At 51.6% G+C, this 557,813-nt stretch overlaps 21 protein-coding genes, 2 long non-coding RNA genes and 1 other non-coding gene across 65 annotated transcripts; 11 read left to right on the top strand and 13 right to left on the bottom strand.

Annotated features, from left to right (window-relative positions):
- The first annotated feature begins 4,237 nt into the window (after nucleotides 1-4,237).
- Nucleotides 4,238-6,971, top strand: GP1BA (glycoprotein Ib platelet subunit alpha). The gene has a single exon (XM_041772730.1). It carries the CDS (start codon nucleotides 4,437-4,439, stop codon nucleotides 6,474-6,476), a length of 2,040 nt encoding a protein of 679 aa, XP_041628664.1. The 5' UTR covers nucleotides 4,238-4,436; the 3' UTR covers nucleotides 6,477-6,971.
- A 1,437-nt stretch (nucleotides 6,972-8,408) lies between these two features.
- SLC25A11 (solute carrier family 25 member 11) lies at nucleotides 8,409-11,164 on the bottom strand. The gene is made up of 8 exons (XM_041772759.1): nucleotides 10,931-11,164; nucleotides 10,180-10,332; nucleotides 9,888-10,094; nucleotides 9,639-9,729; nucleotides 9,455-9,545; nucleotides 9,268-9,367; nucleotides 9,135-9,186; nucleotides 8,409-9,014 (listed from the first exon to the last, which is right to left on the bottom strand). The coding sequence occupies exons 1-8, from the start codon at nucleotides 11,023-11,025 to the stop codon at nucleotides 8,859-8,861; spliced, it is 945 nt and encodes a 314-aa protein (XP_041628693.1). The 5' UTR covers nucleotides 11,026-11,164; the 3' UTR covers nucleotides 8,409-8,858.
- RNF167 (ring finger protein 167) lies at nucleotides 10,638-16,044 on the top strand. Of its 7 annotated transcripts, none has more exons than XM_041772757.1 (10): nucleotides 10,638-10,659; nucleotides 11,666-12,176; nucleotides 12,264-12,344; nucleotides 13,591-13,716; nucleotides 13,825-13,912; nucleotides 14,120-14,210; nucleotides 14,413-14,518; nucleotides 14,668-14,761; nucleotides 15,374-15,454; nucleotides 15,538-16,044. In XM_041772757.1, the coding sequence occupies exons 2-10, from the start codon at nucleotides 12,093-12,095 to the stop codon at nucleotides 15,840-15,842; spliced, it is 1,056 nt and encodes a 351-aa protein (XP_041628691.1). In that variant the 5' UTR covers nucleotides 10,638-10,659; nucleotides 11,666-12,092; the 3' UTR covers nucleotides 15,843-16,044. The 7 variants fall into 7 exon arrangements, with proteins under 7 accessions (XP_041628691.1, XP_041628689.1, XP_041628686.1 ...); XM_041772755.1 differs by having other exon boundaries at nucleotides 10,647-10,784; XM_041772752.1 differs by lacking the exon at nucleotides 10,638-10,659 and adding an exon at nucleotides 11,235-11,367.
- Nucleotides 16,045-16,489: 445 nt separating this feature from the next.
- Nucleotides 16,490-19,182, bottom strand: PFN1 (profilin 1). The gene is made up of 3 exons (XM_041772773.1): nucleotides 18,895-19,182; nucleotides 17,394-17,586; nucleotides 16,490-16,843 (listed from the first exon to the last, which is right to left on the bottom strand). Exons 1-3 carry the CDS (start codon nucleotides 19,024-19,026, stop codon nucleotides 16,746-16,748), a joined length of 423 nt encoding a protein of 140 aa, XP_041628707.1. The 5' UTR covers nucleotides 19,027-19,182; the 3' UTR covers nucleotides 16,490-16,745.
- A 2,214-nt stretch (nucleotides 19,183-21,396) lies between these two features.
- On the top strand, nucleotides 21,397-25,953 carry ENO3 (enolase 3). Its single transcript, XM_041772751.1, has 12 exons — nucleotides 21,397-21,470; nucleotides 22,095-22,181; nucleotides 22,411-22,506; nucleotides 22,659-22,717; nucleotides 22,867-22,936; nucleotides 23,285-23,418; nucleotides 24,248-24,470; nucleotides 24,577-24,774; nucleotides 24,904-25,105; nucleotides 25,414-25,522; nucleotides 25,659-25,717; nucleotides 25,801-25,953. Exons 2-12 carry the CDS (start codon nucleotides 22,097-22,099, stop codon nucleotides 25,868-25,870), a joined length of 1,305 nt encoding a protein of 434 aa, XP_041628685.1. The 5' UTR covers nucleotides 21,397-21,470; nucleotides 22,095-22,096; the 3' UTR covers nucleotides 25,871-25,953.
- A 579-nt stretch (nucleotides 25,954-26,532) lies between these two features.
- On the bottom strand, nucleotides 26,533-30,368 carry SPAG7 (sperm associated antigen 7). 8 transcript variants are annotated; one of them, XM_041772762.1, is made up of 7 exons: nucleotides 30,129-30,368; nucleotides 28,005-28,072; nucleotides 27,716-27,915; nucleotides 27,517-27,601; nucleotides 27,286-27,375; nucleotides 27,044-27,200; nucleotides 26,533-26,941 (listed from the first exon to the last, which is right to left on the bottom strand). In XM_041772762.1, the coding sequence occupies exons 1-7, from the start codon at nucleotides 30,211-30,213 to the stop codon at nucleotides 26,832-26,834; spliced, it is 795 nt and encodes a 264-aa protein (XP_041628696.1). In that variant the 5' UTR covers nucleotides 30,214-30,368; the 3' UTR covers nucleotides 26,533-26,831. The 8 variants fall into 8 exon arrangements, with proteins under 8 accessions (XP_041628696.1, XP_041628700.1, XP_041628695.1 ...); XM_041772766.1 differs by having other exon boundaries at nucleotides 27,716-27,804; XM_041772761.1 differs by lacking the exon at nucleotides 30,129-30,368 and adding an exon at nucleotides 29,077-29,513 and having other exon boundaries at nucleotides 28,005-28,067.
- Nucleotides 30,369-30,383: 15 nt separating this feature from the next.
- On the bottom strand, nucleotides 30,384-45,057 carry CAMTA2 (calmodulin binding transcription activator 2). Of its 9 annotated transcripts, none has more exons than XM_041772704.1 (23): nucleotides 44,288-45,057; nucleotides 43,497-43,591; nucleotides 43,194-43,297; nucleotides 41,991-42,058; nucleotides 41,774-41,909; nucleotides 41,133-41,219; nucleotides 40,770-40,923; nucleotides 40,341-40,475; nucleotides 38,983-39,920; nucleotides 38,260-38,386; nucleotides 36,944-37,078; nucleotides 35,325-35,440; nucleotides 34,643-34,827; nucleotides 34,333-34,411; nucleotides 34,025-34,247; nucleotides 33,626-33,930; nucleotides 32,478-32,674; nucleotides 32,052-32,235; nucleotides 31,824-31,895; nucleotides 31,689-31,709; nucleotides 31,348-31,517; nucleotides 31,123-31,200; nucleotides 30,384-30,990 (listed from the first exon to the last, which is right to left on the bottom strand). In XM_041772704.1, the coding sequence occupies exons 1-23, from the start codon at nucleotides 44,908-44,910 to the stop codon at nucleotides 30,927-30,929; spliced, it is 4,296 nt and encodes a 1,431-aa protein (XP_041628638.1). In that variant the 5' UTR covers nucleotides 44,911-45,057; the 3' UTR covers nucleotides 30,384-30,926. The 9 variants fall into 9 exon arrangements, with proteins under 9 accessions (XP_041628638.1, XP_041628639.1, XP_041628640.1 ...); XM_041772705.1 differs by having other exon boundaries at nucleotides 31,123-31,197; XM_041772706.1 differs by having other exon boundaries at nucleotides 41,133-41,204.
- Nucleotides 45,058-45,066: 9 nt separating this feature from the next.
- On the bottom strand, nucleotides 45,067-51,719 carry INCA1 (inhibitor of CDK, cyclin A1 interacting protein 1). Of its 4 annotated transcripts, none has more exons than XM_041772772.1 (7): nucleotides 51,482-51,620; nucleotides 50,589-50,676; nucleotides 46,958-47,071; nucleotides 46,707-46,746; nucleotides 46,256-46,449; nucleotides 45,698-45,872; nucleotides 45,067-45,504 (listed from the first exon to the last, which is right to left on the bottom strand). In XM_041772772.1, exons 2-7 carry the CDS (start codon nucleotides 50,669-50,671, stop codon nucleotides 45,358-45,360), a joined length of 753 nt encoding a protein of 250 aa, XP_041628706.1. In that variant the 5' UTR covers nucleotides 50,672-50,676; nucleotides 51,482-51,620; the 3' UTR covers nucleotides 45,067-45,357. The 4 variants fall into 4 exon arrangements, with proteins under 4 accessions (XP_041628706.1, XP_041628705.1, XP_041628704.1 ...); XM_041772771.1 differs by having other exon boundaries at nucleotides 45,068-45,504; nucleotides 51,607-51,719; XM_041772770.1 differs by having other exon boundaries at nucleotides 45,073-45,504; nucleotides 46,256-46,428.
- A 411-nt stretch (nucleotides 51,720-52,130) lies between these two features.
- Nucleotides 52,131-74,312, top strand: KIF1C (kinesin family member 1C). Of its 4 annotated transcripts, none has more exons than XM_041772726.1 (23): nucleotides 52,131-52,324; nucleotides 53,880-53,986; nucleotides 54,235-54,367; nucleotides 54,781-54,857; nucleotides 55,181-55,360; nucleotides 55,980-56,045; nucleotides 56,432-56,610; nucleotides 56,697-56,808; nucleotides 56,922-56,999; nucleotides 57,126-57,191; nucleotides 57,283-57,358; nucleotides 57,780-57,858; nucleotides 58,058-58,203; nucleotides 59,158-59,327; nucleotides 59,483-59,562; nucleotides 59,674-59,749; nucleotides 63,648-63,727; nucleotides 64,574-64,668; nucleotides 69,592-69,675; nucleotides 70,010-70,196; nucleotides 70,305-70,377; nucleotides 71,163-71,774; nucleotides 73,077-74,312. In XM_041772726.1, exons 3-23 carry the CDS (start codon nucleotides 54,262-54,264, stop codon nucleotides 73,767-73,769), a joined length of 3,315 nt encoding a protein of 1,104 aa, XP_041628660.1. In that variant the 5' UTR covers nucleotides 52,131-52,324; nucleotides 53,880-53,986; nucleotides 54,235-54,261; the 3' UTR covers nucleotides 73,770-74,312. The 4 variants fall into 4 exon arrangements, with proteins under 4 accessions (XP_041628660.1, XP_041628661.1, XP_041628662.1 ...); XM_041772727.1 differs by having other exon boundaries at nucleotides 52,151-52,324; nucleotides 53,866-53,986; nucleotides 54,235-54,371; XM_041772725.1 differs by having other exon boundaries at nucleotides 52,152-52,324; nucleotides 53,866-53,986.
- A 22,142-nt stretch (nucleotides 74,313-96,454) lies between these two features.
- Nucleotides 96,455-107,483, top strand: ZFP3 (ZFP3 zinc finger protein). The gene is made up of 2 exons (XM_041771480.1): nucleotides 96,455-96,658; nucleotides 104,826-107,483. Exon 2 carries the CDS (start codon nucleotides 104,834-104,836, stop codon nucleotides 106,343-106,345), a length of 1,512 nt encoding a protein of 503 aa, XP_041627414.1. The 5' UTR covers nucleotides 96,455-96,658; nucleotides 104,826-104,833; the 3' UTR covers nucleotides 106,346-107,483.
- A 25,915-nt stretch (nucleotides 107,484-133,398) lies between these two features.
- Nucleotides 133,399-151,291, bottom strand: LOC121500055 (SLP adaptor and CSK interacting membrane protein). Of its 2 annotated transcripts, XM_041771483.1 has the most exons (6): nucleotides 150,795-151,291; nucleotides 144,626-144,681; nucleotides 142,039-142,162; nucleotides 140,053-140,116; nucleotides 138,503-138,576; nucleotides 133,399-136,589 (listed from the first exon to the last, which is right to left on the bottom strand). In XM_041771483.1, exons 2-6 carry the CDS (start codon nucleotides 144,656-144,658, stop codon nucleotides 136,435-136,437), a joined length of 450 nt encoding a protein of 149 aa, XP_041627417.1. In that variant the 5' UTR covers nucleotides 144,659-144,681; nucleotides 150,795-151,291; the 3' UTR covers nucleotides 133,399-136,434. The 2 variants fall into 2 exon arrangements, with proteins under 2 accessions (XP_041627417.1, XP_041627415.1); XM_041771481.1 differs by lacking the exon at nucleotides 144,626-144,681.
- Nucleotides 151,292-153,557: 2,266 nt separating this feature from the next.
- Nucleotides 153,558-184,058, top strand: LOC121500056. Its single transcript, XR_005990298.1, has 3 exons — nucleotides 153,558-153,680; nucleotides 174,163-174,297; nucleotides 183,677-184,058. It is a non-coding gene; the product is annotated as an uncharacterized LOC121500056 (long non-coding RNA).
- LOC121501092 lies at nucleotides 161,420-161,523 on the bottom strand. The gene has a single exon (XR_005990530.1). It is a non-coding gene; the product is annotated as a small nucleolar RNA U13 (small nucleolar RNA).
- Nucleotides 184,059-191,777: 7,719 nt separating the features above from the next.
- RABEP1 (rabaptin, RAB GTPase binding effector protein 1) lies at nucleotides 191,778-298,213 on the top strand. 2 transcript variants are annotated; one of them, XM_041772132.1, is made up of 18 exons: nucleotides 191,778-192,019; nucleotides 230,162-230,290; nucleotides 249,894-250,097; nucleotides 252,111-252,271; nucleotides 256,104-256,223; nucleotides 260,608-260,743; nucleotides 264,228-264,406; nucleotides 266,905-267,036; nucleotides 271,802-272,269; nucleotides 273,614-273,718; nucleotides 275,126-275,242; nucleotides 282,167-282,265; nucleotides 290,384-290,524; nucleotides 293,328-293,517; nucleotides 294,074-294,129; nucleotides 295,799-295,897; nucleotides 296,637-296,753; nucleotides 297,318-298,213. In XM_041772132.1, the coding sequence occupies exons 1-18, from the start codon at nucleotides 191,986-191,988 to the stop codon at nucleotides 297,417-297,419; spliced, it is 2,589 nt and encodes an 862-aa protein (XP_041628066.1). In that variant the 5' UTR covers nucleotides 191,778-191,985; the 3' UTR covers nucleotides 297,420-298,213. The 2 variants fall into 2 exon arrangements, with proteins under 2 accessions (XP_041628066.1, XP_041628065.1); XM_041772131.1 differs by lacking the exons at nucleotides 271,802-272,269; nucleotides 273,614-273,718; nucleotides 275,126-275,242; ... (5 more) ...; nucleotides 296,637-296,753; nucleotides 297,318-298,213 and adding an exon at nucleotides 271,230-271,427.
- Nucleotides 298,214-299,649: 1,436 nt separating this feature from the next.
- Nucleotides 299,650-321,111, bottom strand: NUP88 (nucleoporin 88). 2 transcript variants are annotated; one of them, XM_041772129.1, is made up of 18 exons: nucleotides 320,700-321,111; nucleotides 317,468-317,637; nucleotides 316,646-316,771; nucleotides 316,366-316,452; nucleotides 312,991-313,077; nucleotides 310,904-311,080; nucleotides 307,793-307,979; nucleotides 307,450-307,597; nucleotides 304,968-305,066; nucleotides 302,832-302,922; nucleotides 301,613-301,714; nucleotides 301,109-301,267; nucleotides 300,851-300,976; nucleotides 300,705-300,770; nucleotides 300,538-300,618; nucleotides 300,328-300,454; nucleotides 300,091-300,209; nucleotides 299,650-299,838 (listed from the first exon to the last, which is right to left on the bottom strand). In XM_041772129.1, the coding sequence occupies exons 1-18, from the start codon at nucleotides 320,988-320,990 to the stop codon at nucleotides 299,775-299,777; spliced, it is 2,307 nt and encodes a 768-aa protein (XP_041628063.1). In that variant the 5' UTR covers nucleotides 320,991-321,111; the 3' UTR covers nucleotides 299,650-299,774. The 2 variants fall into 2 exon arrangements, with proteins under 2 accessions (XP_041628063.1, XP_041628064.1); XM_041772130.1 differs by lacking the exon at nucleotides 316,366-316,452.
- A 32-nt stretch (nucleotides 321,112-321,143) lies between these two features.
- RPAIN (RPA interacting protein) lies at nucleotides 321,144-327,482 on the top strand. Of its 2 annotated transcripts, none has more exons than XM_041772135.1 (7): nucleotides 321,144-321,525; nucleotides 322,025-322,195; nucleotides 323,351-323,411; nucleotides 324,555-324,666; nucleotides 324,815-324,878; nucleotides 325,712-325,852; nucleotides 327,365-327,482. In XM_041772135.1, exons 1-7 carry the CDS (start codon nucleotides 321,262-321,264, stop codon nucleotides 327,392-327,394), a joined length of 843 nt encoding a protein of 280 aa, XP_041628069.1. In that variant the 5' UTR covers nucleotides 321,144-321,261; the 3' UTR covers nucleotides 327,395-327,482. The 2 variants fall into 2 exon arrangements, with proteins under 2 accessions (XP_041628069.1, XP_041628068.1); XM_041772134.1 differs by having other exon boundaries at nucleotides 321,144-321,603.
- Nucleotides 327,483-327,544: 62 nt separating this feature from the next.
- Nucleotides 327,545-332,585, bottom strand: LOC121500431 (complement C1q binding protein). Its single transcript, XM_041772133.1, has 6 exons — nucleotides 332,289-332,585; nucleotides 331,570-331,720; nucleotides 329,487-329,580; nucleotides 328,262-328,357; nucleotides 328,017-328,139; nucleotides 327,545-327,934 (listed from the first exon to the last, which is right to left on the bottom strand). Exons 1-6 carry the CDS (start codon nucleotides 332,497-332,499, stop codon nucleotides 327,785-327,787), a joined length of 825 nt encoding a protein of 274 aa, XP_041628067.1. The 5' UTR covers nucleotides 332,500-332,585; the 3' UTR covers nucleotides 327,545-327,784.
- Nucleotides 332,586-338,073: 5,488 nt separating this feature from the next.
- DHX33 (DEAH-box helicase 33) lies at nucleotides 338,074-350,748 on the bottom strand. The gene is made up of 12 exons (XM_041772096.1): nucleotides 350,416-350,748; nucleotides 348,368-348,528; nucleotides 347,566-347,793; nucleotides 347,234-347,404; nucleotides 344,429-344,614; nucleotides 343,696-343,807; nucleotides 342,702-342,861; nucleotides 342,519-342,607; nucleotides 341,572-341,699; nucleotides 341,071-341,274; nucleotides 339,244-339,330; nucleotides 338,074-338,488 (listed from the first exon to the last, which is right to left on the bottom strand). The coding sequence occupies exons 1-12, from the start codon at nucleotides 350,666-350,668 to the stop codon at nucleotides 338,180-338,182; spliced, it is 2,088 nt and encodes a 695-aa protein (XP_041628030.1). The 5' UTR covers nucleotides 350,669-350,748; the 3' UTR covers nucleotides 338,074-338,179.
- An 88-nt stretch (nucleotides 350,749-350,836) lies between these two features.
- LOC121500188 lies at nucleotides 350,837-356,606 on the top strand. Of its 3 annotated transcripts, XR_005990324.1 has the most exons (4): nucleotides 350,837-350,879; nucleotides 351,004-351,154; nucleotides 351,525-351,774; nucleotides 355,975-356,606. It is a non-coding gene; the product is annotated as an uncharacterized LOC121500188 (long non-coding RNA). The 3 variants fall into 3 exon arrangements; XR_005990322.1 differs by lacking the exon at nucleotides 350,837-350,879 and having other exon boundaries at nucleotides 350,892-351,154; XR_005990323.1 differs by lacking the exon at nucleotides 350,837-350,879 and having other exon boundaries at nucleotides 350,892-351,199.
- Nucleotides 356,393-367,867, bottom strand: DERL2 (derlin 2). Of its 3 annotated transcripts, none has more exons than XM_041771716.1 (7): nucleotides 367,635-367,867; nucleotides 366,900-366,965; nucleotides 364,680-364,753; nucleotides 363,434-363,527; nucleotides 362,110-362,305; nucleotides 361,757-361,847; nucleotides 356,393-356,908 (listed from the first exon to the last, which is right to left on the bottom strand). In XM_041771716.1, exons 1-7 carry the CDS (start codon nucleotides 367,725-367,727, stop codon nucleotides 356,803-356,805), a joined length of 720 nt encoding a protein of 239 aa, XP_041627650.1. In that variant the 5' UTR covers nucleotides 367,728-367,867; the 3' UTR covers nucleotides 356,393-356,802. The 3 variants fall into 3 exon arrangements, with proteins under 3 accessions (XP_041627650.1, XP_041627651.1, XP_041627652.1); XM_041771717.1 differs by having other exon boundaries at nucleotides 366,900-366,962; XM_041771718.1 differs by lacking the exons at nucleotides 356,393-356,908; nucleotides 362,110-362,305; nucleotides 363,434-363,527; nucleotides 364,680-364,753 and having other exon boundaries at nucleotides 361,782-361,847.
- A 197-nt stretch (nucleotides 367,868-368,064) lies between these two features.
- Nucleotides 368,065-373,420, top strand: MIS12 (MIS12 kinetochore complex component). Of its 3 annotated transcripts, none has more exons than XM_041771719.1 (2): nucleotides 368,065-368,216; nucleotides 371,635-373,420. In XM_041771719.1, exon 2 carries the CDS (start codon nucleotides 371,675-371,677, stop codon nucleotides 372,293-372,295), a length of 621 nt encoding a protein of 206 aa, XP_041627653.1. In that variant the 5' UTR covers nucleotides 368,065-368,216; nucleotides 371,635-371,674; the 3' UTR covers nucleotides 372,296-373,420. The 3 variants fall into 3 exon arrangements, with proteins under 3 accessions (XP_041627653.1, XP_041627655.1, XP_041627654.1); XM_041771721.1 differs by lacking the exon at nucleotides 368,065-368,216 and adding an exon at nucleotides 368,347-368,390; XM_041771720.1 differs by lacking the exon at nucleotides 368,065-368,216 and adding an exon at nucleotides 368,391-368,492.
- A 5,231-nt stretch (nucleotides 373,421-378,651) lies between these two features.
- Nucleotides 378,652-380,082, bottom strand: LOC121500299 (atherin). Its single transcript, XM_041771907.1, has 2 exons — nucleotides 379,195-380,082; nucleotides 378,652-379,111 (listed from the first exon to the last, which is right to left on the bottom strand). The coding sequence occupies exon 1, from the start codon at nucleotides 380,075-380,077 to the stop codon at nucleotides 379,712-379,714; it is 366 nt and encodes a 121-aa protein (XP_041627841.1). The 5' UTR covers nucleotides 380,078-380,082; the 3' UTR covers nucleotides 378,652-379,111; nucleotides 379,195-379,711.
- A 4,566-nt stretch (nucleotides 380,083-384,648) lies between these two features.
- NLRP1 (NLR family pyrin domain containing 1) lies at nucleotides 384,649-422,045 on the bottom strand. 4 transcript variants are annotated; one of them, XM_041772657.1, is made up of 17 exons: nucleotides 421,593-422,045; nucleotides 420,960-421,286; nucleotides 420,210-420,374; nucleotides 417,738-417,944; nucleotides 406,684-408,301; nucleotides 405,320-405,490; nucleotides 401,351-401,521; nucleotides 400,642-400,812; nucleotides 399,171-399,260; nucleotides 397,784-397,872; nucleotides 397,064-397,226; nucleotides 395,585-395,808; nucleotides 392,274-392,536; nucleotides 392,034-392,159; nucleotides 390,345-390,486; nucleotides 389,098-389,142; nucleotides 384,649-388,682 (listed from the first exon to the last, which is right to left on the bottom strand). In XM_041772657.1, the coding sequence occupies exons 2-17, from the start codon at nucleotides 421,240-421,242 to the stop codon at nucleotides 388,330-388,332; spliced, it is 4,281 nt and encodes a 1,426-aa protein (XP_041628591.1). In that variant the 5' UTR covers nucleotides 421,243-421,286; nucleotides 421,593-422,045; the 3' UTR covers nucleotides 384,649-388,329. The 4 variants fall into 4 exon arrangements, with proteins under 4 accessions (XP_041628591.1, XP_041628592.1, XP_041628593.1 ...); XM_041772658.1 differs by having other exon boundaries at nucleotides 417,738-417,941; XM_041772659.1 differs by lacking the exon at nucleotides 401,351-401,521.
- A 39,378-nt stretch (nucleotides 422,046-461,423) lies between these two features.
- LOC121499277 lies at nucleotides 461,424-474,021 on the top strand. 2 transcript variants are annotated; one of them, XM_041769782.1, is made up of 5 exons: nucleotides 461,424-461,696; nucleotides 468,454-468,642; nucleotides 469,428-469,598; nucleotides 473,043-473,179; nucleotides 473,273-474,021. In XM_041769782.1, exons 1-4 carry the CDS (start codon nucleotides 461,513-461,515, stop codon nucleotides 473,078-473,080), a joined length of 582 nt encoding a protein of 193 aa, XP_041625716.1. In that variant the 5' UTR covers nucleotides 461,424-461,512; the 3' UTR covers nucleotides 473,081-473,179; nucleotides 473,273-474,021. The 2 variants fall into 2 exon arrangements, with proteins under 2 accessions (XP_041625716.1, XP_041625715.1); XM_041769781.1 differs by lacking the exons at nucleotides 473,043-473,179; nucleotides 473,273-474,021 and having other exon boundaries at nucleotides 469,428-471,843.
- Nucleotides 474,022-557,813: the final 83,792 nt, after the last annotated feature.

Raw genomic sequence — 557,813 nt, 5'->3', positions numbered from 1 at the left:
TTCCCTGGGAAAATGGAGACTGGCGTTCACAGAAAAGTCTGTACGCTAACGTTTATGGCAGATTTATTTATAACAGCCAACAACTGGAATCAGCCTGGATGGCCTTCACTTGGTGAATGGTTAAACCGTGCTACATCCACACGGTGGAACACCGCCCAGCAATAAAAATAAATGAGCTACCTGTGCACCCTACAAACTACGAAACTGCACAGAAGTGTGCAAAGCGATAAAAGCCAACTCAGAAAGGTTGATCATGCATACTGTGTGATCATGCATAGGTGACCTTCTCGGCATGACAAGACAGCAGAAATGAACAGAGCGGTGGTTGTCGGGGGTAGGAAAAGAGCGTGGGTCTAAAGGAGCCACATAAGGGATCCTTACGGGGAGCACTGAGTCAGTATCCAGGTTGTGATATTGCGTGGTAGGTTTGCAAGATGTTACTAATGGGGGGAACTGGATAAAGGGTACCAGGGTCTCTGTCTTATTTCTTACAACTGCATGTGGGTCTGTAATGATCTCAAAAAAAGCTTAATGTTTAAAAATCCACCCGAAAATTAAAAAATACCTTTGCAAACAACTCCACTTAAAAAGAGAGAGAAATAAGGGTGCCTCTGCCTATGTTTCTGCCTCTGTGTGTCTCTCATGAATAAATAAATAAAATCTTTTTTAAAAATTGAGTGGATTTTGAGTAGACCACCAACTAATGTCTCCTGTACGAACTCTTTGAAAAGGAACCACAGCTAACGCACTGAATTGGGCTCTTTGGATGAGATCAATTTTGCCTAATTTAATGCAACAGAGACTTGCTGGAAAGATATTGGACTCACTGGGTACAAATGAACATGGACAACCCAGGACTGCTCGGGAATCAGGTGGCTCTGGTGGCCTTTGTAGGAGGAACCACTCTATGGCTTTTCCTGAGCACTTTCTCAAAGTGAATGCTGTCCAGGTCTATTTTCTCCTTTCTTGTCAACACATTCACCATTTGAAATCCTAGGACAAGAATAGTTGCCCATGATTAGGTTACACCCCTGGGCTAAACTCAGGCCATGACAGGAAGGATCCGATGGAAGGAACTTCCAGAGACATTTGGGTCTCCGAAGTGAGAGGGCAGTGTGCCTACTTCTTGACTCCTATCAAATCTGTACTTGTCTGAGGAGACGTAATCTCCCAAAAGGGAACCGGGGTCCTCTTATACGAGAGGAATGGATGCTGGATTTTTTTTAGTTCACGTATTATCCTTAGATATTACATGATAATACATGTGAAATAGCACAAAGCAGTACTCAGATGAAAAGTGTGAATTAAAAGTGGATTTACTTGAAAAGCAAGAAAGATTGAAGTGAACTAAGATTTCAAGTCAAGAAGGTAGGAAGAGGGGCACCTGGGTGGCTCAGTAGATAAAGCGTCTGCCTTTGGGCTCAGGGCATGACCCCGGGGTCCTGGGATCGAGTCCCGCATTGGGCTCCCTGCTCAGCAGGGAGTCTGCTTCTCCCTCTGCCTCTCCCCCTCCTCCCCCTCCTGCTCATTATCTCTCTCTCTCTCTCAAATGAATAAGTCTTAAAAAAATTTTTTTTTAAAGATAGGAAGAGAACATGAAAATAAACTCAAAGCACGAAGTTATTAAAAGTGGAAGCAGACATTCATCATCAAAGAGAAAAAAAACCAGCAATTGACTAGTAAAACTAATAAATCTGGTTCTTTGACGAATCCAATAAAATAGACAATCTTTGGCAAGTCCAATGAAAACAGGAGAGACTAGGGAGAAAAAGAGAGAGAGAAAAGACAAAGAGTGAGATACAAACAAACATTAGTGTTATACTTCCACATATGGAGATTTTAATAAATGATAGAAGTGTTAAAGTGTTCAAACCTGCAATAATAAATTTGAATAGCCACACGAGATAGATATTTTATGAGGAGCTGTCAATTACCAAAATTGACACAAGGAACCTCTCAACAGACCTGAAATTATAGTAGAAACAGCAAAGATATTCCAGAAGCTAACCTCCAAATGGCATCTAGTCAGACGGTTTTATAGGTGATTTCCACCAACCCTGCATGGAATGGAAAATTCCTGTGATCTCAAACTTTTCTAGAGAATATATAATTTTCCAACTTGACTTATGAGGCCTGTATAACTCTGATAACAAAATAAAACACACAGAAAAAGACCATGTCCCTCAGAAGAAATCTACGGGCCACTTCTACTTTCTTAGAGATAAAAAGTTCTACATACAATGTGAGCAAACCAATCTAGAATCATATTAAAAGAATTCATAACAGTCAAGTAGGGTTAACCCCAAGCATTCAAAGATGTGAAATTAGAACAAAAGTTCAGCACATGAACATAGGGAGAGAGTAAAACATAGGATCATTTCAGTGGGTTCCAAAGCATGTGGATCTCTTTTCCATGTCTGCAAAGGCCTTCGGTTTAGGAATGTTTGAAGAAGCCTCCTATTACAGAAGCTGAAACCGCCGGACCTGTTTTCCCACACTCCCTGGCAGCTAGGTCACAGGCTGATGATCAAACCGACACACCCAGAATTGGAATTGGGAGCTGGTAGCCTAAGGGAGCAGAGGCGGTGCAGGATTGTGTCTGTGTGCGGGGCGGTTGTGGTTGACACTGGGTCTCCAGCTCAGCAGCTGGGGCTGTGCAAGACCAGTGGGACCTGGTGTCAGAGCAGGAGCAGAGCTTGGCTCACCACACTAGTTCTGCAGTCTGGGTCTGCTCTGGGTAGCTCCAGGTCTGGTTCTCCAGCCCTTACTGGGAAGTGTGTGGAGCGGCCAATGTACATCCAGCAAATCCCTTTTCATCCTCAATTAGCCGGAACATTTCTGTTGCTCACGACTAAAAACTGTGATACAAATACAGCAATCGTCAACAGCTCCAGGGGCCCCACTCCACATCACTCTCTGCAACTTCTCCCCACACTTCTTGCAGCTTGATTCCTCATTCCCCCCACCCCCCCATGGTTCCAAGTACTTTTTGCAGTGGGCATATCACATATTACATAAATATAAATGGCAAATCTATGGATTAACTGCCTCTGGCTGAAGTGTTAATGGTGGTGAGGCGAGCAGACAGGGGCAGACTGGTGTGGCTGTGTGACGCCCCTGCTGGGACATTAGTCATTTGAAGGGGCAGTGGACCAACAGTCATGGTGACAGGCTGTTTGAAATAGGCACCCAACTTGTCAGTCTTGGGAAGTTTGGTTTCAAAGTAATCTCTACACCCAACGTGGGGCTTGAATTCATGCCCCAAGATCAAGAGTCATGCATTCCATACTCCACCAACCGAGCCAGCCAGGCACCCCAAGTCTTGGGAAGTCTTAAAAGCCTTTCTGACAAGGAAGAAATTTGTGGGCTGGGACTTTCCAGATAAGTAAGGACTGCGTATAAGGGGATAAGGGGGTGAGACAGACCAGGCAGAAGAAAGAGTATGATCTAAAATGAAAGGTGGTGTGGTAAGAGACAGGGCTGGACAGGTAGGCAAGGAACAGACCATGCAGGACCCTGCAGGCCACGTAAGGGATCTCAGAGCTGTCAGGAGCCACTGATGAGTTCTAAGCAGTGGAAGGATACGAACAGATCTGTGGTTCTAGAAGACCACTCCCACATGAAATGGGGAGATGGGAGGTTGCATAGTTAGGAGACCGGCCGGGAGGCTGTGGTGGGGAGGCCCTAGAGAACTGATGTCCTGGACTGGGAATGGTGGCAGCAGGGATGGAAAGAAGTGGATTCCGGAGAGAGTAGGAGGTAAAATCAGCAGGACTTGGCAACAGGTTGGATAGGGGATGAAGGATGTTAAGGATGTTAAGGATGGCAGTCCAGTGGATGCCGGGGGGGGGGGGGGGCAGGGAGAACCAGTGATCTTGGCCGGAATGCAGCCAGTGGGTTGGAGGGAACCAGGGCAGAGAGGGCAAAGGGCAGAGAGGGGTGAGGGTTAAAACTGGCAACTGTGAAGGGGAAGCAAGTGGCAGCCAGAGAAGCTGAGAAGCTGGGGCCGGTGGTGGTCGGAGGAGTCCACTCCCGATCTGCCCTGTGCAGCCGGACAGCAGGACAAGAGCCACAGGGAGGGCTGGGGGCAGCAGTGGATGGAGGCGATAAGGGCCTGTGTCCGGCAGGGACGCTGCTCCCGGGTCACAGGAGTCCCTATCAGGCTGGCATTTCCTCCCCATCCCCGTTCCCTTCCTGCCCCCGACCAGGCCCTCCCTGGAGCTGGAGGAGAGGACAGTCACACCCTGCGGGAAGCTCTGCACCCTCAGAGGTCTTTCTGTTTGCTGGTAAGCAGAGGTGGGGCGGGGGGGGGGTGTGTGCCAGCACACAGGCAGTGGTGCTGGCCACCAAGGCTGGAAGGCGGGGGGTCAGTGTGGGCAAGGGCTAGCAACCAGGACCCACAAGGTGCCCACTCAAGCTCCCCCTCCCAGGTCCTCATGCATCTGCTCGTGTGGTTGCTTCTGCTGGCCCGCCTCTGCCGCCCTCAGTTCATCTGCGAGGTCTCCAAGGTGACCAGCCAGGTAGAGGTGAACTGTGACAACAAGGGGCTGAAGGCACTGCCCCCGGGCCTGCCAGGGGACACGGCCATCCTTCATCTGGCCGAGAACCCCCTGGGTGCCTTCTCCACCGCCCCGCTGGGACCTCTGACCCGGCTGGCCCAGCTGCACCTGCGTCAAAGCCAGCTGACCCAGCTGCTGGTAGATGGGATGCTGCCGCGGCTGGAGACCCTGGACGTGTCCCACAACAGGCTGAAAAGCCTGCCGTCGCTGGGACGGGCCCTGCCGGCACTCACTACCCTGGACGCGTCCTTCAATGAGCTGGTGGCACTGTCCCCTGGCACACTCGATGGCCTGAGCCACCTCCATGAGCTCTACCTGCGCGGCAACAAGCTGAAGACGCTACCCCCGAGGCTCCTAGCGCCCACGGCCCAGCTGAGGAAGCTCAATCTGGCCGACAACAGGTTGATTGAGCTGCCCCCGGGGTTCCTGGAGGGGCTCGGGGAACTGGACACCCTCTACCTCCAAGGGAACTGGCTGCGCACCGTACCTAAAGGCTTCTTTGGGGACCTCCTCCTGCCGTTCACTTTCCTCCATGGCAACCCCTGGTCTTGTGACTGCGAGATCCTCTACTTGGCTCGCTGGCTGCGGGACAACAGCAATAACGTCTACTTGTGGAAGGAGGGTGTGGAAGCCAAAGCCACGACGCCTAACGTGGACAGCGTGCGATGTGTCAACTGGAAAAATGTGCCCGTGCACACCTACCAGGGGAAAGACTGCCCCAGCCCCGTGGACGGGGGTGACATGGACTACGACAACTATGACGACGAGGACGAGGAACTCCTGGGGGTTGAGGCGCCTGCCACACGGGCTGTGGTCAGCTTCTCTACCCACACCAAAGCCCACACAACCCACTGGGGCCTGCTCTACCCAACATTTGCTTATCCAGACCACCAAATGGCCTACTTGTCTTCCACCCTGGAGTTCACTGAGAAACAGACCATGTTCCCGAGTACCCTGGGGCCCATTATGCCCACCACCACCCTGGAGCCCACCACAACCCCAACCACCCCAGAGCCCCCCACACCCCCCACCACCCTGGAGCCCACCACAACCCCAACCACCCCAGAGCCCACCACACCCCCCACCACCCTGGAGCCCACCACAACCCCAATCACCCCAGAGCCCACCATGCCCCCCACCACCCTGGAGCCCACCACAACCCCAACCACTCTGGAGCCCACCACACCCTCCACAACCCCCATCACCCCGCAGCCCACCACAACCCCCACCACCCCGCAGCCCGCCACAACCCCCACCACCCCACAGCCCGCCACAATCCCCACCACCCCACAGCCCGCCACAACCCCCACCACCCCGGAGCCCACCACAACCACAACCATCCGGGAGCTCCCAACGCCCCCAACCACCCCGGAGCCCACCACAACCCTAACTCTCTCCGAATCAACCACCTTCTTAGGCATCCCAGAATTAACCTCACTTTGTACTACTTCAGAATACCCAATAGTCCCCTCCCTTGTCCACCTCCCAGAGGCCCATGAGGTGGCTCGAGGAACTTCAGATAGCTCCAGAAACCATCCTTTGCTCAACCCTGACCTCTGCTGCCTCCTCCCCCTGGGCTTCTATATTTTGGGTCTCCTCTGGCTTCTGTTTGCCTCTGTGGTCCTCATCCTGCTGCTGACCTGGGCCCAGCATGTGAAGCCCCAAGCCCTGGCCATGGCCACGCACACCACCCATCTGGAGCTGCAGTGGGGAAAGCAGGTGACTGTGCCCTGGGCCTGGCTGCTCTTTCTTCAAGGGTCATTCCCCACTTTCCGCTCCAGCCTCTTCCTGTGGGTCCGAGCTAACAGCCACGTGGGGCCTCTGATGGCAGGACGACGGCCCTCTGCCCTGAGCCTGGGTCGTGGGCAGGACCTGCTAGGTACGGTGGGTGTTAGATACTCCAGCCACAGCCTCTGAGGCGACGGTGGGCAGTTTGGGGACCTTGAGAGGCTGTGATGGGCCCTCCTATCAGGATCTTGCTGGGGGTGGGTGGGCAGGGAGCACAGGATTGGGGGGAGGCCTTAAGAACCTTTTCTGGGTCAGAAGCCTCCTCTCCGCATTGCATGCACAACCTCAGTGAAGCAGCATGGGCAGCGGAGCCGGATGGGCCACCCAACAGAGCTCCTTATGCTGCAGGAGGGGTTCACAGACCACTCGGACATCACCATCACCTTGGGGGGGGGGAGCTTGAGGGAAAAGCAAATGGAACAGAGCGTGATTCTCACATGCAGGTACCTAAGGGAACTGGGGAAGAGATGCACCAAGACGAGAGCCCTCGTCATCCCTGGGGAGCCCAAGCTTAGGGGTTTTCTTCCTCTTCCTGTTTAGCATTTTCCACCGTTGTATGTTACTTGTATAATAATTAAAAAAAAAAAAAAGTAACTTAAAAAAGCAAGCTTAGTTTCCTTTGGAGATGAAAAGTGGCCAGGGCCCCTGTGGTCAGGAGTGGGAGCCACAGAAGCTAGCGGCCTGGGGCACCTCCTCTCCTCCAGTGGCGCCCACGCACTAGTCCCCTCACAGGCACTAATTCCAGCTCAGAACCCACTGTGACTCCCTGGAGCGGTGACTGCTGAGGTTATCCCTGCCTGTAGCCCTGGTGGGAGCCAAGGTGGGCACCTGCTGACACCTGCAGCCTCCCGCCCTGCCCAGGCAGCGATACAGCCAGGTGTGGCCCTGGTGGGGACAGCCACCTGGCAGGGATTACCAAGCAGCCTCAGTAGAGCGTCCCGCTCACATGCTGGAACACAGCTAATCGGAAGCCACGTCTCTCCTGCTCCCCTAGGTTCCCCCATTCCTCACAACTCCGAGCGGGGCTGTCTCCTGCCTGAACCAACACTCAGGGCCCAGAGAATGGGGATGGAAGCTGAACCCACCTGGCTTGAGGCTCCCTTCTCCAGGTGGCATGAACCTGGCAACTCGAGGGCACCTCTCCTGCTCTGAACCGTCCTGGACACGGGACAAGTCCTGAGCTTGGCAACCAAGGGCTTCCGTGACTTCTATGCCCCCAACTGACCTCTAGCAACAGGTGGTCCACCATTGGAGCTGCAGCTGTTACAAGCTTCCAGATCACCTGCCACCCCCTTCACACACACCTGGTGTTTCCCCCTGGGTCTCCTGCTCCACTCCCCATGCCACCTGCCCCTGGGCCATCTTCCCCTCTGGACTTGAACCTCTTAGGGACACGGCCTGGGCTCCCAGTGTCTCGGAGAGGCCACCCTGGCCCAGACCAGCAGGCACTGAGAGTGGGTAAGAGAGGCAGAGGCAGGAGGGCCCAGCAGGGGCGCCTGGCTGCCCAGCTCATCTTCTCCTGAGGAGGCTCTGCCAAGGGGACAGTTTCCACCTGCTGCCTGCCTGTCCCCTGGCCTGGCTCAGAAGACTCCGGGCCTCATGTTGTCTGGCCCTCCTTCCAACTGACCTTCTTGTGCCCTTTTACACCCCAGATTATTTAGGCTCCTTGAGGCAGGGCCCGGGAATCTCACATCTTCTACTAAAGAAGTGGATAGGACACTCACTTTCCATGAGGTGGGGCTCAAATCCAGTCTCTGGCCACCACCCCCAAGCCCCCACAGGTCAGAGGTCAGCCTTCCTCTCCTCTTCAGGCTTTCCTGGGCACCTTGTGAGATGACCCACGCCTCTGACGTTCTTGGGCAAGTAGCCGGGAAGCTCCACGCAGGGCCGAGTGTGGGTTTTCCTTACCTATGTGCAGGTGCTGTGCCACTACCACTTACATAGCCTTCGCACACACCCAGCAAATACCTTTTAAGACTGTGGTACCTGTTCTCTGGACACCTCAGCCACTCCGTGCAGCCTCCTCCCCTCCCACCCCCACAACTATCCAGATCTGGGGGGTGGTGTCATCAATCCAATTTATTGATCATGTCCTCAGTGAGGTGGAGGAAGGGTCACGTCCTTCCACTGCAGACCTTGACCATCCTGACGGCTTCTACTGTCTTCTGTCCCTTGGCCCTGCCTTGGTTTACCGAGAAGCAGGGGGGAGGGGGGGTCTCTGCCATCCTACATGCCCTGAAACTAACACCCGAGAGGAGGCCTGGAAACCTGCAGTTTCCCAACTTCCCCCCACCCAAGGCACAGCCAGGGGCAGAGAGGTCATGAGGATCAGGACCAGGAGAGCAAGGAGGAGCAGGGATAGGACAGACCCAAGTCCTTTACGGCAGAGGACAGAACCACACTGTGGAGGGAAAATAAATAGAGGGGCCCAGGGTGGCAAAGTCCAGGCCCCCGGGTGAGTAGCGGGTAAGCAGAAGCCCCAGCACACCGGCTCCAGGCCCCTTGCCCGTCTCAGCTGCTGAGGAAGAGACGCTTGTAGGCCTTGTTCATCTGCTCCAGGAAGATGAAGGTGAGGACGGTGTGAGGGCCCAGGCGGGCATAGTACGGTGTAAAGCCCTTCCACAGGCTGAAGAAGCCCTCATAGCGGACAACCTTCACCAGCACGTCCTAAACAGGCAGGCAGGCAGGGCGCTGGAGCTAGGATCTGGCTTCTAGGGCCGCATCTCTATACCCATGGCCCTCCCCACCCTCCTGCCCCAGCCCCCGGCCCCGCCTCTGCCTCCTCACCAGCCCATTCTTGTATTCTGGCTTCCCGTCAATCATTCTCATATTCTGGATCCTAGAGAAGAGGACACAGAGGTATGAGAAACATAAAGCAGGTCCTCCCATTCTGCTCCAGGACCAAGCCTACACAACTCACCGGGTCTTGACGATGTCCACGGGCATGGAGGCAGCAGTGGTGACCAAGCCACTGATCATGCTGGCACAGAAGTGGCACAGGATGTTGTCAGAGAAGTAGCCTGGGGGAGGCGAGGCAGGGGTGACAGTCAGTGAGGAGCTGGCCCGGGGGCAAGGCCGGGGGCTGAGGGCCCAGCTCTGGGTCTCACCTGAGTCCAGTAAGAACTGCTTGGATTGGGAGTAGGAGGCGAGCTGGGCTGCATTGACCACAACAGCACGAGCCATGGTAGGGATGCAGCCCTGTGGGGAGCGGGGATGGGGGTGAGGTTGTGGTGTCAGAAAGGGCTGAAACCTGCCCCCTCCTGATACCCAGTCTCCATCCCCTTCACTCACCCTCCATAATGTGGGGACTCCCTCCTCCCGGGCGATTCGGATCAGGGCATTAAACACATTTTTGTAGCCACGGCGCTGGTCAGGTGGAAGCCTAGTGGGAGAGGCCAAGCTCAGGATACACCACTCTGCCCCACAGGAGCAAAGAAAGGGAGGCCAGGACACATTAGTGCTCTGCTCCAGACCAAGAAATCCGTTCTGAGTCTAGATTCCAGGGAACAGAGCTAGGGCAGGCTCAGACCTGGAACTCACCGGCCGTCGGCGGTCATGCGGATGAGTGCCACCTCAGCTGGCGTTCCCACAAAGGCACCAGTTGCACCTGCCGTCATGCCAATCAGGGCCTTCAGCAGAAAGCCAGGGGGTGTACCATCAGCCCCCGTCAGGCGCTCAAACAGCACCGTATAGATGCCAAGGCGGGTGGTGGTGTAGGTGGCCTGGCGCAGCAGGCCAGCTGACAGCCTGGGGAGCGAAGGGGTCAGTGCATCAGGCCCAGGTCTGGAGTTGCGAACCCATACCCTACACCCCCATCTTGTGGCCCCAGTACCCAGTGTAAATGCCCCTCAGCCCTTCTGCCCTCAGGATGCTGGTGAGGGCATGGAAGCTAGTTTTGTACTCTCGTGTCTTGGCTCCCTCTCCGCTCAGCTGCATCCGGTTCTTCACCAGATCCAGCGGTTGCACAAACACCGTAGCTCCCATCCTGGAAGAAGACAGAAGCAGGGTCAAAAGCCAGGTGTCCCTTGACTATTGTCCTATGCCCACTGGAACCTAGCAACGAGATGTCACAAGGTACAGGGCCTGCCACGTGATTAACTAAGTGTTTAGGAGGCTAGTGGCTATGTGTGTAGGTCTCTGCGTGGACTAACAGCCACAGGTCTGAAAAGTCCAGCAGTCCAGCGAGGGCCATACAGTGAAAGTGTTCCACGGAGTTCCAAGGGGGTCAAGTGGTGACCTGAAACTGCCTGCAGTCCAACCCAGAGAGAGGAGAGGGGGTACTCATGACCTGCGGCTTTGCGCAGTCCGACAGGTACCATGCAATGACCTGGAACCGCACACGATCCGGGAAAGCCAAGCAGCGGGTGCGAAACTCCAGAGAAGGCCGGGAGGCCAAGCAAGGAGGCTGCACGCAGCCCAACGGGGGCCGTGCATTGGGTGAGAAGTCCTGGCAGCCATCAAGAACCTCAGCAACGCGCTGGGGACCGCGCTGACCCCGTGCCGCACACCCGAATCCCAAGCGGGCCCTACTCCTTGCAACCGGGCCTTCCTCCTCCCTTCCCGGCCCCGGGGCTCGAGCTTACCCTGCCAGGCCCCCGAATAGGAACTTGACGGACTTAGGGGAGGTGCGGGGCTTCCCGTCCACCCCGCCGGCCCCAGGACTCGCCGTCGCCGCCATCGCCGCTCAGTGGCCCTCGGCGCCGGGTCCTGTGCGCGCGCGGTCCCACTCGCGCCCAAGGTGACACCGCGCGCGCAACAGGGCCGAGGGCGCGCGCACGCCCCTCCGGCTCTCAGGTCCAGCTCCAGCTGGAAGCCGGCGCAGGCGCAGGCGCGCGGCGCAAAGGCGGCCGGGAGAAAGGCGGAGCCGGAGGCGGGGCCTCCAAGAAGGGAGCGGGAAGGGGTGTGGCCGGCTCAGGAAGCCATAGCTTAGACGCAGTTTTCACGGGATTGGACTCGCGGGAAAATAAGAGGGTGTTAGGAGATCTCGCGAGACAGAGTGAGCCTGGGAAACCAGAGCGAGGTGTGGAGGTTGGCCTGGGTATGGGGTAGGGAAAGAGGGTGTCTCTCGCGATAGCACGCAGCGAGCTTTCGGAGGGTGGGAGGGAAAGTGTGGCGAGGACTCTCGCGAGACCGGAAGGTACCGCGGCCGCGGCGGCGGGCCCGGGATGGTGGAGAGGTTTGTAAATCGGACCGCTCCGAGATCCCGGGCGTCAGAGGGGGAACGACTAGGTCGTCTGCTGGGGCTTGGGCGCTCGCTGCATCTGCAGAGGCACTCCCTCCACCCACCCTCCCTCCACTCCCAACCTTTCCTTTGACAGGCCTTTCAGGACCGGAAGTCCTTCCTCTTGAGCGCCCAATGCCGGAGGCGGCCTGACTTTCTTTCCCGGAAGCCCTTTTCCAGCCGCGAGGAAGACAGTTCACCTGCCCGGAAGTCCCGCCTCCCGGGGGGTCCCCACCCTGCCAGAAGTTCTCCTGTCACCTGTGCCGGCTTCCGGGCCCCCTTCCCGGGTTTGTTCCTGCGCCCGCGGAGGATCTGTTTGGTGTCTCCCTCCCTGCTCCACGGGCCGGGCTGGGGACCCCGCTCCCGGACCCAGGGTTCGACCCCCGCGCCCCCATGTAGCTGGGAAGCGGGACCTGGGGGTGGTCGGACCCCTGGGATTCTGAAGGGGGACGGAGAGGGCGCGGAACCCCGCTTGTGCCGCTGCTGCCGGGACGCGGCGTCCTCGGGATCCCCCCGTCGCTGCCATGCGCCCCGCAGCCTTCCCGCTTCCTGTGGTCGTGGCCGCCGTGCTGTGGGGAGCGTCCCCCGCGCGGGCGCTCATCAGAGCGGTGAGTCTGGGGACCCGTGCGCGGGGAGGGGGCGCTGGAGGGCGGGGCTGCAGACTCCTGGCGGAACACGGGCTCTCCTGTCCGCAGACCTCCGACCACAATGCCAGCATGGACTTTGCAGACCTGCCAGCTCTCTTTGGGGCTGCCTTGAGCCAGGAGGGACTTCAGGTGATTGCTTTCCCTTTGAGCCTTTTCCCTACATCCTCTCTTGTGGGCGGGGAAGGGGATTAGGGCAGCCCTTTGCCCTCGCAGGGGCTGGACACAGTGTAGGAAGTACAGGTGCAGGAGCACAGGTAGGATGGAATTCGGAATCTGGAGGGAGAAAACAGTCTGCCCCCGGAACCGTGAGCCTGGTGGAGGGGCGCTGGAAATAGACTACGATGACAGGTGGGCATGGGGTCAGCAGGGTCTCTGGAGCCAGCTCTAGGGTTATATGGTTTTATGACCTCTCTGCAGCCTGGTATGTGTTACTGTAAATAGGGTTGAGGGAGGTTTTCTCGAGGTTATTGTAAGAACCAAGTGATTTTAGTGGTTTTGTAATACTTTAGCATTAAGGCTGTTGTGTTAAAGCAAAAACTCAGTTGGGCCATAGGTGCCAGTGTAGTTGTTAGCAAGAAGGGTGGTTGGATGATTGAGCAATTGAACGTGGTAGGAAAGAAAGAAACAAAGGAACACTGCCAGTGTGGGGATTTTCAAGGTCTTATTGGCTTTAGTCAACAGTTCATGAATCGGGCAGCATCCTAACAGATAGAAAGGAGCTTCGAAGAGCTGTACGGAAATGACAGACTTTTGTAGGCACGAGGTAGCAAGACAAGTAAGTTTATGCTAGTGGTAGAACTGACTGTAGTGAGATGGTCTTTCTGAGAGGGATGGCAAGGATCTGTCGGGCAGCTGACCTCGCGAGATCTGAGCGGATGATTCCAGGTGGGCTGGTTTACAATTCTGTTCTTGGGGAGGCCGAGTCTGTACTTCAGTTAGGTTTTTAAGTCTCAGTTTGGTGCTGTGGGGCTTAGCGCAAGTGACTCCGTTTTGGGGCTCTTGCTGTATTCCTAACAGCGGGGAGTGTGTCCTGTAGGAGTGTGTGCTGGGGAAGGGCCCAGGGAACAGAGCCTGCCAGGGTGCGACCCGGCTGAGCGGAGGATTGGCTTACAACATGGGAAACTGAAGGCTGAAGAATCTGAATTAGCTTGGAGTGTGGGACAGGGAGAGGGGTGATGGGGGGTTTGGCCAAGGGCTATCGTTTGAGGCACTTGCATCTTCAGGAGGTGGACTTCTGAGTGGGGCGGGATGCTCCAGGGTGAAGGAGTGAGGGGCCTTATGTGCAGTGGGGGGGAGCCAGTATGTTAGGTGGGCCCCTGTGGGGAGTGGAACCTGCTGACATGGAATCCAACTGCTGTTTGTTTCTCTTCCCCAGGGCTTCCTTGTGGAGGCTCACCCAGCCAATGCCTGCAGCCCCATTGCCCCTCCACCCCCAGCCCCGGTCAACGGGTCAGTGTTTATTGCACTGCTTCGAAGATTCGACTGCAACTTTGACCTCAAGGTTGCTGACTGTGGAAGGGGAGCTGGGAAGCTAAGGGTGACCTGAGGCACCGGGATGCAGGGAGGCCAGGGCCACAATGGCCCCTCATCCCCTGCCTCATCTCCCTAGGTCCTCAATGCTCAGAAGGCCGGGTATGGCGCAGCTGTGGTCCACAATGTGAACTCCAACGAGCTTCTGAACATGGTGTGGAATAGTGGTAAGGTGTGGGGGGGCGGGCATCCGGACAGCTGGGATTCCCGTAGAGCTCAGGCTGGGATGGGGCCGGGGATGTAGGTGTGGCTGAGAGCTTGGGGAAAACAAGTCAGTCCTTTGGGTGAGATGGAACCAAAGAGCTAGTGCCAGGCTTAGCGAAGGAGTTGAGTAAGGGGGTCAGGTCCACAGCGTCATGCCCTGATCCCTGCAGAGGAAATCCAGCAGCAGATCTGGATCCCGTCTGTGTTTATCGGGGAGAGGAGCTCTGAGTACCTGCGTGCCCTCTTTGTCTACGAGAAGGGGTAGGACGGGACCCTCCTTCCCACTCTTCCTTCTTCAGTCCTTCCCAGCCAGCCTGGAGCCCTGGCCACCCAGCCCCAGGCCTTCATCCTCTGCCTCTAGACTTTCCTCCCACTCCACCCCCTGCCCCTGGGCCTCATCCAGCACCGGTCACCCTGTCCCTTTGCCTTTCCTGCTCCTCTGATCCTGGCCTTCTTTCCCCAGGGCTCGGGTGCTTCTGGTTCCAGACAATAGCTTCCCTCTGGGGTATTACCTCATCCCCTTCACAGGGATTGTGGGACTGCTCGTTCTGGCCATGGGAGCGGTGATGGTGAGTAGCTCAGAGAGTGATGGGAAGAGCTGAGGCCTTTTAAAGCCAGACTGAATCCATGCATGGGAGGTGGAGGGGGGCAGGGCTCCATACTGGGTTTGCCCAGTTTTGTTCCCTAAATCAGATCTGTCCACACCTCCTTTACCCAGGTAGTTCGTTGTATCCAGCACCGGAAGCGGCTCCAGCGGAATCGACTGTCCAAAGAGCAACTGAAACAGATTCCTACACATGACTATCAGAAGGGTGAGAGGCGTGGGGAGAGGCAGGGCCCTTCCCACAGCTCGCCTGGTTCTGAGGGAGTTTTGAGCTCAGGGGACCAGGGGTGAGGATGGCAGAAGGTGTCGGCCTGGGGTGCCAGCTTCCCTCCTCTTCACTCACACACTTGGGGAGGACAGGACAGGAACAGAACACGGTGAGGAAAGCACGGATGAGTAACAGAATAGTGAGGGGGTGGGGAGCTGGAGAACTGATCTTGCCCCTAAGGGAGGGGGTGAAGAGAGCAGACACATGGAAGGTGGGGAGGAGGTGGTGTGAGAAGGAAGCAGCAGGTGAGGAGGGGAGGGGTGTCCAGGCCCTGGAGCCTCAGTGCCCATATAAGGCCACAGTAGAAACCCTGCCCCCCACTTCCGCTCCTCCCACTCCCTTTCTCCCCACAAGAAACCCACTTCCCTTCTTACCTTTGCTGGTCCCTTCTAACCCCAGATTCTTCATGTCCTATTCTGGCCTCACCCTGCCCATTCTTAGCTCTTCCGTGGGCTCTGTAGGGGCAGGGGGGTGGTACCTGGTAGGGTTCAGCTCTCCCAGAGTGATTTGGGGTCCGGGACGGCTAGTGAAGGGCTTTTTTTCCTGCCCCAGGAGACCAGTATGATGTGTGTGCCATCTGCCTGGATGAGTATGAGGATGGGGACAAGCTGCGAGTACTGCCCTGTTCTCATGGTGAGGCCCTCACTTCCTGCTACCACCGCTGCCACCCCCACCCCTCCACAGGTGCCAGGTGCTTCACCCTGTGCCCCTTGCAGCCTACCACAGCCGCTGTGTGGACCCCTGGCTCACCCAGACCCGGAAGACCTGTCCCATCTGCAAGCAGCCTGTCCACCGGGGCCCGGGGGATGAGGAAGAGGAGGAAGAGACACAGGGGCCAGAGGGTGATGAGGAAGGGGAGCTGAGGGACCAGCCTGCTTCAGAACGGACCCCACTTCTGGGCTCTAGCCCCCCACTTCCAAGTTCCTTTGGCTCCCTAGCTCCTACCCCTCTTGTTTTCCCAGGGTCTTCAACAGATCCCCCTTCCTCCCCTCCATCTTCTTCAGCTGCCATTCTGGTCTAATGTCCCCCCTCATCCCCTCCCCACACCTCCTGTGACCTATTTGCACAGCCCCTGAGCCTCTCTCTCGTCTTGTGTTGAGGGACAGGGGACCTTCTGCCCCAGGTTGCTCCTTTATCCAGCCCCATCCTTTTGAGGGGGTTGGGGGTGTAAAGGGCCTGAGGTCTTCACTTACTCAGTAAATAAAACTGTTTTTGTGAACTAAGGAAGGGTGAGATCATTTTCAGGCAGGTGAACTCCTTATCCTTTTGGGGAATGTGCACCCCCCCTCCCGCTTTTTGCCACAAAGGGGCAGGGGAGTGCTGGGAGAGAACCTGTAGCCATGGGGACAGCCCTAGCAGGCATATACTGTGACTCAGAGAGGGGGAGCCCCACCCACACAGGGATGACTCAACTGGTCCTGCCTTGCCCGCAGGCCTGGACCCATTCTCTGGTCCAGCTCTTTTCCATTATCTACCAAGACCTAGGGCTGTGCCACCCGACCAGGTGGGCCTCTGGCAGGCGCTGCTTTACCCCCTGGGCAGGACTCAAGAAGCCCAAATGCCTAGACTTTGGAGTGCCCTTGACTCCCTAACCCGCAGCCAAGATAGAGGTGGCAGGTCATGGGAACTGTCCACCCCGACACCCAGGCCAAACTACACAGCACCTTGTTAGTAGAATCTTTTTTATTCAGAAAAAAAAAAAAAAAAACCCAAAAAACAAAAAAGTTTTCCAACCACACACAGGAGGGGTTTGGGTAGGGGGAGGTGTCTGTCCATCCAGCCCCAGCCCCCAGCCCATGTGGTTTTGGCAGCAATAAGGGGTGTGGGGTAATGGCCCAAAAAATAAAAATGGTGTACGTGTGTGTATGGGGAGGAGAGGGGTGCAAAAGCAGTGGGGAGTGGTAGGGGGTGGGGACAGACGAGGTCAGTACTGGGAACGCCGCAGGTGGGAAGCCATTTCATAACATTTCTTGTTGATCATACCACCGTGGACACCTTCTTTGCCCATCAGCAGGACTAGCGCTGGAGGAAAGAGAAGGGAGGCTAGGACCCAGGTGTCACAACCCACCCCCTGCCAGCTGTTGAGCAGCTGTCCAGCCCTGGGGGCTGTAACCCAACCTCCTCTCTCCCAACCCCCCCAACACACAGGCAGGCTGTCAGTCACTTTGAAACAATGGGGCTTTTCAGGAGAGGGAATCAAGCTTAGGGCTCCAGAGGGTGAAACGGGTGAAACTAATTTAGGGACCAGGGTTTCAGGCTCCGAGTAATAAGCACAGTGGGGCTTATTACCCCAAGGCCTAACAGAGTTCAGAAGACACCCGGTCTTCTGACCATCAGTCTACCCTTTCCCAGAAATCAGGGTTTCTGCCCCCCAGAAGGCTCAGGCCAGGAAGGAACAAGAGGTAATGCAGTTCAAGTTCTATTAGGAGACGAGGAACTGAGGAGTGGAGGAAGCACCCAGCGGCCCTGTGATCTCCTTGTACTGGGGAGCCACAAAGGAAACCCCAGAGGCTAACAGGTTCATGAGGGGACATCAGAGGCCGGGAGGCGGTCAGGGGTCACAGAAACTCACTCTTGGCAGTCATGGTGACAGTGATGTTGAAAGTGGGCGCTCCACCGCTGCTCTTGGTACGAAGGTCCATAGTAAACTCCCCATCCTGCAGCAGCGAGTCCCGGATCACAGAACACTTCTGGCCTCCCAGTGTCAGCCCGTTCACGAAAAAACTCGACCGGTCTTTGCCAACCAGGACACCGACCTCAGCTGGCTGCAAGGGGAAGGCAGCAGCCGTCAGGGTCAGGATCCCCGGGTTTCCCCCTGCCCTGCACCGCGCCCCACATGGGGTGTATGCCATCTGCTTTGTGCACACTTGTGGAAACCGACAAACTCCTAAGAGACTGCTGAGACACGGGGAGACCATATCCCAGGCTGGTGTCATCCCACGGGGAACACACACCCAGGGAACGGGGCGGGGGTGGGGGGCGAAGCCGGAGCGGACAGTGGCATGGCAGAGCCGGGGAGCCCATGGACGCGCACCACGCTCCTCCAGGAAAAGCAGAAGCGTGGAGGGGAAGGGAGGGGGCGGGCGGAGCAGGAGGCAACTTTGTCCTTATTTGGTCAAAGGTTCTGCAGGAGCCGCGAGGGGCCCGGACGCCTGGGTCTCCGGGCGCCGAGTCCAGGGCAGGGGCGCGGTCCCCAGACCAGCGAGCCGACCCCGGGGGCCCTCCGGGAAAGTTGGCCAAGTTGGCACGGGGGTGCGGGACTGCAGCCGGCCAGACCCGGGTCCACCGACCCCAGGGAACCTCTCCCCTCCCCCGAACACCCCAAACCCCCACATCCGGTCCCCTCCCGCCCGGAAATCCCCTTCCCCCCCTCCCGCACTTCCGCTCCCCCTCCCCACTTCCGGGCAGCGCGGACAGGGGAGGTGGTGATGGGGACCGCGGCAGGCATCCCTCCTTCCACAAGTCGCGCAGCCCTGCAACTTCTCCCGAAGTTCCCCCGCGCCGGGCCCCGCCGGATGGCGGGAAGGGAGGGCAAGGGGACTTCCGGGCCGGGGCTCAGGGAGCGCGGCGCGCGCGGCGCGCCGACTTGGGGGGGGGCGTGGGGCGGCCTCACCCTCCGTAACGGGGCCGGGCGGGGCGGGGACCGGGGCGGCCGGGCGGCCTCCCGCGGGGAGGGGCGGGGAAAGGAGACCGAAGAGGAACAATGGTGGCGGGGCCGGGGTCCCCACTCCCGCCTGGTGCCCGGCCCCGGCGCAACCCGCCGCGCCTGCCCGCCCCGCCCTGGACCAGGCGGAAGTGGGCCTCTGCACCGGGCGGCGCGCCCCTCCCCGCCCTGTGCCCCGGATGTAACGCCCCGGCGCGGAGAGCGGGGCGGCGGGAGGGATGGGCGCCGCCGCCGCCCGGAGCGAGGGCCGGGGACCTCGCGGGGCCTGTTCAAGTGCGCTCGCCGTCCGCCGCCGCCGCCGCCGCCTCCGGGCGAGGACCCGGTCGCGGCCCTCGGCCGCCCTGCCCCGACCGCCCCCGCCCCGCCCCGAGCCGGCCGGTGCCCCGGGGGCGCGCGGGCCCCGTACTACCGTGATGTTGACGAAGGTCTTCCCGGGGACGGCGGCCCACACGGAGGGCGAGTCCTTATAGCCCACGATGGCCGCGTCCTGACAGGTCCCGTCCGCCATGAGGTTGTCGATGTAGGCGTTCCAGCCGGCCATGGCTGCTGCGGGGCTGCTGCGGGGCTGCTGCGGGGGCCACGGACTGGGCTCGGGGCCTCGGGCTGGCGGGCGGGGGGCGGCGGAGAGCTCGGGGCACGCGCTGCCGTCCGGACCGCGGCTCTGCTCACTGTGCAGCAGCCCTCGCACCGCCACTTCCTGCTCCTCCCCCCCCCCTAGATTTTTATTTGCAAAGGGCGGCAGGGGCGGGGCCTGCTCCCTTTCCTCCCTCCCCCCTCGCCTGCCCAGATACCGAACTTTGCAAAAGACGATTTTAAAAATCCCTCCCCCTATTGCAAAATTTGCAGAGTTGGGTGGAAAGCTCTGTAAAAGGATGGAGGGTGGGGTGATGGTGGTTGGGGGGAGTGCGGGTGGCAGGGGGAAGTTCGGGTCAGGGCCCGCTCCGCTTCGCCTTGAATACAAACGAGACTGTGGTGCCGGGGAAGGGAGCGAGCCGGAGGGAGGAAAGGATGCGAAAGCCGGTGGACGGGCGAGCCGCGCGCGGGGCCGGCGGGGGGCGCGGGGCGCTCAGGGTTAAATGGAACGGCTCCCCCTCCCCCACCCCTGCCGGAGAGCTGGAGCGGCGGCGGCGGCGCGTGCGTCCGCGCCTGCGCCGGGCCCGGCAGGAGGGCGGGAGGGCGCGGGGCGGTTGGGGCCGGCGGCCCGCGGCGCGGGAGCGGGGTGCGCGCGGCGGCACCCCACCCCCCAGAGGCGGGCGGGCCGGGGACGTGTCTCCCGCGGGGCGGAAGGGGCGGGCACGCGGCTCGCTCTCGATTTTATTCAGTCACGACGTGCGGGAGCCCCGGGTCGCGGGGACAGACGGGCCCGGCAGCCCTCAGAGTCCAAGGCGTCCACCGGGAAGGGGGGGCACGAGTGTCTCCAGTATCTGCCCGACAGACACATGCAGGAGCAGCCCCCACCCCAGGCAGGCCCAAGCCCCACGTCCCCGCCCCCCGCTGCCGGCACTTCGGGTCACCGGCCGTGCCCCTTGGCCCGGCTCGGCCGAGGTCACTGGGCGCGGGAGGCAGGGGCGGGACTACTTCTCGGGGCGGAAGAACACGGGGAGGTGGTCAGATTTGCAACTTTTCCAAGAGGGGGAAAGTCCCCTCCCGCTCGGGCCCCTCGGGCTCTTTCTTCTTCTTTTCGGGGAAACTTGTGCTCGGAAGCCTTGCGCGCGGCTCTAGCCGGGCGCCCCGCGGGCAAGGGAGGGATGGGCAGGGCCCCGCGGCCGCCCAGGTGGGGCTGCCGAGGGTCTGGGCCGCTTCCGGTCGTGGGGAGGGCCGCCCCCGGCCCCCCACACCCCCCAGCCCGTTCCTCGACAGCCGCGCCGCTGAGTCACCCGGCCGCTCGGGCGGGGCGCGCTCGGGCACGTGGCGGCGCTCCCCGCCCGCTGGCTGCTGACCTCTGCCCGCCGCACCCCCGACCCCGGGGTGGAAAAGTCCGGGAGGGCGCGGCCGGAGCCGGCGGGCGTGGGGGGGCAGGGCCGGAGCCCCGAGGTGCCCACGCGTCCCGGGCCGGGGCGCACCCCGCACCGCCCCAGACCCGCCGCTCAGACCGCGGGGGCCACCCCCTCCGGTCCCGTCCCGCCCCGCCATTCATTCTGAGTCCTGGTCAAGGAGCACCGTCCACGGGTGGGGCCGGGGTCGCCAAATCCCCCGGTCGGCTGGGAGAGGGGCTCCTGACCGCCGCTCCATGAGCGGGGCGGCAAGTGCTGTCCCAGCGCCCCGGGCAGGGCGCCAAAGCCGAGCGCCCGTCTAAATCGGGCTCCCTGCCCCCTCCCCCACCCCCTGCTGGCCCGGGGCGCTGGGGAGAGCGGGCGGCCCGAGAGGCCGTCATGAGGACCCTGAGAGGTGAGACCCTCTCGCCTCCCTGCATGGGGAATTCGAGGTGGACCTCAGCGCTTGCCCAGACACACACACCGCCCCCTCCCCCGCCCTCCTCCTCCTGGGGGCGCCTGCCCAGGGAGCCAAGCCTGTATGGACATCAATCCTGCAGCCCCTCTTCCGGGCCCCCTCCCCAGCCCTGCCCGGCTCGGGTTACCGCTGGCCTTTGCTAAAGGGCACAAGTTCCACTTTAACCTTTGCAAAGGGGGCGTATAACCCTGGCCAGGGGAGAGACCCCCAATCTGAAGGCCCTCCCAGGCCCCTCCCCAGAGCTGGAATTGAATGTGGGGGCTTTTATTGGGGAGCAGAGAGGAAGGAAGGGTCGTCATTGACCTTTGGGAAGGGGGCAGGTGTCAGGGCCAAAGGCTCCCGCATTAGGCTGCAGTGGGCACTTGGCTGCCAGCCCAGTGTGGAGGGGGAGGATGGAGAGGGAGAGGCGGGGCTGGCCAGGGCGTCGGGTGGCTAGGAGATAAATGCCCGGCCTGAGGGGGTGAGCTGACACTGTCCCAGCTGCCACCTAGGCTCAGAGCTCACCTCGACACCCCCCCAGCCGAGACATCCCAGGTTTGCTGAGTCCTCCAGTCCCAGAGGATGGGGTGGTGAAGGGTGAGGGTGGGTGCTGGTTTGGACAAAGTTGGGAAAGGTGTCAGCTTTTTCTACCTTCCAGGACCGGGGTGCTTGAGAGAGACTTGGAAGGGTGGGAGCGAGCAGGATGGGGGTACCCAGGACAGGGAAGGAGACTGTAAGACCATGAGGAGCCATAGGCAGAGGTGGGTGGAGGAGGGGAGGGAGTTGGGGCCAGGTGGGGGATTTGGGGTCCCCGTGGATTTGGAGGAAGATGACAACCAGAAGAGAGAAGAGGGTCTGGGGCTGGCAAGCCACGGAGAGCCGAGTGCTCCACTGGAAGGGAGGAGGCCTAAGTGCACTCTGTGGGTGTTGGGAGTCCAGGGAGACCTGTGGGGACCAGTTAGGGGAGAGGCTGCGGACCCTGAGGATGGAGGTGGAACTGGAGCTGCTATGAGTGGGGGAGGGGGCTGTGCCTGCCTCTTTGGGCTGTGACCTTTTTGTGGGATATTTTTAGCTCCAGCACCTGCCTTCTTGGGGTGGGGAAGACTCTTAAAGGGCAAGGGATTTCGGGTTCCTTGAGGGATCAACTATCCATACTCAGTCACACCTCTCCTCCTGCAGCCATGGCCATGCAGAAAATCTTCGCCAGGGAGATCCTGGACTCCAGGGGCAACCCCACGGTAGAGGTGGACCTGTACACGGCCAAGGGTACCATGGCTCCCAGCATTGCTCTGCCCTGTGAAACCCCAGCCCACAGGCCCCATGCCCTCTCCTTTCTCTGGGGTCTCCTTCCCCAGAGTCTTCCCCAGGCCTTGCTCCTCAGGCCTGGCTCCTGGGCCGGGACAAGGAGACCCCCTGCCCCTGGGCACAGAGAGCCCACCTCGGCCCTGTGGGGGTACTGGGGGCCCTGGGTGACGTTCCTGTTCTGCCCGCCCAGGCCGATTTCGAGCAGCTGTGCCCAGCGGAGCCTCCACTGGTATCTACGAAGCCCTAGAACTGAGAGATGGAGACAAGTCCCGCTACCTAGGGAAAGGTGAGGGAGGACCACTGCGGGAGGAGCCTTTGCACATGGGTGGCGTCGGGATTTGTGTTCCCAGCCAGACCTCTCAAGGAGCAGGGGCCCCGGGAAGATGCCTGATGGAATCCGATTTCTGACCGCCAACCCCCCCACCCCCCACCCTCTAGGTGTTCTCAAGGCTGTGGAACACATCAACAAGACCCTAGGCCCTGCTCTGCTGGAAAAGGCAAGAGGGAGCCTGCCTCCCTGCCCTGCAGCCCTGCTGCCCAGCCATCCCGTCCCCCCCCCAGGCACCTGTGCCTCCTCTGGCACATGCCCTGAGTCCTGAGCAACGTGACCTCTGCTCTTCCCTCTCCCTCCAACCTCTCTTTCCAGAAACTCAGCGTGGTGGATCAAGAGAAAGTTGACAAATTCATGATTGAGCTGGATGGGACAGAGAATAAGTGTGAGTTGGGGGCTGGGGCCGGGGGGAAGGGATGGGCTGTGGCAGGGGTGGGAGTGACCCCGGGATTATTTCCCTGGCCCGCGCTTTGGGGCACACGGTGGCTGGCTGGGTTTTTTATTCATTGCACAGGCATTTCCTGGTGCCTGCTGTCCAGGCCTGGCTGTGGCCACTGATGCAAAGCTGGCACCTTCCCCGGGCAGGGGGCTCCCAGAGCCCCTCTGGCTGCTGGGGAGAGACCCATCAGTGCCCCCCTCATGCTCAGGGCAGTGGTGTTCTGGGTCCTCTGTGGGGTGACCCCAGGCCCTGGGGGAGAAGCCCTCACCCTTTCTCTGTGCTTGTGTCCCCTAGCCAAGTTCGGGGCAAATGCCATCTTGGGTGTGTCCCTGGCTGTGTGCAAGGCTGGAGCGGCGGAGAAAGGGGTCCCACTATACCGGCACATCGCGGACCTTGCCGGGAACCCTGACTTAGTCCTGCCCGTCCCTGTGAGTGCCCCTCCTGGGAGCCAGTGGAGCAACCCCAGGAAGGTCTACACTTCAGACCCAGCTCTAAAAACAGGGTTTCTTGAGATGGAACCTCTCCTGCAGCTCTGGCCCCTCCCTCCTTCCCACAATCCGAGCTCCCCTTGACATAAGCCCGTCCCATCACATTCCAGGGCCAGACTCTGGCATCACCGAGTTGCTGGTCCTGCCTGGGCCCCAGCTCCTGAGTCAAGTTGGGCACTGCTTTGTGCCAGGGGCTGGGCACGTCTTTAGTGTCCTCTTCGGTCCTTGTCCAACCTGGGCCTTGTTTATGGAGACCCTTTGAATCTTCGGTCAGCTGTCACGTTAGCGCATGTCTCCTGACTGGGTGGGTGGGATGAGAGCAGGGGCTCTGGAGAGTGGCTGGCCCTGCGTGTTTGCTCCTGTCCAACCTCAGGGGACTACATAACTGCCCTGTGTCTCCATTTCCTTGTCTGTAAAACGGGTATGGTCACTGTCCCCAGGGAACAGGGTTGCAGGGAGCAGGGAGGAAGCTCACAGACCGCATGGAAGGCCCTCAGAGTGGGGCTAGGGCAGTGTCACCAGCTGTCACAGACCAGGCCATGCTAAGGCCCAGACTGTCCGTTCCTCAGATTCTCCGCAGGAGAGCCTGCGAATAAGCAGGCGATGTCCCAGTCTTACAGAAATGGGGAAAAGAGACTCTGGGGACTAAGAGGACTCACCCTAGACCGTCCGGTGGGCAATCTGGGAAGCCAGAGTTCCACCCAAACCCTCCCTGCTGGCCCAGGCCTGGGGTCTGGGGGTCTGAGCCCACTCCCTCTCCCCCTGCCAGGCCTTCAATGTCATCAATGGGGGCTCCCACGCCGGGAACAAGCTGGCCATGCAGGAGTTCATGATCTTGCCCGTGGGAGCCAGCTCCTTCAGGGAAGCCATGCGTATCGGCGCCGAGGTCTACCACCACCTCAAGGGTGTCATCAAGGCCAAGTATGGGAAGGATGCCACCAATGTGGGGGACGAGGGCGGCTTCGCACCCAACATCCTGGAGAACAATGAGGGTCAGTGCGAGCACGCGGGGCAGCATGGGGGCCCGGGTCCCTGTGGAGACAGGGCTGCAGGGACCGTGTGCCCTAGAGCCTCAGGTGCCCTCTTGTCCCCTCCCAGCCCTGGAGCTGCTGAAGACGGCCATCCAGGCCGCCGGCTACCCAGACAAGGTGGTGATTGGCATGGACGTGGCAGCATCTGAGTTCTATCGCAACGGGAAGTACGACCTGGACTTCAAGTCACCTGATGACCCTGCTCGGCACATCACTGGGGAGAAGCTGGGCGAGCTGTATAAGAGCTTCATCAAGAACTACCCTGGTGAGCCCCCTGGGTGTCCCAGTCTTTTGCCCCAGACCCTGGTGGCCGTTCCACACGTGACGCCTCCACAGCCACTGCCTCGGCCCCCACCTTAGCCCTCTAACCTGACTCCTCTGCCGCCCACTCCAGTGGTCTCCATCGAGGATCCATTTGACCAGGATGACTGGGCCACCTGGACCTCATTCCTCTCGGGAGTTAACATCCAGATTGTGGGGGACGACCTAACAGTCACCAACCCCAAGAGGATAGCCCAGGCTGTGGAGAAGAAGGCCTGCAACTGCCTGCTGCTGAAGGTCAACCAGATCGGCTCCGTGACTGAGTCCATCCAGGCGTGAGTGCCCCCCTCCTCAGCTCAGCCTCACCACCCTCCCCAACCCCCAGGCCTTGCCCCCTTGACTCTGCTGTGCCCCACCTCTACCCTCCCCCACAGTTGCTCTCTCCTTGATTGTGTTCTCCTTCTGGTGGGCATCTCAGGAGCCCACGACCAAAATCAAGGCTCTCCCCTTCTGCCCCACCTCCTGGAAGACTGAGGCATCCCCCCTCCCATGTGACCTCTTGCCCCAAACCCAAGGGAGAAGCCCCCCCACCCCCACCCCCCGTGCTCCCTCTGAGGCCTTATTGAGTGTCCTCTGTTTCCAGCTGCAAACTGGCTCAGTCTAATGGCTGGGGGGTGATGGTGAGCCACCGCTCCGGGGAGACGGAGGACACGTTTATCGCCGACCTCGTCGTGGGGCTCTGCACAGGGCAGGTACTCTGGGCTCCAAGGGCCTGACCAAGTCTGCTTGGGGCCCCAAGGGGAACACCACCACATGCAGGCTCCCTCAGGGCCAGGCCGCCCCCACCACCCGCCCCAGGCAACCCTGACAACTCCCTATCCTCCCCAGATCAAGACTGGTGCTCCCTGCCGCTCAGAGCGGCTGGCCAAGTACAACCAGCTCATGAGGTATGGGGCGTGCGGTGGGCCTGGAGGTGGAGAGCCCGGGACTAGTGGGTTGGAAGGCACAGCTGACTCTGTCCCCCTTCTAGGATTGAGGAGGCTCTCGGGGACAAGGCTGTCTTTGCCGGACGCAAGTTCCGTAACCCGAAGGCCAAGTGAGAAGCTGGACGCCCCAAGACCCCATGGGACCCATCAGGGCCCTCAAGCCCTTCCCTGGGAAATAAAACAGTGGTGGCAACTAAGGCAGCGGTGTGCTGGTGTGCTCCTTGGTGTGATGGAGGGGGTGCCGGCCGCTAGGCCAGACAGGAGGTGGAGAGGTGGGGGCAGGAGGGGAACACACAGTAACCTGCTGGGACACGGAGGAAGGGGTGGCCGCATCAGCTCCATGCATCTGTGAGTGCTGCAGGTCTAAGGCTGTGTGCTCCTGCTCAGGAAGCTGAGGACGGGGGGAGGACGGGGGACCAGAGCCACCCACACCGCTGCGGAGCTTTTGGGATCTGGAACCCCTGTAGATGCCTGATGTGTGGACCCATGTAATCTTTGAAACCACGTCGTCAGTTACTGTTCCTCTCCACCTTACATGTGAGGAAACTAAGGCACAGAAAGTTCCCCGTGCCTCAGATGACAGTGGAGAAGTGCTGGAGCCCGGAGCCAAAGCTGGGCGTCCAGCGATGGTGCTCAGCGAATGCCTCCTCCCATAACCCGGGGGACAGCGTGGCAGCTGGCCATCCCTGGGCCATGCCAAGAACCACCTTACGCCGTCCGGCCTAACACATTCTTCCTTCCCGGGGCCCACCCGTCTCTGCTCACAAACCCCGACATCAGGTCCAACAGTGTTTATTGAATGTGAAGTCATCCCAGCCCCCTTTCATGGGGAAGACAGTCCAAGGAAAAAGAATAATACACGTTAAATACCCACCTGCACACTCGCACACTCACACACTTCCACTCACACATGCCGCACACTCGTCCAAGCTCCAGCAGTGACACGTTGCACACCGGACCCCCCAAGCCAGAGACACGGCTGTCTGGGGTGGTGTGGAGCTGGGGCTCCAGGATGGGTTCTAGTAGCAGCAGCCGGTCCCCCCACCCCCCGCCCTGCCCCTGGGGGCCGTGGTGCCTAGGATGTGGGTGGCAACTCTTCCCCACTCTGCCGAAGGCGCTTCTTGGCCCGGATCTCGTTCATGGCCTCTTCGATGGAGCGCGTATCCCTCTTGTTGGCCACGGGCACTGGGGGTGGCAAGCAGGGGGAGAGGAGCATGGGGTGGCTAGGAGCCGAGATCACAGCCTCCCCCTACCCCCTACCCCGCCCACGCCTCACCCGTGCCTCACCACAGCCGTAGGTCTTGTTGGCCTGCAACATGTGGGCGGCGTCCTTGGCTGCCCCCTTGCCGATGAGGTGGCTGTACTTGTCTTTGTAGTCACTAGCAGGGCTCACCACCACCGGGCCCTGCTGTGCCGCCTCCTCCTCCTGCCGCTGGGCCAGCTCCTGGGGGTGCAGAGTGGGGGCACAGGGCTTGGGGGCCTGCCCCCACCTCTCTGAGGGGGGCTGTGGGGCTGCCTGCAGAGCTCACCTTCAGCTTCCGTTTTTCCTCAGCCTTCTGGGGGTCCCACTCCTCACCCCGGCGGTAGGAGTCCAGCTCCTCGTCTGATGGCGCAAACTCCTGCATATAAAGGCACTTTGGGGTGGAAGCTCCACATGCATGCCCCCCCATCCAGGCCTCTCCCCGACCCAGGGATGGGAGGCGCAGGCTGCAAAGGAGAGAGAGGGGAGGGTGGGGGTGGGGCGGGCTTGAGCCTTTCACCTTTTTGAAGATCATTACATAGCGACACTCGTCATCTTCCCCGAAGGAGAAGGACGTTAGGCCAGCCACTTCCACAACATCGTGTCTGGGAAGGGACGTGGAGGAGAGAGGCTGTAGGGCCACCGGGGGCCCAGCAGCCCCTGGACCAGGTCCCCTGCCACCGGCCCTCTCACGCCTCCCAGAGCCCAGAGACACTCACAGGATGCTCCTCTCTATCTTGTTCATCGGCTGAAACTTTTTCTTGATCTGCCCACTGTCTTGGATGAAATCTGACACCTCTTTCTCCATCTTGGGAGACAGAAGAGGAACACATGAGGTGACTGCACCAGCTCCCAAGCCTGGGGCACCGGGCCTTGCCCCCCACACCTTCTCTGGCATCCAGGCTTCTCCCTGGAGATACTTGGGACAAGCCGAGTCCTCAGCCTTCCACTTCTAAATCACTGGGAGTCCGTGGTGAGGCTGCCCTCTGCCACATCCCGTGGGCTCACCCGTTTACGAAACTCCACTTTCTGCTGTTTCTCTTGCTCCTGTAGTTTCTTCAGGCGCGCAGCCTGCTCTGGGGGGAGAGAAAGCGGCATGAGGCTGGGGTCACAGGGGTCGAGGTCCCGCATCCCCTGGGGGTGGTCTCCACAGGAGAGCAGGGTGAGCGGCTGGGCCCCATGCAGTGCCAGGCACTGCGGCATAAACTGACGCAAAGTTTTGCCCATCAAGACCTCAGTCTTTACTGGAAGCAATGAGGAGAATCACGCTGGGCCCTCATCCCCCCCCCCCCCCCCCCCCCCCGCCGGGGGTGTCTGAGACCTGAGACAGCTGGCGAGCTGGGAATAGTCAGCCCTGGCCTCCAAGAGCTTACCGTCAGGCTGTCTACACAGAAAAGGGGAAACTATTTAACTTCCTATATTTGGTAACACCCCCACTTCTCACTTCTGCAGACAGGACAAAGCTGAAGTGCTGAGTCTGGCACCTGCCCCGTTGGGAGTGCAGGTGTCCAAGGTGAGCTGAGACAGTGCTCCTCCAGCTCTGGTCTTCATGCCCCGTCCCCTCTCCCCTGCCACCTCAAATTGCTCCTATCCACAGGTGAGAGTCCCTCCAACTGCCCTGGACCACTTCCTGTTCCCCTAACCACTCAGCGTCTTTGCACCTGTGGTTCCTTCTGCCTGGAGTGCTTTTCCTCCTCTTGCACACCAAGCCTCATCATGAGTCAGAGTTGCTCAATGGTTCACGTACTCATTCTAGCGTGTGCTGAGAACCACAGAGTGTAATTTCTCCACCGTGGCGAGACTGTGGGCTTCTTGCAGCAAGGCCCCTGTTCACCTCCCACCCAGTTACTCTAAGCTTCCAGGGCCTGACAGCTGGCCAGCCTCCCCTCTCTAACCTCAGGGGCTTTTCCACCAGAGACCTGACTGGCCTGACCGTCCTGACCACTGGCTGCTCTCTAACTGGTCTGGGTCTTCCCTCTGCATCTGAGGAGGTGCCTTAAGATGAAGGTTAAGAACGCAGGCCAATAAAAGGAAAAATCGCAGGCAGGTTTAAAGCCCTCCCCCTTGGTAAGACCGTGACCTCGGGCAGGTGCCTGAACTCTGCACCTCGGCTTCCCGGGCCAGCCTCTGCCGCGGGGAGTAGGAAACTGTGGTCTCCAACGGCCCGGTCCATGTGCCCCGTCCCGGGCGGTGGCGAACACACATCCGCGCCCTAGGGGGCCAGCGGCTGCCCCCTCGCTGACTGGTCCCTCGTCGGCTGCCAGCCCCGCGCGGGGCCGGCCAGGACCCTTGACGACAACTCCCGCGGCACGTCATTAAGAGGGCCCGCAAACCTGGGGTGACCAGCGCAGGCAAGCCGCAGACTGAGGGCTCTGCGCCCCCCCGCCCCGGCGCGCCCCGGTTCGCGCAGGGACCTGAGCCCGCCGGGGCCGCTCGGGAAGCCGGGCGGGGGGCCGGCGACCAATCGGACGGCCAGGGCGCCCTCAGTCCCTCCCATCGGCCGCCGGGGACAGGGTTGCCCAAGAGGAAGGACGGTGGGGACACGGAAGAGACCGGGTTAAAGCAAGTAGGAGGGGCGCGAGCACCCAAATGGCCCCGCCACCAATCGGAGGCACCGAGGGTGGGGCGGGCCCGGGGAAGGTCGGACCAGACTTCGTGGGCAGATCCCTAGGCGGAGGGAGCCAATAGGGGCGAAGGGATCAGCGGGCGGGCGTGCCCCGCACCCAATCGGAATAAGGACGAGGGCGGGGACTCGCGAGGCGGATACGCCCCTCTCCGACCCGCAGGCCGGCCCCAGGCGGAGGGGAGGCGAGGAGAGCCGAGCGGACGGAGGCAGCCAGCCAATCAGAGCACGACGGCGGCGGACGGGCGGGCCCCCCGGCGAACTGGAAGCAAGGACTGCGGAAGGCCAGTAGGAAAGAGGCGGGAGGCTGGAGCTGGGCTCCAGGCAGCCAATCAGAAGCCGCTCAGGACAGCAGGCGGGCCGGCAGCCCTTTTAGGGACTCTGGGGGTCTCTGTAGGGGCCTGTGAGGGGGTCTTTCAAGGTTGAGGCGGCGGCACCGTCCGAAGGAGGGAAGCGTGCGGTCCTGAGAACCGGGCGAAGAAAGGCGGTTGTGAATTTAGGGTCCTCACCTCGGGCCTTGCGCCGAGACTCCTGGTCCCCGAGGCTGGGTGGCTTCTCCATGGAGCTCAGGATGGAGCCCAGTAGGTCCGCCATCTTGGGAGTGACTGAGAAGGGGCGGTGCGTCTTAAAGGGAAGGGCGAAATGCCTTTAAGGCCGGAAACACGTCGGAGGCGCCGAGCTCCGCGACAGCCCCGCCCCACCTCACCCCACCCAGCACCCCGCCCTGGCGCCCCGCCCCGCGCAGACAGAGGCCGGAGGCTGGCTGGTGCAGCGATGTTTAATGGCAACTCGTAGAAACCAAGCCCATGCACAAGTAGAAAGTGCTCGTGGAGCCGGCCGGGGGCCCCCGCCGCGCCTTGGCCCTCCCCGCGGCGCCGTAAATAGATTCTTCACTATACTCTGTATGTTACAGTATGTACAGGCCCCCCCCATCGCGGGGACCACCCCGCCCACGCCGCACCCCCTCCCCGGCCCGGGTCCGCCCGCGGGCGTCGGGGAGGCGGGCCGCGGGCGGGAGGGAGGACACACGCCAACATGCGGAGTCAGGTGGGGGCCGAGGCGGATACATTCAGAGACGCGTCCAACAAATAAATAAGGCAAGTCAGGAGGGGGCTAAGGCGGGCGCAGGCACGGCTCCGCAGGTCACGGCTGAAGATGCAAGGAGGAGGGCGGGTCTGGGGGGGCCGAAGAGCGGGGGCGTGGGGGGGGAACAGCTGCCGACAGGGCCTCCCCTCCCCCGGAGAGCCCTCTCCCGGTTAAGACTGCCAGAAGCGGCCCCCAGGGCGGTGAGGAAGGTGGGGCGTAGGTCAGGTGGCCAGGCCGGGCTGGGGGAGCCCTTCCAGCTCCTGGTTCTGCTTCAGTTCCCTCATCCTGTGGAGAGATCGGGAGGGAGTCAGTGGTCTGCCCATGTGCCGCGGTGTGTGTGTGTGGGGGGGGGGCGCAGGTGCCCGCAGTGGGGGAGGGTGGGGGGCGGGGCGGGGACCCAGCCGGAGAAGGGAGCACCTGTGTCGGCAGCGCCGCAGGAAGCGCATGATCTTCCGGGCTGCCTGGTCCTGCTTCTTGGTGAGAAAGGAGCCTCTGCTGGAAGAGGAAAAGATGAGAGGCCCTGGCACAGCAACCCCTGCCCTCAGCCCCTGGGGCCCTGCAGGGACAGGCTGGGGCAGGAGCTGGGCTGAGGCTGGTCTGCGGACAGGGGGGGACGGGCACGGAGGACTGCTGGCCGCCTACTTGCTGCGGGCCGGCAGAGTGCCCGCTGGTCGTCGGCGATAGGAGCGGTAGTGCTGCTGGATGAGCACCGCGGCACGGCGGCTCTGCTGGAACCGCTTCTGCTCGTAGTAGCTCCGGAACTTGCTCTGGATCAGGATGGCCGCCTGGGTCATCTTCTTATAGAGTGCAAACTGGAGACAGGGGCGGGGAGGGACAGGGGCTGAAGTGGAGGAACAGAGACCCAGACCCCTGCAGGTCACCCCTGAGTCAGCTGGTGCCAGTCTGTAATCCACATGCTCTTGGCTCATGGAAAGGCTGAATCCTCACAGACAACCTTGCACCCAGACCTCATGCCCTAATACCTTCAGTGCAATCCAGGTCAGCTTGTGGAGAGAGAAGGGGAGTTAGGGCGTCAGCAGCATTCTGGATGCTGGGCACAGTGGATGTGAGTGTGTGCACACACTGGTGGGTGTGCCTCCCAGGGAGAAAGTGCTCACCTGCTTGTACTTCCGGTAGCAGCGCTGGATCACAGCCGCTGCCACCTCCTGCTGTTCCTTCAGCCTCCGGCCCTGAGGCAAGAGAAGGAAGTCAACATCCAGAGGCCCACACCACTGGGACACTGCCAACCGCCACCATCTGACCTGTCCCTCGGTTTGCCAGGAGCCCACCATCTCCCCTGGCCTGAGCTGCTGTGATTCGTGCTCTGGGCCCCCCAGCCATCGGACCTTGTACTTTCGGAAGGCTGTCTGGATGACTCGAGCTGCCTCGTACAGTTCCCGCTGCTCATGATCCGACAGCGTCAGCAGGGCAAAGTCACTCTCCATCTTGCCGCTGGCAGAGGCGGACAGAAACTCTGCCCAGGAGGGTGCTGGAGGGACAGCCAGGCGCCCACGCTCCAAGGGTAGTTCGCTGTAGGGGACAGGGAGGAGAGGTCACGGGGCATCTGAAGTCCCCCCTCTTTCACCTGGGCACCTCTGTGAAGGCAGACCTCCAGCAACAGAGTGTGATGAGGGACTTCAGGGGTCCCCAGCCAATTCCAGTCCTTTCCTCAAAGGCCCCAAGGCCTGAGCTGCAGTGGAGTTTGTGGGAAAGGCCTCTTCCCACTCCCATCTTGCTTTGATAGGTCTGATGCTTCGTCCTGAGCTGCTCACCTGGGAGGGGCTGAGCTGGGGAAATGGTCCACATTCTCCAGGTAGCTGGCCAGCCAGGACATGGTCTCGCTGAGCCCCAGGGCCCCTGTCCGCTCCCTCATTGGTGCTCCAGTCTCAGGCAGCCCCACAAAGTCCTCTCGTTTAATCCGCTCTGGTGTGGCTTCGATGATCTGCTTGGCCAGTGAGATCATGTCCACCTGGGTGAAGGAGAAGCTGGGTGAGCCCTGAGCTGGTGTCCCTGCCAGAGCTGTAGCCAGAGTCCCCCCTCCTGTCCCATCACTCCCCTCGCCACCAGACGACGAGGCCTCGGGGATGGCTGTCCCTGCTCCCCAGACGTCCTCGGCCACCATCTCAGAGTCTTGCACTTATAGGCCCTGGGCTCCTACTTGGACGTACAGCTCTCTGTGTTGAGAGGTGGAAAGCAGAACAGGACAGACCTGCTCCAAGTGGGCATGGAGGAACTGAGCACTTGCCCTCCTAGGCTGACTGCCCGCTGCCCCCCTGGGGTCTGCCCCATGCCAGCCGCCAGCATGTTCTCCCCATGGGCTCAGCCGTGCTCACAGCCCTGGCCCCTCGAGCTCCTCAGGAACCAGTCTGGCACCTGCTGCTTACACAGCACCCCTAGGCGGTCACGTGCAGCACCCTGTTTTCCAAGCTATACGTAAACTACCCAGTCACCCCGGGGCACCTCTCTAAGGCATGCTCACCCCAGGTTTTAGCAGGGCAGCGTGCTGCTATGCTCGAAGACTGCCTCCCAGCCTGAGTCTTCGCTATTGCCCTGTGCAGGCCTCCGCCCTGCCCTCCTCACTGCCAGCCTCTCTGCAATTTGCTCCACCTGCTTCCCTGCATCACGCTGGCTCCCCAGGAGCCCTGTGTCTGCAGGGATCCATGGTAACCCCTAGACCCGGCTCTGCCTGAGGCTGTACCCCAGGATGCTTAACCTTGGATGCCTCCTGATTTTGGAGTCACAAGCTCTGACAGGAGGTAAGCAAAAGGTTACCTTTACCCAGCGGAAGGTAAATGGTCCCTTCTTTGCAAAGCGAAGCCAGAGTCTGGTTCTGGTTTGTGGGATGATAGGTGTCTCTGCCCACCCGCACCCCCACTCTGGCCCTCAGCTCCATGCACAAGAGCAGTGTAGGGTGCCCTACCGGGATCACATCCACAGCCGGGGGGCTGTCTGCTTCCTCTGAGGCAGCCCCACGCTCTGGGGCTGGGGGGAGAGGAGGCCGTGAGGGTACCGGCTCTTGGGGGTTGGTGGCTTCACAGTCCATGAGAAATAGGGGGCCTTCAGGGGCACCGGAGGAGAGCTGGCTTGGCATGGTCTCTTCCATAGCCATCTCGGAGGGCAGCACAGGGGCGGGGGGAGGACTGCCATCTGGGGCGCTGGAGTAGGCTGACGTGACGGAGAAAGTACCATCCGACAGCTCCGAGGGTGAGGAGACGCTGCTCAGTCCTGCGAGGGGGGGTGGGTGAGGGTAGCAGAGCCCTGGCCACCCCTCCTTTCCCCACCAGAGCCTCCCCTTGCAAAGATGGGGGACAGCCCTCACCTGTGTCTGGGCTGGAGGAGGGTGGGGACAGGGCAAGTGGAAGCTCGGCTGCAGCCTCCTGTCTCTGCAGTTCCTCGAGGCAGCGGGCCAGGCGCACGTGACCCCGGGACTGCGCCACCGACAGGGGCAGCCGGCCCAGAGAGTCAGGAATGCTCAGCGCCTGTCTGTTCCAGCGGAAGAGGAGCACAGCGGCCTCCAAGTGCCCCAGGGCACAAGCCCACATCTGAGACAGTGGGGAGGGGGGAGGTGAGGCCTGGGGCCCCACCTTGCACTGTCCACTTCTTCCCTGCACTGTCCCACACACTCACCAGCGGGGTGCAAGAGAAGTGGTCCACGTTGAGCGGGTCAGCCTCTTGCTCTAAGTCCAAGCTCACTGTCCCCATGCTCCTGGAGGGTTTGGGATGGGGACATCAGAGCCCAGTCAGGGTAAAAACAGGCCAAGCGGGAGCCTCAGAAATAAAGGGACTGGGGAGCAAGCCATCTGGAAGCACTAGGGTCAGGAAATCAGTGTCACAAGTCCTCTCCCAACCCCTCCTCCCACAGTGACCAGGGCTCCAGGTCCTCTCCTTCCTCCTCATCCTCTGGCACTTCTGACCCCCTCCCCGCTGCCCTGCTCACCGCCACTGGCTCAGGGTGTCGATGAGGCGGGCATAGCCCTGGGCAGCAGCCAGGTGTAGAAGGCTCATGCCCCGGAAGGGGCTTCCATGCGCTAGACGTTCAGGACCCCTCCAGGTCGAGCGTGGGATCATGTTTTCCACCAAGACCACCACTCGGGCCTCAAACCCCGGCCCCTGGCCTTCATCCTGGGAACAGACACTCTTACACAGGGACCTGAGCATCTGGGCCCTGGCTTGGGACAGCCCTGACCACCCCAGGCTCCCAACACCCAGACCTGGTTTGGGCTCCTGGGTGTCCCCTGCTCACATGGCTCACTTCCTCTAGCTGCCCAGGCAGCTAGGTCTCACCCAGTCTTTCCCATCAGTGCCATGTCCACAGGTGGCTTCTCCCTCCCTGAGCTCAGAGTCCTGTCCCTGTCCACTGCCTCAGAGACTCGTGCCCACAAGTATCGGGCCCCCGCTCTCCTGATCCCCACCCCCACTCGCCTTCACCCCCATCCCCTTCAAATCAGAAATACTCTGAAGCCTGTCATGCCAAGAGGGTGCCCAGAATAACCGCTCCTGCCTTGGGGTGGAGTGGGAGCGGGGGACGCCAGGGAGGAGGAGGCTGGCAATAGGAGGCACAGGACAGTCACACAGCAGAGCCTGCTTCTCCGGGGAGACCCTCCTCTTGGTGGAGGTACCTGAATTGGAGGTGTATTGGGACTGCGGCAGGGAGCCTGCCCAGCTGCTGCCATGTCAGCCATGCGCTTCTCCATCTGCTCCAGCCGCTCCAGGATGGACATCCGGAACTGGTTGTCTAAGGGGGAAGAGGTACAGGAGGCTGAGTGGCGGGTGGGGTCTGGGAGACTCCCAGGCACCACAGCTGGACCTGTCCCACCATCTGGGAGGTGACGAGACAACAGAGTTACATTCTCCTCTCTTCCCCCAAACAGTCCCTTTATCACCACCCTGAATACAGCCTGCCCAGGACACAGTCCTTAAACTAGGTCTTTAACACTCCCCACCCACCTGGGACCAGCATCTAGAACCAAAAACACATCCTTCAAGACCTGGACGTGGTAGGAATTCCAGCCTGTGGCCCCAAGCTGCCCCAGATCCCACGTATGCCCCCAGCCTTCTAGGTGAACCCTTCACCAGCTCCTGGCCCAGATGCTACCTCCTACCTCTGTCCCCCATGTGGGGCTGTGGGACTCTGGCGCCCCTCTCTGTTACCACTGCCCCAGGAGCTCAGGAGCTGGGATCTAGAAAGCCCAACCCCTTACCCCCCTCCCCTGCAGCTGTCCCCAGGGAGGATGGCTGGGCTGGCAGGTGACAGAGATGGACAGCCATGTGCATTCCTCCTCTTCCCCCACCCCTGGCACAGGAATGCTCACACGTGCGCATGCATGCATGCACACACACACACACACACACACACACACACACACACACGTGTACATGCACACGTACACCCCAAGCCATAACCATCCTCTCCTGAGATCCCACGAGGACAAGGAGGGGAGGCAGGAGAGGATCAGAGCCATGGGAGAACAGGCAGAGAAACAGGGTGGAGGCTGTGCATGTCCTGCCTGAGACACCAGGATGGAAGGTGCTGAAGGCCTAGGGCAATGGTGGGGAGGACAGTGCTGGGGGAGCAGAAAGAGCAGGAAGGATGCACAAGGTGAAGGAGTGGGCAGAGGGACAGGAGATGGGGGAAGAGGGGAGAGTGACCCAGGAGGCATAGTCCCAGGGCAAAATCCGTGGGGCAGGCTGACAGGGAGCCAGACAGGCTGTGGGAGGGCCCCTGAGGGTGAGGCGGAAGGCAGCCCCTGAGAGGAGACAGTCCCCATGGAGGGAGGCAGGAGGAGAGCTGCGGCAGGGAGAACCCATAGAGGAACACACATGTGTGCCTGCGTCTCTGTTGTACAGGGACGGATGTTCAGGTGTATTAAAGGTGAACGTCACCAACAAGTGATCCAAGTACTTTTCTACTTTCTGCTTCTTTGTTGTTGACAAATTTCTGACCACAAGCACCCATCATCGAAAGTAGAGAAGATGCATCATACTTGCATCAGTACACACATGTGCCAGACCCTCCCTTGCTCCCACCCGCTGGCCTCGCCTCCTAGATCCCTCCTTCCCCAGAGAGGACGGGCCAAGAGCTGGGATGCCCCACTTCAAGCCTTCCAGGGAAGACAATGTGATGGATACTCGCTGCCCCCTCTACAGATGACCTGTGGTGGAGGAGCTGGGTGGTGGGCGCCTGAGTCCTGAGGGGCCTAGGGGCATATCCCTGCTGGGCGCCACGCAGGGTACTCACCATCCAGTGACAACCAGTCAAGCTGAGTACTAGGCAATGACAGGAACCGGCGGGCTCGATACTCAAAGAGCACAGAGGCAGAAAGGGGGCCCTCCCGCCCCGCCACCTGCAAAGACACCAGCCCAACCTCATGGGCTGGGGAGGGCAGGGTCAGCGACATGGGCTCTGTCCCACGTGAGAACCACACACAACCACTCTGCAGCTGGCTGCCTGATGCCCTTCCTGGAGTCTGGGGGCCCCCAATTCCATTCAGTCAACTGCCTAATACCCACAATGGACTGGGCCTGAGACACCTGGGATTGCAGACCCCGTGGTTAAATCAGCTCCAGAGCTTGGAAGCTCCCAGTCCACGGATACCCGTGCTTATGAAGAAGCCCGACTCCCAAGGTCAGGGTGCAGAGGTCATGAGCCTCGTACTAAGGTCGAGGAAGGAGAAATCACCACTCACTACAGTGAGACCTGTGTCCCACCCAGGCTCTGTGTCTATGGCCTTGAGAAGGAGACCACCGGGCCCTGATCCCAAGACTACAAGCTGAACTAATCCCAACACCCAGCCTCCTGGGTGTCCCTGTGCCCCCCCACACACACACACACACCACCGGGCCAGCTGCTGAGCTGGGGAAGAGCACCATCACAGACAAGTCTGTCAGCCTGTCACTCTGGTGGTCCCGGAGGTCCCAGGGCCACACTGGCTGTGGGGTGCAGCATGAGGAGCACAGCCAGTGGCAGAAGAGCAGAGGCGAGCCTTGGCAATGACCTCTAAGCCAGGGACAGGAATGTTCTGGATCTGTACCACCCAGCAGGGTAGCACAAAGCCACACGTGCCTACTCAACACTTGACGTGTGGTTACTGTGACGGAGGAGCCAACTTTCCCATTTTAATTCTAGTTAATTTAAGGAGGCCCATGAGGCTACCGTACTGGACAGCACCGGTTTAGAAAGCGATGTCCTTTAGGTCCAAAGCTGGTTGAGGGAGACCCATGTCTCCTTCTTATGTACCTAAGAGCTCCCTGAATTGGATCCGGAGACTGACTCCAACCAAGCCAGAGGCCCTGGAGGCACAGTGGGGACCTACTGGGTCAAGGTCTGACCTTAAGGTGTGGGGGGGCAGTGGAGGGGAAGCCATGGACCTGAGAAAGAAGCAGACTCATCTAAGGTGACCAGTCAGCTAAGGACTAGATTCCTGACCCCAGAGCCCAGACTCATCTGCCCGTTGGGGGAACACCAGGTTCAGCCTCAGGACCTAACACACTGGTTCCCAGGTACGTCCTGAAGCCACCTGCCCACATGCAGGCCTCTCCCCCACTGCCCCATACCAGGACAGTAGCAGCGTAGGACACCAGGCTGGACAAGAGAGGCTGGCACAGCGATGTGATCAAAAACACAGGAGTAATGCTCCGCAGCCTCTGTCCAGGGACCTGTGATGAGCACCTTGACCCCACCCTGCAGAGACAAAGCCCAGAATCACGTGACTAGAACTCTGTTGGCTGTTCATTCACTCACTCATTCATCATTAATTCACATTGACTCACTCATTCATCATTAATTCAGACCCTGAGGGAGCATCTGCAGTCCAGCAGTCCCTGTGCTAGATCCTGGGGTACAAGGGTTGGGCAGGACCAGTGGGGTAAGGTCAGCTAGCCTGTCCCTTCTCCCAACACTCCTGCCAGGAATGGGGAACTCGCTGTTCCCCCAAGGCTACCCACTCACTTGCAGACAGCTGTCATGGGGGCGGAAGCCCTTGCCTTGGGCTCCCACGGTCCTCCCAGAGAAGTTCCTCCTTTCCCCCTCTGGGGCACTAGAGAGCAGAACTTCACCGTGGAGGACAGACCCTCAGCTTCCCAAAGTCTGCAATCACACCCTGAGAGTCCTTGAGGGCACCTGGGGGTGCACTCAGGGGAAGGGAGGGAGTGAAGCAGGGATGCAGCTACTCTCTGATGCTCTGCGTACAGAGAGGGGTGGGAAGCCATGCAGACGGAGATCAAGTGGGTGGCAGCGCTGGGTAAGTGGGATGGAGGAGGGACAGGCCTGAGACTCACCTCTGGGTAGGACCACTCCGGGGAGAAGTCTGTGATGGTGCTAAGAGCTGGAGAGAGCTGGGTGGTTGGGACAGGGGCTCCTGGAGCCTCGTCGCTGATGAGCTCTCCCATGAGGTCAGGGAATGATGCAAGACCGAAGGGCTCCAGTTCGCTGGCCCCTGCAGCTCCTCCAAACAAGGCCTCCCCTCTTCCTCCCCGGCCTGGTGGCTCCAAGGGGGCAGGTGAAGGTGGGGGTGAGGGATGAGGTGAAGGTGCAGGTGGGGCAGCCCCCTGGGCCTTGAGCTCCTCCCCACTGCCATCATCTTGAATGAAGAAGCGATTTCCTCTTCTCCCACTTGCTCCTGGCAGAGGAGGGGGCCCCCGAGCAGCCGCCTGGGGCTCCAGGGCAGCAGCGGGCTCCAGGGCAGGGCAGGGGGTGTGGGCGGCCTCTGCCTCCGGGAAGTCTGGGCTTACCCCCTGGCCCCCTCCATAGGTCTGACCCCTCTGAGGGCTGTTGAGAAAACGATCTGGGTCAAAGGCAGGGCTGGGAGGAGCCGGTGGGGAAGAGGTCTCAGAGCCCACAACCACAGCCAAACTCATGGAAGGCCTAGGGTCAGCCTGGGGAGCCAAGTGCCTGGTGGGCGTCAAGCCCCCCGCACGCTGCTCCAGTCCCGTCAGGAGGAGGATTGCGGTGCCTCCTCTGGATGAACCCCCTCGAGAGGTGGGGGGGCTAGGTCTAATCTCTAGGGGTTCTGCAAAGCCAGAGGAAGAAGAGGACGAGGAAGAGGAAGGGGAAGCATGTGCCTTTGGGAGCTCTGGGGGAAGAGGGGCTATCAGTGGAGGGGGCTCAGGGGGGTTTGGGTGGGGCACAGAGGTCAGGGTTAAAGCTCGGGGCTCCACTTTGGGAGAGATGATGCGGTGTTTTGTGCTGCTGCATTTGTGGGTGAGGCTCCCGGAACCTGCCATGGAAAAAGGGAGGGAGATCACAGTGCTGCACTACTGGCTGTGGCCACTGGGAGGCAGGAGTGGTCCCCTTCCCCCCAAAACTAAACAGGCCTGGAGGGGCTCTGGGGGGCACCCTGGAGAGAAGAGGGAAAGGCATACAGAAAGGACATAAGAACACAACCGAGGGGGTAGGAGTAAAGCAAAGGCTGGGTGTAAACAGTCATGCTGGACTGGCCCGGGGCTGCTGAGGGCAGCAGACAGATGAAGAGCCTGGGCTGGGTCAGGGAGTCCCCAGACGAGCCCCCAAGCAGGAAGAACTCTGTTCATCTGGCCATCTTTCTGGGATATGCAAAAGATGTGCAAATCAGCAGGCAAATCCTAGCAAGACCGAGGTGCCCTGGTCCAAGAGGGCTCCAGGGCCAGGTGGCACTCACCGAGACCCCCACTGCAGAGGCAGGCATGGGTTCGGGGTGCGGGCTTGGTCGGGTGGGTGTCTAGGATCTGCTGCACCAGCTGCTCCACGGAGAACTCCTCTGTCCCATTCCCACAGCTCCACTTGATGCCATGAACTGGAAGAGTGGTGATGGTGTGGTGGGGGGTGCTGTGGGACCTCCAGAGGACAGTCCCCAAGGCACCATGATGGCCCCCCAAGCCCCAGGATGCAGCTCACAAATGTCCTTCAGCTCCTTCTCCATTACTTCAAGACCTCAGAACACCCCAGGCATCCTTGCACCCTCTTAGGGAAGTGCCCTCCAGGCCCGGAAGGACCTAGTCACCCCACACTGATGGATGCAGACCCTGGGCCCTCCGGGATGCCCTGTCTCACTCCTCCTGTGGGCGCCATCCTAACCCCACCGCCTTACACATGGGCCTCAGCTGCCCCAGCAGCTCCTCCCGGGACCACTTCAGCCACTCGCGACGGTCGCTGCTGACAGGACAAAAGATGGGGCTGCAGCCTTTTCCACAGTCCTCCAGGGCAGGGACATTCAGGTAGTGTACAAGCACGATGTCAGGGTTCTGAGAGCACAAGGGCACACACAGGGCTGTGGGGTCCCCAGGGGCTCAGCCTCCTTGTGCCTTTCTCCCCAGGCAGCACCCCCACCTCTGAACACTGGCTCCCCCATCCCCCATGCCCCTTGCTCCCATGCAGACCTTACTGGTCCTTCCAGCCATCTTCCCAGACCCCATGTCCCTCTGAGAGCCAGGGAGCCTCTGGCTGCCCTTACCTGGAGCAGCCAGTAGCAGCGCCGATGGAATGTGGGGACGATGGAAGAGTGAACGTAGCAGCCATAGAGACACTGCCAGGAGACAGGCTGGGGTGGGGGGAGGGCTAGTCTGCTCCCCAACTCTTCCTCTGTTCAGTCCCTTTGCAGGAATCCCAGTCTTTCCACCAGGTCCTCTCCAGCCCTTGCCCACCCCCACCCACCCCCACAAACACCTTCCCGGTCCTGGTTCCCCGTGGATGAGGGTGGAGAGAAGGGAAGAGTGGGGCTGGGGCCTCAAAGTGTAGGAGGGACTGTCTCGAAATCAGAGACGAGGGCAAGAGCATGTCTCAGAGGAGGAACAGTGATTCGGGGGAGAAAGACCTCAGAAGTTCAGGATGTGGACCCTTGGTGGAATGTGAGACAAGTGAGGGGAAGGGGCGGTGGGGTGAGGGGTGAGGGATGCCCTCCAGAGGAGCCTATGTCCTGGAGAGCAGGATTACAGAAGCACATGGGAAGTGGAGGGACATGGGAAGTGGTGCATGGGCTAAGGCCCCCACGGGCTGACTCACAGGAGCCAGAAGGCAAGGGTGGGCAGCAGGGTGGGAGCCCCGCAGGAGACAGAGGAGGGTGAGCCAGGGCACACAGCTGGACGCTTGCCTCACCTCCATGCCCTGGACCTTCAGCTTCATATGGTCCTCTCTCGTGGTCTTCCCATCCTTCCGCTTCTTCCACAGGTAACCGTCCTTTCGGTATTTCACCTTCTTGCGGTTGTAGAGGATGATGGAGCCGTTCTGAGGCCTGATGGGGGGAGGGCTGGCCCTGAGTTCTGTGGGCAGGATCCAAGAGCCCTGCCATTCCCATCTTCACACACCCGCTCACCTTGTCTTCGGGGCACAGGATAGCCACTCGTCATGCTTCTCAAAGGTGATCAAGTAGGATGCAATCTCCTGTGAAAGAAGGGACACTCAGGTGGGGGTCCCCTCATAGAGTCTGGGCCTAGCCTCCCACATGGGTCCCCTCATTCTCCCTCTCTGCTGCGTTCTGGTGCTAGTGGAGGCTCCCATCAAGGACCACTGCCCTCCTAAGAGTCCCAGGTCCCATCTCAGAGATGAGTCTAATCTCTCCTTCCCTCCCTGTCAGCTTGAGTCTTTATCCTGGGGCCAAATCCAAACTCTTCCTCCTCTGTCCTTCGTGCCACATATGATTTTACTTTCTAAATCCCATCTTGGTGCCAATTCCTGGCTCCAAAAACCTCAATGGCTTGACGCTGCCAGGAATTCCGGATTCCTCAGCCTGACTCCACGGTTCTCCCAGACCAGGGATAAAACTGCCACTCCCATGATTTACCTATATTCCACCTACTGTTCCTGCCAGACCAGGCCACAGATTCTTCTCTGAATGTGCCCTGAACAGTGAGCTCCTGATTGTTAGTATCCCATGGGCCTGAAATACCACACACATATTTCTCTGTGTGTGGACACCCTAGTCACCCCAGAGACCACATCTGTTCCCAGATCTCCACGAAGCCCCACTCACTGCCCTGGCCTCCCCGCACTGCATTTCTGGCAAGAACACACACAGATAGCCTCATGCTGACCACTCTCGTCTAATGAAATCATGGAGCTGATGATGATTGAGCACCGGGTACACACGAAACATTGTATGTAGGGGGCTTGTAAGGTGGATAACACGAGAATGATGCCTCCAGCAGGAGCCAGCATCAGTGGTGGTTAAGGCAGAGGCTCTGGAATTAAATAAACTCCGTAAGATAGACCAGTTTCCTCCCCCACAGTGCAAGGAGAACAAGTGTTTGCTCTACAGGGTCCTTAAAGGATGGAATGAGACAACTCAGGGCAAGTGCTTAGCACAGTGCCCAGTTTGTAAGAAATATTTTGCTGCCACTTGCTGTTGCTTTTATCCAGGTGGATAAGCCCAGCAGTGAGCTCCCACAGGATGCAGGTGGGATACCTCCTCTGCAACCCCAAAGACCTCAGAGCAATATTCTGCACTCAGGAAGACCCCCATTCACAGTCCCCCAGCCCATCCTGCCAGGCCCCGCTCCCCCAGGGCTCCATGGAAGACCTCATTTGTATTCCACCGTAGCCGCTCTGGAGGCAGCAGTGGACAGCGAGGAAGACACTCCAGCAGCTTCTTGGGGAGAAAGATCTTCAGGTGGTGGCTGTTCTCTAGAGGGAATCAGAAGGGAGGGCTTAGTGAGCCAAGCCGCCTTGGACACCTCCAACAGCCCGGGGCAAAGGGACTGAATCCCAAGCGCTAGGGAGAACTGGAACCATGACCAGGAGAACAGAGGTCACCCTGAATGAGAAGTGGAGGGTCAACACAGCCGGGAGAAAGAAGGGCTGGGAACCTGGGCTGAGAACTCACCAGCAACCTCGGTGGTATCCTTGGTATTCATGGTGAGGGCTCCAGGGGGCAAGGTCACCCCCGGCCTGAGGGGCCGGGGGGAGGGGGAGTCTGTGCTGGGAAGGGAGAGAACAGAGTCATGGCAGAAACCCCCTCTCCACCCCCCCACCCCCACTCCCGATTGACACAGGATGAGGATGAGCTGGGAGAAGGATACTGGGTGGTGAGATCCAGGAAAGACAGGAGGAGAAGGGGCCACACTGACATGTGAGGGTAGTGCTGGGAAGGCAGGAGAGGGAAAATCCAGACCTGGTGCCAGGAACCCGCTTGGGGGGCGGGAACGGGACACACCGACAGAGTCATCAGAAGACACAAGTGGGGTGGGGGAGGGGGAGGGCCCACGGCAGGGGGTCTCTCATAGACGCTGGGACTGCGGTGGGGTCAGGGCCCTGGGGGCTGGGACGCCGGGCACCTGGTCCTAGGAGCTCGGTTGGGCAGATGAGAGCCTGGGTGCTGGGGTGAGGGCAGGAGACCCAAGTCCACTGAAGAGCTAGGCCATACAGGACACACCCTGAGTTCCTTCTCGGTTTGCGATTTGCAAGGGCAGATGTGACGACTGATCCTAACCTCCTCCCTCTCAGCCAGGTTGGGCAGACCCCGTCAGATCGGGCCAGGTACCCAGGCCCCCATTTCCACCCTCAAGACAACCTATCCTCCACTAGGAGGCCGACGGCCGGGCCCGGCCCTCCCCTCCCCCACCAGCGCTCTCCCCCATCGCCTCTGCTTCCCCTGGACGCCAAGCACCCCCGTACCCCATCCGCCGCTCTGGCTCCGGCCCGAGCCCCCACCCTCCCGAGGAAACAGATGGGAGCTGGAGGATGCTCTCAGCGCGGGCTCCGGGCGACGAGCTCCGCCAGGTGTCCGGGGTGCAGAGGGGAGGAGGCCCGTGCGCGCAAGCGGTGTGCAGGGCAGCCGGGTCGGCGTGAGGACTCCGCCCCAAGGCGCAGGTGCGCAGTCCCGGCCAGGCAGCCTGCCAGGGTGCGGAGCGGCCCGGGGCGGGGGTCCCCGGAGAAGCCCCGACGTGCAAGGGTCGGCCTCCCGCCTGCACGCAGGGCGCCCCGGGGACGCCGCGGGGCAGAGCCCAAGGGCGCGCGTCGGCAAGGCCGAGCGGGGGACCGGGACTAGGGGTCCCCCGTGGGTGCCGGCGCCGCAGGTCGGCCGCGGGGCCCTGCGCGGAGCGGCGCCCCCTGGCGCGGGGGAGGAGGACGGGAGCCGGCGTGGGGGCGAGCCGGGGGGGTGGTGGGGCAGGGGTCCCGGAGCCACGCCCGGCGGCCTGGCCCCGGAGCTGCGCCCCCTGGCCCGTGGGCGGAGAAGCGGATGAGAGGCCCCGGGTCTTACCTCCCGGGGTCCCGCGGGTGACGGCGGCAGCGGCCATTCTACCCCACACCGATCCCCCCCCCGGCGCCCGCTGACAGCGGCGTCCAACGTCACTGCGCACGGGGCGGGGCCTCCCGTTAAGGGGATGGGGGCGCGGCCGGGCAGCCCCGGGCGGCGGCCGCCGGGCTGGGGGCGCGGGGCGCGGAGTAGGCCGGGGCAGGCTTCTGGGGTCGTGGGGGCGGGGGCTCGGCCGCCGCCCAGAGTCCCGGCCCGGAGAGCGGGGCGCGGCGGCCCGACCGCCGGGGTCCCTGGGCTCCGCGGGACCCGGCCCGACTTCACTTCAGGTCCCCGAGGAGGGGACGGCGCCCTCCTTCCCCTCGAGCCTCTCCAACACCCGTAGAAAGACACACTGGGCTCGGCTTGCTTGCTTTTTAATACCGGAACTCAGGGGGGAGCACCGAGCCAGGGAGCGGGCCTGGGGGCTGCGGAGGCATCTGGGGCATCCTCACTCCTCAGACTGCACCGCCGTCCCCCAGGGGTTGCACAGGGGCTGCCTGCTGGCTGTGACAGCGGTGCAGGAGGCCAGAGAGCCCAGCCGCCCCGGGAGGCAAGACCCGCCCTGGCCCCGGGGGCTCCAGGGTGACCAGACCAACTGTAAGGATGAGAAGAACAGGAGAGGCCGTCGCCCGGGTTTCCTAGCCCCCCGCCCGGGGCCCAGGCCCCCGCCGCCGGCCTGTTTTGTCCCTCACCAGTCAAGCTCCCCAACCTGGCTCCAAGCTTCCCCCTGTCTCTCCAGGCAAGTCCAGCCCCCCCACCCCACACCCCACCAGGTCCCTCCACCAGACCTGGGGCCTGCCAGTGGTGAGAGGGTGGCCCTCTTCCTGTGGATAGGCAGCCCTCTCCTCTTCCACATCCTGATATTTGGAGGTGCCGGGGACTCTGCAGCTGCCCTCAGCGAGTGCCAGGGGCTCACAGGCAGCCCCAGAACCGCCCCACTGGGCCTTCTTCTCTCTGTGGGGACTTGAGGGTTAAAACCCAGTGCCTGGAGACCAAGCTTCCCGACTCTCCCTGGGACCCAGGGGTGTTATCACTGGATGTCCAGCCCTCCACCCCTCCACGCTCCCCCTTCCTGCTCCCCCCAGACTGAAGGACCCTTCTGTCCGCCGTACTCCAGTTCCCTGGATAGCTCTCAAGTCTTCCCTGATGCACTTCAGCTCCCTGCAGCTCCTGTGGCTCATCCTCCACTCTTGGTTCCCTCCCAGTCTCTTCAGGGTGGAGGGCCTGCCCTGGTCACTCGGAGTACAGCCTCCAACTCCTTCAAAGCCCTCCACCCCTTCTTCAGTTCAAACCTCCTGCCCTCAAACCCTGCGTGGCTCCCAGAGTGCAGGTGTCTCTCTCCTTACTCATTGATGAGCCTCTGTCGCCTTCTCAGATCCTCCAGGTGATACGCAACAGCCCTCACCCGGGCTGGGATGCACCCTGGTCCCTGCTGCATTCCCGCCACCTGGGGCCTCCTTCTCTTTCTTCTGCAAAGCACCTCCGGGGGTGGGAGCCCCTCAGGGGGGTTCAGGCCAGGCTGGGAGCAAGCAGGGACTCTCTGTGCCCCAGAATGGGGTGAAAGGGGTCAGAGGGCAGAATGGGGTCTCTCAGGAGGGCTTGGGCTGAAACAGGGACACGGGGATCTTGGGAAGCTCAGATGGTGAAAGCAGAGTGACTGATACAAAGAAAGGAGGCGTGGTGAGTGCACGGGTTGGAGGACACCAGAGGGAGGAGGTAATAAGGTCAGCTAAAGATAGCGTGCCAGTGGGTACCAGTTTACCCAAGACGTGCCCCAGGGCACAAAGTTGGTCATACCAGCAGGGGTGGGGCATACTGTTCCTCTGTCCAGGTGGGGCTGTAAAGCACAAAAGGGGAACTTTGTATACAGGACACCCCCATCTGTACTTTGTCTCTGACCGCTTCCCATCCCCCCATCTGTCTGGCAGTAGGAGCTATGGTGTCCATTGGTCAGTGGGCCAGCTGGGCCAGACGAGGGCTTGTTGCTGTAAGGCTCAGTGTAAAACCATCCAGCATTTCTTCCCCCTCCTTTTCTGTGCTCTACCCACCTGGGCCTCTGGCTAAGGTTCTCCCAGAAGATGTCTCTGTAACGCTGGGGCATCAGCCCGACCTGCTGGGGAGGCAGGCCGGGGGATGCGTATCGGCTGATGACTCTGGAACACCTGAGAGGGGGACACAGTCGGCTTGGAGCTGGCTCATCCCCCACAGTATCTCCTCCCTCCAGGGACAAGCTGGTCCCCTCTGTGTGGGCCCACATGATCTCTCAACCATTTCAGCAGAGGAGGTGGTGAGATCTCTGATCTGGGAGACTGGCAGTCATTTGAGCCTCAAATCTCACCGAATCTCCCACTTCTATGCCCCGCACCCAGAGAACATCACATTCAGTTATTGAAGAGGAAGGCCCCAACCACTCAGCTGATGTGACAGGCACGGGCACATTCCGTCCTGTCAGTGCAAGGACCCAGCAGAACAGGACCTCTGTCGACTCCTACTTTGTCTCCCCTAACTCAGAGAAACTACTGTCCTTTAGGTAACAAGGGATGTGCAGTTTGAGAACAGCGCTCAGCACTTCCAAAGGCCCTACCCTGGATGCCACCTGCTCTCCTGCTCCCCAGGGCAGTGTCCTAAGGCTGGACCTGGGCCCTCTCTTCTCATCTCCATTTATCCTTCTGTGATCTCATCCAGGCCCTTGACTTATATACTACCATGGGTTGAGCAACACCCTCAGTTCCTCCCCTGGACTCCAGGGCATGTTCAACTACCCACTCCACATCTCCCTCGCCTTCCCCACCTCAGGGAAGACGCCCCAAATGCCCAGTTGCTAGAGCAAAAAAAATCTGGTATTGCTCAACTTTCTTTCCCTCAACTTCCACATCCAGTCCAGCAGCAACTCATGTCATTGTACATCTAAGATATACCCAGATTTTACTTTAAATAAAAAAACTTAAGAAAGTTTCACCTAGGGGATCCCTGGGTGGCTCAGTGGTTTGGCACCTGCTTTCAGCCCAGAGCATGGTCCTGGAGTCCCAGGATAGAGTCCCGCATCGGGCTTCCCACATGGAGCCTGCTTCTCCCTCTGCCTGTGTCTCTGCCTCTCTCTCTCTCTGTGTGTGTTTCTCATGAATAAATAAATAAAATCTTTTTTAAAAAATTTCACTTAAATTTTAGAAAAGGGGTGTGTGTGGTGCCTATCTGGCTCAATAGACGGAGCATGCGACTCTTGATCTCGGGGTTGTGAGTGCAAGCCCCACACCTGGCATGGAGCCTACATTAAAATTTTTTTTTTTTAATTTAAAAAGAAGTTTCACTTAGGGGCTTCTGGGTGGCTAAGTGGGTTAAGCATCTCCCTTCAGCTCAGGTCATGATCTTGGGGTCCTAGGATCAGCCTTGTGTTGGGCTCCCTGCTCCATGCTTTTCCCTCTCCCTCTGCCTGCCACTCCCCCTGCTCATGCACTCTCTGTCAAATAAATAAAGTTAAAAAAAAAGTTTCACTTAAATTTTTAAAGCTTCAAAAAATATACTTGATTTGACCACTCCTCACCTTTCCACTTCCACCGCCACTATTCCTGCCCAGACTGTTGCAATAGACCCCTCCTGCTCTCCCTGCTTCCATTCTACCCCTTCCCCCCATCATCTCTTCTGCCCAAAGTAGTGTGACTAACCCTTTAAACAGGGTCATGTGGGGGACACCTGAGTGGCTCAGTGGTTGACCACCCATCTGCCTTCAGCCCTGGGATCTAGTCCCACATCAGGGTCCCCGCAGGGAGCCTGCTTCTCCCTCTGCCTGTGTCTCTGCCTCTCTCTGTGTCTCTCATGAACAAATAAATAAAATCTTTAAAAAAACACAGGGTCCTGTGAAATGAGACACAGTTTGAGATTTACTTCAAAACAATCTCCGTAGGAGGAGGCTGGGTGGTGGTACAGATGAAAGGATCACCTGTAGAACGATCATTTTTGAAGCTGGTTGAAAAGGGTACGCTGGCTGCATGATGATTATTTTCTCCACTTTGGTATTTGTTTGAAATTTTTCACCATAAAGAAATTGGAGAGAAAAAAAAAAAGTCTGCTCATGTCATTTCCCTGCCTAAAACCTTCCACTGATGTTCTACAGTCCTTAGCATAAAATCCAAATTCTTTTTGTCCCCCCTTTTTTAAGGATTCCACCTATTCATTCATGAGAGACACACAGAGAGAGAGGCACAGACACAGGCAGAGGGAGAAGCAGGCTCCCTGCGGGGAGTCCCATGTGGGACTTGATCCCGAGTCTCCAGAACCACACCCTGGACCAAAGGTGGCTCTAAACCACTGAGCCACTAGGGCTGCCCTAAAATCCAAATTCTTATCAATGGTTTATGAGGTCCTATATGAGCTGGCCTCTCCATGACTGACTTGACTCTTTACTTTTCCCTTGATCACTAAGTTTCCGTCACGTGGGCCTGCTTCCTGGTCCTAGAAGATACTAAGCCTCTTTTCTTTTTTTTCTTTTCTTTCCTTTCTTTCCTTCTCTTTCTTTTCCTCTCTTCCTTTCTTTTAAAAGATTTATCTAATTGAGAAAGCAAAGCATGGTGGGGGGGGGGAGGACCTGAGGGAGAGGGAGCAGCAGGCTCCCCACTGAGAAGGAAGCCTGATGATGATGATGATGATGATGATGATGATGATGATGTGGAGCTCAAACCCAGGACCCTGGGATCATGACCTGAGCCAAAGGCAAATATCTAACTGACTGAGGCACCCAGGTGCCCCTATTTCTTTCTTTCTTGGGGTTCTCCCTCCTCCTATTCCTTCTTCTCCCCTCACCCCTCCTACCCCACTATTATCAGACTGGCTGCTTCTCATCTTTCAGATCTCAATTCAAACTCATCTTCCCAGAATAGTCTTCCACAACCACCGTATCTAAACTTGTGCCTCCATACTTTTTAAAGATTTATTTGATAGAGTGACAGAGAGAGAGAGAGAGAGAGAGAGAGAGAGAGAGAACATGAGCAGATGGAGAGGCAGGCAGAAGGAGAGGGAGAAGCAGACTCCCTGTTGAGCAGGGAGCCCCATGTGGGACTCAATCCTAGGACCCGGAGATCATGACCTGAGCTGAAGGCAGCAGCTTCACTGCCGACTGAGCCACTTAGGCATCCCTCCAGGACATTCTGTCTCCCATTTTATTACACTCCTTTTTAATTTTTTTTCATGCTATTTCTTTTTTTTTTTTTAATGATAGTCATACAGAGAGAGGGAGAGGCAGAGACATAGGCAGAGGGAGAAGCAGGCTCCATGCACTGGGAGCCTGACATGGGATTCGATCCCGGGTCTACAGGATCATGCCCTGGGCCAAAGGCAGGCGCCAAACCGCTGCACCACCCAGGGATCCCTTTTCATGCTATTTCTTACTCATTGAAATTATATTTACATTTGGACGTTCTGTGTCCACCCTCCCAAAAGTAAGTCCTATCTTTCTAATTATTGAATCCCTGGTGCTTAGTCTAGCATCTAGAACATTGTAGTTCTAGACAAAAAAAAACTATTCGTGGAACAGATTAATGAATCATTGATCCCCTGTGGACCAGGCATTGTACCTCTTCTTCCTCATTTGCTACTCCTGTTGGGCAGGGGGCCATGGCAGGGGCGGGGAGAAGCCAGGTGCACGTCTTCCCTCCATCCCATCCCCACTGGAAGGGGAGGACTCACTTGGCAAAGGGGATGAGTGTGTCTCCATCCTCCTGTATCTGTACAGCTGAGCCCGGCTGGGTGGCTGGACCAAGTCTCCTCATTGGTGCTGGGGGGGGGGGGGTGGATAATGGAAGATGAAACATTCACTCATATCACAGCTGTAGATATGCCACCGGCTCAAATCTAGGGATTGGAAAGAGGGTTTGTGGTTCGGGGGAAAGGGAAGTGAGCTCAGCAGATATCTCAGTGTTGGGCACATCTATGAGCTGGACAGGCACACCGGCTAAAGATGTCCCCCGGCGCAGGGCGGTGGGCATTCAAACGTAAATCAGGACTTTAATTTTCTGGAGCCAAAAGTACAGAGTAAGGGAGACCTACAGATGACAGCTCCGAGGACGGGAGGGCAGGACAGGTGGACTAGATGGGGCAGAGGTACTGGGGTCGTGGGAACAGGATCGGTGGCTGGGGGCACCCAGACATCCGAAGGGGTTAAGTAAAGCAGGTGTGAGGGTTCCCGGAAGCCGCGTGGGGGCAGAGTGGTCCACTCAGAGGAGGGAGGGCGCGGCCGGGGCGGCGGGCGGACAGGTAAAGGTGAGCAGGCAGGTGGGCTGCAACGAGCCAGACTCGGGGGCGGGAGGTGGCGGGCGGGGCGGGCAGGGCAGGAGAGGACGCCCCAGGGGCGTCAGGAGAGCCTGCGGGCGGTGAGGAGCTCTAGGGCGCCCTCGCTCTCGGGCGGGCGCAGCTGAGAGGGGCAGCACTCGGCCGGGGCGGGGGGCAGGTGCAGGCCGCGCCGGGGCTCGGGAGCCGCAGCGGGACGGCGGCACCGGGCGAGGCGGAGGCGGAGGCGGAGGCGGAGGCGGAGGCCCGGCCTGAGGCGGGGCGGAGTGGGGGAGGCGGGCCCGAGACGGTACCGGCTGAGGCGGCGGCCGGCCTGCGGTGCCTGCGCCACCTGCGGGCCGGGGCCGGGGCCGGGGCCGGGGCCGGGGCCGGGGCCGGGCCCGGACAGCGCCGCCGCCCGCGCCCGGGCTCTCGGCACCTGAGGCGGCGGCGCGGCGAGGTCTAGAACGCCAGCCGGGCGGGGCGCTGAGGAGAGCGCTGCTGAGGAGAGCGCGGCTGAGGAGAGGAGAGCCCAGGGGCAGGGCCGGCGCGCCGCGCGGTCGGGGGCGGGGCCACCTCCTGGGCGGGGCGCGACGTGCGGCTCCGCCCCTGGGCGCGCCTCCTACGACGGCGACGTGCGCGGGTCCGGGGCCTGGGTCCCCTCCAGGGCCCGCCCCCCGGCCCCTCGTTCACCCCCCCCTTCTGCGGCCGCCCCGGGCCCGCTCCTCGGGCGCCATCGCCCTCCCGCTAGCGGGCGTCCCGCGCGCCTCTCTGCGCCGGTCCGCGCCCGGTGGGCCCCACAGCCCGGGGGCATCGCCCCTTTCACCGCAGCCGGGGCGCTCCCAGCCCCGAGTCAGGACTGCGCGCGCGCCCGTCCGTCCGCCCGCGTGCGCGCGCCCGCCGGTCCCCCGCCCCTCGCTCCCGCCCCAGCTCGCGCTGCCCGGGCGGGCGCCGGCCGCTGGCGCCGCCGCTGCTGCTGCCGCCCCCGGGGCGCGAGTCCGCCGCCCTCCGCCCCGGGACCCGGCGAGGGGCGGGGGCAGCCCCGAGCCCGCTCCGGATCTGCGGCCGCCGTCTCACGGCCTCCCCCGACCCCTTTCCCCGGGAAGGTCGCCCCGGTCCCCTCCGCCGAGTCGCTCGGGGAGCCCCGCTGCGACGAGGTGAGCGCTGCGGGGGGGGGGGGCAGGGAGGGGGAAGGGACGCCCGCCGAGGAATGTGCGGGGCTGGGGGCGGGGAGCCGGGGTCCCGGGCTGCCGCTGGAGCCGGGGTCATGTGCTGTTTGTCCCGCGGAGGCGCACGGAGGTGCCAGGCCCGGGGCGGCCGTCGGGCGGCGGGCCGAGGGGGAGCACCGGGTCCGCATGGCCGCCCGCACAGGACGGGACCCGGGCCCTGCGGGGCGAGCTGCGGCAGGTGCCCCCCGGGGCCGGCCCCTGTGCCGCCCTCTCCCCTGCCCAGTCCCCGTCGTCGTCCCTGCCCCGGCCGGGGTCTGGGGGGTCAGGGCTGTGCTTCCTGGCACGGCCTCTGTGATGTGAGCTCCTCCCTTCCTGTCCTGGGATACACCAGCCCCGTCCCCCTCCCCGTGCCCTGCCCGGGAAGGCTGCAGAGGTGAGGCCCCGGCAAGACCTGCAGGAAGGGGGTTTGGGCCTGGGGGGCCGCAGCCAGCGCCCCGCATCCCCGTCTGCCCTCGCCAACCTCCACCCTTCTCCTGCCCGTGGGCGTGGGCTGCTCAGCCTCTTCTTCCAGGGTGTGAGCACTGGGGCACCCACATTCCTGGGCTCTAGCCTGGCACCTTCCCCAGGGCGCTGGACGCCATAGCGCTGGCCCCAGGCTGGGGCTGGAACCTGCCGGCTTCCTTTCGCGGAGCCCCCAGTGCTTCCTGGTCCCACAGTAGGGACACAGGTATTTCTCAGGGATCCCCCAGCAGAGGAGCCCTGGGGGTTGGTATGATGGATACAGGATGACCCCACCCTTCTCTGCCCATTGTCCTGGATTCTGAGAAGGAAGTGCTGGGGCTGGGGCCTGGGCAAGGACTTTGGGGAACACTGGCCGGCCCGCATCCCTGGATCCCCATCCGGGGTTGTATCCCCAGCCCTTGGACTTTGCTCACTGGCAGTAACTCTCTGTGTGGAGGTTGTGGGCTCTGGGTGGGAGTTAGTTCCTACTTCTTGGCTGGCCCTGTGGGGGAATTCTAGGGCAGGTTTTATGAGGGGGTTTCTCTCTTATCTCTCCCACTTAGTGCTGTGGCCCCAAAGCTGCCCTCCCTGCCTGAGGTTTCTGTGTTTGCCATCTTCTGCAGCTCCCTCTCTTCTCCTTCCATTATTTGCTGGGTTGCGTGACCTCGATCTCACGTCCTGTCTTGTGTGTTTCCCTTTCTTGGTGTCTGTGATTTTCTGCCACTCGTCTGCCCCCTCTTGCTGCCACCTTCAGTGTCTCTGCCTTTGAGTTCCCCTCTCTGAGCTGCCCTCTGTCCACCTTCTCTCTCTCTCTCTTGTGTATCTGGACGTCCAGTACATTTGGAGTGACGGGGAATAAAAATATCACGGTCCCTGTCCTTGGGTTCACATTGCATTTGGCCACTCGGGAGGGACCGCTGTCCTTACCTTTCCTAATGTGACCCTCTGCCCCTGCCCTCCGGCCGTGGAACCCCCGACCTACCTCTGGAGCCACAGGTGCCTCCTAACCACTCTTCCCCTACAACCAGGGTTTCCCCCACAGCCCCAGCTGGTGTGGCCAGGCCCCAAGGGTAGGATGGGGCTCCCCCTCCGAGGGCCAGTGGCAGCCAGAGCTGATACAGCCCCCCCGGTGTGGGGCCAGGACACCAGGTAACTCTGCGATGATGGTGCAGGTCCCTGAGAGCTGGGATACAGCCCGGGGAAAGAGGCAGGAACACAGTTGGGAGGCCCTGCGGACAATGACTTTTGGGAGGAAGGCCAGAGGACCAGGAGCAGGGTCCTTGAGGGGCTGGCTAGCCGGGGAAGGGAGTGGCGATGCTAGTTCCTGGGGGAAGATGGGAGGCGGCATCTGGGTCGCCCCAGGGTCTCTGACAACCTCTTCTCTCTCTGTCCTCCAGCTGAGGAGGGTGAGAAGATCGGGAACCATGGCTGGCGCCTCAGTGAAAGTGGCAGTGAGGGTTCGGCCCTTCAACGCCCGTGAGACCAGCCAGGATGCCAAGTGTGTGGTCAGCATGCAGGGCAGCACCACCTGTGAGTGAGTCCCAGGGGCCTGGCCGGGCACAGGCGGGGCAGCCAGGCCCACCACACTAGCCTGGCTGGCCTGGCTGGCTGGGCCGAACCGGGAGGAGGGCTGGGCTGGGTGTGAGCAGGTGCTAGTCCAAAGGGTGGGGGCGGGGTGGGGGCAGGCTGGCCTTTCAGTGCTCCCAGTCCCTGGGTGGGGGAATGTTGGCCTGGAGCCCTCCATTGCCCAATCAGGGAGGCAGCCTGCTGGGGGGGGCGGGTCCTGGGAAGCCAAAATTAGCCATGGTGGCCGGAGGGGGGTGGGGAACATTAAAGGGATGAGATGTTTAAGACAGAGGTGGGGAGTGGGCTGTCTGGATTCCTGCAGCGTGGGCGAGTGCCTGACCTTGGCCATCCTGTCTTTCCTTCTCCTGTCCTGTCAGCCATCATCAATCCCAAACAGAGCAAGGATGCCCCCAAAAGCTTCACCTTTGACTACTCATACTGGTCACACACTTCGGTGAGGTTGCTGGGGTGAGGGGAGAGCTGAGCCGTGAGGGACAGGGGTTCAGGTCCTGGGGAGGGGGCACTCCTGGAAATAGGACCTCCAGGGGATGGGTTGGGACTGGGATGGGAGGGTCAGGACCAGGGTGGGGAGGGGGAGTCCCAGGGGATAATTGGGTCTGGCAGGAGACTGCATAGGACTGTGAACCGGGTTGGCTGGGGTCCCATAATCTCTAGGTGATCAGCAGCAATGGGGTCAAGGCCCTCGGGACCTAGACACTGAGGACGGAGTGAGTGATGTAGGGCTCCTGCCGTGTCTCTCCACCCCTGCTGCCCTAGGCCGAGGACCCTCAGTTTGCCTCTCAGCAGCAGGTGTACCGGGACATCGGGGAGGAGATGTTGCTCCATGCCTTCGAGGGCTACAACGTGTGCATCTTCGCCTATGGGCAGACCGGGGCTGGGAAGTCTTACACCATGATGGGGCGGCAGGAGCCAGGGCAGCAGGGCATCGTGCCCCAGGTACATGCCTGGGACTTGGCAAGGTGGCCGGGCAGTGCATCCTCAGCTGCCTCTGGGGAGAAAAGGCCTGAGGATTGTGGACCGGAGACCTGGGTTTCTCAGGCTGCAGTGGTGGGGGAATGGGGTGGGCCACTACAAGGACCCCCAGGGTCCCGCGGGGAGGGGTCTTTGCGCCTCCCACGAAGCAAAGCATCGTGAGAAGAGCCAAAGCCTTGTCAGAGAACCCTGGGTTTGAACCCTGGTTCTTTTTCTGGCTGCTGTCTTATCTGGTTTCATGCTGGCGTGTGAGTGTGGTTCTCCTGCAGATGTGTGTATTGTAGTGAGGGTGTCACCTGTAGGGAAAGCTGGGTGTGGGTAACCAGAAGTTGACTGTAATTCTCCCTGATCATGCGGCATGATGGTCTGGCCCACGGGCTCTGATGTTGGGATGCTTCCTGGCTCACCGGATATTGGTTGGTGACCCCAGGCCAGTGTGAGCCTCTCTGAGGTGGTCGTCCCTTCTGTAAAATGGGAACATCTGCTCCCTCAGGGCTGTGGTCAGGGCTGGGGGGAGACAGAGCCACTGGGGCCAGGGCCTGGCAGGTGTGTCATGAACAGCTGTTTCTCTGTCCACTTGCAGCTCTGCGAAGATCTCTTCTCTCGTGTTAATAAGAATGAAAGTGCTCAGCTCTCTTATTCTGTGGAGGTGAGCGTGGGTCTTGGTGGGGCTTGGGGAGGGCACAGTGGCCCTCAGGTGGGGTGGGGGCAGCAGTGACAGGGCCATGGCCGGGCCGTCTCAGGAGTCAGGCAGCCTTGGGTGTGCTCGCCCATGGTCAACAGAAGCTTTGGACAAATGAGCTCGTCTTTCTACTTCTGGGTCTGTCTGTTCACCCCTGAGATGAGACTGAACGGCCCCCCTCTCAGGGATTTTGGCTCAGTGAGCCTGCATGTGGGAAGTGCTCAGCACCGTGCCTGAGGCGTCATGAGTGTCCACTAGGCGCTGCCCCCCGTGTCACATCCTTGGAGTTGAGGGTCAGTTGCTTTTGGTATGTCTGGTACATTTGTTGCTTCTTCCTTGTTTCTCCCACTCAGGTGAGCTACATGGAGATCTACTGTGAGCGAGTTCGAGACCTCCTGAACCCCAAGAGCCGGGGCTCTCTGCGAGTCCGGGAGCACCCCATCCTGGGCCCCTACGTGCAGGACCTGTCTAAGTTGGCTGTGACCTCCTATGCAGACATTGCTGACCTCATGGACTGTGGAAATAAGGCTCGGTGAGGCTGGTGGCTGGAGTGCAGGGACAGGGAGCCGGGGCCGGGCAGGGGAGAGGCCGGATCCAGTGACCATTCCCTTCCCCCAGGACCGTGGCTGCTACCAACATGAATGAGACCAGCAGCCGTTCACATGCCGTCTTTACCATCGTCTTCACGCAGCGCTGCCATGACCAGCTCACTGGGCTGGACTCTGAGAAGGTGGGTTCTTCATTCCTCATGACCTGCCCCGTTCCCCTGCCGAGCATCCTCCTGTTGTCCCCCTCCCTGCTCCCCCTCACGTCCTGTAACCTCCTGCCCTCTCCTGACCCCAGGTCAGTAAGATCAGCTTGGTAGACCTGGCTGGCAGTGAGCGGGCTGACTCCTCGGGGGCCCGGGGTATGCGCCTGAAGGTGAGGGGGCTCAGGGCGGGGTGTGCTGAGGGCACTGCTGGGCACTGTGTGTGGGGAGGCAAATTGGAGGTGGGGAGGGGCCCCCGGGAGGGGCCCCCGTTCCCTATGCTCCTCGTCTCTTTCCAGGAAGGTGCCAATATCAATAAATCCTTGACAACTCTTGGAAAGGTGATCTCGGCCCTGGCAGATCTGGTAAGACCTGGGGCTGGGAAGAGAAGAGAAGCAGTTCGGGGACAGGGGGCAGAGGGGCGGTGTCCTGACCCCTTCCCCGTTCCGTCCCCAGCAATCAAAGAAGCGGAAGTCGGATTTTATCCCTTACAGGGACTCTGTACTCACCTGGCTGCTCAAGGAGAATTTGGGTGAGGAGCTCCGCTCTCTCTTTAGGGATCCTTCTGCCCTCCCACCAATCCCTTTGATAGGTCTGACGAGCCCCGTTGCCGCCCCTAGAACCTCAATCTTCCCTGTCATCCCCTGACTCTGGGAGGGCATTCTTGGAAGATGTCCTGATGCTGAGGCCAGCCCTTTCTGACCCTATGCTCCCACTGGCTGCGTCCTCCTCCTTCTCCTTGTCTCTGTCCCTAAGACGTTTCAGGTGTCCCTGACCTCACTACTCCCCACCTCTGACCACCAGAGTCTGTGGGTAGTTCCACAACTCGTAGTTTCACCCCATCTCAGGTGGTGATCCTGTTGGAGACCTGAGGGCATCCCCCAAACCCCGAGACCCAGTCTGACTTTTCTCAAGGCCTAGCATGCCTGAAGCCTTCCCCTCTCATCTTGCAGGTGGGAACTCACGCACAGCCATGATTGCAGCTCTGAGCCCCGCAGACATCAACTATGAGGAGACTCTGAGCACCCTCAGGTGGGGCTCCCGCAGGAGCGGGCAGTGGAGGGGGGCACCCAGGAGCTCACAGGCTGGTAGCTCACCACCCTGGCCGTGAGACAGGCTGAGCCTTAGCTGAACCTGGTGTGTGACAGTCTGGGGGATGGAGTGAGATGGGCCACAGACGCGGGGATGCCTGGGCCACACCCACCCCGACCTCCTCCCCTTTTCCCCCCAGGTACGCTGACCGCACCAAACAGATCCGATGTAATGCCGTCATCAATGAGGACCCCAACGCCCGGCTGATCCGAGAGCTGCAGGAGGAGGTGGCCCGGTTGCGAGAACTGCTGCTGGCACAGGGGCTGTCAGCCTCGGCTCTGGGAGGTAGGGCTCTGAGGGAGGTCTGCCCCTTCCCGCCTCGGCCCTCAGCTGCCCTCGCCCAGTCCTGAGGCTGAAAAGGGCCCATCGCCCATGGAGCTCTTCATACGCCCAGTGGCGCGGGCATGCAGGGGGGCTGTCGCTCGCCTCCAGCCGCCAGAGAGCTAGGGGGACCGATTATCCAGGGGAGCAAGGACTTGAGGGCCTTGAAGGCTGCTGAAGTGAGGGAGTGGGGAGAGAGGGCAAGCCCTGCGCTTATAGCTCCAGCAGCCACTCACATAGGATGAGCATGGGGCACCTGCCTCCACAGACGCTTTCGTGGACCGTCAGGCTCAGCTGGCCATAGGCTCAACGCCAGTCAGCAGAGGGGTGGGTGGTTTCTACCACGTAACACTCAGCCTCACGAATGCCAGGTGATGTCCTGGTTAGAGGCTGTGTAACCCACGGGTTCTGCCTCTGGCCCCGGGGTTCTTCCCACTGCGGACAGTCGGGGCCAAGGGGTGCAGTGGGGAGACTAAGAGAGTCCGTTCTCCGGAGGAGACACAATGTTTCTCTAACGGAGACACAATGTTTCCCTCTGGCATCCGGAGGGTGGACTTGCAAACCGGAGAGTAGTAGAACCTTTCTTATCCCAGGAGGCAGGTTTAGAAACAGGCATAGGTGTCATGTGGGGCAGAATGGGGCACGCCACAGCTGAGCACTTTCTGACGGTGCAAGTCACCTCGTGGTGGAAGGAATCGGCTCTTGTGCTCACTAATGAACTCTCCGTGTCTGGAGGGGAACCAGTGAGACTGGGTGCCCACTTGTTAAGGCCACAGTAGGCCTTAACAAGTTCCCTACTAGGGGAGGGTAGACCAGATGTCTCCGGAGTCCTTATAGGCTGGTCCCCCTGCCGCCCTTCCTCCGCCTCTTGTGAGTTCCACCTTCCCTTAGCCTCCTTGACCCCATTCTCCCCGGCAGGCCTGAAGGTGGACGAGGGGAGTCCTGGAGGTGCCCTGCCAGCCACGTCATCCCCCCCAGCCCCAGTGTCCCCTTCACATCCTCCCGCACACAATGGGGAGCTGGAGCCATCGTTCTCCCCCAGTGCCGAGCCCCAGATTGGGCCTGAGGAGGCCATGGAGAGGCTGCAGGTGGGCAGCCGGAGCGGGCAAGGGGAGGGAGGTGGGGGGCTGCCGGGCGTTGGGTTCTACAAGGCCAGAGTTGAGGATGAAGGAAAGGTGGCAGGAGCAGCATAGCCCCTGGGGTCCAGGCCGCCCCAAGCCCCCCACCTGTCCTGTGCGCCTAGGAGACGGAGAAGATCATAGCCGAGCTGAACGAGACGTGGGAGGAGAAGCTGCGCAAGACGGAAGCGCTGAGGATGGAGAGGTGTGAGGGGAGGGCTGACGGTGGGGCCCTGGTGGGGGACTGGAGGGCATTAGGGCCCTATAGGGGAAGAGCCCATGGGGCCCCTGAGACCCCTCATCTCTCCACCTCCAGAGAAGCGCTGCTGGCTGAGATGGGGGTGGCTGTCCGGGAGGACGGGGGAACTGTGGGCGTCTTCTCTCCGAAGAAGGTGAGTGAGGGTCTGCTGAGGCCTGGGAGAGCCTGAAAGGGTCAAGGCGGAGGGTTAGGGGGGCATGGGACAAGCCCCACTCTGACCTGTGCGGTTGTTCCGCACCAGTCACCTGCGTGTTGTCTGGCCTCCATTCGACAGTCAGCCTATGGCAGGGGCTCTAGGGGCTGCAGATGGGTGCCAGGTCCCTGCTCCCCAGGGTGGGTGTTCACGGGCTGTTTGTAGTCCACGTGTTAATGAACATGAACCCGCACCTGCATGCATGTGTGTGAGTGTGAGTTCACGTGGCACTCGTCTCTGGAGTCACAAGAAATGGGTTGGGGTGGTCACCCTGGGAGTGGGGGAGGAGGGCGGGGTTGGGGACAGGTTGGGGCGGCCACGTGCTCCCTTTGTGCCATCTGTGTTGTAGAATTTTGTGCCCTGTACGTGTGACACCTGCTCAGGGGAGCCCTTGGTCCCCACCGGTGGTGCAGGGCCAGGCTGCTCAGAGGATGTGGGCTGTAGGCCACCATGACATTCATGGCACTGCGTGTGGCTGGAGGGCGTCCTGGGGTCCATGGGAGCAGAGCGGGGTGTCCAGTCTTGCTGGGAGCCAGCCCTGCCTGTCTGGTCCACAGCATGAAGGCTGCAGGATTGGGCCCCGTCAGGTGTGCTGTGCTCAGAGCCGGCAGGGCTGCCTGGAAGAGGTGCCAGGTTACTGGAAGGAGGTTCCTCCTCATCTTCTAGGTCAGGGCCATCTGGGAAATGGAGCATGTAGGTGTCATCGGATGGGGATCCCAGGGGAGGAGAGGTTTGCCCTGCCTGGGTTGGGGCACGGCCAGGGAGGGAGAGGGCATGGTGAGGGGCCCGGGGGCATGGTCTGGCGCTGGGCATTCAGGGCTTTGGGGTCTCTCTGTCATCTGCATCTGGGATGGTGGGGGGGAATGGTGGGCAGGGATGGCTTTCTGCAAGGTCTGTGGCCACACAGGGGTGCTGGGTACCCATGAGGAGGTGGATGTTTCCTTCCCGGGGGCGTTTTGTGCTGCCCCGGGGAAGGATGCTGCCTCCTAAGGCCAGGGACCAGTAGACAGGGTTTGGTTTGGGTTGGTTTTGAATTGTTCCCATAAGAGGAACAGGCCCATGGCATGAGAGGTCAGTTTGGAGGAAGGATCTTCCTCTCCCAGGGGCCTGCACGTGTCCCTGATGTGTTCATCAAAGGCTGGTCTGAGCGCACACAGGTGTGTCTGGTGTGTGCCATACACACTTGTCCACGTGTGTGCAGGGCTGTCTCTGGACCAGTGGTGGTTCTCTACCTGCTTCTCCAGGTGACACTATCAGGGTTCCGTCTGTTCTGTGGCGTCAGAATGTTCGAGTAGGTATGGGATTGCGTTTAACCAGCCTCCTGCTGACGGGCGCTCAGGTGGTTTCGCGTTCGTGTTCTGGTCCATGGCTTTAGAGGTTTATCATCTGGGGAACAAATGCCCAGAGGTGGAGATTTAGGGTCAAATGGGAGACGTGAACTTTTGATGTATTTTGCTAAAGCGCCCCCCAAAGATTTTAACAGCACTACTTATGCTCCCGGAGCACAGGTGCAGAGCCCCCATTCCTTTACCCTCTTCAGCCTGTTGGCTCTTGTTGGTCTTGCTGGTCTTACTGGTGAAGGAGGTGTGTGCTTGGGGTGGCGAGGCTGCATGCCTTCTCATGGGAAACGGCGTGCGGGTTGCGGGGGGAGAAGAGAGAGCTGGGCCTCAAGGGTGGTGGGGATGGCTCCAGCCTGGGAGCACCCTGGCGGGGACTGGGTCCAAAGAAGAAGCCAACTGGTCTCTGAGAGAGAACCTGAGGGAAAGCCCCCGCCCCGGCCCAGGACTCCCACCACTGGGACCATGGCCTTCTGAAATCACTGGTTTCCAGCCTGGCTCGGTGCCTCCCTCCTGGGGTCTCCCACCCCCAGTGCTGTCCCCAGCATCGCCCTGCTCATCTGCGTGATGGGGAGGCTTCCAGGTTCAGTTTCATCCGCACAAAGGGCTTCAAGGCTGAATGAAGACCGGGAAGCACTGCCCTAAATCATGTTCCCTCTCCTGAGGGACAGATCACGTTCTGCTTCCAGAACCCATCTGGGTTTGCCGTTCCCAGAGCAGGCCTGATGCTGCAGCCAGGAAGCTGAGAGCACCCCTCGGGACTAGGGGAGGGTGGCGGCCATGATTGTTGGGTGCCTGGCTTGGGGCAGACACAGGGGCACACGTTGTATCCGTTGTACCCACCACGGACATTGCTGTGGGCTCACTGTTCAGGGCGCTCCCGGAGTGCCGTGGGCCCGGACCCTGGCTGTTTCCCTGCCACCCTGTGCCCTCCCGTCCTGACTCTTCCTCTACTGTCCGCGTCCTCGTCCTCAAGGATGGGCCACCATGCTGTCCTCCTGCCGCTGAGCTCCGGTCTCCACTCTTTCACGTGAGCGCGTCCCTGCTGTGGTGGCTCAGCTCCCTGGGGACGAAGGGACAGCGAACAGAGGGCGTGAAGAGGCCAGAAACCACCGTGGGACATCCGTCCCCCGCTTGTCGTGGGTTCCACAGCCAGGTTGCCTCTGGTTTCCCCACTGCGGGGACAGCAGCATATGACCGGGGCTCGTCCGTGGGCCCTGGGGCCTTGTACATGGAAAGGCCGCGGTAAATCCTCATAGAAGGTGGGCAGGGCATCTCGTGTTCGCTTGAAGGCTCGGGGAAGCTTCGTGGAGGAAGTGGCATTTGAGACAGACCTTGAGGGACAGGAAGTGAACAATTTTGGGGGTGGGGAGAGGCTGTTCCAGGCGGGGGCACCTAGGAGCAGCTCATGAGGGTGGTCAGGGGTGCAAGAGGCCACCTTCTGGAGCGGACGCTCTGCAGTCCACAGGGCAGGAGCACAGAAGGGGGAGGGGGCTGTTGGATGGGGCTCGGACACACAGGTGGGGGCCCTGACCTGGTGGCCCTGACTGGGGGCCCTTACCTGGTGGCTCTGACCAGGAGGCCCTGACCCGGAGGCCCTACCCTGGAGGCCTGAGGGTACCAACATGGGCAGGCTCAAGTTTGGGGGGCCACAGGGTGCCAGGCGGAGAGGTCTAAGTGGAGGGCCCGCCTGGGCAGTGGGGTGGGTGGGCAGGAGGCAGGCCTAGGGCGGGGAGGGCCGAAGGGGGCAGTGGGCGGAAGGAAGGGAGGTTTTCTGGGCTTGGGCTCAGGGCCATGAGGAGTTGTTGAGGGACGAGGCCAGCTCTCCGGGCTGCCCAAGTTTCCCTGCCTGCAGAGGGTGGGCGTGTGGGCAGAGGGAGTGCAGTCAGGAAAGGTGCTTCTGGGGAGGGCCCTGAGCTGGGTTTTGGGTGTAGAGCAGCGCCCTGATGGGATGGGTTCAGCCAGGGAGGCCCTGGGTTAAGCAGGCCTGGGGCTGCAGTGGCCGGGAAAGAGTGGGGAGCCTGCTGTGAGCAATGAGTCCGTTGGTTTCAGTTGCTTTTGCATCAAGCTGGCACTGTTTCTTTTTTTTTTTTTTTTTTTTTTTGCTGGCACTGTTTCTTAATTATTAATGTCACCTGTGTTCCTGAGAAAGTCCCTCTGGAAAGAGGTGGAAGGTGCGGGTCCCCGCACCTAGCGCCTGCTTGCACTCTCCACAGGCAGCAAGAGGCATGCTGAAGGGAAAGATGAGGTGGGACGGAGGGGTCCGGGAAAGCAGAGACGATGGCAGGGGATCCTGGGGTCACTGTCAGGGACTCGGGTGGGTGGGTGACTTGGGGCTGTGGTGGGGAAGGGGAGTGGGTCTGGAGACCCCTGTGTGTGCGGAGAGTGGGCCAGGCTGTCCCGGGGTGCTGTATAAGCGGGGGTGGGAGAGCTCCCCGAGGTGGGGGCATAGCTCCCCCCCACCTCCCGCAATGCCCCTGATCTCTGCCCTCCACCATCAGACTCCCCACCTGGTGAACCTGAACGAAGACCCCCTGATGTCCGAATGCCTGCTCTATCACATCAAGGACGGCATCACCAGGTAGTGTTTACTCAGTGGCTGGGGGTGGGGGGCAACCTCTCCCCTTGGGTGTGGCTGCAGACAAGGCCACAGCGATCCTTCCCTTTTCTGATGACCTTCTTGGACACACTCCAGAGCTCAGGACAGCTGCCCACCCAGCCCGGCTCGCCCTCCGGGCTTCCTGACAAACCATGAGCCCAGCTACTCAGCGGCCATGCCCTCTGCCCAGCAATGGGATAGATGACATGCCGCCGGGAGCCAGCCTGGCTTGTAAGGATAGTGCCCTGATTTATGTGCGCAAAATAACGTGTGGGAAACTAAAACTGCCACATTCTTAGTCACCATGGCGTTGCCTGGGTGTCCCTTGGAGGCATGAAGCCCAGCTTCATGTTGAGCAGTGCCCACATGGCAGGTGGCTTTGCCGGCTAATGCCAATGAACCCCTGGTGTGCAGGGCCCCTGAGGTCACCTCCCGGAGCCAAAGGGGTGAGGGGCCCCTTCTGCCACCATAAGCATGTACAGCTGTCCTTGGTGGTGATCCTGGGTAAGGAGTGAGTCCTCAGGGTGGTCATCCCTGGGGACAGGGGAGGCCCGTGCTGCAGAGTGCCCATCCCACCCCAGGCTCCCCACATTTCCGTTGTTTAACTGTGAGTGGGGGCACCGGGCTTCGGAATCCGGCAGGTCTGGGCTCAGATCCCAGCTCCACCACTGCCAGGCTGTGTGACCTGGGGCAGATTCCTTGACCTACCTAATCCGTGAAATGAGAATAACTGTGCTGGGCCTACGGAGTTGGGTGATCCTGTGTTCATTAGTGGCTTGATAAAAGGCCTGGTGCATGCTCAGAAAATGTCAACCGTTGCTTCTCCAGGGTTGGCCAGGTCGATGTGGACATCAAGCTGACCGGGCAGTTCATTCGGGAGCAACACTGTCTGTTCCGGAGTATCCCTCAGCCGGATGGAGAAGGTAAGGCTTGAGGAGTGAGAACAGAGTGGCCACGGCATGCAGTTCCTCCCACACTGGATAAAATTTTGGGTCCCCACACTGGGAGCGCAGTGCAGGAGGGGACAAGCCTCTGCCTTCTGAGGGCCTTTGAGCTTGGGTCAGGCTCTGGCTGTCTGCACCTGCCGTGGAGATGCAATCTGCTGTGGTGGAGGAGTGCGGGTCCCTGAGGCCGACGCAGCCCTGTGGCACACGTGGGGGAAGATTCAGTGAGGAGGACATCCTGCACTCTAACTTGTTTTTTTTTTTTTTTAGTGTGAGAGAGCACCCCAGTTATTTTTTATGAAAAGCTGTATTTGTTTCAGTGGGATATTTGAATTTATCTGCGAAACCTGCTTCTGTCCATCCAGCTATGACTGCAGTCGCTTCTGGCCTGTGTATCCCTCTGGTTCCAAAACTCTCATAGATTTTCAGCCCTGATTGGGCCGTAGAGGCAGAAGCTTTTAGGAATCACAGGACTTAAGTGTGAAGGGAGTAGTCTGTCAACAAAACGATACTGGGATGGTTCAAGGTGGTTTTTGTTTTCTGGGGTGTTTTAGCATAATTATTTTTTGAGCATGTATGCACCCACACAGGTGGGGGGCAGAGGGGCTGAGGGAGGGGGTCTCAAGCAGACTGTGCACTGGAGAGTGGAGCCCTGACATGGGCCCCCTGAGGTCATGACCTGAGCCAAAATCAAGAGTCGGATGCTTAACTAACTGAGCCCCCGAGGCATCCATCCCCAGGGTATTGTTTTAAGGTCATCATTGTATCTTGGTTCAGTCATTCTTTAAATTTAATTATTTATTCTTTATGTAGTTTACAATGAAATTTTATCTGTCAATAAAAAGAACGAGGCACTGATACACATTCTGGGATGGAGGAGCCCTGAAAACATGCCGAAAGAGGCCCATCCCAAAGGACTACATAGCTTATGACTCCATTTATACGGAATGTCTAGAATAGGCAAATCTGTGAAGATAGAAGGTAGATTAGTTGGTCCCAGCTCTTGGGAGGAGGTGGGGATTTGGGAGGTAAGACTCAAGAGAGCACTGCCCGTTCTTTTTTTTTTTTTTTTTAAGATTTTATTTATTTATTCATGAGAGACACAAAGAGAGAGAGAGGCAGAGACACAGTCAGAGGGAGAAGCAGGCTCCATGCAGGGAGCCCAATGTGGGACTTGATCCTGGGACTCCAGGATCACGCTCTGTGCCAAAGGCAGGCGCTAAACTGCTGAGCCTCCCAGGGATCCCCAGCACTGCCCGTTCTTTCAGATAATAAACATGTTCTGGGACACCTTTGGGTTTCAGAAGCATCTGCCTTTGGCTCAGATCATAGTCTGGGGGAGCCTACTTCTCCTTCTCTTCCCTGCTCGTGCTCTCACTCACTCAAAAAAAAAAAAGAAAGCCTGAAGGAAGAGAAGGTGGGTGCCATGTGGGTATGGGGGGGACAGCAGGTGCAAAGGCTGGAAGGTTGAGGCAATAGGCATACGAACAAGGAACCAGCCTGGCTGGGCTGAGAGCTGTGAGGCAGGGAGGACCTGGGAGGGCATCCGAACACGGGTTCTGGCCTCTTCAGGAGGGTAGGACAGTGGGAGCAGAGACCGTGGCAGGCCCTGGTTTGTTTTCCAAGAAACCCTGTGACTGCTTTGTGGCAAACAGACTGACCAGGGAGATAGGCCTGAAGCATCCTTTTTTTTTTTCTTTTTTAAGATGTTATTTATTTATTCCTGAGAGACACACAGAGAGAGGCAGAGACACAGGCAGAGGGAGAAGCAGGCTCCCTGCGGGGAGCCCGATGTGGGACTCCATCCTGGGACCCCAGGGTCATGACCTGAGCCAAAGGCAGACACTCAACCACAGAACCACCCAGACGTCCCTGAAGCATTCTTATCTAAACGTTCCCATCTCTTCTCTAATCAACTTGAGATCTTTTTGAATATTTTTTTCTATTATTTTGACAAGTCCACAGGCTTTTTAGGGCTAGAGAGGTATAGTTTTGGTCACGAAGACGGTATATTCAGTATTTGTTTTGTGCTTTACATTCATCATGCCTAGATGGAGAATCCCAGAGTCAGTTTTTGTTTTTCTCAGATTCACTTGTTTGGAAAGTCTCTGACCCAGAGTCAACACTGTGTAACACAAGCTTTGCGGTGTTTCAACACAGGTGTTTCTTGAGATTGACACGGGAGCGGATCCCTTCTAGGGCCTTCATCCCTGAGCATCCTCAGCAAGTGCCTAGTTCTGGGGCTTGTGGTGGGGGCTCCCTGGAGGAGGTGTAGGTGGGTGACCCTTTGCCCAGGAAGAGGCTGTTGGAGTGAGGCCAAGTGGAGCAGGCCTCCAGGGGCCCTTCCAGGTCTGGAGTCCCAAATGCTAAGCGACAGCAGGCAGCATAGTGGGCGGGTGCAGGGGCCTGGGCCAGCCCCCTGAGAGGCTGTCAGAGCATGCCGAGCCAGCCACCCAAGCTTCACCTCTGTCATTCTTCTAAAAAATGGAATGATTTGGGTTTACTCAGGCCCAAGTTGCATGGAGCCATGGAAACATGGAGGGCAGGGAGGCTGGAGGTGGTACACGGGAGCGCTGTCTCAGCTAAGCCCATGCATGTGCTTCAGGGGTCTGCAGGGGACACAGGGACATGGGGCCCCCGTGGTCAACACGTTTTAAAGATAGGAAAGGCTCTGTCGTGTGGCTTACAGCTCAGGTTGGAGGCCCGCCCATCCGGCTTCAGTGTGGTTCAGAGTGAGGGGGTGAAGGCGCTGGTTCTGGGGTAGCTCAGGATGAGGGGGTGAAGGCCCTGCTTCTGGGGTGGTTCAGGGTCAGGGGGTAAATGTGCTGGTTCTGGGGTGGCTCAGTCGGAGTGAATGTGCTGGTTCTGGGATGGCTCAGGGTCAGGAGGTAAATGTGCTGGTTCTGGGGTGGTTCAAGGTCGGGGTGAATGCACTGGTTTTGGGGTGGCTTAGGGTCAGGAGGTGAATGCCCTGGTTCTGGGGTGGTTCAAGGTCAGGGGGTGAACACGCTGGTTCTGGGGTAGCTCAGGGTCAGGAGGTGAACATGCTGGTTCTGGGGTGGCTCAGTGTCAGGGGGTGAAGGTGCTGGTTCTGGAGTAGTTCAGGGTCAGGAGATGGAGGCGCTGGTTCTGGGGTCGTTCAGGTCCCCAGAGGCAGCAGATGCTTCTGGCATCGCAGGCTGCGAGCTATGAGGTCAGCTCATAGCCAAGTTCCTGTTCCGAGGTCACCCAAGCCACGTGCTAGGTGACAACCAGAAGCATCCAGGGTCGCAGGGGAGCCCAGCCTTGGGAGAGATGACAGGCAGGCACACCACAGCTACTCAGCAGTGAGAGCAGCCCGACTGTGCGCCCTAGAGGGAGGGGCCGTGAAGGCTCAGGCCTTGCAGCAGGTTCTTACCGCAGACTGGGGACTCAGAGAGCAGATTGCAGAGAGGGCCGTGGTGGATCCTCATTTCTGCCGTGCTGGCTCGGGCTGCCACTGGTGAGGGAACCGAGGCTCCCGGCGCTTAAGGTGTTGGCCCAAGACCACGCAGCTGGGCACTGATGAGGGGGACCCAGTGGCCCCATGGCCAGCTGGGGGGCGGGTTCTGAGCGCTGCCCCCCCCCCCCCCCCACAGGTGGCTTTGGATGCCTGGACATGGGAAAGGCCACGCCAGCCTAGCCCAGCGGGAGCACAGTTCTCTGCTCGCCAGGCCCCCTTCCCTCCCTAACGCCTGTCCCTCTACTGCCCGATCATCTGACTGACTTGCTGCCCGTCTAAGCAGCTGGCAGTGAGCTCTGGGAGCTGGGCTTTGGGGTTTATCTCCAGGGTATTTCCAGGACCTAAAGCAGCACCTGGCACACAGTACTTGCAAAGTACTTGCAGAGCCAGTGAAGGCATTTGGGGGCCTGGTGGGAAAGATGGTGGCAAGCTGGGTACTCCCCACAAGCCGCCCACACCCTCTGCTGTGCCGTCTTTTTCCCCTTGCCCGGCACCCACAGTGATGAAGTGAGGGGTTTGAGTCCGCCTTGGAGCTTGCACTCAGGGGTTACCACTACCTGGCGCCTTCCTTCTCCTCCCGCACTGGGGTTCTGTGCTTGCCTTGGTCTCACACAGCACCTGGGCCCGTTGGCCTTACGCCACCGCTCATCCTGCTTGCTTTATTCCTTGTGGTCTAAATAGCTTCACACAGCACCTCATTTGAGCCTTTCAAGCATTCTGTAAGGAGGGACTTACTCATCCCAGTTTGTAGAACACATGGAGGCCAGCCAGCTTGCCCAGTGCCCCTCAGCTAAGGCGCTGACCACGGTCCCTCCATGACAGTGGGGTGCTGCTCCCTGAGGGTAGGAAGCTGCTGATGCCCTGGTCCCAGCGAGCAGCAGAGGACCGAGGAGCACCCTGATAGATGTTTTGAGTCGGGTTGGCTTTGTCTTGTTCAGTGAACATGGCGCTCTGCTGGCTGTGGCTCAAGCAGGGCAGTCAGGTGGCAGTCTGCAGGGTGCATCAGACAGCAGTGGGCTGGGAGCCTGTGGCAGGAGCCAGGCTGGGCCAGGAAAAGCATTCTCTGGAAAGGAAGGAGTGCACGTATGGAAGGCAGAAGCGACGGCCTGCTGACTGCTGGACACGAAAGACCCAGTCTTCTTAGAGTTACTGCTTTCCTGAGCCCATGCTGGGGAGGAGCGGGGTGGGCACCAGGGAGCTCCTGCAAAGGCTTCTGGAATTGTAGCTGGGGCTCTAATCCTCCTTCTGCTCTTCCTTTCCTGTGCTGCCTGCCACCAGAGGGGCCGTGGCACCCCTGACAGGTACTGGGGGTGGGCCTGGGGGTGCATGCATGTGTTGCAGGGGTACTGCAAGATGGGTGTCTGTGACCATAATCCCCCTCAAGGGTCTAATGGTCCCCTTTTTCCTCTTCCTCTGCACAGTGGTGGTCACCCTGGAGCCCTGTGAAGGCGCTGAGACCTATGTCAATGGGAGACTGGTGACCGAGCCCTTGGTGCTGAAGTCAGGTAGAGGAAGGGCCCCGGGCAGGCCTAGCCAGGGGAGTCCCCAGGGCAGGACCCAGAAATAAGCAGGAGACAGTATGGGGATGTGCAGGAGGGAGGGACTAAGCTCTCAAGTGTCTCCTGCGGCCCTGGGGAAGCAGGAGGAGGGGGCCACACTTCCCGATTCCCTGTGACTAGCAGGAAACGAATCAGCAGGGGACCCTGCCCTCAGACTTTGGGTAGTGAGAGAGATGGTGCTAGGATCCTGAGCTTGTAGGCAGGGCCCTATACCCTTGGGCATGGGGTGGGCTTGCTGCTCTGGGGGAGTGAACCCACCTTTCTCTGCTTGGTTTTCCAGGGAACAGGATTGTGATGGGCAAGAACCACGTGTTCCGCTTCAATCACCCCGAGCAGGCACGGCTAGAGCGGGAGCGAGGGGTGCCCCCACCCCCTGGCCCACCCTCCGAGCCCGTCGACTGGAACTTTGCCCAGAAGGAACTGTTGGAGCAGCAAGGCATTGACATCAAGCTGGAGATGGAGAAGAGGTAGGGGCGTGGGTGCTCTCTCGACTGTCCCCCAGCCGCTGTTGTTGACCTCCCCACTGCAGTGGCTCCAGAGCCCCAAGCAGCTCTTCCCTCCTGTCCCACTCCCAGGCTGCAGGACCTGGAGAATCAGTACCGGAAGGAAAAGGAGGAGGCTGACCTTCTGCTGGAGCAGCAGCGACTGGTGAGGGTGGGGGAGGGCATGGGGGGGGTGCAGGCACGGGGGTGGGGGGTGGGGACTGGGGGAGAGCCCAGGGGCATAGGTGCAGAGGGACTGGGGGGTACAGGAGGGACTGAGGGAGCCCAGGGGGCATGGGTGCAGAGGGACTGGGGGGCCCATGGGGCTCAGGCACAGAGGGACTGGACTAGGGAGAAGGGCATGGGGGTTACACACATGGGGACTGGTGGGGGGGGTGTGCAGAGGGGCGTGATGCGGACCAGAGGGGCGCGGGGCCTGTAGAGGTGGGAGATGGGCTGGCAGTGCTCAGCCCGACTGCTTTGATTCCGTGCTGTCTGAGCCAGTGTGCGGAACAGGTATGGGCTTGAGGGGTGGCTGTGGCATTTAGGAGGAGATGCGTCAGGAATGTGACGGGGAGCGAACTGGGTGCAGGAGTCCCTCCCACTTGAGTAGGGCTTCCTGGATCCAACCTCCCTGATTTTTACCAAATCCGTGTACCGCCTGTGCTATTATTTGCCTACAATCGTTTCTTAAGCGGATTCGCTCGTGAATGTGTAATCCAGTCCTGAGCACTGATCTGGGTGCGGGCCGCGTAGACCCCATAGTGTGGTAGCTCCTGCTGGTGGATCATGCTCTGCCAGCCGCTCTGTGGCCTCCTGGCACCCAGGAATCCTCCGCGTGGTTGTGACAGACCCGTTGGTTCCCCTTGTGTGGATGGCAGCAGCTCTGGGGTAGTGAGGCCCGGGTGCTCCGAGATGTCCTTACCACTCCCCCACTCTCTCTGGCCCCAGTATGCAGACTCTGACAGCGGGGATGACTCGGACAAGCGCTCCTGCGAGGAGAGTTGGCGCCTCATCTCCTCCTTGAGGGAGCAGCTGCCCCCGACCACCGTGCAGACCATCGTCAAGCGCTGCGGCCTGCCCAGCAGTGGCAAGCGCCGTGCCCCACGGCGCGTGTACCAGATCCCCCAGCGGCGGCGGCTGCAGGGCAAGGACCCCCGCTGGGCCACCATGGCTGACTTGAAGATGCAGGCAGTCAAGGAGATATGCTATGAGGTGGCCCTGGCCGACTTCCGCCATGGCCGTGCCGAGATCGAGGCCCTGGCTGCACTCAAGATGCGAGAGCTGTGTCGCACCTACGGCAAGCCTGAGGGCCCTGGGGACGCCTGGAGGGCCGTGGCCCGGGATGTCTGGGACACGGTGGGCGAGGAGGAAGGCGGCAGCAGTGGAGGCGGCGGCGAGGAGGGTGCCCGCGGGGCGGAGGTGGAGGACCTGCGGGCGCACATTGACAAGCTGACAGGGATTCTGCAGGAGGTGAAACTGCAGAACAGCAGCAAGGACCGCGAGCTGCAGGCCCTCAGGGACCGCATGCTGCGCATGGAGAGGGTCATCCCGCTGACCCAGGTGGGGAGGGCCGCAGCCCGCTCCCTCATCCCCCTCCCTCCTTTGGCCCCTCCCCACAAAGACCTCCCCCGCTTCCTGCTTCCTTTCTGGGTGTGAGCTAGTCCTGGCAGGTGGTCCCCAGGGCGCTGTCCCCAGCATCTCTGAGCTGCACCCTACACCTGCTCAGTCTCTCCATCTCGGGACTAATCTGCATTTGTAAGGAGTACCCAGGTGTTTCAAGGTCTGCAGAGCCTGAGAAGCCCCATGGGAAACACACAGCTCTTAAATGGCTACTCGACATGGTTTCATGTGCACCCCAGGACCCCCCCTCCTGTGGGGACTGCTGCCTGCCAGAGCTGGCATATGGAGCACCCCTACTGTGTCCCATCATCTCACCCTGTGACAGCAGCACTTGAGGGGCCTGTGATCGCCCAACTCTGGCTTGCAGGGATTCACTGAACAAGGAGACATCCAAGCACCTCCTGTGTGCCAGGCAGTGCGCTGGCCACTGCGGTTCCCTGCAGCAGACACTTCCTGCTGTGTCATGTTGTGTCCCGTCTGCCCCCCATCCGCCCATTCCGCCCCCTTCCCTGGTGGATGAGCCACATCCACGACCGGGCCTAGGTTCCTGACAGCCTACCTTATCCTGCCCTGGCTTCCTTGTTGGTCCTGGATCTTGGGGGCACCTGCTGCCTCCAGGCTTCTCCCCCTTCTTCCTCCAGGTGTTTCCTGTAGTGGACACTCCCTTTGCCTTCAGGGCAGCCACCTTCACCCTGGCTCCCATCCCCTGCTCTGCTCTGCCTCTCACCCGGATGTACATGTTTCCATAATGCACATCATGTCATACAGTACAGATCTTCTGTAGGGTGTAAATAACGTGTTAAAGAATATAAGTATGCACTCAAATTTAACTTTTCATAGAGAGACAGTACTGTACCGGACTATGTATTTTTCTCATTCACCTGTCGGCTGTGAATCTGCCTTTAAATGATGGCAGGTGTTTGTCTTGCCTTTGCACTTACTGTTCCATGCCCGGGGCTCGGTACTTACCATGACGGTTTACCGAGAGCCTGCTACCTGCTACCTGCGGGGCTCTGTTATCACTTCCTCGGTTAACGCTTGATTCTTCCGCCCGCCCAGTGCCAGAGGTACTGTTTTGGCCCGAGCAGCCTGGACACAGTGACGACCCCAGGCCAGGCCGCAGACCACAGGGCCAGGAGGGAGCAGCCAGGATCCAGCTCAGACGCCCCAGCGCCCCCCTGCCCTGCCGCTCAGCGCTTGGCTCTGCTCACGGCCCTGCTCTGTCGCCCTCTCCCCCCGCAGGATCACGAGGATGACAACGAAGAAGCTGTGGAGGCCGCCTGGGCTGCATCGTCCGGGTCGGATGTGGCAGCAGAGGAGGAAGCCGCCGGCGAGCGCGCGCCCCCGGCCCCAGCGCGGCCCCAGTCGCCGCCCCTGTCCAGCTGGGAGCGGGTGTCGCGGCTCATGGAGGAGGACCCAGCCTTCCGCCGGGGCCGCCTGCGCTGGCTCAAGCAGGAGCAGTTGCGGCTGCAGGGGCTGCAGGGCGCGGGGGGCCGGGGCGGGGGGCTGCGCAGGCCCCCCGCCCGCTTTGTGCCCCCTCACGACTGCAAGCTGCGCTTCCCGTTCAAGAGCAACCCCCAGCACCGGGAGTCGTGGCCGGGGGCGGCGGCTGGGGAGGCCCCCGCGGCGCCCCCGCCCCCTGAGGAGGTCGTGCACCCTTCAGCTGCCCCGGCGCGCCGGCCCCCGAGTCCGCGGAGGTCCCACCGGCCCCGCAGGAACTCCCTGGACGGAGGCGGCCGGTCCCGGGGGGGCGGGGCCACGCAGCCCGAACCCCAGCACTTCCAGCCCAAAAAGCACAACTATTACCCGCAGCAGCCCCAGCCGTACCCGGCGCAGCGGCCCCCGGGGCCCCGCTACCCCCCGTACACCACTCCCCCGCGCATGAGGCGCCAGCGCTCGGCCCCCGACCTCAAGGAGAGCGATGCGGCTGTGTGAGCCCGAGCCGGCCCGGAGTCGGGGGCGCTGAGTCGGGGGCAGAGCAGCTGCCGGGCACCGCTGCCCCAGGAGCCCGGGTCGGGAAGGCCACAGGTGGGTGAGAAGGTCCGAGTAGGTGCTGGACGGCGTGGGAGAAGCTGGGCCGGAGGCTGCAGGAAGGAAGCAAGCACGGAGTTGCCAGGAGCAAACCAAAGTGAAGGAAGAGGATGGGAGCTGCCTTGGGGGCGCCCCTCGTGGGGGTGGGGGGTCCCACAAATGCTGCTAGGGGTGGGGTGGGGGGCTGCGTAGCCAGTGTTTGACTTTCTTTTAAAGTGGGGCACAGGGGGGAGGACTTAGGGCGAGGAGAGTGCTCTTCCAGGCCCCTGTCTGTCTGTCTGTCTGTCTGTGGTGGGCTTCTGTTTCTCAGAGGTGAGGCTGGCGGCATCGCAAGTCATTACCTTCCCCTCCCAGGCCTCCTGCTGTATCTGGGGGACCTACCTGGATTCTGGTTTGTCTGGGGTCTCACGAGGGTGTGAGGCCCTTCAATAAAGGATAGCAAACAGAGGGAGCTTGTTGCTGGTGGTGGTTTGGTTTGGGTTTTAACAGAGGTGTAGATCATACAAGTAAAATGCACGGATCCTAAGCGTGCGGCTCCGTTATTATTATTTTTTTTAGATTTTGGGAAACTTTCATATTTTAAAAGATTTATTTCATGGGGAGAGAGAGCGAGTAAGCATAAGCAGGGGGCAGAGGACGATGGAGAAGCAGACTCCCTGCTGAGCAGGGAGCCTACTGTGGGGCTCTCTCTCAGGACCCCGGGATCATGACCTGAGGGAAGGCAGGTGCTTAATCGATTGAGCCACCCAGGTGCCCCTCAGTGAATTTTTATATAGGTGTGCACCCTCACAATCACCCAGATGGAGATCTAAGACCGCTTCCATCTTGTCTTGGTTTCTTGAACGTTCCACATCGTGACTCTCACCTCTGCCCCCAACCCTGCCCATGGTCCCAGACGAAGGAGAGAGGGAGGAATGAGATGACGTGGAGGGAGGGAGATCCACCCCCATCTGGCTCTTCCTAACAGGACATGGAGGATTTGGGGGCCAAGTGGGCTTCAGCTCCACCCAATCACCTCACCTTCTGGAAGGTCTCCCCCGTGGCCAGAATCTCCCTGGCTTCTATTCTTTTGGTGTTTAGCTGCAATCCAGTTGGTCAAGCTTATGGCATCTATCTGATCATTTCCATCCCATCCAGTACCCTGCCTATTGGGGGTGTGTGTTCAGCATTCTGAGTAGCATTTTGTATTAAGACTGTGCAAGAAAGATGCTGCCTCTTCCCTTTGATGCTCTGACCTGCAGGGAAGGGCCCACAGTGACACTCTGTGTCGTAAAGATTTCGGAGGTTGAGTTGTATCCTTGCCCTGCCTGCACCTCACCCAATCTGCAAACCTCCTGTTTTCCTCCTGTCCTTGGGAAAACACTTCCACCCATTTGAAAACGTGAGCTGTTTGCCCACAGCTCCTTAGGGTTGAGTCACTAGCAGCCGAAACCATAGACATTGTCCAACCTGCAGCCAAACCACTGCTCTGAGTGAGGGTACGATATGTTTGCTCTTGGTTTCACACCCTCATGCTGGCCACCTTTATTTTGGCAGCTCTGACTGCCAGGTCTTCAGGGACCTGTGGGCAGCAACCCAGGATCTGGATTATAATGGATAGTTTGGCGACGCTGTTTACTTGAGCAGTTTAGAATCCGGCCAAGGAGACAAAGTGTGAGCAAGAAAATGATAGAATACAGCATTCCCTGTAGGTGGGAGCGCGCTGAGTGGTATGGACAAGTAATTTGGGGCTTGGGATGGGAAAGCTCTTCCGCCCCCCCCCCAGACTTATTTATTTTAGAGGGAGAGAGCATGAGAGCAGGGTGGGGGGGAGAGGGCAGAGGGAGAGGGAGAGAGACCTTCAAGCCGACTCCCCGCTGAGCACAGAGCTGAGCACAGAGCTGGTTGTGGGGCTCCATCTCATGACCCTGAGATCATGACCTGAGCCAAAGTCAGACGCTCAACCCACTGAGCCACCCAGGCTCCCTGAGCTCATTTTAAAATATAGTTGGGGGCAGCCCCCGTGGCGCAGCAGTTTAGCGCCCCCTGCAGCCCGGGGTGTGATCCTGGAGACCCGGAATCGAGTCCCACATCCGGCTCCTGCATGGAGCCTGCTTCTCTCTCTGCCTGTGTCTCTGCCTCTCTCTCTCTCTCTCTCTCTCTCTCTCTCTGTGTGTGTGTGTGTGTGTTTCTCATGAGTAAATAAATAAATAAATCTTTAAAAAATAAAATAAAATAAAATATAGTTGGGTTACTCCTCTCCCCACCCTGCCCTGAAGACTGCCTTATATAAATGTGTAGTATCTACCGATTTTATTGATCCACTTTGTCCTTCCAAACCAACCTTTCAAAATGTGATTAACTTTAGATTTTATTCAGAGAGGCGCCCCCCAACCTTTCCCACTGCCGGTGCCCACACTCCACATGCATGTCGTCCTTAAGATGACCCTGTAGAGTCGGTCTGCTTTGTGTCCCATTTTTCAGATGGGAGGACTGAGCTCTAAATAGATGAATGGATTGCCCGATCCTAGATCCTACAGTTCCTAAGAGACAAAGTTAGGGCTTGGACCCTGGTGATTTGACTGGAGTCCAGATCCCCCTCCTCCTGCCTCCAGGATGTCACATGTCACCTTTCCTTCTAGAAGCCACCATAAACTCTCACCTCAGGTTTCCTGAGTCAGCCTTCTGCTTCTGGCCTCCCCCGAAGCTGCCGCCTAAAGACACGGGAGCTGGTATTTGTGGCCCCCCTCAAATCGTGGGAGAAGCCACCCAGTCTGCCAGCTTTCTTTCCCACTCAGTTTGGACATTTCTCCAATTTCACCCCTGGTTTCCTTGGAAATTCCATTTGCTCGTCTTCATATCTCTCTTGGAGGGGCCTCTTTCCTTTGTTGCTTATTCATTGGGACTTTCTGGAATTTTTATTTCCACCTGGAATTTTGAGATCTTAAATATGGGGATCCCCAAACTTTCTTTATAAAAAACCATCTTTTTCATAGCTTTCTGTAATTCCTAGCTTCTAATTTGGCTTTGTTTGAAGTTACTCTATTCCCTTTTAAAGATTTAATGTCCCCAGCTACTTGATGACATTTTGGTGCAGGTAGACCTTGGGTGGCTTCTACTTGCCGTCCTCAGAGACCCACCGTTCCTGCTGTATCACCAGCTCTGCTTGCACCACCATGTGGAGACTTGAGACCCTGGGTGTCTCCGTGGTCCTGCTTTCCTTAACAGTAGACTTTTAGGGGATGTCACCAAAGACAGGCTGGCTCTAAGTATCCCACCTAACCTAACCTGGCTCATAGGCCCTATGGCCCCGCTACTCTGAGCCGCTTCATTAACATATCTGGCCACTGCTTAAAGATGGTTTAGTGTTTCCCTCTGTCTAGGCCCAAGGCCAGCAGTTTCGCCTTATTGTAACAAGTTCCCATTTCGATCTCTCTTGGAAGGGAAGAGGGGGAGAGGAGACTGGCATCGTCTGGATAGTGTGTCTCCTCTAAAGGTCTGGTCACCAGATGGGTGTTGTAGAGACTGCTTCTCTCATCCCAAAACATTGCCACGGTTGCAGGAGCTGCCATTAACCTGTAGTGTCCCTGATGCCTCCTCAGTGAGCAGGTCCACCTTGGCGCCCCCACCGCCCCCGGGGATCCCTGGAGCATGTGTGCAGATACCTGAGAACGTCTTGCCCTGAGCTCCTGGAGCCCCAAGCTTGCGCCCCCAGCACACAGACCAGCATGAAAAGTTCTTTAGAAATGAGCATGGATGGGACGCCTGGGTGGCTCAGTGGTTGGGCATCTGCCTTCCGCCCAGGGCGTGATCCTGAGGGTACAGGATTGAGTCCCGCATTGGGCTCCCTGCTTCTCTATCTCTCTGTGTCTCATGAATAAATAAATAAATCTTAAAAAAAAAAAAGAAATGAGCATGGAAAGCATAAGCATTCCACTTCTTGCAGAGGGTTCTCAACTGCAGAGAAGCAGCTCCCCTCTCTCCAAGCTTAGGGCTGGGTCCCCAGCAGGCAGGGCACACTGACCAGGATTACGACCGTGTCTCTCATCATCATCTGTGCTGGGCCTCAGTTTCTTCTCTGTGCTCGGGACCAACAGCCCAATGACACCCTTGGGAAGATTTAAGGAGATAATAATACACTTAAAGGGCCTGGCACACATGGGCAGTGCGCAGTTGGCGTTCTGAACTGGAAAGGAAGCCTTGGCAGGGAGGGGGAAGCCGCACACGAGGTCAGCTCCGGGGTGGGTGACGCTGAAGCTCTTTTTCCCATCTGTGCCCTCCGCAGAGGTGGTCCCTGCGCCCCCAGCAAGACGTCCCCAGCCCTGAAGTTCCGCCGCTGGCCGCCAGGGGGAGACAGGGCGCAGGCTCCCTCGCGGGCCTCCCGCGGGCGCGTTCACAGAGCCTCCAGAGCGCGGCCGTGCGGGGCCCCGCGAGCATCTCCGGGGCGGGGTGCGCATGCGCAGAAGCCTGCGCATCCCGCGGGGCTGACCCGGGAAGGTGGAGGATGGAGGCTACCGGGGGTCAGACGCGGGGGCACCTGTGGCGACCACCAGTTTTCCGCTTGGATTTCCAGAAGGGATGACCTGGCCCCCTTCAGAGTTAGCATTTCTTCCCCGTCGAGGATGCTCTTGCATTCCAAAGAGAGGGACAGAAGGGACGTTGGCGGGGCACCTGCAGTCCTGGGGGCAGAGTCTGGACCATGTAGCAGGTGCAGAAGAGGCATCCTCCAAGCAGCCCAGGGGGGTGGCTGTGAGCTGTGCTCCGGGTGGGGGGGCAGGTTCCGGGCCCGGGGAGCGTCCGTGTTCTAACTTAGGGCCCCCATTCCTCACCCCCAGGCCAGAGGTTCCTGTTCCCGCTGCCGTTTGTGGATGGGACGCCATGACTTAGGATCAACGTAGCCTAGACGTTAAGGGAAGGGGAAGAAAAATAATGAAGCGCAGGTCGCGCTCTTGGAATTAGTTTGATGGGAGGTGAGTTCGGTGTCCGGAGACGGGCGAGATCCCCAGAAGGGGGTCAGGGAGCAGGTTCGCTACTGCTCCAAGTGTGATCCGCAGGGGGTTGATATAAAGGCCTTTTGTGGGGCGGGGTGGGGAGCCCAGTGAGCGTGGATCCCGCAAGCGGAAGGTGGAAGCACTTTGCTTAATGAGGAATGTCGGGGTGGGGACACTCACTGCTGTGTCCCCAGATCCCACTTACACCTGCCAGGGGCGAGAGGATGGGCAGAGTTGGGGAGACAGGTCACTGTAGGTCTCCGCTGGAAAGGTCTCCCTTGGACGTGCGTGCCCCAGGAAGAGGGGCGGTGGCCCTGGGAGGGGCTGGGGGCAGGGGCACGACTTCCCCTTCCCACCTGCAGAGTCCCTTGCTTCTCAGTAGGTGGGGCTCACAGCCCCAAGGCTCCTACCTGCCTACCTGCTCCTACCTGTCAGCCCACCCTAACCCTACAGCACCCAGTGCCCCTTCCAGGGGGAATGGGCATCCTAGGGGAATAGCCTGCGATAGCGAGGGAGTTTGGGGTCCCTAAGGCTGTTCTCGTCACTCAGTCAACAAAGAAGGACGGCTCCTCACTCTCCGTACTGTCCCCGCCGGGAATGTGGGAAGAGCAGTATGGATCCCGGTGTCCAGTGATTTATCACTTTCCCTCATCTGTACACTTGGTCAGGAAGTACCCAGAGCCCTTGACAACGGCTGGGGGCGCCTATTGTGAAGACCTCACAATGCCATCGGAATTCTAATGTTGGCTTGGGTGGGAGGGTGGACATGAAATCCTCGGAGCCTGTGAGTTCCTGTCTGGCCTGGGCTTGGGGTGGGCACCCTGAACACCTAGCAGAAACCCTCACTGGTTCTAGAGACTTGTCCCACACAGATGAGTCATCCTGTCTTCCAGCACCGGCAGCAGCCCTCTGACCCCATGCTGCCCTCTGTCTCAGGGACCCTGGCCTGGGATGGCAGGCATCAGGTGAACCCTGGTCGGCCTGAATCCTTACCCAGTTCAGCTTATTCCTCTGCTCCAACCTGGCCCCTCCCAGTGTGGGATCCCACCCTGCAGGTGCTTGTTTAGGGCCTCGGTGTTACCCTCCCCGTGACTGTCTCCTATCCAGGCTGCTCACCCCAGAGCAGAACAAGACCAGCCAGACAGGATATCTTCCTTTTAAGGTGAGTGTCAACAGCACTCCCTCTCCCACAGAGAGATAACCTCTGCGGAGTAAACATTCTAGAAAATAAGCCCCATGGATGAGGCTTGGTACTCTCCTATTAGAAACTTACGATACGGGGATCCCTGGGTGGCGCTGCGGTTTGGCGCCTGCCTTTGGCCCAGGGCGCGATCCTGGAGACCTGGAATCGAATCCCACATCAGGCTCCCGGTGCATGGAGCCTACTTCTCCCTCTGCCTGTGTCTCTGCCTCTCTCTCTCTCTCTCTCTCTCTCTATCATAAATAAATAAAAATTAAAAAAAAAAAAAAAAAGGAAAAAGAAACTCACAATAGGGCAGCCCGGGTGGCTCAGCGGTTTAGCGCCACCTTCAGCCCAGGGTGTGATCCTGGAGACCCAGGATCAAGTCCCACGTCAGGCTCCCTGCATTGAGCCTGCTTGTGTCTCTGCCTCTCTCTCTTTGTCTCTCATGGATAAATAAATAAAATCTTTAAAAACCTCACAATATTTAGGGGCGCCTTGGGGTGCTCAGATGGTGGAGTGTCCAACTCCTGGTTTCAGCTCAGGTCATGATCTCGCTCGCAGTCATGGGGTCGAGCCCCAAGTCAGGCTCTGCACTCAGTGGAGAGTCTGCTTGGGATTTGCACCCCTCTTTCTTTCTTTTTCTCTCTCTAAAAAATTAAAGGCACCTCAAACCCTACTTTCCGAGTGAAGTCTTCCTCATCATCCCAACCAGATGCGAGGGGAGGCTTTCTCTTCTCTCCTCTGAATCCCCCCCCACACACACACACAGGGAAGATTTATATACCTCGTTAGGGATACCTAATCATCTTCTGCTTTATTATTTACTTACATGCTTCTCTCCTTTCTCCTCCTGAATTAACCCCATCCAATTTCCCCTTCCTTGTTACCTAATTTATGGTAGAGGCTCATGTGTTTGTTGAGTGAAAGAACTGAGTTCCCTTTATCAATAAAATGTTCTGGCCAGTGGTGTGGATGCTGAGCCACTCACTAGCTGTGTGACTTTGGGCGAGTTATGTGACCTTTCTGTACCTTGGTTTCTCAAACAGTAAATGGGAATAATAATAGTACGTGGCCTCCCCAGGCTGTTGAGTCAGTGGGCATTTAGCCCCGTGCCCGGCTCACTGGAAGTGCTGGCGACCAGTCCATGGCTCCTTCGACATGTGTCACATGGAACGCCATCAGGTAGTAAGACTGATTCTTTTCCTGACTTAGCAGCTTCCTCCCCAGCCCCCAAATATACTGTGACCGAACCACTGAACCACCGTAAGTCATGAAATCCTCCCAGAGAGCTTCTATTGTCCCGAATTTGTGTGAATTGCTTGGTTTGGGTCTATGGTTTTACGGGTGAGTTTGGAAAACTGAGATTCTGTATTGTGCTCTCTAGTTAATCTTAGAGATTTACATATTAGCGTTTGTTTTTCCAAGAAGGGATGCCTTTAGATCGGTTCCCGAGAGGTCACAGGGGCTTGTATATTGATGTCGTAGAGCGTTGATGATGACGCTGGATCAGGTCAGCATCTTAATATTTCTTTTTTTAAAGATTTATTTATCTGAGACAGAGCAGGGTGAGGGGCAGAGGAAGAGGGAGAGAATCTCAAGCAGACTCTGTGCTGAGTGTGGAGCCTGATGTGGGGCTCAATCCCACGACCCTGAGATCATGACCTGAGCTCAAATCAAGAGTCGGACGATGAGCTAATTGAGTGACCCAGGCACCCCATGGTCATCATGTTAGGATCACAGTTCACAGTCTACATGAACAAAGGTTTCTCTACTAGATGCTCAGACAAACATAAATTTCTACAACATTCATACACTGGAGGTTACACATGAACAAAAGGTGGGGTCCCTGGCTGGCTCCATGGGAAGAGCCTTCAACTCTTGATCTTGGGGTGGTGAGTTCAAAGCCCCATGTTGGGTGTAGAGCTTACTTAAAAATAAAAATAAGGGGCACCTGGGTGCCTCAGTGGCTGAGCATCTGCCTTTGGCTCAGGTCGTGACCCCAGGGTCCTGAGATTGAGTCCTGCATCAGGCTCCCCATAGGGAGTCTGCTTCTCCCTCTGCCTGTGTCTCTGCCTCTCTCTCTGTGTGTCTCTCATGAATAAATAAATAAAATCTTTTTTTTTTATAATTTATTTTTATTTTTATTTATTTATGATAGTCACAGAGAGAGAGAAAGAGAGGCAGAGACACAGGCAGAGGGAGAAGCAGGCTCCATGCACTGGGAGCCCGACGTGGGATTCGATCCCGGGTCTCCAGGATCGCGCCCTGGGCCAAATGCAGGCGCCAAACCGCTGCGCCACCCAGGGATCCCAATAAATAAAATCTTTAAAAAAATTTTAAAATCTTTAAAAGATCACAGGTCTTAAAAAAAGATCACAGGTCTTAGAATTATGAAAATAATTCATCCGACATTAATGAAAATATCTTAAGTACTTCTTGAAAGTGGAAACAAATAGACATCCAGTTTTCCCAGCACAGGACACGAAGTACAGATTTCACTTACATTTTATGGCTGCCAGCATGTGTTTCTTCGCCTTATTAATAACCATCCTTCGGAAAAGTGCAGGCTCATGAGGAGCCCCCCCCCCCCCCTCCGGGGGGCTTTGCCTCTTTGAGCATCACCTCCTGCACCAAAGGCATTTGGTCTACAGGTGTTTCCTGAAAGGGGTTGAGATGCTGAGGGAGGAGCAGGGGATTTTTTTTTTTTTTTACTCTTTTAAAAATTTTTTTCTTTTTCTTTTTGTACATTTTTTTATTGGGGTTCGATTTTCCAACATATACTATAACACCCAGTGCTCATCCCCTCAAGTGCCCCCCTCAGTGCCCGTCACCCGGTCTCCCCATCCCCCCGCCACCTCCCCCTTCCACTACCCCTAGTTCGTTTCCAGCAGAGGATTAAGGTCAGCGGCGGAGGAAGACTGGGCTATCGCGGAGAGAGACACGCTGACCGGATTCTGATTCCCGCCGGTAACCCTCCCTCGGCTTCTTTACGCAGCCGCTGCCTCTGGTGCCTCCCGAGGGAGGTGCGCTGGGGCAGGGAGCCCCCCTAAACCCTGTCTTCTTTCAAGGAAGGGACAGACGGCAGACTCCCGTCTTGGGAGTTTTCCCAGCGAGGGCCCCGGTGTGCGCTCCCGTCCGTGCAGACCCGAGCAGGGGCGGGTAGGAGGAGGCTGCCTGGGGAGGACGGTCCTCCCTCCCGGCCTCCCCACCTCCCCGCGCCCTTGGTCCTCTCCTTTTAAGGGCATCGCTCTTGTGTAGGTTCTGACTGAGTGAGGTTTTCCGCGGAGGCCTGGAGGGCCCAAGGAGGAGTTTGGAGCGGGGGGAGGTGGGGGGGGGGTGGCTCTTCTCGCCTTCCATGCAGCCTGGTGAGGACGAGGAGGAGGAGGGAAAGGGAAGTAATTCCTCGTCGCTGCCTCCCGGATCCCGGTTCGTAGTTCCCTTAAGTGAACCTGGCCACGTCCCGCCGTCACCTGCAGGAGCGTCACCTAGACCCGGGGAGCGGGGGTTCAGGAAAGAGCGCCCCGCGCCCGCGCGTGAACACAGCGGCAGGAAGGGCACAGCGTGGACTTTCTTGAAGCCTCGAGCTTCTCTGACATTTGACTCAATGGTCCCGGCACTGGGTTTCCGAGGGCCTGAAGGAAGCTGTCCCCGCGTCGGGACCGGTCGGGGTGACGTGGACTGTTTGGAGCAGGCGCAGTGCTCCGCGGCGGGTGGGGGTGGCGGGCGAGCGCTGCCACGGGCTCCTTTCCTTTCCAGAAAACGACAGTGTTCTAAAATCCGGTGATGGCGGCAAAACCACCGAACTGTACATTTTAAGGTGCGAACTTCGTGGGATGTGGATGATACGTCAATAAAATTATTAAATACAGTTATGAAATAAAAATTCCTCCCCCAAGAAAAGCAGATTTCAAGTCTGCTCTCGCCGGGCAGGAAAATCTCCCCACTGGGGTTGGGTTGGCAGCGAAATAAGTAAGACCCGCCGGTGAGCGGTGCCCGGGGGGGCTCAGCCGGTGAGCGTCTGCCTTCAGCCCAGGGCCTGACCCAGGGGTCCTGGGATCGAGTCCCGCATCGGGCTCCCCGCGGGGAGCCTGCTTCTCCCTCTGCCTGTGCCTCTGCCTCTCTCTCTCTCTCTCATGAATAAATACACAAAATCTTAAAAAAAAAAAAAAAGCCGCGAGTTGATGGTCGCTGGATGGGGCTGATGAATACCCAGGGGTCCCTGATGAATACCCAGGGGTCCCTTGTATTAGCCTCTTGACTTTGCTGTATGTTTGAAAATTCGAATAATAAGTCAAATGAATTTTTGAAAACACCCAAACCGCCTAAAAACGCTGTGAGAAATGAAAAGACAGAACATGAGTGGGGGTCGGAGCTGAAGGTGACAGCAGGACCCGGAGCAGGGTTATCCCACGCGCTGGGAAAATGGAAAGGGGTTGGAACCCGGCTGCCCACACAGAGGAGTCCGACTGGCCACCGCGGGCCATGGATATACACACCAACTTTTCTTTTCTCCGTTCAGACATTATTTTATTATTTAGATGGGTGGAAGAATGGAGAGGTGAGAATGCTCTCTGTCCAATCGATGAAGAGATTAAATGAAGGGAAATAGACTAAAACAATTGTTCTGAAAAAAAAAAATGCAGTGAAAGTGGGTCTCTGCACTATGGTGGACCCCAGGATAAATCCCCCAGAGACGGTCACCATCACCATCCCCAATTCTTATAAATGCAGAATATATGTGTGTGCACATACATGTGGTCATATACACATATTCACCTGTTTTCTTTACGTGTACACATGTGTACCCATATACACACCCATATACACACACATACCTGTATATATGCACATATGCCCATATATACACACACTTGTATACACACACATGCCCATATGCACACACACACATACACACACTCATACACCCATATACGTACACACACATACCTTTTTATACATGCACACATATACCCATATACACACATACACACACATACCTGTATATATACACATTTACCCATATGTACACACACCCATATACACACACATGCCCATATGCACACACCTGTATACATATATATACACACAAATATACCTGTACACACATGTGCCCATATACATACACACATATCCATATGTATACACACATACCTATATATACACACACATATACCCACATACATATGCACATACCTGTATATAACCACATTTACTTATACACACACACATGCCTGTATACACACATATGCAAATATACCCCCCACATGCCTAAGACACACATATCCATATGTATACACACATACCTATATATATACACATAACCCTTATACATACACACATGTATCCATGTACATACAAACACATACCTATTTATACACACACTCATTTACATACAAAATACTTTTTCTTTACAGACACATGCATATACACATATATATGTATATATAAAACACTCTTGCACTTACTTTTTCCCCCAGTTATTTTACTTAAAAGGAAATTTATTATTATTATTATTATTATTATTATTATTATTATTTTAGAGAGAGAGCATGTGAGCAGTGGGGTGGTGGGGAGGCACAGAGGGAGAGAGAGATTTTTTTTCTCTTCCTAATAGGCTTTATTTTTTAACTCACTATGCCATTCTATGTTTATTTTTTCTCAGTTTCTTTTTTTACTTTAAATTCAATTAATTAACGTATAATGTATTATTGGCTTCAGCGGTAGAAGTCAGTGATTATCAGTTGCATAAAACACCCAGTGCTCATGACACCACATGCTCTCCTTCATGCCCATCCCCCAGTGACCCCATCCCTTACCCCTACCCCTCCAGCGACTCTCAGTTTGTTTCCTATGATTAAGAGCCTCTTATGGTTTGTCTCCCTCTCTGATTTCATCTTATTTTATTTTCCCCTCCCTTCCTCTGTGATCCTGTTTTGTCTCTTAAATTCCACATATAAGTGAGATCATATGGTGATTATTTCTCTGATTGACTTATTTTGCTCAGGATAATATCCTCTACTTCCATCCTTGTCATTGCAAATGGTAAGATTTCTTTTCTTTTTGATGGCTGAGTAGGATTTCAGAGAGAGAGAATCTTAAGCAGGCTCCACACCCAGCATGGACCCTGATATGAGGCCGATACCACAACCCTGAGATCATGACCCAAGCCGAAATCAAGAGTCGGATGCTTAACCAACTGTGCCACTTAGGTGCCCTGAATTTCTTTTTTTTTAAAGATATTATTTTCAAATGATCTCTACACTCACTGTGGGCTCAAACCCATGATGCTGAGATCAAGAGTTGCACGCCCACAACTGAGCCAGCCAGGTGCCCCTGAAAGGGAATGTAATGGTCAGTTTTTATTTTTATTTTTATTTAATTATTTATTCTTGAGAAACACACAGAGAGAGGCAGAGACACAGGCAGAGGGAGAAGCAGGCTCTCTGTGGGGAGCCCGATGTGGGACTCAATCCCAGGACTCCGGGATCACACCCTGAGCCCAAGGCAGATGCCCAAACACTGAGCCATCCAGGTGCCCCTGATTTTATTTTTAATCTCCTTTCATATTCGTATACAAAGAGCTTCCTCATTCTTAGTCATGAAGGTAACTATCTCATTTTTCAGATGTATCATAATTTACCTAACCACTTCCTATGGATACATTTAGACTGCCCCAAATCATTTGCTATTATGAACAATGTTGCACTAAAAAACCTTGTGTGCTTATAATTTTACACACAGTAAAGTGTATCTGTAGGATACATTCTTAGAAGTGAAATTATACAGTCAAAAAGTAAATGTGTTTTTCACTTGGAACTATTTGTCCTCCTCAGGATTTGTAACAATTTGTCTTCCTCCAACAATGAGCAATTGATCATTTCCCCTCCACCAGCCCCAACACATTTTTATAAAAAAATTTTTTAAAGATTTTATTTATTGGGATGCCTGGGTGGTTCAGTGGTTGAGCGTCTGCCTTTGGCTCAGGGTGTGACCCCGGGGACCCAGGATCGAGTCCTGCATTGGGCTCCCCACAGGGAGCCTGCTTTACCCTCTGCCTGTGTCTCTGCCTCTCTCTCTCTGCATCTCTCATGAATAAATAAGTAAAAAATCTTTAAAAATATATTGATGAACTCATAGTGGGAAAAATATATTGATGAACTCATAGTGGGGAACTCATAGTGGGAAAACTCATAGTGGGGAATAAATAAATAAAAATCTTAAAAAATATATTGATGAACTCATAGTGGGGAAAATACTTATGAATACAATTGGGGCGCCTGGCTGGCCCAGTTAGGGGAGCGTGAGACTCTTGATTTTGGGGTTGTGAGCTTAAGCCCCACGTTGGGTGTAGAGATTATGTAAAAATAATAAAATCTTGAGGCACCTGCTCAAAGAGATGCCTCTGGGGTGTAATGACTCGGGGGAAGTCCTTCCTCAGAGCTCACATCTCAATCCACATCACCGAGTCTACTCATGAGAGAAACCCTGTCATTTAGGTGGTGTGTGGACACCTTTAATCAAAGCCTGAGTCTTATTCAATATCAAAGAACCTGTTCTGCAGAGAAGCCCTGCAGAAGTCACAGGCACCGAGAGGCCTTCATTTACACTTCACACCTTATTTGGCCCCAGAGGATCATTCTTTCAGGAGAGGACCTGCTTGAAAGCAGTGCAGGTCAGGGATGCTCTCTGGCCTCGGTCGGATTTTATAGCACCAAAGAAGCTTCCATGGGGAAGAATTCCGTAAATGTCCTGGACGTGACCGTATCTCCAGCTGGACTTGCAGCTGAGCATCTTTGTTGCAGAGATGTTAGAAACTCGAGCGATTGGAATGTAGCGTCATGTTTATTTTGTGATGCAAACCTGCTCACTGATCCTTGTGGGCACATCCTCAATCTGTACATTGCTTACGTGCATTATGGTTGGCAGACCAGAGGCGAGGCCAAGGGCCTTGCCATGCATTGTTGGCTGGTATGGAGGAAGCCATCTGTGCCTTTCCCATGTTGTGGGCTCCTGGTACTTTAACCCACAAAGTATCCCTTTTCCTGGAAGGAGAGACTAGTCCTACATACAGAGGTGTTCTGTATTCCAGGAGGAGCTTTCTGTGAGTATGAAAGTGAACTGTTTCCCAGGAAGGTGCCCATCGGTGGTGACTCCATAATGACTCATTGCATGATTACTACCTTACACCTCACCTCTGCTTATCACTCTCTCTGCCTCAGAAAATGATGGCCTTGGACGGGGGGAGCTGGCAGGTCCTGCCCCTGGTCCTCCTCCGCTGGACTTGCCTTCCTCCTCTTCCTGAAAAACAATGGTGGCTCCACTGAAATCCTGAATTGTCTGCCTCAGGCCTTTCACATGAGAGAAAAATTAACTTGAATTACCTGTAAGCCACCCCACCGTTATTTTGGGTCTTTGTAACTCATGGCCAAATCCATGTAAAAAGAACTCCAGTTCTGTTTTTAAAGAATTGAGTTTAAGGACGCCTGGGTGGCTCAGTGGTTGAGCGTCTGCCTTGGGCTCAGGGCGGAATCCCTGGGTCCTGGAATCGAATCCCACATCGGGGTCCCTGCAGGGAGCCTGCTTCTCCCTCTGCCTGTGTCTCTGCCTCTCTCTCTCTCTGGATCTCTCATGAATAAATAACATCTCTTTAAAGTGCTGCAAGACTCAACCTTTCCCTTCCTTCTCACCTACCTTCTCGGCCACAGTGGGACGCTGGTCCACAAGCTCGTGGCGCCCCCTGACGCCCATCGAGGACACTGCGTCTTCATCCTTGTGGGCGGAGATTCCACCCCCCATCCCCGCCCAGCCTCTCAAGATCTCCATCTACTTCATCCCACTTCAGACCACCTTTCCCACCTTTCCCACGTACTCCTGCCCTGCTTTACCACCTCCTGCTTCGTATACCTTGAGGACATTGGTCCTCTCCCTGCTGGTAACCGCCACCGCCTACATTCTGGCCCGGGCACGTGCGAAGTGCTGTTCCTGCACGATCTCTATTGAGTCTCACAAGAGTCCTGTGTTCTGACAGGATCCCGTTTAACAAGAGAGGACAGCGGAGCTCAAAGCTCAGGTGGATTTGCCAGGTATGCAGAGCTAGTACGTGGCAGGAGCCCAGCGGGAGCCGGGGCCATCCTCAACCCCGGAAAGCTCCTCACCCCCTCCCCTAATTTTGATTTAATCCATCTGGGTGGGGGAGATGTGGTGTTAGAGACCCAATCATGTCTCACCCAAATTCATGTGCTGGGGTCCTTAACCTCCAGTGGGACTGCACTGGGATATGGGGTCTTTAAGCAGGGTAATTAGTTAGTGGGGTTGGAAGAGTGGGGCCCTAATCCCATAGGACTAGTGTCCTTAGAAGGAGAGACACCAAGGATGAATCTGCATAGAGAAAGGGCCGCGGGAGGCAGCCACCTGCAAGGCGAGGGGAGACCCTGAGGCAGCAAGTCCTCCAGCCCATACTTCATCCAGCCCCAGGGAGGACTCCCAGCCTCCAGAACCATGACAAGGCACCTTTCTTTTCTTTTCTTTCTTTCTTTCTTTCTTTCTTTCTTTCTTTCTTTCTTTCTTTCTTTCTTCCTTCCTTCCTTCCTTCCTCCTCCTCTTTTTCTTTCTTTCTTTCTTTCTTTCTTTCTTTCTTTCTTTCTTTCTTTCTTTCTTTCTTTCTTTCTTTCTTTCTTTCTTTTTTCTTTTTCCTTCCTTCCTTCCTTCCTTCCTTCCTTCCTTCCTTCCTTCCTTCCTTCCTCTTTCTTTCTTTCTTTCTTTCTTTCTTTCTTTCTTTCTTTCTTTCTTTCTTTCTTTCTTTCTTTCTTTCTTTCTTTCTTTCTTTCTTTCTTTCTTTCTTTCTTAGATTTTATTTATTTATTCCTGAGAGACGCAGAGACAGAGAGGCAGAGACACAGGCAGAGGGAGAAGTAGGCTCCCTGAAGGGAGCCCAATGCGGGACTCCATCCTGAGACCTTGGGGTCACACCCTGAGCCAAAGGCAGATGCCTAACCGCTGAGCCACCCAGGCATCCTGACAAGACACCTTTCTAATGTCGAAGCAGCTGGGCTGTGCGGAGGAAGCCCTAGCCGACTCCTGGACATAGACGTCTAATTGTTCTTAGCTCTGTGGGTAAGTCTCAGGGGTGTCTAGGGTGACAATCAGGGCACATTGTATGCTACTACTTCTGGTGGGGGAGCTGGGGACAAAACCCACAGTGGAAAGGCAGCCTTGGATGCTGGGGCGGAAGCCTCAGGATTCTTCGTACCCTTCCAGCCGTTCCCTCGGTGACTCCACCTGCCCCTCATTCTCTTTTATTTCCTTCTACCTATACAATGTCAGCACTCCAAATAAAATATTTCTCATTTGTTTTCCCTTCATTTTTTTCATTGATTTATAAATTACAGTACAGGGACGCCTAGGTGGCTCAGTGGTTGAGTGCCTCCCTTCGGCCCAGGGTGTGACCCCGGGGTCCTGGGATTGAGTCCCCCATTGGGCTCCCTGCAGGGAGCCTGCTTCTCCTTTTATCTGTGTCTTTGCCCCTCTCTGTGTCTCTCATGAATAAATAAATAAAATCTTTTAAAAAAGTAAATTCCAGTACAACTAACATACATTGCTGTGTTAGTTTTGGGTGCACAGTACAGTGATTCAACAATTTGTGCATTCCTCAGGGCTAATCAAGATACAGGGATTCTTCATCTTCCACCCACCTTCTTTCTGGAAAGCACCAAGGTGTTCTCTGTATTTAAGAGTCTGAGTTTTTTTTGTGTGTATCTCTTTTTTTCTTTGTTCATTTATTTTGTTTCTTAAATTCCACACAAGTGAAATGACATGGTATTTGTCTTTCTCCAAATGGCTGATTTCTCTTAGCATAATACTCTTGAGCTCTATGCATGTTGTTGCAAATGGCAAGATTTCATTATTTTTCATGGCTGAGTAATATTCCTCTGTGTGTGTGTGTGTGTGTGTGTGTGTGTGTGTGTGTGTATCAGATGACATCGACACTTCTGCTGCTCTCATACGTTGGCTGTTGTAGATAATGCTGCTATAACAATAGGGGAGGTGCACATATCTTTTCAAATTAATATTTTTGCCTTCTTTGGATAAATACCCAGTCGCGGAATTACCAGATCATACGGTAACTCTTTTTTTTTTTTTTTTAATTTTTTTTTTTATTTATTTATGATAGTCACAGAGAGAGAGAGAGAGAGGCAGAGACACAGGCGGAGGGAGAAGCAGGCTCCATGCACCGGGAGCCCGATGTGGGATTCGATCCCGGGTCTCCAGGATCGCGCCCTGGGCCAAAGGCAGGCGCCAAACCGCTGCGCCACCCAGGGATCCCTCTTTTTTTTTTTTTTTAAAGATTTATTTATTTATTTATGATAGACAGAGAGAGAGAGAGGCAGAGACACAGGAGGAGGGAGAAGCAGGCTCCATGCCGGGAGCCTGACGCGGGACTCGATCCCGGAACTCCAGGACCGCACCCTGGGCCAAAGACAGGCGCCAAACTGCTGAGCCACCCAGGGATCCCCCTCATACGGTAATTCTATTTAAAATTTTTTTGGGGGAAGCTCCTACTGTTTTCCAGAGTGGCCACACCAGTTTGTGTTCCCACCAACAGGGCAGGATGGTTCCCCTTTCTCCACTGCCTTGCCCACACCTGGTATTTGTGTTTTCGATTTTTTGCTGTTCTGACAGGTGTGAGGGGACATCTTATGTGGTTTTGATTTGCATTTCCCTGATAATGAGTGATGTTGAGCATCTTTTTGTGTGTCTGTTGGCCATCTGGAAGTCTTTGGAGAAATGTCTCTTAACATCTTCTGCCCATTTTTTAAAAAAGATTTTATTTATTTATTTATTTATTTATTTATTTATTTATTTATGAGAGAGAGGCAGAGGGAGAAGCAGGCTCCATGCAGGGAGCCCGATGCGGGGCTCGATCCCGGGTCTCCAGGATCACACCCTGGGCAGGTGCTAAACTGTTGAGCCATCCAGGGATCTCCCCTATGATTATTCTTGATGTAGCATTTGTTTTATATTGCTCACCGCAATGGTATCCTGTCTCACTGGTATTATTGGTTGAATACATTTTGGTGGGTTATTAGAACTTGTCCAGTATTCATAACAATGTTCCAAGGATCAATAAATGTCCTTTAGGTTTCAGTAACTAATTTAAAAATGGAATTATTGGAGCACCTCCTCCATGGAGGTTTGAGGATGTCTGTGTATCTGTATCTTGGCACCTGTTTTCTGGAATATTCATAATCAATTCTCTCAAGTGTGAGTTTCAGCATCCTCTCTGGCCGTGTTACGCGGATACTGAATTTGAATTGACAGGCTTTCTCCTTTGGGTTGAGGTGACTTTTAGATTTTGCAGTGTCCTGCTGCACCTGAATCAGCTGGCGATTGCAGTCTGAGAGAAGGAAATTGTGCATTATTCATACGGTGAGCTGGTAAACAGATGCTGGCGTCTTGTGTGAGTATCATGTGGACTTGGCAGCTGTTTTGATTTGCTTCTGCACCTCCTGCGGTGATGGTGTGCATTCTGCTGTTATTTTTAAATGTACGGTTATGTCACAGACGAGAGGAGCCAAAGAGACATGATTACCAAACGTAATGTGGTGTCTGGATGGGATCCTGGGGTAAGAAGAGGACATTGGTGAGGGCTAAGGAGATTTGGATGAGTTATGGACTTTAGTTAATAACAATGTGTGATTAGTTCACGAATTGTAACAAACGTCTCAGACTCATGTCTCAGACTCACGTCAGATGCTGATGGGGGAAATTGGGTGTGGGGACATGGAACTCTGTACTGCCTTTGAAACTTTTCTATAAATTCAAAACCATTCTAAAATTAAAAGCTTACTTAGGAGCATGTGGCTGGCTCAGTTGGAGGAGCATGTGGTTCTCGATCTCGGGGTCACGAATTCAAGCCCCACGTTGGGTGTAGAGATGAGTTACAATAAATAAAATAAAATAAAATAAATAAAAGCTTACTTAAAGCAAAGGATTACCAAGATGGTAAAATGTATTGCTACAGTTTTAATTTTTTTTATTATTTTTTATTTTTTATTTTATTTATTCATGAGAGACACACAGAGAGAGGCAGAGACACAGGCAGAGGGAGAAGCAGGCTCCACGCAGGGAGCCTGACGTGGGACTCGATCCCGGGTCTCCAGGGTCACGCCCTGGGCTGAAGGCCGTGCTATACCGCTGAGCCACCCGGGCTGCCCAGTTTTAAATATTTTTATACGGTTTTTGTAATCTTTCTATAATAATGCCCTTATATTCATTAGGTAATGGTACCAATGTTAGCCTTGAAAAATACATGTAGAAATCTTAATTTCTTTTATTTAAAGATTTTATTTATTTATTCATGAGAGACAGAGAGGCAGAGACACAGGCAGAGGGAGAAGCAGGCTCCCTGTGGTCCTGTGGTGAGTCCGATATGGGACTCGATCCCAGGACCCCGGAGTTACGCCCTGAGATGAAGGCAGATGCTCACCCACTGAGCCCCCTGGGCATCCCTGTGTAGGGTTTTACTTTGGTAGATGGGAGATACTTTACGCATGTCAGGTAAGCGAGGATTTTGTGAATGTTGGATTTGAAATATCCTCTATGGAGCTGACTCATGGTCAACAGAGTGGCAGAACTTGCTCCACCCCATTAAGGGGTGGAGGCAGATTGTGTGTCCTGTGGGCCTTTGGGGAGACAGTCAGGTTGCAGTGAGAAGAGCCTGAGGAGGAGTCTGGGGACGTGGGCGCTAATCCTCGCCTCCCTGCGTCTGACCCGATTACATTTGGACAAGTTGGTGAGTTCTTTGGGCTCCCTCATCTGTGGAAGTCTTGTCTACACTCACTGTAGGCAGCCTAAGGAAGCTTGCAGATGCTCTTACCATGGCCCATGTAAGTGAGGGGGCTTTGTAAGTATGTTAGCTATTTGTACGGCTCGGACGCGTTGCTTTTGCTCTCTTGAACCTTGCCTCAAAGCCTGTGTTTTCACCCACCTGGATAAGCCTTAGCCATTGTCATTCCCTACGTGGCATGAATGCTGTGTGAGGTCAGGGATCATCATGGGAGCAACTCATGCTGCAGGGGAGGGGAGGGCCCCGAGCCCAGAATGGGTCTAGAGACAGAATCTGTGGGTGTTGGCAGCTAAATGAAGCCTCGGAAACAAAGGGACCATGTGTGTGCGAGGCGCCCTGGGTGCCAGCTCCTCTGCCCCGCCCCTGGTACCCAGCATGGAGGCCCAATTTCCCTGACGATGCTGCACTTTACTCCATGTGAAGGGGGTCCTGGTTTCCCTGGAGAGAGATGTGGACCCCATAGGACCCTGGAGCACCTCTTAGGCATGGAGAACTTGCCTGAGCAGGAGTTACTATCCCAGCATGCTGAAAAAGTGGCGTTGCTAAGTCAGGCTCAGAATCGGCTGCTCTGGGCTCCTGGGGGGTGAGGGTCGGGTCTAGGGCAGGAGGCTGCCCTTTTGATGCCCTCGGTTGCTTCTTCAAGGCTGCATGTGGGAGGGGAACAGCGAGGATGTAATTGAGTCCTGACTCTGCTTTAGCTGTGGCTTTGGTGTGTGTAGGTGAGACCTGAATGTTTTGCGGCTGGTTTCTCCTGAACAGGGGCTGGGCCTGAGCTGAAGGTGACTGAGCCACCCAGGTGCCTCCCTAATCCCAGAATTTCTCATGCAGAAGATGTGTCAATGGGGCCTGAGAATGTGCATTTATAACTAGTTCCCAGGAGATGCTGATCCTGCCAATTCAGACCAGATTTTGAGTCATTGACCTAGGTTGCTGTTTTTCAATTTTTTTGGCTGCCTGTTTGAATCACTTGGAAAGCTTAAAAAAAAAAACACAAAGTGAGTGTACACATGCCTGTGCACACACACAACGCCCAAACTGGAACACCTGGGTGGCTCAGTCAGTGAAGCGTCTGCCTTCGGCTCAGGTCACGATCTCAGGGTCCTGGGATTGAATCCCACATTGGGTTCCCTGCTCAGCAGGGTGTCTGCTTCTCCCTCTGCCTCTGCCCTCTGCTCATGCTCTCTCTCAAATAAATAAAATCTTAAAAAAAATGCTCAGTCCCTGTCTCAAATCAGTTTCAACAGAATCTGTGCGTGTGGCACCAGGCGTCAATAGTTTTAAAGAATTCCCACCCCACCCCAATGATTCCAATGTGCAGCCAAGGTTGAGAATCCCTTATCTGGGTTCTTGATGCAGATGCTTGTTAATGCAGGTGGCCTAGATAGAAGTCAGTGAAAGTAAATATCTCCCACCTTTGGTTCTGAGGCCGGGTACCCTCATAGTCTGGGCATCTTCCCTTGGGATGGATGTTGCCAGCGATGCCTGTGATGGGGGACCGTGGGGGTGGATACAGGCTGGAGCAAACCAAAGAATGCTGCAGGAGCCGTCGTGGAACCGGCAGACCAGCTGACTAGGAAACAGACCACGACTTCTAGGAAGCAGGGAAAGGCCTCCGGGAAGGATAAATGATACATGGACCTTAGGGCTCTTCTTGAAGAGTATTTTTCCCACTAGTTGTTAGTAGCCTAGGCAAGGGAAGTGGACATTTCAGCCGATCCAGGGTTCACACACATCTTGGGTAGTTGCAGATGGGAGGGCAAAGGAGTTAAGGATATTGGTGTGGGTGGCAGAGGTGCTTGACTGGAAGGTTGGGCCTAATTCCAATGACCAACTCGAGAGAAAGTTCTCCTTTCTGACGGTGTGTGTACTGGATATAAACACAGTACCTTTGTCTTAGAGTGCCGGGCCCCAGCTGGGGCAGACAGGTGGCCCTGACCGGATAACGGGGCTCACTCTCCTGCCCCACAAATACACTGACGCTGAGAACCGGCCGACCGGAGCCAATCACAGCCCTTGCCCGAGAACCGGGATTTGGGAGGAGTGCTGCCGGCCGGGGCTGCGCTGGAAGGGACGGGGCCCCTCTGGGACGTGACCTGAGAACGGAGACCTGAAACCAAGAAGCCCGAGGTGCAAAGGACGGCACAGGGGCCACCAGGCAGAGGGCCCGAGCACGGGGCGAGCCAGCTGCGCTGGTCACACATCAGAAGGCCGGCGGAGGAGGCGGTGTCCCCGCTGCCCCGCACTGTCCCCTGCGGCGTCCCCTCCAGCAAGCCCCACGGACCTCCGAGCGGTCTCCCTCTCCTCGCCCCGCTCCTGGGCTCCCGGGGTTCGGCGCTCCGGGAAGGGGGCGACGGGCTGAGGGCCGAGCTCAGAGCGCCCAGCGTCCGCCCTGGCGCAGGTGGACGAGGAGCAGCGACAGCGGCGGGCAGAGCGGCCGGCCCAGCGGCGGAAGTGCGTCCCTGGGGCCGTTCTAGGCCGCCTGGAGGACCCGGCTAGTCGGTGATCCGGGGGTTACGCGGGCGCCACCGGGCGCGCGGGGACGGACGTCCCGGGAGCCGACGCCGCGGGAGGTCGGCGGGGCGGGCACCAGGGGCGGCGGCGGGGCGGGCCCCGGGGCGCAGGCGGGGCGGGCGGGGGGGCGCAGGCGGGCCGCCCACCTGTTCCTCCGCGGAGGCCGCCGCGCGCGGATTGGCCGAGCGCACCGGAAGTGGAAGCAGGGCCGCCGCCGCCTGTGGGACAGAGAGCTCGGCGGCGGGGAGCGCGGCGCTGGGAACGCGGGGAGCGAGTGGCGGCGGTGAGACCTCCCCCGGGGCGGCGCGGCGGGGCGGGGCGGGGCTCCGGGGCTGCTGCGGCCCGCGGGCCGGGCGGTCGCGCCGAGCCCCGCTGTGACCTTGGACTGGCTGCCCCCCCACCCCCTCCTCCATTTCCCCACCTGCTCAGGGAGGCGGGCCCCGCAGGGTCCCCCGGGACCCCCAGCCCCGAGTGGGCGGCGGGGACGCCAGGGCGGGCAGTGGCGCCCCAGCTCGGCACCCCGGGCTCCTGGGAGGGGTCGGGGGGGGGGTGTCACGGACGTAGCCGGCTCTGAGCGCGGAGGGAATGGAGCCGTCGTGGCGGCGGGACCGCCGTGGGGACGGGGGGCACTGGAAACGACAGGTCCTCGGGATCGGGAGGAGGGAGCTCCGGTCTGCAGACGGTGAGGGGCATCTGCGGTGTCCGGGCACCGTGCTGGGCTCCTCGGACCCGAACACGGATGCATGTGCAGTGATTCCTCACTGGCCCCCCAGGCTTGTTATGTAGATGGATTCACGTAGGCGGTGTGTAAGAGTGCCCCGACTGTGGCAGCCCCCCCCCCGCCCCCCAGCAGCAAGGTGAAGGGAGCTCCATCCTTGCTCCAGGGGCCGAAGAAGGCTGTGTGGGAACAGGCTGCCCAGACAGGGACCATACACTGCAGCGGCTGCTCCTAGGTGAGAGACCTCAGGGGCACACACAGGAGAGGATTGTGTGCCTGAAGTGCTAGCCGTGGGCGGGAGTATCCCAGCAAGTGGATATAAACTGTTCCCAAAGGGGAGGGTGCTGCAGTAACCTCCCTGGGGACCGCGGGGAGCCCGGGAAAGGGCCTGACCAGGGGGGCATCCTGAGCCACCTGCACGAGTTTGTATTCTGTAGGCCTTGGGAACCTGTGATTGAGAAGCCACATGGCACAAGTCAGGGCAGTACAGTTGAAAGGAGCATGAGAGGGATGCCTGGGTGGCTCATTGGTTGAGCGTCTACCTTTGGCTCAGGGCATGACCCTGGGGTCCTGGGATGGAATCCTGCATCGGGCTCCCCACAGGGAGCCTGCTTCTCCCTCTATGTCTCTGCCTCTCTGTCTGTGTCTCTCATGAATAAATAAAAAAATTAAAAAAAATAAAATAAAAGAGGAGCATGAGAGTGCCTGCTTCCTGCACGTGTGAGTGCAGATGATGGGTAGGAGGGGATCCTGGTACCAGATACTGAATATTTGGTGGGACCTGGCCTTTCAGACATTACTGGGAAGTCTGTCAGCTTTAAGATGCTTTTGTCTGCAAGTAACATGATGCAACTCAGCCTGGCTTTGTGCATGTGTGCAAGCTCTCATCATTGGAAGTCAGGTGGTGAAGTGCTGTCAGGACAAACGTGGTGGCTCCACTGTGCCTCGGTTTTTAGCTCTCTCTGCCTCATCCAAGCTGGGGGAGGAACGGCAGCAGCAGCAGTTCCAGGCAACGACATCTCCAAGTCTTTTCTTGTGCTGCTTTCAGGATGGTTGGCTTTATTCCCAGAGGCTCCCAGCAAACCTGCTTAGAATATCATTGACCCACATGAAGGCATATCCATTCCCGAGGCAGTCCCTGCTGTTGTGAACAGTTGCTTGCGAGGGATTTGGTCGCTCTGGGTCCTGGAACACTTAGAGGAGGTCTCATCTGCAGAGCGTGCAAGGCCACTGCCCACTTCTTTGGTCAGATGCACCACAAAATAATTGGAGAAGCTTTGTATCCTGTATCTACTTGTCAGTCAACTTCCAAAGTGTTTCATCATAAATCTGAGTAGTTGCAAAGGATGTTTTGCATGTATTATAAGCTTTAGCATTTCGACATTAAACCTCATGCGGCGTTCTGGGATCCCTGCCCAAGCTTTCGTGTGCTCGCCACATTCTCTGCCCTCTCTGTAACCTGTCTAGTCTCGTTAGTGCCCCACACTTCCCTCCCTGCCCAAACTCCATCTGCGTCCGTCCTGCTCACCCATCTCAAGTGTGTCTCCACTGATGTCCTCAGGTCACTCCCTCATTCTTCCACCACCTGTGTCCCCAGATTCCCAGCTGCTCTGGGGCTGGAGAGAGTCGGGAAAGCATGCTGACGGGCTCCTCCTCCTCACAGTGACCCTCTGGGGCATGCTTGTCTCACAGGAAGGTTGTGAGGGCCTCACAAGGTAGTGCCCAGCACGCAGTAAGCGCTCCTCCCGTACCCCACGTCAGAATGCCAGTGTGCTCTCTCTTTCTTCTCTTCTTCCTTGTCCATGTGCCCCATGGAAGCCAGAAGGTTCCTTCTGTTCCCTTTCTCTTTACCCCGGTGCTTCTTGGCCTCTGAGGCCTTGCTTCCCTCATCCTCTGCCCTGAGCGGTGGGGCATGGCATGTGGAGTAGTGCAAAAACAACAACTATAACGTCTGTGGGCATGGGGCCTGCGGTTGCCTTTCCCTCCACCATCTGGCCTGCCTAACTGTGGCCTCGTGGCCCCATGGCCTGCAGCTTTCCCTTCCAGGCTCCTTCACCTGGTTCTCGTCCTTCTTTACGGGAGGGAGAGCTGCCTCCCATGCAGGCCCTCCGTTGTTTTACTACCGTGTATCATTCTGGGCTGGAAAAACCTCTGGCGTGTGGCCCCAGCTAGACTCTGTTGAGGAAGGAAGTGATTCTTGGGCCTTTTGTCCCTCCAGTCCCAGCCTTCACATTCAACAGTATTGTTAGATCTAACCATACTGTCAGCTAATGGATTAATAGTTCTTTGCTACAGATCACATCAGGGTTTTTGGCAGATAAGCTCAAAGGATTGGGTGAGGTTGCTGTCTCAAGAGACTGCTGTAAACTCTGATTTAGACACTTGAGGGCAAGCTCAGGTCCAGTCACGGCAACTACAGTCTGAGAAGCGTAAGGGAAGTGTGGTTTTTAACTCCGAGAAGATGATCTGGTCTGTTGTATTATATGTACTCTGAGTTCAGGGGAGGGTGTGCCCTCCAGAGGGAGGGCAGGAGCCTGTATCTACAATCCTGCTGCCTCACACGTATGTGGTCCCGGCAGGCCAGCCCTTGGGTCGAGCTGAGCGCCCTGGACTGAATGTGGGGCGGTGGTGCCAGTGGCTTCCGAACCTGCCGGGGCATTATGACCACCCGGGGCACTTGTTCAGGACACAGCGCCCTGGGCCCCACACCCAGGGATTCTGGGAGGCCTGAGGTGGGACCTGGGATTTAGCAGTTTCAGTACATTTCCCAATGGATTCTTGGGCATCCAGCCTCGTTCTGGGCTAAGAATTCTTAAAATTTAACAGTCATTTCATTAAAAAACAAAAAACAAAACAAAACAAAAAACCGTCTTTCTGCTCTGATTGCAAGCCTATGACACATCGTGTTCTCAGGGTTTATGTGGCTTCCCATGTAGATTTTCATCTGGGCAGTGTGGTCCTTTCAGTTTTAGTTCTTGTTAATGAATTGGTGGGCATCTGGTGTATGCATCAGCACTTTGTGGGTGGGGTGCTCTCGGGGGTGCATTGAAAAAAACATCTGGGTTTGCAAAGCTGAAGATCCTGTTGTGAACTGTGGTGACCCCAGAGTGGTCTGCATGTTACCTCCAGACTGAGGACCAGGAGGGGTCACCCTCCCACTCAGGTGGGCGCTTCTGTCTTCTCACTCTCTCCAGAAACAGCCAATTCCAGGTTTAGGGGAGTGAAGTAAGAAACAAAGACAGGAAACGATGGATGAAAATTTGAATTCAGGCTGTGAGTAGGGGAGTATTTCCCCCGGGAGCATGAGGTCTGATGAGTAGCTGCACCTCTGGGAAAATCTACCCAGTGGATGTTGGCTTTGATTCACTTGTGAGGAGATGCCAGGAAGGAATAAAGCAGTATCATTCAACAGGTGACATTATTATTGTGTCACTGGCAGGATGCCTGGCGGAAGAGCGGTTGGAGGGTGTCACATTCAGTTGGGGGAGACTTTCTGCATTTGAATTTTGAACTAGGTCTCGAAGTTGGGGGTGGACATATGCTGACTTCTGCGTTGTGTGTCCTCTCGTGCCGTGGGCAGGTGATTTTCTACGTGGTGGGGACAGATGTGGGTTCTGTGAATTATGACTTTGTGAGGCACTGGATAATGGAAGGCAGTGACTATGGGAGAGATGGGGAGGAGGGGGTCGGGGGGGGTGGGGAGTAGACACAGAATGAATAGTACCAGCTGTGGATCTGGATCTAGATCGGGGCTGAGTATCAGGGAGACGTTTTTTGTAGGATGGCACTTCCTGGCTCCTGTGGCACCAGGAGTGAAGAACAGAGGTAAAGCCCCTGCAGTGGATCCTTGTGTGTAGCTACATACTCGCCTGTCATTTGCAAAAGAATCAACAAAAAGGAGAAATCCAGCTTCTGGGTACCTGCCCTGAGTCTGTGGGAAAGCCAGGGCACCTGCTGTGTGGGGTGGGGAGTTGAAGATTACAGGTCATTTTCGGGGGAGCACCAGAGCTTCCAGGATGTCGGGGTTCCTCTAGGAGATCAGGTTCCTTCCAAGTGTCGAGAGGGCGACTGGTGAGGCTGGTGGTGCTGCTGACCACCATCCTCTGGGTGGCCAGAGGTTGGCAGAGGTCACCCCAAATCACTGCTCTCCCCTTCCCTCCAAACCTGGTTCTCCACTCACCCCATGCCCCCTTGTAGGATCATGTTCAGGCTTTGACCTTTCATCCAGATTCTGAGAGAAGTAGCGAATTTGTTCATCAGTCTGCCGCCACCTGGCTGTGCTTCCTGGGCCATGGAGCCTGTTCTCATGGGTCACCCGGGGCCACCTGATTGTCCCGGTAGACATTTTCCAGGTGGCCCTTCGTAATTCTGTCTGCCGTGGCCCTGGTAACGGCTGGGATGGGGTGCCTGGTTCTTTCCTACTTCCCTGACCATCCCTTCTCTCATTGGTGGGCTTCTCTTCCTCCATCCCCCTCCTTTGTACTAGGATCCAGACAGGAAACTGCTCACTCAAAATGGGATGATTGAGGAAGGTCTGTTTGCAGAGGAGTCAATTGTAGATGACCTGGGTGTGGGCGAGGTGTTGAGGAACCCGGGGCCGATGACACTGGAGGGGTCGCCAGCTCGGGCCTGAAGAGACCGGAGAGGTGGGAGAGGCTGCTGGGCCCCAGGCCCTGAGACAATCAAGGGGTAGGACAGACTCCCCGAGCAGAGTAATGACCTTTGGTAGAGGTATGCCACCAGCCTAGGGTGGCCTCACCCTACTTCTGGTCTTCCGCTGCTGGGGCTCACCACCACTGGAGTGCAGCTGGAAGCCCGAGGGCCGGGTGCTGTCTGCCGCGGTTAGCGTTCTGGGGCCCAGAGTGGGGTGGAGAAAGGTGGGAAGACCTGGAGGGAACGGAGGAAGATAAGAGGAGGTCTCATCCACGTTAACTTTGGCTTCCTATGTGTCTGTCCTTGGCCTCCGGCACTTGTCATGCAGAGCCCTGACCAGTGTAAGTTTCAGACCATTAGGGCTGGTTCCCTGATACTCTGTGTAGGTATCTTGAAACTTCTCTCATGTGACAGAGTTCATGGGTCCTCTTCTCTCAGCTAGCTGCACCAGCATCCCTAGCCCCTGGCACTGCTGGCACCTGATAGCCTGTCTTCTTATCTCCAGGGAGATTAGGGTAGCGTCGTGACCCCTCCTCTGTCTTCCTTACCTTGTATCCCATGCGGTCACCTCCAGCCCCGTCTCACAGAATCTGACCTCCGAACTCTTTCTCCAGCTGTCTTCTATGCATCCCCTCTGCTGTTGGCGCCCTGGTTAGAGCTCATGCCCCTTGCCCCGTGCCTGCCTCCGCTGCCTTGCTGACCTCCTGGGTCCTGGCCTGCTGCTTACTGGGTAGTTCCACGAAGTGGCCATTAGTGCGCCTGTGCCTGACCGTGGGCTGTGTCACTCCCTGGCTTCAAAACCATTCCACGACTCTGCATTGTCTTGGGGATAAATAGGCCCATGGCTGCCCATTCCCGCTTGAGAATCACCTTCCACAGTAATCCCTTTACTGGCAGAGGAATTGTACTCCTCAGATTGGCTGTGGACTCCCTGGACAGAGGCCAGGCTCATTGTCCTAGTGCTGGGACCTCACTTCTGTGACAGGGATCACTGCACCCTGGGCCAGGGTACTAATTAGGAATCGGTTTGGCTTCATAAAAACAAGACAAAAAACCGCAACGGCTTAAGCAAGGCAAAAGCATATTTCTCTCACATTAAAAAAAAAAAAGGCCAGGGCAGCCTGGGTGGCTCAGCGGTTTAGCGCCACCTTCAGCCCAGGGCCTGATCCTGGAGACCCAGGATCAAGTCCCACGTCAGGCTCCCTGCATGGAGCCTGCTCGCATGGACCTTCTCCTCCCTCTGCCTGTGTCTCTGCCTGTCTCTCTCTCTCTCTCATAAATAAATAAAAATCTTAAAAAAAAAAAAAAAAAGGTCCAGAGGTGCCTGGGTGGTTCAGTTGATGAAGTATCTGACTTCGGCTCAGGCCGGTAACCTGGGGTCCTGGGATTGAGTCCCGCATTGAGCTCCCTCCAGGGAGCCTGCTTCTCCCTCTGCTTGTGTCTCTGCTTTTCTCTCTCTGTGTCTCTCATGAATAAATAAATATAAATTCTTAAAAAAAAAGGGGTGTGTGTCCAGAGGCAGGCATTCCAGGATCAGGATGGCAGCTCTGTGGAGTCATCAGGGTCCTTCCAGCTCTGGCCCCATCATAGGGTCTGGAGTGTCCTGTGTGCTCACAGTCCAAGGTGGCACCCTGCCCATCACCTGTCGCCCAGGGCACAGTATGGAAAAGAGTGAAGCAAGGCATCTCCTCGCCCCTGAGGAGACTTCCCAGAAGTCCCACGCTCTTTCATCTGCACTTTACCATCTCATGTGGCCAAAGCCAGCCACAGAGAAGGCTGAGGAATGTATTTCTCTAGCTAGGCTCCTTGTTACACTAAATAAATTCATTATTCTGTTGCTAATGAGGTGTCGAAGAAAGGACATCGGTGACAACTAAAAGACTTTTTGCACAGCCTTTCAGAATTTTAGAAAAAGTGTAGGCTTTGGGATCCAAAAAGGATGAAGAAAATTCTGTAGAGATCGTTTATAAAACCAGTTTGTAAAAAATAAGTCCTGTTGCCACATAATAACAGGTTAGAAAACGTAAGAAAAGTCACCAAGAGGAAAGGCATACAGAGACATGACAGGCGTGAAAACACCAGGATACGTTTGGACGTTTCACAAGGTGATGCTGGGACTGACTTGGAGAAAGGTGAGCGCAGACCGGAAGTACTGAGACAGCAAGAGCTAGCCCCACATAGGACGTTTCAAGGGGTTGGTCCTGGGGAAGGAGGAGGCAGGTCAGCGGCACTGAAGGGAGCCTGGAAAGTGACCAGTCTTGGGGCTTCTCACGGGGCGGGGGCAGCCCTTCCATCTGTGGGGGGTAGAGCGGACCCGGGGCACCCTGAGGCCGGCACTGTGTCACCCACACAGAGGGGAGCCCAGAGGCCTGACATGTGGTTCTGCTTGGGCTCCACTGTGGGGACCTTTGGACGGTCGGACCTGTGGATACAGCGCCCTGGCCCATAGCCTGGTGAGCGCCCCGGGGCTGTGCGCAGTAGGGGTTCCTCGCTCTACCCCGGGTACTGCTCTGCTTGTCGTGTTGCCTCTTCTCTGGGCCTGTCCTGGCCGTGCACACCCTGTTCATGCTTTCTACCACCCCAGGCCCTCTGCCAGCTCATCACCCGTATTCTGCAACTTTCACCAGTGTCTCTCCCCATCCGTATCCCATCTCCCTCCTTAAGTCTCTTCCTCTGGGGAGGCCTAGGGGGCTCAGTGGTTGAGCATCTGCTTTCAGCTCAGGTCGTGATCCTGGGGTCCTGGGATTGAGTCCCACATCAGGCTCCCCAAAAGGAGCCTGCTTCTCCCTCTGCCTGTGTCTATGCCACTCTGTGTATCTCCCATGAATAAATAAATAAAATCTTTTTAAAAAAGTCTCTTCCTCCGATGATCCTGTCACCCTTCTTGGACGGGGTTTGCCTTTTGTCTGGCGTGCCCGCCATCACCCCAGGTCCCTTCTTTGGCAGCATCCTGTCATCTCACCAGACCCTGGGACCGCTTGGGCAGGCAACTGATGGGCACCTGCCCTCTAGAGTACCCTAGCTCTATTCTGGTCACGTGCCATGTAGCCACTTCACACGCTGCCCTCTGTCATTTCAGATTGTGACATGGGGACCGAGAGCACGGAGGTAATCCCCAAGGAAGAAGTTTCTGAGGAACCCGAGCCACGTGCGACAGGATTGGAGACACTTCCCTGGGTGGTTTGCCAGGGACAGGAGTTCGAAGTGGCCTGTGCAGAAGATACGGTGGATAGGCACTCGAGAAGGTCCACTGACAGGAGCACGGGGCAGTTGTCCCCTCGGGGTAGGGGCCTTGCACCAGGGCCCATTGTCTTTCAGAGGCCCCCCCCAGGCGAGAAGTACGGGGAGTGTGGGGAGCGGGAGCGCACCTGTAGCCTTGGGGCACCCCTGCTCACGCCTCAGGCCAACCCCCCAGCTGAGGCTGTCCCTGCCTTTGCCACCTCCCACCATAACCCCATGGAGAATGTGGAGTCTCCCCGTACGCAGAGAGCTCCTGTGGGGGAGAAGCCTCACAGGTGCAAAGAGTGTGGCAAGGCCTTCAACCAGAACTCGCATCTGATTCAGCACCTGAGGGTTCACAGCGGAGAGAAGCCCTTCGAGTGCAAAGAGTGTGGAAAGACGTTTGGGACCAACTCCAGCCTGCGACGGCACCTGAGGATTCACGCGGGGGAGAAGCCCTTTGCCTGTAGCGAGTGTGGCAAGGCCTTCATCCAGAGCTCGCACCTCATCCACCATCACAGGATCCACACGGGGGAGAGGCCATACAAGTGCGAGGAGTGTGGCAAGGCCTTCAGCCAGAACTCAGCGCTTATCCTGCACCAGAGGATCCACACGGGCGAGAAGCCCTATGAGTGCAACGAGTGCGGAAAGACCTTCCGGGTGAGCTCGCAGCTCATCCAGCACCAGCGCATCCACACGGAGGAGAGGTACCATGAGTGCACTGAGTGTGGCAAAGCCTTCAAGCACAGCTCGGGCCTCATCAGGCACCAGAAGATCCACACTGGGGAGAAGCCCTATCTGTGTAACGAGTGCGGGAAGGGCTTCGGGCAGAGCTCCGAGCTCATCCGGCACCAGAGGATTCACACTGGGGACAAACCCTACGAGTGCAATGAGTGTGGCAAGACTTTCGGCCAGAATTCCGAGATCATTAGGCACATTCGCATTCACACTGGCGAGAAACCCTACGTGTGTAAGGAGTGTGGGAAGGCCTTCCGGGGCAACTCGGAGCTCCTGAGGCATGAGCGGATCCATACCGGGGAGAAACCCTACGAGTGCTTCGAGTGTGGAAAGGCGTTTAGGCGGACCTCACACCTCACCGTCCACCAGAGGATCCACACTGGAGAGAAGCCCCACCAGTGCAGCGAATGTGCGAGAACCTTCTGGGACAGCTCGGAGCTGCTGCTCCACCAGAAGATCCATGTTGGGGAGAAGCCTTATGAATGTACTGACTGTGAGAAGACATTCGGCCAGCACTCCCAGCTGCTCCTCCACCAGCGAATCCACACGGGCGAGAAGCCGTACGAGTGTCAGCAGTGCCGGAAGACATTCAGCCGCAGCTCCCACCTGCTCCGGCACCAGAGTGTCCACTGCGCAGAGTGATGGCAGCCGGCGAGGGGCTCCGTGCGGACTTGCTGTGCCCGTAGCTTGCACATCCCATGTGTGGACAGACCCCCTTCTCCCCGGTGTAATGCAGTGGCTGGAAAGGATGGACGCTTTTAGGAGCTGTTGGTGAAGTTTCGATACCGGGTTAAATTGTAAAAGCTGTTTCAGGCCTTAATATTCCTTCTGTACCCCTTGGCGCTCCCTGCCTGCTGCCCCCCTGGGTGGATCCCGTCGCTCTGGGGTCAGTAGCCACCTTGTAGCCCAGATCGTCACTTTCCAGGAAACGTGCAGGCACATGATCCCAACGCCACCCAAGGGTGGCACAGCAGATGCGTGAATGTGTGCCCCTGCGGTGTTAGGTTGAGGTGGAGACGACGCCCCCTGTTCCCTAACTGTGTGGCCCTGGGATCCATCGATGGGCTCCTCCTAGCTTCATAGTCCTGCAGACGTGCTCCCGGTTTCCTTAGATGATGGTGGTGTTGCTGAAGAGCGGGAAGTCCCGGGGATACCCCGTCCTGCCAGACCGCCTCGTTCTGCAGAGGGTGCAGGATGGAGGAGACAGACAGGCCCTGGCCAGGACTCTGCGGGGCCTCAGAGCCCCGAGGGGCTGGTGGGTGAGGGGAGCGGGGGAGCCGTGATGCTGCTCTCTCCGGGGTCTCCGTGCTGGGCCGGCTTGCCCATGGGCTCAGGCTGCGCCACCCAGAGCCTCCACCTGGCTTGCCCACAGCCCAGGGGTCCTCGTCGTCTCTACCATGTGTTCCGTGTTCTCCCACAAGCTGCTGCTTCTCCGAGGAAACATCCTGGGGTCTCCATGTGCCCACGTGTCTGAGGTGCCAAGTGGTGGCTGGCACCTGGGGGCCCCTGCCTGCTCTTACCATGAAGGAAGGGGTTTTGGACTCCATGAGCTGCGGGGTTGAGGCAACCCCGTGGGCCTGGACTGCCAGGCGCACCTGGAGCACTCTGCTCTCAGCCCCTTTCTGACCAGTCACCAGTGCCTCGCGTTCCCTGAGTGTGTGCTAGGTGCCGGCATGCGGCCATGCAGTCTCCGTGTCGGGTTTCACAGCCTTGCCGAGGAGCATAAGCTGCTTAAGGGGGGTACTGTTTATGTACCATAAAGTCCACCTGTTTGACGTGCCCAGCTGATTGATTTTTGACTGACAGAGGTGTGCCAATAGGGTGGTGGTGGTGACCGCGTGGGCGAGGTGGGGCAGTGGGGTGACGATGTGGGTGGGGCGGGGAGGTAGGGGTGACCGGGTGGGTGGGGTGCCTGTTGGTGCACATACAGCTGGTAGGGCCTGCAGCCTGCCCCAGCCCCGTGCTGGGTCCCAACAGGCAGATTCGCTGCTGCCCCACCTGTACCCTGCACACAGCTTTTATTTTTACTACGTGGATTTGACTATAATAGATTCATATAACGGCCTCTGAAATGTAACCTCTCATGGCCAAACCTGTTCAGCAGGTTTATTCTGAAGCCCGCTGTGCTCCCCCGGGTTCAGAGCCTGGGCCTGAGCGGAGTGCCGTCGTGTGGACACCTGGCGGTAGGCCTCATCCTTCCATCTGTGCTCTGGTCTGGCACTCAGGCCCCTGGTGGGGTGATTCTCAACCCCCTGTTCCCCCACGCCCATACGGTGATGACACGTGCAGGGCGTGCTTTTGCTTGTTGCTGACCTTGAAGCTCACCTGCCCGACTGTGCCTCTGCAACACAAAACCTGGGTGTCACCCGTCCCTCTGACTTGCAGTCCCGTGTTCACATGCGTGATATCCACATGCACCCTTGGTGCTCTGGTGGACGACAGTCTCTCTACTGGACACACAGTTCACACCCCCTGTGACCACGTCCCCTGCCCCTCCCCCGCCTTGCACCCACTCTTCTCAAGGGGACTTGGAGCTTTCCTTCCGTGACCCCCCTCCATCTCTGGCTGTCAGAATCTGCCTGTCACCGTGAGCACTAGTCACATGTTTGTGTAAGCAGAATTCCATCAAGGAAAAGAATTATGGATTCCCGTAGGTCTAGAGCTACAAAAACCAGACCTCACACTCTCAAGGGCCTCCCTCAAGACTCTGAGAAAGCCCTCGGGAACTTTGGTAGCTCTGTCTGTGCACGTTTTCCTCATCCCAGTTTTCCTGGTGCATTAACACGTCCGGTTTTGTTTTGTTTTTTCCAACCCCCTTATTGCTGAGATTTTAGGGCTAGTGTTTACTGTCATTACTCCTCAGATTCATCATGTGCTTCCCCAAGGCAGGTTCCTAAGCTTGTTAGGTGAGGGATCCCCGAGACTCAGGAAGGCTCTGCCTAGAAAAATATGCACGTGACCTTGGGGAACTCATAGGCCACCTGAACCCTGTCCTCAGAACCACCTCCCTGCCCCCCCCCCCCCCCCCCCCCCGTGGTCCTCTCCCTCACTTCTCAAAGCAAACTTTGACCTTGGAAAGACACTAACCTGGTAAGCAGCAATAACCACTCCCTTGTGGCGTGCCTCGACATTTGGGGTGAATCTCTGTCGGAGCCATCTGCCTGGGCATGCACCCAAGAGCCTCCGGGAAGGAGGAGCCCCGGGAGAGCCCGGGGATGCACAGAGCCCTGCCACTTGCTGAGCGCTGTGACGTGTTAGCACCTGTGCACAGACCCTGGGGGCCCCAAGAGGGCCCAGGACAGAGGGAGCAGGTCTGAGCCCCAGAAGGCTGGTGGGAACTGAGCATCTGATGGTGGGCGGTGCCCCCAAAGGCTCCCAGAGCTCCGAGAGAGGAGGAGGGCTGGGGGCGGTAACCCATGGGCAGGTGAAGCCTCTCCATGAGCCCCAGACCTGGCTTAGGCCCTCCCCACTCTCTCCCACATCCTCGTCTCCAGCCCCAGGATTGCTCAGAGGACTCTGCAGCCACTCCAGCCTCCCCTGTGTCAGCAGCGGCGCGGCTGGAACACTCATGTGTCCTTGTTTGTAAATCGCTTTGCAGGCAGCGTGGACCCAACTCCTATGGCGTCTGGCACCCACCATGTCTCCAGATAGCCACCTGCTTGCGGCCACTGCCTTGCCTCCGGACCACAAGGTAGGAGCCCCACCACACAAGGCCCTAGCCCGTGGTGTGGGGGTCCTGGACCTGTGGGGAAGGAGAGGTCAGGGGGCTGGCCACAGCCAGCCAGAGGCTCAGGAGTCTGCCTTCCACATCCAGGATAGGCTGCTTTCCACCACTCCACAGGCACTCCCAGCTGCCATCCTGGCCGGTTCGGACAGCTGCTGAATACTTCGCTGTCGAATTCTAACTTAGTTATGGTGAGAATGGATGGACTCCGGTGGGGAAGGCGACGCCCTCCGAGGCTGTGGGGTAGGAGGGCTGGCCTGGTGACTTGACTGTTTGAGGCCTTTTGCACAGAAGGAGGTTGGTTATGCCTCAGAGTGGGGAGAGTCTGGGACAGCTCCTGGGCAGAAACCCCACAAATCACCAAGTAGGGAGCAGAGCACTGCTACACCCTTGACCTGCTGGCTTTAAACTGTGGGGCAAGGGTGCAGAGGAAGGGGCTTTGGGCCGAGTGGAACTATAATCCACATCCCAGTCCACTGACTCCCATGTTGGGGAGCCTCGGGGGGGGCAGTGCATGTGACCTTGGAGGTCTTCAGCGGGGCCCAGAGACTCTGCATCATAGAGATGTTCATGCCGGGCAGCAACCCTCCCAATGTGATGATTCCACCTTGGGGTGGGACTCCCACGTTGAGGCTCCACAGACACCTGGCGCCAGAGGGGCCTCACCCCCTCCAGCATCACAGCATCCACCATGCGCAAGGCACTCTCATTGTGACCTAAAGCCTTCCTCTGCCCTCCTCATCGGGGTCAAGAGACCGCAGACACCCTTTGTGGCACCTGCTTGTGTCTCGCTCCCCGGGGATGGGGCTGACCTTGTAGAAGGGCGTCTACCCCAGGGTCAGCCACTCAGAGCTTAGCAGACAAATGGTTTCCATGAGCAAGAGGCCACGAGTGATGAACTGGACACTCAGTGAACCGAAAGCTGCCTTTGGCTTTTCTCTGCCGATCCTTGATCACCTCCAAAGGGTGACGGTGGTGTGAAAGTTATGTGTTACCTGTGGCATCCCCTTGTGTGACACGGGGATGGGGAAAAGGTTGAAGCTGTGAACCAAAGGTCTCTGTGCAGTGGCAGCCGTGTACTCAGGTGCGGGCTGCCGTGGGGCACCTGAGGCACCTGCCACTTCCAGCACCAGGAGAGAGATGAGAACAGATCCAGTAATAGCTCCCTCGTGCCATCCTCAGAGTCTTTTGTTACCACCTTTGCTTCTTTATCTCTTTTCTTCCTTCTTTTACACATTATTCTGCTCTTGGACACGTCTGTCCTCCATGCGAGCTGGTCTCAGACACATCTGCTGGGACTCCATGTTCTTGTTGCGAGACTTCGTCTCATCATGGGCTGGTGCTCTCCTCGGATGGATTTGTCCATCTGCTCAGGAGAATCCTCTAAATAAGCTCTAAAATGGCTGCTGCTGCTGTTTTTTTTTTTTTTTTTTTTTTTTAATTTATGATAGTCACACAGAGAGAGAGAGAGAGGCAGAGCAGGCTCCATGCACCGGTAGCCTGACGTGGGATTTGATCCCGGGTCTCCAGGATCACGCCCTGGGCCAAAGGCAGGCGCCAAACCACTGCGCCACCCAGGGATCCCTTTTTTTTTTTTATTTAAAGATTTTATTTATTTATTTGAGGGGGATATGCAGAGGGAGAGGGAGAAGCAGACTCCTCGCTGAGCAGAGAACCTGATGTGGGACTCGATCCCAGGACCCCAAGATTATCTCGGTCACTCCTTGAGTTTCTGTGTCCTCCTCGGTAAAGTGCTTTGTATGTAGTAGGCGCCCAATAGGTGCAGCTTCTTTTTCTTCTTCACCCATTTTACATTTCTTCCGATTCACCCCGACTTAGGGATGCTTTCTCGCAAGCTCCAGAGCCGTCGTCATAGAATACAGATTGCGTCTTAGCCTCTGTGCTGATCGTTACGGGCTGTGTTTTATCTTAAACCTTCTGCCTACGTTATTACTATTATTATTCCGTCTATTACTATTATTATTATTCCGTCTATGTTAGTGCTGCTAAGGAGCCAGTGTAAGCAGATGTGGGGTCTAATTACTGTTCCCAGGCTGTTTCTTTGTCAAGTCTAACTAGCGGGTTTACAGTGAGGTTGCGGAATGCGATGTGTCCCGGGATCTATCACAGAAAGTTCTTCCTTCAGATTCTATTCTGCACAATCTCCCGAAAATCCAATACTTTCCTCTACTTTTAAATTTTAGTTGTTTCTTTCTTTTTTTAAAAAAATATTTTATTGGGATCCCTGGGTGGCGCAGCGGTTTGGCGCCTGCCTTTGGCCCAGGGCGCAATCCTGGAGACCCGGGATCGAATCCCACGTCGGGCTCCCGGTGCATGGAGCCTGCTTCTCCCTCTGCCTGTGTCTCTGCTTCTCTCTCTCTCACTGTGTGCCTATCATAAATAAATAAAATTAAAAAAAAATTTTTTTTTAAATATTTTATTTATTTATTCATGAGAGACACAGAGAGAGGCAGAGACACAGGCAGAGGGAGAAGCAGGCTCCCTGCAGGGAGCGCAATGTGAGACTCGATCCCTAAACCTGGGATTATGACCTGGGCCAAAGGCAGACGATCAACCGCTCAACCGCGGGGCCACTCAGGCGTCCTTAGTCCTCGTTTCTAAAATGAAATTCCATGTCGCAGCCAATTATGCTGCCCATGTACATATTACTGGATTCAACCAATCTGGTTTTGATCAGCACGTTGGTGTATTTTTCTTCATGTGTTTTCTACCTGTTGTTTTCACCGGATTCAGAAAACCATCAGTACCGATTGCTTCAAGTATTTTTCCGTTTTCCTCTTTTTTCCCCCAAGACTGTAATCACACATATATTTGGTTGATTGAAGTGGTCTCACAGCTCACTGATGCTCCTGTCATCCTTTTTTTTTCCTAAGTATTTTTATCTGTTTCACTTTGGTAGGTTCTATCCTCATTTTTCATCTCAGACATTGTAATTTTAATTCTAGAATTCAGTTTACATCTTTTTTTTTTTTTTTTTAAGATTTTACTTATTTATTTGAGAAAGAAATTGAGAGAGCACACAAGCAGGGGGAGGGGCAGAGGGAGAAGCAGACCCCCCACTGAGCAGGGAGCCCCGATGTGGGACTTGACCCCAGGACCCTGATGTCATGATCTGAGACAAGGGCAGATGCTTCACCGATTGAGCCCCCCTGGCACCCCTCATAAAGTCCTTACACAGACTGTCCCCCTCACCTTTCCTGGCCTTCCCACATGCTGCACATTCTGCGTGGAGACTTTCCTTCTTCTGTCCTCCCTGCCCCTTCTTCCTTGCTGACCCCCCATATCCTGAGGCCCAAGCCTGGACTACACCTCCAGTTCCCTGTGCCCCCACAGCAGCGTCCTGCCAGGATACGCACCCCAGCACGTAACCTCGTGTCCCTTGCTCCTCCACCTCCACCTCCATGTGGAATTTGATGGAGGGAAACATGAACATACTGATGCATCCAGATGCACGAGGTGAAGGAGCTGGGCAGGTGGGGATTTGCAGCTTCTTTACGAATTGATGACTTAAAACCAACAGTGTTCATTCACTTCCCATGCCTAACATCTCTTTATCTCTTTACTCTGCTTCCCTGATGCCTCGTTTTCTTAGCTTGCAGTCCCTGGGAAACAGCCCTTGAGATGGAGCGTGTGTGGGAGTCCATTTGGGGGTGCCCTGGGGAACACTGCCCGGGAGAGCAAAGATACCATGGGCCTGGCTGGGAGCAGCTATAGCAGGAGCCTGCATCCGTCCTGGGGACATGGGGGGCACCAAAGCAAGGGGGCCAGGCCTGTGAACACACCACCCCTTTCCCCTGGCCTCTCCGTGGGGATTCGGTCAGGGGGCTCCGGGCAGCCATGGGGAACTGTGAGGTGCACCCAGCAACCCCGGTGCTAAGGACTTCTTTCTCTCTCTGCTTCCACATGGACAGGATACCAAGAACCTGGCACATAGAGGTGTTTACAAAACATTTTTTCGGGATCCCTGGGTGGCACAGCGGTTTGGCGCCTGCCTTTGGCCCAGGGTGTGATCCTGGAGACCCGGGATCGAATCCCACATCAGGCTCCCGGTGCATGGAGCCTGCTTCTCCCTCCGCCTGTGTCTCTGCCTCTCTCTCTCTCTCTGTGACTATCATAAATAAATAAAAAATAAAATAAAATAAAAAATAAAAAAAAAAGTAAAATCATAATATTGAGAACTCTCATTTGATTGAATATCTGTGTGCCAGGTCCTCTATTATTGGCTTCACATTTCCCGTATAAAAAAAAAAAAACAAAAAAACATTTTTTCCTGCTCTGCTTAACCTGTTCCGTGGGTGGGTTTTTAAATTCTGGGATATTCAGTCACATTGAAGATGCTGCTGCCTTTTGACACTGTCCTAATCAGTGACATAGGCGGATATCAAGTCCTTACCTGCTCCCGCCATGGATGAGGCATGTTACTGGGAGGTCACCCCCACCCCCATGTGCAGGTACGATTTAGCCCCTTTGCACAGAGGAGAAAGCTGAGACTCAGGTTGAATGACTTCTCAAGGTTGCTCTGTATCCCCCACAAAACTCATCTGCCTTCATCCTAACTCCTGGTCCCTCAGAACGTGACTATATTTGGAGAGCGGGTCTTTAAAGAGGCACTTAGGTTAAAATGAGGTTATCGGGGGCACCTGGCTGGCTCAAGGGGTCGTGAGAGCCTGTTGGGCGTGGAGAAAGGCCTCGGGGTGCCTGGAGGTCTCAGTGGGTGAAGTGTCTGCCCTCAGCTCAGGTCATGGTCTCAGGTCCTGGGGTTGAGTCCCGCTTTGGCTCCCTGCTCAGCAGGGAGTCTGCTTCTCCCTCTGCCCCTCCCCCGGCTCATGCTTGCTCAAATAAATACATAGTTTTTAAAAGAAAAAAAACGAAGCAGCACAGCAACCGCTGTCCCTCCAGCACTGTCCACAGACGAAATCTAAGCCCTGTGCTTGCTGGTAAAGGAGAAATGGTGCGGATCCAGTAACAGAAGCAGGACAGAGAAGGACAGAGGAGGAGGAGGAGTGGAAATGCACTAATGACCTCCCAGTGCCCCAGGGTGGGAGCAAACCTGGACCTGTGCCCCCAGGTGACGAAGTTTCTAAGCTGAGGCCTCAGAGGCTCCAAGAGACAACCAGACTTTCCATGAGGCTCCGGCATGAGCATGGACAGGAGGTAAGTAGAGCCACGGGCGTCCACGCACACATACCTGGGAAACCTGAAGATTCCTCCTGTGGCCCTCTCCATCCCCATCTTCATCTGGAACCTTTGAACCTCATGTATGCATTGCTGGAAAATCTAATCAATCTGTTTTCTGGCTCCATGCTGTTGGATGGAGGACTTTTCTCAAATCCTGCCTTCACCGACAACAATGATAAAAAATTCACCGTGGCGGTTTAAGTCATCTGTTCAAGGAAATAACAGCTTCTCTGGACCTGAGAGCTGTGTCATGTACCCTAGGGCTGCTGTAACAAGGTACATGGATTGGGCGGCTTCCAAGAGAAATTCACTCTCGCAGTTTTGGAGGTGGCTTCCCTCTGTGGGCCCTGGTGGCAGCGGGCAGTCCTCATATCCCTTGCTTTGTAAACGCGTGACCACAAGCTCGGCCTCCCTGTCCACATGGCTTCTCCCTGCTTTTGTCTCTTTACATGGCCCCATTCTTACAGGGACACCAGTCATACTGAATCGGTGACCCATTCTACTCCAGGATTTCCTCCCCTTTACTAATTATATCTACAATGATCCTACTTCCAAGAGGGTCACATTCTGAGCTACTGGGGTTAGGACTTCAATATACGGAAGGAACACAGTTTGGGAGCGGGGCACAATTCAATGTGTACCAGTAGCCCCAGTGTACAGTTCACCTAAGAGCAAACCTGTGCTCCAGCGTCTCCCCTAACTTCCCTGTGTGCCAGGCCTCACCCCATGCTGTCCCTTTGCCCCTGACTCTTCTGCTCCCGATGTCCCTCCAGCTACCATCTATTTTTAAAAATATTTAATTTATTTATTCACGAGAAACACACAGAGGCAGAAACACAGGCAGAGGGAGAAGCAGGCTCCCTGTGAGGAGCCCGATGCAGGAGTCCATCCCAGGACCCGGGGATCACGACCTGAGCCAAAGGCAGATGTTCAACCCCTGAGCCACCCAGGCACCTGCTGTCCACCACATACACTGAGAACCAAGGACTCACATGCCTGCCAGAGGCCAGGCACCAAAGAACAAGTGACGGAAGCTAGATGGTACACGACAAAGGGATACTTTGCTTCCATGCCAGGCAGACAGTGGAGATTGGTGGGAACTGGGGATCTGGGAATTCGATGCAGAGTCTGAAAGCAGAGCTCCTCTAATTCCTGCTACGTGCACCTGTAGACATGTGGGCTCTGTGTGGATACGTCTGAGCCTCCAAGACACACTAACATCTACACCTTGTGTGAGTAGATGTGAAAGCCATTTCCACATTTTAAAATGCTGGCCACGGATTCAAATAAAAACGAACTGTGTGAGCAATGGGGGGAAACACGTCTGCAGCCCTACCCAGCCCAGGGGCCATCATTTCTTCAGTCTGTGACACTCCCCACGGTTCCAGGCCTACCTGTTGGCACCTTCTAACCATTTCAATCCTGTTAAAGTCACATTGATGTTTATGTGCTGGGTGATGCCAAAGACAGAACCATGTCTAGAGGGACCCGGAGATGCACTCACTGAGAAAACGCGTGAAACAAGTTAGTGTGAGTGAGCACTAGCCCCGCAAGCTAGACAAGAGAAGCTCTGAGGCAACTCTGGAAGGCTTTTCAGAGGAAAGGGCTTTGGAAGCTACTCCTAAAAGGATGTGCAGACCTTTACTAGGACGCTACTGGCCTAAGCCTTCCCCCCTCCTCTGAACTCCAAGGGCAGGAATATCTCAATCAAGTGTGAGAACATGTGTGTCCCCCGCCACATCGGGGCCCTCGGTAACCCCCGAACCCAGGAACCAAGTGTTTTGCAAAGGCTCCAGGCACAGAGCAGGGCAGAGAGAGGTGTGGTCTGCACCGGTGGGGGGCTAGGGGCTGGAGGTAGGCAGCTCGCGGGCCCCTAGGAGGGAACTGGAACCTACAGGGGTGGGGGGGAGCGGCAGCTGAGGGTCGTGGCGGTGCGCGCGGGGAGCCGTGGGTGGGGGCCTCCCCGCCTTCCTCGAGACCCCAGCCTCTCCCAATTGGCCGGCCCCTGAGAGTCTGCCCTGCACCCTGCTTCCCGGCGTGGGGCGGGCGCCGAACCCCTGGCTCTACGCACCCAGCGGGTCTCCCCTCCGGCCTCGCCTCCGCCGCGGCCCCGCCCCCCGCCACCGTGTCCGCTCTGCGCAGACTCGGCCGGACCCGCTGCGGGAGGGGAGGGCCTCCACTGCGCAGACTGGGATCCCGCAGCGCCGCGTCGCGCACGCTCGCGGGTCTCCTCTGCGCAGACCCGGCCAGCTCCAGCTGTGGGTCCCCTCTGCGCAGGCTCGGGCCAGGTCCGCTTTTGGAGGGGGTCTGCTCTGCACAGATTGGGGCCAGGCCCTCGGCCCCGCTGGGACTCGCGCGATTCCGCTCCGGGGGGCTTCGGGCGGCACGGGGTGGTGCACCTGCTGGCCCTGCGGGATCTGTGAGCTGCCGGCGGCTGGGCTTCGCCCCGTGGGTCCGGGTGGGCAACCCCAGCAAGCAGTTTTACATTTTTGTTCCAATTATTTTTAGTCGTGTCCCCCACCCCGCCGATCCCGCAAGCCTGCGTGGTCTTATTCGTGGACGCCTTCTGTTTGTATTGTCCTGTCAGAGGCTTGGGACACAGGTGCACAAGGACAGGCACCAGTAACGTTTAAAAGGGCAGGTTCTGAAGTGAGAAGGCCAGACGCTCAGAAAGCTGACCGGCTCAGTCTCCTACTGCTTAGGGGCTGTGTGACGCTGGCAAGCTGGTTAACCTGAGTCCCATTTGATGGATGGGTCGTTCCCCTTTCCTCACTAATATATTTTTAAAAGATTTTATTTATTCATGAACGAGAGAGGCAGAGGGAGAAGTAGGCTCCTTTTGGGGAGCCCAATGCGGGACTCGATCCCAAGACCCGGGGTCACGCCCTGAGCGGAAGGCCGAGGCTCAACTGCTGAGCCCCCCAGGCGCCCTCCTCGCTAGTTATAAATGCCGTCTTTGACGTTGACTCAGCGTACACGTGTATTTGGTTATGTATTTGGGGTTTGCTCCAGTCATCTCCATCTTTCTTCTTTGATAATAAACTGTTACTGGGAGCTTTTAAGTGTGTGTTAGAATCTGTCTGGTAGGACCAGTCCTCGCTCTGTTTACTCTCTCCTCCCCCCTTTTTTTCCAGAAAAATTGTAACCATGAAAATATTCTTATATTTCTTACATTATTTTTAAGTTAACAAAATAAAGGGGGGTTTGATTTTTTTTAAAGATTTATTTATTTATTTATTCATTCATTCATTCATGAGAGATACAGAGAGAGAGAGGCAGAGACATAGGCAGAGGGAGAAGCAGGCTCCATGCTCCGGGAGCCCGATGTGGGACTTGATCCCGGGTCTCCAGCATCACGCCCTGAGCCAAAGGCAGACGCTCAACCCCTGAGCCACCCAGGTGTCCCGGGGGGTTTGATTTTGAAGGGTTTTGTTCAGTGTTATGAACCAAGATCTGGGGCACCTGGATAGCTGAGTGGTTGAGCGTCTGCCTTCGGCTCAGGGCATGATCCCGGGGTGGTAGAATCGAGTCCTACATTGGGCTCCCCACAGGGAGCCTGCTTCTCCCTCTGCCTGTGTCTCTGCCTCTGTGTGTGTGTGTGTGTATCTTTCATGAATAAATAAATAAAAATTTTTAAAAATGAAAATAAAAGCAGCCCCCACCCCCATCACCTCCTGGCAGGCAGCCGCTTCTCTGCTGTCTTGCACCTGCTCCCTTGAGGTGTATTCAGTAAACTTCTTTCTCCTTTGTTCTGCTTCCCAGGAATTCATTCCCTGCCCAAAGTACTGGCTTCCACCCGATTGTTGCCCCACATTTGGGGGCCCCCATTCCATGGAGAGGCACCCCATTTAGGTACCACATTTGGTGGCCTAGACAGGGAGACTGCAGTCCCCTGACATTTGGGGGAACCCCACATGCAGAGCCTTTGCCAGTCCTGGGCTCTCTGTGGGTCCTCTGGGAGTCTCTCGGGACTTGCCCTTGTGCACCGGCTCTGGCCCTGCCTGGGGGACTGATGGCCTCCAGCCTCGGTGACTCCTGGGTAAAGATCCAAAGCTCTGGCGGGAACCAGCCAGACTGCCCTGGTCCAGGAGGGTGAGGGATGTCCCCTTTTCACTTCAGAGGGACCTTGCTCTTCTCAGCCCTTCAGGAGGCTAACCCTAGTGCCCCCCAAAGGACAGAAAGGCCAAGGGCCCCCCCCCCGTAGTCTGAGGGTGAACAGGTCAGATTGCACCCCAGAGCACGAAGGGCCCCTGCCCTGTGCTTTCTGACTCCGACAGAAGGTCTGCTCCCAGAGTACCCCGCAACTGGCTCCAGCCACCACCTTGGTCTGCAGGCGAACACAATCCCCTGAGACTGAGGGGTGAGTCCCCCTCCTCTTTCCCACCCAGCGGGGCCTCATGGGGGTCTAGCTGTCACTGCTGCCAGGGGATGCCCCCACGGGAAGTGCCAGGCCATTTGCCACTGCCCTCTTCTTGTGGGACCCCCTAGTGCTGTGGGACACCCTACGAGTCAGTCGCCTTGAATCACATGATCCCTCTGGGGGATGGGACGCCGACGCCCCAACAGTCTGTCTCCTTGTATAGGTCTGATCCTTTATCGGGTCCGGCTGTCTTCTCACGCTGTCCTCCGGCTGGACTTTCGCTGAAACACCTCCCCATTGGTCAGCAGCCCCATAGGTGTCTCATTGCAGTCCTGGTCATCAATCAGGACCCTGACTCAGGAGCCCCTTGCAGAATATGTGTGGCTGCCAACCAGGCTAAATATGCACCCCCTTCCTTACATACTGGACACTGGCTGGCTTGCTGTTCCTCGTCCTAATAGATGCAGGGGCTCTCCCCTCATTCGTTTCCCTAATTCATGACTGTGATCATTGGGGCCACTGTGGTTAGTCTACCTTGGGCCTGGAGCTTTAAGGAACATTCCCGAGTAGCTGCTGAAACTCCTTTTGTTTGGGGGAAGTCCCCTGTCTATGCCGGCCCAACCTGCGCTGTTTTATTCCCTCTTGTTGGCGGGAAAACACGGCGTCTGCTCCTCTGTTGGAGCTGATGAGGTTTAAAACCAGGCATCCTTGGGGCACCTGGGTGGCTCAGCGGTTGAGCGTCTGCCTCTCCCCTACTCTGTCTGCACCACCATGGACGCCACCTGCATCCCTGGCTCTTAGAGCATCCTTGGGGCTTCCAGCACCATTGACAGCTGCTCCTCCCATCACAGTCAAGGGCGAAGAAAATCCCCTGGGACTTGCACCACCCACATCAGATTGCCCCACCAGGGCCCCAGGTGAAAACTCACAATGGGGAACAAATTGATTGCATTTTAAGCGGACCCAGGTGAAACATAATTTGGGTTTAATTAAGACCCATCTTTAGAGTTATCAGCATTAAGTATGAGACATTTTATTCTACCAAGGTTTACTGACGGTCAGTTAAGCTCATGATCTCTGTTACAATTTGTCAGCAAAAAAGGGGACTTAAAATGATGGTGAATCTTGTCTTTCTCAGTATTCTCATGGGTCATCGTTAAGATAGCCTTCAGAGGGGATCCCTGGGTGGCTCAGCGGTTTAGCGCCTGCCTTTGGCCCGGGGCATGATCCTGGAGACCCGCGTTGGGCTCCCGGCATGGAGCCTGCTTCTCCCTCTGCCTGTGTCTCTGCCTCTCTTTCTCTCTCTCTCTCTGTCTCTGTGTCTATCATGAATAAATAAACAAAATCTTAAAAAAAAAAAAAAGATAGCCTTTAGAGCCTTTGGCAACCTGAAACTTGAAAGCTTGCTTGAGTGAAAAATTGGGACTGAATTTGTTGGACACTTAGGTATTTTTCAAATAGGATGGAGTACTAAAGCATTGATTAGTGCTTGCAGGTTTGTGCTTTTGGCTTCCTGTTGCAGAGAAACAGGATATGTCAGTATTGGAAAACATGCTTTGGGCTTAATTGATTTATAAATGTACCATCTAAAGAGTGCTGCCATAATGACTCACAGTTGGTTACTACTTAGTTTCCACGGGAGACTAAGGTTTCTAAAAGTTAAAATTCTCCTGAATGTAATTAACTTTGACGAAAATAAGGGAAGGAACTCTGCATGTGTAAGAAAAGTATGAGGAATGGGAATATGTTTTTGTTGAAGGTAAAAGAAGGTAATTTTGTCCTAAAGGAGATAGGTTGTTTGCAGAGTAATGGCTTGGGACAAAATCAGACTACAGAAGAAAGTTTGTAGAAGGTTCGTGAAGGGAAGTCTTTGGAAAGGAATTTTACATGTGGTGGAGATGGACTAAGGTTGAAAATGAGCGGATTTTAAATTGATGTACAATTGGTGTACAATTGAAATTCTGCTTTCTCTCTGTTCAAAAGACAGTTTTCTTGGATGATTGGTCTGCTCTTGATAAGGAAATGTAAACAAAGTTGTTTTCTCTCCTCTTTGCCCAGGAAACCCAAAGTTTCTGTTTTGTCCTTCATGAGCTATAATCCTACATAGGCATGTGCTTTAAAACTTTCTAAGGTTTGGTGGCTTGGTTTGTTGGGCATCTGCCTTCAGGTCAGCTCATGTTCCCGAAGTTCTGGGATCGAGCCCGCGTTGGGTTCCCTGCTCAGCACGGAGTCTGCTTGGGATTCTCTCTCCCTCTGCCCCTCCGCATGCTCTCTTATGCTCGCTGTCTCAAATAAATAAACTAATATTTTAAAAAACCCATTAAAATTAAGATAGATAAGAATTTCCAGAACTAACTAAAAGATTGGATTCAAACTGAATAAAAATTAGTAACATGGGACTAAATAAATTGAGGAAGATGATTATGTTTTTGTGACTCTTGCTTGAAATTTTGGTGGCTCTCTAATAGTATTTGCTCTTTCAGATTAAGAAAACTTTCTCTTAAGATAGCTATGACTTACAAAAATGTGATAAAGTATTAATTTCATGAACAAATTGAAGCATTTTACTTTTCTCTTTACCTGAACACTCTGAAATTCACAAAGTCTCTGGAGTGGGGGTGGGGGGTGTTCTTTCCTAGCAGTTGTTGTAGTTTGCCTAAGTTTGCTAAGAATCTGGTCTTCTTATAAACAGGACAACCTTGGAAATATTGGTTATTTTTACAAGGCTTTCACTGAAATATCCTGTTTGAGAGAGACATGCACAGACTAAGATATGACCAGACAGCTTTTAGGAAGTAAGGTTGACTTTATGAAACATGAAGCCAATAAAGCCCCTTGAAAATGTTGGTCTGATACCTGGTTACAGAGTTCCCAGCAGCCTCACCAGGTGAGTAAAGGATGTCACTTCCTGGCAGGTGGAGGAGCCTCAGGTTATTTTGAGGACCTTGGGAAGAGGAATTCACCCAGATCTATAGGTACTGTACTGCTGGCATCATGTCTGATGGCAAGTACTTGGCTTGATTTCTGGCCTAGAGAGGCTACTAAGAGTTTGATCAAGATTCCTCATAAAAAGTTCTGGCAAAGGAGATTCTAAAAGATCTATACAAAAAAATAAAATAAAATAAAAATAAAAGATCTATACAGGTAATCACTGTTCTTGCTGAGCCTGTGCAAATAATTAGGCCAAGTTTATTAAAATTGTACTTGTTTTTTGGACAAATTAGTCTTGATTTGGTTATCTCTGAAAATAATGGTAGATTTTAGTCCCAAAGACTTTACTTATTCGAGAGAGAGCACGAGCAGAGGGAGAAGTAGACAGGGAACCTGATATCAGGTTCCATCCTGGGTCCCTGGGATCATGACCTGAGCTGAAGGCAGATGCCCAACCAACTGAACCACCCAGGTGCCTCCAATAATGGTTTAATTTTAGAGAGAAAAATTATGTTTCAGTAACACACCTTTGCAGATGTTAAATTCTAGTTCTCATGGTCTTCGAATGCTTGTTGTTTGCCAAAGCTCAACAACTTGAGGTCAACTTCAGAGAAGTTGCCGCAGGAGCTTGTGTATAGACTATCTTCATGCTTGTTATTCTGTGGGGATAACAGGACCCCATGGGGATATGATTATTTGAACAGCTGGTAAATGGGATGGATTCTCCAACAATCTGTATAATTCAGCTAGCACCTTGACCAATTCTGTATGGCTGGTATGACAAAATCGCTCTTACAAGCCAGAGCACACCGTGCTCTATGGAGTTAACTACGGACTTGTGGAAATAAGGGTAACCCCACTGTCTTCGTGATTGGATTGACTGATGCACCAGGGGATGCCCATAGTTCCCTAGAAAAGTCTTCTCCAAAAAAATTAAATAAAAAGAAAGAAAAAAGAAAAGTCTTCTCCCACTTGCCAGCGAGTCCTTGTAATTAGGATATTGTTATGGCTAAACATCAAACAAAGAGGGCTTTTTTTTTTTTTTAAGGTTTATTTATTTATTTGAGAGAGAAAGTGAGAGAGCATGGAGGGGAGCCGGGGGACAGAGTTGGGAAGGAGGCTCTCTTCTGAGCAGGGAGCCTGACATAGGGCTCGATACCAGGACCCCAGGATCATGACCTGAGCTGAAGGCAGACACTTAACCCGCTGAGCCACCAGGTGCCCCAAAGAAGCTTCCTGATGGTTTCATCCCTTTGCTGTGTTTGTCCTAGAAGCCACCTCTTTTGACATAAAATTGCAACTAGAAGTTTTAGCCAAGTACACGACAGCCACCTTTAATAAAACCCATCTCGAGGTCACCCACAAATTCAAAAGGTGGCCCTCCAAAACCGAATGGCCCTTAATATCCTGACTGCAGCTCACAGAGGAACCTATGCTTTCTAAAAACAAGAGTGTTGTGTATGGACTCCAGATTTCCATTAAAATGGGACAGGGCTTCTAACTAACATGAATATTCACATTGACAGTTTAAGCCAATCCCTCCCTTCCCTGTAATGATTGGTTCACCTCTCGGAGTAGAAGATTTTGTCATCTGTCAATGTCCTCTCCCTAGGGTAATCGTCTCCACCATTAACAACCACCAAAACCAGTATGATACAGAACCTGACCTGTGTTTCTCAGGTAACCTACATCCAGAGCTTACATCTGGGGATTGCATAGATCTCAAGACTCTTTGCAGGACAAAAAGCCACTTGAAGCTGTCTGGGCCAGGCCATACTAAGTTCTCTTGACCCCTCCAACAGCAGTGTAAAACTTCACGGCTTGTCCCTTTGGAGCCATCTTTCCAGAATCAAGAACCCCCTGACTGCAGATGAGGAGCCCTCCACCAAGCCACAGTTGCTAGCCTGTTGAAGATGTACACCTGTTCTTCAAATGACACTTGGGTGATGCACATCCAGGGGCCTAGGGGACCATGCATCCGGCCCGTCCCTGTCCCTACTCTCTCACATTCCATTATTCTCTTTTATCTTAGAAAAACTCCCTGAATATTTTCCTCCCGAAACTCACGATTTCTCCTAGACTTCGTTTTTGAACTTTTCCTTCAGGGTGACCTCTCTGAATGTACTTGGTCAGAAATCATACCTTACCAGGAGTTGTCCCCACACACTGGCACCCCCGCCCCCCACAATGTCCTGCTGTCACGTTACGATCATCACCCCTTTGGGGGACAAGCTTTGTCTTTCTCATAGTAAGCTTTGGGCTTCCTCCTTCCAGACCATGCAACACAAGGATGGGTTTCCTGCAAAGAAACCTGTTCATGGGGATCCCTGGGTGGCGCAGCGGTTTGGCGCCTGCCTTTGGCCCAGGGCGCAATCCTGGAGACCCAGGATCGAATCCCACGTCGGGCTCCCGGTGCATGGAGCCTGCTTCTCCCTCTGCCTGTGTCTCTGCCTCTCTCTCTCTCTCTCTCTCTCTCTCTGTGTGACTATCATAAATTAAAAAAAAAAAAAAAAGAAACCTGTTCATGGCTCTCTTGGCTTCTTCCCTTCTTAGGACCCCTGAGGTCAGGGGTCCCTTCTCTTTAATCTCTTTGTTTAACTTGTCTCTTCTATGGGTACCTGGGTGGCTCAGTAGGTAAAACATCTGCGTTAGGCTTAGGTCATGAGCTCAGGGTCCTGGGATCGAGTCCCACGTTGGGCTCCCTACTCAGCGGAGAGCCTGCTTCTCCCTCTCCCTGCTACTCCCCCTGCTTGTGCACAAATTCTCTCTCTCAAATAAATAAAATCATAAAAAGCAACTTATCTCTTCTAGAATCCAGCAATTCCATATACGAATGATGGTTCAACAGGGATTGCAGCCCATACCAGGAGGGTCCCCTCCCCAAACCCATAGACCTGACCACCAAGGAATTTCACCCAAATGGTCTAGCTGCGTGTTAATGTAATACCATGCTCTGATCTATGACTGCACAGGACCACCCCCCCCTATGGACTGAGAAGCTCAGGAGGGACATCTCTACACCCCACATTCAGCAGGAAGAAGCCACTGCAGATAATTTGTTATCATTGACCAGTAGGGGGGAATGTAGAGGCTTTGCCTGTTTAGGCAAACAGGCTTGAACCATGGAACCCAGAAAGGGTCCCGCAGTGACCCCCTGGCTGAACACAGTCTTGTCTGTCAAGGGACCCACCTCAACATGGCCCTAAGCCCTAACTGGCCAATGGGCTCCTTACAACCAGGCACAGTTACCAAAAAGGGAAATTCCATTTGTCCCCAGACCTCCTCACCTTCTCCCTTTCAAACTGGCCCCCGCCCGCTGCCTCCTGGCAGGCAGCCTCTCCTCTGCTGTTCTGCACCTGCTCCCTCGAGGTGTATTCAGTAAACTCCTATCTCCTTTCTTCTGCCTCCGGTGAATTCTTGTGAATTCTTCTTTGGTTGTCTCTGTGTTGGTTTCATGCAGTCTTTCTCGGCGGAGGTAGATTTGAGTGCTCAGGCTTGTGGGAGAATGTGTGTGGCAATTACACAGAAAAGGATGCTGATTGGCTCCGTGTGGGTCACAGGTCCAGCCCCCAGCAATCCCTGTATCCCACGGAGGAGGTGCTCTGATGGGGGGGCTTGGATTCCCGCGGGGATGAGGAAGGGAGCCACATTGCTAGGAGGCCTCTCAGGTGATGACACGACAAGGCAGGTGTTGGGTTCCCGAAAACTGAGACAGCTGTTGGGACAGGGAAAGTGGCCGATGTCCACCCTGGGCCAGCATGGGTGACGGGGTGGAGCGTGTGCACGCTCTTTGGCTTTATCCCAAGGGCATCAGACACCTGTCAGGGGTTAACCTGGGCGGAGTACCTGGGTGTGAGGAGGGGGGCCTGTATCCCACTGCGGCCACCTGAGACCCTGAGACCCTGAGACCGAGCCAGCATTGCCCAGCCCAGCTCCCTGCGAATTCCTGACTGTAGACATGAAGGGGCTAGCGAAGTGATTGCTGTTTTCAGCCAGTAAATTTGGGAGTAACTGATTATGTGGTAACAGATGCTTCCAAACGGAAGCATCATTTGCTCCATCATATTCTCATCTGTCCATCAACGGCTTCACTTACGATTAAAGCCATTTTCCCATCACTTTTACCTACTTGGTGATGGATTTCTTCTTCTGTCAGAAGAGTCGGCACTTTAATTTGTGATAAATTGTCGTTGACAGTATTTTTACTTCATCATACATCCCCTGAGAGACAAGCTGCCAGCGTGACAGGTGGAGGTAGACCTGAGTGATTGTTAAGTGGGAAGGAGTTTTCACAAGGGGACTAAATGGAAGCTAGTTGATGGTTAACGATTTTCACATTTTGATGAAATTTTTCTACCCAGACTTATAATTGTGGAGATTTAGATAATGAATATCTAGGGGATGCCCAGGTGGCTCAGAGGTTGAGCGTCTGCCTTCGGCTCAGGGTGTGACCCCAGAGTCCTGGGATCGAGTCCCACATTGGGCTCCCTGCAGGGAGCCTGCTTCTCCCTTTGCCTGTGTCTCTGCCTCTCTCTGTGTCTCTCAGGAATAAATAAATATAACCTTAAAAAAAAGATTATGAATATCTAAAAAAAACAAGGACATCCCCCACCCCAGCAGTCATCTTTAGGGCAGGAGTGTTTCCTTACTGATGAAGGCTCAGGACACTCGAATATTTTCATTGTTACTGCAGTGATTTTAGGTGGCCTTTGAAATCTTCATGATTCACTGTGGCTTCTAATGTTCTAGGATCATAGAGGTGGGAGGCACCCCATCCTCTCTCCTTCCCTTCCACAAGACTTACTGGGCTCCTGTATGTGTATCAGCAGCAAACATTTATTGAGCAATTCCAATGCACACCTGTCTTTTTCTGCATGCAGTTTTTTTTTTTTAAAGATCTTATTCAGGGATCCCTGGGTGGCGCAGCGGTTTGGCGCCTGCCTTTGGCCCGGGGTGCGATCCTGGAGACCCGGGATCGAGTCCCACATCGGGCTCCCGGTGCATGGAGCCTGCTTCTCCCTCTGCCTGTGTCTTTGCCTCTCTCTCTCTCTCACTGTGTGCCTATCATAAATAAATAAAAATTAGAAAAAAATATTTAAAAAAAAATAAAGATCTTATTCATTTATTTGAGAGAGAGAGTGCACACAGAGGCAGAGGGAGAAGCAGATTCTCTGCTGAGCTGGGAGCCTCATGCAGGACTCGATTCCAGGACCCCGGGATCAGGATCTGAGCTGAAGGCAGATGCCTCAGTGACTAAGCCACGCAGGTGCCCCATACTGCATGCAGTTTTAAAAATCTCTCGCTATGTAAATCAGAGACCAGGCAAGGTCAGGGAAAGAGGAGAGAAAGAAAGAGATTTTTTTTAAAAAGATGTTATTTATTCATGAGAGACACAGAGGGAGGCAGAGACACAGGCAGAGGGAGAAGCAGGCAGCTTCCTGCGGGGAGCCCAATGCAGGACTCAATCCCAGGACCCCAGGGTCATGATCTGAGTCGAAGGCAGACGCTCAACCACTGAGCCACCCAGGAGTCCCTAAAATGATCTTTAAACGAAGAATATGATCTATTACTTTGTTTTATTTTTTTTTAAGATTTTATTTATTTATTTATTTATTTATTTATTTATTTATTTATTTACTCATGAGAGACACAGAAAGAAAGAGAGGCAGAGACACATGTAGAGGGAGAAGCAGGGTCCATGCAGGGAGCCTGACTTGGAACTCAATCCTGGGTCTCCAGGATCAGGCCCTGGTCTGAAGGTGGCACTAAACCGCTGAGCCGCCTGGGCTGCTCCTATTACTTTGTTTTAATCATTGGTTTTACCACTTGCTCTGAGAAATGTTAACAAATTTACCAAAACTGTCTCATGTACATCAGATCACAGAAAACCCTCTCATGTACATCAGATCACAGTGGTAACAATGGTTATGTTGTTTCTAGAAAGGTCTTTTAGTAAGTGAATCAGTTCTCTGAATAACCCCGAAATCAAACAGGGGCAAAACATTCAGTTATTTTTTTCTTCACAGCAGAGGCCATTTCGCCCAGAATTGTGTGGACCACTAGGTGGCACTGGTTTGTTGCCAGCAGTGACTTAATAGCTCAAAATGTCTTAAATCTTTTCTTTTCAGACGATAGAAAATAAACTTACCAGATATCGAGAATGACATGACTCTTGGCCCTTCCCACCTGTGACCTAAAAGTCTACCTTGTGAGAAAAAAAAAAAAAGGCTATAAAACCAAGTTACATTTTAAAGCGAGTTTCAGGACACTATTTATACTTCGGCCCTTTCTCCCTCACTGCCTCTCTCACTTCCACAAATATTTATTGAATGCCCACCATGTGCCCACGCTTTCTAAGTCAGTGAAAATACAGTGATGAGCAAAGCAGCGGTAGTGCAGCGCCTGTGGATCCCGTGGTTCCCTATGGATGGGCAGATCCTGGCGTAGTAACATGATGTCAATGTTGGGTTCACTGCAGAAGCAGATATGAAGATGTTTCCTAATTTTAAAAAAGATTTTATTTATTTATCAAGCCAAAGACACAGAGAGAGAGGCAGAGACTAAGGCAGAGGGAGAAGCGGGCTCCCTCTGGGGAGCCCGATTAGGGACTCGATCCCAGGACCTCGGGGTCACGCCTTGAGCTGAAGGCAGATGCTCAACCACTGAGCCCCCCAGGTATCACTGTGGAATTATTTTTTTTTAATTTTTTTTTTATTTATTTATGATAGTCACAGAGAGAGAGAGAGAGAGAGAGAGAGAGGCAGAGACACAGGCAGAGGGAGAAGCAGGCTCCACGCACCGGGAGCCCGACGTGGGATTCGATCCTGGGTCTCCAGGATCGCGCCCTGGGCCAAAGGCAGGCGCCAAACCGCTGCGCCACCCAGGGATCCCTTTTTTTTTTTTTAATTTTTTTTTATTTATTGTGGAATTATTTTAAACTAGGTTAGTGAGACACCAGAGATTTGATCTATGAGATGTCGATTGAGTATCTTTTCTAAGCAATAGCAGGAAAGGCAAGGTACTATTTATTTTTAATGTCCTCAGAGGAAGTTTGTCTTGGGTCACTGAGATTTGCATTGTAGAGAGCTGACATGAAATGTATTGGAAAATTTATTTTTGTTTGGTGTCTCATGGGAGGTAGAAGTGTACAAGTTATGCAAATAAGCTTTTTTTTTCTTTTTTTAACCATTAGGGAAATTTCATTTCTGGTAAATGCCACCTCCTGCAAGTTTTTTAAAAAAAGGTTTTGTTTACTTATTTGCAAGAGAGAGAATGAGCGGTGAGGAGGGGCCGAGGGAGAGATAGAGAGAAGCAAATTTCATGCCAAGCAGGGAGCCCTGACTCGGGGCTCGATCCCAGGATCTGGAGGCCACTACCCCAGCTGAAGGCATGCACTTAACCGACTGAGCCACTAAGGTGCCCCTCTGCAACTTTTATTAAAACCAAAGCCATGTTCCACTGATACCCAATTGTAAAAAAAAAAAAAAGGCCAAGGCATCGAATTTTAAAAAAAGATTCACGGGCTATTAGTGTAAGGATCACTTAATAAGTAACCAAGGGTATTTTAAGCAATTTAGTATTATTTCCCAATTGTGGAATATTTAAATTCTTCAACTGTGGCTGATCTAACACTAACTGCACTGAGTTTTGGCAGTAAGGTGTGGGTAAAGACACTGAGTCTTACAGTTGGAGGATCGAGATGGCACAGTATCCATCGTGTGCTCCTTACCACGGTTTTGCACAGAGTAACTGGCACACCTTGCTCTACCAACATGAAATGTGGCCGCTGCCACTTGCTGCCTGTGTATCAGTGGTGGAGGGCTTCTGGCCACCTAGCCTTGACCTAGGGGCGGCTTGGTTCCCCATGTGGCATTGGCAGAGGTGCATGTGCCCTTGGGGAGGGCGGAAGGTACAGGTGAGGAATGGGAGCACCTGACAGCTCAGGACGCATGTCTGGGCCCTAACGATGCCACTGATGCCACATGCATCTTGAGAACACACAAAAATTGGTTTTCTTCTGTTAGGAGCACATGCAGCCACTGGTGGGGTCACTGCGGGAAATGTCTTGAGGAGGATCTAACATATTTATGGGGTCATAGCAGGTAATGGTTTCTTTCTTTTTTTTTTTTTGATTTAAGATTTTACTGATTTATTCATGGGAAACACAGAGAGAGAAAGAGAGAGAGAGAGAAGCAGAGACACAGGCAGAGGGAGAAGCATGCTCCCTGCGGGGAGCCCGATACAGGACTTGATCCCAGGACCCTGGGGTCACGCCCTGAGCTGAAGGCGGATGCTCAACCACTGAGCCCCCAGGCGCCCCCAGGTTTCTAGGGTGCTGATGCAAGTGTGAATAGGTTGTTGCAATGCAGAATTCTCTGATTCTGTATAGAGGGTCCTTTTCCAGGGAGCGCTGAATCAGAACTGCTGGATTTAGCCTTTCAGATTCCTGATTTCCTTGATTCAATGTGAGCAGTGAAGTCAGAAGTCATCTACTTCAGCTCTTTAATTGGTAGAAGAAATGAGCCCTAGGAAGGATCTCTTATTCGCGCATTCCCAGGAAAACTACCTTTGCAGATGCTGCTTAAGTACGGTGAACATATAAGTCATCATCCAAACCAGGACACCGTGGAGAGTGGAGAGGGCACCATTCATCCCACGGGATGTCCCACAAAAGCCAAAACCGTCCTGGGTGAACTGGAATCGAGATTCGTCTGAAGATGTAACCCTCACCCTGGAGGGGCCTGGCCTGTGCTGGGAATGAAAGCTGTGTAAACTGCGGAGAGCGGGGTAGTTATGCACTGTGAAAAGTGTGAGAGGGCTGGTGAGGAAGAGTGTGCCTACCTCGGTGGAGGGGTGTGGTCATCTCCCCAAGAATGCGCAGCTGCAGCTGGGTGCTAAGGGTTGAGTCACCATGTCAGGTAGGGAAGCAGAAGAAGGATGGTCCCAGCAGAAAGAAGGAATATGCAAAGCCTTGGCATCATTTTGATGCTGGGAAGGGGTCGGGGGGTGGGGGTGCTGCAAGTAAGAGGACTGGAGGCTGAAATGAGGCCAGCGGGAAGCAGGTTATCAGGGTCTTGCATGGCATGTTAAGGAGTCTGGAGGTTGTCTAGGCACAAGGGAGCCACTGAAAGATTTTTAAAAAAATTTTTTAAAGATATATTCATTTATTTGAGAGAGAGAGAAAGCAAGCATGAGCAGGAGGGGCAGAGGGAGAGGGAGAACCTCAAGTAGACTCCATGCTGACCCTGGAGCCCTATGCAGCGCTCATCTCATGACCCTGAGGTCACCACCCCCCTGGAATCAAGAGCCAGAAGCCCAGTAGGCTGAGCTACCCAGGCACCCCACTGAAGAGTTTTAAGTGGGGCCTTGACCTAATCAAACTGGTGTTCTAGAAAGTCCACTCTGACAGCAAGTGAACACCTTCCCTGGTCCTCCCAGCATCAACCAGTCACTGGGCCGAGGAAGCGAGAGCCTCCGGTTCGCCAGGCTGGGTCATAGGCTCGAGCCCCTAGGTGGGGGTGTGTGTATGCGGGGGTGGGGCGAGACCCCATACGTGTGGTACCACCTGAGAGAAGAGGAAGAAGAGGAGCCCACAGGGAAATCCTGGGCTTCTGCTGGGAGGAGCAGACTGCATCCTGGGGAGGCGAACAAGAGTCCTTCACCCTGGCGGCATGGCCGGGCCCCCCAACCCCCAGGACCACACTCTGACTCTGGTCCCTGTAGCTCTGGAGAGGTCCACATGGCAAAGTCAGGGAAGGTTGTCCTTGGTTGAGAGGTTTGGATTATGGTGGGCCTGAGACATTTGCTGACCATGTAGGCGGACTTATTTTGCCAGGAGAGAGAGTCGGGCCACAGCCTCAGTCTCTGACCCACACGCACCTACTCCCCCATGTCCGATTCCCAGGAAGTGGGTGAGCAGGTGGGATGCAGGTGGGGTGGACCCAGACCTGTCTGCACTTGGAGTGGTGGCAGGAAGGTCCACGTTCATTTCAGGCCTCCCCTGCGGCCTCTCCACCCACCCTGCCTTTGGATGCATTTCGGGTGAATCACAAACACCCGTATTTCTTCCCCTAAATACTGCTGTGTGCATATCCTGAAGCATAACTCAGCATTTGCTGGCAGTTTTTCTTTGGAGGTAAAATTATCTTAGGTTGAAGGGTGCCTGGGGGGCTCAGTCAGTTGAGTGTCAGACTCTTCATATTGGCCCCGGTCATGATCTTGGGGACCTGGGATTGAGCCCCATGGTGGACTCTGCTCACAGAGAGTCTGCTTGAGATTCTCTCTCTCTCTCTCTTTTCCTCTGTCCCTCCCTCAACTCTCTCTCTCTCATGCTAAATAAATTTTTTTAAAAATGTACTTAGGTTGGGGGCACCTGGGTGGCTCAGTGGTTGAGCGTCTGCCTTAGGTTCAGGTCATGACCCCGGGGTCTGGGGATCAAGTCCCACATAAGGCTCCCTGCAGGGAGCCTGCTTCTCCCTCTGCCTGTGTCTCTGCCTTTCTCTGTGTGTCTCTCATGAATAATTAAATAAAAATCTTTAAAAAAAGGTGAACCCCCGGAACCCTGAACCCCCAATGCCTCTAACATGGTAACGGGAACAAGAGCAAATAATGAATAGTGTCATTTGCCAAAAGTGTACTGACCCAAGGTCACCCATCCAGCAACACCTGCCCCCTTTTCCCTTCATGGCAAATCCCAGCTCCAGCAAGAACGGGCTGAAAATCACTCATGGTTCACTCCCCAGTATCTCTCACAGCTGGGCGTGTGCACCAACCAGTCCAGGCCAATGATGCATCAGGGAAAGCCACTGGGGCTTCTAGGAAAGCTTTCCTCTCTGCTTAAAAGAGCTATCTGGGAGGAACTGCCCCGATCTTTTGTAACTTCAAATGTTATCGTGTGGGGAGATGTGATGGATGCCCAGAGCTGTGGTAGCTGCCTCGGCACCATGAATTGTACAGCTAAGAGAATCAAAGAAAAGTCAGCCCCTGCTCCTGAGTCTTGGAGCCTGCTGTATTCTGGTCTGTTTACCTGTAGGCTTGTTGTCTTGTGAGGCCATAATAGTCCTCGTTGTTGGACCATCTTCCTTGCAGTCCACACCGTACTGACTGATACACATGCTTTGTGAGATCTGTGATTGGTGCTTCCTGAGCATTCCCTGAAAACTATCTTTCTTGTATCATAAAAATCAGACTTAACTGTTTTTTTGTGTTTTTTTAAATTTATTTATTCATGAGAGACACGGAGAGAGAGAGAGGCAGAGACACAGGCAGAGAGAGAAGCAGGCTCCATTTGGGGGAGCCCAATGTGGGACTCGATCCCAGGACTCCAGGATTACGCCCTGGGGGGAAGGCAGGCGCTAAACCACTGAGCCACCCAGGGATCCCCGACTTAACTGTTTTAAAGAAAACTATAGCCCACTTATTTGTGTTTTTTTTTTAAAGATTTTATTTATTTACTCATAGAGACAGAGAGAGAGAGGCAGAGACACAGGCAGAGGGAGAAGCAGGCTCCATGCAGAGAGCCCGACGCGGGACTCGATCCAGGGTCTCCAGGATCACGCCCTGGGCTGCAGGCAGCGCTAAACCGCTGCGCCACTGGGGCTACCCCCACTTATTTGTGATATGAGTGAACCACCTGTTCCAAAAGAGTTAAGATGACAGAACAGGGGTGTTTCAAAATGGCGGTCTTCCATATTTGTGGGGATTTTGCCATCCTCATGGTCACCTCTAGATTTCATATGCTCAGAATGGGAACCGTCTTATTTCTACCTTTATTTATTGGTGAGTTTGGGCCGGGGGTCCCTAGGGGGCTAGAATCCACAAAAAGGCCCCGTCAAATCTTGATAATGCTATCAAGTTGCCAAACTGGCAACAACTTTCTTTTTTTTAACCAAACTGGTTAAAAAAAAAAAAAAGGCTTTATTACAGGTACCCAGTATAACATCTCCCCTAAATCATACAGGCTCAGAGAGAAACTGCTTGTTTGCTTTGATCAAACTGATTGGTAGGTTTCTTCTGGCCAATGTTCAACATCTGATAAATGTTTACTAAGGGCCCCACCACGTGCCAGAGTCCGTGCTAGTGATGGGGCGTCTAGCAGTGAGCCAGCCAAGTTCCACCCCAGAGGAGCCCCAGATTAGAAAGAAGGGTGGGGAAGTGATCAGGCCATTGTAATACAGAGGGAGATGTGCTCCCAAAAGGCCAAGTTCATACATTCATTCAACTGATCATTCATTTGCCGTGTTTATTGAGTATCCATGAAGTGCCTGGGAAGTGTGCTATGGATGGATGGATGGAGAGAACACCGTCCCCACGTTGCTGTCAATGTAGTAGGGGAGAAGGATGGGTAAGTAGATCATCCTAGGGTGCTAACATTATGGGAAGAGCACCTCAGAGGAAAGGCTCTAAGCAGAGATGGGATGAGAGGGTGGGGAAGAACGTTCTAGATAGGTGGGAGGTTGCTGCGCATAACAATAGGGGCAAGAGGGACTACAGACCAGGTCATCTCAAATGACTGGAGCCAAAAATTTGGAAGTTGCAAGGGGGTGGGGAGGAGAAGGTTGCAGGAGACACCTGGGGACCCGATCTTGACAAATCTCATAACCTATATGAAGGAGTTTGGAGTTCTTCTGAGGGCAATGGGTGAAGAAGAGCTTTAGGCAAGGGAATGGGGTGGTCAGATGCCCCCTTGGGAAAACCACTGGCTGCTGTGTAGAAAGGGGACCGGAGGCTGTGATGTCAGTGGCAGGAGACTGTCTGGGGGGCTGCTGGAGAGGCACAGTCACAGGAGGTGGGGACCCCTGAGCAGAGGACCCTACACCCTGGACCAGATTCTGACTCCAGGGATTGAGAAGGTAGCACAGCAGAAGGAGTCTGGGATTGGGGGTGGGCCGTGGTTCCTTTCAGGATATGTTGAACTTGAGGGGGAGGGTTCCTGGGGCAGCAGGTCTGGGACCCAGGATGAGGCATGGCTGGAGTTATGAGCAGAGGGACCCTGAGCCCACAGAGGTGGCCCCATTGCTCTTTCTTCCAGCAGGGTTGGGGCACAGACTGGGAAGAGCCCGTAGAAGAGCAGCCATCTGGGTATGGCCTGGGGGGGGGTTGCGGCAGGAGTACAGGAGATGGTGCCATCCCAGACACCAGGGAGGAGGGAGGAGGTAGGAGGTAGCCTGTCCCTGGTATTTGCTTTTAATTTGCTTTTAACTCCCATCGTAGACATGGATGGTTTGCCAAACATCTGTAAGAGGGAGAGCACGCGGGCCAAACTCTTCTGTCCTTTGGCGTATTAATCTTTCCCCTGTAACTTGGGGAGGGAGTCCTCTCTGGCTCATGAGTTCAGGGGGCACAGGGCCATGCCCCACAGCAAGGCGGTGGTGACCCCGGGTGGCGGGACATCCACACGTCCTGGGATATAGGCGAGAGGAAGCGCATGTGTCCACTGTCCGTCCCCCCTGGTAGGGCAGCAGGCAGCGGCGAGGCCATCCCAGCAGCTGGTGGCGGCAGGCACACATGTCTGTCTCTGAGGAGGGGCTCAGCCCCAGGGGCCCTCCTCGCCTTCCCGAAGCCCTCAGTGCTCTCCCCGCAAGCCTGCTCGGTGCTGGGTTCCCCGGGGAAGGCTTGGCCATCAGTGCCTCGGGTCCACTGAGGACGCGTCAAGCCCGGGGACCCTGCCAGTCAGCGCTAGGGGACTGTTGGGGTTCCAGAGGATGCAGGCACTGCTGCAGCAGGACAGGGCGGTGACCTTGCTGCTGTCTGCACAGAAGGTCACCCAAGGGACTCACATATGAATCTGCCCATTCACTGTCCCTTTCTTTCCTCTTCCCCATGGTTTTTCCCTGGGGAAACCTGCCTTTCCTGTACCCCCTCGCCCCACACATAGTGCAAAATGACACAGCTGCATGTAACGTGTGTGCTTTGGCCCCCCAAGATCATATCTGTCCCTGTTGATTGTTACGATACAAGTGGGAAGCACAAGAAAAGATGGGTGAGAACCTGAATCTCTGAGGTCCATCTGGCCAAGGTCATGGGGAGGCACTGGGGTTTGGGGTGCATGTTGGGGGGTTGGTTCACATGAAGCAAGAGCCATACTCACCCTTGCAGAAGCTGCAAGGAGGTGGGCAAGACCCGGGGGGGGCAAGGTGGGGGTGGGAGCCTGAAGGCTCTGGAGTCAGACACCAAAATGTAGCATCACTTAGAACCAAACAAGAGAGAGGAAGGGGGAGGAATGTTTCTCACGGGTTCAGGGGGTCGGAGAGCCACAGGCCCCAGAGGTCCTCCTGAGGGAACCAGTGGACAGGAGTTCAAGGCCTGAGCCCTCCAGGTCCGCAGGGCAGATCCTCAGCGCGGGTTCTGCTGGATGCCGATGCTCTGAGCTTCAGGAGGTGTTGATTTTAAAGGAGCTCCACCACGTGAGCACCGGCTTTCAGGATCCCATGACCTATGGCAGTTCACTCATTCTCGATTGGTTTAAAAAGCTGGGTGAACCCCCTTGGGCTTGTCAAGAAAGAAGGAATGGTTGTCTCAGAAGCGCTGCTTTTCCATATTGGCGGGGATTTCAACATCATCGTAGTCGTCCAGAGGTTCAATGTAGCTCGGGATGGAAACTGTCTTCTTGTTTCTCACTTTGTTGACCAGTGAGTATGTGCTCGACGGCTGACTTGGGGGTTCCTGTGGGACTAGAATATGCAAATAAATCCTTAGAGGCAAAGCTACTGTGTGTTTACATGGTTTTGACTAAGTGACTCAGTGTTGATTTCCATGGGTCTGGGTGACCTTCCCGCTCCCTGATGGACCCGACCCCATCTGTGGGAGTTGTAGATGAGCAGACATGACCCAGCCTCGGGATCCCGCAATTGAGTGAAAGGCAGATGTGGGTCAGACACCCTGGCTCCCGGGTCCCTCTGCCTGCACACCACACACATGGCATGGGAACCATGAAACGGAAGTGTAGACAACACACTGACCTGAGCTAGTACCCAGATGAGTAGAGTTGTGTGGGAGCCTCATTTTCATGGGGAAGTGATGCAAACCACATTTCCTCTCTGGCACATCCCTCACAGTGACTTACAGTGTTTTCCAGAATTTCCCCTAATTACTTAGGCACAGATCTCTGTTCAGAAGGAAAGGGGATGGTGGTGTTTGCAGAACGTGGAATTAGGGAACAGGTATGTAGCACAAGCACCCAAGTGGCCACGGGGAAGAAAAGCAAGACAGTCAGCTCTCCTCAGATGGGACCAGAGCAGCTCTACTACAATCTCGTCTTCCTCACGTAGGCCTGAGAGAGGACCACCCTTCATTTCCCGCAGGGCACTGCAGTCACACCCCCGGTTCCTACCCAGGCCTGAGCTGTCACATGCTGTGTGGCCCCGGGTGAGTCACTGAACATCTCTGTTTCTCCATGTCCTCATCTGCCAAAGGGGAATAACCACAAACCTGCCTCATAATGCTGTTGAGCACATGGCATAAGATGGTGTCCATAAGGTGCCTCGCACAGGGCTGCTCAATGAATGTGGGCTCATATTAGGATTTATCTGTGCAAGCAATACGCTCTTATGAGTTCCTAAGCTCCAGGCACTGCTCTCAGCGGTGGTTAAGGCATGGTGAGCAAGATAAGAAAGGCTCCTGTTTTCCCAGGGCTTTGTGTTCCACGGGTCGTAAACAACTGAGTAATAATGAAATGAGACAATTTTGGATAATGGCCTTCGCTTTACAGAGGGTGGGCGGCAGTGGCCTCTTTGAGGTGCTGACATTTAAAAAAAATATATTTTATCTATTTATTTGAGAAAGAGAGAGAGAACAGGGGGAGGAGAAGAGGCAGAGGGAGCAGGAGACGTGGGACTCGATCCCAGGACCCTGAGATCGTGACCCAAGCCGAAACCAAGAGTTGGATACCTAACTGACTCGGCCCCTCTAGGCGCCACGAGATGCCGACATTTGAGCTGACTTGTGAAGGATGAAGTGAGGCCCCTATGTAAGCAGCTTAGAGAAGAACATTCCAGTCAAGGGGACCAGGCGGAGTTTTTCCGGCGGCCAGTGCAGGAAGCCCAGTGACACCCCCATGTTCCTTTTGACTCATGCTCCAAGCAGGGGTTTGAATTTACACAGCGACAGCTGGGAGCGTTGCTGCTTACCCCGCCCCCTTTCCGACCTGTCTGTCCCTTCCAAAAGGCTGCTACTGTCTGCAGATTCCAGGGTTCTGGACTGAGTTTTGCATCCCTACAACATTCATATGTTGAAGTCCTCAGCCCCCAGTGAGGCTGTGTCGGAGACGGGACCTCTATGGAGGTAATGAAGGCCAAATGACGTCACAAGGGTGGGGCCCTGATCTCATAGGCTTCGTCTCCTTATAAAAAGAAACACCAGCTCACTCACTGTCTCTCTCCCTCCCCCCTCTCTCCCTACCCACCCCAGCATCCCCAGCCACACTGGCTGGCACCTCAGTCTTGGACTTCTAGCCTCCAGGACCACGAGAAAATTCCTATTGCTTAAATCACCTGGTTTATGGGACTTTGTCCTGGGCAGCCTGAGCTGAGATATTCAGATACATTTGTTACCCCGAAGGAAACTGCAATCAGAGACAGATACTTACATGTGTGTTCTGGAAAAAGCAGACCTCTGGGTGGCAGAGGGGGCAACTGAACCAGCGGTTCATTGTGAACATTCCTGGAGAGAGAGAGAGAGAGATCAGGGTGTGGTTCTGACCATGCTGGTGGTCAGCATGAGAAGAAGAAGGACAGCGCTGAACATTCAGACCCTGGTCCCTGAAAGCAGGAGGCATCGCCTTTTCTAGGTTTTGTATACTATTTGTAAAGAAGCTGATGCCTCTGTCCCCGGGGACCAGCTGGACTTAGCATGGAGCGTGCCTTCCCAGGCAGTTTCAGGCAGGGGAGGTAATAAGCACCAGGTGCGCTTTGATTTGCAGAAACACAAGAGTTCCTGAAGCCACCTGTGCACACAGTGTGTGACCGCAGCCCACCTGCGTGACCACAGTCCACACCCGCGGGCCCACTCTGCTGAAAGGCTTGCGTGTGTTCACCAGAAGACGTGTGCCCGAATATCCATCCCAGCACCATGCACAACAGCCCCACACTGCACACCGCCAAGGTGTGCAGTGGCCACAGAGTGGATAAATTCGTCATGGTGCACTCCCACCGTGGAAGACTATAGGAGCGAGGGTGGGCCGCCCATAACCACACGCAATGACACTCACAAAACACAGCTCACCAAATAAGCCAAGCGGCACTGGATAGTATACACTCCATCTCCAGCCCTTTTGGAGGCTATGATGAATTATCCACTCTACAGCTGGAGCCAAGGCTCCGTGAGCCTATCTGGCTGGCCGTGCTTTGCACATGGTGCCACACACCCACGTTGGGAGAAAGCCTGCTCCGTGAGATCACACTGGGAGAGGACTCCTGGAAGCTTGCCCCTGATTTCTCCTGGGCTCTACCCTACACACTTTCCACTTTGATGAGTTTACTCTGCGCCCTTCTACTACAAAAACCCATAAGTGTGACTACAGTAGCTTTTCTGGGTCCTGTGAGTCCTTCTCTAGAGAGTCATCAACCCTAAAGGTGAACCTGGGTTTATGCCCAACGCATAGCAATCATAAAAGCCCCAAATATATCACAAAATACAGAAGTAGAACAAGGGGCCTATTTTCCTTAAGCACCCAGCCTTAAACAGACTACACTTGTGATCCATCTAAAGAAAAGGAGGGTGGGGACACCAGGTTGGCTCAGTCAGTAGAGCAAGCCTGCAACTCTTGACCTAGGAGGGGTGTGAGTTCCAGCCCCACTTTGGAGGTAGAGATGACTTAAAAATAAAATCTTGAAAAGGACAGGAGGGTAGGCCTAACCCTAAGTGGTGGGCCCAGTGCACAGAGCTTGACCTATGACCTCTATGAAATGAGACGAGCCCAGGACGACTTGGAGAGCAGAGCCCCAGACGGTGCCCCGAGGCCCCAAAAGCCCGAATCCTTTTTCCCTTGGTGCAGGGGGACTTGGCACATGTGACTGCTCACTGGCTGCTCAGGCGCAGTAGGCGTCAAGGGCATCCCGCGGAGAAGTGCAGGTGCAGGGGTGGGTGTGAGTGCGGGGCTCTCTAGACGCAAAAGACCAACCGGTTCCCCTGACTTACTCATACATCTTCTCATCATCTCTTCGCTTTTCTTCCAAGGGCTTGGCAATTTCCCACTTCTTGCCTAAGAGCAATCCAATAAGCATATTTCATTTGGGAGGAATTAGCAGAAGATGTGACTTTAGAGTTCAGAGGCCCTCAGACACTGAGTGTGTTCAGGGTGTTTTGGGGTGGAGTTGGGAAGAACCACTGTGGGGACACGGAGCAGGTAAGGAATGGAGACTGACTTTAAGTCTCCCGGCCTTTGGGTAATTCACGAGGGTGGCCCTGCTTGCTTCCTCAGTGCCCAGAAATAGTGGTGGAATGAGCAACCCAGAGTGTGGTTGGGGGGGAAATGAAAGAAAGAATGAGAAAAGCTGTTCATAAACTGTGGTGTGGGGATCCCTGGGTGGCACAGCGGTTTAGCACCTGCCTTTGGCCCAGGGCGCGATCCTGGAGACCCGGGATCGAATCCCACGTCGGGCTCCTGGTGCGTGGAGCCTGCTTCTCCCTCTGCCTGTGTCTCTGCCTCTCTCTCTCTGTGTGTGTGACTATCATAAATAAATAAAAATTAAAAAAAAAAAACTGTGGTGTGCTGGACCTACACGTTACTGCTAATTATAACCTACATGTGAAGAGCAGTGGGTTGAGATAAAAGAGAATGGGGTAAGGTTTTTGTTTTAGGGTCATGCTTTCATCCGTATCTAAAAAGGAAACAGTTTAAGAAGGCAGGTGGACAGAGGACCATGGGACCCAGAATATGCTTTGTCTTTAAAAAACCAATTGCCACCAAGGGGTGAAGGGACTAATGTTCAGCCCGGTGGATGCAAGTTCTGGTCCCCACTCTGCCCCCAACTCCTGTGGCCTCATCGAGGCTTGGCTTCTCTCTGAACCTTAACTGGCTTATCTACAAAAAGAGGTTGAGGAGGATGACAGGGTCTCACTCCTTGTGTGGCTCTAATCTTTCAGGGCAGACCCAGGGCACTGAGGGGTGCCTGTCCAGGCTGACCCCCCAGGGGAGCTGGCCACCCTTCTCACTGTCTTTACCCTCTGCAGGTCAACAGAGGGGTAGGATCTCAAGAAAACACACCATCAAATCAAGTCAAGGATTTCATGTTTTGGGACGTGAACAGCAAAGTGGAAACCTGCGCGTAGGTCATCTAAAGTTCATGTAGGGCCTTCAGGAAGCTGCTCGTTTATATTCTGAGGATGCCAACAACCTCTGGCCAAGGCAGCTTGCACTCTGGAAAATTCAGAGTATGACTTTAGAGAAGGCAACCGGGGTGGCCAATGTGTTGGTCACGGACTAAGCTCATTTTTCATGCATTAAGACAGTCTTTTTGTAAAAAACCTGCTTTGGGGGCCCCTGGGTGGCTCAGGGATTGAGCGTCTGCCTTCGGCTCAAGGTGTGATCCCGGGGTCCTGGGATTGAGTCCCGCATCAGGCTCCCCGAGAAGGAGCCTGCTTCTCCCTCTGCCTGTGTCTCTGCCTCTCTCTCTGTGTCTCTTATGAATAAATAAATAAATAAAATATTTAAAAAAAACAAACCCACTTTGTTGAGGGATGATGGACTTGCAAAAAAGCTGTATATATTCCCATGTATTTAACGTGTACAACTTGATGGGCTTGGAATTGAGACAACCTTTGACATTCCTTGGGTCTGAGCTATCTCCTAAGTCCCGGAAGTAAGACCAGCAGCCACACCAGAGAGAGAAAGCGCTGGAGCATCCTGTGCCTTGAAACAGATTCTGCCCTCACCCAAACCCTGCGGGGGCCTGCAGAGTTCCTGGACAGGAGTTACCCTCCCTCCCTTTGCTGTGCAGATGGAGACACCGAGGCTCAGAGATGTAAGCTAGTGGGAGGGCTAGGACTCAAACCCAGAGCACATGATGCTTAATCCAAAATTCAGCCGATACAGGCCCAGAACAAATCATCTTATCCCTGATGCACAAGGATATGCACCCCAGATCTGCTCCCTCCACCTGCCCCAGGGGATACCACCATTACCCTGTCTAAGCAGCTGCCTGCAGGCACAGTACAGGATAAGGCCCAGGCCTGTGGAGACGACAATGATGGCCACAGCTAAGATGATCCAGAAATTGTCCCTCCACCAATCCATCGCAGTAAGACCCTGAGGAGAATGGAGACAGAGGGATGATGCAGGAGCAAGAGCATCTGGCAGGGAGCGGTGGGAGGCTGTTGTCTACCACGTGGAGGGGCTACCTCTGCTTAGGGGCTGGGCAGGCGCTGGCTGGGGCAAACCCTCCCCCTGCGCAGCCGGGAGACCTTAGGCAAGGTCCTGAAGCCCCTCTGAGCATCGGTGTGTCCTCCTTTACAACATGGCAGCGGTGCCGGCCAGCGATGCTCTACATGTTAAACCCACACAATGTTAGAAGTCAATCATATCTCAGTAAAGCTGGGCTGAAAAAGAGGGAAAAAAGATAAGAAAAGGAAACAAGAGAGCAGAAGATTTGAGGATTGTTGGAAGGTCCCCGCGGTGGAAGATGACCAATGCTCTCATAGGATAGTGATGACTAATGTTCAGTCTGAAGCTGTTGCCCCTGTCATATTGTGCTGTAATCTTTTGTCACCATCAAATCTGCAGTAAAATTGCACAATAAAAGTTTGTAGGAACGGAGCCCGGGGAGTAATGACATGTGGGTGGTGGTTTTCCAACCAGGGGTAATGTATGTGTGAGTAAAACAGCAGCCGTGAGGCCCCCGCCAGTGGGGAGCAGCCTGCAGGTGGGATTCCTAGGAATAGGAATGTGGGGAGCTCTTGGGGGAGGGACGGGGCACCCCTCATCCAGGGCGTGAGCACTCTATTTGGATATTAAAATTTAAAAAAATCATCCTTGGATCACCTGGGTGGGTCAGTGGTTGAACATCTGCCTTCAGCTCAAGGCATGACCCTGGGGTCCTGGGATCCAGTCCTACATTGGGCCCCCCCCAGGGAGGTTGCTTCTCCCTCTGCTTGGGTCTTTGCCTCTCTCTGTGTGTCTCTCATGAATAAATAAATACAATCTTGAAAAGAAAAATGATCCTTGAGGCCTGGCATATCCTTGGTATTAGCTAAATGGAAACTCATGCATATTCATACAGAGCCACTTCCAATTCATGCTTCTGAGTAATATTAGCAATATAAACAGGGACCCAGGGGATCCCTGGGTAGTTTGGTGGTTTAGCGCCTACCTTCGGCCCAGGGCGTGATCCTGGAGTCCCGGGATCGAGTCCCATGTCACGCTCCCTGCATGGAGCCTGCTTTTCCCTCTGCCTGTCTCTGCCTCTCTCTCTTTCTCTCTCTCTCTCTCTTTCTCTCCCCGCTGTGTCTTTCATGAATAAGTAAATAAAATCTTTAAAAAAATAAACGGAGACCCAGTCAGGGGAACGGGGTAAAGTAAGCTAAGGCTCTGATTCCTACAAAGACTTCTGACTTGGCTCACTAAGTACCTGTTTATATTACTAGCATCGTGTCTTCATTTATGATGTTTGATGTTGTTTCTACTGTAATTTGGGTTTTCAGTTCCAAACTTTGTTTGTTTGTTTTAGTGAAGGTTTGGCTTGACCAAATAGAACATCTTTTGGCCATACCAATTGTGTGTAACTAGTGGTCTTGTACGTGCATCGTTCTGCAGCTTTTTTGCTCAACTTTTCAATAAGCATTATGCTTTTGCCATTTATCCATGGTCGTGTGGGTGTGCTGGGGATTTAGTCTTAACGGGGTGAACTGTCAGCTAACCAGGTAGCCTGACCATCAGGCAGGCACTGAGCAGAGGTTTTATCGTAAATCACCTTTTCAAACGCACGTAAATCACCTTTTCAGGAGGTGCTAACGAAAACAATAGAGGAAGAAGAACAGAGGGGAAAAAGGAGAAGCATGGAGACTGGGAACTTGGCTTTCAGGAGGGCCCCATGAAATTTGGTTTTGCCGGGTCCAGGGAGGTCACAGGGCACTGGACTTAAGGAAATGCCACATAAGGAAGCCTGGGTGACTCAGTTGGTTAAGGATCTGCCTTCAGCTCGGGTCATGATCCCGAGGTCCTGGGATCGAGCCCTGAGTGGGGCTCCAAGATCAGCAGGGGCATCTGTTCCTCCCTCTCCCTCTGCCCCTCTTTTATTATTATTTTTTTATTTTTTTTCTTTTATTATTTTTTAAAATTTTTTATTTTTCTTTATTTTTTCTTTATTTTTTTCTTAAAAAAATAAAATGAGCATTGCCAAATTTTACCAACTGAACTCAGTCGGCTTAGTAATCAAAAGAAACTATTTTTAAAATATTTTATTTATTTATTATTCATCTCCCTGTTCTGTTTGGCTTCGAGAGACCACTCGTGTTCCTGGGCCGTGGCCCCTTCCTTATGCCCGGAACCAGCTGGGTGGCATGTCCCTGGCAGTCCCTCCATAGCCACGTCTGCCTCCTCTTCCTCTTTGGACTCTGTCTCCTACCCGGACCACCCAGGATGATCTTGTCTCCCCGGCTGCTGAGCAGCCACCTCAATTCCACCTGCGCCATCACTTCCCCCTTGGCTGTGGCCTGACACCATCACAGGCTGGGGCTGTGTAGGGTTACCCCACAGACCACCTCGGGTTCTCACCTCAGGACGAGACGCCCGCACAAGCGCTTCCATGGGCTCATGTTTGTGTTTTGCCACTAGAAAGTCAGGAAGAAAAGGGAGGAAAAGTGAGGAGGGGCTCTGCTATCTTTGACAGACGTCCATGGCCTGGGGCCCAAGGTCACTGACCTCATCAGGAAGCAGTAGGGACCTGTCATGAGGCTTGGGGTCAGACATGGGTCTCTATTTCTGGGAGGTGTCTCTGCCCCATGGGAGGGAATATCTTTGTTGTAAAGAGTCTGAGGACACAGGGAGGTTCTTGAGGCAGGACTGGGGCTCATAGGTGAGGCTGGGCCCTGGGGGCCAGGGCGGGGGGCACCCTTGGCCCTTTATAGACCAGAAGAGGAATCATCATCGTGGGCCCAGGTCAGCAGTCCCAGAGCACAGAAAAGGGAGAGGGGCCAAGCACACAGGTGTGCAGACCCAGGGTCCCTGCTGCTGGGAGGAGATCAGGAGCTGCAGGCCGGACCTCAGGTGCCATCACCTGGGGGAGCATCTGGTGGACACCACACCTGGAGGAAGGAAGGGAAGAGGCACCATGGGAGTGCCCCTCAGATTTTAGTTGTCAAGGAGCTTGGATATCAGGCTCTGGGCAAAAACTGAAAGAATATTGAGGTTCCCAACCCTCACCTGGCCCGAACCTTGCAATCACTCAGGGAGCCTGAAAGACTGTCTGCTCTACATCCAACTCTAACTGATCTGGGGTGGGGCCTGGCCACCGTGGTTTTGTTTGTCTTTTTTTTTTTTTTTAAGATTTTATTTATTTATTTACAAGAAGCATAGAGAGAGAGGCAGAGACACAGGCAGAGGGAGAAGCAGGCTCCTCGCAGGGAACCCAATGCAAGACTCGATCCCAGGACCCCGGGATCACGCCCTGAGCCAAAAGCAGATGTTCAACCGCTGAGCCACCCAGGTGCTCCCTGTTTGTTTGTTTTCATAAAATTCTCCCTGAGTGACGTGCGCTTTGTCTCTGAATTCCTATTACAACCTCCCCGATGGAGGTGCTGTTGGCACCCCCAGTAGAAATGGGGCGCCAGGAGGTGAAGCAATTTGCTAGAGGCAGTGCAGCTGGGAGTTGACTGACCCAAGATTCCAGGTCAGTGCCATTGGACCAGAGTTCATGCTTCTCTTAGGCTGCGGGGTGGACACCAAGCTGGTGCATGCTTTTCTTTTCACAACAGAACTGAAAGCAGAACCCTCACCCGAGGGCTTCCAATTCCAGCAGGGCCTCAGCCGTGGGCCACGTCTCATTCCCCACAGCAAGAACCGCAGTATGAAAATGCGTCTCAGAAAAGCAACACGCTCTGCGTGCTGACGTAGCCCAGGCCAGAAGTGCTCTGCACGCTCTGTCTCACAACGGCGGCTTCTGGTTATAAGCCCATTTACAGAGAAGACAGCAGAGGCTTAGGTCTGAGTCAGTGGCCCAGGGTCGCAGAGCTAGCAAGTGGAAAATTCAGAAGCCAGCCCCCCACCCCAGGTCTCCCTGATACCAGTGGAGCTTTCATGTGTGACTGCCGAACGGGGGGCTTTGGGAGATGCATGAAAATGCAGATGCCAGGGTCCCAGGCCCCTTCCCAGTTCTTATCTGTGGGTCCAGGGTGGGACTCGGCAATTAGTCCTTTTATTTTTTTTTTTAAAGATTTTATTTATTCATAGAGAGAGAGGGGGTTTGGGAGCAGAGACACAGGCAGAGGGAGAAGCAGGCTCCATACAGGAAGCCCGACGTGGGACTCGATCCCGGGTCTCCAGGATCACACCCCAGGCTGCAGGCGGCGCCAAACCACTGCGCCACTGGGGCTGCCCAGCAATTAGTCCTTTTAATGAGCACAGCTCCAGGGAGGAACGTGTCCGGCCAGGGAGCAGAGCCCACAGTTGGGGCGGGTGAGCCCAGGGGAGGCTTGTCTGCACACCCTGCCCTGCCTCCTCCAACTCCACAGTCAGGGGCAGTTGTAGCACTGGCATGGTGGAGTGCAGGCCCCTCCAAAAGACTCCTTGAATCAAACACCTCTCCTGTTTGCTTGTCACAATGCCTGAAATTGTGTCATCAAGTTTCTGCAAAAGTCCCATGCTCCCCACCCACCCCCGCCCCCTGCTTCCTGTCCGTTCAAACTCATTTGCTGGAGAGTGCCAGACTCTGAGGAAGAAAACCTGATCAGTACTAGGGTGCGAATGACTTCTCGGCTCCTCAGGGGATGGGACTGCTTCCTTGGATTCCCTAGGGTGTTAGCCAGCACAGGGAGCATCCTAGGATCGTATCCAGAGTCCCCAGAGGATATAAATGAATGTGACATAGGAGCAAAGACTGTCTTATGTAGCTCGTCCTCCTGCTAGAGGCCCAGCCCTGGTCAGGGGGTTCTCAGTGCTCATCCGGCCCTCAGGACAGACTTGGGATCTCACGCACCCCATGACCTCTGTGGCTGATGAGATCCTGATGGGGGCTCCACCGTCAGAGTGATGGAGACCCAAGAGGTGAGAGCGGGTTGGACGTGAAGGCAGAGGAAAGATGGTTCACTGAGAATACGAGGGGCTTCAAGGTGCTTCTAAACCATGAAGGTGTCGGGACAGGAGACAGGAAAGCAATACAGAGAAGAGAGACCTCTTCCCAGCCCGAAGGAAGGAGGATGGAGAGGGGCATGCTGGGGCCCAGGGGGTGGGAAGCAGGGAGATCCAACACCCCTGTTCTCTCTGAAGTAGGAGCCAGGTTGGCAGGTGCTAGGTGGGCGGAGTGGGAGGCAGACCCCAAGTTGTCACTGGAGGGATGCGTTCCTCCTCCAGCCGGGCCCACACACTCTGACCCTGCCCTGCCCCTGCCCCTGTCCTCGGGGCTTGCTGTCCGTCCTGTGGTTCACTGGTTCACTGTCACCCATGCGGGCCAGTCAGCTCCACTGGGCAGGGCTGCTCTCTACCCCTGTCTGCAGGGCTCAGACCTCACCTGGATCCAGTAAGCAATCCAGAGGGATTTAGGACTATGCAAATGAATGACCCACAGGCCTCTCCCCTGACCTGTGGCTGGACTTCCCCTCTGAGGATACAGGCAGGCAGGCAGTTTAGATCTACAGTCTGCACCCTGATTCCAGAGCGACCCAGCCCGGCCTGCCACCTGGCTGTCCACCTACCATCTCAGCGGCGGCTATAGGCACTGAACAGCCGGCAGGGAAGCAGAGGCCCTGTGGAACCTGGGGGTGGAGCTCCGGCCTCCCAAAGGTCTCTCCTCCTCCACTCCAGCAACATGCTCACCCTCCCAGCGAGCATGTTGCAAGTCTGAGTGGCCTCAGGGCCAGTGGGTGGCTGAGTACAGTTCACCGACCCAGCCCCAGCCCTGGCTCTCACTTCCCCAAAAGGCATTTCTGGGGAGTCAGTGACAGAAGTCATACTGTCCCCTTACCGGGAATTCCAGAGACTGTGGGTTTATTTAGCACTTGCTTTAAACACACACACACACACACACACACACACACACACACACACACCAGGGATCTCTGGGTGGCTCAGAGTTTTAGCATCTGCCTTCGGCCCAGGGCATGACCCCAAGGTCCTGGGATCGAGTCCTGCATCAGGCTGCCTGCAGGGAGCCTGCTTCTCCCTCTGCCTGTGTCTCTGCCTCTTTCTCTGTGTCTCTCATGAATAAATAAAAAAGAAATCTTAAAAAAATAAATAAATAAAGCACGCCAAAAAACCCCTACATAACCAAATTGTATAGTGTAGGCAGATGGCTACACAAACACTCATAAACACTGGCATACGTGAAACAGTTCATGAACCTTCTTTCTGACATGTCTTCCCAGCAGCATTTTCCTGCCTCATCTAGCTGAGTGTGTTTAAAAAAGTAGGGAGCATGAGGCCCTCTGTTTCTTTCCAGAGCCACTAATGATCAAGTCCTGGGTATTGAAACAGCTGGCTTTTTTTCCCTTGAGAGAAATTAATGATTTGAGGCAGCCGCGAGGCCCAAAATTTTCAGAGAGAATGCGGGTGTGTTGGGGTGTCCTAGCGGGAGTTGCAAGAGGCCTCCAACAAAGCCTCCATGGGAGGAAGGAAGATGGGGTCCCGCTCCTCACTTGCCCTCTGAGTTAGGGCTTCATGGCCTGGGACACAAATCCCCTTGAATGAGGCCTGCCCTGCCCGGGGCAGCACCTGCTATGTCTCTAAGTCTTCGTGCAGAGAGAAGAACGGGGAAAAAAGCTCATTAATAAATGTTTATATGGCCTATATGTGGGAAGGATAACTTTGGATATATTGGGTTAAGTTAAATGTATTATTAAAATTAACTTCAGCTTTTTATCTCTTTTAATTTTTCCAATTGAAATTATTCTCTCTTGTGCCTCTGCTCACACTCAGATTCTTGGGACCAACTGGCTGGCTCAGTTGGTGCAGCATGCGACTCTTGATTTTGAGTAGGGGGTTGTGAGTTTGAGCCCCACCCCGTGTCCGGTTGTGGAGATTGCTTAAATAAACAGACTTAAATTTTTTTTTTTTCCCCGCCAGGGGGACGGGGAAGCAAAGAGTAATCACACGGTCATTGCCTCTGATTCCGTAATATCGTTTCTAGAGATAACAGCCTGAGAAGGAATCCAAAGGAAGTAAAAGTTGGATGCAGAACCGTGTTGACTTGGGCACACACAGAGGCAGGGAGCCATCCCACCTGCCACGTGGGACTGGGTGATGGGGGGAGTTGAGCAAGAGCCACTCAGTGGATTGCATGCAGCAATCGGGTGGCAGGAAGATGAGAAGAAACCCAGTGACATTCCAGGAACCCCAGACCCTGAGGGAGCAGAGCAGGGCCCGTGCCCATGCGGTGCCATGTCTCCCCTTGACACCTGGGTGCGCTGCTGGGGCCTATGGGGAGAAAGCCCAGGACGCAGACCTTCCACCGTGCGGAAATACGATCGATCCCCCTCTCTCGCTCTGCCGCCAGCCTCGCTATGAAGCATGAACCCAACACGGTTTCAAGACTCCAGGTATCACATCTTAAAAGAGCCTCTGCTTGCCCCTCCTGAGCAGGTGGCCTTTGTGGTGTTTCCACGGCGTTGGCTATGTCCTCCTCAGAATCTTTTGGAATTACGGATGACTCAAGCTTCCTACTGAGTTATCCCAGGATTTCTGCAATCCATAAATCCTTCCTCGGGTCCCGTCAAATTGTCTCCCACTGTTGCTGGCCTTTTTTGTTTGGCTCTGGTGCCGGGAACCCTGTCCCTGGGTGGCTCTCTGGCCACGGTGCTTGTATTATCCGAGGGTGGGGGGCACTGAGGATGCCTGGTGACAGCCGCTGAGGCCTGTAAGTCCCCTCTAGAACTTGTTTAATCAAAACAAGACAGTGCTACCTTCTCAAAATAGCTACGCTCTCTGCCGAAAAACCAGGAGGCAAAAACCCAAACTACGTTGTTTGTTGCGAGGTTGTGGAATGTGGGCTCATCCCTTCCCCTTGTTTGTCTGAAGTTTTCATGTTCATTGATCCTAAGAAATACTGAGAAGCCGCCAGGTCTTGTCCTTACCAGGCACGGGGAGTCCCACCTCCAGAGCTCTCCGGGAGGTTCACACGCTGGCACGCTTGGTCTGGCGGAGGGGCCAGGAAAGGCAGTGGCCCTCGGGACCAGTGATGAGTGACAAAGTGGAACTGGAAACATCAGGCTGGAGCCAGGCCCCCTCCGCGGTGATTTCCCCCACCCGGGGTGGCAGCAGATGGCTGACGGGGATCTGAGGCCAGCCCGGCATAGCTAGACCTTGGGGCCGTGGGAGCATGGGATGTCTTACCAGTCCCCATGCAGCAGATGCACACGCATGACGGCGCCACAGCGTGTGGCCCCTAGGGTGTTTTGCACGGGCCCCACAACGCAGCCCAAAGTTTGCACTGTCACTGCCTCGCCCCCTTACCCCCAGCGCACACCCATCGGGGTCCTCTCACTATCAGAGTCCAGAGAGGGTGAACCACCCCTCTACAGATAACACAGCTCGCTGCCCGTCATTGTGTCATTTCAACCCGAGACGCAGATTTCTTCATCCCCCCAACACACGCTGGGGAATGGAGGCCCAGAGGGGTGCAGTGATTCTGAGGTCACCCAGCTGGTGGGTGGCACAGTGGACTCGCCAAGGCCACCCAGAGATTGGGCTACAACCCCCGGGTGACCCCTCGGGTGGCTCGGGCCTGGATGCTTACCTGGGTAGCAAGGGTGTCCATCCGTGAGCAGCTGAGGGTATGGCAGGGGCCCGAGTGTGGTGGCTCCGGCGCAGCTGGCAGGACGCCTTCCTCACCCACAAGCCTCCCGCCCACCCCGGAGCAGTGAGCCCATCCAGACCACACTTCCCCTTCCTGCTCAGCCCTCCGGTGGGGGGAGGCCCAGGCGCCTGCACAGCAGCCCGTCCTTGTTCCAGGGGAGCTGCCTCCCCAGGCTCTCAGGACCCAGACCTCCTTCCACGAGGCCCGGCAGACAGCCATCCAGGGGTGGGGGGCAGGCTCACTGGCATGGACGGGGTGCTGTGGGGTCCCTGAGATGAGCCTGTGTGGGCATCCTTGGCTGCAGCAGCCCCCATAGGGTTCCCAAAGAGTGAGGACGCTGGCTCCCACCCAGAGACCCGGGCACGACACAGGCTCAGGTGGGACAGGGCATCCCTGTGGGAGCCGCTGGAGGAAACCTGGGCACCTAGGGGCTACTGGGCCAGCCATCCACCGCCCCCCCCCCCGCCCCGGAGGACTAGGTCTCCACCAAATGGGGTAGAGAGTCGCCAGCAGTGCCCTGGGGCTGCAGACCATGGTGGCGGGGCTGGGGCATCCGTGAACCATTTTGTCGTTTTGTCTTGTCGAATTGACCGTTCTGACTTTAGGGAACAGCCTGGCTGTAAAAATAGCCACATGGGTGTGTACCACCTCTGCCCCAGGGACAGAGGTTATTTTGAGTCTCTGGGGTAATGATGCTGCCCTGGGCTTTCTGGTAAATGCTTACCCACCGGCTTGCAGGAAAACAGGATTCCTGATCTGACCAGCTTTGCAAATTTCCACGATGCAGACAGCGCCACTGTGGCCCATCTCGAGCCAGTGGCGGGCTGGGCCTGCACTGGGCTGGGGGTGGGGTGGGGCATGTTTCCATCAGGGGTTACAGCCGGCCGCTAACTCCCAGCCCCCAGCACCTGCGGGCACTGCGCCCACCATGGCAGTGCCTTTTGTGCCCTGCCTGGCCGCATCTCCCCTGGCCTGGGGGGTGATCACCTCCATGGTACAGGGGAGCACACCTGAGTGGGGAGTTACAGCTGGAGTCAGCTCCTGGGCCAGGGAAGAACTCCAAGCCCCTGTGTGCCTGTGAGCATGCAGAACCTGTGCTCTTTCTTCAGATCGAGCCAGCGTTGAGCTGCTCCAAACACTCCCTAAAAGCGGATTTAAAGTGATGGTTGGAGAAGTAAACACATGCTCCCGTGGGAATAGCTCAGCCTGTGCTACCCAGGCCTGACTTCTGGGTCTGCATCCCATGTGGTTTCAGCAGCGCTTGGGGCTGGCCCCAGCTAGGTGACAGCATTCTCAGCATACCTGCTGCCTGCCAAGGGGAACCCAGCACAACAGGCTGTGGCCCCCGGGGAGGGGGCGTTGGAGAGGGTCCAGGGGGTCAGGATCCCACATGCAGTTACCCACAGAGATCCGGGTGCATCCCTCCCCTGCCTGAGCCTCAGTTTCCTTGCTTTTGGGAAGTAAGTGAGCTCCCTGGTGATGCTAAGGTGTCCCTAGGACTAGGCCGTGGAGGCTGTGCTGTAACAGTCAGCTGGCCTGGGGGGACAGGGCACCCAGGTGTGTGCCCACCAAGAAAGGAAGCCAAGCCATCCACGGAGAGAAATGACGCACTTAGTCCCGGCAAGGGGCGGGAGCCCCGGGGGAGGTTGAGACCCGGCATCTGCCCTCAGGGAAGCCTCTCCCGCGTGGGAGGTCGGCGAGGGCATGACCAGACGCAGGCCGGGTTCAACGCCCGTCACTGGGTGCCCGGCCCGCACTCACAAGTCCGAGCTCGGAGCCCGGCAAGTCGCAGTCCGGCCGGTGGCCGTGGAGCCCAGTTTTTGCAGGACAGAAGGACACCGGTCATTCCTGTTGAAAGCAAGGAGTGCTGGCCCCGTGGGAGCACAGGCGTGGTGGGGCTGACAGCTCCCGCGGAGGCATCTGGCCTGGGCCTTGGCGGGTGTGTAGGCAGGAGGTCACGCAGTGGCGGGAGCAGGGCAGACCCGCTGGAGTGTTTGGAGGCAGCAGGAGGCCGGAGAGGAACGCTGGGCCCCAGCCCGGGGCGGCGGACCTGCGGGTTTTCCTGCTGCCCACACTCTTCCTCGGGCCTGGGGCGGGGAGGGCGGCGGCGGCGGAGAGGCGGGGCTGGGGGAGCGGAGGCCGCGGGGCTCGGCGAGGAAGGGGGGCGCCCTCTGCCGGCCGCGTGCGGTGCCTGCCTCCCAGGGTTCCACCTGCCCAGGCCCGGCCCTCTGGGGGGGGGGGGGGGCGGGGGTGCTGGACACCGGAGACCTTGGCCTCGGACGCTGCAGAACCCGAGACGTCAGACTGGAGGGGCACCGGGGGGGACTGCAGTCTAGTCCCCCTGCCCCGGGTTCCGTGTCCTCGTAGCATCCAGGTGGCACACGGCGTCCCGGGCCCGCGCAGAACGAGGGGCTGCTCTCGTGCTGCTTCAGCAATTGAAGGAAGGGCTGCGTGGGGCGCCCGGGGCAGAAACGCTCCCAGGGGCCGGGATTCGCTCCTTCTAGTCTCCAAATTGCTGACGAGGTGGGGGGCGGGGGGCGGGGGAGGGAGGCTCCCTAACCCAGCGCTGCCCCCTCTGAGCGAGCGTGACCTCTGAAGGGTGCAGGTCCCAGCTCCGCTCAGGGGGCAGCGGGGAACCGGACGTGGGGGAAGGCGCTCGCTCAATGCGGCACAGTCTGGACTGAGATCCCTTCCCACCCAGCAGGCTGCGGGGCCCAGAAACAGGGAGGAAGCTCTCCTGTTGTATCCTTGCTTCTTGCCTCACACTGAGCCCCTTCCCATGCGGTGCGTTGCTCTGTCACCTGTGGTTCGAAGTATCAAATCACGGTAAGTCGGAAGAAAGAAAAAAAAACACAACAAAACCAAACGCAACAGTTCCCATTTTGGTGTTTTTTCAGGGGCCTAGAATTATTGTCTGTCCCGTGAAGTGATTGGATGACCTGCCAGGGCTTTGCCCCATGGGCGGGGGTGCCCAGGTGGACTTCTCAGAGGCGGGGGTGGGGGTGCTCTTGCCCAGCCTGAAAGGCAAGCTGGAGGTGACAGGCAGCTGTGTGTCTGGACGGGGAGGGGGGACCCCAGGAAAGGGCGGCGGTGGTGCTCACGGCACCATGTGTTAGTGCTCTCTTGTGTGGTAGGTCATTTACAGGGAGCCCCCCTAGGTGCTGGTGGCCGAGTAGGACCCAGTCCCTGTCTTCAAGTGACTCATGGTCGGCTGGGGAGAAGGACAAGTAAGTGGGTTACAACAGTGGGATAACGATCACAGCAGAGCCCAGAAATAGATGGTCGCGCCCTGGGGATCTAGGATGTGCTCCTGGTGGTGCTCCAGGTCAGCGTGGAGGACATGGGCTCCTCACCTTGCAGCCCTGCCTGGCCGCTTCCAGGAAACACCCGCTGGAGCCCGGCCTCCTGGGAAAACGCATCCGGGACCAGCAAAGGTCTAGCTTCAAGACGCGAAATGAGAGAAATCCCAGAAGCAAATGCAGATACTTTTTCTTCTTAAAATTACCCTGGACGGGGGAAAGACTTGTAAGGTGTGCTGCAAAGCCAGAGGTCACCAGAAAAGGCATCAGTAACATTTCATTTTAAATTTTCTGAAGGATGAGAGGCCAGATGCATCTTTGGAAGATGGGTGTCTAGATGGGGAGCAGTTATTGGAAGAAAAGTGGGGAGACCGTCAGTGTTTCTGATTTGAAAACATCTCTTACGAGCTAAGAAGAAATGGAGGGTGCCCGGCTGGCTCAGTTGGCTAAGCATCTGACTCAGGTCACGATCTCAGGGGTCCTGGGATCGAGTCCTATGTTGGGCTCCTCCCTGAGCAGGGGGTCTACTTGAGATTCTCTCTCTCCTTTTGCCCTCGGCCCCATGCAGGATCACATGCCATCTCTCTGTCAAAAGAGAAAGAAAGAAAAGAAGGAAAGGAAAGGAAAGAAAGGAAGAAGGAATTTCCTGATAGAAAATGGGCAAAAGGGGATCCCTGGGTGGCTTTGTGGTTTGGCACCTGCCTTCGGCCCAGTGCATGGTACTGGAATCCTGAGATCGAGTCCTGCGTCAGGCTCCCTGCGTGGAGCCTGCTTCTCCCTCTGCCTGTGTCTCTGCTTCTCTCTCTGTGTCTCTCATGAATAACTGTGTGATATCTTTTTAAAAAAAATAAGAAAATGGGCAAAGGGTACAGACAGGCAATCCATGGAAGAAATACAAACAGTGGGCGAACATATGAAAAATGATTGCATCTCACCAATGGTGGAAGGGATGTGTATGCTGATGGTTCCTTCTGATGAGAACCTAATGATGAGGCTTTCCTGCAGGGCAGTTTGGCCACAAGCATCTGTACTAGTCTCCTTGGGCTGTTATGACAAAGCACCCCGAACTGGGCGCTCGAAAGACATGCGTACAAAATCCACGTGTGGGTGGGACCACGCCCCCTCTGTGACTCTGGGTAGACTCCTTCCCAGCCTGTTCTGAGCTTCTGGAGAGGACGGGCGTCTGGGCATCCTTGGTTGGCAATGCATCACGTGTGCCTTTGTCAGCAGGTGGCCATCTTCATGTTGTCCTCGCGTCTCTCCATGTGTTCAAGTCTGTGTCCAAGTTCCTCCTTTATGGGAGGACTCTGGTCCTCCTGGATCGGGATCCATCCTAAGGATCCCCTAACTTGATCATCCGAAAAGACCATATTTCCAAACAAAGTCACATTCACAGGTACCAGGGCTTAGAAACTTCAGCCTATCTTTGTGTGTGTGGGTGGGGGTGGGGCGTATAATTTAACCGGTACTAGTGTCCAGATGTAAAATGAGCATATTTTGGCTCAGTAATCCCACATTTAGAAATTTACTGTAAGGGGGATCCCTGGGTGGCGCAGCAGTTTGGCGCCTGCCTTTGGCCCAGGGCACGATCCTGGAGACCCGGGATCGAATCCCACGTCAGGCTCCCGGTGCATGGAGCCTGCTTCTCCCTCTGCCTGTGTCTCTGCCTCTCTCTCTCTCTCTCTGTATGACTATCATAAATAATAATAAAAAAAAATTTAAAAAAAATACAAAAAAAACAAAAAAGAAATTTACTGTAAGGATGATGCCTGGGTAGCTCAGCTGGTTAGGTGTCCCGCTCTTGATTTTGGTTCAGGTCATGATCTCGGGGTCCTGGGATCGAGCCCCAAGCCAGGCTCTACGCTCAGTCCAGAGTCTGCTTGAGATTCTCTCTTTCCCTCTGCCCTTCCTTCCCCTGGCTCTCTGGCTCTCTGAAAATTAAAAAAAAAAAAAAAAAAGGAAAAAAGACAAGAAATTTACCCTAAGGAGATACCTCGACCGACAAATACAAAGGTATTGTTTATGATAGTGAAAAGTTAGAGAAAGTCAGCGTGACCCCGTAAATATGTTATTCTACATGGCACTACAATGCCGTGTAGAATAACACTACAAACACTACAAACAGATGTGCAATTCTGCACTTATGGCTGTAGAAAAATGATCGCGACCTATTACTGAGTGAGTAAAGCAGATTATAAAGCTGCACATATAATAATGTTACAAACTCACATACTTAAATCTGTCAAAAAAGATGTACGTGGCTATGTTCACAGTGGTTGCCACTGAGTTGATGGGCTTTCTAGAGGCTTAAATTGTTTTCTCTTAATTGTCTGAGGATGTCAGGCATGTTTGTAAATCACAAAAACAAGAACTTGTTTTTATTTATTTATTTTAAACAATGTTTGTTTATTTGACAGAGAGAGAGAGAGAGCACAAGCAGGGGGAGCTGCAGAGGGAGAAGGACAAGTAGGGATGATGGGCAGGGAGCCCAATGTGGGACTTGATCCCAGGACCTGGCTGAGTCACCCAAGTGCCCCGAGGACATGTCTCCAAAGAGCTCTGACGGGTGTGGGAGACCAGAGCACGCATGGGAACTGGGGGTCCTCACTGAGCCTGCTGGAGTTGCTCTGTTATCCCCAACCACAGCCAGGCAGGCCCCTTGCCCTCCTGCCCCCTGCCCCGGGGTCACTGAGGTGGGATCACCCCAATCCAGAGGCAAGGTTGGTGTGCGGGTATTTGGGGTGGGCAGGCGGCAGCCATCTCTTGCGGATGAGGGGGTCCCCACCCACTGTCCCCATTTCTGGAGGTGAAGATCCCCACGAGAGGGCATGGGGAGTCCCAACAGGCCTGTCTTCACCCCCACATTTCACAGGAAGGTCTCCAAACCCCAGAGCCCATGAGAATGTCACCTTATATGGGCAAAGGGACTTTGCAGGTGTATGTTAAGGACTTTGAGACATGAGACTGTACTGGCTGACCCAAGTGGGGCCATGGTGACCGCCAGGGTCCCCAACCTCCCAAGAAGGAGGCGGGAAGGTCAGAGTCAGCAGCTGTGACCTGGGAAGTGAGTGGTCAGGACGATGCAGGAAGCGGCTGATTCCCCCCTAGAGCCTCCAGGAGGAACTGGTCCTGCTGACCTGTTCTGGACTTCTGACAGCCAGAGCTACCACAGCAACAGGACTGAGCACCCCCTCCACACCTCCACACACCACTAAAAACTCATTGGTTCTACCGCAAAAAACACCAAATTACCCAATTTGTAAATGGAGAGAAGATTGAATAGGCATTTCTCCCAAGAAGATACACACATGGCCTGCTGGCCAGCTCATGAAGTTTTCTGTCCTCAGTCATCGAAGCAACCCTTTCATGACAACAGCAGGTGCCACGTGGACAGACTGGTGTCCCCTCACCCTGGTGCTCCCTGTCATTGCCTCCCTGCTGCTCCCTGGAACCTTCTGGATAGTAGGCCACGTCCTTGTGTGCTGTTGGGTAGAAAGCTGGGGGTGGGGGGAAATGGAGGGAGGAGGAAGGTTTATTTTTAAACATCACCTGCATAAGAAGCTCCATTTCTGAGAAGCTGTGAAATCTTGCCCGTTTCAGCTTCCTCCACAGAAGTCCACCCAAAAAAGCATTGAAATGAGCACTTTGCTCTCATTTTTTTTTTATCATGGTAAAATGCACGTGATGTAAAATCTATCTTCTTACTCCTGCAAGCACGTGGCTTAGGAGTGTCGACACATTCCCACCGTCCTGCCACTGTCGCCACTGACTGTCCCCAGAACTCTGTCCCCATGAAACACAAACTCTCCCCTTCCCCCCACAGCAACATTTTTCTTGGAAAAAGTTCAAGCGTTTTCAAAACCGTGAAAACCCAACCATTTTACCCCGTGACCAGTGCAGGGATGGCCAAGCTGCCCTTGAGCTGTTCTAGGGCAGAACAGTCAGTTTCAGGGCAAGCCCCTTCCCCCAACATCCAGAAAAACCCCAGCTTCGCCTTCATGGTCTTATTGACCAGCCACGTGTGCTGCAGCTTGTGGGGACCAGGAACCAGAGAGGATGTCTCTCCTGGAGCCCACGGGGCACATAAAGGAGAGGCACGGGTCCCCAGCTGTGACCCTTGGGGTCTCGGTGCCGGAGGGCTGGGCTTTCTGGGTGCAGGGACCTACCCAGTTGAGTGTTTAGTTTTCAACAAAAGCTAAAAATCATGAATCTCATGCAGACACAAAAATGAGCACCTGTTATAGATTTTTTTTAGATTTATTTATTTATTTGTTTGAGAGAGAGAGAGCAGAGGGAGAGGGAGAGGGAGACAGAATCTCAAGCAGACTCCCCTCTGAGCACAGAGCCCATATGGGGCTCAGTCCCATAACCCTGAGATCATGACCTGAGCCGAAACCAAGAGCTGGATGCTTACCCCACTGAGCTCTCCAGCAGCCCTGCCTGTTGAGGATTTTATTCTACTTGCTAATCAGTGAGGGAACCAAGTAGATGGTTTAACAGGTTGAAAAGAAAGTCCCATCACAGAGATGAAAAGTACAGCATAGGGAATACAGTCAATAATACTGTCATTTTAAAAAAAAGAAAGAAAGAAAGAAAAAGGAAGCAGATCCAAGGAACAGACACACTTATCGATGAGGAATATGGCAGTGAATGCACAAATGTACAGCAGACTGGTTTTTCCCCAGAGCTAGGGAGGCAAGGAAGAGAGTCAATTCACCCTGCACAGCATAGGACATCATTTCCATCTCTACAGACAAGATTTCTTTTTGTGTTGCCACCAGGTGTCTGTGCTTCACAGGGAACTGGGACCAGAAAACCCAGAGGGCGGCGGGGGGGGTGTCCTCCAGGATTTCCACAGTGCATGATTTTCCCCTGAAACAAAGTTTTCTTGACGTGAGAGAAGGCAGGGCCAAGGCGAAGGGGTCAGAGAGAAGAACAGGTGAATGGAGCCTCTGGGAGAGGCTGGGCATCAGGAGTAGTTCCAGACCAAGAGGAAGGGCCCCCACATTTCCGGGAGGTGCTGGAGCCTTCGGGATTCAGTTGTTACCCATGACCTGAGTCCCTGCTGAATTCTGCAGAGAAACTTGGATGTGGAAGACCCCAGGGCTGGCTTCAGGGAGAGCCTGGGAAGGTGAGGCCAGGATTCAAGGCTGGACCCTGCAGCCTCCGAGGGCACAGGGCTGGAGTGGACAGCAAGGCCTCTCAGTCAGGTGTTGCCTCGGGTCCCCACAGCAGGGAGGCCCTGAATGCCAAGCCAGTGGACCAGACCTGGAGCCAGAAAGGACCCTGTGAGAAAATTCCTGCCTGGGGGACATTCTGGCCCCCCGTGATCTCTGCCCTGAAACCCCCAAAGCTGAGAGCGGGGAGGAGGCACTTCAGTGCCCACAGAGCTGAAGATCGTCTCAAAACCATAGAGCCGGGCAGGTGGAGGCCAAACCCTGCCTCTCCCTCTCTCTCTGGCCAGCTGGTGCCTGGATTCTCAGGGAAATGACAAATTCTCAGTCTCCCCGGTAGGTGGCGCCCTCACCCCTGCGAGGGACTGTGGCAGGTGCCTGCCCCCCACTGACCTGGGGTTCCCCACAGGAACCTTCGGAACCTTGGACACTTCAGCCAGGGGGGAGGGGGTCCGGGGGGGTTGGGCGGGGTCAGGAGACAGCAGGTGCAGCTGGGAGCTGAAAGCCCTGACCAGGAAAGGGGTCCTGGCCAGAAGTCCCTTCTCCATTCCCTCTCACCATGTACGGTGCTTATTCTTCCCGCTGTTTCACTCCACTTGGCACAATAATAGAAATTCCAACCACTAAAAACTCATTGGTTCTACCGCAAAAAACACCAAATTACCCAATTTGTAAATGGAGAGAAGATTGAATAGGTATTTCTCCCAAGAAGATACACACATGGCCAACAAGCCCATAAAGGATTCTCGACATCATTGATCATTTAGGGAAATGAGAATCAAAGCCGCCTGGGTGGCTTAGTCAGTCGGTTGAGCATCCAAGTCTTGATTTTGGGATGGGGTGGGGGTTCCTGAGTTCGAGTCCTGTGTTGGGCCCCGTGCCCAGCATGGAGCCTACTTAAAAAAACAACAAAACAGGGGCAGCCCAGGTGGCTCAGTGGTTTAGCGCTGCCTTCGGCCCAGGGTGTGATCCTGGAGACCCAGGATCGAGTCCCTCGTTGGGTGCCCTGCATGGAGCCTGCTTCTCCCTCTCCCTGTGTCTCTGCCTCTCTTTCTCTCTGTGTCTCTAATGACACAGAGTAATTAATTAATTAATTAATTAATTATTACAGAGTAATAATTTATTACTTTACAAATAAATTTATTTATTTACAAATAAATTACAGAGTAATTAATTAATTAATTAAATCTTTAAAAAAGAAAACAACAAAAAACCACAGTGAGATACCTTCACACCATTTAGGATGGTTACTATTAAAAAACAAAACGAAACAAAACCCCCAGAAAATGATGTGTCAAAAAAGATGTGAGGAAATTGGAATCCTTGTGTCCTGAGAGTGGGCACATACAGTGATGCAGCTGCTCTGGAAAACGGTGTGGCAGTTCCTCCAAATATTAAAAATAGAACCACCACATTATCTAGCAATTATAATTCTAGGCATATACCCCAAAGAATTAAGACTAACGTCTCAGGGACACCTGGGTGGCTTCATGGTTGAGCATCTCCCTTCGGCTTAGGTTGTGACCCCGGGTCTTGGGATCAAGTCCCACATCGGGGTCCCTGCAGGGAATCTGCTTGTCCCTCTGTCTGTGTCTCTGCCTCTCTCTCTGTCTCTCATGAATAAATAAATAAAATCTTTAAAAAAAAAGAATAGGGTCTCAAGAAACATTCATGCACCTGTGTTCATAGCAGCATTCTTTACCCCAGCCCTGACATGGAAACAACCCAAGTGTCCACCGACGGAGGAGCAGGTAAACAAAATGTGGTCTATATCCGTGGAGTGGAATATTATTCCACCTGAGAAAGGAAGGACATTCCAACACGTGCTACAACGCGGATGAATGTTGAGGACGTTATGCCGAGTGAACTAAGCCAGTCACTAGAGGACAATATCATGTGACTTCACTTTTATGAAGAACCTCGAGCAATCAAATTAGTTGAGATGGGAAGGAGAATGGTGGCTGCCAGGAGCAAGGCAGAAGGAAGAAGATTCACCAATAAAACCAGAATCATGCTTCACACATCAAAATTCATATCAAAGAGGCTTTAATATTTATTTATTTATTTTATTTATTTATTTTTTATTTTTTCACATCAAATGGGTAATGTGCCGCGGTCGTAACAAGGTTTGAGGGCGGCATATGTCACACAGTGGCGTGAACACATAATCATCACATTTATGAACTACAAAAGGATCAGAGGCTTTTTTTTTTAAGGATCAGAGGCTTTAACATTTAAATGTAAAAATTAAATCAAGTATTCTTGAAATGAGCAAGACTTTCTAAAGGTGATTGATTTTCATGAAAACAAAAATAATGGAAACAAGATTAACTTTTTTTCCTCCCAAAATATATTTATTAGAGACACTTAGGATGTGCTCTGCTCCTGATGTTTGGCAGGGGGATATTGCAGTAAATAAAACAGATAAATCTCTACCATTATACAGCTTGTTTTTTAGTGAGGAGACAACACAGATATTATATAATGTGTTGGGTGGTACTAAGGATTATTGAAGGAAAATGGAGCCAGGAAAGGGAGATTGGAGCAAGAATAAGAGTGAGTTTCATTTCAGGGATAGGGAACAGAAAACACAAACAAAAAATTGTGAGAAATATCTGTGCTATGTGACAAGAGTTATTTTCCTTAATATGTAAAAAAAAATAATTTTACATCAACATGGGAAAGAGGCACAAACCAATGACAGAAACAGGCCCAGAAATGGCAGCAGTGGTGGAATTAGGGGCAAATGCATGTTAAATAGATATGGAGAACCCACATCCATGACCCAAGCCATGCCTCTAGAGATGACAAATAACACTGAATGGAATCCCTTGATTAGATAACACAGAAATTATCTAAAATCAGTGACCTTGACATGGTAAGAGGAACTGTCCACAGCAGAACACAGAGAAGTAAAGGCTGAAAATATATGAATGCCGAGTGTGACATAACTCTGAGAAGCCTATGATGTGTGTGCTGGAGTCCCAAATGGAAGAGGCACCAAAAAAAAAAAAAAAAAAATTCCAAGAAGTAATGGATGCAAGTTTACAAATTTCATAAAAACTACAAACTCACAGGCCCCAAAAGCTCAATGAACCCCAAACACAAGAAACATGAAGAAAACCACCAAGTCCCATCATAATCACAGTATCAAGGGATGCCTGGGGGGCTCAGTGGTTGAGCATCTGCCTTCGGCTCAGGGTGTGATCCTGGGGTCCTGGGATCCAGTCCCACATCAGGTTCCCTGCAGGGAGCCTACTTCTCCCTCTGCCTGTGTCTCTGCCTCTCTCTCTGTGTCTCTTATGAATAAATAGGTAGAATCTTTGAAAAACTATTTTAAAAAATGTACAGGATAGATGATGTGAGTGATGGAGGCTCTGAGATCTGGGGTCACACTCCTGTGGTGCGTCACCTGGAAATGTCCCGTACCACTTCTGAACGCTCACTTAGGAGAGCAATTTACGACTTGAAGCTCACCTTACATCCCCTGAAAAGTGGAGATAGAAATTGCAGCTAGTATTTACTGTGTGTCTACTCAGTATTCCAGAAACTTAATGTGATTACCTCATTTAGTCACCCCCACAACGCTTCCAGTAAGAATCATTAGCAAGTCACTGTTACACATGAGAGGGCTGAGGCACTGAGTGGCATATCTGTATCTAGGGGAGGTTAGGCTAATAACTGACAGTGATGGGATTTGAATGCAGGTACTTGAAAGCCGGGGGCCCGTGACCCAGTACATGGATCGCATGTGGATGGTTGGTTTTCAGCAAAGGAGCGAAGGTGATTCAGTGCAGAAGGAAAGGACGGTCTTCTCAACGAATAGCGTGGAAACTGTAGGACGTCAAGAACCACACAAACAAAACAAAACCAAAGTACTCGAGATGGATCACAGAACTAAAACGTAGGACATGAAACTGATGAACTTAGCACAAAATCTTTGTGACCTTTTGGTTCAGCAAAGATTTCTTGGCTCCTGTGCTATCTGTAGAAAACCAAATCCATACGTTGGACTTGCTCAGAATGAGAGCGTCTCTTCCGAGGACACGGTTAGGAGAATTGAAAAGATAGACAACAGATTGGAAGAGAATATTGGAAAGTCAAATATTGGATAAAGCTTTGTGTATGAAGTATTTGAAAGACTCTAAGGGGCGCCCAGGGGGCTCAGTGGGTGACGCTTCTGCCTTCCACTTGGGCCATGATCCCGGGGTCCTGGGGTTGAGTCCCTGCATCGGGCTCCCTGCTCAGCGGGGCGTCTGCATCTTCCTCTCCATCTGCCTCTTCCCCCCACCCCTGCTCAAGCTCTCCTTTGCTAATAAATAAACAAACAAACAAACAAATAAATAAACAAATAACTTCACAATAAGAAAACAAGATGGAAAAAATATTTGAAGGGACGTATCATCAACCCAGAAACACGCCCATGGGCATCCCCTCGCCACCCTGAGTGACCACAGGGATACAAAGCGACCCTCAGTGAGGGATCTGCACGGTGGCCAAGTGGCTGAGCGGAGGGCACCTGGCTGTGCACACGCTGGTGGGGACGCAGCGAAGCAGCCCCCTCGTGCTCTCCCGGCAAGCACAGAAACCAGAGCCAGCCCTCGGGAAAACAGCTCGGGACTTTCTGGAAAAGTTAAGCCGGCACTTGCGTGGGAGCACCCGTGGGTGCCCGCGGTGCCGTCGATGGAGTCACGGTGTCTGCAACTCGAGTGCCTGTGCCCGGGGCAGCTTTGCTGGAGACTGCAAACCAGCAGCAGCCTGGGGTCTGACCTCCTCTCCCTGGGTTCCATGGAAGCCACACATTCTCATCCTTGCCCTGTGACTCACTTAGACGAGCCCCCACTTCCCCACCCACTTCCTCGCTGCCCTGGTCCTGCCTCGGCTTACTCCCGAAATGCCACAGCTACCTCTGTGCCCTGACTCACAGATGACCCCGTCAGGTGGTGGCAGAAATCTAAATATAACCTAGCTGGCTGGCAGGCTGGCTGGCTTCCTAGTTGCGCTCAGGCCAAAGACCAAGAGCTGTGCTGTGCCCGGGCCGCAGGATGACACCCCAGGACAGACGGAGGGAGAGAAGGTGTGTGTACTAGGAGGCCCAGTGGTCCAGAGGAAGAGGAGGCCAAACCCCAAGCCAGGGGCAAGGCTGAGAGCTGTGCAGAGGACTAGCGTACCTAAGGGCTGGGTTCCTGTCAGGTGCATCCTAACCCCGATAAACTGAGGCCTGAGGACCTGGCCCAGGCCAAGTCTTCCACTCTTCCGTCCCTTTATTCACTCAGGCAGCAAACATTTCCAGAAGCCTCTTCATCGAGGCTCTGTTGGTTTTTTTTTTTTTATATTAAATTTATTTTTTATTGGTGTTCAATTTGCCAACTTACAGAATAACACCCAGTGCTCATCCCATCAAGTGCCCCCCTCAGTGCCCGTCACCCATTCACCCCCACCCCCCGCCCTCCTCCCCTTCCACCACCCGTAGTTCGTTTCCCAGAGTTAGGAGTCTTTATGTTCTGTCTCCCTTTCTGATATTTCCCACACACTTCTTCTCCCTTCCCTTCTATTCCCTTTCACTATTATTTATATTCCCCAAATGAATGAGAACATATAATATTTGTCCTTCTCCGATTGACTTATTTCACTCAGCATAATACCCTCCAGTTCCATCCACGTTGAAGCAAATGGTGGGTATTTGTCATTTCTAATGGCTGAGGAATATTCCATTGTATACATAAACCACATCTTCTTTATCCATTCATCTTTCGATGGACACCGAGGCTCCTTCCACAGTTTGGCTATTGTGGACATTGCTGCTAGAAACATCGGGGTGCAGGTGTCCCGGCGTTTCATTGCATTTGTATCTTTGGGGTAAATCCCCAACAGTGCTATTGCTGGGTCGTAGGGCAGGTCTATTTTTAACTCTTTGAGGAACCTCCACACAGTTTTCCAGAGTGGCTGCACCAGTTCACGTTCCCACCCACAGTGCAGGAGGGTTCCCTTTTTTCCACATCCTCTCCCACATTTGTGGTTTCCTGCCTTGTTAATTTTCCCCATTCTCACTGCTGTGAGGTGGTATCTCATTGGGACTTCATCAAGATAAGAAGCTTTTGCACAGCAAAGGATACAGTCAACAAAACTAAAAGACAACCTATAGAATGGGAGAAGATATTTGCAAATGACGTATCAGATAAAGGGCTAGTTTCCAAGATCTATAAAGAACTTATTAAACTGAACACCAAAGAAACAAACAATCCAATCATGAAATGGGCAAAAGACATGAACAGAAATCTCACAGAGGAAGACAGACATGGTGGCCAACATGCACATGAGAAAATGCTCTGCATCACTTGCCATCAAGGCTCTGGTTTTAGACCCACATCCTGCTTTCAAGGCGTGGAGAGCAGAACGTCTGCCCAGAAACTACAAATACCTTGACAAGGGCCCTCAGGGGTCTTCAGCCCAGATCTGGGACGGGAGGCGGCAGGGAAGGTTTGCTGGGTGGATTCCCACCCAGGTGCAAGTCCCCGGGGCCAGGAAGACCCAGGAGAGGTTGGCAGGGTGGGACCCGTAGGCTTGGCTGGCCTTTGGGGACTGGAGGGGTTTGGATATTGGACACTGAGGTGAGGCTGGGCTCTGTGTGGTGGCAGCATCCTCGTCCTGATGTCCTTGTACACCTGGCTGGGGGGCGTGGCCACATGAACAAACAAAACAAAACACAACACAGACTCACAGCCCCAGAGGACCAACTGGTGGGGGCCAGAAGGCAGGGGACCTGGAGGCCACTTATCTGCCAACAGGCTTGCGGGTGAAATGCAGAAAGCGCCCACAGTGACCCCATGGCCACCCGTCGGTCATGCACATTAGGTGACCCACCTCAAAGTAGCCATAGGCCCTAAACGACCAATGGACTACCTACAGCCAGACACAGGTATCAAAAAGGGGAGAATTCCATGCATTTCCATAGTCTCACCCTCCTCCCTGTAACTGTGGGCCCTCACCCACGCCTCCTGGCCAACCATCTCGCCTTCACTCCCTGCCTGCCACCCCTGCTCCCTCACAGTGTATTCAAAATATTGTTTTATCCCTTTTTTCCTGCCATGTCTCCACCTGTTCGGAGGTAGAGCGAATCAAGAGGTGCAAACTGCTAGTTAGAAAATACACAAGTCACGGGGATGCAGTGTGGAGCACAGGGAGCATGGTCAGTAATACCGTGAGGTTGGTGACAGGTGGTGACAAGACTTACTATGGAGATCGTCTGATGATGTGTAAACATACGGGGTCACGACGTTAGACTCTGTCAGCTGTGGAATGGAGAGTAAACAGGATTTTAGGGAGCTGGGGGTGGGAGGCCAGCAAGGAGGCCCCCTAGGCGGGACACTCATAAGGGACTGTCTGGGACATGGATGAGGTGGGATTTGATCTGCCCGGCAGTCCCCAGGCCACATGATTATCCTCCTCATGGTGGAGACAGGAAACAGATACTCCCCACTCAAATGTTTTCAGACGATATAGGTTTCCAGCGCGTGCTCCGGGCTCTATACTAGATGCTATAAACAGAAAACCCATATAACTTGGGCCCAGTGTAGCTGCAGTACATCACAATATACTGGGGGCAAAGATCAAGGCAGCCGCTTTGCAGCCCCCCCCCCCCCGCCCCGTGCCCCCGCTCCTGCAGGTGGGCCTCCACCCTCTTCTGGAAGGACACCTGGTACACCAGCCCTACTGGCTATGATCTGACCTCTGCACCCGCACGCTAGCCCCAATCCGTGGAACATACATCAGCCACGCGGGGCATGGTTCAACCATTGTAGGTTTAAAGATTTTATTTATTTATTTTTATTTTGAAAGAGAGAGAGCGAGCAAGCAGGGGGGGAGGGGCAGAGGGAGAGAGAGAGAGAATCTCAAGCAGACTCCACATTGATTGCAGGGCCTGACAGGTAATGGGCTTGATCCCATTACCCTGAGATCATGACCTGAGCTGAAATCAAGAGCAGATTGCTTAGCCTACTGAGCCCCCTAGGTGCCCCTCAACCATTTTAGATTTAATACAAAATCACACCCATGTGGATCATCTTGCAGATCCCTGGAAATAGAGGCCAGACCCATGGGAGCAGCTATGTCTTATTTCAGACGTGGAGAAAACTCTGCTGTAGCTACAGGAAGCACCCATATGAGGTCCTCGATTCTCCTGCCTAAAACCTTCAATGGCATCTCCCTGCACTGAGGAAATACTCAAAGCCCTTGCTGTGGCCCTAAAGGGAAGCAACTGTATAATTTGCTGTCTGAACCCAAATACCGTTGAAAAGAAAAGAGGCAGGATCCATTTTAAAGGGCTCACACAGGGCAGCCCCGGTGGCGCAGCGGTTTAGCGCCGCCTGCAGCCCGGGGTTTGATCCTGGAGACCCGGGATCGAGTCCCACATCGGGCTTCCTGCATGGGGCCTGCTTCTCCCTCTGCCTGTGTCTCTGCCTCTCTCTTCGCTCTCTCTGAATCAATCAATCAATCAATCAATCAATCTTTACAAAAAATAAATAAATAAAAATAAAGGGCTCGCACAGTCGTGTAAACTGGACAAGTTCCAGGAAAGCCAAGGAGAAAGTCCACTGGAAAACATGCCCCCAAGCTCCCCTACGCCATGCCCTACAGCTTCCCCACACCTTCATTGAAGCTCCAACGCACTGGCCCTCCTTCTGGCCTGTACCATGCTGTGCCTTTCTTCTTTTCAGGGTTTTCTGGTCCCCCCAACACTGTCCTTCGCCTTTCACCTGGCTGATTCCTTCTCATTAGCCCAGAGACACATTCTGAGTTCCCACATCACCTCCTCTGAGAAGTTTTACCCCACCACCTCAACTAGGAGCATCCTCAACTGCATCCATGTCCTCACCATGCCACATGTTCCCGCCCTACCGTGGTTTGTTAAATAGAACTAATCACAGTGTGAAATTGCCTTTTTATTTATTTATTTGCTTACATATTACATTTCTCCACTACATAGTAAGCAGGAACATTGTCTCTTTATGCGGGTATTCCCAGTATCTAAAATAGTGTATGTAGGTAGTAATCACTCTTTAAATATTGGATGGATGATGGATGGATTAATGGATGGAGGGATAGAGGGATGGGTGGGTGATGAATGGATGGATGGATGGATAGAAGGAGAAAAGAATGGATGGATGGAGAGAAGGATGGATGGATGATGGATGATGGATGAATGATGGATGGATGGATGGATGGATGGATGAAGGATGAGTGGATGAAGGACAGGTGGATGAAGGATGGGTGGATGATGGATGGATGGACTGATCCATGACAAGAAACATTCCTGGCGCTTGGTGACTTAGCAAAGTAACCCAACAAGCGAGGGCAGATCTAAGGTTCACACTTAGTTTCCTTCTGGTCCTCTGCCCTGTACCTATAAAGTGGGTTACTTGGAGCCCAGCAAGCACAGTCACATTACCCTGGACAGAAATGCCCTTTGGAAGAAAACCAGTCCAGAGAAAAACCTGGCACTTACTCCTCTTGGCTCTCCAGTTTCTCCATTTGGAATGCTCTTCTCTGCCCTCACCCTGCTAACTATAATTTTTGTATAAGTGAGAAAAAGTTATTTTACAAAGCTTCAATTTTTAAGTTGAAGTTTTTTAAAACTCAGTTAAAACATTTTTTCTTAACTAAAACTTATGTTGTTGAATTTAATCTAAGGTCCATCTTCATTGACCAAATGATTGACATTATACAAACAGAAAAATATCATTACTACCCTCAAAGATTACTACAAAAATGGAACTCATGAAGTTCAATAGCTGTGGAATACCCTAGACAGGCTTTAGATTAGCTACCATCAAAACTCCAGCACCGACTTGGCTCTCAAGAATTACCTGTGGGGCTTCAGACCCAGACTCAATCTTCAAATTCTTGGGAGGCTGGCATTCTTCATTTGCCTCACTTCTTCTTTGAAGATTTTATTTATTTATTTATTTATTTATTTATTTATTTATTTATTTATTTATAACCCTGAGATCATGACCTGAGCCGAAATCGAGAGTCAGATGCTCAAACTACTGAGCTCCCAGGTGCCCCTTGCTCCTGCTACTTAATGATGATCAGAAGGTTCTAGCCAATGTAAAGAGACAATAAGGAAGGAAAGAAAGAAGGGGGGAAGAGATGGCAAAGAAGGGACAATTGCTAGTAACGTTGACCCAAAATTATAAGATTCAGCTTATATTCAGTAATCAGCTTCCTTTAAAATCAAAAGAAAGGGACGCCTGGGTGGCTCACTGGTTGAGCATCTGCCTTTGGCTCAGGGTGTGATCCTGGGGTCTGGGATCGAGTCCCGCATTGGGCTCTCCACAGGGAGCCTGCTTCTTCCTCTGCCTTTGTCTCTCATGAATACATAAATAAAATCTTTTTTAAAAATCGAATCAAAAGAAACTATTGGTCACAAGGGTATTTGATGAGAAGGCTATAAAGGAAACACATTCTTACCAGAATTGTGTAAGGACGTGAGAGTTGTTCCGGCTATTGTCATCTTAGAGAAGGAAGAAGGAGTTAGGGGTTTTGGAGACCAGCCAGGTGTTCAGCGGAGATCTAATTTATGATTAGACAATACATGCCTGCTTCCTTGTCATCACGACGGCAATTTCTCTCAGTGTGTTTACAGGCATTCTTGGAGAAGGAACCGAAGAGGTTCTGTGAGATAGCCATCTGTTAGAGTACAAGAGGTTTTTTTGTTCCTGGCTAATCTCACAGGAATGTAAGCTTTCACCACAAGGCTTCAGATACCCATAAAACGTGTAAAACATCATTACCACGGCAGGCGTGTTTGTTCATTTAGGCCGCAAAACACACTAGTTATAGGAAATTGAACTTGCTCGCTCAATCTGTCGGTGAACCTCGCGGTTTTATTATCACAGACATATCATTGTATAAATGTAGCCATCTGCACTGCGTAGACGCTGGTTGGCTCACAGAGTTTCTGGGAGAGCTGGAGAACCAGCTTGGAGGTTATGGGGTGAGAACCACAAGCAAAGGTCTGGCATAGAACCCACCTTGGAGAAGAGGTCTCTGCTACCATCTGGGGGGCAGGAGGGTAAAGGCTGCAGAGACATGGTTCACTGCTCACGGGAGGCGACCACTGGCCTGGTTGCCACCGCTGACACCATTCTGCAGCCCCCAACTCTGTGTCTTCTTGGGCTCCTGACCCCAAACTTGAATCAGTGCATTTGATTGGCTGCCCTGGGTCACGCGCTCCTTCCCATCTGCATGGGACACTGCGAAGCAAGTATCTGGCGGTGGGAGCTTGTCTGGTGGGAGGAGGGCCGTGCTCTTCAGGGAGACTGTTATAATGGGGAAGGGGATCCACACATAGGAAATAGAGGAAAGAGGTTTGGATCCTGGGCTGTCAATAAAGATGAAAGAAATCTGACACCCCTGGCAGACCCCAGCTATCCTCTCACTCTGCACCTGAGCCCAAACGGTAGCTTGTTGTAGGAGGAAATGATCTCGCACTTTGATGGAACCCACTCATTGTCCACAACTGAGCTGGCAACATGGCCGGACTATCCAGCGCCTTCCTCCAAACTCAGGTTGCTACCTGCTGAGCTTCGACTTCACCTCTCTCTCCTCCTTAGACCTCCAGCAGCTCCTCCTCAGCCCATGGTGCCTTGGGTGGTGATCCCTGGAGAAGACAGGTGCATCCAGAGGAGTCTAGCCCCTCATTCCACCCAGGCCACCCTTCCACTTGCTCTGAGGATGCCGCCGCCCCTCAGCCCCTCGGGGGTGACGTCCACACCCTGTCCCCCCCCACCCCACCCCCCAGGCTACTCAGTCCTTCCCTCAACCACGGATACCCATCCTCCCATCACTCCCCTCCAGAATCACAAGCAGGGCAAGAACATGCTCCTAGCCATTCCCCTTCTGGCTCTTGCCTCACGTTTCTGTTCCCATCCCCACACAAAGCTCCTCTTTAGGACCATCTATTTGTGTGCTCCCCTTGCTCAATGCTGTCCTTCCCACAAACCACATCAATCGGGCTCCCGTCCTCCCCCATTTCGTCAAGGTCACCGTAGACCTCTGTCTTGCCAAAGCCAATGTTTGTTGCATTTTCTGTTGGCATCTTACTGAGCTGCCCGGCAGCCCTTTGTATTGTTGAAACAACTTCTTCTGGAGGTTCCGGGATTCACACTCCCTGACTTTTCTCAACCTACTTCGCTTCCCTGGGGTCTTCTCTCCTCTACGACCTCCTCTCCCTCAGTGATTTCCAGCCTCCTTGTCTAATGCTTTTTTCTCTATGATTTTTATCATATATTATATATTTTGATTGTATTTCCTTGACTTATTTTGAAAAGTTTCAAGCTTACCAAGAAGTTGGGTGAATACTAACTATGAACACCCCTATGGGCTTCCACGAAGCTCATCAGCATTTTACCAACATTTGGACTTTCTCTCTCCCTCTCTCTGTCTCTCTCTTCCTCACCTGTCCTCCTGCCCCACACACTTTACTTTTTGCCCAGCCATTTGGAAGCAAGTTTCAATGAACATGATCCTGCTCCCTTAAGTAGTTTAGCATGTATGTCCCAAGATCAGAATAAAGGTTTTCCTGAGTGACAACAATACTATTATTACATCTAAAAAAGTGAATAATCACTTAGTATCACTAATATATATAGTGCATATTCAAATTTCCCCAAATCTTCACCATCTGACTTTTATAGAAGTTTTTCTTTTAGTTTTTTCAAAGGTTTTATTTATTTATTTGAGAGAGAGAGAGAGAGAGAGAGAGAGTGGGGAGGGGCAGAGGGAGAAGGAGAATCTCAGACTGACTCCTTACTGAGTGAAGAGGCTACAGGGCACGATCCCAAGACCCTGAGATCATGATCTGAGCCAAAGTCAAGAGCCAGACCCTTAATTGACTGAGGCACCCAGGCACCCCAAGTTTTTTTTTTTTTAAATCCAAGATCCAATCAAGATTTATCAACTACAGTTGGCCCTTGGTATCTCTAGTCTCCCTTGCTGTAAAACAGAAAACTCCTCCCCTGCTTTTGTTTCCCCGCCCCGCTCACGCAACGTTGACTTTTTGGAAGAGCCCACTCTGGCTTGTAGAATGCATTTCTCAGTTTGTGTAATTTGGCCCCCTAGGGGAAAATTTGGTAATGTTACTGCTGATGGAGCGCAGTGTTAATTCTTTGGGATTGAGACAGGAAAATAACATGGGCTGCATGGCTCATAAGATCAGATATTTGTTTCTCACGGTCCTGGAGGCTGGGACTTCCGGGCTGCGGCTGGCAGGTGCTCAGTGTCTGTGAAGGGCTTGCTCCATGGTGCATAGACACCTGTCGTTTTGCTATAGTTACTCAGATGAAGAGAGCTGTGTAGGGCCCCTTTTATAAAGGACAAAATTCCCATTTATGAGGACTGCACCCATGACCTAATAACCTCCAAATGCCCCCACCTCCTGATGCCATCAGTTTGGGGATTAGGATAGCCACATAAGGATTTTGGGGGGACACAGTATACAGTCTATAGCCACATACCTTGGGCATGTGATGCGGAGAGGCCAGATGGGCTTCTGAACATCCTGCAGTCCACAGAAGCATCCCCACAACAAAGGATTACCCAGCCCAAAACATCAGCAGTGCCAAGGTGGAGAAACCCCCGTTTACATGTACCTAATTGTTTACTTATGATTTAGATCCAGGTTCACCTTTTTTCAGTGTTTTATTTTTTTTTAAGATTTTATTTACAAGTAATCTCTATAGCCAACGTGGGGCTTGAACCCACAACCCTGAGACCAAGACTTCCATGTTCCACCAACTGAGCCAGCCAGGTGCCCCCATCATTGCTTATTTTGGTGCCCACGGTGCCATTGGTTGGCCAGCGCGAGTCACTGCAAGCTGCCTCCTGCTTCCTTGTGACATTTCCGTTAATCTTTTAGCTTTCTTTCTTTCAAAAAAATTTTTTGTTGGTTTTTAGGAGCTGGCACATGGTAGACTCCCCTTAAATGTGACCTATCACTTTTATCATCATTATTAATATTATTACTAACATAAATTAGTTGAAATGAGCCAAATGCAGAGAAAAAACCCTCTCTTTCCATCTATCCCCATTCCAGACACAAAATTAACCCATAATTATTAATTGGCAAATACTTTCTCACTTTTATCACAAATTTCATATATGTGTGTATGGGGTGTGTGTGTGTGTGTGTGTGTGTGTGTGTGTGTATATATATATATATATATATATATAGTATAATGTGTGGTGTTATTATTATTTTTTTCTTAGTAGGTTCCATACCTAGTTTGGAACCCCAATATGGGGCTTGAACTCACAACCTGGTGATCATGACCTGGGCCAAAATTAAGAGTTAGCCATTTAACCAACTGAGCCACCCAGGCACTCCTGTGTATGACTTTTTTTTTTTTTGCTTTGCCACCGAAGAAAACTGATTATAAGTAAATAAAATCTTAAAGACAAAAAAAAAAAAAAAAAGAGAGAGAGAGAGAGAGAGAGAGAGAGAAATATCAGGCAGCCCGGTGGCTCAGCGGTTTAGTGCGGCCTTCTGCCCGGAGTGTGATCCTGGAGACCTAGGATCGAGTCCCACATCAAGTTTCCTGCATGGAGCCTGCTTCTCCCTCTGCCTGTGTCTCTGCCTCTCTCTGTGTGTGTGTGTGTTTGTCATGAATAAATAAATAAAATCTTTTAGAAAAAGAAAAGAGAATATCATATCAGAAGGCATAGTCTTTTCTCCAGAAATGTCACTCCTTAGAAAAGTCTTTGCATGTTTTTCTTTATTGAGATTAAAGTGGCTTTTCTTAATATGTGTTTTTTTTCCCTGCTACCATCCAGGAAGGTGAAGTTGTTGAAGTGGATGAAGAAACGGCAGTTAGCCTGAAGAATTCACGATTTGCCCAAGATTTTCTGATCAGATCAATTGGATAGAAGCTGCCAACATGTAGTGGCTGCTCTGCTTTAGAATCCAAGGTTTGTTTGGCTTTCAATCCCAACCTTGCCACAGACTGCTAAAACAAGAAACAAATCGTTATTCTTTTAATTGGCTGCTATGAATGATTTCTAGCATATTTGTATCTACAAAATGATTTGAATTAACTTCGTAACTTTATTTTTCCAATCTGGACTGTAAGTTAGACACTCTACACTTGGTGCATGAATGGATTTCAGGCATCCATGAACCCCTTAAAATGACATGTGTGTATGTGTATTTTCTCAAGAAGGTGTCTATTACTTTCATCAGATTTTTATTTATTTATTTTTAAATTTATGTATTTATTCATGAGAGACACACAGAGAAAGGTAGAGACACAGGCAGAGGGAGAAGCAGGCTCCCTGAGGGGAGCCCGATGTGGGACTCGATCCCAGGACCCTGGGGTCACTCCCTGAGCTGAAGGCAGATGCTCAACCACTGACCCATCCAGGCGTCTCTCTTATTTTTTATTTTAATTCCACTGTAGTTAACATGCAGTGTGGTATTAGTTTCAGGTGTACAATATAGTGATTCAACACTTTCCTACGTCACCTGGTGCTCATCAGGACAAGTGCAATCCCATCACCTGTCTCCCCCATCCTCTCACCAGCCTTCTCTCTGGTGACCATCAGTTTTTTCTCTATGGTGAAGAGCCTCTTTCTTGGTTTGTCTCTATTTTCTTTATTCATTTGTTTTGTTTCTTAAATTCCACATATGAGTGAGATCATATGGTATTTGTCTTTCTCTGGCTTACTTCATTCAGCATCATACTCTCTAGTCCCATCCATGTCATTGCAAGTCTTTGTCTTCTCCTCTTTGCTTTTTGGCACAAAATGTGTTTCAGGCTCACCTTCTATTTTCCCTGCCTCTGTGCCCAGGATCAATCATGTCTCCAAATATTCCTTTTTTTTTTTCTAATGGGGCATTGAATTTCAGATAAACTGAGTGCCAGTTGTGTTTGCTGTGTATCATCGCTTCTAAGCCCTTCTGATGAACAGAGCAAAAATCATGAACTCTTAAAAAATATATGCATTTTTAGAGATCATATGCTACTATTAATATGACCAACCCAACTTCATCCAATACTGCTACATCTTTGTCCTCCTGTATTTGTACCTTCCTTTCTTTGCAGTGAGAATCCTAGTTCCCAACAAAATCAACATATTTGTGTACTTACTCTACCCTATAATCTACCCAAGATAGTTTAAGAATTGCTCTCTGTGTTGCGATTTTTATTAGATTGGTTTATCCTGATTTCTTTTGTGGGAAAATGAATACAGGTAGAAGCACTTCCATAGACAGAGTAAAGGTCTCTGAAAATCTGTTCCTCTGTAAAAGCATCAAAAGCACTGGCAAATAAATGGTCAAAATCAACTGTTTTAGAACTCTAGAAATTCACCAGTCTTGCTAAAAGGATTTATTGTAGAAAAATGACTGAAACTAGGTAAGAACGAAGGATTTCTGGCATTTTTAGCTTACTGTCTTCTCACCCCTCCTCTCTTTATCTTTATAGTAGACTTGAAACTATAGTAGCTATGAAAGCCACCAGGCTATAAGCCATTAGAGGGGCTAGAATAGGGTTGAACTTGCCCCCAAATCCTCAACACAGAAAACTGTCACCATGTGATCTGTCTGGTAGCTCCTTAAAAATCTCCAGTCTTAGGGCTTGTTTTTATTTGAACTGACTCAGAGCTTATTCTAAGCAAACAGGCTATCCCCGGGGCATTCGTTGAAAGAAAAAAAACCAGTTGTGATGGTTCAACATCATAGCTGCAAGAAGTAGCAATACCAGTTGGAGCTAACCAGAAGCCGACCAAAGAACTTGAAAGGCAAAGCTGGGGAACGAGATGTCCACAGAGGGCTCTGATATTCTCTGACTCATTCTTGGAACTCCAGAGGACACCTGCGTGTACAGGGCTGTGAACATGTCTAAGAAACACCCAAAAGGCCCCAATCTCTCACTTCTTTTTTTTTTTTTTTTTAAGATTTTATTTATTTATTTATTCATGAGAGACACACAGAGAGGCAGAGACCAGGCAGAGGGAGAAGCAGGCTCCCTGCGGGGAGCCCGATGTGGGACTCCATCCCAGGACCCTGGGATCACACCCTGAGCCAAAGGCAGACGCTCAACTGCTGAGCCACCCAGGTACCCCACCAATCTCTCACTTCTGACTGACCTTGAGACTTTGTACAAGCATGAAACTAAGGGCAAAGCAGAGTCATAAACTACCTGTTGTAGCATTGAAGTTATGACCAAACACACACACATAACCTCATGTCAAAGGCTGGGAATCTTATTGCTTCAAGAAAATTTTTTTAAAGAGTTATTTATTTATTTATGATAGACAAAGAGAGAGAGAGAGAGAGAGAGAGAGAGGCAGAGACACAGGAGGAGGGAGAAGCAGGCTCCATACCGGGAGCCCGACGTGGGACTCGATCCCGAGACTCCAGGATCGCGCCCTGCGCCAAAGGCAGGCACTAAACCTCTGAGCCACCCAGGGATCCCTGCTTCAAGAAATTTAAGGAAATCTCTGTCCAATTATTAGCCGAACACCAGTAAGGCCAACTTCACAGAATAATGGGAATTCCAGAAGGAAAGGAGAGAGAAGAACATTTAAAGAAATAATGCCAGATAATTCCCAAATTTGATGAAATACATTAATTTGTACATTCAGGATGCTCAACTAATTCCAAGTATGGTAAACTCAAATGATGTATATCTAGCTGCATCAGTTAAACTTATGAAAACAAAAGCCAAAGAATCTCAAAAGCAGCAGGAGAAAAATCACATACCAGAAATCCTCAAAAATGTTAACAGCTGACTTCTCATCAGAAACTGGAGACCAGAAAGCAGTGGGATGACATATTCAAAGTGCCGAAGCAAAAAGATCATTAAAGGGGATCCCTGGGTGGCTCAGCGGTTTAGTGCCTGCCTTTGGCCCGGGGTGGGATCCTGGAGTCTCAGGATCGAGTCCTGCTCCTGCGTTGGGCTCCCGATGAATAAATAAATAAATACATAAATCTTTTTTTAAAAATTGTTAAAATTCCATATCCAGCAAAATAATCCCACAAAAATGAAGGAGAAATTAAGACACTCTCAGATAAACAAAAACTAAAACATTTGTTGCTGGCATATCTTCCCTGTAGACAATACTAAAAGGAATCCTTCAGGCTGAAATGCAAAGACATTAGACAGCAACTCAAATCCACACAGAAATAAAGAATACCAATAAAGGTAACTACGTAAGTATAAGACAGCAAATATTTATTTTTTGTTTGTAATTTTTAAATCCTAGCTGAATAAATAATTATAAAGCTGTGTTTATAGAAGTATTAATTTCCTCTTCCATTTTATGAGCAATTAATTAAATGTAAATATATGAAACAGTCCAACCAAAAGACCAAGATTGGCAATGGATAAAAGAAAAAATCGTGAACTGCATGCTGTTTTAAGAGCCATTTAAATTCAAAGAGTGGAAAAGATAGTCCATACAAATAGTATTCAAATGAGAAGTAGGAAGACTGTGTTAATACTGTATAAAATACACCTTAAAACAAAAATTGCCACTAGCAACAAAGAAGGGCATTTTATAATAATAAAAAGGTTAATTACATTTTTAATTTTTTTTCTATTCATGATAGACATAGAGAGAGAGAGACAGAGAGAGAGAGAGAGAGGCAGAGACACAGGAGGAGGGAGAAGCAGTCTCCATGTGGGGAGCCCGACGTGGGACTCGATCCAGGGACTCCAGGCTCATGCCCTGGGCCAAAGGCAGGTGCTAAACCGCCGAGCCACCCAGGGATCCCCTAATGACATTAAAAAATGTTTTATTTATTTATTCATAAGAGACAGAGAGAGAGAGAGAGAGAGGCAGAGACACAGGCAGAGGGAGAGGGAGAGAAGCAGGCTGCATGCAGGGAGCCTGACGTGGGACTTGATCCTGGGTCTCCAGGATCACGCCCCGGCTGAAGGCGGCACCAAACTGCTGGGCCACCGGGGCTGCCCAAGGTTAATTGCATTTTAATTACAAATATATATGTACCTAATAAAAGAGACCCAATGAAACAAAAATGGACAGAATTGAAGGAAGATATAGACAATTGAACAATAATAGTTGGCTTCAATACCCTATTTTCAGTAATCTATAGAGCATCTACAAAGATCAACAAGGAAATATATGACTTGAACATCATACACCAATTAGATGTAATAGCACCCAACAAAAGCACATTCTTTTCAAGTTTACATAGAACATTTTCTAGGCCATAACATTGTGTTAGGCTATAAAATAATCCTCAGTAAATTTGAAAGAATTGAAATTGCATATAGTATGTTCTCTGACACAATGGAATGAAACTAGACATCATTAGCATAAGGATATTTGGGAAATTCACAAAAATCAGAAATTCAGAAATCAATACATTTCTAAATAACTAATGGGTCAAAAAAAGAAATCACAAGGGATGTTAGAAATTACTTTGAAATGAGTTAAGATGAAAATACAACATATCAAAATTTATGGACTACAGATACGGGAGTGATTAGAGGGATATATAGCTCTAGATGCCTGTATTAAAAAAAGAGAGAGAGATTTCAAGCCAATAACCAAAAATTATACCTTAGGAAATGAGAAAAATAGGAGTGAATGAAACCCAAAGCACTTTGAAGGAAGACAATAATGAAGATTAGAGTGAAAATAAATGAAACAGGGAATAGAAAAACAATAGAGAAAATCAATAGAACCAAAGTTGGTTCTTTGAAAAGATCAGCAAAATTGACAAATCCTTAATGAGATTAAAAAATATAAACAAGGGAGCACCTGAGTGGCTCAGTGGTTGAGCATCTGCCTTTGGCTCAGGTTGGGATCCCAGGGTCCTGGGATCAAGTCCTGCACTGGGCTCCCCGCAGGGAGCCTGCTTCTCCCTCTGCCTGTGTCTCTGCCTCTCTCTCTATGTCTCTCATGAATAAATACATTAAAAAAATATAAACAGGGGACATTACTACCAACCTATGGAAATATTAGGATAATAAAATGATATTATGAACAATTTTTGCCAATAAATTAGATAATTTAGATAATTTTAAATTAGATAATTAGATAATTTAGATGAAATGAACAAATTTCTAGAAAGATACAAACTGCTGAAACTGACTCATGAAGAAATAGAAAATATGAATAGATCTATAACAAACAATGGGGTTGAATTATTAATAAGAAAAAACTACCTGGAAAGAAAAACTTAGGGCCAGATAGCTCCACTAATAAATTCTATTAAATGTTTCAAGAAGAATTAACACTGATACTTCACAAGCTCTTTGAAAAAATAGATAGGTGAGGGTACTGCCCCACTCATTCTATAAGGCTGCTACCAAACCAAAAAGAAGATATCACAACAAAGAAAACTACAGACCAAATTTTCCTATGAATATAGATGCAAAAATCCTCATTAAAGTACTAGCAAACCAAATTCAGCGAAACATAAAAAGTGGCATTTATTCGAGGAATGCAAGACTGGTTAAACACCTGAAAATCAATTAGTATTATACACCATATCAATTAGATTAAAAAAAAAACACAGGATCATCTCAATAGACACATAGAGAGATCATTTGATGAAATCCAACACCCTCTCATGAAAAAAAAAAAAAAAAACAACTTGCCTGTTAAAGTAGGAATACAAAGAACTTCCTCAACCTGATAAAAGAGATCTATGAAAAACTACATTTTAATGATATATGGATGAGACTCTGAGTTTAGTGGTGTGTGGTGCATAGACTGCTGTATTTAGTAATGTATGCATGAGATGCTGTGTTTAGTGGTGCATGATCCATGTTTTACTGTATGAAACACTGTTTCATCACACATAGTGTGTGTGCTATTGTGTTTAGCGATACATGCACCAGGCAAGTGGCATATAGTGTCTATGCTATTGTGTTCAGTGATATATGTGTGTGAGATATTGTGTTTAGTGCTCACACTGCATGTTCTTTCTTAAGTGATACATGTCTAAGACATTATGTTTAGTGGTATATGGTAGGTGTGCTACTTTGTAAAATATTGAAAGCTTTCCCTCAAAGATCAAGAGTAATACAAAGATGTCCAGTCTCATCACTTCTATTCACCATCAGACTGGAACTTCTATCCAGGGCAATTAGGCAAGAAAATGAAACAAAATACATCCAGATTGGAAAGAAAGCGCAACTATATTCTTGGATGACATGATCTTGTATATAGAAAATCCTAAGAAAAATGGGATGCTTGGGTGGCTCAGTGGTTGGGTATCTGCCTTCCGCCCAGGGTGTGATCCCAGAGTCCCGGGATCGAGTCCCACATCGGGCTCCCTGCATGGAGTCTGCTTCTCCCTCTGCCTGTGTCTCTGCTTCTCTCTCTCTCTCTCATGAATAAATAAATAAAATCTAAAAAAAAAAAAAAAAGAAAGAAAGAAAAAGAAAATCCACCAGAAAACCATTGGAACTAATAAATGAGTTCAGCAAGGATGCAGGATACAAGACTAATAGACAAAACCCAGTTGTATTTCTATACACTAGCAATGAAAAATCTACAAATGAAATTAAGGAGTCAATTCCATGGGATGCCTGTGTGGCTCCATGGTTGAGTGTCTGCCTTTGGCTCAGGGAGTGACCAGGATCGAGTCCCACATCCGTCTTCCTGCATAGAGCCTGCTTCTCCCTCTGCCTATGTCTTTGCCTCTCTCTGGGTGTCTCTCATGAGTAAATAAATAAAATCTAAAAAAAAAAGAGAGTCAATTCCACGTACAATAGCTCAAAAACAATGAAATGCCGAGGGATAAATTTTTTTTAATTTTTATTTATTTATGATAGTCACAGAGAGAGAGAGAGAGGCAGAGACACAGGCAGAGGGAGAAGCAGGCTCCATGCACCGGAGCCCGATGTGGGATTCGATCCCGGGTCTCCAGGATCGCGCCCTAGGCCAAAGGCAGGCGCTCAACCGCTGCACCACCCAGGGATCCCCCGAGGGATAAATTTAACAAAAGAAGAGCAAAATGTATGCTCTGAAAACTGTAAAACATCGTTGAAACAAATTTAAGACAAATAAATGGAAAAACATACCATATTCATGGATTGAAAGATATTATATGGTTAAGGTGGCAATTCTCCTCAGAAGGGTCTAAGATTCAATATGATGTCTTTTAATATCCCAGATGGTTTCTTTGAAGAAATTGACAAGCTGATCCTAAAACTCATATAGGAATTCAAGGAATCCAGAGTGGTCAAAACAATCTTAACCAAGAAGAATAAAGCCGGAAGCCTCACACTTTAAAAAAAAAAGATTTTATTTATTCATGAGAGACACACACACACAGAGGAGAGAGAGAGAGAGAGAGAGAGAGAGAGAGAGGCAGAGACACAGGCAGAGGGAGAAGCAGGCCCCATGCAGGGAGTCCGACATGGGACTTGATCCCGGGTCTCCAGGATCACACCCTGGGCTGAAGGCGGCACTAAATCGCCACCCGGGCTGCCCCTCACACTTCTTGATTCCAATATATCACGTGTATCGTAAGGGACCTGAATCCAGAATATAAAAAGGATTCTTACGACTCAACAATATAGAGAAAAATAACCTAATTTAAAAATGGACAAAAAGCATCTGAACAGACATTTCTCCAAAGAAGATATGCAAATGGCAGTAAGCACGTGGAAAGATGTCTGACATCATTAGACATTGGGGAAATGCAATTGCAAGCCTCAATACACTACCACTTCACACATACTAGGATGACTAAGATTTAAAAAAAGAGGGAAAATAAATAACAAATGTTGGCAAAGGTGTGGGGAATTTGGAACCCTCATACACCCTAGAATTGTAAAATGGTATACCTCTTTGGAAAACAGTTTGGCAGTTCCTCAAAGTGCTAACCCCAGAATTACTCTCTGACCCAGTAATTATCCTCATGGTTCTAGATCCAAGTGAAATGAAAACATGTGCCCATACAACTTGTCAGTGAATATTCACAACAGTCTTACATGGAAATAACCCAAATATTCCTCAACTGATGAATGGATAAATGAAATGTGGCATATCTGTACAAGAAAATCTTATTTGGCCACAAAAGGAGACAAAATATCAACACCTGCTACAACACAAATGACTCTTGGAAAATTTATGCTTAGTGAAGGAAGCCAGACACAAAAGATAACATATTTATGGTTCCATTTGTATGAAACGTCTGGAAGGGGAAAATCTACCTATGTGGAAAATAAAGAAGTGGTTGCCAGGTGCTGGAGGAAGAGGAGAATCGATTGTGACTGTAATGAGAATGGGGTTTTTTTTCTGGCGATGATGAAATGTTCTAAAATTGATTGTGGTGACAGTTGCCTATCTTCTTTAATATGTTACACATCACTGATGTGTATACTTTAAAACTGACTTTTGGGGTGCCTGCGTGGCTCAGTTTGGTTAAGTGTCCAGCTCCTGATTTCGGCTCAGGTGTTGATCCCAGGGTTTTGGGATCAAGCTCCACATTGGGCTCTGCTCTGAGAATGGAGCCTGCTTCAGATTCTTCTCTCTGCCCCTCTCCACTCCCTGCTTGTGTGTGCTCTCTCTCATAAAATAAAATAAAATAAAATAAAATAAAATAAAATAAAATAAAATAAAATAAAATAATAAAATGGTGAGTTTCATATTATATGGATTATATTTCAATAAACTGTAATAAAAATTAGGAAATACAGAATATATAGGCTTCTTCCACCATTTTTTTTTTTTTTTTTTTTTTTTATGATAGTCACACAGAGAGAGAGAGAGAGAGAGAGAGGCAGAGACACAGGCAGAGGGAGAAGCAGGCTCCATGCACCGGGAGCCTGACGTGGGATTCGATCCCGGGTCTCCAGGATCGTGCCCTGGGCCAAAGGCAGGCGCCAAACCGCTGCGCCACCCAGGGATCCCTTCTTCCACCATTTTTAAAATAAAATGTAGCACACTGGGGATGCCTGGGTGGCACAGTGGTTGAGCCTTTGGCTCAGGGTGTGATCCCGGGGTCTGGGATCGAGTCCCACATGGGGCTGTCTGCAAGGAGCCTGCTTCTCCCTCTGCCTCTGTCTCTCTCTTTGTCTCTCATGAATAAATAAATCTTTTAAAAAAATGTAGCACACAGTATACTCTTTTGACCTCTGCTTTTTTTCCACTTAACAATGTACCTTGGCATTCATTTCATAACAGTACACAGTACTCTTCATTGTCTTTTATGGCTACATAGTACTTGATTATGTAGCTGTACTACCTTTAACTCAACAATTTTCTCATGTAGGTGGCATCTGGGTTGTTTTTAATATTTTGCTATTAAAGATGGTGCCACAACTAATAAACCTGTTGTTTCTTTCTTTCTTTTTTACAGGTGTACCACAGGGTAACTTCCTATAAAACAGATTACTATATCTGGGGCGCCTGGCTGGCTCAGTCAGTGGAGCGTGCGACTCTTGATCTCAGGGTTGTGAGTTTGAGCCCCACATAGGATATAGAGATGACTTACAAATAAAATCTTAAAAAAAAAACAACCCCCCCTCCCCAGATTATTGGATCAAGAGGTAAATCCATATTAATACATAATTTTGTTAAATATTACCAGATGTTCCTTCCATAGCATCTGTTCCATTTTTGTACCTTTGACAACAATGTAAGAAAGTACCTATTCTCACAGCTTCATTAACAGGGTAGGTTTTCAAGCTTTTGAGTTTTTGTCAATCAGTGGTTGATACACAATATCTCAGTGTATTTTCATTTGGGGTTTTAATTTGCATGAAATTGAGTATCTTTATATATGTTTGAAAAACTATTGATGATTTTTTAAAAATGAACTAAAGTGATTTCTTTCAGATTTTTCTATCAGGTTTTTGGCTTTGTTCTTCTAGATTTTTACAGCGCTCTCTGATACATTCTGGCTGTTGACTATAAATATCATCTAAACTGGTGACTCCTAAATCACATGCCCATGCTGAGCTCCAAACTCATATGTCCAACCACTTACTTGATATTTCACTTAAAAAAAACCCAATAGTCAGTCTTGTCTATCATGAGAAAAACGGAATTCTTTATTTTCCCCCTTGAGTACTTCTTCATCTCAATGAATTATATCCAAATACCTGACTGTTTTTCTGTATCTCCTCTGACAAAGCTCTAGACCAATTCACCACCATTTATCTCCCTAAAGATGGCAGCACCTCCCAATTGGCCTCCCGTCTTCTGCCTTTACCTCTTCCCTTCTCCCTAACCCATTTTCAAAATAGTGACCAGGATGATCTCTTTAAAAGTGTAAATCAGATCCTTCCCACAGCAGGGGGAATCAAAGAGAACATATAATTGAGCTCCTTGGTGTGGCTTCCGTGTCTCACGGGAGTTGACGCTTGTCAACCTCTCCAGTTCTTTCCCTACCCAGCTGGTCCTTGTGGCTTTCTTTGGTCTCTTGAACATACCAGGCTTATTACACTCTTGGGATTTTTACACATTTCTCCTTTCTTTGCATGACTATCCTTCCCCTCCACATCTTCCCACTTGGGTCTCTGCCAAAATCGCCCCATCCTCTACTGCTCTAGTTGATTTTATTCAAGGCCTCTCCCCAAACCAGTTGCTGTTCTGGACATCTCTGTTATATGAACGAATTCACCCCTCTTTGTTTAAAAAACCATTTGAGGGTTTTTTAAAAATTATTTTGCAACAAAAATAATTCTAGGTAATGTATATAGGAATTTATCATCCATAAAAGAGTATATTTATAAAAATTATCAACCATAAAAATGGAGGAATCATGATTTGGGAACAATTACCTATCTATCTGAAAAAAAAATAAATTCAAATCCCTCCCTCATACCATACAAAAAGTGACTTCTACTAGATTAACAAGCAAACCATGAGAAATCAAAAATGTAAAAATATTGGGAGAATTTTGGAAAAACTGTTAAGAATACATTAGTGAATTTGGGGGTGACAAAGGCCTTTCTTGGAGAAGATAAAAAAAAATGCAGAAGCTGTAAAAAGACAGATGATTAAAACTTAAAACACCTGTGAATAAATAGTAATTTATTATTCAAATTAAAAGACAAATAATAAACTGGGAGAAAAGACACTGTATCTAACACACAAAAGATTAATATCCAGAATATAAAAAAAAATATCCAGAATATGTTCAGAATTCCTCCAAATCAGTAAAAAAAGGTGAACAGCCGATGACAAATGGGCAAAGGATATATAAAATTCACAGTAGATGAATACAAACAGCCATCTTTCTTAGGAAAGATCCCTAACCTCACTGACATTCAGGGAAATGGCTTATTATAACGACATTATTATATAATCTTTTGCCCATAAGACTGGCAGATAATGAAGATTTACGGAAGCCAGCATTGGCAAGGATATGCAGAAATGACTACGTTCACACACTCTCGGTAGGAAAGTACAATGGCATGATACTTTTTGAGGGTAATTTGTCAGTATCTGTTATGACAAAAAGGGTTCATCATGACTTTTGATCTGGTCATTCCAGGTAGGTAGGTAGGTAAGTCTCCTTATGTAAGTGAGGAAAATCACTCACATAAATGCCTAAATAGGCACACATGTGCCTTGCAGCAATGTTTGTACATGATGAAAAAATTCTGATTAACCAAACTGGAAAATTATGTGAGAGTTAAAAAGAATAAGGAGAGAGGCAAGTTCAGAATCATATGTACAATGTGATCTCATCTATGGGAATAACATGAAACAGAGGCATGTTTCTGCATGTCCATAAATGTGCAGGAAAATGTCCAAAAGGATTCAAAGAAAGCTCATAATAGTAGTTTGTCTCAGGGAGGAGTGTGGGATTGTGCCCATGATGCAGGGAGTAGAGATTGAGGGGGTGCTTTTGCTTTATCTGTATTTTTAAAAATGTATAATTAGAATTTTACTGGAGTAATTTGGAAAAAAAAGACAAGACATGAAAGGTAAAGTAACTTTTGGAGGTATTGCTAACAATTCTAGAAATGAATGTAGTTGATAATGGCATAGCGGTGTGGGGTATTTGCTGATACCTGACAGACATAGTTAGCCGTCGCCAAAAAGGCATACAGCAAAAAGGCATACGCTTTGTAGTCACAGACTCCAGATTTGAATACTGGCTCTCCCAGTCACTGTGTGATTTGGGCAAATCACTTAAATTCTCTGAGCTCTGGGATAGCAAATGGAATCTACAGCAGAGGGCTTTTAGGAGGATTGAAGAGATAACATATCTCTAGGTAAAAAAAAAAAATCTTTAGTACATAGTAGGTGCTCAGCTAAGGGGTGGGTATTATTAGTAGCAATGATTAAAATGATAGTTTGTAACCCAGTGAGAAGTTAGAAGCAAATGAATGGCGACCAAACCGAATCAAATCCCACGGGTTTAATTTGCAGGTTGTACATCTTCTCACCACCAGAGATTCTTTATGATTTGCTCCATATATTCCTAGTGTTATTCATTTGTTTATTCATTCATTCATTGACTCATTTAATAAGTATTTACTAAGCGCTTCTTACACTGGGGACTAGACATAAAATGTTAACACGTTTGTGTCCCCAGGCACCCCGGGGGCTCAGTGGTTCAGTGTCCAACTCTTGATCTCAGCTCAGATCTTGATCTCAAGCCCTGCACTGGGCTCCATGCTGGGTGTGGAGGCTACTTAATGCAACAACAACAACAAACAAACCTGTCCCTATTTTCTGGGAGTTGACATCTTCTCCCAATGGGAGAAAGAGACATATGGCTAGTTGCCAACGTGACATGGGAGTTACCCACATGGACATTGGACCTAGACAACCTGGTTCTCTTTTCCAGATTTATCGCTTACTAGCTCAGTTGACCTTGGATTGGTTATTTAACCTCTTTGGTTCAGTCATCTATAAAATGAGTTGTCAACATTTCCCATCTCCACTCCCTACCATAAGGTTCTTAAGTAGATTAGATGCAGGGTGCCTGGGTGTCTCAGTGGTTGAGCGTCTGCTTTTGGCTCAGGGCATGACCCTGGGTCCTGGGATCGGGTCCCGCGTCAGGCTCCCCACAGGGAGCCCGCTTCTCCTTCTCCCTGTGTCTCTGCCTCTTTCTCTGTGTCTCTCATGAATAAATAAATAAAATCTTAAAAAAAAAAGATTAAATGTGTAACTACAAGGGTAAAGTGCTTTGCCCAGTGCTTGGCACATGGTATGCCCTAGTGGATGCTGGCCACTTTTATCTCCAGGCGGTTATGCTTCTGTCTGGTTGATGTCATAAAAGGGGAATTCGGAGAGAAAGGAGCACCCATCAGATATAAAGACACATGTCTATCTGGCAAACCACATATATTAAGTAATAATGGATCCCTCTATGTTATTAATCAACATCTAACATAAAACTGGCATAAGAACTTCTAATCAGCATGAGATAAGTAAGCAATATGGTATAATTTCTGTCCAGAGCAAAGAAACTTGACATTTTAGCCTTGGGAACCTTACTTAGGGTAAATGGGATGATTCTGTTTAGCTTTGAAAATATTGGAAATTTCTGCCCTGGATTTCTAGGAATATCTTCACAGACTGACTTCTTCTAAGGTCCGGGGATCCCTCATCACCAAGATGGAAACTAATAATCCAGGGAAAAGGAAGAAAATGAAAGGAGAGAAGGAGAAATGGAAGCAGACATTTATAGACAAACTACCATGTGTTAGGTGCGTTATCTCCTAAGCTGTCCCGATGCGTACTGAGGCTGGCCTATTATCCCTATATTAGCTAAATAAACAGGGGTTCAGAGAGGTCAAAGAGTGCTCATCGGCGCCAGGACTCCAGGTCTTCTGGTTCCAAGCCTGGAGTTCCTCTCTGGACAGCAACCTGCATCTCACAGGAGATGTGAGGGAAGTCATCCCTGTGTTGTGGCGCTGTCTGTATACTTCTCACTTGGGAGAGGGATGGGGCAAGAATGGATTGGAACAAGGATTACAGATCACCACCTTCCAACTCCAGGTCCCAGAAAGGGATGGTAGCTGCTTGAGGGATAATCAGAGAGAGAGAAATTTAGAGAGAGAGAGAGAGAGACCAGGCTGGGGGATTATGGCTGAGGACATAAAGGTATCTGTCCCTGGTTGGCTCTTCCTGGGAACTCTTAGGAAGGCAACGCCCAGGTGGGGACCTTCCAAGTCTCCAGATGCCTGGATACAGACATTGCTCCTGGGGGAGAGTCCCCTTGATTCCCGTCCCTCCTTCATAACCTTGACCAAGGCTAGAGAAGTATGGTGCCTTGACCTTACTCCCTGGTCCCTTCCTGTCCTTGAGAATCTGGGTCGCAGAGAGAGAGAGAGTGAGAGGGTGAGAACACTACTGAGTGCTGTTAGCTGAATCCCAGGTTGGAAACCCGGTCTGATAGCCATCTGCATAGGATAGAATTTTGAAATGGAATGCATCCGGGAAGATGTGGTTGATCTCCTCTGTGCCTGTTGTCTACCTTTTGAGTTGAGAGGCGTAGAATGATGTAACATGCGGGACAGCACCTAGTAAAGTTCAAAAGGCGGCAGGTGTGTTATTGTCCTTGTTACTGTAGCATCTTGAGGCCAAAGAGGATTGCAGAGATGGTCTCATCTAATACCCCAGATGCGGCGGGAGGCCTTGGCCAGCACCTCTGACCAACTGCCAACCAGCTCCACCTGCGCCCTTGGAACGACAAGGAGCTCACTCCTCCAAAAGTAGCCCCAGTTAGCTCTCACTGAGAAAAAGTTCCTTGGCTTGAGTTGAGGTCTGTCTCACCGTACTCCCTGGGCAGACGGCACATTTGTACCCACTGTCCTCCTGGATTTAAGGACAAAGTCAGGTCTCAGGTCATCTTGGCCTGCTGTGCACCGCACCCCGCCCCCCCCCCCCCCAGCCAGAGTACCTTTCCTCAATATCTTTGTGTACTTTGCACAGAATACTTTGCAGATTCTTCATTCCCCAGAGCTCCACCCACTCCAGCTGGTCACTATCCCCCTGCAAATATGGTGCTCAGAGCAAACACAGCCAACCCTGCCAATGTGACCCGAGCAGAGCAAAGTGCGACACAGGCATCACCTCCTATAATCTATACCCTGTGACTATTAATGCTGCACAAAAACAAGTGCTTTCCGGAAGTGGCATCACATTTGTTCATGTCAAGCTTGCATTTTAAGCAAATATCCTGCACTCTTTCTTACCTAAACTATATCCGCGTCCCATTTTTATAATCAGTTTAAATGGCCCCTCAAAATGCTCTTCTTAATTTTATGACCCTCCCTCCCTTGTTCAGGGATTACTGTTATGACCTCTCTGATACTCATTCTCTTCCCGTCTTTAGATTCCTGTCCATCAGGTTTAGTTTTGCCTGTTTGGGAACTTTCTATAAATGGAATCATGCCATATGTATTACTTTACAATTAGCTTCTTTTCCCCGAAACTATGTTTGTGAGATCCATCTACGTTGAATATGCAAGAATAGTTTTTCATATTATTACTATAGAGTATTCCATTGTATGAATGAATACATTACAGTTGATTTATTCTACTGTTGGTGAACATTCGGGTTATTTGTTTATTGTATAAACTGTGCCATCTCAGATATTCTTGTATGTGTCTCTGGGAGACATGTACAATATAATTAATAAGTGGTTATTTTATGCATTTAAATCTTGTCTCTCAGTTTTTTAAAAAAGATTTTATTTATTCCTGAGAGACACAGAGAGAGAGAGGTGGAGACACAGGCAGAGGGAGAAGCAGACTCCTTGCAGGGAGCCCAATGTGGGACTTGATCCCAGGACCCCGGGGTCATGCCCTGAACCAAAGGTCAGCCACTAAGCCTCCCAGGCGCCCCTTGTCTCTCAATTTCTTTCAGAATGAAGGAATCCTGGCTTTTACATCTCATAAAGGCTTTGAGTGCACACTAGTTTTCTCTAGAATATATGCTTTGAGGTAGAATTGCTGAGTCTTAGGATTTACATAAAACTAGGAAAATGTATACAACGCTTGCATGCTCCTTATTTGATTTAGAAATTGCTTTTTTAAAACACGTGTCTAGCATGGGGGGCGGATGTGCAAGCCAGCAGTCTGACCATTTCTGAGCGACCTTGATCTTGAGGACCTACTTCAAGCCCCAAATTATCAATAGCAATAAACATGCCTCTTACTCATTGGAAGAGTCCCTTCTATAGAGGGCATCAGTATCTGCTATCTTTATGGCTCCTGCCTCATGTTAGTCATCACAAGATAGAAGATGCACTGGCTGCCCTATCCTGGACAAGAGACACTTGTGGGAGGGGGCAAGTAGGAAAAATGACCCTGCTTGCTTTCTCAAAGGTACACCAGACATCTGAGGATATTAACTGCCTAAAACAGTCAAGCCCTAATGTTAGCAGGATTTAGGGCAAAAGTACAAATAGATGCCACACATCTACCTAAATTATTGAAGATTATAAATCATTTCATCTAACAGTTAACCTTCATATGTTCCATTCTACCTTGACCAATGCACATCTTTGATGATGCAGAAGACCAGGCTCAGATTCAGAATTCCTGAACTCCTGAGATGTATGCACTTGACTGAATGGTAAGGGGAGGTAAGGGGAGCCCTGGCCAGGCTGGACTGTTGGCCGGTGCCTGGTTTCTGTGCACACGGCAATTCAAAGGTCCAAGTGATGTGCCACCTCCCACAAACACAGTTGCGTCTTAGCCACTTTTAAGGGATGGCCCGATGGTGCCCTGCAGAGGATGATCTGGGGAAGAGGCAGGGCCTCCAGCCATGGTGTGTGCACGTGCATGAATCTGTGTGTGTGAGATTCTGGGGTCACAGTTTCCCAGAGCTTGGTCTTGAAGGAGGGGCACAGGTTCCAGGTGGGCATGTTCCCTGCACTCTGTGGCCAGATGGGGCTAGACAGGAGCCGCTATAGAAGGTAGGGGCCCAGGGCAGGCTCTCTCGCCCAGGTAGAGGGGCAGCACTGTGCACCTGTCATCCCTCCACACCTCCCACGAGGAGTGCCGCGGGGACCGTGTTGGGCTGTATCCCCAGCATCTATCGCAGCCCCTGGCACCTGGAAGTCACACAGGGCATACAGGTGCTCCGTGTCCAGACCGCCAGAAGCGGCTCCGCTTGAACCTTCTGAGCCTCCATGCGGAGGAACCTGTGTGAGGTTCCAGGCGGTGAAGTGACTGGCGCAAGGTCACGCGGCCAGAGGGGGTGGCGGCTGCACCTGCGCCCCCTTCACCCCCGGCCTCCTCGCCCGCCCCGCCCTCGGGTTTTACCGGGTTCTTCCTTTCGTGGGTACTGGGGCAGAGGACTCGGAGCGGCCCCCCGGGGCCCCGGCAGCCCCGCCCCCGCGCGCCCCCGCGCGCCCCCGCAGCCGGCCCTCCACTGCCCCCTCCGTGCCCCCCTCCAGCGCCGCTCGCTCGGCCGCGCGAGGCCCCGCCCCCCTCGGGCGCCGTCACGTGCCGCCCGTCGCCCCGCGCCTGCGCACTGCTTATTTCCCGCTGTCAGGATGAGGAGGCGGAGGTCGGCGCTCGGGTCCGTCTCTGCCCGCGGCTGTGGCGGCGCCGGCGGCTCCAGCCATAGCGGTTCTTCCCTGGGCGGCGGCCGCGGCGGCTCGGTCGACGCCTCCTCCGCCAGCTGAGCCCGCGGGAGCCCGGGACGCCGGCCGCCCGCCCCGCTCCGCTCCGCGAGGCCGCCGCCCGGCCATGGCGCAGCCGGGCCCGGCTCCTCAGCCCGACGGTGAGGCGCCCACCAAGGCCGGCGCGGCGGGCGCGGCCTGCCCCGGGCGGCGGGGAGGGGCGGGGGGCGCGGGCGGCGGGCGGCGGGCGGCGGGGGCGAGGGCGGGGGGCCTCCGTGGGGCGCGGCTGGGCGGTCGGGGAGGCGGCGGGGAGGGAGGGAGGGAGGGCCGGGCACGTGGGCCGTGCGGCGGGGAGGCTGCGGACCTCGGGGGCCCTGCCCGGGCCCTGCCCGCCGCCAGCGCGGGGCACCCCGCGGGCGGCAGGGCCGGGGCGCGCTCGCGTGCGGCCCGGGCGGGGGCGGGGGCGGGGGCGGCGCGGGTGGGGGGGCCTGGAGGCCGCGGACCCCCCCGCGGACGGGCGGTGGGCAGCCCCTCCGGCACGCTCGCAGAGACAGGCTCCTGCGAGCCTTTGTACTTTGTGGGTGAACACGGTCCCCTGCGTGTGGTCAGGCGCGGTCTGTCGCCGTGGCGGGGGGGGCGGGGGGGGCGGGGGGGGGCGGGGGCCCCGGGGGAATAAGGACAATGCTGTGTGATGTGGAAGTCGAGGACGTGCCTTGTGTCGCACTTGCCTGGGTGGAAGGAAAGACAGCCGCATCCCAGGTCCTCCAAGGGGAGTGTCGGAGTCCTTGGTGACCTTCTGGGATGCGGGCTGAGCTGCACACTCCAGAGATGGACCACCTGGTTCCAGGTTTTACCGGCTGGACTTGGCGTTGGCGGGGGGGGGGGGGGGGGGGGGGGGGGGCAGTGTGCTAGTGCGCCGGCTGCCTGCAGGGTGTCTGGGTGACAGAGTTCTTGCAGGTGCCCCCGGCCGGCCACTCTAGGCCTGAGTCGGGCACACAGTAGGTGCTTCCTGTGCTTGGGCCTTAAAATAGCCTTTCATGAAAAACGTCGCCTGTGTCCTGGCCTTCTGGGAGCCTGAAACAATGTTATCAGATTCTAGGGCTAGCGGCTCTCCTGGAAGCAGGCTCCAGAGCCAGCGGGAGACCAGTTTTCGGTTTCGCGGGTTGGCCGCGGACAGATGGGGGAGTAGCCGTGCCTGGACGTGTGCGTCCGGGTGGGCTCCGGGAGTCCGCCTGCGTGCCGTCCGCACCTTTCGCACTGGGCGTCGGGGAACAACACTGCCTTGGCACAAGCCCCTCTTTGTTGCTGCTGACAGAGGCAGAGCTCCGAGAGCCCCAGGGGCTGCCGGCCCCGAGCCTGAGTGGGAGGTGTGCTCAGCCGGCCGCGTGGACACACGGCTGGGGGGGGGGGCGGCTCAGGTGACCCGGCAGTCTGGACCGAGAGCTCTCTCCCCCTGTGAGATGCGAAATAGTCCTCCTTGGAGATAGCCAGAAATGACTAAGCACTTGAAAGAGGATGGGAAAAATGAACTTTAGGAAATCTTGTGTTCTTTTGCTATTCTTAGTACAGGTTTGTTCCCTGTTTTCCAAATCCTGTGACTCTGGGATGGTGGGATTCAGTTTGCCTAGCTTGCAGTATTTATTTTCAATTATCGTAGTAAATGAGCAGCCGCAGCTACCGCGTACACGAGGAGAGTGCGGTAAATCCGACTGCTTTGTGTCGGCGCCTTCTTAGAAGTTTGCTGCGGGGAATTTAATTCTGCGCACTGGCCGAACTTAATATAGGCCGCTTCTTAACACCTTAGCCTCAGGCAGCTCCCATGTCCTTATCCGCAGAGCCTTAAACTTACGTGCAGAACTCTTTTGAGTCGTACTGACAGTTTTTCACTTTAATCCTGCATCCTGCTTTTCTCATTTTAGAAGCAGCTTGTCATTTGTGTTGATAATTGTTTTCCTTTCTTGACATATCTTTGTTTTCTGTGGAAATATGGTAGATTAAGAATGGATTTGTGTGTAAATTGATAGAATGAAATGTAATTTTCTTTTTGTTCTTTTTAATTTCTGCTTTTGTGAATTTATTTTAGTGTTGGACTTATTTTGTTTTGTTTTGCTAGTGCATCTTATTCATTTAGAATCAGGGTAATTTTAATAGCCATAGAAATTTCATCTAATTATTCCATTTCACCTTGAGAATTCAAAGAGTATATAGAACGATTTTATTATTTTATTTTATTTTATTTTTTTATGATAGTCACACACAGAGAGAGAGGCAGAGACACAGGCAGAGGGAGAAGCAGGCTCCATGCACCGGGAGCCTGACGTGGGATTCGATCCCGGGTCTCCAGGATCGTGCCCTGGGCCAAAGGCAGGTGCTAAACCGCTGCACCACCCAGGGATCCCTATAGAACGATTTTAAAATTTTAAAATCCTAATGAAACTGTATCGTAGAAACATTTGCTGTGATTTTTTTTTTTTTTTTTATTTTTTTATTTATGTAGTCATACAGAGAGAAAGAGAGAGAGAGAGAGAGAGGCAGAGACACAGGCAGAGGGAGAAGCAGGCTCCATGCACCGGGAGCCTGACGTGGGATTCGATCCCGGGTCTCCAGGATCGCGCCCTGGGCCAAAGGCAGGCGCCAAACCGCTGCGCCACCCAGGGATCCCCCATTTGCTGTGATTTTATTTGTTATTTAAAAACACTGCCTTGTAAAATTCCTCCATTAAAAATGCATGTAGTAAGAAATGTATCTTCCCTCTTCTCTTGGAGGTCACCACTAGTACCTTTTCTGTCCTTCTTGACTTTTTTCTTGTACTTACATAGACATGCTATGGTTTCTGCAGATAGGTCTATGACTTGTCTATTCCATTTAGTACACGTTGGCTGTAATTACTGCGCCTGTGAGTGGTCCTGTGGCCATGTCATGTGCTGTCAGCGCTGCACGCCTTGGCTCAGGGGATCCTCGGGTGGGTGCTACCGTTTTACTGATGAGGAAACTGAAGTGCAAACAAGGTAGATGTGTCTGTCGAGTTCGGTCTAGAGGAGGTGGGGGGGGAGCCCAGGTTCACATCCAGCCCACCTCCTGTCAGGGCACTCTGGTCTGTTTACCAGATTACAGATGACTTTCCAGGTCAGTGTTAGAGATCTACTTCATTGCCTCAGATGCATGTACTGCGCATGATTTATTTGCCTGTTTCCCCCTTGGTGGACAGCTGTTTTCATTATTGGACAAGTTTTTCATTATTGTCTAAGCAGTGCTGCCCTAGATATCCTTGCATCTATTTTTCAGTTAGTTTTGCTGTTACTTTTTTAAGACTACTGACTCTAAAAGGACATGAGCTCTGAGTGGTTTAAATTTTAATAGCGATTGTTAGCTTACTCTCAGAAAAGGTATCGATTTACATACCTGCCAACAGTATGTGAGAGGGTGGGTTTCCTTTGCACTCTTACCAGCCTGAATAGTGTCAGCTGTTTTAAATTTGTATCTTCTGATAGATTGAAATGATAAAATGATGTTCTTCAGCTAGCAAATATTTGTGTACCTAGTCTTTACCAAGCCCTATGCTAGGTTCTAGGAAATCCATGATGAACTACTTGTCTGGCATAGCTGTAGGTATTTGGGATACATCAGTGGGCAACACAGATGATGAATAGTCCTTCTCTTGTGTGGGAGAAACAGATACTAAGCAACAAATATAAGCAAATAGTATAGATTGTCAGGTGACAGATGCTGTGGGAAAAAAAATATAGCAGGGTAAAAGGAAGGGGGATGGGCTGGTTGTAAACAGGGTGGTCAGAGCCTTCTTGAGAAGATGACATGAAGGAGGTAGAGGTTTCAGCTATGAGGCTCTCTGAAGGAGGAGTATTCCAGACAGGGGTTGGGTCAGTTTTTGCAAATGCTTTAAAGAAAGGTGTGTCTGGCATGTTTGGGGAAGGGCATGGCGGTCAGTAGGGCCAGAATGAAGTTGTGGGGGGGGGGGGGGCGTGGTGGGAGAGGTGGGATAGGGGAGGGAGAGAAGAGCAGTAGGATAAGAGGTGAGAGGTCATGGCTTGGGGCAGCCCTGGTGGCTCAGCAGTTTAGCGCTGCCTTCAGCCCAGGGCGTGATCATGGAGACCCAGGATCGAGTCCTATGTCGAGCCCCACGTCGAGCTCCCTACATGGAGCCTGCTTCTCCCTCTGCCTGTGTCTCTGCCTCTCTCTGTGTCTCTCAAGAATAAATAAATAAAATCTTAAAAAAAAACAAAAACAAAAACAGGTCATGGTGTAGGGGCAAATGTTGTACAGCCGATTGGCTTTCACAGTGAGAACCACTGAAAAAGTTTTGAGAAGAGTGATGTGATATGACTTATGTTTTACTGGATTAGAAAAAGTGTTTTTTTTTTTTAATATTTTATTTATTTATTAGAGGGAGAGGCCGAAGCAGATTCCCTGCTGAGCAGGGAGCCTGACTCTGACCCAGGACCTTGAGATAACCTGAGCCCAAGGCAGCCGCCTAACTGACTGAGCCACCCAGGCATCCCCATGACCTATGTTTTAAAAAATCACTCCGGCTGTTAGATTGACAATAGCATAAATTAATCTAGGAAGAAGATGGTGAGGCTTGGACTAGGTGTATTGATGGAGGTTATATTTTGAAGGTATGGCCAATAGGATTTGGATTAGATATGGAAGGAGAGGGAGGAGTGAAGAAGGATCACTTAGAAGTTTTTGGCTTGAGCAGCTGAGAGGTATGCAGTGCTATGAGTGCCTATAATTGAAGAATTTGACCCATTTGGGGAGTCCAGGAAAGGTTTCTGAGGCAGTGGTGCTGGAGCTGAGATCTGAAGGAGTCCCTGTTTTGGAAGAAGCAGGGTGGTGAGAGAACTGGAGAAAGGCCAGTGTGGGCTGGCCTGAGTGGGCTTTCGGCCTCTGAGCTGAAGGTGAAGCCACTGAAGGGGTTTAAGTAAGTAGGTGACACCATGGCTTTTAAGTTTGTACTTCCCAGATGATTATATATACTTTGGTTTTCTTTTGTTGTGCAGAGAGCTTTAATTTTTATTAAGATCTGGCCATTTTTAAAATTTATGGTTACCGCTCTTGCTTAGGAAGACCTCCCCAGCTCCCATGTTTATTTAAGAAAAACCTAACACCTTCATTTTCAACACTTTCATGGTTTTGTTTTTTATATTTAGTACATTAAACCATGTAGAATTTATTTTCTAATCTTAACAAAGAATGTTCAGTATAAAGCATTATTAACTGAACAGGAGATTACCTCAGAAAAAATGAAAATGCTAAAGAATACAGGAATAGCAGGTATAGGGGGCAACCACTGCCTCTAGGGCTGAGGCAGAGTGCCGAGGGAAGAACTAAATCTTTAAGAGGCCACTCCCAGTACTAAGATCCAGACTCTGTGGGCCCTGGGGAGGCCACTTTCTGGCTTGCTGGGAGAAGCCACCTGCATCTGGAATTTATTTTTGACATGACATAGGGATCTGATTTTATTTTTCTTCCAAATGGATAGCCAATTGTTTTAACACTATTATTCAGTAATTCATATATTTGGTTCCTTTATAATAACTTGATAAATCTCCCTACTCCTAAACTTTGCAGAGACAGTTGATCCAAAACAAAAAAGCCCTGAGTTTGCCCTGCAGTCTTACTACTGGAGTCTTACTACTCCAGAGTTGCCCAGGATCGTGTGATATTCTTGAATTTGTATGCCTCACCTGGGTCCCTGGGCATAGAACTGCCTTTAAATCTGAAGGGCTCTGGTTTCTGAAATCTCGTGACTATGCGGTGAAATTGGATTTGCTTTTCTTGTATAATCACTAAATTGAAAAAAAAAAAAATCACTAAATTGAGTTTAGTATTCAGAGGAGTAGTAAACATTTTTGTGTGATACAGTTGTGGCAGGGGAGGGGGTGGGAGGGACTGGGAGGCGGGCAGGATGCAGAATGAGAGAGATGAGGTTCTCCTTTCAGTAATCGGCATCCAGTGAAGGAATGGGCCCAGTGAAGGAATGGGCCCCGGGCACACTGACCGGGAACTGTGGAGGTGATCCAGTGTCGCTTCCCTCTGGCGGATCCCAAAGGAAGCTGCTACTGCCAGTCAGAGAACAGAAGAGCCACGAAGGAGGGTATCTTTGTTCATTTTTCTCATTAGATAGCCTGAATCTCTTCTGAGATTCAGTTTAGACTGATTTCTGTTTGGATGCCTCTGGAGAGCGAGGGAACTCACTACCTCCTGTTTTTGGCCAGTTACAGTGTTTTGTGTGTGCTTTAATTAAGCGGAAGCTTGCCTCGACGTACGTCTACCGGCTGGTTTTAGTTCTCTGCCCTGGACCCACCCAGAGGAAATCCAAGGCATCTTCTCTGTGTGAGCCCGAAAAAAATTTTGTGGTTCTGATTTGCATTTCCCTGATGATGAGTGATGTTGAGCATCGTTTCAAGTGTCTGTTGGCCATCTGGATGTCATCTTTGGAGAAATGACTGTTCAGCTCTTCTGCCCATTTTTAAATTGAATTTTTCTTTTGGTGTTGAGTTGTAGAAGTTCTTTATGTTTTTTTAGATAGTAATCTCTTATTGGATCTGTCATTTGCAAGGCTCCTCCCTTTCACTGAGTTGCCTTTTTGTTTTGTTGATGTTTCCTTTGTTTTGCAAAAGCTTTTTATTTTGACATAGTCCCGGTAGTTTTTGCTTTTGCTTCCCTTGCCTTAGGAGACATCTAGAAAAATGTTGCTGTGGCTGCTGTCAGAGACTTAACTGTGTGTATTCTCTTAGGATTTTCATTGTTTCAAGCCTCTCTTGAGATCTTGAATCCATTTTGAGTTTATGTTTGTATGGTGTGAGAAAGTGGTCCAGTTTCATTCTTCATGTAGCTATCCAGTTTTTCCAACATCATTTATTATCATTTATAGACTTTTTCCCATTCGATAGTTTTGCCTCCTTTATCATAGATTAATTGTGGGTTTATTTTTGGGCTCTCCATTCTGTTCTGTTGTGTCTGCTTTTGAGGCAGTACCATGTTGTTTTGATGACTACAACTTTCCAGTATAGCGTGAAATTTGGAATTGTGATATCTCCAGCTTTGTTCTTTCTCAAGATTGCTTTGGCTATTCGGGGTCTTTTATGATTCCATACAAATTTTAGTAGTATTCTAGTTCTGTGAAAAATCTCTTGGCATTTTGATAAGGATAGCATTCAGTTTGTAGATTGTATTGGGTAGGATAGACATTTTAACTATTAACTCTTCTAATCCATGAGCATGGAATATCTTTCCATTTGTGTCATCTTCAATTTCTTTCATAAGTGTTTTATAGTTTTATAGTTTATAGTGGTCTTTCATCTCTTTCATTAAATTTATTCCTAGGTATTTTATTCTTTTTGGTGCACTTGCAATACTTAACATTCATTTGATGATCACTGAGCCAGATGTCAGTTGTTAATGATGTCTCTTGGTACCCGATGATCTCTAGGTGTGTTTTACCTATAAAGAGTAGTAGTATAGAGAGACATGTTACTGAAAGGAGTCCTAAAGAGTAGTTATCTCCCTTGATTTTACAGATCGGAAATTAAGGACTAAAGAACTGGAAGTGACTTATACTAGACTAGAATTTAGGAGGAGAGTGGGGCTGTCATTTCTCTTCTGGTTACTGCTTCTGTTTATGTGGAATGAACTTTGTCTAGATGCCTCATTATGATGTTGCCTGAACAGAATCATAGAATTGATGTAACTCGATTATAGTCTAAATGCACAAAACTTGTTGAATATCATTCTTTATTCTTTAATACTTTAATTTTTAAATCTTTACTGCTTATGCCTAATGCATGGTGGGCATGGTGTTGTGGATATTACAACAAAATACAAATACTCCTTTTGTTATGGAATTTAAAGCTTAGTGGTGAATACAGATAGACTTTATGAGGAAAGGGCATTTTGTCTGGCTGGCAGTAATGTCCCCAGCACCCTGTTTGTCATAGGGTACATATGAGCTATAGGTATTTGTTGAAACAAAGTCAGAGGACCATGTGCTGTTAGAATAATGTGGTAACTTTTTATTGTTTACAGTATTTTGACAACACATAGTAGGGAACATCTTAAATCATTCAGAAAGTTTAGTTAATATAGTTCTTTCCCTCCATTGGACCCTCACTGTGCCCCAAGTTATGGGAGAAAGTGGCATTTGAATAGAGCCTTGAGAATTGTGTAGAATTTCTGACAGATGCAAATGTCATTTTAGAGAAAGATGTTAGAGGAGAGGGAGAGTCCTTGCAGGGTACAGTTGGAGCGTGTGAGGGTGAGGTGAGTGAATAATCTGGTGTTGTGGGAGCCTGAGTCTTGTTTAGAGACAGACTTGAGAAAGGAGATTGAGCCTGAATGGTGGGAAGCTTTGCTTCCACCTGAGGAGTTTGGGTTTTTCTAGGTGATGTGGGTAGGCCTCTGTGTTTTGATAGAGTCATAGCGTGACCCAACCTGTGCTGTAGGAAGCTTGCTCTGAAAATTATACAGAGGGTAGATTGGCAGGGAATTGGTTAAGGAGATTGGTTAGGCAGTTACTGTGGTCCAAGAGAGATGAGGGGGTTATATCTTATATCGTTGAGAGGGGAGAAAAGGAAATAATCAATAGATGATAGAAATACTGTGGTGGGCAAACAGCGCTTGCTGAACACTTGGTCTGGGGTACAGGCAGGAGAGAAATGAAGGAGGATTCTGAGAATGTAGCTGATTACCAATCTGGGTGACCAGCGGGAGGGTGGGTTTAAAAGGAGAAAGTACAGATTTTTTTTTTTAAGATTTTATTCATGAGAGACACAGAGAGAGGCAGAGACACAGGCAGAGGGAGAAGCAGCTCCCTGTGGGGAGCCCAATGTAGGACTCGATCCCAGGACCCCAAGATCATGCCCTGAGCTGAAGGCAGAAGCTCAGTCACTGAGCTCCCCAGGCACCCCCGGATTTGGTTTTTAGTATGTGGGCGTGGAGAGCTAGTGGGACAGCCGGGTGGAAGTACCCAGTAGGTAGCAGGATGGTAGCCTGGAGCTTCAGGAAGAGAGCAGGGTGTGCTTGAATTTTTGGTAGTCAGATGCTTGGAAGTCTCTCAGAGTAAGCACTGCTCATGTGCTTGTGCTTGTTGCAGGATAGGTCCTGTGTTGGGGACAGGCTGTGTGCAGGGGCACAGATGAAACTGGCGGGTCGGATGGGGATGACGAAGCCAATAAGGAATTGTATAAAAGGAGAGTTAGGGGAAGATTAGTATCATTATGAGTCAGTATTGGATGGCAGTGGTCACCAGTAGTAAACGCTATAGAGAAGTCAGGTGAGAACCTGAGTGGTCATCAAAATCAGCACTGACTGACCCTCAGGACCTCTGAGGGAAGAGTTTCAGCAAAGAAGTAGTAGAGGCAGCATGGATAGACTAACAGATAAGATTGTGGTGATAACACATACAGTCAGGGCAGTCACTTGAAAAGGGTCATAGAAGTGTGATATAATGTGTATGTTTTATTTTATTTTATTTTATTTTTTTTATTTTATTTTTTGTAATGTGTATGTTTTAAAAATAGAAATTAAGGGGGTGCTTGGGGCCCTTCGTTGGTTAGGCATCTGTCTTTGGGTCAAGTCATGATCTCAGGGTCCTGGGATCAAGTCCTGGTCTGCGAGGAGTCTGCTTCTCCCTCTTCCTCTACCCCTCCCCCTGGTCATGTGTGTGCTCTCTCTTTCTCAGATAAATAAAGAAACCTTTTTAAAAAATGGAGATTAATTGTAAGTGCTGTTGGAACTGCAAGTAGACAGGGGGAGCCTGAGGATATCAGGAGAAAATAAGTAGGACTAAGTCTCTGAGGAATTGAGAGCAGATTAGATGGATTGGGAACTGGAGTGTCATGAGGTGAGATGGCTCTCATCCTACAAAACAGAAGGGAAAAGAACAGTAGAGAAGACTCTGAGCTAGAGGAGAAATGGACTAAATGTACATGTAGCCTCCATTCTTTTCCTCATTTATTCAGCACACATGATCTGGCTGTCACTTGTGAACAAGATAAAAAGGGACCTGCCCTCGAGGAGGGTGTAGTTTTGAGACCTTGTTGCAGCCAAGTAGATTATCTCATTTGGAGTCACTTGGCTTCCTCGTGTTAACCACAGAACACAAAATAGTTTGGTGATTTTCCCAGTTGCCCTAAAGGCAGTATAGCCAGTACCATTCTAGATGCACAGGAGAGAAGTTGATTCATTATACGCTGTGGAGACCTTGGGCACTGGTGCTTTATTCTGTAATGAAAGTTAGGTTGAGTAATAAGTACAGGATATGATTGGGTCCTTATTGTGGAAAATCTGATGGGGTGCGGGAAGCAAACCCTGATGTGGGGTAACATTCCTTTGGTTAAGGCTATTATTAAAAATCAGATACGGCTTTTACCAAATCAGATACGACAGATACGATTATTTACCACTTAATCCCCAATTTACATCTACTTTTTCTAAGTTCCTGCTACATTTATTGTCTATAAATAACTGATTGCTGTGGCCTTTCATCCCATCTAGATCTTATGTCCCTGACTTTCTTACCTACTCCAGAACAGGGTTTAAAATTACTTTCTTTCATTTTATTGTGAACCTTGTGAGCTTCTATAGACCGTTATGGGAGGGACATTAACAATATACAGCCATCTGTACTGCAAAAATTTGTTATGCATTTATTCCTAACAGGTGGAAATTTAATCTTTCTAGAACACTTCCATTTTCTCTGGTAACTATATTAGGAAAATTTTAATTTTATTGGGTCCAAATAAGTTCCCTACAGCCTATGGACCTTGGTTTTGGCCTTTCAGGCAAGTCAGAATTAGGCTATTTTCTCTTCCACACAGAAGGCCTTGAGATATTTAGAGAGCTGCTTCCATCTTGGTGGTTCCTCATATAACGTCTCTTACCCTCACTCTTCTTATGGCTTCCTCTGCTAGGGTACCACATGTTGTAATGCCATGTAGTTTGTCAGTGCTTTTCTTAAAATGCACACCTAAAGTTGGCAAAGATACTCCAGACATAGAGTCTGTGTTACTTTGGGTTAGTACATCAGAAACGTTCTTTTTGATTGTGACCTTCAACTCTCTTTTATTTTATTTTTTATTTTTTTTTAAGATTATTTATTTATTTATTCATAGAGAGAGAGAGAGAGAGAGAGAGAGGCAGAGACACAGGCAGAGGGAGAAGCAGGCTCCATGCAGGGAGCCTGACGTGGGACTCGATCCCAGGTCTCCAGGATCACGCCCTAGGCTGCAGGCGGTGCTAAACCCTGCGCCACCGGGGCTGCCCTCAACTCTCTTTTAAATGCATGCTAACATTCCCTCAGTTTATGTTTTTATTCACTGTATCATATTAGTTCATATAAAATCACAACTGTGATTTATTGAGAAGCTACATGACTTGCCCTGTGCAGTGTTTTATTTGAATATTTACTGTATACTAGGCACTGGGGATACAGTTACAGTTAAAGAAACAGACTTTTAAAGAGAACTTTTTTTTTTTTTTTTTTTTTTTACTTTTATTTATTTATTTATGATAGTCATACAGAGAGAGAGAGAGAGAGAGGCAGAGACACAGGCAGAGGGAGAAGCAGGCTCCATGCACTGGGAGCCTGATGTGGGATTCGATCCCGGGTCTCCAGGATCGCGCCCTGGGCCAAAGGCGGGCGCCAAACCGCTGCGCCACCCAGGGATCCCTAAAGAGAACTTTTAGAGAAGTTTTATCTTTTGATTTTTTTAAAATACTTTTTTTTTTTTTAAAGATTTCATTTTCAAGTAATCTTTACACCAACATGGAGCTTGAACCTACAACCCGAGATCAAGAGTCGAGATCAAGAGTCGCATGCTCTGTTGACTGAGCCAGCCAGGTGCCCCTTTAGGGAAGTTACAGATTCACAGGAAAATTGAACAGAAAGTACAGTTTCCTTATGCCCCCTCCCCCACCATCACATTCCACATCAGTGTGGTAGGTACATTTGTTACAGTTGGTGAACCAGCACACTGTACCTCATGATCACCCTCATCATCACACCATTACCCAAGTCCATCACTTGCATTAGGGTTCACTCTTGGTGTTGTAAAATCCGTGAGTTTGGACGAAGGTACAATGACATGTATTCATTGACTATTATAGTATCAGACAGAAGTTTCACTGCCTTAAGAGTGCTCTGTATCCCACCCGTTCATCACTCTTCCTTCCCTAAAGTTTTGGCAACCACTGGTTCTTTCACTGTTTCCATAGTTTTGCCTTTTCCAGAATGTCATATAATTGGAATCCCACAGATTGGCTTTTTTCACTTAGCAATATGCATTTAAGTTTCCTCCATGTCTTTTTGTGGGTTTTCAGCACTGATTATATTTCATTGCATGGATGTCCAGTTTTCCCTTTGTCTACTGAAGGACGTCATGATTGCTTCCAAGGTTTGGTGATCATGAGTAAAGCTGCTATCATGCAGATTTCTGTGTTGGTGGGTAAGACCAAGGAGTGTGATTGTTGGATCATATGGTAAGAGTATGTTAAAGTGGCTACACTGTTTTGCATTCCTACCAGCAGGGAATGAGAATTCCTACTGCTCCATTTCGTCACCAGCATGTGATGTTTGTTGTCTGTATCTGGGGTTTTCTCCATTCCGGTAGGTGTGCAGTGTTACCTTGTCGTCTTAATTTGCAGTTCCCTAATGACAGATGATGTGGAACAGCTTTTCATATGCTTGTTTGCTATCTGTATATCTTCCGTTGTGGGACATCTGTTCAGAATTTGGCCCATCTTTTAATCAGGTGGTTCATTTTCTTCACTGTTGCATTTTAAGGGTTCTTTGTATATTTTGGGCAACTGTCATTTATCAGACAGATCTTTTGCACATATTTTCTCTGAGCCTGTGGCTTGTCTTCTCATTCTCCTGACAGTGTCTCTTGCAGAGTGTTTTTTTTTTTTTTTTAAGGGTTTTATTTATTTGAGACAGAGCACGAGCGGTGGGGAGGGGCTGAGGGAGAGGGAGAAGCAGACTCCATGCTGAGCAGGGATCCGATGTGAGGCTTGATCCCAGGACCCTGGGATCATGACCTGAGCCGAAAGCAGACCTGAGCTGACTAAACCACCTAGGCACTCCAGGAGGTTTTTTTTTTTTTTTTTTTTTTTTTTAAAGATTTTATTTATTTATTAGAGAGAGAGAGAGAGAGAGAGAGGCAGAGACAGAGACACAGGCAGAAGGAGAAGCAGGCTCCATGCAGGGAGCCTGATGTGGGACTCGATCCCAGGTCTCCAGGATCACGTCCTGGGCCGAAGGCAGCGCTAAACTGCTAAGCTACCGGGGCTGCCCACTCCAGAAGTTTTTAATGAAGTCCAGCTTATCAATTATTTCTTTCATGGGTTGTGCCTTTGGTGTTGTATCTAAAAAAGTCATTGCCATACCCAAGGTTATCTAGATTTTCTCCTGTGTTTTGCTCTAGGAGTTTTATGGTTTTGCATTTTACATTTAGGTCTGTGAGTCATTCTGAGTTAATTTTTGTGAAGGGTGTAAGGTGTGCAACTAGATTCTTCTTTTTTCATGTGCAATCCAGCTGTTCCAGCTCCACCGTTTGTTGAAAAGATCATCCTTTCCTTCCTATCACACTTCAGTTGACTCTGTGACTCTGTTTCTGGGTGCACTGCTCTGTCCCATTCATGTGTTTGTTTACTCTTTCATGCTACGTGATATTACATTTCTTAATTAAGAATTTTTGCATCTAAAATAATAAATGCTTATGGTAAAAGAGTTTGTAAATCTCTAAAAAGAGAGAAAAAGTCTATAAGCTCATCACTCAGGCCTGCTATATGTTTTTTCTGGTATTTATTTATTTATTTATTTATTTATTTATTTATTTTAAGGGTTTATTTATTTATTTATGATAGACATAGAGAGAGAGAGAGAGAGAGAGAGGCAGAGACACAGGCAGAGGGAGAAGCAGGCTCCATGCACCGGGAGCCTGACGTGGGATTCGATCCCGGGTCTCCAGGATCGCGCCCTGGGCCAAAGGCAGGTGCCAAACCGCTGTGCCACCCAGGGATCCCCTTATTTATTTTTTATTTAATCAACAAAATTTTTTTTAAAGATTTTATTTATTCGAGAGAGAGAGAGAGAGAGAGAGAGAGGCAAAGACACAGGCAGAGGGAGAAGCAGGCTCCATGCAGGGAGCCCGATGTGGGACTCGATCCCGGGTCTCCAGGATCAGGCCCCGGGCCGAAGGCAGGTGCCAAACCGCTGAGCCACCCAGGGATCCCCTCCTTGTACCTGTCTTTGCACACTCTTGTGAATGTTTTTTTGTGGTATGAATTCCTTGAACTGGAATTACTGAGTCAAAGGTGCAGGTTTAAAAAATGAATGGCAAATGCCAAATTCTATTTCAGAAAGGTTTAATAGTTTACAGGCTTACCATCAGAATATGAGAGAATTTATGGTCCTTAACAGATGCATTTTTTTGCATATGGGGAAATTAACTTCTTTACCCTGTGTGGCAGGTGTAGCAGAAATTGCCCCCAGTTTGTTTTTTGACTTTGAAATGTTTTAGCATATGGAAATATTTTAAATTTTATGTGACTTAATAGTTTTTTTTCCTTTATAGCTTCTGGATTTACTTCTACCTCCTCGTGTTATCTTCTAGTATGTACTTTTAAATATTTGATAACATTGGAATTTATTTTTAATTATTTATTTATTTAAATATTTTATTTATTCATGACAGAGAGAGAGAGACAGAGGCAGAGGCAGAGGGAGAAGCAGGCGTCATTCAAAGAGCCTGGTGTTGGACTCGATCCCGGGACTCTGTGATCACGCCCTGAGCCGAAGGCAGACATCCAACCACTGAGCTACCCAGGCATCCCACATTGGGATTTATTTTGATGCAAGGACCGAGATGGGAGTCCAGCTCTTAAAATTTATTTTCAAATGGCTAGCCAGAAGTTCTTATACCACATAGTCATTAATAGATTTCTCTCCATTGATTTTGAAATACCACTATTTATTATATGCTAACTATGCAGGGATACTTGAGTCCATTTCCAGATTGTGTTTTGTTCTATTAATTTACCTATTCTGGTGTAATACCATGTAATACAATTGCTGTACTGATACTTTTTTTTTTTTTAAAGATTTTATTTATTTATTCATGAGAGACAGAGGCATAGAGAGAAGCAGGCTCCATGCAGGAAGCCCGAGGTGGGACTTGATCCCAGGACTCAGGGATCACGCCGTGAGCCAAAGGCAGGGCTCAACTGCTGAGCCAGCCAGGCGTTCCTGTACTGATACTTTCTAATGTTTTCATATTTTGAGAGCCCGGAACCACTCATTATTCATTTTCTCAAGTTTTCCCCCAATCATTATTTGGTATTTATTAATTCAGATAAAATTTAGAATGATCACATTAAGTCTGCTCACCATCCTCCCTCTCCACCCGCCTCCCAAGGGCCTTTAGAGAGAACCTCATTGACTGATTTCATAAGCTTAGGAGAACATGTATCTTTTAACAAAAAATCCTTATAATTACAGTGCCTTATGACACTTTAAATGCATTAACCATATTATTTATTTCTTCAGATTCTTATTTTTTTTTTAAAGATTTTATTTATTTATTCATGAGAGACACAGAGAGAGAGGCAGAGACACAGGCAGAGGGAGAAGCAGGCTCCATGCAGGGAGCCCGATGTGGGACTTGATCCTGGGACTCTAGGATCATGCCCTGAACCGAAGGCAGACGCTTTAACCGCTGAGCCACCCAGGTGTCCCTCTTCAGATTCTTAAAGGGTAGTATTATCTGTATTTCACAATTGAGGAAATAAAACTTGAGTAACTTGCCCAGGATTCAAGTTCCCATGGCTATTTTCATTCTACCCACTCTCTGTCAGGTCAGTTTTAGTTAAGTAAACTCTTAGGACGTTAAAAAAAAAAAAGGGCAAAATTATAACAAAATCCCGAGTTTCTTTTTTGATCATAAAGCACAAGAAAGGTGGGCTTACCCATAATTATACCCTTCAGAGTATTTCATTCTAGTCTATTTCTGGTCATGTTTTATGTCTACAAATAAAAAATGTTTAAACAGTTGAGGCGCCCAGGTGGCTTGGTCAGTGGGCATTTGACTCTTGATTTTGGCCCAGGTCATGATATCAGGGTCCTGGGATTGAGCCCCAGAAGGGATTCTCTCCTCCTCCCTTTGCCAGTCCCTACTTGCGTACTCTCTTCACTCTCTCTTTCAAGTAAATAAATAAAATCTTTTAAAAGAAGTTTCTTCATATAAAGAAATGTTTAAACTGTTGATTGTATCACATGTGTAGTTTTTTATTCTATTTTTATTTTATAATGTGGAATTGCCTTGTGTTCTAAGTTATTTTTCAAAAACATACTGGTTTTAAAAGTAATTTACAATATGAATGTATCATAACAATTATTTTTCTGTTGCTCTTATTTGATTATATGTAAGGTCTTGCTATTAATAAGGAATTCTACAGGAGGCATCTTTGGATGGTAACCTTTGGTTATTTCCTGGAGAATTCTGGATCAAGAAGCATGAGATTTTGACATATACATACCAACTACTTTCCAGAAATCTAGTTCTAGTTCACGTTTCTACCATAAGTGTCATCTCACCCTGGCTAGCATTAAGTATAGACTTAAAATTTTCTTACCAATTGCATAGGCAAACCTTAGTCTTATTTTAACTTTTTGGTAATTTATGATATAGAGCAGTCTTAAGATTACGTTTGAACAAACTTGATAATGCTTTGATAATTTCAAAGACCTACTCTATGTCAGTTAGATATCCACTTATACTTTGTGTTTTCTGCCTAAATAGTTGGCCAGTTTTTTTTCCAGTGTCATTTGAATTCCTAAATTCTTTCTTATATGAGCTGTTTGTCAAGTTAGGTCTTTTATATCTTGTATTTAAGTCATTAATTTTCTTTTTGCAAATAATTATTTTATAATTTTAGACAAAATTTATGCTGCTTATTGCAAACAATTCAGAAAATGCAGAAAAGCATTAAGAATAAAATAATGATTGCTTAAGATAATTTCCATTAACATTTTGGTGTATAATCTTTCCAGAATTTTCATAGGCATAGTAAAACATATGAAAAAACTCTTAAAAAAATTTTTTTAAAGATTTTATTTATTCATGAGAGAGACAGAGAGAGAGAGAGACACACACACACAGGCAGAGGGAGAGACAGGCTCCATGCAGGGAGCCCGATGCAGGACTTGATCCCTGGACCCCAGGATCATGCCCTGGGCCGAAGGCAGGTGCTAAACTGCTGAGCCACCCAGGCGTCCCAACTCTTTACAATTTAATAAAAAATTGTACTTTTATAGGCTGCTCTTCCCATTTACATGAAGAAATGTTCATGATGTACTATTAAATAGTGTTTTTTTTTTTTAAAGATTTTATTTATTTATTCATGAGAGAGAGAGAGAGAGGCAGAGACACAGGCAGAGGGAGAAGCAGGCTCCATGCAGGGAGCCCGACGTGGGACTTGATCCTGGGTCTCCAGGATCAGGCCCTGGCTAAAGGCGGCACTAAACTGCTGAGCCACCCGGGCTGCCCCTAAATAGTGTTATTTTTAATGATTGCATAATATTGTATGGATTTCATAATATGTTTAATTATCTCAGTGAATATTTAAGTTTAAAATTTTTTCCTATTACAGATAGCACTAGTAAACATCCTGACACATAGATCTCTAGAGATTTATGCAGATACTTCCCTCAGTAAAGCTCTTGTTTCAAAAGTTTTGTATATTTTAAGTTTGGTACAACTGACACATTTACATTTTGATGTATTCTTATGCATTCTGAATACTTCTGTCTTAGAGCAGTTGGAAATCCAGTCCCTAGTGGCTTAAGCAAGTACAGGATTCATTGTTTTTGCATAACCAGGTCGGAAGTAAAGCAGTCCAGGGCTGGTTCCACTGCCCAGGGATGGCCAAGGGCCCAATTTCTTTTCTTCTCCACTTTCCTCCTACCTGAGCCGGTTTGCTCACATCGTAATTATTTTCTTTCTTGCCGATGCAGTTCTGATTACCTTTTGGGAATATTTATTCCTTTAAGTCTTTCAGTATTTTCTTTGTTCCATTTGTTGTATTCTCTACCTTAGGCACGTGGATCATCCTTATATTGGGCATTCTCTGTTTCCCATAGTTATTTATTCTTCAGTTGCTTTACTTTTTTTCTTTTTGTTGTATTCACTGAGACTGTAGGTCTTTTTGGTTTCTTTAACAAAATTGATTAATGTATTTCCTACTGTTGGACAGATTTTTGTATACTTAGGATAAACTCAATTGGTTGTGATGTACTGTTTTTCTAGTATGTAGCTAGATTTGGTTTAATTTTTTTGCAATTCTATTCATAGGTGCAGTTGGCCTGTATTTCCATTTTGGAACTACCTTGGGTTTTGCTATCTTGATTATACTAGTCTGGTAAATTAAATTGGGAAACATTCTTTTACTATACTGGGGGAAGTTTAAATAATGTAGGAAATGTTTATTTCCTGTAGATCTGATAGAATTTATGTTCTCTTTGAAGTTTCATCTTGAAACTTGTAAAGCTCTTTCATAATTTTTTGTCATTTTTCTATTGATAGATACTGACTTATTTTTGATGTTTTGGAATTTTAATTGATGGTATGTATAGTCAGCATCCTTATAATTAAGTCTACCTGTATGTATGATTCCTTCTTTAGGATAAAGTCTTGGCAGTGACATTGCCTGGTTAAAGAATATACAAACTTTTAAGACTTGCTGTTGACTGCCACATAGTCCACCTGTCTTGAAATATACCCTAGATTTGTTTTAATCAGGTATGGTAAGGTGACAGATACATAGACAACTGCCTTTGAAAGAAGAGTTTATTACTTACAGTTTTCAGTGTGGGTGGACATGCCATGCCACACAGGGTCACATGGGAGACTAGCAGGGTTGGTTAGGGGGCAGAAGGAGCCCGGGGAAGGCATGGCCTAGAGCCTCTATAGTGGTTCCCCTGGTAAGGAATAGGTGGGGCAGAGGACCCAAGATTGAATAAGATTAGGTTTGCATAGTTTGAATAATGTAGTGGGCTCTGGTTTTCTGATCCTGGCCATGGGGTGATTTTAGGGCAGGGGAAGTACTGGCTTGGTATGTTAAGAGTTAGATAAATGAGGTGGTTGTAGTGTGGACTTGGGTTTAGTTGGTTTGCATGTGATAGGCATGTTCATAGGTGAGTTGTTTATTATCTCTAGGGACTGGGTAACCCTGGGAGCGGCAGACTTTTCCTGGCCAGCAGGGCCCCATTATGTCAAAGCATTATAATGTATGGAAAATAAACATTAATTAGCATCCTTTAAGGTTGTAGTTCTTTGTGTTTCCACCAGCAGTACAGGAGCATGCCAACACTAGGTGGTGGTTTCTTTCATCAAAAAAAAAAAAAAAATAAAAAAAAATAAAAAAATAAATCCACAGGGACACCTGGGGAGTAGCTCAGTTGGTTAAGTGTTCGCTCTTGGTCTCAGCTCAGGTTTTGATCTTAGGATTGTGAGTTCAAACCCCAGGTTGGCTCTATGCTGGGTGTGGAGCCTATTTAAAAAAAAAATCCACAAAAATGTTGTCTAGTTTTGGTGAACAGTATTGTTCAGATTTGCATCTCTTTGATTTCTGTTGAGTTTTGGAGTTCTTTTGCAAATGATATATCTTTATCCTTTAACCATTTAAATAATATTTATTTTTTTATTGATCGTTAAGAACTTTTCTTACAAAGACATTATTCTAACAAGTCTAGATATTTTTTGTGTGTGTGCATGAAACTTTGTTGCCATAAATTTGAATTAGTTTCACAAAGTGAGCAAAGAAGAATGAATGATGGGATTGGGGTGGGTGGTGCTGGTACCTGATTGGACTGTGATGTTGATGGAAAGAAACATCACATACCTGTAGACCATGTTTACTCTTTCAAGATCATAAAAGTTGTACAGAAGACACTCGTGGATGCAGCCGCCTTTTTTTTTTTTAAAGAAGAGTTTTAATGGATGAAGCCTTATTCGTATCACCAGAGTATTTCTTGTTTAGTGATATGAAAGTGAAAACCTTTTTGTTTGACTGTTACTGAGTGATCTGGTTGAATTTGGAACAAGAAATCTAATTACTTCTTTTTGCACTGTCTTTCTGCTTAAAAAAAAAAAAAAAGTTTTTTAAACTCTGAAAAACACCCGTGAATATTTTTATATGCAGTGTTTGCATAGTTTTGATAGGATTGTCGTGTCTTTCCTGGATTTCTCCAGTATTTAAATCAAACTTCATTTTCTTTCTTTTTTTTTTTTTTTAAGATTTTATTTATTTGACAGAGAGAGAGAAAGCATGTGTGCACACACAAGCAGGGGGAATAGCAGAGGGAGAGGGAGAAGGAGATTCCCTGCTGAGCAAGGAGCCTGATGCTCCATCCCAGGACCCTGAGATAATGATCTGAGCTGAAAGCAGATGCTTCACTGACTGAGCTGAGCCATCCAGGCGCCCCTTACTTCATTTTCTTGTGAGATTGAGAGTGTTGAGAAGCACCTGTGCAAATGCTAAGTGAGCATGGGAGGAAACTGGCAGAACTTTAGGGACTCATTGTAGATTTGGGCTGGATGAACCTCAGAACTTTAGGATGGGAGGGACTCTTCACTTGTCTTGACCATCATTCTGGGTCTGAAGGTCTCAGCCCTATGAGTTTATAGCAGTTCTCTCACCTTTGTCACTGTTGACCTCTTGGGCTGGAAAGTGCTTTGTTGTGGAGGGCCGTCCTGATATTGTAGGATGTGGAGCAGCATCTCTGGCCTCTACCTAGTAGATATCAGTACCCCTCCCCTCAGGTTGTGACAACCAGAAACGTTTCCCACATTGCCACATGTTCTTTGGGGAGTCAGAGTCATCTCCAGTTGAGAACCACAGGTTTATAAAAAAAAAATGCTCTAGAATGCCTCTTTACCATTCTGCCATAAAATTATACACATGATTAAAAAAATCTAGCAGTGTAAGGCCCTTAGTGTAAAGGAAAATAATTTATAATTAAGTAATGAATTTTAACACGTAAATAAACAGTGTGACTAAGTGAGAGAACACCCCAAGAGGTTACAATTACATCTGTTTGTAATTCCCACTTATGTGATGCATGAGTCTCCTATGTTAATCTCCCCTGTTAATTACCTATAGTGACAGGGAGATCTGTCTAGGCCTTGGAGGGTATTTGGACTTCCCCCACCCCTGCTAATTTTAACATCATTGCTTTCTCCTTGAAATGTTTAACCTGTAGGTTTTTCATGTTCCCTTTTCGGGACATATCATTAATTTTCTTTACTTGTAGGCAAGGATAGCTATTTATCAAAAATTTGATCCCTCTTATGTATGACCTTGATGTTTCTGAAAAGCTCATAAATAATGCATTCAACTTTCCTTATAAATAAACTATAAGCCCTTGTGTTTTTATTATATATTTATGGAGAACTTTTTTCTAATAAATAACTCTGACGTCAATTTTGTAGCTATATGTAGCCTTTTTACAACAGAAGTATAGGAAGATAGGAAATGACATCTACATTTTAGATTTTCTGTCTAATAAGGACAATGTGTACATAGGGAATTTGAATGTACAGTATAATAAAACATGATTCTAAGACAGGTTTGACTTTTCCCCTATCAATGATAAATCTTAAGAATATTGTAAACCAGGATGCCAGGGTGTCTCGGTTAAGTGGCTGCCTTTGGTTCAGGTCATGACCCCAGGGTCCTGGGATCGAGTCCCACATTGGGCTCCCTGCTTGGTGAGGAGTCTGCTTCTCCCTTTCCCTACCCCTTCTCCCTCCCTGCCCCTCCCCCTGCTTATGTTTCCTCACTTTCTGTCAAATTAAAAAATATATATATATTCTAAACCAATGACCATTTTATACTAAAGGAATTGGTAATCAGAAACAAATTTTTTATTAAATAGTTCTCCATTGTGAATTACATGTGTGAATATATATAATGTCCCATTATCTGGAATGGTGAAGGGATGATTTTTTAAGAGAGAGAGAGAGGAGTGCAAGGGGAGGGAGGGGCAGAGGGAGAGGGAGAGAGAGAGAATCTCAAGCTGATTCCCCACTCAGCAGAGAGCCTGAAGCAGGGCTCAGTCTTACAACCCTGAGATCATGACTTGAGCTGAAATCAAGAGTTGGATGCTCAACCAACTGAGGCACCCACGCTCCCTGGAATGATGTTTTATGGGCATATTATTTGTCAGCTAACTTAGAGGTGGTAAGCCTTCAAACACAGAAGAGGCAAGACTTAAAAAAATAATAATAAATTAACCGTAGAGTCCTTTATGTGGAACATTTTAAACACTTAAAAACTAAAAAGATTAATAGGTAGACCTACTGCCCTTCATGTGTCATGGCTGTCAATGTGTAGCCAGTCTTGTTTCATCTATAATCCCCTCTCTATTCTCCTTTCCTGGATTTTTTTTTTTTTTTCCTTTCCTGGATTTTTTTTTTTTTTTTTTAATTTTTTTTTTTTTATTTATTTATTTATGATAGTCACAGAGAGAGAGAGAGAGAGGCAGAGACACAGGCAGAGGGAGAAGCAGGCTCCATGCACCGGGAGCCCGACGTGGGATTCGATCCCGGGTCTCCAGGATCGCGCCCTGGGCCAAAGGCAGGCGCCAAACCGCTGCGCCACCCAGGGATCACCCTTTTCCTGGATTTTTAAATAGCAAATCTCAGACATCTCTGATTTCTTTTTATTTATTTATTTATTTATTTATTTTTATTTATGATAGTCACAGAGAGAGAGAGAGAGAGAGAGAGAGAGAGGCAGAGACACAGGCAGAGGGAGAAGCAGGCTCCATGCACCGGGAGCCCGATGTGGGATTCGATCCTGGGTCTCCAGGATCGCGCCCTGGGCCAAAGACAGGCGCCAAACCGCTGCGCCACCCAGGGATCCCACATCTCTGATTTCATTTGGAAACATTTCAGTATCTATGTAAACATAGCCACAATACTATTATCTCACTTTAAGAACATTTAACAGTCATTCTTTTTTTTCTTTTTTTTTAAGATTTTATTTATTCATGAGAGACGCAGAGAGAGAGAGAGAGAGAGAGAGAGAGAGAGAGAGAGAGGGGTAGAGACCCAGGCAGAGGGAGAAGCAGGCCCCATGCAGGGAGCCTGATATGGGACTTGATCCCAGGTCTCCAGGATCACACCCTGGACTGAAGGCGGCACTAAACCACTGGGCCACCGGGGCTGTCCCAACAGTCATTCTTTATCACAAAATACCCAGTCAGGGTGGACAGTTCCTCAGTTGTCTCAATTTAAGAAATTGAGTTTGTTCAAATCAGGATCCAAAATAAGAGCCATTAAATTTGGTTGATCTGTCTTGTCTCTTTTTTCCCCCTTATAGTTTCTTTGTTGAAAAAGTCCCTCCTGTGGCACACTCACCCCTGTAACTTCCTCATTGCATCCATATTTTGGCGTTCTTCATGTTCTTCTGTCTTCTGTGTTTCCTCTAAATTGGAAGTTTGGTCTAAAGTTATACTCAGATTGAGGTTTTGTTTTTTTTTTGTTTTTTGGTTCTGTGGTTTTTGGTGTGTGTGTGGTCGTTTTGTTTTGATATTTGAAGACCATCTCAGCGCATCTAGGTGGGTTAAGCGTCTGCCTTTGGCTCAGGTTATGAGCTCCCCAGGCACTCCTATCATTAAATCTTTCATCAGTGATTTATTATTATGAACATCAGTTTTTTTTTTTTTTGAACATCAATTTTAAGGCTGAGCTGTAACCTGGTGACTTTTTCAGTGCTGCTGAATTTTAAAGTAGGATTTGTTTATTTTCTACTAAATGGTACGAAATTTCAGTTCTAGTTACTGTTCTCTGTCCTTTTCCCTGTCAGTGTATCTGTTTCTCACCTACACAGCTGTACTCTCTGCATTCCTGCCTGAATGCTGCTTTTCCCATATCCTGTGTTCTCTGTCTGACTCCAAGTAAATGAAGGGTTATTGGGAGATAAAATCAGATCTTGCAGAGTCTTGTATTGAGTTGGATGGGGAGAGGAGCCTACTTCTGAGCGAAGCATTGAAATGCATGAGTTTTCGTTCCTATGGAACCTGAAGACTTGCGGTGGAGGGCATGGTGGTGATGGTGTGTAGAGGGGTGTTTGCTCTTTGCTGGGTGGTCAGCGTGGCCAGGCCTCTACAGCTCTACTAAAGGAGTTCATGTTTTTGAATTTGAAAACCAAAGTTAATCAATAGCATTTAAAAAAATAAAGTCTATTTCAGGATAGTTTTGGACTTAGAGAAGAGTTGGACAGTACAGAGCAGTTCATGCTGCATGTCCAATTTTCTTTGTTACTAACGTGTTTTAGTATGGTCCATTTATCAGAAGTAATGAACTTAATAGTGATACATTCTTCCTAACTGAAGTCCATAGTTTATTCAGAGTGCCTTAGCATTTTCTCAGTGTCCTTTTAGAGTGCCTCCGTCCTGTCTGGTGACCACGTCAATTAGTCACTGTGTCTCCTTGGGTTCCAGGCTCCTCTAGACTGACTTGTTTTTCTGTCTTTTTGATGAGCTTGCCAGTGTGGAGTACTGTCAGGTATTTTGTAGAATGACCCTCTATTGGAACCTTCATTTTTCTCATGGTTACACGACCATTGTGGGTTTTGGGGAGGCCACCACACAGGTAAAGTGCCATGTCCTTCGCGCTGTATCACAGGGGCACACTCTCACTGGGATCTGTTGGTGTTAGTGCTGCTCATGCTAGCCTTGACTACCCTGCTGAGGGTCATGTTTATTAGTTTCAAGAAACTGAAGTTTCTCTCCCTGCCTCCCCTCTTCCACCTTCTCTGTCTTCCTCTTCATCTCTTTGTGGTGCCTTTCCAGATTGTACTCTTTGGAAGCAAGTCCTTATGTGCCCTCTACATAGTGTGGTTGATTATGTACAGATTTTTCCGGAGTGTTTCCGGTTTTCTAACCAATGTTAATTCCTTGTGGATTAAAAAAAATCAGTACCTAGCACCCTATGAGCCGTCTCTAGAAGCATGATGGTGGGAGTGAGTGTAGTGTGTTTCACTCAGTGTTCTTTGTTGCAAACCAAACAGTTTGTATTAAGGATACAAGAAACTGGGATCCCTGGGTGGCGCAGCGGTTTGGAGCCTGCTTCTCCCTCTGTCTGTGTCTCTGCCTCTCTCTCTCTCTCTCTCTGTGACTATCATAAAAAATAAATTAAAAAAAAATTAAAAAAAAAAAAAAGGATACAAGAAACTAAGGGCCCCTGGGTGGCTCAGTTGTTTAGGCATCTGCCTTCAGCTCAGACCATGATCTCCGGGTCGTGGGATGGAGTCCCGTGTGGGGCTCCCTGCCCGGTGGGGAGTCTCCTTCTCTCTGCCCTTCTCCCCACTTGTAGGCTCTCTCTCTCTCTCTCTGTCAAATAAATAAACAAATAAAATATTTAAAAAAGAAAAAGGATACAAGGAGCTTTTTGAGAAGATAAGAGGGTAGTTTGCAAGGTCATTGGGAGGGCAGGGAGAAATAAATTCTAGGCCGTTGTTTCTCAGACATCAGCATGAATCTGAAGGGCTTGTTAAAACACATTTCTGGGCCCCACACCCAGAATTTCTGATTCAGGAGGGCCTGGGGTGGGATCTGAGAATTTGCACTTCTGACAGTTTCCCAGGTGAGAGTGACTCTGGTCTTAGAACCACACTTTGAGAATCATTGCTCTTGACTAAGTTTGAAGGAACAGCCAGAAGCTGCCACAAAAGTGGCCTGATAAAAGTTGTTTTCTCTGTTGCTGCTGAGCATCTGGAGCCCCACTTTCATACAGGTGCTATTGCTGTTCACACTGATGCTGTTTCTGCTCCAGGAACTGAACCTGTCACCCTGGGAAGCTGCTGAGAGCCTCTCAGGAGCGAGAATGAAACCTCTCTTTCCACTGCTCAGTTCTGAGTGTTCATGTGTCTGGTTGGAGGAGCTTAGGTGGCATGCCAGCATTGTTTCAAGGGAGATTGGGCATTTGTGTTTGATTTCTGCTTGGGGGAGCTGCAACTCATAAAACGGAATGGTCTTTAAATGTCGAAAGACCATGGAAAAGATGATGGGTAGCCATGGATATGGCAGCTGTCTACTACAGCGGTGTCTGTGAGGAGATCAAGAGCTTATACCACAACATAGGTTTGCGCATGGCGTCCATCATCAAACAGTGCCTGCTGGCTTGAGCAGTGCGCTCCGTGGCTTAGCCAGTCTTATATTCTGGCACAGACTTTAAACCTCACTAGAGCAGCAGCAGTCTGTGTGCCACTCAGTAGCACCGAGCTCCTGTAAGAGCACGGAAGAAGGGAATCTAGGGTTTTAGGATAACTGACCTGAGGGTCCAAGTCAGCTGCAGAGGATGGGGATATTAGAAGCAGGCTGGCAGGTTGGGAGAACTGAAGAGGGTAGGAGAATTGGTGGTCAGGACGCACGCTTGGAATATGCAGGGTGTCAGCAAACCCTCTGGAGCAATGCCGGCCCACTGAGACGTAACATGAGCCAAAGACTCTGACAGCTGTTTCTAGTAGCCACGTTGAGAGAGTAGAAAACCGAACAAAACCTCCAAACGGAAGAGCAGGTGACATTAACTTCTTAAAACAACAGTTTTATTGAGATTCTCTTCACATGCCATCAAGTTCACCCATTTAAAGTATGCAGTTTGCCAGTTTTTAAAATTTCCATATAGCCACGTACCCATCACCACTAACTCTAGAACAATTTCCCACCCCAGAAAGAATCCCCACACCACCCGCAGCGTCCTGCCCTCCTGCAGCCCCTGGCACCTGCTTTCCTAGCCTTAGTCTCTCTGGATCTCCTTGTTTTCAGGCATTGCTTATAAACAGAATCCTACTTTGTGTCGGTGTCTGTGGTGTCTGGTATCTCTCAGTACACTGTTTTCAGGGGTCCTCTCTCTTACAGTGTGTATCAGTACTTTGTTCTTTTTATTTTAGGCTTATTTACTTTTTTTTTCTTTTTTCATTTTTTCCTTTTTTTTTTTTTTTAATTTTATTTATTTACTCATGACAAACAGACATGGGGGCGGGGGGCAGAGACACAGGCAGAAGGAGAAGCAGGCTCCACGCAGGGAGCCCGACACGGGACTTGACCCCGGGACTCCAGGACCACGCCCTGGGCCAAAGGCAGGCACCAAAACACTGAGCCATCCAGGGATCCCCCACCCCTTTTTTTAAAGATTTTATTTTATTCACAAGAGACAGAGAGAAGCAGAGACATAGGCAGAGGGAGGAGAAGCAGGCTCCATTCAGGGAGCTCGATGTAGGACTTGATCCTGGGACTCCAGGATCACGCCCTGAGCCAAAGGCAGGTGCTTAACCGCTGAGCCACCCAGGTGACCCGCTTATTTACTTTTCTAAGTTATCTCTGCACCCATCATGGGGCTCGAACTCACAATCCTGAAGTCAAGAGTTGCATGCTCTTCTGACTGAACCAGCCAGCGCCCTGTCCTTTGTGCCTTTTTATGGATAAATAATATTCTATTGCACGAATACCACAGTTTGTTGGTCTAGACATTCGTTGATGAACATTGGGTTTCCTTTTTTGGCTATTATGATTAATGCTATGAACATTCATGTACAACTTTCCATAGACATTAATTTTAATAATGTATTTTATTTACTGCAGCATATTTGAGATGTTATTTTTACATGTGATCCCTATAAGAATTGAGGCATATTTTTCAAAGATTTCAAAATTCCGTATTTATTTCATAATCTAACATACCTAACCCACTCATTTCAGTAGCCTTGTGGGGCTAGTGGACTTTGAAGTGGAAAGTACAACCCAAGAAGGAGCCCAAGGGGACTCCTGTGCTGTGTGGAGGAAGTGACTTTTCTGCAAATCAGAGATGTTTGTTCATTCCCTCCTACATACAAATGCTTAGGGCCTTGCTCCCTCTGTCTTGGATTATTCCCAGGGGAATGCTCTTTTCTCCTTTGCTTCTCCAAGTCCTTGCTGTCTTTCCCAGTCGTGGCTAATGTCCTGCATGGGTGGATTTTAGCCATAGCAGCTTACTTCTTCATACATGTTTCTATCTAGTAAGTGCTTAGGTGGACTCCTTCTGTGTGCCAGCTGCAGTTCTAGGTGTTGGAAAGGTAGCAGTGAGCACGATATAAAAAGTATGTTTCACTGTTTCTGGTAAGGAACAATATTTAAATATCCAGAGAAATAACTTCAGATAGTGAGTGATAAGTGCTATGAGGATAATAAAATTGGCCTGACGAGATCACATGTGTTGCCAAGCCTAATTTATTCTTGTGATTTTTAACTCCTGCCTCAGTAAAGTTGATTTTAAAATAGTTTGCATACACTGAAATTTAGTCACTTTGTGTAGATCCATGAGTTTTCACAAACATAGGCAGTTCTGTAACCATCACCATAGTCATGTTCTAGAACATTTTACCTGCCAAAATTATGTTGATGCCCTTTGCAGTTTAGCTGCTACCTCTGCTTCTGGGGAAGCACTGGTCTGCTGTCACTATGGTTTTGTCTGTTCTAGAATTTCATGTAAGTGGGATCATACTTTTTGTGTTTGGTGTCTTTCACTTGGCATGACGCGCTTGAGATTCATGCCTGTTCAGTGTGTGAGTAGGCATTCCTGTAGTTGCTGAATAGCCTTTCATTGTGTGGAAACATCATTATTTGTCCATTTATAGTGGGTGTTTGGATTATTTCCAAGTTTTTGGCTTTTGTGAGTAAAGCTGCCAAGAGCGTTTGTATCCAAATCTTTGTGTGGAAATGTGTTTTTATTTGTAGGATTGCTGGATCTTATGGGAAGTGTGCATTTATGAGACACAGCCAAGCTTTTCCAAAGTGATGTGTATGGTTCTGGACTCCCACCAGCAGCCTTACCAACACTTGGTAAATTCAAACCCAAAATAAGGATTGAATTTAACTTCACTGACAGTGAATTTTTAGAGTCCCAATCCAAGTTGTGAAGTGACGTGATAAAGCTCTACTTATGAATGCCACTAGAGTTTATAGGCAGAAAGCTGAATTCTTTTTGCCATTTTGTTAAGTAAGCCTGATACTAAGTTTTGAGTGACTTTTGTCTTGTAAGTAGTAGCTAAAATATTTAAATATGCAGAGTTAGGAAATATATCTGCTAATCAGTCTAGTGGTAGTTGTGCTTTTTCACCTGGCTTGGCATTCTGTGATGTGTGCAACAGTTGGAAAACAGTACAGCTTGAGTAGCTACCAGTCCATCTTTATCCATGCATACTTAAATCCACTGTTGAACATCAGCATTTGACGGTTACACTAATTGGACTAAATGTAATTGGAGATTAAGGTGATTTAAAGATTACCTGGTAAAACTTACATAATGGTGTCTGAACTGTATCATATATCTTGACTAGTATTCAGAAATGTTTAGAGTTTATTTCACCCATATGATTGGCTTATTTCTGAAGTTATCCTTGTTTGACAACTTTTTGAGACTTTTTTCATGGTATAGATTGTATAATGTCAAATGGGAACGCATGGTGGAACATAACTTTATGGGCTTAGAGTAATGTAGGAATAGAGCCTGGAATGTGGTTTATACTTCATTGTTTCCCTTCTGAATATTCACTGAAATCCCCATTGTTTTGTGTTCATAGTTACTTCTGTACTTTTTACTTTTTGTGAAAGCTTTGTTTACATATTTGTCTCAATTGAAATTTTTGCTTAAATATAATTTCTGTAACATTTAAAAAAGAATACATTATTTAACAAGTGGTTTATGAGAATTTTAGGAAATAAAGTGATTTTGTGGTTATCACTAGGAAGAATCTCTAGAACAAGTTGAGCCAAGTGAACATCTCTATTTTTTTAAAAAAAGATTTATTTATTTATTCGAGAGAGGGTGTGGGGGAGGGACAGAAGAGGGAAAGAGAGAGTCTCCAGCCAACTCTGCTGAGCGGGGAGCCCAGTGCTGGGCTGAATCTCACAATCCTGAGATCATGTCCTGAGCTGAATTTAAGTCAGATACTTAACTGACTGAACCACCCAGGTACCTCCTCTATTTTGTTTTTAGCAGAATTTGAACTTACAACTATTAAATTCTGAAGTTAACAGTAACTGTCATTTGAGTGCTTGTTATATATGAGTTGCTTTTGTACAATGGCATTTCTAATCCTCAGAGCATGTGATACTCTTCGAAGTGGTTGGTGTCATCTTTATTTTAATGACATCTTGGAATGGTTGAACTTTTGCCCCACTTCATAAAATGAAAGCTCGGCTTTGGGTTGAAGGACAGTTCTCTGACTCCAAAATTGTAGATAGTTTATCTTTGACTTTTAATGAAGTATTTGACTACACTATTACCAAGTCATGGATAAGATGAAAAAATGTGATTACTAATGATAGTTGGAATGAATATGTAGCTAATAGAGCAATCTGATAAATCGGCATCAACCTCTACCCAGATCTCAAGTGAGAAGCGCAACTGCTCTCTCTCTCTCTCTCGTTCTAACTTAAAAACTTGGTTGGAGGGAGAGTTGGCTTAATTGAAGTTCAACCAAAAAGGGTTTAAGGACAGTGTTAGATTATGTTAATCTTGTGGGTTAAGAATGAAAGTTTGGGTTGTGGCCAAATAACACTAGGGCCAGTTTGTAGTATGTTCTTAAGGGAATTGCCTCCAGATACGGTGTTTCTGCTAAACTCTGTGTTGGTAATGTGTTAGGGTCAGAGTGTCCTAGTTTATGTGGAGTTCTGACTGACTGTAGTATACAGGGAGAGCAACTGAGATAGTGAAGAATTTAGACATTATTAAAGGGTCCAGAGGTGTTTCACCTGGGGGAAAAGGAGAGGACAGGTGTGAGATAGCAGATATTAGACACGTTCCTAATTGTAGGGCAGAACTAAGATCTCTAAGGAAGCTAATTTGGGTGTGTATTCCTAAAAAAGAGGTGTTTCTCACAGATAACCAGTTATCCAAAGTAGGAGGGAGAATAATCTAGTATCTGTCAACAGTGGAACTGGCTGCTGGCAGCAATGGAATGTGTTACTAGCTTTAGGTTCATGTGGAAGCCATGTGACCACTTGTCACATGTGTTGTAGGAGTGGAGTCCTGTATGAGTTAGGAATAGGAGAGGAGTGTCGGACTATCTTGACCCGTTTATAGTAAGAAACACATTTCCTGTTATAATCCAGTATAAATGTGTGAGCATCTGAAATAAAGATTTCATGAAATAACATATACCCAAATTAAGTATGTTGCTGATATTTTTATTATATTTCACTAGTTTTATTTATTTATTTTAAAGATTTATTTATGATAGACATAGAGAGAGAGAGAGAGAGGGGCAGACACACAGGAGGAGGGAGAAGCAGGCTCCATGCCGGGAGCCCGATGTGGGACTCGATCCCAGGATTCCAGGATCGCACCCTGGGCCAAAGGCAGGTGCCAAACCGCTGAGCCCCCCAGGGATCCCTATTTCACTAGTTTTAAAAAGCTGGTTGCTAATCACTAAATTTAACAGCTCATTAGTGGATTGAGGCTCAGTCCAAAATACACTGGACTAGAATAATCTAAAATCTTTGCAAAATTATGATCCTGTGATTGTTCTCAGTAACCTAGAATTAAACATTAGACCCCACAAGATTCTATCCACACTGCAGGTGCCTGGTGGCTGTTAATTAATTTTGATCATCAGTATCTTTAGGGTGGATGAAAATGAGAACATATTCTTATGTCTTGATTCCTCTTACCTCTACTCCTCACCCCCAAATCAGGTTTTCTGTAGTTTCTTTTCTTTAATTCATTTCTATTTTTTTGAAGAATCTCTTCCTTAATACTGTTTCATTATCTTGTTTTCCCTCTCACATAGTATCTTCCTCGGATTCTTAATAATGTCTGCAAGTGGTTTACACAAATACCCATTAACCTTTATGTAGAAAACAGTTGGCTTTCTTATTTGAAACTCTTGATCTTAAAAGTGTTCTTTTATTTGAAGTATTTTGATACCTAATTGCTTTAAGAGTTGGAAAAAAAGAAAAAAAAAGGTAAGACAAAGTCAGGTTTTTCACTTTGATTCACATAAGGAAGGGCTAAGAAGCTATTCTGTGTAGACTTATTAACCAGATGTTATTCTGTTTCAGAACTGGTTTATCCAGGCAAGGTTTAAGGATGCCATTTTTTAAAGTTGCTGAAGTCAGAGGTTTGGGAGATCATATAAAGTGAAATGAGATTATGTGAAGTGAAATGACCGCTTTCTGTTGTACTAAAGAATTGTGATTCTTCAGTCATATGGACAGAGTGATTCCCAGTTGCCACATCTGTTTTCTCTAATGCTGTGAAACCATTGGTAACCGGTACCCAGGTACCTGCTTGTGAATTGCTTGTCTGGGATGGGTTATCCTGGCTAGCCCCACCTGCTCTGCTATTCTTCTCCCCTCTCTCTGTGAGGCTTGCTCTAAGTACTTGTTGATTTACTTAAGTATTAGCTTAAATGAAGCACAGCTTAGTGGAGACATTGGGTGTGATAATACTCACTTTTAGTAATTCCTAAAAGTTGTGCATAATAAGTTTTTAAAGCACCAAGAGAAGGCAATTTGCTAGCTGGTAGGCCACTTTTTTTTTTTTTTAAGATTTTATTTATTTATTCATGAGAGACAGAGAGGCAGAGATGTAGGCAGACAGAAGAGAAGCAGGCTCCATGCAAGGAGCCCAATGCGGGACTCGATCCTGTAACTTCAGGATCATGCCCTGAGCCAAAGGCAGATGCTCAAGCACTGAGCTTCTCAGGCATCCCTGGAAGGCCACTTCTGAAACAGAAGTTGAGGGGTTTTTTTTTATTATTTTTTTATTTTTTATTTTTTAAAGATTTTATTTATTTATTCATAGAGACAGAGAGAGGCAGAGACACAGGCAGAGGGAGAAGCAGGCTCCATGCAGGGAGCCCAATGTGGACTCGATCCAGGGTCTCCAGGATCATGCCCTGGGCTGCAGGCGGCGCTAAACCGCTGCGCCACCGGGGCTGCCCTAAGAGGTTTTTTTTTTTGTTTTGTTTTTGTTTTTAATTTTTATTTATTTATGATAGTCACACAGAGAGAGAGAGAGAGAGAGGCAGAGACATAGGCAGAGGGAGAAGCAGGCTCCATGCACCGGGAGCCTGATGTGGGATTCGATCCCGGGTCTCCAGGATCGCGCCCTGGGCCAAAGGCAAGCGCCAAACCACTGCGCCACCCAGGGATCCCAAGAGGTTTTTTTTTTTTTTTAAGGAAATTTATGTATTTTAGCAAATTGTTTGTCCTGGGAAAATTAATTGTAGCTTATTAAAAATCCGATTGTTTAATGTGTTTAAAACATTTTAAGACCACTGAAGAAAAATTATGTGCACTTTTCATGAACAGAGAGATTGAGACATACAGTATAAGATACAGTTATAATGATTAAAACTAAAAAGAAGATGAAGCACTTCATTACTTTTAAAATGTAAATCCGAGTAATCAATGTAATTTATTATTGTAATTACCCTTTGGTTCAGAGAGACAACCACTCTAAATGTAATTTGGCATATTCTTTCCAGTCTTTTTTTTATGCGTTTTTGCATAGCTCAGATTGTGTTGTGTAATTTTGTATCTTGTTCTTTTTTATTTGATATAATTTTTTTGGCTTGATATTATTCCATTGGATGGATATTCCTATCATATTTAATGGGTTCATTTTACCCAATGATACAGGAATTAAGACTTTTGTGTTACAGAAAGTGTTCAGATTCTTTTGTTCTACTGAAGTTATGTCTTTTTTTTTTTTTTTTTAGGTATTTTCTTGGATCTTGAACAACTTTAAACAAAAAGATTCTGATTATAGTAGTATTTGACTTAGACTCTTTTTCCTCTGTTGCGTATGTTCCTCTGTTCCTCTGTTGCATCAAGCTTAATACAGTGTTAGAGGAATGTAATAGTGGGTCACGGCTTGGGACTTTTTTATTTTTTTTTATTTTTATTTTTTTATTTATGATAGTCACAGAGAGAGAGAGAGGCAGAGACACAGGTAGAGGGGGAAGCAGGCTCCATGCACTGGGAGCCCGATGTGGGATTCGATCCTGGGTCTCCAGGATCGCGCCCTGGGCCAAAGGCAGGCGCCAAACCGCTGTGCCACCCAGGGGTCCCAAGGGACTTAAAAATGTTATTACACGTTCTCATTCATATCAGGATTAGGGAAGGAGATATATCTAAGAATTACTGACTCTTTCCTTCATTTATTTACTGTATTACTCTTTTTTCTTTTTCCTTTTTTTTTCTTTTTCCTTTCTATGTAGTTGCTTATTTCATATATTTTGAGTAATTAATGTAATAATTTTTCCCTTTGGGTATCAAGCATTAAAAGTAGCCATTGCATAAGATTTTCCCCTCTTTCTTTTTGTTTTGTTTTTTAAAATTTTTTTAGAGAGAGAGTATGAATGTGTGGATAGGAGTATGCAGAGGCAGAGAGGGAATCTCAAGCAGGCTCTGGCTGAGCATGTAGCCCAATGCAGGACTCAGTCTCACAACCCCTGAGATCACGACCTGAGCTGAAATCAAGAGTTAGATGCTCAACTGACTGAGTCACCTGGATGCCCCAAGATTTTATTTTTAGTAACCTCTAAATCCAATGTGGGACTTGAACTCACAGCCCTGAGATCAAGTCTCACACAGTTTCGATCAAGCTAGTTAGGTGCCCACGTTTTCTTAATATCCAGATGAAAGTAACAATGTGCAGAATGTGTGCAGTGGTTAAGGAAGGCTGAGATACTGATAGCTCTCAACTGCTGAGTTGACAGAAGGCTTAATATTGTTGAAGGCCGGCATTAGCACTGAATTTTTTTTTGTTCATGGTGCTGTGAAGATAGGGAAGAGTCTGAGCTGGAAGTCTAAGCATGGGAACTGAGTCAGGATCATGAGGCTAGAGTGACTTCTGGTCTTCTGTGGCTACATACAAAGGCACCTGATCACTCTGCCTATTCCTTTATTTGTTAAATAAACACAACTAATTTAATAATGAGAGCTAACATTTATCAGTTTTTTTTTTTTTCTAAATGACAGGCTAAGAACTCCCAACATGAGCTAATTATTGTGAACTTGGTGGTGACCACGTTAAAAAAATAGTAAAATATTTAGTGTGATGAGAGCTGTTTTTGGTTTAATTTGTGGTTGGATGCTAGTGTGTTAGGATATGCCCATTTGTAAACTTCCTGCTGTCTTATGCAAGGTGAATTGATTTTTCCAGAAATAGCAGTAGAGGCATTCTTTTTTTTTTTTAAAGTCATTTAGCCTTTTTCTTTGTTGTAGAATTGCACTATGTTAGAAGTACTTGTGATGGATTTAAATTTTTTTAATTAAAAAAACAAATGAGAATAAGGGAGTTGGTATATCCTCAAAGGGATCATGATTTTTGGAATTGAAAGCTGTCGCAAAGCTAGAGACTCTGACAGCAAGACATGTATGTGGGTGTGGACTGTATCTGGACAGGCTGGCTCTGGCCAGGATGGCTGTTGGGAGTGGTGAGAGCACACTTAATTTTGGCTGCAGTTTTGTTTTGTTTTTAAGATTGATTTATTTAAGAGAGTGCATGAGGGCAGGGGGAAAGGCAAAGGGAGAAGGAGACTAGCAGACTCCCCACTGAGCAGAGAGCTAGATGTGGGCTCAATCCCAGGACGCTGAGATCATGACCTGAGCCGAAATCAAAAGTCAGACACTTAACTGACTGAGCCAGCCAGGCATCCCTTGGCTGCATTTTAGTTTTTATTGATTCATTAGCTTCGGTTCCTAAATATAACGTTGAAAGGTATGGCCATTTTTTTGCATGTTTTGATGGATGGTAGGAGTGGAGTTGGGATTATATTTGTTAGGGAAAAAGGAAGGACAGAGAGATCTTGCTTTTTCTTTTTTCTTGGTTCCCCAGAGTCCTTTCTGACCTCATGCAGTAATCGGTAGATACCAGCAATGTTAAAATGTTAAGTGAAAAGCTTGTTTATTTAACATTTGGGATTTGGATGATAAAAACACCAAGACAAATAAATAGCACAGATAAACAAGTTTCCTTTGTGATTTCAGATAGTAAGTATGAGATAACAACAGATTCCCCCAGTGGATTCTCCATGCTTCTTTTTCTCCAAAAGTTATCAAATGTTTACATGACCGGAAGTCATTCTTTGCTTTGACCTAAAGACCCTGGTTACTTTGTCCTCAAAATGACCCCTTACCTTTAATAGCAAATAGTGAAGCTCAAAGCAGCAGTCCCTCCCCTTTCTTTCTTTCTTTCTTTCTTTCTTTCTTTCTTTCTTTCTTTCTTTCTTTTCTTTCTTTCTTCTTCTTTTTTTCTTTCTTTCTTTCTTTCTTTCTTTCTTTCTTTCTTTCTTTCTTTTCTTTCTTTTTTCTTTCTTTCTTTCTCTTTCTTCTTTTTCTTTCTTTTTCCTTCCTTCCTTCCTTCCTTCATTTATTTACTTATAAATAAATTATATTTATTTATATTAATAAATAAGTATTTATTTATTTATTTATTTATTTATGAATGAAAGACAGAGAAAGGCAGAGACATAGGCAGAAAGAGAAACAGGCTCGATGTGGGACTTGATCCCAGAACCCTGTTGTGATCTGAGCCAAAGGCAGACACTCAACCCCTGAGCCACGCAGGCGTCCCTGAACATGGTTTTATTTTATTATTATTATTTTTTTAATTTTTATTTTTATTTATGATAGGCACACAGTGAGAGAGAGAGGCAGAGACATAGGCAGAGGGAGAAGCAGGCTCCATGCACCGGGAGCCCGACGTGGGATTCGATCCCGGGTCTCCAGGATCGCGCCCTGGGCCAAAGGCAGGCGCCAAACCGCTGCGCCACCCAGGGATCCCTGAACATGGTTTTAGATGCTGATTTTAGTTCGTTATTTTTATCAGAGGAGTTATAGAGAACTTTAAAAATCACAGAAGAAATTAATGAGCCTAAATCTATTACTCATAGATAAATTGTTGGTGCATTGTTTCCAGTCTTTTTCTGTGTACTGTAATTGCAGACTGGGTTAAGGGACGGTAGGACCATCAGAGATAATTTCAGATCATTAAGTTTAAATGTTAAAATTAACATTGTTAATTTTGTTATTTTAAATTTTATTGCAAGCAATAAACAAATTGTTATTTGTAAATTTTAAATGTTAAAATTTTAAGCAAATCATCATTATCTGGATTGGTTTGTAGTAGAGACCTGGGACCTCCGCTGGCCTCAATGTTTAGACACTGGTGGCATTAGTACCAGTAGGTATCCTCCAGAGGAATTAGGGTCATTGCTTTGTGGCTGGGTTGCTGTTGAGTCAGAGGAGGAGGTGCAGTTTGGACCTCTGGATCTCCCACCCCTTGCTTGAACCAGAAGAACCTCTGGGTTTGTACAAAATAGGCATTTATTTAATCTGCTGTGGCCAAATTGTAGCCTCTCAAGTCAAAATGTGTCCTAGTCCCTGCCACATCCCAGTTACCATGAGTCTACAAAATGGATAATTTCCCAGTAACTGAGAGTTCATATGTAATGTACAGTTATGTATCATTTCTATATGAAAAGGTTTTTTTTTTTTTTTTTATGAAAAGGTTTTTGGGGGATCCCTGGGTGGCGCAGCGGTTTGGCGCCTGCCTTTGGCCCGGGGCGCGATCCTGGAGACCCGGGATCGAATCCCACATCGGGCTCCCGGTGCATGGGGCCTGCTTCTCCCTCTGCCTGTGTCTCTGCGCCTCTCTCTCTCTCTCTCTCTGTGACTATCATAAATAAATAAAAAAAAAAAAAAATTAAAAAAAAAAAAAAAAAAAAAAAAGGTTTTTGATTTTGATTTCAGTGTAATGGTAATGAGTCCTCTTGAAATTGGGAGAATAGTTTAGGCTAGTATGGCTTTCCTAACCAGAGAACCTGTTAAATTTTGCTCATAATGCTTAAGATAAAGCAGAGCTACCAAGATTGGCAGTGGGTTTATTTGTGGGATAAATAGCCCAAATGCTCCAATATTTAATAACTTCAGAAGTAGATTGATATTCTGTCAGTTATATAAAGGAACTTTAAAAGCTCTCTTTTGGGAAATTTGCCTTATGTGATTCTCTATATATATGCTGTTGCACTTTATATGATTGATGCATTGTGAGTATTAAGTTTAATAGAAGTGAAAATTAGAATTTTCTAGAATATATTGGATCTTTGGAAGAAGCTTGAGTACTTGTTTCATTATAGAAATGTGCAGCTAGAAAACTAATTTAATTTATTCTTGTAACTTAACTTATAAATAAAAGTTATTACTTGTTAACTAGTATTTTTTTTTCCAGTTTCTCTTCAGCAACGGGTAGCAGAATTGGAAAAAATTAATGCAGAATTTTTACGTGCACAGCAGCAGCTTGAGCAAGAATTTAATCAAAAGAGAGCAAAATTTAAAGAGTTATATTTGGCTAAAGAGGGTAAGTTCCTAAGTCTCTCTCTAACCCCCCATACTAAGACTGCCTTAAAATGTTGAGTTTCTTGGTAGTACAATGTTAATTTTATCATTGAACAAACCTTGAATTTATTTGTATTTACATTTTAAACTAAAAGCCTATTTAGAGGCTAAGGTTAAGAATGAAGCTGTTAGAACATGTTGAAACATATAGTATTTAGGATTTTCCTTGTCTTTGAGCTTCATGGTAATATGTAACATATGTAGGTAGGCTACATCACCCAGGGACACAGAGCTCTCAGTGCTCTTCATACTTGAGAGAGAGCCCAGGTGAAGAGGTTGAGGCTATTCTAGTGAGAGCCTCAGCCACGTCAGGCTGTCCAACACTGATACTTCATGGGGTGGATCCAGCAGTTGCTCAGTTTATCAGTAAAGACCTAGTACCCACTGTGAGGCAAACATTGTGCCTGGGTGCTGGGTATGAACAAGGAGCAAGGGTCAGATGGATCTTTAACTCCTAGAACTTGAGTGAGGAAGGAAGGAAGGTATACAAGGCAGATAACATGGGAACATGTTGAGAGGGTCCAGCCCTGAAGATACAGGAACAGGATTACCTGTTGGCCATTGACCGAGGGAAATACGGCGGTGGCTTCACAGCCCTCCTGACCAGTGGTTCCCAGAGTCTGGTCGCAGAACAGTAGCTTCAGCATCACTGTCACCTGGGAAACTTGTCAGAAGTGTACAGTTTTGGGTCCTGTCTCAGACTTGACTGAGTCAGCAACTCTGGGGTGAGGGTCCAGCAGCTGGTGTTTTGAGAAGCTCTTCAGGTGATTCAGGTACACGACAAGTTTTGAGAACCACTGCTGTAGTCTAGACCAGTGGCTTCCAAACTTTAACGTGGATAAAAATCACCCAGAGAGCTCTATAGGACATGGTATGTTGGGGTGGGGCCTGAGAATGTGCGTTTCTGATGAGCTTATAGGAACTTGCAGTCCTGCTCATCCAAGGACCACAGTTTAGAGAACTGCTGCTCTAGACTGGTGATCATCCAATTTTTAAATTTATGCATTAAATAAAGTAATTATATATACCTCTTACACCCTTTTGAAGTTGATGTTTAAAAATTTTTATTTTAAATTTTAAAAAGGTGCAAAAGATGTAAACTATCCTATTGTTAACACTAAGAATTTAAATTAAAACTTCATGCTCTTAAACATATACAGCAGAATCATCTATCACCATTTGTTTAAAAAAATACATGAATAAGCTCTTTAGCAGAAATTTTATATTTTTTTCCCCACCATGTATTGGGTTTTCAGTTTTACACCTCCCTCAGAATTTTATTCTAAAAAGTTGTTTCTTTTTTCTTTTTTTAGGAACACAAGCTTGAGTGTGCATCAGAATTTTACTTGTAGGGTTTGTGAGAGCAGAGATTGTGGGTTTCCGCCCCCAGAGTTTCTGACTCACTAGATCTGTGAAGTCTGCTTCTAGTAAGTTAGCAGATGTTGCTGATGCTCAAAAGCCTTTTTTAAAGAAAATTTGGTCAGACTTCTCTGCGGCAGAAATACACTTGCACATATCTTCTGTACTGAGTTACCGCTACGATTGTTAATAAGTGCATGGTTGATCCCACTATAAATATTTTACACATATAAAAAATAATAAAGAGTAAAAATTATTGGAACACAGGTCTTATGAGATATAATTGGGTTTCCTCTCAAGTTATAACCTCTGCATGAATAACATTTACTTATAAAAAAGGGTAAGTTTCAGGGTTTTTGTTTTTTAAAGATTTTATTTAGTTATTTGGAAGAGAGAGATAGAGCATGAGTTGTGGGAAGGGGGTAGAGGTAGAGGGAGAAGCAGACTCCCTGCTGAGTTTGGAGCTTGACACGGGTTTCGATCCCAGGACCCTGGGATCATAACCTGAGCCTAAGGCAGATGCCTAACTGAGCCACTCAGGCACCCTCAGTTGTTTTTTGTTTTGTTTTGTTTAATAGAAGTGCTGAGAACTTTTAGTCTTATAAATAAGTAGATGGAAATAGAAGGTTTATTTTATTGTGGTGATTATTTCGTTCTCTTAAACTCTCTCTGAATTATATGTTAACTCACGAAGTCTGCAGCTTCAAAAAATATTTCTGTTCTATTGACTGGCAATTCAATTACGCTTTTTTCAGTTTTGTTAAAAACAGACTTTGTAATCACGTGACCTGCCAGAAATTTGTTACCCAGTTATTAGTTGTTCAGTTTTTTATTACTTTGATATTTTATTTTAAAGATTTTATTTATTTATTTGACCGTAAGAGTACAAGCAGGGGGAGCGAGCAGAGGGGGAGGGAGAAGCAGGCTCCCCACTAAGCAGGGAGCCCAACATAAGGCTCAATCCCGGATCATGACTTGAGCTGAAGGCAGATGTTTAACTGAGCCACCCAGGCACCCCGACACTGGTATTTTATTTTATTTTTTAATTTTTAAAAAGATTTTATTAAAAAAAAAGATTTTATTTAATCATGAGACACACATACACACACAGAGAGAGAGAGAGAGACAGAGAGAGAAGCAGGCAGGGAGCCCAGTGTGGGACTTGATCCTGGGACTCCAGGATCACACCTTGGGCTGAAGGCAGGCACTAAACCGCTGAGCCACCCTGGGATCTCCGACACTAGTATTTTAAATTGTCCCTCTGGCTTGATATAGAAGATGAATTTTTACACAATAGGGGAGTGACCCATAGTCCAGTTCAGGATGGGCAGAGGGCCTGTCTCCTGTTAAGTGGGAGAAGGCTGTTGAGGAAAGTTAGATGGGTATGGAGAATCTGCATTCAAATCCTGCTCTGTTTTGGGAAAGAATGTTTATGAACATTGAGGATTAAGTTGATTCCATTAAGACAATATGTGTCTATGAATCCTTGAAACATCTTTGTGAACCCCAGGGGATATTACCCCCTTTGAAGATCACTGCCCTGCAGTGGTGTTCTTTAGACTACAAGTTGTAACCCTTTGGATTAAAAAAAATTACATGGGTTGTGACCAGCAGTTTTTAAAAAAGGAAATAAAATGGAAAATAACAGCACAATATACTTGGTAAGGTTCAGTTGAGTCACACAGACTGTGTCAGCGACATGTTTATATGTATGTATGTGTAGAGTTGTGGCACAAAAATACGTGTTTTGCTGTGAATTCATTCTCTGATCAGAGAAGTTTGAAAGCCAGTATTGCATAGGATGCAGCATTCTTAGGCCTCACCAAAGGCAGCCCAGACTTGAAAGGCTTGCTGCCTGTCGTATGGGATGGGGCTCCACGCTCTTGTGGCTGTTTCCCTGTTTCATGTGGTTCCTCTGTAGGCTGCCCTGGAGATGGGAAAGCTGGCATTCCTATCTAGGCATGGTAGCACTCTGCAAGTTACTGGGGAGGTTGGGATGACCGAGATACAGTTTTTATCTTCAAAAAAGTAAAGTCTTCTGGAATAGATAATACATTTTGCACAGTATCATCATTTGAATATATGTTGAATGTCATGAGAAAGGAGTTCTGTCCATTTCATCAGTGTGTTTATGTGACTTTATTAATTTTCCCATATAAAACTTATTTTGACAATTAAGTGTTGGGGCACTATTTTCCGACTCTGTGCAATGGTGTGTCCTTGTCAAGAGGACCAGTGATACCTTTAGTGTATATGCATAACGTCATGGAGGCCTGCCTCTGACGACCACTGCCTTACTGGCTGGGGACATCCTGTTTTCCCTCCTCTCACACCAGCGGTCCTGTAGGCTGACCATCCTTTTTATAGCTTTTTCTTTCAGTCTTGGCTTATTCAATACAACTCAAGCTAATCTTGCCCCGAGTTTTTTTTTTTTTTAAATTTATTTTTTTTGAGTTTGTTTATTTTGTTTTCTGTTTTCCTCTGTCCCGAAATAAAGCCGTTAGGGTTTCCTTTATTTTCTAATTTTTTTCCTTTAAATTATAAAATGGACTTTACTGTAAGATTCTGAAGAAATGAAAATGACCAAGCACCTCTCATTTCTGAAATACATGACCAGTTGCAGTTTTCTATCTCTGATCCAGACAGCGTGTGGTGTGGATTTGTTCAGAGAACATAGTTTGTATGTTAAAATTGCTTAAAGGACTTCTAGATCTGTTAAATAATCTGTATGTATGTTTACTATCTGGAGTTTTTGGTGAACTTCAGCTGGTCATTGAGTTGAGATAACTTTTTACAAAATTTCAAAAGGAAGAATGTGATCCTTTTTGAGAGTTTTTCTAAAGAAAATGCATAGTATATAAAAAATAAATGTTGATTCAGTTTCTGTCTTGGCTGTTTGTCTACATTATAATGAAAATAAAATTTACAGATGTCCTCTAAAGCAGCAGCTTATATTATGACATCTGCTAGGAAGTATAAACCAAGTCTTTTATGGTTGTCACAGATGGTAGCAGTGTAAGTCATGGTTTTGACATGTGCACCAGTCTTTGTTTTATCTTTCAGCAAACCAGGTCAAGGTAACTCTGAGAGTCCAACATCCATATTTTTCCCAGTAGGATCAGCTTTTGCTTTGGTGTTGTAATAGCTGTGCTTTCGTATTTAGAGAACAGCTGAAGTACAAGTGCAAACAGTAAGGAGGAATGCTAATAAAAGAGATTATTACCTTTGGACTCCTCTTAACTGCCTCTTCCTGCCTCAGTACCCACACTTTTCTCTGTCAGCTTCAACTGAGAATGTTACAAGTATTTCTGAAAGCTATGTTGCTTTTCCACTGAACTTGAAGAAAAAGTATTTAGCTTTTTAAAAAAGTATTTGATTTGGGTTTTTTTAGCCGACTTCAGTACAAAGCTTGGCACGACAATAGGGCTTGTGTTTTGGAAATCCTCAGTCTTAGGCAATAAGAGAAAGCCTGTTACATGAAGCAGCAAATAAAAGACCATAGAGTTCTGAACTTGAGGGAAAATAATAGAAATATAGCACACGTTAAGACCATGAAATACAGCACACCAGAAGACCATGAAATTTTCTAGCGGTGTTCAAAGGATTTTGTGTGTGGTCATAATTTATATAAAGCTTGGATGCTAACTAGCCAGAATTTGTTTGTTTGTTTCTTTAAGATTTTTTTATTTATTCATGAGAGACACACACAGAGAGAGAAGCAGGCTCCCTGCCAGGAGCCCGGTGAGGGACCTGATTCCAGGACCTGGGACTACGACCCTGAGTCAAAGACAGACACTCAACCACTGAGCCATCCAGGAGTCCCCAGCGTTTCAATAGTTTCAGTAGTTTCAAATCTAGGTTAAGGAAGATATTTGTGGTTCAGATGCCATAACCTTGCACTTAGATATGGAAATAAAACTAGGGTATATTAAACAAAATTAAAAGCCATTAAATATCTTAGAAACAACAAATAAATTGAAATAAGATAAATAGATATTTTAAACTATAGATAAAGCATAGAGATTTTAGTAAATTAGAAAATGGTATTTGGGAGTTCTTCCTCCCAGTGAGACAGAGAAGCATTAAAGAGCAGTTGACATAGAGGCTGCAGTGAGTCTCTAACACATTCCTAAAAAAACTTGCAGGAGAAGAGAGTGGAGGGTAAAATATTTGAGGAGATAGTAACTGAAGTTTTTCAGAGATTAAGAAAAAAGTGAGGGATCCCTGGGTGGCGCAGCGGTTTGGCGCCTGCCTTTGGCCCAGGGCGCGATCCTGGAGACCCGGGATCGAATCCCACATCGGGCTCCCGGTGCATGGAGCCTGCTTCTCCCTCCGCCTGTGTCTCTGCCTCTCTCCCTCTCTCTCTGTGACTATCATAAATAAAAAAAAAAAAAAAAAGAAAAAAGTGAGTCCTTGGGGCACCTTGATGGCTCAGTTGATTAAGCATCTGCTTTCAGCTCAGGTCATGATCTTGGGGTCCTGGGATCTAGCCCCATGTTGGGCTTCTTGCTCATTGGGCATTCTGCTTCTCTCTCTTCCTCTGCCCCTCCGCCAGCTTGTGTTCGCTCTCTCTTTCTCTCTCTCTAGTAAATAAATAAAATCTTTTAAAAAAAAAAAATCTAAAAAAAAAGTCCTTAACATAAATACCAAGCACCAAGTAGGTAAGTAATAGTAAATTCTTATTTTGACGTATCTTAAGCTATAGAACACCAAGAATGAAAAGAAAACATTGAAAGCTGCAAGAAACAATTGTTGTTGGGAGATGCCATATAAGCAAAATCTATGACAGGAGAAAATGAAAGATCTTCAAAGTGCAGAGAAAAGTAATTGTCAACCTAAAATTTTATATGTAGTTACATTATTTAACAATGAGAGCAAAATAAGTACTCCAGTCATATAAAAACTAGGAGCATTAATCACCCACATAAATCACCAGAAGAACTAGTAAAGATGACATTTGCAAGAAGAGTAAACAGAGGGAATACATAGAATGGAAGAAACAATACCAGTCATAGAAACTGATAAGTTTGAGGATAAAGAACAAAACCAAAACTTCATAGCTTATGTTAGGTTGAAGAAGAAAGTAAAACAAATGCAATGATAACAAGATTAGGGCTTAAGGCAAAAAGCATTGAAGGAATATAGAAAGCTATCTTATAAGGAAAGAAACAATCTACCAAGAAAATATGACAATCATGAACTTGTCTACACCTAAGGAAATCAACATGATGTGCCATATAAAACAAAAGGTGAAAGAATTGAAAGAAGAAATGAACAGATGCACACAAAGGAGATGTTTAATATTGTGTCAAGTTCTAGATGAAGTAGTAGGTAAGAATATAATTCCTGTGAGCAACAGAATTTTAAAAAGTTTCATCTAGGAATTTTATACCCAAGGAACCAAAAACGTTTATTCCTTTTATATTCATAAAAAAACTTAACAAATTGTCTATGTACATATATCTCAAAGACTCAACATATTAAAATAAATCAAGGTACTTATGTTTTCTTACCTAATGTTAAAGATTTTAAACAACAGTGTTTTTTAAAAGTTTAAAATCTGGGGATCCCGGGGTGGCTCAGTGGTTTAGCACTTGCCTTCATCCCAGGGTGTGATTCTGGAGTCCCAGGATTGGGTCCCGCATCAGGCTCTTTGCATGGAGCCTGCTTCTCCCTCTGCCTGTCTCTGCCTCTCTCTCTCTCTCTTTATCTCTCTCTCTCTCTCTCTCTGTCTCTCATAAACAAACAAACAAGCAAAAGCTTTAAAAAATAAATAATAAAAGTTTAGAAACTAAGAGTGCAGTCCTATTGCTCTTGAGTTAAAGAGCAAATCAGTGGAGGTCGCAAAATCTGAGAATACGGTGAAGATACTTAGGAGAAGCAGCTAAAACAGTACTTGGAGAATAAGCTTTTAAAAGCATTTATTAAAATTAAATTATTAAAAGATGAGAGATTGAAAAATAAATGATCTAAGTATTCAGCTCCAGAAGCTATAAAAGGGGTGAACACAAAGAATGTAGAAGAAAAAATAGAAATTAATGAAATGGAAAGCAAAGTTAACAGTTACGCTCAATAAAAAGCACGTCTTTGGGGTAAAACAAAACAACTACTGATAACGGTAGAACTATGGATACTGTGTATATCTGTGCCAAAAATCTTGGGTATTTATTTGAATAGTATCCCAGGAAGTATGAATTACCAAAATTACCTCCAGTAGAAAACCTGAATAAACCATAACCATAAAGAAAACTAAGTCAATAAACAGAATTCTTACTATGAAAGATGCCCCAGGCATAGGCAAATTTTGTTAAATCTACAAGGAAAATTTGTTTCTTTTATATGCTATGTCAGAAACAAAGAGTCATCCATTTCATTTTGTGGAATTAGTCTAACCTTGATACCTTAACAAGCACTAATACTAGCATACAAATAAATTAATCTCATTTATGACTAGAGTTTAAAATCCTAAATAAAACCAACTTCAATAGAATGTTCAAAAATAGTACACTATGACTATGCATACTAGGAATGCAAGGATAGTTTAAGATTAGAACATCTGTTGATGTAACTAACTACATTAACAAATTAGGATAAACTAGAAAAGACATTGAATAAAATTTAACACTCTCTAGTAATGAGTTCGTACTAGTTCTTAGTGAATTAGTATGCAGGGGGGCCTGGCTTAGCCTGTGAAAATATTTTTAATAGAAAGAAACCAATAGCCTGTATCATATTTAATAGTGAAATGAGATAAGAAAGCCTATTATCAGTACTTTATTTTTATACCGGAGGTCCTCCTAGCCAATACAATAAAATAAAAAGAAATGAGTCATAAAATTTGGAAAGTTAAGGATAGTTTTGTCTCCATATAGAGTCCATATGATTTTCAACATATAGTAACCAAGAGATCTACACAATTAGAACTAAAGAGAGTTACCAACACTGTTGGAATGAAGATCAATATAGATCTTATCTACAATCAGTAGTGTTAACTAAATCAGTAATGATTCTCTGTACCAGTAACTAATTAGAGAAGTAATAGAAGAAAAAGAAATTCTGAAGAAAAAAAGACAAATAGAAAAAAAATCATAATTTTTAGTCACTTGGGAATAAGTCTAACCATGGTTGTGTAAAACCTTTATAGAGGAGAGTTATAAAACAGTGCTGATGTACCTGAAAGAAAACCCAAATAAATGGAATGTGATGCCGTGTTCATAGGTGGAAAGACTCTATGTCATAAAGAAGCTAATTCTCTTCTCAGTCTGTAAATCCAGAGAAATTCCAATTAAAGTCTCAGTTTTTTCCTTCATGGATCTTCAGACTATCTTTGGTTTTATAAGGAAGAATAGGATCAAGAAGATGCTGGCGTACTATATTGAACCACTGTATTACAGGAAATACCATGAATGAAAGAACAAGTTCAGTTGTGTTACCTGTATGCAGTTAGCAAAATCCAGACTGCTAGAGTCACCTAGGACAACCTGTAGTTTACTCTATAAATTTCAAGGAAAAAGAGGCAAAGGAGAAACTTATAGATTAAAAGAAGCTTAAAGTACATATTGACTAATGTATGGACCTTATTTGAATTTTGACTCAAAGGGCTGAACTATTTAAAAATATTAAGACAACTGGACTTTTTAATACTGACTGGAAGTTTGATGGTATTCAGACATTGTCAAATATTTTCAACTATGAAAAGATCCTTATAAAGTGAAATTAGCCAGAAAAAAGACAAATAATGTATGAGTCCAGTTATGTGAGATATCTTGAATAATTAAACTTATAGAAACAATGTAGAATGTGGTTGCCAGGGGCTTGAAGGTGAAAGAGTTGTTGTTTAATGTTTAATGGGTGTAGTTCCGTTTTTTTTTTTTTTAAAGATTTTTATTTATTCATGAGAAACATAGAGAGTCAGAGACATAGGCAGAGGGAGAAGCAGGTTTCCTGTGGGGAGCCTGATAACGGAAGTAGATCCCAGGACCCCAGGATCATAACCTGAGCTAAAGGCAGACCCTCAACCACTGAGGAACCCAAGTGCCCCAATTCAGTTTTTTAAGATGAAAAGTTGTAGAGATTGATTGCACAACAAGGTGAATACTTTTAACACCATTGAATTGTACCCTTAAAAGTGGTTAAGATGCTAAGTTTTATGTGTATTTTAAAAAATGGTCATTATCTCCTAGAGATACATGCTGAAGTATTTATGGGTAAATGATAAGTTTGGGAGTCCCATTTCTTGTAACATGAACTGCAGACACATTCCCCAGCAAAACTGATGAAAATTATTCTTTAAAAAACAACCACTTAAGTCTCTAGAAGTGGTCCTTTAGCAAATGAAACATTAGTTCAAGAAAATCTACTAAATCTTGGCAAAAATAGAGTCTCTGGCATTTGATCCATGAACTGCTACCTTTCCCTCCCCTCCCAGCCTGGTATTACAGAAACTCAACTCCAGGTGGATGACGTCAAGAACACAGGACCTGCGCTCTCCCCAGCTCACAGTTGAGGACTATGGAACCTTCCTCTCCACCCCCACCTAGCTACCTGTTACAGAGGTGAAGTTGCAGTTGAATGTGGCTGAGAAATTGAGCTCCTTTCTTCTGCCCAACCCCAGTCAAGGTAGAAGCTGTACCTTGGGTATGGTGTACTGGATGGAGGTTCCATGATGGGAGAAACAAGCGAAGAAGACCAGAGGCTACCACTTCCATCTCCCCAACTCAGTACCCTTTCCTAAAGCAGATATATTACTTAGAAGAGTACCAGCAGTAAAGTGTGGAGTTTGATGGATATGGTCAGGGAAAGAGACACTCAAAAGGTAGCCCTGCAAAAGCTCTCATTCCACAGTGACTCTGCACATGCCCAAGGCATACTTTTTCAGGAGCAACAGCAGCAGCTTCACACTGCAGGGGTAGAGGAGAAGAAATGAACTTATATTTAAATCCAGCTAACTACTAGACAAATAGATGACAAGAAGCTGGGAAGAGGATTGGGTGGATCAGTACCAGAATTGCTGCAATATATTATTAAAAAAAAAAAGTCACTTTCAACAATAACAACAGAAAACTTAGGAAACTCTGATCCATACCAAGGAAGACGTGCAATGCCTGTGAGACTGACCAGATAACAGATTTAATGGACACTTCAAAGTGGTCATACATGTTAAAAGAACCAGAGAATAACGTACTTAATGAAGTAAAGTGTGACAGTGTTTCATCAAATGGAGAACTTTCAGTAAAGAAATTATAACAATCCAGTGGAAATTCTGAAGTTGAAAAGTACAACTAAAATGAAAAATTCAGTGTAGGGGCTCAGCAGTAGGTTTGAATTGGCAGAAGAAAGAATTAGTGAACTTGAAGATAGATCGCTTAAGATTGTCCAGTTTGAAGAACTGAAAGAAAATAGAAGCACGAACAGAGCCTAATAGAAATGTGGGGCATTATTAAATTTGCCAATATAGGTATAATGGGACGTTCAGAAGGAGAGGTGAGAGAGAAAAAAAAGAAATATTTGAAGAGAGAGAATGGCTGAAAATTTCCCACATTTGATTAAAAGTATCTAAGATATCTAAGAAGCTCATTGAAGTCAAAGTAGGCTAAAGATATGCAAAGATATCCACACACAGACACATCATAGTAAAAATGTTGAAACCCAGAGACACAGAAAACCTTAGAAAGGAGCCAGAGAAAGACAACTTGTCACCTATAAGGAACTTCAATGAGATTAACTGATGACTTCTCTTTATAAACGATGGTGGCCAGGAGGCAGTAGGATGCATTTTAAATGCCCAAAAGCGGGGGGAACCCCAAGAATCCTTTTTCCAGCAAAAGCGTCTTTCAAAAAAGATGAAAGACATTATCTCAGACAAAAACTGAGAAATTTTTTTCCTAGAAAATTGCTTTTCAAGATATACTGAAGGAAATTCTTCAACTGAAAACAAATAATTACAGACAGTAATTTGAACTTACATGAAAAAAAAAAGTCCTTGGTAAGATAATTGTGCAATTATAACAGAGTATAAATATTTCTTAATGGATTTCGGAAAGCGTTGATATAAAGGGTGCCTGGATGGCTCAGTAAGTTAAGTGTTTCCCCTCAGCTCAGGTCATGATCCCTGGGTCCTGGGGTTGAGCCCTGGGGCTTCCTGCTGAGTGAGGATCCTGCTTCTCCCTCTCCCTTTGCCCCCCACCCTCTTGTGCTCTCTCTCCCACAAAGATTTTCTCAAAATCTTTTTAAAAGGCAATGATATAAGGCAATATGTATATTTTTGTTTTATTGGCCCTGTAACGTATGGAAATGTAATATATTTGCCAATATCAGCACAAAGGAGTTGTGTGGGAGGAAAGCTATATTAGACTAAGGAACTGACACCAGATGGTAATTCCAATCCAAAGGATCAATTGAAGAAAGCCAGAAATGGTAAATAAGGTTAGTATAACACATGCTATAAAGATATACTTGGTCTCCTTTCTCCTCTCAGTTTCTTTAAGAGAAAACTACACGAAGCAATAGTTATAGCAATGTATCATTGGGTTTTTAGCATATATAGATGATAGTGTCTATAATAATAACAGCATAGACATGGGAAAAGAAAAGAGCTAAAGAAGAGTAACATTTATGTATTTCTTTTTTTAAAGATTTTATTTATTCATGAGGGAGACAGAGGTAGGTTCCATGCAGGGAGCCCAATGCAGGACTCGATCCCGGGACTCCATGCTACATGCTTCATGTCCTGAGCCGAAGCCACACCCATCCACTGGGCCACCCAGGCGTCCCAATCAATTCTTTTTTAATTTTAATTTTTAAAGATATTATTTATTCATTCATGAGAGACACACAATACAGAGAGAGAGAGAGAGAGAGAGAGAGAGAGAGAGAGAAAGGGGCAGAGACATAGGCAGAGGGAGAAGCAGGCTCCATGCAGGGAGCCCGACGCGGGACTCGATCCCGGGTCCCCAGGATCAGGCCCTGGGCTGAAGGCAGCGCTAAACCGCTGAACCACCCGGGCTGCCCCCAATCAATTCTTTATGGATTTCGGGTACTAGCCCTTTATCAGGTATGTCATCGGCAAATATCTTCTCCCATTCAGTAGGCTGCCTCTTAAGGTTGTTGATTGTTTCCTTTGCTGTGCAGAAGCTATTTATTTTTTGAAATCCCAATAGTTTATTTTTGCTTTTGTTTCCCTATGCCGTAGGAGACATATCTAGAATTTGTTGTAGTCAATGTCAAAGAATTTGCTGCTTATGTTCTCTATGATTTTTATGATATCTCACATTTAGGTCTGTATTTTGTTATGGTGTAAGAAAGTGGTCCAGTTTCATTCTTCTACATGTTGCTGTCCAGTTTTCCTAACACTATTTTTTGAAGAGAGATTCTTTTCCCATTGGGTGTTCTTTCCTGCTTTGTCAGAGATTAATTGACCTATGGGTTCAAACCATTTGTACTTCTATATACTTGCAATGAATAGTCTGAAAATGGAACTAAGGAAACAATTCTGTTTACAGTAGCATCAAAATTAATGATGTATTTAGGAAGAAACAATAAAATTAAAATTAAGTGTAAAACTTGTACATTGAAAACTTTAAAAATGGTGTTAAAAAACTTAAAATAATCTAAATAATTGGAAAAAATTCTATGTTCATATATCAGAAGACTTAATACTTGACCATACCCCCTGGTTTACATATTTAATGCAGTGTCTTTCATTGTCTTAGTTGCCTTTTTTGTAGAAGTGGAGAGGCTGATCCTAAAATTTATACGACACGTTAGGGATGCAGGCCCAAAACATTTTTGGAAAACAAGAACCAAGTCAGAGGACTCATATCTCCTGACTTTAAAACTTACTACAAAGCAACAGTAATCAAGACAGTGTAGTGCTAGCATAAGTATAGGTAGTAGTTCCATGAAATAGAGTTTAGAATCCAGGAGTAAACCTTGTATATATGATCAATTGATTTTCTACAAGATGTCAAAACAATTCAGCTGGGGAAAAAAACGCCTTTTCAACACATTGTGCTGAGACATCTGGATATCCACATGCACAAGAATTACTTGGATCCCCAGCATTTATACAGATTCACTTGGAATGTCTCAAGGACCTAGGTTTAAAAGACTATAAAACTCTTAGAAGAAAATCTTGGGAGAAATCTTTGCAACCTTGGAATTAGGCAGTGATGTCTTAGATAGGACATTATAAGCAGAAGCAACCAGTGAAGAAGTAGACAGAGTAGACTTCATCAAAATTAAATGTTTTTGTGTTTCCAGGAACACTGTCAAGGTAGTGAAAAGACAGCCCACTGAATGGGACAAATTTCCGCAAATATTATATCAGATAAGGGACTTTTATCTATATATATCAGAAACTCATAACTAATACAAACACAGCTCAGTTAAAAATGGTCAACAGACTGAATAGACATTGCTTCAAAGAAGATACACAAGTGGCCAGTAAACACATAGGATGCTCAATGTCACTATCAGAATCACAAATCAGAGTTATAGTGAGATTCCACTTCACACCCACTAGGATGCCTGTATCAAGACGTCAGTTAATAACAGGTATGGCAAGATGGAGAGAAGTAAGTACCCCCACACACTACTAGCAGGATGGTTAAATGGTCCATAGGTTTGGAAAATAGCCTTTCAGCTCTTAAAATGGTTAAATGGAGTTAACATTTGATCCAGAATTTCACTCCTGACATACAAAAAAAGTGTCCATATATAAACCTGCACGTAAACAGCTGTAGCAGCAATATTCATAATAGCCAAAATGTGAGGGGCAACCCAAATGTCACCTGATGAATGGATAGATTTTTATTATTCCTGCATAAAAAGGAATGAAGTGCTGACACTACAGCAGGGATGAACTTTGAAAGCATTATGCCAAGTGACAGAAGATCATGTATTGTAGGATTACATTTCTTTGAAATATCCAGAATAGGTAGATAGATGGTCAATAGGGATAGAAGTAAATTAGTGGTTGCTTAATACTGGGGGGTGGGGGGGGAGGGGCTAGAGAGTTGGGAGGTCATAAAGAGCACTGGGTTTCTTTCTGGGGAGATTAGAATGTTCCAAAATTGATTGTGGTAATGGCTGCATAAATCTGTGAATATGTTGAAAAATGAGAAATAACTACACATATTGTAATGCCCCAAATCTAAAACACCGTACCAAGTGCTGCTGATGATGTGGAGCAGTTGGAACTTTCATGCATTGCTGATGGGAATACAAGATAGTACAGTCAGTCACTTTGGGAGGTAGTTGTGCAGTTTCTTACAAAACTAAACATACTCTTAGCTAATATCATTTAAAAGTTTTCCTCCTTAGTGTATACCTGAATGAATTGAAAATTCCTGTCCATACAAAAACCTGCACGTGGATGTGTATAGCAACTTTATTAATAATTGCCAAAACTTGGAAGCAATCAAGATGTCCTTTAGTAGATAAACAGATAAGCTGGTACATCCAGATAGTGGAATATTCAGCATAAAAAGAAAGTCATCAAGTGGAAGAAGCGAATCTGAAAAGACTACATACTGTAGGATTCTAATGATAGAACGTCTTGGAAAAGGGGAAAACTGCCGAGGCAGTAAAATGATTGGTTGCCATGGGTTAGGAGGGAAAAAGGAATGAATAGGCAGTGCAGAGAGGATTTTTTAGGCATTATTCTGTATGATGCACAATGGCAGATACACGTTATTACACATTGTCCTAGTGTAGACTGTGGACTTTGATAATGTGTCATTGTAGGCTTAGTGATGATAACAAATGTACTGCTGTGGTGAGGGGTGTGGACAGTAGGGGAGCTTGTGTGGGCGTAGAGCCAGAGTGATGGGACCTCTACTTCCTGCTCGGTTTTGCTGTGAGCCTGACATTGCTCTAAGAAAATAAAGTTTATTAGCTTAAAAAAAAATGTCTGGGACTTATCTCCTAATAGTATGTTGTGGAGTGCACATGGGTGGATGGGGCAAGGCTGCCCATAGGCTTTGATTGCTGGAGTTGGGTAGTGGGTACATAAAGCTTATAATAATAACTTTTGAATCTGGTAGGTAAAGTCTTCCTATTTCATCCAGAACTACTATGGTGCTTTTATTAAACTATCAAAACTTTAAATGTGTACAAGCAAGAATAGACAAAATAGTAAAAATACTGCTGTATTTTGGTAGGGTAGTACTAGCATGAGAATAGAGCATTTTTATAGGGTAGGAGTTCCATAATCGGGTCTTCACATAAAGAGAAATGTGACATATGGCATAGATGGTTTTACAAAAATAGAAAAAACCTGGGATAGTGGTGTAGAAAATTGGGAACATCTGTATAGAAAAGGTAGATTCCTGCTCCATATCTGTGTGCCAATGAACGTGATAGCTCATGCTTTGGCACTGTGGCACTGCAGTTACCAAACGAAGTAGTTTACGTGTATTAACCATCTCACAAGCAGTGTTGAGGGTTAGAGATAATTGCAGAAGAACACCGCGCTGTTGAGAGCATTAAGGTTTAAGAGCCTGTGTCAGAGTAAAGGTGTAAAAATATGCCTGATAATGGAAACCTTCAAATTCCTGAGAGTTGTTACTTCTGAGGGAGGTAGAGCTTTTGTAATGTTCTATTTCTTAAAAAGAAATTGAGGCAGATATAACAGTAATATTAAAAATTGATGAAGCTCGGGCACCCGGCTGGCTCATTCAGTGGCACGTGTGGCTCTTGATCTCATGGTTGCAAGTTCAAGCCCCACGTTTGGTGTAGAGATTACTTAAAAATAAAATCCTTAAAAAAAAAAAAAAGAAGATGAAACTACATAATAGGTAGTATATGAATTCTGTATATTTGTCTCTGAAGTATTCTGTGAAGTGTTAGTATAACCAAATGAAGTGTCTTCATTGAATCCTAATTCAAACAGGTCTTCCAAAAGACATTTTTGTGGTAATTGGAGAAATTTTACTACAGTTTGGCTATTAGATTATATCAAATATGTTAAGTGTGACAATGGCACCGTGTTTGCATAAGAAAATGTTCGTGTTTTTATTTTTTTTTTTTAATTTTATTTATTTATGATAGTCATACAGAGAGAAAGAGAGAGGCAGAGACACAGGCGGAGGGAGAAGCAGGCTCCATGCGCCGGGAGCCTGATGTGGGATTCGATCCCGGGTCTCCAGGATCGCGCCCTGGGCCAAAGGCAGGCGCCAAACCGCTGCGCCACCCAGGGATCCCAATGTTCGTGTTTTTAGAGGTGCATGTGTCGTATGTTAGAAAATGTAATATTGTTTCTGGGGCTTATTTTTAAAATACTTCATAGAAAAAGGATGCTTGAAATAAATGTGGCCAAATCTTGGTGATAGGTATGTCAAAGATTGTACTAGATTCTCAGTTTTTTTTTTTTTCATAGATTCTGTTTTAGAGCATGTTTGAAAATCTTTATCATTATGTATACAAAACCAAAATAGTAACATAACTATTCCTTAATAATAACCTGTACCATGGGCAAACAGATTTGAACTGTTTTCAGTACAGAAAGTTTAGGTTTTTCTAACTTTTAACTATTTGTCTCATTTAAATATATTTAATATGTAGCACATAAAGTAGATATTACACACCAAGTAAGTCATAAACAAAATTTGACCTAGTCTTCTTTGGGGCTCTCTGTACTGCTCTCTTAACTCTGTGGAAACAGGCCACAAATTAGTATTTAGGTTTGGTATGTGCAGTTTTTCTTTCCTAGTGACAACATGATAGCTATAGCTCTGGGTAATTTCCAGTAAAAAGGAGCATGAGCAGGTGTGAGTGTATAGACTTGAGTCTTGACAAAATTGTGGTTCTCAGAAATAACAAAGTATCCCAAAGATAATGCTTTTTTCTTTTAGTTCACGTTTTACAAAAACACTTTTACACGCAGAACATGAAGCTGACACACACAGTTTTCCTTCTGTGGCCTCACGTGTTTAGTGTCGGGGTCACTCCCACATACCTGCCACTGTTTCCTAGATGTCTGTCTTTATTTCCAGATAGATAATTGCTTCCTGCAGTTAACATTCTTATCACTTTCTCTGACTTGTGTTTCAGAATATTTATTTATTTGAGAAAGAGAGGGAGGTTACTGAACAGGGGTGAAGGTAGAGGGAGGGGAGAAAATCTCCAGCAGACACCCCACTGAGCATAGAGCCTGTGGGTGTTTGATCCCACAACTGTGAGATCATGACCTGAGCCGAAACCAAGAGTCGGATGCTTAACTGATGGAGCCACTCAGGTGCCCCTGGGTTTTAATAGTGGTGTTTTAATAGTGGTGATGAAGCAATGTGAAACATGTTGAGAGAGTCAAGCTCTCTTGAACAACTTTACTTACAATTAGCATGACTGACGTTTCCCCTGTTACTCAGACTGCCAAACTGTGGATTCCTCTTTGTGTGTATGTGATAATGATCAGTGTCTTCACAACTTTTTTTTTTTTTTTTTTTTTAAGATTTTGTTATTTATTCATGAGAGATGCACACAGAGACGCAGAGACACAGGCAGAGGGAGAAGCAGGCTCCCTGCAGGGAGCCCAATGGGAGACTCGATCCCAGGACCCCGGGATCACACCTTAAGTTGAAGGCAGATGAGCCACCCAGGTGTCCCTGTCTTCACAACTTTTAAAAGTTCTTTAATATTATCTATTTGATTTTTTTCAAGTGCTTAGAAGTTCTCGTAGAGAGGCATTGCCACTATCCTGGCTTGAGGGCTTTGTGGCTCCTTCAGGTCCTGCAGCCAGCCAGCGATAGAATTAGGCCCTAGGTCAGGCTGTTCTCCTGGCCAGCTAGCTTAGTTACTGCGTTCTGTGAAGGGAATTGATGACTTTACATAAAGATGGATGATTCTTCTGCATGAATGTCTCATAACTTTTAGATGGTGAAAGATATGGAAAAGTTGAGACACAAACAGTAGCAGACTGGGCAAGTTTTCTAAGAAAAGAGTCAGTATTCAGTGTATGTAAAATACTCTTCTAAACCAGAGGAAAAGACAGTTCATTGGAAACACAGGTAAAGACTATCACCAAAGAAGAAACATGGACATTAATAAATGTGTAAAAAGATACTAGCCTCACTACTGATCTGGGAATACGGATGACAGATGTCACCAGCTTCTCCCCGTGACATTGGCAAGGGTTTTGAAAAGTGGAGAATAGTGAGTGTGGTGGGGAACAGGCACTCTGCCACATACTGTCGGTAGATTCACCTTGTGTGAGAGTCCATCTGGCTAAACACATGTCCTGCCCAGGCTTAAATCCTGCAGCTGGCATGTCTGAGAAACTTTAAGAGGTGGTAAAGGGGCATGGAGAAAATTAACCTGACATTAAAGAATCCTTGACCTGGTAGCTGCTAGTGGACTCTGGCTTGCTTTTCTCCTCTGCTAACCATTTCTTGAATGTTTACTTTGTGCCAGTATTGTACTACTACTAATAAGCATTTTCAGCAAGTTGTTTTAGCATTAAAGCAACCTTCTGAGGTGGCTGTTCTTTTTTTTTTTTTTTTTAATTTTTAAAATTTATTTATGATAGTCACACACAGAGAGAGAGAGAGAGAGGCAGAGACATAGGCAGAGGGAGAAGCAGGCTCCATGCACCGGGAGCCCGACGTGGGATTCGATCCCGGGTCTCCAGGATCGCGCCCTGGGCCAAAGGCAGGCGCTAAACCGCTGCGCCACCCAGGGATCCCTGAGGTGGCTGTTCTTAAGGCCCATCTCGTAGATGTGGAAACCGAGGCAGCAAAAGAGGTCAAATAAGTTCATTAGCCAGTGAGTGAAAGAGCCTCATTTTAACTGTAAAGCTATGTACTTAATTGCTGTCTGGTTGGATAATTAATAAGCAATGGATTTGTGATACAGTGCATACCTTAAATTTTATTTTTATTAAAATAATTTCATATTGGGGGGCGCATGGGTGACTCAGTCAGTTGAGTGTCCGGCTCTTGGTTTTGGCTCGGGTCATGATCTAGCGGTCCTGGGATCAAGCCCTGAGGTGGGCTCCCTTGCCCTCTGCCCCTCCTCCCACCTGCGTGCTCTCTCTCTAAAATAAATTTTTTAAATATTTCATTTTCTAAGATAGCATGTTAAAATTTAATGCTTACAATTTCTTCATTAGGATGTTAACATCATAAATGTAATGCTTTACCTCTTCTTTGGAAGGTCAGCCTGATACAGGCAAACCCTTGGTTAACGGAAAGCCTCTACTTTCTCCCCAGAGGACCTGAAGAGGCAAAATGCAGTGTTGCAGGCAGCGCAGGATGACCTGGGGCACCTGCGCACGCAGCTGTGGGAAGCCCAGGCGGAGGTGGAGAACATTAAGGCCATCGCCACGGTCTCTGAGAACACCAAGCAGGAAGCAATCGATGAAGTGAAAAGACAGTGGAGAGAAGAGGTGGCCTCGCTCCAGGCTGTGATGAAAGGTAAAGACGAAGAATGTTCGATCTGTGCTGCGATTTCCCAAGATCGCTGCTGCTAATGGTGGACAGCGTTTTCAGAGGGTCTTCAGCTGTGGCCTGAGTTGACGTGTGGCTGTATGCAGGAGCGTCGTCAGGGTGCACTGTGCTCTCTGAGACAGGAGAAGTCAGTGGCACTGGTGGGGCTGCCGTCTGCCTCTGCCCCGAGCCGAGTAGAGGAGGCCTACTGGGAGTGTGGATGGGGCTGTGGTGCTGAGCCATGGCTGCGTTCCCCTGCCAAGGTTGGGTGCTTGGGTGCAGGGGGTGGGCAGGGGCACCGGGCTGGGTCCTGTCCCCACTCACACTTCCTGACCACCCCCCCAGTCCTGTGTGGCCATGATGTCAGAGAATTGCAGGGAAGACTCTTTTCCGTGGTAGAAAGGCATGGGCTAGAATAGACAGGCTGTCTGGGCTGGAGGCCTGTGACCTGGGAATGGAGGAAGAGTAGCAGTTGAGCCTGTCTGCTGTTGGCACTGGGGCCCCAGTCACTGCCTGTGTTTCTGACCAGGCGCCAATGAAATGAAAGATGTTGCCACTAAGCTTTGGGTTCCTGGAATATATTAAGGTTTTATTTATTCATGAGAGACACACAAAGACACAGGCAGAGGGAGAAGCAGGCTCCCTGCAGGGAGCCCAATGTGGAACTCGATCCCAGGACTCTGGGAATGTGCCCTGAGCCGAAGGCAGATGCTCAGCAGTAGAGCCACCTCGGCATCCTTCGTTTAATTAATATTAAAAATGTGAAATAGTGGTGGCTTTCTCCCCATCTGGGCACTTAGGTGTCATTTTTGCTTTCGTGCTCTCTGAAAGAAGACAGGGGAGCCTGTATTTCCAGGTTGGTGGCCATCACTTTGGTGTGGCTGTAAACTTCATGGTACCCGATAACCATGGCTTACCCACACAGGAGTCCATTTTTCTCACAGAAGCAGCAGTCTGGAGGGAGGGACTGTAGGGACTGTAGGCTGGTTACAGTGCTTCCACGACATCACCAACGTCCCAGGTTTCTTCACTTCCTCCATCCCTTATTGTATGGTTTCAACTCCATTCTCCTTATGGCTGGAAAGTGGCTACTCCTCCTCCAGTCACTCTCAGAGAAGCAGCAAACATTTTGTAGAAGTCTCCAGCACATACACCCCCTCTCATTTAGTCAGGTGTGTGGTTACCCATAACTACAAAGGCAGCTGGAAAATCTAGTTTTTAAGTTGGGCCACTGGCTTCCAAAACAAAAGTGGGATTTTGTTGGGGGGGGGTAGTTAGGGGCAGTCAGCAGTGTTTATCCTATAATGCCTTAAGATTAAAGATAAAGCCATTTACTAGCGACTATATAGAATTTGTCTCAGTTTAGAATCCTCAGTTATAGTAAACTATTCCAGAAGCATATCCCTTTTCTCCCTCCTTCAGATAGTTGGATTGGAGTGACAGTCCATTTGTCTCAGGAGCTGAAGTGTAGTGTCGGGAGGTTGGTCCCAGCTCTGAATTCCAGCTCTGCTGCTCCCTACTTGTGAAACATTCTCTGGCCAGAGTGTCTCACCTCCCCTGAGCTTTCCCCGTCTGTGAGAGACACATGGCACCTGCCTACCATGAAGATTAGAGATGGTTTAAAGCCCTTAGGAAAATTGCACAGAATAAGAACCACAATTCTTTTTTTTTTTTTTTTTTTTAAGATTTTATTTACTTATTCATGAGAGATAGAGAGAGAGAGGCAGAGACAGGCTGAGGGAGAAGCAGGCTCCCTGCGGGGAGCATGATGCAGAACTCAATCCCAGGACCCCAGGGTCACGACGAAGGCAGATGGTCAACCACTGAGCCACCCAGGCATCCCAAATACCAGAAATCTTAACTTTAAGTTGTTTCACATAAATTAGAAGATTTCCAGAAACTAGGCATGATCTCCTTATGTAACTCCTTTTAAAATTTCATTGTGCCAGAACATTCTTCCTTAGAGCACTCAGACTTGCCATCTGTGGTGATGTTTTGTAGAAACAGTCCGTGACTACGAACACCAGTTCCACCTGCGGCTGGAGCAGGAGCGGAGCCAGTGGGCGCAGTACCGGGAGTCCGCAGAGAGGGAGATAGCCGATCTGAGGAGGAGGCTGTCCGAAGGCCAAGAGGAGGAGAATTTAGAAAATGAGATGAAAAAGGTATGAAGGAATACACTTGTCTGTAGGAGTATTGACACCCGGATGCAGGATGCCTCTTCTGATGTTACTGTGGCAGTAGGCTGACGTTCTTGTTTCCTGTTGGATGGATTCTGTGGACGCACTCCTAAATGCAGTGCTAGGTGGCCTGACTTACTGACCCCTCACTTCCGCGTGGCTGACTCCCTCCCCATCTTCACGTCTCTGACCAAATGTCCTGGCTGCATGAGGCCTGTCCTGACACTTCCCCCCACACTTGCCATAGCTCTGATCGCCTTATCCTGTTGTCATTTCTCTTTTTCTGTAGCACAGATTTCCTTAGAGCACACACAGTGTTCCCTTGTTTGTTATATTTGTTGTTTGCTCGCTGGAACGGGAGCCCCCCGAGGGCAGGAGTCTTGTTTATTGGAGTTTCGTATACCTACCTACAGTCATGTCTAGCACAGTGGTGCTGCATGTTTATCGAATGAGTGTTGTTGCCAGGTGAATGTGTCTAAATCACAGCTTTAAAACAGATGATTTTCCGTCTGTCTCAGTATATTGTGGTTCCTGTGGGATAAATGTACCGCATGCTGTGCTTGAACACATTACCGTAGATGCCTGAACAGAGCGGCTGAATAGAAGGTGCAGTATTTTATCATTGAGAAAATTTAAAAAGCTTTCCCGTCAGTGTGATTATATGAACTTTTCCTTTACTAATGTAGGTACATTCATATATTTTAAGTCACATATTCTATAAAATTAATAAGTGGAATTTGATTTTTAAATTTCATTTGGATTATTTTCTTTGGCTCCTAACCCTTGGTCCATACAAGAACTACTTTTGTGTATTTAGAAGGTTAATGTTTATAATAACACAAAAATCATTTGAGAACCCAGTACTCCAAATAGAAGCTTTAAACACAAATTGTTTTTTTCATTCTACCCTGTTCCAGGACAAGACTAACTCAGCATGTCCATGAGGACCTAACAGTGTCTTCTTGACCACAGAGTTACTTAGTCATCTGACGGTGTGGTCCATAGCAAGCCGCCATCACCCCCTCCAGGTGTTGGACATGGCTCATGGTTGATGCTGCCACTGGGAATTTTATCCTGAATCTTAGCAGGAGATTGTTTTCTTCATTTTTTATTTATTTATGATAGTCACAGAGAGAGAGGCAGAGACACAGGCAGAGGGAGAAGCAGGCTCCATGCAGGGAGCCCAATGCGGGACCCGACCCAAGGACCCCAGGATTATTATGCCCTGGGCCGAAGGCAGGTGCCAAACTTCTGAGCCACCCAGGGATCCCCCTCAAAATTTATTTTTAAAATAAATTTTGTTTTTTAGGATGTTTTTTGATTTACAGAACCACTGTGAAGATCATACAGAGTTCCCATATATGCCACACTCAATTTTCCCTGTTGGTAGTATCTGTTGTTAGTGGTACATTCGTTACAACTATTAAACCAGTGTTGACTCATTATTATTAACTAAAGTCTATGCTTTTTATTCTGACTTCGTTTTACCTAATGTCCTTTTTTACTGTTCTGAGATCTCTGGCACCATAATACATTGCATGATGCCACATGTATCTTTAGGTTCCTCTCGACCCTGGCAGGTTTTTAAATATTCCTTATTGTTGTTGTTTAAAAAAAAAAAAATCTAAGAAGGTGATTAATAAAATGCAACACCCAGGCATGAAAACAATTCTGAGAAAATTCATAAAGGAAGGCCATTTCCTCTTTGTTTATCAGAAACGACCCTACAATAAATATTGTAACTGATACGGAATTCTTGAAAGCTGTTTCGCTGGAAGACGAAGCACAGAGGATGCCAGCTTTTATGTCTTCTGTTCAATATTACACCGAAGGTATAGGCTTGGCAATAAAGTAGTAGGAAAGAAAGAAAAAGTCCTAAGGATCAACTTTTAATCCATAAAATCATTATATGTGGATTATACTTTCTTTTTTGTTTTTGTATTTGTTTTTCTAAATTTTTTAGACTTTTAATTCCAGCATAGTTCACAGTGTTGTGTTAATTTCAGGTGAACAGTATAGTAATTCAGCACTTCCAAGCACCACCCTATGCTCATCACCACAAATGACTCCTTAGTAAGTTTTCCTTGTCTTTATTGACCTTTCTGACATTTAAAAAAATCATCTTTACAAGTTTTGTTTATAATGATGTGCAACACTTGTGGAGTCATCTTTGCATCAGTAAGTAGCTCCATCTGTGTTAAATTCTTTGCTTCCCTCCTTTTGTTTTCCTGCTGATTTTTATCATCAGGCCTCTGTAAGTATCCCAAATTAGCCTGGACTGAGGGTATTTTAAGCTCCGAGGTCTTTTCCAAACAGGACTTAGTTAAAAATAAAATAAATGACGAAATGATTCTTTAAGAACTGGAAAATAAAGTGAGTCCTCTTTTCTCCCTCAGAAAGGTGAGAGAGATGGTTTTTGGGGAAATCTCCACTCCACTCATAGTTGGACATATTTTCCCCACCATGAACACTAAGGATGAACTTGAACTCTTTTAAATTCAGTGAATAAGCTTGATTTTCATTTTAACCAGCAGGGAAAGAGCTAATTTTGTGAGTCTACCTTTGTTTCTGTGTGTGTGCATATAGTGCACACTATATAGTATGTATATAGTATATACATACATATATGTATGCACATATATATGTTATATACACACATTTACACACATGTATATATACTAATGTATATGCATACATATATACATTATATACACATTGCACATACATGTGTACATATATGTATGTATTGTATATACAGTATAGATAATGAAAATCTAGTATCATGAGTTTACTCATTTATGGATATTACTTTTAATCCGTGTTTTTGAGAATGAAAGATAGAAAGCAATATAATAGTTTTAGGGGTCATTCTTTGGTGTTGTTTCAATTAGATATCAAAAGTAAAATAATATGTAAATTACTCTTGAAAATAACTGAGATGGAAGCTTTTTTATAGCAACATAGTTTTCTAAAATTTTAGAATATACACTGTTCTATTTATGTTTAAAAACTAACCAGTCCTGGGGATCCCTGGGTGGCGCAGCGGTTTGGCGCCTACCTTTGGCCCAGGGTGCGATCCTGGAGACCCGGGATCGAGTCCCACGTCGGGCTCCCGGTGCATGGAGCCTGCTTCTCCCTCTGCCTATGTCTCTGCCTCTCTCTCTCTCTCTCTCTCTGTGTGTGTGACTATTATAAATAAATAAAATTTTTTTAAAAATTTGTAAAAAAAACCCCAAAAACTAACCAGTCCTTTCATCCAGCCATTTCATAAGAAATTATGGTTTCATGAATTTAGTGACCAGAATTATGAAAATTAAAGTATGTATGTTTCCTTTTATATATATGGTCTTTTCCAATTTAATTAATTGATATAAAAAATCAAATTTGGCACATGAATCAATTTTTTTTAAAGATTTATTTATTTATGATAGAGAGAGAGAGAGAGAGGGAGAGAGAGAGGCAGAGACACAGGAGGAGGGAGAAGCAGGCTCCATGCCGGGAGCCTGACATGGGACTCGATCTTGGGATTCCAGGATCGCGCCCTGGGCCAAAGGCAGGCGCTAAACCGCTGAGCCACCCAGGGATCCCCGTGAATCCATTTTCCTACTTACTCCCAATTTTTAAGTGTAATATTTGAGAAAATTGTGATGATGACTTGACATTTAGAGTCTTGCAACATTTGAGAATCCGATGTGGTTCAGGTAATATAGCACCCGGTAGGCTTACTTGTTGTGCCAAGTCTAACATGTACAAGCCAATGTTTCTTAGAAAAACAATGAACCAGTAAGTTGTAGCATTTAATTCTTTTTCACCATAGGCCCAAGAGGATGCGGAAAAGCTTCGGTCTGTTGTGATGCCCATGGAGAAGGAAATTGCAGCTCTGAAAGACAAGCTGACAGAGACTGAAGACAAAGTGAAAGAGCTGGAAGCCTCAAAGGTCGGGAGACGTTGTAGCCTGTTCCTTCACCCCAGGGCCCTGACCTAACCCTATGAGAAAAGTTAGAGTCACTGAGGGCATAGGAATGTAGAAAGGGTAAATATGTCCATGATCCTAATAAATGTAAACTGATAATTACCTACTAAAATAGATGGGATTTAAAAAAAAAAAAATCTAAATTTATATTGCTTATAATAGATACACCTGAAATAAAACTATAAGGTTGAAAATAAAGGATGTTTAAAGATATGCTATCCAAACTCTAACACAAAGAATGTTGATATAGTAATTGTGATATGAAGCATTTAGGATGTAGGGAAAAAAGAATACCAATGGAGGGTCCTTATCTAATAATCCATCAATAGGATGTGACAGTCATGATTGTATCATATATACCTTAAAATATGTGAACTAAAAGGGACGGTCACAAGGGGAAATTCATGTTCACAGTTACAGTAGGAGATTGATCTTTAGCAAGTGATAGTGTAAGCAGAGAAAAATATTAGCAGGGATGTAGGGGTTTTGAGCAATCTGATTAATAATTTAGATATAATAGACCTACAGAAACCTGTACCTGAGAAAGAGAGACTGAATCTTACATAGTAGTAGGGCATAGAATTTCAGACCTCAGCGTTTATTAGCTGGAGACCTTGAACAAATGACTTAATCTTACTGTGCTTTGGTTTTCTTAACTGTAAAATGAGGATAATAGTACCTTCCTCATAAGGCTATTAATAGGATTATATAAGTCCACACGTATAAAGCACTTAGGATAGTGAATGGGATAAAATAATTATTAGTTTTAGGTATATTATGCTTTTCATAGTGTCACAAAGGAAGTGCCAAAAAATTTTGAAGAATTGTTATGCAGACTCAGATCTCTGACCACAGGTTATTAAATTATTTATAGTAAAATGGTAGCTAAAATAAAATGCTTGGAATGAAAGAAAAACTCATGAAAAAGGAATTAAAAAATATTTAGTGTTTTGAATATTTTACTCAAGTCTAGAAAGCAAACAATAGTACAGACAATATGAATACAAGGAAATAATATGCCTAAGAGAAGAAATTAGTAAAATAGAAAAAAAAATTGAGAATGCCAATATAATGCGAAAAAATGGGAAGCCTAGTAAGATAGACAAACCTACATTAAAACTAATCAGGAGGGACACCTTAGTGGCTCTGTTGGTTGAGCATCTGGTGCCTGGTTTCAGCCCAGGTCATGAGATGGAGCCGTAGGTTGGGCCCTGCCCTGGTCATGGAGTCCTCTTGAGATTCTCTCTCCTTCTCCCTCTGCTCCTTCCCCTGCTCTTTCTCTCTAAAATAAATAGATAAAATCTTTAAAAAATAATCAGGAAGAAAGACTCAAATCATTAGAAATGAGAAGGGGACATGACTACAAATCCAGAGAGACTTATAAGTAATACTGTGAACAGTGTCACACTAATAAATTTGAAATGAAATAAATTTGATGAAGTGAAAACATTTCTGATGAAAGGTAATTAGCCAGAATTGTCACAGAAAACAGGGGATCCCTGGGTGGCTCAGTGGTTTAGCGCCTGCCTTCGGCCCAGGGCATGATCCTGGAGTCCCGAGATGGAGTCACACAGCGGGCTCCCTGCATGGAGCCTGCTTCTTTCTCCACCTGTGTCTCTGTCTCTTTCTTTGTGTCTCTAATGAATAAATAAATAAAATCTTAAAAAAAAGAAAGAGAACAGAAAAGAGGGAAATTACGAGATTTGCATAATTTTATTACAAACACAGAGAGTTGAGCACTTGGGTGGTTCAGTGGTTGAGCGTCTGCCTTCGGCTCAGGGCATGATCCTGGGGTCCTGGGATCGAGTTCTGCATCAGGCTCCCCACAGGAAACTTGCTTCTTCCTCTGCCTGTGTCTCTGCCTATCTCTCTGTGTCTCTCATGAATAAATAATAAAATCTTGAAAAAAACCACACACACACATACACACACACACACAGGTGGTAGAAGGAAAGGAATTCTAGATCTATCTCATTTAGGAATACAGAAACAAAAATTTTCAACAGTGTAGTTAAAAAAAAGACATCATAACCAAATAGGCTATATTCACAGGAATTTAAGGAGGGCATGTCACCAGAAAATGTAGTATAGTACTACAGGAGAAGATGATAGAGGAGTAATCTATTCAGCTTGGATTTAGAAAGGGATTCGATGAATTTAAACAGTAACTTAAGAGCTATTTATCAGTAGCAAACATCATAATCAATGAGTGTTTAGCAGCCTTACTATTAGTGACAGGAGCACTGAGGAGACCTGTACTTTGTGCAGGGGGTGGTTGTGGTCCTGGACAATGCAGCAAGATGAGATGCAGAGACGGAGCATAAGCACTGAATGGAAACAGGGAAACTGATGATCGTTCATGTAGAAAAGCCAGAGAATGTACCAACATCTTGTTAGACTGAGCAACAGTTCAAGAAAGTTGTTCTGACAAGATCAACTAATAATATTCTCAGTAATATATTTGAATAATATTATTCAAAATAATATTCTCCAGTAATCTATCCAAGTAAAGAATATAATGGGGGAAAATCCCATTTATAGTAGCAAAATCAAAAAAATCCCACAAAAAACCTAAAATCAACTCTGTGTTACCTGAAAATGTATCTAAACAAAAATGGGTAAGATCATTATAGAATACATTATGATGAAGGTCTGAGCTTGTGTGTTCCTGAATGAGAAGATAATGTATTATTAGACAGCCCGGGTGGCTCAGTGGTTTAGTGCTGCCTTCAGCCTAGGGCCTGATCCTGGAGACCCAGGATCAGATCCTACATCAGACTCCTTGCATGGAGCCTGCTTCTCCCTCTGCCTGTGTTGTGTCTCAGCCTTGCTTTGTGTGTCTCTCATAAATAAATAAATAAATAAAATCTTAAAAAAAAAAAGATAATGTATTATAATGTATATCCCCAAATTAATCTATGATTAATCTATAAATTCAGAATTCCACTCAAATCCAATAGGGTTTAATAAGGAACTTGGTAAGTAGATCTCAAGATTCATACAGAGAAGCAATGTACCCTGAAACTCTTCCACTTTCAGCTGCTGTTGTCAGGTTGGAGACTCAGTTGACAATTTGGGGATTCTTAGGGTCATCTTTCCCTCCCTTTACTTTACTTTGTCCTGTGTTGATGCTGATACCACGGATGTTCATGGAGGCTGCTTTCAGAGTTTGACCCCACACTCCAACTATCACTTTGTTTCTTTAGTTTTATTATTTTAGTAGCTTTGTTGTTAATGTAAATGGAATTCAAGGAAATTCACAGACTGTGCCACCACTGCTACCGTTTTCCCAGAGTTCTGCTCAATAGCTTTCAAATGTAAGAAACTCACTGATTTTTGAGTCAGATATTTATGCTAAGAAGTGGTAGTGGATGGAGTTAGTGGTTGTGTACCACCATTTTATGTCTGCTGTATGGACTCTGGTTGTCATCAACTGAATTCCCAGCGGCAGGGAACATGCGTCACAGTGGCCAGCACCATGGTGCTTGGTTAGTCTCTTTGGTTGGCTCACAACCTCCATGAGGCATCACATGGCGCTTCCATGGTCATTGTAGCCTGTGCCCAGTACTAACGTCTTGTGTTAATGGTCTAGGAAGTAAAGACCACTGAAAACAGATCAGCCCTCATTTGCAAATTTGAAGAAGTAGGAAGTTAAAAGGCATGAAAGTAACTTTGAAAATGAAGTTAGACATAACCATTTGAAAAAGTTGACGTTAATAAATGGCCAAAATTGAGATGCCTGGGTGGCTCAGTGGTTTAGCGCCCGCCTTCTGTCCAGAGCATGATCCTGCCATCCAGAGCAGGATGGAGTCCCTCATGGGGCTCCCTACAGGGAGCCTGTTTCTCCCTCTGCCTGTGTCTCTGACTCTCTCTCTTGTCTCTCATGAATAAATAAAATTTAAAAATAAATAAATAAATGAAATAAATGGCCAAGATTTAGGATAGATAACGTATAAGACAAGGTAAAACAAGTGATTATATATTCACTCTCTGGGGCAAGATTGCATTTTATTTTGGTTATAACTCTTTCAGATATTAGACTATCTTGTTAATATTTGACTATTATTAATGTTAAACAGAAATAAGGCATTTAAAAAATGTTTTTTTTTTTTAAAGATTTATTTATTTATTCATGATAGAGAGAGAGGCAGAGACACAGGCAGAGGGAGAAGCAGGCTCCATGTCAGGAGCCCGACACGGGACTCGATCCCGGGACTCCAGGATCGCGCCCTGGGCCAAAGGCAGGCGCCAAACCGTTGAGCCACCCAGGGATCCCCTAAAAAAATGTTTTTAAAAAACATTGAAACTGTTGTAAGTTTCAGTTTCACAGAATTGCATTTTGTTTCAGGTTAAAGAACTGAACCATTACCTGGAAGCTGAGAAGTCTTGCAGAACTGACCTGGAGATGTACGTAGCTGTTCTGAATACTCAGAAATCCGTTTTACAGGAGGATGCTGAGAAACTTCGGAAGGAATTGCATGAAGGTAAATATATATTCTGTGTATTTTTAGTCTCAGTCTCAATTGATACTGATTAAAAACAGTAACAAGTCTTAGACTCTAACTTGTTAATGATTCACTGTGAAGCTTTGCAGTGGGTTCAGGTGTTGTAGTGAAAGGCTGGAGCTATGAGATCTCCTGAAGAGATATGGGTTGTAGACAGTTCCTCTCTCCTCAGGGACCCCAGGAGTAACTTGACAAGGCATGAGAGGTGGGCAGAAAGACCAGAGGGCTGGGAAGTGCTGGGGAAACTGTGTTTGCCCCCAGACTCCTTTTAATGGAGGTAGATTAGCAAGAGTGAAAATAGGACAGAGGACAGATAGTATATTCTGGTGGCCTCAAGTAGCATCCCTGTTTATAAGGGTCTGTTTTGATTTCAGGCTGGTAGCAGATTTGTACAGAAATTGATTTTATTTTCCCTGGCCTGGGGGAGAAGGCTTATCTTTTCCCCATTAACATAAAAATAGACTTTTTTTTTTTGTCTTCAGTTCTGCTAGTGAGTCTTAATTATCTGGGGTTCTTAACCTTTTTGTTTCGTGGACTCTTGGCAATCTTGTGAAAACTCTTAGGATGCTGGTTTTTTTTTTTTTTTTTTAAAAGCAGCTCAGTTTTTATTTTTTTTTATTTTTAATTTTTTTTTTATTTATTTATGATAGTCAGAGAGAGAGAGAGAGAGAGAGAGAGAGGCAGAGACATAGGCAGAGGGAGAAGTAGGCTCCATGCACCGGGAGCCCGACGTAGGATTCGATCCCAGGTCTCCAGGATCGCGCCCTGGGCCAAAGGCAGGCGCTAAACCGCTGCGCCACCCAGGGATCCCAGGATGCTGTTTTTAATCCCTACAGTATTAAAAATCAATTAATCCCTACAATATAAAATACAAAAGAAATCACTTACGATACAAAATATAAATAACTGCAAACTTATTATACAGAAAGAAATGTGTTATTTTATGGATGCATTAATTACAGAGGTTTGGTAGCATGTCTGGTAAGGACTGTAGTCCTGAAGCAATGCCACTGTGCCAAGACACAGCAGTGGCTGCAGCTTCTGTTGGCGATGAAGCCATGGGCGGTGTCTTCCTTAACTGTGCTGGGTTGCCCAGATTGTGAGTAACTAAAGGAAATGGTAAATTTCAGTTAGAGGTTAGTAAAAGTGCAGATCTGACTTTTTTCATAATCTAGATGCATAGATACCTTGAAATCTTGTACGTGTTGTAGGTTATACTAATAACATATTTTCACACGCAAGTTAGGGCTGTGGTGATAAGAGTCCTATACAGTGAATACTTCCAGGTAGTATATCAAGTACTGTGGGAAGTACAGCTCTTCCATCAATAATTTAGGCTTTCATATTAGTTTATTTTCTCAAATAATGGAAAGCTGAAATTAATAAGCCTACAGAATTATTTCATAAAATGTTATGAAAATCACCTCAAAGTTTGAGCAAGTCTTTGGCTTTCTGGAAACACTTTTCAGATGTGCTGCTGTCAAAAAGACACACAACTCAGAAAGTGTCCAAAAGAAGTAGGAATTTCTGTTTAAACGATGTACTCCAACCCTTCCAGAAAGTGTTCAGACCTCCAAGCTTTCCTTTCCTTTGTTTGTTTGTTTGTTTGTTTTTGACCTCCAAGCCTTCCTAACATGTCTGGAAAAGTATCTGAGAAGTTTCATTAGAATGAGTAAGGGGATAATTTCCATACCAGAAGGAGAAAAAGGTGAAAGTTGAACAGCATTGTAACTTACGACCTGCACTGGGAGACTTAGCCGTGCAGCTACGTTAGTGCTCCTGCCTCTTGCAGGGGCCACTTGCAAGTGCACCAGGGAGGCAGCAGAGCCACAGACGAGCTTTTTGGGAGAAGCTAAGTGGGGCTTTGAAGGACAGGGAGATTATTTGTCAGGTGGCCAGAGATGAGTGATGTTCAAAGCCATTGGCATATGGTACAACAGATAAAGGAATGGAAGAAATTGGTTCAGCAAAGTTAGGATGTGGGAGACAGGGGCAAAATGTGAGAGCCAGATTGTGGACACCTTATGCTGAAGCCCAGATTTGGATTTTATCATATAAGCAGGAAGGAGCTTCTGAAGGGCTTTTAAAATGTTTTTCTTAAATAACAGCTTTATGGAAACATAATTCACATGGCATGAAGTTCACTTCTTCAAAATCTCCTACTCAGAAAGCTGTGCACTGTTATCACTGCCTAATTCCCCAACAGTTTAACTACCAAAAAAATTCTGTGCTCATCACTGGTCACTTCCTTTTCCGCCTTCCTCCCAGCCCCGGGCAGCCCTGGTATCCTTCCCGTCTGTTCAGATTGGCCTCTACTGGTCTTCTGAATAAATGGCATTATACAGTATGTGGCCTTGGGTTTGACTTTTCTGAAGAGCTTTAAACTCGAGAGTGATCATGTAAATTTTGCATTTTAGGAAGTTCAGTTCAGCTAGCAGTAGTGTGGATAGTAGGCCAGCGAGGCAAGACCAATGGTAGGAAGCATACCAGTTGTCGGGGTTGTGAGAGTGGATCTGAGGCAGGTGGCTGAAAGTGGCCATGTCACACAGCCCAGGAGGAAGCAGTAGTGGGGTGAGGCAAGGCAGCAGTACAGTTGTCTCTCTGGTTTCTGGCTGGAGTGGCTGGGTGATGCCACCCACTCATTTTTTAGTACAGGACAGCTGAGCTGGCGAGTGTCAGCAGTACCTGCCATTTCGGAGAACCATTGACTTCCTGAAAAGTCAGAACTGCATGAGCTCAGGAAGCGTTTCTGGGTAGCACATTTGTCAGAAAGTATTTAAAGACAGTGAGTAGTGGTTGCCGTGCCTTCCACACGTAGAGCAGCATTTCCCAAATTGTATTCCCTAGAACACTTGTTCAGTGAGTGGCACTGTGGGAAGGATGTTTTGATCAAAGGAAGTGGGGACATACTGTATTCTCTGTCCTCCTCCAAGAGAACATAGGCATACTTAAGATCTTGAGCTCAAAGTCCTGCAGTGAAGGAACCTTTAAATTTTCATTTAGCTGGGTTTTCTAACCCTCTATTAGCAGAGAAATCCTCGTTTCACTTGTCACTGTTACCGGGAGCAGGCTCTGGGAGACTCTGCATGAGGAGAGATGTGCGGACAGGTGCCATGTGTCCTACAGCAGGCTACCCCTTGGTTCTTGTCTGAGGCAAGTCCCACACGGGATGGACCATTGGCCAGACCTAGTCTAATGGCTTTATGTTAAAGGAATTGCCTACCATTAAAATTCAGTGTTTTGGGCAGCCCCGGTGGCACAGCGGTTTGGCGCCACCTGAAGCCCGGGGTGAGATCCTGGAGATCCGGGATCGAGTCCCACGTCGGGCTTCCTGCATGGAGCCTGCTTCTCCCTCTGCCTGTGTCTCTGCCTCTCTCTCGCTCTCTCTGAATAAATAAATAAATAAATCTTTAAAAAAAAAAATTCAGTGTTTTTCTTTCCGGGGGGGGGGGTGCCTAAACAGTTTGCCATCTCTTGGAGCAAGAGCGACAACAACACAATCAGTTGAAACACACGTGGCAGAAGGCCAATGACCAGTTTCTGGAGTCTCAGCGTTTGCTCATGAGGGACATGCAGCGCATGGAGATCGTGCTCACGTCGGAACAGCTCCGGCAGGTGGAAGAGCTGAAGAAGAGAGATCAGGTGAGTGACAGTTCTGGGGGACTCGCAGCACTGGCACCACGCCTTGCTTGTCCCCACACAGGCCATTGCAGGGCTTATGTTTTGTGGGACTTGACCAAAGGCCAGAGCCAGGGGACATCCACGCCCTTTCAGAATACACGAGAGCTGCATTGGAGGGCTTAGCTTTAGAAATGGCCTTGTCTGAGAGAAAGAGCTGATTTAACAGCGCTCCTGTGTAGACACTGCAGGACGCAACAGTATATATTTCTGAGACAGCCCTTGTCCACCCTCTGTCCAGTTCTCCGACAGAGAATCTCCTGGATTGTGTTTGCCCAGGTCGAGTCATTGGTGACATTGCTCTGGAAGCCTTATTGGAAGTGACGGCATGGGGAAGGAGAGGCTGAGTGATCCGGAAGGGCAGGAGTCCACAGAGCTGCTCACCCAAGATCCTGTTTTCTCCTTGCCTTTTAAAAAATGATCTAAATTACATGAATAATATACAAATACATCTCAGGTTAAAAATGCTTTGCTGAATGGGATGCCTGGGTGGCTCAGCAGTAGAGCGTCTGCCTGTGGCTCAGAGTGTGATCCCAGGATCTGGGATTGAGGCCTGCATTGGGCTCCCTGCAGGGAGCCTGCTTCTCCCTCTGCCTGTGTCTCTGCCTCTTTCTCTGTGTGTCTCTCATGAATAAATAAATTAAATAATTAAAAATTAAATAAATAAATAAAAATACTTTGATGTAAATACAAAGTGATGAAGGACAAAATGATGAAGGGAGGATCTCCTCGGTCACCTCCCTTTCAGGAGCAGCCACTTTTGTCGTCAGAAGTCTTCGTATAGAGGACAGCCCTCCAGGGTGCTTCTTTGTGTTCATAAGTGCATCTTTGGGTTGATTTGTTTCATACAGTCGGGTCAGGATGTGTAGTCCATAACTTACTCTCCCCAGCATTGTCTGCAGTGAGTGTCCGCACCAGAGAGCTGCCACTCTGCTCACTGCTGTGGCAGACACACCATAATGGGCCTCATCCCTGTCCCTGTAGTGGCACCCAGACTGTTCTGTTTGCTTCATTTCAAACAGTGGCGTGGCTAATCTCCTGCCCCTTGTGCATCGGCGCAGCTATTTCCCTAGCATAGCTGCATAGAAGCTGTTCTAGGTACTGTAAAAATGGTTTCAATTTCTTTGTATGACTTAGGTTAGATTTTGGCTTTCACAAGTTTCATCCTTTTTAAAATTTGTTGCTTTTTTTTTTTTAAATTTTTATTTATTTATGATAGTCACAGAGAGAGAGAGAGAGAGAGAGAGGGGCGGAGACATAGGCAGAGGGAGAAGCAGGTTTCATGCACCGGGAGCCCGACGTGGGATTCGATCCTGGGTGTCCAGGATCGCACCCTGGGCCAAAGGCAGGTGCTAAACCGCTGCACCACCCAGGGATCCCTAAAATTTCTGTTTTAATTGTGACTCATTCTTCTTCTGTGTAGACAAAGCCAGCTTAAGGATTTAGATTCTAAAGTACTGCTGTCTGGGCAGCCTCGGTGGCACAGCGGTTTAGCGCCGCCTGCAGCCCAGGGCATGATCTTGGAGGCCCTGGACCAGTCCCATGTCCGGCTCTCTGCGTGGAGCCTGCTTCTCCCTCTGCCTGTGTCTCTGCCTCTCTCTCTCTCTGCATCTCTATGAATAAATAAATAAAATCTTTAAAAAAAAAAATAAAGTACTGCTGTCCATAAAAATGGTCTGAATGCTCTGATTGGTCAGTTAGGGCTTTTTATTCACATTCCCTGAGGTTTCTCTGCATGTCTGAATTGTGCTGCGGCTCACATATAAAGCTCTGTTCCTGTGGTCATCAGGACAGACATGCACTAGGACTCCCCAGGTGAGGGGGTCTGCTGGTTCGAAGCCCATGTGCCCGCCCTCCTCTCAGGCATGATGGGTTATTGGGGCTTCCCCCGTGCATCTGCCTACCCCTCATGTGCCCCAGGTGGTGGACTCCCCTTGATGCTGCTCCTCTGGTCCCTTTCCTTGCTGCCCCCTGCAGAAGCTTGTGCACACCTGTGTGCTGCCGTGGCTGTGTCCCCCGTGGGGCTGCTCTGGGAGCCCCAAGGGACTCTGACATCACTTGAACCAGTCTTGTTGTGTCTCACATGAGTTTGTACTATGTCTGGTGACCGTGCCCTGCCTGCCCTTTTCTGTGGTCACCTGCAGGGATGTCCATGTGAACTCTCCCTCGGGTCCCGGGAAGAGGACGGGGTGTGTTTTATGTCACCTTTCTCCCAATTCACTCATCTGGGAAGCTGCTTCCTGATTTCTCCTTTGTGATGGCTTCATCCTTGGTGCTTGTGGTGTTGAGATGTTTGTTAGGATCAGACATCCTGACATGATTACAAAGCAAATAAACCTCAGTGTCCAGTTTTCTTGTAAAGCATTGTTCTCTTTCATTTGTTTTGAGTGGTTAAAAAACTGACTGAACATGAAGTATGGATCACCTGAGTGATGTGTGTCTGTATCTCCTTTCACCTGCAGGAGGAAGACGAGCAACAGAGGTTTCATAAGAAGAAGGAGCACAACAGAACAGATGTCGAGGAGGAGGCGAAAGCCTCGGTGGCCTGCGCTCTCACGCATGAGGAAGCTTGCGCCCAGTTGTCAAATGAAGAGGTAAGGCGAATCTGTCATTCAAGTCCCTGTGTACATGATGTTTTCATATGCAGCTTGTCCTTCGTCCCCCGTGGTTCATGCAGGACATGCGGAGCCACTGACACGGTGATGGTGTGTGTGTCTCCTATGTTTACGATCTCCAGGACATATGTGGGCCTCTCACTGCCTCTAAAGTGCTTCCCCAGGGCTTCCGATATTAAAGCTATAGAGGAGAACTTAACTCTTTTTTGGAATGAATAATAAGTGTTGCCAATACTTCAGGTTTTTCTTTTGAAGGTTAGTTGAAGTGTTGAAGAACTGAACTCCCTACAGCACATGTTTGCTCATTAACAGGCTGTGAGGATGGGGGTGAGGTTGGCGGGGGATGGGAGTAGGGGTGGTGGGGAGAGTCAGGTGGAGGGGGCAGCCCTGGAGGTAGAGAGTGGTGCTCCCTTGGCCTGGGGGCCTTTTGCCTCCCTCCCCATGGCTGCAGGGGCCTCCTCAGGGGGTTCTCGTCTCCACCCTGTCTCCACCCTGTTGGCAGCTGCGCCCTGGGCATTACTGAGCATTCCCTTGTGGTGAGGGGAGCTGCAGCCAGGCCACTCCTCTCCTTGGCATCCACAAAGGCTCCCATGACGTGCACGATGACATTCCAGTTCTGCTCACACCGTTCCAGCACATTTGCCACCCTGTTGTGCTGGAACATGGTTCCTTCTCCTGGAGGGCTATCTTCCCTGCCCTGCTGAGTGTTGAGACCCTCTAAGCATCTTCAGGACTCAGGCTGACATCCCCTCTACAGGAAGGAAGTGCTTCTGTTACTGCCTCGAGGATAAAGATGAAGGCCCCCAACATGGCACAGAAGGGCCTCACCGCTGAGTGACCCTCTGTGGCTTCCACGTTCCCCACATCTTCACAGCCAGGCCTGTCCCCGTGCTGGCCCAGCTCACATGCCTCTTGCGTCCTGTGCCCTGCCCCGCCTCGTCCCCTGGCTTTAGGAACTAGTCCTGGGTAGATGGGATTGGGGTCTTCATCTATGTGTCTGTGTAGTGGGTAGGTTTCTGCTCAGTCCCGTGTGGTCTACTTCCTGGTGGCTTATGTTTCCGTGTTTGTGGATTGTTTGACATTAAAGCTTTAAAAATATCCTAGTGAACACTGAAGGGGATGATGTAAATGTTTTTCTACATTCTTTGTTTTGGGTCGTACACTGAGAACCACTTGCCCTGATTCTGCTGTGCATTTTTTTAATAGTCAGACTCCCAAGAGAGTCTCAGTTTTTGGGTACTGCCGAGTATTATGTGGTTTCTATGTGCAGGAATGTTTGAAAAAGTTTCAGACTTTTCAAAAAATATTTTAGCAGGAAAACAGGAAATGGAGCTTTGTTATAATTTACAGTGAAGTGTTTTTAAAATTTTTTGATTCTATCTTTGTTGGTCTGTAGTATATATTGTGCATAACATTATTTTCTGACATTCTAAATATATTTTAGATTTGATCTTTTACAGTTTGAATGTTTTGTGTTGAGAGTCATGATGATTTACTTTTGCCTGTTGGTGTAAAGTTAATAGTGGCCACTTCAGAGACTCAGATTTATGGCTAAAGACAATGAAAATGTGTAGGACCTGATACTTTCTTTAGCCTGGTGCAAACAGTGTCCTTTTCTTGGTACAAAAATCAAGTGTGTTCATTGTGGGAAATGTGGAGAGTACAGAAAGGTCCTAGGGAACAGGAGAGCTGGTCCCTGAGTCTCCTGCCCAGAGATGATTGCCGCTGCTTTCTAGGGCATGTCTCTCCTTTCTGTTTCTTTTCTCCATTTCCTGAGTTAACATGTGTATATTTCTGTTTTTGCTTTTAAACCTAGCCCATATTGTAATTCTACATAATCTTTTATGTAAATTTTTTTTCACTTGAGCCTATCTTAGAGGTTTTGGCTTATCAGTAAATGTTTTTGCACAAGTGGTATTTAATAGCTGACAGCATTTCGGCATGCAAATGCCCAAGAATTCCATCCTGATGGATTTGTGCCCAGGTCTGTCGGTCTGTGCCATTGGAAGAAAAGTGGAATGTTCCTCACAGTCTGTCCAGAAGCAAGTCCCGCGCACCATATAGAGCCATGTGCAGATGCAGCAGAGTTGGGTCATGAGGCAGAAGCAGGAGCAGGGAGGCAGCACGGGTCAAACAGCACAGGGCTGGCTGCTTTCAGTAATCCCAGTGGGCTTTGGTGTAGAGAGTCTGTTCTCAGTTTCCTGGTGCCTAGCCGTGGGCTGATTTAGGGCGAGGTGGGGTACTGGCATGGGGTCATGAGGGTGGTCAAGGAGGTGGTTGGGGGCCACAGGAAGGATGGGTTGGGTATATGTGAGAGGCCTCTTCATAGGCGACTTGTGTATTAATTGGAGGAATCAGGTGGCTTGGAGTGGTGGTCTTTCCCTGGCGGGCAGGGTCCTCAGAATGGGGAAAACATCGTAAAACATAGAAAATAAGAAACAGTACTAGCAAAGCAATAGTCAAGCTGGTTCCATCTTTACCAGTGTAGGAGTTTTCACCACCATGAGGAACCGTAGTGCTGTTGGTGCACTTCCTCCCTGGGTTCTGCTCACTCCCTTATTAGCATGGGCTGCTGGGAACAACTGCCCATTAAGGGTGTAGACATGTTTAGGGCATCGGGAAATATTGTTGAGTCATCTTCCAGAAACGCCATTTGGTTCACGCTTCCCCCTGGGTGTATGCACTTTCTGTCACCAGCCCTGCATTCCGGCCCATTTCCTGCCGCTGTCCCCTCCTGTCCTTTGTGTCTCAGCAGCACTGCATGGGACCGAGGGTGGCTTCTTTGTAACTCCCAGAAGGGATTCTCATCCTGGTTTGTATCAGCTTTGTACTGGGTACTCACTCACGACCTCCGCCACAGCTACATTAACTCAACTAGATATGTGTTCCTCAGCCATCTGAATCTGGCAGATGAAAAGTACCTCTAAACAGAACAAAATGGGGGCAGTCCAGGTGGCTCAGCGGCTTAGTGCCGCCTTTGGCCCAAGGTGTGATCCTGGAGTCCTGGGATCGAGTCCCATGCCAGGCTCCCTGCATGGAGCCTGGTTCTCTCTCTCTCTCTCTCTCTCTCTCATGAATAAATAAAAATCTTAAAAAAAAAAGAATCTTAAAAAAAAAAACAGAACAAAATGGAGGAATTAACATAAAAGTTGTCCAGTTTTTACCAAGTAAGGATATTTTTAAAACATTTAAAATTTTGGGTGTCCAGGTGACTCAGCGGTTTATCGCCACCTTCTGCCCAGGGCGTGATCCTGGAGACCCGGAATCGAGTCCCAAGTCGGGCTCCCCGCAAGGAGCCTGCTTCTCGCTCTGCCTTTGTCTTTGCCTCTCTCTCTCTCTCTCTCTGTGTCTTTCATGAATAAATAAATAAAATCTTAAAAAAAAGGAAACATTTAAAAGTTTTGTTTTTCACAGGCTTTTCCAGTTTATGAATAAAAGAGCTTTGACAACAAAAAGCAGACAGTATTATCTTGAAATAAAAGGCTAGTCTTTTAAATCGAATATGTTGAATTTCAAGAAACACTTGCTACCCTTTTCTATTCTGGTTTTCCGGTCACCGTGCGCAGCCTCGTGGAGTGGCACTGCTGTGATGCTGTCACTTTGAGAATGTGTCGCACCACATGTTACTCTGAGATGAAATGCATACATCATAGAATTGACCACTTAAAGTATGCGACTCAGAGGCATTTAAAGATTTTATTTACTCATTTGACAGAGCATATGCACGAACAGAGGCAGAGGCAGAGGGAGAAGCAGACTCCTCAGCTGAGCAGGGAGTTGGACAGGGCTCAATCCCAGGACCCTGGAATCATGACCTGAGCCAAAGGCAGACACTTCACCAGCTGAGTCTGACACCCTGACTCAGAGGCATTTAGTGTACACAGTCTGTGTGGTCCCCCCAGCTTCACCCCAGGAGTCCCCACGTCCTCCAAGGAGTCACTCCCCAGTTTCCTTTCCCCTCAGCCTTTGGCAACCACTGATTTGTTTTCCGTCTTCATGGATTTACCCGTTCTGGACGTTTCTTGTGGGTGAACTCAGTGTGTTACCTTCTTTGTCTTGTTTCTTTCACTTATGTACCCCATATCTCATGCTGACTACATCTTCAGGCATGCAATACTGTTCCCATCTCCCTTCCACTTAGGCTACTCTTTCCTTTGTCCATCCCCAAACAGACACAATTGGTGTTTCTCAGGGTTCTGCCCTCAGCCTTCTCATCCTACAGAACCGCTGTAGATGTTCTCATTTGCTGCTGTGACTTGAATGATCATTATGTGGCGTTTACCCTCTGGCCTCTCTGTCTAAAGACTTGTTTGTCCCTCTGTCAGGTGAGTATCGCCATGTGGACATACGAGTAGCACCTCACATTCAGCGTACCTGGCGCTGAGCTTTAGGAGACCTTCCCTGACCCCCGTGTCTGAGCTAAAAGCCCCACCTTGAGCCCCCCGGGCACTCAGTACAGTGCTGCTCATTTTATCACATAGCGCTCTAACAGCCTGCTTGCTTGCTTATTGTTTTCACGAAACTGCAAATATCATAAGGTCATGGTTTGCTTACCGCTGTATCCTGAGTACCTGGTTTAGATCCAATAGAAGACACTCAGTAAATTTTGTTCAGTGACTATGTGAAGGTAGTGTGCTAAGGATCATCATGTGGAACGTGTGGCGAAACACTCTGACCATCCGGTAGTTTTTGTCTCAAGTATAGAGAATCGTCTAACTTGGCAATGTGTGTTTTCACATTTCAGGAGCACTTAGATAGCACCCACGGCTCAGTCCACTCCCTGGATGCAGACTTACTCTTGCCGTCTGGAGACTCGTTCAGTAAATCGGACACTGACGTGTTTAAAGATGGACTCAGGAGAGCACAGTCTACAGACAGCTTGGGAACCTCAGGCTCACTGCAATCCAAAGCTTTAGGCTATAACTACAAAGCAAAATCTGCTGGAAACTTGGATGAATCGGATTTTGGACCGTTGGTAGGAGCAGATTCAGTGTCTGAGAACTTTGATACTGCCTCCCTTGGGTCACTACAAATGCCAAGTGGGTTTATGTTAACCAAAGATCAGGAGAGAGCAATCAAGGCCATGACGCCAGAGCAAGAAGAGACGGCGTCTCTCCTCTCCAGTGTCACCCAGGGTATGGAAAGTGCTTATGTGTCCCCCAGTGGTTACCGCTTGGTTAGTGAGACAGAGTGGAATCTGCTGCAGAAGGAGGTGAGCTGTCTTCCTGACTTTCTCTTGCTCAGGTCGGGTAGCTCTGGGATGTATTGTACATTCACAGGATGCCCCTGGAGTCCCTATGTGCACACATCGCCACATAGTCCAGTGACTGCCATTCCAGGTGGCTGTGGCGGGAAGGGAACTGGGTGTGAGCTCCCCCACCCACCACCCCTGGAGTCTCACCTAATCGGAGCTTAGGCACCCTAATGTTGGAGTAGCCTGAATTTGGTTTGCCCCGCACCCTTTCCAGTCTTGGTGTACTCCCAGATTCCTTCTGTCACCTCTCCTTGAGATCCGAACGCAGATGCTTGTCAGCGGACACTAGAGTGTATGTAAGGAGGGGTAGGAACCATGGGAGAGAGAGAAGAGAAGGTAGCGCAGAAGGAGGTTCATTTTCCTCCTAAGAGTATTTGCAAACTCAGAAGTAAGATTAAGAGCTACAACTTCAGGCCTTTGCACAGTGCCTCACAGGATTGTGTGGCCCTGGGTTCCAGCTTCAGGGTAATAATCAGATGGTCCCCAGGTTACAGGCGGGGCCTCATCTCAGGCCACAGGACTCATGCCGCTTTTCCCGGTAACTGAGCAGGACAATGTGGTCAGAGGCCGTTTCCGACTTCTAGTGCTTTCTTTCACAGGGCCCCTGTCTCTTAAAGGACTGGTTGAGCCGTGAAGCCTGATGGCAGCCACTCCCCCCACAATCTCATGCAGGACATGTGTGAGGAGACGCTCCTTAGCAGCTCTCGGGCTGTTTGTGGCCTGAGCTGGGGGAGCGGCCAATGGGCACTGGTTCCGTCCTGCCCCTGCTCCAGGTGTCATGCTCATCTGCATTGTGTGGGTCTTGGCCTCATACTTTTGCTTTATGTTTTCCTCAAAGGTGGTGTTTTGTGGCCCTTAGCCTCCTGGTTACATAGCTGGGGCCCTTGTTTGCCTGTCCTGCGTGTATTGGTGCTTACGGCATCTTAGAATCCAACCCTAGGGCAGCCTGGGTGGCTCAGCAGTTTAGCACCGCCTTCAGCCCGGGGCATGATCCTGGAGACCTGGCGTTAAGTCCCATGTTAGGCTCCCTGCATGGAGCCTGCTTCTCCCTCTGCCTGTGTCTCTGCCTCTCTCTTTCTCTGTGTCTCTCATGAATAAACAAATAAAATCTTAAAAAAAAAAAAAATTAGTGGTATCTTTAAAAAAAAAAAAAAAAGAATCCAACCCTATAGGGCCATAACTCTGAAGAAATTGTCTACCTCGTGTTCTCTGAGGAGCATAGATAAGACTGTGCACGTATTCAGATGTGCGACATACAGTCATTTTGTTCTGCTGATAAGAGGTAACTTTGATGCCCTTCAGGTACATAATGCGGGAAATAAACTTGGTAGACGTTGCGATATGTGCTCCAATTATGAAAAACAGTTACAAGGGATTCAGATTCAGGAGGCTGAGACCAGAGACCAGGTGAGTTTCTTTTTGGTATGCCAAATTGCTAATGCTGTCCTCCTCATTGCACTACTGTCCTCCTCACTGGGGTTTTCCCTCCCACTTGCTTTGTGAAATATATCCACGTGAAATACGAAATAACCTGGTTCTTGCAGCGTCAGCTACGTTCCCAGTGGGGCACTCTGGAGCCTTCGCTTTTGTCTGCGACTCAGCTGGCCCAGCAACATGTGGGCCAGCTCAGCTCTTGCAGGGGCAGGGGCACATCTCCTCTCATCGCCCTCTCCTCCTGCCCCGGGGGCGGCCGTGCTGCCAGGAATGTGCGCTGGGCAGGGTGCTTCTCCATACAGGGCTTGAGGGGGTGGTTACTGTGCTACTCACTGAATAAAGCTTAGCTGAATATTATCTTAAGCCTTATTTAGAATCTTCATCAAAGCTTATTACCTTCTTTCATAAATTTGTTAAACTGATTACAGTTAGTTTACAGGAGCACAGAAATTAAGATTTGGTAGATTTCGTATGCAGAGATTGACAAGTACTTGTCCAGATACATTGTCTAATGGATTGATTCCTTGAGAACATTTAGGAAATGTAGAATTTCAGGAGAGTGGGCTTGTGAAAGTATAGAGAAGGAAAAGATTATTTTTCTTCTATTTCCAGATTATTTTTTTATTGTAAAGGTTGTTCTCTTAGTCTTCACAATAAGTTGAAGTGATTAGAATGATGGTTTTAATATTTTCAAATGCCATTTGCATTAATTTCCTCCCATGTGTACCAATTTTCCTGGATGATGGAGACCTCAATTTCTAGAGGCACACAGGGGCATGTGGCCTCACTGTGCGCTCAGGGAAAGGAACCCTTGAGCTAGGTTTGTTTTTGAGCTGGAATACAAATCTAGGACAGGAAAGGTGTGTGAAGGAACTCTCAGGAAGGGGAATGATGTGTTCTAGGAAGCACAAACAGCTCATGGCCTGTGGGGGTGCAGGAAGGGAGAGGACGCTCCGCTCCGAAAGGAAGACCACCATGAGGTCATTGAGGGAGAGGCGCATGTAGAAATTCTAAGTAGGGAAATGATATGATTAGACTTTTGTTTTAGGAAACATTCATAGTGTTAGTGTGGGTTGCAGATTGGAGGCAGGCGGAGGGTAGACCAGAGTAAGGGGGTGCTGCCCCGGCCTGCAGGACTCAGGTGTGGGAGGAGAGCAGACCTTTGCAAAGGAGATACCGAATGTGAGAAACGATTTGTGGAAACCTGACAGTGACGTTAGATGAGGTCAGTCATTCTGAATTGACAGATCTGTGCTGTGTCTCAAGAAGACAGAAGATGAGGCTTTTTAAATTTTTGGAGTTAGGGCTTTTTTTTTTTTTTTTAAATTAATAAAAGAATCCTTGGGAACTTTGTCCTGATGTGCATTTCAAATTGCACAGGTGAAGAAACTGCAGGCCATGCTGAGGCAGGCGAACGAGCAGTTGGAGAGGACGGCCAGGGAGAGGCAGGAGCTGGAGGATGCCCTGAAGCGCAGCACCCAGGACACCAGCCACCAGGTACCGGGGCCTGACGACCTATCGTGCCACCACCACCCAGTGGGACGCTGCATGGTTGCCTGCTGTGGCTTGGAAACAGCCCTGTTTCTTTCTTGGCCTGAGGCCACTCTGTTTTCCCTCAGAGAATAAAGATCTCTTCCTGATCTCTTTCTGCTGTAGGTCTTACAGACCTTTAAAGGATAACTGTGGAAATAACTGGTTAAGTATCAGCAGATGCTCAGTTTTAATTTTTAGTAGGTTTTTCTGCTGCACACAAACTTTCTGACAGGAATAATACTAATTAAATTCCTTTTGACTTTTTAAATGTATAACAAATAGAAAAAACTCAAACATGCACAGATAGACCCACATGCCAGAACTCACTTCTACATTCCCCTGGTTGGGACTGAATAACAGAACAGAAGCCCGCCCCCTCCCTGACTTGTGACACTAGCAGAGGGTGTTGTCTCTCTGTTGGAACAAATGAGGTAGATGGTGTGCACCATCTCATCTTCCCCTATGTAGCATTTTGAGGCTCTTACCCGACACTGGAGCAGTGGCAGCTTCCTTGTGGTCGTCGCACACTTGTACTGTGTGCGGATCTGTCAGTGTCTCCTTTGGGACGAGTTTTTGGGTGGTTTCCAGTTCTGGGCTGTTAGGAGTACTTCTACTCTGAAATTTCCATACAGGGCTTGTTGTGCATGCTTCTGGGAATCCACTAGGAGTGCCGTGCCCAGGTCAGATGGTCAGAATGCACTCAACTTCAGCGGATAACAAAGCCAAACAATCTTCTACAGTGGTCGCACACATTTATACTCCGAGCAGCAATGCAGAGGGCATCCCTGTGGGCCCATCGTTGTGGTAGCTGATTATGGGGTTTCACGGTGGCTTAGTCTGCATTTCTCTGATGACCACCCAGGTTATGTGGCATGTGTCCTACATAGTGGCCATTGGGGTGTGGGTGTGTGTGTGTGTGTGTGTGTGTGTGAGTGTGTGAGTGAGATTCCCCTCTCAAGTCTTATGCTAATTGTCTATTGGATTGTCTAGTTCTGTTTATCTGTTTTTGTTATTTTTCTGATTTGTTAGAAGCCCTTTATACAATCATACACTAGAGCCTTTTGGTGACTTGTGTGGTGCATTTCTGCTCATCAGTACTTGACGTTTTCATTATTTTAATGGTGTCTTTTGATGAAAAGTTCATAATTTTCATGTAGTCAAGCTGATTGAATTTTTTTAATGATTTGTGATTTTGTTTTTAATTTTTTTTATTTTTTATTTTTTTATTTTTTTGTTTTTTAAAAGAATATTTTTTGGGGGTGCCTGGGTGGCTCAGTCATTTGAACATACGACTCTTGATCTCAGTGCAGGTCATGATCTCAGGGTCGTGGGATCGAGCCTATGTTGGGCTTTGTTCAGTGAGGAGTCTGCTCAAGATTCTTTCCCCTTCCCTTTTCCTCCCCCTCTGTTCTTCCCACTGCTCATGTGCTCTCTCTCTCAAGTAAATAATAAGAATCCTTTTTTAAAAAGAATATTGGGGGCAGCCCGGGTGGCTCAGAGGTTTAGCACCTGCCTTCAGCCCAGGGCGTGATCCTGGAGACCCGGGATCGAATCCCATGTCGGGCTCCCTGCGTGAAGCCTGCTTCTCCCTCTGTCTATGTCTCTACCTCTCTCTCTGTGTGTCTCTCATGAATAAATTAAAAAAAAAAAAAAAAAAAGAATATTGGGCAGCCTGGATGGCTCAGTGGTTTAGCATCACCTTCAGCCCAGGGCCTGATCCTGGAGACCCGGGATCGAATCCCACGTCAGGCTTCCTGCATGGAGCCTGCTTCTCCCTCTGCCTGTGTTTCTGCCTCTCTCTCTCTCTGTGTCTCATGAATAAATAAATAAAATCTTAAAAAATTAAAATAAAAAAATATTTTCTTATGTGTTATAAAGGTATTTTCATATATTTTTGTGGAAGCTTTATTGTTTATAGTCACGTTTATATCTAAAAATCCATCTAGAACTAGTTTTGATCTGTATGCTGTATAGATGAGGGTAGTTTTATTTTTTCCATTTGGATAGCTCTTCGGACCATTTAGTGAAAAGATCCCCTTTTTTCTTCTGCTCTGCAAGGTCATCTGTGTCATTCATCAAGTGATTATGTATGGTGGTAGGAGGGGAGTCATTTTCAAGACTGTTCTCTTCAGTTGGTCTGTTTGTCTATTTCTGTGCAAAATACTCTGCTGTAATTCATAGTAAAATTTTCGTTTGCTTTTTTAAAAAATAGTTTTTAGTTCTCTGCTGAGGTCTGTGTTTTCCCTCATTTCAAAAGTATTCACCTTTTTTTAAAAGTTTTTTTTAAATTTTTTATTTATGATAGTCATACAGAGAGAGAGATAGAGAGGCAGAGACATAGGCAGAGGGAGAAGCAGGCTCCATGCACTGGGAGCCCGACGTGGGACTCGATCCCGGGTCTGCAGGATCGCGCCCTGGGCTAAAGGCAGGCGCCAAACTGCTGCGCCACCCAGGGATCCCCAAGTATTCACCTTTTTTTCGTGCATAGTTTTAAAACTTTAGAGTCTTTGATAATTCTCCTGGGTCTTCATGGGGTTGGCAGGTGTGAGTTTCTTTTCCCCCTGAGAAATCAGTCACATTTTCCTGATTTTTCCCATGTCGAGTACTTTTAGGTTGTACCCTGGGAACTATGAATATGTTACTGTGAGACTCAGCACTTTGTTTATCTGATTAGGTTCCGTTAGCAGGCCTCATCTTGCCTTGTGTGGAGATGCTTCTGATGTCAGTTCCTTTTTTATTTTTTTTTTAAGATTTTATTTATTTATTCATGAGAGACACAGAGAGGGAGGCAGAGACACAGGCAGAGGAATAAGCAGGCTCCCTGCGGGGAGCTCGATATGGGACTTGATCCCAGGACTCCAGGATCACACACCCTGAGCCGAAGGCAGGCGCTAAACCACTGAGCCACCCAGGCATCCCATCAGTTCCCTTTTTAAAGCTTTTTTTTTTTTTTTTTTTTTTTTAAGATTTTATTTATTTATTCATGATAGAGAGAGAGAGAGAGGCAGAGACACAGGCAGAGGGAGAAGCAGGCTCCATGCACCGGGAGCCCGACGTGGGATTCGATCCCGGGTCTCCAGGATCGCGCCCTGGGCCAAAGGCAGGTGCCAAACCGCTGCGCCACCCAGGGATCTCCCTTTTTAAAGCTTTTGAAGAGCTTTTGGATGTGTTCACTTGTGGGTGTGGGACTTGTGTTGGTTGATACACAGAATTAAGCCCCCCCCCCAGTCCCCTCCCCAAGGACACTCCTCTGCTCTTCTTCCAGGGACCTTGCCGTTGCACTGGGATCACACAGAGTCTGGTCCCTTGTACCCCCACCCCCCGCAGCTATTATGGTTCTGCTGCTGGTCATCTCAGAGGAATGCTGCCACAGAAGTGAGAAAAACCCCACGTGAGCAGTGAATTCACTCCTGGATGAGTTGCTTCTCCCATTTTGACTTCCTTCTCTCAACTGTCTGCTTTTGCTTATTTTTCAAAGTCCTTGGGCAATTGTTAGTTGTAATCAGGGTGGAGAAAGGCCATTATGGGCCTCATCCTTCTTGGAAGTCTCTACTCTCTCATATTTTTTTTAGACAGATCTTTTTATTTCCACCTTCATCCAAAAAGGATTCTTGACCAGCTGTGGTGTCCTGAACACTTATGCTGTTTTCCCCCAGGCTTGGAAGTTACTGTTGGGTCTGTATTTCTACTAGTAAGAAGTTAGCTGTAGGTCCTACTGTTGCTCCTTTGAAGGTAAAATATTATTTTTTCCCTGGTTATTTTAGGGATTGTTTTTTTTGCTTTTGTTTTCAGCAGTTTTACTGTGCTGTGCCTAGGTGTATTTTTTATTCATATTTTTCCTGTTTGAGGTTCTCACAGGGTTTCTTGGATATCTGAATTGATATCTTACATCATAATTGGAATAATCTCAGCCATTATGTGTATCTTTTAATAACTTGCTTTTATTGAGATATTACATATAGCCAAGTGCATAAATCTCAAGTGTAGAGCTTGGTGAATTTTAACACATGGAAAGTTTACTAGGTGATCATCATCTGGATCAAGATACAAAGCTTTCTGATATACTTGTGGTCCTTCATACTAACTAAACACCAGAGCTGCCTGCACAGAGGGTTGGCAGGGTTCTGACTTGAACACTGTTTAGTATTGCTCATTCTTGAACTTCATGCAAATGGAATCCTATTGTTCAGAGCCTTGCACAGCCAGTCTGTTTGATTATTACGTCTGAGGCTCCTGCACATTGTTCCTGCTTCCGTGGTTAGATGTGAATGCTGTATATATTCTGGTACACAGATGTGGTGTAATTTATCCATTCTGCAGTTGAGGGATGTTTGGGTTGTTTCTAGTTTTTGGCTTTTGTGAACCAATACGTTTTCTTTTCTTTTCTTTTCTTTTCTTTTCTTTTCTTTTCTTTTCTTTTCTTTCTTTTTTTTTCTTTTTTACCAATACGTTTTCTAAAAACACCTTTGTATGTGTCTTTGGTGGACGTATGGTCTCATTTCTCTGGAGCATTCCTAGGAATGAGATGACAGGGTTTCTGCATAGGCTTATTTTTAGCTCTGATAGCTCGGTTTCCATTGGGCACATTGCTTCAGATATTCGTATATATTATACCATGTTGTATTTACACATTTTTTAAAGTCTCTTCTGTATTTTCCGAATTGTCTGTTTCCTTCAGATCTGTTTTATACTCACTTTCTCTTCAAATAGGTCTAATCTGTTAAGACTCATCCATTGAAATTTTTAATTTAGATAATTTATTTTTTTTAAGATTATTTATTCATTTATTTATTCATAGAGACATAGAGAGAGAGAGGCAGAGACACAGGCCGAGGGAGAAGCAGGCTCCATGCAGGGAGCCCGACGTGGGACTCGATCCCAGGTCTCCAGGATCACGCCCCAGGCTATAGGCGGCGCTAAACCGCTGCGCCACTGGGGCTGCCCTAATTTATTTTTTCTATTTATCATTTCCATTTGGTTACTTTCCATTGTTTCCAGTTCTCTGGTAGGTCTCAATTCCCTTGTATTATTAAAAAAAAAAAAAAAATATATATATATATATACACACACACATATATATGTATTTAGAGATTTTATTTATTTATTCATGAGAGACACAGAGAGAGAGAGAGAGAGAGAGGCAGAGATACAGGCAGAGGGAGAAGCAGGCTCCATGCAGGGAGCCCGATGTGGGACTCAATCCTTGGACTCCAGGATCACACCCTGGAGGGTGCGCTGAGCCACCCAGGCATCCCTCAATTCTCTTTTAAATAGATCTCTGGACAGGTCAAATATAGTTAATTTTAAAGTCTATCTCTAATAATTCACAAATCTGGATTCACTTTAGATCTGTTTGTATTGTTTTGTTTTTATTATTTCCTTTTGGTTTTATCCTGTCCTTTCTTTTGTGCATTTTTATGTGAGTGCTGAACATTGTATATTAAAATGTTGAAATGATATAAAGCCATTTTCCTGATGAAAGCTAGTGACAGGGATCCCTGGGTGGTGCAGCCGTTTGGTGCCTGCCTTTGGCCCAGGGCGCGATCCTGGAGACCCGGGATCGAATCCCACGTCGGGCTCCCGGTGCATGGAGCCTGCTTCTCCCTCTGCCTATGTCTCTGCCTCTCTCTCTTTCTCTCTGTAACTATCATAAATAAATAAAATTAAAAAAAAAAAAAGAAAGAAAGAAAGCTAGTGACAGTCCCTCCAGGCATTGAGATTATATAAAGTTGTGAAGTTCGGGTTACTTTAAAGCCTTCCCTTACCCTAGGCTGTCGCCTTGTGGGGACCCAATCCACACCATTCAGCGAGTTTCACAGGGTGCCTTTGCATCATGGCTTCTGGACTCTCATCTCTGCCACCCTGTCCTGGACGCTGGGCTTCATGGTGTCACATAGGTTTCTCTTGGAGCTGGCATGTCCTCCTTCTGACCCTTGGCTCTGTAAATCTTTTTTTGCCCTATTCTCCGGTGCCTTCAAGTAGATATCTTTCATGTTTTTGTCTGGTTTTCTTAATTCTCAATAGGAAGTTTGAGTCACATTACCTAATCTGCCACTACTGGAAGCAGAATGCTGTCAATAATTTTTTTAATGTCTGAACGAATATATTTTGATTTATATTATAATTGTTATGTACGAATCCCCAACTTTCACAGGACCTCTCTCAGAAACATTCAAACTGGGGATCCCTGGGTGGCTTAGTGGTTTTGCGCCTGCTTTCAGCCCAGGGCGTGATCCTGGAGTCCCGGGATTGAGTCCCGCATCAGGCTATTGGCATGGAGCCTGCTTCTCCCTCTGCCTTTGTCTCTGCCTCTCTCTCTCTCTCTCTCTCTCTCTCTTTGTGTGTGTGTGTGTCTGTCTGTCATGAATAAATAAATAAAATCTTAAAAAAAAAAAAAGAAACATTCAAACTAAGGGAGTTTACAGTTCAATGATGTTAGTCGTGCACTGCTTGCTTTTGAGTAAATCATCTTTGAAGACTGACATTAGTTCACAGAAGGTCCATTTATGCTTTACACTGTGTGCTTTTGTTTTGTGGACAAGAGTTTCAAAATTTTTATTGATTTTTTTTTTTAAGCTTCTTTCTTTTTTTTTTTTTTTAAAAAGCTTCTTTAAGGATAATATAAGTAGGCCTCGTGGGTTAACATCTCTGTCTTGAGGTCCACAAAGTGCTATCTGTTCATGTATAGCAGTGCGCAGCCCTAGGGATGTTTGGTGCCGCCCTGTGTGACACAAGGGGCCAAGACCCCGTAGATGCATGCATATCCGTTGAATGAGTGATGAGCTGGTTAGGTCTGGACATCACATAAGCAGGGTTGGAAGGGTTCGCATAAGAATCACCAGCTTCCTAACTATATTGTCTGTGTGTCCTTTTTTTTTTTCTTTTAAGATCTCTGCACTTGTCCTCAGAGCCCAGGCATCTGAGATCTTACTTGAAGAGTTACAACAGGGGTTTTCCCAGGCGAAAAGGGATGTTCAGGAGCAGATGGTAAGTTAACATTTAAATCAGCATTGACTGTGTTGATAGAGTCCCCTTTGTTCTGTTGGGTCTCACCCTCTTTGCTATGACCATGTCTCCCTGGCCCAGTGGTCACACTGTTCTGCTCTCTGGGGCCGAAGCAACATTTGTAAAGGACAAGCTTTTTAAGCCTGCCTCCTGAACAAAAAACACTCTTACCTTTACCTTTACTTTTCCGATTTGAGAAACTTGAACAGAATAAACTTTGGACTAATTGTTGGTCCCAAATACAAGGTGAATATTGAAATCTCTCAGAGCTCCGGCAGATGGAATGTTTGAACTGTCCTTGTACTTTCCTGAGCAGTTAATTATTGAGAGTAGCCTAATCAATGTCACAGGAATTAGGGTGACATGTGCTCCCAGGCACTGATGATCTTTGTAGATGATGGTCCTGCTGGGATGATCCTACAAGCCGCTCCTGGTCCAGCTCTGCCAGGGGTGGATGTGTGGGAAAAGGAATGGTGGGTTTTGATCTGCATCAGGTCAGTATCTGAGTGCCTTTTGAGCTGATCCTAAATAATAGTCATGGTCTCTCGAGGAGCATCTCATTCTAATCATTGACTAGAGAGTTCCATACCTTTTCCATACCTATTGACAGAGAATACAAAATGATAACCATCAGTGTAAAAATCACTGCTAAATGTTGACAGAACCAGTATTTAGCTGCCTTCACTCCACTGTCCTCTCTTATCTCTTCCCTGCTTGTTTTTCAGCCCCACCTGCCTGTACAAACACGTTCCAAGTGGACTCCCCTTAAAACCTGTGTATTGCGAGTGACGTAGAAGTATTCAGAGTAATGTTGGGGTCCTTCTTGACATGACCTTCAGAGGTTCTCATACTGAGGAAGAGAGATTCTTCTTTGCCCCTCAGACAAGAGCAGCTGTGACAGTGCCTGGGGTCTTAGTATCCTTCTAGTATTTTATTTGGAAAATTTTGATTTTGAGAGGTTATAGAGTAAGCATTCCTAAAATCTTCCTAAATCTTCTAGATTTACTAGTTGTCAGTACTTTGCCACATTTTCACACATGGCTGCTCTGGTTTCTCCATCTCTGTGCCTTTGTGTGTGTGTGTGTGTTTTCTGAGCCATTCAGAAATACGTTGCAGACATTGTGATGCTCCTAAATATTTCAGCATGTGTCTGCTGAGAACAGAGAGGTGGTTCTATACCACCACAGTGCAGTTACCACATCCCTAAAATGTGACAATGGTTCCCAAAGCCCATGATTATTTTTACAGGTGGTTTCAGGTTTTTATTCTGATTTTTTTTTTAATTTTATTTTTTATGATAGTCACACACACACACAGAGAGAGAGAGAGAGGGGCAGAGACATAGGCAGAGGGAGAAGCAGGCTCCGTGCACCGGGAGCCCGACGTGAGATTCGATCCCGGGTCTCCAGGATCGCGCCCTGGGCCAAAGGCAGGCGCCAAACTGCTGCGCCACCCAGGGATCTAGTAAGAAGTTAGCTGTAGGTCCTACTGTTGCTCCTTTGAAGGTAAAATATTATTTTTTCCCTGGTTATTTTAGGGATTGTTTTTTTTGCTTTTGTTTTCAGCAGTTTTACTGTGCTGTGCCTAGGTGTATTTTTTATTCATATTTTTCCTGTTTGAGGTTCTCACAGGGTTTCTTGGATATCTGAATTGATATCTTACATCATAATTGGAATAATCTCAGCCATTATGTGTATCTTTTAATAACTTGCTTTTATTGAGATATTACATATAGCCAAGTGCATAAATCTCAAGTGTAGAGCTTGGTGAATTTTAACACATGGAAAGTTTACTAGGTGATCATCATCTGGATCAAGATACAAAGCTTTCTGATATACTTGTGGTCCTTCATACTAACTAAACACCAGAGCTGCCTGCACAGAGGGTTGGCAGGGTTCTGACTTGAACACTGTTTAGTATTGCTCATTCTTGAACTTCATGCAAATGGAATCCTATTGTTCAGAGCCTTGCACAGCCAGTCTGTTTGATTATTACGTCTGAGGCTCCTGCACATTGTTCCTGCTTCCGTGGTTAGATGTGAATGCTGTATATATTCTGGTACACAGATGTGGTGTAATTTATCCATTCTGCAGTTGAGGGATGTTTGGGTTGTTTCTAGTTTTTGGCTTTTGTGAACCAATACGTTTTCTTTTCTTTTCTTTTCTTTTCTTTTCTTTTCTTTTCTTTTCTTTTCTTTCTTTTTTTTTCTTTTTTACCAATACGTTTTCTAAAAACACCTTTGTATGTGTCTTTGGTGGACGTATGGTCTCATTTCTCTGGAGCATTCCTAGGAATGAGATGACAGGGTTTCTGCATAGGCTTATTTTTAGCTCTGATAGCTCGGTTTCCATTGGGCACATTGCTTCAGATATTCGTATATATTATACCATGTTGTATTTACACATTTTTTAAAGTCTCTTCTGTATTTTCCGAATTGTCTGTTTCCTTCAGATCTGTTTTATACTCACTTTCTCTTCAAATAGGTCTAATCTGTTAAGACTCATCCATTGAAATTTTTAATTTAGATAATTTATTTTTTTTAAGATTATTTATTCATTTATTTATTCATAGAGACATAGAGAGAGAGAGGCAGAGACACAGGCCGAGGGAGAAGCAGGCTCCATGCAGGGAGCCCGACGTGGGACTCGATCCCAGGTCTCCAGGATCACGCCCCAGGCTATAGGCGGCGCTAAACCGCTGCGCCACTGGGGCTGCCCTAATTTATTTTTTCTATTTATCATTTCCATTTGGTTACTTTCCATTGTTTCCAGTTCTCTGGTAGGTCTCAATTCCCTTGTATTATTAAAAAAAAAAAAAAAATATATATATATATATACACACACACATATATATGTATTTAGAGATTTTATTTATTTATTCATGAGAGACACACAGAGAGAGAGAGAGAGAGAGGCAGAGATACAGGCAGAGGGAGAAGCAGGCTCCATGCAGGGAGCCCGATGTGGGACTCAATCCTTGGACTCCAGGATCACACCCTGGAGGGTGCGCTGAGCCACCCAGGCATCCCTCAATTCTCTTTTAAATAGATCTCTGGACAGGTCAAATATAGTTAATTTTAAAGTCTATCTCTAATAATTCACAAATCTGGATTCACTTTAGATCTGTTTGTATTGTTTTGTTTTTATTATTTCCTTTTGGTTTTATCCTGTCCTTTCTTTTGTGCATTTTTATGTGAGTGCTGAACATTGTATATTAAAATGTTGAAATGATATAAAGCCATTTTCCTGATGAAAGCTAGTGACAGGGATCCCTGGGTGGTGCAGCCGTTTGGTGCCTGCCTTTGGCCCAGGGCGCGATCCTGGAGACCCGGGATCGAATCCCACGTCGGGCTCCCGGTGCATGGAGCCTGCTTCTCCCTCTGCCTATGTCTCTGCCTCTCTCTCTTTCTCTCTGTAACTATCATAAATAAATAAAATTAAAAAAAAAAAAAGAAAGAAAGAAAGCTAGTGACAGTCCCTCCAGGCATTGAGATTATATAAAGTTGTGAAGTTCGGGTTACTTTAAAGCCTTCCCTTACCCTAGGCTGTCGCCTTGTGGGGACCCAATCCACACCATTCAGCGAGTTTCACAGGGTGCCTTTGCATCATGGCTTCTGGACTCTCATCTCTGCCACCCTGTCCTGGACGCTGGGCTTCATGGTGTCACATAGGTTTCTCTTGGAGCTGGCATGTCCTCCTTCTGACCCTTGGCTCTGTAAATCTTTTTTTGCCCTATTCTCCGGTGCCTTCAAGTAGATATCTTTCATGTTTTTGTCTGGTTTTCTTAATTCTCAATAGGAAGTTTGAGTCACATTACCTAATCTGCCACTACTGGAAGCAGAATGCTGTCAATAATTTTTTTAATGTCTGAACGAATATATTTTGATTTATATTATAATTGTTATGTACGAATCCCCAACTTTCACAGGACCTCTCTCAGAAACATTCAAACTGGGGATCCCTGGGTGGCTTAGTGGTTTTGCGCCTGCTTTCAGCCCAGGGCGTGATCCTGGAGTCCCGGGATTGAGTCCCGCATCAGGCTATTGGCATGGAGCCTGCTTCTCCCTCTGCCTTTGTCTCTGCCTCTCTCTCTCTCTCTCTCTCTCTCTCTTTGTGTGTGTGTGTGTCTGTCTGTCATGAATAAATAAATAAAATCTTAAAAAAAAAAAAAGAAACATTCAAACTAAGGGAGTTTACAGTTCAATGATGTTAGTCGTGCACTGCTTGCTTTTGAGTAAATCATCTTTGAAGACTGACATTAGTTCACAGAAGGTCCATTTATGCTTTACACTGTGTGCTTTTGTTTTGTGGACAAGAGTTTCAAAATTTTTATTGATTTTTTTTTTTAAGCTTCTTTCTTTTTTTTTTTTTTTAAAAAGCTTCTTTAAGGATAATATAAGTAGGCCTCGTGGGTTAACATCTCTGTCTTGAGGTCCACAAAGTGCTATCTGTTCATGTATAGCAGTGCGCAGCCCTAGGGATGTTTGGTGCCGCCCTGTGTGACACAAGGGGCCAAGACCCCGTAGATGCATGCATATCCGTTGAATGAGTGATGAGCTGGTTAGGTCTGGACATCACATAAGCAGGGTTGGAAGGGTTCGCATAAGAATCACCAGCTTCCTAACTATATTGTCTGTGTGTCCTTTTTTTTTTTCTTTTAAGATCTCTGCACTTGTCCTCAGAGCCCAGGCATCTGAGATCTTACTTGAAGAGTTACAACAGGGGTTTTCCCAGGCGAAAAGGGATGTTCAGGAGCAGATGGTAAGTTAACATTTAAATCAGCATTGACTGTGTTGATAGAGTCCCCTTTGTTCTGTTGGGTCTCACCCTCTTTGCTATGACCATGTCTCCCTGGCCCAGTGGTCACACTGTTCTGCTCTCTGGGGCCGAAGCAACATTTGTAAAGGACAAGCTTTTTAAGCCTGCCTCCTGAACAAAAAACACTCTTACCTTTACCTTTACTTTTCCGATTTGAGAAACTTGAACAGAATAAACTTTGGACTAATTGTTGGTCCCAAATACAAGGTGAATATTGAAATCTCTCAGAGCTCCGGCAGATGGAATGTTTGAACTGTCCTTGTACTTTCCTGAGCAGTTAATTATTGAGAGTAGCCTAATCAATGTCACAGGAATTAGGGTGACATGTGCTCCCAGGCACTGATGATCTTTGTAGATGATGGTCCTGCTGGGATGATCCTACAAGCCGCTCCTGGTCCAGCTCTGCCAGGGGTGGATGTGTGGGAAAAGGAATGGTGGGTTTTGATCTGCATCAGGTCAGTATCTGAGTGCCTTTTGAGCTGATCCTAAATAATAGTCATGGTCTCTCGAGGAGCATCTCATTCTAATCATTGACTAGAGAGTTCCATACCTTTTCCATACCTATTGACAGAGAATACAAAATGATAACCATCAGTGTAAAAATCACTGCTAAATGTTGACAGAACCAGTATTTAGCTGCCTTCACTCCACTGTCCTCTCTTATCTCTTCCCTGCTTGTTTTTCAGCCCCACCTGCCTGTACAAACACGTTCCAAGTGGACTCCCCTTAAAACCTGTGTATTGCGAGTGACGTAGAAGTATTCAGAGTAATGTTGGGGTCCTTCTTGACATGACCTTCAGAGGTTCTCATACTGAGGAAGAGAGATTCTTCTTTGCCCCTCAGACAAGAGCAGCTGTGACAGTGCCTGGGGTCTTAGTATCCTTCTAGTATTTTATTTGGAAAATTTTGATTTTGAGAGGTTATAGAGTAAGCATTCCTAAAATCTTCCTAAATCTTCTAGATTTACTAGTTGTCAGTACTTTGCCACATTTTCACACATGGCTGCTCTGGTTTCTCCATCTCTGTGCCTTTGTGTGTGTGTGTGTGTTTTCTGAGCCATTCAGAAATACGTTGCAGACATTGTGATGCTCCTAAATATTTCAGCATGTGTCTGCTGAGAACAGAGAGGTGGTTCTATACCACCACAGTGCAGTTACCACATCCCTAAAATGTGACAATGGTTCCCAAAGCCCATGATTATTTTTACAGGTGGTTTCAGGTTTTTATTCTGATTTTTTTTTTAATTTTATTTTTTATGATAGTCACACACACACACAGAGAGAGAGAGAGAGAGGGGCAGAGACATAGGCAGAGGGAGAAGCAGGCTCCGTGCACCGGGAGCCCGACGTGAGATTCGATCCCGGGTCTCCAGGATCGCGCCCTGGGCCAAAGGCAGGCGCCAAACTGCTGCGCCACCCAGGGATCCCTTATTCTGATTTTTTGATGGAGGAACCCATAAAAGGTCACACATTGTTGTTTCTGTCTTGTCACTTAGTCTCTTTTAATCTAGAACAGTTGCGCCCCCCCCTTTTTTTTGTCTTCTGTGACATTAGCATTTTTGAAGAGCTCCGACCAACTGCCTCATAGAATCTTGTCTGATTATTCCCATGTGATTAGATTCAGGTTAGATGAATAGGCCAAGAACATCATGGAAATGATGAGTCAGCGGGAGTTTGGGACAGCAGGGGCATGTTGTGAGGGGCGGGTCCACTGTTGGTGGTCTTCAGTATGGTCCCTTGGTCAAGGTGGGAACAAGAGTTACAGAGTGACCATGTTAGTATTGCTACCAATGGCAAAACTGTTAAGTGAGGTTCAGCGTTTCTTTGTAGCTCTTTTTGCTCTTAGAATGTATCCCAGCTAAAGATTCACAGTCTGCACAGTGTTCAAAAGTTACTTCAATTAACTGTTTCCTTTGTGGTTATCTGTTTGCTCCATTTGTTCTGTTTGTATTACATTTTCGGGTTTTCCTTTTTCTTCTTTGATTTATTATTATTTTTTGAACATGCAACATGGTTCATAAGTCAAAACTGTAAAAATGTGTAAATGTTCAGATCTCTTCCATTCTCTATCCGTTTCACCCTCTTCCTAGCCCCTCCTGTATATGGTTTTATTTTTGATTTATCCTTCTGTTTTTCTCGTTGCAAAAGTAAGTAACTATATACATTTTATTTTTCCCCTTTTTCATGTCTTAGAGAAGTGGGATGCTGATATTTTGTTGTAAATGGGTTAAAAGTGAGCGTAAAACAATTGATTCTGGCCTGAAGATAAGTAAGAGCCAGCAAAATTGGCCAAACTTTACATGTGACCTTGTGTGCCTGCCAGTAGCCTATTTGTCCTTTAGAATGCAGTGATCACCTTCTCTAGGAAATGTCCTTGAGCCTCTCCCCTCGGAGCCTCTGTCCTTTTACCTCGCTGTACCCATTCCCTGTCCTAGCACCTGCACTTCTGCTGGGCAGTTGTGGGTTTACTGAGCTCTCCCTCCTCTGCAATGTGAGCGTCTCAAGGGCAGATCTCAGTCCTATATCTCTGTATCCTCGTATGCAGCAAAATGCCTCCTATAGAGTAGCAGCTGTTAAATAAACATTGGAGGAGTGAATAATCTATACTTATATATACATTTAAGTTAAATGAGTGTTAGAAATTAGCAGAAATCAAATACTTTCGTAGAATTTTATCATTATACTCAGATTAGCCAGAATAACTTTTATATTGATTAAAATTCCCATTAAATACCTAAAATTACATTGCACATCAGCCTGCAGCGGTAGGAGCCTGTCCCATCTTCAGAGTGAGCTGCTCAAGTGTCCTGTACTTCCTAAGCATAGGTCCTCCTGATGACTTCCAGTATTTGGGGTCCACAGGCCATTCAGTGATCCTCAGCTGGTTGTTATATACATAGTCCACATACATACACATTTGTGTAATGAGGAGGAAGACCATGCTCTTTTGTTCTCCCTGCTTCTGTTGAATGCATGCTATGAGGAGGTAACATGTGCTCCATTTGATTTAAGTGCTGGCTGTGTAGCCACTGGAGATACTGGTCCATTGCTAGTGCAGGGATATCGTTGGTGGAAACCATGGAAGATGGGCTCCAAGGCTGCTGCTTGCCTGTCTGTTCGAGTAGAAGACTGCAAATAGGAATATCTCTGGCAGCTTCTTGTAGGTCTTACAGAGCTTTATTACATATCCTCCATCCTCAGCCCTCATTTGGTTTGACCTTATTTTTCTCAGCAGATAGGATTTACCTTTCTGGCTGTGATGAGTATATCTGTTTCTATTTCAGGCAGTGCTGATGCAGTCCCGGGAGCAGGTTTCAGAAGAGCTGGCAAGGTTACAGAAAGATAATGACAGTCTGCAGGGAAAGCACAGCTTGCATGTGTCATTACAGCAAGCAGAAGACTTCATCCTCCCAGACACTGTGGAGGTAACTGGGCTTCCACATGATCGAAAATGCAAACAAATATGTTTTCTGAAATGGCTGCCAACCAGTTCTTTTTTGAAACAGGCTTTATTGAGATATAATTCACATACCAAATAATTCACCCTTTTATTTTTTTTAATTTATTTTTAAAGATTTTATTTATTTATTCATGAGAGAGAGAGTGTGGCAGAGACACAGGCAGAGGGAGAAGCAGACTCCATGAAGGGAGCCCAACGTGGGACTCGATCCTGGGTCTCCAGGATCAGGCCCTGGGCCGAAGGCGTCACTAAACCGCTGAGCCACCCGGGCCGCTCTAATTCGCCTTTTTAAAGTGTACAATTCAGTGTTTTTTAGATATTCTCTGATGTGACCACAATTTCAGGACACTGTTTATCACCTCAGCAGGAAGCCCCTTCCCTGTCATTCTCCCCACTACCCCCAGCCCTAAGCAGCTGCTTAACCTATTTTCTTTCCATAGATTGCCCTACTGTGGACTTCTGTGGGACTAGAATCCTACAATTTGTGTTTTTTTGTGTCTGGCTTCTTCCACACGGCATACTGTTGTCAGGGTTCATCTATGCTGTCAAGCAGGCATCAGGCTACCTGTTCCTTCTTGTGACCACCAACACTTCACGGCATGGACGTTTTGTGTATCCATTTGTCTGTTGTTAGGCATTTGGGCTGTCTCCGTGTGTGGCCTGCTGTGAATAATGTGCTGCAAACATTCCTGTACGCTTTTTGGTTTATTTCTCTAGAGGAATAACCTCGGAGTGGGTCGTGGGGTCCTGTGGGAATGCCACGGTGATTATGGGAGGATTTCTCCTGTCCCTACTGTTCTATTCCAGACCTCCTAGTGGGTGCGAAGCAGCATCTTGTGGTTCTCATTCGCACTCTGCTGGGCACTCAGCTGATGATACTGAGTGTCTTCCCATGTGTTTATTGCCCATCTATCTGTGTTCCTCGAGAGGTGTCTAGTCACATCTTTTGCTCATCTCTAAATTGGATTATTTTTTATTGTGGAATTCTGTGGCTCTGTATATAGTCTAGATCTAAGTCCCTCACCAGACAATTTGCAGATCCTTTGCTCCATTCCATGGATTATCTTGTTCACTTCCTGATGGTGCCCTTGGAAGCACAAAAGCTCTGAGCTTTGAGAGTTCAGTTTGTTTTTCCTCCTGTAGCTCATGTGTTCAGTGTCCTGAGAATCCTTTGGTGGATCGGTCTATAAATTACTCTTGCAGGAGCAGACTGAGAACATGCTGGAAGTGAAATGTGTGAAGGAGTTCCCAGGCTGGTTGCTTGCGATACTTGTTTTTCTGGGTCACGCTTGAAAGGGTAAATGGCACTCACTTAACTTTTATGACACTTTGGGTTACTTCTGTTCCTTTCTCATTGGGTGAGTCTGGGCTGTGAAACCACACGCTTCCCTGAGACGTTCACAACCATCTCCATCCAGGTACTAACTGGGCCTGAGTTCAGACGGGCTGTACACATCTCTCCTTGACCCTCCCGACACTCAGGCTGCTCCATTGTCAAGTCCTTCATCAGCAAACCATATCTTAGGCTACACCCAAGTATACTGTTAACAGTATAGGCAAGGAAGACACTTCTTAGGGCAGTTTTCAAAACAAAATAGAAAGATGTTACTGGTGAAATCTTTAGTTTCAGGGTTTTTTTTAAAAAGAAATAATATTTTAAAATTGACATTACAGAAATTGTTTTATGAAACAATGTTTCATAATGATCCAGTGTTTCCTTGATCCTACTCTGCAGATTCAACCTTTACAATTTGGAACTCATTCTTTTTTTTTTCCTGTATATGTATCAACATTGCTATTGGTTTTCGTTTTGATGTACTCATGGGGCCACCTTGCCAACCTAGCCACAGCGCCCTATCCCTGCCCTAACCCTGTGTGTCCATGGAGGTTGCTGGCACTTTCTGTGGCTGATCTTGGCAGAGTTTGGGGCCCTGTCTCCTTGCACTCCCAGTACCATCCCCCTCTGATGAGTGGTTCTTTTTGGGCGGAGGATTCTTTTCCATGCTCTCTAGACTTTTCCACACTTTGTGGAATGCTTGAGGAATGTCACCCGTCCAGCCTGTGAGGCCTGGCTCTTAGACCCGCTCTAGGAGTACATCTTAGGCTTTTCTTACCACAGTTTTTTCATTATTCTCTTTTCTGCTATTCCTGATTTTACATACATCTGGTAGTTATCTAAGAATCCCAGCGTTTACCTTAGAGTTGCTTTAGGATATAATTGAATTGTTTTAAAGAATATAGCTAAAATTTAGGGAAATAATAAAATAAGGCTTAAACTGAATTTATTCTAGAAAAACAGGTGGTCATGGTGGAAAGTTCTTTGCCTCACTGCCTCTAGTAGGTTGTGGCTGACGTTCAGCAAGTGCGTGTGTTTGAGTCCATGTGTGAGCAAATGCACTTGGTCCTCATGTTCCACACCTGCTTCTGCCTTCCAACCTTCTGGGTCCTCACCCCTAGTTCCCCCCAGATGTACCCAGCTGATCCTGGGGCCTGGAAGCCATCCATGGTGATTCCCTCCCTGCAAGTTACTTAACGTTTTTATTTTTCTGCTTATGAGCCAGTTTTGACGGAGAGACCTGCTGTCCACAGTGCACATTTTTGGCCTCAGATGTCTTATTTCTACACCATGCTGAACATTAGGGCAGGGACCCCCAGGGAGTTGGCACCGTGTTGGTTTCTGAACTGTGTAAAACAACAGGTGCGAATCTGGGGGCTTCCATGGTCTCTCCCCACCACACACTGAGCGAGCACTTGTTCCTTGGCTGCAGGCACTGCGGGAGCTGGTCCTCAAATACCGAGAGAGCATCGTGCATGTGCGGACGGCGGCAGAGCACATAGAGGAGAAGCTGAAGGCAGAGATACTGTTCCTCAAAGAGCAGATCCAGGCAGAACAGTGCTTAAAAGAGAACCTTGAAGAGACCCTGCAGCTGGAGATAGAGAACTGCAAGGAGGAGCTGGGTGAGGACACGGGCCCTGCTGGGGGGCGGTGGTGGGGAACCAGGCGGGGGGTGGGTGCAGGGGGACAGGGGTACGTGGGGGTATGCCCACGGGGGGTATGTACGTGGGGGCCAGAAGGTGGGCAGGCTCGGATGGGAAACAGTGCTGCCAGGGCTGAGAATGTGGAAGACAGAAAATGGGTAGAGGAGGTACAGAAAACAGTGAGGGGTGTTCAGGTGTTCTGATACATCCAGAGTAAATTGATTTAATTGGGACTCAAAAACCACAAAAATCCCCTATTTCAGAGAGAGCAGCCGGCCGCCTTCTTGGCAGAGCCCTGCAGTGTCACCAGAGCCTTGCTGGTTCCCCACCCCAGGGTCACACAGGGTGCAGACACTTCCCTGGGGCACCGTGCCCTAGGGGTAAGGGGAGGGGTTCCTGAGGAGGTGCATGTCGCGCTGTGCCTCACTGAGCTCAGTGCTTTCACTGTTTGAGGTGGAGCTTGTGGTAGAAAAGGGCATAAACAAAACAGGTGCAAAATAATCAGTAAGTGCTGACACTTCTCTTTTCCTTCTAGCTTCCATTTCTAGTCTAAAAGCGGAACTAGAGAGAATAAAAGTAGAAAAAGGACAGGTGAGTCCCACGACGTTCACATTCATTGCATCCATGGCGATGGGTGCAGGTGAGTGTCCCGCTCTTCGAGAGCTTCTGCCCAGTACCAGGGCAGCACGTTTGCTGGGCCTGCTCCGTGCACAGGGAAGCCCATGCTGGGGGACACTGAGGCCACGGGACAGGCAAGCAGGGTCACGGCATGTAGGTGCTTACGTGACCAGAGCAGAGCACAGTCCCTGACAGATAGGAGGGGGCATTTGTAGCTGCCGGTCATCTTCACACACCTACCTCTGGTAGCAGACCCCATTCAATTCACCGAGCCCGTGACACCTCCCGCCCCCCACGCTCCCTTCCTTCCTAGGCTTGTGGCCACACCTCAGCCCGTACCTGCCCACAGCCCACCATCTTCCCAGACCTTGTCCCATAGGCTTAGCTGCCCGAGCGCCTCGTTCACACCTGCCTTTCTCAGTGTCCATGGCCTCCCCATGGCTCAGCTGTCTTTCCTTCCACGCTGCTTGCCTCCACATGGTCTCCACCGACAGCTGCAGCCTCCACTCCCTGCCTGTCTCAGCCTGTCCCAGGCTGCCAACAGGCCTGGCTGAGCAGCACCGTGTGTCCCTCTGTGTGCCCAATGGCCTCGGGTGCTGTCCACCTGCTCTCCCCTCCACCTGCCCCTTGCCCTCCACTGTGACAGCCTTTTGCCCACCATCTGCCCTACCACCTTCAGTGTCCCAGCCCCTCGATGGCCCTCTCACCTTCACTCCTGGCCCACTCATGCTCCTTCACAGAAGGGTCTTCCGTTGCCGATCTCTCCATCTTCTCCAGGGATCCTTGGTTTTTCCCTCACAGTCTCGGGCCTGGAACCCTTACCTCCTGATCTCTTTTCTGCAAACACGCTTGTTGTCCCCGGTTGGACAGCACATCCTCCCTTCCCGGCAGGGGCTCTGGGAACCGTGTAGGCCCTCTGCAGCCCAGTGCGGTCTGGCTCCTGTGCTGTTGGGGCTGCACGGGCAGAAATCAGCTTTGGAGCGTGTCCCATCTTGTGCACACGATGCTGTGTGGGCTCAGACCTCAGTGCTCACCCCACTCCCTGCCCCAGCCTGACGTCTTTCTCTGCCTCTGAAGCATGCCCGGTTCTCTCAGCATTATAGGGCTGCCAATGTGACTGTGTTGCTGTCTGCTGGTCCCCCACATCCCCCTCACCCCCCACGGTCCCCACCGCTTCCAGGGTGGAGCCTGTGTTCCCAGCCCGCTCAGGGCTCTTCTGCCTCGTCCTGCAGGGCCTGGTGCAGTGGGATTCACCCCGGTTCTGAGTGCGTTTTCCCACCTGCCACCCGCTCCCCTCCTGAGGTTCTTCCCACCCTCTCCCCTTATCACCCTCCTCCTTCCCCTGGAAAATGTTTCTGTTCAGGGTCAGTGTCATGGCAGCTTTTCTGGAAGAATTAAATGCTGCTTCTCCACATTCACACGCTGTCAGTTATGCACATGTTTATGTTCTGCCTTCCCCGTCCCCAGGCCTTAGGACCTAGAGGACCTGATGTCTGATGGAAGGAAGAGGAGGTCTTGAAGCGTAAACAGCAGGCTCGGTGAAAGGGTGGGGAGAGCATGGTCAGGGCCTGGGCCCCCCGAGGGCGGGGCTACTTCTTCTCCAGGCCACAGGCACCTGCTCAGCTTGGCTTCCCTTCCACAGCTGGAGACCACACTCCGAGAGAAGTCTCAGCAGCTCGAGGGCCTCCAGGAGATGAGAATCACTCTGGAAGAACAGTTAAAGAAGGAGGCTGCTGCTAAGGTGATGTTTGTGTTGGTGATTTCATGATGTAGTGCCACAAACCTGGGGTCACTTGTTGCTTGTTGACGGTGGCAGCTTGGAGCTGTGCCCTGAGGGCTGGCAGGGCTGGCCGCTTGCAGAGGGAAAAGGACCTTGTGATTCGGGTCGCCGGCTCTGGGGCCTGGCCCTCCAGGCTTATGGGCACACTTGGTACCATCCTCCCAGGCCCGTCCATGTGACCATCTCCCAGGGACGCACTGCTGGAGATCAGTCCAGCTAGGCTCCAAGTGCACGAGGCCAACTGTGGGGTGGGGGTCCTAGGTTGGGGCTCCGACCCCGAAAGATGAAAACACCGCGTACTGTCTCTTAAGGCTCCCGCGTGGTCCCATTGACATGCTTGTCTGCAGGGCAGACTGGAGGTCGTGGGGGTCGCCTGGGGCACGCGCGTGCGCCCTTTTCCCCACAGATGCTAGATGGTGCTGGCTCCCAAAGTGTGTGTCCCTGTTACTGTGCAACCTCTGATCCCAGCAGCTGCCTTTTGCTAACGGTGGTCCCCAGGCTACTGGGGGGAGGAGGGCACTGGGGCAGCTTTGGCATTTCGGCCATTTTAGGAGGACTTCAGACTGCGCAGTCGGCCCCGGGGGCTGCTGGGTTCCCTGCGGCTCTCCTCCTGGAGGCAGACCTCAGGTTCCTCGATCCCCAAAGTGATACATATGTACGGCTCCTTGGCATTGATCCTCTTTCAAAACTTGTATCGTAGGTGAGTGTGGAACAGCTGATGTTTGAAGAGAAGAACAAAGCTCAGAGGCTGCAGACAGAGCTGGACGTCAGCGAGCAAGTCCAGAGAGACTTCGTCAAGCTCTCTCAGACCCTTCAGGTGAGGACTGGGCACCTGGGCCTGCTGCAGCCTCATGGCCGGCCGGTCTACCCCCCCGCCCCACCCCCAGGCCATCGATGAGGGAAGGCAAGTCCCAGCTGTTGATGTGAGGCCCTGGCTGGCCAGGCAACACTTACAGGGGTTCCTCTGTGTCCTGAAGCCCTGGAACCCCATTCCCTCTGTGGAGTGCCCTGTGTCCCTGCTCCTCACACCTCACCCCTGCCATCCAGGCTGTCCTCCCTATGGAGCCTCCCCTGGGTCCCTAAGTCTGGCTGTGGTGCTCCTGGGCCTGCCACCTGGGTGCACTCGATGGACGTCAATGGGGTCAGGATGAGGCGCTGAACTCTGATGCTTGAGGTGGTTTCCTGACTTAGCTGTGGGGTCGGGGGTCAGGGGTCATCCACCCAGGGTCCCAGCTCTGACCCTGGGCCTGCAGCACAGCAGCCCTGGGAGGTGCCTGGTCTGGGGTGGGGGGTGGCTCACGGGCCCCTTCCCCGTGAAACCAGAGTAAAGTCGGGGACCCCAGGTCGGGGGCACAGGCCATGATTCGGTGTTGCTCCCTAGGTGCAGCTGGAGCGGATCCGGCAGGCGGGCTCCCTGGAGCGGGTGCGGGCCATCCTGAATGACACCAAGCTAACGGACATCAACCAGCTCCCTGAGACATGACCCCGTGCAGGACGCTGGCCTGCACTCTGGGTTTTTAACTCCTCTTAGAGCAACATTAATTATTATTTAACTCTTAACTGAAGACGTCACAGAGGAAGCCTGGAGCGATGCTTGCTTCTGGTGGGAGAAGCACGTGTAGCACGGGGCAGCCCAGCCAGGGGGACGTGTGCAGAAGGACTTTCCCACGGGGACACTGATGGCCAATGCTGGACTCCGCTGAGGTGGGGTCTGCCGGGTAACGGACAAAGTGCTGCTTTATCCAATGTTTTCCTGCCTTTCGAGCAACAGCCCAATTGTGTTTGGAATGACAGTTTCTGTTCCTAGATGTTGGGAGAGAGCCTTTCCCTTTCTGTTTTCTGGAGTCAGCGGTGACCATGTTGGGCCAGCAGAAGGTGTCGTGTGCTGTACGAGTATTTTATATTAAAATATGAAGTCTGAGAGCAGGCGGCTGGCTAGGGACCCCGATGCTCGGCTCAGTGCGTCTGTCTTACCATTTTCCGTCGGGTTGGAGGCCCTTCCTTACGCCTAGACTCACCCGTCCAGGAGCTGAATGAATTGTGAGATGGGGGGTGGGGTGGGGGGGGCTTTGGTGGAAGCAGAGGTTACAGGACAAGCACAAGAGACTGCATGGAAGCACTTTTTCTGCCTCCCCCACCCCCCGGAGGTGTTCTGTGGCCCACACGTACCAGGGTGAAGCTGAACGGGCACGTCTACTCTTTTGAAAACTGTTTCAGTTTAGTTATTGGATCAGTGGAAAAGATAGTATTAATAAAACAAGCTATGTCTGACATCTAGAATAAACTCACAGACCTGCTCATTTCCACCTTTGGTCTGTGGGCCTGGGTGCCTTGTTTCCGAAGGGTCCAGGGCAGTAACGGGGAGGATGAGGCCTGGGAGGCTGGGACCTGGGTGTGGGGTGGGGACTGCCCTGTGTGGGCCTTGGGGCAACCCCGTCAGGTTGGCACCAGGCTGCGGAGCTGTGAGCTCAGGCCCCTCCCCGTTCCCACGACCTGAGCAAGGGTGTCAGCTGCAAGCTCCCCTGTGTTGGGAAGCCCAGGGACATGGCTGGTGCTCACCCGCCACCTCACAGGGTTGTCCGCAGAGCAGATACGGGAGCTCCTTGCGCAGGTGGCCCCAGGGCCGCACTGCGGGCTGTGAGGAGGAGCCACATGCAGGAAGTAGCCTCTGGCTCAGCCTTGGCACCTCAGTCCGGGCCTTGCGGCCCTGTGGGAGGGGCTGGCCTGCAGACACCCCCGCCAGCTCCCCCAGGACATGAGCACGGCTGCACGTCACTCCGTGGGGCCTGTCGTAGTTTTCATCCAGGAGCACGAAGAGCAGATGCTAACCACAGAACCGGTGCTCTAGGCCCACCATGCGAGAAGCACACAGAGGGGTTTTAAACCAGATAGTGTTACTTGGTTTAGGGAGAGGATCCGGTCACCATGTCACTGGGATTTGTATTAATTCCAACAAATGATACCTTTCGGGACGACTAGCCCCAGGCGCTTCAGGCCACCGTAGTGCCAGCACATCCAGGGTGAGTGCTCGCCTTCTGGGTGGAGCTCCCGGGGATGCTATGCCGACACCCCACACCCCATCCTCTCCCTGCGACGGTGCCGGGGCTGGAAGACGGTGATGGGAACCAACTGCGCACAGGTGCACATAGGCTTCCTGGGGTCGAACTGTGGTGACGCTCCCCTCAGGGGGGAGCACTTCAGGGCTTTAGGCGTGATGGGAGGGGGCCCCGGGGTGGAGGGAAGAAGTGTCCCTGTGCTCACATACTGTCTGGAGGCACATGGTGCACATCTGACACACCCTGTCACTCAGGGCCTCCTTCCCGGTCCATCTTCCTGAGGCCCTACCTTCCCCATGCACGCTGGCGGGCGCGAGACACAACTGGACACCAAGGCTGAACCTGTGCCTGCAGATGTCACGGCACAGCCGGCGCCAGTCAAGCAGGGCCAGGGGCGAGTATGCATCTAAGCATGTGTTAAGTGGTTGCTGCCTCCCTTGTTGCGGGGCCACCTCTCACTCCTAGGGTCGGTCTGCTGCAGCCCCGCACCTGGCGCTGCCCCCGGGAAATGCAGTGGTCGCTGTTGCTGGAGCATGGAGACGCGGCACGGATGGGCAGGGACAGGCGGTGCACAGCTGAAGGCTCAGGAGTTTTACCAGGTCCTGGGGCCTTGTGCACGCAGCCCTGCCCTCAGCTTGATTATAAGCACGCTCCAACTGATGAGTAAAAACATTTATTCAATCCTTGTAAGACAAGTAGGAGAGATCACCAGGGCCAAGTTCATCAACAGCGCCCGTCAGCCCCTCCCCGCGTCCACTCCACGGGCACCAGCTCCCCGCAGATCAGAAGTTGATGTGGTTTCGGATGTCATTAATCTGCTTCACCATCTCTCTTATGTGCTCGCCCCTGTAAGGCCACAGAGTCACTCACTCGGGAACGCAGACCACGGATGAGCCCTTTCACTGACACCCAAGGACGTCCACGTGTCTCAAACGCGCCATGGTGGCGCCCCTGCTGGAGGCTGTGCACGTGCTGCCCAGGAACCCCTCCACCCCACCACCCTGTCCCGCGTCGGCTCCTCCCGCTGTTCTCTGCCCTGATCCCTGCCCGAGGTGGCCCCACCCCAGGGCTCTGGGACCCGTGGACGGCGACCCTTACTCCTCCTTCAGGACCGACTGGATGCACTTGCGCTGGTAGGCGCTCAGCGTGATGGCGGGTTTCTGAGGGCTCAGCACCTTCTGCATCTTGCGCTGCTGGTAATCCTTCTTCATGGTGACCTCGGGTGTCAGAACACACGCGCAGGGCTGCAGTGTGCTGCGCGGCGCCCTGCACCCCGGGACACCGCATGCCCCACACCCTGGGGCACCACATGCTCCACCCCAGCACCTGGCCTACCTGCTTGATGGCATTGCCCAGGTGGCGCAGCTGCTCGGGGATCAGCTGCAGCTCCTTCTTCATGTCCCGCTCACTGTCAGAGAGAACCGGGAGCTGCGTGTGGAAGCGGTGCAGCACGGCCTTCATCCTGTGGTGGGAAGGGGGCGTCTCAGCCCAGGGTCCGTGGGGCAGCCCCACCGAGGCCTGTGTGCCTCACCGCCCCGCTCCTACCTGTTCATGAGATCCTCCTGTTTTTCCTTGGCTTCCTCGTATTTGTCAGCCAAGCGCTCCGCCATTTCCCGGAGACTTTTCCTGGTGGTAAAAAGCAAGGGGCTCTTGGGGTCCACCCGACAGTGAGGCCCAGGCGACCCCTATTCCCCCCTCGACCCAGCTCTCACCTCTCCTCTCGGCAGTAACTGAGGTCTTCCAGTTGTTTCTTCTTCTGGTCACAGAGTAACTTGACCCTTGGGAACAGAGAGCATTCAGCCGCCGCCAGCCCGGCCAGTGTGCATCGCTGCCACTGTCCCCACCGCCACCGCCCTACCTGCGCTGGATCTCCTCCTTGGCCAGGTCCTGCTTGAGGATGTACTGCTCCCGGAACACCTGCGTGGCTCTGCTGATGAGTTGCAGGCACTCCTCGGGGGGCGGGGCCATGTCTCTGTCCGCGGATCTGCAAGGACGGTGTCAAGTCCCAGGGCTCCTCCGGGCCATCACACCATCCCGCAGCCCCTCTCCCCAGGGGCGGGGTTTATGGAAACAGAGGAGGGAACCCATTAAAACCTGGATGCCCCCAACCTCGTACTTCAGGAAGGCTGGGTTCGCGACGCTCCGTTGTAAAATGCTCCTGATGTGCTTTTCGAAGGAATCTGCGGTTTCAGCTAGAATGCGGAGGGGAGACTCCGCCGCTGCCACGTCTTCCCGGGTACAGAGCAGGGGCGGGGACACCGGGTGGACTGTGCTTCTGCAAAACAGGCGTGACTCAAACAAACCCCGTCAGGGGGTCGGGCCATGCGCGCTGCGATGCCTCGTCCACGCAGAGCCGTGAGAACACACGGAAGCGTCAGGTGTGCCCCGTGCAGGACAAGACCACACGCACTCTTCCGCGGGAAAGCCACCCCTGTTCTACTGATGCTGCTGTTTGTTGACACATCTTGGACGTGGTCTTTTCCAAAAAGAACCCAAATCGACAAAGGCAGCGCAGCCGTTTGCAGCACAAGCCCCCACGTCTCCCAGGAGCTCGCGGCGGCGGTGGAAGGGTCAGGAGCGGTGGAAGGGTCAGGAGCGTGGGGGCCAGGAGGGGACTCACAGTAAGGGCCTGATGAGGCACTCGTAGGTGCTGGTGATGCACACCATCGTGGGCCCCAGGATGTCAGGCACAATCCAGAAGCCGCGGATGGGCGCCGGGTGCCTGCAACGACACCACCGCAGGGCTGATGCTGCCTGGGGACGCTCCCTGCAGGAGCGCAGGGGTCGCACTGGGTGTCCAGGTCTCCCAGCGGCATCAGGGTGGGAGCCACAAGGAGCACAGCCCTGTCTCCCGGGAACCAGCAGCTGCTCTACGTCAGGTCCAGGCGGCCACCAGGGCTCAGGAATGCACACCACACCCGAGGGTCCCCGGGCTTTGCTGAGGTGTTGGTTCTGCCCCACGAGGGGACCCCGCACCTGACACCTTGCCGCTGCCCCACAACCTCCCCAGCTCCCCCCTTCTTCCTGCTCCTCTCCCCCACCCTTCCAGCTGCCACCACACTTCTGGGAGGGAGCTGCGGAGAGGGGAGCCTGGGGGCAGGAAAACCTCCTGTTCTCAGCATGAAATCTGCACATGGAGGGGCACACACTCCTTGACCCACCAGCCTCCTCCAGGGTGACCTCCCTGCTCACCCGCTCCCCACCCCTACTCCCACCCCCACCCCAACCCTGGGGCAGCTGCAGTCCTTGGGTGGCAATTCGTGCCCTCACTCCTAGGAGACACATGTAACTTTACCTGTTTGAGAAACATATGCAAATAGGATTTGTTACCTACTATCACCATTCCTCCCCGCCCCGGAACCAGACTCTACCCTGACTCTTCGGGCTCTAAGGCTGGTCCAGCCTCTGAAACACCCGCCCCCAGGGGTCATGCTCCCCGTCCCCCACTGCTCCCCAAAGGGCTGCTCCAGACCCCACCTGTCCCCATCCTGCACCCTCCCCACGTGCCCTCCCTGTAGTCCTGGCTCCCACTCCCACACTCACACGCCGGAGTCTGCCCTTCCCCCTGTCCCCATTTGTCCGAAGGGCGTCACAGTCAGGCAGTCACCCCGCCTACAAAGCTGGCAGTCATTCTAGATGTTTCCCTTTAGTCACTGAATGTGCACCAACTGTTAGTCTCCATCAGAAACATGGACAACCCAGGAACCCCATGTGACCCAGAGCAGGAGAGCCTTCCATCAGACGGGACTCGGGGGAGCCCTAGCGCAAACTCAGTCACCAAAAAGACCGGGAGCTGGCAGGGTGACAGTGAGGCAGGGGCGCAGGACCTGAGACCTCACCTGCAGGGCAGCGGCTTGGTGCAGAGGATGTGCTCCACAAAGCACTTCTGCTCGGCAGCGAGCTCCTGCAGACTGTCCTTATCCTCCTCGTCTGTAGGGAAAGGGACAGGGGCGCAGGTGAGTGCGCAGACAATAGTCCCCGTCCAGTCCCCTGCAGCTGGCCTGGCCAGGCGTGTGACACTCCGGCCTCCCTGCCCCGCTCAGCATCCGATAGCGGGGCTCCCTTGTGCAGGATACAGTCCCAGCCCGGCTCCTGGTCAGCCTCATGCCCGCACACACCTGGCGGCGTTGGGCCAGCTCCTGAAATGTGACTCTGGGTACACACAACCCAGCCTCAGGGTGTGTGGTGCAAGGTGCTTACTGGATCACGGGACATGATGGCACCGCCGCCACAGAAACCTCAGGCTTTTTATTTGGGGCGCCCGGGGACTCAGGGGTTGAGCATCTGCCTTCGGCTCAGGTCATGATCCCGGGGGCTCTACCCGCGGTTGGGCTCCCTGCTCCATGGGGGTCTGCTTCTCCCTCTCCTTCAGCCACTCCCTGCCCCTTGTCCTCTCTCTGGCTCGCTCTGTTCACTCTCTCAATTACATTAAAAATCTTTAAAACAAAGTCTTTCTGTTACCCACAGGAAAGCCCCACGCCCGTGAGCAATCACCTGAGCTCCACCAGTGGCCCGGCCCTGGCCCCTGTCCCATCCCCCACCCCCCAGCTCCCTCCTGGGCAGCTCAGGTCTGCAGTCACCCGACAGGGAGTGGGGACAGGGAGCGGTGACAGGGAGCTGTGGGGCAAGCCTCCCGTGCTGCAGCCTGAGCCCCACATTGTCCCTTTCCACTGCTGGAGGTGACACGGTCAGATGGATGACCGCCTGATTACGGGGGATGGAGCCCGGCTGCTTGGCACCTGCTCATGGGTCTCGTAACCCAACTTGGGTCACCTGAGGACCAGCCCTCAGCATGGCGCTGCTTTCCATGTCTGCGAGCCCTGTCCTGATGACACTGTCCTGTTGGTTCTCGTTTCTGCCACATAAACAGGCACGTATTGGGCAATTCTGTGATGTCTCCCTTCCATGACTGATGACACGGAACATGCTGGCATGTGCTTACTAGCTGTTTGAACCTCCTCAAAGAAACAATGTCTACTCAAATCTTTGTCCGGTTTTTAAACGAGGTTCTGTGTTCACATATCTGAGTTCTGCAGGTGCCCTCCGTGCCCTAGCTCCAAGTCCACTGTCAGGTACGAGATTTACAGATGTTGATTGCCATCCTGTGGATTCCTTTCACTTTCCCAGCACCGTCCTCCTCAGAGACGTCCGTGGTGTCTCTGACTCGTTCTGCATCGTCCTCATGTTATGTGTGAGGACAGGGTTGTGGCTTTTTTTTTTTTTAAAGACTTTATTCATGAAAGAGAGGCAGAGACACAGGCAGAGGGAGAAGCAGGCGCCATGCAGGGAGCCCAACACAGGACTTGATCCCAGGTCTCCAGGATCAGGCCCTGGGCCGAAGGTGGCGCTAAATCGCTAAGCCACCCGGGCTGCCCATCATCACTATTTCGATCTCTCCACTGGTTATAGGGCTAGTCCGACACAGCTTCCTCCTCAATCGGCATAGGGAATTTGCATCTCTAGGAGTCTGTCCCTGTCATCCTGGTGCCAGGCGGTCACAGACACCTCGGTCCTGAGTCCCACTCCGGGGAGGGCGGTGGCGATGCTTCCTCTGCCAGCCTCAACAGGAGGCGGCTGAGTCGTCTCATTCAGTTCTTGGTCAGTCTGGCCTAAGGTCTTTCAATTTTCTCAATTTTTTCAAAGAACCATCTTTTTTTTTTTTTTTTTTTTAAAGAACCATCTTTTTGATTTCATTGGTTTTTCTCCATTATTTTTGTTCCAAACTTTTATTTGAGATGGAGAAAGAGAGAGTATGTGTGCATGTGCTAGGGGGACAGGGTGGGGCAGAGAAAGAATCTTGAGCAGAACCCACGCCCAGCACAGAGCCTGACCCAGGGCTCAATCCCACGACCCTGAGGATCACAACCTGGGCTGAAATAAGAATCTGATGCTTAACGGACTGAGCCAGCCTGGTTCCCCAATTCCAAACTACATTTTGGGAGAATCGGGGAAACATATGGAAAAGCTCAACTCACCTGACCCAAGGAACTTGTGAAGTTTATGAATCCAAGTAAGCCCGACACTGTGTACACCGGCTTCATGAGTACAGTGGTATCTTGAGGGACACTTGGGATCTGCAAACGGAATCACACATGATACCCAGGTCACAGTCAGAAGACGGACATCTGCCCCAGCAGCCCACAAACATCTGTGACAGAAGCAATAGAAGGTCTATGGGACCTTCGTGCTATGGGCCTGTGTCAGGGGGTTTTGAAACTTTAAAATCTGAATTTGATTTTCAAATCTATTGTAACTATTTTTAAAAGTAATAAACACAACTCAAACGTTACTTCCCAACAGTAAGAGAAGAGTTCACCGAGACAGAAATACTTGCTGCCTTTCTGTCCATCTCTGTGCATTTATTTACAGTTCTTCAAAATAAAACGGTGCCTAAGAAAGGTTCCAGCTCTGGAGACACATAGATGCACACACATCCCTCCTGAGAACCTGCTCAAGTAAGTCAAAGGTCCTGAGGACAAGCGCTGAGCGGACAGTCCCGTCGCTGCATCTGGGCGCAGGTGGAATTTTACCTTTAGTTTTAGATTTGAATTTTTTTTTCCTCTTAAGTAAGCTTTACTCCCAGCGTGGGGCCTGATCTCACAACCCTGAGGTTGAATCATATCTCCTTCAAATGAGCCAGCCGGGCGCCCCAAGTAAATGTTGGTGGGTTTTTAAATACAATTCTTGTTTGACAATCCTTTATATTTACTTATCTATTTTAGAGAGCACAGGTGCACACGTGCAAGGGAGAGTTAGGGGGTGGGAGGAGGGAGAGAATCCCAAGCTGACCCCCCGCCAAGCAGGGAGCCTGACGCAGGGCTCAATCCCAGGACCCAGAGATCATGACCTGAGCTGAAACCAAGAGTCAGATGTTCAATTGACTGAGCCACCCCGGCACCCAGAGGATCCTCTATCTTTACACTCAGAAATATGAGGAACCGTTAAATAATTTCAGTGAAAACTTCTTCCGAGATCTAGCACCAGTAAGACTCTCTGGGACTGAATATTCACTGCTATGATTCAGTAGTTTCAATACACCACACAACTAAAACAGATACAGAAACAATTTACATGCTAAAGCTGACTCAAGATGCAACCCTCAGGGAGCCCAGCTGACTCCAAGGGAGCAGCGTACTGGGGTTGTGAGTTCGAGCTCCCTGTTGGGTGCAGAGATGACTTCAAAATAAAATCTTAAAAAAAATTTTGGGGGGCACTTGGGTGGCTCCACGGTTGAGCATCTGCCTTCGGCCCAGGTTGTGACCCTGGGGTCCTGGGATCGAGTCCTGCATTGGGCTCCCCGCAGCGAGTCAGCTTCTCCCTCTGCCTGTGTCTCTGCCTCTCTCATGAAGAAATAAAATCTTGGGGAAAAAAAAAAGATTTCCCAAAGACCTGTTCTCTTTCTCAGGAGACCTTACCCTCTGGTCTCAGCGTCCTAGGCTGTAAAGTTCTGACTCTTAACACTCAGACTCCCTCTCGACTCCAGACGTGCCCTGCGAGCACCGCTGTCATGCTCCCTGCATAAGAGCCCTCCTCCTAAGATGCACGCTCTGCAGAGCTGAGCCAGATCCTCCTGCAGGCTGGCCCAGGGGCGGCGAGCAGAGGCCAGGCAGCCACAGACTGAGCGCCTGTCTCACCGGGCCCAGGAAACCGAAAGGAAACGGCAAGAAGCGGTGCAAGAGCAGTGGGATCGAGGGGCTCTATGTCAGAGGGACCGCAGAGGTCATCTCATGTCATCCCGGCCATTTCCAGAGGTTGACCCCACACTGACTGATGTCAGAACCATGCCCCCAGTTCAGGGGGCGGTAGACCCCCTGCACTGAGCCCCTCAGTGTCCCAATGGCACAGGCTACCAGGGGCTCGGCATTCTACCCAAAAGCTCCCCAGATGAACACAGAAGGTGCTGGAAAGACCCAGTTCCAACCCAAGTAAGTTAAAAGAAAAAAAAAAAGATTAAAATGACAGCATTCAAACCCAGTCTGGGAGTAAGAAGAGGCTATGATGTTTCTAAAGTGAAGAAAAACGCTTTAAAGTGATTATCTTGAAGCGTATTATCATTTGATTTTCAAAGTTCCTTTTAAAGTTTGTTACAGGGATCCCTGGGTGGCGCAGCGGTTTGGCGCCTGCCTTTGGCCCAGGGCGCGATCCTGGAGACCCGGGATCGAATCCCACATCAGGCTCCCGGTGCATGGAGCCTGCTTCTCCCTCTGCCTATGTCTCTGCCTCTCTCTCTCTCTCTGTGACTATCATAAATAAATAAAAATTTAAAAAAAATAAAAAATAAAAAAATAAAGTTTGTTACAGTTCATGTACATTTAGGAACTTGGGTCATGAAATTGGCTCAGGACTGGACCAGGAACATTCCCTGTTCTCCATGGGGGCGGATCTGGCCACAGAGCCTGGAACCGCAGGGCAAAGTGCCGGGAAGGGCATGTGACCACGTCAGTGTAGGAACGTTACCTCTGTGAAGTTTGATTGGACAAGAGAAGTCAGAGTCACAGGGCTCGTCGTCTCCGGCCGCCAGAGTCAGGGCGAGCTCCAGCTCCACGCACTCGAACACGTACAGGGAAGGGATGATGTCAGCCCTGGAGTCCCAGGACTTCTCTGACTGTGGAAGGAGCACAGCCACCTCAGCCCTCACACCCCCCAGCCCAGCCTACCCATTCTTGGTGTTCCTGGAGGAGGGGCGAGGCCTCCCTTCCTCCTGGCACGTCAGTGGTTCACCAGAGCCAACTCCATGACTGCAGGGCCCCTGTGTGTCCCCAGGATCCCTGGGGGCTTCACGGCTAGAAGCCGGGCTCACCACTTGGTCGTCCTCTTCCTCCCCCTCCAGCACGACGCAGTGATACAGCATTCCCGATTCAGTGGCGATCACCAAGATGTTGGGGACACAAGGCAGGCAGAGGATGGCGCACGCGTCATAGCCATAGTTGTCCTCAGCTGCAGGGTGCATGGGCAATGGGCCCAGCAGCTTTCCGACTGTCCCCGGGCTGAGGGAGACAGGGACACTGTGGCGGGCACAGCTGGAGGAGAGCAGGCCATCGCCCCAGCCTGCACGCGTTCTGTGGGTGACCCACCTCGACTGTGATCCCAAAGCCTGATGCCCTGACGTCTGCGCACCTTCCCGCTGAGCTCTCCCCTCCAGTGCTTCTCAACTGCATGTAACCTCGAAGGGACACGGACAACATCTAACAACATTCTTGGTTGTTGTGATGGGGATGGGAGGATGCTTACTAGTGCTCACTAGTGTGCAGGGCCTGAACTCTCCCCACAGCACAGCCCCCAACCCGGACTCCTCAGCTCAAAACCTCACTAGCCAGGATTCCTGGGTGGCGCAGCGGTTTGGTGCCTGCCTTTGGCCCAGGGCGCGATCCTGGAGACCCGGGATCGAATCCCACGTTGGGCTCCCGGTGCATGGAGCTTGCTTCTCCCTCTGCCTATGTCTCTGCTTCTCTCTCTCTCTCTCTGTGACTATCATAAATAAAATAAAATAAAATAAATTAAAAAAAAAAAAAACAACCTCACCAGCCTGGAGGCTGAGATACCAGTTTGTTCGTCATCACTGCCCCAAAGCTACCTGCCAACTAGGTCCCAGCGGGCCCCATGCAGCTACACCCACAGCCGCGTAGCTGCCCAGCCGCTGCCTGTCCCTTGGGGTAGTGGCAACTGTCCCCACCCCGCAACCCCCGCAGCTCTGGCTCCCCGAGCACACCTCTCTTGCCTTCTGTCTCAGGTGTCTGGTGCGCCCCAGGATCCTGTCGCAGGCCCCATCCGCCCACCACTGCATGCGGATAAGAACACGCTGGACTAGGCCCGCTTCGACCACTGCCCAGACTCTGTGTTTTCTTGGGAAACGTAGCATCTGTTTGGGGCTTCAGACCCAATGTTTAGTGGACAAACACTGAGTGCTGGGTGACCCCCAAGGGACAGAGATTCAGCTGCGGAAGCAGGTATGTGCTGAACACGATAATGCAGGGCTTTACAACACACAAAGGAACACTCACAGGCACATAGTGAGGCAAGGGGGCGCCTGGGCCACAGTCAGCTCAGGGTCTGACTCTTGGTTTCAGCTCAGGTCATGATCTGAGGGTTGTGAGATTGAACCCCACATTGGGCTCCATGCTCAGCACAGTCAGAGACTTTCCCTCTCCCCCTCCTGCTCATGTGCCCTCTCTAAAATAAACAAATAAATCTTAAAAGAAAGTGAGCTAAGAAAGGTACCAAAAATAAGTAAGATCAATGGGAAAGGGTACATTCTGGGAGGAGGTTCTCAACGCTGGAAGCTCTAAAAAGTTCTGGAAGCATGAAGATAGGGACCAACAGGAAGGAAACCCAGCTCTGTCAATGGGAGGCAATGCACACAGTCCAGGAGTCCAGGACTGGCAGTGGGAGCGGCCATCTCAGGAGCCACAGTCAGGTGCTCAGACTCCCCCCGCTGAGTGACCGTGTCATCAGGATGAGTGTGACAGAACAAGGGCAGCCAAGGGGGGGACGACAGGGGGCCAGGGCCGCTGGTGGAGAGAAGCAGGGTCTAGGCAGAAGATGACGAGGGTGTGAAGCAAGGATAAGGGGCCGGGGAATGAGGGGGCTTGCATTCAATTCAAAATTGCATTCAATTTTCAGGCTAAGACCCATAAATCTGGGATAGGGCTGGATGTAAGAGAATGCAGATGATGAGTTTCTGGTTCTGGGCTAAGGCGACAGGGCAAGGAGAGGCTGACAGTGTCAGCATGGACACACACTGCCCCCAGGGGGGTCATGTGTGGACAGTGAGAACACCCGGGCCAAGGAGAGTCCAATAGGAGAGGTCCTCACGACCCTGCACACCCTCCAGTCCCTCTGGAGCCACTTCCTCCCCGGATGCGGCCGCGGGTCCTTGGGTCCAAGCTTCCGTGTTCCCAGCCAGGCCAGCGTTCCGCCACCCGCTCCCCCGCCCGTCCCTCCCACCCTGCTGCCCCCGCCGCCCCCACCCACTGCAAGACTGCTGGGGGGGGGGGGGGACAGGAGCCACAGGCCGGCCCAGGTTACCACCCATTCACATGGCTCAGGAGTGAACGGCAGTGTTCAGCCTTGGTCTGGTCAAACCTGCCCTGATTCTTACCCTCCCGCCTCTCACCGCAACAGGTGAGCTTCCTAGTCTTCACTTCACCGTCCACCTCCACCCCGGGCCCGCATGCCCCCTCCTGCCCCACAATGACCCCCCGCAACCACGCTGGGTCTGTGCCGGGGTTTGGACCCCACCCTGCGGGCAGCACCTCTGCTGCCAACGGCCCCATGCGGGCAGGAGCGGCTTTCATCATTCCCCCAGCCCGGCCCTAACGCACCCCCCCACCCCTGTCAGAAGCCATCACCGTGTCCTCCTGCCTGCAACTGTGGGTTTAACGCCACCAGATCTTCCCCAGAAGCTCCTTCCACCTTCATGTCTGACAGCAGTGCCTGAGGCTGCTGTTCCTGCCCCAGGTGTCTCCTCACTGAGCCGACACCCCAGGACATGCCCTGGGGCTGGTGTGCTTGCCCCTCCCTGGCCCTCAACCCTGCAATTCTGTGTGAGACACAAGTCTGTCTCTCCAAAAACGCCCTGCCTTCTTTATGGGGATCTAGCTCTCCTTCCTCAGAGCTCCTATGATCTCTGTGCCACTAAATGTGTTCCTTCACGTGCACACGCGTCTTTTCTGCACAACTGGGACTTACTACACCAGACTACCGGGTGTGACCGTACCCTTATGCCCCATTCACGTTAGATGCACGACAGTTCTGTGCTTCACTATGAGGAAATCATAGGTCAAATGATCGGTGCCGGGCTTTCTCCAAAATACGCACACCGAGCATTGCCAGGTGGCCACATATCCGTACACCGCAACCACGGACCCCAGATCCCCTGTGATGGTGTGCGGCGAGCCGCCCCTCCACTCACCTGTGCGCCAGACTGAGGTACGTGAGGAAGGTTTCCCCGTTCTCATACAAGATGTACAATGGGTGCGCTACGACATCCCCTTTGCCTTTCTGCCCAAACATGCTCTTCGAGACTGCCGACAGTGGCCCAAAGTCAAATGCAACTGCTGTCTCCCCCAGCGATGCAGTATACGCCCTTCTGGAAAGACATTTAAAAATCAGCTGGTTGAAAACAAGAATGAAAACAAAAGGTCCAATAACAGGGAGTGGGGATGGAACCCACACAGCGCGGCTTCAACCTTGAGCAGCTTAAATTCACACACACAGTAAGAACACAGAGATGCATGAACACAAAAGAGAAGGAGGGGGACCTGGGCGGCTCAGTGGTTGAGCATCTGCCTTCAGCTCAGGGTGTGACCCTGGGGTCCTGGGATCAAGTCCTACATTGGGTTCCCCACAGGGAGCCTGCTTCTCCCTCTGCCTGTATCTCTGCCTCTCTCCCTGTGTCTCTCATGAATAAATAAATAACATCTTTGCAAAAAAAAGGAGGGGAAGGAAACACGAAACCCTGTTGAGTGGAGGACATGGTCCTCGCACAAGCAGTCACTGAGCACCTGCCCTTGCTGGGCACTGCCACAGGACCTGTGAACATGGTGAGGTCCACGTGGGCCTGACCATGTGAGTGAAGGATGTGGGGAAGACAAACGAAGCGTGTTTGGGAGCATGTCAAGGCACGCATGCCAACCGGGTAGCCTGGAAAGGACCCTGCCACGGTGAGGTCTGAGCACAGATCCCAGGAAGACGAAAGTGTGCCCGTGCTCATGCAGGAAAGCCAACGTGCAAAGGCTCTGCGTACACTCAGGCGGGTGCTGTCAGAGGTTGAAGAATGAGGAGGCCGAGGTGGCCGAGCTCGAAGCCAGGGCACAGACGCTGGCAGGAGGGGCTGCCGAGGGGCGGGCAGGGCAGTCCCGGGTGGGGGGTTCTGGGGGGTGGTAGAGACTCCCGGCAATCAGTGGGGTTGGGGCAGCAGGGACACAGAACAACCTGCTTTATACCCAAAGTGGGAGGAGAGACTAGAGATCACAAAAGATCTCATTTTCTCCTCACTGTTTTTCTGTAGATATTCCTGATTTTCTGTAATAAATACATACTATCTTTTAATCAAGAAAATCAACTGATACAACAATCCGTCTTTGTATTTTGCAGTTTAGTATAACTAGTTATCCAAAAAGATTCCAGTTCAATATAAGGTTAACAATAAACACGGCTAAGATACAATGTTCTACAGCTGCTGAGAGCAAGTCCCACTGTGTCAGGAACACAGCTCAGCTTGTTGATCATGTGGGAAGGTGAATCAGAATCGAAGGACTGCCTGGGTGGGTCAACAGGCAGAGGTCAGACTTCAGTGACCCGGGAGCCCCCTACGTACACGCTCCCGGGCCCTATTTTGTATTCTCGAAAGGCGCAGTCATGGAAACAAGGCTCTGCTGCCCAGACACAGCTGCCACACCGAAGCAGAGGCCGGATCCGGCTGAACAAGCCGCCTGCTCCACCATGGCCCATCCATACCCCATGTCTGTCGTGGGGACCAGGAGCTTCGCAAACATACCGCAGGGGAGGGGCCCTGACTCCAGACACACGGCTCGGCTCCTGGGCAGCTCTAGCGGTGGCCACTCCCCACGTGGGGTGCTAGGACACTGACATCCAGGCACAGGCTGGGCAAGGCCCATCAGGAGGCCTGAGGACGGGGCTGGAGAGTTCCAAGGGTGATTCTGTCAGTGGTAAGAGGAGCCAGGGCCTCACTGAGGAGGGTAAAAAACCATAAAGGGAGCTGGGCCCGGGAGGAGCAGCAGGGCTATCTCTGTGCTGTGCCGGGCTCTGCGGATGGACAGCCTGGGATGTGCACGGTCTGCCCAAGCTCACCCTGAACCTCTGAAATGTCCTAACTTAGTCCCTTATCCACAGTCCCACAGGGTGCCTGTTTCATGCTACTCATTACAGTGACTTCAGCACATCGCCTGCTTTTGCTCACTGCTCACACCACGGAGAGCTTGCTGGTTGGCGATGAATTAATGAGAAAAACTCTTCAGGACACAAATAACAACTTACCCTTTATTGAGTATCAGGCTTTCCTCTTCCGCTTCTGAAAGCACGATGACCCTGGTGGGTGTCTGAGGCTCACGCAGAGAGTAAATCCTAGCAAGCAAGAGGAGAGACCGCACTTAGGATTCCTTCATTTTGCAACTGCCCTTCTCTCTGTGTAATCATGGCTTGAGCCACTGCCTACGGGTTTCACATCCATTTGTTTGTGGAGTAGCCCACTACATCTGTTCTCTCACAACAACCAAGCAGGGTGTCTGTGTGACATCCAGAAACACTCTCTATTGTTTCCAACATCCTCACTGGCCTGCTGCACATTGTGCCCCTGTCTCTCCCTTCCTAGGTCCCTGGGCACCCATGTGCCATCCAGGCGCCACCCAACTGCCTATCTCTGCCCCCTGCCCACTGAACCTCATCAGAGAAGAGCACATCTCAATGCTTTATACATCCACTGGCCACAGAGAGTAGATCATTCAGCCTCTAGTCTACACATGCTGCTGTTACACAAAGACAGAACATCATGTCACCCCTACTTTCCCAAACTGCAAAGTTTTTTGTTTTTACCAAAATCATTTAAAATAAAATTTCACAGTACATGTGGCTACAGTTAAACAGTTTTCAAAAGGCCAATAATATTATTAGCAATCCAACATCAGTTATATAGTTATATAACAGTTATAAAGTCCTCATCAATCATTAATCACTTACTTTGACTAGCCTCAGTTTTAAACTTTGTTCCATTACCAGTAAAATGCCATTTAATAAATGTTTTTAATGAAAACGTGATCCAGGGGATCCCTGGGTGGCTCAGCGGTTTGGGGCCTGCCTTTGGCCCAGGGCGCGATCCTGGAGTCCCGGGATCGAGCCCCGCATCAGGCTCTCGGCATGGAGCCTGCTTCTCCCTTGGCCTGTGTCTCTGCCCCTCTTTCTCTCTCTCTCTCTCTATCATAAATAAATAAATAAATAAATAAATCTAGAAAGAAAGAAAGAAAGAAAGAAAGAGAGAGAGAGAGAGAAAGAAAAGGAAGGAAAGGAAGGAAAGGAAGGAAAGGAAGGAAAGGAAGGAAAGGAAGGAAAGGAAGGAAAGGAAGGAAGAAAGGAAGAAAGGAAGAAAGGAAGAAAGGAAGAAAGGAAGAAAGGAAGAAAGGAAGAAAGAAAGAAAGAAAGAAAGAAAGAAAGAAAGAAAGAAAGAAAGAAAACGTGATCCAACTGAACACATATACACACACACTGTGGTCTTCCTGGCTGCCTGCAAGCACTACTGACTTTAAACCTCATGTAAGAACCAGACAGGATGCATTGTAATTGTCAACAGGGTCCAGAGCTTCGGAGAAGAGAAGTGACAAATACCCTATATTTATTTTTTACGTTTTTTTTTAGAGAACAGGGGGTGGAGGCGGGGCCGGGGGGGGGTAAAGGGAGAGAATTTTGAGCAGACTCCACACCCAGCATCCAGACCACGGGGCTCGATCCCACAACCCTGAGATCACAACCTGATCTGAAATTAAGAGTCGGAGGCTTAACCAACTGAGCCACCCAGGGGTCCCAAATATGCCATTTTTAAAAAAGAACCTTCAACATTTGAGACCAGATACCTCCTTTCAGGTGTAAGATCTCAGCCTGTGGGAGGGGCGCCTGGGGGACTTAGTGAAGCGTCTACCTTCAGCTCAGGTCCAGATCCCGGGATCGAATCCTGCATCAGGCTTCCTGCTCAGCAGGGAGTCTGCTTCTCCCTCTCCCTCCGCTCCTTCTGAGCACACATTCTCTCTCAAATAAATATAATCTTAAACCCAAAAACCTAAGACCAGGACGGGCAGGCATCAGGAGTCCTTCCATGTACAGCATAGCCTCTGTGGCGGGAGAGCATCCCTTTCCTTCTTTGGCCCCAAGTCCAAAGCCAAATGGGTGGGGAGACACTCAGGCAGATTTAGAGGCGTCCTGGCGAATGCCAGCCATGGTGCAAGAAACCAGAGGCACCCAAGGGAAGGGAGCTTTTGAGTGAACCTGAGGAGCCACACCCTAGGGTTGGGAGCATGTGAATATGCTACACTGTATCTGCTTCTCATTGGAAACTTCTTATTTATTTTTAAGATTTTATTTATTTATTCATGAGAGACAGAGAGAGAGGCAGAGACACAGGAAGAGGGAGAAACAGGCTCCATGCAGGGAGCCCGACACGGGACTTGATCCCAGGTCTCCAGGATCATGCCCTGGGCTGAAGGCAGGCGCTAAACCACTGAGCCACCCAGGCATCCCTCATAGGAAACTTCTAATGGAGGTGGGCTGGAATGGTGTAAGAAAGGACCATGGAGGGCAGCCCCGGTGGTGCAGCGGTTTAGCACTGCCTGCAGCCCTGGAGACCTGGGATTGAGTCCCACATTGGGCTCCCTGCATGGAGCCTGCTTCTCCCTCTGCCTCTCTGTGTCTCTCATGAAGGAAGGAAGGAAGGAAGGAAGGAAGGAAGGAAGGAAGGAAGGAAGGAAGGAAGGAAGGAAGGAAGGAAGGAAGGAAAGAAAGAAAGGAAGGAAGGAAGGAAGGAAGGAAGGAAGAAAGAAAGAAAGAAAAGAAAGAAAAGAAAGAAAAGAAAGAAAAGAAAGAAAGAAAGGAAAGAAAGGAAAGAAAGAAAGAAAAGAAAGAAAAGAAAGAAAAGAAAGAAAGAAAAGAAAGAAAAGAAAGAAAAGAAAGAAAAGAAAGAAAGAAAAGAAAGAAAAGAAAGAAAAGAAAGGGCCATGGAACAGATACCCGGGTCCCCGTCACCCTCGGAGGGCAGAGGAGAGGACGCTGGAATCATCACGACTCCACAGGAAAGACCACAATGGCTGCATCGCGAGTGCGAGGATACTCCATCCCGACAAGGGCCCAGGGCTCTCAAGGTGCCGTACAGAAACAAGAGCCAGAGCAGATCGTGCCCTCTCTACTTGCATCACGCCCACCAGCGTCCGGTCTGTGTGACCAGCCGGGACTCAGAGCTGGGACGGACTGGACATCAGCGTTTTAAACTGGACACACCAAATTTTAATAACTACAAGTCAGCAGACAGCTATGAGATTATGTAAAAGGCCAGGAAGGGCAAAGTGCTCAGCAGAGGAGGAGAATCTAGTAGAGCACAGTTAAAAGCAGTGATTAGGAAAAATAAAATGATCTTTACCTCTGCCGAGTCTCCCCAATAAACGTTTAACATATGGCAGATCCAGGACGATAACTAATTATATTACAGAAATCTCTGCAGATTGAGGACATTTAATCATAGAGACCAAAACCTGTCAGATTAAACTGGCTCATTTTACAAAATTGGAAACTGAGGCCCCCTAAAGTTTAAGATCCCCAGGACAGAAGGGGCACTGGGACAAGAATTCACACCTGAACTCCCAGTTATTCTCTCACCTTCTTATGGTGCATCGCCTCCAGAAGAGCAACAGGACGAGAGGGGCTCTCTCAGGAAGGTCAGGGAAGGAGGGGTAGGAGGCCTGGCTGAGGGGACAAGCAGTAATGAAGGCATCTGAGGCCAGTCATATGGGCAGCTCTGCCTCAGTGGTTACAACAGCCCTGAGACACAGTAAGCCGACACCCGGTGACCCGTCCAGGGGTGCCCTGGGCTGGCAGCCAGCAAACAGGACCACAGACTTCCCCGCACAAAGCTACAAGAGTTAAAAACATGCTTTACCTTATTACATTGTCTGACGTTAAGAGCACAATGTGGGGATCCAGCAGCTCACTTGGGTACCAGGCCGCATGCTTCAGAGTCAGAGAAGTAGAACTGGTGAAAAATCTCTCAGCGATGGGAGTGGTACTAAAATAAAAATAACAGTTTTTCCAAAACATTTTGTAGAATGTGGATGAAAAACCTTCTAAGGGAAAATCTATTTTAACATTCTTTGCTCTTCAAATTTCTTTCTCTCAAATCTTGCTGAGAAGAGCACTCAGAGCATCTGTTGCATCGATATCAGTGAGGATCAAAATAAAAACATTTTCTAAGTCACAGACTATATTATACTTTACAAGTGACTCAAATTTCCTAACTGACTTGATCCCTTTAGTGACCTGGTAAGAGAATGACAGGGTAAATATTACCCCTCTGATTGTGCAAATGAGGAAACAGATATGGGAAAGGGAACGTTGTGGAGCTAAAGGTGATTTCTACCTTATACTCTTTCCAGCAGGTCTTTCAGACTCTCACTTTTCGAGATTTGTTGAAAAAGATAAAAAAATCTAACTTAGTTAAACAGATCATCTGCCTCACAGGCTAGCCACTTTTCAAAAGTTATCATATCTCTGCCCACGCGGATGAGCTGAACTGCGGTGAGACAGCAATGGGCAGAATTGCATGGGTCTATACACGGGACAGCCGAAAGCCCACGTGTAGACCAGTTGGGGACCCGTGGTATTGGAGCAGCAGCACAGAAAATGCAGCATGAGAACCACAGGTCTGGAACAACTGTCCATATGTATCACAAACTAGACCAAACTCAGTGGAAACACAACTTACCTACAGTTCACTGCTAATTTTCCACCTTCAAATTCTGAATTCTTCCCCCATCTTTTAGGTAGTTCTAACACCATGAGGCCTTTTATTCCTATAAGTGCTACATGATGCTGTGTCGGACTTAACAGGACTTGATAGATTTCAAACAGGGGTGGATTTATGCAGAGCAATCTCTGGAAATGAAAGCAAACTGGTCAAAATGGTTCATTTCAATGTAAATATACGTGGCAGGCACTTGAAGGCCCTAGCATTACAGTGCAGTTTGTACAGTAACTGAAGCAGACCCGGCTTTACTTGCCCATCTGTGCCCGTAACTGCAAAGCAATGAAGCCTTTTGGGTAATTATGTGCTAACGCTGTGGCTATTCACCGATGGGGCATTTTTAACCACTGACTGGAATGTAACAGAAAACACATCAGATTCCCCCCCCCCTTTTCTTAGATTTCCCTATCTTAAAAATAAATAGTACGCATAATTTCCCTTTCCATGACTGAACTCCAGTCCGCCTCCGACAGCCTCCACACACCACCAGGCCAGCTGTGTCTCCACGAAGCCATCACACTCTGTGAGTCTGTGTCTCTCGACAGCTCTTCCTTCTCCTTTTGTGGCTGGCTGTCATGGTCCAGGAGACCGCCAAAGCAATCACCCCGATCTTCCGGCCAGTGTGCGTGCATCTTCTCTACACTCTGGATAATTCTATCATGGTTCTTACCACCTTGCATTCTGGTCATCCTTTCAGTTGACCATTCTGCACAACTGTGAGATCTGCGTCTTCCTCTCTCACCCTCAGCATAGTATGTGGCATCCTGCTGACTCTCAATAAGTTTTAGTGAAGCAAGAAGTGAAGAACTCAGAAGTGTTCATAAATGGCAGCTGAGATGCTACATTAGAAACAGCCCAGTTGGGGATCCCTGGGTGGCTCAGCGGTTTGGCATCCACCTTCCGCCCAGGGTGTGATCCTGGAGTCCCAGGATTGAGTTCCGCATCGGGCTCCCTGCATGGAGCCTGCTTCTCCCTCTGCCTGTGTCTCTGCCTGTGTCTCTCATGAGTAAATAAATAAAATCTTGGGGAAAAAAAAAAAAAAAGGAAAAAAGAAACAGCCCAGCAGGACAGGAACAGCCTCAAGAGCTTCTGCGGCCAGTGAAACGCTGCTGTACCCACGCAGTTGCACCATGGAGTGGTGGCGTTTTTGGGGGTTCTGATAAGCCGCTTTCTCAGCGTTACCAGCCCTCGGAACAACGTACTTCTCACAGGCTTGTCCTGCTTCTCTCCTGACCACCACATCACCATCTTCTGTCTTTTCCACTTTCCCCAACACACCACGAGACAGCCAACGTATCTCATCCTCACCCTCAGCCAGGATCTTTTTAAACAAGACCATTCTGAACACCCTGAGATCTCCACTGCTTGTCACCGAGCTCTGTAAGCCTACCCTTCACCCGTTCCTTTTTTTTTTTTTTAAAGAGTTTATTTATTCATGAGAGACACACACAGAGAGAGGCAGAGACACAGGCAGAGGGAGAAGCAGGCTCCATGCAGGGAGCCCAATCTGGGACTCGATCCCAGGACCACGGGATCACGACCTGAGCCAAAGACAGATGCTCAACTGTTGAGCCACCCAGGTGACTGTCCCTTCACCCATTCCAACCAAAAGGTTGTTCTCCCATCAGAGGTTCTTTTTTTTCCCTGGCTTCTCAATCCCCATCCTCTCCTGCTTTATTTACAACCCAAACAGCTGAGATCAAGTGTGGTAATTACAGGGCTTAGGTGGTTTTGTTTCTAAAGTCACTATTCTTTTGTTATTATTTAAAATTGCAACTCCTGCTAAGCACTTTCCCACCTGACAGTCCTTTAGGATTTCCTGAGAGCACCCAGTGAAGGAGGGGGGATACAAAAATAACAAAGAAAGACAGCCCCCCCCCCCGCCATGGTTACAGTATAGAAAAGACAAGTATGAATCAATTTAGTCTTGCCTGCTCCAAATGCTGCTAACAGGGTGTGCAGAAAGAAAGTAGAGAAAGTAGATTGTTGACTTGTGACCTGTTTTCAAAACTGCAGAAACACAGCTAGCAAAAGCCGATCATTTCTCATTTACAAGATTTGGCAAATGGCTCACAACAGATGCCCTGCATTAGGATGGGGGGTGGGGGCACCTTTTTATCTTTTAGTCCTTTAAAAGGCCAGAATCCATTTATTACAAGTACACATTTCCTTAGAACAACGTTCTGCTGCAGCAAGTCTGGAATGCTTTCTGTCTACACCGCTTTCAGATGCTAGCAGCTAATCAAAACAAGCAAAACTGGGGGGCACCTGATAAATAAAACCTTCACACACACACACACACACACACACACACACACACACCACTGCCTTCAGCTCAGAGCATGATCCCGGAGTCTGGGGATCGAGTCCCACATTGGGCTGCCTGCATGGGGCCTATTTCTCTGTCTCTCTCTCTCTCTCTCTCTTTCTCTCTCTCCCCCTGTCTCTCATGAATGAATGAATAAATAAGTAAATAAATAAAATCTTTAAAAAACAAAAACAAACCTGGGGGCACCTGCCTGGCTCAGTGGTTGAGCATCTGCCTCTGGTTCAGGATGTGACCCGAGGTCCTGGGATTGAGCCCCACATCGAGCTCCCCGCAGGGAGCCTGCTTCTCCATCTCTCTCATAAATAAATAAATAAAATCTTAAAAAAACAAAACAAAACAAAACAAAAACTGTCTCCCAACTTTGGGAATGGGCTCATTTTCCAGAAAGGAAAAAAAAGAATTACCAGGGATTCCTGGTCCACGTCAGGCACAAAACTGGAGACTGGCCGCTTTCAGATCTCCCACCTGACTGCTGCTCACACCAACCCCAGGAGAGTCAGGACTGTCCCTGTGATCCGGCGGGTTTCTCAGAACCCACCTCCTACGGTCTGTCTCCGCTCACCTGTTTTCCTTCCAAGTACCCGCACCGCTGGCTTTCCCACGGTCCCTCCCTCCCCCGGGCCCCCCAAGAACCGCAGCACCCCGAGAGCGTGCGGGAGGCGGCAAACCTCTGACCAAGGAACGAAACCCGGGAGAGGCTGCCAAAGTGGCCATGAGGAGAACGGAAGCAAGAGGACAAGAGGCAACTTCCGCCCGAACCGGCCGCCCTAGAGGACGAGGGCTGACACCTGCGTCGCACACCTGCGGGGCACCCGTGCTGGGCACACCCGCGCCCTCCGCTGCCGGCCCCCGGTGAGGCCCTACCTGGTACTGGGACAAGGAGGGCTCGTCGCCCGCGCCGCCCAGGCCTCGCAGGCGGACCACCAGGAAGGCGCTGCCGTCGCCGTCCCACAGGAAGAGATCGCCGCCCAGGCCCAAGACAAGGTTCCTCGTCAGCGGCGGCGGCGACGAGGGCGACGGCGAAGACGCCGGCTTCTCAGCCTCGGCCGGGCCGTGGGTCTTCAGCCCCTCGCGGAGCCGCAGGAACACGACGTGGTTGGGAAGCCAGGACTGCCACGGCTCCCCGTCACCCGTGGGCCCTTCGGCGGCTGCCATCTTGGCCCCACTGCGCGCGTCCCCCCAGTGACAACGCGCGCCGCGGAGCACAGCCAATCGGCGGCCGGCGGGCCGCGCTCCGGCCAATCAGCGAGCGGAACGCCCGGACGCACGCGGCCCGGGAGGGGAGGGCCGCCAATCAGGCCGGGGCAGCGCTGAGGGAAGGCCAGCCCTCGGGGCGCAGCCGGAGACCTGCGTCTCTGATTGCCGCTCGGACACTAGTCTAAGCCTAGACGCACCTCCCTTAGTCCAGGTTGGGTTGACCTCACAAATGCCACCGTGGCCACGCATCCTCGGGGTCGCCCCAGTCCGTCTCCGTGCGGGGCTGGCAGGTGGGACGGCCGTTCCCAGAACGCCCCGCGGGCGCGCGCGAGGAGAGCCCGCAAACTACAATTCCCAGGGTCCTGCGCGCCCTCGGGGGGCGCGGCTTCCTGGCGGCGACGCTTGCAGAGAGATGGCCGAGGCGCCGGGCTCCGGGCGCCGCTCGCTGTACAAGGCGGTGGGCTCGCCGCGGTGGAAGGACGCCTTCCGGCAGGTGGGCGTGGGCTCCGGGGAGCCTTGGCTGGGCCGCCGTCACTGCCCTGATCCGCCCGGGCAGCCGCCGGAGAGGCAGGTGCCGGAGAGCCGGGCCCAGCGGACCGGGAGCGGGACCGGGCGGGGACCGGGATGAGCTGGGCTGGACCTGCACCGGGCCGGGCGCCCCCGGAACCTCTGGGCTCTGCGTGCGAGGCCCCACACGCCGCGAGTGCACCTGTGCGCCCCCGGCACCACCTGCTGGGGGGCGGGGTTGAGGGAGGGGCGCTGGGCGGGGCGTTGGGGGGAGTGTACGGGGGGCGGTGCTGGGGGGGCGACGCTGGGCTTCCACAGAGGAAATGCTGTCTCTTTCTGCCCCCTGCCCCCCCAGCGTCCCAGGACCAGATCATGACCTGAGCCGAAGGCAGATGCTTCACGGACAGACCCACCCAGGCACCTCTAGAATTTTTATTATTATTATTTTTTTTTAGCCAACTCACTTCCGTCTTTCTCCTTCCCAGGGATGCCTGGAGAGAATGAGAAACAGTCGGGACAAGCTGCTGAACAGATACCGTCAGGCTGGAGGCAGTGTGTCGAGGAGAGCTCAGAGCACCCTTCTGGTGCAAGAAGTGATGGAAGAAGAGTGGCATGCTCTGCAGTCCATGGAGCGCTGCCCGGAAGCCTTGAGTCAGGTCAGGCTGGGATCTGTGTTTCAGGGAGGGCGCTACAGCACCAGCAGTGCCCAGAGTCCTCTCTGTACCTCTCTCCTCAAGTCCTCCGAACCCACCCACCCTCCAGCGTCCAGTCGGGATTCCAACCACCTTTGATGCAGGCTCTTCGACCTTTAAAGTTACACTCTTCTAGGGGCAGCCCGGATGGTTCAGCGGTTTAGCGTCTGCCTTCAGCCCAGGGTGTGATCCTGGAGAGCCAGGATCGAGTCCCACGTCAGGCTCCCTGCATGGGGCCTGCTTCTCCCTCTGCCTGTGTCTCTGCCTCTCTCTCTCTGTCACTCATGAATAAATAAATTTTTAAAAATTAAAAAAAATAAAGTTCCACTCTTCTAGATTCACGGTTCGTCCACACCAGACTACCAACCTGCTGCATCACCGTGTCTCATGAAACCAAAAATAAAGACGTCTTGCCCACTCCTAGGCTCCCTACCATGAAAGTTTTGATTCCACAGGCATGGGCTAACAGTCTCTTGAGGGAGCCCAGCGGCTTTCTGATTCTAACCTCAACCAGTGTCGGGGGCTGGGTGTGGATAGGAAACCGTTTACCGTGTGCCAGGAAAAGCACTAGCTTGGAAGTCCGTAGTTGTGGAATTCTGACCCTGGTTTCGCTCTGGACTCTTTAACTGTCCTGAGCCTCTGAGCTTTGCTTTCATGTCTGTAAGGCAGTGAAGAGAACGTTGTCAGCATTGTGAGGACAGTCTAAGAAAACATCAGCAAACTGCCCTGAAAACATCAGAGTGTCTCATGAGGATGTGTTATCAGGTGTCCCCAGATGTCCTTGGATGTGCCACACGTCTGAGTCACATCACGGTGCTCACAGGAGCCCATCCAGCTTTCCTCCCACTTTGCAGAGGCCAAAGTGAGGTTCCTGGGGGCCAGGAACACTGCTCAGCAGTGCCATAGCTCCCCCAAATTTGGGCCTTTTGTTCCTTGGTGGTTTGTTGATGGCTTCTCAACAGGATCCCATTACCACATGGTCAGCATATCCTACTGAAGGGTGGACTGATTGTCTCTTGAATCCCAATTCCTCAAGCCAGCCTCCCAGGCATGAGTCATCATGGGGCTTGCTGCCTGGTCATGACTGCAAACCTCGGATCAGCCCGCTTTCTCTTGCAGCTGGAGGAGCTGATGGACCTGGCTGTGCTCGAGGAGATCCAGCAGGAGCTGGCTGACCAAGGTGACCTCTGGGAGAGTCCTTCTACCTGTGTCTAGCTGCTTGAGTGCTGACTGCTTTCAGAGCAGAATTAGTTCTCCACGGCCCTGCCTCCACTTGTGACATCAGGCTGCTGTCAGAAGTCTGCTTTTACTCTGACACCGTGGCTGGCTGGCTTCTGGCCTGGTGCCCAGACTCCTCGTTCCACTGTGCAGCTAGTGGTGGGGGCTGGGTGTGGCGAGGCCAGGTCCTGTGTGTGTTCGGTCCTCCCATTAGTCTCTACTGATAGATGAATACTTGTCCTGTCGCCTTACAAGACGCAGTCGTGACCAGAGCTCGCATGTCACCTCATTCAAGTGCCTTCTCTCCAACACGGTTTTGTGGCTTTGTTTGTTTGTTTGTTTGTTTGTTTGTTTTTTGATCTCCCCTACCTGTTCCCTCTAATTCCAATCTTGCAGCAGAATTTAGGACTCTAGGTTCTTCTGCGGAGCCTTTAGCTAACAAGTGTGCAGTGGTGATGATGTACGTATTCGGCGGTCATTAGGAACACTCTAGAGCAGGGACCAGCGGACTTTCTGTGATGCTCCAGAGAGTAAATATCTGAGGCCTTGTGGTCCACGCGGTCCCTGCGGCAATGATTCAGTCCTTGGGTGCTGTGAAAACAGCCATGGACCTGATAAGCATAGCTGGGTCCCAATAGGACTTTATTTGAAAGACCGAAGCAGGACTAGTGTGGGCTGCAGCCTGTGCCTGGCTCACTCTGCTGGGATGTATGGATCGTGAGCTCATTGGGCTCCTTCCTGCTGCATACTTGGCGTTGTGGTGTGTTTGCCGTGTGGACGAACACGGATTGTGAACAGTGCAGACTGAGAATGTGGACATTGGAGGCTGGAAGTTAGTGCCCAGCCAGCATCCCCTCTCTTACCTACAGCTCTGCTCCTGCAGCCTCCGGGGATGCTCCTGGGCCTTGTTACCTTGTCCCCCAGCGCTTCACCTGCAGCTTGTGCTCATACGCAGGACAGGCAGGGGGAGGGAGGCTGGCTGCATGGTAAATAGTGTGCAGTGGGTGGCATGGTCCGGAGTGTTGTCGGGTGTAGGTGAGGCTTGGCGGAGAGGCGGGTGGTTGGGGAGAGTGCCATGAGTACCACAGCTGCACTTTCCCCACAGAACGGTCCATCCTCACTGAGTACGAGCAGAGCCTGCAGTTTGATGAAGAGTGTCTGCGTGTCATGCTGGCCGAGTGGGAGGCAAATGCTCTCGTGTGTCCCGTGTGCACAAAGTGAGTTCTCAAACCCTTGGGCATTCTGGGACTCCCCCCCCCTCCACTCCAAGGTGAGTGGCACCTCCCCCGGAAAATGGGTCATCTGGAAAGGTTTGGGGTCCGGTATGCTGGCCCCAGTGCTCTGTGATCCCCACTGTGCTTCCAGGTACAATCTGAGGGTATCAGGTGGCGTGGCCATGTGTCCGTGTGGCCTCTACCTCTCTTCCCAGGTGAGTGTTGCCCTCCTCTCGCACGAATCTGCCTTCCTGAACCCTTGCCACCCTGCTGGAGCCAATGGTGCTTCTCCTGGCGGCACAGTCAGGCCCCCGGGGAGCTGGAACCAGCTGTGGTGCCCACATCCCCGCTGGCCTGGCACTTGGCCCCCCACTGATGGGTGTGCCGGGGCCCGTGAGCCCCGGGAACATGGTACCGGGCCTTTTGCAAGCATTCTCTGCACCTGAGGACACAACCGTGTTCAGAGAGTAGGCTTCAGGGGCCGTGAAATACGGAAGGTGCCTCTTCACCGCCATGATGGGGCTGGAGGTTTGCTGGCTGGCTTCAGGTGGAAAGTGGGGAAAAGGAACCGCTCACAGCAGGGCTCAGACGTGCCGATGTCTGCCAGGCCCCAGGAGCAAGGAGGCCTTCCCACCAGCTCCTCTGAGAAGGCCTGGCCTGTGTTCCCAGGGCTGTTTCTGGAAAGTGTGCCTGGAAGCTAAGTGCACATCCAGGATTTTGCCCTCTCCATCTTTCATGTAACTCAACAGCTTTTTTTTTTTTTAAAACAATTTATCTTTTTGAGTGTTTCCTAAACATTCCATTTCCTATTGTTTTTTTTAAAAAAAAAAAACCACTTTGTTTTTTTTCCCTCTTCCTTGATTGGGGCCCAGAACATATATGGAATGGCCCAGATTGCCAGCTCCCAGAGGCAGAGGTGCCAGGGCATCAGCAAGCCCGGTGGCCCCGTGCCCTCCTGGTCCCCCACAGGGGTGTGGGGAATCGGGGTTCTCAGGCTGTACCTGGGAGGCGACTGGGATCAGGTTGCCGTCTCATGCTTCCCTTGCAGTCTCCAGAACTGACTGAGCAGACGCTTCGTGGCTGCTTGGAGCGCAGCGTGAATGAGCACAGCACACACTGTCCCCACACGCCTGAGTTTTTGGTCACAGATGGGACAGAAGAAAATTCCAGTCTCCTCATGAGCTGCGTGGTGAGTACCCCTGGGATCCAGTGTAGGGGCCACTCAGTCGTGGCTTCATTCCCACGTTGGCGGAAATCATTCTCAGAAACAGGCAGAGATTTAAAAACGCAGTTTATTCTCTAAGGAGTTTTGCTTAGGGATGTGGAGGTAATGTGCTTGAGCTCAGAGGTGGCCGTCACCTGGAGGGCAGGACATAGGGACCCCTGGGCAGGGCTGTGCTCCGACTCGGGTGTCACACCCCCGAGACCCAGATGGGCCGTCCTGGAGCCAGTTTGGCAGGAGGATGCAGGACAGCGTCAGGTTAGAGGATGCCAGGCCCACAGCTCCCCAAGGGTGGGTGGTGGGGCAGGAGGCAGCAGGGTCACCCAAGTGCCACGGGCTCCCAGGTGGCGGCCCGAGGTGGGTCAGGATGTGGGCCTCACTGCTGGGGACACAGCCCACTCCCATGGGGCAGTGGTGGTGCCTTCTGCCATCTGCTGCTGGACCATGTGCCTCAGTGGAGGACCCTGCCTTCCCCCAGGGTGCAAGGAGGCGGTGGGTGAAGGTTACATGACAGGCTGGTGCTCCTGTGCTCCCACCACCTGGTACCCCCAGTGGACCCTCTGTGGGCAGGTGTCTACGCCACCTCCATCCTGGGCTGCTTGAGCCTTCTGCTCCATCCACATGGCTCGGGGTCAGTTTGCACAAATGCTTGAGTGCAGTTGTGCCCTAGACGCTGAAGCCTGACTCCCCACGCCTGCTTGGGCCCCTGCCGTGCCTGATGCCGTCCCTGTGACACCGCCACAGTGACCTGCCGTGCCTTTTGTCCTCAAGGGCAAGCTCACTGTTTCGTCCTCCTGGCCCTGGCACATGGGCAGGTCTGTCGTGTATTGGAGGTTGGAGATGTGAGTGGAGGTCGGGCTGTTGAAGAGCCCAGGACAGGCAGCTATGGCCTCTGCCTCATGGTTGAGGGACAAGCTGGCTGCCGCAGGGAGTGGAAGCCCATGGGGTCCTGGGGCCTGGGCCCCTGGGCCTAGCAGAGGGAAGCCCTGTGGAGGCACTGTGATTGGCAGAGCTGGCTCCAGGGGATCCGGGAGACCGCTGTGGGAGGGGGCAGCAGCAGAGCTGAGGCAGGAGCTTGGGAAGACCAAGGTTGTCATCCTAGGCGTGCTGGAAGGGGCCAGGAGTTTTGAGTCTGCTGCAGCGGCAGGAGTGGTGTGGATGCCCCTGGGGCACAGGCCACATCCTGGGCTCAGCTGAAGGAGCCTCACGTCCATGCAGGGCCAAGAGAGCCAACAGCCGTCATAAACTTGCATCCTCCTGGCTGCCCACCCTGGGCCCAAGGAGTCCCTTGTCAGGACCCCGCCCCTCCCATCTTTGCCCAAGGCACACATGCAGCTGCTGGGCCCAGGCCGCTGTCTGGGGCTGCGGGAGGGAGGTTGGCAGTGATGATGCCTGAACGCGATATACAGGTCACTGCCGACTGCATACTCGAACCTTGGAGATGATGTGTGCAGCCTGAACTCTTCTGTTTCCATCCAGGCTTGTGACACTTGGGCGGTAATCCACTAGAGCCAGACTCTGCGATGCTGGGGTGACTGCCTTGTAAATACCAGCCTCTCATTTGTAACTTATTTTGTATTAAAACGTGTCAAACGTCTTTCTGTGCTCTGGGTGTGTTGTTGTCAGGTGGAAACAGAAGGAACAGGGAAATCCAAGCACTTGGAGGAGATAAACCAATTTTATTGTCCGTCATTGTGTTATACAAAAATCTAGGAGTGGGAGAGTCGTACAGAAGCAGTAAATGAAGGGTAGTTAAGAGGGCAAAGGAAATAATTTAAATCTGAATTATTCTGCATGATATCAGGAAGAAAGCCATCTCCAGGGACACGTCCTGCTTTACCGTGGGCTCCTTCCCTGGCCAGGGCCCGCCATCCTGTCCCCGCTCAGTGTCAGGCTGCTCTACTGGCTCTTGACAAAACCTTTGAGATCCTCAAGGAAAGTGATGTATTCTTGATGCTCCAGGGCTGTGCTGAGCTCCACCAGCTCATCCGCAAAGGTGTTATCCACCCCCCGGTCGGCCAGGAAGTCCATCAGATGGTCATACAGGGCCTGGGGACAGAGCACGTCCTCCTGGTCCTGGGGTGTCCCTGCCAGGCGGGAGCCCGCCCTCCTCCTCCTCCCCGCCACTCACCCAGTCCAGGGAGTCGGTGTTGAGCGTGTAATTTGTGTCCTTCCACTCCGACTCGCCCACGGCCTGGAAGCTCACCTCCCTGATGGAGAAGATGTCACTCTCATCCTCCTCCTCTTGCCCCACCTGAGGAGAGGATTTGCGGGGAGTGAGGCGTTGCCAAAGACAAGACAGGTCCTACGGCTTGACATGCAGATGTTAGCCCCACTGGCCTCCTTGTCCCCAGGGGCGCTGCCCTTCCCACGTACCTCGTCTTCCGGGTAGTGACAGTCCAGGACCAGGGCCCTCTTGCCACCATCCTTGATGACTTCCACCACGAAGTTGGGAGTGGATGTCAGTTCAGGCTGGGGAAAAGCAAGGACGCATCAGGACCCACCAGCGGGCTCACGGTTCAGGGGCCCAACACCACCACCGCCAGGATGGTCATTACCACTTCTAAACTCTTAGATGAGGGCAGCCCGGGTGGCTCAGCGGTTTAGCGCTGACTTCAGCCCAGGGCATGATCCTGGAGACCCGGGATTGAGTCCCACGTCAGGCTCCCTGCATGGAGCCTGCTTATCCCCCTGCCTGTGTCTCTGCCTCTCTCTGTTCTCTCATGAATAAATAAATAAAACCTTTAAAAATAAATAAACTCTTAGATGATAATGCTCCTCCACCAGGAGTCTAGAATCTTCCCCAACGTTAACAGCACATACCCACACGAAGTGAGACTGGGCTCACTTCCTGCTAGCCCTTCCCAGGTCCTGAACTAGGTCCGACAGCGGAGACCACACACCCCAGGGTTTCATTTCTACTGGCCCCTACTTGTTCACAGAACGTGCTAGGTTTACAGTGAGGAAACGTGAACTCTGGACCCAGCCAGGCTAAAGGACTTCCTCTCCCCTGGGGCCCATTTTCCTGTCCACACTGCAAAGCTGGCCCTGACCTCCAACCTGTCTCCCACTGGCCATTTCGGGCTCTTCCTGTCACAGCCTGGGACCCAGGCCAGTGCAACTCCTACCTGGCCATCCTACAGGCTAAAGGATCAGAGCAGCCCTCCCTCCAACACTGAGCTGACCTCTCCGAGCTCGGCCTCAACCTGGGCTCAGCACCGGGCACATGGCCTCCTGACACATGTGCAGCCAGGATGGCCAGCAGCCCAACCCTGCCAAGGACTCGGACGTTAGTCTCTGAAGCCCCCGCTGTGGCCCCCTACCCACGTGGGACATGTGGAAACACTTCAGGTGAGACTCCTGAAACCAAACCTCTCCCAGTCACAGAAAGGCCTAAGACGGGCTCGGTTCCCTCCACTATGAACGCAGGCCCAGGTGTAAGGCCCAAGCCTCGGGGGCCAAGGTTCTGGTGCCAAAGCCGGCGGAAACAGCGCTCGGTAAGTAGGGCCAAGGACGGTGGTCCCTGGCTGTCCACACCCTCTGATGGCAGAGGCATGAGGACACTGCAGCTTCTCTAAGGCCTGGACCAGTGCCCACTCACCTCCTGCTCATCCGCCTTCTGCCCCTGGGCCGGCTCCTCCTCCCCCTCAAACGTCGGCGGGATGCTATTGTTGATGTTGAAAGTGACGGTGATCCTGCCAGTGGGAGAGAGGTCAGGGCTGTGACTCTGTCCAGCAGAGGCGGCGCTGCTACAGTTGCACTTACAATGGAACGGAAACCATGTTTCCAGGGCTGCCAGATTTAAACCCACAGGCCGGGCAGCCCTGGTGGCTCAGTGGTTTGGTGCTGTCTGCAGCCCTGGGTGTGATCCTGGAGACCTGGGATCGAGTCCCACATTGGGCTCCCTGCATGGAGCCTGCTTCTCCCTCTGCCTGTGTCTCTGCTTCTCTTTCCTCTGTGTATTCTCATGAATAAATAAATAAAATCTTAAAAAAAAAAAAACCCACAGGCCCCACTTTATCTCCTGGTCTCCGCCACGTGCAGACGCAGTGGGTTACTAACTGCCCCCCCCCCCGCCCCCGCCCTGCCAACCCAGGGCTCCTGGCCACCAGCCATTCGGTGGCAGTGAGCAGCAGAGGGTGCTGGGACAGCAGGTAGCCTCTCATAAGAACTTTACTCCATGAGAAGATCTGCCCAGAGGGACAGGGGAAGAGAGGCACACAAGGGTGCTGCTATGAGAGGGCCAGGATGGGCCCCGGGGAGGGGGCTCCCCGTCAACACAGCTGCCACAGAGCTGTTTTTAAAAATATATCTATTTGAGAGAGCACGAGCGGCGGGAGGGGCAGAGGGAGAAGCAGATACCCTGCTGAGTAAAAAGCCCGACGTGGGATTCGATCCCAGGACCCTGAGATCACGACCTGAGCCAAAGACAGATGCTCAACCACTGAGCCCCCCCGGCACCCCTAAGTCCATTCTTCAAAATACTTGTGGGAAGTTCCATATCGTGAGGAAGCAGCCTGGAAACACCCACCTCATGACAGTCTTCCGCTACAGAACCCTCCCCTGACAAATTGTACTCCGAGTCTGAGTGCCCAGCGCAGGTAGGTGCCAGCTCCCCCACTCCGCGGGTGCACTCGGGACCCCCCTGCCGGTATGCTTGGAGTTGCTCCCGTACAGGGATGCTGGTGTCACATTCGGCTACAAAACCTATCTAATGTGCCGCGGTGCTGACCACACTGAGTGCCTGGGCACAGAGGTGCAGCTCTCTATTCACTAGAACATATTTACTCCACTGGCTACACGTTACCCTCCGAAAATGGTTTAGGGGAAGTTATGCAGGAGAAAAAAAAAACATGGTAAATAAAGGCAAAGAAAGAATCAGATCCCAGTTCATAACATCTCAGAACTTTACTCAAAAAAGGGATGGTGAAGCAGATAGAAAGTTCTGTACCTTTCTAATGGGGACACTAAGCACATGTGGCTTCATCTACGCACATGGGGGCCACAAGGCTGGTTCTCCCCACTGTAAACGTCAAATGTCAGGGGCAGGCCGGGTTTCCCTCGGCCAGAACCCTGCACTGCAGAGGCGGCACCCAATCTGTCAGAACTGCACAAATCTCAGTCGGGGGCACCTCTGTGGCTCGGTCGGTGAAGGGTCTGTGGTCGGCTCAGGTGGTGATCCCGGGGTCCTGGAGTCGAGCTCCCGTAGGGCTCCCTGCTCAGGAGGAGAGCCTGCTTCTCCCTCTGCCCATGTGCGTGCTCTCTCTCTCTCAAAAATAGGGCAGCCCTGGTGGCTCAGCAGTTTAGCGCCACCTTCAGCCCAAGGGAATCCTGGGGACCTGGGATCAAGTCCCATGTCGGGCTCCCTGCATGGAGCCTGCTTCTCCCTCTGCCTGTGTCTCTGCCTCTCTCTATGTCACTCATGCAAATAAAATCTTAAAAAGTTATAATAATAATAAACAAAATCTTAAGAAGACTTTCTGATATGCGTGCCTGGGTCAGGCAGGGCCTTCCTTACCAGGACATCCTTCCTTCCTTAATAAATCCACGCTCAGCCAATCTGAGCGCGCGTGCAGTGAATGAGGCACCTGGAAATCATGTGTCCGGGCACCTGCTCTAAGGCATCCCTGGAAGATCAGGGAGGCTGCGCTGGGTCAGAGGGACCCCCTGCAGCCCACACTTACTTTTCTCCAGCTACTTTCCGCACTAACTTGGCCTCCGTCCCATTCATGTCTAGCTCCCAGCCCCCAGACATTTTGGGGAGGGACTTGTGCTTCTGTATTTTCTTTTCCTCCTTAATCTCATCATTCAGGAACTCGACGAAAGCTTTGTCCCCTGCAATGAAAACCCATAAGATACAGAAAAAGAAAAACCAGTCAGTCTTAAACCAACAAATGACTTGGGGTGATTGCTGTGGGAAACCTGGCCTCAGACCGATTCTGATGCTTGTGCTGCTACCGGGGCTCTGGGCACGGAGTCAGACCCACGGGGCCTCGGTTCCCAACCTGGAAACGGGCTGGACACCCGTGGCAGGAGGCTGAGCTCAATTCTGGAAAAATGACTTCCAGCAACGAGCCCATCACCGCGTTTCACAGAAGCCAGGCGATTCCCGTTACCCGCCCCAGACCACACACGACCTCTCCCTGCTTTTAACTCTGACCAGCCGCCTCCCCGAATCCACTTCCGAGGCTCAGGATAGAGCCGGCTGCCGGGGTTTAGAAGCATCACTGCCAGGAAGCCACCACTCTCGGGATTAAGGCAGAAACCTCATGCCACGTGGGGTTAACCTGGAGTTGTCCACTGCAGGGGGTCGTGAGTTTAGGGCCTTGGGCCCCCGCCCCAGGTCCCCTGACCCCCTGGCCCCAGCTCCCCGGACCACCGCCCCCCGCGCCCCCAGCCTCACCCTGGGTGTGCAGCCCGCCGCAGCCGCAGCCGCAGCCGCAGGGCCTGCGGGAGCGCAGGAGGCCCGCGCGCACGGGGAGCAGCCCGAAGGGCCGCACGCACGGCCGGGGCGCGGGCCGCAGCAGGGTCGGAGGCGGCAGGGCGGGGGCGGCGCGGAGCCCGGCGACCGCGGAGCCCAGGGCGCGGGGCACTCGGCGCAGCAGCGGTAGCATCGCGGCAACGCACGTGCGGGCGCGAAGGACGAACCAGGCCCGGATCCCGGCTCGCGCGCCGCCGGAAGTCCCGCTCCCCCCCGGGAGCGCTTCCGCGCCTGTGCGGTGCGGGCCCAGGGCGTCGGGCTGGCAGCGCCCTCTGCTGGGGCCTCCGAGGTCAGCGGGGCCGCCGGCGCCGGGTCTCCCCGCGGGGCCCGGGGCCCCGAGCCCCGAGGGTAGCTCCGCTCCGGGGCCGGCCCTCTGAATTCCCGCCACCCTTACCAAGCGTGGACACCACCCCGGCGTGCACACCACCTGTGTGCACCTCCCCAGCATGCACAGCCCCGGCATGCGCACACACACGGCCCCCAGCGTCTACCCCTCCCCCCCACCAGCGTGCACCCATTCCCAAGACTTTGCATTGTTCTGGGACCTGGAAGCTGGGAGGAGGAGTGAGGGGCCCAGAAAAAGAGAACTCTTAAGGCCCGGGAGAGGTCACTTGGGGCCTCCAGCTATTCTTGGCACCCACACCCTACTCCTAGCAGCTCCTCGAAGAACCTCCTAAGGCGGTGTCAGAATCGCAGATGCAAAAGCCTTAGTCGTTACGGATTTTAAGGAATAAAAGGGAATGCAGAACTACGTGGGCAGCCTAACCGCATCCCAGACTTTAACCTCGCGGTACAAGTCCCAGGGCTGGTCCAAGAGCAAGGAGGGCGGTCCCCATCGGAGATGAGCCCAAGACCCCAGCCCGTGGCCCGCGGGGGGTGGGGGTGGGCCCAGGGGCTAATTGCCCCTTCCCCTGGCCCCCCCCCCCCCCCCCCCCGGGAGAGCAGGGGCCTCATTGCCCTGACACAGGGCGCAGGTAAAGGTGTTTTCAACCTTGTACCTGAGCAACCTGATGGACGCCCCTGTGGGGGAGACACAGCTGCTCGCCCTGGATATTCATCCCTCACCCTTAATAACCTGCTCACCTCTGCTTGACAGTCACGGCTTTGGAAGTTATTTCCTTCCTCCTCCTTTGCTGCAAATCCTTTAGTTTCCTGTGTGGGGCTGCCCCCTGGGGTCGTCTCTGGTGGAGTTATTTGGAATGTCTCCGTGTGGTTTGGTTGGGTCCTGGGCATCTTGGAGCTAAGTGGTGGTTTCATTTAGCCCAGGGCCAGGAGCCTGGGGCAGAAGGCATGCAGCCCCTCCAGGGCTTGGGGAAGTAAGGGTTAGGGAAGATTTTATAGGATAGGGGCACCTGGGTGGCTCAGTGGTTGAGCGTCTGCCTGTAGCTCAGGGTGTGACCCTGGGGTCCTTGGATCTAGTCTTACATCAGGCTCCCCACAGGGAGTCTGCTTCTCCCTCTGTGTCTCTGTCTCTCATGAATAAATAAAATCTTTTTTTAAAAAAATTTTTAAGAGTATTTTCATACGCTGAAGAAGACTCTGGAAACCTGAGGCCTGGCTGTTGTCAAACTCAGAGTCGAGGGCTTCCCGGAGGAACCTCACCCTCCGCCTCCCCCATTACCTGTCCGAGGGCTGCAGGTTATGAGGACATGTAATCGTATCTACACTGCCTTCTGCCCATTTCCCCCATCAGTCTCCACCTGTGACTCACCCAGAGCAGCTCATGTTACTTCAGTGACAGAGCCGTGGCTTGTGTCAGATTTAGTTTCAAAACCTATAGGATATGGAAGGTATGGAGCCCGAGCAGGAACTGCACTCGATCCCCCAAACCCACCTGTGGAACCCAGTGTCCCCTGGCTGCCCCCATGAGGCATTCTTCCTCTGTGGGAGAGAAAACACAGGGGCGCCTGGGGGATTGGGTGGGCTGTCTGCCTTAGGCTCAGGTCGTTATCCCAGGGTCCTGGGATCAAGTCCCTAGTCGGGCTCCCTGCTCAGCAGGGAGTCTGCCTCTCCCTCTGCTTGTGCTGTCAAATACATAGAATCTTAAAAAAAAAAAAAAAGTAATAAAAGAGAAGGAAACCACAAAGCTCAAACTCGATGCCTCTGGCATATTGGCAGGAAGGCGGAGGGAGAATCCTGGCTACCAAGATGTGCCAAGGCCAAACGGGTCTGCGCCAGGTGGACCCCAGCGTGGGCCTTTCAATGACTTTCTCCCTTATTCTAACACTGGAAATCACCCCCCCGGGGGGGGGGGCGGACATCTAAGGTGCTAAGTAGACTTGCAACACCTGAAGAGGAGTGACCTGTAAGTGCACAGGCCCTAAGACCTCCCGCCTCCCTGTTAACAGGGCACCCTTTCCCACCCTGATCTCTCCCCTGGGAGTCAACCCGAGGACTCTGTCCTCCCTCCTGTGGGCTGGTGCATCAGCCCCAGTAAGGCCTGGCCTGCACTCCCACCCACCTGGTCAGGTTCTGCTGCTCAGAGAGCCCACGGGCCCCATACTCCGTATCAGTAAAGTAGGTCTTCCCCCTACACATGGTGAATAAGCATGTGAAATAATGCTCCTCACTCATCACCATGGAAATACAGATCAAAACCATGATGAGATCTCACCTCACACCTGCCAGAATGGCTAAAAATGAACAAGACAGGAAACATCAGATGTTGGTGAGGATGCAGAGACAAGGGGCCCTCCTGTCCTGTGGGCGGGAATGCAAGCTGGTGCAGCCGCTCTGAACAGTGTGGAGTGTCCTCAAGGTAAAAATACAGCTACCCTATCATCTAGCCATTGCACTACTGGGTATTTATCCCAGATACTGATGTAGTGATCTGAAGGGGCACCTGGACCCGTGTTCACAGCAGCAATGTCCATAATAGCCAGACTGGGAGGAGCCATGATGTCCTTCGACAGATGATGGATAAAAAAGATATATATACACACAATGTAATATGAATCAGCCATCAGAAAGGACGAATACCTACCATTTACTTCGACATGGATGGAACTGGAGGGTACCATGCTGAGTGAAGTAAGTCAGTGGAAGAAAGATAATTATCATATGGTTTCACTTATATGTGGAATATATGACATAGTGAAAGGGACTCTAAGGGAAAGGAGAGGAACTGAGTGGGAAAAATTAGAGAGACAAACCATGAGAGACTCCTAACTCGGGAAAAAAACCAAAGGGTTGCTGGAGGGGTGGTGAGTGGGGGGATAGGTAACTGGGTGACAGGCACTAAGGAGGGCACTTGATGGGATGAGCTCTGAGTGTTATATGTTGGCAAATTCAATTTAAATTAAAAAATAAAAGTTTAAAAAGGAAAAAAAAAATATGTTCCCGAATGGGTGGCAAAGACTAATTCTGAAGTATATTCTAAACAGCAGACAAAAGAGACCCAAGAGTCACACACATCATGAACAAGATTCACTTTTAATGGATGACAGTCATGTGCAAACTGGAGGATTATATACAAGAGCTGCTGTCACTGTAGAGCTGTCTGAGCAAGAACAGACTCTCAGAATAAAACATCAACCTGAGGCACCTGTGGGGGCTCAGTGGTTGAGCGTCTGCCTTTGGATTAGGGCGTGATCCTGGGGTCCTGGGATCGAGTCCTGCATCGGGCTCCCTACAGAGAGCCTGCTTCTCCCTCTGCCTGGGTCTCTGTCTCTCATGAATAAATAAAATCTTAAAAAAAAAAAAAAGTCAACCTGAACAAAGATGGGGTTTTCTCCTGCGAGTTATAGTACTCTAACCAAACTGCAGTAAAACCCTTGCTTCCCCACAGATGCAGCATATCCTGGTAGGCTAGAGGACCCCACAGCATGCTTGGCCTGTCCACCACTCTGGATGGCAGTGTGACACGGACAGACGGGCCCAGTACTGCATGTCAGAGTAGAAAGGGACCACTCCACACGCAGCAGAGATGCCGCATCACGTAAGGTCTTGATCAGGGCCAGGGTGCCAGTGAGCCATGCCTTGCAGTGACCCTGTGTTGCCGGGAGGGCATCCACCTCCAGGAGCTGCTCAGGGAGCTGGTGATTCATCCAGAGATGCAACAGGCTGGAAAGGAGGTGGTTGTGTCTCATCTCAGAGGTCTGGCCCAGCTAATGACACGAGCTTGTAGGTGGCGCTGCATTGTCATCATTGTTAAGAAACGTGTCCCCCGCAGCTCCAAACGGCCGGGTATTTCTTTGTAGTAATATGTAGTCAGAATGGGTTTTCCAATCTGATTCAATCCCTGAGCAGCTAGGTTAAAAATTACCTTGTTTAAAAACCCAATAAAAAAATTACTGTATCAAAACTCTGCCAGAATGTTCCAGCAACCAACATATTTCTGTAGAGAAACATTAAAACTTTCTGGAAATGATTCAGCCTGAAGCCCTGCTGGAACAGGTCCTGAAGCAGGATAAGCTCAGTCTGAACGGCGCCCACCTGCCTGGCACTCCCTCCAGGAACAAGCGAACAGTCCTCTCCCATTAACCAGCATGAATCACATTAAAATACAATAGTTCCCCCCACTCCCTGTCAGGCTGAACATCCTAGGCCTCTATTAAGAAATGAGAAAAATACACTTACAAAATTTTCTGAAAAACTCATCAGAGTCAGCAACTGTAAGGAACAGGTGGTCTAAGGGCCAGCGAGGTCGGAGTGCCAGCTGGACACCTCCGACATGGGCCTGCGTCCAGGTGAGGTTTGTGCCTAGGTGAGGCCAGCGGGCTTGGCGGAGTGTGTCAGGTAGTGTGGCCCTGGCTCAGAAACCACATGGTGCACTTTGCAAGAAATGATGGAAATACTGCATATCTGCCTTCAGACTCGTGAAGCCCAATGAAAAACCAGCTTCTTTGAGGGCAAAGCAATCTTGGGAAAAGAGGACTTGCTTTTGGTGATTAAATAGTGAAGAGGAAACTTTGCTGTGTCTTTCCTCCTCCGAACACGACGCCAGGAAGGGACTGTGGGACTGCCTGACAGGTGGGAACTGGGGCAGGGGTGGGGGTGAGCACAGGCAGGAAGGAGCAGAGCTGCTGCCCAGTCCCCCCCCCCCCCCCGCCCCCCGGCCTCTGGGAGGAGAGTAGAGACAACAAATGAGACACAAGAGCACAGCCCCAAGAGGTGGGGCAGGTGGAACTGCCAGGTGAGGTGAGTGGGGCCCCAGGTGAGGCTGGGTCACAGGCCCTTTGCCTCTCCCCCCCTCTAGCAGCCCCAATAGCCAGGAGAGGCGGTTTCCTCCTTGTGCCCCTTGTGCGCAGTTCTACTGCCAGGGCCTCTAGTGCCCGGCTGGAGAGAAAAGCAGCCAGTGGCCGCGGCCACAAAGTCAGTTTCCCAATCTATACTGGACCTGATCTGGGAGCTATAAGTCAACATTCCCGGAAACATGCACATGCCCTGAAAGCCCAGTTGGGGGTGGGCCACAGAGGTGCTCCTCCACTGTCCCCCCATGTTGGAGATGAACATGGTAAGGAGGTCGGCCCCTTGGGGTATGAGGTTCAGGAGGGAAGAGACCACAGACTTGCACAGACGTGAGGGCAAATCCAAGGATGACACCTGAGCTTCGCAACCGCCTAGGGCCCCACCCAGGAAATCCCCCCATCCCAAGGCCTCGGGGTCTCACGGAGAAGCAGGGCACAGCCGGTGTGGCCGCATGGCTCCCTGGACTCCGGGTGTGTCCATGCCCCAGCAGGTACTGCTACTGCTACGCCCTGGGCAGGGGAGGGGGTGAACAGGAGAGTCCCCAGAGTTGCCCCGCAAAGCGGATTCCACCCACTAACCCTAAGGGTGGGAAGCAAAGACACTTCCAGGCCCAGTCAGGCCACTCAGTCCCGGGTGGCCCTCAGCTTCCTCCGAAAGTAGTCGGGGGCGGCCTCGTACAGCCACTCGGCAGCCACCACGCAGAGGTCCCGCATGTAGCACTTGCTGGTGTGGAGCAGCTCAGTGTACACGACATAGGCCGGCCTGCAGTGGAAGAGAGCGGACGAGGGGTGGATGGCCACGGGCTGGCGGCTGTCTGTGGTGGTGTATGTGCCATCGGGCTGCAGCTCAGCCGCGCTCATGAACAGGCTGTGCGCCAGGCAGCGGCGGATGCTCTCCACGTCCCCACGGCAGGACACCATGGGCATGGACATCTGCACAGGAAGAAGCTTTGTCAGAAGAAGCAAGTGGCCCAGCGGGGGGTGGGGGGGTGGGGAGCGAGAGGAGGGGGATGGCCAGCCCAGCCCAGGGGGTGGGGCCTTTCCGCTCTCTCCCACCACAGCCAAATTCACCTTTCGATTCTGGGGTGCCAGTCCCCAGTCCTCCCTGAGCCCCAACCCAGCCCGATCCCACTCAAGGCCCCTCAGCCCAGGCCTGAGTCAGCCTCCTCAAGCCCCGAGGACACGCTGGGCGCCTGCTTGACCCCTCCTCGGGGAGCTGGAGTGGAACTCAGGAAACTGACCACTTTCTGCGGCTCCCCCAGGGGAGAGAATGGGGGGAAGCAATCCCTCCAAGAGGAGGTGGGAGCAAGAAGGGCCTGCAGAGAGCGGCTGGAGAGGCCCTGGCTCCTGTGGGGTCCTCAGTCTCCCCAAGAAACTTCTCTACCCTCACTTTTCCCTTTAAGATGGCTCCTGGGGTCTTGTTCTTGGTAACGTGCTGGTCCCCGCCTGATGGGGACCCTCTGCTCTGCTCTCACCACCTCTGGGGAGCCAGCAAGGCCTGCAGCTCACTGGGGGCCTCTCCTTGCAGGCTGCCAGCTCCTTGCCCTCTGGCTGCAATTCAAACTGAGTTCCTGGTAATTTATCTGAACTTCATGTCTATGAAGTAGAAATAGCCCAGAGCCCTAGGGAGAGAGGGGGACCTGGGGCGAGGCCTGCGAGGTGGTGCGGAGACTCCAGGGTGCAGGTACCTTCAGGCAGATGTCCCTTAGCTGCGCCCTGACTTCAGCCGCCAGCATCATGTTCCTGCTGTTGACGAAATTCTCTCTGCACCAGTCCTGTGCAGGAGAAAATCCGCTCTCACCATGCCATCACTTCTGCAGATGAGTGACGTCACCGTGACAAGAGCTGAATCCCGAGAGGGAACTTCAGTGGCCAGAAATAAATATAGGAAAACTGCTTTCTCCCAGAAAGCACGCACTATAAGGGGAAACCGGAAATACCCCCTTCCAAGAGGAACATTCCCTCATGCAGGGAGGGTGCTGGCTCACTGGGGGAGCGCAACCCTGGGGGTCAGGGTTGAGGTCTAGCCCCCCCGCTGGGCAGGACCGGTGCTTAAATATGAAACTGTAGAACAAATTCCCTTATGTGAAGTCGCCAGGGAAAAGCTACAGATGCGGGTACATGGGGGTACAACTGCCCCCAGGGTACATGGATCCCTCCTACGCGTCTGACAACTTGGCAGGAAAACGGATAAGGCCGTGAGCACACAATTGACATGGCGCAGCATGAATGTCCCACAAAGGTCTGCAAGGGTGCTTGGCCTGGGGGCTCATGGCAAAGCAGTTGAGGGTAACAGACGCCAGAGGGTTTCATCTCCAGCAACGTGGCACACGGTTGTCCAGGGGCCAGTGGGGCCGGCGGGACCACTGGTGTGGGATGGCTTCTCCATAGTCTTCTCCACCGCTGGGGTGGGGGACGGGAAATGGCAGGGCTGCTGGTGGCGGGTGGCAAGTGGCGGGTACCGGCCCCACACCAACCAACGCTCCCCTCCGAGCACATGTTCCGGAAAACACCGTGCTCTCAGGTCACAGTAATGGTGCCACAAGGGTCGTCAGGTGCCCGCAGGCCAACCTCAGGACAGCGGCCACACGCAAGGGGAGGCCTAAGAACCAGCAGATCAGGGTTTTTGCTGTATGTACAGCAGCATTCTGTTTCCTTAAAAATAAACTCCGGCAAATAAAGCAGAACGTTTACAACCATGAGACTGTAGTGGCTTTTTTTGAGAACGGACTGCATCACAATACGCCACTGAAGCGCACACAGGCCCACGTGTGGGTTTATGGATGAACCAAAGAAATGCACACGTGTGTCAGGCCACCTCATTTGGAGGGAGGACTTACGTTATTTTGCTCATGGCAATGAGCACAGTGAGATTTTTGCTTTTATGGTAAAGGAGAAAAAGCACAAGGAGCATTCATTGTGCGTTCTGCTGTGAGCCCCACAAAAGGCGGCCAGGCCTCTTCACTAGAGCTGCCCAGACCTCGGAGCCACGCTCGACCCTCCCGCATCAAGCCACCACGGGGGAGCAGCTAGGCTACAACTGCATCTATTTTGTAGAATTCTTAGGAACGTGTGACCTAAGGTATCAGAAAAACCTAAAAGAAGTTATGTTTGGGGTCTGGGAACGCAAAAAAACATTTCCCCATGAACTAATGAGAACTGCTTGTTCACTTCATACTGCTTCGGTGGACGAGGGATTTCCCAGAAGCTCTGCTATCAGACAGCAGGGCATCCTAGATGCCCTTTCCATCCAGGTCTGGGCAACGGAATCATCACTTAAGCAAACATGACTATGAAGAAAGGCCAGGGCAGGTGGAAAAAGTCATCTTGTAGCTGAGAAGCTCGGCCACCAACTCGAGGGCCTCTACCCCACTGAGGACAAGTGGAGCACAAGTGGCCGCTGTCCACTGATGCCCCCGCACCCTCTTGTTCTTGTCCACCACAAGGGAGACAAGTGCTCAGACCTGTGCTCAGGTGGGGAGGTGGCGCCACCGAGAGGGAAGGAGAGCCAGTACCTTATCCCCACCAAGGCTCTTGAAGGTGCGGTAGATGTTGAGCAGCGTGATGTGGTCCCCCTCACTGGACAGGAACTTCTTCCTCATGGTCTGCACTTCGTCCCTCCGGGAGGGAGGGTTGTACAGCACGCTGTCCACAGATAGTAGGGAGACGATGGTCAGGATCTCCTCAGTGCAGTGGAACTTCGGGGACAGGAGGATGGTCTGCAGATGGGAATGCAAATGTGGGCGCCAGCCTCTCTCCTGGCTTCTGAGCACAGCCCCTGCCTGTCCTGCTTGTGTGGTCTCGGATGGCCACTCGGGTCGTGTTCGCATCCTGTTCTCTAGGACCCGACAGCGCCGTGCTCCTGCATTCCCCATGGGGAGGGTTCACACTTAGTAAGAGCCTGAGCCTGTATTGGACACATGGTAGGGGCGCCAGTTCCTCCAGTGGAGCGGAGGCCCCGGGGGACAGTGGGCCATGCAGGGACAGAGGGGACACCAAGGGTATGGATGACTTACTTTGGCAAATTTGGGCTCTAAAGGGAAAGCTGCCATCTTCCTTCCAATGGGAGTCAGAGTGAGTTGGTTGTCCTTCCGTTCAAGAGCACCTAACAGGTCTAGCTGGGCCACAGCTGCCTGCATGTGATCTACAGAAACAGAGTTGTGAGGAGCAAAAAACCCGAGAGTGGCGGGGAGGGGGGGGGGGGGGTCGCAACTGGTCCTGAGCTTCAGGGAGCAGGTGGCTCTGCGTCAAACCATGGTCCCCAGAGCAGAGCTGCCAGGGCTGTCACCAGCTAGGGCAATGGCCTATGACCAGCCTGCATCACACATGAGAAACCCATGCACAGACGCACTTGTGGCCCTGTGGGGACCTGGAATCTGGCCCTCAGAGGCCCCTGCTGAGAAACGTTTCCTGTTTCGCTCCTTCACTTTCTCACTCTCGACCACATCCATGCATCACCCACTAAAGAATAAAGCAGTATTTCTGAGGACAGAATAGATACATGATGAGAGAAAACAATGTGCAAGATACGTCGGGGGGAAAGAGCAAGGTGCATGGTCTCCGTCGGCAAAGGGACGTCTGAGCTTGGTTTATTCAGATGGGAACAGCATTGGGTAAGGACGGACATCAACACAAATGAACCATACGAAACGGGCTGAACAGAAGGAAGGTCCTGGAAGAATCACTGGCCCACAAACCAGACTGCACGTGCCCTGCACTTGGGCTGCTGCAGAGGATCAGGGACTGGCAACCAGTCCAGGAGGGGCCGCCCGGCTGACTGGGAGGGACACCAGCAGCTCTGGCCACAGAATCCACCCTCGGGGCTCTCAGGTGCCCCTCCTCCAGCTGAGGTCACACACCAGGGAACCAGACAAGAGATCCCCAAATGCTTTTTGGGGAGCCCAACCCTTTGTCAGTCCTTATCCACCCAGGCCCCCACTGCTCCACTGGAGATGCTGCCTACCTGGAGAGGGCTTGGACATAAAGTCGAAGGTGAGCACGTTGGGGACTTTCATTGCAAGGAGCTGCAGCAGCACGCTGGCCAGGTTACACCTGTGAGGAGCAGAGACGTGGCTGGTGCACCTGCTTCTCATCCTCCAGCTCAGGCAAAGGGAGCGAGAGCATCTCGGGGGCACCACAGGCCTACCTCTGGATCTCTGGCACCGTCATCTTCTCAAACTTCTCAAACTCATTCTCTGTGTAGAGCCGGTAACAGATGCCACTGTCCTCCCGGCCAGCCCGGCCTGCACGCTGCCACGCCTGTGTCTTGGACACACGCTGTATGGCCAGCACCTCCAGGCCGCTGTCTGCAGGGAGAAGGGACTGTGTGAGCACTTCGCCCCCCACTATGAACTAGTGGTTTCCACGGCATAGATGACAATGCAGTGATCCTTCCTGCAACCCAGGAGCCCAGAAACATTGGGGCTGAATTGGAAGGCACAAAACCAGTGGCAAGGGCTGAGACAGAGTGAGTGGTGTTGCTGGGATGCCAGGAAGCCTGCTTGCTGACAGCTGGGGCCAGGAGAACAGCCGCAGGTTCCACAGAGACTGCAGGGCCACAGCCACACCGCTCTGCCCAGGGCCAACGGCTGCCCAGGCCATGGGGCTCTTCAGTGCCAACACCCGGTGTCCAGGAAGCCAGGATGGCTGCTCCTCAAGGTCCTGGCCTCAGTGCCTACACTGCACCCCTGGCTCTGCTCCAGGAGGGAGATGGTGTGATGACACTGCTCCCAGGGGTGTCCTGGGTGAAGGTGTGCTCTGGGCCAGGTGCAGGTGAACAGGGCCTTCCACACGCTACCTCAGGGATCAGCGGGCCTTGCCCCAGCCCAGGGAAGTTTCCTGGGACACCTGCAGCTCCTATGTCACGTCTAGAAAGCTCTCACTGTGGTGAGAGCCAGGTGTCCCTGGCTACGCAGCCCCTCTCCTGGCTGCTGATGGGCTCTTGGTCCTCCGGCCAGGCCTGGCCCTTGTTCTTAGGCTGGTGAATGGGCCCCGTCCCACGCTGCCTCAGCCTTGCTCCCACTGCCCATACTCCACCCCGGCCCCTGGTCAGTCTCTGCGAGTCAGAGAAGGAAGCGCTCACTGGGAGAGGCTTTGGGGCTTGCCGCCCAGAGAAGAAGCACTCGTGGCTAGATTCTCACCAGGGTTATATTTCTTTGCTTTGACCATGCCTGTGTCAACTACGTATTTTATTCCCGTAATGGTTATGGATGTCTCAGCAATGTTGGTCGCAATGATCACTTTCCGACAGCCCTGGTAAGAGAGAGAAGCCAAAAACCATAGGACACATGCAATTCAGAAACCTCAGAACATATTCCTCACAGTGCATTTCCACAACCCACTTGCGATCGAGAAACGATGACCTCATTATTAGAGCTCCTAATACTGACGGGGGTAATTACATCGGGTGGCTGGCGGGGGGAGGTTACCGTCTTGAAGGCTTATGCTGAAGTGATGAGAGGCAGGGAACAGGCAGGTGTGTGCAGGACCCCCAGCCCTGCTGGGCACTCCCTGAGCACCACTGCTTCTCCTCTCAGGGCCTTCGTGTTTACAAGATGGGAAGATGGGTCCGCCACCTACCTTGCCGGTTCTCTAGAGGGCGAGGCCGTGAGCCCATGGTGTATACACGGTGCCTGGATGGCCCACGCACACAAGACATGGTGTGGGGGGCGAATATGGTGGGTCGGTACCAGACACCTTCCGCTTACTGCCTCTGCCCACCCGACTCCACCCCCAACTATTCCCCCACCCTGTTCTCACCAAGGCAGGGAGCTCTGTCTGGGACTGTATCTTCTATTCCTACAGTTTTTCAGCTACTGCACCTGGTACCTGAGCATCCCGCCCACAGGTGCCTGGGGACGGGGGCATGCTCACCTTGGGGGCCCCCTGGAAGACGCGGAGCTGCTGGGCATAGGGCAGGGAGGCATACAGGGGAAGGACCAGCATGGAGGGGCAGCCGTCTGGGAGGTGCTTAGCAATATCCCGGCAGGTCTTGCTCACGGCTTCGATCTCCTCCTGCCCAGTGAGGAACACCAGGATGTCCTGAGAAGACGGGGCCTCCTAGAGAAGGGAAGCACGGCATTACTAGTCACTGTCAAAGCCTCCTGAAGTTATTTTCTTAACGGCAGAGAGGTAAATGGACCTAAATGAGGTGTCTCCCCTGGGGAGAAAGCCCTCGCTGACGGTGCTCAGAGCTGGCACTTGAGGGAGTTAGCCAGCCAGTTTAAAAGCGAATTAAGGAAACGTTGAAGGAAGACCACCAGACTGCTTTTACAACGAGAATAATACCATGAAAGCAAACCAAGCAAATAAAATCTGCACAAAGCTCCCTTCTCCCTCTTTAGACATCTGGAAAGATGGAACCAGTGGGACAGAAGCCAGCTGGGGAGACCGTGGCCCGTGGGAATGGGAAGGAGTTGTCACAATGGAAGAAGAGACCTCATGAAATGATGCCACTAAAGCACTGGCACACACCCCAAAATCATGCCCTGGGTGGGGCTCAGTTGGTAGGCATCTGACTCTTGATTTTGGCTCAGGTCACAGTCTTAAGGCCATGGGATTAAGCCCCGTATCGGCTGGAGACTCTCCTGCCCCCTGTCCCTTCCCCTGCGTGCTCTCTCTCTCAAATAAGTAAATTAAAAAAAAATCCTGCTGCGTTGACCCCAGTGCTTAGACCCTGAAACTAACTGGGCTCTTGCTGTTTGCAAGCTGAGGAACACCCCAGCATTAACGACGTACTTGCACACCTACCCTTCCTTGTGGTCTGTTCACATTATCTTCATTGGCCAAGGGGTTGAGTGACAAGACAACTACAAATGACGTTTAATGTTAATAAACACACACGTGCATGTGTCTATGTGTAGATACGCATGCACATGTGTTCACAAGCACACATAGGTGGAAAAATCTACAACAGTCAGAACCTCGTCAGTCACGCTCCTCAGAGCCACCACTCAGGAACCATCCTGACCTCATCTGCTTCTGGCAGGTGAAGCCCTTCCTGCATCTGGCATTATGTGCCGCGGGAGCGAGCACTTGCCTCCATCTAAATGGCAGTGGAGTGCTAAGCCCAGAGCAACAGAGGCAGCAGACGAGAAAAGGGATTGGAAGTTTGGACCCGTTTTGAGAGTGGAGAGGCGAGGAGTGAAGGACCAGGCAGAGGGTACTCCAGCCTGGGCGTGGTCTGGAGGGCCTAAGGAGGCAAGACACAGGCCCGTTGGAGACGACCCGAGTGAGGCATGGGTGGGTCAGGGGAGGGGGAACCCAAGGGTGGCGTGGCCAACCCCCGCTGCTGTCCTCCACCCCACCGGTGGGAGGCTGGGAGGACATGGGAGGCGGAATGAGATTCTACCTAGAAGCATGGCCAACGGGAAGAGTCCAGACAGGGCACAGAAGCCACCTGCCTTGAGCAGAAGGCAGCATGAGTTGCTCCGGGGAAAAGGGGAGTGTGCTTAAACACATGAAAAATATTCATGATTGGCAGATGGTAGGTGTTGGCACTTGGGAGAAAGCTAGCAATGGGCACACAGGAAACTCGTGCAGCCATGTCGTACGAGGCACGAGGCACTGGGATGGACTGTGCTGGCAATGTCGGGTTTTAAGGCTGCAGTACTGATCTGGGCCTCGGAACCATGATATACGTCTATGTTGAGAGGCCAGAGGGAGATAAGTGTGAATCCGCACCTGCCGCAGCAGGAACAGACACTGCCCAAGACCAGCAGTGCTGGCAGGTGATGCTGGAAACACTAGAGTCCAGAGAAAGCAGCTAGGATAGTGAACAATGTCACTGTAAACAACGGGATCGGGAACATGGAAATAAAAGCGGCTGTTGGGATTTTAAAGATGTATTTATTTATTTGAGAGAGAGAGAGAGAGAGACAGAGACAGAAAACGTGTGAGAGCAAGCAGGGGCTGGGGGGGCAGAGGGAGAGGGAGAAGCAGGCTCCCCGCTGAGCAGGCAGCCCATGGGGCTCGATGTCTTGAGTCTGAGCTGAAATCAAGAGTCGGATGCTTAACTGACTCAGTGGCCCAGGTGCCCCAATCACTGGTTTTTATCATCCTTATAGAACCAACCACTTGCCTTTTTAAACTTTATGCACTTACCACTTAGATTAAAATAAAAATGACTTCTTAAAAACTTGCCTCTGAATTTCTTCAGAAAGTTAACCAGAAGGTACACATAGTCCATTTTATAAGTTCAACAAAGATGGGATTTAATCGAACTTTTAAGTAAACATTTAGTATAATGAGAAAAGATTTTGAAATGTTTCCCTAATTCAGTTTTTCTCAAAAAGCCAAAAACTCTAAAGGAGCACTCAGTATTGGGTCAAGGCCAACTTTTTTAAACGAGGGAGCAAAGCGCAGAGGACACAGCACCTCACAAGGCTTGCTTGGGGGCAGCACCGTGTGGGTTCCTGCTGGGATTTACAACCAGACACTGTCTGTGCTGACGTAAGGTCTCCTGGCTCAGCTGAGACATGACGCTGCTCAGAGCTGAATTACTTTTCTTCTTAGAGATACTGAGAGATGCCATAAAAAATAAAAAGCCAGACCCACCACCTCATGTCCAAGGCACAGCTCACCGGGCACTTGGGTCGGCAGCGTGTCTTCTCAAGGCTGAACGCGCCACCCACCGCAAGGTCAGCCAGGCCTCTGCGGCCACCGGCGCCCAGCTCATACCTGGTGGATCTGGAAGACAGAGACGAGAGCGGCATGCAAGTAATCCTGCTGAGGCTGTTTGGTGTAAAACACCTGGATGGGATGCTGTCGACCCTCCAGATAGAGGACGGAAGCTCCGTTGAAATACTGAGAGAACAGGTCCACATCCATCGTAGCGGACATTACGATAACCTGTGGACGGGCCAGAGGAAGATGGTGGGAGAGCCAGATGGGGCCTGGGTTTCCAGGTCCCTCCCCAGCCCCAAGAGCAGACGGTGAGGCCCGGGCATGGCCTGTCCAGAGGCAGAGTGGACACCACACCAGGCAGGGGAAGGGACCCAGGCCACAGCTACCTTAAGGGGCAGTTTCCGCAGCTCCTTTCTCCTCCTCTGGGCAGCTTTCACCACTCCAAAGAGCACGTCGGTGTGCACAGTCCGTTCGTGGGCTTCATCCAGAATGATGCAGCTGTACTTCCGCAGCAACGAGTCGGAGATTGCCTCTCGCAGCAGCATGCCGTCCGTCAGGAACTTGATCCTGGTGTCTTCTGAGCTGACGTCGTCGAAGCGCACCGTGTAGCCCACCTGTGTGAGGAACCCCTTGTTCAGTCAGCACCGGGCAAGCCCCACCAGGAAACCGGCGCTGTGTGAGCACTTGTGCCCTCTTGGGGATGAGCCAGCACTGCCCAGCCCTGCTCCCTTGGGTGCACACAGGTAGTGGACGTGGCCTGGGAACTGCAACGACTGTAAGCCTTGTGGAGAATTAAGACCTAGACTCCTGCCTCAGCTACTTAGTAAGTTAAAGTGAAGCTACGAGCACGTAGGATGTCTGAGATGTTTCAACATGAAGCGCATGAACACACAGAGCTGCGTATGCTAGAGATGTGTCTGTGATTTCCTAGATGTATTTATGGATCTGACTGAACACAGGTTACTGTAGCCTTAAGGATGCTTGAGGGAAACACCTAATTTGTCCAACTTTCCAACAGACTGAAAGCAAAGCAAATGGCACAGACATCTGATGTCTGAGGAAACGGGTAAGACTCAGATGGGCCTAAGTGATCGGGGTGAGATAGCTTCCCTCTGTTGGGGAGCACTGCTCTAGAAAGCATCATGCAGATGAGAGGGTGGACTGTCAGTGCAGGGGGCGGTGAGGTACCAGCTTCCCGAGCTCTGTTCTCTTCTCATCAGAGACTCGAGTGGCCAGAGAGATGGCAGCCACTCGGCGAGGCTGGGTCACGGCTATGACGCCCTGGCGGCCAATCCCCCCTTCATAGAGGTACTGTGGGAGCTGCGTCGTCTTCCCAGAGCCCGTTTCTCCTGATAAAGAAAACATGTCTCACTTACGTGCAAATTAACACCAATTCACCAAAATCAGGAGGAAAATATAGAAGAAAATACTCCAAGTTGATAAAATCCCAGGAAAACGGGACTGAGGTACGGCTGGAGGAGTATCCTGGGGAAGTATCACTGGAGTTCCTTCTCAGGAGGCCAAATTGTATCAGAAACATCTTTAAAATGTTTATACCCTCCACCCACAATTCCAGGTACAGGAATTGGTTCTGAGGAAATAATTAGAGATGTAGCTTCAGAGACCGTTTCTCCACTTTGTTCTAGGAAGCAAACAACTGGAAACAATATAAATGTTCAATAATAGGTAACCAAGGAAATATAACTGTTACATAAAATGGTTACTTCTCCAGAGAATAAATGAGATGGGAAGGCGCCTACTCACATGGCCCCAGATGCTGCTCTTCCCTTCCGACCTCCCCTGGCCCACGTTTTGGGACACATCTACCATTGCCGGGTCTGTCCAGCACACCCTACAGGATGTCAGACTCCAGCTCTCTCCCTGGAGCATTCCTGGTCCCTCGTCCATCCACCTTAAACTGTCTGCATGACCACAGACCCCCACCTCCACCTCAGGGTGGGGCAGGGAAGGTCCATCCCTTCTGTGACCTTGAACATCCTGCATACAGTTAGCACCCAGTATGGTTTCCCACCTGCTGGCTTCCTCTACCTGTCCCTAAGTAGAACAAAGAACTCAGCAAACCTGGATATCCTTCCACTTGGGCTACCACTAAGCTTCTCTGACCTTAGAGTCCTAAATCTCATTATTGCTGCATTTCTCTCTCTGCTCATCCTTCCTGACCCAGCTAAGAATCGCAGATTGAGAATGTGACGATTCTGCTGCAGTCCTGCTGAGTCCACCTGAGAAAACCCCAAGTGTGGGTCCATGTCTTCCTGTCCATCTCCTGCTCCTACATCAGACTACTGGGCATTGCTAAAGCAGCACAGCCCATCATGCAGATGAAGAGTGAGTCTGTGGTGCAGTCAGTGCACCTGGATGCCAGCACAACCACCGATCCTGTGGTCTGCAGGTTCTGCAGCCTGGCCCTGTCCCATCCTCCCCCAAGGGCCTGAGGCCCTGTGACTCCCATTCTCAGCAGATGTCCTGCACCTATTCCACAGATGTGAAGTCCTCAAATGCCCTCTCCCTCTCCCTCCCCTACAAACTTCTCCCTAGCCACACCCACGCTCACCTCCTTTGGCCAGCCCTAGCCTCCAGGATGTCCCTCCTCCTTCAGGCCAGCTCCCATCTACCCCGTTTCCAAGTGCCCCCCAATCTGTGCTGTATTCCAGCCTCGGTCTCTCCTGGGCTCTTCCTCCTCAACCAGGGAGCACCTGCAAACTCCTCAACCTCCTTCCGTTTCCCCCCTGCAGGAGCCTGCTCTCACCACCTTCCTTCCCTCACCTCCTACTTCCCCCAAGCTCTGTGGAGGCGCTCAGTGGGCTCCACAAGGAGGACCTAGGCACCAACACCCAGGGCCTCACACCCACGAAGGGGGGGACGACGACACACACACACTACTTAAGTTTCTGGATGGGGCCTCACTACTGCACCTGTTCACTCTTCCTTCTCCCTGCGACTCTACTCCACTATCTGCGCCCTCCTGGGTCTCCTTCTTCTCTGAACTCCCCCCCCCCGCCCCCGCCAGCCCGTCCCACCCAACCCCCGGCTGGATGCAGATCGAGCCCCCGACCCTTAAGCCTGCCTCTTAATTCGCATGGGACCCGCCGGGTTCACACCTCCGGGCGGCTCCCCTCCCTCCCGGGCCCTTTGTCACCCCGGTACCGCGGCTGCGGGGCTGGGGGCGGCGGGCTGAGGTTGGCGGTCCGGGCAGAGGAGGCGGCGCGCCCACTCACCGATGAGGACGGCGCTGTCCAGGTTGCGGAGCTGGGCCAGCAGCTGCCCCCGCGCCGGGAAGATGGGCAGGCTCCGGCGCTGCCGCTCCACCGCCTCGGGGTACGGGCTGGCCGCGGGCTGGGCCAGGGCCGGCTGCTGCCTCCGGCCCCCGCTGCCGCCGCCCGCGGTCAGCAACATCAGCACGCGCCCGCCCGGGGGCCCGCAGCCGGGCCGGAACCTCTTGGCCGGCGGGAAGCCAGCCTCCTCGGGCATGTCGGGCGGCCGCCGCGACAGGACGCCAGCGCCCCGGCAGCCGACGGCCCGCGCGTGTTTGCCGCTTCCTGCCGCGCGCCGCGGCGCCCGCCGATGACATCACGACGGCCGCCGCTGCCTCAGCAGAGGACTACGACTCCCAGCATGCCCGTGTGGGGGCCGGAAGAGCGGGGCCCGAGGTACTACCGAGAAGAGGCTCGGAGCGACGACGGTGAGGGGCGGGGTGGAGGGTTCCGCACGACCCCCACGGCGCTAATGACGACCTTCCTGACGGGCTTTCTGTCCTCATAACACGGTGTCCTCACTGTAAACACGCGTGTCCCCTTCTCGCCCAGAGTAATTCCTGCTCTGCAAGGACAGCACTCTTGTAGAATCGGTGGACGACGCGCTCACAGTGCATCACTTAACCCTCTCTAGGGTAGGTGCTGACGGAACCTGGAGAACCAGCCTCGGACACTCGTGGAGGCCAGCGGGGCGAGGGTAGTGGTGAGCACCTGCCGTGAGGGCGGGCGGCCCTGCCCGGGGGTAGTGGTGAGCACCTGCCGTGAGGGGGGAGGGTCCCACCGGCAGGGGCGGGGGTGGGGGTGACTGTCGTTCGCCCTCCTCCCCCAGCTCCCTCCCTAGCTCCTCCCCTAGCTCCTCCCTTCGGACCCTCCACAGCCCCTCCAGCTCCCCCTCAGCTCCCTCCCCCAGCACTCTCCCCAGCTCCCTCCCCAGCTGCCCCTGCAGCTACTGCTCCAGCTCCCTCCCCAGCTTCTCCTCCAGCTCCCCCTGTAGCTCCTCCTCCAGCTTCCTCCCCAGCGCCCACTCCCAGCTCCCTCCTCCTCTCGATCCTCCTTTCCTTCCCTTCTCCCAGACCGAACTCTTCAGTGCAGCTGGGCTGCTGGGCCCCATCACGCATAATGAAAAGATTCAAGACTCCAGCAGGGAAGATAGGATGAAACCAGCAGATCCTCTCCGTTCTGCATCCAGAGCTCTCAGCTGCTGGCTCAGGGTGGAAACAGTGGCAGGAAGTGTGATTTCCAGAGAATTCATCAGATGCTTCAAGGCCCTTGAAGGACGGGAGGCATCCTCTTAAGTACATCTCCAGGAAACTCATCCTGTCTGTAAGCCTGTTAAAAATCCTTCTTCCCATTTCCTCCAGGGAAGAGATGATGTTCCTGGAGCTGCTGACAGTGGAGCTGCTGACAGTGTAGTGGTCAAAGGGGCTGGGAACTTGCATGCTGGATTAATAGCACAGGTGTGCATGTATGTTCAGAATTGGCAAAATTACACTAACTACCGCAAAATGTTACGTTAGAAAGGCAACCCCCCCCACACACACCAAAAAGGCTAACCCCAAAACTGAAAGCAAAGTCACTGTTTCAGTGTTCAGGCTGCTGTAACAGAAGATACCCCAGGCCAAGTGGCTTGCACACATCGGACGTCCACTGCTCACAATCCCGGGGCTGGGCAACACCAGCACAGCTGCCCCAGGGTGAGGACCCCCTTCCCTTGCTGCTGCCTGCTGCTGTGTCTTCACAGGAAGGCAGAGACTAGGGGTTTCTCTGGAGCAGCTTGGTAAGGCGTTAATCCCACCACCAGGGCCGCTCCGGAAGGCCCCCACTTCCTAATACCATCACATCAGCCTTAGGATCGACACAGGAGTTTGGGGGAGGCGTAAACATTCACATCAGAGCGAAAACTAAACGTTAACTCTCGAATTCTGGACCTTGAGTATGTAACAGAGGGACAACAGTCCTTTCTCCTAGCGTCCCTTCCAGACGAACGTCACGGAGGTAACCCATACGCCTAGTGATTGCAAGATTCCAGGCAGGGAACATGAGTGAAGGCCTGCCTTGACGGAGCATGTGCCCCATCTTTAGAAGCAGCCACTGGCCAGTCACCTCTAGGAATAGCTGCCCTGCAGGCCTGGCATTGCCAGATCTTGCCTTTTTTTTTCTTCAAGAAAAGCCTCTAATGATTTTCATGTGGTATCTGTCAACCTTCAGTATTGGCTCAAATTTTGTAAATGGTGCAGGCAAAATAAACCACATGTGTAGGGAACTCATCCACAGTCTTTGGCCCAAGGCCCCGGCTCCTCCCCAGTAGGTACAGCCTCACAGCTAGGTGGAAAGAGAAGTTGCAGGGAAGGCCCAAGCCAGCCAGTGTCATGCACATCACCCGCCCCCCACAGGAGGAGTCTGAAGTCTGCTGTCCCTCCAAAGGAAGTCCCTTGTGGTTAAGTGGCTTCCACACACAGCCGATCATAACATAACCATCCAAAGAATGTCAGGGCTCTTCTTCCAAGAGGCGACTTGTCAGACACATTTCGTTTTTGTTTTTTTTTTAACTGCTCCGGGGACTGTCTGTTCTTATGATGCCCACACCAGCTGCTGGTGTTGCTGGCCGGCTGTCTGGCTGGCCCACCACACCGCTACCCTTTATCAGGCTCACTTTTGTTCCATGCCACTTCCAGACAATGCCAGGCCTCACCCACTAGGTACGGGTTGGCTGCACATACATTAATCCCTGTATAATTGAAAATACCAGGGAATAGTCTGGTCAATAAACATTTTTTTAAAAGATTTTATTTATTCATTCATGAGAGAGAGAGAGAGAGAGAGAGAGAGAGAGAGAGAAGCAGAGACCCAGGCAGAGGGAGGAGCAGGCTCCATGCAGGGAGCCCGATGTAGGACTCCATCCGGGGACTCCAGGATCACGCCCTGAGCCGAAGGCAGGCGCCAAACCGCTGAGCCACCCAGGGATCCCAATAAACAACATATTTATTCAGCACCCAGGTGCCAAGCAGTGTGCCAGGCTTGGTGGTGGACACAAGACTGAAAGACATGGACCCTGCCCTTCTGGGGCTTACATTTTCATGAGGGAGGCAAGACTAACACGTGGACCAGCGAGGGGCGGTACGAACGATTTATGATTTGCTGTAAGAGTACATCGTACAGACTGGAAGCTTTACCGGGATCTAAAGAAAGACCATGATGTAGGCCTAGGAGTCAAGACTTCTTGAGGAGCCAGGCCTCGAAGAGACTCCCATCCCTGCTAGATGTGGGGGCAAGGTTCAGAGGGAGACAGTGTGCCCTGGGGGCTGCAAAGTCAGTGCAGATGTCTGCGCAGAGAAGGGGCTAGTTTGGGGCAAGTTCCACAGCGTTAATGCAAACTCCTAAAATATGCGAGTAGCTTAGGGTATGTCCTACAGCACCGAGAATACAGATGGCACTTACCTGTGCAAGTTAGCTGTCTGTCTGGGAGATATGACAACCCCAGGGAGCCCCTCACCCAACAACTTGGGGGGCCCCAGACAGAGTGAGGGCATCGCTGCCAAGGGCGTGGGCGCTCTGCTCTTGGACAGACCACACCCGGCACATGAAAGGCAATGGGACACAGGGCAGTGACAGAAGAAAAGCAGGTGGAAGGGAGAAGTGAACAGAAGAAACACACGATAATGTGCAGAAAATCTGTCTCTTGGGGAGATGTGAGGGGCACATCCGTCTTTCCCTCAGGAGTGCACACTGCATTTCTACAACTCCACCCCAATGCAGTGCAGCACCGGAACCCACATCCTCAGAGCGCGCATCAGCTGAACGACTGAGCCACCGGGGCTGCCCCTGTTCCTACTTTAAAAAATAGTGAAAGGGAATAAAGGGGAAAGGAGAAAAATGAGTGGGAAATATCAGAAAGGGAGACAGAACATCAAAGACTCCTAACTCTGGGAAACGAACTAGGGGTGGTGGAAGGGGAGGTGGGCCGGGGGTTGGGGTGACTGGGTGACGGGCACTGAGGTGGGCACTTGACGGGATGAGCACTGGGTGTTATTCTATATGTTGGCAAATTGAACACCAATAAAAAATAAATTTATAAGAAAAAAAGAACAAAAACAGAGAGGGCAGCCCAGGTGGCTCAGCGGTATGGCGCCACCTGAAGCACCAGGGCCTGATCCTGGAGACCCGGGATCGAGTCCCACGTCGGGCTCCCTGTATGGAGCCTGCTTCTCCCTCTACCTGTGTCTCTGCCTCTCTCTCTGTGTCTCTCATGAATAAATATTAAAAAAACAAACAAACAAAAAAACCCCAGAGAAACCTATTTCTAGACCCTAAGTAATTTTCAAGACACTTTTAATTCAACTCAAGCTTTCTCGAACAGAGCCAGGACGTGACAAAATATAAGAATCCTGTAAGGAGGGTATCCCTGGGTGGCGCAACAGTTTGGCGCCTGCCTTTGGCTCAGGGCGCGATCCTGGAGACCCGGGATCGAATCCCACGTCGGGCTCCCGGTGCATGGAGCCTGCTTCTCCCTCTGCCTGTGTCTCTGCCTCTCTCTCTCTCTCTGTGACTATCATAAATAAATTTTAAAAAAATTAAAAAAAAAAAAAAGAATCCTGTAAGGATTGTACATCCTCAGATTGGCATTTTAAAGGTTTTTTTTTTTTTTTTTCATTGCTTAGAAAAAAAGCCATCCCATTAAACCACATTCTGTAAAACTGTAACAGCCATGTTCGGTTACCGACTAGCAGCATGTCCACTATCCGTACTACCTTTCATCACTAATGCATGTGCCATGAGAAGACATTAAAATACTTTCCCCCTCACTACACCACCTGAAAAATCCCCACTTAGGGTGTCAATTACGTTTACCCTAAACCTCAAGTTCATCTTGCTGAGGGAAAGCTCATTATGGAAGAGTGCTAGCTACCACTTACCCAGGCTGCCATGCCACTCCTGGGGAAATGGTCCATGTCTATGTCCTATTTGCTAGAACCATCTGCAACCATCTCTTCCCTATGGGTGGACATCTTCATCCCGTGGGTTCTCTGAACTACTTAGTGTGAGTGCAAACCTGCAGAGGCCCAGAGAAATTAATAATTCTGGATGGGTCTTTTTAATTAATTAATTAATTAATTAATTTATGATAGTCACACAGAGAGAGAGAGAGAGAGGCAGAGACATAGGCAGAGGGAGAAGCAGGCTCCATGCACCGGGAGCCCGACGTGGGATTCGATTCCGGGTCTCCAGGATCGCGCCCTGGGCCAACGGCAGGCGCTAAATCACTGCGCCACCCAGGGATCCCCCTCTGGATGGGTCTTTATCGAATCACAGGCATTAAGTGTCTACTCCTCTGGACCCTAATTTTTACCTGGTTGTGAAGGTAAGCCAGGTGCTTGGCTCTGAAAAGCTGCTTGGCTTTTCATTCAGCAAAATGACCAAAGTTAACCAGCCTAAGACCCGGGTATTCCTAACTCGTACCTGTTCATGTGGCTCCAGAGTCAACATCCCAGGTCTAAAAGAGATGTATCTGTTATTTTCCCAAAGGGTGGCTGGCCATGGCATGTTTTTTCCTGGATATTTCTTAATGGAGGAATACAGGCAGAATCGGGAAGATGCCACATGAGCCCGGAGCCAGCCCTCCGTTAGCTGCAACTCCTGCTGCCGCAAGCACCACCCTATACCCCCATTTCCCAGTCATCCAACAACTGGACGTTTTGCCAAACCCAGACGGAGAACAAAGTATCTGGACAGCACCAACTGATCTTCCTCCTACTGGAGCTGGCTTGCTGCATGGGTAAGACGTGTGCACAGCCACGGCTCAGCAGCCACATACTTCCAGTCTTGAAACACGATCCCGTCGAAAGCTGAGGCGGCCCCGGGAAGAGCAGGCTGGCCCAGGCCTACACGGCAGCTAACTAGAACACACTGTCGTCATTTAAAAGATCACACACAAAAGCTTTGATTCATTGAGAAGAGAGAGATGGAATTCAGTTTTATTTTGTCCTCTCTGAAACTTCCATTTACACCATGGCCTTGTCTATCAAAGAAGAAGAGGAAGAGAAAGCTCTGCCTTACACCCCAGAACTCAAGCACTCCTGTACTTGTTCGCCAGAGGCAGCAGGGTACTTGTTTCTCCAGTGGTTTGGCTCGGAGAGATTATACCTTCACTGCCAGGGTAGTGAGGAGCCACTGGCTGGCTGCTCCAAGTGTCTTCTGGATCCATTAGTGTACCATTCCATAAAGTGCTTCTGGAGTTAAAACCTGCCAAGTCGTCAAAAGTGTCCGCACTTTTGCAACACAAAGGATAAAAGAATCCCAAAGGGCATGTCACTGAGTTCTTCCCAGCTGGGTCTCATCATTGGCACTGTTGCTTTAACCACCGAGGCGCTGGCCCTCACCCCAGGCAAAGCCTCCTGGCCGCTCTTCAGGTAGTGGATTGTAATTTGGATCCTCGTCTGGTGTATCAAAAATAGCCTTCCTAAAAGACAGGGAACAGAGATCACTTAGGCCCAGAATCACCCTGGGTCCTGTCCTGCAAGGCCAGAGACTTCCCTTGGGCCTCTGATGACAGACACTATAGCTGCCCACCAAGGAAACAGTCATCACGCTGTGCAGATAAGTCATAATAATTTCATGTTAAAAAAAAATAATTTCGGGATCCCTGGGTGGCGCAGCGGTTTGGCGCCTGCCTTTGGCCCAGGGCGCGATCCTGGAGACCCGGGATCGAATCCCACATCAGGCTCCCGGTGCATGGAGCCTGCTTCTCCCTCCGCCTGTGTCTCTGCCTCTCTCTCTCTCTCTGTGACTATCATAAATAAATAAAAATTAAAAAAAAAAAATAAAAATAAAATAAAAAAAAATAATTTCATGTTTATATTAACTCTTATCTCTTGTTTTTTTTTCTTTTTATTATGAAAGCAACACATATTAGTTGCAGAGAAAACAGAAAATACATGCAAACATCCTAAATCTTCAGGAATAATCCCTGTTGATGCTGTCATCATTCTTCCAGAACTTTTATATATGTAATTTTATGAAAGTTAGATAACACATTTGTTCCGTAACCTGATTCACACTAAATATCACAAATGTCTCCCCACAACCAAGGTACCACCCAGTACCCACTGACAGACGGATCACCGAGATGGTCCATCCACACAATAGGATAGTAGTCAGCCTCACAAAGGAAGGAAGTTCTGACACTTGCTTGGACGTGGATGAGCTCTGAGGATGCTGTGTTGAGTGAAACAAGCCAGACCCAGGATGACAAATAGAATGTGATTCCTCGTGTATGAGGAACCGAGACAGAGACAGAGACAGAGACAGAGAGAAGCGCTGCCCCTGCCAAGGGCTGGGGATGGGGTGTTACTCAGCACAGTTTCACTTCTGCTGCATCAAGCATTATAAAGATGGATGGCGGTGGCACAAGCACACAGTGAGAGTACTTACTGCCATGGAACTGCTCATTTATGTTATGTATTTCTTTTTTTAAAGATTTTATTTATTTATTCGTGGAGACACAGAGAGAGAAAGACAGGCTGAGACACAGGCAGAGGGAGAAGCAGGCTCCATGTAGGGAGCCTGATGTGGGACTCGATCCTGGGTCTCCAGGATCAGGCCCTGGGCTGAAGGCAGTGCTAAACCACTGAGCCACCCGGGCTAGGCACGTTATGTATATTTTATCACAACTGAAATTTTAAAAAGTTCACAAGTCATTCCAAGAAAAATTACACAGATCATAGAAAAAGATAGTGTCCAAAAGACTTTTAAAATCCCCTTATAGGACCTGGGATCGATTCCCACGTCAGGCTCCCTGCATGGAGCCTGCTTCTCCCTCTCCCTGTGTCTCTGCCTCTCTCTGTGTGTCTCTAATGAATTAAAAAAAAAAAAAAAAAAAAAAAAAAAAAAACTCCCCTTATAGGGCCATTCAAGTTCTCCTTAGAGAACTGATTATTAGAGACACCTGGGTGACTTAGCAGTTGAGCATCTGCCTTCAGCTCAGGTCGTAACCCTAGGGTCCTGGGATCGAGTCCCGCATCAGGCTCCCTGCTGGGAGCCTGCTTCTTCCTCTGCCTGTGTCTCTGCCTCTCTGTGTCTCTCATGAATAAATAAATAAAATCTTAAAAAAAAAAAAGAATTGACCATTAAAACAGCATCCACTCTGGGCATTCGTATTTCTAATTACACTTGCCCGAAGCTGACATAATTAGCTGAAAACTTCTACTTTATATGGGGTCTGAAAAAGCACCTATACTTCAACATGAGCTCCCTTAATTCTCACAAAACTAACAATGAAAGCAAACACACCCCAGTAGAAAAATACAGGGCTGAAAAGGCAATTCAAAAAGGAAATCCAAAAGGCCAATAAAACATGAAAACGTTCGCTTTAGTAATAATTAAAAGAAAGCATGTTCAAAACCCAGATTGCTTCTACTTTCCAAACTCAAACAGGGCAAAATAAAGTGGGTGCGTGTGCAAGGAAGTGAGCCATGGTGGCCCCAGGGCAGGACGGGGCTGGCGGGGGGGCATCCCAGTGTAGGGCGTACACATGTGGAGGGGCCTGGTGCCGTGTGTCAAAGCCTGAGTAGGCTCAAGCAGGCATTCCCCATCAGAGGGCAGCCAACCCTGGTGGGTGTGAGGCAGAGCAGGACCAGAAGGCATCCGCATGGGTGATGGGGGCGCAGTAATAAGACGGGCTATGTTCGGGGTTCACTAAATAGGTGAAGATAGTAATGACAACAGAGATCAGGTTCCTCCCTGCCAGTGAGAATTAAGGAACTGTAGAAAAGGAGGTGGAGTATTCACCTGGTGAAACGCTACTCTGTAGAAAGGGGAACAGATCCCTGCTGTGAGCCGCAATATGGATGAATCTCGATCCCCTGACGGTGAATGGAAGAGGCCTTACACCTAGGGGTTTACCCACACATCCTGGAGGACTCCACGCGTGAAGCTAGCAGAGCTACAAGATCAGCCTGGTGATTGCTTCTTGGGGGATGGGGCAAGGACTGACAGACTGATGGAGAGAACCTTCTGGGTAATGCAACACTCCATCCTGATAGGAGTTTGGGTCACACAGGCTTGTGCATTTATGAAAACCCGTTAGTTGACACACTTGAGAGGTCTACTCTCTTGTATGGAAATAAAAAAGTCTAGTCAGTGACATACACACTCAAGTACTTAAAGAATTAAGGATACTGGAATGGAAAGATGGACAGAGGCATGGAGAGATGTATAAAAGGCAAGAATAGTAAAATATAACCACAGAATCTGTGGTGGGTAAATGATATCACTGTATAATTTTTTCCACTTTCTGTGAGTTTGGACATTTTCATAATAAAACACTGGAGAAAAAAATACAGAAAGAAAAAACACCTAGATTCATATGGACTCATCCTAGAGCTGGGGATGTCAGGAACCTCACGCTTTTAAAAAACACAGATATGCAAATGCAGATGTAAACACACCCACAGGCACACAGACTTCCCTCGCTCTGTTCACGGTCCCAGTAACTCCGCAAGCAATGAGCACACCCAGTGCCCGCATCTTGACTTCCAGGCACCACTCCCCACTAGGAAGGAACCAGAGTTCCTTGCAGAAACAGCGTCAGGGAGAGGAGGAGCCTGGGAGATCCTGTCTGGCCAGAAAATAATCAATTACTTAAAGAAGAGACAAGAATGATGGGGACACGTTGAAAAGTAATTAGTAGCCAGTTTGAAGGGGTTCTCATTGGCCAAACCTGGGGCAGGAGCATCAAAGCAACAATGACAAGGGACTGCCGCTCATGTAGACATAAAGGACGGGAATGTGATCAAGAAAGGCTACTGACCATCTCAAGATGCCATCCCACAGAGCAATCACAAAAGGAACAAAAGGAGCTTTATGATGGACCTTAATCCAGTCATCAGAGCCATGACAGCCAGTCTGACGGATCCAGCACACGCAGACCCACAGACCCGTCAGCACTGCAGGGAGGACACAGGTCACCTCTCTGATGCTCCTGTCGAACACGTGAGACCAGAATCTAAATGTGAGGGAGCACTAGACAAACCCAGATCTTCGGGCCCTTCTATGGGAGGGGATGACAACCGTCAAACACGTCACTGTCAGAGTCCAGGAAAGACTTAGGAGCTGCTCCAAACTGGCAGGGCCCAAAGAGGCGTGACAAAGAAATGCGACACCTGGGTCTGAGCTGGACTCTTGTCCCATGAGACGCCGACTGGGACAAGTGCCAGGAGAGGCTTCAGTCTGAGGAGTCATGTTTTTCCTGATTTTGACTACGTAGGGGAATGTCCTTCAGGGAAAATACACAATGGGGGCGGGGGGTGGTGAAATTAGATCGACAACTTACTTACAAACACTTATGAGGAAAAAGTCCTTTGAATGGTTTGTAATTTTCTGTAAGTCTGAAACTATTTTAAAAAAATCATAAAAACCAGACAGCACCTCACGGCTGTCAACCCAGGAAAAAGTAAATAATCCCTCCCATGTCTGACAAGGCTTCGGGGAAACAGCCACTCTACGTGGCCAGTCGAACCATAAACCTGAGCATCCATTCCGATGGAGATTCGTCAATAACAAGAACAGCAATCCTACTTCTAGGATGGAAAAATGATTATGACATATTGAAAAGATGGTTACAAAAGAACATTTTTTAAAAGCACACATACAGTAAGACGAAAGAATATGCATCAAAAGGTCAACAATGAGAGGCAGTGTTCCTGCTCAGTGGTCTTTGTTTTGCTGGACTCTTCCACACCCAACCCTGTATAATAAAAACTCATGCTTGACTCCTCCCATGGACCCTGTCTCAAGGACAGTGTCCTGGGGTAGAAAGAAGTCAAAGCTCCACTCTCAGGAATGCGCAGTGCGAGATGAAGAGAGACTTTCTCAAAGTCGCACAGCTGGTCAGTGGGTACCCTACACCTGGTTCTAGTCCACCTCACTGCTGAGCCCTGCTTCTCCTACTCCCTGGAAGGCCAGAAATCCCACCACTGGAAACTTCCTTGGTGTCAGTTGTGCTGTAGGCTTGGGCAGTGGCTCACGTGGAAACCAGCAGACTCCTCCCTGGGGCAGGAGGTGCTGGTGGTCATCGGGCAGCATGCCACGTCATCCCCAGGACATCCCAAGCTCACTCCTGCACAACCCTGGCACCAACTGCTCTGACCCAACCCAAATGCTCCTCAACTGCAGCCCAAGGTTCAATCTGCAAATACTGACAGAGTTGAACCACATGTGCCAGGAGCTACGGCAGCCCCACGGAGACGCAGACACAGACCCTGTCCCATGCTATCTGCAAGGAAAATGCAGCCTGGCATCCAATACTCACAAAATAGATGGTGTTTTCAGGATTCTTATTCCACCAGGCTGATTGGGAAATACATCTTCCAAGAAAAAATATATGTGTCCAACTGCGATGCCTAGAGTTGCCCAAAAATAAAGAATGAGGGGCAGGATGAAAATTTTGATTACTAGTGGATCTACCAACATAAATTCTGTGTATTTAGGAAGAAATGTCACTATGGTTATTAAAAAACAATTTAAAAACTGGTATTGTAATCTTTGAGCATGCAACCATCAAACAATCCCAGAACAGCTGTATGTGAGCGCCAGACATGAAAAAACGGTGGTGACTTGTTCACACGTAAAAACAAATAGAAAAAGTCACGATGAGGTTCTTACCCAAGAGATCCACGATGATGGAGTTCCCCAGCAACAAGGAAAAGCCCATGAGCACCCAGGGCAGAAAGGGCGCCTGGAAATTGAGAAGGCCAAAAAAGTTCATGCGGACATACGGGTTCCTTCGGCTCCATACGTAGACGAGCATTATTGTAAAGGCCTGTCCCAGGAAAACTAAGCTCACAAACAAACCAAAAAGCTAGCAGATGGCATTAAGGAAAGTATCAACGTCAGTAGTGTGAGAGGGAAGGCGGAGCAAGATGGGGGGGGGCTGGGCTCTAACATAGGTCTGAGGTAGGGCAGTCCCGAGCTAGTTAATCTGGGGGGGGGGGGGGAAAGCCTGAAAATAATTACCCAGAGCAACCAGGCAAAAATCTGTGTGGGCCAGCACATCTGGACCATAGCTGCTTCCAGTTAATACCATTTCCACGAAGTTCTTGACTATTTGGGAAATATTGGAATTCCTCAGTCAATAATTATGTTAAGTTTCACTCACCATTAGCACCTTTAAGAGGTGAGTGATGATAGCTGGAGAAACCGTCCCAGAACGGACTGTGTTCAAGGCTGTTACACCCATGACAATAGTTAAAAATAATAATTTATCAGTTTTGATAGTTACTGAATGAATGTCTTGCCAACTTAGTTCGAAAGCACACATTGGGAGGGGCACGCCTGGGTGGTGCTGTGTGTTAAGCGTCTGACTCAGTTTTGACTCAGGCCATGATCTCAGGGTTGTGGGATGGAGCCCCACGTTGGGCTCTGTGTTGGGCGTGCAGTCTGCTTGAGATTCTCTCTCCTCCCCCCATGACAAACTCTCTCTCTAAAAAAAAGAACGTGGGCAGCCCCTGTGGCACAGTGGTTTAGCGCCACCTGCAGCCCAGGGCGTGATCCTGGAGACCCAGGATCGAGTCCCATGTCAGGCTCTCTGCATGGAGCTTGCTTCTCCCTCTGCCTGTGTCTCTGCCTCTCTCTCTCTGTGTCTCTATAAATAAATAAATAATCTTAAAAAAAATAAAAATAAATTAAAAAAAGAATGTATGCACATCGACAGTCATAAACCTAAAGTAGTAAAACTGTGACCCCCGTGGGCTAACAATGCTTCTGACCTGCTCTCGGTACAAAGGCTCCTGGCCCAGCGAGGCCCAGCTTGAGGCTCAGAACGCCATCCCAGAAAGTAAAAGAGCCATAGTGCCTGCAGCTATGGTGTGGAATCCACCTGTATCTGCTCAGCTTATCTAGTGGGCCGTGGAAGGCAGGTGGAGAGCTGTAGGAGGACACAGGGCATTTGGCAAGTTTTCCTGTATTCACTCTACTTGTTGAAGGATACAGTCATTAAGAATCCACCAAAAAGGAACATAAATACAAAGTCTGCTGTCCGACCTCGGAAAGAGCCTTCTTCTAGCATTCGACAGTAGCGGTATCTTGAGTGCCGAGTTAAGAAAACATTAAGCACACAATCAGGAAGACAGTAAAGTTAACATATTGCTGAGCTGCACCTGGACTCTGTGTCAGCTGGACCAGGCCAAGCCTTCACGTCCTCGGCATGTTCACGGGGAGTGTGGTTACTTCCCTTCCACCAGGCACCTTGGGCAAGGCAAAGACTAGCTCCGACTGGCTCCGCCCATGGCACAAAGCACTCCTGGCTGGGGAAGGAGCCTGATGCTGCACACACAAGCTTGCAGCTACTCAGGAAACCTTTCCAAACATGGGTCGTCTTTCCCACGTTCAGCCCCACGTGACCTGTACCACCCATGCTTTTTCACAACCTGACTTGGAAGACACGCCCGGCAAGAAGCCTCGTGTGACGACAATCAACTTTCGCAGGCCAGGCAGATTTGGCACTTCTGTACCTTGGCCAACAAGGATGCAGTATGATGAAAATACTTCACTCTGAGAAACTTACCAGGATGACGTATCACATGGGACCCATGGGACTCCATCCTAGGGCAGGGATCCTGCAACCCCAACAAAGCACCCCCCCCCCACCCTGTCTCCTGCAGACAAGCTGAGCCGTAACTCCTCTATCACTCCAGAGAGTCAGGTGGAGGACAAATGTCCTGTTTGGAGGCCCCAATCATCCCCTGACCAGAGCATATCTCATTCCCTCTTTCAACAACCGGCATGTGGCCTGTCGGGCACCATCTTTCCAGCCAGCAGAACTGGCAACCAAGATCTAAGGATATCTCGTGTTCTCCGTTCCTTGTGAACCCCCTCCTCATGCCTGTACCCCAGCTCTGGGGCTTATCACCGTATTCAGGCACCTGCTGATGTTATTTTGTAAATAGGCCTCAACTAACCCACTTTTCCTCTCCCTTGATCTGATTTGTAAGTGATTTATGGGCAGAAGGGTAATCACTCTGTGGTTGGATAGCTCCCATAAGAACAAGCAGGGACCAACAGAATGCCTTTAAAGTACTACTTTCTGACCAACTCCTCTGTGTCCCACAGAGCCTGTACCCAGAAATCACAGTTAAGAGAGTAACAAACACAGCAGCATCAATAGCTTTACCTTATATTGTATTCCCTACGTAAACCTCGAGTTTTGATGCTAACCCCCACTTAATAAAGGATACAGAAAAATCATGTTAAATAAAAAATTGAATCCAACTGGACCAAAAAATAAGAAATTGGTGATTAGCCTCCATATCTGTTAAAAGACAAAAAATCAAGAGAAAGACAGATTAGGTAAAATACACCAGGATACATTGCCACAGGAAGACAGGGTCGCAATGGTTGTAAGGCCATGAATAAGTGATCGTATAATCTGAACCAAAAAGCAGGGCACACTCGATCTGACCCTGGATTTTTGTGCTACTTCTAGTTGGAAGTCTGAAAGATAGCACTCAGCTCCTAAAATTTCTAATAAGGATAATGGGACACTTTGAAACTGTCGTTGTCTTTAAAAAAACAAAAAACAAAAAAACCAAGTTCTAGTCTAAATAAAGAGCCGACTCCCTGCAAGTAAAGATCTAATGCTCTAATAATTAGTCTAACTGGCAGATACAAGGACTCCTTTTGTCACGTTGGAAACCCTGGTATAGGTTTCCCTACCCAACACATCCACACCCACGAAAAAAACAACTACTCACAAGGGGACAGAGCTCCACATTTTACAATGTTTCACCATGGTCTATGCTCAGGTGTGACCTTAATAACCCTGTGAGACCCAGGCTGGTACTTCCATCCTCATGTCCCACAGGAAGAACCCAAGACACTTGGAGAGCTTGCAAATGGCTTGCCCTGGGGAACTTGTACTGGGAGACTCTGAACCCAGACCTGGAACTCCCAGCTCCAAATGCGAATGCTTGGTGTCCCCTCAGGCAAAATGGAGCCAAGTAAGTTAACAGGAAGCAAGGCCTGGAAGAGCCACAGCGCCTAGCCAAGGCCAGGTGAGTAGTGAAGGACAAAGGCAGTGACGAGAGTCTGCAGGACTTCTCTGTGCATCACTCAATTCTTCAGAATTGGGAACAAGATTGAAATAATTCAGTTCTATGCACTAACTGAGGCCAGGATTAGAGTTACCAGCTTAGCACGGAGACAAGTGTATAAATGAGTGCAAGCACACAGCGAGAGATGCTCTAAAGCAGTGTTTGCAGATACCCTGAGGGACACAAGGAGGGGGACTCTGTGAAGCTACACAAAAGTTGGAGCTCAGAGGGTGTGAAGTGAATGACACACACTTGAGGCAGAGGGAAGTGTAGAGGAAAAGGACGGACTCTTGGGTCCTTGTCCCACACCAGCTACAGGCCATCTGATCATAAGACATCTCTCCTTTAGCGTTCTAACTACAGGAGAGGATGGTCTCCTACTGGGTTCTCACAAACCGGCATATTGTTGAAGTCACTTTTGGGTCTTTTGTTTTTATCATCTGATCCCTGGAAGGTGGATCAATTTAAAAGCACTAACAAAAAAAAATTAAAAAAAAAAAAAAAAAAAAAAAAAAAAAAGGCACTAACAGGGGATCCCTGGGTGGCTCAGTGGTTTGGCGCCTGCCTTTGGCCCAGGGCGTGATCTGGAGTCCTGGGATCAAGACCCGCATGGAGCCTGCTTCTCCCTCCTGTGTATCTGCCTCTCTCTCTCTCTCTCTCTCAATCTATCATAAAATCAATAAATACATCTTAAAAAAAAAAATAAAAGCACTGAGTTTCTGTAGTGGGCCGTGGAGATAACACCGAGGTGGTGAGTGGGCAACACAGGGACCCTGGGCTGGTCAGTCTCCTTTCAAACTGCAATATTAACTCTGAATCTGTAATTTACTGTTTCTTTTTTTTTTTTTTAAGATTTTATTTATTTGAGAGACAGAGCACAAGCAGAGGGAGCAGCAGAGGGAGAGGGAGAACCAGACTCCCCACTGAGTGTAGAGCCTGATGTGGGGCTTGATCCTAGAACCCTGGGATCATGACCTGAGCTGAAGGCAGACGCTCAAGTGCCTGAGCCTCCCTGGCATTCCTGAAGCAGTAATTTCTAAATATAGGAACTGGACACATCAAATCAAAACCATGCACTTTACAAATAAAAATCACCTTTGGTGATTGCAATTTAGGTACATGATGAGGAACCTGGGAATGTCTTAAACAGTCCCTAGGTGACTCTGAAACCCAATCAGGATGGAGAACCACGGCTTTATTACCACCCTCCCAGCCCCACATCAAGACTCACAATCAAATATTCCCACTGGATTCTTGTTTTAACAAGAAGGCGGAGGATCTGCTATCAACAAGTATAAAAAAAACCCCTCAAACCAACCAAGTTTAACCACTGGCACATGAACCCTGGCTGTGAGGACCACTTACTTGGAAGTGTTTAAAGATTAATTCAGGATTGAAGTACAATTGGAAAGGGGTGATCAATTCCAACTGCTGGAAAAAAAAAAAAAAAGCTGCTTAAAGCGAGTCCAGCAAGAAACAAGTCCCACCACGTCCCCGTCTCACTCCTGCCAAGCCTCTGAGGCTTTCCTCTTAGGCGGGAGGAGGGGATCGGTACAGAGTCCCGTACAAACGCGACCACTCCCTGCACCCCGCTACCTAACAAAGAAATCAAACTGTCTCCTGTGGCGATAGGTGGGGTTGACCTGAGGGCAGGGCGGGCTGGTGGGGCTGCCCTGGACCCGGGGGCAGCTGCCCATCACCTAGGCGCCGCCAGGAGCAGCTGGGCCAAGCCACACAGCTCACCGGGGGCTCCCCCACAGCGTCTCCCCAGGCTCTACCCTCCCGGCAGCTTCCAGCCTTCCTAAGCACCCCCCCCCCCGCCCCCCAGGACCACTTGCCCCTCGCCCGCAGCTCCGACCTGCTCCAGGTCCATCCTTCTCTCTCGGACACCCGCCTGCAGCCCTGACCCTGCACCCTGTCCTGGGGCAACACTCCCTCGCCGGCTCGCTGGACAGGCCACCCGGAACCCCTCCAGAGCCAGCCCCGGACGCCTCCACCCACTCCTGGGACCAACCCCTCGGGAGCTCCTCCGAGGCTCCAACCCCCGCCTCCCGAGGTCTGTAGCGCGGACAGACAGAAGCTGGCGCTGCAGCTGCTCACCACAGCGGCGGTGGTGAGGACGCAGGCGGTGGTGTAGGCGCGGCTGACCGGCGGGATCTGCAGGTACTCCAGCCGGAGGCTCTGGTACGCCATCTTCCCCACCGCCGCCGGCCCCCCCCCACTTCCCCTTCCGTCAGTCAGCCCCGGCGGCGGGGCGGGACCAGAGCGGGCTGTCGCCCAATCAGCGCCGCGGAGACGGCCAGCCGCCAATCGCCGGAGCCCTCGGCAAAGCGCGCCGACCAATCATGAGTTGCGCCTCCGCGGGGCCCCGCCCGGCCGCCCCACCCACCAGCCCACAACATCAGGGAGAGGCGTGTCAGTCCCCCGCCCTTGGCCAATCCCCGCCGGCCACAGCTGGCTTTCCCGCCCGGCCCCTTCGGCGTCGCCCAGCTAGGCGGCCGCGCGCGGCCGGCCAATCAGGAGCACGACGCCGTCCCGCCCCGGCCCTCGTTCGCTGGGGCCGGACTCGGTCGGCATCCGGGAAGCCAGCGGCCCCGCCTCTCCGCAGCTGCAGGCGCTGGTTTCAAGGCAGTGGCGGGAAGCCGGTGCGCGGTTGGTGTCGTCGCCCTCGCGCCCGCTCGGGTAAGGGCCGCGGGGCCGCGGAGCCGCGGAGCCGCATCTCCTTCTCGGGGCAGGGACAGAAGCGGCCGCGCGCCGCCTTCCCCGAGCTCCTGGCTGGCCGCGGGGCCGCGGGGCCCGACGGGAGCTGGCGCCGCGCCGGAAGTGGGGGGGGACACAAGGCGAGGCGTGGCTGAGGTGGGGGTCCCGAAGAAGAACCGGGTCGGCGTCGGGTGGGGGAGATGGCGTACCTGTCCGGGCGGGCAGGCTCTGGAGGGGGGCCCTGATGGGGAATCCTAGGTATGGGGAGTGGGGGGGCAGGTCGGGGGCGCAGGCAGGGGTGGCCCTCCTGGGGAAGAAGGCCCGGGTCAGGGGGCGCTGGCGGGGAGGCCTAGGTATGTGGGGGTCCTGGGGAGAGTCGCTGGCGGAGGAACGATGGTGGGGAGGCCTGGCAGGGAAGGTAGGCCCAGGTGCGGGGGCGCTGGCGGAGGCCTACGGGCGAGGGGAAGGCCCTTCGAGGGGGAGGTCCTGCTCGGAGGGCGGGGGGGTTGCGCTGGGGGGAGTCGAGAGCGGCTGGGCTGCCAGGGGCCCTCGGAGGTGCAGGTGCGGGTGCTCCTCACAGCATCTGTCCTTGAGGGAGCAAGAACCGTCACCCGGAAGGAAGGTAGCTCGTCCCCGCAGGCAAGGTGGAGAGTGTCAGGCTTCGTTCGCTCGGTTATTAGGACGCACTGAGGATCTTTGGAACAGGGAGTGACCATCAGGTAGGGTGGTGGACTAAGAAGGATGCAAGCAGAGGGCTGGGGAGAGCAGATACTTGGCTGGAGGGAGAGGTGCTGGACCTTCCTGGTAATCAGAGAGATCCATGTTGAAATAGCTTTGCCTGGGGGGCGGGGGGTGTTAGAATCCCATGCTGGGTGTAGAGTTTACTTAAAAAGTAAATTTAGAAAAAGTTCTTCCCACTCCCCAAATATCACCTGCACAACCCATTGGTAAATCCGTGCTGAATGTATTCCTTGTCCCAGTAGAGGGAGGACACCTCCAGGAGCTTTGGCAGGCTCTCCAAGGGACAAGGGCAAGAGGGGAGGTTGAGAATTGCCAAGTGTGGATTGAAGTGGAGCTCTCCATATAGGGCTCCATGAGGGCTGGGTTGGAGTCCTGCACTCACAGTCCAGGATTGGTAGAAACAATTGAGGCAGGGGTTTCTGAATCTCAGGGTCCATGCACATCATCCATGCTTTCCGTGGAAGAGTTGATTCCTTTGGACAATAAAAGTACTCTGGTCTCCCAGAGTGATAAAGTCAGGCCGATGTCCACAGTATGTTAGGTGGGACAGGAGAGTGTGGTTTCAGCCCTCTGTGTCCAGCCTGTGTGTGGGCTAGATGGCTGTGGTTTTCTTTATTTTTTTATAAATAAGTTCTCATAACTTAATTTTTTTTTTTTTTTAAGAGAGAGCATGAGTGCACAGAGGGTTTACAGGGAGGGACAGAGGAAGAGAGAAAATCCACTGGGTATGGAGCCTAACTCGGGGCTCAGTCTCACAACCCTGAGATCATGACTGAGCCAAAGTGAAGAGTTGGACGCCTAACGGATGGAGCCACCCAGGCGCCCCAGTTTTGGTTTTCAAAAGGCAACACCCTAAAACAAATTTACACCTATCAGATTAGCAAAAATTAGAATATTGAATGTCCAGTATTAGTGAAGACATAAGAAATTTTCATATGCTGCCAGGGGGAGTGTCAGCCTAACCTGCCTCCTCCCCCCAGGTGTTCTAGAGAACATTTCACAGTATTTGGTAAAATCACGTTATGAATCAGCTGCACGGCCCAGCAGTTACTTGCCTCTGTAAATAACATGCGTGTATGTCTCTGAGGAGACATGGGAGGGTGTTCATGACGTTATTTCTGGTAGGAAGTGCTAAGAGCAAACTAGGTGTCCGTCACAAGAAGGCATGCCGACCGTGGCGTGTGTGTGTGTGTGTGTGTGTGTGTGTGTGTGTGTGTATGATAAAGTGGAGGGAGTATGTCAGAAGCAGTGTAGGGATTACAAACATACAAGTATGAACAGCTACATACAAAGCTGTTTTTAAGAATGTCTACAACATATCTGGGATGATTTAAAGTTGGATTGAAAAGATACCTATTAAAATGCCAGAGTGGGTTTGTATGGGAGATAAAAGATGGGAGAATAAGAAAGGAACCAAAAATAGTGCCGTGAAATGGGAAGTATCAACTGAGTGACGCACACCCGCGGTCCTTGAACAGGGAGACTGGTTGGTAAAGGTCAGATGATGAAGGCGCTTGTAAGCCATGTTGACAGAATTTGAGCTTGATCCTGAAGGAAGGCACAGGGGAGTGGGAGGGAATGAAGATCCTGCCAACCACAGAATCCTTTTCTAAGACATGGAAAAGAAAGCAGTTTTATTACTGAGTACGCATGTCCAGATGGCAGGGCATCGGAGGTCACCTGTGGGTGAGATGAAAAGGACAGGAAGGAATTCGACCCTATATTCGTAGCCAAGCAGTTACACCTAGTTGTTAGCTATCACATACATACAAATTCTGTAAGATTTGACTGAACCATTTACTTTAAGTTCTTTCATAAAGATTATCCTAAATTCACCTGGTGACTGAGATAGCCATTTGTTTTTAGCTAATTGTCTTTATCTGAAGGAATAATGGACCATCTCTTATTTCTAGGATAAGAGTATTGGTACAGCTCAGAAAAGGGTGCCTTGGTTAAGGCCGTGCAGTGTCAGGGACGGATCAGAGTGCCATCTTTCTAGATGATGACGCTTGAAAAAACAGGTCAAGGTTGTAAAGCTGACAGGAAACTTACTCAGCCTGCCATTGGGGCTTTTTCAGGCGGTGAGGTTGGAAGGATAAGGAGCACAGGACGTTGGTGTTGGTGTGGTTGGAGTGCGGGATCAGGGAGCTTGGTGGGAAGGGAAGGAAGTGAAGCGGGAGGGACTATAAGGAAGAGGATCCCATGGCTTAGCCATGGAGTCCAGAGTCCTGACGGCTAAGGTGGAAGAAGAGCATATGAGGTTGTGGTCAAAAAGTAGGAGCACCTGGGGAGAGGTTGCAACTAGCAGTAGCCACGGTGGCCAGAAGAGTGGAGACAAAGGCTGCTGAAACTCCAGAAACCTAGTCTCTTGGACGTTGCTTGAGTCCAAATGCCATGAAAGTTGTGTGGGACTGTAGCAGTTCAGGAGTCTGAGCCCTGGGCCAGAGCCCTGTCTGATGAGAGGTGAGGGAAAGCGCCAGAGAGCCAGGGGTTTGTTCCCTATGGGACGAGCAGGGCTGCAGGGAGTGTCAGGCATTGGGGAACACATGTGCCTTGGGTTTTGTTTGCTGGCTTCCTGGCTCTTTGCAATATAGGAATTGTCGCTTTCATCAGCTGATTTCTTATCCAAATGAATTTTTTTCTCTCTTTACGTTTGCAGATTTTTCATAGTGAGAATTAACCAAACAAAATAAGCCAAGATGTCTGTGGACCCGATGACCTACGAGGCCCAGTTCTTCGGCTTCACACCGCAAACCTGCATGCTGAGAATCTACATTGCATTTCAAGACTACCTGTTTGAAGTGATGCAGGCCGTCGAACAGGTCATTCTGAAAAAGCTAGGTGACCTCCCAGGCTGTGAGATCAGCCCTGTCCAGGTTCGTAAATGCACAGAGAAGTTCCTCGGCTTCATGAAGGGACGTTTCGATAACCTTTTTGGCAAAATGGAGCAGCTGTTTTTACAGTTGATTCTGCGCATTCCGCCAAACATTTTGCTTCCGGAAGACAAACCCCAGGAGCTGCATCCTTGTAGTGAGGAAGAGTTCCGGCTCCTCCAGGAGGAAATTGAACAGTTACAGGAGAAGTATAAGACTGAATTAGGCACTAAGCAGGCCCTTCTTGCAGAATTAGAGGAACAAAAAATTATGCAGGCCCAACTTAAGCAGACACTTGTTTTGTTTGATGAACTCGAAAATGCTGGCCGAGATCACGGGACTAGTGATTTCAGGGAAAGCCTGGTGTTCCTGGTCCAGAACTCCAGAAAACTACAGACTATTAGGGACACTGTGGAACGGGAAGGCAAGAGAATGAAAATACTGTAATTTCTAAGTAGTGACAGAAACCCATCAGAAAGTAGAATAGGAAGGGATTGATGTGAATGATATTCTGGTGAACTGAATGTCTTATGGGATTTCATTTATTGGCTCTTGTACTCCGCACTTCCCTCTGTCTGGCCCCACTCTGCTAGGGCATCTACACTACCCTGAACTAATCCTTGGAGCCCGTGTTCCCTAGAGACCTCTCACAGGTGGGAAGGGGTTCCTGGTCCAGCAGCATGTCACCGGGCACCAGGACTGCAGAGAGATCTGTAAAAGCAGTTCCTTGATCAGGGGCTCCTTGTAACCTTGATCCTTCTGACTTATTCTTTGGATGTGATCAAATGAGAAAAAGGTTAAGTGGGCGGCTTCGTTAGGAACTAGCCACTGCATGGCTGGATGGGTGCCGGCACCCGTGGCCTGCTCTTGTCCACGAATTGCCTTACACAGCAAGTTAGCCGATGGGAAGAAGCAAATAGAGAAACACCACCTGTGTGATCCTTAGTAAAGAGAGAAGTTGTTTTCGTTCCTAAAATAAATGCTTTCTGTGATCATGGTGTTGGAGATGTGGAGCTGTTTGCTCTGTGGGAGCCTGGTTGGGGAAGACCATGGACACAGAAGAGGCAAGTGTAGCTGGAGTGGAGGGACAAGCCTAGGAGCAAGAACAGCCGGGAGCAAAGTATCTGAACTGACCACTAGGTATTTATGTCATTTTCCTCCCATACTTTAGTTTTGCCTTGTCCCTAATATTTTTAACTTACTTATTCATACTCCTACGCATCAAATATTTAGTGCCCACAGTGGGAAATTTTAGCTGCCTCGTGCCTGGATTTAGTGGAATCTAGTATTTTCTTCTGAAATTAATCCATGTGAAGTGTTATATCACCCAGAAAAAGAGCAGAATAGCAGTAGCTGCTCCTACAGTGTTGCTTACTTTCCATGTCTTCCAAAAGAACAGGATTTCGAGTTTCTCCTTTATGTAGAAGAGTAGCTCAGGGCGTTAATACTTGGAATTAAATATTCATAGATTTAAGATGCCTGTATTCACCTGGAATCTGTTTATTATCAAAGAGTCTTTTTTTTCCAATCCTGTACGTGAGCTATATATATTATAAAGGCTTTCGTTTTCAATCTGCTGTTATTATTTTAAGTAATCTCTATGCCCAAGGTGGGGCTTGAACTCATGACTCTGAGATCAAGAGTCGTATATTCCAGGGATCCCTGGGTGGCGCAGCGGTTTGGCGCCTGCCTTTGGCCCAGGGCGCGATCCTGGAGACCCGGGATCGAATCCCACATCAGTCTCCCGGCGCATGGAGCCTGCTTCTCCCTCTGCCTGTGTCTCTGCCTCTCTCTTTCTCTCTGTATGACTATCATAAATAAATAAAATTAAAAAAAAATTAAAAAAAAAAAAAAAAAGAGTCGTATATTCCAGGATGCCTGGGTGGCTCAGTGGTTGAGCATCTGCCTTCGGCTCAGGGCGTGATCCTGGGGTCCTGGGATCTAGTCCCGCATTGGGCTCCTGGAGGGAGCCTGCTTATCCCTCTGCCTGTGTCTCTGCCTTTCTCTGTGTGTCTCTCATGAATAAATAAATAAAATAAAGAAAATCTTAAAAATATTGCATACTCCACCAACAGAGCCAGCCAGGCGCCATGTTTGTAGCTTATTTAAAATTTCCTAGTATAGAGGGGCCTCTGGGTGGCTCAGTCGGTTGAGTGTTGAGCTCTTGGTTTCAGCTCAGGTCATGATCTCAGGGTTGTGGGATCGAGCCCTGAGTCAGGATCTGCACCCGATGGAGAGTCTACTTGGAGATTCTCTCTCCCTCTGCCCCCTCCCTGCTCACACGTGTGTGCACGCATACTCTCCCTAAAATAAATAAATCTTAAAAAATAAATCTAGTATAGAGCATTAAATGATGATTCCCCCAAAGATACATCCATGTCCTGATTCTTAGAACCTGTCATTGTTCCTTATCTGGGAAAAGAATCTTTTGCAGGAATAATTATGTTCAGGATGTAGAGATAAGGGGAGTCTTGTGAATTATCTGGGTGGGCCCTAAATCCAGTGACCAGTGTTTTCACTAGAAAAAGGCAAGAGATCTGAGATGGAAAAGGAGGACCTAGTATAAACCTAGAGGCCAGTGGGAGTGACGGGGTCATGCGCCTGGGGGCGCCAGCAGCCACCACCAGCTGGAAGAAGCAAAGACCTTTCCTGCAAGACACTTGTGGGGTGGGGGTGTGTGACACCCTTGTTTTGGATTTCTGGCCTCCAGAGCAGGGGGGAATGCATTCCTTTTCTTTTGAGTGCCTAGGTTTGTGACATGTCTACTCATAGACCTGATTAAACCTAGATATTAGAGTATTCATACACACGAGGAGGTGGGCCGCTTGCCTAGGAAACAGCTGACACCCGCATGGCCTCACAGATGCAATAATAATACGATTTGTCTGAGAGCACTTAAAATATGGACGTGATCTGGACAGAAGGATAAAGTCCACAGCGTCTAGAGCTCAAGGAGTTCAGGTATGCCTGGGGGCTCAGGTGGTTACACGTTCGACTCCGGATTCCAGCTTATGTCTTGATCTCAGGGTCGCGAGTTTGAGCCCCGCATCAGGCTCCACACCCAGCTCTAAAAAAAACCCCCAAAACTCAGGAGTTCATCTCATGTTGAGTGAGTGCTTGGTAACTGGTGGATATTGACACTGTTTGTCATGGGGGTGTCTCCACAGGAACAAATTAATCTACTTGACCCTGTCATCCTCTAATAATTAAATTCCTCCCACAGAAAATGAGAAGTCTGGATAATAATCTCTTGGTTATCCACGCTGCCTCAGGGTGCCATTCCCTCCAGCATCGGCCTTACCAGTTTTCTCCTCACCTCGGGGTCAGAGCCTTTGACTCTGTAATACCAACCTTGGATTCCCCAGACTCAGGCCTGTATATTCCCCTCCCTGTGCTGTGGTGCAGGCCACTGGTAGGCAGACTGCTGGGCATGGCGTTTCCAAAAAGTAAAGAGCCAACATCAATGCAGTTAGAAGGTGGGGAAGGGACTAGAGTGTTCCCCAGTCTGAGAAGGCACTTTGAGACCAGGAAACAGCCACACAGTTAACACAGTTTAGGGCAACTTCCTGCCACAGGATGAGAGAGGTCGGCCACCCAGCAGTTACGCTCCACCAAGTCCGGTCCCCGGTCCATAGATGTTTACAGAGAGGGGATGCACAGAGGGCTGTGGTATGACATCAGAGGTTCACATGCAACTCAGAGGACTGGCATCCACCCCGTTGACAGCTAGCCTTGAACTGGATCTCGTAGCACCGTTGCTGCATCAGCAAGGGAAGGACTTTTATTGCTAATGGATTCAAGGGAGGCTGAAACCCACCTGCCCCCATCCTGGCCTGGGTGGGCATTTCTAGTGCAGGTGTGTTAATCTCCAAGGGACCTGGAACATATAGCCCCAAGACAGGTCATGGCATGAACGTGAATGAGACAGAGGGCCCGTATGGAGTCAGGATCATCAGCACTCCTGTGACTACCAACCTTCTAGAAACAAACAGGATTCTAGGGGTCTACTGTGTAAGAGGTTCTTCTGCACTCAGTCCGTGCACACAAGATTGTATGTGAATGTTCACAGCAGCATTATTCATAGTAGCCATAAAGCAGAAAAAACCCAAATGAACCAAACTAATGGATGGATACATGAAATGTGGTATATCCATGCAATGGGACACTTCAGCAGTACAACTGAAGCTACTACATGCTGTGACAGGTGAACCTTGGAAATGTAGTAAGTGAAAGGAGCTGGTCACAAAGGGCCACGCACTCATGTACCGTATGATTCCACGTATGGGAAACGTGCAGATGGGGCAAATCCAGAGACAGGAAGTGGATTAGTGGCAGCCCAGGGATGGGAGCCGGGCTGGGGTTGGAAGGAGATGGGTAAGGGGTGAAGGGTTTCTTTTCAGGGTAATGAAATATCCCAATATTGATGATGGTGATGGCTGCGCAACTCTGTGGATATAGTAAATGAATGAGTTCTGTGTTATGTGAATTATATCTCAGCAATGTTGGTAAAAATAATGAGTATGTGCTTTAGGGGCGCCTGGCTGGCTCAGTCAGTGGAGCATCTGCCTTCGGCTTGGGTCGTGATCTCGGGGTCCTGGGATGGAGCCCCGTGTTGGGCTCCCTGCTCAGTGCAGAGCTGCTTCTTCCTCTCCCTCTGCCCCTCCCCACTGTTCATCCCTCCCCATGCTTGTGCGCTCTTTCTCTCTCTCTCAAATAAATAAAATCTTTTAAAAAATGGATCCATTCATTCTTCCAGTTTGAGATTCCACTGTTCCACACGGCTAGATTCCAACTGTGTCCCCCAACATAGTCTTCTGAACTATGCCATGGTATCCAGAAACCACTGTTCACTGCCCCCATATACCTGCTGACCCCTGACAGCTCAATACATAATGGGAAAAGTTTCCCCCAAAAGTTGTCTTTCCCACCATCATTTGTGATCTGCTAAGAGTCACTTTACGGGATGCCTAGTTATTTTTGCCTGCCCACCCTCCATGGTTGTGGTGACTCCAGCTTTCCTTTGGAAAACTTTCTTTCCTGTTGCATCATATCTTAAGTTATCTCTTCCGCCTTCCAGCCAAAGGTGAGCACATGATCCTAGCCAGGTCAGTAAGACCCTCTTTAGGATTTGATTTTTGAGCAACATGGCAAATTGACCCCCAAAATGGGCCTATTTCTTTTTACGGTTGAACCCTGAAAAGATGTCCATTAGCACTTGAGTGGAGAGGCTGTATGTATATTTAGATATTTAGATATTTATTTGAGAGAATGAACAAAGGGAGGGAGAGAAGCAGACTCCCCACTGAGCAGGGAGCCCAGTGTGGGACTCAATCCCAGGACCCTGATATCATGACTTGAGCCAAAGGCAGACAGACGCCTGACCATCTGAGCCACCCAGGAGCCTCTATCACGGGATATTTAAACTATGTAAGAGGAAAAGATGCTGAAGGTACACATGGATGGTGTGACAGTACAAGAATTTTAATATTGGTTAGAAAATAAGGGCCAAGTCCTGGAGCCCAGTGGGATCAGGAATTTCAAGGAGATCTGGGAGATTTCAGATGTTTCAAGAATTTTAGGGTATGGAGAAAATCAAGGCTAACAGGGGAGAACATGGGCGTATGGGAAGAAAGCAATTCATTCTGGGGGTGGGAGGAGCTTAATACTGAGGTCAACTGTGATGGGGTGAACGTTCGGAAAGACTGGAGCCCCCTATCAGGCAGTGATCTTCAGAGTTTGGGGGGAACACACAAGGAATCCTGAAATAAGGGGATCAAATGGGACTGGACATTTAGGGAGAATATTGGAGCCTATGTTCAGATTATAGAGGCAAGATAATCTAGTTAACAATAGTCATGGGAACCAGATATTGGAATTTGGGGTAGAGAGTGGGGGCATATGTTGAGGAACAGGGGACTCTGGCTTTAGGAATGGCAGGGAGAATCTACTCTCAGGGGATTAGTGGAGGGGAGATTACTGGGGGCTCATATCCTGAGTAGTCACCGAAGGACCGTATAATGGGTATTCTGGGGGATGTGTGAATGGGAAACAATGGGACAGTTTGGAGAACACAGAGCTATGTATGGGGACTCAGTGATTATTAGTCAATATTAGAAGTAGGTAGGAGATCCTATATCCAAGACTGAAATGTGGGAAGCCAGTGAGAGGTACATATTGCAGGTATCTTGGAGACTTAGTTTTGGGGAATAGAGCCACTAGTTGTTGGGGGCATCATTGTAGTAAACTATGGGTGTAAAGCACAGGCTGACATTGGGGAACAAGGGTATCGGATCGGGTTTGTAGTACTGCAACGAAGTGCGGAAGGGCAAGATAGTGGGGCTGCGGTGATGTGGGATCATGGGATCACAGAACTGGGGAGTGACAAGTCTCTGATGCTGGAATTTACCGAGCTTATAAAGACAGAATCTGGGTGAATCAGGGGGCAAATCCTAGAGCTTAGTGGGGGGACTGTACTGTACTGTATCAAGACGTGTCTTGATGATGGAAGCAATGGGGGAAGAAATCTGAGGAGCAGCAGATAAAGCCACAAGGGACCTCTCAGACCTGATGTGAGGGGACAGAACCGGACTTTGATGCATCCTGGGAATCAGATATGGAGAAGGGTGCCCTAGAGGCCTGCATACTCAGTTAGTGGAGGGGGAGGCTGCACCTGAGAAGGCTGATCATGGGACAGGTGTTTGGGAGGGAGGTTAGGGATGCTGTGAGAATTATGGGGTGAAACCCAGCAGACCAGGAAGCTTGGCAAGCCCCTGCAGGGCTCTAAATTAAGTGAGAACTCCGTATACAGGATGCTGCAAAAGGGATTTATTTCATTAGAGGTAAGACAAACATTTCCAGGTAAGGTGGTAGCGCACTGGGTTGATGACATTTAACATTCAGGAGTAAAAGGAGATGGCAGGTGAGTGGGTTTCAGTGTTAGGCCTCTTGGGTCTGAGATGACCACTCCTATGGGTCGGGTAGTTCTCCAGCAGGAATTCTTGCCAATAACAGATACCCCACGCCCTTCGTCCTGGGTCCCATTGCCCCAGAAGCCGCCAAAGATGCAGAAGGAACACCCTCCCGCGCACCCCAGCCAGGGCCCCAGAGTCTCATCCCGCGCAGCACGGAGCGATGGCCCCGCGTCCAGAGGAGGTCTGCAGTCGCAGGTCCCACGCCGTCCAGGACCCGACGACAATGTGGCCTCCTGCCTGGACGGCCCCTCCCGCTGTGGCTCTCCTCCCTGCTCCGCAGCCGCAGCACAGCCTAAAGCAGGAGAAACGCAGAGTCGGGCTCAGCTCCAGCCCCGGGGACGGGCGAGGACGAGCCACCCCGACGATGTCACTCACTGTGTCCTGTGCTCCGGCGGCGTCCGCGGCGCCCTCAGGTCCGCCAGTCCCGGGGGGAGGGCGTGAGACCCGGCCAGTGCTCCGGGGGCGATGTAGCATCACACACAGGACTCCGGCCCGCGCAGACCAGGGCGCCGACCCTCCCGCGGGGGCCCCTCCGCCAGCTCGGCCCTTAAGAAACCGAAGGTTGGGCTCTCTGCGCGCGCTCCCACCTCCTGAAGCGTAGGGTCCAGGGACACGATCAGTCGTCAGCTGCACCCCACTCCTCTAGACGTCAGGGGTGACGGCCCCCTCCCCGAATCTCAGGCGCAAACACTCTTATTTCATTCCTGGCAGCTGCCTCGGACGCGCCTCCAGATGCGCAGTGACACAAAGGTAGTGACAAGCACAAGACAAAAGAAGCAAGCAGCAGAAGCTAGATGGAAGGTGTGCAGCGCGGCTCCGCACACCCAGGCCGAGCCCGAGGGCTCCCTCCTCGCCCCCCGCCCCAGCCGCGGGCCCCCGGGCCCCCGGGCCCTCAGGCCAGCTGCAGGTGGATGTAGGTGAAGATGCAGGAGGTGATCGAGAAGGCGATGGCCGCGTAGATAAAGATGGAGAGGTGCGGGAAATGGTCGAGGTAGCAGCCCTCGTCCCGGGGGGGCGCCTCCTCCTGGGGCGGCGGGCGCGCCGCGGCCTTGGGGGGTTGCCCCGTGCGGGCCCCCTGCGCCCTCCCGCCGGCGCGCCGACCCGCCCTTCTGCCCGCGCCCGCCGCCGCCCTGGGCGCGCGGGCCGCGAGGGGCTCCTCCGGGGGGGGCTCGTCGAACAGGCCCCCGGGGTCGACGGCGGGGTCCGGGCGGGTCGGCGCGGGGGCCCAGGGCTGGCGCGGGAAGAGCGGGGCGGCCATGGGCGCGGAGCGCGGGGGTCGCCTGCGGAGCGCGGTGGGCGGCGGCGGGACTGCGCGCCGGCTCTGCCCGGGAGGGGCGGGGACCGCTCGGCGCGCGCCTCCTCCGGCTCCTCCCCGCCCCCGCCCGCGCCGGAGACCCGCGCCGCGGCCCGCGGCCTGTTCCCATGGCAACCGGCGGGGGCGGGACCAGGAGGGGAGTCCGCGCAGAGGTGCGAGCTGCGGGCGGGGACCACCGGGAGCGGAGAGGCGTGCGGAGCTTCCCCAGGGATTGATATGTCCTTTTAAAAGATATATTTATTACAGGTCTTTCTGGTTTTTGCTTTTATTTTTTAATCTAAAATATAATACGTAGGGACGCCTGGGTGGCTCATCAGTTGAGCATCTGCCTTCGGTTCAGGGCATGATCCCTGGATTCCAGGATCAAGTCCCACATCGGGCTTCCTGCATGGAGCCTGCTTCTCGCTCTGCCTATGTCTCTGCCTCTCTCTGTGTGTCTCTCATGAATAAATAAATAAAATCTTTAAAAAAATAAAAAAAATAAAATAATACGTAAAAAACCGAATCCATAATCTTTGAGAAAACTTGAAAGTTAGAAGCCCCGTAGGCAAGAATAGGCACCAAACTAAGGCTCCCACTATCCCAAGGCCCAGAGGTAGATGATGCATTTTCTTCTTCCTCACCATCTTTCCCTCCTGCGATTACTGTATCTGCCCATCCTGGGCTGGGCTTTCCCTCGCCCTCCTCACCCCAAGTTCCGAATCCCAGCTAATCACGTTTGATTAGCAACAGGTACTTTCTCCGCAGCCCCTACCCAGGCCTCTCTGGGCATCATTCCCCAGGCCCTTCTCTGGCTTCCCCTGGTAGCTGCGCGCTGAGGTTCCAGGAGGTTCCAAGACAGGCTGGTGTTGCCCTGTGCAATGTGAGGAGAACAGCCACTGAGACTTTCTGGGTCCCAAGGAGTTGGAGAGGTATGCTGGCAGTCCCTGCCAGTTGCCGGTTGCCAAAGACCCAACTCAGACTGTCATCAAGGTACTCATGGCCTCCTCTAAGGAAAAGACCCAGGGGAGTCCAGGACAAGGGTGCAGAAGCAATGTCCTCAGGGTGCTCTCTCTCTCTCTCTCCATCTCCTGGAGGTGCCAGGGATTTCTTGCAGGGCCAGAGCCTACTACACAGTGGCAGGTGCTCAGATAGTATTTGTTGAATGAGGAATGCAAGGGTTGAATGGCTGCTCCAGCAGGCTCCCATCTCACAGCCAGAGACTGCAGCTCATGAAGCTTCTAGTCTGCTAGCAGGTGGAGAACCTGCCATCCTCCAGTGCTGTCGCTGGGAATGTAAAGAGGTGCAGTGGCTTTGGAAACATGGGATGGCGGGTTCATAAAAACATACACCTGCCATATCAGGAATTCCTCTCCCAGGCATCTACCTATGAGAAATGAAAGGCTTTCATAGGAAGATAGAGACTCATTGGTGAATGTTCATAGCAGCGTTATCGGGAATAGCCCCAAACTGGAAACTATGCAAATGTTCATCACCTAGTAAAAGGATAATCAACATGTGGCTTATTCGTGCAATCAGATTATATTATGCAATGAAAGGAAGTGAGCTACTGATAAATGCAGCATCGTGGATGAACCTCAAAAACCTTACCCCAAGTGGAGAAAAGCCAGGTGCACAAGACCACAGACTGTATGATCCCACTTACAGGAAATGTCCAGAAGAGACACATTTATTTACAGAGACAGTAAGCAGATGGATGGTTGCCCAGGCTGGAGAGGGACGTGGGGAGATGAGAAACTGCAGACAGGGGCAACTTTTTAGAGTGATGGAGATGTTCTAAACCCTGATGGTGGTCAGAGTTGCACAGCTCTCTAATTTTCTAAAATTCATCAATGTGTCCACTCACTGTGGATGACTGTCATGATATGCGAATTACACCTTAGTAAGGCCATTGTTTAAAAACAAAAATAAAACAAAACTATACTGTGTTATCATTTCTCAGATACCAGATGGGCAAAACAAAACAAAACAAAACCCACAGAGTTTATTCAAAATTCTGTGGGTCGGTTCGGAGCTTCTTCCAGATTGAGTTGATTCAGCTGATCTCTACAGGCTTTTGTCATTTGTCTGTCTGGCAGGTTGGCTAGAGGCTGGGTGATCTGGGATGACCTTATGCCCAGTCTGGAGGTGGGCAAGCCGTGGGTCAGGTGACTTAGTTCTCCAGTGGGCCACTTGGTGGTCTCAAGGTTCCAAGCACAGAAACTGGGTGATGGTAGAAATGGTGATGCCACTTCTGTGCCTCAGTCAGTCCAGCGTCTTTCCAGCTGGTCCCAAGATGAGATGAGATAATGAAGTCTGTCCCGGGCCAGGGAGCCCTGAGAGGCACGTACCAGAAGGTTCCAAGCTGCAGCCTCACTCTCTGCTTTGAGCCAGAGTGTTCCAGGAAAACCCTCCAGAGCCCTGGGTCCGGAGCCATGACCGGCTGAAGCCCTGAGTGGACCAAAGGCTGCCTGTGGGACAGGCCTGGAGCACCTACCCCTCTCGCAGCGGGGAGAGCACATCTCTTCCAGGAGTCTCCGCCCTGGGGCTGAGAGGGTCGGTGTCCTCCGTCCACTTCGGGGAACCCACCTGCAGAAAATGGACTCAGGAATCAGGGGTCTGTGTCTGTCCCACCCACAGTCACATGCCTGTGTTGGTGACGGCCTCCACCCCGTGGGGAGTCCCAGGATATGGGTGCGGGTACTCGTACTGGTGCCCGCACTGACCCTGCCAGGAGCTGGGACCTTTCCACAGAGATGGAGTGCTTAGCTTCTGCCACCCTGGGGCTTAATCACTGGTATTTTCTCCAGGGTGCAAAAGGGGAAATTGAGTCTTGAGGAGGTCAAGGAGCTTGTCCAGGGTCTGCCTGTGGGTTCCTGCTAGGAGCTCGAACATCTTGCACACCTGCCTGACGGCTGCCTCCCACTCAGGCTGTACCTGTACCCACCCTTCCCACTCCCAGGGGCCCACCTCCCACTCCTGGGCCTGCCCTCCAAGCTGGGGAGATGTGGCGCGTGGAGGGTGCAAGGGGTGGCGGGTGTGCTGGGTGGAGAGAGCACTGGGTGGGGAGACTATAGGGTTGGGGGAGTATAGGGCAGAGGGGAATGCAGGGTAGGAGGGGAGCCCGAGACGGTGGGGTGAGGGGTGGTCAGGGTGGAGGAATGCTCTGAGTGGAGGGTGCACAGGGAGCAGGGGAGCCTGGGGTGGACAAAGCGCATGGTGAGGGCCTGTGGATGGGGAATGTAGGGTTGTGTAGGGTGGTGAGGAGTATGGGGTAGTGGGGAGGGGAGGTTGAGGGGGAACCTAGGATGTGAAGAGTGGGATGTGGGGGACAGGGTGGGATGGGGAGGGGGCCTTCCAGGAACCCCAGCAGTTGGGCCACAGATGTTTGTGGTCCTGGAAATGGCGGGTGCTGAGTGCACCTGCGTCTAAGCTGGGATTCTCCCTCTTGGGGGCTGTGACCGCAGCTCAGGGCCCTGGCTGGGGACCCAGAAATCAAACCAGACATCTCCTCGTCTCATGGGCTCCCACCTGACATCTCATGCTGTATTGTGGACCCTGCAAAGGGGGGGGGGGCGGGATCAGGAGTGGGGGAGAGACTGTCACCTGCTGAATGTTCCTGGGTGCTTTCACCTGAGTATGGTGGGGACTGCTGTGGCCTGCCCGGGGCTGTGTCCAACCCCGGCTCCTACGGATGGCGGGGGGCAGTGGGGTTGCTGAGCAGGGGCCGAGAAGCCCAGGCTGTGTTTGGCGGCCAAGAACCCGTCTAGGGCTGCAGGACCCTATGTGAGCTGAGGCTCGAGGCCTCCCTGTTCCCCACCCCCGATTCCTCACGTGCTCTGCTGACCCTTGGGCTTCACTCACAAACACAAGGTCAGGGATAAAATGACTAAGGATTTCAAGATGGTGATCACCAGGCACAAAGCCTCAAGGGGAGGTGGGGGGCACATTGCAAGTGCTCTGGTCACTTGCCCATGACGCTGGCCCTGCACATGCCCTGTCCATGGCCCGGGAAGGGGTACTCAGTGACCAAGATTCTCTGCCAGGTCTCTTTCTGAGCCTTGTGCTCCCCACCGCTCAGCGGGGCCTTACTGCATGGACCACATAGCCAGTGGGGAGGGCCGACGTGAAGGGGACAGAGCCCCCCCACGCCTCTGCTTGGGCCTGGCTGGGGAGTGAGGATGGAGTTGGTGGGCTTCCTGGCCACAGCACTTAACCCTCATCCGTCCCTTTCATTGCCTGTGGGTGACCATGAGCACCCAACAACCACGTGAGATGTGGGGCCCTGGATCCAAAGCCCCACCCCAAAGACACGTCCACTGTGCAATGGGTTATTTTGAATATTTCTCAGACTAGCCAATGACAGCTCCAGGGCCCGGGCAAGGGATTTCCTGGGGGCAAAGGCCAGGACCCCTGAATATCATCCTCTCCTTCAGACTGGGACTTTTTAAGTACTTTCCTTTCTCTTTCTCTTTTTAAAAATATTTTATTTATTTATTTGAGAAAGACAGAGCATGAGCTGGGGGAGAGGGAGAGGGAGAAGCAGGCTCCCTTGTGGAGCCAGGAGCCTGATGTGGGGCTCGACCCCAGGACCCTGAGATCAGGACCTGAGCCCGAGGCAGGTGCTTTACCAATGGAGCTCCCCAGGTGCCCCCCCCATCCTATCTTTCCTGTCATGGTAGATTGTCAACGCAAACACACTCTCCGAGTGTTTGGGAGACACAAGCACTCTATGGCCAGTGGATGGCTTCAGAAGTAGCTGGTGGCAACTTAGGAGCACAGGATGTTCCAGACCTCCGTCATGCTCTGGGCTGGGGTGAGGCCCCCGACCTAGCACTAGCCTTGCTGCTGGCCATGCGACTTTGGGCACAACTCTTTCTCTTCAGGGTGTCTCCCCATTTACAAGCAAAGGACTTAATAGATGGGTAGCAGGTGAGGTGAGATCAGTCCGTTTGGTGCTGAGAATGCTGGTACTGCCCCTGAGGGAAGCAGCCCAGCAAGATGGAGAAAGTCATGTGGACATTCATGTCCTGATAGGATCATCTCGCCCCTTTATTACTGATTTAGAGACAAGGATCTAAGAGTAAAGGAAGGTTCTCTGTAACAGGGTGCTCACTGCAGTAGTGCTCACCACGGCAGAAAATTGTGGGAAGCCAGGTCAGCTTGGGAACAAGAGGAGGACCTGATGAATTAAATGATGGATCTGCCCCCCCTTCCCATGGGACCGTGCATGGTCTCCACACAGAAGTCTCCTGAAGACTCTTGACAAGTCCTCAAGCTGATCTGATTCTGAGCCAGAAAGGCAGGATTCAAAACCATGTGTGCAGGGATGGCCACGGGGTGGAATGTATTCCTGCAGAGATGGGCCAGAACTGGAGAGGTAAAGGTGGTCATTCCTGCATTGTTGGGACAGCGATGGTCTCCCCCTTGTTTTTCCAGACTGCGTGTTACATTTCTGTGCAACTAAAGCAATCAACACACAAGAGAATACAAGTAATGGGCCAAGGGGCCACTCTCAGCACTGATGCTGCCCTGCGCTGTTCTGATCCATGCCCACACAGACGGAGGATCTCTACCAGCTGTCTGGGTGGCCCCAAGTTGCCTAGCAACCACCTGCTCCATGGCTGTTGCTAGGAAACCAGGGACAGAGCCAAGGACGCCTGCCTAATGCCATCTCTTCCCATCAAGTGCCCTCCTGTCATGCTCCCATCCGGGCATTTCCCTGCTCCCTGGCTCCTTCTCCAAGCCGCCCTCCTGGCTGGGGCTCACCACAGTACAGGGGACCACGGGTTCTCCCTGGGACCCCTTCCTTCCCTGGTTCCAGGATTAGGGCCTGGACCAGAGTGAGGGAGTCTGTATTGCTCTCATCATCGGGACAAGTATTGCCTGCCTTCCAGAAGCCCTGAGATAGTGATTCCTTAAGAAAAGCCACTGAGGGGCCCCTAAGTCCCCTAAGTCCCACACGCATGCCTGTGTCTCTGCCTGTCTCATGAATAAGTAAAATCTTAAAAAAAAAAAAAAAAAGGCATCCTTCCTTGAGAATTCATTCCTTGTGTGAATTCAGCAAACGTCCATCTAATGTCTGGCACTTGCGTTCTGCTAGACCTTGGGGGTACAGGTCTTGGTGGCTGCCAGAGGAAGTAGTGGGAATACAGTCATGGGTTTTGCCTCTGGGGATGGGGTGGGATGGTATGAATTCACTGTGCTGGGGGACTGTGAATGGATGCCAGAGGCTTTGTGGGTGTTACTAGGTTTGTATACACTTGGCATTGAGTGGGCTGGACGGAGGTCGTCCCGGTGGACCAGGGACAGTAAAGTTTCTTTTCTTGGCACATTGATGGTTCTCAGTGTCTTTTCGCAGTCCTGAGAGTGAAGCTCCCAGGTAGGGAGGGCTGACAGCCTTTGAGCAAAGACAGGGGCTCCCTGCCCTTTGTTCTCAATGGAGAGATGGGCCCCTGGGAGCGAAGGCTACTGGGAAACTCTAGGGCACAGAGGGCACTGGCTATTCACTTTGAGGCTCTGATCCGAGAGTCGAGAGTCATTGCAGCTGGCTTTTCTCCGCCTTCCACTGACCTAGTAATACCTGAGGACCTTTCTTCTGTGCTCCCTCCCCCATCTTTTTTTCCCAAGATCTAGCCTCCTCCTGCCTCCCCACTAGCTTTTCCTTGTCTTCCTGTGAGACCCCAGCAGTGCCCTCTGTGGCCCCTGTGAGCTGTCCCCTAATTCAGTTTACAGTCCCAACGCCCCCCACGTACTCTTCAGTCTGAGACACCCCATCTACCCAGCTTGCTACCCAGTCTGAGACTCCCCATCTACCCAGCTCATTCCCCACGTGGAACGATGTAGTTTCATGACATGCAAATGCCTGCGGTCCCAAATAATAGGGTTGGGGGTGCTCTGACAGTGCGAATTTAGGCCCTAGCCGAGCAGGGGTCAGAGAGCCACTTCGCTGCAGCAAGGAGCTGGGTGAGCTGTGTTAGTGGGCAAGGGGGAGCGTTTATGGGGCCCCAGGAAGGGAAGGCATAATGTTTCTGTCTTAGCACATGCAGGGCACCGGCTGGAGCCTGTGCATTGGTGATCTTGTCTTAACCTCAAAGTCAGGAATGCCGAAGAAGAGTATCCCCTGGGCTGCGAGGTAGAGGGTGATGTCAAGGGGAGTGGGCCCGAGTGAGTGGTGGGGAGAAGTGACTCTGAGGGAGCAGGATGACCAGCTTGGGGGGTACAATCAGCTCGTGCTTCCTGATCTTGGGCAGAGCTGGCTCCCCTGCGATGAGAAGGATGTTGGTGTAAATCTGTTAACACCAGCAGGTTCTGTTCTAAGATTGCTGGTGCCCTGGGACTGTGGGGGTGGCCTGTCGACTTGGGGACCATCCCGAGGGTGGCCCTGTGTTCCTATGGATGTGCAGTAGCCAGGATGGGAGCTGAGGGATGTGCCCGGGGAGGGTTCCTTTACCAAGTGCCTACTAACAAAGCCTCACTTCATGCTAGCCTGCGTGCCAGGCACTGTGCGAGGCTCTGAAGTCAACTGATGAGTTCACATGTGGCTCCCGCCCTCAGAGAGTTTCCTGTCTGGTGCAGGGAGGCCAGCAATGGAGCAGGATGTATGAAGCCACGTGCTGAGTGCTCTGAGGGGGATGAGGGGCACCAGGTGCCACGGGAGTGCAAGGCAGGGGTGCTCAGTGCGGGCAAAAGGTGAGGGAGTCCATTTGTACTGGAGGAGACGTCTAAGTGGGGTCCAGACCCTGTTTCCCCTGTGGCATCCTTCTCTGCCCCCTCCCAGCTCCAGCAGCCCATCTTGCCTTCAGAAACTACGGAGCACAGTTTGGGTTCACGAAAAACCCAGCCCCACAGGCACAAGTGAAAACTGAATCTCTTTCTGGCCCCGATTCCCCCCGGGAGCCCACCCGCACCAGCCGCAGGGCCCCCTTGCCCCTCTTTGCATCCGAGTGGCCCCAGGACAGCTCCAGGCTGGGCTGCGGCGCCTGCCACCCCGGGCTCTCAGCTCAGGCTCCTGCAAGGTCCGCAGAAGTCCTGCCAGCTGCAGATGGACATTCCCTGAGATGTAGTGTGGCGCCTCGACAGCCCACCTGGGAAAGCTGAGCCTTGTGTGGTGCCCCCTGGGCGGGGGCATCGCTGGAGCCCCAAGACTTCAGAGCCGGAGGGTGCTTGGACATGTGCTTGTGTCCAGATGGAGATGCCGAGGCCCCTACGAGTGGTCAGCAGAGCCAGGCCTCATGGCAGGTGCTGGAGATGCAGCTGCTGGGCTGTCCAGGAGGCACCTGCTTGCCACTGCTGCTGCCCCACTTCTCCCAGAGTTCCATGATGAGGTGAGGGTGGGCCTCCTTCAGAGCCTGGTACACCTGGTCCTTGCAGGCCCGGTCCCACGACCTGCTGAAACTGAACAGCTTCCGCATCTGGCTGGGGGTCGTGGCCTCGGCCCGCACCCTCTCGTACTGCTCCTCGCTCAACACCTGCCCATGCAGCATGTCCAGCACAGGATCCACCGACGTCACCCGAGCCACCAGTTGCTCCCGATGCCGGTCCACGAAGTGCAGCCAGGCCGGGGCATCTGTGGGGGAAGGGCGAGGCTGGCCGTGGACCCAGAAGGGCCCCCACAGTGGCCCCTGCCTCTGACTGCCACCCCCCCTCCCCCAGCTCTCTTCACTCCCTCCTCTGCATCTCTCCTGCCGGCATCAGGCCAAGCACCCAGGCTGGGGCTGGGGCTGGGTGGGGCCCAAGACCGTGGCCTCCGAGGTGGCCTCTGAGGCTGTCTCTCGGCCTCTATATCTGTGCAGGAGGATCCCCCCTAGGCAAGAGTAAGGGAAAGAGGAGGGTCTATGCCCTGGGGCACACTGCATCCCCCTGAGGCCTGATCCCGGTTGGGGGATGAAGGCTCAGGTCCCTTCCTCTCTCTCCCCAGCCCCCTCCAGGATGCATGGGGCACCCAGGACTGCCCCGGTGCCTGAGGCCTGCCCATCACTGACCTGCGGGGGCTGGAGGAGCCAGAGAAGCCACAGGCCGGAGATCCCCTGGGGATGGCAGAGACAGAGGAGCATCAGTGACAGTGCGGGCTGTTGCTTGTCGGAACCTCACCTACTTCTGAGATGCTTTCGTCCTCAAGACAAGCTGTGGACGGGGTCTGTCCATGCCCTGGAGCAAGGACTGCAGGGGCCTGTAGACATTGCCTGGGGGAGTCCCTTCCTCGTGCATGTGGGGAAACTGAGGCTGTGATCATAGAGATGGAGGCATTCAGACCCCAGAACGTGTGGTTTATGTAGTCCAGGCTGCGACTAACCACCTCCCCAATGAGAGAACTTCAACTATCAGAGACATCCTTGCCTTGACCTTTTCCTTCCTCTTTTTATTTTTTATTTTTTTAAGATTTTATTTATTTATTCATGAGAGACAGAGAGAGAGAAAGAGAAGCAGAGACACAGGCAGAGGGAGAAGCAGGCTCCATGCAGGGAGCCCAACGTGGGACTCGATCCCGGGACTCCAGGATCACGCCCTGGGCCAAAGGCAGGCGCCAAAATGCTGAGCCACTCAGGGATCCCCACCTTCCTCCTTTTAAAAATATTTTTTTTTAAAAATTTTTTTTTTAATTTTTTATTTATTTATGATAGTCACAGAGAGATAGAGAGAGAGGCAGAGACACAGGCAGAGGGAGAAGCAGGCTCCATGCACCGGGAGCCCGACGTGGGATTCGATCCCGGGTCTCCAGGATCGCGCCAAAGGCAGGCGCCAAACCGCTGCGCCACCCAGGGATCCCTTAAAAATATTTTATTAATTTATCTGAGGCAGAGTGAGCATGGGTATGGGGAGTGGCAAAGGGGGATGGAGGAGCAGATGGGGACACTGAGCAGGGAGCTTGATGTGGGCTTGATTCCAGGACCCTGAGGTCATGACCTGAGCCCGAGGCAGATGCTCACTGACTGATGGAGCCCCCAGGGGGCCCCTAGTTTGTTGTAATTCACGAGAAACTCTTCGAAGGCCTGTGCCTGTCAATACCCAATTCAAGGACAGCGTGGAGCCCCTGTGGTGTGTGGGGCTGGCGGGCAGATTAACTCAGGTTCAAATCCTGCTCCTTCACTGGCTGTTGCACGACTAGAAAAGGCCTGGCCCATCTCCTCCCATCATTTATGATGACACAGACCCACGTGCACGCGTCTCTGAATCTCCCCCTCCTCCCTCTGAGTCCCCCCCCCCCCCCCCCGCCCCCACTTGGCTTTACCTGGTTTTACCAGGGCTTCCCACACCACTGTGTCATCCTTTTTGTCTCTCACTTGCAGCCTGATCCCCGACCCCAAGTGGCTGACGTAGAACTCAGAGAAGAGCTGGGGTTCCCTGGGGCTGCGGTAGCAGAGCTCCAGTTCCTGGAGAGAGAGAGAAAGAGAGAGAGAGAGAGAGAGAGAGAGAGAGCTCGTTCTGTGGTCTCTCCCCCAACCTTCCGATGCCTTCCTGGCCCTCACTCAGCCCCACGGGGACACTCCTGCCATCGCCTGCCCTGAGATTAATTGCCACCTCCAGCCGCTGCCATTTTCCTAATTTCCCTGCAAGTCTGGACGCCGGGCACCCCTGGATGAGTCAGGACTCACTCCAAGATGTACTATGTGCATATCTTAAATTGGACCCCTTCTCTCCATCGCCCCCACTTGGACCTCTGACCCTCACCCCGCCAGCAGTAAGTCTGGGGTTCCAACTGTGACCCACTCTCAGGCCCACTCGAACCAGTCCAGCGCACACTGGCTGCGCCCCACGTTTCCCAAGCTCAGTAAATGGCACTCAGGCCCCACGATTTCCAGACGTAGTCATCATCCTCAACCCCATCCTCTCTCCACCACACGCTGGGTCCTATTGGCTCCATCTCTGAAGCGACCCCCAAATCTGTAGACAGCTGTTCTGCTGCAACTGCTGCCTCCCAAGTCGGGCCGCTGTGAGCTCCTGCCTGGCCTTCCACTGTTTCTACTCTTGTCCACCCACTGTCCACTCCTGCCCAGCAGCCAGGACAGTCCCTCTGAGAGTAAATCCAATCTTGAATGGCCACGTGTGAGACCCGCTAAGAGCTTGTCACCGCACCAAACTGCACAGGGGCCAACGGGGCCGATGACCGGCCACTCAGGTGACCGAGTCCATCTCTCACCCTGTTTACACCCAACCCGGCAGGAAAATCCATCCTCGGACTCCTGTCTCTTAACTCAATGTACATATCACTCCCCTCCTTCAGACTGGACACCTGTTCCCCCCTGTCACTGTCACACGGAGGCTTCAAAGACTCGTCTGGCCGCGCGAGGAGGAAAGACTGGTCTTGGTCCGGCTATACACCAGCTGCCATTCAGCAGACACTGTGGCCCAAGTGGCAAAATCTGGGCAGTGGGAAAATCTGGGTACCATGGATGACCATCCAGGCCCCGACATCACCAGTCTCCTGCCCAAATGGGCCACCTGCCCTCCCCATTCTGGCTCTGTCCTTGCTGCACGTGGGGTAGTGCCGCCCAGACACGGGTTTGCTGACTTCCGGCTAGAGCGACCTCCACCTCTGGAGAGCACTGCCATTTCCTTTGGCCTCCCTCCCCCCGAAATATCGAGTCAAAGTCCAAATCTCAGCACTTGTTCTGTGTAACCCTCCTCTCGAGAGGCCCCATGGTTCCCAGTGGCACATGTCTTCTTGCAGTGACCAGGACCACACCCGGGCTGTCCAGACGCAGGCAGTTTGGACCTGACACTTGGACACCCTTTGGTGCCCTAGGTCACATGCCAGCATCGCCCCCATCCCACACCTGCCCCTTCACCCAACTCACCTGCTCCACGCTCACCCCGACTCCTGCTGGCTGTCTGCCTGGTCCCAGCACACCCTGCACCACCAAGAGCTTCTGGACATGCCCTGTGGGTGTTCCTGGGTGGGACCTCTGACCCTGCTCACCTTGGGGATTATCTCTAGCTTTTCTGAGCCAGACACAGTGTAGCGGGAGCCCATGTAGAGCGAGGCCAGTGGGGGCGGCTTGTGTATCTGCACAAACTGGAACTTTTTCTCTTCATTATCTATGGCCTGCAGGGCACAGGAAGCCACAGATTACCCACCTGCCTCGGCTCCTGCTCCTGAGGCCCACCCTGTCCCCGGCTGACCTCACGTTTGCCCACAGCCCACCCTGGCCCGGGCCACCTTGCGGATGGAGTAGTCGCTGGGGATGAGGTATAGGTGGAAGGCGACTTCCCCGGGCCTCAGGTGATGGTACAGCAGCACAACAGAGGTGACGGGGAGGAAGCGCAGGGCGGCGTGGATGGTCCTCAGCAGGACTCCTATGGGGGAGAAGCTGGGGTTCTCCAGGACTACGTGGTCTGCCTCCACCCTGGCTGGCGTCTCCACCAGCATCCCCTCGTCTTTTAAGTGGGCTGCATAGAACAGGGAGGTGTCCACGCCGCTACCTGTCAAGGGGCGGATCCGAGACAGTGATTTAGTGTCCTCGTGGGGTCAGGGGTTGGGGTCAGGCTGGAGCTGCGGGTGTCCAGGAAAGAAGTCCAGTGGCCTACCTGGTGGTGGAGATGGGGGTCCTTCCCGGGGCCTGGGGCCTTTGGAGGCTGGGTGATCCGTAGCCACCCCCAAACTGAGCGGAGCCCGCAGCAGGCCCAGGCCCCTTCTCCCCACTGCCCTTCACCCTTCAGCTGGCAGGCTGGTGGGAGAACAAGCAGCAGGGAGGGACAGCGGGGAGCTGGGGTGACCCGCTGTGCTGTGTGCCCTCCTTTCTTGGGGTGCCTCCTCCTCCACCATTGTGGGGGCCTTGGTGGTGGCAAGTGGAGCCTCCCTCTCAGGATGACTCTGGAAGCTGCCCAACCCTGCAGCCCCAACACAGCCTCGCTCCCCAGACTCGTCCACCTGGGTCTTGACCTGGTGACGGCAGATGAAGGCACAGGGACTGTCCAGCTGCGGGAGCGGGGGAGTCCCCAGAGCAGGTGGCCGCGGTGGCAGGAGGACCCTGCGGGGCTGCATGTGCAGCAAACACCCCTCTGTGTCCTTCTGGGTGCCATCCTGGGGGCTGGCTCACCAGCATCCTTTGCTCACTGCTTCCTGCTCCTCCTTTTCCTCCTGCTGTTGCTGCTCCTCCTCCATCTCCTTCCCCTCCCTTTTCTTCTTCTCTTTCCTATCCTTCTCCTCCTTTTCTTCTTCTCCTCCTCTTTTTCTTTTCCCCTCTTCCTCCATCTCCTTCTTCTTCTCCTCCTCCTTCCTCTCCTCCTCCTCCTTCCTCTTCTCCTCTTCCTCCTCTTCTTCTTCTAGACATATTGCTTAATCTTTCATTGAACCTATCAGCTGCTCGACAACTATCCTTTACGTTCCTTTCCCACAGATGGATGGTGCCCTTGTGCTGAAGGAGAGAAAGGGAGCTGCAGAGAGGATCCTGGGCCGAGGAGCTGCCTGTGCCTAGCCTCACGGGAGACGTTCAGAGCCAGCTGTCGAGGGTAGGGGCGTTTCAGAAGCACGATCGGGGCTCAGGGACTCCACTCTTTATTATTATTCTTTAAAGATTTTATTTACTCATTTGACAGAGAGAGCACACTCAGAAGCAGGGGTAGAAGGAGAGGGAGAAGCAGACGCCCCATTGAGCAGGGAGCCTGACGTGGGGCTCCACCCCAGGACTCTCAGATCATGACCTGAGCCAAAGACAGATGCTCCACCGATGGAGCGATCCAGGCACCTGATTCTATTTTTCTTTCCATCTTTTTCTTGCTCCTAGTTTATAAACGATTCTTCTTACATATATATTGTTTGATCGATGATCCTAATGTTTTAATGTGCATAAAGTCTAAAGTATATTGATACCTTTACCTAAATATATTTAACTATTGCGACAGTGCTGCAAATGAATTTATCAACCAATATATGAATGGAACATGAAAAACATGTCCTCCTTCATGATCTAACTACACCATATGTATCCTGAGAGTGTTTCCCTCGTATAAGCTGCAACACACACTGTTCATCAAATCATCGATCATGATGAAATGAGTCAAGATCTGACATGGGGAACGGTATCAGGTTCTTCTGACTTGTTCATTAAATCAGCAGACACAGGATGCCTGCGTGGCTCAGCAGTTGAGCATCTGCCTTTGGCTCAGGGCGTGACCCCAGGGTCCTGGGATCGGGTCCTGCGTCAGGCGCCCCACAGGAAGCCTGCTTCTCCCTCTGCCTGTGTCTCTGCCTCTCTCTGAGTCTCTCATGAATAAATAAATAAAATCTTAAAAAAAAGATTTTTCTGTGTTGCAGTTGTTACGTGGGAAGGTTGGCAACCCCGCCCACTGCCTCTGACTCTCAGGGCTGCCGTTCAGAAATCAGAGGTCAGCCTAATGGCCCTGCCTTGTTGGCTGTTTGTCCTTTTGGCGGCTGCCACTGCCTTCCTTCTCGTAGGATTCCGTTTCCTGCAATGTCACTATCATGAGTCCAGATTGATTTATTTTTTTTCCCCTCTCTCTCCTGCTTTGGATTCTTGGGATTTTTTTCATCCTGAGAGCAAAGTCACACCTTTCAGTGACTCTGTAGAAATTTCTCGGCAATTCTCTCTTGGAACACTGCACCTTCTCCGTCCTGTCCTCCCTCTTCTTCTGGATTCTGATCAGATGAGCATCCGGCCTTCTCACAGCCTCTTCCATGTCACTGAATCTTGTTTTACTTTCCCACATTTTTAAAGGTTTTTCCAAGCTTTTGTTTGTTTTTAAACTCAATTTATCCTTTTTCCAGGGCATATCGCTTCCTGCTAATTTAAGGACTCCTTCTTTGAGTGTAGAAAACATGCTTATTTGATGGTTCTGTGTCTAGAGATTTCGACATCTGAAGTCTTCATGGGGCTGATTCGGATTCCTGGCGGTTTCCATTGCTTTTCATCTGTGGCGTCACCTGGCCACGTGGGACATGTCTGACTGTGAGCTCGGAGTTCCTGGAGCTTTATGGGTTGGAAGTCTTCAGAGGTGAGATGGGGCAGGAAAGGTATGCTACCCTTTATGATGTTTCCTACAGGGAAGCCCTCATCCTGCCCATAGGAACGGTCCTGCCCCCCTGCCTGGCGCTGGTCCTTGGGAACTCCAACGTCCCTGTTGGTTCATTTGACCTCACTTTGTAGGTAGCTCTGTCTTGGTGGTCTCTTCAAAAACCTCCCCTGAGCATAGGGCCTATTTCTTGCATGGGACCATGAATGACCCAGTCTGGGGGAAGAGCCCTTAATAGATGCCAATTATTACTGTCATCGAGGACAACACTTTCTACTTGGGGGAACACTCAAGGAACTCAGGCACAAAGAATTATGAGGCTGGGAGACAAAAATGCTTCACAAAAGAGGCGCCCAGAGCACGGTGCTTGCCTCCTGCAACTGTCTCAACCTTTCCGAGGAAGCCACGTGCTCCTCCCACAGGAGGGGGCCATGCAAGCCCCATCCAGGCCCATCATCACCACCCTCCCTGGCTCCGGCCCTCCTCCCTCCTACTCACCTTGCAGGTCCACGAAGTGAGGGAGGCACACAGTAGCCACGGCCCCTGGCTCAGCCTTGATGTCAAACAGAGGCCCTGCCACCATCCAGCTGTGCCATAGGCCGGCCCTGGGCAGGTGCTGGTCCCAGATGCAGAATTCAATGTCAATGGTCACTGGCCCTCTCACCTCAAAACGGAGGCCTGTGTCGGGCCAGTGGTAGGAGCCGGCCACAGGCAGGTGAACCCTGTGTGGTGGACAGGAAATTACCCTATGCAAACTCACCGAGCACCGCAGGAATGCCAGACCCTGTGTAGGGTGGTGGGTTGGGTGGAGTGGCCACAGCCCAGCTGTCAGGGTCAGAAGGACCTGGGTTTGAGCCCTGCCTCCTCGGCCCTCGGCCTGTGGCTCCCCGGGAATGTCCCTGAGCTGCCCCAATCACAGCGTTCTGCTCCGTAAACCCGGATGAGCATCACACCCATGTCAGCAGTGTGAGTGCTGAGGGACCTGCGCGGACTTCCCATACACCAGGGGTGGTGGTGGTGATGCGACCACCACAGTGACGGCCATGAACCCAGCAGGTGCTCTTTTTTGTAACGGTCCATTTGCCAGTAACTGGTGACAATCTACCAATAAGATGAATGACACAGCCTTGGGGACAAAAACAGTTCTGCAGGGGTCTTGAGCGACTTTCCCAAAGGTCCCCACACAGGGAGTCCTGGGGTTGCAAGCAGTCAGCGTCCATAGGGGCAGGGTGGACCGGTGTCTCAGCTGAGGTGAGGTGTGTGCTGGTGTTGGGTGAAGGGCCATATGCTGTGGAGGCAATGGTCGGCTTGACCACAGGCGCCCGGGCTGCACGGGGTGTGCAGATTGCGGGACAGGAGTGGGATCTGAGCAATGACAGATTGTACGACTGGGACACATCACCTGTACGGACGTTTCTCGGACCGGCAAGTGCATCTGAACACACACTGGGTGTGAGCTGATCCGAGAGACTGTGATAAACATCACACCTGCTGATGGTTACTGTGCTCATCGAACAAAAGGCGTGACCCCGGGGTCCTGGGATTGAGGTCTGCATCATGCTCCCTGCAGGGAGCCTGCTTCTCCCTCTGCCTGTGTCTCTGCCTCTCTCTGTGTGTTTCATGAATGAATAAATAAAATCTTTTAAAAAAATAAAGAAAATGCTCTAACAACAGAAGATGGGAAAACAGAATAAATCTAGCAAAATGGCTGTGGAAGTTGGGTGAGGAGTACCCGGAACTTGCTTGGACACCGTGTTAGCCCGTGGCTGGAAGTTCTCATGGTAAGACCTCCTTGTCTGTAATACGAGCGCTGGCTCAGCATCTAGGCCGTGGCTGCACCTGCTGGCTTGGACAGGGATGGAGCCCAGAGTGCTGGATGTGGCGCTGTCCGGGTGTGGGGAGCGGGTGTGGGGAACAGATGTGAGGATGGGGACCTGGGAGGGCCACTGGGGACAGCAGGGCACCCCCCTTCCTCACCGGTAGAGGCTTCCATCCTCGGCCAGCCACTCGGGAGCCACAGGCCCCAGGGGGCCCCAGAAGCCATCCCCGGTCCTCAGAGGCTCTGTGTTCAGGTCCCACGGGGCAGCAGGAGAGGGTGGGCGACCCAGCTGCACCTGGCCTACCTGAGGGCAGCTTCCCTCTGGAAATGGGGCAGGACAGGAGTCAGCTCCAGGTTCCCTATCTGGGAGTTCCTGGTTCCCTGTGGATACACCATGGCAGGGACCTCCCGAGGCTGGGCTGCCTGGCCTGGGCCACAGCGTTGGACTTCTGTCCTGCCCCTGCCCCTGCCCTCCCCCAGCCCTGCTCCTGACCCTGCCTCTCTCCAGTCCCTGCCCCTGCCCACTCATCCAGAAGTCCTGCTTTCCCCAACATGCTGCAGGTAGGCAGCTTGTGGGCAGAACATGACTCAAAAGGTGGATGGGCAGGGATGGAGGGGTGACTCTCAGGCCTCTGAGGCCTGGTGTGGGCCTCGGGGGGCTGGGCCCTGGTTCCGAGTCTAAGCCATGCTGTGCATATTTGCAGAGAAGCAGCCCAGACCCCAGGCTGGGACAGAGGGAGATAGAAATCTTGTTAAATTCTCAGAGTGGAAGGTTCTCTGGGGGGAGCCCGCCCTGTTCCACCCCAGAGCCAGGGGGATGGAGCTGCCCTGGGACCCTTCCCCTTCGTGATACTCCTGGCCTGGACCCTTCACAGTACCTGATCCTTGTCTCTGCTGCTTGAGTGAGGACGTGCCACTCGTCTCTCCCCCACTCAGGCCCTCAGTGGGGACGGTTGCACTTGGCTTCCTAAGACACAGAGGCATTCACTCTCCCTGAGATTTCATAGGAAGCTGGGGCTGTCTCTGTGTCACCCTTGCTTAAACTTCCCTTGCCCCGGTTTGAACCTGTGGCCCGAGTCCAGGTTCTGCAATAGGTCCCTGCCCTGGGAATGACCCACCGGCTCAGCCATCCAAGCCAGAGCTGGGGTGTCATCCTGACTCCCCCCAGACCCCCAACAAGAGCTGACTGGTCACTTGTCATTCCCTCCAAAAGCCACCTTCTTTGTATCCTTTCCCCCTTGTCCTGGCATAGCAGCCACTCGAGTCCCCGCTCAATGTCATCCATCGTTTATGGGATAAAGGCTTCGCTGTGCCCACCTCCTGCTCACTCACCCTCTCGAGTAAAATTTACCTGGAGCTTGCTTGTCAGACACACATTCCTGGACACCCCCACCCCCTTCCTGGCCCAGAGATTCTGATTCAGCAGGTCCGGAGGGGACCTGAGAATCTATATTTCTAACGAGGTTCCAGGTAATGCTGGGGCTGGTCCCAACACCTGGCCTCGGCTGTTCCTCGGAGGAGCTAAGCTCTGAGCCTCTACCTCTGCCTGGAATCTGCCCCTTCTCAGCGCAGCATGCCCCCACCCCACCCCCGCATTTCTCAGGGCTCAGCTGTGCTCCTTTGGACAGGGTCCAGCCAGCTCTGGAACATGCTCACTCTGGCCCTAGGTACAGCTTCCCGGGCTGGCGGGTGGCTTGGGGCAAGCTTTTGGTGCACTTGGGCCCAGCTCCCTGCAGCTCCCTGCGGCTCTCTGTGATGTGCCTCACACATGGTGAGTCTGCGGGAGCGTCTGCCTGGCCTCACGCCCTTTTCTGTCCACTGTGCGTGAGTGCGGCAGCCAAGAACCCACTGATGCACAGTCAGGCCCCACGGGCCCCACACCTGGGTAGGGGGCAGCACAGTGGGTTCCCTGTGGGGAGGATGGACTCTGACTGGGCCTGCCTGTCTACCTGCCTGTCTGCTTGCACATCCGCCCGCCTGGGGCTGGTCTGGTCCCAAGCCTCTCACTCCTTGTCTTTGCCTCTCCCTTGTGGTCACTGTTCCTCATTCCCAGTCCCACCACTTTACCGGTGCCTCTGCTGTGTTCGTCCCCCTGGTCATCCGCCAGAAGGGTTGAGCCTTCCTGGCATCCTCCTGGGTCTGTCTGCCTCCACCCCGGCTCTTTCCCTGTTTATTGGCTCTGGGGCGGGGGGCCTCAAACATGCCTCCTTGGGCCTGGGTCAGCCTGAGGAGGCTCTGGGTTCCCCACTCCCCGGCCCTTCTTACCATTTGCTGCAGATGAACAGCTGAGGTTTCTCCTCCTGCAGGGCCCTCAGCATCTGTGTCATCTCCTCACTTAACTGGGTCTGGTCCAGCCTACAAGCACAGAGGAAGCCTGGTTCTCCTGGGGTGGCGGTGGTGGTGGTGGTGGTGGTGGTGCACATGATCCCGCAATGCTCTCGAGGGCCAAGATGTGACAAGTAGCTGCAGAGCAGGGACACGAGTCCCTCCCCCTGGCAGAGACCAAGCCTGGGAAGCCCTCTCACGTGCAGGAGACCCCTACGTGGGGAGGGCACCAGGGGTGGAGGCAACAGCCCCCGGGTCATGAAGGGTCAGTGTCAGCTTGGGGACGGCCCCCTGCACACTGTCTAGTGCCCTAGCGTCCAGCCCCCTGTGTCTGGCCTACTCTCCCTAGGTTTGAGATCCCAGGCTGCATAGATGCCTCCGAGGGCCGGCTGGAGCTGACTGGGGTCAGGGCATGTGGGTCCTGGAGCCCCTGGCCACCTGAGCCAAGCCAGGGCCACAGGGAGGGGTGTAGACAGAAAGAGCCATGGATTGTTTTCAGGCCATGGAACAAAGAGGCAGGAGAGAGCGGCCTTGGGACGGCTGCTCCAGGACAATTGTGCAGGCGTCAGGGCGGGAGGGAGGGCGGCCCACTGCCTCTACCCTGCATACCCCCTCTACTCTGTGCCTGTCTTGCCTGGGCCGGGCCCCCGAGGCTACACCACCCCTGCCTGCCCCCCCCCATCCTACAGACTCAGAGGACCTTGGCTTTCCCTTCCTGGCCCCCAGCCCCCAGGGGAGCTCAGAAATGTGTATTTGTTGGGACGCCTGGTGGCTCAGCGGTTGAGTGTCTTCCTTGGGCTCAGGGAGTGATCCCGGGGTCCTGGGATTGAGTCCCACATTGGGCTCCCCACAGGGAGCCTGCTTCTCCCTCTGCCTGTTATCTTTGTCTCTCTCTTTCTGTATCTCTCATGAATAAATAAATACAATCTTAAAAAAAAAAGAAATGTATATTTGTGTGTCTGCATGACGAGCATCCCCCTCATTCCCAGCGGAGTGTGAGTCAGGAGGGCAGGGCCCGTGTCTGCTTGCTCTGTCCCCTGCCCTCCCGGCTGGGCCCACTGGGGGCTCCCCTGGCTGACGGAGAAGTGGCCTGCAGGTCCCCCTGCGCGTGCCCGCCACACTCGGGGTCATCACGTCATCCTGCCCGACTGTGTCCCCATATGTCTGAGTTCTGACCTGCATTGCGCTCCGTGCAGCTGGCAGGGTGGACGCCAGGGCCCATTACACACGTGGAGACACTTGAGTCTCCAATGAACACTGGCACCCAGGCCCGTGGCCTGAGTGGATGGAGGAGCCCAGGTGACCTACATTCTTGGGGCCCTTTGCCTGCCCCTGTCCACCTCCCGGCTCCATCGTCATGGCCACCCTGCTCTGTTCCCCCGCCTCTGCCGCCAGGTCCCGTGAGCCTTACCACAGCAGCGTGAGCTGGCAGGTGGGGCGCCCAAGGCCTCCGCACAGCAGCCGCACGCCGACGTCGCCCAGCTCGTTCTGCTGCAGGTCTAGTTCTGTGAGGAGGGGGCTGGTGCTGAGCGCGGAGGCCAGGGCCCCGCAGCAGCAGGACGTGAGGCCGCAGCCAGCCAGCCTGCAGGAAAGGCGCCCCACACCCCCGTCAGCAGCCCCAGCAGCCTCCCATCGGGGTGACTGTGGGCTGGTTTCCCTTTCTAGCTCCTGGAGCCCTTTGGAAGTTCTGGGGTGACAGCCGAGGGGCCTAAGGGCTCTCCTGCCTTGCAGGAACCTGAGAGATTTTAATTTTCTGCCTGTAGCCGTGGAGCCATGCAGGAGGGAGAGGCAGCCTCCCTTTGTCCCCTGGGGTCCCTCCGGCCCCCTTGTCCACCTGGGTCTCCCCGCTGACCGCACGGTGCTTGAGGGGTGCCCAGAGCCAGCTGACCTGGGAGCTCTGGGGGTGCAGCCTCGAGGGTGCCTCCAAGGCAGGAGGACAGACGTGAACCTCCAACACAAGGAAGTGCAGGGGAGCGAGGCGGCTTCCGTGGGAATGGAGGGTCTGTCCTGGTCTGTACCCGGGGCCCCTGGCTTCTGTCAGCCCTGTGTCCTGGGGTGGTAACCCCGCCCGCCTCCCTTCCACTCCTCTCCCCCCACAAACTGTCAGTGAGGACAATCACAGCAGCCGGCGGAGCCTGCAGGCCGGCTTGCTCAGCCCCTTGCTCAGATGCTGGGCTCCAGCGTCCAGGAGCAAGTTGAAACTCAGCTCCAGCTCCGCCAGGGCCGGGCTGGCACTCAGCGCAGAGGCCAGGTCGCTGCAGCCCTCCGCCGTCAGGCCGCAGCCGGCCAACCTGTGGGAGATACACACCCGCCCATGCCGAACACGCCTGGGACCGGCCTCTTGCCTTGGCTGACGGCCGGAGGCTCATCTCCCACCTGCCTTGCGTCTTACCTGGGTGAGGTCTCGCGTGAGCACCGTCTCTACTAACCTGCACGGCCCTCCCTGGCCATGTAGCTGGCTTCCTGCCCACCCCCCGGCTTCCAGAGGGTAAGCTCCCTGAGCAAGGACCTGTGCCCATTTCTGTTCCTGGCCATTGTCCTGAGTGCCCAGGATGGTGTCTGGCACACAGTAGGCGCTCAGCCCTCGGCCGCCCACTTCTCTGCCCCCGAAGCCATGCGGTCCCACTTAGCCTTCTTCTCTCTGCTCATGGACCCTTGTCCCCGTGGCGCCTGGATTGGACATGCTGAGGATCCAGGTTGGACACCTTGGAAGAAGTCATGGTGGCAGCCATCCATGTCCCGGGCTGGGGGCCTCGCAGCATGCTGGGTGATCTAGTGGGGACTGCTCCGGATACCTAGAGCATCCTGGCAATGCCCTTGCAGGGGTGGGGGTGGGTCCTCTCATCTGCTTCAAGTCAGGGTGGTGGTCCTCGGCCGGGCGGAGGGGAAGGGTCTCCCATCACCAGGCAGGGGTGATGTCTGCCTTTATCTTTCTACCGCCTTTGGGGCACGAGTCTGGCAGCTGGTGGGAGGAGAAACCTGGCATCTGGTGGGCTGTGCGGGCACGCTGGCCTGCGGGATGGTGTGCACGCACCTGCTTGTACCTCTGTGTGTGGGAAGGACTCTGACGTCACACAGCACATGGGAAACACCATGAGAGTGGGGCTTGTGGAAGAGGAAAACAGGCTTTATATCCAAGTGCCTTTAATGGCACTTTTCCCCCCTGATGTTGGAGCTGGGGACACTGCGTTTTCATTTTGTATTGGGTCCTGCAAACTGATTAGCTGGTCCTGAGCAGGTGGGGCAGGTTTTCTCTGCTTAGGGAAAAGAGTTGATTTTGGGAAGGGCTGAGCTTGAGGAGCCTCTGGGATTCCCCAGAGGAGAGTGTCAGGGTGGGGTATGGAGCTAGGGCTGTACACATGACAGGTGCCTGCAGGGAGTGGGCGTGGGATGTGATGGGAAGGCTCTGACGAGGAGGGAAGAGGCTCAAGGTGGCGCCCCCTCCCCAGGCTAAAATCCCCATTCTCTTAATGTCCACAGGATCTGATTTCCCCTCCTACTTTTTCCCTGGACTTCCTTGCCTGGCCTGGAGTCTGAGGTCCCCTGCATCAGGGACATGTCCCACCACCTGGCAGCTTTGTGTGTGCCCTTGGCCCTTAGTTACATCTTCCTGGGCAATCTCTGCCTTCCCCTTCTGCTCCCAACCCCAAACCATACAGACCATGGTCCGAGAAAGCCAGGGGTCCAACTGGCACAGGTCCCCACATGTTACGCCCATTGCATCTCATACCTGAAGGTCGCCTTTGCAGACGGCCACCTCCCACCAGCCACACCCTCCTAGACTGACATTTCCTCGCCTGGCGTGTCCCAACTCCCATTCGTGGGCACACCCATTTCCACCAGTTGCATCTCTGCTTTGGCGACCCATCTCGGCATCAACAAATGTGTCTCTCCTGCGGCTTCACCTGTCTCCAAAGACCCGCCATTCGAGCTGCACTGTGTGGATCCCTTTCTTCAAATCCCCAGCCCTGCCTCACCCCACCCAGGACTTGTCTTCAGCTCTGGTCACCGGGTAAACAGAAATGCTTGTCCCTGCTGTGCCATGCTCATAGGTTCTTTCCTGAAGGCCCACAAAGACATGGAGATGATGAAGGCCTACACCCCCATGAGGCTGTCTGATGAGGACAGCTATCTCCACCAGGGCAAGAGGTCAGAGGTAGAGGCCAGGATTCCTGAATCTCTTTCAAAAGTCCTTCCTGCCAGACCTGGGCAGCTCTTGTCCCAGTGGTTTTGGGAGGGGATACAGGAGGTCACAAGGAGGTCATACGAAGCTGGATTTGCCTTCTTAATCTGTCGGCTCCACTTCTGCTCCGTCTCTTACTGCTGCCTTTTGTTTGCTCCCCTGGGGATCTAGTTTGGATTCCACGGCCATCATCATCAACATCCTAAACGCGACCTTCCACCGTATCCTTCTGGCTAACCCCAAGCTCCACCATTTTTCTGCCTCCCCGCAGCCCCCAACCCTGAACCTAACACCCAGTCCCTGCCTGAGGGACAGGGCAGGTGGTGGCCGCTAGGAATCGCACTATCACGGGCCTCATCGATGCCTGGTGGGCGGAACCCCCCACTTCACAAGGTCCACTTCAGAACGCTACCTTCCCTGAACCTCCACACCCTCAGCACCCAACTCCATGCCTATGTCACAGAGAAAAACGGGGCCACCAGATGGGGACCCTGCAGCATCCCATGGTCCAACCTGCATGCCTCCCTCCCTCTGTCCCGACCCTGCCTCCCTCCCTCATATGGTAGAGGAGGCGCTCCCTCCCCTCTAAGGCCAGTGATCCCTCTACTCCTTCCCTGACCCATCACTTAACTATTCTCCTGTACCTTTCATGGTCGAATTTCACATTCAGGTCTTTCCCTTCTTAAATGCAGGCCAGTGGTCACACACATGCATTGTCAGCTGGTCCCACGTTTCCCTCTGCTTTAACTCTTCCCTCCTCTTTATCACCCAAGTCTTGATATTGAGTCTCATTTTCTGCCCCTGCCTCTGCTTAGACTGGAATGGCTCACTCTGGACGCTGGCTCCCCTCACATCGCAAAAGCTGCTCCTGCTAAGATCATCCATCGTGATTTCCCTATCTCAAATCCAGAATCCAACGGTGGACAGTTTTCACTCCTTGTTTTACTTGGCTTCCCTGCAGCAGCGATCCCTGCTGGCCACACTGTCCTTGGAGCCCCTGTCCTCTTAGGCACCACCACGGAACATGCCCTCCTGGTGTTCTTCTCACCTCCCTGGCCGCTTCTTCTCAGTCTTCTCTGTTGGCTTTTCTTTTCTGAGCATTACACGTTGGGGGGGATCTCCCAATGCTCAATGTGCAAGCTTATCCTTGCATATGAATTTTAGGATCAGCTCAACCCCTTCCACAAGAAAGGCAGGTATGATTTTGATCCGGGTCAAGTTGAATCTGTACAGCGGTTGGGTGAGTGTCGCCACATAAGGATATTCATTTTTTTTCCGATTCATGAACATGGGATTTCCTCCCATTAGTGAAGCTTTCATTTAATTTCTTTTCATCATGTTTTACAGTTTTTGGTATGTAAGCCTTGGCCTTCTTTTGTTAAATTTATTTCTAAATGTTTTTATTCTTTTTGATGCTATTGTAAAGAAGAGTTGTTTTCTTCATTTCTTTTTTTTTTTTTTTGATTGCTCATTGCTAGTGTGCAGAAGCACTATTGACTTTTATCCTAAAATCTTGGTGAATTTGTTCATTAGTTCTCATAGCTATTTCTGTGGATTCCTTACAATTTTCTATACGTAAGATTATGCTATCTTCAAATAACTAGTTTTATCTCTTCCTTTCTAGTCGGGGAATCTTTTATTTCTTTTTCTTTTCCTTTTTCCCTTTTCTTTTTTTTTCTTTCCTTTCTTTTCCTTTCCTTTTCTTTTTTTTCTTTTCTCATTCTTCCTTTCATTTTTCCTTTTCTTATTCCTTTCCCCTTTCCTTTCCTTCCCTTTCCCTTTCTCTTTGTCCTGGATAGACCCTCTGGTACAATGTGGAATAGAAGTGCCAAAAGTGCGGTCAGCTTCCACCTCAGCTCTCCTCCTGCCCATCCCTGCTTCAGAGCAGACCCCAGGACAGACTCACCGCACAGTCTCCAAGTGGCAGCAAGGGAATTTCAGGGCTTTACAAAGACTCTGAACTGCGGGGTGGCTCAGGTGATTTCCACTCAGGTCCAGCTCCTTCAGGCTTCCAGAGGCCCGGAGAGTGGAAAAGAGAACCTGCCAGCAGGCATCTGTGACTGGGACCCAGCTGAACCTGGGGGAGGGGGAGAGGGACAAACAACCTAATGCCTGGGAATAGAGAAATGGTTAAAGCAGTCATGGCGCCTTTCCCATGGTGTATCGACCATGTGGTCATTCAGAATGAGGTTGTGCCGGGCTTCCTCATCACACAGGAAGACAGCATTGATATAACAACTTGGACACCTGGTTGACTCAGTAGGTGGAGCGTCTGACTCGATCTGGGGGACATGGGTTTGAGCCCGATGTCAGGGGTAGAGATTACTTAAAAAATAAAATATAAAAATAAAATATACAGTATAGTTCAGCTCTGCCAAAGAATCGAACACAGCCGAAAAACTGGGGGCACCCGGGATCTCTGTTGATGAAGCTTCTGCCTTTGGCTCAGGGCGTGATCCCAGGGTCCTGGGATCGAGTCCTGCATTGGGCTCCCTGCCTGCATCTCCCTCTGCCTGTGTCTCTGCCTCTCTCTGTGTGTCTCTCATGAATAAATAAATAAAATCTTTTTTTTTTTAAAATTTTTATTTATTTATGATAGTCACACACAGAGAGAGAGAGGCAGAGGGAGAAGCAGGCTCCATGCACCGGGAGCCCGATGTGGGATTTGATCCCGGGTCTCCAGGATCGCGCCCTGGGCCAAAGACAGGCGCTAAACCGCTGCGCCACCCAAGGATCCCAATAAAATCTTTTTTTAAAAAAAGTATCTGCTCCATCATCTCAAACAGGGTGGGATTCAGGCTGAGTGATAGTGCATCACTGGCAAAAAAGAAGCAAGCCAGTTTTTTCAGGGGGGAAAATAGAGAGTCTCTTTCAGGCATACACATTCTCAGGGGATGGGGGTAGGGGGATGTCTCAGGGCCAATGCCATTGTCAACAGCCACCAAGGGGTTGCCTGAAGCAGCTGAGCGAGTAGATTCTCCATGAAAGAGAGAAACAGAGACAAGCTGGCTGGGTGGAGGGGACCTCAGACCAGCATGGGGGGTGGGAAGGAAGGTGCTCAGGAGAGAAGATGGCGATTGTCAAAGAGACAGGCAAGATGCTGCAGAGGTTCTCAGGTGGTCAGGGAACGGGGCTCAGATTTGGTGAAGCCACTGGCAACTTGGGTTCTTTGGCCCCTGGCGCCAGGCTGAGTGGGAGCGGCTGCAGCGCCCCACACGGGGGTGAGGGGGATCTCGCCATGGGTCTGGCGGAGTGGTGTGGGGGACTCACAGAGCCACACTGGAGGGCCTCCATGCTTGTCCATCCCACCGACTCTCATTCAGTTGAAGCCTTTTCACGTGGGAGCAGAATTTAAAGCAGAAAGTGCACACCAGGAACTCCATGCCAGTTTGGACACACACGCTCCTCCCGTGGAAATGGGCCATGGCCCGTGTCAGCAAGTCCTCGTCCTGAATCTCGTACAGGCAGTGGAGCAAGTGCAGAGAGCATGGCTGAGGTGCGGAGAGCTGAGGCCAGAGCCCTGCCTCAGCCCAGCGCAGCAGGTCCCGCTTCCTCTCCCAGGGCAGCTTGCACTGGAAGACCGCCTCCATCTCTCGCTCCCCTTGCTCACTCAGAAGGCCAAAGAGGAAATGTGTGGTTGGGGCCCCAAACAGGTCATGTCTCTCATACACCTCTAGCAGTTTCTCTGCCCCTCTGATGCTGTCGGGGTGAGGGCTTCTGCCATCCTCACCCCCCAGCACGCAGGACACGGCTGCAAAGAACTCCTGGAGACAGCGGTGAGCCAGGTGGTAGTTCAGAGGAGAGGGATGCTTTCGGAGGATGCCTGTCTTTAAGAAAGTGGAGATGGTGGCCTCATCGAACCCGTGCTTCCTGAGGTCCCTCCTGCTGAGCAGGTTCGTTCCCCGCCAGAAGCCCTCAGCGGCCAGGGAGCAGAAGCCCCTCAGCTGCGCCCCAAGGAGTTGGGCTGGGAGAACCTGGGAGAGGTAGTATAGCCAGAGGGCCGTGGTGGTCTGGGATGAACCCAGTGAAAGCTCCTCTCCTCGCTGCATCTGCTTCTTCAGGCAGGTGCACAGCAGCCAGGACACCAAGGGCACGAGGCACATGGTTAACAGCGTTGGGTTTAACTCAACCAAGCTGAAGGCTTGGGTGGCTTGGCTTTTGTTCTTGAAATACTTGTAGAAGTACTCCCTCCTGCCGGACTCGGAGAACCCCAGGACCTCCACCCAACTTGGCTGCCCCATGGAGGGAACAAGCCTCCGCAGAGCTGTGGTCCTCACTGTAACCAGCAGGGACACCTCGGGAAGCACAGTTTTGCCCAGCAAGCTGCCCAGCAGTGCGTACACTGGCCGCTGCTTGCTCCAGGACGAATGCAGCTCCGACTCCTGCTCCCCCAAGACCCATCTTGGCTCATCCAAATCATCGAGGATGAAGAGCAGCTGCCCTGGCTGAGACAGGATCTGTTCAGCGGGAAGTACAGGGGCGGCCTGGGCCTTGGTGATGAGCTCAGTGAGGCTCATGGTCTCAGACTGGGCCAGCTCTCTGCAGTTAAAGTAGAAGACATGTCGGAAGCGGTCCTTGTAGAGCCGGCCTTCCTTCCACGCCGTCCTTACCCGCCTGGCCAGTGTTGACTTCCCGATGCCTGCAACCCCATGCAGTATGACTGTTTGGGCACCTAGGCCTGGGCCAAATAGGTCTTCAACCTCAATCAAATGTCCTTGCTTCTCTGCCCCATGGTGCCATCTTCCCTTGATTAGGGACTTGTGGCCTCTAGGGTAAGGCTGATGCAGAAGCAGCAGCTGTATGAATATCTGGTGCAGGTCCTTGTCTTCCCACGACCATGTGGGGTAGGGCTTCTTTCTCCTCTGGTGCTGATACATTTCTGTGATTCCTGTTAAGGGAGGGAAAGATGGGACATAAAGATATGGAACAGATCTGCCCCTGAGCTCTCTCATTAATCCACTCAGCATCTGCTCTGGGCATCCCCTCCAAGCCACTGTGCTCTGCTGGCTGCCGATGCCGGCATGTTCTCACCTATATAGTGGTTGGAGCATGGGCTACAGGAAGGAAACCCCAGCTTTCCCTGACCTGACCAAATCACATTCCCTGGTGACTTTCCTTCGCACCGTAGATATACATCAAAGGCTTACTCTGTGCCAGGTGCTGCTCCGGAGGCTGAGAGTAAAGAAGGAATGAAACACACACAACTCTGTTCTCCTGAAGCCTGTGGGCTAAGCCATTTGCCCAATTGGGCCTCAGTTTCTTTACCCGTAAACGGGGGGTCGTGACATGTCTTTGTAGGAGGTCACAGAGGACAGAAGGAGATAACGTTGGCTGCTGACAGTACCTTCAGCTCCTACCACCGAGGCCCAGGCCAAGGATGTCCTTCTGGCTGCACCTGTGGTTGTCTCCCAGCCCTTGGTTGGAGCAGGCTAGGAATGCTGGAGGGGTCAGTGCTCCAGGAGGAGCCCTGGACCAACAGCAGGTGGCGGTACCCTGCCCCGAGGAGAGAGAACTCTGAGGTGTGTTCTACACAGTCCTGCATAGATCCCAGCAACATCAAATCTCAGTTCCTCCCAAGGTCACTTTCCCCAAAAGGCAGGTTGCTTTGGCTTCTTTCCTTCTCTGTTTCACTTCTTCTCTCTCCTACTATTGTTTTTGGGGAGTATCTTTCCCAGTTAACCACCTGTACTCACACCCCCACTCAGGGTCCACCTCTTAGGGAACTGGCCTGAGACAGACGGGAAGGTGTTTTGTGAGCTGTGAGGGGCTGACATGTCCCCCAGGAAGGGGCCTCAGGATCCTCTCTTAAATTCCACCTGGAATAATTGTTAAACCCCCATGTCCTTCTTCCCCTCAGAATATACCAGGCACTTCTCACTTCTCTCCTTTGGCAACTTTTAGAGATGATACAAGTGACTCCTTTGGGTCCTGAGGCTCAGCTCATTTTGGAAAACTGCAGGGCTTCCAGAGTTGAGGGCACCTTTCCTACCTTTGTCAGTGTGCTGAGAAGAATCTGGGGGGACAGTAGGACATGTGGCCAATCCAGGCCTTTAACACCCAAGGCATTTGTACCCAATGAATTTGCATTGGATGTTAAAGGCATAGATTGACTTCAGAGGTAAGGGTCACTTCCATCTCTGAAGTCATAACCTATAGACCTGTTTTTATTGTCACTTGTGAGAACATTTCTGGAAATTTGACAATCTTCTAGGATCATCAGTGTGGCCACTCTGGGTCCTGGCTATGGGTTGCCCCACTCAGGGCCCTGCATCTGCCTGAGTTCCTTAGAGAGGGCTTAGTTTTTTCTTGGTGCCATGTTCTCCAGAACATCCCGTGGATCTGTTAGCGTGCCACAGACCTAAACCCTCTTTATTCAGTTATATTCTAAAAATCCTCCCTCTACCACCAGTACCTCTAATAATACACTTGGATGGGGGTTAGCAAACACCAGCCAAATCCAGCTGGACACCTGCTGTATAACCTATAACCTAAGAATGGTTGCTAACATTTTTAAACAGGTGAAAAAAATAAAAAGAACTTCTCACTGCATGTGAAAATTTAATAAAATTCAGAATTTAGTGTCCATATAGTTTCATGGCATCACAGCCATGCCTACTGGATTAGATATTGTTTATGTCTTCTTTGAGGCTACGATGGAGAGTGAAAGAGTTGCCGTAGGGCCTGTGTGCCCCCAAAAGCCTAAAATATTACTGTTTTCTCTTGTACACAAAACCTTGCCTACTTTTACTCTTTGTATGTCAAAAGTAACACCGTGTGGGTTTTGCACTTGCTATGGAACTGTTGTTGGGATATTATTTTATTCATGTTTCCCAGCTAAGGCAGTCTTTTATAATTTAGAATTGGGGGGAACTGACATTAGCAGGATGGGGAGTAGGAGTAATTGTATCCCACCACACACAAAACAATTAGATAGCTACCTATTCGTGAATGCAAATAGCTTCAGGTGGGCCCAATAACTCAGTTAAGAACCTACAGCAACACAGTGCAGAAAAAGGATAACCACAAAATAAAAGGATTACTGGCGCGATCAGCCTCGCATAGACATCTGGGGAAGGGTAGGGACAATGAAGAAGGGTGAGGATGACAAATATCAGCCATACAACAGGTGCCATTGTGGTGCCTAGGGGTCTGCTCTAGGGAGGAACCAGCAGTCTTTGCAGCTGAAGACCTCAGTGATCCTACTATGGACTCTCTGCAAGAGGACCCCATAGTGTTTGTAGGTGTGGACTTCAGTGGCCTGCTATATAGTGGATGCCAGAGGCTTCTGCCATGGAGGTACCCTAACAGCCATTGCCACAATGGACTCCTCTGGGCAGGTATGAGGGGTAGGAGAGAGATAATGCTGAGCCCCCCTTCCCGAAAGTGCTGTTGGTACGAGGGGCCTAGCCTCCCCAAGTCTATACAAGGCTGGGACCCCAGAGCTGTGAATGCTCTGTGTGCATTCATGCTTTGAACTCCAGCTCTGTGGTTCCTTTGTACGTGACTGTGCATCAGAACGCCACCATGAGGGTGCCTCCAAGCTGGAACCAGTGCCAAATGGGATCCTCTTGGCCATAATATCCACAGGGGCAGGATAAGACGTCAGGAGGTCCCCAGCAGCCTTGGCTGTCAAGGACCACTTCCATCTTCACTGACACTGACCTCAGATGATGAAACTATATGGAAATCACTAGAGCCTTTCTGGAATCAGAACTGTGACCTCTACCCAGTCTGTGCCTTCACTTCCACCCACAGATGAGGCATTTCCCCACCAAAATCAGTCCATAAAGTCTGGATGAGGTGAAAACTTCATCAAATGCACAGATATCAACACCAAGCTGCAAGAAACATGAGATGATAAGGAAACATGACATCCCAGAGGAACATAATACTTTTCCAGCAATCACCACCCTCCACCAATGGAGATCTGTGAATTGCCAGACAAAGAATTCAAAATAATTATTTCAAGGAAGCTCAGAAAGCTATGTGAAAACACAGGGAGCCAATTCAGTGAAACTAGGAAAATGACATGTGAACAAAAGAAGTTCAACAGAGGGACAGAAATCATAAAAAAGAAACAAGTAGAAATTCTGGAGCTGAAGAATACAATGAATGAAATGAAAAAATAAACATGGAGAGCATCAATAATACATGTGATCAAGCCTAAGGAGGCAGGGAGAGCATCAATAATACATGTGATCAAGCCTAAGGAGGCAGGGAAGACCCTGTAAACTTGGAGGCAGGTCATTTGTGACCATCCCATCAGAGAAGGATGAAGAATAAAGCATAAAAAAGAGTGAAGAAAGCCTATGTGAATTATGGGACACTACCGAGTAAAGTAATATTTGCATAATGGGAGTCCCAGAAGGAGAAGAGAAAGGGAAAGGGACAGAAAGCTTATCAAAGAAATAGTGACTAAAAATTTCCCATGGCTGGGGAAAGATATGGACATCCAGGTACATGAGGCTCATAGGTCCCCATACAGATTCAACCCAAAGAGGATTTCCCATATACATATAATAAAACTGCAAAAAAAACAAACAAACAAAAACACCTCAAAACAAAAAACAAAGTAACAACAAAAAGCCCAGAGATAGAATTTTGAAAGCAGCAAGAAAACAGACTCATCTATACCAGGAACTCCCGTAATGCTGTCAGTAGATGTCTCAGCAGAAACTTTGCAGGCCAGGACAGAGTGGGCTGATGTATCATTCAAAGCCCTGAGAAAAGACTGCCAACCAAAAGTACTTGACCTGGCAAAGCAGTTCTTCAGAAACGAAAGTGAGGTATTTTCCTAGACAAACAAAAACTCATAACCACTAGTGAACATGAAGATACGTGAAACTATAACTCACTGGTGAAGGCAAGTGTAGAGTGAGATTCAGAATGCTCTTAATACTGTAATGGTGATGTGTAAATCTCTGAAATCCAGTATAAAGGCTAAAAGACAAAAGTATTAAAAATAACTAGTTAAAATAATTTGTTAATGGGTACACAATAAAAAAGATGCAAATTATGACATCAAGAATATAAAATGTGTGTGTGCATGTATGGAAGTTAAATGGTAGAATTTTGTATGTGATCATAATTATGTTGTTATCATCTTAAAATAGATTGCTAAATCTATAAGATGCTTTATGTAAGCCTCATGGTAGCCACAAAGCAAAAACCTATTGTAGATACACATAGGATGAAGAGAAAGGAATCAAAGCATACCTCTATGGAAAATCATCAGATCACAAAGGAAGACAGCAAGAGAATAAGAATAGAATAAAAGAATGGCAAAAATAGCCAGAAAACAATAAACAAGATGGTAACAGTGAATCCTTACCTATCAATAATTACTTTAAATGTATATGGATTCTCCAATCAAGAGACATAGTGTCTAAAAAAAAAAAAAAAAAAAAAGAGACATAGTGTCTGAATAGATTAAAGTACAAAAAAACAAAACAAACAAACCTGAAAAAAACCAAAACAAGACCCAACTACATACTGTCTAAAAGAGACTCATTTCAGCTTTCAGGACACACTTAGGCTACAGTGAAGGGATGGAAAAAGATATTCCAAGCAAATGGAAACTAAAATAGAGCAGGAGTAGCTATACTTATATTAGACAGAATAGACTTTATGTCAAAAAGTGCAATAAGAGGGCAGCCTGGGTGGCTCAGAGGTTTAGTGCCACCTTCAGCCCAGGGTGTGATCCTGGAGACCCGGGACTGAGTCCCACGTCAGGCTTCCTGCATGGAACTGGCTTCTCCCTCTGCCTGCTTCTCTCTCTCTCCTCGTGTCTCTGCCTCTCTCTTTCTCGAATAAATAAATAAAATCTTTTTTAAAAAAGTACAATAAGAGGAAAAGAATATCATTATATAATAATTCATCATTATATAATAATATTCATTATATAATAATTATACATTATAAAATAATGTATTATTAAATTTATACACCTAAATTTATCAAAGCAAATATTAAAAGATGTGTAGGCAGGAATAGATAGCAGCACAATAACAGCAGGGGACTTCTAATACCCCACTTTCAACAAGGAGAGGTGATCCAGACAGGAAATACTGGACTTGAACCATACATTAGACCAAATAGAACATGTGTATTAGACCTAAAGGACCCTCCAGCCAATAGCAGCAGAATGCATGTTTTTCTCAAATGCACATAGGTCATTCTCCAGGACAGATCATAAAACAAGTCTCAACAAGTTTGAGAAACTGAAATTATATCAAGTATTTTTTCCAACCAGAGTGATATGAAATTAGGAATCACTAAAAGGAGGAAACTGGGAAAATACACAAATAAGCAGAAACTAAACAACCTTCTCAAATGATCAATGGGTTAAAAAAACAAATTAAAAGGGAAATAAAAAAGTATCTTGAGACAAATGAAAGTCCAAATACAGCATACCAAAACATATCCCCAGGGGCAGAATTAGAGGTCAAGAGGTCTGCAGCAAACGGAAGTCTATGAGGAAAGTTTATAGTGATGTATGCCTACGTTAAGAAGAATGAAAGACTTCGAATAAACAGTCTAACTTTACACTGCAAGGAACTAGAGAAAGTAAACTAGGCCCAAAATTAGCAGAAGGAGGGAAATAACAAAGATCAGAGCAGAAATAAATGAGAGAGGCTAGAGAAACAAAAGACAAACCAAACTAAGAAGTAATTTTTAAAAAAGATTTTATTTATTTATTCATGAGAGACACACACACACAGATAGAGAGAGAGAGAGAGAGGCAGAGACACAGGCAGAGGGAGAAGCAGGCCCCATGCAGGGATTCTGACATGGGACTCAATCCCGTTCTCAGGATCAGGCCCTGGGCTGAAGGTGGCGCTAAACTGCTGAACCACCTGGGCTGCCCTGAAGAAGTAATTTTTTTTAAAAAAGATAAACAATATAGACAAACCTTTAGCTAGACTAAGAAAATAAAAAGAAGGAGAAAAGACTCAAAAACAACCAGAAAGGGGAGTCATTACAGTTGAAAGTGAAGAGACAAAGGGTCATGAGGTTGCTGTGAGTCATCATATGACAACAAAGTGGAAAACTAGAAAAAAAATGGATAAATCCCTAGAAACATACAACCTCCAAGACTGTATCATGAAGAATTACGAAAATGGAACAGACCTGTAACCAGTAAGGGGATTGAATCAGTAAATAAGCATCCTCCGACAAAGAGCACCCAGGACCGGATGTCTCCCCTGATGAATTCTACAAAATATTTAAAGAATTAAAGCCAATCCTTATTTGTGTTAAAGACACAAATAAGTGGAAGGATATTCTGCATTCCTGGATTGGAGGAATTAATATTGTTAAAAAGTCCATATGACCCAAAGCAATCTACAGATTCAGTGGTATCCCCATCAAAATTCCAATGGCATTTTTCATACACATGAAAAAAATGCAGTCCTAAAATTCTTACAAAATCACAGAAACCTCACAGCCAAAGCAATCTTGAGAAAAAAGAACAAAGCTGGGAGCCATCACACTTCCTGATTTCAAACACTATTACGAAGCTGCAGTCATTAAAAAGGTATGGTACTTGCATAAAGGTAGCCCAGGTGGCTCAGGGGTTTAGCACTGCCTTCAGCCCAGAGCTTGATCCTGGAGACCCGGGATCGAGTCCCGTGTTGGGCTCCCTGCATGGAGCCTGCTTCTGTCTCTGATTGTATGTGTGCCCCCTCCCCTGTGTCTCTCATGAATAAATAAATAAAAAATCTTAAAAAAAAAAGAGACACATAGATCAATGCAACAGAACTGAAGGCCCAGAAATAAACCCACACATATATGGTTAATGATATTTGACAAGGGAGCCGAGATATTCAATGAGGAGAAGATCATCTCTTCAATACATGATGTTGGAAAACCGCATATCTATGTGCAAAAGAGTGAAACTGAACTCCTACCTTACAGCACTCACAGAAATTAGCACAAAATGGATTCAGAACCTAAATGTAAGTTCTGAAGCCATAAAACTCCTAGAAGAAAATATAGAGGAAAAGGTCCTTGATAATAATTTTGGGATATAACACCAAAAGTACAAGAAACAGAAGCAAAAATACAAAAGTGGGAGCACATTGAATCCGAATGCTTCTGGACTGCAAAGGAAATGATCAACAAAATGAAAAGGCAACCTATAGAATGGAGGAAAATATTTGTAAACCACATATCAGGTAAGGGATTGATATATGACGTATATGAAGAACGCATACAACCGAACAACAAAATTGCAAACCTAACCACAAAACAACCCAAATAATCTGATTAAAAATGAGCAAAGGAGACGAATAGACATTTTTTCCCAAAGGGGATGTGCAAATGGCCAAAGGGTACACGAAGAGGTTCTCAACATCACTCATCGCCAGGGAAATGTGTATGAAATAGCACCTCACTCCTGTCTGGGAGGCTGTCGTCAAAAGCACAAGTGATTTAAAAAAACAAAAACCAAACACAAGAGATAACAAATGTCAGCGAGGAGGTGGAGAAAAGGGAACCGTCGCGTGCTGTTGGTGGGAAGGAGGACCACAGTGTAGAATTTCCTCAAAAAAAAAAAAAAATAGAACTACCATAGGACCCAGGGATTCCACCTCTGGGTATTTACAAAGAAACAAAGAATCGATTGTCCTGAAGATGCCTTGCACCCGCACACTCACTGCAGCATTCGTCACAATAGGCAAGACATGGGAACAGCCTTGGTGTGTCCTCCGGCGGCTACATGGACAGAGGAAATGGGGCACATATATGTACAGGGAACTCAGTCATGGAAAAGAAGGAAATTCTGCCATTTGTGATAACATGGATGAGCTTGGGGGGTGGGTGGGTATGATGCTAAGTAACATAGGGCAGACAGAGAAAGAGAAATATATAGGATCATTTCAGTGTGGGATGTTAAAAAAAAAAAGAAAAAGAAAAAGAAAAGAAAAAGAAAAAGAAAAAGAAAAAGAAAGAGAAAAAGAAAGAAAACCCAGAAGTCCAACATATAGAAGCGGAGGAGAGTGGAATGCGGGAGGCCAGGGGCTAGGGGTACGGGGAACGGGGACAAACCTTCAGTTAGGAGGTGACTAAGTCCTGAGGGCCTAGTGTACAGCTTGGTGACCATACAGTTATGTGCTGCACGTTGGAGGTTTGTGGAGAGAGCAGGCCTTATGGGTTCTCACCGTGGGCCGCACATGCATATGCACGCACATGGGTATGTGAAGTGATGGATGTGCTAGTGACCTGGACTGTGCTGATCATTTCACAACGTGCAAGTCTGTCGAATCATCACTGGGGACACTTTGAATCCCAGTCTATTAGCCGATTACACCCTAAGGAAGCTGGGAAACATTGGGACTTTAGAATCAGGGGGAAACTTCTGTTTCTCTTGATTTTTTTTTTTTTTGAGCAACAAGTATTATGTGACCCTATTACATTTCCCTTTCTGCCCTGGTGGCTCGGGAGCCTGAAATCAATGAATAGTTAATGGTTTGCAGATAATTAGTCTTTGTGGCTTTCATACTTGCTTCATTTTAAGGTTTTTACACATGTATGTTTCTGTAAAATGTTCTATGTAAAAAGCCCGTCCTTCCTTCCTTTCTTCTTTCCTCGCTTTCTCCCTCTCTCCTCCCTCCCTTCCTTGCTTCCTCCCTCCTCTTTCCCTTCCTCCCTCCCTCCCTTCCTTCCTTTTCTGGACAGATGTGGTGTAATGACCTAATTCAGTCCATCACTTTGAGCTTTGGCCCGACACATTTCAGGACCAAGCCCCACAAGTTTACTTCTACCCGGATTCGGAAAGTACCCTTTCAACCTACCATGCCTCAGGTGTCAAGGGTGCACATCCCTTGACATTGGGGTCAGCTCTAACGGGACAGGTTGGCGGTGGCTAAGATCCTGGGTGGCGTCAGTGAGCCTGTGAGCCCAGGACTGTCCTCCTCACCCAGACAGCAGAGGGCATGTGATGTGGAGGTTAAAGATGAGGACTGCGGCATCAGAGAGTTCCCTGCCTCCAGAAACTGTGTTGTCTTACCTGTTTGAGATCTATTTCGCTCGCCTGTGCAATGGGGGGTGGGGGGGGTGGAGACATTTCTCCCCAGCAGTGAGGTCTGTGACATCTGAGCGAGCGTGCAAGGGGAGCACTGGGCACAGAGCCTGATTTGTATCCTGTATGAGGTAACACACCTGCACCGTAATTTCCAGGGGCCACTGAGAAGCAGCAGCTCAGCCCGATGGAGGGAAGCCAGGAGCACATTTTGGTTGGACTCACGACCCCCGTCCTCAGCCCACCCACCCGGCCCGCACCTCGGCACCGTTCACCCCTCTCCAGGAGCTCCACAAGACCTCACCTGGGTTGTGGTTTCCAGATGTTCCAGCCACGGGCCACCCAGCCTTGGGTGCCTCCTGCTTCCCGGGCACTGGGCTGGGCTGAGGTGGGGCCTCCCAGCCCCCTAGCACTGCCGTGGGCATGGGGGCACTGGGTGACTCCTGGTGTGGTGAACCTTGAAACTCTGGGGAGTCTGGAAGGCCTTGGTACTTGCACGAGGAAGGGTCTTCTGGGGGAAGGATGGGAAGGACAGTGCTGTATGCCAAGCATCCATCTGCTCTGAACTCTCACTGCGAACCTTTGGGATGGGTGTTGGGAATCTGGATTTATTTATTTTTTTTGATTTTAAAAAAATTAAAAGTAAAATTTAAAATTTTTTTTAAAAAATTATTTCTTCATGAGAGACACACAGAGAGAGAGAGAGAGAGAGAGAGAGGCAGAGACACAGACAGAGGGAGAAGTAGGCTCCATGCAGGGAGCCCGACCTGGGACTCAATTCCAGGTTTCCAGGATCACGCCCTGGGCTGAAGGTGGCGCTAAACCGCTGAGCCACCGAGGCTGCCCAGGAATCCTGGATTTAAAATACTGTAAGGTGCTGTTTTTTCTTTTCTTTTTAAAAGATTTTATGTATTTATTCCTGAGAGACTGAGAGACAGAGGGGCAGAGACACAGGCAGAGGGAGAAGCAGGCTCCATGCGGGGAGCCTGATATGGGACTCGATCCCAGGATCCCAGGGTCACAACCTGAGCTGAAGGCCGATGCTCAACCGCTGAGCGACCCAAGTGCCCCAGGTGTTGTTTCTTTAGAGGACGGTGACAACGTTCTAACATTGATGCTGCCAAGGGTCGCACAACTCTGTCTATACGATACACCACTGGGTTGTACCCTTTAAATGAGTGAATTCTATCTCGATAATACTATTGCCAAAAAGAGTCCTAAAGATATAGACAATTTTATTGTCTTACTCGCTGCTCTGAAATGTCCTTCGGGTGAGAACATCTATTATAAGGCAGAGAGATTCTTTTTTTTTTTTTTTTAAAGATTTTATTTATTTATTCATGAGAGACACAGAGCGAGAGAGAGGCAGACACACAGGCAGAGAGAGAAGCAGGCTCCATGCAGGGAGCCCGATGCGGGACTCAATCCCAGGACCCCAGGATCACATCCTGGGATGAAGGTGACGCTAAACCACTGAGCCACCCAGCCTGCCCTGGGCAAAGAGATTCTGATAAGCCTCCCGGTGGGGTCAGCGCCTCCTTCCCAGGACGGATAGGTGCTTACCAGGTGGTATCTAAGCCTGGCACCAGCTAGTTGGGGCCGCCGAGCAGAACTGCCCTGCGTCGCGGTCATCACAGGGTTGAGCCAGGGGGACATGGCACTGTGTGGGATGGCAGGGGATGGGGGTGCTGGCGGGGACACCATGGGGCCTTTGTGCGGTGAGATGGGACCAGTTGGACCCTCTTTGCAACAGCACGTCAGCAGGGCTGCACTGCATGCTCAAGGGCTTGGGCGGGGAAGGTGAGACATAGGCTGGGGAGGGGGAAGAAGCAACTTGCTTCATCACACACCAAGCAGATGAGGTCAGGGGGAATGAGGGCAGTGGAGCTGGAGCTTGGGGGTGTAGAGGCAAAGGGGGGAGAGCAGAAGAGCTATGAGATTAGCAGTGGGGACTTCCCCAGAGTGGTGGCAGGAACGGCTGGTTCTAGGTTCCAGCCTCATCTGCATGGGTGAGCGTGCACCAGCCCGAGGTAGCCACTTGGGACTGGGAAGAGAAGAGGAAGAGGCAGGGTGTGGTTAAGATCTAGGCCTGGGTGGGAGTGCCTGGGGTGGTGGTGCCAGGGGTTGAGTGTCAGGCTCTTGATTTCAGCTCAGGGTTGTTAGATCGAGGCCCTTGATGGCCTCTGTGCTCAGGCCGGGGGATGGGGGCAGGAAGAGGGTATCTGCTTGGGATTTTCTTCTTCTGCTCCTCCCTGCCACCCCACCCCCTCTCTCAAAATAAATCTTAAAAAAAAAAAAAATAAGAGTGCTTTGGCCTGGGTGACTCAGGATGGTGGAAGCTGAAATAAGAGAAGTTGGGAGAGGGAACTACGTGGGGCTGAGGAATGCGCCTGCCCTCCCCTCGGGGTGCATCTGGGGAGCAGAGTCCACCTTGGAACTTTCTAGACCACTCTGACCCCAGGGATCCTGGGAATCCACCAGGATATCCAGCTTAGCTCTGCCTGGGCAAGGGCCATGTCCCATGTGACACCTGGCAGGGTAAGACCAGCTGCTCACCTTGCCTGGGTCGTGGGTCCCCATCTCTCAGTTGGGATGGGGTTTCACTCAACACTGGAACCTCTCAGAAGATCATTTGTAGGCCTTCTGCTTCCACTGTCCCAGCCTGGCTCCCCCATCCTTTTCCTTCATCTGTCGTCTACTGAGAGCCCCATGCAGCCACACGCTTACTTGGGGGAGGGACCCGTAGGGGTGCCCGGGTTGGCACAGCCAGGCTTACCATTCCACATGTGTCCAGATGTGTTCAGCAGCAGTGGCGGCAGTGGCTGTCCCGAATTCCTTGTCCTTGGGTCCTGGACGAACCTCAGCACCTCAGTGGAGATAGGTGAGTTTGGGGACTGCATGCTGGGTGCCATCGGGGAACCGGGGGATGGGGGGTGTGTGGCTGCGGGAGGCAGATGCGGGTGGCAGGGTTTGTCACCGGGAGGGGCCGGGACTGTGTTTATGGAGACTCATGAGGCATCGGGCTCTGTGCTAAGGGTCTCATGCACATTATCTCGTTAGTGCTCTCACAGTCCACAGAGACGGCTCTCACACTCCCGTTTCACGGATGCAGAAACAGAGGCAGAGAGGCCTGAGGGGCTTGCCCAATGGGGAAGTGCTGGGCTGGCGCCTGCTACCCCTGAATCCTGAGTCTGCGCTTACAATGCAGGTGGGGCAGGTGTACCTGGGAGCTGGGGGCTTACAACCCAGGCCAGGCAGGGGCCCTGAGAGCCAGGAGCTTATGTCCCAGGTGGGGCAGGTGCTCCCCGGGGAGCTGGGGGCTTATCCCACCCTCGCCCTTCTGGACACCAGCCCTTTCTTTCCAGGTGCCGTAGGGACCACACAGCAGCCTGGGAACATACCTGGCTAGGAGAGGGGTCCCGAGTCTCTGCCCAGAGGAAGGCCTAGCAGGGGGTTCAGGGGTGGGGGTCCCCAGGAGGTAGGGGGCCGGGAGATGGCCAGTGGACAGGGGGGTGTTTGTACTCACCCGACATCAAGCCTGCCTCTGCCCGGGCCTGGGCACAGAGCCGGCTCAGGCCCAATTCCTCCCAAGTGCGGAGGGCCAGCACCCAGGCCTGCTGCTCCCCATACTGGGCCACCAGGCGCGAGGCCACCTCCATGCCGCGTGCCTTCCCCAGCTGGGCCCGCAGGGCATGGGGGGGGTCCCCCCAGAACTGCTGTTCCAGCAGCCGAATCTGGAACTCCTTTAGCTCCTCCTTCCCCATCATCTCCAGGTACCAGGCCAGCCGCCACTGGACTCTGCAGGCCATCTCCACCCTGCTGGGGGCCCTCCACGACGTCCACGGAGGCGAGGCTGGTGGCAGGTGCAGAGGGGTGTCAGGCGGGCAGAGGCCAGCGTGTCTTCCCCCTCTGCCCATCCCCTGACTAGTGCAAGGCTGTCCCCTGGGATCATTCCTCTGTGCCTGGTGAACTCCTGTTCAGCACTCAGAGTCCCATTGTGCAGGTGCGGGGAGCCAAGGAGTGTGGGAGGAGAGGCCCCCAGAAGGAGGAGCCCGGAGGGCCCAGGAGACACAGAAGAGGAACGGCAGGGTGCGCAGGGCTGCGGCCAGGAGAGCAGAGGGGAGCACAGGTGGGGGACCGGGATGTGCCCGACACTCACCCTTCTGTGCTCCTGGGGTCCTCGCCTGAGCCCCGGTGGTACTGAGGAGTGGACTGAGCTCTGGGCCGAGCACGACTTGGCCTCTTGGGGCCCCTCTGGGTGGTGGGACACCGACAGGAGATCTGCCTTGGCGCAGGCCCCGGAGCGAGCACCACACGCTGAGTCACCCAGAGGAAACTGGGCTGGGTGTTCCGGACCAGGGGCGGGGCCACCTCCGCAGTGGGGGCGTAGGCCCATGGGACACCCAGCGCCCCCCACGAGCCTGTCACCGGAGCTGGAGCTGGTGGCTACTTGCCCCAAGGCGTGGGCTCTGGGGCAGGTGGACGTCAGCCTGGGGGAGGGTGTGGGGGCATTTAGGATGGGTGGGGCCCCGTGAGCCACCATGTCACCAGGGCAACTCCTGACTGAAAGGCTGTACCCAAGCCCTCCCGGCCCCTGCCCTGTCCCAGGAGCAGCCAGGTGTGCATTCCCAGCCCCTGCCCTTTCCTGGAGGTGCCTGGGTGTGCTTTCCCTGCCCAGGGGGTTGGGGGGCTGCCTGCTGTCCGGGCCCTTGGCTTCCTGCCCGAGAGCGGAAGGGCTCCCCCGCTTCCCCATCGCCCCGGAGCCAGGCCTCAGGGGACTTGGGCACAGGCTGTCTTCCTCTTTTGTCGGACTGGCAGGAGTCAGGGGGTGCTGGGGCAGCGACATTCACCGGCCCATCACCTGTTGCATAACCATTTCTGGAGATGCCTTGATTGCAGGAGGCTCCCTGCATAGCGTGTCCTCTGGCAGCCCCTTCCCTCCTCTGAGCCTCGCTTGGCTGCTAGATTGGCGGGATTGAGCCCCTGGGTGGGGGACCCTGAGGTGCTGGACAGTGGAAGGGAAGGTGTGCAGAGGGACACCCATGACACTGACTCTCCGGATCCCGTCCCCAGCACGGCGTCCTGCCACTCCATTCACTTCTGACACGAACTGCTCAGGATTGGCGCATCTCAGCCCCCCCGAGACCACCCCACATGCCCACCAAAATGGAAACTCAGAACCCCCAGTATTTAGGGGTTTTGTGGCTCTTCTTCTATTTCATATGTGCGATTGATTCAGATGTTGGCCTTGGGGTTCTGCTTTCCCTGGGCCCCTCTGCCTGGAGATCCTGCCTTGGTGTTTGGGTGAGCAGCACCCTCAACCCTGCAGCTCTGGGGTCTGGGTGGGGGGGCTGCCACCTGCCATGTTGTTAGCACACAGACTGAGATCCTGAGGGCTTTAGGAGCTGGGTCCCTAGATATTCACATTTTAGGGCAAACCCCAAATGTTTACTTTTTGATTAATCACAAGGGGAGCTGCTCGGATCCTGGGTGATAAGGGAGACCTCGGGTCTTGTAGGCGAAGGCCATGCAGAGAGAGAGAGAGGGAGAGAGGGAGAGAGAGAGAGAGAGAAGCTGATAGAGTAGGACAGGAGCAGAGATGTATGCCCCCCAAGTGCACGCAAGCCCAGAGACCTCTGTGGCTGCCTGCTGCCTTGTCCCCTCTTCTCCTGGGTGTCTGAGTTGGGGTGCGAGCCCACGTGTCAGTGTTGGTGCCCTGAGGCTCTCAGACTTGGGGTGTGCGCGTCCTGGACTAATCTAACGTCAGGCCTTTTGGTGGCTGGGATGGGGCATGAGAATTAGGGGGCACGCAGAGGCCCAGAGAAGCAAGGGGACCTGCTTATATCACCCCGTGGGGCAGTGGCTTGGCCAGAGCAGGGGGCCAGCTGTCTGACACCCCGGTCCAGGCCCTTCCTTCCTCTAGGGCAGTAAGTTCCAGGTCAGAGGTCAGATGGGGAAGCACAGGCTTCGCAACCAGGTTGGCTCTGCCCTTTGAGGTTCTGTCATCTTGGCTGAGTCACTTACCTTGCTGGCCTTCAGGTGTCAGCATCTGTATGACGGGTATAGTAACATCAGCTTGTAGGATATGAGACCAAGCGAGGATGGGTGTGCACAGGGATGCGGCACGCGGAGCTCTTGGAGATTTTGCAGGTGCTTACGGTCTGTGGATCTCTTCACCCCCATCCCCGTTTGTAAGATTGCACCTGCCGAAATCCTACTCACTTCTTAAGGGCCAATACCGGAGTGGCACCTCTTCCATGAAACCTCTCCTGCTTTGACTTTTTTTTTTTTTTTAAGATTTTATTTATTTATTCATGAGAGACACAGAGACAGAGAGAGGCAGAGACACAGGCATAGGGAGAAGCAGATTCCCTGTGGGGAGCCTGATGTGGGACTTGATCCCAGGACCCCGGGGTCACGCCCTGAGCCCAAAGCAGACACTCAACCATGGAGCCACCCAGACATACCCATGTGGCTTTAGTTTTAATGGCACCAGTGTTGTAGGAGTTTGGTTTCACCAGGATGACTTCGGTCACTACAGAGCCCACCACGTTCCCCAGGACTCTCTGTGACAGACACAGACAGACAGACACAGCCCTGCACGTGTGACTACGTGAGCTGTACACAATGTGTTTGTCGCACACCATGCTCATCTTTGTCACTATATCGTCCTTGAAGGATCCTGCAGCCAGCACCCTGGGGTATGGCTCCTGTCTCCTGGGATAGAGGCCCAGAGGTGGCCCCAGAGGTGATGCAGCTTTATACTGAATAAAAGCCATCAAATTGGCCCTGATCCCGTCCAGACCCCGAGGGAGCAAGACTCACCTGGAGCAGGTGCGCTTCCCTCTGCCCATCACTCCCCACCCCCCCCAGGGGACGGAGCCTCCCTGTGGGAACCTGGATTCTCTGATGGCTGCTAGGGGGTGGGGGGTGGGGGACTGGCTGCCCTGGATGCCTGGCCCAGCCCTAGGGTGGCTCCCAATCTCCCCACCCTGCCAGCTGTGCTCGCTTCCCTGCTGTCACGGTGTGGCGTCCTCCTATATGCCCAAACTCTGACATTGTCCCTCACCTGTTTCCTGTCCATCTGGCAGGCACAATTACCCACTTAAAACACAAACTAGGCCACGTCACATCTCTGCTCAAACCCTTGTGACACTTCCCATTTCTCTTGGAGTGAAAGCCTAAGTCCCTCCAGTGGCTCATGGGGCCCTGTATGATCTGGTCCCTGATGCCTCTCGGACTTTCTCTCTTAAGTCTGTCCCCTCTGGCCTCCTCTCTGTTCTTTGAACACACGGACAATGCTCTTATCCCAAGGCCTTTGCACCGGCTCTCTTATCCTCTTGGGATGATTTCCATCCCCCCCTTCCCCATGGCAGAGGCTTGTTTTCTCCCATCCTATGGGGCTGCACCCCTCACTCCCCCAGACCCCTGAGCTGCTGTATGTGTCCCCACCTGGCCCCAAAGGTGTGCTTGTTGGCTTCCTGACACTCCCATTTCCTGGGGCCAGTGGGCTGATGCTCACTGATCAGTGCCCACCGTGCTCCTCGTCCGTCTGTCCTATGGCCACCAGATGGCACCCCAGCACAGTCCATGCCTCAAATCCAAGCCCATCCCGCATCCCACTTTACTCACCCGGAGGACCCCAAGGCACGCCTCTGAATCTCGGCATTTCTTTTTTTCTTTTTTTTTTTTTAATAATAAATTTATTTTTTATTGGTGTTCAATTTGCCAACTTACAGAATATCACCCAGTGCTCATCCCATCAAGTGTCCCCCTCAGTGCCCATCACCCATTCACCCCCACCCCACCTCCCCTTCCACACCCCTAGTTCGTTTCCCAGAGTTAGGAGTCTTTATGTTCTGTCTCCCTTTCTGATATTTCCTACCCATTTCTTCTCCCTTCCCTTCTATTCCCTTTCACTATTATTTATATTCCCCAAATGAATGAGAACATATAATGTTTGTCCTTCTCCGATTGAATCTCGGCATTTAGTTCCATTTCTGGTGCTGTCTTTGCTCCTGGCATCAGGGCCTCTTAGGAGCACATTAGACACTTTCAATTTCATTTTATTTATTTTTATTTTATTCAAATAATGCTAGTTCCTATGAAAGGCCAACATGGGCGGATAATCCCCAGGCTGTCCCACCAGGGTCCAGGGCTTTCTATGTTCAAATTAGTCTGACTTGAATCTGCACCGCGGTAACTTCTGGAAATCAGGCCTTCTTAAGGTTGCCCTCTTGGGGGCCCTGGGGGGGCTCTGTGGTGAATCGTCTGCTTTGGGCTTAGGTCATGACCCTGGGGTCCTGGGGTCGAGTCCCACATCTGGCTCCCCATAGGGAGCCTGTGTCTTCCTCTGCATCTCTGTCTGCCCCTCCCCCTGCTCATAGTCTCTCTCTCTTTTTCTCTCTCGAATAAATAAGTAAAATATTTTTTAAAAAATTGCTCTCTTGCCGCTCCATCTGAGAGCTGTCAGGTGCGGCCTCCTGGGGGTGGAGACATCTGTCCCTCAGTTTCCCCTCTGACCTCATCCCACTACTGCCTGTTGCTTTCCTGGCCTTGGACTCCATCTGTCTGTGTCGTCTGTCTGTCCGTCTGTAAAAGGGGCTGGGCTCCCCTGAAGGGTTGGGGACACGGGACAGTAATGACCCGGGCAGAGGGTCCCCGCGGCTCTTGCGTTGCTCTCTGAGCTCACGGGTCAGGGTCCCCTGGGCGCTCCCCTCCCAGCTGGCCGGCAGGGGCTCTGGCTTGTGTCCTTCTGATGCAGCTTCCCCCCGCCCCCAGGTCCCCCCAGTCCCCTCATCTCTGCGGGGTGCAGTGTGGCTTCCAGGATTCTCAACCCCCCAGGTCCCCCAGCCCCCTCCCTGTCTCCATGGCATGCAATGTGGCTTCTGCTCCCACCCAGGAAGACAGCAGGCTTCCCCCAGGTCCCCCCAGCCCCTGCTCCGCCTGGCATCCACCTCCTCCCTCGGTGGTCAGTGTGGTCCATCCAGTGGACCCAGGAAGGGATCCCAGCCATGTGCCTGAAAGGTTCCCCCTCTCCTCCCCCTGAGTTCGAGTGTTCCAGGCTGGGGGACACTGTGCATCAAACACCCGGAGCTGAAATCTCTCATGAAGAACGTGATCTTGTCCAGGGGTGCCTGAGGGCTCAGTTCGGAGGTTCCAGCCCCGAAGGAAAAAATAAAATATAAAGTCTACAAAACCTTGTCTTTCCAGCCACCTGCCTCCCCCGTGTGACCGGAGGGGGCGTTGGGGACATGCGCGTCCTTCCACTGTCTGCTTTAATCGCTGTGAACTTGGCAGAGAGATGCCCACCACAGCCTTCCAAGAGCCAAAAATGCCCTTCAGGGAACAAGTGGACTCATCACTTCTCCCTCTGCCTGTGTCTCTGCCTCTCTCTCTCTCATGTCTGTAATGAATGAATAAATAAAATGTCACAAAATCTCCCAGGACCTCGGGATCATGCCCTGAGCCGAAGGCAGACACTCAACTGTGGAGCCACCTAGGCATTACTCTTCTTTTCTTTTTTTTTAAATTAATTAATTAATTAATTAGAGAGAGAGAGAGAGAGAGAGAGAGAGAGAGGCAGAGACACAGGCAGAGGGAGAAGCAGGCCCCATGCAGGGAGCCTGACGTGGGACTTGATCTTGGGTCTCCAGGATCATGCCCTGAGCTGAAGGCGGCGCTGAACCTCTGAGCCACCCGGGCTGCCCTATTTATTATTTCAATTTTCTGTTGATTGTTCGAGAATGAACTGCGGATGTCATGCCCTTTTACCTCTGAGGACTTAGGCGGATGTCTGCTGAGAGCGAGGACATTTTCTTACATGATTGGGGGACAATGATAAAATTCGGAACATTTAACGTTGAAACAATCAATCCTATCATCCAATGACACGTGACTTTTAGACTATTTCACTGTTTCCTTTATTAGGATCACAAATGGAAGTGTAGAAATAGATAGAGTGAAAGTCCCTTTCCCTCCCACCTTCATCCCAAACGCCCCCAGGGGAAGGGGTGTTAATGGTTGGTCGGTTGTCTGGGAATGAGGACACACTTCCTCGCACGCCACCTGCAGGGGTCATAACTGTTTGCATGTCTTGAAGTATTTGGTAGAACCTTCCGTTTTGGCACCCGTGGGTCTGCCATCTTCTATCCTTCCTGGGATTGTGGGGTTCCCCACAGTCGGGATGCACTGGAAGTGATGTAATCATTCTGCTGTGGTCGAGACGGAGCCAGTTTTGCTTTGCATCTTGTTTTAGCAACCACGCCACCGCGAACACCGTTGTCCATATGGGTGTCCTCAAGCATGACCGTGAGCACCTCCACGGGGTAGAGCCCCAGGAGAGAAACTTGTGGAACCAAGAGAACATGCATTTCAGATTCTGGTTCAGAAACCCGCTGCTTATGTTTCTCTTTCAAGAAGCTCACCCTGGAAATTTGTGTCTCTTTGTTTGGCCTCTGGGAAGTTTTAAAACCAGGCTACAGGGACACCTGGGGGGCTCAGCGGTGGAGTGTCTGCCTTCGGCTCAGGGCGTGACCCTGGAGTCATGGGATGGAGTCCCCCATCGGGGTCCCTGCAGGGAGCCTGCTTTTCCCTCTGCCTGTGTCTCTGCCTCTCTCTGTGTCTCTCATGAATAAATAAATAAAATCTTAAAAAAAAAAAAAAGCTAGCCCAGGATGCCCTTCATGCACCACCTGACATTCATGTCTTTCCTCCACCCTCATTGTGACCATGCTTGACAACTGTGACAATGTAATACAACTGTAATCTTATTTTATGTCTTCCTGTGGGTGGGTGCCCATGTGGCCACGTCCTTCCAGAGCAAGACTGGCCGTGAGGACGTGAGATGGTGGTGGCATTTCTGGCGGCAGCAGCGACGGTCCTGTGGGAGGGACAGGCAGGTGGTGGCGCTGGTCTAAGGGTATTTGCTTCCGGCAGAGCTCATTTCATCTTCCCGACAATTTTCTAAGCCAGGGGATCCTTGTCCTTGGTTTGTGGCTGAGACCAGAGACTCCAAAGCCTTGTGTGTCTGTTGTGGTGCGTCATGTCGCCGCCAGGGTGCGTCGTGTCACCGCCAGGGTGCTGTGCGTCGTGTGCCTGAGGGTGGCGGGCAGTGTCCACCTCCAACTGGCCTGTCCTCTGGTTGCTCCTGAGCTCGAATGCACCTGTGGCTTGCTCTGGGCCTCATGTGGTGGGAGACTTTTCCAGAGACGCACTTGTGTCCCTTGCACTAAAATGAATTGTCCCCAGCCCCCTCCACCCCGGGCCAAAGTGGAGCTCTGAGCTGCAAAATACAGAGATTGGACAGTGACTGTGAGCATATTTAGCCCTGCCGAGGTCCATCAGCCCAAAGGAGCTCTAACGGGAGCAGAAGGATCCGGGATTAGCTCTGCTGCTGGACCTCTACCTGGTCGGAGCTGCCGAGCGCAGGACTAATTCTGGGAGGTAAGGAGCCTGAGAGAACCGGCCAAATCCTCAGCTGTCTGGGGCTCAGCGTGCAGAATTAATGGGGCCCCTTGTGGCTGCCCTGCTAAACCTCCTCAAAACACGGCAAATTCGTGTGTCATCTGGTCATTAAACTCTCTTGCTTGGGCTCCCTTCTCTTGACGACATTTTCTCTGGCCACCGGGTGGGGACACATGAACAGAAATAAACCGCTGGGCTTCCCTGAACCACCCCTGCCCCTGGGGGAAGACACCAGAGGCTGTTGGATCCATGAGGGGGCCTTTCTGTGCACCTGGAGCCGACCCAGGGTGCGGGCTGGGAGGTGATCCCTGGGTGGGTCCCAGAGAGCCGAGGAAGCGGGTGTCACTTCTCCAGCGTCCCCGGGGCTCCCATGCTGGTCACTGTCACTGATGTCACTGGACAGTGTCTGTCACCCAGCGGACTGTGGGGGCGGCAGAGGTGTGTCCGTCTTCTCCAGGAGCCGTGGCCCCCAATGGTCAGGCCCAGTTTCTCCCCGAAGGACCTGTGGAGCTCTTCCTGCCTGCTGCCTGCTTCCCAGGGCCATGCGTTGGTTGAGGGCAGAGTCTGCATCTCCCTGGCGCACAGCTGCACCCCAGCACGTGCTGCAGGGCGCTAGGGAGTCACCTGACTAGAAGCTCAATCTATGTTTGTTGACCGAAGGGGTGAATGGACAGCAGGATGAGATGCTGCTGAGTCAGAGCCGCCTGGGCTCCCCACCAGCACCTGCTGCCTTTGGCAGTTGGACCTCTGCTTTTGCCTCCTGGCTTTCCCCCCCACGCTTTGGTCACACCACCTGCTGCTGACACATGTTTGCTTATTTAAGCCCTGGCCATTCCCTGCTGGCCATGGGGGCCCCTGGTTGGATCCCAGGAACTGGCTCTGTCTGCCAGCAGCCGATGGCCTACACGCCCCAGCACTTGTGCATCCCTGACGTTTTGGATGCTCGGTTCCAATCACTGCAGTGGAGGGTGTGGGGTGGAGATGGTGCCCTGGCTGGCAAGTGGGGGCTGGAGGCATGGACTGCGGGGCGGGCAGCAAGCTTTGCCGGCCTCTGAGGTGGCCCACACAGTTCCAGGCATGGAGGAAGTGGCCGTCAAAGGGCATCATTTCCAGTTGCAGAGGGCGTGGGACACGCAGATGCGCTTCTCAGCCTCAGGGACGGGTCTGTGAACACTCCCCAAGGAGGAGGGGGAAGAGGGGGAGGAAGAGAAGTAGGGGGAGGAGGGGAGGGAGGGAGGAGGGGCAGGGGGGAAGAGAGGAGAAGGGAGGAGGAGGGAGGAGGGGACAAGGGGAGGAGAGGGAGGTGGAGACAGGGGTAGGAGGGGGAGGATAGGTAGGAAGGAGGAGAGAAATCTTTTAAAAGATTTTATTTATTTATTCATGAGAGACCCAGAGAAAGAGACAAAGACACAGGCAGAGGGAGAAGCAGACTTCCTGCGGGGAACCGGATGCAGGACTCGATCCTGGGACCCCGGGGTCACACCCTGAGCCAAAGGAATATGCTCAACCACTGAGCCACCCAGACATCCCTATATTTCTTATTTCTTCTCCCAGTCCCGTCCCCACCCACCCCACAGAGTGCCTGGCATGTGTGCAGGGCCCAAGGACTACTTAGAGGATCATAGAGTTAACAGAGCCTATAGGATGGACAGACATGGAGACCGGAGACAGTCCCCAGGGGGACAGACGCTAGAAGGACGAAAGCAGGTCACACCAGGGGCTACGAAACCCTAAGAGGAGCCAGTGGGGACATGAACTCTTGGGAGACTACACGTCCCTTGGTCCCTGCACTAGCCAGTGTCGCTCTGGCTTGCTCTGCCCTGACCCCTGGTCACTGGTTTCTCTCTGGGTCTGGCAGAGGTGGGAGCATGGGAGGGAGGACAGGAGAGGTTGGGGCATTTCCTGCCTCTGTTCTGAGCAGACAAGGGCGCTTTCTGGTGGCGGCAGTGGTGTTGGCACCTTGCACTGCTGCTCTGGGTCCTGCCTGTCTCTCCTCCTGCCCGGCAGCCTCTGCAGCGGCTCCAGCCCAGGCTGCGTGGCCCTGGTCATGAAGCATCACCTCTCTGGGTCCTGCAGCCTTGCAGGGACTTAATCCCAGGACCCTGGTGTCATGCCCTGAGCTGAAGGCAGACGCTCACCCGCTGAGCCCCCTGGGCATCCCCATAAAACCCTTCCTGAGGGGCCTGGGGGGATTCCAATGATGGATCAGAGTGGGGCTATGAAGGGATGAGAGCCCGTCACGTGGCCATCCCTGCTGTGGGGCAGAGACAGTGACCCCCCAGGGGACCCTGAGGAGCCAGAAGCTGGGCTGGGTGGACCCGAGGGTGACCCTACAGGTGCTCCCATGCTCCTTGCAGGGTGGCAAGGGATGAAGGGCCCCTGGGAACCCCTGGGTGGTGTTGCAGGTGTGTGCACTGAGACAGGAAAGGGGCCCGTGGGGAGGCTTCCCCTGTAGCCAGAAGTAAAGGGTGTCCCAGCTTCATTGCACAAGACAACAGGCCTCTCATGGGACAAGGACGCAGAGGAGGGAGAGAGACCAGGGGACCAGGAAACTGAAGAGACTCGAGAGATGAGCCGGCCTGAGGCGCAGACGGTGTGGGAAGGTCTGGGTGGGCTCTGAGCGATGTGTCCCTGCCGTGTCCCAGCACTGTGTCCTGCACAGCCCAGGTGGCCAAGGCACAGTGACCCCGTGGATGCTGCCCGCAGAGCTGGGGGCGTGTGGGGGTTTTGGGGACATGTGTGAAGGAGGTGTATCTGGGCAGCAAAACTCTTTTATTCACTTAATGAGTTTGGCTGCTTTCCTGGAAACGCAAGTGCCAATCTGTGCTGCTGCTGCCGCCGCCGCCACCGGGGTGTCATTAAGCTAAAGAGTATGGAGAACACACACTGCAGATGAAGCAGTTGGCCTGGGACATGGGGGCATCTTGCAGACATCTCAGGGACCCTCTCGGTGGAGAGGCCTTGCGGTCTGAGGTCGGCCTGCGCTCAGGTACTGTGGGGATTTGAGAAGTTGTCTGGGTAATGGGATCCATGCAGGTAATAATGAGTTGTATTTGAGGAACTGATGGAAGGTCCTATTAAGATTGAGGCTTGAAAGAGTTACCCTAACCCTTTTGTCTAGGCTTGAAAGAGTTACCCTAGCCCAAAGTTACCCTAGCCCTTTTGTCTACTGCTCATGGATGCAACGTCTGGTCTGGGCTTCTTTCTTTTTTTAAAAAAGATTTTATTTATTTATTCATGAGAGACACAGAGAAAGAGGCAGAGACACAGGCAGAGGGAGAAGCAGGCTACCTGCAGGGAGCTGGATGCAGGACTCAATCCCAGGATGCTGGGGGTCACGCCCTGAGCTGAAGACAGACACTCACCTACTGAGCCCCTGGCACCCCCGAACGTCTGGAGGCTGAGCCCAGAGCCTTGCTCTGCCCTTCCCGTGCCCTGGGTTTGCACAAGACTGTCCTGGAGGTTCTCCGACACCCTCACTGAGTCCAGAATATCCTTGTGAACCCTGCCCCCCTTTTCTGGGTTGAGTTGGGCCCTGAGAGCTGGATACGGATGCTGTAGGACAGCAGGACCTGCCCAGACAAGGTTGGCTGAGAGATGCTTGTAACTAGGTGAGCCGGGTCCCCAGGACCCCAGCTGCAGGGAGCACTGGATGGAGCCGCCTCCTCCCAGCCCCTGACCCTTGCCCCTACTTAAGTGCCCAGCGGTGGGGAACAGAGGCTCAGAGAGGTCGAGATTCTTGGTAAAGTCACCCAGCGGGGGTGGACTCAGATGGCTTCTGCCACACGTGGCCCCTCCCCTCCTCTCTCTCACCACTGAGGAAGGTGCCTATTGGGGGGTGGGGGTGGGGATCTGTGCAGACTTAGCTTCCCGTTGCAGCCCAGCCCGAGAAGAGCATTTGTGGCTCCCTCCACCCCTCTTGGCTTCTGTCCTGGGCAAGGATTCCGCACGGTTGGGTGCTTTTATAAAATTTTTATTTTTCAATTACATGCTCATTGTAACAAACCCAAACCACACAGAAGTGGATGAAGCGGGTGGAGAAAGGCCCCTCCTCCTCCTCCAGATTCTTTGCTGTTGTGGAGCTGTGGCCCTAGAGAGCTTGACAGGGGACTTGAACCCAGGACCCCGGAGGTCACTCCCCCAGAGGAAGGCAGATGGTCCACCGCTGAGCGCCCCCCACCCCCGGGCGCCCTGATAACGTTTCTACAAAATTAAGGTAAGTAGGAACCTCCCCTCATCGGTTTGCACAAATAATAAGAAAGAGACCAACAGCCCAGAGGCAAAGATGTCTGCGTGGGGTGTGGGGCGCAGGCCGTGGGCATCTGGGTGTTCCCGCCACGGCCAGTGGCGCCCTCCTGCTCTCCTGCTCCCTGTGCATCCGCTGGGTAGCAAGTCCTGAGTCTTCTGATTGCTTGCTTCTTAGATATATTTTTTCTTTTCTAGACAAAATAGAATCAGAGCCTTTTGTGGTGGAGAGCCGCGCCCATGACTTGGCGCGCCTCCTGTGAGAAGACGCGTGGAATCCTGAAGTCCCGGCTTTGAATTATTTATCAGGACGCCTTGCTCCGGGGAGCCTCCCGCCCACTCAGCTGAACAACGGAACCCTGCGGCTCCACCAGACAGTTGCTGACAGCAGGGCCCCAGGCCACCACCGATGGGGTCTCCGCCCGCCCCAACCCCCCTCCAAGCTGTGACTACACCCAGCCGCCCCTCGACCCGGCCTGTCCTACTTTGCAAGCGCTGTTCCCAGCCCTTCCGTGTTCTTTTCAGCCTACGCACCCTGCAAACTCCTACTCCGCCGCTGAGAGCCAGCCCAGGCGGCCCTTCCTTCAGAAGCGTTTCCCTCCCTGTGTTGCCCGCTGGCGACGGCGGCTTTGTGCGTCTGGCTAGGTGGGGCATGTGTGTCCCTGGCCTGGCCACTGGAGATGCTCACCCGATGGGGGACGGCACACATGCCGCAAGATTGCCGCGTCTCTAGAGGTCTTGGGAGGTTGATGGGCGGACCTGAGGTGGACAAGGTGCCAGTGGTCTTGGGTGAGTTTGAAGCATGTCACCCACGAGGGAGTCGGTGGATCCACGGCTCACAGAGGCTGGGGCGGGCAATGAGGATGGTGGATGGGTCCCACCCAGTGGAAGGGGAGCCCGCAGGCTACTCTGGGAGGGACACCCATTCACAGGATCTCACTCACGCTGAACTCTGGGCTCATGAGGCCCCCCCCAGCAGCTTCGTGGGTTCTCGAGGTGCATCTGTACGGTTAAGAGGGACGCTCCAGTGACTGTGTGTCCACCTTCTGCTAACTTAGCACAGCCTTCATGTCCACGTTCTCATGAATTCTTCAAGCCCAAGCTCCGGGGTCAGCAGCTCTAGAGCGTGTTCTCAGGTGGGTGCGTCTCCTCCAGACTGGTTTTATTTATTTATTTATTATTATCATTATTTTAAGATTTTATTTATTCATGAGAGACACAGAGAGAGAGGCAGAGACACAGGCAGAGGGAGAAGCAGGCTCCCTACGGGGAGCCTGGTGTGGGACTCAATCCTGGATCACGCCTTGACCTGAAGGCAGACCCCCAGGCCTTACCTGCACGTTGCGGGCATTACTGGCTCCTGGCCTGGATCCCTGCTGGATCTAGAGCTTGGTAGAAGTGGGAGCTGGGCTAGATGACCGGCGCCCCGTCGGTACCATGGAGCGAGGTTAGGGAGCCCCTCTGCACAAGGCAGCAGTCTGCAGCGAGACATGGGTCCGTGGGAAGACCTTGGGCCTGCAGGGCAGGATGCGAGGCTGTGTCTGGGCGCTGGGTGTGGGGGGAGGATGGTGGAGCAGAGCCTGGGTCCCAAGAACGGGGCGCAGAGGACTTGCTGCATCTGTCCTCGCCTCCGTCCGCACCTCGCCGCTTGGACATTATCTGCATCATCGGCTGTTTCCATGACAGAAACGTGCAGGACACCTTGGCCTCTCAGTTCTCACAGCTTTAAACCCCAACAGGACTGTGTCTCTACCACTCAAACTAAAGCATCCCCAGGGAGGAGATCCCCTGGCTCAGAATGGGGGTGCTCAGTTCTGACCGGGGTCCCAGACGGGCCGTCGGGTGGTATGGGGGGCAGGGAGTGCTCTCATGGTGGAGGAGACAGGCTGGGAAGCATTGCCCCCCTCCCCCCCCGCCAGGATGTTCCTTCTCTATCACATCAGCGAGGATGACTGTGGCTACAAGGTTGGCGTGACAGGGCTCAGCCAGTAAAGAGGCGTCCAGGTAGTGGGCAGTGTGTGTGTGTGTGGGTCCACGTCCTGCAGCAGCACAGCCAACATCTATTTCCCTGCATGCCCCCCATCTATCTTCTCTGCCTTCACCTTCATCTCCAGGCTGCCTCATGTACAGAGGCAAAAAAAAAAAAAAAAAAAAAAGAAGTCGACGTTTCTGGCTTCTCACCAGCGGGTTAGAAACTCCAGGGGAAGCAAGAGCCCCCAGCAGGTGCTCGGTGAGGATGGTGACCCAGCCAAACATGCCCTGGGTTACCCCGGCTGCTGCAGTTGGGTCACCTGTGGCCTGAAAACCCTTCTGCTGACTGGCTTAGGTTTCCCTGCCACCCAGACCGAGGGACAGGCCTGGTGGAATCAGACAAACCAGAACACTCCACCGTCTACCGCCCCCAAACTCCCATGTGCTGTAGGGAGACAGTGTGGATGTTTTAACGGATCATCACAATGCCCTCTGCATCGTTCACATAGGTTTTGTGGGTCAGCGTGCAGTCTGTGTCCAGCAGGAGATCCAGTGCTTCTAGATGTGTGATGTCGTCTGTATTTGCCAGGGCAGCTGGGATGCTGGGGTGGGGGCATCTCCTCCTGCGGACTGTGCTGGTTGCCTGCCCGGCTGTCCTGGGGTCCCAGCAGCAAAAGGAGAAGCCAAGCCACGGCGCACACACACTTTCCGGAGTGGGGTAGGGGTGGGGGGGTCTTCTGGCCTTGTCCATGCTGCCATCGCCATGGCCCAGAGCTGGTCCCATGGCTGGTCCATCGGGGCAGGTGCCTCAGCGGGTGGTGGCTACAGGAAGCAGCAAGCAAATGTTGAGCCATAGATGCAACCGGTGACCACAGTGAGGAGAGTGGAGGTGGGGAGGGGTCATTTCCACTGTGGGCGCGCGCAAGGACAGGGCATGTCTAGAGGGTAGGCCCCGGGGGACGCTTTGACCTCCATAGAGCAGGGGCTGAGTCCTCCGGAGAGAATGGCTGGTGGAGCCCGTCAGGCGAGGGGGAAGGGGTTTGCATTGACGGCTGCACATAGGGGCATGTCCCATCTGCACAATGCATCACAGCACCGGGCTTGGCATCAGGCATGTTGCAGGCATCATCTCGCTGTACGTGCAGGTGAGAACACAGGCTCAGAGAGGTGAAGAATGTGCGCAGAGTCACACACCAAGGAGGTGTGGTGCGAGCTTGGCTTTTTCTGGCCTGAAGGGGCCCAGGATTCGGCTGAGGCAGGGCCACAGACAAGGAGCAGGGGTTGGGGTGCAGGGGATGGGGTCATGGGGTCACAGGGTGCTGATGTGGGGGTGTTTGCAGCATCAGCTCACCTCAGTGTGGGCCTCTGGGTGAAGACACCTCCTGCCTGCACATGGGTGTGCCCTGTGGCGCTTGGCAGAGAGGGAATGCTGAGCCCGGGGTGGGGGGGTGGCGCCCACCTCTGTGTGCACGCGGACTTGGCTGAGCGAGAAGTCCGGGGTTGTGCTGTCCCTGCAGGAGTGACCCATCCCGGGAACAGGGCAGCCGTGAGTGTGGATGAAGCAGGTCGGGTCCATGCTCACACAGCGGTTCCCGGCTTCTTGTGGCAACACGAGGGAGGGCACCCCGAAGGATGCGGCCAGCAGGGTGGGCAGGCAGGTGGGAGCTAAGCCAGAAGCGTGGCTTTCCCCGAACCCGACGTTTCCCACACACACCTGCTGCTCCCTGCAGTCATCCATGACGGTCCCCATCCCCACAGTATCTGCTAACGATTTATTATTACACGGAGAGTATAACATTTTCATACATGTGACATTTTTCATCCTGGGTTGAGTTAATTACCACTAACTCGCAAGCAAGCAGCGTTTCCTCCCGTGGCCACCACCGCAGACAATGGTGCATTGTCCCCGCTGCCACCTGAGGCGAGCAGTTGCCACTTCCCTCTGGCTTCCGCACACGTCCCTCATCCATCATCACCACCGCTCTAGGAGAGCTGTGCACGCCAGCGGAAAGGCCTTGGAAATGTAAACGTCCGGCGACCTCCTCTTGCTGGAAGTGGATTCCGAAGGATGTGGGGGTCCTTCCTAAAAGTCGTGTCCTGGGGCTTCACGGAGCAGACCGAGGATGTGTGCTTGGGGTCCCTCCCACCTCCTATAGTGAGTTTATACAGTGTTCTGGCCACTAGGCCGGGGCAAGGGCTGCACCGAGCACAGCTCTCCAAATGCTTCATTTCCCCTCATATTAAGGCAATAAAATAATAGCCGACGACTATTATTTATAGAGGCCTATTACGTGTTCTAAGTCACACGTTTGTCAAACATGTCATCCCCAAAGCTGTTCTGAGGTGCCTGCTGCTAGTAGTGCTGGTTTACAGAGGGGGAAATGGAGGTACACATGGCTAAGCGGCTCCTGCCCTGCCCTGCGTTGTGTGGCTGATGGGGCTACAGCCTGGATTCAAACGGGGGCGGGGGGCGGCGGGGTCTGAGCTCCTGCCCGCTTGGCTGCTCAGCCTCCCACTTGGAGCCCTGAGCGATGCTGAGCCTACACAGGGCCCAGCAGGACGGAGCCTGGACTGCCTCCCGGGTCTGCTGCAGGTGCCCCCACCCCCCGCCCATGCACGCATGTCCCTCCTGGTCCCGCCAGGTCCCGCCAGCTTCAGAGGAAGAGGAGGACGCTGGGGGTGGGAGGGGCTTGCAGCAAGAGGCTGATGGAGTCGTGGTTGTCGCTTGGTCTGCATGCAGGCACTTGTAACCGTGGCTGTGGTGGGAGCTGGCGTGGTTGCCACGGATGCTGACATCCACTGAAGACTCACTGCGTCGCACGGCAGATCGCCGCTCTTCCCTTGCTGCTCTGTCTCCGGTCCAGACAGGTGGGCGTCAGTGAGACTACGTGGCTGGTGCTCTTTGCTCATTATGTAGCGCTAGCAGGCTGATGCAGAAACTGGCCGAGATGGCTGCTCCTGCTGCGGAAACCCGAGGCTCTTTTTTTTTTTTTTGAAAATTCTTTTTTTTTAAAATAATAAATTTATTTTTTATTGGTGTTCAATTTGCCAACATACAGAATAACACCCAGCGCTCATCCCGTCAAGGGCCCGCCTCAGCGCCCGTCACCCATTCACCCCCACCCCCCCTCCTTCCTCCCCTTCCACCACCCCTAGTTCGTTTCCCAGAGTTAGGAGTTTTCATGTTCTGTCTCCCTTTCTGATATTTCCTACGCATTTCTTCTCCCTTCCCTTCTATTCCCTTTCACTATTATTTATATTCCCCAAATGAATGAGAACATATGTTTGTCCTTCTCCGATTGACTTACTTCACTCAGCACAATACCCTCTAGTTCCATTCACATTGAAGCAAATGCTGGTTATTTGTCATTTCTAATGGCTGAGTAATATTCCATCGTATACATAAACCACATCTTCTTTATCCATTCATCTTTCGATGGACACCGAGGCTCCTTCCACAGTTTGGCTATTGTGGACATTGCTGCTAGAAACATCAGGGTGCAGGTGTCGTGGCGTTGGCCTTGACCCCGTGTGCACACTGGAAGGCCAGCGTGGGGGCTCCTGCTAGTACCCTGCGCATGGTGGAGATGCCCCTTGGTAGAGAAAGGTGCCTCTCGCGTGTGTCACGTTGGGTGAATAGCTTTCAAGGCGAGGCGTTGGCAGCGTGGGCTGGCTGCTGCTAATCGCACTTGCAAGACATAGACTCAATAAGGAGGTGGCCGGTGGGATGCCTGGGGGGCTCAGCGGTTAAGTATCTGCCTTCGGCTCAGGGCGTGATCCTGGGGTCCCACATCAGGTTCCCTGCTCAGCGTGGAGCCTGCTTCTCCCTCTGCTTGCTGCTCCCCCTGCTGCTCGTGCTCTCTCTCTCTTTCAAACAAATAAAGTAATAATCTTTAAATAAAAAACACAAAGAAAAGGTAGTTTGTTGCTCACAGTTCTGAAGAGAAGGGGCCGCGTCCTGCCATGCAGGGCCACACAGGGCCTCGCAGGGAAGTCCCCAGATTGGCCAGGAGGCAGAGGAAGCGAGGGCGAGCTGTGGACCAGATCCTTCACTGTGCTTTTCATGGGAAGAAAGAACAGATGAGGCAGTGCAGTCAGGTCTGAGATGGGCTATTTCAGGTCATTTTGGGTGGCTCTGGGGTGTTTGTGGGCGGGCACCTGGCCCTGGGGTGGCGAGGGCAGGCAAGGCCTAGCCCTGGGGGGTGGGAGCCCAGTGGATCAGGTGGTGGGGTGCACGGGCTCTGGGTGGGCGTCAGGGCGGGGGTGGTCAGCTTGCACACACATAAGCCTCGGTCGCAGAGGCAGGTGCTTGACCATCCCTGGCTGGTCGTGGAAGGGGCAGTCCCTCCCTCGAGGGTCAGCCAGGCCGCAGATGTCAAGTGCTGAAAGACAAAGACACACGTGCTTAATGCAGTTGGGTGGCAGCATGTGGCAGCATGTGGGCCGTCAGCAGGTGATGAAACCCAGGGTAGCATGTGCCCCAGGTCGTGCAGCCACGGAGGCAGAGCCAGGTCTGGGGCACAGTGGTGCATCTGGGTCTCAAACCCTTGTCTCTGTCAGAAAACCGTCCTTCCTCTCATCCCACACGCAGCTCTGTTGCTCTGCTGTGAATACATGTGTGTGTGTTAGACACAGTGCTGGCCTCTGGGATTTGCTGGGTCCTAATCCCCAGAACCTGGGAGTGTGGGAGGCTGCCCCATGGGCTTGCAAATTAGCGGCTGCAGAGGTGGGAGCTGGTTCCGGTTTGCCTGGGAGGGCCCGGGAGATGCCCCGGAGCAGGGCCATCCAGCAGCCAGGATGAGCCAGGGAACAGATCCCTCTGTGGGGGGAGTCGAGGGGGGGACGCAGGCCCGCTGATGCTTGGGTTGTAGCCCATTTCAACCCCTTGTGGGTGTCCAACCCACAGAACTGTGATGTAATGCATTTGGGTCTTTTTGTTTTTTTTAAAGATTTAATTCATATATTAGAGAGAGAGAACGAGCATAGGCAGAGGGAGAAGCAGGAGCCTGACACGGAACTCGACCCCAGGACCCCGGGATCACAGCCTGAGCTCAAGGCAGACGTTTCATGCACGGGCCCCCCCGCAGGTACCCCCATTTGCATCTTCTTAAGCCATGGAGTTTGCGGTAACCTGTTATGGCGGAAGCAGGACACCAGTCCTGAGACTGTCCTGCAGGTGTGCATAATGGGTGTGCTCAGCGTGGGACTCTTCACAAATGTCTGAACGTCCTGCAGGGAGGGGACCCTCCCCACCCCACCCCGGGTGACCAGACTGGGGCACTGGGACCCGCTGCACGCTTCCTGTCAGTTTCTTTGTTAGTTGGCCACACGCTGTGAACACAGCCCCGCTGCCAAATCCTGCAAGTGCGCTGTGTCAGGGGGTCTGCAGGGGGGTGGGTGGGGGGCTGCCCATGGGAGTGAGCAGGTGCTCACCAGTGCATGTGCTTGCAGGGTGGACACACGTGGCATCTTTGCGTGTGCGTACGTGTGGACACATTCGTGCACGTTCACGGAAGTGTGCGTGTGCCCCCTGCATTCACTCAGGGGGTGGGCACCTTCCCGGGGCTGGGCCCTGGGAGGACAGGCAGCTCGGCAATCCATCTCTCCCTCCCCAGTGCTAATTTGCTCTTCTGTCCCTGGGGGTTGGAGTAAAACAAAGCTTGTTTTCCACTTCTACGCCACGAGAACTGCATCGATTTTTCCTCACTTCTGATTGCTCACATTAGATGCTCATTTCGGAGCAATTGGTACCCAGATCGTTCGGGGTATGGCACCCACGTGGCCTACGGGTCACTTTCCCCTCTGAGACACGGTCCTGGGTGGGACCAGAACGCATCCGTTCTGTGAACCCGCTTCCCTGCGTGGAGATTGTCCCCCAAAGGGTGTGCTCAGGCTGTTGTTACTCCGCTCTGGCCATTGTTCGTTTGTTCACCTGCGAATTTGTCCGAAAACTGTGGCACGGCCATGGGGGGGCAGGGGAAGGCAGGGGGCGGGCACCGGAGGCACTTGCAGAGGCATCTGTCCCGACTGCCAACTGCCGACTGCCGTGTGGGCCTGGGGAGGACTTTCTGCCATCCTCCTGGAGGAGCAGGGAGGACAGAAACTCAGGGCAGAGAGAAAGACGAGGAAGAGGGAGAGGACAGGGCAGCGCCAGCCAGCAGGGTCCCTTCTCCCAGCCTTACTCACTGGCCCTGAGCTGTCAAAGGACCTGCCCATCTTCCCATTGCACTCTCCCCGACCGCAGAGGAGGCTGCTTCTGACCCCCTCTCTCCCGGGTCAGCATCATACCCGTTTCCTTACCTTCTGAGCTGGGGGTTCCAGCAAGTTCCTCATGATGTCATTTCTTTTCTTTCTTTCTTTCTTTCTTTCTTTCTTTCTTTCTTTCTTTCTTTCTTTCTTTCTTTCTTTTTTTATTTATTTGTTTATGAGAGACCCAGAGAGAGAGGCAGAGACACAGGTGGAGGGAGAAGCAGGCTTCCTGTGGGGAGCCCCATGTGGGACTCAATCCCAGGACCCTGGAGTCATGCCCTGAGCTGAAGGCAGATGCTCACCCACTGAGCCCCCAGGTGCCCCTAGGACCTTGTTTCTAAGACACAAGTCTGGCTCTGTCACTTGCTTTGTTGAAATCCTTCTGTGGGTCCCCGTGTTCCGTAGGGTAGGTCTGAACTCCTGGCGAGGGCACAGAAGCCCCTGAAGTTACCTCTCCAATGCCTTTTTACTGATCCTGCCCAGTCCATTCCACACCCCAGCTCTGCAGAGGGGTCTCCTAGCTCTGCCCGGGGCTGTGATGCACGGGCAAGGGAGCCCCCTGCCCAGGTGCAAAATTTAGGGGGTGTCCCCAAACTCAGGAGCCAAGATAAACAATATTAAAAAAATCAAAATGAATGCAAAAAACAAACAACCACCCACATTCGCAACGAACAAAGTATCAGCATTTTATGCAGAGACTGGTTCTGCCAGTGTGGTGCTGACACAGCAGGTGAAACATGTTCTCATGTGTGTGGTTTGATGTGGTTTTTTTTCGAAGACTTCGCTTAAATATTGAAAAATAGAAGAGGAGGTGCATTAGCACTCATGGCGTTATTTGAAGTTTAAATAATTTAGTTTTACTCCAACCTGGGTTTATTATGGTTTCACTCCCTTGGCTTTCATCAGAAGCAAGTGCCTCGGTGATGTGCTCTGAATCCAGCTGTGGGGAAGCAGGTTTTGCGTCAGGCTCTGCTGAGCTCGCCCGACACCCTGGCTGCGCCCCTTTCCTGTCCGGGGCCATCTGGGGAAGCTGTTGTGACACTGGGCCGGGCTAGTCTACACTGCAGGCTCACCACTGGCTAGCTGCGTGGTTTGGGGCAGGGATTTGCCTTGACTGAATCTCCTTCCCCTGTCAGGGAGCTACCACAATGCAGGGTCCCACTTAGGGCCGCTGAGCGGATGAAGGGAGAAAGGCTGTGTAAAGTACTTAGGAAAACAGGGGGCAGTGTGTGCAGAGTTAGTTCTCAAAAAAAAAAAAAAAACAAACAAAACCCAAAAACTACAAAGTGAGTTGCTGCGGTGGGCAGGGTGTCCCCGCTTACCCGCCAAGCCTGCAAGGCCCGAGGCACTATTGCCCTGTGCTCTGGAACGAGCACCCCTTCTCCGGCTCCTTCCAGCACCTTCCTGACCTCCCAGCATCTGCCCTCCCGGGTTTACCCTCTGTCTCCACGGCTGGCCACTGAAGGTGGTCACCACGGGGCAGCTGCAGGAAACCGGGGCTCTGCTGTGTCGAGTGACCTTGCTTGCCCAGTGTGGCCGTCTGATGGCCCCAGGGCCCACTCTACACACTGCTGCAGGATGCAGAACAGTAGGTTGCTGTAGCCGGGAGGTCAGCAGGCGGACTTGCAGGAGGAGGATGACCCCTGTTAGAGGCTGGGCTGGGATCCAGTCCCCCAGTGGGCAGACGAGGGGTACCTGGGGTCAAGGGACCCCTGGGGGGCCAGGTGGCCCCACAGTTTTCCACAGAGGGGCCCGGTCCTGCCGTTCCAGGGAGTCCACACCCTAGATCATGCATGCTGGCTCCTGGGAAGGGCCAGTGCCCTCCTTACGGCATCCCAGTAGCCGGGAGGAGGTGTCCCCTGTTCCTGCCCCAAGTCGAGACCTCTGCAGCTGCCTGGCCCCATCTTTCCCTGTGCCTGCCAGGCTCCCACACACAAACAGGAGTGGGGCAATGCAAGGGGTGTGTGTGTGTGTGGAGACACAGAGGTGCATGGAGGTGTGCTCTTGAGGAGCTGGAGGAGGAGGGCAGGGGAGGAAGGCAGGCCAGGGGTGTGGTGTGGTGGACAGGCAGGAGTTCTGCCCCAGCCGCTCCAACCCTGCTCAGGTGGAATGCTCCGGGAAGCCTCCATCCTGGTCTTACAGGCCCCCATCTGATTAAGCCAGGCCCACCCAGAGCATCCAGAATCATCTTTTTATTTCAAGCTCACTGATCGGAGAGGATGTAAATAACTAGACAAATAAATGAGCTGCTGAGAAACATGTCAAAGCAGAATTTGCTCCTAGTATTGGGATGTTGAAACCACCCAGAAGAGCTCTGTGATGCCGGGCTCCGTCCCTCCGGGCTGTCACGACTACACGCCATAGATTCCGTGGCTTCCAAGTGGCACAACTTTATCTCTTACTGTTTCGGAAGCTGGATGTCTGAGATCTGGGTGCCAGTGCAGTGGGTTCTGGGGAATGACCCTCTCCTGGGCTCCTGACCTCCAGCTTCCCACTACTGCAGGTCCCAGAAAGAGCATGAGATTGCTCCTCCCTCTTGTGTGGACACATCTCATCATGAGGCCCCCTTCGTGACCTGAGCACCTCTAGGGGCCCCCCCCTTGTGACCTGAGCACCCCCTAGGTGTACGGGAGGGACACCACCATTCAGTTTGTCGTGAGGCTGAACTGCCAGACGGAGGTCAGACATCTACCTACTGGACAACAGACCGTGGATACCCCTGAGCACACAGAGGTCATGCCAGTGGTCACGATGGCTTCTGACTGCATTTCCAGGAATCATGCTGCTGCAAAACCTGGGGCTTAACGTCCAGGAGACTGTGTTTTTCTTACCAGCCAAGGGCCAATGCTGTGAGTACCAAGCCTATTACAAGAAGAAAGAGAAGGTACCAGAGAGCAAGGAGGGTGCTTGTGGCGCGCGGCTAGAAAGCCGGACTGGAGCAGCCAAGAGAATGTGCCTCAACCGGCGGCTGTTACCTGGATCCAGGTCATTCTTGACCCGTTGGTTTGTGGGCTTCGTGCAGCTGGGCCTCATTTGCCATCCAGCATCGGAGAGTTGACACCGAATCCCCCTGATTTGAGGATCTGTAATCCCTGCGTGGCCTCAGCCTGGAGGTGGGGGCTGCCAGCCTTCACTTGACCACCTCCCAGCATTTCTAGGGAACTTTGCTGATGATGTGGCCATGCTTCTCTAGTGAGGCCTGTGTGCCGGGAACCCCTTGAGTGTAGCTCTGACCCTGTCTGTGCTCCTGTCCCTGGACCCCTGGGCTGAGCAGTCCATCACTCTTGTGTCTCTGGAAGGAGGGTTCAGACGCTGTGTGTCCCCCAGTCCCCAGCCCTCAGCGGGAGCCTGAGTGCCTCTGCAGCAGCCCCTGGGTTGGGCAGCATGCACATCCACTCAGAGATGGGGCGTCTGTCCAAGCCTGTGGTCTTGGCCGAAGTGGGACGCTTATCACCGACGATGGTGTGGTCATGGTACTGATGGGCTGCATGGTCCCCGGGTTAGACTCACGGCGCCGAGAAAACCATCGCTCGAGGGGGGAAGAAATTGTGTGTGGTGTCTGGATGCTGGCCTCCCCCGGTGCAGTGCACCCTCCCCAGGGGACCTGGGGGCTCCATGCCCTGGTGGGGGGGGACGTACACTGCTGCTCCCCTCCACACACCCAACCCAGTAGAGAGGCGGTGAGTCTTGCTTGATGTGGGCACCTCCCTTGCTGATGGCAAAACATTGTCTTTTCCATTTGAATAATGGGAGACATTTGGCTCGCTTGTAATCTTCTGAAAATTGTAGTCATAGGAACATGTGTTTTGCCCGTTAATAGTAGATTTTTTTTCCCCTCTCAAAGACAACAGCCTGTTTTTTTTTTTTTTTAAGATTTTATTTATTTATCCACAAGAGACACAGAGAGAGAGGCAGAGACACAGGCAGAGGGAGAAGCAAGGTCTATGCAGGGAGCCCAATGTGGGACTTGATCCCAGGTCTCCAGGATCACACCCTGGGCTGAAGAGTGGGCTAAACCGCTGAGCCACCAGGGCTGCCCATGACAATAGCCTATTTTACTATGTGTTCTTATCCCCGCACTGGGGCAACATCCATTGGATTTGCAACCTGACAGAGTCAGGAAAGGAGAAAAAAATAAAATAAAAATAAAAAAAAAGCCTTGTCTTTGCTGCTGGTGAGAATCTTGGCTGCTGCCACTGTCGCGGTAACATGGTGGCCAGATTCCTTGTGGCCAAAAATGGGAGTTTAGGACAAAAGACGAGTCTCTGATGGAAAGAAGTCACCGGTGACTGTACACAGCTTGGCAGGTGGTCTGCCCATATTTACCATTTTGCAAAGGAAAGAACCCGGGGCCTTAGGAGAGGTAACTCACGTGGAGGGATGCTGCGTGCAGGTGTGCAGGCAGATGTGAGGTGCCCCCTGCCCTGCTATGTGTGGCTATTTCCCCAGCTTGGGGCCAATTTTGTCTCCCTTCTCTCTCTTTTTTGCAGGGGAGGGAGCAGAGGGAGAGGGAGAGAGACAGATCCCAAGCAGACCCCCCCCACTGATCTCAGAGCCTGATGCAGGGGTTGATCATGACCTGAGCCGAAATCAAGAGTTGGATGCTCAACAGACTGAGCCACTCAGGCTCCCCTCCCTTCTCTCTCTGTTTTAATTTAACAGTTCCTGAGATATGATTGATACATAAACTCATATGATATTTACAGTGCATGTCATGTAGCTTCGATACAGGTTTGCAGTGAGAGAGGCTGCCTTTCCTCCTGCTCCTGATGGTGACAGCTGATTTCGAATATGTGAGAGGCCATCCAGGGGCAGAGGGATCTTGTCAAGGGAGGGAAAGGCCTGGTCCCTGTGGATGTGAGGGCAGTGCGCTTGCCCTGTCTTGCTGCTTGGAGTGGGGATGGCACGCACAAGTTCTGAGTGCACAAATCCATGAGGGCTTGGACATCAGGAGCCCAGCTGGGTGGATGTAGGACATGAGCCGTGTTCCTCGGCCACACCCGACCCCACAGGGAGCCCTGGAGCATGGATGCCCATTAACACCATCCTGATTTTAGGTGAGGGGCTTCACACTGCCCGGGCATTGGATGCGGTCATCCCCTGGGGTGGGGGTTGGCCTTGGACAAGGGCTGTATAGGAGAAGAGCTCAAGCTGAGAGCCGTCGGCTGCCGGGGGGCCGGGCACTGGGAAAATGAGCTGGAATGTGGATGTGGACAGTGCCCTATGGCACCTGCTGGGGTTGATGGCTTGATGAAGATGCTGTGACCTCCTCGTCACGTGACTTCCGATAACCTTTCCAGGACCCACGGGGTACAGTAGGATATAGAGTCTATGGAAGACCCCCTGTCGTCCCCACGGGGCCCCCAGCCTGGGTTCTGGACGGAGCTCCCAAGCTCCTGGACCTGGGGTAGCAAGTGACCACAGGTTCCAGAAAGAACAGTGTATCCCTCAAGGCTCGTGCACAGCTACTAGTCGAAGCGTTCCTCTCGGAGTCAGATGCACGAGGAGGCGCAGACTGCCATCCCTGACAGGGTCTCCCTCCACGGGACAGGGACAGTTAGGACCCCTGATGGGATGTGCAAAGGCTCCTGCCTCAGAAAGGGGAGGGGTGAGGCAGCGAGGTCCCAGGGCCCAGAAGAAGCTCTGCCCGGGGCTACCTGGGGAGCAGGGTCTCTACCTGGTCCCTCTCCTTCCCTGTGTGGTCTTGGTGACCCGGTCTGGTCTCTCCCTCACTCTACCCTTTACTGTCGCCAGATCTCTGTCTCTGCTTCTCTGCCCTTCACTGTTTCTCTCCCTCTTCTCCCTGCGTGACCCCCCTCACTCTCCTCATCTCTCTCCTCCATCCCTCTCTCTCATTGTCCCTCTCTCCCCCTCCCCTCCCCTCCCTCTCCATCTTGGCCCCCACCCTTCCCTCTCTCCCTGTCCCCTCCCCCATCTCCTTCCTTTCTCCCCTCCTCCTCCCCTTCTTCTCTCCCATCCTCTGCCTCCTTCCCTCTCCTCCTCCCTTCTCCTCCTTCCCTCCCCTCCTTCCCTCCTAGCCCCCACCTCTCTCTCTCCCTTCTCTCCTCCCCCTGCCCCTCCCTCTCTCCCTTTCTTTCCCCCTCCCTCTTCTGCCAGGCCCAGAGCTCAGCTCTCTCCTAGAGCAACACCCCCCCACCCCCGCAGGCAGCTCTCCGTGGTGCTGACGAGGACAGCGGTCCAGGCCTTCATCCCTCATCAGGGAACAGGATGGATGGTAGTGGTTTCCATTGACACCAGTCAGCAGGGACCCTTCATCTGCTGGTACAGGTTGAGGAGCTCCCCTGAATGGGACCAGCTTCTCTAGAGCACACGAGACCCCCGTCGGGCATGACAGCAGCTGCCTTTCTGCCGCCTTCCCCGCAAACCCCCATCCTGCCTCATACGTGCCCAACCAGCCTCCATGGGGGGCTGGAGCCGTGGGTCCTTCCTGGGCTCTGGACTGTGGGGAAGCAGATTGGAAGCGGATTTATTTCTCCTGTTCTAGTGGTGCATAGCAGCTCCCTGGTGAGGGAGCCAGGGGCTGGCCTTCTGGAGACACAGGCACTCTCTCCATGGAAACTCTTCCCAGGGAGAATGGTGGCAAAGAGCTGGGCCATGTTATCCCTCAAAGAAGCTTTCTTTAATATCACCTAAAGTGAATTAAGTGAGGAGGGCCTGGGGATTTCATCTCTCCTGATCCCTTTCAGCAGCTGATAGGTGGGGGGTGGGGCAGAGGCACCCTCAGGAAGAGGGAGGGAGCCATGATCTCAGAACTTAAAGCAGCCATGTACAGATTTCGGTACTGGCCCCACGGCTGATGCTGGGTGGTCTCGGGTGAAGGACTGCTGGGCGTCCCCGTCTGAGGCTGGGGCCGCACATATCTGCTCAGCTTCCTCATAAAGGCCTTGTGAGGTCCGACCAGAGAATGGGATGAGAGGATTCAGAAACTAAGTGCTGGGCACGTTCCAACAGCTCGCTTTATTGGAGTGTTTTCTGAGCCCAGACCCTGTGCTAGGCACTTTATGGGCATTAACATCCTAACAAGGTAGTTGTTACTATTGTCCCATTTAAGAGGTGAGGACTCTGAGGCCCCAAGGAAGAGCCATGTGGGCTGCCCAAGGCCCTCGGCCAGCAATGGGGACAGCTGAGAAATGAATCCAGGGCTGTTTGATGCCAAGTTCTCATCTCTTTCCTTGCACTTGCAGGGTGAGCTGTGGCCAGTACCCCTGCTGCCCAGGGGTCCCCGGTGGTCCCCACACACTAACAGGCCTGGGCGGATGGCAGGCCTTGAGCTGGCTGATCCACTCTGAGGTCAGAGAGGCATGACCTTGGACTTATCGGAGAGCATGTGGAGGAAGAGGATTTGGAGTTTCTCCCTCAGGGAGGGCGCCATCTGCTCCCTGCCCTTGCACATCCATCACCTTCAAAATTTGTGATGTTCACCAACACTTCTGGGCAACAGAACTTAAGGGCACCAGGCATCTGAGTCCTTATTTGTCCAGGGAGAGAGAGAGCACAGTTGTGCCGGAAAAGGATGCTTCTGAGAGCCCAGCAAGGGCCCAGCCCGAGGATCTGCAAACAGCCTGAGCTGCTTTTCCACCTTCTTCTTCTACTTACAGCATTGTCTTCCAGATTCAAGCTGCAGCCACCAACGAAAGGCTCTTGTCTCTGTTTAGAAAAAGTCAAATAAGCTTTAAAGTCTTGGGTTCAGGGACACCTGGGTAGCTCAGTCAGTTAGGCATCTACCTTTGGCTCAGGTCATGACCCTGGGGTCCTGGGATCGAGTCCTGCATTGGGCTCCCTGCAGGGAGCCTGCTTCTCCCTCTGCCTGTGTCTCTGCCTCTCTCTGTGTCTCTCAGGAAGAAATAAATTTAAAAATATGTGGTTAAACTCCCCTTGCTGCACCCCTCAGCTAGCCGTATTTTTAAAAAGCTCAGCAAATCTCTTGGAGCTTTTGGATCATTAAAAAACAACCTTAGGGTGACTCCATCCAGCACGGTCTGTCTGACTTCCGTGTGCCTGTGCTGGTAGGACTGGGAAGCACGACCCGTGGCCCAGCACTACGTGATGTTGTGTCATCTGTGTGTGAGACGCTGCACCTACTGGTTTGGATCGCTGGACTGATTTCTTTGCAGGGACGGGGATTCTCTTCCTGTGAGTTGCCTGTGGCTCCAGGTGCTCCCCACAGCAACTCTTGAGGCAACAGCTGCCCGGTCCACATGTGTGTTCTCAGCCACACATCACCCGCTGGGCTGTAGTTGGGGATCTGCCAGCCTCGGCCAAGCATGGCGCCAAGACTAGCCCTCCCTTACTTCAGCTTAGGCCGCCTCTCCACTCTTTCCTGTCCCTTCTGGTGGTTTTTAGCCTCATTTCCTGCTCCTCTATCAATGAGCAGGAGCAGCCAATCCCTATGGCCAGACAAATGTCCAGTGGCTGCGCTGTCCCAAGAGGCAATGGGTGGTGGCTCCTTAGAGTTTCCCTTGGAGACCAGGCCAAGTGTTCCCAGAACGAGTCACCAACGTGGAGCAAAAGCAGCAACGTGCACATCTCACTCCCTCGGGACATTTGGATTCTCCCAAAGCAGCACCACTTGCATGCAAGGACAAGCCAAGCACCAGGTCCTGAGCCCGGGGCCTCAGTATGTTCAAGTTCTGGGCTTAGTTTCTGCTCTGAATTCTGAGCAATTGCTCACTCCTGAGCCTCCTTCCTAGAAGAGATGCCTTGCCTTGCTCTGGCCTGTCCCTCATCTGACTGGCCCTGGCCTTGGTGGGGATGGGAAGCATCTGGGTTCGCTCTTTTTTCTTTTTCACATTTTAAAAATAAAACTCATTTTCGGGGCTCCTGGGTGGCTCCGTTGATTAAGGATCCAGCTCTTGGTTTCGGTTCAGGTCATGATCTCAGGGTCAAGAGATGGAGCCCTACCCTGGGCTCTGTGATTAGCAAGGAGTCTGCTTGAGATTCTCTCCCTCTCCCTCTGCCCCTTATCCTACTTGCTCGCTTTCTCTGTCTCTCTCAAATAAATATATCAATCATTAAAAAAGAAAACCCACCTCATTTTAGAATAATCTTTTTTTTACATAAAAGTTGCAGAGGTAAACAGAGAGTTTCTGTGCCCCCTTTACCCACTTCCTCTGGTGTTATTATGTCACAGAACTAGGTGCTTTTGGTTAAAATGAGGAAAGGTGTCCTCTGCGGCCCAATGCCATGAACTCTACTAGAGACTATTTTCAGATTTCACCAGTTTTTCTAATGCTGCCCTCCCCCTTTTCCCCTCCTGTCCCAGAATCCATTCCAGGGCACCACACCATGTTTAGGAAAAGCATCTGTTTTTACTCCTGTGCCCTCAGTGTCCTGCCTGAGGCTCAGCACAGAATGCTCAGTATGCAAACGAATGAATGAGCAAGTAAATGCTAACAAAGGACAGATTGACTGTGACTGGGATTCATGGCCACTGGGGAGCCCGGACCTCGGACTGGGGAGAGCCAATGCAGGCCGCAAGCCATGAAGACAACCGGAAACCAGGGAAGTGCCATAGCTGGCTCGTCCCCACATGTGGGGCTCATTAGGAAATTTTCAGGAATCTTGTGATCCATTTGTTAAACACAGCCACCACTGAAAGTTTAATTATATAAACTCGTATTAAGTAAATTGCATGAATAACAAAGGTGATATGTCCTCAGAACTCATCACTTCCTGATGATTTTGTTATGTCTTATTATCACATACGCTTTTGGTTTTTTTTTTATGTCTATTGAATGCATATGGTGGAAATACCATACAATGAACAACGTGCCACCAATCACATCTCTTCCCAACCGCATGTTCAGGGATATCACGTTGGTTGCTTTAAATGAGCACCCTAGTGGGAGTATTTATGCTACAGACATTGGCAGATGCTAAAATCAGGCTTTGATTCATATTATGGTTGATTATCTAGGCTCGTGTAGGAGAAAGACATTCAGAAAATTAAACTCACTGCTTCTTCATGGCTCAAGGTTGCTGTCAGAAAACTGGTTATGTCACAAACAAAGGCAATAACGCTCCCGGGATTCAAAATTATCTTCCAACTTAGCAAGGATTTCACTGTGTCTTACTTGCTGCCATCAACAAGAACATCGACCAGTACTCACTCTTGGCGGTGCCTGCCAAGCAACAATTGCCAGCATGCTGTTGACTGTGTGTGCTGCTCATGGCGTCCAATCGGGAGAAGAGGCCAGCCGGCACCCTTTTCTTGCAGGAGCTGGAGGAGGCAGGCCGGATGCTCCCCTCACCTCCCCGCTCCGGCCACCACCTGCGCCCACAGGATGAGCTGGCTGTTGCAACATTGTGTATGGGGTTCCTTCATGGACCTTTGGGGAATAATGGCCGGTGTTTTTTTTTTTTTTTTTTTTTTTTTTTAATGGCCGGTGTTTTATTCTGCTTCCTGACTCTCCTGCCTATTCCTCCTGGATCCACCTTAAATTTGGAACCTTTGCAGAATAGGGAATTCTGGGGGCACCTGGGTGGCTCAGCGGCTGAGCATCTGCTTTCAACTCAGGGAGTGATCCTGGGGTCCTGGGATCGAGTCCCGCATCGGACTCCCCTTAGGGAGCCTGGTTCTCCCTCTGCCTGTGTCTCTGCCTCTCTGTGTGTCTCTCATGAATAAGTAAAATCTTAAAAAAGAAATCTTTCCTTCCTTAAAAAAAAAAAAGGGGGATTCTGAAACCTGGAGCTAAGCTGCCACAGCCCCCCTCGCCGCCCCACATCCTCCCTGACCCCAGGGCCCTGCGTGAGGCTGCGGTGTGAGCTTCCTGGGGAGTCACAGCTGTTCCGGGCCTGGTGAGCTCACGTGCTGGCTGTCGCCAGTACTCAGGTGGGTGCATGCTTGCCTCCAAGGCCAGGATCAGGGCTGTGTGGAGCGGAGCAGTTCACCGACAATCTGCCTTCGCCATCAATCCGGGCCCAGAGACGGCTCTTCGGTAGGGATAGATGGGATGACTTGTCTTAAAGGGCACGTAACTTGTCTTTCTGTGGACACTGCGTGCTCATTACCATGGTCACTATGACAGGGTGTCTGAGCGGAAGCGGTGAAGTGGCTACGGGAGAGACCATGAAGAATTCTGTCCAGTGGAGCGCTCTGGGGTGGGCCGGTGTGGGTCTCTGTGATGGGCCAGCTGGGTGCCGTCTGTCAAGGGAAATGGAGTAGACACTTGGAAGTTTGCTGACACTCTGGCCCAGTGAGCAGGTTCCCCGAGTCCTCCCGATGGACTCCCTGTTGGGTTGTGTGCTGGCACCTGCCAAGGTTTCTGTGGCCCCCGCCAAGTGGGAAGGTTGCTGGTTCTGAGCTGCCGTGTCCAGGTCTTCCCTGGCTTGGCTGATGGGCCGCATGGGAGTGAGTCGGGAGCTGAACTGAGGGGCTGCCATCAGGCATGACCTTGGCTGCTGGTCCCCTTGCTGGTGTCTGAGCCGGCCAAGCTGGGGGCATGGGTGAGGCAGTTCTTGGGAGATGGGCCCTGCACAGGACCGAAGGGGACAGGATGGGTTGGGTTCCGCCGGCCAGCAGGATGGTGCCCTGGATGTGTCTCCCATTCCCTCTCATGGAGTGTGCTCTGGAAACTCCCCTGGTGCTTCCTGAGACCATCACGCACCAAGCACTGCTGGACTGCGCGTCCTTGCCCTGTGGCTGACATGACCACGTGAGCCCATTGGGCCGAGCAGGGCTGCTGGAGGTGCCAATGGGGGTGCTGCCTCCATCCGCCCCTGCCAGGCCTGTAGCCCTGCTCCATTTGGCTTCGGACCTGTGTGATTCCCTTGGTCTGGTCCCTGCTTTGGGCTTCCGGCAATATCTCCTTCCCCGGGGACTGCCACGCTTGGTGTCTGGTGTGTGCTCTGCGCACAGACCTGCAGGGGGCGCTTCTGGGTGGCCACCAGCCCCCCTCCCCCTGCCCCCCCCAGGCCTGCTTGGCTTTGCTGGCTGAGGACAGTCCTTACAACATCAAGTCCTCCTGGACCATCCTGGTGCTGCTGCCTTATGGAGCAGACTGTCTCTCCTTAGGGGGCAGACAGGGGCCCGTATGTCCCTTCCAGGCAGCTGCTTGGGGGTCCACTCCCACCCTCTTCTTCCTGTCTCATGCCTCCTCTTCTCCAGGCAAGGACAGTACGATTGCAGGACTCCAGGACGTTGTTCCGTCCTTAGGATGCCCGAGGCTGTCCAGAAGTGCAAGCCAACCGGTTGCACCCCGTGGATGGCTTCCCCCTTCCAAGCTCCTCAAGCCCCAGTAGCCTCAGACCAGAGGCCGGGAGGTCATGCTGTTTGTTTTCTCCCTTAATGCTCAAACCTACACCTTAAATCTTGTTGCTATAATGCAAGGAGAAGCCCACACCTGGGATAGCGGGTCCTGGGAGCAGGGAGAAGAGAGGACTTCCTGGCCATGTTCCGCCTGCCCTTCCAGGTGTGAGCAGAGGCCGTGGCCCAGCTGCATGTACTGGGATGCATGCACACTCACCCCACATACGTGTTACAAGGAATGGCTGCGTGGTTATGGAGGTTGACAGGTCCCACAGCCTGCGGGGTGAGTCGCTGAGCTAGAGCCAGGAAAGCTGATGGTTTAGCTTCTGGCTGAGTCTGAAGGGCTGAGACCTGAGAGGAGCTGCGTGTCAGGCTGAGCCCCTATGTGAATGCAATCAAGTGGTGTGGGACTGCGGGGTGTCCTCTCCTGCTGGGGGAACATCAGCCTTTGCTGGTATGCTGGCTCAATGGATGGGGTGCAGGGGTGGGGGGCACCGGGGCCCAGGACGTGGTTCCCACCAGCATCTGCTTCGGGGAGCTCACGCTCTGGGTCATGGGTAGTGGACAGAGGTAATGGGCTCTGGGGGCCGCCCCCCAATGGCCACCGAGGACTCTTGCCCCATCGTGCCCCTCAGCCATCCATGGGGTCACCACTGTGGGTGTCCCTCCACCGTCCTGTGCCCTTTGCCCCACCCTGCCCTCCAGGTCTTCCTGTCCATCTCGGGGTGGCCCATCCCTGTGCCCCTCTCTACCCGTGGAGACTCTCACATCCTCAAACCCAGCTTCTGAACCGTCTCTGCCTAAAACCCTACTGTCAGAGTGAAGTGATCACCCGTGTCACCCCCCTTGACGTCACACAGCTCGTGTCCTCCTGATTTAATAGCCTTGACGATTGCTAGTCGAGGGCTGTGGTTGCTGCGCGCGGAGCCCACTGTGAGGCAGGCGTCGAGCCCAGCTCCTGTGGGCAGCATCCCTACAGGGGCCTTCCGTGACACCCAGAAGCAGGTGTTGGGTCCCCTGTGTGCACATGAGGAAGCAGAAGATGGCAGGGAGGTTCCGAGCGATGCTCCCAGGTCACGGGGCGGGAGGTGGCTGCAATCTGATGTCCACATGAGAGGACCTGCCTGTTTCCTGTGAGGAGGGGCTCAGCCAACGCTGGTGCCCTGGGCTGGGGCAGCAGGGAGGTGGTGGGGTTGGGGGTTTGTGGGTCTGGGTAAGTGTGGCTGCTTTTCAGAAGGTGGGAGGTGGGTAGCCCTGTGGACTGTGACCTCCCCCTGCCCCCCACCCCGTGGTGACGGCTGGGTTCCTTTCTGCCCCCTGTCCCCCCATGGCTGGGGAAGAAACCAGCCCGCTCGCACTTGCAGTGAGAAGGCTCCATCTCCTCAGACCCAGACAGCAGGGCTGTCAGCCTTGGCTTGTCACGTCTGCCCACAGGATGGCAGTGACGTGTGCGTGGGAGGCACTGAAGCAGGGGATCCCTGAATAGATCAGGCGCCTCTCAGCCCTGAGGCTCAGTATCCCCTCTTTGGTGGGGGTGGGTGGCCTCCGAAGGGCTGGGGCAGGCTCGGGAGAGCCACACACGTGTGGACTTGCAGGGGGCCACCCCAGACTCAGTGACCAAGACAAACGATTTTCGAATGCAATAGTTGGGGGCACCCGAGGGCTCCATCGATGCATTGTCTGCCTTCGGCTCAGATCACGAACCTGGGTCCTGGGATGGAGCCTCCCTGCTCCGCGGGGACCCTGCTTCTCCCTCTGCCTCTGTCTGTTGTTCCCCCTGCCTGTGCTCTCTTTCTGTGTCAAATAAATATATAAAATCCTTAAGAAAATCTTGAAAAAAAATCATGAATGCAGTATTGGAAAACCAAAGTTAATGCAAAATACCCATGATGAAAAAATATCAGCATTTAAAATCCAGCAGGACCAGGAGGATGGAAAGGCCGTTCCTGACTTTGGGGGCTGCATAGCGGCAAGGTCGGATGAGCAGGCCAGCCGGCACCTCCCTCCCAGCTGAGTCCTGGGGAACGTCAGGTTCTCCTGTTTCTGCCTGAACCAGACGGACCAGACTGTGTGTCATTCCCTCCCTCCCTCCCTCAACGAGCATCTAGGTCATATTTTTCTATGCAGATAAGCGTATCAGCTGAAATTAATGACAAATATTAGGATGCTGGGGGAGCTCAGCGGGTGAGCGATTGCCTTTGGCTCAGGTTGTGGCCCTGGGGTCCTGGGATCGAGCCCCACATTGGGTTCCCCCACTCAGTGAGGAGTCTGCGTCTCCCTCCTCCCATTGCCTCTCCCCCTATTTGTGCTCTCTTTCTCTTTAAAATAAATAAATAAATAAATAAATAAATAAATAAATAAATAAACATTAAAAAATCCATATTAATAAAAACATTGAACATTTGGGTTTCTTCCTCATAGTGTCCTTGTCTGGTTTTGGAGGTAAGGTCACACCTGCTTTGTAAGATGAGTAGCTCAAACCCACCCCCCTGCCCCATCTCATACCCTGTGAAACAGCTTGTGTAAAATCGGGGTTACCCATCTTCCGCGGGTTTTCTGAAGCTCACTTCTGTAGCGGGGCTCTGCTGCCTTCGGGAAGGGGAAGATGTCTGACTCCCTGTTCTATTTGTAACACATGATTGATTGGTTTGCTCAAGTTTTCTAAATCTTTCTCAGTTCTCGTCATTTAAGCTTTCCTAGAAAATTGTGTTTTTATTGTTTTGAAGTTATTTATAGGAATTTTTATGTTTCTTTTTGTTTTGCTGATTTCAAGCCTTATTGTATCTTTTTTCCGGGTTGGAGCCCTGTCTGTTTCATTACTTTTTTTTTTTTTTTCCAGAGTCATGTTTCGGTTTGATCCTCTGTAATATGTTTGCCATTCGATTAATTTCTGTGGACATTTTTCTTATTTTGTTTTTTGATTTGGATATTCTTTTCCTAGATTCTCCAGGGAGGTAAGGAGCTCATTTACTTTTAATTTTTCTTTTCTTTTAAAGATTTTATTTACTTATTTAAGAGACAGGGGGTAGGGGAGCACAGGAGAGCACAAGCAGCGGAGAGGCAGGGTAAGAGGGAGAAGCAGATTCCCTGCTGAGCAGGGAGGCTGATGCAGGACTCGATCCCAGGACCCTGAGATCATGACTTGAGTCCAAGGCAGATGCTCAACCCACTGAGCTACCCAGGTGCCCTTTTGCTTCCTTATAATCTTTACCTGGTAGTGGTTTGTGTGTGTGTATATGTCCCTTTATTTTAACTTTTCCCTGTCACTTGTAAGTGATACGCATACTTGGATTTAAAAAATCCAACCTGGGACGCCTGGGTGGCTCAGCGGTTGAGCATCTGCCTTTGGCTCAGGGCGTGATCCCACATCGGGCTCCCTGCACGGGGCCTGCTTCTCCCTCTGCCTGTGTCTCTGCCTCTCTCTCTCTTCCCAACCCCTCCCTGTGTCTCCCATAAATAAATAAATAAAATCTTAAAAAAAAAAGTCCAACTTGATAGCCTGTTAGTCTGTAACAGGTGAATCTGATCTACTTACATTTATTTTTTGGTGATTATTGGTGTCTTATGCTTATCTTCTTAGTCTGTGTTTTTCTTGACTTTTGTTTTCTACTTTTTAGTAGTATGTTTTGTGGTTAGATTGGCAAAGTTTTCTTTCCCCCATGTCTCCCTTCTCCTGCTGGGGCAGAAATGATGCATTTTATTGCTATTCTTTTGCAACAACTTTTTTGATGTTTAGTGCTTATTTACTTTTTACTGTTAATTTTTCTAAAAAAGTCAAAGGTCTTTCATTACTATTTCTATTCTCCTTAGAGAAGACCTTGACATATTTTATCCATAAAACTCCTGTATCTTTTGTCTAGCCATTATTATAATTTAGTAATTACATAATAATTAAATGGCATTATTTGGTGATCAATACACATTTTCAAAATATTTTACCAATTTCTAAGTTCCGCGTTGTTTCCTATGGGATACTCACACTTTTCCCATTTGATTTCACTTCCTTCTGGCTGACATATAATCTTTGCTAATTGTTTTGGTTAGTTTTCTTGGGTGGTAAACACTTAATTTTTTTTGTGTTTGGAACTGTCTTGATTTCACTTACGATCTTGAATGCTTGGGGATGTAAGTCTAGACCACCATTATTTTGCTCAGCCCTTTGAGGATACGACTCCATTTCTTCCCATCATCCATTGTGACATTAAGAAGTCTGCCATCATTATGTTGTTTTATTTTTGTAGTTAATTTGCTTTTTGCTTTTTTCCTGATAGTTTTTAAAATAACATTTAATTTATTTATTTGAGAGAGAGAGAGCATGCACAAGCAGGTGGAGGAGCAGAGGGAGAGAATCTCAGACTCCTCACTGAGCATGGAGCCCAACTTGGTCATGACTTAAGCCAAAATTGAGTCAGATGCTTAACTGGGTAAGCCATACAGGTGCCCCAACATTTTCTTTATGCCCAATGTTCTTTAGTTTCACTATTAGATGTGGTTTGATGGTGTATTTTATTTAGCCTTCTATATGTATTCAATTAGAGGACTCAGATTTTTCTTCACTCCTGGAAGATCTGGAGCCCTTATCTCTTTGAAAATTGTTTTCTGATAATTCTGGGAGTCAGGTTAGACATGTATTTGAGCCAGAATCAAAGAGGCAACTCTTCCATAGTTTTATTTCCTTAATTTTCTGAGTTGTATTCTGAGTCACTATAACAGTGCCACTCTCCAATGTGTTCATTGGAGATTCTCTTTTTGACTTTGTCCTCTCGTATTTATCCCCTCTACTGAAAAAGATAACCTAAGTGCCTGCTTTGTGTTTGGCATTTCTAGCAGGCTCTTCTTTTAAAAATAGCTCTGACCTTGTTTCATTTCTTCTTGCTTTTGTTTCATAATTTCTTATGGTTATTATTCATGTTATTTCTTCCTTTATCCGTTGTGGATCCTAAAAATTCAAAGCAGTTATGTTCTGGTTGCTCTAATCCTTTTTTTTTTTTTTTTAAAGATTTCATTTATTTATTCATGAGAGACACAGAGAGAGAGGCAGAGACACAGGCAGAGAGAGAAGCAGGTTCCCTGTGGGGAGCCTGATGTGAGACTCAATCCCAGGACCCCAGGGACCCACAGCCTGAGCCAAAGGCAGACACTCAACCACTGAGCCACCCAGGCATTCCCATTGTTGGTCTGGAGTGAATTAGCCTCCTGAGTATTGGCTTTGTTGGCTGTTTTTCTTAGTGCTAGACTTGCTCCCACGTTTCAGAACTTGGCTTTGTGGGATTACGTTGAGTGGGAATCCCCTCCATCCGCTCTGCCACATGGAGGCCACTTTTGTGGTCTTTTCCACTGAGGCCCTGTCCAAGGACCCAGGCTCACCATGAAGCTAAGGGGGCAGTTCTTTGAGGAGGTGGGAGAGGATGCAGATCCATCAGCTTGGCTGCTTTTCCCGGAACCCGGCAGGAAGGCTGCACCTTCCTTCTCCCATCTTCCTACCCTTGGGACTTAGATGGACCCCAGCCCTGGACTGAGGCACAGTATGGTCTGTTTTTTACTTCCTCCCTGTCAGGGAGCCCCAGGCCAGGCCCAGCAAGTCTGCATCAAATCTTTGCATCATGTGTGGCATTTGTACCCCACAGGGCAGGTCTCCCAGCCCCCTCTGCCTGGCTCCCAACACACCTACAACCCAGCCAATCCTTCCTCTGTTTTTCTACAACATTGGTCCAGAAAGAAATTTATCTTGCCTTTGAATTTAGCTTTGTCCTTTCCGTTCTCACTATTTATATTTTATCTATGAGTGCCATGTGTTGGGATCAGAGGGAGATCCCAGAGCATGAACTTACAGCATCTTCTTGGCTGGAGGCTCCTTTCATGAGTAAATCTTTTTTTTTTTTTTTTATAAAATATTATTACTTGCAACCTAACATTCTAACTGAAAGAAGCACCTGTTGCATAAGACTTTCTGGAAGATTACACAGGATTTTCCAGCGTAAACACTCTGCAGTGTCCAACATAGAGGAAAACCAGGTGAAAGAGGCAGCTACTGCTTTGCTTTGGCAGCCTGCCTTCCCCGTATGCTTCTGCTCGCCCCGCAGAGCCTGTGTGCCAGGACCTGCCCTTGGCCCTATGCCCTTTCTCTACCAACACACTGGACTCACTTGACATCTTATCTTCTGAATCAGATGTTTCATGTTTGCTTCTTCACAATTTAACTGTTTCCACAAACATCTAAATAATAGTTTGAAAAGCCTGCTCGATGGGGAGTCCTGAGTCACTTGTGAAGACCTGTCTGTGCTGTCACCACACGGCAGGACCTCAGGAAAATCATGAAGTGCTACACCCACCCCCGCACCAGCCAAGATGGGGGTGTCAGGGCAGATTCCCATGAGATACTGGGCGTGCAGCTTTTTGCAAACTGTAGAGGGCTGTGCAAACTGAAGGTAGATCTGTTCCCATGTATTAAGTCCCATGTTATACTATTTAACGCTTACAAAGGTGCCATGCAGAAGGACTATTTTTATTCTTATTTCAGTGACGAGGCTTAGGGCAGAGTAGCGACTTGATGAGGAGATCACATGGATTTTCAATGTGTCGTATGAACCGGATTTGAGGATTTCTCTCCCAAATCATCACGGCCCTGAAGAAGGGGTGAGAGGGATTCCGGGAGGATGTTTGCTCTGATTCAGGGTCTGGGGACGGGTGGCTTTGGAGGGGGCCCTTGTTGCCGGGTGGCGTGGAGCTGGCGATGGCTGGTGCGGCTCTGAGTCATGCTGGTAATGCGTGCTCCCCCTGCTTCTCCCGCATTGCTATGGAAACCCAGCCTGAGCCATTCTCGCTGTGATGGGCCTTTTCTGGGTGTTTTTCCTCCTGGCCTCAAAGCTTACAAATCACTCCTCTGTGGAGATCAGGTGATCCTCCCGGGCCCTGTCTGGGCAGGTGACTGACAAGTCAATTTGGTCAGACAATTGTTTGGGCTGATTTTCCCATTGAACTGTGCTCCTTCTCGGGCTTCTGGTAACTGGGTTTGGGCAGGGAGGTGGGTGGCGCTGAAGGAGGGTGGATTGTGAAGGCCAGGAGGGGACCTGGGAGAGCCGAGCGGGGCAGGGAGGAGGTGGGGAGAACCTAAAACTCCAGGTCTGAGGCAGGGAGCTTGGGCTCAACCGCTGAGCCCCCCAGGTGCCTCAAGGGTCAGTTTTGTCTCCACGCTAATAAGTCCCTTCTCAGGTGAAACCATTCAGATGGCAGATTCTGTTGTTTGCAACTGGCCCAACGTGCCCAGAGGATAGTGGCCTGTTACCAAATGCAGCAGGTTCACCACTTGGCAAGCAACAAGCCAGCGGACACCTGTCTGTTGTGGGAAGCAAGGGGCTTTTATTACGTGTGACCGGTAAGGGGACAGGGAAACTCAGGTGCACAGAATTGTCTCTCCAGCGGCCTGGTGAGCTTGGTTACATTGAGCTACTTCCAGCGGGCTGGAGGTGCTGTTCTCTGTGGGCGTCACCTGAGGGTTTCTGCTTCTGCTCTTTGCTGGAAAGCTCTGCAAGCAAACCTCAATGAGGGAGGTTAAGGCGAGGTTCCAAATTTTCCATTGCAGCATAGGGGATGGCTGCTGCCCTCAGCATGGCTGTACTCTTGCTGCACTGACAGAGGAAGAAGCCATGGCTGGAGGGGAGGATGTCACATGCCTGAGGCCACGCTGACCCTTCTGCTCCTCCCGCCCTAGCATCCGGCGTCCTCTGTCCACTAAGGCGTGGCCAGGAACTGGGGGCTGAGCTGGTGTGTTGTAGCCTGGGAGTAGCTCCCGGGAGCTTTGCCTAGAGAGAGAGAGAAGCCCAGCTTGTGTGCTGGACTTTCTGGGGCCTATATGACCATGACCTTCATTTTGCCGTGGGATGGATGCGCTGACTGTCCTGCTTAGCTTTGTGGCCCCTCTGCCCCTCCCCACAGGACTGCATAAGGTTCAATCCCAGACCGGGGAAGGCAGAGGTGAGGCTGTGCAGGTGTTGTTACCAGCTAAGCACTGTGCGAATGGCTTTGTCCCCAGCATCCCATCAATTTCCTTAACAACCATACAAGGTAGGTTTACTTTTCATTTTGGTTTAGTTTCCATCTTACAGACGAGTAAACTGAGGAACAGAGCAGCTCAGATCCTCAAGCTAGTGAGCAGTGATGGAGCTGGGAGTCTGAACCCAGAGATTGCTCCCTGAGCCGCATGCATGTGCCTGATTCCGCAAGCTCCACTCACTTATGGATGCTTTGACTCTGATGCGGCTTCCTGGCCAGTGCGGCTCCACCCAGAACTCCTGCTCAAGGTGGGACCCAGGGGTGCGGGGCTGGGGAGATGGCACCCAAGGAGGCCCCGTTGCTTGCTGGTGACAGTCTCAGCCTTGCGGGTCCCCGGACTCCTGGGTCCCTGGAGTTGGGGTCCAGGCTCCTGGTGCCTGTTTCTCTCCAAGCAGGTGGCATTGCCTGTTGGCGTCAGCCCTGGGCTGAATGAGCTCCCGGCCGTGGCTGCTGTTGGTCCAGGGGGCTCTGACGCTGGGATTCCCAGCAGCACACCCTCTGGCCCTAGACGGGTAGCATGGAAAGCTCTGGCGGAGAGTGATACCTTCCCAGAAAGGAAAACATTTCTTGTTTTCTTCCAGTAAATCAAGGCTAGGAGGTGCATTTGTTCAATGGGCTCTGCCCACAGCTAATCCAATCTGGTGAATGACCAGGGGCAGGGGTAGATGCCGACCCCACATTTCTGAGTGCAGGGCCTGGGCAGCGGCGCATGTGAGTATGTGAGCAGAAGCCATACCTGGGGGCCAGCACACGGCCCTCGCATGGTGGCACGTGCAAACACGCTCACTTGTCCATGCAGACACTCACACACAAGCACGCACATGATTTGAATTTCCGTCACATGGCACTCTGTCTGTCTGCAGGCCTGTTGGAACCACTGACCCACCCATGTGCTAGACGAGTCTGTCAGGAAGGGGAAGCATCCTGACCTAAGGATGAGGAGAGCAGGATAAGGATGTCCGTGTGCAAATTCCCAGAGCCTGTGAATGAGTGGCCTTCGGTGGCAAAGGAGACTTTTTTTTTTTTTTGACGTGATAACGTTTAGGATTTCAAAGTGAGATGATCCTGGATTATCCAGATCTGCGCAATGTCACAACCACAGAGTCGCTGTGTTGGAAAGGAGATGGCGAATCAGATGCAGGGGCTGAGTGACATGCTTCGATGAGGGCGCAAGGGGCTGTGAGCCCTCTTGGAGGGGGAGTGGGGTAAAGTTCTCTTCAGAATGGACAGGAGCACAGCTCTCCTGACCCCTGATTTCATAGCCTTAAGATTCATCTGACTGGGGCCACCTGGGTGGCTCAGCGGTTGAACGTCCGCCTTCGGCTCAGGCCGTGACCCCAGGGTCCTGGGATGAGCCCCAGAGAGACAAGATCTGGTCATGGGAAAGGGTCTCTGCGTAGGGCTAACATCACGCTGGTGACCCCAGGGAGACAGTTCACCAGTGTTTCAGTGTCTCAGGGCGCTGGGATCCTAGGTGCAAAGACAGGGGCTCAGGTGTTAGGGGTCAAATTCGGGGACCAGGGAGAGGCTGTGTTTGGGGAAAAAGCAGAGGAAGGGCAGTTCAATGGAGGTCGCAGGTGCTGAGCTATGTGTGCCCATCCTCAGTTGTCCTCATCTGTCAAAGGGAGGTCCTGCTAGGCAGGGATCCCCAGAGGGGCAGAGCAACGGGACATGCCTAGGGATAGATTTGGACGTGCATGCAGTCGTTTAATTACTAAATCATTTATGGTGAAGAGTAGGCTCACGGAGAGAGGAGCTCCCTGTGCAAGGGGATGAGACAGGTGCAGGGGTGAATTCCTCTGTCCTCCACCTTCTGTTCTGTTCAGGCCTCAGTGGGCTGGAAGGAGGCCTGTCCCCACTGGGGTAGTGGGGGTGGGCAATGTACTTTGCTCAGTCTACCAGCTCAGATGCTAGGCCCACCCTGGGCAGCACCCCCTACGGGGGCACTTGGGTACCTGGACAGGTGGCACCATCCCCCGTGGCCTCTGTCCAGAGGTCCTGGATGGACGGAAGTCATGGGGGTCGGGGTGGAGGCTGCAGGCTCGACCCAATCCACAGATGACATTTGACTTATACGGGGGTTTTTAGGAACATTTAGAGCCACACCTCAAAATCATCAGATTTCTTTTTTTTTATTTTAAGATTTTATTTATTTATTCATGAGAGACACACAGAGAGAGGGAGGCAGAGACACAGGCAGAGGGAGAAGCAGGCTCCCTATGGGGACCCTGATGTGGGAGTCAATCCTGGGATCCTGGGGTCACACCCTGAGCCAAAGGCAGATGCTCAACCGCTGAGCCCCTCAGAGGCCCCCAAATCATCAGATCTCACATACAAATCTGAAGTCGGGACTTACCATAAAATAAGGTGATGTGGCCAACGTTGGACCTGCATTCTTGCCTGTTTCAGAGCCTCTGGGGCAATTCCGAGATCATCCCTGGGGAGACAGACCCTGCAGCTGCCGAAGTGGGGCCACTGTCACCCCAAAGGGAAAGCACAGGGCTTTTAGAGCTAGTTTGGGGAAGCATCCCCTTGCCGCCGCCCTGGGAACATCTGAGCCCCCAGCTTCCTGCAGCATCTGTGCTCCGGGTGCAGCTTGACAAGTGCTGAGTGCAGTGGGACTCTCAGCCACATTGATCCTGACACTAAAGTCCTATTAATGTAGTCGGAGAAGACAATTGCTTTCTTGGCAGCCACTTGTGGCAGATGCTCACCCGGGCGTGCCAGTCAGGGCGGGCCGCTCCCTCCAGGCTCCCTTGTCTGCGTGTCAGACACCCCGCCCCCCCCCCCCCCCCAGCAGATGCCTGGGGACCTCAGGGATTGCGTGTGTGCCTCCTGTGCCCTCTGGTCCTCCTGGGAGGACCCAAGACCACGGTGGATGGGGAGGGGTGGTGGGACCCCCATCAAGGGCTAAGCGTGGGCTCCCCCTCTGCAGACTCCTCTGAGCTTCCTTCCCCAGCACATCCTGAGCCCCCTTGGCGACCCTCCTTGAATTCTGGGCTCTCCCTCCTCAGACTTACTCAGACGGACATGGTTTTGGTTCAGACCCCCAACTGGGGCTGCAAGGCCCCGTTGGCCTTGCTCCAGGGGGTTTGTGGCTGGCCAATGCCCCTCCCATCCCAGCAGGTGGCCCATCCCAGCGCCTGTTGTTACATTGCTGACATCTCTGAGCATTCTATCCTCGGAGCCACGACTCTTGCCTCTCACCACCAGCTCTCCCCGGACTGCAGACCCCGTCCTACCTGCAGGCTCTGCTCTGTCCACCCATTTTCCAACTGGACGCTTCTCCCTACACCTGACCGCGGTAGCTGCTCAGACTCCTCCAGGCGCTCATCTGAGGATCTGAGGATCCTCAGATCTGAGAATCCTGATCTGAGGATGAGATCTGGGTTCCGTACACTTGACAGTTTGTTTCCTCTCGTCTTCCCCAGCCCGGCGCTCGGCAGCTTCACCCACCTCTGTCCCTGCTCTGGCCACACCACTCTATTTGTAGGATCCCTGGTCTCTTGGAAACTTGGACTTCTGCACATGTTACTGCCTTAACTAGAACCTGTTCCTACACCACCCCTTCCCCTGGGCACTGCGCCTTTCTTTGCCTGTGTGGATGCTCCTGCCTCCCCGCCGCACCCCCTGGCTGGGCTCCTTAGCCCCATGCTCCTGGGAGACTGCACCTGCCAATCATCCCCGGGGCCGACAGCTTCCTGAGATGCCTGTCTTCTGCACTGGGCTGTGAATGCCATTGGGTTGGGACCACGTCTGTCCTGCTCTCACCGTCTCCCTGCCCCTGAGACACCTGGGTCACAACAAAGGCTCTGTGTGTCTGTGTGTGTGTGTGTGTGTGTGTTTTAAAGATTTTATTTATTTATTCCTGAGACACACAGAGAAAGGTAGAGACACAGGCAGAGGGAGAAGCAGGCTCCCTGCAGGGAGCCCAACGTGGGACTTGATCCCAGGACCCTGGGGTCGCAAGCTGAACCGAAAGCAGATGCTCAACCACTGAGCCGCCCAGGCATCCTTCCACGTGTCTCTGTTAAATCAACAGTGAATGGATGACAATGAGGACGATGCAGAGCGGAGACCCCACACCTGTAAATAGAGACCCTCCTCTACATTGATCCCAAATCATCTTTAACGGATGCTCTCTCTGGGCGGGATGAGGGGCAGGTTGCAGGACCTTCCAGGAGCACGTCCCCATCCTGTCCAGACGGGGGATGGTGCCAGCTGCCTCGCTGACCCCAGGGACACTCCCGTTCGCCAACAGGGCAAATGAGCTGGATTGTGGTAATGAACGTCGGGAAGAACTGGAATCCCAGAGCCCCGCCAGGTTCCTCCCTCCCTTCCTTCCCAGACATAACTGACCTGTAACATTGTATTAGCATCAGGTGCACAACGTAACGATCTGTGACCTGGTTAGCCCAGCCCAGCCACCTGGTGTGGCTTGCACACATTTTATTTTTCTTACGAGGAGAACTTCTAAGGCTTACTTCCTGAACACCTTTCAAATATGCAGTGTTTTTTAAAAAAAAAATTTATTTATTTATTCATGAGAGACACACAGAGAGAAGCAGAGACACAGGCAGAGGGAGAAGCAGGTTCCCTCCAGGGAGCCTGATGCGGAACTCGATTCCTGCCCTCCTTCATCCGACCACCCCACTTCCAGTCAGCTCTCTGCATCTCCGCTCAGCTTCCCCCACGACGTTGCCATCCCACCTGAAAGGTGAGTAGGGATCAGGCCCAGCTCACATCCGTGAGGTGGACTAACCAGTGGCATCAAGAAGGCAAAGATTGAGCCCTGGCCTTCATTCTGCCCTGTGCAGCTGTGTGATGTGGGGCAAGTTTCTCACCCTCTTTGGGCTCCTGAGCTGTGTTGCCTGACCTGCAGTCCTGTTGTAAGGACTCATCTCTCATGACTCCGGGGCCCGTTAGGGGCAGGGACTGGGCTTCTCTATGTGGGGCTGCCCTTTGCTCGGCACGTGGCCTGGCCCATCAACAATAGCCCGAAAACATGGCATTGAACCGAAGAGCAGCTTGCACACGTCCCAGATGCTGCCTTTCATGTGTCGGGATGCGAGGGGGGCAGTGAAATCCACTCTACTGGCACTAACTGGACAATTGCCTCGTGTCACCAATGTGTATTGTTACATCCTCTGTGGTAATGCGTCTTTTTTTTTTTTTAAAGATTTTATTTATTCATTCATGAGAGAGAGAGAGAGAGAGAGAGAGAGAGAGAGAGAGGCAGAGACACAAGCAGAGGGAGAAGCAGGCTCCTTGTGGGGAGCCCCATGTGGAACTCGATCCCAGGACCCTGGGGTCACGCTCTGAGCCGAATGCTGATGCTCCACCGCTGAGCCACCCAGGCGCCCCCAGAATCCACGCTGGGAAGAGCTCAGGGCCGTGCCTGCCCCACACTCGGACACAGGGGTAGGTGAAGGGGACCCAGGACCAGGCGGCACCTTGGCAAGGACGCTCCTTCCATGAGTCCCTTGTTCTGCACCCGGCAACGTCACCGCGTCACTGCTTGGCCCTTCAGAAGGAAGTCCCTTTGCCCACATGAGGAACTGGGGCTTGGGGGCAGTCAGACTGGGCCTAGGGGAGCCCAGAGCCCACATTCTTGGCCCGTGTGGATCCTGCCTCCTGAGGATCCGTGACGTGCGGATGGGAAGGGTGGTTTGGGCTCTAGGGCATGTCCACAGGAGGCCAGCCTAGAGCTCCTGGAGGCCGGCCAGCCACTCAGAGGCACTTGCACCCCCTGCTTCCTCCTCCTTCCTCGGCCGGAATGGAGTCCAGCGTGGTGGCTGAAGGATGGCACTTTAGATGCTCTGTCCTCTGTGAAGCTGATAAGTGGCTGCGAGGTGCTCCAGCCACCTGCCCCCGCAGTGCTCCAGGGCTGGCCCTCCTCTGCACCAAGCTCTGCTTCCTCCCCTTCCTCCTCCTCCCTGTGGCAGAGGACCAACTGCGTGTGGTGCCCACAGCTCCACCCGCCGCCGGCATGCAGAGCAGGACCCAGTCTTACATGTCATGGAATCAAAGTGGAGCTGTGACAATCCTGTCTGCCTCAGAAAGAGAGGTTTTATGTAGTTTTTGGCATTTACAAATCCTTTGTGAAAAGGTCACCCTGTTCTCGGAATCTTTTATTAATGCTGAAGACTGGCCCCGGAAATGTCATGTCTCTTTACCATGATATTTACTCAAACAAGTATGACGAAGCACCTGAAATTCTATCAGTGGCATGACCCTGGCCAGGCTGGGGGACACACAGGGACAGGTGGGTGCTGGTCTCCCTGGAGCTGCCCCCTGCAGGCCCCTCCGCGAGCCCCCGGGGGCAGGGAAGGGGACAGGTGAGGGCCACACATTGGATCTGCTGCCCCATTTGCCCATTGTCCCAGCCCCAGCCTGTCCCAGCTGGAAGGGACCCTGGTGTGTGTGCAAGGGTGCGGGGGGAGGCCCAGAGAGAGGAGGCACCTGCAGAGACCCCCAGTGGGGCACTGTGTCCCCCACACCGACCTGTGTAGCCTCCTTGTCTTTCTGAGCCTGGGAAGACAGATGGGAGTGAGCCTCTCCCTGGATCCGAAACTCTGGTTCCTGCCACCAGGGTCCGGGGCGGTTCGGCAAGGTTTCGGACAGGAGGGGGGTAAAGCTGCCCTCCTGTCTTCGTCAGAAACAGAAACATCACAGACATTTGTTTTCTCAGGGATCCCGGAGGCCGGACGTCCCAGGTCAGATTGGTGCCCCCTGCGGTCCCCATGAGAATGTCCTCCTTGGCTTGCAGGTGGCCGCGTCCTCGTGGCATCCTCCGTGCGTGTGTACAGGTCAAGGACACGCGTGTGCGCACACGTACATGAAGACGTCTCTTCCTGCAAAGGCTCCGATCACCTCGTGGGTCCTGCCTTCCAGAGCTCATCTAGCCCCTGTACCCGAGAACCGGTAACCCCCCCTCCAGACACCAGCACGTGGCGGGGTGAGGCTGCACCTGGACTTTGGGGGGACACAAACAGCCCGTGAGACTCTGAGTGGCTGGGCTGCAAGCCTGCCAAGCTTCCTTCCACGGGGAGGAGGCCACAGTGGCCATGAGACTAGCGTGCACCCCGTAGACAGCACCCAGGGATGCGTTCCCGTTATTTTACCTTTTTTTGGGAGGAAGCCAGGGAGAAGGGTCACTACAGGTCAGCCTGCTGGGCATCTCCGAGGGGCCTGCCTGCACCCAGGAGAGGGCCAAGGCCCAGGTAGGGAGCCTGGGAGCAGGGATTGGCTGCTGCTCTCACCATCCATGCCCCCCGCCCTGCCCCTGTCTGGCTGTGACCCCTCCCCAACCTCCAGCTCCCCTTTGTGTCTGCGGGGTCTGAGCCAGGCACATCCTGGTCCCCTGACCACCGTTACTGCTTCAGGACCAGGGGCTTTACCCTTGAGTGTCCAAGCAGTGTTTTTAGGACTTTTCAGGGACTTGCTCTCTTCCAATGGATTTGGCCGTCAGAGATCCGTGGAGCCCAGCGACTGCAGCTGACCTGGTGGCAAGGAAAGGGGGGGTCTTACGGGTCTTCCCCGTGTGTCCCCATCCCCACTAGCCTCACGCAGGGTCGAATCCCTCTTGTGGCACCCTCCACCTCCCTCCCGTGCCCCCCATGCCAGTTTGCTGTGCGGGCATAATTCCTTATGCTAACATTAACATACCGGGGAGCCCATGACCCCCAAAGCTGCAGGTCCCTGCTGAGTTGTGTCAGGGTAATTATGCCCGTTTCTTTTCAGACACTTCTGTACTTCTCCAGAGTCGCGTCGTAGCTGCCATAACAATGATTAAAGTGCTGGCAGACGCCCTGCTGGGCGCCCAGAGCACACAGAGACGGCTGCTGGCTGCAGACAGGATGTGCACCCGGTGGAGGCGTTCAGGGGCCATCTGCGGGCAGTCATGTCCACCAGGCAGGTTGGGGGGCTGGTGGTGTTTCTTGGGGGCGTGGGAAGGACAAGAAAAGTGGGGAGGGAAGCGACTGGGCAAGGCCGGGCTCGTGGCGGGGGGCGGGGTGGGCGGTGGAGGGCGAGACCCAGGTGCTGACCACCCCGTGGGAAGGGAGCTGGGTGGGTGGCAGAGGCCAGGGTCACGGGTGGGCAGGAGCCAGAATGGAGCAGAGAGAACCCTGCTGCCCGCGTCAGAGGAACGACCCCGGGGAAGATGAATGGAAGTGAAGACCTGTCACCTTCCCAGGCTCCCATGGAGCTCTTTGCTGGAGTCTGAATTGAATAAGGCTTTGTCTTTTTGCATAAAGGGAAGGAAGGAGATATTCCGACCGATGCTCTGACGCAGGATGATGCTCCTTAGCCACTTACGGGATGATAACCCGTGCTGAGCGCCCCTTCCTGACGGTTATTAATGACTCTGGGGATTGTAAGCAGCATCAGCTGAGCAACAGTGGTGTGCCAGCAGGCATTGTGTGAAGGGTTTCACAGCCCCTGGCTTATTTATTAATCTGTAGAATAAGCCTATTGGGTAAGAAACAAGGGTGTCGGGAGTGAGGCTTGCTTAGAGTCGCTCCCCAGCCCCCCCATCTGACCCCGAGCCCGTTTGCAGACCCACTGCTTGCGTGTTCACCCAGGCAAGCATCACGGTGGGAGCCGTGGCAACCTCCAGCCTGACCCCGCTGTCATATTAGTGGCATCACTGACCAGCTCGACCTCCCTGGGTCTGGGTGCTCGACACTCAACTTCAGGACCGAGAGATGGTTTCCTGGACGGTGCAGGCAGAGGGCTCGTTCCCTCACGGGTGCTAAGTCGGGTGCCCACATGCCTCAGCCTCTGTTGCGTGCCGGGGACGCTGGGGTTGGCAAAACTGTCTTGGAGTGTTCATGGAGGCCTCAGTACAGATGGGAAATGTGGCCCGGGAGAGTTGGCACTTGGCTGAAGGTCACTGGTCCTTTCTTTTCTTTCTTTTAAAAAATATTTTATTTATTTATTCATGAGAGACACAGAGAGGGAGGCAGAGACACAGGCAGAGAGAGAAGCAGGCTCCCTGTGGGAAGCCTGATACAAGACTCCATCCCAGGACCCTGGGGTCATGCCCTGAGCCAAAGGCAGATGCTCACCCACTGAGCACCCCGGGTGCCCCGGGGTCACTGGTCCTAACCACCATGTTCAACTATGGGCACACCTGTGTGGCATAGATAATATGTCTCCTGGGGGTGCTGTATCCCCAAGGAGCAGACCATCCATTGTCTCAAGCCTGGCTTTGTACCCTCCCATGGGGCCCATCAGTTTGGGGCGGTTAAACCTCACGAGCTGTGCTGCTGTGTTGGCTGAGGTTGGAGAGAAGACACAGAAGCTCTGGCTTGGCCCCGGGGGGAGGACACCAGAGAAACAGGTGATGTACAGCCCGCGTGGCTTTGGCTCCAGGAAGGGCGTCTGTGCCATTCCCTGTCCCACGGGGCCGTGTGGCATCCATCACTGCCAATACTCACAGACCTTGGGGGGTCTGGGTGCAGCAGGATGCTTGTGTGCCCCTCTCTGTCCCAGAGCGTGCACAGAGCTCTTCCAGATGCTTCAACACCCCCCATCACCCTTGATCATGACGATAGCCGGCGAAGAAGGCATTACTATAAATGCTTTTATGGGTGAGAATGTGAAAGTTGACTCCTCCAGTGGAGGCAAATCCCTGCTCTGCCACTTACCTACTGTGGTCGCTTGGCATTGCGTGTGACTTGAAAGCTTGGACGAGCTTTCGCCCTGCTCCTGTCATGCGGTCTCACGAAGCAAGGCCCCCGTGCTTTGTGTGTGCCGCTTCTCTGACTCGGTTGCCCCCTCCAGCCACCTCAGCCTTTCTGCCCTTCCGATCCGTAAACACACATGTTCCCCTGTGTCATTGACTCCTCTGCTCAAGAGAAATGAAGCCACATCCACAAGAGGACCTATATGCAAATATCCATTTTCCAACCTTGGCCAAACATGTGGAAATGACCCACGAGCATGTTGCAGAGTGTTGCTGGTGGCAAAACCCAGCTTCTGACGGGCCATGAGAGGTGCAGAATCTGGGTCAGAGGAAAGAGTGCTTTTTCCTTGAGAGGCAGGATCAAGGAGCAGGTGTCAGGCCTGTAAATGAGGAAGAGGGTCCAGGTGAGAGGCACCATCTGCATCTCTGGCTTGGGGCTGGGAAGAGGCTCCTGTTGAGAAGCCCCACAGGGCGATGGGGAGGGGAACCTGTCGGCTGCGGAGGGAGGGATGGGGGGGGGCAGGTGAGGCGGCCCAGCTGGCAGCGGGGCACGGGCATTGGCAAGCCCGGAGCCCGGGTCACAGGGGGTGGGGCTGCCTAGTGCAGGGGTGAGGCAGAGCACTGGCCCAGGCAGGGCTGTTGGAAGGCAGAAGAGGGGAGAGCCCTGGGTTCTACAGGACGTCTTTGTAGAGTCAGACACGGGACCTCTGTCAGCCCAGGTGGCTGCACTGCTGTGCCCTGGACTGGAAGTCTGAGAGCAGGTGCAGGTGCAGCCCGGATGCGGTTGAGAGCCTCCTCCGGCCCGCCGCCCGTTGCCTCTCCGCCCAGTCCTTGCGGGGCAGAGGGATCCCGGAGGAGGTCCGCACCTGTCTCTCCTTACAAGGGGACGAATCCCATTAGGAGGGCCCCACCACTGTGACCTCAGAATCTATGTATCCCCAATGGCCAGTCCCCAAATATTGCACAGGGAATGAGGGCCTTGACATGTGGATCTGTGGGGAGGCATGAGTTAGTCCATGGCACACGGGTATGAACCGGGACTTTCTGGAACCCCAGACATTCCCCTATGTCCTCTCCAAGTGGCTGCACAACATGTTACCCATCCGCTGCCTGCGGAGGGGTGTTTGGGGCCACGGTAACCATTTCAGTGATTCTGTGAGTTGGGCTGTGCGTGCTCTGGGACCGAATTGTGTCCACCCCAAAATCACCACCCTACTCCCCATGGACTGTGTTTAGACATATGGGCGGTAAGCAGGGTTAGATGAGGTCGTTAAGGGTGGGGCCCCGGCCTCATAGGGTTGGTGTCCTGAGAAGAAGATACCCCAGACCCCGAACAGTGAGAAGGGAGGTTCTGTTGCTGACACACTGGAGTCTGTGGTCCTTGGCGAGGGCGCTGGTGTAGCTCGCCACCCTGCTCGTCTGCAGAACTTCATGGATACACACACACTATCAATGAATTCAGGTTCCATGAACACCGACTACTCAGCAAGCACCACATCACGGGCTGGGCTGGGTGATGGGCTCCTGGTGGAAGAGTGGAAGCGCTCTGACTCAGGAGTGGAGAGGTGTGTTGGGCCGGATGCGGGTGAAGGGGAAGGATGCTTTGGCTCCTTCTGCCCTGTGAAGATGCTCAGGCAGCAGGTTTTGCTGTTACTCTCATTTTACAGCCTCCAGGTCAGAGACTCGCCCAGACTTCCTTCACTAGTGAGCGCAGGACCCAGGACCCAGACCCAGGCCCATGGTGCAGTGTTGTGGTGCATGTGGCCGTCAGGAGGGGCGGGGCCACCCTGCAGGCCCAGACCTGGTGGGTCCCAGGGCGAGCTGTTCTCCAGCTCTCACCGTGGGTTGGTCCCTTGTGGCCGGTACTGCCATGTCTGACCCTTTGCTCTGAATTCAGGTTGATGGAGGCTGCCGTCTCTGATTTTGCCGGAGCCCTGGAGCCTCTGGGTCTCTCTGGATGCTCCAGCCCACAAGTGACCGTCTTCATTTCCGCTCACACGCATTGTCCAGGACCAGGCAAGTATGGCCCCGACGGAGGAGCAGAGATATGGAGAGGCCTTTGTGCTCCCCTGGGAATGAGTGGATGCAGCGTGATTGCAACGAGAACCCCCATGGGAGCCTGGAGGCTGCTGATGGCCCCAGAAGGAAGGATGCACACCCGAACCTAGCTCGGCATCGGGGCACTGGGGTCTGCAGGTCCCAACAGCAGGCTCACACTTGTGAAAGTGTACCATCTCCCCCCCACCTCGGTTCCGGCCCCCCACGCCTCCACGTCGTCTCCTTGGCTGAATGTCTCTGGGGTTGGCTGCGGTGGCCGAGCCCTGCTGCTGGCACAGGCCCGTTCGGGGTGAGACTGATGGCTCCTGGACACACGCAGACGGCACGGGAAGAAATCTGTCCTCGTTGTCTGAGCCTCGGGCCGCTGTGGAGGGGGCAGTTTTTCACAGGAGTGTTAACTCCAAGTCGTTCTGGGGCTCCCGAGCGCAGCTAAGCAGACAGGCTCTCCGAGATGAAAAATAAAGCGTTTTTATGATGCGATGAAAAGCCTTCTTTCTCTTCCTAAGGAAAAAAAAATTTATGTCCGCGTGTGTATGGGTTTGCAGTAAGTATAGAAGGATTAAGCCTTTGAAACTGTCGATTTATATCCTCCAGGAACAAGCCTGCTTCGTCTTGGAGGGGAGGGAGACCTCCAGGCAGGGGTGAGACAACTCCGGGCACTCACTACCCAGGCAGGTCATGTGTCCTGAGCACACCACGGCCTGCCAGGCCTGGGGCAGGGGCGGGGAGCACAGGGCCTGGACCCGCAGCTTCTGCAGTCCACGAGGCCAGCACTGAGCACACGGGGAGTGGGGACATGGGCTCAGACGGGTTGGGGGTGGAAGATGCTTCATGGAGGGGGAGGGAGGAACTGACCAGGGGAGGGGTGGTCCTGGTGGGAGTAGGGAGGCTGGCCCAGGCTCCACCAGGCCTCTGCCAGTGAACGGGTAAATGGCTGGGCTGTGGGTTCTAACAATGACCCTAAACCTGACCCTGACCCTGACCCTAAACCTGACCCTGACCCTAACCCTGACCCTGACTCTGACCCTGCACCTGACCCTGACCCTAAAATACAGATGTTTAAGGACACCTGGTGGCTCAGTGGTTGAGCATCTGCCTTCAGCTTAGGCCATGACCCCGGGGTTCTGGGATCGAGTTCCGCATCGGGCTCCCTGCAGGGGAGCTTCTCCTTCTGCCTGTGTCTCTGCCTCTCTTTCTCTATGTATCTCATGAATGAATAAATAAAATCTCTAAAAAAAAACCCCACAGATGTTCTGATATTTTGTTCCCACATCATTTCTCGGGCTCACATCCCATTGATCTAATGCTCGCCTCCCACCTCACCAATCTGGACACAGGTTTCTAGACTTATTGGATCTCCCATTAGGAGACACGGGTCTGGGTGCAGAGGGCACGAATTTTGCAGGTTTCCGGGGGCCAAGTGCTGGTGGGGGACGTCCCTGTGGAGCCCAGTGCTGTGCACCTCGTGGGTCTGGGTCCCAAATTAGCTGAGAATTCAGCATGACCAGGGGTGAGGGAGGGGAGGGTCTGGGGGTGGGCAGGAGCCACAGTGGGAGCAGGGAGATCCCAGAGACAGGGCCGCCAACGACCCGTGTTTTTGATTGCAGTAAAATACACATGTGATGCAAAAGGTTCCATCCCAGGCCGTACATTTTCTCGATCCATTCATCCACTGGTGGACACTCAGAGCAATGCAGTGGTGGACGTGGGCGTACAGTATCTCTTCAATCCTTCCACGCAGCCACCTAGAAGTGGACGAGCTGGGCCGGAGGCTAAGTCTATTTTTAATTTCTCCAGCGCCTGCCCTGCTCTTTTCCACGGTGGCTTGCACCCTCCTGACCCCCTGGCCACTGTACACGGGCAGGGGCATGTAAGGAGGGCAAGGTCCAACTTGGATGCTACCTGGCCTCAGGGGTGCAAAAGCTCTCCGCCACCACCAGCATCCCTGCAGACCGCTGTCTTCTGCTTGGAGTGTGTGGCACAGGGGTCCAGGCTGGCGGCGATCCCCGTGGGGGTCAGGGAGCAGAAGGGTGAGGGCAGAGAGCTTGCCCTCTGCGGGGAGAGTCCGGGTCCGTGTGTGAGGTCTCCTGGCGCCCCTGCCCCATCCCCTGTGAGATGGGGACAGGAGTAATTCCTGCCTCGTAGGAGAGGTAAACGCCCTCATAGGCACCAAGCACACCAGACAGCTTGACTCCATGCTCCGCAGTGGCGGCCAAAGCGTCCCTGAGGGCCCGCAACTGTGCGCTCAACAATGTTGTTCGAGTCTGCAAGGGTGGGACAGCCCTTACCTACTGTGCCGACTGGCCATCCCCATGGTGCCTAGGGCTTGTCTCCAACCTCTGAGGCCCAGGTTTTCTTGTCCTAATGGATGGACAGATGGACGGGGCCCGGGTTGAGCGGCGTGGCTGCTTCCCCGGGGAGGGAATCAGGCTCCCCGCACCACGGGCAGCTTCCCTGGGGTCTCCTCTGCAACCAGGGTTTCTGTCAAATGCTGCATAATGACCAAGCCCGTATGGCCATGGTTGGGTCTGATGATCACAGTGACACTGTGACCCTTTTGGGGATCAGGGAGGTGGGGGACAGAGATAGAGGCAGGAAAGAGCCGGGATAGGTGGACTCTGGGGCTGAGCTTTGTTTCTTCTTTTTAAAAAAGATCTTTCTTTTCTTTTTCTTTAAGATTTTATTTATTTGAGAGAGAGAGAGAGAGAGATAGTGCGTGAGAGCAGAGGGAGAAGAAGAAGCAGACTCCACACTGAGCAGGGAGCCCGATGTGGACTCGACCCCAGGACCATGAGGTTATGACCTGCGCTGAAGGTAGACACTTCACTGACAGAGCCCCCTGAGGGCCCTGGTGCTGAGATTCATTTTTTTAAATATTTTATTTATTTATTCATGAAAGACACACACAGAGAGAGGCAGAGACACAGGCAGAGGGAGAAGCAGGCTTCCCGCAGGGAGCCCAATATGGGACTCAATCCCAGGACTCCGGGATCATGCCCTGAGCCAAAGGCAGATGCTCAACCCCTGGGCCACCCAGGCGTCCTGGTGCTGAGATTCTTAATTGTAGTTTAGTAATTCTTTTGTTTTGGAAAGCCCCCGGGTCTCCCTGACACAGATATGATGTGTGGGTCTCCTGCCTGACGGCAGTGGCAGTGGGGGTGGGGGAACGGGCCCTTGACTGGGGGGCCAGAGACAGCTGCGGACTTGGGTCCCATGGAGTATGGGTTGCCCTGACCCCGAGCTGGGCCGGCCTACGGTCCTGGCGCCCGGTCTCTACGGTGGGTCGGAAGGGACCACAGCGTGCCTGCCTCCCTTCCTCAGATGTCGTGGAGCCATCAACGTCCAGCTGGATGCCAGTCTTCTCTCCATTGTCCGGACAAGGAAACTGAGTCTTGGACGTGTCTGCTCCCTCCAGTGAGTGCAGGGTGGGTCTGTTTTGACCTCAGTCTGACTTTTGTGTTCCCCCGGGGAAGCAGTGTGTTATGGGGACAGGACAGCATTTGGAAACTGCCTGCTTCCCATCACTCAGTCCAAAAGAGCAACAGGAGGAAACTGGATTAAGAACCCCTCTAAGATGCATCATTTGCTTGGGTCCCTCCTGCTTTAAACAAGGGACGTCCCACCGAGGGGACTCCTGCCCCCCAGGAACACTGTTCTGGTCACTCGGGGTGCCCGGGGGCTGGCGGGCACTCCCAGCTCTGTTCCCTGGCCTCATCCCGCCCCTCGTCCCAGGATACCCGCTGCTAGGTCTGGCACTTTAAGTGGCAGCTCTGCAAAAAGGCCCTTTCCCGCCAAGACCATAAAATGGAAAAATGGAGATGCTTCCGTATCCGCGGTGAGGACTCCGACATGCAGGGCCTTCAGTGGAATCTATAAATCAGTTACCAGGAACATTAAAATGCCTCTTGCGGCACTTGATCCCCGGCTTTGCTCTCGTCCCTTCTTCCAAATGCCTGGCGTGCCGCTCCTGGTGACTGGCTCCCGCGGACTCTTCAGCGGAGTCTGTTCCTATTTCAGAATAAATACGTGTGTGTCCCCTTCTCAGACTTGGCTTGACTATTCAACACAGGGCGCTGCATGCCCCTCTGGTTCTCCCCTTGGCATCTCTGGGGGTCGGGTCTCTGTGGGAGCTGGAAGCAGGGCTGTGCCTGCCATGGCTGTTCCCAGGGTCACAGAACGGGTAAGTGTTGGAGTTGGGGTTTGAGCCCCCGAGCGGGTTATTCCCTGTGCCTTGGGGGCTGTTTCTGGAGACACCTGTGCCTCAGGCAGGTGACAAGGATGTGCACATCCAGCCCTGCCTGGATCCCAGCTCTTGAATCTTTCCCGGGAGCTCCCTGCATCCCCTGGAGGACATTTGTGCGTGCCCCCTGCCGGACGTCCAGACTCGCCTGCAGACCTGGCCTATCTCTGCCATCCCTTCCTGATATCCATCCACATGGGGCTTGCGCCGGCGCCCCTTCTGGCCCACACCCCTGGAGGGTGATTTGCAGAAGCTGTCAGGACACCTAGGGACCCCTGCTGGCGGGGCCTTCCCCACCCAACCCCACGATTCCCAGGGAATCGAAGCAGAGATGTGGATCGGAGACGCCAGGTCAGTGAGTTGGATGCCAACCTCTGGGTTGCGAGAGAGGAGATGAGAATGTAAGGAAAAGCCAGGGAGGCGGTGTGGGTTCAGCAGAGGGAAATCCTGCAGGAGAGCTTCCCTGAGAGCACCCATGGCCCACCCTGGCATGGAACCGTGTAAATCTGTCTCACGGCCGGACAGCAATTCTCAGCTTTCAAGCCATTTTTCTTTATTACTTTCTCTCCGCCCCTGGGCCATCCTGGGAAATAAGTGTTGCGGGGGGGGGGGGGGGGGGGGGGGACTCTCACTCCCCCATTTCGCCGCTGAGGAGGGGGAGCAGTGGGGGTGTGCAGTCTTCCCGGGATCCCACGGCGGCAGCTGAGGCGAACACTAGCCTCTCCTGGCCAATCTCTCTCTACCCATCCTTCCCCTTTCGGTCTGAGCGTCGTTTCCTGGGTGAAGCCTTTCCAGATTGGCCTAGTGAAATTAGCCCGTGGTGGAACCATATTCTTGGCAACAGTTTCTGCGGGTGGAAGCATGGATGCCCTTCCCTGACCCTGCGTGGCAGAGCAGGAGCTGCACCTGCAGGGCCCAGAGTGGGGCAGGCACGCGAGGGAAGCGTCTGAGGCTTTGAATGAATGAATGAACGTGCTTTCTCTCGCTGGCCCAGTGGCGCTTTGCTGCATTTGGAGGCTGCGAGGTCGGGTCCCTGGAGATGCCCAATGTGGGGACAGCAGGGCTGTGGAGGTGGTGACCCACATGGAGGCCTGCCTGCTTCCTCCAGGGTTCAGAACTCACTGCCTCGTGATATAAAAAGAAAAGCTGCCAACCTTCAAGTTCTGAGGTCTGAGGTGCAAAACCTGCAAGAGCTCACCTGAGATCGGTGGGGTGGAGGGTGGGGGTGGCACTGAGATCTGATTATTTCTGGAGGGGATGCTGGGCAAGGTGAGCAACAGGGCTACTGGAAGGGAGGAGGGTCCCCATGGGGCAGCACAGAGGCAGCACTGACCTAGCAGCTGACCTAGGGGGTGACCTAGCAGGTGACCTAGTAGGTGACCTAGCAACTGACCTAACAGCTGACCTAGCAGCTGACCTAGTTGTGTCCACTCCAGTCTGGGGGGACCTGAGATCAATGGCCCAATCTGCACCGCAGTATAGTCCTGGGGGCGCAGTGTCAGCAGAGGCGGGGGGGTGGTGTCTCAGGCCGCTTCCCCAGTGGGCATGAGGGGCAGGGGTCTGAGAGCCGCAGGAGGGTCAGCCCTTGGGCTAAACTCCCAAGTGGCACCCACACTTAGCGTTCCACCACAGTGCTGCCCACATCTGGGGGCACTCAGTGTAGGCCTTGTTATTTTCCATGCATGCACAGTGTGACAGCTGGGACACCAGCCCTCTGCTGCCACTGGCTCCTGCAGGATCTGCCCCTGGGTGGGTGGGTGGGTGTGGCCAGGAATCACACTCAGGACCCTCAGCTTCTTCTCTAGGCCACGAGGCAGCCCCCAGAGGAGCAGCGGCACTTCTAGGAACGGTGGGGCCCTGCTGCAGCCCCCAGGGCTCTCCCAAGTAACAAATTTACTAGAACAAAACTAAATCCCTGGTCAGATTAAAAAAGCAATGAAATAAATAGGATTGCATTTTTCATCAGGAAGAGGCAGTGGCAGCTGGATGGTGGAGACACACCTATGCCCCTTCCCCACCCTCCCCTGCCTGAAAAGCACCTTGTTTGCCGTCCTTTTAAAGAGACACCACAAAAAAAAAAAAAAAAAATTAAATAATATAAAGAGACACCGCTGATGGATCAATCGGGGAATGCTTTCATTTAAAAGCCCGGAGCCCAGAGGGAAACGCAGAACAAAAACTCCTCTCCTCCTTGCGGGAGTCTCTGAAACCAGCTGTTCCTGTTTCTCCGATCTGCAGACCCTCCACTCCCCATCCTGCGAGCCCCCCTCCTACTTGTCATCCCCAGGAAATATTCAGCAGGAAAGAACATTTGGGAACACAGGTTTCCATGGAAAAGACAGCAGGCTGGGCTTTGTTCTCAGCGCCAGCTGATGGAGATGTTCCTTCCAATTGTGGCTGGGGTCACAGCCACGCTGGGAGCCTCTTCCGCTCTCAGTTCTTTCCCTTTGGGCCCCACAGTTCTTTCCCTTCGGGTCCCACGATTCTACCTGCTGACTCCCCCCGTCCACCCAGCCCTGCAGAGACCTGGCCTCAGAGCTTCCCGACCCCTCCCCGGCCCCCATCTCCCGCCTCTGCTCATTTGTGGCTCTGAGATGGCCAGTCAGGCTGGGGCCTAGCAGGTATGTGGTCACTTCTCATTTGGGGCCGAGAGAGAGAGAGAGAGAGAGAGAGAGAGAGAGAGAGAGAAAGAGAGAGAGAGAGAGAGGCCTGGACCTTGGAGATGCTAGAGTCCGTCAGGCTCCCTGCTTTAAAGATGAGGACAGCAGGCCCAGAGAGACTCAGTGATGGGCCCAGGGGCACACAGCAGGGAGACTCTGGAGCTTTTCTTCAGCTCTTGCTTCAGACACGGGGCCCCGGTGTCGTCAAAGCCAGAGCTGGGCCAAGAACGTCCTTTTAATTTAAACTGCATTCAAAATCAGAGCTTTTCAGTTTATTTTATCTTACTATATTTTACATTTTTAAAGAGTTTATTTATTTATGAGACACAGAGAGAGGCAGACACAGGCAGAGGGAGAATCAGACTCCCTGTGGGGAGCCTGATGTGGGACTCGATCCCAGGACCCGGGATGCGCCCTGAGCCGAAGGCAGACGCTCCACCGCTGAGCTAACCAGGCACCCCGCCTCAATTTATTTTAATTGCAACCCCGAACCTTGCAATTTCCTGTATGCATGTGTCCATATATATATGTCCGTGCATCTCTATATTTACTTTTTTTTTGAGGCTGTCTTATGTAGCATGTGGTAAGACGCAAATTTATCAAACACAGGTGATAGGAGAATGATTTTTCAGAGGACGTTTGGCAAGTGTCCATGAAAGCCTTAAAATATTTATTTCCCCTTTGTGTTAGGAATTGGATTTCTAGACGTACAGTCCGAGTGCATGATCAGAGATGGAGACAAAGATGTCTGTGGCCGTCCTAAATTAGATTCAGTCTTCGTATCCTGCCCATTAAGACACAACGCCAAGCGACAGTGTAGATCTGCTTGGTAAGTTTTTACAAATCATTTAAAAACGGTGTACAAATTCTAGTGATGTGCGACATGCTCATAATACGTTGGATGGAGAAGGTGGGGACTACCTGTCTGGGTGGATTTTCCAACTGTCTTATCTGCCCATGTCTTCTCTCTCTCTCTTTTTTTTTCTTCAAGATTTTGTTTATTTGGGAGAGAGAGAGAGAATAAGCACAAGCAGGGGGAGCAGTAGAGGCAGAGGGAAAAGCAGGCTCCCCCCTGAGCAGGGAACCTGATGTGGGACTTGATCCCAGGACCCTGAGATCATGACCTGAGCTGAAGACAGATGCTCCACCGACTGAGCTTGCCCCATCCCAGGTGCTCCTTTACCCATGTTTTCATGTCTTTCTCTTTCTAGAATCTTGACATCGTCTTAGAAAAAGGGCAAGAAGGCGGCATGTTCGATGCTAACGGTGGCTTCTGCTAGGGAAGGGGGATTATTTGGGGAGTCTGCGGAGACTGAAGGCGAGTGAGGGCCTCTGCCCTCTGACCCAGGGATCAGTGTGTGTGTGTGTCCCTTGCCTGTGCACGTGGCTTTGGCATGGGGACCAGCACCAGTGGGTCCCGCGGCCTGGGCTGGCCTTGTCGCTCCACTTCCCCTGCCTGCAGGGACCCCAGGGAGGTCCAGCACAGAGCCCTACACCGACACGGGGGGAGCCGTGACTTGGACGTCCGCCCCTTGTGCGGTTGACCCAGTCACAGTCGCAACTGGTGTGCGTCCTGGGAAGAAAGAGGCTCTGGTCAGAAAGCGCGGTCACTGTGGGGTGCAAGCAGCACGGCAGGGGGCCCTGTGGGCATCGCAGGGTCAGTGTGTGTGTGTGGGGGGGCTTGGCCGCGGTGGAGACGCAGAAGAGGGAGGCTCCCAGGGCTTGTGGGCCTGGGCAGGGGGGCTCAGAGCCACCCCAGGCGGGCGGGACCGGTGCGGGGAGAAGGCTGCGGGGGGTGGGGGGGCGCCCGCTCCGGGGGTGGGGTGCTGGCCCCAAGGGTGGCCTGCGTGTGCTTGCAGTGGGGCTGAGCCTTGTGGTTGGCTCTCACGGGCTGCCGGCGTGGTCTGGGGCCTGCGTCGGCCCGGCGGTGAGGTCCCTTCAGGCTGCTGACAACCGCAGGCTCAGGGAGGTTCGCGGGCCACCAGGGTCACCCAGCCCCTGAGAGAAGCAGGGCTGCCGCAGGGACCACGCCCCCTGGGCTTTCTTCGCTGCAGTTACCCCACAACGTGGCAGGGTGGGCGGAGGGTGGGGCTGCGGGGTCCAGGGTGCTCTCCTTACTTGAAGCGGCCAGGTACTGGCGCCAGGGAGGCAGCGGGTGCAGCTCATGCCTGGTTCGCCCTCGGAGATGACCTGGAAAACACCCCTGGGTCTGCCCTTTCCCGAAAAGGCGACTTCCTCCTTGGGCGACCTCTTCTGTGCCAGGTTGGGGGCTGTGGAGCAAGGACCCCCAAGGAGTGGCTGAGCCTTGCTCCTGTGAGGACCCGGAGGAAGGACTAGGTTGGTCCCGTGGGCCCAGACTCGGCGGCCCGGCTCCGCTGTGGGACGTTGGAGCGTTAACTGTTCTGTGCCTCCGTGTCTGAGGCTCCTCTGGGGGCGTTGAGAGGCTCGAATGAGCTGATGGGTGAGCAAAGCCGCGAAAGTGCGTTGGGCATGTCCAGCCATCCCGCCCGCTGAGGCATAGCGGCCGGGCCCCCCATCCTGGGCTGGGGGTGCCCTTAGGGAGGGGGCAGGCTGGGAGCGCGCCTCTGCCTCCAGGCGTCATGCAGCTGGTCCTGGGAAACCAGATGTACACGCCTTCCTTCCGTGTCCCCTGGCTGGGGTGGCTTAGAGGGGGGTGTTGTGGGGCTCCTTGCGGGGTTTTCTGGGGCTTGGCCTTCCCACTGCACAAAGGAGGCTCTGTGAACCCAGCTCGGCTGCAGAGCCCGGGCGGGGGGTGGCGGGGGGGCCAGGCAGGGGTTTCCGTTGCAGATCCCGGGCCTGTGCTGCATGCCCTCAGAGCTGAGCAGGGCCGGGGGCCGGGGCGGGGGGGATGGCGGGGGGGGGGGGGGCGGCCCCGCCCTCCTGAGCCCTCCTACTTACCAGCATCTGATTAGTGGGACTGGCCCTGTGTTTAAATTCTCCGCCTGTCTTCCTTCCACAGATAATTAGTATCCATTTGTTCCTAGGGCTCGCCTGGCGACATCCGTCATCGCCGGAGCTTTCAGTGCTGCTTAGGAAATTTCCATCTGATGCAAAGTTGAAATGGTTAGAGTGGGACCCTGGCAGGGGCTCACTTCTGCTCACCAGCCTCTGGCACCTCCATGGGCTCCCCCCATCCCATGCCTGCGTCTTGGCTTCTGAGTGACAAGGATGGGGGGGCACTGCTGAGAGGGGCCTGTCCTCTGGGGACACCGTGGGGAGGGGTGACCCGATGAGGGGCCAGCACGGGGAAGGGGGAAGGCTCCTAGCTTGCATCCACCGCCGCTGAGCTTCGGTAAGGGGTGGGGCAGTTTCCATGCTGAGCTACGGGGGGAGGGGGGGCTCGCTGACCCCTGTCACTGCATGGGTGCGAGGTTTGTTGCAGACACATTCTCGGACATGCATGCTGCAGGGATGCACTCTCTGTCTCTCTCGCTCTCTTTCTCTTGCTCTCCGAGTGGCCTGGCCCCTACCTGCCCAAGGGGCTTAAAGCCCCGTGGTTTCTCCTGAGGGCAATCACTCTCACGGTGAGAACTCGGTCACTCCAGTGTGGGCTGGTGTCCATGTCCCCAGGTTGGGATCCATGTCCCCGGGCTGGGGTGCATATCCCCGTGTTGGGGTCCATATCCTGGGCCATGCCCTGGGTCTCCTGTGGGCAGGTGTGTCCATGAGGTGGTGCCCCATGCTATCTTGGCTGTGAACCCTGTCCTCTGATGCCGTGCACACCCAGTCCCCTGGGACACAGGGAAGGGCAGCACCTACATGTAATTCTGGGTGTCTCTGCCTGTTGGTTGGACGGCCAGGCTGGAGGAGAGGCTTCCCGGGGCTGTGTGCACTGTTCCCCTTCATGGTGCCTGGTGGAGCCCAGGGGAAGACTGTCCTGGCCGGTGCTGGGTGCCCTGACCCTGTGCCCACAGTAGACCACACCACGGGGTCCAAGGCCTCAGTCTGAGCGTGCGATCTATCTGGTGTCAAGCACTTGGCTTTGCCGTTTACTAGCTTCTGGCCCTGGGCACGTCTTTGCAGTGGGCTGGGTTGGGCCCGGTTCCCTCTCATCCACCCAGTGGGCTCACGGCCCCTTCTCTGCCCGCCCCAACTCTGCTACTTGTGTCCAATAAGATAATTGGTGTGCAAGTGCCCTGTGGCCCCGGGGATGGTAGGGTGACAGCTGGAGTCTTTTGTGAAACAGTAAGTGTACGTCATAGGGAATTCAGGCTTTGTTGCAGCAGGTGGGAGAAGCTTCTCTCCCATCCTGACTCCAGCATCCCTCTTCTACTGCCGAGACGCAGCGTCATTAATTTACTTTTTTAAATATTTTATTTATTTATTTAAGAGAGAGAGAGAATGAGAGAGAGAGAGAGCGCACAAGCAGGGGGAGCAGCAGTCAGAGGCAGAGGGAGAAGCAGGCTCCATCTGGGGAACCCGAAGTAGAACTCAGTCCCAGGACCCCAGGATGACCTGAGCAGAAGGCAGGTCATGGTCTTAAAGAAAAAAATCTTAAAAAAAAAAAATAGAAAAAAATCTAAAAAAAAAATCCAAATGGATGGGATGATGCCATGCATATCCCCTCTTGCAGCAAAACCTTTCCAACCGTTGACATCTCTGCAGTCTTCAGATCCCACTGTGGGGTTTCCAGAAAGCAGTGTCCTCCCAGAGGGCCATGTGATTTTTGGAGGGGGTCCTAGAGACAGTTTCGAAAAACAGAATCACCCAGTGAGAAAATGATGCAGTTTTCGGGTCCCTTCAGCTCCTCCGAGGACATCAAGGGGGAAAGTCCTGGTGGGATATCGACACCTGGCCACACAACTGTGGCACCTGCTGGTTTCCCGTGTAGACCCGAGGCCCAGGGGCTCGCACTCGCAGCCTTTGGCAGGAACCCTGCTCATGCTCTGTTCGTTCTTACAAGTTAGCTTTATTTTATAATGGTGGTGGTGACCCTGGCTTTTCATTTTCAGGTCGTCACAGCAAGATTTCCTTTGAAACTGAGAATTTATCTCATGAAGGAAACAGCCACCTTTGAAACATTATGAGATAGATCATAAGATGAGGGTATCAGCAGCTTACAGAGTAATCAACACAACCCATACTCCCTTTTGTTTTTTACTATGGATTTTTCTTTGTTTTTGTTTTTTCCCCCCATCTCATTTTATTTATTTATTTAGTTTCATCACATAGGTGCCCTCCTTTTTTTTTAAAAAATAGATTTTATTTATTTATTCATGAGAGACACACAGAGAGAGGCAGAGACACAGGTAGAGGGAAGAGCAGGCCCCATGCAGGGAGCCTCATGCAGAACTCGATCCCGGGACCCCGGAGTCATGCCCTGGGCCTGAGGCAGACGACCTGAGCCACCCAGGCACCCCTGACTACCCTCGCTGAGCAATGGTGAGGGGCTGGCAGGAAAAAAAAAATCAGTGCCAGAAGTTTGTGCTCTAATCCTTTTATGTTTTGGGGAAATAATTTTAGATTTCCAGAGGAGTTCTAAGGACAGTACAGAGCATCCCCGACCTTGCCTGATGCTGACCTCTTACTAAGTGACTGTAGGACGGCTGCCAAGACCAGGAAAAAAAATTCATGCCAATTTGATGCTGCTGAGTCACCTACAGACCTTGTTGGACCTTTGGCAGTTTGCGGTCTGAGATTTTTTTTTTCCAGATCTGGACCCCACTTGGCCTGCAGTTGTCCCGCATAACAAAACCTGCTCTGGCCCTTGATTCTGTGGCCTTTGTCTTTCGAGACTATGATAAGTTTAGAAGGGCGCTGGCCCCTTATGTGGTAGGATGTCACTCCGTTTGGGTTCGTGGGGTGTTTCCTTGTGACAACCATGGGAGAGGGGTGCTTCTGCTGCTCGCCTCATCATGTCCAGAGCCACCATTGCGATGGTGGCAAGGTGGGGGGTGTTGGGGGCATACACACGCAGGTTGGCGGTTTGGGACACTCGAGGGCAGAGACAGTTTGCAGCCTTGCAGCGTGGATTCATGTCTGCTCGGCAGGCAGCCTGCTCCCCGTGGCCCGGCCTCCTGCGAACATTGTCCACTGTGGGGACCTGCGTCTGCCTCCCCCACCCACCCCTGCTCCCCGAAGCCACCAGAGCGGTGATGGAGCTCACACCCTGTTGAGCTTTCATCGCCGCACTTTTAGAGACGCGCTCCCGCTAGCGCTGGCTCAAACGCGAGACAAGGCTCCTTGGATCTGATCTCTCCTCGGATGAAGCTTTTTGGCTGAATAAAGACGTCTGGGCGGCCGGGAGCGGGGACTCCCTCGGTGCAGTCCTCTCTGCCGTCTTCCTTTCCACCCTGGAGGAGGTTTCCCCACTGAGCTTGCTGTCACCGTCTGCTGCCGAACCTTAGCTTTCCTTTGCCCTTCTCTTCCTTCGGTTCAGGAAGACGTCGTGCGGAATCCTAACTGCTGTGCCCTCCGCGATCTGGACAGACTCCTTGTTTCCGCCTCCTTTGGGCCTGGACTCTCCCCTGGGGCTTGAGAAGGAGAGCTGGGAGCTCTCTCTCCAGCGAGCTGGGAGCTCGCTCGTTCCTGCTGCTGGAGCCCGGCAGTCGGCTCAGGCCTTGCTGGGTAGTGTCCTGAGGAGAAAAGCCAATTCCCTAAAACCGGGTTGCATGTACCCGCAGCAAGAGCTGCACCTCAAAATAGGACACCTGCCTGTTCCCGCCCGGCGCCTGCGTCCACGTCAGGAGGGGATGGTGCACAAGGATGTCCCCAACTGTGACATTTCTCTGTGAGGTCAGGGTTGGTTCTCTGTGAGGTCAGGGTTGGTTCTCTGTGGCGAGATTGGCGATGCTATGTGTGTGGTGCCCGGAGGCGTGACCTGTGGAGCATGTGCACATGGGGGACGTGAGCGGTAGTGGGATGGGATTAGAATTGTCTTGCACGACTCTCTGTTCCGCCGGGACGGGGGTTCCACAGAACAGGAGCCTGTTCCTCTGAGTCACCCCACAGAAACAAGGATGACCACAGGGGGCTGGGGATGCACCGTGACAGGAGGACAGGACAGGATGACGTGACATGAGACTTTCGGCTGGCTTGGGGCATTTTGCTTCCCTCTGGGCGTCCTCTGGATGCTGCCGTTTTGCCTATATGCTGTTTTTGTTTTTAATTTATTTTTATTGGAGTTCAATTTGCCAACATATAGCATATTACCCAGTGCTCATCCCATCCAGTGCCCCCCTCAGTGCCCATCACCTCACCCCAACCCCCCGCCCTCCTCCCCTTCCACCACCTCTAGTTCGTTTCCCAGAGTTTGGAGCCTCTCATGTTCTGTCACCCTCTCTGATATTTCCCACTCATTTTCTCTCCTTTCCCCTTTAACCCCTTTCACTATTTTTTGTATTCCCCAAATGAATGAGACCATACAATGTTTGTCCTTCTCTGATTGATTTACTTCACTCAGCATAATACCCTCCAGTTCCATCCACGTTGAAGCAAATGGTGGGTATTTGTCGTTTCTAATGGCTGAGGAATATTCCATTGTATACATAGAGCACATCTTCTTTATCCATTCATCTTTCGACTCCAATGTTTATGGCAGCAATGTCCACAATAGCCAAACTGTGGAAGGAGCCTTGGTGAGTATACGCTTTTGGCTTCCCTTGCCCTGTGCCTCCTTGGCCCTCAAAGGACGTTCTTTCTGTCTGTTTGTCTGATGCTTCTTAGCTACCAGGGATCCTCCTTTGGATAACAAATAGGATTAGCCCTTCAGAGGAATCTGTGATTTCCCTCTTATACCGGTCACCTCCCCCACCTCCCCAGGACGTGTGTCTTCCCCACTGACACCCAGACCTCCTTTTGCAGTTTGAACCTCGTTTTTAGATGCTGGGCTCAGGCTGTCTGCAGAGTCACCCCAGTGGCAGAGAGCAGCCCTGCCTTGATGTGTCTGTGGGGAGTGACTGCGCCGAGGGCTTCTGCTTGGACACGCTGCTGTGGGTCGGCTTTTGCACATGGCCCTGTGGTGCAGACTCTGGTCCCGTGTGCTTCCAGCCTCATGCAGGCCCAGGCTCAGGGTCGATGCTCCGCAAGACAGCGCTGAACGACTCAATGGTGGAACGGACAGAGGTACATGCAAGCTGCGGCTCTCACACGGGGCCAGTCGAGGCCCTTGATGCTGCCTTTAGGCACTTCTGCTATCCAGCTCAAAACAAGAGCAACAACCTCCAAGAATCTCAGAGCGTAAAGATGTCAGGTCGGCCTTGCTTTAGCGAGTGTGTCTGTCTCCGGTCCTCACTCTGGAAATACTCCCTGGTGATGCTGCCCCTGGTGAGTCCTTCACCAGCTCTGCCCACGGCTGACAGACAGCCCTGCTCAAGGAGGTGAGTCCTGGGCATGGATGGGCTGCATCCCACATCCGTTCTCGTGTCATATTTGATTAATTTTGCTTCTAGCTTCATTAGGTCTCCTCCCGCATTTCACAACTGTCCTTCCACTGGGACATGGGAGGCAGCTGAGCGGGGAGGACGGAGCAAAGCAGGGGTGTCACGAGGACCCACAAATGTAGCCATGGAGATTGGCCAGGCCTGGAGCCTCCGCCGCCACTCATGCTCATGGGATGAGCTCATTGCTGGCGCCGCAGCACTTCCTGGGCTCGAGTCATGAAGCTGTGGCCTCCGTGAGATACCACTTTCTGTGCTGTTAATCATCAGAGTGGCCGGCCAGCGCTGACCCATTTAGCCAAGGTGCACGGGCAGGTGACAGCTGCCATGGAGGCCTGTGGTCACGCGTCCCCAGGCTCTGTGATCTCTATGTGGGTCACCCTGCAGCTGGGTGACAGATCCAGCTTTCTGGCCAGGAACTGGCTTAAATGGGTCAGGGCAAGGGTTAGCTCTGTGGGCTCCACCTGAACCTGGGCCCTTCCTGCAGGGCTGAGGCCACCCTCCTCCCCGCCTCCCTGCTTCCCCACCTCCCCTCTTCCCCCTCCTCCCCCCTCCCCACCCATCCTCCTCCTCCTCCCCCTCCCACTCCCCATCCTCTCTTCCACCTCCTCCCCACATCCCACCTCATCCTGGGACTCTGAGAAATCATCCAGCATCTATTTAGTTCAATTCAATAATTACTTAGGGAGCTGAGCAGCAGATAGCCCGGGTCTCTGTGTCATCATGTCTGTTCCCATTGGTCCCTCTCTAATCTCATATGCAGCTGTAGAGGTTAGGCTATGGATGAAGGTTGAGCCCTGATCCTGGTCACAGACTGAGACCCGATCTTGGTCAGAGATGAGCCCCGACCCTGGTCACAGACTGAGTCCCGATTGCAATACTGACTGAGCTGTGATCACAGGACAACTCAGTGGGAGAAACATTGGTTATGGCTCAGCTCAGGTCACCCCCACTTCTGCAGTCACCAGTGGGAGAGTTGTGCCCTTCACGGGAGCATAAGTAACAGAAGAATCAGGGTAAACACATCCTGCTCGTGACCAAAGATGGTGACGATTATAGTAGCTTGTGTCCTCAGGTTTCTGACTCAGAGAAAGGCATTTCCGTTTCAGGCAGAGCCTGATGAGGTTTCCAGAGCTCTGTCTTGTGGTCTTTATAGCCTACAGAGGTTATTGTGTCTCACAGAAAAATTAACTGGCAATTCAATTTCTGAAAAAATGTTTGAAATTCTTGTAAGCCATGCCTCATTGTTTTTGCAAGACTGGGCACACAATGTGATAATTCCATCTGCAAATTAATTTCCCTTCACTTTTTCCTTAATTCAGCCCCTGACGTAAGTGCTCCGTTAGTCACTCATCTCTTTATTCAGGGCACATTTTACCTCCTGTGAGTCGGGCAGTCGAGGGAAGATAGGTGGGTCAGACGGCCTCTGTCCTCCGGCCCTGTGTAGAAGGAGGGCAGCTTTATCTCAGAATAAAAGGTTACAAGAGGCATAATGTGAGCATTTCATTAGGAGGATGGACTCCCAGGTAGGGGAAGAAAAACTCTTAACTTTGTTTCTGCGGATAAAGAGTAGAAAGAAAGTGGGAGGCGACAAGGGCCCAACATTTATGGACTATGTGCCACCTGCCAAATCCTGTTGTGGTTGTTTCACATCTGGGATCTCATTGAATCCTCAGAACAGGGCTGTGAGGTAGGGTGATTGCCCCATTTACAGATGGAGAAACTGAGGCTCTGGCCGGTTGGATGATCTGCTTGAGATGGCGTAGCCAGCAAGGACCAGAGTCTGGACTGGAAGGCAGAGCTGTCTGATGATAACACGTCACTGCTCTGGGGATGACCACTCTGCCGTGTGGTCTGCAGCTTTCCTGCTTCCTGTCGGCATGCAGGAAGGAGCTGGTGTGGATGTGGATGTCAGTGATCCTGAGACAGAGTGACTCAGAGTGCCCTGCTGCTTCTGCCTCAGGACTAGAGAAGAAATGGCTAATGTTTCATTTTTTTGAGTATCTATTATGTTTCTACTGGGTGCTTTCCATACATTTGCTCATGGAACCCTCACGCTAGGAGGTAGGCATTATTATCTGCATTTTTTAAAAAGTAAATAAAGGCCAGAGAAATTAAATGTCCTATCCGAGGTCACCCACAGCTGGTTACGGGTGGAGTCCTGAGTAAAACCCAGGTTTGTCTGGGTCTGAGTCTTACTCCACACCTTACCATGCTGCCTTGCTGCCTCCCTTGTGGGGTGCTTACATCCAGCCCGACGGGGATGGTGTATGTTGCAAATTGTTGTGTGTGTGTGTGTGTGTGTGTGTGTGTGTGTGTGTGTGTTTAAAGATTTTATTTATTCATGAGAGGCACAGAGAGAGGCAGAAACACAGGCAGAGGGAGAAGCAGGCTCCCTGCAGGGAGCCTGATGCGGGACTCGATCCCAGGACTCTGGGGTCACGCCCTAAGCCAAAGGCAGATGTTCAGGTGCCTCTGGGTTGATTTTGACCAGCCCGTATCTATCTCCATTATGGGTCATATTTTCCTGATTTTTTGCATGCCTGGTAACTTGGTATTGCACACGCGGTTTTGTAAATTTTCCCTTGTCAGGTGCTGGATATTTTGGGGCTCCCTTAAATGTCCATGAGCTGTGTTCTGGGGTATAGCTAGGTAACTTGAAAGCAGTTCAATCCATCTAGAGGAAGCTTTCCAGGCTTGCAAGGCAGGACCAGAGCTGTGCTCATCATCCCCACCCACCCTTGTCCCGAGGCAGAGCCTTCTGGGACCCGACTCACTGCTTTGTGGACCTAAGCTCCGAGCCGGGGTGGCGGGAGCAGCACAATCCTGGGCCCCATGTGAGCTTGGGGTGTCGTCACCTCTCATCCTTTGCATGGTGCGTCCCCGGCTTTGGATGGTTTCCCTGCGTGCGGGTGCAGCCAATTCTCAATGAACAGTTGAGCCAGAGCCTCTGCAGGGCACCTGAGCTCTGTGATGCTCTCTCCATGTCTCCCGACACCTCATTCCAGCACCTCAGCTCAGAACATCTGCTGGGCTCTGCTTCAGTTTTCCTCTCTGCGCTGCAACCCTGAAATCTGAGCTCCCAGCAGATGGATGCAGTTGGTGGTGAGGATAGCTAGGAGGCAGAGATGGGGATGTGGATGGTCTCCATGACACAGGGTATGGGTGAGGTAAACAGTCAGAGGCCTGATAGCAAGCCTGGAGAGGAGCTTGGGTTTAATCTAGAGGCCACGGGACGCCTGCAGACAATCATGAACAGCAGCAGCAGGCGTCCTCAGATTTACCTAAATAGCACTATCGTTAGCTAACATCATCTTCTACATGCTTCCCACTTGCTTCTTGAATCCACAAGACAACCTTGTACTTTGTTTATAAGGAAAATGAGCCACAGAGAACCCGTGGGCTTCGCCACCACTCTGGCTGCAGTACAGAGGCAGCAACACCTCCAGGAAGGGATGAGTCCTGAACCCAAAGTGGGGGTACAGGGGTGCAGGGTTGGGGAAAGGAGAGATACGGGGAAAGGACAATCACCAGGTTGTTATTTGCAGGAGCAAGAGAGAGAAAGAGAGAGTTGAAAGGAAAGACCCCCCCCCAGTGGTGCCATTCACTAAGACAGAGAAGGTGGGGACATGGGCAGGAGAAGGTGCCAGCATTGTCAGGTGTGCTGGGCTTGCATCCCCAGGCTCACAGGGAAGGAGGCAGCCAGGAGACCCATGGGCTGGCAGAGGTCAGGGAAGCATCCGGCAGGATTAGAGAATCGTCCACGTCTATGTGGAAGCAGCTACCTTGGGATAAATTGGACCCCAGGAAGAGGTGGACAGGATGACTGGTTCCATCTAAGGACCCAGGCAGGGATGGGGACTGAGAAGCGGGATTAGGGCTTCAGTTTCAGAACAAGTCATCCTGTTGTCTTTATGCTCAACCATGGAAACCTCTAACTACAGTTTGCAATGGGGGCACCTGGGTGGCTCAGTGGTTGAGCATTTGCCTTTGGCTTAGGGCATGACCCCAGGGTCCTGGGATGGAGTCCCACATAGGGCTCCCCACAGGGAGCCTGCTTCTCCCTCTGCCTGTGTCTCTGCCTCTCACCTGCATCGCAGAGGAAGAGATTCGAAAATTCAAGACAGAGCAATGGAAAGTATTCAAAATGAAACATACAGAGGGATGAAGCATTTAAAAAATGACCAGAGGGCCCCCCCCACCCCATGGGCTATGCAGCCATATCAAGGGGTTTCATAAATGTAGTTGGAGCCCCTGGAGAGGGGCAGGTGGAGAGAATATTTACAGGAATAATAAAATAAAATCATAAAAAATAAAATATCCCAATTTTATTAAGACTCTGAACCTCCATTCAAGAGGCTCAACAAACATCACAAGAAGCATGAAGATGCATCATGACCCAAATCACTAAAAAACCGTATCTGTATGACAAACATTGTCATAAACTTTCTTATCTCACATTAGTTCTCCTAAAAAACCCATTTATCTCCCCTAAAGAGACCTATCTGTACCTCCCAGAAGACCTCTTCTCTCTCTTCCCTTTCTCCCGCTATGTTGAGCATATGAGCCCTGAACTCTAACCACCTGTCTGAGTTACTCATCACTGAGCACCCCTGCATGTATGAGCATCACACATGTAGACAAACAAAACTCTTTTTCTTGCTTTTCCATCTCTTGCCACTTTAATTAGCAGGCCCCTGAGTCATGAACCTAAGAGGGTAGAGGAAGAGTTTTCCCTCCCCTATACTACTCACTCTCAGCCCTCACCTCTGGAGCCTCGGCCTCTCTCCCCAGTGGGATTATCCAGGAATCATCCCCACACATGTCCACTTCCTACCAGGACTTCTTGCACTGGAATAATTTGTCCTTCTATCTGCTTAGGTTTAGGAAAACCAGAGCTTGCTCATTTCTTTGGGGGATGGGTTAAGATAAGTCCAAATGACTCCAAGGAGGGAGCCAGCTTCTCCCTCTGCCTGTGTCTCTGCCTCTCTCTGTCTCTCATGAATAAATAAAATCTTTATTAAAAAAAGAAAATTGCAAAGCCTTTGTCAAAATATTTGTTGTTGAATGCCTGTTTAATACAACTATCTGTACTCTGTTGTGCGATCCTCCCCCACACACTGAGGGTTTGCAATGGCAGTTGGAGAATAAGAAACTTTAGAAAGTAACTAGATATCTAGTTCAAGTGGCAGACAGTGTACGCTGGCAGCCGCCTCCTCCTGCCCTGAATTCTGAGAAGTGACTAATTATTTTAAGAAGGTCCCGTAACCACACTGGTGAGGAGGAAGTTGGGGAGTAATTATAAGGAGTCCTTTCTCAGAAGGCTGAACATCTCTGAAGGAGAGACACGAAAGACGGGGATGGCAGGGGTGGGTCCCCGATGTGGCAAGCCAGGAGGCAGTGACCCAGGGAGGGAGTACCCCCCTCCCGCCCCCGCCCCTGACGGGGGTCGATGGGGATGAAGTCCTATGGTCAGGTCATGGTGGCACTTCCCGTGGCTTGTTTCCAGGGGGAGCAGTGGCTGTCGGGTCAGAGAGGCAGGGCAGGGGCTGGGGTGGCTGACAACATGCCGAGACACCACCCAGTCCCTGGGGCCCGGCCTCATGGAGTCCTCCCCGCACCAGGTCTCGGTCCACTGGGTCCACTGCCGGGGACGCTGGGGAAGCTGCTGCGGGGCCGCGGGCCGGCTCCTCCTCCACGAGGGGTAGGGCCCCGATGCGGCCTCCCCACCGGGCAGGCAGGGGACTTTGCTGATGAGTCGCGAGCACAACTGGAAGCTGGCACCACCCAGCAGCCCCACACACGACAGATGAGCTTTTCATCCCAAAGCAGAGCAGGACTCTGCACGTTCAGTGTCATCATTGCTCTAAGAGCTGAGAAGGACTGCAGCCTTCTACTCAGCCCTGTATTGGCACCCCCGTTCATGGCCATGTTCGCGGCAAAAGGTGGGGAGCCACTTGGCAGATGAGCAGACACAAAAAACGGGGTATATCTTTTTGTTCTTTAAAGATTTTATTTATTTATTCCTGAGAGACACAGAGAGGCAGAGACAGAGGATCGCAGGTGCCCCACATTTTCGTGATACACTCACCTGTCAAAGGACATGCAGGTTGTTTCCATACCTTGCCTGTTGTGAACAATGCTGCACTGAACATGGGGGTGCAGGCATCTCCTTGAGGTGTGGTATTCATTTCCTTCGGGTAAACACCCAGGAGTGGGATTGCTGGTTCAGGTGGTAGCTCTATTTTGAAATGCTTGAGGAATGTCTGTACTGGTTCCCACTGTGGCGCAGGAGGCTGCTCTCCCACCAGTGATGTGCATGCTTCTGTTCGCTTGTCTTCTTAGCGGTATAGCCTTCTCAGTGGGTGCCAGGTCACATCTCACTGTGGCTTCGATTTTGTCACTTCCCCCAATGATGAGGGATGCTGGATACATTTTCATATACCTGTTGGCCCTTTGTATGTCTGTGGTGGAAAAATGTCCCCTCACCTGCTTTTAAATCTGATTATTTTAAAAAATCAATCAATCAATCAACCAATCAGATTATTTGCTTTTTGTGCTATTGAGTTGTATTATGAGATCTTTACATATTTTAGATATTAACCCCTTATCAGATGCATGGTTGGTAAACATTTTCTCCCACCCTGTAGGCTGCCTCTTCAGTGTGTGGCTGGCTTCCTTTGCATAAGCTCTGGAATTTGATGTATTCCACTTGTTTATTTTAGCTTTTGTTGCCTGTGCTTTGGTCTGTGTGTGTGTATGTGTGTGTGTGTGTGTGTGTTTTCCCAAGAAATCATTGCCAAGACCAATGTCAAGCATAATTTCCTCTATTTTTTTCTTCTTTCACATAAGGCTGAGGATAGCTTTAGAAAGCTGTAAGCTGTTAAAAACCACTTTATTGCAGTTTGATTGACATGTAAAAAGCTGTACCTACTAAATACGTACGACTCAGTGAGTTTGGGATAAGAATGCACCTTTGCAAGCATCACCACCATAAGCAAATCCATGACCTCCCAGACTATCCTCTCACCTCCTTTATTTTTTTTTAATTTTTATTTATTTATTTATTTATTTATTTATTTATTTATTTATTTATGATAGGAACACAGTGAGAGAGAGAGGCAGAGACACAGGCAGAGGGAGAAGCAGGCTCCATGCACCGGGAGCCCGACGTGGGATTCGATCCCTGGTCTCCAGGATCGCGCCCTGGGCCAAAGGCAGGCGCCAAACCACTGCGCCACCCAGGGATCCCCTCACCTCCTTTATTATTATTATTATTATTACTGAAAAATGTAAGTGTAGGTAGGTGTGATGAAAAGCTAAGAATAACCAGTGGGAGAATAAATAAATATGTGAATTCCAAACTGAGAAGAAAAATGAAACAAAGCAGGTTTTATCAATTCAACTAGTGCTAGAAAGGGAGAAATACGAACAACCAGAAAGTGTGGAAAACATGAAATGTTTGACAGGAGTATGCCTGAGTAACCACAGCCATGTGTTCAACTGACTTATAAAAAGAGATGCGCAGAATGAGTAAGAAACCTCAAATCCAGATTTATGTTGGTCACATGAGAAATCCTTAAGGCAAAAAGACAAAGGCATATTGGAAATGAAGAGATGAAAGATACAAGCAAATATTAGCAAATAAAGCTGGGATAGCAATATTCATATCAAGCAGAACAGAATTTAATGTGAAAAGCCTCATAAAGGGCAAATTGCAGTTTATAGGTAAAAGCAACAATCCAGCCAAGAATGATCACAATCACGGGCTGTTCAATCAAGAATGAACACCATAGATTTGAAATATTAAATAAAAACCAGGTAGAAACACAAAGAGAAATGTTTGGAGCTGCAAGCATGTATAAACCCGAACAGGAATGCAAGGAAAGATTGGCAAAGCCTCATCCTTGACTCATCAACTGATGTAGCAAAAAGATAAAAAATAATTAAGAAAACAGAGTATTCAAACAGAAAAATAAAAAAGTTTGATTCTGTTACTTTTGTGCCTAACAGAGAAGATAATTCTGTTTCCAATCCCATCGCTTGTAATTATGTGTCAGATTAAAAACCAGCCTAGGTGGGGTCACAGAGAACCTCTGGATACATACCTGAAAAATGCAACAGAAAGAGTATTTACAATAAAAAGATAATCAAAGCACCTTATATGCTTGAAAGCTTTAGAAAACCACATGCACCTTTTGCAGTGCTCTCCGGTGAAAGAAGAAATCTGTATTTCAATAAAAACTATCATGGAGGGATCCCTGGGTGGCGCAGCGGTTTGGCGCCTGCCTTTGGCCCAGGGCGCGATCCTGGAGACCCGGGATCGAATCCCACGTCGGGCTCCCGGTGCATGGAGCCTGCTTCTCCCTCTGCCTGTGTCTCTGCCTCTCTCTCTCTCTGTGACTATCATAAATAAATAAGAAAAAAAAAAGATTAAAAAAAAAAACTATCATGGAGCAAACGTTGCGAGTCACAGGCAGCATGGTATTCTGAGGGAAACTTGTAGCCGCAAGACTTTTATAAGAATAAAAGGACTTAGGGGATCCCTGGGTCGCTCAGCAGTTTAGAGCCTGCCTTTGGTGTGATCCTGGAACCCCGGGATCGAGTCCCACATCAGGCTCCCTGCATGGAGCCTGCTTCTCCCTCTGCCTGTGTCTCTGCCTCTCTCTCTCTCTCTTTCTGTGTGTCTCTCATGAATAAAGAAATAAAATCTTAAAAAAAAAAAGAACAAAAGGGCTTAAAATCAAATTCATGTTTCAACCCAAGGGGCTAGAAAAAAACCCCCACAAATACAAAATAAAACTCCATGTCCTATTTTTTTAAAAAATAAATCTCCCCAAAGGGACACCTGGGGGGCTCAGCAGTTGAGTGTCTACCTTCAGCTCAGGCCATGATCCCGGGATCCGGGGTGGAGTCCCACATCGGGCTCCTTGTGGGGACCCTGCTTCTCCCTCTGCCCATGTCTCTGCCTCTGTGTGTCTCTCATGATTAAATAAATAAAATCTTAAAAAAAAATCTCCTCAAAGTAGCTGTAGAAGAATCCTTTATTTGGTAAGGGGTATTTATGAGGGACCTACAAAATATGACAGTCCATATTTCTGGGAGACCTAGTAAGTCAGGAAACGGAGGAGGATGCCGCTGCTCGGCACTGTTCCCAGGCCCCGACCCCTGGCCCTCAGTCCAGGTGTCCATCAGGACCATGTGGGAATACCAAGGTGCTGTGTACCTGCCCCCAGTCTCTGGGGGTGGGGTCCGGACATAGAGGCTCCACAAAGCTCACTAGCTTATGGAATCAAAACAATCTCTGTTCTCTATGAAATGAGACAAAGGAAAATAAGTAACACACCGATGCCAGAGAAGAAGAGATAAAACCATAGGATTATTTACCGACATATTGAAGAGAAGCAACCTGCAAGCTGGAAAAATGATTACAAGAGTTTAGAAGATGATGAAATACGAGACCAATTTAAAAGAAAAGTTGATAGTATCTCTTATGTGTTATCAATTGTGCATGAGAAAATGCAATAAAAGTCTCAGGAAAAAAACAATAACAACCAAAACTGTAAAAGGAAAAAAAAAACCAAAAATGCAAAAGACCTTGATGAAGGTAATTGTGGTTTCACCAAAGACAGTCTAAATCAATGGAGAGCTGATGTTGTGTCTACAGACTCGAGCACTCGGTTGTAAAGAAGCTAATTTACTCTAAAACATCTCTAATCTCAGTGCTATTTCCAACAATATCCATCATGGAACGTCCATTTAAAAAAATACTTTATTTTTATTTTTAAAAGATTTTATTTACTTAACAGAGACAGAAAGGAGAGGGAGAGAGCAAGAGACAGATTCTCCGCTGAGCAGGGAGCCCAATGTGGGACTCGATCCCGGGACCCTGAGATCATGACGAGAGCCGAAGGCAGATGCTCAGCCAACTGAGCCCCTCAGGCACCCCCGTCATGGAACTTTCTAAGTGAATTATAAAATTCATATAAAAGAGGTGATGTGCAAGAACAACCAAGAAGAATTTGTGAAAGGGTATCAATGATGCCCAATATCTCATCCTACAAGATATCAAAACACAGTGTTTGGGATTAATGATAATGTTGGTGCTGGCATGGGGAGGGGGGGCAGAAGCAATGAACCAGAATAGAGAAGCCAGAGAAAGAGGATAATGGGAACTTGGTCTCGGAAAAAGGCAGCATCTGAAAGGCGTGAGGAGGGACGGATCCATCGGCATAGATCCGCTTTGGCTGCACGTGACAGAGAAACCAAGAGAGCTGGGGCGCCAGATTCTGGGATGAGGTTTGCAGCCCCACGGCTGCATCCACTCTTTGGTGCACTGACTCAATTCTTGGGTTTTCCTGGGGTTCAAGATGCTTCTGCAGCCACCACTGGCGTTCCTACATCCCACGCAGGAAGGAGTAAGGAAGAGGGAGGCTGAGACCGTGGTTCTTTGCTGCGGTAACCCCTCAAAAAGCCCACCTGGATGCCGTACCTCCTGACTTGTGCTTACACGGTATCAGCTGCACCAGGGACTGGACGGTGTTCTTTGCAGGGTGCTTGTCGCCCCATTAGCAAAAGCATTATGCTAGTGAAGAACAGGGCAAAATGGATTTTGGGTTGATAACTAGTGGGTGACCCAGTTGGCATGACATGCACGTTCTTCCTCTGGTCTGGGGTCATGTTTGAAGTCAAACGATCTAGGGGTGCCTGGGGGGTGGGGGAGCTTGGTCAGTGGAACATCTGCCTTCAACTCAGGTCATGACTTCAGGGTCCTGGGATAGAGTCCAGCGTCGGGCACCCTGCTATGCAGGGTGTCTATTTCTCCCTCCCTCCCTCCCTCTCTCTCTGTCTGCTACTTCCCCTGCTCATGTGCTGTCTCTCAAATAAATAAATACAATCTTTAAAAAAAAGTAAAGTCAAACGATCTTCCTCCAGCATAATGACCCATGGTGGGGAAGGAGGAACAGACATGTGCAAAACACTCCACCAGGAAACGGGAGAGAACCCCATAGATCTACTGAGACAGTCCCCGGGGCAGGAAGGGCAACACTGGATGCTCTGTCGGGGGAGCAAGGTACGATTTTTGGTGACCCTGTCTGGCAGCCCCTGCTTCTATTCTCTGGGACAGGGCTGCCAGATTCAGCAAATAAAAATACAGAACATCTAGTGCAATGTTCATTTTGGATAGTAATGCTTAAGTGTATCTCCAAGACTGCATGAGATACCAGAACACTACCTGCAATTTGTCTGAAACCTGCATTTACCCAAGTGCCTGGGTTTGGTCCCACGACCCCGCCAGGAGTGGCACTTGTCCACCCTCTTTATCATGGTGGCATCCGACGCGGTAACTGGAGAGTTTGTTCACGGTGCCTGCCTGATTTTAGATCCCATTTTCTGGAGAAACTGCTTTAGAAATTAGAGTCATAAGCTCTTGATGGCCAGCCATGATTATATTTTATTTTAAAATATAAATATCGCCTCCTCTTCCTTTCTTGCTCTATCTACCGATGATATCTTTTCCAATGAGGCTTGCAGCCCCTGCTCTACCCGTTTTCCCGTTGATGTCATGGGAGTGCAACCTTGGTTAGAGACCCGGGATGAGGCTCAGCTTGCGAGCCTATTTATGAATATTTGCCCTGCCATCCCCACCCCCCGAGGCTGGATTCAATGCACTGGGGTGGGGTGGGCTGGGGGAAAGGCAATGCTCTCCATCTCACCTGCATTGACAGGCCTGCCGGCTGTGTTGGTGAGTCATTAGTCTTCTCTTGCGAAGCCTGCAATTATTCAATTAGACCTTCTAACTGCTTCAGCGGGAGACAAAAGCAGCCGGAGTTTCTCAACCTTGCAAAGCTCCAAAGGATGGGATTCTGGGTCTGTGTCGCCCGCCATGGGCGAGGAGTGTCTTCCTTAGCAGCGAGGCCTTTCCTTTTAGTTCTGCTTGAGGACTGAATTCATGTCCGTCTTGGGCTTTGAGAAAGGCAGTGAGAAGGAATCAGCATGTTCAAACTTTCTGGAATTTTCCATATCGTTCCCTTTCATACCACAGTCTCGTACAACCAGAGGCCTGCTCCCTAAGTTGAAAGGCTGACCTAGTATTTTTCCTCCTCATTACTGGGGTCACCCGTTCTCCCACCTGCAGTACCTAGGTCCCTAACAGCCACCTCTTCCCTTCCTACCTTCAGCCCTTTGTATATTTTGGGTTCTTTTACTTGGACACCTCATTTCTGGTACCCAAAACTTGCATCAATCAATATGAGATTAGCTGCATATGACAGAAAACCCTTTACATGACTTGGCCAATGTAAAGCTGAATTAACCATTTCTCATAAAAATATGAGCTATGTCCAGGGCTGGCACAGCAGCGCCGTAGAACCTAATGTCTCCTGTGCTTTGGCTTTACCATCCTAAGTGAGAGGTTTCCTTTATCAGCGGTTTTCTCATGGTCCAGGATCCAGCTGCCAAACTGCTTCCCAGCAGGGAAGAAAGGATGGGAGCAGAGGGAACAAGTGCACACCTCCCAGGACCACCTGCTGGAAACTTCTGTTTGCCTCTAATTATCCACTCTTCTTGGATGTGGAAAGAGCTCCAAAACCTGAGTTAAAATAGTGCACACACAGGTGCACATGTGCTCAAGAGAAGGGTCTGTGTAATTTGGAACTATGTGCCCTCTGTTTGCATCTACTGGTACATATATTCTCGATGTGCATCTCTATCTGTATCTGTATCCGCATCTGTGTCTGCATTTATATACCCACAGTTCTGGAAGTACTGTCACCAGTCTAAGAACAGTGGTACCTTGGTAAACAAAACAAAACAAAACAAAAGCAGAAACAAAAACAAAAACAAAAAAATTGCACTTTGCAAAAAAAGATTGTACCTTTCCAAAAATGATTGCACTTTGCAAATAAATAAATAAATATAAGGATTGCACCTTTGCAAAAAATGATGGCAGTTTTGCAAAAAAAGATTGCACATTTGCAAAAAAAAAAGATTGCACTCTTGCAAAAAAAAAAAAAAAGACTACACTTTGCAGAAAAAGATTGCACTTTGCAAAAAAAGATTGTGCCTTTGCAAAAAAAAAAAAAAATCACAATGTTACCCAATGAAGAGTTGCTATGATCACGTAATGTAAGGGAATTATTTACGGACAAATATTTTGTAAATTCTGCTGGCATGCACACAGATTGTGACATGTCATCATGGCCATTGGTGTTACACTGGACCATTCACCATACAATCTGTATCATGGTGCTTCACCATGCCATGATGTCACAACGTGTGATCACGTGGAGTGAAAGCATAAAGAAATATTAATGAATGTCATGTACATGAAAGTGCCAAGTAAAGTGAGTGGCATTTAAAAGCTTGGCTTCAAGGTGACCGTCGAGTTCATGGCTCGCCCGACTCTGAGCCCGGGACTCTTTCCATGGGGCTGCTTCCAAACTTTACCTCATTCACCCCTCTTCATCTAATGATTACATCCTACATGTTTGCTGGCTTGTTTTTCTTTTCCTTTACGTTCCATTTAACCCCTTATCACTGAAGCGGTTATGTCCAAAGGAAATTTCTTAGATTGGCAGGAAAGTGCCCACAGCTATGGATTAGTTGTGTTGGACCCAGGACCAGCCCATCTCTCCTGAATTAGAAGGTACAGCGGTTATTTTACAGAGTGGTTAGCATCCTGGGAAAACATAGGAATGTTTATTTTTGAAAGTGTAATATGTCCTTGGCGTTCGACATAATTAATCAGTATTATTATTATTTTTTTATAAAATTTTTTTTTATTTATGATAGTCACACACACACACACACACACACAGAGAGAGAGAGAGAGAAGCTGAGACATAGGCAGAGGGAGAAGCAGGCTCCATGCACCGGGAGCCCGACGTGGGATTCGATCCCGGGTCTCCAGGATCGCGCCCTGGGCCAAAGGCAGGCGCCAAACCGCTGCGCCACCCAGGGATCCTGATTAATCAGTATTATTGCTATGAAGTTGGTGTTTAAAACAATTCTGTGGAAATAATATGGAGTCTGTGAACTTCCAGGATCTATCTGCCTTGAAAGGAGGGTTGGGATCAGAGTCTGTGGTTGGCGGGTGGAAACTGGCACATGGGATGAGTGTAAAATCCCGGGGAGCACAGGGAAGCTCAAAACGGACTCGGCCACAGAAGGTCTCAGTGTGGGAGCCGCGCCCCGTGCCCAGGAGTTAGATCGTGTACCTGGTGGCATGAACTTCCATGTTGAAAATTGATTAACTGGTATTTATTCAGCTTTAAAAATCACTATTGTGTCACTCTCAGTGTTCACAACAAGGCAATATAGTAAATTAAATGCATCTCCAATTATTCAGAGCTGCTCCTCACAAGTATTAGGCCTAAATACTGTGTTTTAATACTGTACTTAATTTCTGCACCATCAGGTGACTGCCTGTTGCAGCTTCCTCCCAGGGGCTGGCGGCCGTCTGTCCGGGGCTGCAGGTGATGTGCGGTTTGTCCTGAAAGCCCTCCCTGGCTCCCATCCTCCTCTTTTCCTACTGAGCCAGGCTCAGCGGTTGCTCCTCCACTGGTAAACACCGGGGAAGATTCCAGGAGGCTGGGGGAGCAGGGAAGGGGCTGCTGCAGCTGCTTACCAGGTTGGGAAGGAACAAAGTCCGGAAATGGTGACACCCCCCCCCCCCAACCCGCCAGCTTGCGCTCTTAGGTTACAGAAAAGGGGACGCGTGATGGAGCCATGCCACTACCTTCTTCTAGAGGCGAAGCTCCCCAGACCCTGAGACCTAAGCCCAGGAAGGGGAGGAAAGTCAGGAGGAAGGAATGGTTCAAAGTCAGCACACGTCCGTTGCTCGATGCATCAGATGCACACATGTGGCCGCAGCGCCCTGTCCACGGGGCTCAGGCATCCCCTCCTTACTGGCTCGTTGTCAGAAGCCAGGGTTGCTGGCTCCGCGGCTGGCCGCGGAAGCCTCCTTGGCTCCATCTGTCAGGGTCTTACCGGCAGGACCTGAGCCCGGATGTGGGGTCGGGGGCACCGGCAGCCCACCTTCTGTTGGGGCCTCATCCTAACCCTACATTGATGTTAGCAGGATTGCAGTCAAGACTCATCACCTTCCAGATACTATTTCTTCAGTTTTGTTTCTCTTCTGTGTCTCCTCCACCCTCCCCAGGGCCAGTGTTTCGATGGCTTTGTTCACTGAGGGATCCCCTGTACTTGCCTCCCCCAAATCTGTTGGACCCATGGAGTGAATTAACCAATATCTACTTGCACTCGCTCACCACGCGTGCGTGCGCCGCTGCGTCAGCCAGGGTAGGTTGGGTCATGTTGCGAAAAATGTACTCTGACATCTCAGCGGTTTAACAAAACAGAGATTTATCTCTCCTTCACACCGTGTGTCCAGCCCCGGTTAGCAGGGTGGGCGTGAGGTGGGGTGGGCCTCACACAGTCACTCAGGGACCCAGAGTGAGGAAGTTGCTCATTCCGGAAGGTCGCTGTCTGCTACAGCTCTAGGACAGAGAGAGGGTCATAACTGGGTCCTCTGAGAAGGGGCATAAGTCACTGGGACGTGGGGGAGTCCCACTTTGATAACATCCCCATCACTGTCTTGGCTTGGGGGTGCAGGATGGTCTGCAGCCTGAGCCACCACCTTGAGACCAGAAGGCTGTCCTGTGTGCAGTGGGGACTCAGGATCTTGCCCAGTACCTTGAGGACTCCTGGGTGCAGCTTTGAGGCCCTGCTCTGTTGTGTTCTTGATCATCCTACAATATTCCTGAATATCCCATCCCCTTTCTCTGCTGTCTGGTCTCTCTGGGGAGCACCTCATTTCCCTGATTTCTCTGCTCCCCCAGCATTTCAGAGGGTCAGTGCTGTGTGTGAGCCACCACCCGTTACAGGATCGGGGTCACAAGAGGAGGTCCTTTCTCAGGACAGCACAGCACATAATATGGGATATTGGGAATCCCCAGGCATGAAGCCCCAAGGTTACCCCTGGATATAAGCGACTTCTACCAGTATTCTTGCACCGCTGGACTCCAGGTGCCATCGCCTCCCGCCCCCCTTTCTGCTCCATCCCCCGGGTCCTCAGTGTCCCCAAGAGCTCACACAGGGCTGTCCAACCACATTTTTAGCCGCACGCACACTTTCCAGGCTACGCACACAGGGATCCCTTTTGGAAAACCAAACACCTGTGCAGGTACGTTTCTGAACAATGGCTTTTCTCCTCATCTGAAGAACTCATGACCCCCCTCCCCCCATCCTTAATGTCTTTGTAGCCTTGTCAGGGAGGCATTGGGTCACGGGGTCACAGAAGGTGGGCTGAGGGAGGCCTGAGTCCATCTACTTCACCTCCTTAACCGCTCCATTCAGTGCAGATGGCCATACCCTGCCCGCAACCCCAGCCTCAGGACCACGGTGGTCCAGCTCATTTTGCCACGTGGGCCATTCATGCACTTGAGCTTCCACGTCCTGTCCTGTGGGAGCCCCTGCCTGCGGTGTGGCCACGGGGATGGAACATGGCGCGGGAGACTGGGCGGCCCTTGGTTCCCACCGCGGTCGCCGACCCACTGACAGGGGTAGACCTGATGCCCCCCCGGGGACTGCGCTCCTGAGGTGGGCTGCTCTGTCCGTGAACCTGCCTGTTTGCAGCCAGAATGGCCAAGGAGGGTGTCTGCCGGGGTGCGGCATCCTGGGCAGAGGTGGGGACACAGTGCTCCTGAAGCCTGTGGCTGATGGTGCCTGCACGGGGCGTATTTGTGCAAAACTACAGAAGTTCGAGCAGCCCGGGTGGCTCAGCAGTTTAGCGTTGCCTTCGGCCCAGGGCCTGATCCTGGAGACCCGGGATCGAGTCCCATGTCGGGCTCCCTGTATGGAGCCTGCTTCTCCCTCTGCCCCTCTCTCTCTCTGTGTCTCTCATGAATGGGTGAATAGAATCTTTAAAAAAAAAAAACAAAAAACAAACAAACAACAGAAGTTCTGGGAGACTAATGGCAGAAGTGGTGCAGGGACCCAGGGGAGGAGTCGTTGGGGGTCCCGGGCAGTGACCTGGGCTAAGCTGGGGCTCCTGCCTTGATGGGATGGGGAGGCGATGGGGGCTGGGCTGGATGGGACCCCCCCCCCCCAGGAACCTCTGCGACCATGACTTGACCTTAGAGGACCAACTGCCTGCCCGGGACTGTGGCCGCCCCTGAAGCTGCTGCCACTACCACGGCCTGGCTCTTGTCTCTGGCAAAGTCGCACCACCTCTTGGAGCACCTTCCTGCCCCCGGGGGCTGTGCCACTCCTGGCTGGCAGCAGGGGCAGCTCTGGAGCTGGCAGATGGCACCCGTCTGCCCCTTGGATACCACCCAGATTCCCAGGAGGGGCTGTGAAATCCTCAGATAATTCTCAAAATAAAATTAGTTTTAATACATTTCCACTTAAAAATAATAAGTGCCAGACAGAACGGTGGAGGGGGGAAGAGTGGGCTGCAGAAGGCGAGCAGGGAGTGAAGGCTGCCGCCCCAGGGAGACAGCCAGGTTGGGGGAGGCACCCCAGATGCTGGGTGGGGGCCCCACGCTCCCCTGAAGGTGCCACCAAGAAGCGCTCACCGCAGAGCAGGGGGTCCCAGGGAGGGCGCCCCCCCCCATGAGGGCCACACCCTTCACACTGCTCCCTGCTCAGAGCTCTGGCTGATGTCCTCCCGTGGCCGCTGCTCTGCCCTCTCCCTCCCTCCTCCTCCTCCTCACCCCATCCCTTTCTCTAACCTCCTCTGTCTTCTTGATCCTCCTTTTAAGTTCGAGCAACAAGGACTCGAGGCCCCACAGAAACTGGAGCCGTGTGGCCCACACTCACCCCCTTGCAAAGAGTGTATCTCCTCTCCTCATCCCTGCATTTCACTCCCACAACCTTTGTCCCTGTCCCAGCCCCACCTCCGCCGGGTGCTTCCTGCCACCAAAGCCTGGTCCCCACATGCCCCTTCCCTCTGTGAGCACCTGCCCCCCAGCACCGCCTCCTCGGTCTCTAACTATGGGCACCCTTGCTCTGCCTGCCTCCTGTCTTTGTCTTTCTCTGTTTCTCCTCTGTCTCTCCTCTCTGTCTCTGTCTCTGTCTCTCCTCTCTCTCTCTGACTCTGTCTCTCTTCTTTGTCTCTGACTCTGTCTCTCTCTCCATCTCCCTCTCTGTCTCTCACCATCTCCCTCTGTCTCTCTCTCTCTCTCTATCTCCCTGTCTCTCCTTTCTGATGCAGGTGGCAGGCTGGCCACCAAGCTCCCCCAAACCAGCTAATGCCTCCTCTCTGCCTCTGACTCTGTCTCTCTCTCTTGCTGTCCCTGTCTCTGCTTCCCTCTGTCTCCCTCTCTCTCTCTGTCTCTCTTCTCTGTCTCTGTCTCTCTCTCCATCTCCCCCCTCTCGCTGTCTCCCCTGTCTCTCTCTCTCTGCCTCCCTCTGTCTCTCTGTCTCTCTCTCCATCTCCCTCTCTCTCTGTCGCTGTCTCCCTCTGTCTCTCTCTCTGCCCTTCTCTGGGAGCCGCCCTGTCTCTCACAGGCTTTTTGCTGGGAGGCCCCAAGGATGTGGCGGCTGCCATTCTGGGTCTTTAGCCTCTGGGGATGGTGAGGACTGGGGTCTTAGGGATGTCCAATGGGCCCTCAGCCAACCAGCTGCCTCCTCCATGCCAGCACCTCCTTCCTCCCGGCACCCCCAGCGCAGGACCAGACCAGAGGCCTCACCCTGGGACCTGGGCCCCGCTGCTCAGAAGTGGGATGGGCTTCCAGCGTCCCGGGTGTGTGTGTGTGGGGGTTGGCCCGAGGAGGCATTAGCTGCTTTGGGGGAGCTGGGTGGCCGGCCTGCCCCCTGCATCATTGGGAGGAGCCACGACTACGCCCCATGTGACCTCAGGGAGTCTCAGCTTGAGAACTGTGTTTTCCAGTGTCCGGAAATATCTCCTCGGCAGTCGGGACTGAAGAGCACGCGGTAGAGGAGACAGAGAGACAGGGAAGAAGACACAGTATTTGCTAGGCATGGGTCTGTGCGTGCATGTGTGTGCTTATGTACACGTGTCTGTGTGTATGCCTCTGTGCCTCCATGTGTGCATGGGTGTACTGTGCACTCACGTGCATGTGTGCACCCATGTGTGCAAGTGCTAACGTGTACACACAGTGCAATGTGTGCTCATGCACACATGTGCATACATGTATGTATGCTCATGTTCATGTGTGCACATGTGTGCAGTGTGTGCTCGTGCATGTGTGTATTGTACGTTCACATGCATACATGTGCATGTGTGCTTGTGTGTGCATACATGTGGAGTGTGCATGCTTGTGCATGTGTGTATGCATACGTGTGTATTTTCCCTCTCTCTCTTTCTCTTGCCTGGAGTGCCTGCCTTCCTTTCCTTCCAGCCCGGGGATTATTTCCTCCAGTGCCACTTCCCTCCTGTAGCCCCTCGCTGTCTGCGTGCCTGCCTTGCAGGACTCCTCCCTCCCTGTACCTAGTCCCGGGACACTGGGCTTCTCCCGCTTGGGTTCTGTCTGGTTTCCGGCGGTGATGCGGTGGGGTTCATGTCTTGTCCTGCACAGCAGGCCGTTCCCTCCTGACACACCCAGCCCCTGCTCACGGCAGCAGAGACCACAGGCCAGGCGGTTCCCGTCCCCATCGCTGACCCATTCCTTGTGTTTTGGGACGTTGCCACCTGAGTGTGACAGTCTTACAGCCCCTGGGGCCACGCTGCCCGTTACTGATAAAAATGGGGGCTGGGTCTCCATCCCAGGTGTGCTGGGAAACCCACCACCTTCCCTCAGACCTCCCAGAATTTTTCAAAATCCTACATTTCTTCTGCTCCTAACCAGCCATCTGATGCCATGCCTGTTGGTCTGACCAAACTCGCTTCCCCAAGGGACCCCTGGGGTCAGAGCGTTTGGGTCGAGGTTTGGGAGCATTGGGTCATAACCCTGAGTAGCAGACGTGTGTTCAAATATTAGAAGTTTCTGATCTTTTCCAGGGAGGTTTCATTTTACATTTTAAAAACCTTTTCATTTGGAACAATTCTAGGCCTACAAAACACTGCAAAAATGGCATGAAATATTTCCACGAACCTTTCACTCTGATCTCCCAAATGTGAACATGGTGCACACGTACCTCATGATGATTAAAAAAACCCCAGATAATTAACATCGTTGTGATGGTATTATTTAAATTGTAGCCCTGACTCAAATTTCAGCTGATCTGGTGTTTCTTCCTGATTCATTCATGGTACGTATTTTGGGGAAGAATGGCACAGAAGTGATACTGTGCCCTTTTAATACTTCATGCCGGGAGCACATCACGTTGAGGTGTCCCATCGAGCGATAACTTCGATGTGCCACATCTACAAGGCTCCTTGGGTGGAACCTTATCGTTTGTCTCTCGGGGCTTAAAGGGTATCCTGTGGGAGGACACTTGGAGACCATGTGAATATCCTGCTTCTCATCCTATTTTTGCTCCCTAGTTTCAGCATTGTTAATGATTGTTGACTGAAAAATTATTACGGTGTATTTGCCAAATGGTGATTTTGTATTTCCATCATTCCTCTCTCCTTATTTGTTGGCATCCCATTGCCAGAAAGGGCATCCCCTCTTCCTTTCCTTTCCTTTCTTTTTCATTTTATTCATATTTGTATTGGCTCATGGACATGTATTTTATCCTATAGAATATAATCCATTACAGTCATTATTTATCTTGTTCAAATTGTCTTAGATTTGACCCCTGTGAACCTTTTCAAGGTAGGACATACGTCCTATACACGCACCATCAATTTTGTGCACTTCCTTACTTTCTGGTATCATAAGATGTCCCAGGGTTGTCTTGTACTTTCCAGGCCAGCCCTGGAATTCATGGCATCCGAAGATCCCCATAACATAAGAACATTATGTTATGTGAAATAAGCCAGACATGGAAAGACAAATCCTGTTTAATCTCACTTCCAGAGCCAGGGGGTAGGGCAGTGGTTGCCGGCGGCTGGCTGGGGGTGTGGAAACAGGGAGATGTTGGCCAGGCAGAATAAGGTTCCTGTTATAAGATGGGCATGACCCCAGGGTCCTGAGATTGAGTCCTACATCGGGCTCCCCACAGGGAGCCTGCTTTTCCCGCTGCCTCCTGTGTCTCTGCCTCTCTGTGTCTCTCATGAATAAATAATAAAAAGAAATCTTGAAAAAATTAAAAAATCTAAGATGGGTAAGTCCTGGGCTCTGATGTATAGCATGGTGACCACAGTGCATAATGATGTTCTGTACACTTGAAATTTGAAAATGGAGTGGATCTTAACTATTATCTCCACCAAAATAGTAACTACGTGAGATGACAGACATGTTAATTACGTTGATGGGGGAAATATCTCCCAATGACTATGGGTATTATATTGTCACATTGTGTATCTCTTTTTTTTTCAAAGATTTTATTTATTTATTTGAGAGAGAGGGCAAGTAGGGGGAGGAGCAAAGGGGGAGGGAGAGAGAGAGAGAGAAGCAGACTCAGCACTGAGCGTGGAGACTGATGCAGAGCTCGATCCCAGGACCCTGAGATTTATGACCTGAGCTCAAACCAAGGCTGGACACTTAACTGACTGAGCCACCCAGGAGACCTCATGCTGTGTATCTTAAAATTAAAAAAAAAATCAAACCTTTGATGGCTTGAAAAAAAGATCTGTGGCTCCTTGGGATGGAAAATGGTACTTAGCAGCCACAATTTGCTTTCTAGGTGCGCTTATTGATAGAGAACAGGGACGCAGCAGGATATTAAATACTTGATGTTTGTACCAGCCAAACAACTTTTGGAGTAGCTTTTTGTGCAAGAATAGATAATTAGTAAGAAATTAAAAAACTTTTAGGTGAAAAGGTCTTTCTGGGGCACCTGGGTGGCTCAGCGGTTGAGCATCTGGCTTTGGCTCAGGGCTTGACCCTGGGGTTCTGGGATTGAGTCTTGCATCGGGCTCCCTGCAGGGAGCCTGCTTCTACCTCTGCCTGTGTCTCTGCCTGTGTCTCTGTGTCTCTTATGAATAAATAAATAAAATCTAAAAAAAAAGAAAAGGTCTTTCTGTTTCTCGATTTTGTTCTAATTGTTAATTTTGCTACGCTGTGACCAGAGTGTGTTGTTGGTGACATTTTCGCTTTCAGGGACTTATCGATGTTTTCTCTGTGACTTAATAAACAATCTGTTTCTGTGCGTGTTGCACATGTGCCCGAGAAGAGAGTGTGTTGGCTCTCATCAGAATATAAGGCTTGCTATACATACTTGAGCTTCTTTACTACCCGTGAAGAAATGGCCCCACCTGCAGACCCTCCTTCTCTTTCTGCAGGACGCTCCCGCAAAATGATATCAGAGGGATCTGGCTCCCGTCACAAGGAGGAAGTGACCCCCATGTAGCTGGCTGCCAACCTGAAGGCACCTGCATGTTTCTGTCCTCATCGTGCCTCTCACGACATCTGGTGCTCCTGGCCGACTGAGCAGACTGCATGTAAGAGCCACATTTCCCAACCTCCAAAGAGGAACTGGCAGTTCCCTCCCCAACACTGGCTCAAGGATTGACATATGGCCTGAATGGGGCCACCACGGGGTGAGAAGTTTTCAGGGGGTTATGAGAAAGAAGCTGCTCCCTTGCTGCCACATGGACTCTAAACGGACCCCTCCTTTCTCCAGGTGGTGGGACAGAGGAGGGGTAAGTGGAGTGTTGTTAGCCATGTTGCCACCACCAGGGAAGCTGACAGGAATGAAGGCAGAGGGGACAAATGGAACCTACCACACTGTGGATGACGCTGTTGAGCCACTGAATCCAACCAGATCCGAAGTGTCTTTTATTTAACTAGAGGATTTCCAGGTCATGAGCAAATAAATCCTGAGACTGTTTGTGCCAGTTTTTTGGGTTTCTTGACTTGCAATACAAAGATTCTGGATGGACAGCCTGGTGGCTCAGTGGTTTAGCGCCGCCTTCAGCCCACGGCCTGATCCTGGAGACCCGGGCTCCCTGCATGGAGCCTGCTTCTCCCTCTGCCTGTGTCTCTGCCTCTCATTCTCTCTCTCTCTCTCTCTCTCTCTCTGTGTCTCTCATAAATAAATAAAATCTTAAAAAAACAAAACAAGACAAAAATTCTGGATGGGATCAGAGGCTGTGGAGGTTTGTGGTGACCAGTTCCCCTCTCTGTCCTGTGCAATTCCTCTCTGTCCCATCAGGGAGACCCACACAAGGTTCTGCTCTGCTGATCAGGGAGGTACATGAGGTGCAGCATCCACCTGCACACTGAGGGGCTTGAGATCAGCTGCACGGGGATATTAAACTCCTGCCAATATGCCTCTTTATCAGCTGTGCTGCCTTTGGAAAAGTCACTTAACTTCTCTGGGTTTGAGTTTTCTTCTCTGTACAGTGGGACAAAAAAAAAAAAAAAAAAAAGAAAGAAAGAAAGAAAGAAAGAAAGAAAGAAAAAAGAAAATCAATCCCATTTATCCCAGAGCTCCCACGAATGAGACCCTGTGTGTAAAGCCCTGCGCACAGTGGGACCATGGCTAAAACCTCCGCTTCCCTCTGCTCCCACCTCTTCATTGCAGAGCGTGCTTTCCTACGCATCGGGCCTCAGAGGAGACCGGCTCTGTGGGTGTCGGCCTGGCCAACCGCGCAGAATCCTGGGGGTGTCCTGAGAGGAACCCAAATCCCCAACACAGAGGAGACGAACAGCTCAGCCATCTAATAAAAAAAGTATTAGTTCAGCGTTGTCCAGGGAGAGCGAGTGGCTCTGAGAACTGTTTGTGTTTGTGCCCTTCCAGGAGCCGATGGACCCGCAGCCTCGGAGGACCCCGGGGACGCCATCCAGGGGACAGGGCACGCGGGGGAGGGGCAGCCACCCTGCGGTGGCTTTGGAGTCTGGGGCCTTTGCACGCTTCTGCCCTTCCGGGGGGTTGGGCTGCTGCTCTGGCCGCCAGAGCTGCCCACACCCGGGGTGGGGACCTCGCTCCCCTGGACGCACAGGCAGAGGGTGTCCAGGGCAACCGTGCCCCAGCTCACGGGAGTCTGCGCCATGCGCACTAACCCAGGTTCCTCATCGTCACCACCGTGCACATCCTGGGCCTGGCGATTCTCCGACGTGAGTGGTCGATGTCTGATGCTTGGCCGCGTCCCGGCTCTACTCACCGGTCCCGGAGCCCGCCTGCCCCAGCGTGGACGACCACCGCCCGGACCGCCCCAGTCCCCTGGGGAAAGACCGTGCTGTAGGCCAAGCAGCACCGCTCCGAAGGCAGGGAGGACTTTGGAGTCAGCTGCACCTGGGTTTGCATTGTGGCCCTAGCACCCCCGACCCGGGCATTGGGCTGGTTACCTCAACTTCCGGGCCTCGGCTGGTGCGTCTGTAGGATGGGAGCCTCCACGGTGCCTGCTTCATGGGGTGGCTGTGAGGGACGTGAGCTCACTGGCAGGCAGGTGCCCAGCACACCGCATCCTTGCTGTGAGTAGGAGCTCGTCCACCTCAGGAAGGCTGGCATCGTCCTGGGTCGTCCTGGGTGGTCACCCCCAGCAGAGTCCTGAGGGAGGGAGGGGTGCCTAGCGCTGCTCTGGACCTCGCTCCACTCCCTCTGCACCGCCACATCACCGTCACCGATGGGCAAACTCTTTTGGCTCCTGGCTCCCGCCAGGGAGAATTTCCTCTGGTCTGGGCTGCTGTGCTTAACCAGGTCATGGTTGGCTCTGCGCCCCACCTGGGACGCTCCTCGCCTGACCCCTTCCCACCACCCTGAAGTCAGCTTGTGCACTAGCTTCCCCGGGAGCACTTTCTCCAAATTCCAGGGGCTGCCCCCTCTAGGTCACAGCCCATTAGCAGAACAGAGATGATCGACTGACCTCGGGTCCAATGAGCAATCGAGCCCTCTTCTGGCTTGGGCCTTTCTGCACACCCCCACACCAGGTTCCTGATGACTCTTACTCGGGTAAGTAGCCAAATTGGTGGATTTGCGATCATTTCTATGACCTAAAGTCCAGTTTAAGAAGCATAACGATGTCCCCAGAATTCTTTCTTTATTTTCTTTCTTTCTTTCTTTCTTTCTTTCTTTCTTTCTTTCTTTCTTTCTTTCTTTCTTTCTTTCTTTCTTTCTTTCTTCTCTTTTTTTCTTTCTTTCTGGATTTTATTTATTTATTTGACATAGAGAAAGAGAGCAGGGGGAGCAGCAGGTAGGGGGAGAAGCAGACGTCCTGCTGAGCAGGGAGCCCGTTGCGATGCAGGGCTCGATCCCAGGACCCCGGATTATGACCTGAGCCGCAGGCAGATGCCTCCCCACCGGAGCCCCCCACGCATCTTCCTCCGCCCAGAATGATTCCTCTTGAAGGACGGAGGGCATGTCACTCCAGCATTATGTGTGTACACCTGTTGCAGACCTAACAGGGACACTGGAGGATAGGCCAGGCTTCTCCCTCCAGGGACTAATGGCTATGTGGCAGAGTCGAGGCTGAGACAGGAATGATGAAAGAGCACGGAAGCTCTCCACTGCGCGCCACAGGTTGTCAGGACGTGGAGGAGCTGCTGGGGATGCTCAGTCCTCTCTGCAATCCCACTTCACCTGTTTCACTTGTGCCCCTGGCACCTGGATTTAGAGTCATGGTCTGCAACCCAGAACGTTCCGCTCGGGTGGGTCTCCCCGCTCCACAGAACTGCCAGAGCATATTTCTAAAATCCTAATATGATGATGTCACCCACGCCCAGAACCTGTTTCAGTTTTATCATGGCCTTATCTGCAGTCCCTGAACCCTGGAAATAATTGGGGAACAGTTAAGGAAACGGAGAAACACTTCATGGTCATTAAAACTCAAGTTTTTAGGGCACCTGGGGGGCCCAGCGGGTGAGCATCTGCCTTCCGCTAGGGGCATGACCCCGGGGTCCTAGGATCGAGTCTCACATCGGGCTCCGCGCAGGGACCTGCTTCTCCCTCTGCCTGTGTCTCTGCCTCTCTCTCTCTGTGTCTCTCATGAATAAATACACAAAATAAAAAAATAAAACTCATGCTTTTAAAGACTGGACAGGTAGAAAAATACTTGTAAACTCACAAGAAAAAAATCTGGATTGAATGCAACAGGGCATGGTGCACTGAGCGTCCTGTCCAGCTTGTTAGCACCATGGGTGGCAGGGGCTCAGGCCTGCTGGGTGGCTCTTAGAGACTGGAAAGCCTCTAAGGTTTAGGGTTTAGGATCAGGATTTAGGGCCAGGGTTAGGGGCTAGAGGTTAGGGTTATGAGTTATGGGTTAGGGTCCAGGTCAGGGGTTAGGGTCAGAGTTTAGGGTCAGGGTCAAGGTTGGGGGTTAGGGTCAGGGTTTAGGATTTGGGTCAAGGTCAGAGTTAGGGATTAGGAGTTAGGGTGGGGTTTAGAGCCAGGGTCAGGGTCAGGTTTGAGGTCAGGGTAAGTGTTAGGGGTTAGGGGTTAAGATCAAGGTCAGGGTAGGTGTTAGGTTAGGGTTAGGGATTAGGAGTTAGGGTTAGGGTTAGGGTTATGGATATGGTTGGGGTTACAGTCAGGGTCAGTATGCTTTCTGAGTTAGTATCAGAGCAACAAGAGAGCTGCTGTATTTTGTCTTCCAGTTCCCATCCTTTGCGGGGTGCTGAGCCCTCAAGCCCTTGCAGCAGGACACTCCCATCCTACACTGGGATGGCAAGTGCTGGGGTAATAGGGCCAGAGCACTGACAAGTCTGTTGCAAACACGAGGATTTAGAAATGACAGGAAAGATGTTTTAAAAAGCTTAACATGCAATTGTCGATGACTTTGAGTAAGTTACAGAATCTCTTTGGGCCTCATTTAAATCAGGTCTGGAGGGAGGGCAGTAAGATGTACCTGGCCTTGCTCTTAAGGCTCCGTGGAGAGAGTTCTGTGTGTGTATGTGTGTGTGTGTGTTACAGTCTGAATGCTTGTGTCCTCTTCAAATTCGTGTGCTGAGGCCCTAACTCCTAAGGTGGAGCCTGTAAAGAGAGGAGGAGGATCAGGTGAGGCCATGAGGGTGGGGCCCTATCCCCACAGAGCTGGTGCCCTTATAAGAGGAGGACAAGGGGCACCTGGGTGGCTCAGTGGTGGAGCATCTGCCTTCCACTCAGGGCATGATTCTGGAGTCCCAGGATTGAGTCCTGCATCAGGCTCCCTACGGGGAGCCTGCTTCTCCCTCTGCCTGTATCTCTGCCTCTCTCTGTATCTCTCATGAATAAATAAATTAAAAAAAAAAAAAAAAGAGGAAGAGACAGCAGAGCTCCTCCTCCCCCTCCCCCTCCCCCTCCACCTGGCAAAGGCACTGTGAGAGGATGACCGTGCACAAGTCAGGAAGAGAGCCCTCACCAGGCGCTGAGCTTGTGGCATCTCGCTCTTTGTCCCCAGTCTAAGGTATTTATTATGGCGCCTGAGCTAAAAAGCGGTTAGTAAGCTCTCAGTACATTTGCACTGCTGTTGGGATACGAGTAGCACTTGTTCGCATTTGCTGTTTTTATTGGGGAGTGAATACCAGTTTCCCGACCAGAGGGCCCAAGCGATCAGAATTACCGCCGAGCTGGTATTGCTGAGCTCAATGATGCTTTCAGATGAAAGTCAAGCCAGAAAGATTCCTCGGTACCATCTGAGTCCAGATACGGGAGCTGCTCTGAGCCCTCCTGGTGATGGTCGGAGTCTGATTTCTGCCTCTCCGTCTTCCCCACACGTGAGCCTCCTGCAGGGCCAGTTTTTGTGTCCCCTGCTGCTCGGGGTGGAGAGGATCATCCATGACCCTGGCTCCCAAGGATGAGATGAGCCAGCGGGTTGGGATGACTGAGCCTCCTGGTGTGTCTGGGACCATCCTAGTTTGCACACTGGGTTCCATGTCCCTGGAGCACATGGGAGGCTTGGTGTTCCTACTGCAAGGGCTGGATGCACACAGCGTTCTGCTCATTCCTAGGCTGTGGCCACCCGACGGCAAGATGCCTCCCTTGCACCTGTTTGCTTGGAAAGAATGGCTGGAGCCACCTTGGGAAAAACCCCGGGTGGGTGTCATGGGAGCTGGGCTGGACCGCCCAAGGTCAGATGGCTGCTCTGGGGATGGACCTCACCACTGCTCTGACGAGGGACATGGGAGGCAGGCTGCAGGGCCTGGGAGAGGGCACCCCCTGTCCCCTCCCTGGGGATGCCTGCAAGCAGCCTGAGCCTCTGCCCCAGAGAGTGAGAGGTTCCTTATGCAGGCACAGTCTGTGGAGTCAGTCTGGAGTTGGGAGGCAGTGGACACAGGAAGAAATGAGAGGCACATGTATGGGAGGAGGAGAGATCCTTCCAGGGCCTGGAGGGAGGCAGACAGGTGTGGTGATGGTGGGAGGGACAGGTGGAGGGAGCCTCAGCCCCTCATCCTGCTCTGTCTGCTGCACCTGCCGGTGCCATTGGGAACATGAGGTCTCACAGGTAAGATGCAGGGACGGCTTTGGAGCTGGTTGGTCCTTGGAGCCCTGATGCTGGCCACTGGCCAAAGCTGATCCCTCCCTTGGCCTGGGTTGCGGCCTCTGCTCTGCCCTGAAGGGTCCCAGCCTCTCTGCTGGGCTCGGCCCTCCCCACCCCCAGTCCCCAGAGGCTCCGGGACCCATCCTCCTCTGGTCCAGCCTGGGCAGCTTCGGGATCCTACACCAGCATGGCACCTCCCAGTGCCCACCAACGCCCCAATTACCAGTAAATTGCCAACACTCCACAGCGACTTTCTCTGCATATTAATGTAGCTGAGTGTGTGCTCATCAGTGCCCCCCCCCCGCCCCATGTGCCCGCTCCCGTTATTTGCTCTGCAGAACCAGGAAATTTCCTTTGCCAGACCTTGGTGGGAAGTCGAAAAGCAGCATCAGATTCTCCGGCTCTGAATCAGGGCTGGGTGCTCCCTGGTAAATCACTGCTCCTTTCCAATGAGCTTATAAGTCTGTGTCCCAGAATTAGAAGCTGGCAATTAAAGAGGAAGGCATGGCGCTGCAGTGCGGGGCCGGCCTCCCCAGAGCCGGGCGTTCCTTTCATCATTTGTTTCACAGTGGCCTTCCCTGACGGCTTTGCTGAGACTGCCTGAGTCGTGACAGCCCCTTCTTTCTGGGGGAGCGGCCAGCCCTCCTGGCCGTGCAGGGGGGTGGGTGGCAGGCCTGGTCTTGTTTGATGAGGCAGCCTGGGGCTGGCCTGGGAGCCCAGTCCCTACCTGGCGCCCTGGGCAGGATGCGGGCTGTATCTGAGGCCACGGCCGGGCTGCTGGACACGGTGCGGGCGAGTTCATGGGCTCTGTCGATGCCACACCAGGATGGCAGCAGCCATAGCCCCCACCCAGGGCCCTGGGGCTCCATCAGGACCTGGACCAGGCCCATCTGTGGGGCAGAGCTGGCCATTTCACCTGCACCTGCTCCTCGTTCTTCTGTTGCGACATTTCACTCGGCCTCTGCTCATCTCAGCCTGGTGGCCAGGGGTGGCACCTTTCCCCATTTTGAAGAATGAGCTCGGGGCTCAGCCTGGTCACCCACCATGCCGTGCTCCCCTGCAAGGCCATGGTGGTGACAGGCTCAGGGTCGGGGTGTTCTGCAGGATGACAGTGGGGCACAGCTGTGGACAAGATGACACAGCTGGGCCTCGGGACCTACCATGTCCTTGGCCTTGAGAGAACACGGAAGGCGGAGAAGGGGCTCCGGATACCCTCGAGAAGAAAGGGATGATAGATAATGCAAACCGAGGAAGAAATACTGATAAACCTCTGAGCTGCTGTATTGAATGGAGGCTGTGGGTTTGTTTGAGCTGGAGGCAGGGCTGCCACGGCCCGCATGGCTCTCGGCCCCAGGCCTTCCTGGCACAGCCGGGCTGTGCTGGCCCCACAGGGTGGTTCGGGGTCCGCCCCCTCCCAGCCCAGCCCCCCTGTGCTCCAGTCTGGTAACCACAGTCCTGCTTGTCTCCGGCAGGTGCACGATGCAGCAGTCAGAGCAGCAGGTGGCAGGCGGGGGTGCATCTCCACCCGATTGAATCACTAATAACTAAATGACTCTGGGCCAGTCTTTTAACCATCTTCCGTCTCCTCCTTGGCCCTGCCTCCCTCCCTGGGTCATGTGGAGCATCCGGGGGACCATGGAGACACACACACAGGCCATGGGGGCCTTGCTGCCAGTTCTTCTGACACTAGATCCTGCTGCTCCGATGACCTACCACAGGGAGGCAGGGACACCTGCTACTGTGTCTTCTTCCCAGATACTCCGAACGTGGCTGCGAGCTCCGAACGGCAGGCTTAGGGACCCACCCCTCCCCTCCTGCTCACCACGTCGCTCCAGGGAGGGCATTTCTCTTTGGATGTCGAGATACATACCATATTGGCAAGGGCCCTGCTGGGCTCCTCCTTGGTGTTGACTCAGTGAATCTTGAGCTAACTGAAGCCTGCGCTCCGGAGCCCAGCACTCAGTCCATTGCATCTGCGCCGTCAGGGACACAAGGGCTCATTAATGAGACGGCTTTGGAGCCGGTAGGTCCCTGGAGCCCTGATGTGTCCTTGGGCAGAGCTGGAGGCTGCCCCAAGGCTTGGGTCCTGGCCTCTGCCTTGTTCTGAAGGGTCACAACCCCTTGGCTGGGCTCAGCCCTCCCCGCCCCCAGGGCTCCGCTCATCTGGAGGATCTGGGATGGATCCTGGGCAGGCAATGATGTGGCGGCAGGTAGAAGCACCATTGGGTTCACGTGGGCCATGATGAGCATGGCCTGCAGCCCTGGGGCCCGCCTCCAACCCACTCTAGCACCTCCAACACCTTGGCCGGCCTGCCTGAGCTCCCCAGCCCCTCCTGTATCTTTGTCTGGTGCCCCCCACTTGGCTGGTGTCTGATCCCTGCCTTCCCCACTGTGGGATGCCTTGTGCCCAATAACCCTAGCAGAGAGGCACTTATCCCCAGAACACGGGGCATGAGGGCCAGTGCGGGACAGGCCCAGGAGGTGATGCCTTGCAATGCTGAGTCAGCCCAGTTCTACTCTCTGGACAGGTGGGCTCCATGCCTCTGACAACTCGCTTCGCTTTTTCCTTTATGAAAAAATAATCAAAGCCCCTCGTAGACAGGCAGACTTTCCGGAAGTCAGTTGGATCGATGCAGAGGCAAGGAGCCAGCCGAGTTGGAGATGATGCTCAATGCTTCTGACTGAGGCAGGCCCGAGTGAAACAAGTCTTCATAGCACATGACCTGGAAGCTGCGGCCCCTGAGGGAGGGGAAACCCCTGGCAGGGACCCTCCTCCGTTAGGTGAGCAGCTGAGGATGCCAACTAGCTGTGCACCTGTTGCTCCTGGAAGGAGGGGCTTCTTCTGGGTGCCAGCCCACATACCCGTGGAACCGTGGGCAGAACTATTTATGGCCTGGCTCCCTTCAAACACCCCTGCCTGACACCAGCCTGCAGCAGGCCCTCCTGGAGGGCACCCCCAGGAGCGGGTTCTAAAGCACCTGCGCTAGCACCAGAGCTCTTCCGGCTGCAGATTCCGGGCCTGAGTGGAGGCCCCGTGACCAATGAGGCAGAGGCGGCATCATTTACACGCCCTGCCCCGACTTCCACCGGAGGCCACACCTCTACTGAGGTTTTCTTTACTTTTCCTTTATTATTTTTTATTGTGCATTATACGAGTGAAAATGATACAACTGGACCTTCAGCATTCTCCACTTAAAAACGTGGGATGTGTTGGTAGGTTCACAATGCGTTCCAAGGCCTTCCCATCGCCCCGAAAGGACACCCCACACCCGCTAGATCTCCGTTGCTCCCTCCTCCTGCCCCTCTCAATCCTGAGCTGCATGCCATCCCTGTGGGTTTGCTTGCTCTGGACTTTCCACACGAATGGACCTTTTGCATGTGGCTCCTTTCCTGTGATGGAATGTTCTGGGGGGTCCATCCATGTCGTGGTGCATGTCTGTGGTGTGCTCCCTTTGTGGCTGAGAGATGGTCCAAGTCGTGTGTGTGTGTACCATTCCTTGCCATGTGACTGTGTTGATGCCCCTTGGGGTCCTTCCCGCCTTTTGGCTCTGGTGCCCTGAGCACTCGCTGTCGAGGACCTGTTTGTCCCTGTTTTCCATTGTCTCCTGTATGTCACTGGGAATGGAAGTGCTGCTCACACAGCGCGTGGGTCCGTGTTTCACTTTCGGAGAGAGCGCCTCAGCTACCGCTTCTCTGCACTCGTCAGACCGCGTGCCCTCACCTCTGCTGACGCCTGTCCTCCCTCCAGCACCTGACGTGTGGCCGTCCACCATTCCTGGCTCGGTCCGAATGTCACGTCCTCTGAAACCTCGGCACCCCCCATGCAGACCGAGGAACCGATGCTCCAGGCTGCGTGGTGCCAGCGCTGGCGCTCCCTTGTCCTATTGCTCGGAGTGCAAGCCCTGCCCTTCTGGACCCCATCTGGGTCACGTTCCCTTCTTCAGCACCCAGGCAGGTGCATATTATGGGGCAGATGGGGGTCCAGCGTGGCACATGAGGTGTCTGAGGTCGTCAAGGCGGCAGTCGGGGGGCTGTGCTGGGCCGTGGGAGGCTGCGGGGTGGGTGGGTTCCTGGATGGCCCCTCCTGGCTCCTGGGCAGTACCAACATTTGCTTTCCTTCCTCTCCATATGCCGTGGCCGGCTGCCGGCTCTGTGCTGGCATCGTCACGCTTCAGCAGGATTGCTTTCGTTGCTACGTGGAGGCTCGAGCTGTTGCTAGGTTGTCTTTTGTTTCATCTCTCTCTCTCTCTCTCTCTCTCTCTCTCTCTCTCTCGCCATTTCTCCCCTGGCAAATAATCAGCACCCAATTAATTCTGCATTTCTCATTGTTTGCTCCAGCTGTTGAGCTGCTTGCATGAGCAAAGAACCATTGTCCGTGTTTCTCCCTGTAAGGAATGAACCACAAGAATCGGCTGGCTGGCTTCTGGTGTTGCGGAGAAGGGCGAATGAGAGAGACGGACACAGAGACACATGGGGGAGTTTGAGAGACAGAGAGAGAGAGAGAGAGAGGAGGGGGGCAGACAGGCGCAGAGAGACACACAAACAAAACCAAAAGGATTTCAGAAGGGACACACGTCGGTCGAGTCAATCACAGAGGGACATGCAGAGGGATGCTCAGAGAAACACACCTGCAAAGGCAGAGAGAGAGAGAGAGACAGAGAGAGAGAGAGAGAGAAAGAGAGATATGGACACCCCCCGGCACACACAGACCCACGGAGAGAACATGGCAAGGAATGGGGATGCCCACGAGGGACGGGGAGACAAGGAGGCAAGTGCTGGGTGACTCTGCGGCAGGTCGAGGCTGGGTCACTGTGGGCAGCTGTGCCCTGGGGCCAGCACTGCCGTGACAAGAACTGACATCACTGACACCTGCCTGCCCCTGACCCAGGAATAGGGGCTACTCAGGCATCACCTCGCTCATCTCACCCCCCAGCCCCCTGCCCCCCCAGTTCTCCTGGCGAAGACACTGAGGCAGCTCAGAACTGCTAGATGCTGTGCTTGTCCATGCAGCTGCCAAGTGTGGAATCCAGGGTTTGCTGCCTCCAAACCCGAGTTTGTAACCTCCATACCCTAGTGCTCCCCAGAAACCCACACTGGAATGCCAGCTGTGCAGCCACAGGCGAGCCTCTTACCTTCTCTGGCCCAGCTGGACCCCTGGCTCACTCTGAACGCACCCTAGCCTGGCCTCTCTCAGAGTCTGTGCTGCAGATTCTGCTTCTGGAAGTTTCCACGTCTCCCACTTTCCCCCCTGCCACCCTGGGGTCAGTCCTTCCCTGTTTGCAGGAAACCCATGGGGGACCCTCCCTCCCATTCCTGTGGCACAACCCATCGTCGAGTCCATTTGCACTTTGCCTTGAACACGGGAAGAGGTGACAGGCTCATCCCTGGGGACGGGAGTGTGCAGTTTGCAGGGAAGGTATTTGGGAGCACCCCGGGGCCACGTCGGGGACCATGTCCTGTCCTGTCTGCCTTCGGGGTACGGTGTGCGTCTAAAAGAGGGTATGTGATGCCTCCCTTCATCTGTATGTTAGGCCCATGTTGCCGTGGCTTTTCCGGAAACGGATGCTTGACCTGTCACTAAATTATCTGATTTGAATATAAGCTAGATCAGTGGGGAGGAGCCTGGGCCTTGTCCGCTGCTTGTCCTTTCACCACCTTCTCTCCAGGGGCTGGTACCTAATAACTGCTTAGTAAATGTTTGTGGGATGGAGGCAGGTCTAGGTAATGATGCTCAGACCCTCAATGTCACCAGCATTTGCTCTCCTCGGGCTGCAGCTGGGTAGGAGGTCCCGTAGAAGCTGGAGGACCCTCTCCGTCTCTTTCAAGAGAAATCCTACATGGGACGCCTGGGTGGCTCAGCAGTTGAGCGTCTCCCTTCAGCTCAGGGCGTGATCCCGGGGTCCTGGGATCGAGTCCCACATCGGGCTCCCTGCATGGAGCCTGCTTATCCCTCTGCCTGTGTCTCTGCCTCTCTCTGTGTGTCTCTCATGAATGAATAAATAAATCTTGACAGGAAAAAAAAAAAGAAAAAAATGCTGCAGAGGCTGTGGTGAGCTTTCCAACAGGAACATTTGATTTGTGCTCTGGGAAGGTGGTCCCAGTATTTGTATGGGGGGCCGCCTGGAGTGGGAGGCTGGGGCGGCCAGAGCCCCAACGAGGAGAGGAGGGCGTCACTGACACCTACACCTGCAAACCTGTGTCAGAACCTGCAAAAGTGCTGTCAGGATGGGAAAATGCTGTGAACTTCAACAAAACTGTTGTGTTCGCCAACTTTTTTTTTTTTTTTTTTTTTCAGTTAAAGATCTTGTTTGCTTGACTGGTTTTTTCCAAACTCCCAGAGCTCCCCGGAACTCCGTCAATATGGCATTATTGTCATTTGGGGAACAGTAAACCTTTGAAAAATGCCTTTTGCGTCCTGGATCTATGGAAACCGTTTGAACTGCGGTGAGTCTTGAAGAGTGCTTCGAAACATAGTGTTTTGATTTTCTCAATAATTTCTCGAGGATCATTAGAAACGAGAATCCAAGAGCCAGGATGGATTGTTTTTTTCCCCTCTAGGCTGCGTGCTTGTTGAGAAGCGTGATTTATCTAGACCTGTCAGTGAAGATGTATAGGACAGGCAGAGGCGTCCATTCAGCACTTTTGGGGCCACTCACCCCACAGGCAATGAGTCCACCCCGATCCAAACACCAGAAGAGTGGGCTAGAGCTCGTCCCTGAGTGGGGCATGCTCAGCTTGCCTTGGGTGGGTCACAGGCTTTTTGGTCCCGGGGTTGACCCGTGTCAGCCTGGAGCCTGCCTCTATCCCTCCCTGCCACTGCTGCTCGGAGCCAGACCAGCCTAGTCCAGGTGATCTTCAGGTGTCCTTCCCATCCTGTGAGATTTGGGGATTCGGGGTTTAGCTGCCAGCTTGTTTTTTAAGTGCAGATCTTTCTTCTTCTTCTTCTTCTTCTTCTTCTTCTTCTTCTTCTTCTTCTTCTTCTTCTTCTTCTTCTTCTTCTTCTTCTTCTTCTTCTTCTTCTTCTTCTTCTTCTTCTTCTTCTTCTTCTTCTTCTTCTTCTTCTTCTTCTTCTTCTTCTTCTTCTTCTTCTTCTTCTTCTTCTTCTTCTTCTTCTTCTTCTTCTTCTTCTTCTTCTTCTTCTTCTTCTTCTTCTTCTTCTTCTTCTTCTTCTTCTTCTTCTTCTTCTTCTTCTTCTTCTTCTTCTTCTTCTTCTTCTTCTTCTTCTTCTTCTTCTTCTTCTTCTTCTTCTTCTTCTTCTTCTTCTTCTTCTTCTTTTTAGATTTTATTTATTTATCCATGAGAGACACACAGAGAGAGGCAGAGACACAGGCAGAGGGAGAAGTAGACTCCCTGAGGGGAGCCCGATGTGGGACTCAATCCCAGGACCCTGGGGTCACGACCTGAGCCGAAGTCAGACGCTCAGCCACTGAGCCACCCAGGTGCCCCTATATCAGCTCTTTAAATTCCCCTCATCCTCCCCATCATATAGACGAGGAAACCAAACCCCGGACATTAGGCCCCTTGCCCAAGATCACGCAGCTGGGAAAGGGCATGGATGACATTTGAACCCAGAAAATGCAGCTCCAGGATCCATGTATCAAACTGTAACCAAGTCTCTACACGTATATGGCCAAGCACTTTGTTTTGATGAATCCTCCCGGAAATCTGCCCTGGTCTTGTTTCTGTTCCACGAGAGATGAGGAAATCCCTCTAAGGTCACACAGCCAGTAAGTGGCAGAGCTGGGATCCTAGCTGACATGATTTTCCTACCACTTGGGGTTCCTTGGCTCTCTGAATTTTACAGCAGGACAAACGGACACCCAGAGAACGGGAAGGAGCAGCGTCCTGAAGCCACGTGGCAGGGTAGTGGTGTAGCCAGAAGGTCAACGCAGCTCCCACTAACAATGGCTTAGTCCCCATGGCCCCATATGGAACCTTGGCAACTTAACAGGCCCACGGCTTTATTTCTCAGGACTGGGAGGGCTGGCTGGTGGAGCCCCTGTGGGTTTTGCTGGGCTCATGGGGTGGGTGGGGGGCTGCGCTTCCTGGAGGTCACAGGCCGGGCGGTATGCAGGGAGAGAGCAGAGAGTCTACTCAGGGCTGGCCCAGGTCTGGGTGGACATCCCTTGCACTGAATTCTATTGGTCAAAGCATGACAAAGGCCCCCGGAATCAAAGTCGGGCAGTGGGGACTCTGCCCCTAGAAGGTAGCATCTGCAGAGTCACACTGTGAAAGCACTGGGGAGAGGAGAGGCAGCCTGTCCGTCCCTCAGACAACCTCCTGGCACTCTCTGATGCCAGCAGGCGCTCCCTCTGTCTCCGTGCATGTTGGCTTTTCCCCTTTCCACAGCCATGACTGGCGTCAGGGCATTGTGCCTGGTGACCTTGGTTCAAGGATTTTTTCTCGAGAAGTCTCAGGGAGACCCTAGGCCCTTCCCTGCATCTGACCTCTCTGACCGTGGCCACAGTTGGCCTTGGCTGTCCCTCTGGGTTTGGTCAGTTCTCGGTCTCTGCCGTCTGCGCAGCTGGCCCCAGGCAGGCACTGCTGGTGCTGGAATGACCCAGTTTCACCCCACAGGCCTCTGACTGACCCACTTTGTGATCCTTGCCTCCCAGCCTTATGAAATGGGTGTTCTCTCCGCAAGCAAGTCTCCCTGGCCAAGCTCCACGGGCCCAAAATGACAGACTGTTCCCAGCTAAGTGGGAAAACTGTACCTGGAAGCACCACAGATGGGGCTGAGTGTTTAGGATAATTAAGAAAAATGTGCGAATCTTTATTTGGCTTTATTTTTAAGGCGGAGGAAGGGGGTGGGGTGGCCCAGGAAGGTAACCCACAGACAGGTGCAAAGGGGCACGCCAGTCGAGAACGAGTGTGTCTCAGGAGGGGCCTGCGGTATGTGAGGGGGGTGCTCATTCAGCCTTGTACCTGCCACCGCATGGATGAACCTGTGGAACATGATGCTGAGTGACATAAGCCAGTCATGGAAAAGGGCAAATACTGTATGATCCCACTCAGATGAGGAGCCTGGAGCGGCTGAACGTGGAGACGGAGAGAGATGGAGGTGCCAGGATGCTGGGGGTGGGTGGTAGGTGGTGGGGGGTGGTGGGAGTCTGTGTTGAACAGTGGCCAGAATGTCAGGTTGGGAAGATGGAAGAGTCCTGGAGACAGACCCTGGTGCTGGCCCCCCAGCCATCCAGGGGATGGGCTCAGGACCCCTGAACCCAACACTTATGGGCAGTTAACATGGTGTGTGTTAGGTGATGTCTATTTTACAATAATAATAATAATAATAATAATAATAATAATAATAATATCCTTAGAGAAGCTCAAAGGTACAGATTACTGGGGGAGGTGCCAGGATTCAGGGATGGGAGCCTGGGAACTATGCTGTGGGTGGGGAGGAAGGACAGGGAGATTCCATAGACTGCAGGAAGGAGACCCCCAAGCAGGGGAGGAGCAGGGAGTGCACACGACAGATGAGGAAGCCACACTTCTGCTCCTGGCAGGGACCCCTGGGGCACCATGTGCAGGTGAGAAGTGCTTACACCAAAATGACTTTTTTTCTTGGGGTGCCTGGGTGGCTCTGCAGTTTAGCATCTGCCTTCGGCTTAGGGCGTGACCCCAGGGTCCTGGGATTGAGTTCTGCATCCGGCTCCCCAGAGGGAGTCTGCTTCTCCCTCTGCCTGTGTGTCTCATGAATAAATAAAATCTTCTTTAAAAAAATAACTATTTTTTCTCAAAAGACGGAAAAAGTAAGAGCCACAGACACTTCTTTCCCTGACTGTAACGCACTGCATTCCACCACGAAGAGCATATATACACTTTTTAGGAGAAAACAGACATGAAAACATGTTTTTTTTTAGCAGATTGCACAATAAAAATTGAACTGCCACCTTCTTTATGGTGAGTATAGTGGTCCCTCCGTAGTGTCGTTCACCCAGACGTGCTCCATTCGGGGCCTCGTCCCTCGTGTTCTGTGAGGAGCCACAGGGAGGCAGGAGGCTGTGTCCAGGGTTGTGTGCAGTTGTCATTGGGGCTTATGGTGGTCGCATGTCCTTTTGCACCTCCTTCCTCTTGCGCTGGCCTCATTTAGAGATGAAAGAGGAAAGTACCCTGGTGATGATGGGAATTCATGAAACACAGCGTCCAACATCCCCTGAGGGAGGGGGCTTCTTTATGGCTGTGCCAGGAGGGGCCATGCGTTCTGTATCCAGGTGCCCTAGGGGGCCCTCTGCCTGCCAGCTCTGACTCTCCAAACTGCAGGCGGGCGCTGGAAACCATTGCCTTCTCCCAAAAAGCATACGAAGACCGTGCATAAATTGAGAGGTGAGCAGATGGTAGAGTCTCATAGAACAGTCGAGACCTAGGCCCAAAGTCAAAGCTGTTAACTAGTCGGGGAATGAGGGTTAGGGATTAGTCTGGACAGGTTAATGAGCTTCTGGTTTCTTCAGGTTCAGCTGCTCCCATCATGGGCTTCCGCCAACACTCACACTCCGGGTGGACAAGACTGATATCGGTGGGTGTGAGGACATGAGGGAGGGATGGTGGGGGGAAGGAGTGAGGGGAGGGGCAGGACCCCAGGGAGGCCAGTGTTGGGGCCCAGGGAGGAGGAGGAGGGAGGCATGCAAGGGAGGCTGAGGGTGGAGGCAGAAGGGAGGCAGGGAGCTGCCCCACCCCCCTCCCGGGCACCAGGCCAGGAAAGCATGAGGAGGAGGAGCTAGTGAGCTAGGCCAGCAGGGGATGTGGTTGCGGTAGAGCTTGGCCTTAGACAGGACAGCTGGTGAGGAAGGTGGGCCGTGCCGTGCAGACACCTAGGTCGAGGACTGCATTGGAGCTTCCGCCTGGGGGCTTCCATGAGGATGCACACCAGGATTTTGCATATGACGTCTTTATGTGCAAGTTATTTTTGATGTTAACCCACGTGGTTGTGCCTGGTAATTATAGGGTGAAAGGAATTAAGAAAGACATAATTTCTCCCCATCAAAGCCTGACTGTTCTGCGTCTCCCACCTCATGCTGGCAGCCAGGCTCTCTGCCTTCACAGGTGCCACTTTGATTTTAGTCACGTAGCAAAGGTATTTGAAACACTTTCAAAGTGATTAGAGAGAGGAAGCGGTTGCAATTTGGGTTCAATGCAATAATCGCATTAACTGTTTGTGGCCACGGGGCTCTCAGGGGGGAAGTCCCTGTGACTGCTGATTGGTGGGTCCGGGCGGGGACTGGTCAGGGCAGCAGGGACAGAGGTGGCCCTGACAAAGCAACTGCAGGTGCAGGGGGCGGTTGCAGGTGCAGGTGCAGGGGGCAGATGCAGATGCAGGTGCAGGTACAAGTGCAGGTACAGGTGCAGGTGCAGGGGGCGGTTGCAGGTGCAGGTGCAGGTACAAGTGCAGGTACAGGTGCAGGTGCAGGGGGTGGATGCAGGTGCAGTACAGGTGCAGGTGCAGATGTAGATGTAGGTACAGGGGGTGGGGTGCAGGTGCAGGTGTGGGTGCAGGTGCAGGTGTAGGTATAGGTACAGGTATAGGTGCAGGCACAGGGGGTGGGTGCAGGAGGTGAGTGCAGGGGGTGGGCCCAGCTGACCACCACATTAATTGTAATAACAATGATGATGGCTATTGTTATTGAGGATCTACCACTTACCTGTCGTTCTCCTCTTTGACTTTCACCAAAGCCCTATGCGGTGGGCTCTATGATCCTTGTCATAAAGAAACCAGGGTCCAGAGAAGTCGGTCTCTTGTTCTACATACACACCTGGGAAGAGGCAGAGTCAGGATACCGGTTGCTCCTGTTGAATTGTAGAAACCCCTCCGCTGCCGCCTGCGGCATCCCAAGGCGCCCCCTTTCCACGCAGCACTGGACTGGCATGCTGGCGAATTATTTCTGCACAACTCCGGGATGAGAGGGAAGTGGTGTGGCTCACCACCCCTCCACAGGGGGTGTAGCTCTGAGGGCTTAGGGTGGAGGCGGGGACTGCAGAGGTTGAAAGTCCCATGCAGAGGAAAAATGGAGTGAGGAGCGGGTGATCTGGGCAGACATTTCTTGCCACTGTCCGTATTCATTTCCATTTGCTGCTGTAACAAAGAGCCAGAACTTGGTGGTTTGGGAGGTTTATGGCACAGAATTGGTCTCCATGGTGGTGGGGCCGGCCAGACAGGGCCGGGAGCTTCAGGGTGGGCCACTGGGAGGTCAGGGGGCTTGCCTTCTTCCTTCAGGAAGGCTCAGCCTGTGGTGATCAACTGATCAACTGATCGAATCAGACCCCTCGGGTTGTCTAGCCGGCTGACGGGGTGGACATTAGCCAGCTCCGCATGATACCGTTACAGCAGCCCCCGGGTGGGTAGTTGAAGAACTCAGGATGGAAGCCTGGCCACGCTGGCCCGTGAACCTGACCGGCAACCCCCCACCCTCCCCTCATTATCCCACTAGCTGGTGAGGCTCCTGCGTGGCCAGGAGGTGTGGCTGGGGCAGGGAAGGCAGAGGGTAGGAACAATCTGCATTGTGGGGGGCATTGGCGACTACTTCCTTTGGTGCTGGTGCTGGTCGCTGCTGACCCTTTCCCCCTGCGCGCTTCTGAGGCATCTCAGACCTCTGGTGCCATTGACCTTTGGGGGTATCGCTGCATCACCAATGTCTCCAAAACTCATTGGCCTAAAACTAGAGTGCATTCTCGGGGTCGGGGTTGGCAGCGGGGTCTCTTGGTCTAAACTGCACTGGGTTGGTGCGTCAGCTCCAGGCCATGGGTTTACTTCATGGCTCCTCCAGACCTGGGCTCAGCAGTCATCCTGGGGATGGGCCAAGGGGGCAGGCCCTGCCGGGCGAGCGCAGTTGTTGCCTTGCTCCGGCAGCCTGCCTTTGGCCATAGAAGTCACTGCCCAGGCCAGAGCAGAGGGGCGTGAGCAGGGTGTGGGCATGCCACCCCAAAGGAAGGGAGTGAACAATGGGGACCTGGAGGTCAGTGTCTCCACTCTCCCAGCTCCGGGGGCTCCCTTACCAGCCCTCCCTGGGGCGCAGTCACCTTGCCCCCTGGACCCTCTGATTCCCAGTGATGTTCTTCTCCCACAGACTGGCTTTTGGGGTCCTGTTGCCCCTCTGGGCCGCCCTTTTGTGGTAGCTTCTCCAAGATTGCACTGAGCTGTCACTTTGCTGCCACCAGCTGCTGCAGTCAACTTCTGATATGAGTCAGACCTGGATCCCCCATGTGCCCAAAGCTCCACGGAGATGCACAGCGTGTCGTCCTGAAGCCCCTGTCATTAGCATCCCCATCCCCTCCCAGGCAGCTTCGGAGCCCTGTGTGTGCAAGAAGGATGGACTGCCAAGTTTGGGGTCATTGGCTTCTTTTTTGCCCTCCACTCAGAATCATTTTTCTCGCACAGGGTCAAGCCTGCCTCCTGCACCACCTGCCTTGCGCCGGATACCACGTCTGCATCTGGGCAGCTCTGCTGCGCTCAGCTGAGCCAGCATCCTGCGAGCCATTTGTTAGGACTGCCCACTATCCCCCTGACCTGCAGTCACTCGGGGGTGGCTTACCCTCCTGCTGAAGGACTGGGACATTGCGCCCTCACTCCAAGCCTCCAACCCTGAGGCTTTGGCCACACGGGGTCCAGAAAGATTCAGGTGGAGAGTCCCGGCCAGCGGTGGCGGCGATATGCGTGCTTTACACAGAGGATCAGTTTGGGTCATGGCGGGGGTGAGCGTGACCCCCAGGTCCACCCACAGGTACCAGCCAACGGAAATGGAGTGTGACTGTATCATGTTAGGCAAATTTACAGGATTGTTATTTCCGCCAGACCAGATCTCTCCTTCCCAGCTTAGAGGGCTGACCTCCGAGGTCAGATCCAAATTGCCTGTTTTATGCTTCCGTGGATCTAAGCACAACGCGGGAACGTGTTCAGTAGCAGGAGCTCCTGTGGGCGGCTGGGTCGCTGCCCCAACCTTCTGGAGCCGCCCCCACCACTAAGCCCCTCTGAGTGGTGGCCTGGCCCAGCCCTGCCAGAGCCCCCAAATCTTTCTTCTTCCTTCTGTGACAGCTGGGGAGAAGGGTCATATGGCCCCCAAGCCTCCTGCCTCGGAGCGGGGAAAGGTCACGGCTCGGCAGGCTCTGCTGGGCCCCACAGGGGACGCTGTGCTAATGGCCTCATCTGGCTCAGACAGGGGGGAATGATCCTTGCTGAGGCCTCTACCCCACGGATGGTGTCCTTTCTCCGGGCCTGGCCCTTGGGGCTCCCTGGGGGACCCCGACACATAGCAAAAGCTCAGGAAATGTCGGCCAGAGGTGAGAGCCAAGGAGAGGGGACACCTCCTGACCCCTCAGCCCCCAAGGGTCCCATGCAGGCTTCCAGACAAGACTGAGGCCCAGCCCAGCCGTGGGGCTTCTGCACGATGCCAGGGGGCTGGATGGTGGGATGCAGCCCAGAGGAGCCTGGCTGGACTTGGGCCGCTCTCAGCCTCCCAGATGCTGCCTTCCTAGGCCCTGTGTGTGAGCTCTGGCTGCGCCAACACCTGTATCCATGAGAGTGTGCACCTGTGCTCACCTGTGTGGATCACAGCCTTCCCCAGGAGCTCCCCAGGGAGCAGAGGGTGAGGAGTACAGTCTGCCTACCTCCTCCTGCCAGCACCTAGCACAGCACCTGGAGGGGAGTAACTGCTCTCGGCCTGCTTCCTGACCGGACGCTCTGGCCAGTGAATAAATGAATGTGCTGCAAATACCCCAGGGAAGCTGGTTACACCCCTAGAATCCAGTCCCCCCCAGCCCTGACCCCGACGCCCTGACCCTGCTCCGAGATTCTAAATAAAGAGCTTGGGAGCAGGCAAAGGGCACACAAGTCTGCCTTTGAAGCATGTGCCCGGGCTCCTGTGATGCCCCTCCTGGTGACCATGACCCACAGACTGCGTTCTGAGAAGCCCAGTGACAGGGAAGAGGAGTTTTCTAGTGATCAGGGAGGGGCAAGCTCGTCCTTTGTTCTGCGGGCCATGGAGGCCGCCAACAGTAAGAAGCCATCCACAGTTGTGCTTTGCAGAAATGGATTCCTTCCCTTGTGATGTCACTTCTCCTCTTTTTCTTTTTTTAAAATATTTTACTGGGGATCCCTGGGTGGATCAGCGGTTTGGCGCCTGCCTTTGGCCCAGGTTGTAATCCTGGAGTCCCAGGATCGAGTCCCGTGTCGGGCTCTCTGCATGGAGCCTGCTTCTCCCTCTGCCTGTGTCTCTGCCTCTCTCTCTCGATCATGAATGAATAAATTTTAAAAAAGAATATTAAAAAACAGATTTTATTTATTTATTCATGAGAGACACACACACACACAGAGAGGGGCAGAAGACACAGGCAGAAGGAGAAGCAGGCTCCATGCAGAGAGCCCGACACGGGACTCGATCCTGGGTCTCCAGGATTACACCCTGGGCCGAAGGCAGTGCTAAACCACTGAGCCACCGGGGCTGCCCTTTTTTTCTTTTTTTAAATTTATCTTTCTTTCTTCTTTCTTTCTTTCTTTCTTTCTTTCTTTCTTTCTTTCTTTCTTTCTTTCTTTTCTTTCTTTCTTCTTTCTTTCTTTCTTTCTTTTTTTCTTTCTCTTTCTCTCTTTCTTTCTTCTTTCTTTCTTTCTTTCTTTCTTTCTTTCTTTCTTTCTTTCTTTCTTTCTTTTTTGTTGACAAGACCGATGAACAGGACAGACAGATGACAGATGCCAGGCTGCAGTGTGGAGCTGCTCGTTCTCTCTCTCTCTGACAGCAGGCAGGCCATTAGGGCCCCCCTGCACTTCCAGAATGGTTTGTTAGTGCATTTAAGCCCTTTCTACGAGGTTCTCCTCTGCTGTAATTGGGCCTCCACGCTGTTGCCCTTCCTGGCTGCAGAGCTTGTTAGCCATCAGGAGAGGCCATGAATTTGCGTTGGCCCCGCCATGTGAGCACAGCCCGCAGGGACCCCAGCTCGTAGGAGTGCACCCTGTCGCAGAGGCAGGGAGGTGGGAGGGGGGAGCTCAGCCTGGAGGCCCTGTCACTCATGGGGTTCCCACTGAGCTCAGCTCTGTCGGCGGCGGATGTTTCTGGAGGTCTGTGTTTAAGGCTGTCGTGCTGGGCTTGCCACCAACTTGCTTCCCACGAGGGAACCATGGCAGCTCCTCCTAGCTTCACCCCTCACCTCCCCACAGGTTTTTGAGACGAGGGCTCACTCACTTGAGCAGTGTGCAAGCATACACAGGAGTAACGAGTGAGTGGCCGTGCTGGTACCAGGGCCTGGAGAGAAGGCCCATGCCTGCAGGCCCTGGCTGGACCACGCAGGGGGTGTCGGGAGATCCAGCACGCATCTGGGGCTCCCAGATCTCAGACTTCAGGAGGCAGCCCCCTCTGTGCTCCTTCCTGCTGCTTTGCTGGCCTTCTCCTAGCGGCTCCAGGCTCCACGATGCTGCTGTGGCCCAGGACTGTGGTGAAAAGTGCCCTGGAGGAAATGAAGGGATCTGCCAAGAGAACAGAAAGGAGTTTGCAAGAGGAAGGAATTTGCAATTTCCTGAGCCTTCAGCTCAGGTCATGATCTCAGGGTCCTGGGATTGAGCCCCACGTCTGGCTCCCTGCTTGTCGGGGAGGCTGCATCTCCCTCTTCCTCTGCTCCTCCCCCTGCTTTCCCTCTCTGTGTGTCAAATAAATAAATAAAATCTCTCTCTCTCTCTCTCTTTTTAAAGAAAGAAGACAGGAAGATCCTGTATTGTCAGGTCTGCCGGGAGTCTTGCAGACTTGGGCTGGGACAAGGCACGATGGCAGTTGGTTGACACAAAGTCACAGGGGGGCAGGAGAGTAGGTATTTACAACCAGAACTTGCATGTGCCCTGTATCCTGGGTTCCCGCTGCTGCACCCAGCCCTCTGCCCTCAACCTGCGCTCCACTCTTCTCTGTCCCACTCTGCCCCCCAGGAGGCAACCCAGACAGAGGGCACCAGCTGGGGGGCTCCTGCTGTTGCATTACCTGCTGGGTTTGGCCGGCAAGCACCAATGGACGACTGGAGGGCATGGGATGAGGATGGCGTGTGTGTTCAGAGCCTCCCTGGAGGTTGCTGGATCCTTCCGTGCTCTGCGTAGTGGGCTCGTCACCACGTTTCCTCCATCTGCCTCTCTAGGCCCGTAGGTAGGAATGTCTGCCACTGTGGCTGAACTTTGGCTGCCCCATCGTTCTGGACCTTTGTGCTGGGAACGCTTCTTCCTTTGCATGATCTCAGCTGGTTTCTCTGACCCGCTGGGACCGGATTCATCCTGGGCTTCTGTTCTGGACCCTTGTCACCCTGGCCACCCGCTGTTCCTGTGATGGGGAGCCAGGTGTGGCTTGCTCTGATCTGGGAGAAATTCTTGGTGCAATGAGGGTGTTGGGTGGAGGAAGCTGGAGGGAGAAGTGTCAGGGCCAGCGTGTGGGTCTTCAGGGCACTTCCCAAGAGCGAGAGGGGTGGTGTCCCCACTTTTGGAGGCCCCCTCTGTCCCCCATGACCACAGAAGACCTTTCTGGAGAACAAAGGCCCCGACCAAAGCCATCTCCCTGGAGAGACACGGTTAGTGTTTCCAATGTTACAGTGACATCTCTGATAAGAAAAATCAGACACCTGTTGAGGAATTCCAGTGCTGGAAACATTTCCCTTGATCTCAGAAGCACAATACAAGCTATGAAAGCTGATGTGGGAGACATGGGCAGGTCCCATGCGAGGCAGAGGGAGGCCTTGGTGTGGATGCCCTGGGGGAACGCACCCTCCCGCATGGCTGACAATTCTGGGGTTGGGAGGGGGCATCTGAGATCCAGAATATTCCAGGGCTGGGGGGGGCAGGTGGCAGGTGTGTTATCGGTGAGCCATGACCTGACCGGGTCTGCCAGCAGGAGGATGAGGAGGCTGCGGCCAGGAACCAAGGGACCTACTTCTTTTCCTGGTCCTATCCCCAAGGCCTGAGGCTCGTGGTCCAACAGTGAATGCACCTAGGGGCACAGTGGGGATCCCGCCGGACGCCGCAGGCCAGGGAAGTGGCTTTGAGTGCCATTGGCGCTGCGTTGATGCTAGCCAAGCTGGCATCGCAGCAAGCTTCTGCGAAGTGAACCCTAACTCCCCTTATCTGCTGAGATAAACCCAGAGACATGTAATCAGGAGGATTTACCAGACGCTGTCCGTGTGGACACAGAGAGCGGGTCACAACGTCAAGGGCAAGGTGTGCGGCCAGATGTCCCATGGACTGTCCCTGGGGGGTGGGGATGTCTTCTCTGCTTCTTTCCTAACCCTGATGCGCACGCGGGACACTCCCTCCCCAATGCTGCCGCCGCTGCCACCAAGAGCCCTCCTGGGCTGTGGGGTGTGCCTCACCCACGGAGACCAGAGGGGCCATTTCAGGAGGGACATGGGCAGGACCCATTCCTAATTTCCAGACAGTGGGCTCCTTCCTCACAGGGACCTTCACCAAGTACCCACTGAGAATCTGCTGGGACATGTGGGAATCACCTTCCAAGTTCTGTCATTACGTCACATCACATTCTTTTCCTTTAATAATGCCACACGCAGTTCCTGAGCAATTATTGTAACAGGTGTCATGGTAGAACTGAGAACAGTAAAGAGCACCCCCTCCCTTCCCCTCCCCAACTCACCCTGGCGGGATTTACATTTGGAGACGCAAAAACACGGAGAGATATGGGATACAACGGCAGGTCACAGGTGTGATGGCGTTTGAGCAGGGACCGTGATGCAAGCAGAGACGGAGGGAGTGGGGACAGGAGGGCTGGGCATGCAGGAAGGCAGCAGGGCAGGAGGTAAAGCTGTGTGACTCCTTCCTGCCCTTTTGCACAGAATTATTTAAGTCCTGGACGTTAGTGTGTCCCCCCCACCCCAGGCACTCCTGGGTTCCCCACTAGCGGGCGGCAGGAGCACACACCTGCTCCCCCAGAGCGCGGGTCTCCCAGGGCTGAGGTGCGGCCCTGCCTGTCAGCAGCAGTGGCTGCTAGTGCCCCTTCACCTTCTGTACCCCTGACGGGTGCATGGGGTGCAGGTTAGACTCAGCCTGAGGGATGCTGAGTGACTCACCTCTGACTTTGGTGACATGGACCTCACCCTGCCCTCATCCTGCCGTCCAGCCTGCTCCTCCTGCAGCCTGAGCCTCAGAACCCCCTCCCAGCCCGGCCAAGACCTCCCTGCAACTATCCCTCCCTGAAGTCATTTTGGTTGAGGTCACACTTCAGGACAGAAGGGTCCACCCTCCTGGGAAACATCCCTCTGCGCCTGCCAGCCTCCTGTCGGGCTGGATTCTTGTCTCACTGCAACCCCGAGGATCGGGTATCATCATCCTCCCGTCACAGTCGCAGAAGCTAAGGGTGGAAGAGATGTTCCCAAGAGTGTTATCCTGCTTTCTGGGCTCCTGCCTGTTACTTCCAGGCCTGCCTTTCCCGGCTCTGTTCTGCAAAACTGGGCCAGGCTCTGCAAACCGTAGTCTCACCTGACCAGTTGGCGTCCTCGCGGGTTTTGGCAGCAGGAGGTAGTGGAGGGATACCAGATGTGGGGCTGGGGCCACAGGTGCCCACCTGCCTGTGCCACAGGTGGCCTGGCCTGAGATACCCCATCTCCTGGGACCCTTGCTGCTTTGGGATGTGCTCATCAGCTGCTACAGGCATCAGTCAAACGCTCCCTAGGCTGGTCTCCCAGGCCTGCAGATTCTCTTTGAAGAATTAGGTGCTTGGGGGGGCTTTTTTGGGGGGGCTTTCCCTCCTCCCGCAGCTGCTGGGAAAGTGCCACCCATTCACCCATTCTCTTAATCTGCAAAAAGCCTCCTCCAACTGTCTATGAAGCACCGCTCAGAAACACCCCTCTCATTACAATGCTAAATTGAAATTTAGTCGACGAGGCACATAGCAGAATAAACTTTCAATTAAAATGTACACACTGCGGCAGTGGAAGCAGACTGGGGAGGGAACTTGCAGGCATCCTCACCGCGGATATGCCCGAGATTTAATTTCGCGATGACATCTCCCTGGAATTACACTGCTAATTGATCACATTGTGTCTGTCTGTTATTTAAACTTTCAATAAAACGGAGATTAATGGAAGGTGTAATCCTCCCGGGCAGAACAAATATTCCCATTGCTCATGTCAGGTACGGAAATGGGAGCGCCTCCGCTAACAGCTTTTTGCGTTTGACTGGTGAACATGAAGTTAATCATGAAAAATGCAGTGATTCTTTAATTGAGTGAATGGAATTTTCCCTGCCTGCCCCGTTTCTCACCCTGAAATAGCTGTCCTTGCTGGGGGCCAGAGGGAGGTGAGGCAGAGCCAGGGTTCCGGGGTGTAAGCGGTGGGGGGGGGGCCTGGGTGGTCAGCATCTGCATAGGAGGATGGTGGCTGTGGGGCCGGGGCGGGGGACAGAGCCCAGCAGCTGTGGGAGCGCCGAGGGAACCTCCTGCCACTTTGTGATTTCGTGTGGTGGGGGGAGGGGCAGGCCTGTGTCCCAGACTCACATCTGAGAGTGCTGCGCTCTTAGGGCCTAGAGGGTGTTCATTTCTTGCCACGTCCCACTGCTCATTCACTGAAATTACTTCACTAATTTTTTTTCTAACTTTTTTCTTTTCCTCTCTATGCCTGTGGATGCAGAGCTCTGCCCTTTGTCTTATATGCTGACCCAACTAGATTTCTGGACCTGCACTAGGCTTTATTTTCACTCTTCCCAGACTTCTTTATGTTCTTACCTGCTGGTGTTACTCGGGCTCCAAATTCTGACATCTGTCGTGCAAACATCACGGTTTTCAAATATTTCACAAGTGTGGCATTTAAAGCTCTTCATGTGTGTATAGGGGAAATGATTGCCAGTTTGAAGGGAAGGCTTTAGGCCAAGTGGCCTGAGAATCAGGACAAAGAACCTGGTTTTTCTGAACCCAAACCCAGGGATCATGGAAGCTCAGAGCTGGGAGAGGGACAGGAAGCGGAGGTGGTCATCCTCCCGCTGCTCTGCGATGACCCCGGTGGGAGAGGGAAGGACTCTCATTGTCGGAACGCACCCCCCACCCCCCCCCCCGCAAGTCGAGCTGCCATCAGATGTGCGGGAGGTGAGGGTCTTTCCAAGGGTTTCCTCTAGGGCTTTTTGGTTGCAAGTAATGGGGATGCATGTGGGTGATCGTGGGGAGAGGGGGGTTTGGGGAGGCTGGAGGTGGGAGCCTGGGTCTGACCCTCACCCTGTCGGCCGGCATGTGCTCCCACCGTGCTCTTCTTCTGCAGACTCACCCTCAGCCGCGCCTGGGGTTCCACCCCACAGGGCTGCTCAGGCTCAGTGCTGAGCAGCAGCCTCACCCCCAGGTGGGAATGTGCCTCCCACCCCGAGTTCTTGGGCGGGGGGAGGCAGATCAGCGGGCACCTCTGTCTGCCTGGATTTCCTGGGCAACAGAGCCTGAGATGAGAACTCCCATGGTGCTGGGAAGTGTGGTCTTGGGAAGCAGGGGTGAGGACAGGGGACAGAGGAGGGAGGCGGGAGACAGGCAGGGCACATGCAGGGGTGTGTGCTGGGCTGGGCTGGCCATACTTCTTGCACTGCCCATCATCCGCAGGGAGGCCCAGGCGGAACCACAACCTTTCCAGCCGGTTCAGGATGCAACTTCTCCGCTGCAGGATGATTTTGTCCCCCTGGATCCAGCGTCTGCACACAGGGCAGGTGCAAGTGCATCCTGTGGATGGAGGCCAGGGTGCTGCCGAGCCCCCAACGCACCCAGGGGACTCCCGCCTGCCTGGAGCTCTGCCGTGATTAATGTGTGTTGGGGGGGCAGGGTCCCAGCAGGTGTGTGGTGTCCGCAGATGCAGGACAGCGGGCTCTGGGCAGGCAGTGAGTGGGCTGCTCTGCTTTGCGGTGTCTGCTCTTTCTTCATGGTAAACACTCTCTGCACGGTTGGTCCCACGTTGCGTGCGGATTAATAATCAGCTTGCGAACTTCCTGAACATTTAACAGTCGGTTCCTGAGAGCCCTTGCGAGCGCGACAGTGTGCGACTGTGAGAGGAAATAAATGACTTAACAAGCGGAGAGCCAAGCATGTGGGGAAGACAGCTGGGGGGTGGGACAGACCTCTCTGGCCCTGTGCCTAGAACCTTCCTCCTTGTTCCAAGCGGCCCTGTCACCCTTCACAGCAGAGGCAGGATGGTGGGAGACACACAGTTGTGGATTCTCTGCCTGGGTTGTTCTTTCTTTCTTTCTTTCTTTCTTTCTTTCTTTCTTTCTTTCTTTCTTTCTTTCTTTTTTCTTCTTTCTTCTTTCTTTCTTCTTCTCTTTCTTTCTTTCTTTCTTTCTTTCTTTCTTTCTCTTTCTTTCTTTCTTTCTTTCTTTCTTTCTTTCTTTCTTTCTTCCTTCCTTCCTTCCTTCCTTCCTTCCTTCCTTCCTTCCTTCTTTCCTTCCTTCCTTCCTCCCTCCCTCCCTCCTTTCTTTCTTTCTTTCTTTCTTTCTTTCTTTCTTTCTTTATTTCTTTCTTCTTTCTTTCTTTCTTTCTTTCTTTCTTTCTTTCTTTCTTTCTTCTCTTTCCTTCTTTTTGTCTAAAAATAACGCTATTAGAACAGAAAGCCCTTTTGGACATTTAGACAACAATGTTTAAGTCTAGAGGAGGAGCTACCACCTGGTCTCTGGAACAGAAAGCAATTTCAGACGCTGGGGAAAGATTAAGCCAGAATCCCAAGCGCCGGGCGGAAGGGCTTTGTGAGCCGGTGGCATGTGTGTTCCTGCGACACTGGTCCCTGTCCCCGTGTCCGGAACAGGAGCATCTGTGCCCCATTCCCTTGTGGACAACCCCAGGGAGGGGTCCCGACACTGGCAGTGAGAGATCCCCGCAGGCAGAGGGATGCTCGTGCGGGGGTTGACCCTCAGCACTGGCTATAGCCACCAGTGTCTGGCATGTGGCTGTAGCCCCAGCAAAACGAAGGGACCCCGACCTGGCAGGTCTATGCCACCTCAAAGGAAGCTCTAAATTAAGTCACAAAGAAATTCAGTTTTGTGGTTTTTCACTCCAAAATCTGTGGACTGGAGTAGAAATTCCAGTTCCCTGCTCCAGACTTCCTGTAAAGGCCAGAGTGACTGTTTTGGGCTTTGGGGGTCACATAAGGTGACACATAGTCTCCCTTCCTTCCTTCCTTCCTCCTTCCTTTCCTCCCCCTTTCTTCTTTCCTTCCTCCCTCCCTCCCTCCTTCCTCCCTCTCTCCCTTCCTCCTTCCTTTCTCCCTCCCCCCTTTCTTCTTTCCTTCCTTCCTCCCTCCCTCCCTCCTTTCTCACTCCTTCCTTCCTTCCTTCCTTCCTTCCTTCCTTCCTTCCTTCCTCCCCCTTCCTCCATCCCTCCTTTCCTCCTCCCTCCTTCCCTCCTTCCTCCATTCCTCCCTCCTTCCCTTCCTCCTTTCCTCCCTTTTTTCCCTCCTTCCCTCCCTCCCTCTCTTTTCTTTCTTTCTTTCTTTCTTTCTTTCTTTCTTTCTTTCTTTCTTTCTAAAAGCAACTATTTAAATATATGAAAGTCATTCTTAGCTGACAGATTGGTTCTGAGGGCTATAGTTTCCCAATTTCTGTGGTGGAAGATGCAGCTTTTGGACTGGAGACAGTCCCCTCGATGTCTGCCTGCTCCTGTGGTCCCCGCGCTGTCCATGTCCACGGAGCTGTTCCCTGGGCAGCGTAGTTTCTGACAGCTGGGGAGGCTCTGACAAGGTCTATACAAGACAGATCAGCTGGCCAGGAGGACGGTTCCCATTCTCTGGCCACAGGCCGCATTGTGGAGGACCCTCATTGTATTGATAGCATCTGAGGTTTATTCCATCTTTGCATCAAAACCCAGTGATCTCTCTGGCTTTTTCCTTAATTCTTGATTCATTGTGAAAGGCAACTGTGTGGGCAGCCCGGATAGCTCAGCCGTTTAGCGCTGCCTTCAGCCCAGGGCATGGTCCTGGAGACCCAGGATTGAGTCCCGTGTCAGGCTCCCTGCATGGAGCCTGCTTTTCTCTCTGCCTGTGTCTCTGCCTCTCTCTGTTTCTCATAAATAAATAAAATCTTTAAAAAAAAATAAAGGTGACTGTGGATGCTGTGACTCTGCCTGTGAGGTTGGTGTGGGCCCCGCTGTATGGCACACACACCTGGAGGGTCCCCCCAGAAGGAGGTGCTAGGGCGGGATGCAAGACCACTTCTGTAGGTGGAGGTGCGAGCCCAGCTGCTCTGGCATGGACCGAGCGAGGCAGCCTCAGCGCTGGGTGGGGCGGCCGTGCTCATCACTGGCTGGGGGGGCCACCCACTGGGGGCTGGGCTCTGGGCTGGATTCTGGGGATCGGGGTGCCTGAGAGGGGCAGGCAGTCGCATGAGGCCCACACCTGAGCCCCAACCTGGGCCTTGATCTGCTCGGGGACTCTGCCACCAAAGGAGCCCTGATCTGTCCTCACCCTGAGCACTGGGGGCCCTGCTCTGTCACAAGCACATGGGAGCACCCCCCCACGACTCGGCGTGGTCTGCAGTCTCTGCTATGGACCGGGAAATGGGACAGGCCAGGAGCGTGGCCTGTGTGTGCAAACCACAGTGTGCTGGAAACAGTGACAGGTTTCCTTCCGAGGCTGGGAGAGCGGACGCGGCATCCTGGCTCTATTTTCAGGGTATTTTCTGCAAAAGAGAAGAACGAGGGGCAACACCTATCTTCTCCTATTTTGAGACTGTTAAGCATTGGGCTGGGAGATGCACGGCTACTGGGGAGCCCTGAGCACTGGGAGTATCTGCAAGCATGGGCGGGGCCCGGGGGTGCACTCAGGGACGCCTGTTGTCACAGGCTGGATGTTCTGAGGGGCAATCTTGGGGGGCAGTAGGGTGGGGATGCTGAGCTGACCTTGGCTCAGCTGAACAAGCCCTTGGTGTCAGTGAGCTCCGTGTGTCCCCTGTGTCTGTGGACGCTGAGAGCTTGGGGGCTCTGGAGCTTGGTCTGGAGCCCCAGGGACATTTGTACTGAGCAGCTGGTCCTTGCCAGGCTCCGGCAACCCTGCCTTCCAGCCCTGCCTTCCTGCGTGTCCGCACCGAGTGACTGCCCCCCTGGATTTCTCTGGGGATGTTGTTCTTCCTCCAAGTGATTTTTCTAAAATAGATTAGACCGCATTAGTCTCCCACTTGAAAGGCTGAAGTAGAGGAAAGCGGACTGTTCCCCGACAACCTGCCCCCCACCCCAACAGGTGCACGTGTGCCCACACCCACACATGTGTGCACCCACACATCCACTCACACACACGCCCCATATGCCTGAGCGGTCACCCGCTCCCCCGTAGGTCCAAACCATTTGGCCACCCCTCCGTGGGGAGCTGGGAGGGGTCTGCTGGCGGCCCCTGCTCCTCAGCTGCACCCGTGTCTCTCAGGGGCCGTGCTGGGCCCTCCAAGGCTGCCAGGTCGCTGCCCGTGCTGTCCCCACCTTCCCCCAACTGTGTGCATGTCAGATTTACACGTACATACTCGCCCATCGTGTGCCCTCATTTGAAGCCCACATCATTCATTCGTGTCTTCTCTGTTTCCCCACCAGTGTTGCCGGAGGTTTGTCAACTGTATTGAGTTTTCCAAAGAACCGGCTCCTTGTGTCGTTGGTTTTCTCTGCCATGTTTCTGTCTTTGATTCATTGATTTCTTTCTTTTGTTATTTTTTTAAAGATTTATTTATTTATTCCTGAGAGACCCAGAGAGAGGGGCAGAGACACAGGTGGAGGGAGAAGCAAGCTTCCTGCGGGGGGCCCGATGTGGGACTCAATCCCAGGACCCTGGGGTCACACCCTGAGCTGAAGCCAGACGCCCAACCGCTGAGCCCCCCAGGTGCCCCTCCTCATGCTTTTCTTACACGTAACATTCTACCGGGAGGAATAGGCGAAAGTACATCTACTCCATCAAAACCCCTCAGTATTTTGCTTTTTTTTTTTATGACCTCTTATTACAGCAAACGACGTTAGCATATTGATACTGTTGAACAATCCTTGTGTTGCCAGAATAAACCCTACTTGTAGGTGCTTAAAGTCTTCGCTTAACTTGCTGCTAAATTTAATCTGCTAATATTTTATTTGGAATTGTTGCATCTGTATTCACGAGTGAATTTGCTTATGGAATGTGGTGCATGTGTACAGCGGCACAGGGTGTGCGCGTGCAGACTGCCGTTTTCAGGATTTCACTCACGTCCTTGAAAGACTCCAGAGGCTGTCCACTTTTTCTCATGCTGCAGGGCAGTTTCCATGACATGGGATGCATTCATCCCTTAAATGCTCAATAGACATTCCCCATAAAGCCTTTGATATGGGTGCTTTTATTTGGTGGGATTTTGGTTTTCTGGTGGGTTTTGTTTTTTTTTGACAACCTAATAGGCTTTTTTGCTTCTCTGATGTTCTCGGATTCTTGCCTCACCCCGTGTCATGTTTAAAATTCTTCTTTTTTTTTTTTTTTGTTAAAGACTTTATTTATTTATTTAGAGACAGCACAAGCAGCAGGGAGAGGCAGAGGGAGAGGGAATCTCCAGCAGACTCTCCATGCTGAGCACAGAGCCCCACGTGGAGCTTGATCCCATGACCCTGAGATCATGACCTGAGCTGAAACCAAGCTGGACACTCAACCGGCTGAGCCACTCTGACGCCCCTGAAATTTTTATTCTCTAGTAGAATTGTTCCTGCAAACTCACCGGCAGGGTTGTACTCAGTATGCTCCTACTATCTCACATCTTCATATCTCCCTGCTCATGTCTCAAAAGCATCAGGTATTCATGTCTTCTCTTTTTTATTCTTTGCAAGTTTGCCAGAGATTGTGTCCGATTAATCAGAATTTTTAAAGAACCAGGTTTTAGTATCTCCATTTCCATAGATTCCCCCCCCCAACTCATTCTTTTTTTGGGGGTGGGTTAAATTGCCAAGATTAAATCTTTCATTCTACCTTTAAAACCCCCCCCAAATAACTCATGGTGTAGCATCTAATTTATGGAGCTGAAAGCTAATTTGTTTCCCTTCTTTCTGATTTCATAATAAAATATCTCAATGATCAGTTTTTCTCTGTTGGGCTTAGGTCCTCACGCCACAGGATTTCATCTCTGAGACCTTCCTGTCTTTCATCTTTAAATGATCTATATTTCTTGAATTTTGTTGAAAATTTTTTGCAAACTTTTTTCATGGTTAGTTTTCTTTTTCTTTTGCTATTTCTCTCGTTAAATGTTTTTGTTTTATTTTATTGTGTCTGGGATATGTGCCCTGTCAAACTCTTGTAAATATACGATGCTTATTTGTAGGTTATGAAATCTATATATGTCTGAATCATATTTGTTCATGATAATTATAATTGTGTTTTTGGAGGGCAGATCTGATGGAATAATTGATAAGAGATGTAAGTGAATGTATCCCACTGTGCTAGTAGTCTTGTCTCTGTATTTTTTTTTTGAAGTTTTTTTTTTTTAAAGTATATTTTGGGTTTTTGCTGTTCATTTTGTAAGGCCACAAACATTATTTTTTATCAACGGCACTCTTCCTTGTTTTCTAATTCAACAATGAGCTAATTCTTATATTTATTTTTCTTGTGTCTTTTTTAATGAAATTGGTCAAGGAGAAGGTGAGAATCCAAACCCCCATCTTTTTTTTTAAGATTTTATTTATTTATTTGACACACACAGAAAGAGAGAGAGAGAGAGCGGGGGGGGGGGGGGGGCGGGCAGAGGGAGAAGCAGGCTCTACCTCTGATGGGGGGGCGGGGCGGATGTTGTGCCCAAGATCGCGAATCCGAGAAACCGCCAAGGAGCCGACACCGATGCAAACACATGAGGGTTTATTTACAAGCTCGAGCCTGGGTCCAAGTATACTCGACGCAGCGGAGCAGGGACTTGGACCCCGAGACTAAGAGGCTCAGCAACTTTATAGGGCCAGTGGCCAATGGGATACACAGAGAGTTGCACAGTCCACTGACCTGGATTTCGGGTTAGGGTGTGCCCTGGTCTCTGACTAGGGTGGGGCAGTGCCCTAAGTAATAAGCAGGTCAGCACAAGGCGGGTGCAGTCCAAAATAGAATCAGTCCTGCTCTGCTTGTCCAGGGGGAGGGGATTTTGTTAAATTTCCTGGGTCCCACACCCAACACAGGACTCGATCCCAGGACCCTGGGACACTTCACTGACTGAGCCCACCAGGTGCCCCCCAACCCTCCATCTTGAACCTGAATCTGTTGGTTTTTTAAAAGAATAGAACGGGGGCTCCTGGCTGGCTCAGATGGTGGAGCCTGTGGCTCTTGGTCTCCGGGTTGTGATTTCAAGTCCCATGTTGGGATGTAGAGCTTCCTTAAAAATAAAATCTTAAAAAATAATTAAAGAGAACAGAATAATAAACACCAATCGCAGCCCCATCCTTTGGGTTTCTTCCTGGGGAGACAGATGCCGTGGCTCAGCAGTGAGCTGTGCTCCCTAAAGAGCATCAGGGTTTTCTGTCTAGGATCCCTTATCGGAAGACATTTTGGGTCCCCTGTGTGCAGGAGGGTAGATCTGCGTCACAAGACATGTCCTTCTATCCCAAGACTATAAAGATGTTATTTGCTGAGTTATGATGTATTTCTGTGCCCTACACGTTGTCCTTCGGTTTCATCTCTCCCTCCCCTCTCCCTGCCCCCTTGAGCTTCTTGCCACTCCTCCCCAGACACTGGTCCCCCGAAGGCATCTCTTCTTGGCGCAGCTCCTGCCTGCTCGTGATTCTTTGCGTGCCTTCCTCCCGTTTCAGCCTGATTGCTCTCCCACTCCTCTTTCCGGGCCAGATCTCATAGCGCTTTCTCTCTGCAAGTCCCTGGGACTAACCTGTGGGGCCCAGCTGTCTGCTTCTGCAGAGAGCTTCGTGGTCGCTCCTCTACTGACCCCTGTCTGACTTCTTGGGGCGGGGGGTGGGGGGGTGGGCAGGATATGCATGAGCTTGGCTGTCATGCTGGCCTGCGAGTGACTTCTGAGGCCTGCTTTGTGCGCCACTCTTCTCTGTGTTCCCAGCGTCTCCAAAAAGAGTCTGCCGGGATGCCCGGGGTGCTCAGGGGTTGAGCATCTGTCTTCAGCTCAGGTCCTGATCCTGGGGTCATGGGATCAAGTCCCACATCAGGCTCCCCACATGGAGCCTCCTCCCTCTGCCTGTGTCTCTTCCTCTCTCTGTGTCTCATGAATAAATAAATAAAATCTTTAAAAAAAAGAACAACAAATTCTAGCGCGACAGCGGTGGAATGCTCATTGGCTGGTGTGCCCCGCCACGCCCCGCCCTAGTGACCAAGCTAGCTGTTGCAGGTGTCACCTGCTCTCTGGTTGGAAGCTGCCACAGCCCCAGGATATGCCGAGGATGTGGAGTAGGCATGAGCACAGTCGGCGGAGACAGGACTGGAGCCTGGTCACCCTGGTTCTGCACCAGCTCAGGGAATACACTCTGCAGCTCTGGGGAGACGTAGGACATAGAAGGGATGCTGCAAGACGAGGGCTCTGGGGAGTCCGCAGCCCGGAGGGGCCCAGCCTCAGGGATCCAGCCATGGTTGGCTTGGGGGTGAGTCTGCACCTGTATCTTGACAGCCCTGCGCCCACACTGGGGATTCTATAGCCTAGGGCAGTGACGTGTCCAGAGGATCCCCAGCTGGGGACGCAGAGGGAGGAAAACCTGATCTATTTGCCCATTTACTTATTTTTTTTTAAAGATTTTATTTATTTATTCATGAGAGACACACACACAGAAGCAGAGAGGGAGCCCAATTTGGGACTTGGTCCCAGGACCCTGAGCTGAAGGCAGATGCTTAACCACTGAGCTCCCCGGGCGCCCTATTCACCCATTTATTCATCATTTCACAATGGACAGGGGATGCCCAAGGGCCCTGGAGCTCAAGGGAGCAGCCCCCCGGGATTCCTAGAGAAGTAACTGAGTCACAGGCTGTTCCAGCAGAAGGGGCCTCTGAAAATCCTCCAGCTGATGCCCAGGCCTCCAGATGAATTGTTGGTTTCCATTTGGCATCAGAACGGCATCTCGTTTAAAGAGCCCAATAGGGGGATCCCTGGGTGGCGCAGCGGTTTGGCGCCCACCTTCGGCCCAGGGCCTGATCCTGGAGTCCCGGGATCGAGTCCCGCGTTGGGCTCCCAGCATGGAGCCTGCTTCTCCCTCTGCGTGTGTCTCTGCCTCTCTCTCTCTCTCACTCTCATAAATAAATAAGAATAAAATCTTAAAAAAAAATAAATAAAGAGCCCGATAAGCCAGTGAACTCAACGTCTGGAAACACTCCTCCTTTCGTCCACATGCAGGAGCAACGATTCTTACCTCCGTAGTTCATACTTCGGGTATTTATCCCTCATCCTAAAATAAGGAGCTTGCAGCTGCTCCTCGGGGTTCTGGCGGGTGGCCCAGTCTACTGCTGCCTTCCTGCCTCTGGAGGTGAGCTCGTAGCCCCTGTCCTCCTCCTCTGCACTGCCCCCGACCCCTCCGCAGACCGTTTGGGTTTTCATGGCCACACATCCAGGATCTGATGCCCTGCCCCCCTGAAACCTCTCAGTGGGACCACGAGATGTCCTGACCTCGCTTCCTCTCTCCCTGCTCTATCTATGTCCCCTCGCTCTACGGTTCCCCTTGCTTTGTAGAGGTGTCTCTGGGGCCCTCCTGAGAAGTGGTGCCTGGGAGGGACCTGGTTTGATGTCTTTATCTGGCCTTCGCTAGTGGCCTGGCTGGGTGTGGACCTCCAGCCTGGAAATTACTTCCTTCTGGAATGTCCAGGGCGTTGCTCCAGTGTCTTACAAAAGCTCCAGTGTTGCTGTTAGGGTTAAGTGGTTCTGCTTCTTCTCGATGCTTTCATGAAGTCCAGAACCTTCTGGAAGCGTCTGTCCCTCGTGGTCCGATGACATAAGGGGCACGTGCCTGGATCCTCAGTGTGGGCACCCGGTGACCCCTTTCAGCTGTGCTGCAGTGAGGAGAACATTCATTCCATTTCTCCTTCCGTGAGTCTCTCTCTCCTTTCTCAGTTCTCTGTCCTGTTGTTTGCACCTACCATCTCCCAGACTAATCCCCCAGCACCCTGTATCTTTCCTATCTCTTTGTCTTCCGTTCTGCTTCCCGACAACTTCCTCTCGCAGTAATCTTCCTTGTCTCTCCTATTTTTCATTTCTGTGTCATTCCAGTTTCTGGACTCTGTTATTTTTGTTTCTCTAGGGCTTGTTTATTATTTTTTCAGATTTTATTTATTTATTCATGAGAGACACACAGAGAGAGGCAAAGGGAGAAGCAGGCTCCATGCAGGGAGCCCAATGCAGGACTCGATCCCAGGACCCCGGGGTCATGGCCTGAACTGAAGGCAGATGCTCAACCACTGAGCCACCCAGGTGCCCCGTGCCTATTAGATTTTAAAGCAGTTCCCATCCGAGGGGCCCGCACGGTGGGTTACAGGTGTTTTGATTTGTGTGTCTTACTGCTGAGGCTGACTCTCTCTTCCTGTTCATTGGCCGTGTTTTGTTCCTCTTTTCTGAATAGACCTCACAGCAGGTTGAAGATTCACGGTCAGGCTCAGAAGTACAGAAACATAACTTTGTTCATTTTTTTTTTTTTTGTAACTAAGCTTCCCTAGCTCATGGGCAGAAACACACCAAGTTTTGATTCAAAGCAACTTATTGCACCAACTTTTGACCCAAAGCAACTTATTGCATGGCTTTTGACCCAAAGCAACTTATTGCACTGGCTTTTGACCTAAAGCAACTTATTGCACCGACTTTTGATCCAAAGTGACCTATTGCTCTGTGACTTCTGGGTGAACCGGCTCACCTCTGCCCCTCCAGTCCTGTCCCTTTGTGGGAAGAGTGGCACCTTGCACCTGCCACTGGTGTCCCCCATGTCCAGACCCCACCCCGCTGGAGCAGATGATGCCAAAAGCCACCCCTGAGGTTCGGGTCCAGGTTTGGGACAGTCCCTGAGCCACATGGAGGTGAGAGGAGGAGGAGGAGGAGGCTAGGATCCTCCCAGCCACCATTCTAACCCATCGGTGTCATTGCCACTCCTTCCAAGTGGCTGCCAGGTTTCCAGGTGGGGCAACAGACACAAGACCTCTCCTCCCCACCCAGCCTTCTCTGGGGGCTCAGGGCTGAGGGAGTTCACCCACTTCTCCCTGGCTTGGTCTCCTTTCCCAGTTTCCCTCTTCTCTTGCAGGAATGTAATTTCCTTTGGGGTGAGAACACTGCCCTCATCCCCTGCCCCACATCCTCCTGCTTTGTGACCCCAGTCCTTCAGGGTTTGATTCTTTTTTTGTGTGTGTCATTGAAACAGAAAAACTGTTTCTGTTGCAGATCGAAATGCTCTGATGATTGGCGCATGGGATCTCTCAAAGCTTTATGAAAGTTAGGTGATGCACACCAAGGAGGGAACGTGATGGGAGGAGTGCTAGGTGTGATATTATATGTTGGCAAATTGAATTTAAATTTTTCAAAAATGTAAAAAAAAATAAAAGCATTTTTAAAAAAGGGGAAAAAAAAGGTCTGAACTGAATTCTTTCTCAGCCAAGGGGTCCCGCCCTTGGATGTTCATTGGGGTGACCCAGGGGCTTTGAAAAACCCTGATGCTTGAGCAGCAACCCAGATTTCAGAATTCCCGACGGGGCATCCCAGCATCTGTATATTTTTATTTTTATTTTTTATTTTTTTAATAATAAATTTATTTTTTCTTGGTGTTCAATTTGCCAACATACAGAATAACACCCAGTGCTCATCCCGTCAAGTGCCCCCCTCAGTGCCCGTCACCCATTCACCCCCATCCCCCGCCTTCCTCCCCTTCCACCACCCCTAGTTCGTTTCCCAGAGTTAGGAGTCTTAATGTTCTGTCTCCCTTTGTGATATTTCCTACCCATTTCTTCTCCCTTCCCTTCTATTCCCTTTCACTATTATTTATATTCCCCAAATGAATGAGAACATATAATGTTTGTCCTTCTCCGATTGACTTATTTCACTCAGCATAATACCCTCCAGTTCCATCCACGTTGAAACAAATGGTGGGTATTTGTCATTTCTAATGGCTGAGGAATATTCCATTGTATACATAAAGCACATCTTCTTTATCCATTGATCTTTCGATGGACACTGAGGTCCTCCCACAGTTTGGCTATTGTGGACATTGCTGCTAGAAACATCGGGATGCAGGTGTCCCGGTGTTTCACTGCATCTGTATCTTTGGGGTAAATCCCCAGCAGTGCAATTGCTGGGTCATAGGGCAGGTCTATTTTTAACTCTTTGAGGAACCTCCACACAGTTTTCCAGAGTGGCTGCACCAGTTCACATTCCCACCAACAGTGTAAGAGGGTTCCCTTTTCTCCGCATCCTCTCCAACATTTGTGGTTTCCTGCCTTGTTAATTTTCCCCATTCTCACTGGTGTGAGGTGGTATCTCATTGTGGTTTGGATTTGTATTTCCCTGATGGCAAGTGATGCAGAGCATTTTCTCATGTGCATGTTGGCCATGTCTATGTCTTCCTCTGTGAGATTTCTGTTCATGTCTATTGCCCAGTTCATGATTGGATTGTTTGTTTCTTTGGTGTTGAGTTTAATAAGTTCTTTATAGATCTTGGACAGTAGCCCTTTATCTGATATGTCATTTGCAAATATCTTCTCCCATTCTTTAAGTCTTTTAGTTTTGTTGACTGTATCCTTTGCTGTGCAAAAGCTTCTTATCTTGATGAAGTCCCAATAGTTCATTTTTGCTTTTGTTTCTTTTGCCTTCGTGGATGTATCTTGCAAGAAGTTACTGTGGCTGAGTTCAAAGAGGGTGTTGCCTGTGTTCTCCTCTAGGATTTTGATGGAATCTTGTCTCACATTTAGATCTCTCATCCATTTTGAGTTTATCTTTGTGTCTGGTGAAAGGGAGTGGTCCAGTTTCATTCTTCTGCATGTGGATGTCCAATTTTCCCAACACCATTTATTGAAGAGACTGTCTTTCTTCCAGTGGATAGTCTTTCCTCCTTTATCGAATATTAGTTGACCATAAAGTTGAGGGTCCACTTCTGGGTTCTCTATTCTGTTCCATTGATCTATGTGTCTATTTTTGTGCCAGTACCACACTGTCTTGATGACCACAGCTTTGTAGTACAACCTGAAATCTGGCATTGTGATGCCCCCAGCTATGGTTTTCTTTTTTAAAATTCCCCTGGCTATTCGGGGTCTTTTCTGATTCCACACAAATCTTAAAAGAATTTGTTCTAACTCTCTGAAGAAAGTCCATGGTATTTTGATAGGGATTGCATTAAACATGTACATTGCCCTGGGTAACATTGACATTTTCACAATATTAATTCTGCCAATCCATGAGCATGGGATATTTTTCCGTCTCTTTGTGTCTTCCTCAATTTCTTTCAGAAGTGTTCTATAGTTTTTAGGGTATAGATCCTTTACCTCTTTGGTTAGGTTTATTCCTAGGTATCTTATGCTTTTGGGTGCAATTGTAAATGGGATTGACTCCTTAATTTCTCTTTCTTCAGTCTCATTGTTAGTGTATAGAAATGCTACTGACTTCTGGGCATTGATTTTGTATCCTGCCACGCTGCCAAATTGCTGTATGAGTTCTAACAATCTTGGGGTGGAGTCTCTTGGGTTTCTATGTAGAGTATCATGTCATCAGCGAAGAGGAAGAGTTTGACCTTTTCTTTGCCAATTTGAATGCCTTTCATGTCTTTTTGTTGTCTGATTGCTGAGGCTAGGACTTCCAGTACTATGTTGAATAGCAGTGGTGAGAGTGGACATCCCTGTCTTGTTCCTGATCTTAGGGGAAAGGCTCCCAGTGCTTCCCCATTGAGAATGATATTTGCTGTGGGCTTTTCATAGATGGCTTTTAAGATGTTGAGGAATGTTCCCTCTATCCCAACACTCTGAAGAGTTTTGATCAGGAATGGATGCTGTATTTTGTCAAATGCTTTCTCTGCATCTAATGAGAGGATCATATGGTTCTTGGTTTTTCTCTTGCTGATATGATGAATCACATTGATTGTTTAACGAGTGTTGAACCAGCCTTGTGTCCCAGGAATAAATCCTACTTTGTCATGATGAATAATTTTCTTAATGTATTGTTGGATCCTATTGGCTAGTATCTTGTTGAGAATTTTTGTATCCATGTTCATCAGGGATATTGGTCTATAATTCTCCTTTTTGGTGGGGTCTTTGTCTGGTTTTGGAATTAAGGTGATGCTGGCCTCATAGAACGAATTTGGAAGTACTCCATCTCTTTCTATCTTTCCAAACAGCTTTAGTAGAATAGGTATGGTTTCTTCCTTAAACGTTTGATAGAATTCCCCTGGGAAGCCATCTGGCCCTGGACTTGGGAGGTTTTTGATGACTGCTTCAATTTCCTCCCTGGTTATTGGCCTGTTCAAGTTTTCTATTTCTTCCTGTTCCAGTTTTGGTAGTTTGTGGCTTTCCAGAAATGCGTCCATTTCTTCTAGATTGCCTAATTTATTGGCGTATAGCTGTTCATAATATGTTTTTAAAATCGTTTGTATTTCCTTGGTGTTGGTAGTGATCTCTCCTTTCTCATTCATGATTTTATTAATTTGAGTCTTCTCTCTCTTCTTTTTAATAAGCCTGGCTAATGGTTTATCTATCTTATTAATTCTTTCAAAGAACTAACTCTTGGTTTTGTTGATCTGTTTCAGAGTTCTTCTGGTTTTGATTTCGTTGAGTTCTGCTCGAATCTTTATTAACTCTCTTCTTCTGCTGGGTGTAGGATCTATTTGCTGTTTTTTCTCGAGCTCCTTTATGTGTAAGGTTATCTTTTGTATTTGAGTTCTTTCCAGTTTTTGAATGGATGCTGTATTGTGATGTATTTCCCCCTTAGGACTGCTTTTGCTGCATCCCAAAGATTTTGAACGGTTGTATCTTCATTCTCATTAGTTTCCATGAATCTTTTTAAATCTTCCTTAATTTCCTGGTTGACCCTCTCATCTTTTAGCAGGATGGTCCTTAACCTACACGTGTTTGAGGTCCTTCCAAACTTCTTGTTGTGATTTAATTCTAATTTCAAGGCATTATGATCTGAGAATATGCAGGGGACGATCCCAATCTTTTGGTATCAGTTCAGACCCAATTTGTGACCCAGTATGTGGTCTATTCTGGAGAAAGTTCCATGTGCACTCGAGAAGAATGTGTATTCAGTTGAGTTTGGATGTAAAGTTCTGTAGATAACTGTGAAATCTATCTGGTCCAGTGTATCATTTAAAGCTCTCATTTCTTTGGAGATGTTGTGTTTAAAAGACCTATCGAGTGTAGAAAGCGCTAGATTGAAGTCACCAAGTATAAGTTTATTATTATCAAAGTATTTATTCAGTTTGGTTATTAATTGGTTTAAATATTTGGCAGCTCCCACATTCGGGGCATATATATTGAGGATTGTTAAGTCCTCCTTTTGGATAGATCCTTTAAGTATGATATAGTGTCCCTCTTCATCTCTCACTACAGTCTTCGGGGTAAATTTTAGTTTATCTGATATAAGGATGGCTACCCCTGCTTTCTTTTGAGGACCATTTGAATGGTAAATGGTTCTCCAACCTTTTATTTTCAGGTTGTAGGTGTCCTTCTGTCTATAATGAGTCTCTTGTAGACAGCAAATAGATGGGTCCTGCTTTTTTATCCAGTCTGACACCCTGCGCCTTTTGATGGGGTCATTAAGCCCGTTCACGTTCAGAGTTACTATTGACAGATATGAGTTTAGTGTCATCATGATATCTATTCAGTCCTTGTTTTTGTGGATTGTTCCACTGAACTTCTTCTTAAAGGGGAATTTTAAGAGTCCCCCTTAAAATTTCTTGCAGAGCTGGTTTGGAGGTCACATATTCTTTCAGTTCCTGCCTGTCTTGGAAGCTCTTTATCTCTCCTTCCATTCTGAATGAGAGCCTTGCTGGATAAAGTATTCTTGGTTGCATGTTCTTCTCATTTAGGACCCTGAATATATCCTGCCAGCCCTTTCTGGCCTGCCAGGTCTCTGTGGAGAGGTCTGCTGTTATCCTAATACTCCTCCCCATAAAAGTCAGGGATTTCTTGTCTCTTGCTGCTTTAAGGATCTTCTCTTTATCTTTGGAATTTGCAAGCTTAGCTATTAAATGTCGAGGTGTTCAACGGCTTTTATTGATTTTAGGGGGGGAATATCTCTATTTCCTGGATCTGAATGCCTGTTTCCCTTCCCAGATTAGGAAAGTTTTCAGCTATGATTTCTTCAAATACATATTCTGACCCTCTGTCCCTTTCGGCGCCCTCGGGAACCCCAGTTAAACATAGTTTTTTCTTCCTCAGGCTGTCATTTATTTCCCTTAATCTATCCTCATGGTCTTTTAATTGTTTGTCTCTTTTTTCCTCAGTTTCCCTCTTTGCCATCAACTTGTCTTCTATGTCACTCACTCGTTCTTCCACCTCGTTAACCCTCGTTGTTAGGACTTCTAGTTTGGATTGCATCTCATTCAATTGATTTTTAATTTCTGCCTGATTGGATCTAAATTCTGCAGTCATGAAGTCTCTTGAGTCCTTTATGCTTTTTTCTAGAGCCACCAGTAGCTTTATAATAGTGTTTCTGAATTGGCTTTCTGACATTGAATTGTAATCCAGATTTTGTAACTCTGCGGGAGAGAGGACTGTTTCTGATTCTTTCTGTTGAGGTGAGGTTTTCCTTCTAGTCATTTTGCTCAGTGCAGAGTGGCCAAAAACAAGTTGTATTGGGAAAAGGAGAAAAAGAGAGGAGAGAAAGAAGGAAAGAAAAGATAAAAAGAAAAAGGGAAGAAAAAAAAAGAAAAAAGAGAAGAAAAAGAGAAAGAAAAAGAAAGGAGAAAATGGGGTGGGGAAAGCAAAGAGAAATCAAAAAGAAAAAAAAACACAGGGGAGTATCTTCTGATTCTGTATACTTTAAGTCCGTTTACTTCCCCTGGAACTTGTCCTTCTAGCTGGTCTTCTGGGGGAGGGACCTGTTGTGCTGATTTTCAGGTGTTAGCACTGGGGGAGCTGCTCTGCCCCTGCCTGGTGCAGGGCTCAGTGGGGGTTGTTTACCCCGTGAGGCCCCAGCAGGAACAGCTTGCAGTGGCGGGGGCAGCTCTGGAGCCCTGGAGTCAGCTCCCGCAGTAACTACAGAGCTCTCAGCCTGCAGGGCCCTGGAGGTTCCGGGGCGGGGCCGCTGATCTACTCAGCTCGGGGCTGGAGCGTCCTTGCTGTCCTGGGCCCTCCCGGCCTCTGCCTGTCCCCGGGGTGGCCGGATCCTGGGCTGTGTCCCGGTGCCCAGTGCTCCAGGGCCTGCGCTGTTGGATTCGCGCTCCCGGCCGCACAGCCCCCTCTGCGGAGCCGCCGCCCGAGCCCCTCCGAGCTGCTCCTGGGTCCAGTGGTGCGCGCTGCAGCCCTTAGGGAGCTCGGCCGCGGGGTGTGGCGCTCTCCCCAGGGCGCAGGTGTCTGTTAGTGTCCCAGGGAGCCTGAGGGCATCCCCACCCTCCTGGGGTCCTGCTCTAACTCCCTGTGAGTGCCTTTCCATCAGGGAAGGTTGGTGAAGCTCCTGCGTCTCCAGGATGGTGCTTTCCTGTCCTGGGGACACTCGCCTGGGCCTTAGCCCGGTAGCCCGGCTCCTCGTGGGGCCCCTCCCCTTGGATGCCTTTTGTTTCTTTATCCGCCCCCCCCCCGTCTTCCTACCGTGATAGAAGCGTGAACTCCTCTCACTGTAGCCTTCCAGCTGTTCTCTCTTTAAATCTCAGGCCGAATTCATAGATTTTCAGGATGATTTGAAGGTTATCTAGGTAATTTGGTGGGGACAGGTGACTTGGGGACCCTACGCTTCCACCATCTAGTGTGTCCCACATCTGTATATTTTTAAAGACACCCCCTCGCCTCTGACCCCACCCTAGGTGATTCTAATGTGTAACCAGAGCCGGGAATTGCTGTTCCAGGCTGTGACTGCTTTCCTCACCCCTGGGCCAATCAACAGCTTGAACCCCCTCTCCCCCCATTCTTGGAGGTGGAATGTCTCCAGGCACCTGGTGCCCAAGATAGGTCATTGCCTGTGCCCACATCTCAGGGTCTTGGAGGCAGAAGAGGCTCTCCGCCGGAAGCCGAGCCCCGCTCTGCCAGTTTGATGGGCCTGAGATGGAGGCTCTGCAGATGGGTCCCTGCAGGGATGGGGAGGGTGACTCTGCCCCCCAGGGCAGGAGGTGGGGCAGGTCCTCATTAACTTGTTCTGAGTCAGGTCGGAGGGAGTCTTTCCCCATCTGCTGCTACCTATCAGGGTCCAAAATGTCACAACATATGTTTTACAGCTTCCTGGGGTCTCTGATAAACCTCTTGAGACTCCTTTATTTGTCTCCACCCCCCCGCCCCCAAGGTTATGATGCCAACTGTTTCCCTCAGTTTATAGATGTGCAGAGGCAGGGGGCTCGTTTCCATCAGAAATTGGCCTCAGAGGAGGGAAGTTTTTGGGGGAAAGCTGGTGGGCCCCTCATAGGGCAATGTTGAGGACTAGTGGCCTCCTCTAGTCCGTGATTTGTGCATTTGTGCTCAGAATGCAGGACAAAGCAGACCCTACCCTGCCACAGCTTCATAAAAGCTACTTTACTGGGGCACCTGGGTGGCTCAGGGGTTGAGCATCTGCCTTCAGCTCAGGTCGTGATCCTGGAGTCCTGGGATCAAGTCCTGCATCAGGCTCTCTGCGGGGATCCTGCTTCTCCCTCTGCCAGTCTCTCTGTCTCATGAATAAATAAATAAAATCTTTTTTAAAAGTAAACTAGGGGATCCCTGGGTGGCTCAGTGGTTTAGCGCCTGCCTTTGGCCCAGGGCGCGATCCTGGAGTCCCAGCATTGAGTTCTGTGTCGGGCTCTCGGCATGGAACCTGCTTCTCCCTCCTCCTGTGTCTCTGCCTCTCTCTCTCTCTCTTCTATGTCTATCATAAATAAATAAATAAATAAATAAATAAATAAATAAATAAATAAATCTTTAAAAAAATAAAATAAAAAAGTAAACTACTTTGTTTTTTCCTTCCCAGAGGAGGAAGGCCTTTCAATGGAGGACTAAGTGCCAGCCCCATGCTCGGCTCCTGTCCAGGCTGCAAGGCCGTCAGCCTCAGTGATAGCAGCTCCCAGCATCCCCAGCACCTACCGTGTCTGGCACCGGCAGTGGCGACAGTAGCATCACTGAGCCTCCCGCTTACTGAGCTCCTACTACGGCTCAGATGCTCGCAGGAGCTGAACATATTGGATCCTGTTACTGGACGTGTGGCCGTGGCCCCGTAGCTATGGCATCACCTGGGGCTTTGCTGGGAACATGGCAGGTCAGGCTCACCCCAGACCCACTGCCCCTAACAAGATCCTCATGCGGGGATGGAAGTGGGAGGTTCCCGCCCAGATTGGCATTCCCGTCTTATAGACGGAGAAACAAAGGCCCAGCAAGAACTTTGTGGCTCACAGAAGGCCACAGGCAACCTGCTGCCAAGTGGACGTGCCAACCTGTGTCTTGGTCCCAAGACCTGCTGGTGTCCCACTCTGTGCTGCGCTGCTCCGGCGACCAGACACCGTTGGCAAAGACTGGAGAGTGAAGCACAGAAGGAGCCCTCCCTGCAATTCAGAGGGAGGCCCGGCAGGGAGGGTTTCTTGGAACAGGGGGCATTTGAATCATTCCTAGAAAGCTGATGAGCAGGGCTGCAGACAAGGGAGCAAGCCTGCGTAGGCAAGGTGGAGGAAGCGGGACGGGTCAGACCTGGTGCATCAAACATGAGTTAAATGGGGAGG

This window comes from Vulpes lagopus, chromosome 10 (genome assembly GCF_018345385.1).
Source record: "Vulpes lagopus strain Blue_001 chromosome 10, ASM1834538v1, whole genome shotgun sequence".
Classification (NCBI taxonomy): Eukaryota; Metazoa; Chordata; class Mammalia; order Carnivora; family Canidae; genus Vulpes; species Vulpes lagopus.
This window is presented reverse-complemented; position numbering and strand designations above follow the sequence as displayed.

Bases quoted from the DNA above. Each gene is read 5' to 3' on its own strand.
- GP1BA (XM_041772730.1), top strand. From the start codon at position 4,437: ATGCATCTGCTCGTGTGGTTGCTTCTGCTGGCCCGCCTCTGCCGCCCT.
- SLC25A11 (XM_041772759.1), bottom strand. From the start codon at position 11,025: ATGGCGGCGACGGCGAGTCCTGGGGCCGGCGGGGTGGACGGGAAGCCC. The intron at 9,368-9,454 runs GTGAGACCCAGA...CGCCTCCCCCAG, and splicing joins GCAGTTCTTACTGGACTCAG to GCTACTTCTCTGACAACATC. The intron at 9,015-9,134 runs GTGAGGAGGCAG...CTGCCTGTTTAG, and splicing joins CAGAATACAAGAATGGGCTG to GACGTGCTGGTGAAGGTTGT.
- RNF167 (XM_041772757.1), top strand. From the start codon at position 12,093: ATGCGCCCCGCAGCCTTCCCGCTTCCTGTGGTCGTGGCCGCCGTGCTG. The intron at 12,345-13,590 runs GTGATTGCTTTC...TCTCTTCCCCAG, and splicing joins TGAGCCAGGAGGGACTTCAG to GGCTTCCTTGTGGAGGCTCA. The intron at 13,717-13,824 runs GTTGCTGACTGT...TCATCTCCCTAG, and splicing joins ACTGCAACTTTGACCTCAAG to GTCCTCAATGCTCAGAAGGC.
- PFN1 (XM_041772773.1), bottom strand. From the start codon at position 19,026: ATGGCCGGCTGGAACGCCTACATCGACAACCTCATGGCGGACGGGACC. The intron at 17,587-18,894 runs GTAGTACGGGGC...TTCCCCTTGCAG, and splicing joins AGACCTTCGTCAACATCACG to CCAGCTGAGGTCGGTGTCCT. The intron at 16,844-17,393 runs GTGAGTTTCTGT...TCTTTCCTCCAG, and splicing joins TGTCACCATGACTGCCAAGA to CGCTAGTCCTGCTGATGGGC.
- ENO3 (XM_041772751.1), top strand. From the start codon at position 22,097: ATGGCCATGCAGAAAATCTTCGCCAGGGAGATCCTGGACTCCAGGGGC. The intron at 23,419-24,247 runs GTGAGTGCCCCT...TCCCCCTGCCAG, and splicing joins ACTTAGTCCTGCCCGTCCCT to GCCTTCAATGTCATCAATGG. The intron at 25,718-25,800 runs GTATGGGGCGTG...TCCCCCTTCTAG, and splicing joins AAGTACAACCAGCTCATGAG to GATTGAGGAGGCTCTCGGGG.
- SPAG7 (XM_041772761.1), bottom strand. From the start codon at position 29,169: ATGGACCGGGCCGTTGGAGACCACAGTTTCCTACTCCCCGCGGCAGAG. The intron at 27,916-28,004 runs GTGAGCCCACGG...GCTTGTCCCAAG, and splicing joins AAGTGGAGTTTCGTAAACGG to TATCTCCAGGGAGAAGCCTG. The intron at 27,201-27,285 runs GTGAGCTCTGCA...CTGCACCCCCAG, and splicing joins AGGAAAAACGGAAGCTGAAG to GAGCTGGCCCAGCGGCAGGA.
- CAMTA2 (XM_041772704.1), bottom strand. From the start codon at position 44,910: ATGGCCGCTGCCGCCGTCACCCGCGGGACCCCGGGAGGTAAGACCCGG. The intron at 34,828-35,324 runs GTACCTCCACCA...GTCTGTTCCCAG, and splicing joins CCAATACACCTCCAATTCAG to GATGAAGGCCAGGGGCCGGG. The intron at 31,518-31,688 runs GTATTAGGGCAT...CCCTGTCTCCAG, and splicing joins TGACCTGGATTGCACTGAAG to TTTGCACTCTATAAGAAGAT.
- INCA1 (XM_041772771.1), bottom strand. From the start codon at position 50,671: ATGAGGAGACTTGGTCCAGCCACCCAGCCGGGCTCAGCTGTACAGATA. The intron at 47,072-50,588 runs GTGAGTCCTCCC...TCCCCCTCTCAG, and splicing joins ACACTCATCCCCTTTGCCAA to GTGTTCCAGAGTCATCAGCC. The intron at 46,450-46,706 runs GTATGACCAACT...TCTGGGGCACAG, and splicing joins AGTATGCCCCACCCCTGCTG to AGAGTCCCTGCTTGCTCCCA.
- KIF1C (XM_041772726.1), top strand. From the start codon at position 54,262: ATGGCTGGCGCCTCAGTGAAAGTGGCAGTGAGGGTTCGGCCCTTCAAC. The intron at 57,359-57,779 runs GTGAGGAGCTCC...CTCATCTTGCAG, and splicing joins GCTGCTCAAGGAGAATTTGG to GTGGGAACTCACGCACAGCC. The intron at 70,378-71,162 runs GTGAGGGTGGGG...CTCTGGCCCCAG, and splicing joins TGCTGGAGCAGCAGCGACTG to TATGCAGACTCTGACAGCGG.
- ZFP3 (XM_041771480.1), top strand. From the start codon at position 104,834: ATGGGGACCGAGAGCACGGAGGTAATCCCCAAGGAAGAAGTTTCTGAG.
- LOC121500055 (XM_041771481.1), bottom strand. From the start codon at position 151,073: ATGGCTGTCTGCCGGGCCTCGTGGAAGGAGGTCTGGGTCCTGAGAGCC. The intron at 142,163-150,794 runs GTAAGCATCCAG...CATTCTCCTCAG, and splicing joins TGGACACCCTTGCTACCCAG to GGTCTTACTGCGATGGATTG. The intron at 136,590-138,502 runs GTAAGTATCTGT...TGCATATTCTAG, and splicing joins GCTTTTTCCAGAACACACAT to TCCCACAGGAACCCCCAAGT.
- RABEP1 (XM_041772132.1), top strand. From the start codon at position 191,986: ATGGCGCAGCCGGGCCCGGCTCCTCAGCCCGACG. The intron at 192,020-230,161 runs GTGAGGCGCCCA...TTTTTTTTCCAG, and splicing joins CCCGGCTCCTCAGCCCGACG to TTTCTCTTCAGCAACGGGTA. The intron at 296,754-297,317 runs GTGAGGACTGGG...GTTGCTCCCTAG, and splicing joins AGCTCTCTCAGACCCTTCAG to GTGCAGCTGGAGCGGATCCG.
- NUP88 (XM_041772129.1), bottom strand. From the start codon at position 320,990: ATGGCAGCCGCCGAAGGGCCCACGGGTGACGGGGAGCCGTGGCAGTCC. The intron at 301,715-302,831 runs GTGAGGTCTCAG...GTGTCGTTGCAG, and splicing joins ACCAAGCCGCTGCCCTGCAG to GCACCCGGCGCCCATCCGCG. The intron at 300,977-301,108 runs GTACGAGGTTGG...CCGTCCTTGCAG, and splicing joins GCGAACCCAGCCTTCCTGAA to ATCCGCGGACAGAGACATGG.
- RPAIN (XM_041772134.1), top strand. From the start codon at position 321,262: ATGCCACCGTGGCCACGCATCCTCGGGGTCGCCCCAGTCCGTCTCCGT. The intron at 324,667-324,814 runs GTGAGTTCTCAA...CTGTGCTTCCAG, and splicing joins GTGTGTCCCGTGTGCACAAA to GTACAATCTGAGGGTATCAG. The intron at 325,853-327,364 runs GTGAGTACCCCT...GTTTCCATCCAG, and splicing joins GTCTCCTCATGAGCTGCGTG to GCTTGTGACACTTGGGCGGT.
- LOC121500431 (XM_041772133.1), bottom strand. From the start codon at position 332,499: ATGCTACCGCTGCTGCGCCGAGTGCCCCGCGCCCTGGGCTCCGCGGTC. The intron at 329,581-331,569 runs GTAAGTGTGGGC...TCCCACTGGCAG, and splicing joins CGGAAAGTAGCTGGAGAAAA to GATCACCGTCACTTTCAACA. The intron at 328,140-328,261 runs GTACGTGGGAAG...TCCTCTCCTCAG, and splicing joins GTCACTACCCGGAAGACGAG to GTGGGGCAAGAGGAGGAGGA.
- DHX33 (XM_041772096.1), bottom strand. From the start codon at position 350,668: ATGCCCGAGGAGGCTGGCTTCCCGCCGGCCAAGAGGTTCCGGCCCGGC. The intron at 347,794-348,367 runs GTACCTCACCGC...TTCCTCACACAG, and splicing joins GAACAGAGCTCGGGAAGCTG to GTGGGCTACACGGTGCGCTT. The intron at 342,608-342,701 runs GTAGGCCTGTGG...TGCTCCTCACAG, and splicing joins ACGGTGCCAGAGATCCAGAG to GTGTAACCTGGCCAGCGTGC.
- DERL2 (XM_041771716.1), bottom strand. From the start codon at position 367,727: ATGGCGTACCAGAGCCTCCGGCTGGAGTACCTGCAGATCCCGCCGGTC. The intron at 363,528-364,679 runs GTATCCTTTATT...TCGGCACTCAAG, and splicing joins TTATTTAACATGATTTTTCT to ATACCGCTACTGTCGAATGC. The intron at 356,909-361,756 runs GTGAGTATTGGA...CCTGTCTTTTAG, and splicing joins CTGAAAACACCATCTATTTT to GAAGGCTATTTTTGATACAC.
- MIS12 (XM_041771719.1), top strand. From the start codon at position 371,675: ATGTCTGTGGACCCGATGACCTACGAGGCCCAGTTCTTCGGCTTCACA.
- LOC121500299 (XM_041771907.1), bottom strand. From the start codon at position 380,077: ATGGCCGCCCCGCTCTTCCCGCGCCAGCCCTGGGCCCCCGCGCCGACC.
- NLRP1 (XM_041772657.1), bottom strand. From the start codon at position 421,242: ATGGCCTGCAGAGTCCAGTGGCGGCTGGCCTGGTACCTGGAGATGATG. The intron at 400,813-401,350 runs GTGATTGTCCTC...CCTTTCCTGCAG, and splicing joins TGCAGGCTCCGCCGGCTGCT to GCTGGCTGGCTGCGGCCTCA. The intron at 392,537-395,584 runs GTGAGTAGGAGG...GCCCCTTGACAG, and splicing joins TCACTTCGTGGACCTGCAAG to GTAGCGGCGTGGACACCTCC.
- LOC121499277 (XM_041769781.1), top strand. From the start codon at position 461,513: ATGGATGCGCTGACTGTCCTGCTTAGCTTTGTGGCCCCTCTGCCCCTC. The intron at 461,697-468,453 runs GTAGGTTTACTT...CTTGGCTTGCAG, and splicing joins TTCCTTAACAACCATACAAG to GTGGCCGCGTCCTCGTGGCA. The intron at 468,643-469,427 runs GTGAGGCTGCAC...GTTTCTTTTCAG, and splicing joins AGACACCAGCACGTGGCGGG to ACACTTCTGTACTTCTCCAG.